General features: G+C 46.3%; 2 protein-coding genes across 2 annotated transcripts; one reads left to right on the forward strand and one right to left on the reverse strand.

Moving 5' to 3' along the window:
- Positions 1-8,780: 8,780 nt before the first annotated feature.
- PMPCB (peptidase, mitochondrial processing subunit beta) lies at positions 8,781-180,004 on the forward strand. The gene is made up of 13 exons (XM_078679446.1): positions 8,781-8,909; positions 50,293-50,436; positions 67,029-67,115; positions 69,004-69,133; positions 69,648-69,846; positions 74,512-74,591; positions 74,964-75,076; positions 84,775-84,918; positions 124,873-125,033; positions 134,114-134,199; positions 134,283-134,371; positions 149,675-149,750; positions 179,488-180,004. The coding sequence occupies exons 1-13, from the start codon at positions 8,826-8,828 to the stop codon at positions 179,550-179,552; spliced, it is 1,458 nt and encodes a 485-aa protein (XP_078535572.1). The 5' UTR covers positions 8,781-8,825; the 3' UTR covers positions 179,553-180,004.
- Positions 179,654-432,143, reverse strand: DNAJC2 (DnaJ heat shock protein family (Hsp40) member C2). Its single transcript, XM_078679433.1, has 17 exons — positions 431,956-432,143; positions 417,057-417,247; positions 389,784-389,859; positions 389,259-389,357; positions 352,966-353,107; positions 338,709-338,789; positions 338,421-338,486; positions 310,493-310,584; positions 310,279-310,400; positions 309,224-309,373; positions 300,702-300,790; positions 288,536-288,605; positions 261,262-261,446; positions 251,830-251,930; positions 232,002-232,112; positions 180,220-180,368; positions 179,654-179,781 (listed from the first exon to the last, which is right to left on the reverse strand). Exons 1-17 carry the CDS (start codon positions 432,011-432,013, stop codon positions 179,707-179,709), a joined length of 1,857 nt encoding a protein of 618 aa, XP_078535559.1. The 5' UTR covers positions 432,014-432,143; the 3' UTR covers positions 179,654-179,706.
- Between the last annotated feature and the right edge of the window lie 51,367 nt (positions 432,144-483,510).

The raw sequence follows: 483,510 nt of genomic DNA on the forward strand, positions 1-483,510 counted from the left end.
CTGCGGCACCGGCTGCTCGAGAGTGAGCATATCCAGCAGGACCCTTGTGGGAGAACCCCGTGTGGCGCTGCATGCAAGGAAAGCCAAGCAAAAGTGCCCCAGTGAGATTTTTCCAACAAGCATTGGCGGCTGCAAAGTGAAACTAAAAGGGGAAAGGAGAGAAGGTGCAGGACCGTGGGTGACAAGAACAGGGTGGCCAGTGAGACTGGTGTCGCCTGCCGGAGCACAGCACTGCGGGGGGCCCAGCCTGCGCACATTTTCAATACCCACACAGAGGTGCGCAGAAGAGCACAGCACACCGCCTGCAGGTCCAAGCACGCACCGCATTGTCAGGGCGTTGAGGACATGTGCTGAGATACTTACCCCTGAACCGCACGTAAGCACGCAAGCCATGCCCTCGCGCCTACACTTCACTGCCCAGCCACAATGAGTAATCCGCTGGCGACTGGGGCTGCCGCCCAGCAAGATGAAGGGCGCAACCCAGCGATTAGTGTCAATCAACCTCCACCACTGGTGCACACTCCCACCACAGTCGCACCACTACCCCCATTTAGTGAAGCCTCAGACCCCACCACAGCCGCGCCAAGGTGGAAGGCCTGGGCCAGACGGCTCAACCACTACAACATAGCCTGGTTCCTTCCTGGTTCATTCCTGGTCACTGGCTAGTGACCCAGACTCTATCCCCTCTGCTTTCAGGTTCTTCACATCTTCGATCCACCCTTGGATCCACCCGGACACTTTTCTCCTGGTCGCCTGCAGCACTTCTTTGCAGCTCTCCATAGGAAACAGCGACAAAACCCGACACAAAAAGGCACCTATGCACCCGGCTTCCCTGGGTGAGGTAACTCGAGTACTCCCGTGCTCCCGTGGGTGTTGACTCTCGAAGTGTCCTAGTTTAAAAGGGTTTTACCGTAGTCCATCCGAAAGTGTCCTTAATCAACTACTTTGTAACTTTTACGTTCCCATTATAACTCAATGGTAACTCGCGACTGTGTTTAGACACTGCACCCGTCTCCCGTGGGTCTCCTACTTCCAATCCTTTGGTTGTCCAGTGTAGCCCCAGCGATTCCCTAGGCTCTAGGCCTATTCACTATTCCTGAAGTGGTCCTTATACCACTTACTTAGTATATGGTTTGTGAAACCCCTAGGGCAGAATTGTATTTGTGCAACTTATAGTATGCTTAATGAGTAACTTGTAACGTATCTCGAACTCTGACCTCATAAACAGTGCAGAGGGGTTGTGTTAGTAATAAATACATATATATTTGATATATACCTTGTTTGGTGTCCTTTCATTTGGTATTCAAGGGAATATATATGGTAAAACAGCTGGCTTCACATGCTCTCTGAAGTTTTAGCCTAAGACTGCTGGTCCATGCTAACACTAGGATAGCTTGTCTATAAGGTTGACTTTACAACCAGCATCAATAAGGGCTGTTTAGACTGGTGCAAGGTGCCCACTAGAATAGTGGACATCTTATGCCAGGCTAACTTCTAACATCCCTGACCTGTGGGAGCGTGTTCAGCCGGCGGAGCTCGCTGGCGTGGTGCCGGGAGAAGGGGGGTAAGTGCTTGCTGCCCTACCTGCCTCCTGCTCCTCACCTGTTGTGGTCTACGCGACGTCCCGGCAGCATCTGCTCCTTGCGAGGCCTACAGGCCCATAACTCTCACACCGGATGCCCCCGAGCAGCGAGGCCCCGGATCTGGGCTGCCCCTTGCACTGCCTGTACCTCCTGCGGCACTGGCTGCTCGAGAGTGAGCTTATCTAGCAGGACCCTTGTGGGAGAACCCCGTGTGGCCCTGCATGCAAGGAAAGCCAAGCAAAAGTGCCCCAGTGAGATTTTTCCAACAAGCATTGGCGGCTGCAAAGTGAAACTAAAAGGGGAAAGGAGAGAAGGTGCAGGACCGTGGGTGACAAGAACAGGGTGGCCAGTGAGACTGGTGTCGCCTGCCGGAGCACAGCACTGTGGGGGGCCCAGCCTGCGCACATTTTCAATACCCACACAGAGGTGCGCAGAAGAGCACAGCACACCGCCTGCAGGTCCAAGCACGCACCGCACTGTCAGGGCGTTGAGGACATGTGCTGAGATACTCACCCCTGAACCGCACGTAAGCGTGCAAGGTACGCCCTCGCGCCTACACTTCACTGCCCAGCCACAATGAGTAATCCGCCCGGCGACTGGGGCTGCCGCCCAGCAAGATGAAGGGCGCAACCCAGCGATTAGTGTCAATCAACCTCCACCACTGGTGCACACTCCCACCACAGTCGCACCACTACCCCCATTTAGTGAAGCCTCAGACCCCACCATAGCCGCGCCAAGGTGGAAGGCCTGGGCCAGACGGCTCAACCACTACTTCAAGGGGACTGGGGAGATGGATGGCACTGTGAAACAGTCACTCCTCATCTACTATGGGGGTGTGGAAATCTATGATCTATTTGAGACGCTCCCCAGCACCGGAAACGAGGATAACTACGAGGCGGCGGTCGCCGCACTTAACTGACATTTCGACCCATAGCTCAACCATGACTTTGAGAAGTTCAAGTTTAAGAGGGCGTGGCAGACTGATGCTGAATCCATCCACATGTTTTATGCACGACTACGCCGGCTGGCGAGCACGTGCCCTTTCACAGACTAGCGAGATGAAATCCGGGACCAGATCATCATGGGCTGCCGCTCAAAACTCCTACGGAAGCTGATCCTCTGACAACCCGGAATCTCACTGGACGAAGAGATGGAGGCTGCTCTGCATACACCGGTCGCCGCATCCCAGGCACCCAGACACCCGCCGATCAAGGAGGAGAAGGTCGACGCAATCCAGAGACGCTCCACAACGCCTCGCCAGGCGCCTAGGCCCCCGCCAGGTGGATCGTGTGGATACTGTGGTGAGGATCACCCCGCGACGACTGTCTGCGGGGGCAAAAGGGAAAACGTGTTCTCGCTGCGGAAGGCTAAACCACTATGCCAGAGTGTGCCATGGGGGGGCGGTTCCGCTCGACAGCGATGAGGTCCAGAGGTGTGTCCCAGCGTCTCCGACAACTCTCCGTTGCCGACACGCAAACAGTCCCGGACGTTCCAGTTCAAGTTTAAGAGGGCGTGGCAGACTGATGCTGAATCCGTCAACATGTTTTATGCGTGACTACGCCGGCTGGCGAGCACGTGCCCTTTCACAGACTAGCGATATGAAATCCGGGACCAGATCATCATGGGCTGCCGCTCAAAACTGCTACGGAAGGTGATCCTCTGACAACCCGGAATCTCGCTGGACGAAGAGATGGAGGCTGCTCTGCATACACCGGTCGCCGAATCCCAGGCACCCAGACACCCCCCGATCAAGGAGGAGAAGGTCGACGCAATCCAGAGACACCCCACGACGCCTCGGCAGGCGCCTAGGCCCCCGCCAGGTGGATCGTTTGGATACTGTGGTGAGGATCACCCCGCGACGGCTGTCTGTGGGGGGGAAAGGAAAAACGTGTTCTCGCTGCGGAAGGCTAAACCACTATGCCAGAGTGTGCCATGGGGGGGGACGTTCCGCTCAACAGCGCCGAAGTCCAGAGGTGTGTCCCAGCGTCTCCGACAACTCTCCGTTGCCGACACGCAAACAGTGCCGGATGACCAGCCACAACAATGACGCCCCGTGTATGAGGACGAAGACGACGAAGAAATATTTGTGGTGTCGTACATCAGCTGGACGGGGATTCGGCGGAGGCCCCCTCCCTTGTGTTGTATCTCCATCGAAGGCACTGCTGTGCAAGCCCTCATAGACACCGGGGCATCTGTCTACGTGATGGACTCCGACCAGTATAACCGCCTATCACCGTGACCTCCTCTTGCACCTTCCACCGCTAGGATCTATCCATACGGGAGGACGGACCCGCTTCCTCTCCTTGGCGTCATCCAAACCACCATTGCAAGCGGAAGCTACTCAACCAAGGCGAGGTTCCACATCACCGAGGGCAAGAAGGTGACTCTGCTCAGCTGCCATACCGCTGAAGACCTAGGGCTTGTCTTTTTCGCTAACCAGGTCCACGAATCCCATGCAGAAGCGATGCTAAAGGAGTTACCGGAGCTCTTGAAAGGACTGGGGAAGCTAAAAGGTTCAGGCTGCACATTGATCCCTCAATACAGCCTGTGGCCCTCAGGCACCGGCGTGTGCCATTCAATCTACGTCCGCAAGTGGAGGAGGAGCTGAGGAAGCTCGAACATCTAGGGGTGATCGAGAAGGTCTCTGGTCTCACCCCGTGGGTGTCCCCGCTGGTCGTGGCACCCAAACCCAAGCAACCAGAATCCATTCGACTCTGTGTCGACATGAGACTGCCAAATACCGCAGTAAAGAGGGAATGGCACATCACCCCCACAATGGATGACATTGTGGCCGATTTAAATAGAGCAAAGTGGTTTTCAAAGCTAGACTTGAACGCCGGGGAACCACCAGCTGGAACTGGAACCTGAGAGCCGTTATATTGCCAAGTTTTCAATGCACATTGGCTTACGTAGAGACAAGAGGCTCCGTTTTGGAGTATCGTCGGCCGCCAAGGTCTTCCAGAATGCCATCCTGGAAGCATGAGTCGGGGCTGCAAGGGGTGATCAACCTCAACGATGATATCCTCATATACTCCAACACAGTTGAGGAACATCACTCACACCTCCGGGCCACTCTAAACGGTTGGCGGGCTAACCCTGCACAGATCCAAATGCTCATTCTAACAGGAGCGATACCAAAGGGGATGATGGACGGAGCGTTTGAGCAAATCAAACACTCACCCCCAGTCAACTGATCTGGGTTTAATCCATCACCATTCTTTAGCTCACTCCACCACCCCAGTTCAGACATGGCCATATGCAAATCAGTCTGAACCCTGTGCCTCATGGAACAGTCCAGCCCGAACTGCCAAGCCATGTCTTCCCTGGACCAGAAAAAAGCATCCTGGGACCGGTTTCGGGTTCATAACCCTCATCAGCCAGGCTATCTTGAATCCAGTGGCAAAGTGAGCAAGGGACCCACGTCTGGGCATACCCTGCCAACTTAGGGCAAATAAAGCGATAGCAAAGGGGATGATGGACGGAGCGTTTGAGCAAATCAAACACTCACCCCGAGTCAACTGATCTGGGTTTAATCCATCACCATTCTTTAGTTCACTCCACCACCAAGTTCAGACATGGCCATATGCAAATCAGTCTGACCCTGTGCCTCATGGGTACAGTCCAGCTCGACCTGCCAAGCCATGTCTTCCCTGGACCAGAAACAAGCATCCCGGGACCGGTATCGGGTTCATAAGCCTCATCAGCCAGGCTATCTGGAATCCAGTGGCAAAGTGAGCAAGGGACCCATGTCTGGGCATACCCTGCCAACTTAGGGCGAATAAAGCGATACCAAAGGGGATGATGGATGGAGCGTTTGAGCAAATCAAACACTCACCCCCAGTCAACTGATCTGGGTTTAATCCATCACCATTCTTTAGCTCACTCCACCACCCAGTTCAGACATGGCCATATCCAAATCAATCTGACCCTGTGCCTCATAGGAACAGTCCATCCCCAACTGCCAAGCCATGTCTTCCCTGGACCGGAAACAAGCATCCTGGGACCGGCTTCGGGTTCATAACCCTCATCAGCCAGGCTATCTTGAGTCCAGTGGCAAAGTGAGCAAGGGACCCACGTCTGGGCATACCCTGCCAACTTAGGGCGAATAAAGCGATACCAAAGGGGATGATGGATGGAGCGTTTGAGCAAATCAAACACTCACCCCCAGTCAACTGATCTGGGTTTAATCCATCACCATTCTTTAGCTCACTCCACCACCCCAGTTCAAACATGGCCATATGCAAATCAGTCTGACCCTGTGCCTCATGGGAACAGTCCAGCCCAAACTGCCAAGCCATGTCTTCCCTGAACCGGAAACAAGCATCCTGGGACCGGTTTTGGGTTCATAACCCTCATCAGCCAGGCTACCTTGAATCCCCAACCTTGCGGCCATGTCAGAGCCACTGCGTGTCCTTACGCATCACAGCCACAAATTGGTTGTCGATGCCAGCCCTGTGGGCCTAGGGGCAGTCCTTCTCCTGGAACATGGACCGGAAGTGTGGAAGCCAGTTGCCTACGCAAGCAAAGCCATCACTGACACTGAGACCAGATATGCCCAGATCGAGAGTGAGGCGCTGGCGATCAAGTGGGCGTGCCAGCACTTCCATCTGTGACTGTGCGGCCAAGAGTTCAGCGTCGTGACCGACCACAAGCTGCTGCTCCTGCTGTTTGCGGGTTCCTCCCGGTTGGCGCCCCCGAGGATTGAACGATGGGCCGTGCAGCTGCAAGGCTACAACTTCAAAGCGATTTTTCACCCAGGAGCGCACAACCCGACTGATTACCTGTCTCACCACCCGGAATACCTGACGCCGTCTAACCCCTTTGTGGATGCCTGCAGTACGGAGGCGTTTGTCCAGATGGTGTCGCAGGAGGCGTGCCCCAAGGCCATGACCCTTGGAGAAATTGGCCGAGCTACTCAAGAGGACCCCACCCTCTCCTGAGTTCGGGGAGCCTTGGAGATCAACGGGTGGGCCCACTTCATGGACGGAGCTCACGTCCTCCGGACGTAGGTCAGGCACGTCCGTCAACAACTGTGGCATGTTCGGAGCAAACTCAGTGTGGGGGACGGTGGAGTCATCCTGAGGGGACGTCTCATAGTGGTCCCAGAAAGTTAAAGAAGAGGATCCTCGCGCTGGCCCATGTTGGTCACCAGAGAATGGCCAAGACCAAAGTCAGATTGAGGGATAAGGTTTGGTTCCCAGCCATGGACTCCATGGTAGAGGAGATGGTACGGCAGTGCCATGCCTGCACGATCACCGGGGGAGACCCAGCACCGGCACCGGTGATCACGGAAGAACCGTGCAAGACTTCATGGACGCATCTCAGTGTGGACTTTGGGAGCTCCCCGGACGGACGTCACATGCTGGTCGTGGTTGACTCATTCTCGAAGTTTCCCATCGTCTAAGTCGTCGCATCAAAGCCTTCCCACACGTGAAGAGAGTCCTTGATCGAGCCTTCGCAATGATGGGGCTACCGGAAGAAGTTAAGTCCGACAATGGACCCCCCTTCTACGGGCGGGAGTTCCAGGAATATCTCGAGAGCCTAGCGGTGTGCCACAGGAAGATCACCCCGCTATGGCCCCAAGCGAACGGAGAAGTAGAAAGACTAATGAGGACAATTAACCGTATATTACGCATTGCAGTAGACAACGGAGAAGATCCTGAGTCGGCCCTCGACCAATTCCTGGGTGCGTACCGCAGGACTCCTCATAGCACCACCAATTGTGCTCCGCCTCATCTCCTGTTCAAGCGAGCCCCACTGGACAGTAACTCGTCAGACCCGGCGAGGGTGCCCGTGGAGCGGGACGATACAGCCGTCCAAGCGAGGAGGGAGACAACAAATCGGAAGGCCAGTGAGGCCCGAAGAGCCCAAGAACCTCAGCTAAGAGTGGGAGACCGGGTGGTGATCAAAGAGCGACAACCCGGGTGGAAGTTCCGGAGGCCCTACGAGCTAGATGCATGGGTCGTTGTCAGTGTCCAAGGGACTATGGTCACTGCTCAAAGAGGACAACAGTCCATTACCAGGAATGTATCCAGCTTCAAGAAGACCACAGAGGCAGAAGCGGACCCAGAGGTGTCCGTATATCAGGATTCCCTGCCGGACTTCTCCCCACCCCCATGTCACCCAACACGGGGCCAGCCAGTCAAGGGGGTGCTGACAGTACCCGATCGACCAGTCCTTCCACGTCCGCCGAGTCAGCCAAGGGAGCCCCGGCTGGGGTGATGACATCTCCCTGTGCCCGGAGCCAGAAGTATGGTCTCCGGCCGAACCCGGTGCAGAGTTAGAGGCTGAAAGACTTTGTGTGGACCTCCCCGTGAACTGAAAGAACTTAATGGTCTCGAAAAGAAATGAGGGAAATAGAGAGCCACCCGGGCTCTCACAAAAGTGTTGCAGTACACCCATGCATCCCCACACCCACTCCCGAGGGTATAAATAAAGGGGCCGGAGACCGCTCGGGGTCTTCCGGCCGAGAGTGTAATTACTGTCTATGGTTATTATTTCAAGCGCAGCTGCGGCCTATATCATCTGGGCCCCGCCGCGCTACATGCCCCTCAAACACAGTCTTTTTTTTTTTACTTTAATAAGCGCTGCGCCGTCTTCAAGGAAACCGCGCTATGCAATGCAAAAGGTGTTGCTTTTGGTATTGTAAATAACAATGCCTTTTAATTTTTGTTAAGACATTGCCATTTACATTGTCAATAGCTCAAAATAATGTCTTTCAGAGACCTATTGCATTGTAAATGCTTGTTCCTTTTCTTACTGTTATTTTTACTGCACATGAAGTGTTGTGGGCGATATAGGGGCACTATGGGTGGTGTGCTTCCTGATAGCTGTTAATTCACCAGCAGCTTAAAAAGGGATTAATTCCTTTTTCGGGCTATTCTCTTTCACGCAGAAACATTCGGCATTCTACGTTCTAATTAAATGGCCTGTCAAAACTTGCTAAGATAAAATAACATTCCTATAAATACAACATTATAATAAAACACTATTACTTGAATACAGTCTGTCATTCACATAAATATTTCAAACCTTTTTATTTTTTTTATTTTTCACTCTGTTCTAGCTACTGGTTAGTAAGAAAAGCATAGTTGCTTTTACTTTGGCTTTACTGCAGTGGGGGTAATGACATTTCAAGATGGCCGCCATGCCAGTGCAATTGCAGAGGGGACTGTCCTGCCTTAGATAATTTAGAAGCATTTATGACCCTGCGGAGTGACGTACCACCAGGTCTGTTTTGCAATGGCGGCGTCCATGCTGAGGATTCCCAGCTGGGCTCGTAAAGTGATCTGCCGAAACGTTATCAATGGACGACTACAGAAGCAGGTACGAACCGTGTCTGTCTCTAGAGCTGCCGAGTTAAATAGTAGTGAGTAGTTCGTGGAGCGAGAGAGCGAGAGGGAATGCGTTTTGAAAGTAGGGATGCTGTTAGCATCACAGTTGCCGTGCCTTTCATCTGTTCTCGTCAGCATCGTGCACAGAAATCTAAAGCGCCCCTACACAAATCTATAAACCATGCATGCCGACATTTAGTATCGCATAAATTACATTATAGGTAGAGTTGGACAAAGGGGATTTTATTTCCTCATTGGTCTCTATTAAAGTGGCGGAAGCTTTAAGTGGTTTAAAGTTAAAATACAGCAATTTTCGCTTTAAAAAAATCAGTAGGATCCTGCCTAATCCTAAATTTTGGCATGCATAAGTACAGGAGTGGTGCAGTAGTGGAGAGGCCAACTTTCCATTAAACACTTTGTAGGATTGGATGGCAGACGCTGTGAACAGAGCCATCAGAAGATGTTTATTTTGTGGGCTAATACGTTGCATACTTCTGCCCCGTACATCCTACGGCTATCGAACAAAATGTATAAGTGTGCTGGAGCGAGAATCAGTTTTTATTTAGGAGTTCTAGGTTAACCATCATCAAGACTAATTCCAACTCGATTTACCTTTCTGTGGCTGTATGGATCTTTGTCGTTGTTTTGGAGAAGAGGAGAGTTGATCGTCACACAAATTATTATAATCACAATCATTCCTCTATTTTGAGTCTATAAAGAGAGTTTGGTATAAGTTAAAGGGTTTTATTATGAAACTCTTTAAGCAGATCATCTTTATTTATTTAACACATTTTATTCACTTTCCTCAGGTTACAATACATTTGAGCAGATCATCTTTATTAGGTCAAAAGATAAACGCATCATTTAGTCATTAGAATCTTATTATTAGAAGTAAAAAAATCAGTCCGTAAGCAGTAAATTGAATAAATACATTAAGCATGTTCCCTAAAGGAAATAATCCCAATTCTAATAATCGGGGAGAAAGGCGTCAGTCAGAACCCATAAAGAGTCAGAGCATAAAGCTTCAGCATTAAAGTCAGTTCAATAGTTAAAAAATAGTTCAAAGCAGAACGTCCCATAAAGAGAGGTTTGAGATACTCAGTAGAGTCGCAAAGCAGCGTGAAATAAGAAAAAATGGAAAAACGTAACAGCAAGTGACTTCTGAGTAACAAGCATTGGCATAGCCAGTAGGTCTCGCCTTTGGGACCTTATAAGTGTTTAGCCATGCAACACTTGATGTTGCACCAAAGATATTGTGCTGGATAATTAAACACTTATACGGTCCCAAAGGCGAGACCTATTGGCTATGCCAATGCTTGTTAGTATTTGTAATTACCCATTGTAATTATTTACAACAAAATTATTATTACTCTTGTATCAAACTGTCAACAGTCACTCTATAAGCCAATAGGTTTCCTTGTTTTAAACAAAGGTTTGATGTTGTGAAATATGTTTGGATGCAATAGCCAAAAACTCAGAACCACCTAAATGGTCGCTAGGCCGCATGCTGCGTAAATCACAGGGTTGTAATACACATGTTTTAAGCCATGCCCATAATGACTTAAGCTACCCCTTTGGAGACCCCCACCTTATTTAATCTCACTTAAAGCGATGTTGTTACAATAGGCTTTTGTCTACCGACAGCTGAAAGCTGTCTCGTAGGTCAGCCCTAAACATTGTAATGCTTTAAAACTGTTGCTCTTTGAGTCAAATGTAAAACTTGTGGTGCAGAAAAAAAGGAACAACTGCTTTTCCCCCTTGTGTCACTCACTCCGCAGCATTTCTGAGAGGGCAGGGGCACAGCTGATGTTTAATGTCAGCGGGGGTGAGTTATGCAAAAAATTCGAAGTGCTTGACCTCCACTACAAACAGCATGCTAGAATTCCCAAATACAGAGAGTTCCAGAAAGACCGGACCCCGCAATAAGTACAACACATCTTTTCTCTTTCCTCCCCCAAAAAATGAAACCAGGGAAAACCCAGTAAAACAAGTTCAATGTACACAGTCTCTAAGGTACAAAGGTGGTTTGCGATTCCTAATGGTTCTTGTAACTCTGGCACCCTCAGCTCCAAGGTTAGAAACATTTGCCTGAAGTTCGCTCAAACCTCCCAAAAGGCTCTGACCGGGACACCAACGAGCCCTCACCACCCGCTGCAGTCATCTCAATCCCAATCAGGCTTCCAGTACAATTAGAATCCTGGGCAAAAACGTACCCACTGCTGTGGGTTGAATCTTCTCTGGCAACTCTACCACCTTTCAGGTATAGGGCTACCCGTTGAAGGTTCCACCTCACCATTTCCCAATATTACAGAATGATCAAAAACATTCTTGACTCTGTTGGCCCCTTAAATTTAGAGAGACTTCTACCCATCCTCCCACTCCTGACCTTCACCAAATCGCCCGCTCTGGCACCACCACGAGTAAAATAACTCTTTTGAGACTAGGGAACAGCACCATCCAAAGAAACCCACTCCTTCATCCATGCGGTCACTAATTTGGAACCAGGAGCCCTTCCCCACATCAATTCAAAAGGTGACTTGCCTCTGTTCCCCTGCATGGTGGTACGATAGGCCCAAATCCTCTCATCCACCATTTTACGTACAATACCCCCATTCGCACTCACCATTTGGAGAATTCCTTTGACTACTGTGTTGACTCACTCACACAGGCCATTCACCTGCTGGTTTTGCAAGGAAGTGCAATGGTGAACAATACCACAGTCTCTTAAAAATGCTTGCATCTCATGTGAGACCAACTGCGTACCATTATTGGTGATAAGGATTAACCAAATGCCTTCCTCCTTAAACAGTTCCCCTAAGTATCTGATGGTACCCTCAGTAGAAATCTCCTTCACAAATTTCACGTTTAGCCATTTGGAGAACACGTCCACCACAGCAATGCCACATCTGTTGTACCCTCCAATTCTTCCATGGAACCAATGAAATCCAAACAAATGCTCTGCCAAGCCTGCCCTGGATTAACATTGTGTCCCATACCTGACCTACCTCCGACTTTTAACCTCTTCTCACCCTCTTTACACATATTAAACCTTTCCACCCAACTAACCACTTGCCGGTCCAGGCCAGGCCAGTCCACCGAAACTGTGCTTTAAGGCGGTGTTGACATAAAGGCCTATTTCTTTGTTGAATATTGACATTAAAGTCCTTAGCAGGATTATGGCGTCTCGACTGCATCCACATATGCAACATTTAATACATCCAGATGATGCGGGATTCATCCCCAAGAGCAGTACGGCTCATAACTTGCGATGGTTGGCACACGTATGGCATTCACCCCTCTTACGACAGGAAGAATGTGCCCTGGCATTATTAGATATCGAGCAAGCGTTCGATTCGGTCAGGTGATGTATCTTTGGGAGGTTCTACGTGCATTGGGTGTGGGGCCATGATTCCTGAAATGGGTGCAGTTACTATATTCGGACCCTCGTGCTATGACCAGAATGGGGAGGCTAGTGTCACAGTCTTTTCGATTGCAATGAGGTACTAGACAAGGTTACCCCTTGTTGCCCCTTCTTTATGCCAAGGCATGGAGCTCATAGTGGTCAGTTTGCAGAAGGAAATGGAGGCCTTTGGGATCACGCTAGGGGAGACTACTCATGCGGTGTCCATGTATGCGGACGATACATCGGTGTACTTCCGAAAACGGGCTCGGGCGATACTGACACTCCTCAATGCTCTTGAAAGATTTGGACACGTGTCAGGACTACAAATTAACTCAGGGAAGTCTAAATTAATCCCACTGGGTAGCCTGGCTCCGCTAGCGGACCAGGGACTGCCGGAGGTGGGACTCCCATGGGTGCGATCCACGCTTAGATATTAAGGAGTTAGACTGGCGGAAAAGGCCGAGCAATACCTGGCGCTTAACATAGCGAAAATCATTGAGGGACTGCGAGGTTCGGTTCGCTTCTGGCATGAGCTGCCTCTATCCCTTATGGGGAGAATAGCCCTGTCTAAAATGGTTGTCTTACTCACATGCCTCTATGCAATGCAGCATTCTTTATTCAGGATTCCCTGTCACTTTTTTGCAACACTGGATAGGCTTCTAACTGAATTACTGTGGGGGCTTAAGGGTAGATTGGTAGGGCTAGCCACTCTTCAGAGAACTTGGCAGAATGGGGGATTGGAAGTTCCATGTCTAGAATTTTATTATGCGGCCTCACAGTTACAACATGCGGTACATTGGCTGGACGATGAAGAGAACTGGGAGAAGGCCCTGCTGGCTGGGACCTTCGGAAGTGTAACACTTCCTGAATTACTAATGTTGGGGGCACGGATTCCACTAACTACACCATATATTGTTAGACATGTGGAGGAGGTGTGGGAGCTTGTCGTCCAAAAGGGCCCCCTACGCCCCTGTGGGCGGTCCAACCCTTTCACCATACCTCCACATCCATGCGCAGATGGCAGTAGGGGGGCACCATGGGGGACCTATATATCAACAAGCAGTGCATTACACATAACCAGGCTGTAGAGGCCTTTACGCTGGGTCCAGGACATTTTCTACAGTATGGGAAAATCGCCCAGATGACTAGGGAGTTGTGGCCCATGTTCCCTGAGGAGCCTGCTGTTTCTAATGTGTTACAGACTATGATATTGATGGCTAAAGAGCGGAGGTTAATGTCACACCTATACCGAGCAATCCGAAACAACAGGGTGGTCCAGGCACTGCCGATCCAAGTGGGAGACACTGACGGGGTGCCCCATAACAGAGAGAGACTGGACAAAAATCCATGAAGGGGTTAAGCAGGTAAGCTCGAATGCAAGGTTTAAGCTTATTCGATTCAATTATGTACACCAGACATATCTTACCCTCAAGATGTTACACAAGATATACCCGGAGCGATCTGGGCAATGTCCCAGATGTGGAGAGGCGGAGGCAATATTTATTCATATGGTTTGGTCCTGCCCAGTGCTTCAATTATACTGGATGCATTGCAGGGAGCGACGGGATGGGACATACCAAGAGAGATCCGGGTGGTGCTGCTGGGTCTGCTATCCCAACTTAAAAACAAGAATCGTAGAAGGAAATTTATCCTTTTGGGTCTAGTGTCGGCAAACACTATTTCCTGGCTAATTCGCAGACCACCCAAAACCTTGCAATGGATACGGGACATGCAGGAGTGGGTGACGGCTGAGTTGATCCGGATGCAACATATTAGACATGATGGAAAACTAGAGGATCACGTGAGGGCGATGTTGGGTGAGATAAAAAGCAAGAGGATGGATGATGACCCACGGGAGGAAGCCACCGGGACTGTACAGTCGGGTAATGGGCCAGAGGACAAATAAATGAAAGGGGAAAGGCCAATCATGGACATACCAGACAGCGCACTGTTATGAATAAATGGCAAAGACACAGGTTTATATTATAGGGACGCACACCAGACATGGAAGGGAGGGGTATGTTTTAGTTATAGCTATGGGTGGGGGAGGAGGGACATTGGGTTTATTTGATATGGAAATATTCCCGAGATCAATGAAAACATAGACAGGAAAATGGGGATTTGAGGGAATAAGGATTGATTGATGGGACAACATTTTTAACTGTTGGCTTAACACATATGTAGGGATTGTATTTGGCGGAGTTAACCTTGTGGACATCAGTATGGGACAATTCTTATTGTCTTATTTATGACAATGCCCAAATTGTTTTGTCCTAACTATTTCAAATGCCAATAAAGATGTATAAAAAAACTGCGTTGGGTCAAGGTTTGACCTAATCGACCCTCATGATCTAGAGGCAATAACGTTCTCCTTAGACAAGCCGGGGGGACATTTTCTAACCCCTCATCAAAACCTCCTTTCCACTCAAAGAAAACTCATCCTGAACCTTTACGAATGGCCTTGCCAAAACTTGACACACAACTATCTCTCCTAGCATTCTCAAAACTTCTTTTAAAACGTCATCTGCATCCATTTCTCGCAGCCACTTAGAAGCCTCGAATGCACCATCACCATCCATAACCATGTCCTCCTCTGAAGCTACCGCAATGTCTTCTTCATCATTCGAACAAACAAACCAATCAAACAGGCGTTTGTTAAGCGTGACTTCTCACCCATAACGGTCTCAAGGCGCAGAGGGGAGGCGGGGGGGGTGTTAGCAGGCTCCAGGCCATCAATGGGGGGGGGTCTGTCAAAGAACCAGGTTTTGAGGTTACTTGCGAAGATGGGGAGCAATGTTAACTGTCTGAGGTGGAGCGGCAGGGCGTACCAGGCTCGGGCCGTGAGGAAGGAGAAGGAGCGGCCTCCCGATCTGCTCTTTCTGGTGCAGGGGACAACACCGTAGAAGAGCTGGGCAGATTGTAGGGTCCTCTGGGGTGCATGGAATTTGAGTCGGCTGTTCAGGTATGCTGGTCGGGTGTCTTGGAGGGCCTTGTAGGCGTGGGTGAGCATCTTGAAGGTGACTCTAGCTTCAATGGGGAGCCAGTGGAGTGTGTGCAGGTGCTGGGAGATGTGGCAGTGTGTTGGCAGGTTGAGAACCAGTCTTGCCTCTGCGTTCTGGATGTTCTGTAGCTTGCAGGTGAGGTTTTTGTTTATTCTGGTGTAGAGTGCGCTGCTTAGTCGAGTCTGCTGGTGACCAGGGCGTGAGTGACGGGCTTTCTGTGTTCGAGGGGGATCCATTTGAAGGTTTTATGTAGGAGGCCTAGGGTGTGGAAGCAGGAGGATGAGACAGAGTTGATCTGGTGGAAAATGTTGAGCTCGGAGTCCAGGATGATTCCCAGGTTGCGTGCGTGGTCCGTGGAGGTGGGCGGGCTTCTGAGGGCGGGAGGCCACCAGGTGTCGTTCCATGCATCGGGGTTTGGGCCCATGATGAGTAGTGAAGGTGTCCATCAGGTCTGTGGGCTCGTCAGAGATTGTGCTCAGGCGGAGGTTGGATTTGTGAACGATAGCGATTCCTCCTCCCAGGTGGGTGGGGCGGTACTTCCTGGAGATCTTGTATCCTTGGGGAATGGCGATGGCGATGTCCTGTCCCGCGGTGGTGTTGGTCCATGTTTTGGTGAAGAATGCTATGTCCGGGATGGTGCTATCGGGGAGGTCCCAGAGTTCGGTGGGATGTTTGTGGAGGGATCGGACGTTGAGGAGGATGCATTGCAGGGTCTTCGTTTGGGTTGTGGTCTTGCAGGCCGATTGGGCCGGGTCTCTTGGCGGTGCTGCAGGTGTGCCAACAGCAGTGACAGCTGAAGGGTCCTTGGGTGTCGGCTGGTGATGCTAGCTTGCAGTTGTGGCTGCGTCCTGGGTTTGAGAGTGTGGAGTGCTGCAGGGTTGTAGCGTTGGCGTTGAAGAGGTCCAGGGTTCCTGGCGCTGGTTAAGTTGGGGTCGCGGACAGGCGCAGACGGGCTTGACTTTAGCGAGCCTTTGGCGTGCCCGCGGCCGCCATTAAGTAGGGGTCGTGGAGGGCTGGATAGCTGGGAGGCAGGAGTGAGGAGGAGAGCTGAATTGGGCCGGTCGCATTGGTCTTGCTGGTGGGGAGGGGCAGAGGGGGCAGCAGCAGCTGGGAAAAACGGGTAGAAAGGCAAAAAGAGAGGAAAGAGTGGAAATGAGGCAGTGAAAGGTGCAAGAAAAGTGGGGGAAAGACACAGAAGGAGAGTGAGAGGGGAAGATTAAATGAGTAAAAAATGAGTGAAAATGGAGGAAAGACACAGGGGGACTGAAAGGGGAGATTGAAATCAGTAAAAAACGAGTGAAAACGGAGGAAAGACAGAGGGGGAGTGAAAGGGGGAAATTGAAATCAGCAGGACCATCAACTATCCTCCAGTCTACTGACAGCCCAGATAAACAATCTGCATGTTTTTCCAACCATGTATGTGTTCAACTTCATATTGGTACTCTTGAAGTTTTGCACCTAATTTTGCTAACCTTGCTGAACCCGTATGGGTACCACCTGGAGAGAAGACATTCACTAAGGGCTTATGGTCTGTACGAAGAACAAATTTGGTACGCCACACATATGTGCAGAAATATTCCACATCCCAAAACGTTGCCAGTGCTTCCCTTTCGATGACTGAATAATTTTACTCCGAGGGAGTTTGCGTTCTGGATGTAAAAGCTACAGTTCTATCCGTACCCAAGGTTTTCTGGGACAAAATGGCTCCCAACCCCATACCTCTGGCATCAACGGTTATTATGGATTTACATTTTACATTGAACTTTGTTAAAACATCAGCCTTGCATATCTCTTTTTTATCTGGGCTGTCTACTGACAGCCCAGATAAACAATCTGCATGTTTTTCCAACCATGTATGTGTTCAACTTCATATTGGTACTCTTGAAGTTTTGCAGCTAATTTTGCTAACCTTGCTGAACCCGTATGGGTACCACCTGGAGAAAAGACATTCACTAAGGGCTTATGGTCTGTACGAAGAACACATTTGGTACGCCACACATATGTGCAGAAATATTCCACATCCCAAAACGTTGCCAGTGCTTCCCTTTCGATGACTGAATAATTTTACTCCGAGGGAGTAAGCGTTCTGGATGTAAAAGCTACAGTTCTATCCGTACCCAAGGTTTTCTGGGACAAAATGGCTCCCAACCCCATAGCTCTGGCATCAACGGTTATTATGGATTTACATTTTACATTGAACTGTGTTAAAACATCAGCCTTGCATATCTCTTTTTTATGTTGGTAAAGCACTTTTGATGTTGTTCACCCCACACAAAACGTACTCCTTTTTTGAGCAAACTCCTCCGCTCTTTCAGGTGGGAAGAGCGGACTTCTCCCAACTGGTCAGGAAACAACTGACCGGTAGAAGAATGTTCTGCTTCAAACCATTTAAAGGAGGGGGTGCCAAATCAATGAAACTACACAAACTCTTCTTAGGTCGTACTGTGGTGGTGAGCCTCAGCAAGGCCTACCAGTGCAAGGGGTTCGCCCTTTCTCTGCACAAGTCTTCAGAACAATAGGATAGAAGTTGGCACAGAAACTGGAATAGAAAATACAAAGTTTATTAACCTCATGAGGTGGAACTGCATTCACACAGCACCCTTCGGCAATGTATGAAGTGAAGTAGCACACTGAATGGAAGGAGCTTGATCCTTTTATACCCACACAGGGGCTCAAAAGAAGGCGGTACAAGTACAAGAAGTAGGTTTTAGGCAGATATAAAGTCATACAGAAAATACACAGTCAACAAGTTGCTAATTCTGGTGAACACATCCTGATATTTACAGACTAACAGCAGCTGCATGGACAGCTGCAAGCTCAACTGAGCATGTGCAAAGTGGAAGAGGCTAAATATAACCTGTCTCTAGGCAGATTTCAAGAGCAGACAACAGCACCGTAGAACAGAACACATGGTAGCACATGGCAAACAAAATGGCTGCCAGAAATACAAAATGGATTCCACAAAATGGACAAGATAGCCTCTAAATACAGGATGGCTTCTGCTAATGCTATCCCAATCGCTGCCAAATTACAACAGTACCCCCGCAGCAGATATGGTGTAACTGATATATTCCTTTTGTTCCACCATAAACAGACACTTCTTTTTCCGGAGAGTTAACCCCACTTCCCCCAATTTCCCCAACACTGATTTCAAGACATTGTTGTGTTCTGCAACAGATTTTCCGAAATCCGAAATGTCATCCTGGAAATAAATAGTATTGTCGATACCCTTAAAAATTTCGGTCACCCTACACTGAAAAAGACTGGCAGCTGAAGCCAATACCGAAAGGCAAACGTGTGACTGGAATGTTCCTTCAGAGGTGATGTATGCCGTCAGATGTTTAGAGTCGTCCTGCAGTCTTATCTAGTGGTAAGCACTCTTATGGTCCAGTTTCGAAAAGAACTTAGCATCTTTCAAAGTTGTCACAAATTTGCTGAGGTTGGGTAGGGGAAACGTGTCAGCGACCACACATTGGTTTTACAACCTCAAGTCCACACAAAATCTCAACTTCCCATGATCTTTTTTTTGTGATGACCACTGGAGACACCCAAGTCAATTCCTCCACTGGCTCAATCACATCTGCCTCTAACATCTCCATCTCCTTTACAAGTTCCTTCACCTACTCCCTCACCACATTGGGTAGCCTTCTCACTTTATGTTGGACAGGTGTGGCATTTTTTTTTACAAGAATACGATGTGCATAACCTTTAAGTTGCCTACTTTTTTTCTTCAAAAACGACCTCCGCCACTCTCAAGATGTCCTCCACCCCTTCATCCTCAATGACCAGGATTTCTGTGTGTCCAGGTATTCACGATTATGCATAGGTCATACTGATGCATCCACTACAGGATGGGGGTCCCTGATCCGCTAAATATACTTTACCAATAATCTCTATCCCTGAAAACTTGATGGTTGCTTCAAAGTATCCCACAATATCGAAGTCTCTCCTTGACATCCACCCGGAGAAATATCCATGGGTGATAACTTTTTAGAAGTCCACTCTCTCTCAAACAAACTCTTAGGAATAATGGTATACTTAGACCCAGTGTCTACCATTAAAAAAAACCTTGTGTTCATCCACCATAAATAAATCTTTAGATCTATTCCTTCTCCTGTCATCCTCATCTTGTTCTTTCTCATCATCGACACTGAGGATCCTATCAGCTTATCCACTGGTGCTATCAACTTCTTGGAAACAGGCCACCCTGGAGCGGGACTTGCTTTTGCACACCCTAGCATGGTGCCCACTCGTCAAGCCCTCTTGTTTAGCTGTGAAACAAAATTTAGAGTCTGTCGAGTGAACATTATTCCCACAAGTATTGCAAGACCCAAGATTTTGCTTGAAGTGAAATGATTTCTTTAGGAACTTTCCTTTACTCTTAACTGCAGTTACTCTACCCACATCTTCTTCCCCACTGTAATTTTGCTCAAATACACCAATCTCTGAAACTTCTGCCACGTCATGGGAATGGTTTCTTTTCTCTAATTCTCTCATACACCCCTCTTGTTCCACTACCTTGGCTAAATTGATGGCCACTTTCAAAGAGGAATTCTTTGCTGCCTAAAGCATTTCTTGTATTTTTTTTATTGTTACATTGGACAATTTAGATTTTTTCACAGCCTGGTGGGCAGAAAATCTGGATTTTATTAAAGAAACGGAGGCTAAGATTATGCAAATCTCCTTTATTGCTCAGCAGCAACAATTGAAGAGAATATAGAACTTCAAACCACACTCTAACATAGTATATAGTCCCATCAACGTGCAGCCATCACCTTCTTTCCAAGTGCTGCGAACAAGTATTTATTTATTTATTTATTTAATTTATTTATTTAATTTATTTAAACTCAATAAAATAAAAGGTAAACTTTGGTGTGGAATGATCCAGTCCTGTCAAACCATTTCGGAGACATCTTATTCTGGAAAAGAAAAGACATAATGGGTCAATAATATATAACCCTTAGAGTGGGGTTAATAAGTGGAGAGATAATCTTAGCCTCTGTGTCTTTAATAAAATCCAGATTTTCTGCCCACCTGGCTGTGAAAAATGTACATTTTATGGCATGACACAAAGGCTAACATTATGCAAGTTTAAAGTGTATTAAGAACATTGTCAATCACGTTTGTGATTGGTCTAAAATAGCAGTTTTTAAACATACTCATTCGACCAGTCTGTGGCTCGAAGAATATCTTGGAGCCCTCCGCCTCAAATAAAAGCCTTGGAAACTGATGCACCTCTAAGAGAGTGTGCACCAAAGATAGAAACATCCATGCCACTCTCACTCATAACCTCTTTAACCCACCTAGCAAGCGTAGGAGAAGAAACTGCTTTATATGGAGATCTTTGTGAAATTAGAAGTTGAGTTACATCTCTTCTCAAACTTTCAGTCCTCTTTTCATACTCCTTTACGCATTTCACAACTCACAGTCTTTCATTCATTGTAAAGAAAGGGTAGAAGATAGAACATGACATAGTTTTGGTCCATTTTTTTAGCTAAAAACAAACTCCCTCAGGTTGGTAAGCCTGCTAGTGACATCTAAAGCTTTAACATCTGAGGTTCGCCTCAATGATACCGGGCATAGTAAGACTGTACTGGTACTGGGTGCTGTACTGTTACCAGTGCATGGAAAGTGGCGCACATCCTTCCATTATTAAAAAAAAACAATTTAGACCCCCTAGAACATTCTAACTACAGACCGATCTCGCTGCTCCCTGCTTTCGCCAAAATTGTGGAAAAACATGTCCACTCCACTCTCTCGAACTTTCTTGGAACCCGAGATATTCTCCATCATACTCAATCCGGTTTTCGCTCAAACTTGAGAACAGAGACTGCATTATTGGAAGTCACAGAGTCAATAAAGGAGGTTCTGGTTGGCGGAGGAAGGGCGTTGTTGGTTATACTCGATCTGTCGGCGGCCTTCGATACCGTCCCTCACGGACGTCTTCTTTTAAGACTCCGGGAGATTGGACTGAGAAGGACGGTATTCAACTGGTTTGAGTCGTTCTTGTCGGGTCGCCGACAATCGATTTGGGCACCCCCTTTCTCGGCTACCGTTCCTCCGTTGGAGGTGGGAGTTCCAGAGGGTTCGGTGTCGAGCCCCACTCTCTTTAATATTTATCTGTCCCCTCTGGCTGACTTGGTGGAGTCTCATGGAGCTCGGATTGTGTCCTACACCGACGATACGCAGCTTCTTTTTACCTGCGATAAGAACACCGATTTCGCCGGTGATACCATCAGGCGCTGCCTCAAGGCTGTTTTTTCTTGGTTTCAATTGAACCAGTTAAGATGCAACTCTGATAATTCAGAGATCCTTTTTTTTGGCTGTTCCCCTAACACCCACTGGAAATCGTGGTGGCCTACCAACATGTACCCTCATCATCAGCCAATTCTTTGGCAAAAAATCTGGGTGTAAAAATCGATGAAAGGCCTAACTTTTAAACCCCAGATTCTTGGCGTAGTCGGCCAGTGTTTTGGCCTTTTACGAACCCTCAGGAAATGTCTTCCTTTTCTTTCCCATGGCCATAGGAGGATTACGGTTCAGGCGTTGATCTTCTCTAGGCTGGATTACACCAATGTACTTTATTTGGGCCTCCAGGAATAACTTCTCACGCGCCTCCAATCTGTACAGAATTCGGCGGCAAGGGCAATTTTTGGCCTCAGCCGTAGGGCTCATACCTCCGGCTCTTCTGAATTCACTTAATTGGCTGCCAGTGCGCAAACGTATTTATTTCAAGACTCTTATTATGGCCTTCAAATCTCTGCACGGCATTGGTGCTGCTTACTTAAGGAAAAGAGTGCGGTTTTATGTTCCCTCTAGATCTCTTCATTCCGCCTCTCAAGCTTTGGCCACGGTCCCTGCAACTAAACGAGCGCGCATTGGAGGTGGTTCATACAGACTGCTGGCTCCACAACTTTGGAACAAACTTCCCCTTTCTCTCAGGAAATTAGACAACCTGCTGTCCTTCAGGAAGGGGCTTAAGACCTGGCTGTGTGGACAATAATTTGCATCTGTTTTCTTGGTCACTCCTCTACAGATCTGTATAGCGCTGGGACACTCTGTCCGAGTAGACGAGCGCTTTATAAGACCCCCATTAACATAACATAACATATAGGAAATGCGTTTGAGAGAGGTTTACATTATCACCCCATTAATAAATAATTTGTAAAATGTTTCTAACATCCCATAAGGCAGTGTATTTTGCAGTTGGAGGGTTTAGGACCCGCATACTTCTAATGATTTTCCTTGTCATGAGGTTTTGTCCCATGAGACACCATCAACTAAGGAATGTCCTGCAGCTATGGCTGATGGAGAACCAGTCCGCCACACCATTATTTAGACCAGGAATGTGTTCCGCTATAACTGAGAGTCCTTACTTCAAGCAATAGCCCCAGAAGCCTTTCGTTATCTCTGTAAGACCCTTGGAATGTGGTCCCCCCATCTTGTTGACGTATCTAACTGCCGACACATTGTCCATGCGCAGCATTATACAGCATTTCATTGAATTCTGGGTGAAGCACCAAACTGCAAATGAACCTCCTAGTAATTCTAAGCAATTGATATGCAGTTCCTTCTCGTGATGTGTCTAGCGACCCCCTGTTGATGAGTCGCCATATCTCGCAATCCATCCTTCTAAACTCGCATCTGATTCTGTCATCAACTCTGGTGCCTCCCCAAAGATGGCTCTGCCATTCAAGGGGAACTCCTTCATTGACAAAAATCTTTCTGAGCTCCTCGCAAAGTCTTCTTAGCTTTTCCCCTGATAATTTAAATTCTGCAGTTACAGTGTTCACCATGGAACGCAGGAATTGAGTTTCCTGGTTTGGTATTATGCATGACTTCTTTGTGTTTATTACAAAGCCTACATGTTCTAGTCGGTGAATGGGGAGTTGTGTGTGTCTGGAGCCTACGGACTTTGACTGAGCCATTAGAAGGATGTCGTCCAGATATATTATTAACCTTTCGCCCCTTTCCCTGCGCCACACTACTACCGGACACAAGATCTTGGTGAAGCACCAAGGGGCCGAAGATAGTCCGAAGGGGGGGGGGGGGGGGGTGCACAATTCCCAGAGTTTTCCTTCCCATGTGAATTGGAGAAATTTCTGGTGTGGGGGCCAAATCGGGGTGGTCGGGTATGATCTTGTAGGTCCAATTGTGTTAGCCAGTCCCCCTTTCTCTGTATGTCCCTTAGGAGGTGGATCCCTTCCATTTTGAAGTGGTGGTATGTTACTTATTCGTTTAGGCTCTTTTAGTTTATAACAGGTCTCTGTCCCTTGTCTTTCTTCTCTACGAGAAAGATATTGCTGACAAAGCCTGCTACCGAGCTCTCTTTTATACCCCCTTTGGCTAACAGATCATTTACCTCTTGGGATACTAACTTCCTGTGTTCTTGTGAGAAGTTTATCTCCCAGGGTCTCTTTACTAGTGTGGGTCTATGTGAGAATTCTATTTTGTATCCCCTGACTGTATCTAGAACCCACGGGTCCTGTGTCACCATGGTCCAATTGCCAGAGAATAGGGCTAATCTCTCTCCCACCTTTGTAAGGGTACCTGAAGGGTCTTTCAAGATTCCTACCTGTGGAGAAACCTCTCTGTCTTCTTTCACTCCGGAAGGGTCTTCCGCTGCTTCTTTGTGTTTGCGGATAGAACTACTGATGGGTGGAGAAGGTTGATTGCGAAAACTTAGGTCCACGTCCCAGGAAGGGTCTTGAAGTTGTTTGCCCACGGACGGGGAACCGACCCTGCATTCGCCCGGCCCTACCAAAAATTCTGTCCAGAAACACCTTTTTAATCTCCCTCTGAGATTTTTGAATTGAGCTACATGCTCCAACATATTTGGCCATATCTCGTATAAATTCTACCCCAAAAAGGAGGCCTTGTGATTTGGGTCCTCCTTCCTTGTTTGCCAACTCTATCAGTTTGGGGTCGATTTTAAGGAGGACGCCTTTCCTACGCTCATTGGAGATGGCGGCATTGGCATTGCCTAGAAGGCAGATGGGCACTCTTGGCATGATTTAAGACTCTTGTCTATTCCCCTCCTGAAATCTTTTGCACCCTTGGCTATGAATGCCACCACCTTAGGGTCTAGCTAAGGTGTCATTGCTATCTTGTCGGGAAGGGATTGGCGTGGGCATTCAGACCTTTGTCTTTATCTGACCTCCTTGGGGATCTCCCTTCTCAGCTAGAACGTAAGGTAGTCCGCCACATGTTGTGAAGGTTACCACTCTAGTGATAAAGGGTGTTTTATTAGGAGAGGGTCAAACATGTCTTCCCCGAAGGGGTCGACTATGCCCATATTAGATCCTGAGGCCTTACTTGCCTCTTCAGAGCTTCCCATTGTCTTAACCTCCAGTTCTTCAAAGTCAGTATCAAACTCAGAGGAGCATGAGAGGTCGATTTCTGTTTCCAGTGATTCATCGCTATTGATGGGGATAGGGAGCTTGGGCCTGTTCGTTGCCCCTCTGTGGTGCCGGAGGCATCATTCTTGTCACCGCCTGAAAAGTGTGAATGAGATGCTTTCCTCTTTTTTGCACCTCTGTTGGGGTGTTCAGGGGCAGCTCTTTTCTTTGGGGCCTTCACTGCCTCTTCTTTGCCCTGGGTATGGACAGAGCTCGTAGAGGGCCATGCCCTAGATAGTGTTTCTCTTTTTAGGTCTCGCGTAGCGAATGCAGCGCAGCACTGCATTCGCTTCGGAGACTTTATTGCTGTGGCTTTGATGCGCAAAGGGAGACAGGAGGTGGGCCGCGCGGACAGGCGATGCGCATGGTTTGTCTCCTCTCTGCCTCCCATCGCGCGCATGTTTTCTGAGGGAATGCCCCTGTCCACCGCCACAGAGGCCCGGGGCGTTGTTGAAGATTTATGACTGCACTTCCTTCACTTTCCATGTGCTTCGGGTCACTTGCAATTCCTGAAGCTTGTTATTATATAGGATAAGAAAGTCTGCGTTCTGCCTATTATGCATGGGGAGATGGGCTGTGGCATGTCCCAAGCACTTGGTGAGATGGCGTGTTTCATATTCTATAGGTGGCACAAACTGTGCTCTGTTGGCTCGAGGGGCTGGGGCAGCCAGCTCTTGGTGCTACTGCTCGTTCCTGTGCAGCGTGTGCTCTTTGTATGGTGGTGACACATGTGCCTGTGCTGCCGTCTAGTGCTATGCTGGGATGTAGTGAAGTGGTATTCCCCACTTGACAAAGAACTGGGGATCATGCACAGCACCGCACTGGGGGATGCCGCAGCGTGCTGTCGCTAGCACTGTGTGCCGCAATATAAAGCGCTATAACGCATTGGTGATTGTACCCTGTCTCACAGCTGTGCACTTGGTTGTGCTAAATTCGCATTCCCAGCTCCACAAAGAGCTGAAGATGGTGCAGAGAACTGCACAGGTGGGATGCTGCAGCTTGCTACCGTCTAGTGCTGTGTTTTGCAACACAAAGCGCTATAGTGCGTTGGTGATTGTGCCCTGTCTAACCGCTGTGCACTGGGTTGTAGTGAATTCTTATTCCCAGCTCGACAGACAGCGCTGAGGTTGATGTACAGCACTGCACTGGGGGATGCTGCAGTGCTCTGCCTTCTAGTGCTGTGTGTTGTAACCCAAAGCGCTATAGTGCATTGGTGATTGTGCCCTGTCTAACCGCTGTGCGCAGGGTTGCAGTGAAGCCGCATCCCCAGCTCTACAATGAAGTGAAGACGGTGCACAGCACTGCACCAAGGGTAGCTGCAGTGCCCTGCCATTGCCTGCACTGCATCTGCCCCAGCTGCAGCGCATGTGGGTGTTTTGTTGGATGGCCGAGCATTGACCTCCATGCTGTGCTGTGAGCGGCTTCGCCCTGGCAAGCAGGAGGCGGTGCACTGGTAAGGATTAACATGTATTGGTCAGTATCGAAAGTTGTCTAAACACAGCTGACACCTGGGAGGGGGGGACGGGTGTACCTGCATCGATATATTTGTTTATTTGACACGCTGTCTTTCAAACAGTAAAAAGTTGAAAACCCAACATAAGGCCTCACACACTTTTATAATATTTCACAGTACAACAGAAAATCCTTTTATACAATACTTTCACTAAAATTCACAGATCGCACAGATCAGTAACAATGGCAGAATATTCAGCATCTTTTCTTTACATGAAGCTCATGTCGTTTTTGGACATTAAAAATCTTGCTAGGGTACACGATACATCCATCAGTTGTGTTCTGAGGAGAGGAAGGGCTGGTAGGGTGGGGGTCCTGGTGTAAGCGAGGTAGCCGCCTTGCCTCAGGGTGGGTGATGTGTGGTTCGGTTGTGTGGATTTAAGTTGTGAAAGTGTCTCGGTGTGAGAAGTAGTTTCATGCTGGCACCCTCTGATCTCCGGGTGAGACCCTGATGCAAGTCTTAGCATCTCTGACCCCAGCGACCATTGCCATGATGAGAGAGTGGGGGTCTCTGCTCGGGGTGCAGCAGTGAGATCTCAGGGTTGTGACAGTCTAAATGCCTTTGTATAACACGTAATGTGTGTGGGAGGTCTGATTATTTTGGTAAAACAATTTTTATTGCAGAATCAGAGTCATGCAAACATTTGAACTATCCCATCAGTTTTCGCTCATCGCTGGTTGTCAGTCACAAACACTATTTTACACAGCCGTTTAGCCCACATCCCGAAGGTAGGGCGGCGATATCCACGAATCCACCCAAAAACCAGGTGACCATATCCCAGCAATATTATACATTTGACATCAGTATAAGTGGACTTGTTAAAAAGATCTGCTTTTACAGCCCTACCTATCCAACCCCCAACCCCAACAAGAAGCTCTGTTCCCCCGAATATTGGCAGGAGCAATGTGCCTGACCTATAGCCGCCACCCCACCCACTGGGATCTAGTCTGCGAGCCCACCATTCTATCACTAGCTCTTGACTCACTCTGCTGCCAATGACATTCTGCCGGCCGCAGTTATCCATCACCCCCCCCCCACCCGCTCCCTGGGTTTTACGCCGATGTGAGCCAAATGCAGGAGTTAAACTTGTCAATCAGGAGCCGATAAACAACAGTCATACAGTCGTGCATCACCTGGATTCCCCCTTTAGTTCTCGTCTTCTCCGTTTGCCTCCCGTGACCGAGACTCCTGCAGAGCTACCACTAGACCTTCCCATGCCCTCGCTGCTTCTAGACCCTTCTCATCATCTTTGCGAGTTGCCTGTCTAAGCCGGACCATACTTTCACTTCTAGCCCATTTTTCCAACTCTGTCGCCCAACGTCTACTGGACGGGCCCTCTGATGACTTCCAGTGCCAGGTGATCTCTCTCTGAGCTAAGATGAGTCCTAGGTCTATGAATTTACTGGTGATCTTAGTTTTCTTCGTGTGCGGGAACCACAACAGCAGGCAAACAGCCTTGTCAAAAGTCAGTCGTCTGTCCGTCACCCCTGTCAGCAGGTCTCCCACTTCTGTCCAATACAGACCCAGCTTTGGGCAATCCCACATCATATGGTCCAATTCAGCCCCCGCTAAGAAGCACCTCTGGCACACCGCCCCCTGTACGTGAAAATGCCTCTGTATCTTGCCTGGTGTTAAATAAGCCCTATGTATTACAAAGTAATGTATTTGCTGGAAGCGGGCATTCCGACAACCCTTCCACGTCCTCCTAAGAATTTGTCCCCACGTAGCGTCCGGTATGGGCTTCCCCACGCTCTCCTCCCATTTCACTTTTAACATTGACAGGGGGGTCAGTCCTTCATGAAGCATTCGAGAATGCAAACACGTCACCGCCTTAAATGTCCCCACCGACATCACTACATATTGACACGCCATCGTGGTCTCTGGTTCAGAGAGCCCCACCCTCCAATGTTTTTTGATCGCCGCGGTCTCTGCCATATGTAATAGGAAACTCCCAGCCGGGATTCCAAACTGGTCCTGTATCACTCGGAATGGAAGCAGCTCGCCATCAGCGTAGAGGTCGCCCTCCATGTGGAGCCCCAGTTCTTCCCATTCCATAAGGAGCGACCAGTCCCCTCCATGCGGCAAAGCTGTCAGCATGCCAAGAGGTATTTCCGGGGCATACGGGTGTCCCACTCCGGCTCACTTTTGACTCCTATTCCAGCACAACCTCAACGTCTTTTCCTCTAGTGTCAGGCCTCCAGCATCAAGGTGTTGTTGCAGGACAATATAGGACAGCACATGTCTCTGTATCCCAGTCCCCCTGCGCAGATCAGGGCCCCTGAACTCCCTAGTGACGTGTTGTGTGAGGATCTGCAACTACGCCGCCAAATAATACAGTTCGAAATCCAGCACTGCCATTCCCCCATCCGCTTTCGGCCGATACAGGGTGTGCAACGCCACCCTTCTCCTCCCGGTCCCCCAGAGGAACCCTATAATAAGGGTACGTAGGTCCTTAAAGAGCCGGGGCGGAACCCACACTGGCAACGTCCTAAAATAATACAAAAGGCGCGGCAAAGCCACCATCTTGAGCAGCGCCACTCTGCCGACCACCGATAATGGGAGCCTGGCCCAAAAAGCCACCGAGCCCCTCAGCGCTCTAATGCTGCGTCCGACGTTGCCCTCCAGCAAATCTTCAGCCCTATGGTAGACCCTCACACCCAAATACGTAAAGCAGGATCCTTCCCAGACCAGAGCCTCGGGCAGTGGTGGCTGGGGCGTGTCCGCCCGCAGCCGGAAAACACAGGTCTTACGCCAGTTCACCCCGAGGCCCGACATGGTGCCGAACGTATCCAGCAGAGCTACTGCATTCTGCAATGCCCCCTCCGTGTCCTCCAGGTACATCAAGAGATCGTCCGCATAAAGCGATATAAAATGACGGTCACCCCGGCAAGCGACCCCTCCATAGATCGCTCCCGTCCGGGCCCGAATCGCTAAGGGCTCGATCGCCAGCGCGAACAACAGTGGCGACAGGGAACAACCTTGGCGCGTGCCTCGCTGAACCGAGTATGCTGTTGATATCACCGAACCCAATCGCACCCTTGCTGTGGCCGAGGCGTACAATACCTTTGTCCAGCGCCGAAACTCGACACCCACGCCGAACCTTTCCAGGACTGCATCCAGATAGATCCACTCCAGGCTATCAAACGACTTCTCTATATCAACAGACAATACCGCTGGCCCGGAACCCGGGTCCAAGTCACTCCCCATGACACGTATCAAACGGCGGATATTAGCCGAAGTGTTCCGGGTAGGGATAAAACCAGCCTGGTCGTCATGAATCAGTGTCGTCATATGGGGTAGCAATCTAGTAGCCAAGATACGGCTCAAGATTTTATAATCTACCGTCAACATAGACAGTGGCCTGTACGCCGTCACGTCTGTTCTATCCTTACCCGGCTTCAGCAGGGGCACTACCAAAGCCTCACGCATAGAGCCGGGCAAACAGCCCCGCTCCAGTGCCTCATTGTATACTACCAGCAAACGAGGCGCCAAGACATCAGCATATACGGCGTAGAATTCAATGGGGAAGCCATCTACCCCGGGAGTTTTCTTCCGCGCCATCCTAGCAATAGCACCCTTAATCTCAGCCAGCGTGATCGCAGCGCCCAGGGCCTTTGCGTCTTCTTCTTCTAACTGCGGGAACCGAGTGTCCGCCAGGTAGTCCTCTATCTCCTCGGCACCTACCCCTAGTCGACTCCTGTACAGGGTCCCATAATACTCCTCAAAGCGTTTAAGGATCTCCATCTGGGAATAGACCGTATCCCCCGATTCCGTCCTCAAGCTCAAAACTGAGCACCCCCTCTGGTCTGGGTTCGCCAGCTTCGCCAGCAATGTGCCTACTTTGTCACCTTCATCATGGACCCTCGCTGTGTATTGCTTATAGTCGTAGCAGCGCAATCTTTCCGTTTCCGCCGCCACGAGCTCTTTAGCCTCAATAAGCTGCGCATGCACCGCGCCCCGCTCAGGTCTCTGCTGCTCTAAGTTCCTCAGCGCTTCCTCCGCCCTCACGACCTCATCCAGGAGCACCTTCCTGACCCCACTATGTTTACCGATACATAGGCCTCTCGCCACCACTTTAAATGCATCCCATTCCAAGCCTCTAGAAGATGCCGATCCCTCATTAACTACAAAGTATGTCTCCACTCCCTCTCGCACCTCAGTCCGGAATACCTGATCTTCCATTGTATCCGGGTTCAATCGCCAGTTGGGAATCGCTGTTCTCGCTTGCTGCCAATGGATGGAAAGCAACTGGGGATTATGATCAGATATGGTTCTAGCTAAGTATTCAGTACTAGAGGCCAGGGTGGCGACAGCAGGGTCACATAGTATTGTGTCAATCCGGACATGCAGTTCATGAAGTGCAGAAAAGTAGGAATAGTCCCTATCATCTGGGTGCTGCGCTCGCCACACATCTATCAACCCCCATTCAGTCTGCCATTCCGTTCTCCGCCGTGCTACCCTACGCACCAAGGACTCAGCAAGCGGCGGATGGGATCTATCCAGGGTGGGGTCCGAGATGGAGTTAAAATCGCCTCCCAGTATAATCGGGCTGCCAAATAATGTGCCAGTGCACCCGACAAGGCATCAAAAAATCGAGGCTGGTCTACATTCGGCGCGTAAATGCAGCAAAGCACCACCTCCCTGCCATACAGTCTCCCTCTCACACCCACATACCTACCCTCAGGATCGATTATTTGGGCCATGACCTGGAATGGAGTTCCCGCCCTCACCCAAATCAGCACTCCTCTCGCATAAGCTGAGTACGTTGTGCCAAAGACCTGTCCCCGTCAGCGTCGCTGCAGCGCTGCACATTCTAACTTGGTAAGATGGGTCTCTTGGAGCATTGCAATCTGAATCCCACGTCTCACTAGATATGCATGCACTTTATAGCGTCTGGACATCGTGTGAAGCCCCCTAACATTCCAAGTGATGCACTTTAGGTCAGATAATACCCCCATTGACATCCTCCCTCAGCTTTATTTCCATCATGTTTCTCCAGCTCACACCAGCTGCAACCGTGCCCCCCCGCCCCAACATCCCACAAAACACCCAACACCCAAACCCCCAGAACAGGAACCAATAGTCTCGCACCAGTCCCCGTCCAAACCTCAATAACCATGTAAACAAATCTACCCTGCAGTAGCCACCACAGGTTGCCTTAAGGGCAAAGAGGTACGCGGCAATTCGCCGATAGGCGGCAGCTCCCGCCTCCGCACCCCGCACCATGATCCCATACAGTGGCATATGACAACAACAGTAATCAAAAAGGGTAACACACAGTTCTGTCTCTGCAGTAAGCGATTCCAGGCCATTTTGCATCCCAGGGATCCCGCTCAACACAGATCATCCGCAGTGCGAGGCGTCATCTCCGGGCCCACAGTACTATCAGCATCAGACAGTTCAGTCCCAGATTGACCTTTGTCGTCGTCCGATGCCAGGCCACCGTTCAGGTCCTCCATCTGCGACCCGGTGATCCCCGCCGTTGCCGCCAGTGCTCCCTGTTTGTCCGCTGCCAATTGCGCCCGCAGCAGGGCTTGCTGTGTTCTGTGCCTCTTGCGGATGCGTTGCGACTGGCGCACCCTCACCTGTTTGGGCCTACCATCTGCCGGCTTGTCCCTTCGGTCTGTTCCCGCCCTGTAGGACTCAAGCCAAGACCAAGCGTCGTCAGGCGACAAAAAGAACTGTGTCGTGCCATCAAGGATGATCCGCAGCTTGGCCGGGAATAGCAGGGAGTATTGAATCCCTTCCGATCTCAGTTCCTTCTTCACCGCTAGGTACGATGCCCTGCGACGCTGAATATCCTGCGTATAGTCCGGGAAAATTGTGACCGAACTATTCTCCACCTCGAAGGGCCCCTTGGAGCGCGCATTTTGGATCAGTAAGTCCCTGTCCTTGTAGTGGAGGACACGCGCCACCACAGGCCTAGGAGGACGTCCCAACAATGGCGGCGCGGCCGGGACCCTGTGCGCCCGCTCAAGAGTAAAGAAGGAGGACAGCCCCTCAGGGGCCACCTGAGTTTTGAACCAGGTCTCCAGGTAGGAAAGCATATCCTTCCCCTCAATTTTCTCCGGCAAGCCAACCACCCTGACGTTGTTGCGCCGGTTCCTGCTTTCCGCGTCCTCCGCTCTCTTCTCCAACGTGTTCAGTCTCTGCAGCGCATCCTCCAGTTTCCGCTCAATAGCCACTACCGCAGGTTTCAGATCTCGCACGACCAGTTCAGTGTCCTTCACCCTATCCACCAGCTTGGAGTGATCAGCTTTCAGGAGGCCCAGTCCTGTCGCGACCTGGGCAATATCATCATGTAGGGAGTCTTTGGTTGCCGCGATGGCCTCCAGAATCTGATCTAGGCGCTTGTTCAGGCGCCTTTCCGACTCCGAGCCCTCCATTGTATCGGCACCTTCTGGAGCAGTGCCCCGTGCCGCGCCGTCCACTTCTGCGGTCTTCGGTTTCATCCCGCCGGGAATACCCTCTACGGAGCCCCCGGTAGACACCTTCCGCCCTGATCAGGTGCAGCCAGGCAGCAACGATCCCTCTGATCCTCCCAGGAAAAGGGTCACCAAGCCAGTGTACACTCCGCAGAGCAGTCAGTGTCTGAGCCGTGAAGAAACGGCCTCGCTGCTGTCCCAACCAGAGCGCCGTCTATGTGAGCTGTAGGCTGTCGCGGCGGGCCGGGGTCTTGACCTCTGCGACCCCCGTTGTCCCCCTTCCAGACAGCCCGTCCCGGACACCCCCGGCGTATCTCCCTGCTCTCGTGGAGTCTTGCCCTCACTTTGCCGCCGAAGGCGGGCCTCAGGTCGTACCCACCGCACAGCCTCCGCCGTCAGGGATCACCACCTCAGGGTTCAGTTCCCCGGGCGCAATGCAGCCAGTTGCTCGCGCGCACCCCAGCTTATCACAGCGGGCTACAAGTCTTCAAGGCCTCCCTCCAAGCTCTCGATGAGGCCGCCAGCTGCCACAGTCACAGTACAGTCCCAGACATTCAGGCTGTGTACCAGCAGGGGGGCTGCACATCCGTCACCCGAACACGTCCTCAGGTCTCGCCCTCGAACAGTGCACCCACCTCAGTCCTTGCACTGCACCAGCTTTGAGGGGCCCTACGTGCACCTATCGCCGCAGCAGCAGGCCACTTCCTCGCCGAGGTCCCGTCGGCACCAGCTGCTTAGGCGCCGCTGAGTCACCGCCGCCAGGAGCTCCAGAGTCTTCCTCGCCAGCGTCCGCTGGGCGCCTCGCCCAGTCTCCGCTCTATGAGCGCCCCGGCTCCTCTCCTCACCAGTCCCCCGGCCGAGTGGCCGATCACGGTTGTCTTCCGGCTCGGCGCCTCAGACCGCCGCCATTTTGCGCCGCGCTATGGGGTCAGCCAACCGCCGGTCTGCAGCTCGTTCGCAAAGACACTCCAGGGGCCGCCCGAGCCCGGGCGTCCGTGCAGCACAGCTTTCCTCCCCGAGGCGGTTGGCCTCCACCGCCCTGGAGCTCAGTAGACCAAGCGGTCCCGTCCGACCGCGAGCGCCGCCATCTTGAGGGCTCTTCCTTCCGCCCACTCGTCCCGGGTCCGCGAGGCAGAACGCCGGCCTCCGGCCCTACCAGGAGTCAGTCGTAGGTGCGGGGCGTCGCGCAGATATTCCGACCAACGTCCGTCGTCGGCCGCCACAAAAAAAACCCCAATTTTCAGGAGTTTTGCGGGATCGCGCGCGGAGCTATCGGCTCACGCCGCCCGCTCCATCGGCGCTCAAGCCACGCCCCTGTGTGGGAGGTCTGATATATTGAGCATAAAACTGGCCACGTGAATGGAAAAGTGTGCACTAAGTCTTGACCTGATTTTCCACATAGAAGTGCTAATGTTCAATAACATTGACATTGTTGTGGTGAAATACACCTGATATAAACCCACAGTGCTTATAACAGTATTTAACATAATGCCATTTATTTAGAATCGCATTGTCTGAACAATTAGGAACAAATTACGTGCCCCGAATGGAAGGTGCTATTTATCTCACCCCATAAAATCCAATGACTAGCCTGGGTTTGGAATGGACCCGGTGTGATCAATCGCATCTATTCTGAGTTTTTGGAAATATATGCGGATTTTGATACTTAATGCACCAAATTCTTCATGTGACTGTATACACCGTCCACACTTTTCACCCCTGTTAAGTTGCAGCAAGTTTGCCATGCCTACAATTTACCGACGGGTGCAGACAAGCGGTAATTTCCAAGTGCAGTAAACTCCACACATCTCCGAAATTCCGACCGCTGAGCTAACACTGCTTTGTGAAGGGATCAGAAAATGCCGCCCAGACTAGCAAATATTCACTTAGTTGTAATGCTTGGCCCATTGCTCAACAAACCAAAGGCTGGATTATCATTTTATGATATTAAACTATTTTTCCTCCTTTTTTTGGACAGGCTTGAGGCCAAACCTTATGCGATCAACCTAACTTGGCTTTGGATCCACTCGCCTGTTGATTTTCGCCCCAACTAAATTTAATGAGACAGAAGTCGTGTCTATGCTAAAAAAGAGAGTAGTTTTATTGTATGGACTGAGATTTTTGCAGGAGACTTGGGGTAGTTATCTTGGCAAGCCAATGATCAAGGCTGCAGTGCCGATTGGTTGATTGGGAAAAGTTATGTCAGATACTATAGGTATGCTTTGTTTATTATGAAAAGATATGCCAAAAACATTAGGTCTGGATTATTTATAGTTCATTTAGTTCATATATCCCTTCTTGGGTCCAACCACAGTAAATGCTTGGTGTCGTCAGAAGGATGGATTATGTTCATATCAATGTATACTTTAGGTTTGCCTAAAATGTTTGATGGATCTTTATGGACAGAGGCCACATGGTCATGTCTGTGTATGTTTAAGCCTGTATGTTTACTTTACTGATTTTTAAATGTAGTGACAATGGCAGTAAGCCTCTTATTTTACTTTGTGAATACTACACGAAGTCTGCAGCCATAACCATGTGGATTGTGTAAAGACTTGTGTTGCAATGGACCCATCAAGGGCCATGGCTGGATTTTAGGGTTAGAACCTGCTGGTTCACAAATTGCCACCTGGTACCTCCCAGATCACAGGAATAGAGTGTAGTGGGTTATTTGCCTTTGTGATCTTTAGTTATGGTACATGATTTGCAGCCTGCAACTCTGTCCCCTTTCAGAGGGGTTTCAGTTTTTATTATTAGCTGAAATCTTCTACATATGTGTCATTTGGTCCATAGTATGTAGTTGTGGGGTCCTTGTATCTCAAAGAAGCATTGGCTGGGCATTGATTTACTGTGCAATGCTTTCGTATGTTGCTCGGTTCTTAGTTTCTATTATCCCAATACACCTCCCTGAGTCAGTCCTGGACTGCTGTGTCTCAATACCCTGAGAGTCAGGTTTTACTTTCTGAACTCTTTGCAAACACACTAGTAAGGGAATTTGCATTGAAAACCCATTGTGAACCCCTTGACGAACACCATAGGGAGGGACTATAAATTGTTTAACACCAAAACACCATCGGACAAAGATCTCTAGTTCAGGTGATGCTCGAGAGATCTTAGTTTTATTGTGTACATTCGTAATTTTATATTTTGTTGCGTGTACATTTATGTTCTTTTTCTTTTTGAAAGAAAAACACTGGACATTGATTTATTATTAATTATTGTGTACGTTGTGGAGGTCCTTAATGCTAATTTAGCCCCTTTAGTTGCTTTAATATTTTGGATTTTTTTAAAGTACGCCATTGCAACTGATCCAATCCTTGGGTTATTCCTGCCCTCTGATTCTCTGCCCACAGTTCCCCTACTTTTGTTCCCCCACTTTGACCAATGAGCTGCAGGCGGTAGTGGATGCCGTTTATTCGTCTTCTCACAGCTGGGTTCCTGGATTTTGGGGAAAAACAGAACAATCATTTGCAATGCAATAGGTTTCGCATTTGCGAGAGTTTGAGCTATTGGCATTGTAAATGACAATGCCTTTTATTTATGCGTTTGAAAACCTGCAAGCTGTGCGTAAACAAGCACTTTGTACTTCTAGCTCTTGCTTATGAGAAGCAAAGCTGGCAGTCTCTTTTAGTGACAGCCTTGCTTCTCATAAGCAAGGACTAAAGTGCGTGTTTATGCACCGCTTGCTGGTTTTCAAAACAAATGAATAAAAGGCATTGTCATTTACAATGCCAATAGCTCCAACTCTAGCAAATGCGAGACCTATTGCATTGCAAATGCTTGTTTTGCTGATGGTCTCATGACTTTACCATGTGCTTTATTGACGATCAATTCTATTTTTCCCTCCAGGTTTGATTCTGGGTTGAGTGACATGGTTAAAAATGGGACTACTTGTCAAAATGATATATTTTTTTTTTTACCTGAGTTTTGACCTTCTCCTTCAAAATGAGTGTAAACAGTTCTAGTAATCTAATTTTGCTTCCTCCCACAGGGTGGGTGAAAGGTTGTTTCTCAATAAGTGATCATGAGATGATACTGATAAAAATCGGGATAATAAGTATGCTTTCCGCTTTAAAATACGGAGTAATAATTATGCTTTGCGCTTTTTAAGCGATGTCCAGGGGCTGAGGAGAAATTTATAGTGACGCGAGTAACTGCAGTGTGAAAAGCAACTGTAGTGTGAAAAGCAACTGTCAAACCGGCTTAGATGTAGGCTTTAGTTTTTATGACGACCACGCCCTTAGTTGACGTGCATAGTTGCCTCATGCAAGGTACTTTTCCTTGAAAATGATTTTGTTTCCGCGGTACGGCTCCATGAGTTGCACCGTGGTATGGGAAAAGGAGGGAACAAGTGTTTCACTCTGTTGTAGACCCAGCGCCCGAGTCGAGGGAAGCAAAGGAGGCCATAAGCAACACCGCATTTATTCAAGCGCGTCGTGTGAAGGCCGCAGGCCGTTTGCCTTGGCTTGCGATGAGCGTGTTGCTAGGAAACGTGTTTGCGGCCTCGTTAAGGTTAAAAGATGCATATGCTGTTAAGCTGAAAAACAGGCATAAAGAATGTCTACGAACCCAGCTGGGGTCCCGGAAGCAGTGATGGGGTTATGGGGGAGCATAGACTTTGCGCTTGAGTCGCGAGAGACTCTAATTAGGATTTTTTACGCTAAATGATAAATTAGACAAAAACATTTGTCCCCTTATGTAAAAGTACAAAAGTTCACTGAATGGTAGGGTCAATAGGACCCAACTATGTGATTTACACATGAATATATCTAAGCATAAACAAATAATGCTTCCAAACACGAAAGTAATGAGAAATAGTTATCTTGTGAGCAGCAGCAACAAAGAAGGAAGATGGCTGCGCGTTGATGGACTACATAGTATGTTAGAATGTTGTTTGAATTTCTATATTCTCTTCAATTGTTGCTGCTGAGCTGTGGCAATAAAGGAGATTTGCATAATGTTAGCCTCCATGTCATGCCATAAAATCAACTGATACCTAATCAGTTCATCTGTCATCAAACCAAATTTACCCTTAATAGACAATTCCCTCAACCTTGTTATGAATTCATCTATTGACTCATGTTGGTTTTGGTATTGGGTATCGAACTTGTAACTAATCATGAGTAGGTTTTCTTCTTTGGCATATCTTGCTTCCATCCTACAGATAGCCTCCTTGTATTCATCAGGCATAGGTTGCCAATTGGCCTGAAATTCTTGGGGTGAATACCTGAAAACGCGTGGCCTTCTTTTCCTAAGGTACTAAGCAAGAGTGCTTATTTCCTTTTAACACTAAAATCTTGGCCATCAAGAGCATCCAAATCATTGTCAAACATAAGGATCCAATCCTCCCATGGAATGCTGGAAGTACCAGGATGTGGTAGAAAACTTGGAGGCAATATTACTGAGATTTGTGTAGAAGCCATACTCTTTGAATGCCAATGTGTACAATAGATAAAAACACAGTGTGCGTATCACTGAAGAGGAACACACACTTGGAATGAAGACAACCAACGAATAGAACTAGTAGCAAACAAGGGTTGTGTATGTCACTATAAAGAAATAAATATATATAGTCAATTCTCACAAAAGTCTGTTTTAACACATGTGCGGATCTAGGTAAATCAACCTTGCCATGGAGTGCACGTCGCTGAAAATGAAAGTACCTGGGGATGAAATACTGTTGGTGTGTATATCACCGAAGAAACTGCACTGAGTATCCGCGTTGAAATTTGCAATGGACACCGTCAGATGTGCTGAAGAAACGTTAGTAGACTCCTCCGTCAGCGATGCATGTGTGCTGTGTCGGCCTTGTACATGCCCTTCCCTAGATAATAAAGGATGCCGATCCAAGATGGCGTCAAACGTAAGATGTACCCTTACAGGCACGATAGCGTGCCTACACAGGCAGAGAGAGTGACTTATGCACTATGCGTCAGTGCAAGTTTCTCCGCTCACAGAAACCCCACTGAAACTCTGCTCAAAGCTGAGAAAGCTCAAATACTTCCAGTAATTCGTCAAATGTAGTCCGCTCTTACCCAAGTGGGCCGAATGGTGCAGAAGGACTCTTTGGACCAAATGCTGCTCAGCACTCTCCCAAACCACATCCTCCTGACCAGGATCGTTGCCAAAATACGGTTGTGAAGAAGTGCTACCTCTGGACACCTCTGATAAGTGAAACTCCTTTATTTAAGTTGGAGGGTAAAGAGCGGACTTCTCCCAACTCGTCAGGAAACAACTGACCAGTAGAAGAACGTTACTCTTGAAACAGCAAGCTAGAATTCCTAGATACAGATAGTTCCAGAAAGTGCGGTCACACTATAAGTACAACACAATACCACTGGTAGCACCCTAGCAGTATCCCAGAAAAGGTAGACACTGAAGATGCTGATCTTCAGAAACTGGCCAGGAGGATAGCATTAGAGGCTAAACTCCTGGCTACAGAAAAATAAATATTTGAGATAGCCTATATCTGGTTTTGACCCTAAAATCCCCAAAGGGATTGTCTCAAAATATTCAAAGGGTGATGATATCACCATATGGTTTACAGCCTTTGAGAAGGCCTGTAAAATGAAATAGCCAAACAAGAAGATTTAGGGCTCTCTTCTTTGGGAACTGTTCTAAGGAAAGGGTGGGGATTTGCTCCTGATACTGAATGAGGCAGATGTTGATTCTTAGGACCTCGTGGAGGACACCCTGATTGAGGGCTTTGGACTCGCCACTGAAGAATACAGAAACTGGTTCAGGAGACTCGAAAAACTCAGTCAGACCTGGGTAGATTTCTTAGACTTTTCAGTAAAAACACTAGGTGGCTGGTTGAAAGATAACTATGTGCATGATTATGATGGACTTTGCTAAAGAGCATCTGTTAAGTAATTCAAGAGAAATTTAAATACAGCATAAGATAAGATAAGAAATTACATCTACACCTGATGGACCCAAGTCCACTTACTCCTCAAGAACTGGGGAAGAAGGCAGAACACTGAGTCAAAACAAGGGTAACTAAAACTACCACTGGTGGGGGTGACCAAAAGAAAGGGGTTGCTAAGGTCCACCCTGCCAAAGGGTAAAGATGGTGAGCAGAACAAAGATAAAAACAAAGAGTCTTCAAAAGGCCCCAAAACAACTGCTCAGGAGGGTGGGCCTAGCAACCCTACAGTCTAAGGGTGGATATCAGGGTAAGAACTGGGATTCCAAAAAGGATTAGTGTCATGTTTGTAAGTCTCTTGGACACCGAACTGGAGGCATTAGCTGTCCCAAGAATTCCTCTAGTGCACCTGCAGTAAATGTAGTGGTAAGTCTCCAGATGGGATCACAGGGGACCCCGGACCATGTCGGAGAGCTCACTGAGGCAACTCTAAACCCAGAGGGTGGGGTGGGGTGGGTGTAGCTACCCTTGCTGTCTTGCTCAGTAACCTGTAGAGATACAGAAAAAAGCCATATATCAATGGGGTTGGAGTTGAAACACGGAGAGACACTGGTGCTAGTGTCGCCATGGTGGTTGAGCAACTGGTGCCCTCAGGACAATACTTGGCTGATGAGACATAAACAGTCCTCAACGCTGATAATCATCCTAAGGTACATCCCATTGCGATGGTATTCTTAGAATGGGAAGGAGGTACTGACCAGAAGAGGATGGAGGTATCCTCGGCTATCCTTCTACAATGTCTGCTAGGCAATGATCTGGAGTCCTCGGGGTGGGCTGAGCTCGAAAGAATGACCCATGCAGCTATGCTGGGTATACATAAATGGAGGTGTCTGAAAACGAGAGCACACTGTAGAGCCCAGGGTGAAAAATAAGAGTTGGAAACCTGGGATAATGGCCCAACCTTTCAAGAGGAAAGGCAAGAAGTCTGGAAAACCTGCTTCTGTACTGATACCAGATCAGATCCCCTCTTCTCAGCGAGAAGACCTGTCAGCCCCAGAGGGAATTGAGCCCCAGGAGCTAGGTCCTTACATGGGAGAGCTCTTGGGTCCAGGGAGACCTTTAGGGAAGATCTTTACCAGGGGCACAGGACCTGTCCTACTCTTAAAAACCTGAGACGGCTTTCACTCCCCGCCTGTTGTAACAATTGCAGAACCACCCGCACCCAATCGCGCCTAAATGCTGCCGGCTGCTGAACTCGCTGCTGGGACAGTTTCTCTGGGGAGGAGGAGAGGTGTGTGTTGCACTGCGCACCTGCTTTCTCTCCACATACTGTGGAGGTCTTGCGACATCGGATATCCTGTCTTATTATCAGGCCTCGCATTTATTGGTCCTCAACAAGTGGTGGTATGGCGACAGGGGGGATCCAGCCTACGTTGTGGAGCGATACTTGATGGGGCAGTCCACTCTTCATACGATACTTTATTCACCAGCACTGCGTAGTGCTCTGCCACCGGTCACGAAAGTCATCTTTCAGATTTGGCGCCAATCTCTGAAGCGTATGGGGTGGTGGAACACACTTACGGAGGAAACCCCCCTGTGGCACAATGGGCGTTTGCCCGACTTGGTGGTTCTTCAGGGATTTCGGGGCTGGGATGCCATTGGCATATCCACCCTGGGTGACGTGGTGCGGAATGGCTCCTTCAAATCATTCCGCGATCAGCATGAGGAGTTTGACATGCCCCAGTTGCAATTTTTCAGGTACCTTCAGCTCCGGCATGCGCTCACCCCTCATCTTGAGGGCCTTGACTCACTGCCGGAGTTTAGTCCGCTGGAAGCAAAGGTTTTTATGGGAGACCTTGAGACCAAAAAGATATTGCGCATATACCAGACCCTGGTCACCCACAGCGCATCCCAGCTGGAGAAATTGAGAGGGGCCTGGGAGGACGATGTGGGGGTATTGGAGGAGGAGGATTGGCGGGAGGCCTTAGCCGCACCTAGCGGGGCAGCCATAGCTATGCGTCTCCGCCTCATCCAATTTAAATGTATCCATCAAGTTTTTCACTCGGGTGCGACTGTGGCGGGCGGGGCTGGTGGCATCCCCGGAATATCTTCGGTGCGGTGGGTCAGAGGGCATGTTCCTGGCAATGTTTGTCGCTGGACCGGTTTTGGAGAGGGATATTCACTTGGGGTGGTCGCTTCCACGTACTCCGCAACTTGCCCTTTTGCATGTGATGGAGGGCATCGGGGGCAACCTCTATAAAAGACATTTTCTATTGTTAGGCCTCACATTGGCAAAACAGGATTTCGCCCGGTTGTGGAAGGATGTGCGGGCACCCTCTGTGGCTGCCAGGAAAAACAGATTGGATTTCTGCATGGGATTGGAGCAACCGATCTTTGTGGCCCGAGGGTGTCCGCGTAAGCATTACAAAATTTGGAAGAAGTGGGCTGACTATAGGGGCCTGTGGCTAGAGCCCCCGGCTGAGACAGACGATATCATGCTGGAATGCGGGTAGGGACAGGGTCGGGGGGCCTGGTGCAGGGTGGGTGGCTGATTGTGGTGTGTGCGTGCTTGGGTGGGTGGGCGTGCTTCGGTGGTGGTGGTGCAACTCTGGGGGGGGAGGAAGGGGATAGTTGAGGCTGGGGGGGGTGTTATTGTCAGTAATTCCTGCTGTTGATTATGCTGATAATCTTGTTTTTCTTTTAAAGTCAATTGCTAATACATGTCTATGTTACGTGATGCTGCAGTGGACTCTGGTTTACAGAGTCATGCGCCCATTGTGCTGATTGACAAATAAAGATTGTTTAAAAAAAAAAGAAAGCCTGAGACAGCAAGCTGCTGTTCAATAAAAGGGATATGTAAGTGGCTCCCACTCCTATTGGGAGGAGTAACTCCTTTACACTGAAGCCAGAGACCCCAAACCTGATGCCACTAGGAGAGTGGTAATGACCCAGCAGTTTAAGGAGTTTCTTCTCACTTTGGCCCATGACATCCCCCTAGCTGGGCATCTTGGCCAGGCCGAAACTTGAAAAAGGTTGGTGAATCACTTCTACTGGCCAGGGATGTCCCAGATGGTGAACGAGTTTTGTAACTCCTTTGCCACTTTTTATGCCAGTGGCAAGACCGGTAGCCATCCCTCTTAATTCCACTTCCAGTGGTTTGGGGGATTGACATTGTTGGTCCCTTTGACCCTCCAACAGCATCAGAAAACAGATTGTTACTGGTAATAATGGGTCATGCTAACCGGTATCCTGAGTCCTTTACCCTAAGGAGTACTTATGCTCCTGCTGTACCTGGGGCCCTCATTGGTATCATTGCCAGAATGGATTTTTCTAAGGAGGTGGTGTCAGACAGAGGTACAAACTTCATGTCTGATTACCTGAAACACGTGGGCAGAATAAGTACTGAGTTTGGACCAAGGCATGTTTTTTTTCTGTGTAGTGTTTAAGGATAGAAACAGGTGCAGATGCTGCAGTACTTGTAAGACCGTATGTGACGGGAGCGCGGACCTAAATGTCATGCTTCCTGACCACCAGCAATACATTCTAAGACTACTTTATTCATAGTCATGTGTACCACTTCTTGGTACTCAAAACTTCTTGTCAGCTGAGTGTACAGAGAGCACTTCCCTTTACTCATGCAGCAGGGACTTTCAGAACTGACAAACATTCCCTTCAAGCGAGGTTAGTTGAAGGCTAGTAAGGCGGGGTCAGTAAATTGTCTTTAACAATTTCAGGCCTGGGCACTGATTGCTCAGAGGCATAAAGTATAGTTATCTTCAGTTTCAGGGTGGTATCTGACCCAAAAACCTAACACAGAAGCTAACAGAGTGGAGAATAAGTTGAGTTGGAACGAGCTGCTAAAATTCTCTACACTAAGTCAGGCTGTGTCATTTTCACAGTAAGTTTACTTCAGTGCAGTTATTTGCTCCACTAGTAATTTCGCAGGGGCAGTTAAAGGGCATTTCTCTATGTAGGAACAACAATAGAGAGAGAAAGGGTATTTGCCCTCGCGGTGACGGTTAGGTGCAAACGGCGCCCTCCCTTCCTGCTACAAATCGTAACGAGGAAAGTGCCAGTCCCGAGTTCGCTCATGGAGCATTGAGTAGTAACGCTCCCAGCTTTTTCTACAAATAAAAGAAGAAAACAGCTCTTTGGAGATTCATTTTTAGTTTCTCCTCTTGTTACATACGAGGATAGGGTGCGCCTTAGCGTGCGTACACCGTCCCTTATGTACTCCATGGTCCTGACGAAAACCTGTTAAATTAACACATAGGTAGAAACATGTAGACCTTTTTTAATCTCACACCCTGTATTATAGTTTTTTTCACCGACAGCTCTCCTAATTGGGCAACAGGTGCCTTACTGTTTTTAATTTTATTCGTTACACCCCAGAATAAATCACGTAAGTGGGCAGTACCGGATATTTTTAATAACACTTAGTTCCCTCCTTTTCACACATAAAAATTAAATCCCGCTCCACTGTAATCAGGTGTCGCAGCACACCTGGATGGCATTCGGCTATCCGGGTGGGACCCCGATGATGAAGCATGTCACCAACTAGGTTGGTGAGTGAGGGGTCTTCTAAAGGACAAAGGAAGTCCTTCTCTTGGATTGTGGTTAACACACAGACCCGTCTCTATTGAGTATTGGGTATATCCTCTAGGTGTAACTCCCTTATTGTTGTTTACTAACAATTTCTCTATGTAGAACATATATATTTTAAACAACATTACACATATAATTATACAAGCTGCCAGATGTCTGCATATGACACCACATAAAAACCCATACAAAGAGCCATTTTCTGTGTCACTGTAACTCTTGTAATACACTTCTGTTCGTATTTTTAGGTCGAGCCTAGCTCAGCGCGCATGCGCTACTCTAGGAAAACGACTTCTTGGAATCGCTCTGGGTTTTCCACACACTTGTGCGTGTCTTTTATTGTGTGCAATATTTGCACTGGTCTTTGCTTGTGTCTTTCTGAAAAAGACATTTTCATATAAACAAGGGAACCCAAAAAGTACCTTTGGACCATGGGTGATCAACTATTAAGACAACAGAGGTCCTCAGGAATTTTTTTAAATGAGCGGAAACAATGAAATTACAGACCACAATCGGTACTATAATCAAATTTCCAAACCCAGCCGGGTGAGGAAATGTTTAATTAAAGATAAAAAGGAATTTGGTTGGCCTGGAGAAGGTCAAATACAAACATTTAGATAGGGCACAATCCTGTACCTATCCTACAAGAAAGAGAAACATAGTAGAAGAATCAGGTAAGAAAGGAGGGTTTTTTCAGGCAAGAGGTTTGGAGCCAACTGTCGCTTGTAAATTAATAATCAATTCAAACAAGTTTCGACATACAGTGTTTACAGAATAGCATACAATTGAATTTCCTGTAATACTGTTCAAGCGTCAACGTTTCGATCCCCTGGCTCCTAATGAACCGGGATCATCATCAGGACTATTTAAATCATTTGCCTGTTATTAAGAATGCCTGTGGGAGTAAAGGGGAAAAAATAGAGAAAAAAGACAAAATAAGGCATCCGCCCAGAATAGTGAGAACATAAAAACAGTTTACATAGCGAGGGTTATGTACATAGTGCAGGCTTGTGTGGCTGGTCTATAACGTGGTAATGCTGGTTAAAAGGCCGCCCGGTGAGATAACAGAGGTTTAAAAATTCGACCTGGTCAGTGCGAGTGGTCCGACGAAATGATTAACTCTATCGTGATCAAGCGGTGAAGGTGGAAAATTGTGAACTAATGGGCGAGACTATTCGGGCGTACAATCAGTCCAGATAGTGGTAGTCGGGTGGCGCCAGGGACGGGTAAGTGCGTTTCATGCAAAACGGGGTCCCCGTCTGGTAGTAAGGAAGAATAAAAACTGTTTAGCATATGGGCTATTTCACAGTTGATATCAGTGAGTATGGATTTGTGGTAAGGGGTGTTCTCCAAAGAGGTTCAGTGAGTAGTGGAGCATTCATGGGCCTCATGCATCCATCCGGATTTCAACGGCAGCACTAACCTGCCGAGCAACGTGCTTGGTCCTGGTCAGGCGCCTTAGTAAGTGGTCAGGTTACCGTGAATGTACGGGTACCTAGAATAGGGAAATTGAGTTGGTAAAGGGCAAGGTTGTACCGGGTGTGGTCCCTCCTTTTCGGTGCCGGGGATAATAATTACCTGGTTAGGGGCGAGGTTAGATTGGCCTCGCAGTCGAGTGATCCTTAGCGGTCTTACTCGAAGGTGGGGATTGCGTCCTTGGATAAGGAACAGTGTAATTTTGACACCCGAAGGGCTGCAACAAAAAATTACGGGGGGGTCAGCAGAGAGGTCCCAGCAGGGGGGCGCTCGACCCGCCCTAGGGCTAGTGCTTACCTTGAGTGGCCTTGTAAATCGCGGTGGGTTGATGGCGGAGACTCGATAGTCTCTCTCCGCATCTCCTGCAGCGACGATCCGCTGTTCGGGTATTGTGGGCCCACCGGAGCTTATAGCGAATGGTGGGGTAGCCATCCGCGTTCTCTGTGGACGCCATTTTGGAATGGGCACGAGCCGCCAAGTGGAGGAAGGACTTGTTCTGTATGGGTGATAGATTCAGGGGCCATTTTGGAGTGGTCAGAGTGCTCGTGATAACGTGGTAGTGGTTGGGTGATGTGGATGGGCCATTTATAAAGACGGGATCGTGGTGGGAATAAGTGAGGGAACGAGTGGGTTTGAGGAATAATTCCTCGTAGTGATTTGGCGTGCTCCCAGAATAGCCAATGACCGCCATAAGAAGCCTTGCCTTGAAACACAGCGAATTATTAATACACATGCCTGCTTGTTAATGCTAGAAATTGTATTCAACATACATTTGAAATGCACTCCAATAGTACATAGTTAGTGCAGTGACGTCGAGAGTTCATGTTAGAGGTGGAGCCTCTGGCAGTTCAACCATTTATCAGTGTGGTTATTACAGAGAACGGGCAATATTCCAGAGAGGCCAGGCAAGAGCCGAATCAAAGGAGAGAGGTCCAGTCCTCTGTCCGATTTAGTCCATTGCGGATAGAGTCCAGCAGTATTATGCACTTCAACTCTTCTTTATTTAGGAGACTTGTCATGCTGCCTCCTCTTGGGGGTAGTTTCAATGCCTTTAGCACTGTCCAGCGGATGTCATCCTCATCATGGTTGGCATCAGTGAAGTGCTCTACCAACGGGGCATTCGGTGTCTTGCATCTAATGTGGCTTCTGTGCTGGCAAATGCGTGTTTTGATTTTTTGTGACGTTTGACCCACATAGACCTTTTGGCACGGGCATTGAATAAGATACACAACATTACTGGTGTTACAATTTGTTAGAGTATTACATCTGAATTGTTAAACTGTAGTGTTTTGCCTTCAATGGTTAAATCACATACAATACATCCCCCACATTTGACATGTCCAACAATGGGGGACAGACCCCATCTAGCTTCAAGAGTGGAGGGTTGGGCAAGGGAGGGCTGCTCTAACCAAATGGTCCTTTAGATTCTTACTTTTTTTGAAAGCAAAGAGAGTACGCTCGATCTCAAGAATGCCTGCATTGATCACAGGTCAGTGTTGTAGGATCATTTTCCTCAGTTTATTAGATAAGGGGGAGAAAGTTGTTACGCAAGCTATCCTGTCCTGATCTTTCTTTGGGTTTGGGACAAGTAATGTTTCTCGGGGACGATACCATGCTCTTTTCAAAGCGTTTTTTAGTTTTCCTAGGATAACCCCTTTCTTTCAGTTTGTTGGCCAAGATGGCACTCTCTTTGAAGTAGTCTTCCTTGTTTGAGCAATTTCTCCTGATTCGGAGAAACTGAGAGAAAGGTAGCGAGTCTCTCAGGGCTCTGGGGTGGTTACTGGTGTAGTCCAACAGCGTATTCCTCTCAGTGGGCTTTCTGAATAGGCGTGTTAGGAGTTCACCTTCATGATGAAAAATCGTTAAGTCCAAGAAGTTAATAGAGAACTTATCAGATGAGAATGTGAAGTTCAGGCCCGAACAATTATTGTTCATCCAGTGCATAAAGTGGCGTAGAACATTGACGTCGAAATTCCATAGCATGAAAATGTCTTTTTATCTTTAATTAAACATTTCCTCACCCGGCTGGGTTTGGAAATTTGATTATAGTACCGATTGTGGTCTGTAATTTCATTGTTTCCGCTCATTTAAAAAATTTCCTGAGGACCTCTGTTGTCTTTAATTTCTGAAAAAGACATCACACAATTGGGCAAAGGCGTCTGCATGTATCCGCCCACGGCCTACCGCTTGTGGTTACAAGCAGGGGCCATCTGTTCTACCATCTGTTTTTAATTAGCGCAGCGCGCACTACTCGAGTGCTTGTTACATCGCGCTTTCACTTTGGGTGGCGCATGCTAATTTTTACATTGCGCTTTCACTTTGGGCAGCGTGCGTTCATTTTTACATCGCGCATTCACTTAAAGTGAAAGCACGATGCAAATATAAACAAGCGGCTGCCCTTGCAAATTGCTGTGAGTAAGAAGTGACAAGCCAAATTACACAAAACGCGGTCTGTGCTGCATCTGTTCTTCGGATAAACGGGAGGGCTTCAGTTTCCTTGCCTGTCAATCCTGTGCCTTTCATCCGCTCTCAATCTGAATTCACAATGCATTGAAAACAAACGCACAAAGCGCTAGAAGAAACAGAAACCATGAAGTGATATCATTGGGGTGCTGGTGCCAGGCGGCTACTTTCCGGGTGTTAGATGAGCAGAGGAATTGCTTGGCTTGTTTTGTGCGTGATGTACACCCGATCTGAAAGGAATGCACTAGGGTTGGTGTTTTTTTTACCCCTTGTACCATTCTACCTACCCCCCCCCCCCATCCGCCCCAATGCATGTGCTAGTGCGCCCGTCTCTAATGGAGGGGGTGGTTTCTCTGCTGCTTCAGTGTGTCTATCACGTCTGGAGTCTGCGAATTCCTTGTGTGTTCTGTGTTTTTTTTAAAATTTTTATTGAGATATTTTTACTCTGCCCATTCTGCTTTGCTTCGGGGACGGTGAATTCCCCATGAGTATTCATCCTGTCCCATCTTTAAGGAGCCCATCTCTCTCTTGGTAGGCAGGGTTGCTCTGTGCCCACTTATGCCACCCTCTTAGTTGGTGGAGGCTCCTTGTGACCCAGATTGCTATTTAGGCCCACTTCAATAAAATATGAGTAAATGATCAAATCTGCCTATTGGTTGATGGTCAACACACTCGTGGTAAGAAGCCTCTCCTTCACAAAAAAATACAAAATAAAAACAAAAAGTGCATCATCTACAAAAAAAAAAATAGTCTACTAACCTTTATCGTTATCATCAGAAATTAGCCAATTGAAACCTCTCTTTATGCGGCACATCGGCCCGAAGACAGCAAATACAGCACTTAATTAAGCCCAGGGGAACAACCTGCATATATGTGAACTTCACTTGGTGTTACGTGAAACACAGGCGCGCACGTCTGGTCTGAAATAACAGGAAAGCTCATTTATGGTCGCAAGCTTTCTTCTGGTTTCTAGATCAACTTGCATTGTATTCTATACGTCCCATTTGAAACCTCAGTATTACACCAGAAGTTACGACGAGTCTTTCAATGGCATTACCCATCATCCTTCTTAGTCCCCTCCCCCTCCCCCACCCCAAAAAGTTAACCCTGTCCGGTTTATTTGAATTTTGGTCGTGCTTTTTAAAGTGGACACAGTAAAATTAAATTCAAGCATTGTTTAATCTATTTTTCTTCTCACGGAGACTGTTTTTCCGTCTAACTCACTAATTCTATATGTCCGTGACGCAGCACTATGAAATTACAAACCATGTTTTTTCTGTAAAAAAACATGTCATTATTGGTGTTATTTAAAACAAAAAATCAGTTTCCATTTCTCTTGAATTGGCTCAAAGGTTCTCACTAGTGTTGCTTTAATGAACTTGGGCTTCCTCGTCGAGAAGGTGTTTAGGACACCTTAGAACATAATGTATGTGTAAAACACATATTTTGTTATCCTTTTAAAGTTTAAACAACAGCAATTTGAGACTGAGCATTTACGATGTAAGAAAACGTCCCTTCCGCCCTACTTTTCAATTCAGCCCACTTTGGTTTCTGTCCACCCAGTCCCCACTGCTGGTCTCCTCTCTCCATCTCATGAATTTTACATTCATCTGCACCCTCCTCCCCGACTGAAGGGCCTTACCAGCAACTTTGATAACAAGCATTGGCATAGCCAATAGGTTTTGCTTTTGGGACCTTATAAGTATTTAGTTATACAGCACAATATCCTTGGTGCAACAACATTAACTGTTGCATGGCTAAACACTTTTAAGGTCCCAAAGGCGAGACCTATTGGCTATGCCAATGCTTGTTTCTTAAATTGCCATGCTTAACTAGACCATCCTTTCCTAGCCTGGATAGAGCATTTCTTAGATCACACCTGCCTTCCTTTGGTTCAGCCCTGCATTACCCAACTGCTGCCTAACTATACTATGCTTTCCCTGTCTAGATGCCACAACATCAGCCCAGCTGTAATCCCATGAACCAACCTGATTCTTTAACTGACATATGATTCTAAGTAGACCTTTCATTTACTTTCCAATGGGTTTCAACTAAACAAGAAATCTCATCTTTGAGCCTTTTGTCCTTTCATGATTTTGGCACATGATAGATATGTTATGTTATTGTTTTTTAACTATGTCGTGACTGGTGGCTCTTGTTAATTGAAAGCTTTTAATGCAGTTGCGCAAACAGAAACTCAACTGTGTCAAAAATTTTTTTCTTTCCAGTCAGTCAAACTTGGATCAAGTAGATTCAGGTCCACCCAAGCAGCAGAAGCTCAAGTATCTGTAAATGTTCCTGAGACAAAGGTGACCACGCTACGGAATGGCCTACGAGTCGCCTCTGAGGACTCTGGCATATCAACATGCACAGTAAGTCCAAAGCTAATTGTTCATATATGTACCTATCTGAATGGCTTAACTGTTATTTGCATTTTCTTGAGCAGTTATTAAAGAACAAGTTGTTCACTCAGTGCGCTTTGATGTAACCGATAGGAGTGTTTTTACATTAGTATACTGTTTACTGTCTTTATTATGTTGTTCAATATGTGCCTGAATCCTTTATCAGACCTCTTCTAGACTTCTGGATAACCGGTTTAAATCTGCATTTTTTTCAGTATATTCATAGAGCAACAGCACAAGATTCCTTCGCTCCCCAGTCCCCCCCCCCTTTGCTTGCCCAGTTCCTCTAATGTGTTCAGGTGAATGTTCTGGTGATGCTTCACTCAGGATATAACTGCAGCCCATTGCAAAACTACAGAATATCTCACAGCTAGGTTCCACCCAGAGGCTAATAGGGTAGCTAACCTTTGGCATTTAGTCAGGTATCTAAATCTTAAAATTTGCTAAATGCTACTTTTTTGTCAGTATATTCTGTACCCTGGAATGGTTTGTTTCACTTTCTGGCAATGCAGTTTAAAGTTTCCCCTGAAGGCATGTGGCCAGAGAAATACTCACTCAACTTAAGAGAATTTGGGTTGCACTACAAGTCCAATGTATGTATGGTTAATTAACAGCTAATGCACAAGAAAGGTGGTTTAATGTTAGTTTGAAGTCATGCTCAATTTTGCTGCTGGATCTTTCACAGGTCCTCAACTTTTGAGTTATTCAGCTACCTGGGTTCAGAAGTCTTTTACAATTATGAATTTATGGCCAAATGTTTACCAGTTTGCTCTAATAAATAATGTTTTTGCTCCAGATGTCACCAGTTGGGAAATGGCAATGTCTGTGTGATGTATGTAATGAGGTCTTTTGATGAATTGTTAAGTGCATTTAGAGCCAATCTTTTGACATCCAATGATTGTGTGGTCTTTGACATTTTGAGAATGGAATGAAGTCGTCCCTAATGGTTTAGGGGTGGCGTTTAGGAGAGAGAAGTGATTGGTATTTTAAGAATAAGCATTACTTTTTGGTAGAGCTGCTTGACTTCAAGTGGATTCTCCTGAGGGTTCATTGTTGGCAGGCCTGCTAAATCTGTCTGATATTTGCATCATGGGCAGTTGTTGCAGCCATTACAGGACCTGAAATTGGTACAGCCCCACCATGGCATCCTCTGCAGCCTAACACATGAAGTGTCAACTCTCATGTGACTGGGGGTGAATGTTTTGCCATTATGCAACATTCCGTCCATTATCTTGTGTGTTTTGCTGTTCACCCTATGTGGGAAGGGTATGCCCAGACGTGGGTCCCATGCTCACTAGGCCACTGGAGTCAAGCTATCCTGGCTGATGATGGCTGATAGCCAGAAACCGGTCCTATGATGCTTGATTCCGGTCCAGGGAAGACATGGTTTGGCAGTTCGGTCTGGACTGTTCCCACAAGGCACAGGGTCAAGACTGATTTGCATATGGCCATGTCTGAACTGGGGTGGCTAGGTGAGCAAAATAACGATGGATTAACCCCAGATCTGTGACTGGGGGGTGAATGTTTTGCCATTATGCAACATTCCGTCCATCATCTTGTGTGTTGTGTGTCCTAGTTAGGCCTAGTACGAAATGTTCCCATTTTTACATTTACATGGATCTTTCCTAAAGTTGCCTTCACTTTTCAAATCGACTTTTGACACACATTGGCATTCATGACATTTTGGGTAAATCTCCTGGAAACACTGACATCGATTACAGGAATCAGCTTTGCAAGAACACTATCATATTGCCTTGACAATGAGAACAATGCCTACACGTATGTTGTGCAAATGTGTTTGTTATTTATGTCCATATAGCAACACATCTGCAGATACAAACCATGGCAGCTTGATCACAATCTCGACCAGAGGCAAGGATTCTTTATTCTATATATAAACATTTGTTTCCGGGTATAGTCAGAGAAGGCACTTCTGCTGACTTCAGTGGGCCCTACATGCTTAAGCTTTCATCCAGCAGCTGACTGGCCTCTCTGTGAGGGGTGTCCAGTTCGTGACCAAGACAGGGTCCTACATTCTTACCCCCAGGTAATGGGGGTTAGATGATGCAGTAAGGGTTTTCTTGTCAGAATATACACATATACCCTAGATAGGTATGTTAGGGTCTTCATAGTAGGAGTACGACAGATTGTTATATTATTTCACATGCTTGCATAGATATACGGTGTCTCAGCACAATCGTGGTGCTTTGCATTCTGTTCACTATCCTGATGCTTATTTTAATTTTCATCTGTTTCTTTCTATTGATCATTGTAGCACATATATTCTATACGAGAATCACTTTGGTTCAAAAGGCATTGCAAATGTCTGTTTGTGTAATCTTTGTATATTTCTCTGAGCAGAAGAGAGCACGAGAGCATGAGCGAAAGGTTCTAGTTCTGTCACCATGGTTCCTGACGGAACAGGGTTGTCATGTTCAGTGGTTACCAGTACTGTTCGCTCTCTGTGTAGGTTAGGAGGGCTTATGATGGCACTGTGAGCTGGCTGTTCTATGGGTCCACATATCCTGCAGAAGTGCATGTAATCAGTCTGGCACCATCCCAAAGTTTATGTCGTCCACAAATGCACAGTTACTACTGATTAGTGGAAACTACACAACATCACAAGTTTTGTAATTTCTTGGTAGTCTACTGTTTTTCACTATGGTGTGTCTGATAAATGATGTTCAGCCTAAACCTGCAGCAAGAGCTCCAGTTTAGTGGCAAGGCCCTGTGGCAGCAAACATGTGAGGGTTTCTTTCAAAGAAGCTTTTTAGCCACAGCCTCTCATTATGACTGTCTTCGTTTTTTGGACCCGAATAATCCTAATGCGAAACTGAAGTTTACATTTTCACTACGGTTATTAGAATTGAATGAGTCTGGGTATTTCTAGGGTTTCTAACTTTTTTCCACATAAGGTAAACTGCCTGCCTGCTCTGCATGATCTGTTGTGAAGCCCCTTTCTCTGCCTTCTTTTGTCTGTGTCCTGCCCCTACCCCTCCCTTCTGCCCTCCATAGTCCTATGTGAATGACCCTGCCCACTCCCTCTTGCCCACCATGGGTGTTGTGCTGCCACTAACACTCTTGCTTGTCATGCACGGTCTTCTGTGCGGCCACAGCCCTTCTCACCCACCCTGTTTGGTCAGTTGCGGCCTCTGATCCCCTCCCACCTTCCCTCCGTTGTCTGTGTGTATGTCATTATAGTCTCACTGTTGCCCTCCATGGTGTGTTGTGCTTCCAGTGCCATTCCCGCCTGCCCTCCTTGATCAGCTTGCTGCTCCTGCCCCATGCCCTCCGTTTTCCGTGTGCAGAACCCTAATCCCTCACTCCTGACTTATCTGGTCTGTTGTCGTGCACCTGTCCCCTCCCTCATGCCGTTCATGGTCCGTTATGGTTTACGTCGCCCTCCTGTGCGTCCATATGGTCAGCTTGCTGCCCTTGCCTCTCTCCCCTCTGCTCTCTGATGTCCATGTGCCACTTCCCTCCCTGTTGTTTTCCATGGTCCATTGTGCAGCACTGCAGTCACGCTTGTCCGGTGTGGTGTTTTGCGCTGCTGCAACCCCTTGACAGCTGCCTTGTAAGGTCAGTTTAGTGCCCCTGCCCATCTCCCTCTTGGCCTCTCATATCCGAGTCCATGTCCCTACCCCATTCCTCTTGCTTTCTGTGATCCAATGCACCTCACTTACCAACATTTTAAACTGGGTAAGAGGGAGATTTTGGAAAAAAGAACCTGGGGAATTGATTTTCCTCATTGACTTACATTGAAAAAGAGGAGATTGTAGGTAGGAGGGAGAAAAAAAAAATCCCTTTGGGCTTAAAAAAATCGGGAGTCTCCGGCCTGAACTGGGTCTGTTGGCAAGTATGGTTGTACTGCCACTACCTCTTCCTTTTACCCTCAATGGTATTTTGTATTGCCACAGCTTCTCTTGCATATACTGCATTGTTGGTTTGTTGACCCTGCCCCACTTTCCCCCGCCCTCCATGCTCCATTGTGCTGCCTCTACCCCTACCGCCCGCCCAGCGTGGCCAATTTGTTGCCTCTGCACCTTTCTCCGCGAGAGGGTCGTAGTCCCATAGAAATTACAGTTAGTGCTCTAAACAACTAAAATGAGGACATATTTTCTGAGTTCATCACAGCGCTTAGAGACCTCTTTGGTGATAATGCGCTATACAAATGCCCTATAACATAACATAACATAACATACACTTCGCAACAAAGCACTTGTAAATAATTTGCTATCTTGTTTTTTTAATTCAGTTTATTGTATGTTACACTTAAGGGAGTAGATGTGGCATTACGGCCAGAGCTGCAGACTTTGCAACTAGGGAACCAGGTTTGAGTTTTCGCATCAGCACGACATTCTTTGATTCTGGGCAAATCACTTAATCACCCCATGCCTAAAACCAAAATGAATGATTCCTTGTGTAATGTAACTGATGCTCATGTAAAGCACCCCAATACCTTGGATCATGCCTGTGCTTTATAAAACTGCAAAAAAATAAAATAAAACAATTAAGTGTTTTGCAGACTTCTTTAATTGGGCTATATCTGGGTGATATTTGTGCTATATTTGGGCTCTTATTTTCTTTTATGGCCATCTTGGGAGACTGGTTATGAAGCTCCCTAATTTCCTCATTTACTGCAGTATCCTCAGTAGAAAATGCTTTCAGTTTTCTATTTCGATTCCATCAAGATGACGTTCAGATGTGCCACACTGTTGGCATACATTCAGAATGTTGGCACTCTTGATGCTGATTTGAACACTTTAGTAAAGCTGCTGATCACTAGGAAGTTAACTGGCAGTCTGCTGGTGTTGAAAGTGAATTCTTTTCAGGCTGCATGTCAGAATGCTTAAAGGAAAGAGAAAAGGAAGATATCTGAGAACTCACTCAAAGTATGCCCTCATTTTTCTTTCTACAGCAATAACCATAATTCCTATGACAAACAGAACCTCCTAATTGTATTCCTTCCTAAATTAAATGTTTTAAGTTTTACCAGTTTGATGCAATCACAATGGCTTCAGGTGCTGTGTTGTAAATAAAGCCAACGCCGATTCCAATAATCACCAGATGGTTCTTTATTCAGCCCACCAAGAGACGTGACCATTCCCTTGCCAGCCTCAGAACCAACTGCCCTCCCCATTTAAAACCCAGCATTCAGAATAGAACCTTGGTGTTAAGGTTCTGTTCTAACATTATGAATACAACATACTCCATAGTTTTGTCATGATTAACACTGCTAGAGCACTAGTTGCTCTTTAGAACACTCTGGGAGCTTGCAGTAGAACTCAAGAGAATCAACTGACAGTCTGCTCCTGTTGGAAGTACATGTTTTACTTAGAATGTTAGTCTTTATTTTCATATCGCAGAGAAAGATAGTTTGAATTTGCTGAAAATATGCCCTCATTTTAGCTTCTGGGGGACCTTCCATAAACTCTCGTGGAAAATCATGATAAAACAGTTTTCTCTCAAACTTGATGCATTAATTCCCAGCAGAACGCTTTTTCACAGGGTCAAATAGCATCAGAACACACCACAATTTCTAAAATGAGTATAGTACCATCAGCAAAAGATTTGTATTGTAACTAAAATCTGTTATCATCCTTTATACATTCTCCTTTTTGTGACCCTCAAAACCTGCCGTTCACTACAATGCATTTCAAAGGGGTGCTATCATGTATATTGTTCATAAGATGGCTGCCAATACTTCCTGATTGAATTGTTAGCAGCCAATCAGACCCCACCTGTGCTTCGCCTTCGCCCAGATATACAAATTTGTTTTTCCTTTAATATCTCTAAAACTTCTGAACGGATTTTCACCAAATAACAAAAAGCATGAACTCCGAAACAAAATCTATCTTTCTGCCAAATTTGGTCTAATTCCTTCCAGTGGTTAGTGCTCAATGGAAAAAACAGGGGAAACGCACTTTTTTAACCTCCCCTTTTTCCCAGCCCCTGCTTGACTGATCACCCCAAAACTTTTCATGCACCGATGCACTGTTTGTGAAGATTCGTCAAGCAGCGCCAAAGATATAGGCAAGTCAAAAAACGCTTTTCCTATGGAAACATGGTCCTAACTATAACTACCTACTGGATACCGCCAGTAGGTACTTTGCTCCCCTATCATTATGTGGTATGGCTTATCCCGGAGTGCTGCTACTGGCAGCCAGCAGGTGGGGAAACCTAGGAAAGGACTAGTCCATCTTAATGTAAGAAAAAGCGGATCGTGAAGGATACAACCGTGCTTCTATATTTTGTTTTATGGGCAGAAAGAGCTGTGATTCCATCCCCTGAAAAACCTGTCCGCATGCAACTGGAGAATAAAATGAGAACTCCCTGTCCTTCATATGAAGCACCCTCCAAATATCCTGGAGCTGAGCTGCCAATGCCATATCCAATATGTGAATTTAGCCACCAGTACTATTGCTTGTGACCCTACTGAGGGAGGATGTAACCTCTTTTTCACATTCAAGAACCATATTGAAGTCTCCCACCCCCAACTCCCCTCCGATGCCTGGAAGCGCAAGCACATTAGAGCCAGCGCATCAAGGAAGTCTGTCTGGTGCACGTTGCATGCATGTATTCTCACCAGCACTCTAGTCCTGCCATCAGCAGTGCACTCCAATATTGTATATCTGCCTTCAACATCAATCATCGACTAAAGTACAAAGTATGGAGCCCCTGTTCTCGCCGTGCCCCTAGAGTAAGCTGCAAACGTAGCACATTGTAACTGCCCATGCCATTTTCTTTTCAACCTAAATAATTACAATGTGATCATGTGTGTCTCCTGTAGCCAAGCTATTTGTATGCTGTGTCACTTCTGGACAGAAAAGACAGTGTCGCTTAATCTGGGAGTCTAAACCACTTACGTTCCAAATTATAGATTGCAGATTATCGAACATCATTATCCCTGGTAAGAGTCATGCATATGAGCGGCCCGTAGGGTTCCTCATCCTCACTGCTAGGCAGATGGTGGCCTCCCACCTGTCATGAAAAATGGTCCGTAATACTAAGTACTTCCAAAAGTGTCCTCACCCCCCTCCCCCATTCCATCCTGTTCACCCATCAAGATGTCACCCTCCATAGGACCCAACTCCGGAAAAGGTTCTAGAACTATCCAGGTCATTCAGTGACAAAACAGAAACCAGGAAACTTAACATGTCCATCTGAACAATCAAAGCACAAAGTGCGAAGGAATATAATTCAGACATCTGCAGCCCGGGCCTGTGCTGCAAACATTAAACTCTGTGGGCTAAAGGCAGCACACCTGTGACACAACCACACAACCTGCTTGAATTTTAATATCATTGACTCACAAATCTGGAAAGGAGTCCCGCCATGCCCCCCCCATGCGGTGGGCATTAGTAATGACAATTTCAATAAGCGTGCTCTTGTGTGTGTGGCTCCCTTTTTGTATTCCCCCTCTCATATACGAGAGCAATATAATATAGCTATCTGGGAGATTAGGTTAGCCATGAATGGATATTATCAGCATACGGGCGTGAGCTCAGTGCCCGCAGTCCAGCTCCATTGTCTGTTTCAATAAGGTATCCTGTCTCACTGGCAGGGACTGAGTCCTCTGTGCTCATCCATGCTTTTGGGAAACTATAGTGGACCAAATGTTCCAATACTTGGGCTCGCTCCACCTCAGTCTGCTCTTTCATAGATGGTCTGGCAGGGCGAAGGCATCCCAGAATTCTGTCTACATCATCCACCCATGCGTGCTCTGTTGGGGAGCCTGCACTCAGTGATCACCCAGATGGTCCTTGGCCAGACCACCCCATGAGAAGTGAAGAAATACGGTGTGTTTTTATAGATTTCCTGAAAACCAAGCTGTGAACAGGAGCACATAGGTTGTTTCCAGTTGGGGCAGGTTCCATTTGACAGACAGGAAGGAGATGTGTTGCCCCAGTTCACAGTTGAGTAATCAGGGGAAATGGGCATCTCCCCCGTTACCTGACAAGGCCCGTGCACTTCAGCGATCAGCCAGTCTTTTCGATACAGTTCCAGGCATGGGCCTTTAACCGCATGCGCGCTAGCGAAATTCCACTCCTGTGCTGAGATTTTTAAAACCGCACTTTACATGACGAGCTGGGCTCGTCATGAGCGTGCGAGGAGGCTACCTCATGACGAGCCCAGCTCGTCATGAGCGTCGAAGGGGTTAAGTCCCTACAGTAGGCCTTCCACTGATCTGTTGTGTGCTGTGACCCGATTTCAGCCTCTTCAGTCCAGGGTTGCAATTTAATAATTTTGTGTCTCTGGTCCTCTACCTCACTTTGCAAGGCTGTGATGGCCTGCATGAGTTCGCCAAGGATGCCTCATCGCAAAGCACCTTGTCCTACTTTTTCTTATGATCCTCATTGAGTAGGTTAATTTTGATGGCCACAGTGTCTGTTTTTGTCTCAAGCACCCATTTTTTTGTCAAGGACAGCCTATTATATCTCATTACATTTATATGAGTGAAAAAATCTATGGTGTCCCTATGTCATATATCTAATGGACAGTTGATATAGTCCAGAAGATTCTATGCGTCCGACGTCGGACTTGTGAACACACCTATTCTTTAGGTCTACCTAACAACCACAAAAACCGTGAGCTTACTCGTATGTAGGGGAACTGAACAATAGAGTACATAGATCAATAATGTTGGCAATTTGTAAACACAATTTGACAGAACACAAGGTATGCAAGTAATCAAAAACGTCTTGGCGAGATTGTAGATAAAAACTTAAAACATATATATGTTTATTCTGCTTCATGCAGTTATATTCATACACAATGACAAATACATACATCCATAAAACAATTCAGTACATTATAATATTCATGAGGAAAATTTAAAAAGAAGTTTACACACCCATGTTTTAAAATTGTTCAAGAGAACAAATGTCGACGCAGCGTTTCGGTGTTGATAATAAGCACCTTCTTCAGGACTGTTTCTCTTAAGTATCAATGCTCTGGGTTCACTCAGAGTCACCTTACAGTGTCGCGTCCTCATGTGGCGTAGCGACACTGCTCAAATACCCGCACCAATACTTCTGCGTAGTACTGTTAATTCAATTTCTGTTTTAGTTTTCACGAAAAATTTACCCTGCCTGGGGGGAGCCACCGATCTTAGTTCAGGTGCTGGATATCGCCTATTTCCTGTCAATTCTGGAATCGCTGTAGCCCGGCCTGTGATACTGTATTCCACGGCACTGTTAAACTCAGGGGTTACCTCAGGTTTAAAAGCGATCTAGTTACAAATAGTCGGTCTCCCTGCTCCTCCACAGGCAGCGTATATGGGGTTCTGCAGCAATCGGAATTTATATGAGTCAGACTTTAGATGAATTTTTAGATGACTACGCATCTAGTTGTGCCTCTAGTGCTTGAAGGGATAAAGTATCAGTGCCCTGACCAGAAGGGGTGGTGACCATGTTTGGTATGTGATCAGCGGCCAGTTATGGATGTTTAGATTTCATCATATCCATCACAATGCATTGCCTGCACAGTTAGAACAACGGTAAAAGCTCATCCGCTACCCTGTATCACATATAGACTTCATTCGTGTTCCGTGCAGTCGTTCCTTAGTCAAACCGGGAACGTAGGTCACTCAAGTTGAAATTGGAGCAGGCGCATCACTTGATGAAATTGTCATGTTTATTATGTGAAGGACAGCGGCCTGAAGGGATCACAACCCTGGATGAATATATCGGATCGCTAGTAGGTCTGCGATCAAGCAATATCCCTATTCCCATGATGCTTGGCACTATATCCCTGTCGTCCCATGTCGAACTGTCATCTTGTTCTGAACTTCCCGGCTCAGTGGGGCAACTGGACCCCCCTCCGTAGACGCAGTGCTGTTTCTTTTGCAGGACCAACTCTGTTACTCTTCAAGGACAAAAGCAAGCGCACCCTGCCAACTTAGGGCGAACAAAACAAAACCAAAGGGTGAGTGATTGCAATGTTCAACACTCCATCCATCATCCCCTTTGGTTTTGCTTTGTTCGACCTAAGTTGGCAGGGTATGCCCAGATGTGGGTCCCTTGCTCACTTTGCCACTGGATTCAAGATAACCTGGGTGATGAGGGCTGTGAGCCTGAAACCGGTCCCAGGATGCTTGTTTTCGGTCCAGGGAAGACATGACTTGGCATTTCGGGCTGGACTGCTCCAATGAGACACAGGGTCAGACTGATTTACATATAGCCATGTCTGAACTGGGGTGGCGGAGTGAACTAAAGATTGATGATGAATTAAACCCAGATCAGTTGACCAGGGGTGAGTGCTTGCAATGTTCAACAGTCTGTCCATCATCTCCTTTGGTTTTTCTTTGTCTGCTCTAAGTTGGCATGGTATGCCCGGACGTGCGTCCCTTGCTCACTTTGCCACTGGACACTGCGTCCATCATCCCCTTTGGTTTTGCTTTGAGTTACCACAGTAGCCTCCAATCCTGGACTTGAGTCCCTAGAAGTTTGTCATGTTTCCAACTATAGACTTGATTACCCCTAACAAAGCCCCCTGGTTGTGTAGGATCCCTGGAGTTCTCTTTAAGGCCGATAAGGAAGCCTGGTGCCCCTACGTCTTTGTTATTTGATACCGAAGTGACAAGCGCCCCGATACCCCCATCGTTGGCCAGGGCAAAGATCATCCATATTTATAAGAAGGGTTCTAGGTATCTACCGTCTAACTGTAGGTCTTTCAGCCTTCTCAATAGCTCCCAAAAACTGTTTAGCTAGATTATTTTGGATAGGTTTTGTGACTGGATAGCTGATATTGGTATGTTGTCTCCACTGCAAGCCAGTTTCAGGGATGGCATGGGTGCCATTGTCCAGGTGTTCCTCCTTCAAATGCTGTACTGGAAGCATGTAACCCTGGGGGCGGCCGATTATATGTGAGTTTTTTGAGCCTTCAGTCCATCATACCTATTGAATGCCATCATTAGGCTACAGACTAATAATTTTGCCCAGATAAGATGTGGGACACTGGGTGAGTTGACAGCCCCTGTTCCAGTCAAACTGGGCGTGAAGCGAGGGTGTGTGCGGACCCAAACCTTATTTCTTCTTTATATTAACATCCTGGTGCTCCAGCTAGAGAAGTAAGAGAACAATGCCCAGAGTTTAGCCGGGGTGAGGGTTCCGGCCCTTCTGTTTGCGGATGATAAACGTCTGATTTCAAAAACGTCAGTGGGGATTCAGAAGCTCCTGGATCAGTTTTGTTTCTTCTGCAAGCAGGGGGCCTGGAGATTAATATTGACAAAACCAAGTATATGGTCTTAAATCCATGCACAGTGACTGCTGGAGACAGTTCATGTATTTGACTACCTAGGGATTTCGTGTACAGAGCAATTTGATTGGTTACCCCTCATCCAGAAGTGCAGGCTTAAAATAAAACAATATTCTGTGGTATTGTGGGGTCGCACAGAAGAGCTTTCTTTTGTCGAATCTCACCGGCTTTCGAAATCTACAATCACGAAGCTCTTGGGGCGACCCTTTATGGTGGGGAACTCTGGAGCCACATTGACGTTGGATTCCCGGAGATTGTAGAAAATTGTTTTATGCACTTATTGTCTACCCCTTCGGAAGCCATTAGGGTACCAAAAGCAATGCTAAAAGGTTCTTATTAATGCTACACAGATGGTTTGACTCGAAGTCCCACCAGGGTTGGTACCCTCACAGCTTCCTTTCTGGAGTACAAAGATGATTATAGTCTAGAAGGTTTCTTGGATGAGATTGAGCCCCCTTTAGCCAAGTCACTTTACTTAAAATTTCGTATGGAGACACTGCCACTCCGCTCATCTACAGCAACATTAAAGTGCACACTTAAGGAGTCAGATGGGTTTTGTCCCTTTTGTCACCAGGTAGCTGAAACAATCAAGCGTGTTGTACTATTCTGTACTATTTATCAAGGGTACAGAAGGAAGTGGATTCTTCCGGTATGTCGTAACCTGGGACTTCGGGACTACAGAGTAGCAATCGGAATCTTAAGAAGTGATGCACAACAATCTATTGTATTTGCTGTTTCACGGTTTCTGGTGTTTATGTGGAGGCTCACTTTTTTTTAACAACAAGGGACCCCAATTAGTCTGCTCGGGACCTCGGGGAACAATTTTGTAAAACAACAGTGGTCCCATGCAAGGATAAAATGCAGTAACAATAAATATAGACGAGAATCCAATCTATATTTTAGAGTGACATGTCCAGCCGGACAGAGGTCACTCAAGTTTACTCAATAAACAAGTATCCAACATATAACAAGAATACCTTCCACAATGCCCCTGTGAGGTACACAAGCCTGTGCCCAACACTTGCGGGGTAAGTACAGGTGAGGAAGTGGTAGAGAAAGTTTAAAGGCAAAACAACGTTTTTCTGCTTACACATTCATTGCACAGAAAATATCAAGTTGCACCATTACATTAATTTCACAATCAAATATGTTTGTATATGGTGCATGAGCAAGTCGACGGCGTTTCGGTTCCCCTAGAGGATAATTGGAACCATCATCAGGACAAAAACAAATTATTTGCCTTATAGCACTAAACCTCAAATTGCCGAGGAAGTACAAACTTGGACCCATACGAGTCGATGCTCAGGGTGGTCCGGTACTGCCAGCCTCGAGTAAAGGGCTGCCAGGGTCCGCGTTACTCAGTCGCAACCGGACGGCCCCAGGGTAAGCCTGAATCGGCGTTCATGGAGGTATTCCAGGGTATTCCAGGGAATACCTCCATGAACGCCGATTCAGGCTTACCCTGGCGCCGTCCGGTTGCGACTGAGTAACGCGGACCCTGGCAGCCCTTTACTCGAGGCTGGCAGTACCGGACCACCCTGAGCATCGACTCGTATGGGTCCAAGTTTGTACTTCCTCGGCAATTTGAGGTTTAGTGCTATAAGGCAAATAATTTGTTTTTGTCCTGATGATGGTTCCAATTATCCTCTAGGGGAACCGAAACGCCGTCGACTTGCTCATGCACCATATACAAACATATTTGATTGTGAAATTAATGTAATGGTGCAACTTGATATTTTCTGTGCAATGAATGTGTAAGCAGAAAAACGTTGTTTTGCCTTTAAACTTTCTCTACCACTTCCTCACCTGTACTTACCCCGCAAGTGTTGGGCACAGGCTTGTGTACCTCACAGGGGCATTGTGGAAGGTATTCTTGTTATATGTTGGATACTTGTTTATTGAGTAAACTTGAGTGACCTCTGTCCGGCTGGACATGTCACTCTAAAATATAGATTGGATTCTCGTCTATATTTATTGTTACTGCATTTTATCCTTGCATGGGACCACTGTTATGTGGAGGCTCAGGCAGAAAAGGGTGGCCTGTTGATGGACTCGTGTTTGCTGCCCGCTTTCCATCTCAGACCAGGACCTCCATTTTGAATTTTTCTATTGGAATGCAATTGAGTGAATTTTATTTAAATAATTACTTGATTTTTACCTAGTAATTAAAATAATTTTAATCTCTGAATTAATTTTAGTGTACAGCATTTTATTGGTCATGTATTTTGCATATTGTGAAATTGTATGTGCTTTTATGGCTGTGTAGCCAAATAAAGATTTATGATTACGATAGTACAGGTATGTAGCTTTCTACTATTATTTACATTGGAATCGCTTTAGGCTGCCAATGTTTCCTCATAAAACCTCACTAAGGTTTACAAACTCAAGAAACCTAAACGGTCTATTTTTTTTACATTGCTTTTATTGACATTTTCAATTATAGCAAATACATCACTGCATTATTAGCAATGTTTTGATCCATTTTTTTAAGTAAGTAAAACTTTATTGTTCAGTTAATTAAAACATACACTATAACATACAATCACCAGATAAAACTTCCTCCAATAAATATCACATAAAATCCATCATCAATCAGTTGGATTACCCAAGGTTTGTTTCATTAAAGCTCAACTAGAGTAGTAAGAAGAGATCACTTAACCAAAGTCGTATGTCACATAAAAATGTTCCACATCTTTAAACCATCAACTATGAAATATAATCCTGCTATATGTGTCCAATAAATGTTTGAAAAAGTTTGCATTAGTATTAAATTATTACAGAGCATTTTACCTTGTTGTTCCAATTGAATATATTTGCATTTAAAATATCCCACAGGCGAAGTTGTATTCATAAATGTATAAATTATGCAAAAATAGTCAAAACAAAATTGCAACGTGCATTTCCTAAGTTTCTTCCTTCTTAGTAAAACTGCTCTTATAATAGCAGAACAACAGTCTAAAGCTTCCTTGTTTAGCATGATCAATCGTGCATAATTATAAACATTTACTCTTAAAGATAAAACCAATAAAGTTCATACTTTTTTAGATCACCAATACATGTAATTTGTAAGTACAGTATGGTATAAAAGGGCACATAGACCTCTCCTGCGTGCTACATGTACCTACCAACAATTACCGTTGTAACTCAAACTTTGTTAGTAATGACTCTGCAATGGACATAAACTTCAGGAATTTCCTGCAAAATATCAAATCCTCCCCTTAGATACACGCTTTAACTGCTTGCCGACATGTATGTATAGTATTTCTAATAAAAAAACTGTCTCGACAGTCCTTTAAGCTCTGCCATTAGGGCTGGGGGGGTACATACAATGTGGGGAATGTCTTTATTAAAATTAGTTACAAAGATGACATCAAGACTCTTCAATCTCCTCCAGATGGGTGAATTAAAATAAATTTGCAAATTGCCAATTCTGTAACACAGCAGCTTTAATTTTGGCTTCAGGTCGTTCCACCACCCTAAGTATGATTGAAATTTAAGGGGGTCATATGATCCAGATGCATGGGCTCCTTTAGACAACAAAGCTTTATCCTTAAGGGATAAAATCTTTTTCCCTGTTCCATGTATGACTCTATTGAATGCAGTTTGAGAAAGGGGTGAGGCACAGATCTCCTCTGCCTTGAAGGTGGTTAGGGCCTAGTTTAAATAAACGTGCTGCGGTGTTTCTTGTATCACTTATTGCTTCCCACACAATTGAGCTTAACTTAGATCTTGAATAGTTTTTTAGCTTGCAGCAGAATTTCAAATCCACTCCCAAACTGCTTATGAACTGTGTCCTAAAGCCAAACTCTAAGCGGATTTGGGCAGGCGAGTCCTGCCTTGGTAAATTAAACAGGTGACCATAGATCCCTAAAATGTCATTGTCTATTATTTTATGCGCTTTTCCTTTTAATATTTTAACTCCACACATCAAAAGGGGCATGTTTAGCAGCCATTACTTGCAGGAGTGGTTGGAGGGACAGGCCTTTTAAAGAGTTCCGTAGTGAAGGAAAAGCAGCAGAAAGGGTATTATATCTTCTTTGAATTGCCAAGCTCTGGGTGTTAATTGAGCCTTTCGAATAAAAAAAATCACCCCAAGTATTTATATTCGGACACAGTTTCTAGAGCGACTCTTCCATATAATATATAGGTGGTGAAGATCTTCCCCCTGATACTAGCATGTTTTTTGTTTTATTAAGATTAACTCTGGTTTGAGCCAGTTGAAACTCCTGCAGTGTTATTGATAGTGTATTTCCTCAAACATTTAAGTTTAGCCTTCAGCCCCGTCCCCCTGGCACCTCCTACCCCAGCCTCAACCTTTTTGACCTTCTTGCTCAGTTCCCTTAGGCATAAGAAACCTTAACAGTTTACATTTGAAAGCCTGTGTTATGGCGTACTTGTTTAAGTGTAGTTACTCCAGCATTGTGACAATGAAGCCTAAGTAACAGGCAAGCTTTTGGAACATTCTCCCTCTGTAACCTTTTATCTCTTCTCTACTTTTAGAAAGGAAAATATAAAATTGAATATTATGTTTGTCAGAGTTTTAAATAAGTGTTTTTCGAGCTCTTCATTCAGGTGCTGTTTCCTTTGTAATTTGTTCATGTAATTGAATTTCTTTGAAAATGGGATAAACATGAACGTCTGTTGTGATTGTGTATAATATATGTCTTAATATTAACTTGCATATGGCCATGTCTGAACTGGGGTGGTGTGGTGAGCAAAATAACAATGGATTAAACCCAGATCTATGACTGGGGGTGAATGTTTTGCCATTGTGCAACATTCCGTGCATCAATTTTTGTTTTTGCATTTGTCATCCCGAGTGGGACGGGTATGCTCAGACGTGAGTCCCGTACTCTCCATTCCACTGGAATCAAGCTATCCTGGCTAATGACGGCTGATAGCCAGAAACCGGTCCTAGGATGCTTGAATCCGGTCCAGGGAAGACATGACTTGCCAGTTCGGGCTGGACTGTTCCCATGAGGCACAGGGTCAAGACTGATTTGCATATGGCCATGTCTGAACTCGGGTGGTGTGGTGAGCAAAATAACGATGGATTAAACCCAGATCCGTGAAAGGGGGTGAATGTTTTGCCATTGTGCAACATTCCATCCATCAATTGTTTTTGCATTTAATATTAACTGGTTCCTTTCAACTTTGAGAGAAATTTGTGGAAGGTCAAACTTAAAGATCTATTGGAGTTATACATGTGGGTATGCTTTAATAATAATAAATGGGGCCATGGTAAGAGGTTCCTAACAGATGTGCATTTTTATTTTTTGATGCCTTCTTTTATTTATTTTTAGGTTGGACTTTGGATAGATGCTGGAAGCAGATATGAAAACCAGATGAACAATGGAACTGCACACTTTCTCGAGCACATGGCTTTCAAGGTGAGCACTCCCAACTGTACACTGCAGAAGACTTCACTTTGACCTGCTGTGCATTTTACTACCTCGTGGATAATCTTCATCTTCATTGGGGGTGGGTTGGGGGGATCCTCTACAGTGCCCATTTTATGTTCACACACTTCCATCGATAATTGCTGTTGTCTTACCAGTAATAAAAACTACGTAATAATGATTGTAATACAGTGTTTATGATGGGCTTTATCAATTGTTGAAAGACAGATTGGATAATATCCAGTGATCTTCAGATAATGCATGTATTTCTGTAGTAGTTTATTTACCAATTGAGCTATTTTAGCATTGTAATCTGCTAAAGTCTTGTATTGACTCGTCAATCACCTTTGCCCTTGAGGCTTCAGTGTGCTCAGGGGGCAGTGTTGCCTCTGCCTTTTTCGACCCCCCTCCCCCGCCACCAGTTCCTCATCTGGTTCCATACATGCATCACAGTATACCAAGAAAACCACCAGCAGTCACTGGTAACAAAGCATCTCCCTCATGTATGTTATTACCATTTTATTAACCTCCATGCTCATAAGGTGTGTGAGTTGAGAGTAAACCTCAAACACCCTAATAAATCTTCCCTCTTCCCTTCATCGTGTGTATTGCTGACATACACTCCATCACCGTCTGTTCCCTCTTCCTGTTTGTATATTGACCGATTTTCCAGTATCACATAGCAAGTTTGTCAGTACTCTCAAACCATGTGTTTTTACTTGTTACTTGTGACTTACCTCTTTTGTATATTAGCAGACTGGTAAACAGTAATGGCTTCTGCTAAGTGGCCACTAAGCCAGAACTCCAGTGAACGTACCTACTACGTGTTGAAAAGCTGCTTGTTCACAAATACCATAAACGTCTGTACCAGTCCTTTCTAATAATTTTAGAAAATAAGTATCAGTGCTTAGCCTCTTTAATGGACTCATTAAGTCTGTACTCTAAAATATTGACGGAGGCTCCCAGAACTCCTCTGAAGTAATTACATTCAATAGGGTCGTCAGACCTTGAAAGCAATTACAACTTTGTCTTTCCAATGATATTGAAAAGTTGCGCTTTCTCTCCGTTCTTCCACCCTAATCCCCAACACATACACAATATTTAAATGTCCTCTTACTCTCCATTGTTCTAAGGAAAATATTCTCTACTATTTGAGTCACCCCTTATGAATGAATTTGTTGGTCTGTCTTTGAGCGATTTCAAATTCACTACTAACCCTTTTCAAACATTGTGCCGAAAACTGAACATGATATTCTAAAGAAGGTTGACTAAGACATTGCATGCATATGAAATAACTGTTCATCCCCTACTTCCCATGCCTTTTTATGCAGCTCACTGCACTTTGCTGTTCTGCATTTGTTATCCTAAATCATTTTGCACCATTCATATGGATGAAACCTTTCTCCTTCTAATCATCTCTCAGTGATTTATAAGAGTGTTTAAAATAGCAAGCCAAATACTCAAATTCACAAGAAAACCCGGTTTAGGAGTGAAAACACTGCTTGTGAAAACCTGTGGCAGGAAAGTTGCGCTGTCAATGTGTGGTGTTTGCTGAAGGACAGAAAATAATAAGTTGCACAAAGAAGTTTAAATCATTAAAACGTTGACTGTATTGGCCTGTACACGTATCCACCACTCTTTGTCTGCAACATTATTTTCACAGACTCCTAAATATGTTTGCATTTTTCCTACATAAATTACTTGTACTCGTTATAAATTCATTAAAGGGTGAAGCAGGAATGGTTTTTCGTGGCTTTTTCTGTGTTTTACTGCATGGTATTCATGCAATTAGCGAAATAATACAAACGGATGTACAAATGTTAAAAATCAATATGTTGCTTTCTCTGTTTTGCAAAATATTCTTTGCTCCAAAACTTAGGGCACCAAAAAGAGGTCCCAGTTAGACTTGGAACTTGAGATTGAGAACATGGGAGCCCACCTCAATGCCTACACGTCACGAGAACAGACTGTGTACTATGCAAAGGCTTTTTCTAAAGACCTACCAAGAGGTAATCAATTCATTTTGACTAATTTATATCAATAGATTTGTTTAATTAAAATATAAATCTCACTTAGTACCTGGATGGTAACTAAAATATATTCATCTGCTTTATTAAAGTTTTGATAAATAGTTGTGCTCTTTCAGTTATTTCTTAGTTTCAGTATTGTCACTTGTTTATGATGTCAACAGGGCCAAAGGGTATGTGACCTCACTTTCTGTGATGTTGCCCAGGAGGGTGCAAAAGGGGTGTATATCACTTCAGCAACTATTGGTATTTTTTTGTTCATCAGTGTATTTGTAGCCCAGGCATTTTGTGTACCACAGTCACTAGCTCTTAGTCTGGGTAAGAGCCGGTCATGGAAAGAAGGAAGGTGAAACACTCACTCGAAAGCGTTACTTCCTCCGGGCATGTCAGAGCACAAATTCCTCTCCGGAGTCAACTGGGCACAGGAAGCATCACCAGAAAAATATTTTTCCAAATACACAATGAAAATGATTAACTTTTTTGCATTCCCCTCTAGCTGTAGAAATTCTCTCAGATATCACTCAGAACAGCACGTTGGGAGAGGCAGAGATCGAGCGCGAGAGAGGTGTTATCCTTAGAGAAATGCAAGAAGTGGAAACAAACCTACAGGAAGTTGTTTTTGATTACCTCCATGCTACAGCCTATCACAGCACAGCACTTGGGCGAACCATCCTAGGTCCTACTGAAAATATCAAGTAAGTTTATCATATATTCTTTAAAAAGGAAAGTAGGTTCAGTTTGTTTCAAAAGGTTTGCTTCGTAGGATTCATACTTTTTTTGTTCTTGAATACTTTTAATTAAGTTGTTATCCCACAGATAAGTTACTTTTAAATTACCATCACTATACCCCTTGTTGAAAGAAATCCATGTTAATGTTCACAACGTGGTGATGTTGGGTCACTAATCTATTCTGTAAGATGTATACTTTATACTTTTAAAACAACAGTTTTGACAAAATATACTTGGATTTTACAAATTGAATTACCTTATAGTTATTAAAAAAAATTGAAATTATTACACATAAGAGTACTTATTTTCTTTACCCGAGAATGATGATAGGTTGAGCCAAATTACATTTGGATTTCACTTTCTCTGCAGAGGGCTCTGCAGACTCAGGTAAATATATCTTGGATTGTGGGTTAGTAGTTATAAATGTAATTAGCATCTCTATGTAAATCTCCCATCTGTATATTTTACTGCTGCAGATGCCAGCTTGATTTTGTTTGCCAGTTTACATCAATGGAAGAAAATACCAGTTAAATCAAACGCTTCTAGGAATGTATCTGCTCCGCATCAACTGCATTACACTGACATACAACTACATTGACAAAACCATTACATCAATGTTATGAATCTATTAACTTGCAATGATGTCGACATGGCTCTCGAACCAAATTGCTAGAACAGGAGTTTCAGTAGTAAATTGATAGGTTGAGCTCATGGATGGTCGAGGTAAAGGCCATATTGATGTAATGGTCATTTTGATGTGGTGGTACTTGTGACATCAGCATAACCATGACGCTGAAATGTCCAGTTCTATACATGATTGTGCCTTTTTAGTTTCATGAGTGCCAGTCCCATTCATCCAAATGCATACCTTTTACAGGAGTCTTAGTCCACTGTGAGGCTTGTGAATGGTCACATGGTGTTTCAGGGGGGGGGGGGGTCAAGACTCTGCACCTTTACCATTTTGCCCCTCGTAGCTATAATTTAAGTGAGTCACAATATTGAACATCATTGGTTCTACTGAGGCGTACTCTGGGATGCTCAAGAGGCAAAACTGTAAAAAAGAATTGTTCATGTTAAGGATTTCAAAAATCCACACCACTTTTACATTACATATTAATGTGGCAGAGGTAGAATACAACATGAGATTGCCACTTTGTTACAGTCCTGTAAATAATCTGTCCTATTTTTAGGTCGAGCCTAGCACAGCGCTGCTCTAGGAGATGATCTTTAGAAATCGGCCTGCACTTTTCAAGCACTCGTGCTTGTGGTGGCATCCACCTTGCGGGAGCGAGCAGCGGCGCGCAGGGGCCATCTGTTTTCAATTAGCGTGACCACAAGCACTTGTTGACGTTGCTCTACTCTCGCTCCCCTGCCCGTCTACCCTCTCCCTCCCTTGTTTTATTTGTGTATGTTTGGTAAAAACACAAATTTTTACCCCTCTCAACACCTGGTCAAGTGATACGCATAAAACGGTTGTGCACCCAGGTCTTTACAGTTGTTAGTAAAGTGGATGCGATATACCTTATGCACACACGCAATTGTTTCCCTTCACTTCTTTCCCGTTGATAGCGCTTTAACTTTTCACAAGCCTGCCCCAGCGCGTTAAATGATTCAGAAAAGGGGGTGGTGATGAACAGAGTGCCTGAATTAAGCAGACCACTCTTACCCAGTCCAAAGATCAGGGCTTGATCCATCACCGTTTTTTAGCTCACTGCACCATCCCAGCTCAGAACTTGGCTATATGCAAATTAGTCTGTTCCTGTCCCAGTGCATGATAGGAACAGGGCAAACCAAACTACCAAGCCAATTCTTGTACTGGGAAGGAAACAAGCTTCCGGGGACCGGTTTCTGCCATTTCAGGCGGCGTCGGCCTGGCTTGCTTGAATCCTGATGGTGCAATGAGCAAGGGACTCACATCTGAGTATACCCTTCCACGCTTATGGTGGACAAAATGATTCAGAAAAGGGGGTGGTGATGAACAGAGTGCCTGAATTAAGCAGACCACTCTTACCCAGTCCAAAGATCAGGGCTTGATCCATCACCGTTTTTTAGCTCACTGCACCATCCCAGCTCAGAACTTGGCTATATGCAAATTAGTCTGTTCCTGTCCCAGTGCATGATGGGAACAGGGCAAACCAAACTACCAAGCCAATTCTTGTACTGGGAAGGAAACAAGCTTCCGGGGACCGGTTTCTGCCATTTCAGGCGTCGTCGGCCCGGCTTGCTTGAATCCTGATGCTGCATATAGCCAGGTTCTGAGCTGGGATGGGGCAGTGAGCTAAATAACGGTGATGGATCAAGCCCTGATCTTTGGACTGGGTAAGAGTGGTCTGCTTAATTCAGACACTCTGTTCATCACCAACCCCTTTTCTGAATCGTTTTTGGCCACTATAGGTGTGGCAGGGTATACTCAGACATGAGTCCCTTGCTCACTGCTCCATCAGGATTCAAGCAAGCCGGGCCGACGAGGCTGAAATGCCAGAAACCGGTCCCCGGTAGCTTGTTTCCTTTCTGGTGAAGAATTGGCTTGGTAGTTTGGTCTGCCCTGTTCCCATGATGCACTGGGCCAGGGACAGACTAATTTGCATATAGCCAGGTTCTGAGCTGGGATGGGGCAGTGAGCTAAATAACGGTAATGGATCAAGCCCTGATCTTTGGACTGGGTAAGAGTGGTCTGCTTAATTCAGACACTCTGTTCATCACCACCCCCTTTTCTGAACCAGCGCGTTAAATGCCCAAATCTGCTTTTGCTTTACATCGGACTCTCAACCATGCGCTTACCACTCTCCGCCCGCTGCTTCCCTTGCAAATGCACTGTACCCAGCCAGGCAATCGCAGCTTTGCATCAATATAGCATGCCTACCTGTACACATCCTTTAACATAAAATCCTACCTAGCGCTTCTGCTCTTAATCCCCTCCCCTCACTCCCCGTGCAAAATCTATCACAAGCCCTTCACATGAACCTGCCCCTCCACCTCGGGGAACAGACCGAAGAGAAAGGAAACGACCTGCATCTTGGAGCCGAAGATCGCTCATCTTGACAACCAGCACTATTACCGCCATGTTTCATTGAGTAAATCTACAATTATAAATAATCTTGTTTTATTAGTTGGCACATCCCTTTGGATTCATTGATTGCTTAGCCTTGGGTGCCTATATTGCGCTTAGTGTAGCTGGCGTGTTTTCCAGTGCTACAATTTTCACTGTTTTCTGAAAGGCGCATAGCTTGCTATTGCTCTGGAGGTATGAAATTATATCATATTTTCTAAAACTCCGAAAGTGGATTTTTGTTGCTATTCTGTGACCTTTTAAAGCGCAGTTCGTAAAAAAGTCACAGTTCTTGTTTTCCTTGTGTGTTCTCGCAGTCCTTTGTTGGATGGCAACGCCTTCCTTGCTTTCCACCAGAGCATTTGTAAATAAACACTGCCCGTTTCTATGTGATCTGTGAAACTATAAACAGTGCATGAAATAAGTGCTGCTGATTAAGCTTCGCAGTGAGCTGGGAATGTTCTCGTACAAGAAACAAGCCTATTCTTTGCATATCTGCAGAAGTATGCAGAGCTGTGTGATCTTGTGCTCTGCTGTGCACTCTGCATAGTCCTCTCAGGACTCAGGTTTTCCCTCGCACTCGGCTGGAATGAAACCACCCCGTCACCGAAGGGACCTGTCATTCTTCACACATTACCAGGGGATTAACTACACTCACGGGTGCCTAGATAGTCCGCGTTCTGGGAGCTATTTATATTACTGTATGTTTCTGGGGCTGCTGCAAATTATTGTGTCAAACAAAGCCTGGCAGGTGGCCTATACACATTTTGAGGGAAGACCACCTGTTCACGAACGCCCCGGCCTTCAACCTCACTTTTTTTGTTACAAAGGACAGGCTTCTCAGAACACTTGTGGTTCACACCTATTGTGAGATTTCTACTTTGCATTTCTTTAGTAATAAATCAAATTAAAAGATATAATATCCTCAGTGAAGCCATGCCCGCCAAACCTAAAATGGGACTGAACTGGCAAACGCATCACTTACAAGAACAACAAGAATGTGGAATGCAATAGGTTTCACATTTATGAGAATTTAATCTATTGGAATTGTAAATTACAATAGCTTTTATTTAGGTGTTTTAAAAACCTGCAAGCGGTGCGTAAACATGCACGTAGTACTTATAGTCCTTGCTTGTGAGAAGGAAGGATGGCAGTAATCGTGCCTCTTTAACTGCCAGCCTTGCTTCCCGTAAGCAACCACTATAAGTACAAAGTGCGTGTTTATGCACCTCTTGCAGGTTTTCAAAACACATAAATAAAAGGCATTGTTATTTACAATGCCAATAGCTTAAACTCTCCAATAGCCAATAGGTCTCGCTTTTGGGACCTTATGAGTATTTAGTTATGCAGCACAATATCCTTGGAGGCTAAAAAAACATTTTGAAGTGTTCTCTATTGTGTGATCTGTGGCTGAGGCAGTGAGCTGCTGCTGTTGCAACATAATGTTCTACTATCCCCTTCTGTACGAGAACAGCCTTGCATCAATTTAACGTAGCATAGCTGCCATGTTTTCTTTGATGTTTTGTTCTGCAAGTGTTTTTGTTATTTTTTAATTTGCCACTTTTCCCTGCACTGTTTACAGATCAATAAACCGCAATGACTTGGTGGAGTACATAACAACTCATTATAAAGGGCCCAGGATTGTTTTGGCTGCTGCTGGAGGTTAGTATTTGTGGATTTTTTTTATGGACCATAGTCCTAACCACTATGACCAAATGTGATTGTAGCCCTGTTCATGTATGTCCCCACATCACTATTCTACTGACAAATTCTGGTTGAACTGTTGGCAGCTTTGTTGTTTTATGGTTTTGTGTGATATATCGTGTCATTTTGTCAAGACCTTTTCTTTTGTGTAGTGTGTCCAAATCAAATTTGATAAATTAAAAAAGGATCCAGTTAAGAGGAGCGATCCATATTATTCTCTTAAAGGTTAAAAATAACAGTACTTCAAACCAAAATAGCTCTTCCTCTCATTTTCCTTAATGCTGTTATGTCCATAGACAGACTAGAATATTTCTGTTTGTGTCTTTTAAGGTGTGTCCCACGGTGAGCTTCTTGATTTAGCAAAGTATCACTTCGGCAACTTGCCCTCTACTTGCGAAGGAGAAACACCAGCCCTGCCTCCCTGCAGGTTCACAGGTAGTGAGGTAAGTTGAAGGTTGTGGGATAACATTTATCTCTTCTTCAATTTTGGTGCAGAAGAGGGCTGGGTGAGGAAAGAAGCTCTCTTGTGTCTGTTGAAAACTCCTCCTTTTTAAGACTTTTGTTTGCTAAATTAAAACAGAACTTGAGTATTTTGAGATTTTTAGGGACACCAGATCTAGGTGTCAGAAGCACTTGTGTACTGTAGGTAGAGCAGGGCAACAGAAAAGCAAGGTTCAGTAGATCAGAAAATTAGGGGATATGTTTCAGAGTAGGACTTTGGTCCTTGAGCTACTGAATAGTAAAATGCAGCAAGGTTTTCATGCTGCCCACAATGAATATGTATGTGGCAGAATGTAAATGGGGATAATGCTCACCTTTTGGGCATTCTGAAAACATGACTGGATTCCGTGACTCAGTTGCTCCGTAAGCTGATTCTTAATTTGGTGATTGTATTTATTAGATCAGGGAGAGGAGCATGTGAGGGCTCCAAGCAGTCTTCAGTTGGACCAGAGCAGCTGTTTTCTGAATCTGTGGTCTCAAGTTACTTTTCAAATTGAGAATTGAAAACCAGTTAGAGCAAGTCTGGTCTGGAGCCTGTTGTCATTTCATAACCTGACATCCTAGAACACGGTGCTTTTTCAGTGTTCTTGCTGGAGAAAGAGTGTTTGATAAGTTGAGGACTTTTGGTGGGTTCTGCATTGTGGATGACGCAGCAGGATTTAAATAAAATCTAAGCTGTTATGGGTTTATGTGATTGAACTTTTTTTTATCCCTTTATAATCTGACCTGCTCCATGACACACTGTCCTGGCCTGCCGAGCACTCAAATATGCCAGAAGGCAGGCATTTCCACCTCTTGGTGAGAGATGGTTTGAAGGCTCTGACAGTGTGCTATTTGTTTCTTTTGGGGTAGTAGGGTTTCAGTTTTCAGTATGGGAGAGTGGAGCCTTGCAGTCTTTTTTATGGTAAAGTTATTTGAATGAGGGGTGCCTATATTTAGAAAAGCTAAGGGATTTAGTGCAGGATATAGAGAGGTGAGATGCCTTTTGAGTTCAAATGACCAGGATTGCATGTGTGATTGATTGATGGACGTTCATGTTGACCACATTCTTTTTCTTTCCTCCACATTAAGCTGTGTGCTTGACATTCATGTTAATGTAAGGAAAAGATAATCCTGAAGAAGTGGGTATTGTTTGCCAATACTTTTAGGTTAAGATGAGTATTGTCAGCCAGTAGATGTACTTGGATGGTTATGTGGCAACTAAAATCGCAGAGGGGAGCATGGACCCCTCAGAAACTCCAGGTTAGAAAGGCAAGTAAATGGGTGAAAGGAAATGGTCTCTGTAGGGATCCATTTGGACAATTGTGATATGACCCAGTCAAGCGCTCCTCCCCGTTCCTTCCGTGCGATATATATAAGAATGCCTAGAAGGGCCTGGTGATTGACTGTGTTGAAAGATACTGAAAGCTGTGGAACGACTCAGGTGATTTTTTTGTTAAATGTATTTTATTCATTGAATTTATAGAGTTAGAACATACCTTCAAAGGGGATAGGTCCTTGGTTACCAGTTTGTTAGACCTTTCGGAATTGAGAATGATGTGATATCTTGCATGTAATCTTGACTTTAAGTGAGGCTGGGATGACTAAAAACTTCAGTTGTTGGAGGATGGAAAAAGGGGCCAACAGAGAAAAGAATACAGAAAACAGAGGCATGTCCATGGGACAGATGTATAAATATATGTTCTTCCGGGCCAATTGGGCTCAGAAATTCTGAAAGACTAAGTACCTGAAAAAGTAGGTCAAATAGCAGGAGGCATCTCATGTCCATGTTACAATTGTTTAGAGAGTATGTATTTTTGTTGTGATGTTTGATCACTTTGGAGTCCACATGTAAGCCGAGGAATGTGCATCTGCTAAGATGGGGCGGAAGGGAAGCTATTGAGGTGCAGGGCTGAGAGAACTTTTCTTTTAGTGTTTATGTATTTCCGGGTGAAGAGGGCAAGAATGTTTTGGGAAAGTTGAGTTTACGGTAGGTAAACGAAATCCAGGATTAGATGCAAGGCAGACAGGCTGTCAGTCATTGCTTATCATTGACTAATGACACTCTTAATTACAGTTGAATGGTATTGCCATAGTAGTTCACTGAGATTCTGAGGCTTGTGAGTTAGGGATTGTTTAAAACCTGAAAGGTGAGTGTTTCTGATCTCTACCGATGGGGCTGTAGTTGTATGGTGACTGTGGGTGAATGATGCCGAACTGATGTTGCTTAAGAAACTAAGAAATTAGTTTATTATTTAAGAAAATAATTATGGTAAGGTCAGGAGAAAGATCATTCTAGGAAGACTATGTTTAAAAAAAAATAGTTTTGCTTTTTCGCACTGGGGCAAGCTCAGATTATCGCCTCATACATTTTTTTGGGGAATATTTTTATTGAACTTTTCTTAGAAACAGCGTATGATGCATAACCTAGAATCCAGAACGGTGAATATCTGGGAGTGGAAGCATGATTGATCAGACAGGCGAAAAACAATATTGTGTGCAGGGTTAACTAATTTCTTAAAGTCCACCATTCGTTCATACATTTCACATCATTGTCAGTGATCGCTTTTCGGCCCCTTCTCCTATATCTAAACCATAGTATCGCAGCCAGGGACCCCAGACCGTATAAAACTTTTTCAGGCACCCTCTTGCCTTGTATGTGACTTTCTTGTCACCCATGTATAGGTCCAGTTCCGTTTTCCATTCCTTTAAGGTGGGGAACTCCCAGCATTTGGCTATGTCCCTCTTAGCCACAATGAGGCATAGGTTGCAAAATAAGAGCTTAGTTCGGGGAATATCAATCTCCGAGGGAATGCCCAGTAAGATGTACTTGCTGTCCATCGGTATCTTTTCCCCTAATATCTTATTGAGTTCCTCTAAAATTGTGGACCAATAGGACGGTATATGAGGGCATATCTATAGCATGTGTGTGTATGTATGTACTCCTCTCTGTTCTACTACGCAGACAGTCTGGTGACTCTGCCCTTCCAAATCTATGTAGACGGGCCCTATCATAGTATAGCCTATAGAGGATCTTGAGTTGAATCAGTTGTAGCCTTAATTTAATGGCTACCTCTCTTGGGTGCATTAGTGCCGCCTACCAGTCAATGTCATCCATTTCCCCCATTGTAGTTTCCCATTGGGCCCTTAAGTTCTTCAATTTATTCAGCATGTTATTAATTAGTGTCTTGAGACACCTTTAGCAATTAATTCCCCCTGGAGTAGTCTCCCTTCTAGGGGTGCATATTCAGGAATATCACCCATGTTTAGCCTCTCCACCACCATGCATGGTGTAGTTGTAGACATTTGAACTGCTGGATGTCACTTAACCGGTATTCGCGTTGGATAGAGCAGTAGGGGATCATGGATCCATCCTCCAGGAGGTCGCCCAGTCTGGATATCTCTATTGTGCCCCAGTTCTTAAGTCCCTGCGGTTTCCCAGGTTCAGGCAGGCGTTTTCCCTCCCACAGTGGAATTTCTCGGTTAAGTCTTTTGTCCCACCTCATTCATCTTTCCTCTCCTATTCAGGCCTATACTGCCCTCTGGGTTGCCGGCAGTAATTGCCCCACCCCCCCCCTACCCCCTTACCAACGTAGATGTTATGGAGAAATGTATGGTCTTGGAACTGTAGCCCAGTTCCCCCATTATACCGACTTCGCTGGAGTGCCTGTAATGCCACCCTCGGATGACCTCTGTTCCATAAGAGCGTACAAAATTCATTGTCTCTTGTGATAAAAATATCCTCTGGGATTTCATGGTATGTATTTTGAAGAATGTAAAGCAATTTGGCAGTGTAACCATCTTGTACTTGGCGACCCTGCCTAACAGTGTTATGGGCAGTAGTCTCCACCTTTCTGCGTCTCCATGGAATTCTGTCAGGAGACCAGCCGTAGTGCTCGTGGTTACGTAAAGGCCTAGGTATTTAAACCCATCTCTGTTGATGCGTAGGTGGCCTAGGAGGTCTTGCATGTCTAGGTGCCCGCCCACCGGGTAAAGGCTCGACTTGTCCCGATGAGCACCATAATTGTCAAATAGTTGAAATGTGATAGGAAGAGTCACGTTTGAGTGTGTAACCTACAGGAGGATTCCGTTGGCATAAAGTGAAATTCCTTCATCTCGAAAGGCCCCAGATTTAGCTCCAAATCTCCAATATCGGGGGGTGTGTGAACCATACATGCTAGTGGTTCAAGAATGAGAGCCAATAGCAAGAGGAACAGTGGGCAACCCTGTCTAGTGCCCCTTCCAATAGGAAATTCCACAGATGAACTCCGTTGACCCACACCTTGGTCATCGGTGCTGCATATAGCAGATCTATCCGCATCAGGAAGTTGGGTCCAAATCCGAATTCCAACAGGGCTTGCCACATAAAGGGCTATCGGACGGCATCAAATGCCTTCTTGATATCTAGGGACAGAAAGATATGGAAATCGTCCCTATTGTTTACCATTTTCAGCCAGTTAGAGAGGCAGCGGGGATTGAATAAACCGTATTGGTCATTATGGATAAGGGAAGTAATTACCGTCAGTAGTCGCATGGCTAAGATAGTGGCTAGGATTTTCATTTCCACGTTTAATAACGAAATCTGACTTTAAGAACCCCAGTCTGTCAGGCTTCCCTGCTTTATGGATAACCACTATGGTGGCATTGCGGAGATCTGTGGCGAGAACTCCATCCGCCTTAGCCTCCACAAACATCTTGAGGAGGTAAGGGCTCAATAGTTCACTGTGGCTCCTTAAGAGTTTGGCCGGTATTCCATTAGGACCTGGGGTTTTCGCTGGTTTCTGCTTTCCTATAGCAGCCACTACTTCTTCTAGGGTAAACTTTTCTTTGAGTGCTAATTGGTCATCCAGGGACAGGGTGGGAATAGTGACAGCAATTAAGTAGTCTCTTATCTGGGATTCATCCGCAAGAGCTATGGTCTTATAAAATTCCGGCATAATATCTCGCAAATACTTTGGCAGTCTCCTGTGCCAGGGGTCCCTGGTGATGCCAGGGACCCCTGGCCAAGCCTCCCCTACCGGCTAGCACTGTTACTCAGGGCCCAGGTTTTTGCTCGTCCAGGGAGAGGCCACTACTGTATAGGCCACACAGGATCCCCCCGTGGGGGCACAAGAGGCCCACGAAGCACCCCTCCTGTTGCAATGTCCAGGGGAGGGAGAGTCCCCCTTGAGATCCCACTTAGTTTTGCTGTGGTATCGCACCTCTCCTGACTCCACAAGGCCACTCAGTGGTGTAGTTCCATCCTCATGTGCCCCCACGGTCATGCAGCCCAGAAGGCAGGGGAAGGGTCACTAAATGCTGAGGGCAGTACCCGGGGGGGTGGGGGTGTTCCTACTAGCCCACACAAAGTCTTCTTGCCCGGGGTTCCGCTTTGCAAACGCAGACAGGGGTGTCTCCCAACCTCCTTCACCACATTGTCCTCCCAGCTCCAAGTCCCACACTCACTATGGCCTTCATTCACTCCCTGCGGCAGGGGTGAACCCTCCTGCTGCCCTGTCAAACCTCAGCCATCAACCGACCAGGGGTGTTCCAGCGATGCGTGCCCAGCTAGGGAAGCTTTGTCCCGCCCACATCTGACAATCTTCAGGACTTGCTGGTGCCGTGCCGAGGCCTACACTTGCCGTGCAGCGCCCTTCAGCGCGGTGCTGGGGTGCCTGATACATCTGCCAATCCTCAAGGTGTGCTTGCCACGTGGCAAAGAAAGGGAAAAGCAGGGGCAGTCTTCTCCACACTGCTCATATTGGCATCAATGGCGTCGCCTCCCGGATCCTTCCTTATCGCATGTATCCCCTCCTTGTGGTGCCGGACCCATCTTGCCGCAGTCTGCACTCCGGGTCTGCCGCAAGCAGTGTGGTACCTGTTGCCTGTGTGGCGTTTTGAGTGTCCCATTGGGCCATCTGCTCTCCAAGTGCAGCTGTGGCACGGAGGAAAGAAAGGAAGGGAAAGAGCAGGGGCAGACTGACCCTCCCAGCCCCGGGCTCCCGCCGGCACCATGGACGTCATCTTAGGAGTCCAGTCAAGGCCACTCACTTCCCACCTACCGATGAGTTCATTGTCCCAGCGCCGCCATCTTGCGTGATTCCTCGCCGCCTCGGGCTGAGTCTCACTCGCCTCATGAGTCCCGGTTCTGCGGAGGGACCCAAACATGGCACCCGCTGCCACCGATTGCTGCCTAGAATGCCATGGATTGAGGATTTCACTGTATTAGGAAAAATGTAGGATTGTCCACGGGCGTTGAAAGCAGCTACTCTGCCATGTTGCTGGCCTCGCCCCATCACCTCCTACATGTAAACATGTATTCATCAGATTAACTTTCCACCTCAACCGTAAGAGAAAATGTTGTTTAGTCTCGGGTGCTGTGGACTCTAAGAAAGGATGCTGGTAATATGGCTACAAATTTGAGTCTTTGGCTTGTGTTTATGTATTTGTACATAATTGAATAGGGAGCCTAAGAAATAGCCTCGGCCAATATTTAAGGAGCTCAGACTACAGGCATGGCATAGTGAAAATACCGATTTAGCAGACCGTTTGGTTTAATTCATGGATTCAGCAGTATGGTTGTGGGAATGTTTCATTGTTGTGACAAGCCTTAGTTTGTATTTGTATGGCCGATTCTGCTTTTCCCAATAAAAATTATGAAACTTTAAAATATGATTATGTCCTTTGGCTTTTGATTAATGATTTTTTAATTCTGATGCAAGTGCCAGATAGTAATCCCCTGTTATTTGTTGGTTTTGCTATATTCTCCTCCCATTACAACTGTAAAGACTCCTGATTTGCTTTTGTTTACATTTCATTCGTTTGTGCATTCATTCACTTGCTCACCATTTGTGTTTTTGTATTTATATTCAATTGTATCGCTTAAGAGTCTTTATTTTGTTTCAAATCTTTTTATTGGTTTTATCTATTCACACATACTCACCTACTTCCAGAGGCTGATGAAGGAAAATTGGGGACTGGGGTAAACTACAAGTAGGGCTCCCGGTTTTATGGTATTTATTTTTGGGAGATTTCCGTCTGTATTCATCCAGATTTATTTTTGCCCAACTTATTGCATTTATCCATATTTATTTTGTATTTTGAGAATAAATGGAGTCTTAAAATGGTATATTTTCATATTTATTTAACTATTAGACATTCACTCGTATGTCGACGCCTGTTGTGTTTTAGCAAATTAAGTAGCCACATATAACAAAACACTACACCTAAAGTTGCATATTAGCTTCCTTCTACAAATATATGTTAACTTATATCTGTATTTAAGGAAATCTCATCCTCTTTTTAACTCCCCAAGCTGTCTATCTGCTTCGCTTCTGCCTTGAATTCATGAATGACCGCATGGAGAGACTGTTACAAAAAGCATCATTTTCAGTATTTTTCCACTTTTAAAAATAAATAGAGACCGGAAACACATAGTTTTCTGTCTGTATATATCAGTAAAAATCAGTAAATACGGGAAACTGGGAGCCCTTACGATAAGGGTATCCGGTAAGGGGAAGGTGGAGAGGGTCTGGGGGGGAGGTGGGGGTGAAGTACACATCAAAGATGCCGCCTTGAGGTGAAAGACCAAGGTGACTTACAGGGTATTGTGCTTGTGGAGACCGGCGAGCGTCCTTATGCAGCTGACGTGACTTTGTCAGGAGTGTGCTGAATACAGGTATAAGGGGCGTGTGAGTGCTCTAAGCCAGGAATCTCACGCAGGGGTCCCTCTTAAGTTAGCAATCTGTATGGTTTGTCATTGTGTCCGTTCCCCATTTTTGCTGTAATCACTTGTTTAGCTGTGCATAGAGGCTAAGCTAGTGTCATAGCTTTTCCTTTATGAATGCCCAGTGGGTAGGTCAGCATATTGAGAAGTCCCAGTCGGAGGTAGCTGGAAAAACGCTGGATTTCGGTGTTACCAATCAAATCAGTGTCTCTCAATTTGTTGTCCCAGTATCTTTTCAGTTTGGGACAGAGCTAAAGTTGGTGGGTCAATGTGCCGGACTCTCCACAGATGTGCCAGCATCTCAGAGGCTGCTGGTTTCCATACTGCTACCCTGGGGAGAGGTAGTGGCAATCATGCATTATTTGTAGCATGTTTCAATTCCAGTAGTGCTACAAGTAGAAGTATTGGTTTTGCTGAGCATACCCGGCCATTGTTTAAAAGTGAAGATGCATTCTAATTCTGTTTCCTAATGTTTTTGCGTCGGGGATTTGCTTGCGGAGCGTGTGTGTTAACAAGTTTGTAGATGTCAGATATCAGTCGTTTATCAGCCATCCAAGTGATCATCCATTTCTCAAAGGGTGTTAGTTGACTGCTGGTGTGAGTCTTAATGTGAGGTAGGCTGACCCAGTCTTTGATGGAATTATATCTCCATTTCTTTTGATCTAGGAGATTGTTGTAGGATTGTACTTGCATAAAGGCCATGAGGCCTTCGTAATCAGAGATCGTCGATTTGTTTGCAGTTAGCTGCCTGCCATGCGTGATATTCTTTGCTAGTCTGGGTGGGTATGAATTTGGGGGGTGCTCAGGATGGGCGTGAGTGGGAAGGGGTATGAAGAGGGCGCTTTATTGGTGATTTCTTTGTTCTAGGCTTCAGCTGTTACTCTTGCCACTAGAAAGATGTAGCGGCCCAGTGGTTTCTGTTTTTTGGGGAGCCAGGGTATTTTCCATATATGGATCCTTGCTAGTCCATGATAGTTGAAATACCAGTGTTTTTTGGTGACCATATATCCCAGCTGGGAGGTAGTAGTTGGTAAGGTGGGTTACGCCTAAGCTCCCTTATTCTACTGGCAAACAGACTCCTGTCCTTGCCATGCCTGGTTTCTTAACCCCCCTCTCTCCCCGTATGAAATTAGGTGGTGTAGTTTAGATATGTAGTGGTTTGAAGGCTGGAGAGACCTGGTCTGTATGACAGGATTTGGGGTAGTAGTGCCATTATCATCACTGTCTGTATACTCATTTTATACTGCTTTCTCTTGTGTCCATTACTTGCATTGATTGGCTTCTTGCTTTCAGTTTTTTTTACTCCGTTCTGGACATACTTTTGCCACTCTTCTTTTTGTTCACCTCCAAAAAGAGGTGAAAACTTCTGCTCACTATTCAGTATTTCCCATTACTTTGAATCTTGATTATTTGCTTCAAGGTATTTTGATTGGTGCAAGCTCTAATAAATGCAGATAAATATAAAATATCTTGCAGTAATGGGGTGGGCATTGATCAGCATGAAGGTAAGTACTGTCATCTGGGGTAATTGCAAGATGGATGGGGTGAATTTATTGTGGATGTTGCAGTCATGGTGGACTTTGTAGAATATTTACTGGAAGAAGATGAAGTGTGTGGTCCAAACAGAAGATGCGCTTATGGAATAGCACCTTTATGCAGCATACTTCAGCATGAGAGACCCTGTGGTATCTTCTAAATGCCTCCAGGAAGAAAAGTAGGTCTAAAGGGGGCTTCATGCATGAGGAACTGGAAAAAGGGGTTGTAGGAGGCGTATGGGGAGACTGTTGTGCAAGCACTGCTTGTACGAGCCATATTAAAACCATCTGGATTCTGTGATTTTATCAAACAGTGTGCATCCACCTGCTCTCTACCAGCCAAGCTGATACATTTGATTTGTAAGTTATAACGACCATTTATGCCATTCTTTTATGGAATTCTGTTTTTTATCTTCATCAGATCCGTGTGAGAGATGACAAAATGCCGCTGGCGCACATTGCAATAGCTGTTGAAGCAGTTGGCTGGTCTCATCCAGACACTTTTCCGCTTATGGTTGCAAATACTCTGATTGGCAACTGGGATCGTTCCTTTGGTGGAGGCGTGGTGAGTTGACAGATATGTTTCCCCTTGCCCTAATTTGACTTTTACAAAGAAGGCAATTTCTTTAGAGTGCAGAATAGGGGAGGTCTTTAATGCTGGTGGAGGCTTATATACACAGTGTTGATGAATAAAACATAGCTGGTTATTATTTTTTAGCCTAAAGAGGCCTCAGACTTCTGAGGAATGAACCTGCCATTTACCTTTTCGGGCTTCAAGTAATGTAAAATGATAACTTTTTTCCAGCACAGGAAACTATGAATAGAGACTCAGCCTGCACACTGCTGTCCTCATGGCTTTTTCACGATGTTCTTCAGTGCTGCAGTTTGTCTGCTGAATTGTGTGAAATTGGCAAAGCCAATAGGTCTTGCCCATGGGTGAGCTATTGGCTTTACCAATCCAATGGGGGCAGGGGGCGGAACGGGATAGCAGGAGGGTAGGTGTTAGTCAACATGTGGTTAATAGTGGTTAGCACCCAAAAAAATAAAAAATAAGAAGCTTTTTGGTGTTTTTGTGCAATTTTGGCTCTAAATTCTCTAAATCAATACAGCCAGCTAATGGATAAAGGGCGAAGTCAGAAACATCCAGATTTAGTGCAATCTGCTGCAGGCACTGAGGCCACTGAGCTATTTTACCCAGCTATAGAATAAAAACAGAGGGGACACATTGGATGGTGGGGGCAGGGCGGTGCTTTTTGAATGAGGTCTTTTGTCTAGTGCAGGACACCCGAAGGCTCTGCAAACTGCTCTGAAAGACTGCTTTGCTGTAATTGCAGTCGCACTAAATATTTACAATGCAATGGTTTCGCCTTTGGAAAAGTTAGAGCAATTGGCATTGTAAATGACAAATTTTGTATTTATGTGTTGGTTTTTAGTAGGGATTATAACTTCCAAAAGCATAAGAACTGGCTTTTGTGGCTCTGCAGTTAAGTTAACCTACTGCGGAACCAGGACCCATTTAGCAGACCTGGTTTTTAGCTGTGAGCTGCCCTCTGTCCCCTTAGTCTACAATCTCGGTCAGACTCTTGCCTCTGCATTCCCTAGTGTTCACTGAACTGTCCAAATCATCAGGAACACTCTGCTGCTTCATATCAGAAATAGGGTCCTGAGGGTTCGGAAAGCTTAAAACAAACATATAACGTTCATATATCACTTGTGATGGTCCAATAAAAAGTTCCTTTAGCCTCTACAGAGTTGATTAATGTTCAGATATACCTATCAAGCATTTTTCTAAATATTTGCTAGATATTTTATGAATGGTAAAATAATATATGGACCAGCAGGACATCCTTTTTATGAGAACCATCCTATTTTATATGTATTAATGGGATTTTCCCAGAGACAAGTTAAATTATCAGCTAAATCACACACAATGGCCTACAGATTACACACGTTTTTCAAAACAAAGTATTTATTATGATCCAACATCACAATTCTCTAATTGCATGTTCATCTGCTTTATGTCTCTATTAATAATAAAAGAATAACCCAAAGAGTGCCTTTGGTTGGTTGCTTAAAATCCCTTTATCTTCCCAGTGATACAGCATCACAAACCGATGAGACACTTGAAAAATCCAAAGAACGGAGTTCTCACAAACATGTACATGCATAACCTTTATTTGCTATAAAACTCTATAATTGAAATAGACTATAGATCTCAGCATCCCAGGTTTTATATCTTATGAGAACAGAGGCACAGCAGTGATAAGCAGAATTGCCCAGGAGCACACAATTTCACTAACTGGGGCAGATAGGTCAACCTGTTTGACAGTGAACAGCATCTCCCCTGAATACACCACCGAATTCATGGACACAGTTAGGGTGGCGAAGAACTGGCTTCGTCATCTGAACAACACACTGACTTTATTAAGAAATTAATTTTCCTTTAATACAAAACACCGATTAATCCAATAGTCCAATTAGTATTTCTACCTGAAATTCAAAACTATATGCATTTTGTGATTTTCTTGTATTTTTTTCAAAGTGGATTCATTAAAAAAGCTATATGTGAAGTGGTGGGCGAACGGTTTGAAGCCCCTTCGACGTGATGCGCTCCAAGCAGTTACTGGATTAAACATCCACCGTACACTACCAGTACAACATCTTGAGACAACACCACGGGTCAAGAGTTCTTTGGCACCAGTCCCAGCCCCGCTAACCGTCTGTCTAGATGCTTAAGTCCTGGGAAACTGACTTCACCTCCCAGGCCGCCACATTTCACATGGACCATCACAAATGAGAATGTGTTCTAAAAATAAGTTTTAAAAAAACATTCTGAGGAAACCGATCTCATTCAAATATCATTACAATGCATTCCTTATTCCCATTGATTTCATAGTAAAACAAACTTCACCACTTAATAAACAGGGAAAATAACCATCGAAGTCCATTTTATGTGTTTTTTCGAGAACTGTAGTCTTAAATACAAATAGAGTAATGCCTGAGATATCACTTATAAAAACATGTACTTGAGCTAATGGCAGCAACAAGAACGAACACGTTTTGCTCGGTCTTTTTTTGTGTTTTACATTCCATTCATCAGCAAACACACTGAAGAAACCCAGATCCGAGCACAACACAGTAGCTACTTCTCTGTATCACTACTACCGCGTTTCCGCACAGAAAAAGTACTACAAACTTCACGTGTGAACGCGAGTGAAAGATGGGTAAGTGCTGGAAGTGGCTCCTGCATACGTTTACAACACTGTGAAGAGGGATCTGAAGGGAGAGAAGGTGAAGAAGCAGTACTAGGAAGAGGGGAGAGAATGGAGCAGGCACGAGACAAAAGAGAAGGAAAGGGAAATGAGAGCGAGGTAACATGATTAAGCATAGAATAGGACACAAGAAAGATTGGGGAGGCAAGAGCGAAAGTGTTAAAGGAGCGGGCAAGCACCAGAATTAGTGAAAGAAACCAGACAAGGCAAAGAAAGGAATTGTGATGCGAAATAAAGTGGACTGAGACAGAGGTATTAAAGAGCGAGATGAAAAACAGGAGGGGAAATGAGGTACGACATTAAGAGGAACGGAAAGCAAAAGACAAATACACGGAACCTGCAACAGTGGAGAAAGAAAAACACAAATACCATACTGATTCGAAGACAGCAGAGAGTACGTGCTGGAGGGAATGAGATTAAAAAAGGATAATTTTGGGAAGGGGGAGAGGTGCAGTAACACAGTGGGATGCGGCACTGGAGTCCACTTACCGGGCCCTGGAGGCCTCCGTCCTCTCGCTCGATGCTGCCTCTCGAGATCCTCCCGTCAGGCGGCCGGCGTGAAACAAAAAAAGGAAACGGCAAACATCAACGCCCCTCAACCCCGAGCTGTCACAGGTGGAGAGGAATCCACCCCGTTTCCCACTCCCACCCTCTTCACAGTGGCACCCCCCCCCGCGCAATCCCGCGCAATCCCGCCTAATAGCGTCATGCGCTGTGCCCAATACATATATTTAAAAAAAAACACAACGGACGATTAAAATAGCCACTCTACCATTTTCATAACACAACATTTGAAGTGCTGCATTTGGGCAACGGGTGCTCGGTTCTGTGACTACTTCACAGCGAAACTACCAAACACAGGGTAAAACAAGAATTAGAAACCAGATGGGCTTCAGAAGCTTCGGCATTGTAAAACGGTGAAGATTTATTTACGGAGAAAAGGAAAGCAAAGGAGAAACGAGGCGTGTCTTGTTCATACTCCCTGTACACGCCAAGACAACAAGTCAGGTCCCGGGCCGGCAGCCAATCACAGCGCAGCCCGGGGAATGACGTCACGGGGGTGTCCCGGCCGGCAGATTCGGGGGCGTGTTTTTCGTGCTCTCCCCTTCCCATTGGCTGGAAGGTAAAATTCCAGCCAATGGGAAGAGGAGATGGCGGGACTTAAAAAACACACGGAAACGCCCCCGAATCGCGTTTTCACAGGGAAAGCGTGATTGACAGCCAATCTCTTCCAATGGCTAGCCTCCATTTATGGAGCTAGCCAATGGAAGACAGAGGCGGGACCAAAGCCCCATATGTAGGACATAAGATTTTGCCCTGGGCGGGGCACTGCTTACGCAGTGCTACGGCCAGGGCGAAACCTAAAAATGCATCATGATTGTGCTTTCCTCCCACCGGCCAGCACATCTCCCGGCATGACACAAAACAGATGGCTGCAACTTCTCACTCACACAGCACTTTGGGATTTATGACCCTGTTAGTATAAACTCTGCTGTTCTGAGAAAAACAAGATGTGGTAAAGCTTTATGGGTGACACACAAACACAGAACATAAATAAATAGTTGCCTACAGAAAGAATATAAGGCAGGCATGCTGCAAACAGAAAATAAAGAAATATTTAAAAAATAGCTTTAAAAACCCAATACATGCTGCCTTGCAGTTGCATACAGAAAACAAAATAACAATAACAAAAGGTTTTGAGGCTTTACAGACGACACACAAACAAAGGCAAGGCTTTCAGAAACACTTGCAGAAAGTAAAGAAATACATAGTGCAGAAAAAGAACCTTCTAGAAAAAAGTGTAAGGCTACAAGTAATTGGGCCTAGCTCTGTGGGAGGGAACAACAAACGAAAAGGAGGGACATTTACAAGAGACTGACCACATACAAACAAGGATTTACAAATGACACTCAGTATAACAAATAAAAGCAATGTGAGGGCTGTAAGCTCAAAGACTGCATACAAAATGCCTTGAAGAGGCAGCGCATGCACTGTCTAGGCTTCAATGGAAATAAAAATAAAAAAAACGGAGATTGTGATATACTGCTATTATGTTTACTTGTTTGCAAAGGATTTCAAACAAACTGTTGATTTGCTTGTATTTGAACGTTGCATTGTATACATATTAACAGGTAAATAACTAGCCACATAATTAAAAATAACCACCATTTAAAACAACTTAGGCGTTCTAGAGCTGATGTCTTCTGTAGTTAATATTTCCATCTGTTTTTCAGTTGTAAAATGTGGCTGCTATGTAATTCTCTTGGCAGGGTGCCACAGTGTAAGTAAATATAGCATTTCGATGTGCTACCTCCATGCCCTTTGGGATAAAAACATGCATTAACTTAATCTAGTTTCTAAAATACCAGGAGCGGTGGGGCGTGGCCAAGATGGCGGCGTGATCAGACGCGTCTGTCCGGAGCTCCTGCCGACAGCACTACATAGCACGGGCCTAGAGGCCGGTAATACAGCGATCGGTCGGCCTGAACGGCAGACTCCCCTACATAACCCCCAGCAGCACCCATAGCTGGCGACTGTGACATCCCGGAGGCCGTCCGCACCCAGGAGCGGCCGGAGACCCAGAGCAGCTGGCGGCAGTGGAAGGCCGCGGGAGTGGTGTGTGGTGCTGTGGGGAGGGTGCTGAACGGAGAGGCGGCCTCGGCTGGCGCGTGCCCCCACGGCATCGGAGGTGGCGTGTGATGGCTCTGACGGCGAAGATAGACAGGTGAGAAGCTGGAAAGTCGCTGAACGTGGACGGAGCCGCCATTTTGTGGAGGGGCGGCGGTGAAGAGCTCCTGAGCCCCGGCTCGGCAGACCTGTGAGTAACCACAGGGCAGAGTGCAGTGGTGAGGAGGCACGGGCGGGTGGGGCACCTGAGAGGACACTGGCAACCTGGGGCACTGCATGGGGCTAATGAGTGTGACTGGCAGGGCAGAGTGGTGAGGAGGCGTGCCGCCATCTTGGGACGGGGCCTCAGGAAGCAAGGAGCAACGGGGGAGCCTTCAGGACGCGGACTGCATCAGCAGGGGAGCCTGCATCGCGGCAGGACCCTGGGAGTGCTACGCCCGTTAAAGTGAACTGTTTGCAGTGGGCATCGGAAGCGGGCGCGGGCTACACCGGCGCACTGGTGGGGAAACCCCGAGGCCTCCGGACTCCTGGAAGCAACAGAGAAGGCGCGGGGGGGGAGGCGCACCACTGAGGGCGACGTGGACCCGACAGCCCGTTGACCAGAACTCGGGGTCAGTGGCCTGAACCCATAACGCAAGTGCCAGTGACAGGACGCACATGCCGCTCCTCTGGACGCTCGAGAGATAGAGCGAGGGAACGCTGACCTGCACGGTGGAGACCGAGACGCTCTCTTGGGAGGCGGACCCTACAGCGTGCCACGGAAAAGTGCGGAGGTGCACGCGCCACTGACCCGGTATGGCCCGAAGGCGTGTGAGAGAGGGGTGCGCCAACCTGGAAATAGAGGCCTTCCGGTGGTGCTGGCCGCGTGGTTCGGGGCCTTGCCGGGCCCAGTTAGCACCCTTGGTAGCCGTGCTGGGCCGTTATGTCCATGACGAGGGGCCGGAAGGACAAGACGGTCAAAGAACTTTTCGAGAAGGCGCAGGAGAATCAACAGGCCAAAGAAATGGCGGCGAATGCATCACAGGCCTCTGGGAGGCAGGCGGAGGGGTCAGAACCTATCACTAAGGCCTTCCTGGAATCTCTCTTTACCACGCTACAGAATGACATCCACACCCTACAAAAGAAGTTTGCGGAGGAAATAAAGGTGGTGAGAAGGGATGTAGACGGCATAGGGGAACGTGTAGCGGACCTTGAGACCTAGAGTGACAGTCGGGAAACCGAGATAGAAGCACTGAGGCAAGAAATAGTGAGGATACATGACCAACAAGTTGACCTACAATCACACATGGGGGACTTGGAAAACCCCTCCCGCCGCCACAACGTCCGTATTAGAGGTGTTACGTCCACGGAGGACACCAGGGACCTGCTCAGCTTTACCTGTGATCTCTTCAACAATATCTTGGGACGCCCCGCGGGCACGGAACTCAGGATCGACAGGGTCCACAGAGTGGGCCCCCCGAGATCGGTGTCGGCGCCCCCCCGGACATCTTGGCCTGTGTGCAGGACTTTCGCACCAAAGAGGATATTTTACAGAAGGCAAGGCAACAACATCCCCTGTCTTTTAAAGGCCAATCTCCTTTGCTCTATCAGGACCTGTCAGCACTCACTCTACAAAAGCGCAGGACCTTTCGACCAGTCACGACCTATTTACAACAATATGGCATCTCTTACAATTGGGGTCACCGTTCTGCCTAATATTCAAGAAGGACAACAAGCTCCACCAACTCCGCTCTCTAAAGGAAGCATGTCGGCTGCTGGGAATAGACCCCCCGGAAGAAAGCCCTGACGAGGATGTGCCCTCTACTGAACCCGAAGATGGCAGACCACGGAGGCGTCAACAGACCAGGCGAAGAAGAGTCCAGTAGCCTCCTGTGGCAGTGATTCGGGATGGGCAATGGGCTCTCTCTGCCTAGCTGAACTCCTGGTGGTCTGAACGGCCGCATGGGCCCTAAGGTCTGTTTCTTGGTTCCTGCTGTCGGCGGGAGGGATGGCTTCTAAGCTGTGAGTAATATACCCCACTTCTGTGCTCTACCAATCTCCTTCGGATGATGGACAATAAGTATGTTTTGAAATGTTGGATATTCTTTGTTTTCCTTGCAGGGGATCCTGTTGGGGTGGGGGGTCGGGGTTGGGAGGGGGGGTTCCAGGTTCAGGGGTTCCTCACAACTCACGCAGAGATTCCCCCCCTTTTGTCGGCACGGATCTTGGTACTGGGTTCTCCCCAAGAAGGGGCCTGCACTCTGGGAGAGGGCTCCGATTAGCGCCATGCAACACCTGGTTGGGGGGGGTCCCCGCCCGCATTGTGAATTATGCCTGCTACTGAATTACGAATCCTCACACTTAATGTGCGAGGACTTAACAATCCGGTGAAACGGAAAGCCGTCCTCTCCCTTCTAGAGGCCTCTAAGGCTGATATCTGCCTCCTGCAGGTAACCCACCTGCTGCAGAAGGATTGCTCTAGGATGCGATCCCGTTGCTTTCCGCACCAATTTTTTTCTTCGGCTTCCACTAAAACTGCAGGGGTGGCGATTCTGGTGGCCCAACGCTTCAGAGGGAAAGTCCTGCAGAAGGGTGTGGAGGTAAAGGGGAGGTTATTATCCTACAGATTCTCCCTTAGGGGGGGGGGGGGGGGGAGTTCGATTTGTACTATATATGCCCCTAACGAAGGCCAGGGGAAGTTCTTTCACTCAGCCCTTACTGAAGTAGCCACTTCCCCCGACCGACATATTCTGGTGGGTGAGGACTTGAATCTAGTGATGGACACTCTCCAGGACAGGTTGGGCCAGCGCTCCTCTCAGGCGGGGACACACTCAGATGAGGGATTGGCTAGAATGGGAGACATGGGTATGGTGGATCTATGGCGCAGCTTTCACCCAGGCATACGGGGGTACACATACTACTCTTAACGCTCACAAGACCTACGCGCGCTTAGACTATTTCCCGGCTTCCTCTTCCTTGCACGCACTCGCCACTGAGGTCAAAATAGGCGCTGCGGCCCTGTCAGATCATTCACCCATGGTAGCGGTATTCTCCTTTCCTCCAATGACACGAGCTACACGATGCTGGAGACTGCGAGACACACTACTCCACCGAGTAGACGTGGTGGAAAGATTCGAGGCGTCATCAAGGACTACCTAACACACAACAACACGGAAGACACATCCTTAGCCACACACTGGGCGGCGCTTAAAGCGGTACTACACGGCGAGTTTATCGCGGGGTCGGCAGCCGAGAATGCGGAACGGGCGCGTAAGAGAGACGAGCTCTCGCAAAGGACGCAGGAATTAGAACATATGCACCAACGTACTGGGTCACCACGGATATGGAGACAACTGAAGCAGGTACGGCAGCAATTAGCGGCTCTTGACATAGACCGGGCGGAGCACGCGGCGTTACGGGTGCAACACATGTACTATACAGGGGGAGATAGATGTGGGCGACTGCTAGGACGTGCGCTCCGGGAGGCGCGACAAAGACATACAGTAACGGAGATCGTTACACCGAACGGGAGGGTGGTTACGGAAGACGCGGCTTTTAGCGCTTTCTACACCTCCCTCTATACAGGGTCATCGTTGGACCTTGCTGAGGGTGAGAGGTTCTTGACGTCGATCCCCCTCCCCTCGCTAACTTCGGAGCAAGCGGAACTATTAGACCGGCCTATCCGACCGGAAGAGGTGATCACGGCTATCTCACGTCTCAAGCCGGTAAAAGCGCCGGGCCCGGATGGCTTCTCGGCTGTCTTTTATAAGACGTTCTGTGCTCAAGTGTCGCTACTACTGACCGCCCTTTTTAAATCCTTCGCTGATCCCGGAGTGATCCAGAGAGATCTACTGGACGCCACCATCTCGGTCATCCCCAAACCGGGGAAAGACCACGCCAGATGCGAAGCATATCGCCCTATATCCCTCCTCAATGTGGACCTCAAGCTTTACACTAGCATTCTTGCAGCCCAGCTTGCAGCCCAGCTTGCAGCCCAGCTTGCGCCACTGATGCCTGGTTTGATAGACCCCGACCAGGCGGGGTTCATCCCCGAACGCCAAACTGTGGACAATACCAAGAGGGCGCTACACCTCATAGAGAAGGCCTCGCGGACGGCCGGCGAATATATGATGCTCGCAATCGATGCCGAAAAGGCGTAAGACCGCGTCCACTGGCCCTACTTGGAGCAGGTGTTGGTGAAGGCGGGGCTGGGCGGCAAATTTCGCACGCGACAAATTTGGCATGTGGGTCCTTAACTGCTATTCCTGCCCTACGGCGGCGGTTAGGGTCAATGGCTGTACTTCACCCTGATTCCCGATCGAACGAGGCACGAGACAGGGGTGCCCTCTGTCGCCCCTTTTCCTCGCCCTGTATATGGAGCCATTAGCATAGTCGATGCGCCTCGACTCAGAGGTACGCGGAATTAAATTCGGGGCCGATATACACACTATTAGCCTCTACGCGGATGATGTCCTTCTATCTCTATCCGCCCCTAGGACCTCTCTACCGGCCTGCATCACGGCTCTGGATGCATTCTCCCGGGTGTCAGGATTCAATATGTCTAAATCAGTGGCATTGGACCTCTCCTTGGAAGGGCACACCCGGTCCCACTTACAAGAGCGTTTTCCATTTCGCTGGGCACAGGAGACGGTCCCATATCTAGGAATTCAGTTGGCCCCCACGCTGCAGGACACGATCCGTATCAACTATGCGCGTTTGCGCCACCTAGTCCGCAGTGAATTGGGAAGATGGAGACCTCTCCCGTTGTCATGGTTAGGTAAGGTAGCAGCCATAAAAATGACGATTTTGCCGCAGATCCTTTACATATTCCGGGCCATTCCATTATGCCCGCCAGAAGGTTGGCTGCGTCAGACACAGGCCGAACTTGCCCAATTCATTTGGAACGGCAGGAAACCGCGAATGAAGCTCAGATTGGCAATGTTGCCCCCTGAGAAGGGGGGGTTGGACCTCCCGGATTTGTTCCTGTACTATCAGGCGGCCCAGCTGCGGAACCTGGACGAATGGAGCAGGTGGGAGTCTGAAAAACATTGGCTCTTCCAAGATCAGGCCGTAGCGGGCCGTCCGCTCCAAGAGGTGCCCTTTCTCTGCAAACAACACAGACCCCCAAACCTCTACGCCTCCCACATCACGAGGGTGCCGATGGAGGTGTGGGACAGCACCAATCTCAAACATGGGCTGACCACCTTTCCATCCCCGCTCACGCCTTTGCTTGAGAACCCGGATTTTAGCCCGGGACTGGACGTGGTGGCATTTGCGAAGTGGCGCTCTGCGGGATGCAGATCTTTGTTTCACCTGTATACTAGGGAAGGGATCATACCATTCGAGACCTTCAAGCGGGACTACGGCCTGCCGGAAGCGGAACGGCATCGGTATTTTCAGGCTCGACATTGGGCGCTTAGTGGTCAGGTTCGAGAGGGGGCAGACCGACTCCTGCAGCCTTTTGAACGCTGGCTGCTCACACGGACCGCAGATAAACACCTCATTTCTGACTTGTATCGCATGCTTGGATCGATCATTTTGGATCGATACTCCCTGGTTTATAATTCTGGTAGGGCTCGCTGGGAGAAAGAACTGGGATGTACTCTCAGCACTAAAGAATGGGAAGGTATCTACTATCGCGCGCGCCATTCCGCTTACCACATGGAATTGACTGACACGCTTACCAAAATAGTATCATATTGGTATTACACACCAGAGAGGCTACATGAGATAGATCGCACAAGGGAGGCAAACTGCTGGCGAGGGTGCGGGGAGAGGGGCTCGCTGGTCCATCTTCTTTGGGATTGCGTCCACCTCCAGGACTACTGGAAATCAGTCTTGGATGAAGTAGACTCACATTTAGGTACTGAAATTCCGCGCTTTCCCTCCTATGTCCTACTGGGGCTACCTAATCCCATTACATTCCCATTGAGGTCCCGCAGGGGCCGACTGATCGCCATGGCCATTGGATCTGCCTTACAAAACATCTTGTCTCACTGGCGCATCACACATATTTCCACATTTATGGAGTGGCTCCATCGCCTGTGGGCGGTTCTTGGTATGGAAAAACTGTCCCTGGTCAAAGCTGGTGAGGGTGCTAAATATGCAGAATTGTGGCAGCCGTTCCTATCCCTCTTAGCCATGGAATTTAGAGAGGTCACGTGTCCTAGATATCTGCGTTTACTGCGTCTGTCTCAAACCGAGGGTTGAAGCGATAGGAGAGTGTATCCCTTTGGACACTGAGGGGGCTGAACCTGGAACCGGGGGGAAGGGGAAGGGTTTACTGGGGGGGGGGGGGGCATTGGGTTCAGGGGGTGGTTGGGATGGGGAGTTCTTGTTTTAGTTTCAGGTATCTTAGCTCTTGGAAGAGGAGGCCTCTGCAACGGCATTGAATGTTCTGAGGGGCCCAGCCAGGAGGCCGGCCTGGACAGCATTATAGCCGCAGACTCCCCGGCGGGGCATCCGGCTCGGCCTTGTGCTTTTGGCCTAATATGTTTTAGCGCGCACTGACTCTCGGAACACGGAGGCCACTGCCCACGGTGCTCAGAAGGGCGGATGATGTTGGAGGGTTGGAGCGTGGTTGGCAGCCATGGCTCCTTTCTTCTGCACGGGGGTGGATACATTACACCTTGGTTGGCCCACCTCCCCCCTTTATTTTTTAAGACGCGGCCGGCCCTATTGGGGTGTAGGCGGCTTGCTGTGTGTAAAATTTACAGAACTGTCATCCTCCTTGACCTATTTACACTAAAACACATTCTTTGGCCGGCCCACTGGGTTGTAGGCGTCTCCTTGGTTTGTAATCATTGTTTCTGCATACTGCCAATAAAACAGATTTAATACTAAAATACCAGGAGCCTCGGTTGTTTACAATTGGGTGTGGTTTCTTCTGGAACAGACATTACCTCTCCACAGTGCACCATCCACAAATGTGTCTGGCAGTTCAGAGGATGTGTATTCAGGTGGGGTGGTGTGTGCGTGGGTGTGTCTGTCGGTATATGGCACTATGTTTGAGAATGTCGGTCTCAAATCTGAGAAGAACATGATACAGAAACATGACATTCTAATTGTGTAATTATGTTAGCTGCTTTTTTTGTTTCTTTTGGCTTACATGTTTGTACTAGGATTTTTTTATGCTAGCAACATATTTATTGCTTTGGTTTTGTGTGTCCCTTCCAGTAGTAGTAGTATTCTCTTATATCAGGGATGCACTTTTCGTTCTGGTATTATTGAACAAGGGCCACATGGAGACATCTTTTTGGAGCACCTCTATAAGCTGAATTCGAATTTCTATGCCATTTACACATTCACATTATTCAAAGGCAGTTCTGTTTGTAATGGTGTGACTTTTGGGCAATTTTGTGACTTAAAAAAACTCCTGGACTTGGCCTGGATGTCGATCAAGATGACTGCTCTTTTCGGAGAAACACATCATGTAAAACCTGACAATTAAAGACTCGAACCTTCTCAGGAAGCACCCACAGCCACCGAGATATGATTTGTGTGCAGAAGCCATCAGTGATCCAAGTACATTTAGAGCAATGGATGAAGCAGACCTGATTCAAGCAGGCATTCCTCCCCTCTTTACATGCAGGCCTCATAGTTTTGTATCTTAGAGTTTGGGTTAGAGATGTACCTTTAAAGACAGTATGAAGTGGTTGCCCATTTGGATTTACCTCCAAGTATTGGTATGAGTGTGGATTCTATGTTGGGCATTTTGGATGGCTGGTTGACCAGAGCTAACCATACTCTGGCTGCTGTATTAATAAACATCTTGGCTTATCCTACATGGGCTCCAGGTTGTTACTACACCATAGTCCATCAGGCCTCTGTGTTATAATGGCCATCTTCCTTGTGGGAAGAGTGGGGCTTGGGCTTGGTGATGACTGACTTGCAAAGGAGCCCAAGGCATGTGGGTCCTCTTTAATAACAGCTGAGCTAGAGGTCTGGTCTGGTACCCTATCTGGCTGCTAGGTTTCCCAGGTGTATCTGTTACGCTTGCTACAAAAAACATCCTAGGTTTGAGACAGTGCAAAGCTACACCTGTAATGGCTGCTCTCATCTAGAGCTCTTGGATGATTTGTGGACCACCTCTGGGTTCCAGCTTCTTAGGGGGTCATTGCTAGATGTGAGATGTGCCAAACATGTGGGAGACATCCAGGAGTACTAAGCGACTGTTGAAATAGCGCACATGAGGGTACTTGGACTGTTACAACAGAAAGGTGGACGTGATGTACATGCAGGTCTACTGCTGTGTTGATTTGAACAGACCACCCCTGTGCACAATCAACATCTGAAGCAAGTGCGTGGGCAGACGCACTTTCCCTCTCTGCCTGTAGGTGCTGCATGAATGCCTATCTAGTGCGCTCATCATGATCTATATGTCTCTCAGGGATGTGATGGGGGGGGCCTCAAAGAATAGGACTGTTTCAGGTGCAGGTCTAAAACAGCGGCCATCTTGAAATACGGTTCCTTGTGTTGCTGCAATGCAACTTACCAATGGACTACTTTTAGAGCAGAACTTTTGGATATTGCATATCATACCCTACAAAGTGACGGTGTGCCCATCTCATTGTTGCAGACTGTTGATGGTAGAAGCCTGTTGATAGTGCCATGAGTCTCTAACTTCCTACTCTGAATTGTTCTTCTGACCTACCCGTATGTGTTTGGATGATGATGGACATGTACCCCTGTCCTGTGTGCCCCAACTGTAATGATGTCTGGATCCCTGATGCCAAATTTTGTTGTCATGGACAAAGACAGATCACCTGTTTGTGCCATAACATAAGCCTGTCTCACGGATTGCAGTCTGTTTGAACTAGGAGATCCACCCAAAGCACTACTCCTTTATACTAATGAAAGGCTCCTGTGTTTGCTAGGCGTTAAAAAGCATGAGCGCTATGGTGGCAAGATACTATGTAGTGATCAGTAGGAGTGAATAGGCATTTTTCTTTCCTGTGTCATTGGAGTTAGTTTTACACTTATTCAAAGGTCTGCTGCTGTGTGTTTTACTCACCCTTGGCCTACATCGGGTTGGAGTGTAGTTCGGCCCCCCGTATGCCAGAGAATGACTACCATGAAGTAAAGCCTTGAAGATTGCTGCCTCGCCAACCTGTCCGTAGGCCATGTATGGAGGAAAATCAGTGACCCCCGAATGCTAGGTAGGGCCTCCATGAAGATTAATGCCTGGCAAATCAGGCTGTAGCCCATGCACAGAAGGAAGACGCACCAGGAGACTTGCCTGCCATATGCCCCTTCAGCTCTGGAGCACTTTTTTACTTTAATAGAGTCAATGTGGGACTCCTGAGACGTGGACTACTAGTGGGGCTTAAGCTGAATGTCACCTATATCAAATGAAGTGTAACCAGAAAAACCTAAATCACTAGCTGCAGGGGAATAGGACTCAGGCACCGCCTATCAAAATCTAGAGCCCTCAGCTCAGGGAACTGTGTGTATTCTTGGTTAATGCCGTATTTTCCTTTCTGTTTATATATAAATACTCCTTATTTCATTTAAGCAAGTATTTGACTAGTCAATCGTAATGTATTTTGAGTTGTGAGCCTGTGTTCATCCCCCTATGTCTACCTCCTCGCCCTGAGCCCGGCACTGCAAATATATTGACTGGTATTAACTGGTTCAAAAGAAATATTTGGGAAAGCAGTAATGTGAGTGCATGTGTTGAAGCTGCTATAAAGAAGCAGCTCTCTCAGTTTTCTTCCATTGCAGTACAGCCAGGTGGGGAATACCATGACTCATGTTACAGACCCCATTGTATACATTGCAAAATAATGGGGATACCAAAGAGTTTGTTTCAAGAATGTTTTTTGCTGTCGGCTTTTATGAGAATGAAGGAAAACCTAGGAGTAATTAAAATATAATATTAAGCTAAATGGCTCCCATCTATGCTACAGGTTTTGGCATGCCTGTCATTAGAAAGTAAATGCTGCTGTTTGTGAGCTCATCCTGATCTTTTCATAGTCTGTCCTTTGGGTATCACAGCACTGAGCCAAGATCTGAAATTGATGAGCCAAGATCAGACAGGTAGAGCCAGGTCAATATCATTTTTGCCAAGATTTTGTTGTCAAAATTGAGCAATGAGAGCGTCCTTTATGTGCTGCAATGGTGTGGGTCTTTTCCAGGTTTAGTGAGCAGTAGTATCACCACTTCATGGAAAGTGGGTGGGAGGATACACCCCTCCAGTGCTTCCGGATAGAGTTCCAGTAAGTGTGGTGCCAATAAATGTTTGTATGTTTTATAAAAGTTGCCCGAAAACCTATCAAGGCCTGGTGCCTTTGAGCTGTCCATGGCTTCTATCGCTTGGATAGTTTCCTCCACTGTAAAAGGGTTCCCTGAGAAACTGTTGGTGTGCGGGGCTGAGCCAGGCAATAGCTATCTCTTCCAGGTAACGTGTTCTGTCAGCAGTGTCATCTGTTACCCGGGAGGTATACAGTTTCGTGTAGTAGGTAAGTATTTTTTTTCTGGATACCCAGTGTGTCTGTGACATGGGTGCCGTCTGAATGCTGAAGGGTGGTTATGTAAAATTAGCCACTGGGGGTTGCAGCATTCGAGCAAGGGTACACCAGATAATGTGTTTCTCTCTCAGCCCTCGCAGAACTCGGCTAGCAAGGAGGTGCGGCGATGTAAATGCAACAGTGAGCCGTGGAGTGCCTGGTTTTAATCAATCTTAGATAGTTCTTTCTTTATTCGGAACAGGGTAGTTCATAAGTCTTTCAAAATCCATGTATGCTTAGATATTCAGACTTCTCTCATATAGGCCTTGAAGGCTTCACATAGGTTGGCCCAAGACTCTACCGTCCTTTTGTTTATTTCAAACTATTCCACTATGGCAGAGCGGTCCGACCTGAAGAGGTATTCTTGGAGCGCCATCCCGGGAAACATACTCTGTCTCTCAACTCCAGCTGCTCTCGGCAGGTGGATCTGCAGGAGTACAGATGAGTGGTCTGACAGGGTACGCGGAAGGTGCTGTACAGCGTGGGCATAACGAGCCAGTAGCCTAGGCGGGTCCAAGTGTTGTGTTGGGCTGAGAAATATGTGTAGGGGTGTTGCTGACACCAGGCATCGATCAAAATGTGTGTGTCGCGAAGTTCCCGCAACGCATTCTGAGATCGTGGTTTGGTACTTGGGGTGTCCACAGTGCTGTCACATTTTGGGTCAAGTAACAGGTTGAAATTTCCTTCCACACAGATGTATTCTAGCGCCACCAAATTTATCTGTGCCTGCAAGTTTTGATAAAATTCCTGGCTGTCTGTATTCGGCACATATATGTTGACAAGTAGTACAGTGTGGCTCAGTAGTCAGCCCAACACGAACAGATAACGACCCTCTGTGTCAGCGCTCACAGCATTCAGGTGGAATGGCACTCGTCTATGTATAAGTAGCGTATGTGCTGTAGCCAGCAAAGAAACAGTGAGCTCCCCAATTGGAGGCAAATGTGGGCTGTGGAGTGGTTTGGTTTCACACACACCTACACTCTCTAGGCCCTTCACTCACACCTCACACCTCACTAAATGGCAAGGAACAAAAGATCTGCGCCAAAGAGCCCCTCATTGGGTGCCCGTTGGGTATTGCAGCGCCATCCCAACGAGGAGCAGGCCCAACGATGATGACACCTAGCTGGCTGGGTGTGTGAGGGCCCTAGTTCAGAAGAAGGGAATTCTCCTCTCGGACCCACATTATTGGATTAAGGTGTCAGGTATAACTGTCCTCCCGGGATGCATTCCTATATATATATATATATATATATATATATATATATATATATATATATATATATATATCTCTCGTTACTTATCATGCTAACCATTGAGGAACAGCATACCTTTCTTTGGATTGAATTTTGTGGGCCTGTATGCTGGACCTCTCAAAAAGCCCTAAGTCCCTCCCTTTGTTGATTGTATTATCAAAATGAACACACAAATATCTATCAAATAATACATTTATCATTAAAAAAATTAACCCTTTGAATACACCCAATAAACCCCACAAACCAAAATTAAAACACATTCCTAATCAAAAAAGTAAACTAGATAACAATCAAACAATGTAAAATAATTACCATGCAAATAAACATATACCTCAATTAACATTAATTTATAATTAAACAAAAACTACCCACCAAATTTCCCAATAAACCCAACAACCCGAAAAAATCTACATCACTGGAACATCTTCAATAGTATAGTAACAGTAAAAAGAAAAAAAAACCTATATACTTACAAAATTTTTGTCCCCAACATTTTTGTAGTCACAATTTTCAGGTCAAACGTTATTTTTGAGTCTATATTTACTTGGAATATCCATAACAGCACACTTGTCCTCATGTGGAGGATGGTGGCGCTTTATTAAATGGTCTACCCAGACCTCCCAATGTTTGGCAAGATACAAGTGATGAAGATGTATGTAAGATTCAACTATATGTTCACGCTGCCTGTAAAAATACCTGAGACTGTTAGTGACATTGGATAATGATACTAGCCCCTACTGAGGCTTTACCTCCAATGCAGAGCCTATTTTGTTATGTTTAGGACACTTCCCGTTTACAACTTCATAACTCTTCACCATATATCACCCCCATCATCCCTTCCCGGTCCCCCACATGTTGGGTATTCTATAGTACCCTAAGGTTTGTGGATTCCCCTGGAGGGACCTAAGAAAATAGCCAAAATATAACAACATTGATTTCGTTGTTCTGAAAAATGGGAAAGCTGTTGTGCAAAATAGTGAATGTATTTTTTTTAATGAAAAGGTCATAAAAAATGTTTGCCTATTCGTGAAAGCAGAGAGTATGATGATCTTGGCTCAGCAGAGTTCTAAACGAAAAATAAAGTTTTTGCATAAAACAACTTTTTTATTTTTTAGGTCTTGCGCTTAACGCTGCAGTGCGCAGCATTGCTTGAGCAGCAAGAGACTTTTTGTAGGGGGGTTTGGAAATGGACCTAGGAATCGCACATGCTTGTGCGTGTGCTTTTCCTTTTGGCCCATGCTATTGGCCTTTGCGTGCGTCCTTTTATCAAAGACAGCAGGCAATTGGCCAAAGGCGGGCGCATTGCTCCGCCCATGACCTATTGGTGTCAATTACCCGCACCGGCCGTCATGTGGTTTCAATTATCGTGACCAGACATGGCTGCGATAATTAAAACCACATGGCTCGCTGTGGCGCGGGCGCACCACACGCGGGCTTCTTCTTTTTTGGATCCATTTCCGAGGGAAGCAACTAAATGAAAGCAGGAAAGAGAGGTGGGCTGCTCTGCTTGCGCGCACCACTCGTTTCCTACGGCTGTTGCTAGTTACATACGTCCCAGAAAAAGCTCCCACAAAAATGATAGGTAACAACTTGAATCGTCCTAAACTAATCACAACCCCAGGGATCCCACAGTATTTTTGAATTTTGCGCTCAAAAATCATCTTTTAAATATAGTTCTATATTAGTGACTTGCAAGTGCAGCAAAACTCGATTTGTCGTGGGTGACTGCACTTATGCAAAACCTCATTAACTCCAGCACAACACAGTTCTGCTCCCGGTGTGTTGTTTTCTTCTGCATAGCAGCAATTGGGATTAACACCTCGTTACAAAAAAAGAATCCAGGCGAAAACGGTGTCAGTGTGAAAATGCCGTCCCCCCCCCCCCCCATGTACGAGCCCCGCTCCTCTACCTGCAGGACGTGGACGCCACCGGAGAGCGGCGCAGTCCATCCCAGGCTCGCGCTCCCATCCCTTGTGGAGAGTCAACACACACGGGCTGACAGCAGTGTGTGTTTTCCAGCTGTTAATGGGTTTGGTCAGGTGTTCGGTGACCTTGGCAGAACAACAAATAGAAGAGTTTTTCTTACAGCAAAGTAGGCAAATGGGAACGTTTAGGAAATCATTTTCTGCAAAACCGATGCTCTGCGTTCAGCACGCACCTCTTAAAAAGGAAGCTGCAATGGTGCAGGAAAAAGTTACTTCTGGGGATGGCTTGTTAGTGGCACTGCACGGAGACACGTGCTCTGATGTGCCTCGCAGTCATCTGGATATAGGACGACGTCCCTGTCCTCGTCCAAGATAGCAGGGTTGGTTTAACTCCATCTGCGGAGAATGCAGAAGGTGTGGCTTTGGGTTTGGTCTGGCGACTGTGCACTAATGAGTGAGTCCAGTGTACCCTGGCCCCAGCAGTTCACCACAGTCACAAGACGTGTGTGTCAAGTGCAGTCAGTGGCCTAATTAGTGACTCTCGTGTGCACGCATGCCTGATTGCGTGCGCCCTGCCCCCAGTGGGTCACTATAGGCACACGACGTGTGTGTCAAGGTGCAGGAAGTGCACTGATTAGTGACTCCAGTGTGCCCAACCCTCAGCGGGTCAATACAGGTACATGCATATGTGTCAAGGTTCAGGCAGTGCACTAATCAGTGACTCCAGTGCGCCCTACCCCTTGCGGGTAACCACAGACACACAATATGTGTCTCAAGGTGCAGGCAGGGGGCTAATCAGTGTTTCCAGTGTGCACACCTGCCTGCCAGATGCAGTGCGCCTCGCCCCCAGCAGGTCACTACAGGCACAGGCGTATTTGTCATGGCGCAGGCAGTGCACTAATCAGTGTTTCCAGTGTGCATGCCTGCCAAATGCAGTGCGCCCCGCTGCCAGTGGCCCGCCGCAGGCAGACTGTGTGTGTCAGGGTGTAGGCATTTTAGCGCTGCACAGAAAACTTGAGTCATGTAGCAAAAGCATCTAACGCATGAGAGCTGCAAACATCCTTTTTTGGGGGAGGGGGCGAGGCAAAACCGCGTGACAAGTTGGCGCAGTGGTCAAATTACATGACTCTTCCAGAATCATCATGGGTCAGTTGTCTGAGCGTTGGGGAGGAGGATGTGGCCTTATGGCAAGAGCTGCCGACTTTGAAGCTGGAGAACCGGGTTCGAGCCTCGGTGTTGGCTCAGCATTCTGTGATTACCTAGTCTCCCTGCGCCTACCAAGAAATAAATGTGTCCTTGCGTAACATAAGTTACTCATGTAAAGCGCTCCGAGTTCACGCTCTATACAATTGCAAAAAAAAGAAAAAGTGGAATTAGAACCCACGCTTTTAAATGCAAAGGTGCATTGTCTTTATTAAAAGACGCAACATCGCTCCTCAATCTGTATGGATACGTTTATTATTTATTTTAATACAGCCTCAATGCAATGACAAAAAAACAACATGCTGAGGCGAGGGGTGTTTACGAGGGCGGTGGATGCAGAAACCTAGAAAGCCGCCCGGCAGAAGAGGTAATTTTGAAACACAAATGTGTGAATGAAAGGCTTTGCCAAGATCTGGTGACATTAGTGGGGGTGTGCGAGGTGCCGAGATAATACATCGTTTACATCCCCCCTCCACCCAGGCCTCCTTTGGCCCTTGAAGTTGTTCCCGAAGGAGTCCTCACACAGGCTGCTGGGGCCAAAGCCCACCGTGCAATGAGTAAGCCCTGCGCCGGTGCCACGGGTTCCTCTATAAAGAGGCGGGTGTGTGTCTGGAACAAAGATTCAATTCACGATTGTTTCAAACCCCGCCCCTGCCCCCTCCACACACACGCAGATTTCAGTCAGCTCTTTGGATTTTTTAGGGCTGTGCTGCCTTCAGGTTTTTTGCTGATTCAGGATCCTGCTGACAGCCTAGTTACCCACTGCCCCTTCCAAAAGAAAAATATATGTGCCTGAAGACAAGGAGCGAGACTAGACAGCACCCTGGGGTTTCTATGTGCTATATAATACAGCACTTTATTTATATTGTACCCCCCACCACCATAATAGCCTCTTGGCGCTTGAAGAAAAGTTTTACTATAAGACCTCGATAGATCTACAAGACTTGACAATCATTATTAATATTAGCATGCTGTACTGTTTCTAAGCGCTACAAATAGCACATGTCAGCTTTGATTGCCATCTGTGGAGTCCACCATGTATATGCCATCCAGGAGTTTGGGGTCACCTGCTCAAGGGCTCTTACAGATCTCCAAACCAGGAAACTGCTGTTAAAGTGGCGATAATGGGCTTGATAATATGCCCTTGTGAATTCCCAGAACCTGGGCTTCTATGGGAATTCACAAGGGCACATTATCAAGCCCCTTATTGTCGCTTTAGCGGCAGTTTTCTCCCGCTAAAGCGGCGACAATGTTATTGCCGTTCCTTGATAATAGGGCTGTTAGTTCGCTGTGTGATCGTTGTATGATACTAACCAGGCGCACAACACCCATAGGGCTCACCGTGTCTGTCAAAAGCCAGGACGCAAAGCAAAATTCTAAGCAAAAACACCTTATAATTTAGCAATTTATAATCACTGTCACTTTAACATAATTTGTCAGTCAAACACACACCCCTCTCAAATAAATGCCACAATCACAAATGCATATAATCCAGTTTTTTTATCAGTATTATATGGATAACATGTCTTATTGCTTTTTGGGATTTTTTATTGTTTTTTTTTCTTACATATTCATCTAAAGTCTGATGGTGCATAATTGCTATTATATACTGTATACTTTTTAGAAAAGAAACACAATATAGAAAAGAATACCATTTACAATACTAATAGCTCTAAACATTGTCACTGCAAGACCTATTGCATTGTAAATGCTTGCTTTAAAGTGGTAGCAGATTTATCTGATTTCTTTGTAGTTTCTGTCTACGAGTGGTTTGTGGTGGAAAAAAGTGCAAAATTCATGTTTAGAGCAAGAAAGGAATACTTCAGCTGGCACAGTACACCTTTGCATTACATTTGCTGGATTATAGATGTAATCTGCTTCAGGACAGTATAACATAACCATATTTCAACCCTTTTATGCCCACCTCCCATAGTAGTGGCACAATTTCCTGGTAGCCCATCCTCCCAATGGGTCCTTCCACCTGAATTCTGGAGGCGGCCGATCCAGGATCTCCATATCTTAGTGTGTTTGTGCAGCCAGCTTTGTGATTTATAATCTGCCTCTTCTGTTCTTCAAACAATAGTCCATGCCTCTAAGCCGCTCTTCGACTGATGGGGGTGCCATGGATTTCCAGCACTTGGCTATATCTCGTTTGGCGAGTACGCCCCCAATTCCTACTAGTGTACACTGCACCGTGAGGCCATTCCACACGATGTGTATCCAGTTCCCAATTGGGGCTCCACATCTGAGGCACTTGGGCCTCTGGGCCCTACCCATATGGCATAACCTGTAGGGTGTAAAGTAGACCCTGGGAAAGAATTTGAATTGGATTAATATGAGGTGTTTTGGAATCATCAACTGCCTGACTGCCATTTTAGCTGCTACCCAGTCTTCCTTGTCCAACTGCCCAATGTCAGTGGCCCATTTGTCTCTTAGGGCAGTCATGGTGTTGGGTGTTATTATTCATGTGGGTCCAGTATGGGCGAGCTGGGCCCAGCCCCGGGGCACCAGTCTTTCGAAGGGTGAAAAGTACTGTCTGCATAAAGTTAGTGCAAACAGCAACGTCCCCTACCTTGGCTCCAGTGATCAAGTTTAAAGTGCTTCTAATTGTTGTTAACATGCTGCAGTTGTTGACTTTTAGCACCCTATTGACCCCCTGCCATTTCCTCCCATATACCTCCCACCCCCTGCCATCACATTTCAACACCTCACTCCTCCCCATCAAATAACTTGCAGCTAAGTTGTGGGTGATTCTCGGGAGGTGCGGAGATTTATGTTCAGTGGCAAGTTGTCAATGCCTGGCTGGCCTTGATGTAGCCAGCCATGGATTGACCTGTGAAAAACGTCATTTTATTCACTAGCAATAGTAAGTGGGGCCATATTTATTCCTGCCCAGGGTGCTTCTGGAGTAAGGGCATTTTATTCGGGAAGTGGATTGGATTTGTTCCCCGCTTAATCCAGCACGTGCCTCAGTTGCAGATACTGAAAGAATTGTGATCGGTGTAGGTCATATGCTGAGGTCAATTGTTCAATGGAAAGCATGTGGCTTTGTGCCTACACATTCCCTAGTTTGGAGATACCCATCTTATCCCATTTGTGAAACCCTTGTAGGCGGGGTGTCTTCCCCAGCCAATTACCCTACCACAATGATGCCTCCCTTGTAAGTTTCCTGTTTCAGGCTCTGTGCCAACACTCACCGTGATCGATGTGACGAAGATCATCCGCGGAGGAATATTTAAGTGGTACAGTCGCACCATGGGGCTGTATCCTGTAAACTCGCCACATCCAGTCTGATGGCCAGGTCTCCCCTGTCGCCGAACACCCAATCATTTATGGTAACCATTTGTGCTGCCCAGTAGTAAAGCTGTATGTCCACTGCCCACAGACCCCCTTTGAATGCCGACTGAATACACTCGGTGTGCTGCACCCTTGGAGGGGAGACGCCCCAGATATAGTCATCTTGGATTGCAATCGACTTAACCACTTAGGTAGTATCCTGTGTTGGTAATTTTGAACGATATAAAACAATTGGGGAAGCATGAGCAATTTGATTAGTGCAATGTGTCCCAAGAAAATGAGGAGTAAGGAACTTCATTGTGACGGTGTTCCTGACTTTGCTCTCGAGGGGTGCTATATTTAAGTCTCAGCAGGTCCTGAGGTAGTTTGATATCTGTATCTCCAAGTAAGTGAATGGGCCCTGTTCCTGACAAATATCAAGGTATTGGCTTTCGGCTCACGCAAGGGGAGTAGTCGAGGGGATCAGTCTTGATTTGCCCCAATTGACCCTGAGTCCAGACACATCCCCATAAATTGACAACATATGTATTAATTGGGGATGGGCATCTGCCTTCTGCAAGAACATCAGGACATTGTCCGCATAGAGGGATATGTAGTCCTCTGCACCATGTGCCCACTTCAGACCCCACAGTTGAGCATCCAGTGACCCATTCTGCCAGTGACTTGGCCACAAAGGCAAAAAAGTACGGAGACTGGGAAACCCTATCTGGTACCTCTCCGGATTCGAAACCTACGGGATAGTGTGCCATTAGTTCGCACCCTCACCCAGGGTTCACTATAAAGTAATCCAATGCACTTTAGGTAGTATGTCACGAAGTTTATACGTTCCTGGACAGAGTAGAGGAATGGCCAATTGACTGAGTTGAAGGCTTTCTCAAAGTCCAGCTGGGCTGTTATTGTCAATCTGGGATCTCATTGGCCTTTGCTAGTATATTGTGGAGTCTGCAGATGCTATGTCTCGGTCCCCTCACTGCCGCAAAGCCATTCTGGTCATAGTTGATTTGGGAGCGTATCACTTCCCCCAAATGCATTGCAAGTGCCTTTGCTAGTATCTTGGCCTCGATGTTGTCGATGAGATTGGTCTGTATGAGGTGCATTCTGTCAACGATTTATTGGGCTAAGGAAGCACTGCTGCCGTGGCATTGTGCAAGTCTGGAGGGAGGGTTCCAGTCTCAAAGGCCTCTTTGAACAACTTCACCATGTGGAGGGAATACATCCGAGGCAAATTCCATTGGGTAGTGGTTAGGACTGGATTCTTTGCCCGCTGGCATGTTCTGTGCCACTAAAAGGAGCTCCTCTGCAGAAATGTACAATGCCATGGCAGGTCCTAAGCTCTGCTACAAAAGGGGGAGGGTTATGCATAGTTCAAGCTATACCACCTTGTAAAAAGAAAAATCCTATCTACAGAAACATCAACCAAAAGTCCAAAATACATCCCGGCCTTCGGGATAGTGGAATCTTCTTTACGGAGAGCTATGATGCCTTGCCAGAGATCCCTGGAAGTCACAAAGCCGTTGCACCTGCTTTTGCCCACAAGCATTACCATCTGGAAATGGAACGTGAGGAGCATGTATGAGATGGGCAAGACAGCCCAAGTGGCAGCAGAGATGAAAGCATAAAACCATGCCTAGCTTGGCATCAACGGGACCAGATGGACACAGTCCGGACAAAAAAGACTCCAGTAAGAATCCTGCTATATTTTGGAACAATGTTCCCTCCAATGTTTTTCATCTGTGTGTGGCAGTGTAAGATCTCTGTGATCTGCAGCCACGGCTATGTGCAGCCACAGGGGTTCTTACACGGGATTCCTGCCTGATTGTGCAGTTAACTGACCTCAGTACCGAAACGCAGGAGGCCTGTTTGATGGGGCAGGCAGGGCCGGACTGGGAACCCAAAGCAGCCCATGCAATTGTCAGACCGGCTCCCACACCCCGAGGTGGGGGGGGGGCGACGAGTGTCAAGCACTACTGCTTAACAAAACCGGTCCCCAGCACAGCTGCTTTTGTTACTGAGGGCTCACATTACAACATTGCTGCAAAACTGTCCTCCAGTAAGAGAACGGGCCCTCACTGCTCCAAAACTGATCCCCACTCTTGCAGCTGCCTTAGCAAACGCCCGAAGCCTTCTACGGCCAGTCCGGCCTGGGGAAGGTATTCGTGTTGGTGACTGGCATACACTGGTTGTGTCATGTTGGAAATGAGCAGGTGCAGTGCAGAGCATCTACAACCACGACAAAGCTACAGTAATATATATTAGGAAACCGGGGCTACCTGTCTCATTTTACAGCGCCAGTGAACCTCTGCTTTCTCAACTAACCACACAGCAGCGGCTCCGGGACATCTGAGGATTCCGAACGCCCTAGGCCAAATGTATTTTGGGGGCCCCTGTGCGGGTCTGCTTTGAATTTATGATCCAGTTTCAGCTCTCTCATGTCCTCTTTGGCCAGATCACAAACCGCGCACAGACACACTGGTTCAAATTCAAAATGTGTTTATAGTTCATATGCAGGGATAATGATTTATTTTTCCAATATTGTAACACTGTAGAAGCTCACTAATACTACTGCTAATAATCACTGTGACATCCTCCATTTTCTCATATCTGAGATCCTGTTTGGATCTAAAAGAAACATTTTTTATGGATGTTGCATGAAACAAAAACACATGTCATAAAATGTCTGTAATACTCTCACACATTACCCAGATTAAAAATAAATGAAAGGAAAATGCTATTTGCAGCATTCTTTTAAAAATTATTCAAGGTCATCAGGGCAAGACTCTACAGAGCTGGCTCTACGATGGGGGGGATCACTCCACTCTTCAGAACTGATAATCATTAGTTCACTTATCAACTCTGAAGACGGTTTCCTGGATACACAGGGGGAGGAATGTAAATAGAAGTCCACCATGTGTGCTTTCAGAATCACTTATATATGTTAGTGATTCTGAAACCACATGTGGTGCTTTTAGGCTTGCTCAGGCCTTTAAGTGGGAGGAAAAAACTGGTGGCGGGGGGAGGTCTCTCAAAGGAGCTTGGCTGATGTAATTAAGGGTGTGCCTTGAAACACGTAACCTAAAAATCTGTGCTTAGCATAGTGTGCCTCCCAATTGTTATTGTGCTGCCTCTGTCATTGGATCCAGATATATAATACAACAAGTAACGTTATACCTACAACAAGTCAGGACTATTGGCTTTGTCACTGGTTGGTAGGTGCATAAGATAAATAAGCAACAATTATGGCTTGAATATATTATTGAAAATGCTTCAGTTCTGAAATGATCAGACTGTGAAAAAACTATAGAAAGTCTCTCTGAAGTTATACCAAAGGCTTTGAGCAGTTGCACTGCTGCAGAGTTTAGATTTTTTTTACCCTGAGGGTTAGGGCAAAAATGACGAGCCCGATAGGTATCAGTCTCAGCACCTGCTTTTAAAAACTCAGCACTGGCAGGGTCCGACCCACTTAAAGCCCTGGGCTTGCTGCATGCCTTTTGTTAATAGAGCGTGGCTGCGGGCAGATTGTGTGCATTTTGTAAAGCTTACATTTTAATTGCAGCGCCGTGTATGGGCATGACCGGCGATGCCATTAACATGAATACTTAAAAAAATGCACACAGTCTTCCACCAGCCAAGGCATGCAGCAAGTCCAGAAGCACGACGTGTGCTTTCAGAATCACTAACATATATTAGTGATTGTGAAAGCACACATGCTTTTAGGCTTACTGCATGCCTTTTGTTAATAGAACGCTGCAGATAGATTGCGTGCCTTTTTGAAAATTGTCATGTTAATTGCAGCGCCCGGCATGCTAATACACTGTGCTTCATTTACCACGAACATTTTCAAAAAGGCAAGCAATCTGCTGCGCTCTACTAACAAAAGGCATGCAGCAAACCTAAAAGCACGACGTGTGCTTTCACAGTCACTAATATAAATTAGTGATTGTGAAAGCACACATCGTGCTTTTAGGCTTGCTGCATGCTCTTTCTTAGTAGAGCGTAGCTGGGGGCAGTTTGCTTTTTAAAAAAAGTATTCATGTTGATTGCAGCGCCCATCATGCTTCTACAGGGCGCTGTGATCAACACGAATACTTGCCTTTCGGGGATGTTCTGTGTGTGTGCGCGCTTTAAAGAAGACAATGCGCGCTCGGAGTGACATAGGTGTGTGCACCTTACAGGGAACAGAGTTCTTGACACGAGTAAGAGAACGGCAGACCTACTGAGGCAGTAGCACTGATGCTAATGCCAGCAGTCAACAGAGCTGTGATTGGACGGGAAGCCCACAGTGCCAGAATCATCACAGCAACCTTCTACAAAAAGAAAGAGGATCAACATGAATGTTATCCATTGCTAGCTACGCGACCCCCAACCCACCACTCTTAAAAGATACTTGGACATTAGACAAATTCCAAGAGGGTTAAGGGTAATTATATTTCCCTGTTTTGAGGACTCCGATACAGATCTGTTGACAGAATGGGAGGAGTTGATCCTCACCTCATACAAAATGATGGATCTTTTGATTCGTCATGCTGAACGCAAATGTAACAAACTCCTAGCAGAGATAGTACAACTAGAATTGGAAATTAAGAACATGAATTTGCCCGACCCAACCGAGAAAAACTATAAACTGTTAAAGGAGATTTTGAGCAGTTCTCAACTGTATATTAAAGACAAAAAAATTAGAAAGTTTCGGAGAGATGAGAATGATTACAAAAATGGACGTGTTTTTACCTTTGCAAAGAAATTTGACGAAGTGATACCACGTCGGGGAGGGAACAATGAGGTCAAAAACCCACCAGTGGTCTTAGCATCCACCAGCGAGTCGGACCTCTGTAGTGTTAGCAGTGTCACAACGGAACCGGAGCATACTATCACCCTAGGCACCACCACAGACCCGGCGACATCCTCTTTTTTAGAGGAGATGAATTGCTTTCGCAAGGGCTCAAGAAACAATTACAATCGGGACACCATAAAAAGACAAGAAGGGGTAGGAGGCGCAACACCAGATCAGTGGCCCGCAATGCAAAAAATTGAGCCAAACCTCGCACAAAGAGTTGAATATTGGAAGTAATGCGGCTGCTGATTCCAATTTTGTAAATGTTGTAAACTTATCGGACTTTGACCTTACCAAATGTGATGAAAGGGTACTTACCAAAGGTTTGATCTACATTCCTTAGAAGACAGCCTGAGAAGGAAACACAAACAATACAAATACGACCTAACCAGACAGGAATATTTAGCTTTTAAAACAATATACACTGACTCACATCTAGTGATGAAGGAAGCAGATAAGGGCGGTAACATAGTCCTAATGAGAGAAGAAGACTACATAGCAGAAATCAACCGACAGGTACAGGACACACAGGCCTACATTAAGTTACAAGGCAATCCTCTCAAAACATATCTGCTGCAATAGGGTCCCAGATCAGGGCTTGGAAAGAGCAGGGCCTTCTAACGGATAGGAAGCAAGATACTTACATACTGCCTCACCCAAGGCACCTTGCATTTACGTACTTCCAAAAATCCACAAAACCGATCCTTTCCCTCCTGGTAGACCAATAGTATCGGTTATTGGATCACCTACTGAGCACCTCTCAAAATATGTTGACATCTTTCTGCAGCTACCTTCTTACCTCAGAGACACCGGTGACCTCCTCACAAAATTGGAGGACATAGAATGGACTTCCGAGCTTTCCTTCGCAACCCTAGATGTGTGCGCATTGTACACAAGCATCCCTTGGCAACAGGGACTGCAAGCTGTATCAGACACCCTATTTGAAAGAGATGCAACATTATTTGCACATACTCAAATGGTTTTAGACATGACAAAGATAGTTTTGGAAAACAATGTTTTCCTGCACCAAGGCCCCTGGTTCCAACAAGCTATGGGCGTAGCAATGGGCTCTAAATTTTCACCATCCATAGCTAACTTATATATGGGGAGATTTGAACAAAGACACTAATGGACAAATGGCCCACTGAATTTGACTGCACACATTGTATACTGGGGACGGTATATGGATTATGTTTTCATCACCTGGGCAGGTAGTAAACTGGAATTCCTGAAACTAACTGAATATCTGAACGACAATTCCTTCAAACTGAAATTTACTTCTAACTTCAATACGTCAGATTGAGTTCCTGGACACTGTCATCTATACAGAGGAAAATAAAATCATGTCTAAACTGTACAGAAAGAAAACCGCGTGCAAAGCAGTGTTGCATGCGGACAGTACGCATCCGAGAAGTCAAATCAGAGCTATACCCATGGGAGAAATGACTCGCATCCGCCGTAATTGCAGCGAAGATGAAGTATTTCTCAACGAAATTGATATCCGACAGGAACGTTTCAAACACAGGGGCTACTCCAGAAATGTTGGAACCTGCAAAAAAATGCATATTGAAAACAGCCAGGCACATATTACTCAAGAAAGTCAACAAGAGTAAGGAGGCTAAATTCAAAGACAACAACAAAATAGGTCTCATTACTGACTATCATGTAGAAAGTCATTCCATATATAAGATTATAGCTAAACATTGGTATCTACTGACCATGGACAAATCACGTAGTAAACATCTTACTAACAAACCGAAAATAATCCACAGAAGGAACAAAACGCTGAGACATCTTATGTTCTAGTTATCTACCTCTGAGAAAAAAAGAAGACACTTGGCTACCAAAAAAACTGAAGGTTTTTATAAATGTGCCCACTGCAATATGTGCTCCCTTGCAATAAACGGTATCAAAGAATTCAGGTATAATACAGCTACCATCCATCACATTAGGGAATTCATGAACTGTGATTCAAAATTCATAGTGTACTGCATTATATGCCCCTGCAAGCAAATCTATGTCGGAAGCACAATAAGAGCAGTAAAGGAGAGAATACAGGAACACATAAGAGCAATCATAAATAACGATAACAGCTACCCTATGGCAGTGCATTTTAACAGGGTCCATCAAGATACATGCATAACTAATATCAGATTTCATGCAATAGCACAGGCCTACAATGACCGAGGGGGGACGGGACCGCACAGCCACTCTCAGAAAATTAGAGGCCGAATGGATAATTCGTCTATGGGCTGTGGAGCTAGGTCTACATTTTGACAAAGAATTACATGTATTCCTGAGAGATTAATATGATTTACCACCATTCTCAATCAGGTACCTAGTATGCTGATAACCTTGAACAGTCTGCCCTTATGTCTTCATGCATCTCAAAAGCATGTGAACAACTGTAAAGAAGAAGTCTGTATTCTCTCTTGTGTCAGAAAATGTAGTATAATGTCTCTTGCGGTTTACCACACACAATCTGGTTAGCATAAAATGTTTTTGGAAGAATGAATTGGGTAACAACAACAAACTCACTTGCTGGTGTCGTCGTTATTTCGGGGCTATTGATCCCTTGACCAGACAGACACGTATTGGACATGAATAAACCAACAACATACTAGTGAGGGAAACTCCTGAAAAGATTTATACTTTTATGACGCTTGGGAGTACAGCAAACTCACTTATAGGATTGGGAGGCAATCCACTTGCTAAATCAAGGTGTAGCAATCTATTCACTCATGAAAATTCCAGATTGGCCTTGATACTTCCCAGCCACAAATCTTAGAAGCCTTGAGGAAGTTACTTTTTAGTAACGAAACACATGTCGGCTGCCTGTCTCATCCTTTTTCTTCTGGGATTTCAGCACAGAAGGACTTTTGGCAACAACAATTTGTGTACTATTACAAAGGACTGTACAGATATATATGTAAAATAAGTTATTAAAACATCAAAGCCATTCCAGGTTTTGGATGTTCTCTCTATGGTGAAAATTGGTGCTGTGCATATGAGCAATTGGCGGTCTGGACTCTCTAAACAGGCCAAGACAGGGAATAAACTCCCTTAAAAGCATTGGCTTCTATGACATAAATATCTGAGTGCCGAGGTACGACAAACTTTGTTTAATAGTCTCCTACAACTGCCCCCGTTCGGGATCTGAGTGGAAGCCGACACCCGAGGTAGTGGGATGTCAAATGTTACCTTGATGGGCACCATTTGTCACATATGAAACAATTTCTATTGACAGTTTCATTTCTATTGACAAAATTAAGCACAGGATTGGAAAGTGACAGTCTAAACCACCACTACCTTTGTTGTTTGATTGTGTTATCCATTGCTATACACCTACAAATGACAGCAAAGAAGAGGAAAAAGAACAGTTTTACAACAGACTCCAGTCCATTTCTCCTAGAGAAATTACTTTATAGAGACATCACCATACTGATGGGAAATCTCCATGACAAGATTCGAAACACTGGTTATGAAGAATCCATGGGCAACCTTGGTTTTGGCGACATGAACGAGAAATGGCCTACAAAGCCCTCCACAACTCCGGACCCCAATACCTCAACAAACTAATCTCTTTCCACGCCCCCAAGAGAAACGTCCGCTCTTTCGAGCTAGCCCTCGCCACAGTCCCAGTGTGTGTGTGGCAGATCCTTCTCTTACCTCACGGCGAAGACCTGTAACAAACTCCCCACCGCATCCGATGAAGCCCAACACTGCACCAATTCAGAAAGGACCTCAAGACCTGGCTCTTCGAATAACCTATGGAGCTGTGCACCCCCCCTCAGCACCTTGAGACCCTCATGGGTCAGTAGTGTGCTTTTAAACCATGATTGATTGACTAGGTTGAGGCCTTCAATCAGGGCAGTGGCATAGACAAGCAGGGCGGCACAGACACCAACGTCAAGGCAAGAATCGTTAGAGAAAGAACTGCCTTAATTCAGCTAAAGAAGATTTGGAGCTCCATGGACCTAACCCTGCAAACAAGATCTGACTTTTTGAAACAAACTTACAATCGTTCCTCCTGTATGGAGCAGAAACTTAGCTTCAAACTGCTGGCCGCTTGGGCACCCGTCAGAGGTCAGCACCAGCCTCCTAAGGGAGTTGTGATCTAACATCATCCCCAGACCCTCCAAAGCGGTCTTGTCCTCTGTTTGTGTCCCTCTTGCTGGGCCTTTAAGGCTCATATTTTGTCTCTGGACAGTGACTCATGTGTGAGGGGCCATTGTTGGGACCTCTCCCCATCATTTGAGGTCAAGGGCTCATCCAATTTTTGGCAAGTCATTTCCTTTCCTTCAGCCAGCTCATGCTCATTGGGGAGTGTCAAAGAAATAGGAGTTGCTGTGGAACAGGACTTTTAACCGAGCAGGGTAGAGTATCATATATTTTAACTGGAGGGTTCTCAGCTTTTGTTTCACCCCAAGGAAGGAATTGCGCAGAAGTTGTGTTCTATTGGTGTAATCCGAAACACTGAGACCTATGCGGTGGCACAGTGGAGGTCAAATTATTGTCAGGCCAGCCAAAGGATTGCATCTGTCAGCTTATTTCAGTATCCAAATAAAAAAAAGGGAGCGTGAGAGGGCCCTGGGTGGAGGTTTAGACGCCAACACTTTCTGTGATGAAACATGAGGACCGGTCAGGTGGCGCCACCCAGGATTTGAACCAAATTGTGAGAAAGGTAAAATTGCAAACCTTCTGAGGCCTCTGGAAGGCCCACAAGCCATAGGTTGTTCCGGCGGAAACAGCCCTCTGCGTCTTTTACCCTTTGTTCCAGTATGCCCATTAAGGTTCACAACTGTTTGAGTTCCTTTAGCACTGGGTTCATTTCGTCATCAAGTGTAGAGATGCAGTGCTGTGCCTCAATCGTGTGTTTAGAAAGATTCTTCAGGTCTTGCCTGAGTAGGGAGTGCTCAGTGCCCACTACCTCAATCTTTTCATTTAAGTGTTTATGGCAATCCATGATCACCTACACAGTTGTGGCCTGGGTGATGAGCCAAATCATCTGATAACATCGTCCCGCCAGCCCCGGTGACAGTTGTTGCATGCTTAGTAAACCTGTCCATTTTCACCTCTCCGCCGCACCAAGGTCCTCACTCGTGTATCTAGGCAAGCCAGTTCCTTTCCCAGTGGCCAGCATACAGCTTTGGAGGAGTCACCCACTGGCAACACCCTCACAGACATTCATGCATATTTTTGCTCGCACAAACACTTGCAGATGGGTATTCTCTGACAAAGCTCGCTGTGGCCATAACTCAGTCTTCTACAGGACGTATCATGGTCCAAGGACTGCTCGCCATTTTGAATTAAGTCCACTTGCTTCAGAAAAGCAACAATTTTAGCCCATCAACATACAGACGTACTTTTTTTCATACCTCCTTTTGGATTACACAAGGAGGAGGTTGGCCAGTTTGTTTGTCTTCATTTGAGGGCTGCCCACATACCGGAAAGGAATGAAAAGTGTGGATCTACTTTGAACGGATCTAGTGTTGAGACTCTCCGATATAGCCTTGAGAAAGTCCAATGTTCGGGGTGAAATAAATGTTTGCTGAAATATCCACGCGACTTTGGCCTTGCCAAATCCCCACTGTACAGATTCGCCAAGCCCAGGATCGAGCAGGCCGCCCGCGGCCCGTTTGGGCAATGTACCCTGCCATGGGCTCAGCAGCTGCCTGTCGAGATCTCCAGCTGTCCTGGAGTAGTCCCATCCCAGAGGAACTTCTTCGGGGCGATGTGCAGTGCAGTGCTGTTGCTCGGCAGCCAGCACAGCGGTGCCCAGGATTCCACAGCAGCCCTTGGGCCACTACTGCCTCTCTCTCACTGTCTGACCCTTGGTTGCCGCTCTTTCTCGTGTGGCGCTTTCAGTTGCAGCACTGCTTAACCCTCTCACTTCCCAGAGATGGCAGTCTCAGGGCGATCAAAGTCCCTGCATCGGCCCATCGGCTGCTTGTTTCAGGCTTCCAGCCTCTCTATGATCTTTGTCTAGTCTAGACTTCCAAGGCACCTCCGGGCCACAGCAACGACACGGAGTGTCCCCACTCCACCCCTCCCTCTGCACCTCCCCCACCCCAAAGGCTACATATGGAAAGCCTGCAAGTTTTGGAGGCAGGTTGTTGAAGGATGGAGCAGGCTAAAAGAACAATTTAGGTTGGTGGGGGGGGGGGGGGTCCGTTAACCCCTGACAGCTATCTTTGGTCATGAAGCCACACCCCAAAAAGGTATACATTTATGAAACGTAGACAGAATTCTGTAAAGGGTCATTTGGGTAGATAAGTCAGGGTTTTCTAAAAAAAAAAAAAAAAAAAAAAGCAGTTGATATAAATAAAATACAAATAAGTAGGGAAAAATGGAAATATGAAAGTGTTTTCATCTGTAATTTTATGTTTAATGGCTGCTTACAAATGTAATATTCTATTAAATCCATCATAAATCTTCTAGTTGCATGTGTGTAGTTTGAGTTAGTTGTCTAAAAACCCAGAGCGAGCAACTGAGCCACAGGTTATAATGATTTAGGAGTTCAGATGATGAATGAAAAATGGGTATGCATGAAACCATCTTCAATGTGCCCAAGATGCTGAGTTTAGGATTATTGGTTATCTATACAACTCAGAATTTGGAGTTACCCATACTGTCATGATTGAGAGGGCATTTTGCAAAATGTTCTTCCCCACACACACACTTCTCCATATAAAAATTTAACCACACTTGTGTGGCTGGTCCTATTGCCCGTGGCAGGCAAGGCTGATATTGCGATGTTGAAAATTGACCCATTTTGGCAATGTGGTTAGCTATAGTATTTGGGACCAGGCTCAGCTGTCACCAAGGGAAACCAACCAACCCCAGATATTTCGGAAAACTAGTCACTCCAGGAAGTTTCGGGTGGTGTGATTTGCATAGATCCAAATATGTTTTCTTACGTAGTATGCCTCGCAATGTCAAATTGTGGGTAAAATCAGTAATTGTTCTTGCAATTCTGTGAGGGCTGTTTCTGCACTTTGCAGGGATCCACAGAATTCCTACCAGACAGCATTCCCTCACTACTTGCAATAAATATGGTACCCCACTTGTGTTGGTGGGCATATGTCCTGCAACAGCGAGTGGTCAAAATTTGAACAGTGTAAAGCTAATCTGCTATCATTGAGGTCTTCACATGGTTGCGTTTTGATCCGTTTCTATGACTTGTGATGGCCCATCATTACATGGGCGGATAGCGTTTGAGTTGGGAGAAATGTGATAATGAAGGGTGGTCCACTTTTGGCCATTGTCTAGAAGTGACCCAAGTTTCCTATTACAACTATGGTAAAAAGTTCCTTTTGTGACCCATACTTTGACGTTTGCAGGGCATTCTCAGTAATAAAACATCCTGGGATACATGGAAGCCACATCATCCTGACTTCCCTGTGGTCGCTAGGTTTCAGAAATACCCTAGGTTGGTAGGGTTCCTAGGTTGACAGCTGACCCACAGCCTGAATAGTGCAGCCGTTCAACATGGCAAGAGAGGAAATTGAGATTGGGTTTGGGGGTTAAGACCAAAACTGTTAATGGGTGGGGCATGGACGGTCCAATTACAGGGTGAACTGCCCCCACTTCATTTCCCTGTCACTAGTAGTCTTTCTGCCCTCGTTTATAGCAGATTGAGGGTAAAACCCCCCTAATCTGCCCCTTTTGGGGCAGTAAGAATGTTGGGACTGTTATTGGGTTGGGGCACAGCTCTATGCCAGGGCAACCCAACGCACTGCCATTTTATTTTTTCAAATTAAAATTATTCTCTAGCACTAGAGGGATTTCTGTTCCCCAGGGAGGAGATGGGGGCCATTTGGTGTAAACTCCCCCAATTTTCCCACCAGGGATACAGAAAGATGACGTGCCCATGCCAAGATTGCCCCTTTTTCAAAAAATGAATTCCTTGTGCCTAGTGGATGGATATCTATCTGCTTGGCAAACCCACGTTGATTGGTGGTATATCTAAACCCCCAAGCATGGATTAAACTGAAAGTATTCTGCGTCCACTGCTATCACTCTCATTGCATGATGCACTGGCATAACACAGTTGGAAAAAAATATTTAGTAAAAAATAAGCTCTTGCCTAGTGCTGCAAGATAATTATGATGTGACCCTATATGGGGAAATTCCACACTTATAATTACCCATAGTTCCCCTAACTGGTTAGACTGCTCATCAGCAGACATCAGGCTGATAAACAATCTGATATCAGAGCTGGGAATATAAACTAAAAATAATTTGTTTATTTGCGGGAAGAATATGGGTTTGACCCCTTTTTAAATAAGGGAGTACCGTTTCCTGAAACCCTACTTGGAGCTTGTCTTGAAATCTTGCTTTCTTAATCTCCCCACGTTGCCCGTCTGGACCTACATAAGGCCTATGACAAGATGAAGAGAGTGATATCAGGCTGCAACAGTCAATGATTCATTGTGCTCAAACCCTACTGGTTGGGCACTCAAATGACAGGACTGATTGTTGATGGAGGACAATGGTTCTCCAGGGATTTAATGACAAGGGACTCTGGGAAGCCTAGCTGGAATACATTTTATATTAAAAATGCATACCTCGCTGAAACGGGAATGTGGCAACAGGCATCCAAAGCAAACATAAGGAGATGATGGACAGAGCACTGATACTTTTCAGACACTCTCCCCCAGTCACAGATCTGGGTTGAATCCATCATTGTGCTTTAGCTCACTTCGCCACACCAGTTCTCAGACCAAGCTATATGCAAATCAGTCTTGACCCTGTGCCTCATGGGAACAGTCAAGCCCGATCTGCCAAGCCAGGTCTTTCCTGGACCCGATAGAAGCATCCTGGGGCCAGTTTCGGGGTAACACCCCTCATCAGCCAGGCTAGCTTGAATCCAGTGGGAAAGTGAGCAAGGGACCCACGCCTGGGCATACCCTGCCAACTTAGGGCGAACACACTAAACACAAGGAGATAATGGACAGAGCACTGAAACCTTTCAGACACTCACCCCCCAGTCACAGATCTGGGTTGAATCCATCATCGTTCTTTAGCTCACTTCGCCACACCATTTCAGACCCAGCTACATGCAAATCAGTCTTGACCCAGTGCCTCATGGGAACAGGTATCCCTCGCATTTAACTTTGGGCTGCTATATCGCGATACAGCCATTTGACCTTAAAAAATGTAATTGTCCCCCAGCCCTTCCCCTCATTTATCCTAAAGAGGTGACCCATTTAGTGCAGTGAAAGGCCTTCTCCGCAGCCAGTGCCTCATCTGGACTGTCCCAGGTAAGCCATAGGAGTTGTCCCAAGGTCCTGGTCATTAACTGCTTCCTGGGGGAGTAGCTGGGGACAAAGCCAACCTGAGCATAGTGGACTAGAGAAGGGGTGAACCCTCTTTAGCCTTCTGGCTGAATTTTTAACCAGAATTGTAGCAACCACATTAATTAAAGAGATAAGATAGAAGTTGCTACAATCTAGAGGTTTGTTAAGCTCCCTTAGGATAGGCAATATAAGAGCCTTGTTAGCGTAGAGATTTGATCCATAGAGCAAAGAGTCTGCCTCCGTAAGAGTCACAAACAACATGGGGGCTAGTATGTCCTTGCTGGTTTGGTAAAAGTACCCTGGAAATCCTACTTTTCCAGGGAATCAACATATGCGGAGGGTTGAGCTCACCTCCGAGGTTTCCTCCAGTGTCTTTTCTCCCTCCAGCTGTTGTCGACCCCCTTGGCTGTGAAGGGAGAAGTGGGGCTAACAACCCCTCTTCAGCAAGATTTGTAGGCAGGAACTGGGAGCTATAAATGTCCTCATAATACAAGGCAAAGGCTTTCGAAATGTCAGTAGTTGGCATGAATGGTCATAGATGGCTACAGTGGTAACTAAGGAGACCATTTGTCCCTACTATTAGGTTAACCATCTCCGGCACTCTCACCTCATATTTTCTTTGCCTCAGTTTGACCAGCACACGTTCTGCTATCATAGTAAAGAAAATATTCAGTGCAGTCTTCTCAGCTGTGCTGAAGACATTGATGCCTTATTATCTTCCCTCTACAAATGAAGATGGGTACAAAGCTGTTTCTTTACATCTAGCTATCTGTATTTTGTGTCCTTCGTGTCTCACGGAGAAGGTGGAGGAAGAGGGCACAGCCCACAGAAAGCCCAATTTATTTTGTAGATTGCTACAAGAGACCGCCATGCATGGCAATGGGTGTCACATGGCAGCAGCTCTTTCAAATGCAGGAAGTAGCTTATATGCGATGATGTGTCATGTGCGTTGTATAGTAACATAAAGCACACATCCAGTAAGCTTTATCTGACCTCCTATGAGCAAAGAAACTTGATTTAAGTGGTACGGCTGTAATCGACAGTCTGGATCTCTATTCTAAGGGAAGATGTCCCAAGGCTCTGTCATTGTTTCAAAAGGAAATAAAGTATCTGGGGATTGGGCAGCCTGCTGCAAAAGGACAATGCTTATGCCAGTGGGTGAGTGTTGAAAGAACAGCTCGTCTCTAACATTCCATGGTAGGTATCCAAGTGGGATAACACAAGTACAGGCTCCTGTGATCTAGGGAAATATAAGCCCCTCCACCACAAACCCAAAGAAACCGAGATCCTATAAAGGATTGGCTGGACATGTGTAGGGTTGCACTGCAGTTGAATTGACGTCCAACAGTATAACAGTTTCACTGTGTGTGAGAAACAATAGCATGAAAAGCAACAAGATAGGTTCCAACTGTTAACATGCAACAAGTCTATGCCAGGTAAGCTATGTATATCAAATATTCCCTGGGGGATCAGAGCCTAGATATAGGTAAGTTACTGCCAAAGGATGAGGGTCAGTGACATACCTCAAAACAAGTTAATGTCAGTGAAGCTGAGCTGAAGAACCATAACTTTTTTCAAGCAATTTATTTTTGAATAACGATCTGGTCTTGTCCCAATCCTTCCGCATTTAATCACCAGTCTTGTGCAGGCTGTTTCTATGTTAGCACCAGCAGCCTGACTTCGATTATGCCATCCTGTACCAGAAGGATGCATGTAGGTTTTCAGCCATGTTGCAGTATTTTTCTGTGAATCCGTGGCAGAGTACGCTGAAATGCCTATGGAGGAATCATTATAGGACATCCAGGAACCTTTCAAGATTAGCCAGTTTACCGTATTTAGTTTTTCTTTGGTCAGTTGGAACGATCATCATGGCTGGTTGAAAGAAGCTTTATTTGATGTCCCTGCATTTGAGATGAGGGTGCAGAGCGGGAAAGTGTCTTTGTGTTGCACTGGTGTCCGCTGGAAAAAACGGTTCAGAGTTTTGTGCAGCCAGCAATCAGAAAGATCACATGCCCAAAAGCCATGTGGCCTTTCCTCCTCCCATTCAGGGATACCATAGAGTCTGACAATATTGCAGCAAGAATGACTTTAGACCTACAAACCATGACATATGCATTTTCTAAATATTATAAAATAATGTTTCTTAGATGTTTGTCAGCATCACTAAATATCATCCCATGTTTCCCTTTATGTACATAAAATGTAATGATTATCTTGTCATTGTTATATGCTACAGAATAGCCATCATCAATGGATTTGGCCTTGCAGGTAAAAATAGTTTGGAACCTTAAGTTTGACTTGCTGTGTTGTTCCTTCCTTCTCAGAATTTATCCAGTAAACTGGCACAGATAACTTGCCAAGGAAATTTGTGCCACAGCTTCCAGTCCTTCAATACCTGTTACACAGACACCGGACTCTGGGGATTATACATGGTGTGTGAGCCAAATACCGTTGAAGACATGATGCACTTTGTTCAAAAAGAGTGGTAAGAAAGTATTTATGGATCTGCTAAAAACAGTCTGGTTTTGTGTGTAATTAATGAAATGTACCCCAATTTAAAATAAAGAGTGTGTATATTGTATTATTTCATAACGCGATGGCCGGATAATGTAGTCAGGGGCCGCAAAGAAGGCCACAGGGAGATCAGCCAGGCATAGAAGCGCCCGAGATACTGGCCAGTGGACTTAGTGAGCGTCTGCCATCAGGGGGAGACCAGAACTCTGAGGGCAACCGGCTCCATTCGTACAATGCAGCAGGGCAGGGCGAAGATGGTGAGTCCCTGCATAAAGGCACAAACGCCATCCCCCAAGTCAGCCTCTTCACAGCGCGGCTGACAGAGTGTCCACAGGGTTGGTGGGGGGCGTGAGCAAACTAGCCCGGCCAGGTCCAGCGCCATCACTGCCTCAGGGGAGTGTGTAGGGGCCTCCGCGCTAGCCCGCCACGCCTCCCGCCGCAACCCACAATCTAGGCCTGGCGCCGAGACACACAGCAGGCCGGTAAGGACCCGGGGGCGTCTCGAAGGAGAGCCTACTAATGTCACTAGGGAGGAGCGCAGGGCAGCGCCGGAGCCCAACCAAAGCCGCACTCACCCTACCCACAGGCCGCCGCATCCACGTCTGGAGAGGGCTTCCAGCTCCGGGTCGAACTGCCGACGATCAGCACGGCGGAGCCGTCTCAACTCGGCATCAGAGCGCTCCATTGACCATCGGGAGCAGATGGATGGTGCTTGCTGGTGCAGGAAGTGCGTTCACATCGAAAAATATGTTGATTGCCCAGCCCGACCGACAGAGCTTCAGGCAAAGGCGGCCATCTTGGTTGCCTCCGTGGCCACGCCCCCTGACTTTGAAGGTTACCTTGATGGTCCCTGTATCCGGCCTGCGCTCCATCATAGATGCCTGAACTTATGGCTTTCACCCGGCCTCACATAACCAGATTACCAAGAGTGGAGCTTTGTGCTTTTAGGTGTTTTACTTACCTGAAACCTTAAAATTACATGTCTCCGGTTCTGCTGATTGGATTTTTGTTGTTTTGGTGTCAAGTTATTTAATATAATCCAAGTTATACCCGACTGCTTTTGTGCCAAGCCACCAGAGGGTTAAGCACAGGTTAATTTGAGGTTTGCTTGTGACTTCACCCTGACAGAAATTATGGTTGCTGCTTAAGTAGGGTTTCACCCCCCTCAACCAGTAACCTAATTTCCAACATTGGTGTTCAGCGGGGAGATGAAGACCTACTTATGCACAGTGCCCTAAAGTGATTTTGATTTGCACTAAAATCCTACATAAATTATTTGATTCTAATTCGAGTTTATTAAAATTCTCCTTAATTGGCCCTTTTTTGCTTTTCCAAATTGACTTTCATTCTACCGGACTGTCTGTGACCATACCCTCAGAAATGGAATTCGAGCTCATCATCCTGAAGGCTGAGCTCAAGCAGTTCTGTAAGGAAATGGGGACTGCCAACCAAGAAAGACACCAACAATTTGGAACTTCAGAAAGCCCTGATGGCTTGGTTGGAGGTCCAGCAACAGAGGATGAAGATGAGGAGGTTGGCATCGCCTTACCCAACGTACGGCTGTACTACTGAGCATCTCAGCTAACTGTAATCAATCAGTGGCTGCATGCCCCACAGGACGAACCGGTGCTACGTATGGACAGGCATACACTGGGCACGAATGGTCTACTGGGTGCTCTATACGACAAAACAAAACAGAACACATTAATAGGACCGCGGCCCACATGGTGCAGGTCTGGTTTGCGGTGCAACGTGCGCTGGGATGGGAGGGATGGGATGGGAGGGGGTAAACTGGGACTCCCCCAGGCTCGGCAAGCTACGCAAGAGCAAGGGATTTACAAAATGGGACCTTATAGGCATTTCCAAGGTGGGCGACATATGGAAAAAGGAAGAGGTGATTCCTTTAAAAAAATTACAGGCAACGTACAAGATGGCAGGGAGGGAACAATACCGATATATTCAAATCAAACACGCCCTGATAAAGGCCATACCTCCGGGAACCGAACTGCCCAAGTTCTCTTCCCTCGAGGACCGTTTATTAACTGACTCACTCACTAACTAAAAAGGCAATCTCACTGACGCATCGAAAGTTGCTCAACAACCAGAAGGATCCCACTCAAACCTTAAAGGAGAGATGGCAGGCAGAGGTGGGGTAGGTGGACGAGCAGGAGTGGCAGGAGGCGCTGGCATCACCACGAGAGGTGGCGACCCCTTCCAGGTTAAAACTTGTGCAGCTCAAGATACTACACAGAACATACTTCATGAGAACTACTCTACACAAAATAGGGAGGGCAGACATGCCACTTTGCTTGCGAGGGTGTGGGCTCACGGATACCTTTTATCATACAATATGAGATTGTCCTCCCACTACACAATATTGGAGGGAGGACATGGCTACGATTACCCAGACATGCGGATTCGAGGTCCCCCAGAACCTCGGAGATGCCTGCTTAATGTGTGGGAACCCACTGATCTCACCCATGCAGCACAGGATTGGGCATCCCTCAGTATCATAATAGCCAAAAGAAATATCACACAACACTGGGGAGCCCCAACGATGCCCTCCCATCGACATTGGTGTTGCGAGCTTGATAGCGCCATGGTTGCGGAAAAGGCATTTTTATAAATAAAGGATGCCCCCGAAAGTGGACACGAGTATGGGGAAAGTGGAACGCTTATCGGGGTAATATATGTGCCCCTCTAGCCGATGACTCGGAGCCGGACTGAAGTGGTTAATAAAGGGAAAGTAAACACATCATGAGCAGTCCACCAAGTGGGGCATGGGAACCTAGAACTGATATGGCATCGAGCTGGGTACAAATGTATTCTCATCTACATTTATTATGTACAGTGATAACTTTCAATATATTATATCTACTACTCAATGTAACGGTCAATACCTGTGAACTGTTTCTACTTGTGATGTATAATAAACACAATAAAATGTTTTTTTTTAAATAAAAAAAGATGAGGAGGATGACTTGCAGTAGCAGGGCCTGGATGTCAGCCCCGAAATACAGCACTGATGAGACGGGATTACTTGCCTCCTGAATTGGAACTCCCTGCCAGAGTGGAGAGTGTCTTTACAAGCACAGCCCACAGAGAACCTGGCAGGTAGAAAGGGAGTTCAGGCTGCAAACGGCCTAGCTTAAATTGTAAGCAGAGGAGAGGATGGCTGAGAGCTGTGGCAAGAGAGAAGACAAAAACTGAAAGGGTCTTGACAAGGGAAAAGTCAGAGGCTGAAAGAGCATCAGAGGAAAAGAGACTAGACATGGAGAAGATGAGAATGGCCCATGAGCTAAGTCTCAGAGAGCTGGACATAAGAGCTAAACAAGTGGAGTCCAGAAATATTGGAGGCAGCATACTCGTAGTGCCCAAGAGGGTCCATATCCCATTTTTTTGGAAGCTATACCCTCACACACTATTGCGACATGCTTCATCATCGGGCTTCTTATACAAACCCTGTACTATCTTGTACAGGGGTGGAGCTTTATTATACATTTTTAGCTATATATCAGCAATAGGAATCTTATACAGAGTAGTTAAAACTGCTTCTGGAAATACCCAATCAATTAATTTTATTTTCAGGTTATCTAGACAGGTTTAAAAAAGATATATGGATGGTGTTGTGGCATAACCACTTTCCCTTCACTAGATTCTTTGTCAATATGTTTCGGCCATTTTCCAGTGCGCCTAAGGGTTGATAGCCTTCGTCAGGATGAAGAGCCCTCTGTCCTTATGTAATGAGTCAGTCATCGTACCAGCTCAAACCATTGTTACACATAAACTATATAAATACCTTGCATTTTTGTATATATTGTAGATGATGAAGCTTTCTGTAGTCATCTGGGTAGTGGTTCTTAAACTGGGTTGACGATAGGGACGTCATCCTGTAGACACACATTTGTCAAGGGTCCGACTCTGCATTAAGCCACTCCTCAGCTTGAACAGTGAGAACTAGGAGGGGGATTAATGATTAGTGACCTCACGCCTCCTTGTGTGGAGCATAGATGATAAAGCTAGTCAGTTGTGTGTAAGGTAAACCAGGGAAGTATTCTGGATGTCCCACTATTACTTTCTGCATCCACTTTGTTGTCAGGTAAATTGTTATGTGGATCGTCTGAAGTAGTCTTCACTTTTCTGGCAGAAGGTTGCGGCTACTGCAAGTGCAGTCTGTTGTTTGTGCTGTCATTGGGAGGGGGTCAGCAACGCTTCAATCAGTTCACACCAACAGGTTCCTCTATGCCTGTGTTTTTGACAGGGCAGGGGCTGGGCTGCTCCTGCCTACTCAATCCTCCACTCATTTGCTGCGTGCTGTTCAGCCCTGTCCAAAACTGCGTCTGTCTCAATTTTTAAAAAAAAGTGTGCGCATTGATTTGCTTGGAAGGGGAGAGCCTATTTCAAGCCCATGCATGTCAGTTTTTTCTTGAGTCCCATAAGGCTTGCTCTACAGTACTTGACTGCAAAGGTGTAATCTGAATATATATCCCTCATACCAATGAGTACGCAATGCCCCACTTGGAATATTGTGTCTGTCACACAAATTCAGGATCTTCATGACAATAGATCTTTGGGAGGATCTAGGTGGTTGGGGTCTCGTAGGAACCCGGTGAGTTCTCTCGACTGTGAAATAAGTAGATAGCTTTTGAGGGGTAACAGTTTTGCCCAGCCATGTTTTGATGAACTGCATGGTATTTTTTTTACATTTACATTTACATTACGACCCCCTATGCCCTCAGGCTTTTCTGTGATCCACAAGTTGACGTGCTCTACCTTCTGCATTCTCTGTCCAAGAACCTAACTTTGTCCATCAGCTCTTGCATCTGTTTCTGCAGGTTAGTAGTGTGATGTTCCAGCTCTTAGATTGCAGTTTCTGTTTTTCAGACCCTATCTGGCATTTCACGCTGGTCTTTGTGTAGGAGTCCGAACTCTATATCCACAGCATGCACTTTCCCATTCCATCATAGCATTTGTCTTGACAGTGGCCTTCAGTATCTATGAGCTTACATATGTACCCTAAGTCTACGGATTTAGACCCCTAGCCCAGTAGCACACGGACTGAGTTCAATATGCTATAAATGAGAAAGGTCAATTGGTACTGGCAGCCTCTCCTTGCATGCGGGGTTGCCGCGAGGTTCGGCAATGGTCTTGGCTCTTTTGGGCAGTGTTCACTTCCACAGCGGCTCCTCCTTTACTACGGGTTGCCCCAAAGGTGCAGTATGGGCTCCACCTTCCCCACACAGCACTTCGCTCACATCTGTCTTCACAGCAGGGCTCTCCTGACATATAGGGGTCGCCGATTCTACACATGGGCAATGACGCGTTCGGTGCAGTAGCTGTCTCCTCACACCTTGCACTGGTAGCCCTCTCAACAGGACTCCCCGTTGGACCTCGCTCCCTCTGGTGGTGGACTCTCCATCCCAGGGCACACTGGTCCTTAATTAACATAATGAATACTGGAGGCCAGTCCTCTTCTGCCAAGAGTATATAATTTGCTCAAGGTAAATGTGACCAGAAGCCTGTTTTTATTGTACGCGAAATGCCCCCATGAGTTTGTATTTCTACTTTATAAACTTTATGCAGAGGGTTCAGATGTCTATCCGGGGTTTCAACCTGTAAATAATCTACAGTTGGAACCACCAGAAGCGCTTGTAGAGTCAGATGCACTATTGTTACTGCTGCTGCAATGTGTAACAGAATCCAGGCCCATTTCCCATTCTGCAAAACGGTCCTTTGTGTAAGTTGCATGTTTTTGTTTTAGAAAGTCCGGTCACTTTCTCCTTTTACACTTCCTTTATTACATTAACCTCAGTACTCCATCCTGATTCTCCCTTTTGTTTTGTATAATTGTCTCGGCGTTTGTAATAACCTTGACTCCCTCTCTGTGAGAACACCCATTAGAATACTGATACCGATCTTTTTCATTTAAATCGCGGTCCCTCAAATTATAACCATGCCTCCTGGACAACTGATCCGCCTGAGATCCTGTGTTTTTTTTTCTGTTGCTCTCTTCGCTTTTGCTTCTTTTTAGTTTCAGGTGCTTTTTTTGTCTTTACCCTTGTCTTATTTCTGCTTTTATTATACAGCTTTACTGCCCGCGTCCCTAAGGTATCACAGCCCACAGAGGTGCAGGTCTCAGCTATGATTTTAGATAGGTCTTGTTACTGAGCGTATGCTGTAAAAGCCGCAAATCTGATGTATAGCCAGTGCTGATGCTTCCCCATGAATATTACTTAAGATTAATATTAAGATGTGGAGAAGTGTGGCTCAGGGGTTAGAGGCAGCAGACCCGGAAGCTGAGATCGGTTCTGTACCAGGGTTCAATTCCCCGCCTCGGCGGGTCTTGGGCTAAAAATTCCACGGACTCGATAATTCTCGCCCTGGTGCCTCCTCGACTCACGGGTTCACACTCTGCGACTCTGGGCAATAGCTTGCTTAATCTCCACAACGGCCCCTCGCGGCGGGATGCCTGACTTTCACCTTGTGGATACCCTGCAATCTCACAGGGGAATACCAGGAAGGGTTCCCTAAGCAAGCGCCGGGAAACCCACTGCGGGTAGCTGTGCGCTATATAAGCTCAACTACATTTACATTTACATTATGCAGTTCTGTAGGAACGTGCCCCTTTTTGACATGGTCACCCCCACTTGTTGCCTGGTATTTGATGCAATTTTGACAGAAGTGCACTGGGTTCTTGCTAACCAGATCCCAAGTGCCAGTGCTCGTCCCCTAAAACAAGGTAACTGTTCAATTGCACCTCTTTTGGCTAAGCCTTTAGCACCTCCGGAAGTCCCTAGTAAATTGTACCCCTGGTGCCAAGGGTATTGGTACTAAAGAGGGTTCCTGAGGGCTAAGGGACCCACCACCAAACCCATGTAGGCTGCGTGAAATGGTGCAAACAAATGTGAAAACACGACACCTCACACATCCTGTGTGTATCATGCCTACAGACACTGCATGAAATATATATGTCAATGCTCTTCATGTAGGAGTCCGAGATCTATAGCCACAGCATCCACTTTCCCCTTCAGCTTAGCCCTGAACTTGACAGTGACCTCCAGTAACTTTGTCTTTTTGTTTTGATAAACTGGTTTGGACCCATTTTACAGGGAAAGGAATTCACTCTGGTCAACAAAACAGTCCCTGCCTCAAGGACTTTGTGGTAGTCAGGAAACGCACCTTTCACAGTTAGAATATCACACTCAAACACCTGTACTATTGAAGCAATATCTTTTGAAGCATTTATTGGAACAATCTATCAATTAGTACACACGCCAGGACCAAAGAACATATGAAACGGTTCTCTAACAGTGTCACCACTGTGCACATAGCCCTGTTCTATCTTGTATATGTAACAGAAGACCGACCCTGTAACATAGATATTAGAGGGCACCTTGGTTAGACTTATGTCTCATATGCTACTGATCACTTAACAAGAAAATGTTGTTGCTTAAACTGAATGTGCTCTTGTGGCACAATAATGTTAACGCATTGAAACCAGACCATGGGGAATAACTAGAATCAGGCTAATGCTAAGTGCTTTCTAAAGATGGAGTCTGGTGCAGGAATCCATATCAAGCCCCTGTGGGTCTACTCCAGCTCTATTATGTCCCACAGACACTAATATAGTGCCAGCTCTTTTCTCTATTAATGCTGTGGTACCCAACGAGGAGAGTTGCTTGCTGATTCTACCCTGGCCCTTTGGGGCAGAATATTCGGGTTGTTATTTTGGAGGGGCAGAGATATGTCTTACTTACTCACCTGCCAATTGAGATCGGCCAACCTTTCTCTTTTCTCAGTTCCCAGAGTGCGGCGGACCTGTATGAGAGGCTGCTCGTTCTCCTACCTTGGACCTAATTTGTGGCATTCTCTTCCTTTGGAACTTAGGATCTGTCAGTCGCTTTTAGCCTTTCATAAAAAGCTAACGACCTTTCTTTATAGTCCGGTTTATTTTCTCTCCTTCTACTAGTTGCAACCTCACTTGTCCTGCTCAGCGCCGGGAAACACTGTTGGGTAGCTGTGCGCTTTATACATCTTTTAAATAAATAAATATGTCCCTCAGTATCACTTCAATTATCAATCAGTTCCAAAGTCCGTCAAGATGCCCTAAAGACTTGTGTCTTCTAGAGCAGAATGTAAAAGGCCCCTAGAAGGCAGAATGAGCTATCCAGACTGCCTCGCCCAGCAACTATGTCGTCGAGCATGGATGTCTTTAGCCATTTAGTATTAGGGGTATGAGCAGCTAGTGTCATCTACATGTCCAAGTAGGGGGCAGTGGTAAGGCCTTGTGGACTGATCGTTCTGGGTGATTTCCTTCAATAGGGGCAAGATCTCAAGCCCTCACTAGTAGTCGGTACTATGGTAGTGGAGGGAAAAAGGAGGTATTTATTCAATGGAGTTTGGAGGCCGCAGAGCGCCCCTAAGAATCCAAACCTTAGGTCAAACTCACCAGAGCTAGTGTACGCCCTGCTGAGCCATCCCATCCTCCATAGACTCCCAGCAGGTCAGGGCTGACACACAAGGGGAAGGCTTGGGGATCTCCAGAGTGCTGTCACTTCTGAGACTGAGGAGGTAGGGAGGCCTGCCCATGTAACCAACCGCCTCGACAGGCGTGCCTTCTGTGGAACTCAACTACAAGCAGATGGTGGCTCTGTGATCCTTTGGCGGCTCGCCTCTAAATGGGGTGGTATCCAGTGTAGCTGAGCTGCGATGTTAGCCCAGGGCATGTCTTTTTTGGCATCAGTGCTTGACTGTAAAACGGGGCCGACCTCTGTTCGAGGCTCAGTTAGCTTACTCGCTATCCATACAGGTGTTACTGCTGCCTCCCAGCCTCCCAAGTGCTTCAGCCGTGGACCTGTGGCTCTAGGGACACTGGCTCAGCCGATGTAGCTGGATAATAATCGAGCCCAGACTGGGAGCTCACTCGCTTGGGTCGACCAAGTAGACAGGCCACACCTTCACTTCCCCTGTTCCCGCCCACACCAAGTTACCAAACTTGATTAATATGTTAAATTCTCACTAATACGTTTCCTTTACATATTTCTTTTTTAGGATCCGACTCTGCACCAACATTTCTGAAAGTGAAGTTGCTCGAGCCAAGAATCTATTAAAGACAAACATGCTTCTCCAGCTTGATGGTAACTTTGACTTTTTGATCTTTTTTCGGGTATAGTAGTAATTAACTTTAAGGTTCAAATCTGGCCTGCTTTCTTTTTTTCAGGGTCTACTCCTATCTGTGAGGACATTGGTAGGCAGATGCTGTGTTATAACCGTAGAATTCCCCTTCCTGAACTTGAAGCAAGGATTGAAGTAAGTCAATATGACTAACATTAAAGTAATTATCGCACCTACTGTTCTAGAATAGGCACATCATTTCTGAACAATGTTGGGCAGAATTGCACAATAACTTTGCTCTTTGCTGAGAATTATTTAAGGTGGAACAGTTAAGCTTTTTATCAAGGCAGTATGGAAGATGACCTCCGCCAGACAGAAATTCCATTTACTGTGAGTAGTAGGTACGGAAAGCACAGCACCGCTCACTATTGTGCAATTAGTGGAATCTATTAATCCTAGTTGATTGGATAATCACCATAATATCATCTACAGTAAGATATTCAATGGGTCACAAATATAGCTGAAAGCTCTTCTTATTTCATTGGTTATGAAATACCAGTTTTTGCCTTGTAGCATTTCTGAACATTTTTATTTTAAAACCATGAGCAGATGTTGGTCATTACATCAAGTGATTTGGAAGACAGGGACACAATGGTAGACTACTTCTGTTGTTTAAGTACAAAGATCCTTTTGGAAATGTGAAGGGCAGACTCTGTCTCTCTGTAATCTTCAATGAGACTGCGAGAGAATTCAGATGTGTTGTATTGTACCTTGTTTTTAAAGTTTTTTTTCTTAACTGGCTTTATATTTTTTGCAGTTCATGGATTTGTCTCTTTCGGCTAGGCCAGTGCGTATAATAGTTCAGTAGTGTGGCTATGTAATTGCTGGTATCCTGATTTGTTCTGCTAGGTAGTTGGATTGACGAAGCGGGAGCACATTTGTGAGCATGTCCATTTGGAAATTTGCACTCTTGAATAAAGTGTAAACATATAAAGGGTACCTCATCATGGAAAACAACAGGGGGTGTGGCTTGGACGCCGATGTAAGCGGCAGCGAATCTCGGAGCTCCTCCGCGGCCGCCCTTCTCCCGCCATTATCCTGATTACCGATTCGGGCCCCGGAGGCTATATCGCTGCCACCCGGGCCCCTATTGAGCGGGGGGACGATTGGAATAGAGCCCTGGCTGCGGAATACCGGACTTTGGAAACACTCCCGCGGCGAGCTGCCCAGAGATTCCCAAAATGGCGGCGAGGGTCGCGTGAGCTGCTGTCTGACTGGGGCTCCCCTCTGCTTGCAACACAGCTCCTGCCAAGCGGACGGTGAGAAAGCCCCAGGGCAGCGCCCAACAAGAACAAAGAAGACCGCAGTACAGCACCGAGGGCTGGTGAGGCTGCAGTGAGATCCCTGCCTGACCTCAAGATGGCGGCGCCCTCATGATACCGGGGCAGTACTGGAGGGATCACTGCCTGAGGACTCTGGTGCCTGGGGTATCAACAGCGACCAGACTGGAGCTTGACTTGGGGGCACTGGGCTAGCGCTGTGCCAAGGAGTGCGCTGCGGCAGTATTAGACCTTCCCGGAGACGCAAATCCGCAAATCGGGCACTGCACATGGCTCCACGCCTCGGAGCGGCGGTCCTGCGCCGTCACACTTGGTGGGTACGGAAGTGTGCAGTGCTGCTCCATTGGTGGGATTTGCGGGCCCTGCTGGCTGCAGGGCGCAAACTTACTCTGCACTACCCACTGGGCTCCTGCAGACGACCGCCTGGCGCAGGCCCGTGATCTGAGAGTGGGGGTCCTTCCTGGAGTTCTCCCCCTATTGTGGACCCTGTCCCGCACCCCCTGGAAAACTGCGGAGTCTTCCTAACCAGATGAGGGAGGAGCGCGAGACCAACGCCGGTGCCTTCCCTGGCGCGGAGGAGATCGAGAGGAAGACCATGAAGCGGTTCTGAGTGGGGTGTCTGCCTTTTATCTACGGGCCTGACGGCCGGGATCCTGGGGGACGTCGAGCGCAGTACCTGATGTGAGCACTGGGACACTCAGGCCCCATCCCTGAGGGTCGCCGATTGCACGTGCCCTGTGCCCGAAGGAAGACCCCGTCCGTCCTGTGCTACTTACTGCCTGTATTTACCTGATACTTGTGATCAGAGCGGGAACTGACAACGGTGCCTCGTACTCAAGATGGTCAGGGGGAGCAGAAAGAAGGGCTTTGAAGCACTGCGACTTGATGACCCAGGTCATTCCATGCAGGAGGAAGAGACGGCGTCTAGCCCTGGGGGCTCCGTCCAGCCACGGGACCCTTAACTGAGTGACATTATGCAAGCCATCGTGGCCTCAAGGGAAGCGCTGGAGAAGCGGATGGACGCCATTGGCTCGGACCTATCTCTCTTGAAAGACGACCATAGGAAGTTGAAGGAACGGGTGGCGACCTCTGAGACGACCATGAAGGACATTCCCGATGAGGTGGCGGCCCTGAAGAGCTCGCTGGCTGAAGTGGCGCAGAAGGTCCGGGTGTTGGAGCTCCGGGCTGAGGACAGCAAAGGGCGTTCCAGACGCAATAACCTCCGTATCGTAGGTGTCCCGGAGCGAGAGGAGGGCCAGGATGCAGTGTCCTTCATGGAACCCTGGTTGAGGGCGGAGGTGGCTCCAGAAGGGCTCTCTCCGTTTTATGCCCTGGAACGAGCCCACAGAGTTCCAACGCGCCCGCCTAGACCTGGGGCCCCACCGCGCCCGATAATAGTACGACTCCTACACTACCAGGATCAGGATCATATTCTCCGGAAGGCCAGGGACCTACAGAAGCTACAAATTGGCAACAGTAGAGTCATGATCTTCCCGGATTTCACCAGGGACGTCCAACGGCAACGGGCCTCCTTCTTGGCGGTTAAACGGAAGTTACGGACACTGCAACTGCCATATGCCTTGCTGTTCCCGGCCAGATGGAGGGTTACTGCTGAGGGGGTCACGCATTTCTCCCTCACGCCGCAATCGGCTTGGGACTGGTTGGAAACCAGGGGAGAGACTGGAGGGGGCGCCTCACCTGCGACCTCGCCTCGACGACGCCCTACTGAAGTGACGCCGACGCGTCGACCTGGCTCCCTGCCGGGTGGCAACAAGAACGGAACAAGGCGGTGTTAGCGGTGGCGGCCATTAGCCAGGGAGATGTCAGCCCCTCCAGTAATAATTCGGACCGCTCAAAAGATGGCGATTTAAGTCCCGGCTCCAGCAGTGCTCATGGTTTATCAGAAGCAGACTTACCGTCAGTCACTCCACAAACAGCGGATGGAATGTTTGGCTGATGGGACTGGGTGGACATTGATGTCCCTCTTGTAAGGTACTGGGGAGCGTGATGAGTTTTGACCATAGGTAATGAAGGTGGGAGGTAGTTGGCTGCGGATGCTTGATGCTGCCGCTGGGAGGCGGGGGGCAGCTTGCTCCTGTTGATCGTAACTATGATGTTGAGGGGTGAGCTGTGAATTGTTTCTAAATGCTTGGGAGAGGGGGAAGCTCCGGATCTGACTAAGAGTGATGTTTCAAACAGCCTAGCCTGCTCTGGTTGATTTACGTTTGATTTGCAGGGTTTGGATGGGGTTACCACGTTGGTTATCTGTCCTGGGGAGCGGGAGTTGGATAGGATTGTTTGGCTGTGTTTGTGGGGGGTGGGATCTGGGCGTGTCAGAGGGTCCTATGGGGGAACATGTGAACTGCGATGTGGACTGCCATGGGACCCGACTTAGGCTACAAATGTCTCACGTGGAATGTGTGGGGGATGCATACCATGCATAGACGCCACAAGATTCACTGATATTTAATTCGGAGGGGCATTCATATAGCCTTCCTCCAGGAAACGTATCTCTTAGCACAGGAGGGGAAAGCACTACAACGGAGATGGAGGGGGCAAGTCTACTACACTGATTACTCGGCCTACGCTAGGTGGGTGGTCATCTGGATAAGGGCGGGGGTTCCCTTTCAATACATGCAGCAGGTTATTGACCCGGAGGGGAGGTATGCAGTGGTGAGGGGAAAACTTGACGGGAGGGACCGAACGTTGGGTTGTCTATATGCCCCGAACGTAGAACAGTCTGCCTTCTTCTCCTCGTTGTCCCACAAACTGGCCCCGTTTTTAGTGGGACCATTGCTCCTTGGAGGGGACTTTAATTGTGTAACTGACACTGCATTGGACCGCTCACATCCCCCCTTACCAAATGCACCGGCAAGTAAACTAGCGCTTGCGCGCTCTGACTGGCAACGTCAATGGGGGCTGATTGACTCATGGAGAGTTAACCACCCATTGGACAGGGACTATTCCTTCTTTTCCTCCCTTCATGAACTTCATGTCCGTATAGACGCCTTCGTGTGTTCCCGGGAAGTGCATGGAGAGGTGTGCCACAGTGCATACCTTAGGCGCACGATCTCCGACCATAACCCGCTGCTGGTGCAGATGCGTTGGTCGCAGCGTCGCCCACGCATTCCCACCTGGAAACTACGCCCGGAGACGCTCGACGATCAGGTCCTCCGGACCACGATAGCCTCGAGTATAGAGACGTATTTTCAGATCAATGCAGGGACCGCGGGATCAGCCTCGATTGAATGGGACGCTTTCAAATCAGTGGTGCGGAGGGCGATGCATTGCGACGGTATCGGGGGTGCGGAAAACCTTACTTAGTGACATTCATCGAGAGGACAAGAAGCTGCGCTCACTGGAGCGAGAACGACCTGAGCGACCGGATACTCATGAGGCCCTACTCGAGGCGAGGGAATCAGCAGCGGCGACGGTGGAACGTCTCCGGTGCTTCGACTACAAATCCTACCTCACGTGTGCACATTCGGAACAGGATAAAACGGGGGCTCTCTTGGCCTGGCTGGCCAATCCGGCTCGCCGCGGCTCGGTCATCCTTGAACTCCGAGATCACGCGGGTAAGGCGCGATTCGACCAACAGGGAATTAATGAGCTATTTTATGATTATTACACGGAACTATACCGTAGTCGGGTCCTTCCGTCGGAAGACGAGTTCCAGAGATTCCTCGAGGGTTTGGGTTTGCCGGAGCTGGACGAAGAGGACGCAAAACCTCTGGGGTATAAAATTGAGGTGAGGGAGGTGAGAGTCGCCATCAAGAGTATGGCATGGAATAAAACGCCAGGCTCCGATGGTCTCCCGACGGAATTCTATCACACCTACATCGACCTCCTAGCGCCCCGGCTGGCGTGGCTCTACAATGAGGCTAAACGGCTAGGTAGCTTACCGAAGACCACTGGCGAGGCGGTAATTGTCCCACTATTGAAACCTGGCAAACAGCCTTGGGACAGATCGGCGTATCGCCCGCTGTCCATGCTTAACCTGGACTACAAAATTCTGAGCAAAATCTTGGTGACGCGTCTACTCCCCCACATGTCCACACTGATCCACGTGGACCAATCTGGCTTTATCCCGACCCGCAACACCGCGCTTAATATACGACGGCTCCTCCACGTTCTGGAGGCTGACACCTACGATGTGGACGAGGAGGCGGTGTTTGCAATCGACATGGAGAAGGCCTTCGATAGTTTGGAGTGGCCCTACCTTTTCCATGTTATGCGCGCAATGGGACTGGGCAAGGACTTTGTGGATTGGACGGCACTATTGTACCGGAACGCTACAGCTAGGGTCAGAACGGGAGGCGAAATATCTGAGACTTGCACCGTAGGAAGGGGAACTCATCAGGGGTGCCCCCCTCCCCCCCTATTATTTGCCATAGTGATCGAACCTTTGGCGGCGCGAGCCCGGTTGGGGCAGGCATATCAGGGGTTCGACGTCTACGGGCAGATGCACCATATCGCTTTATACGCTGATGACCTCCTACTGTTTTTGGCGGACTCTGCTGCCTCCCTGCGGGGGGCTAAATCCCTCCTTAAGTCGCTGAGCATGGTGTCGGGCCTCAGAGTGAACTGGGCGAAATCTTACCTGTTCCCGACTCGTGCACGTAGAACATGCCCGCTCACTACGGACGGAGTGGCCTGGGAGGAGAGGAGCCTTCGCTACCTGGGTACTTCGATCTATCACAATAGCATAGACATTCTAGAGGGCAATATCGGGTCGGCGATTAGACTTACTAAAACGAACTTCCCCTTCTGGAGTACGCTCCCATTGTCTCTGGCGGGGAGGGTGGCGCTCCTCAAGATGGTGACGCTACCGAGATTGCTCTATTTTTTCCGAACTCTTCCGGTCGGGATCCCCGCGAGTTATTTCCGGCGACTACGGGCCATGGTGATTGATTTTCTATGGGGTTCGGGTAGACGCAGGGTGGCGCACACCACGCTTCTGAGGCCTTGGGCTGAGGGGGGGTCTCACGGTGCCGGATTACGAGCAGTACTACCTGGCGGCCCAGTTACAGTGGTTGACACAATGGGTAGCGAGAGCCACGAGAGAAGAGGATGGATCCGGTTCGGGTAGTATCCCAGGTCGTTCTGGGCCTCCCGATGGGGGACCTCCATCTCACCCAGGAATTCTCGACGGTCCGGAAGTGTTGGAATAGGTATCTGCGGAGGGGACATATTGCGGTTCCATACGCACCTGAGATCCCGCTCAACCTATGCAGGGTGCTCCCACATGGGGGCATGTGGCACAGTCTGGCAGACTGGGAGCATCAGGGTCTAGCGACCGTTGGAGATCTGTTTGATGATGGAGTGCTAATGCCGTTCGATCTCTTGAGGGATCGCTTTGGGCTTCCGGGGGGAGACTTCCTCCTTCATGCGGCGCTGTCAGCGTCGATCCGTAAACATTGGAGGACGGGTACGACGGAACCGCCACTGTCCATGGGCTGTCAGTACGTGGTAATGGCCGCGGGGACGGTTAAGGCTATTACGTGCCTCTATAAGCGCATGGCTATGGAAGCTTTAAAGTTATCAAATGCAAAAACTAAATTTTCGCAGAGTTTTTAGGCAAAAAAAGAATTTTCGCAAAAAAAGGACACTTGTAACAAATCTAAACCATTGGATAGAAAATTTGTGGTATTCTCAAAAACGCAATGTGTAAGATATTTTTTGCGGTGTATATTTTCGTCCGCCCCTACATTGCAGTTGTGGCAGTTATCATCGAATACCACAAAGTGTAAGGTGCCTGCCTCATCCAGAGGCTCCTCTGGTCTAGGTTTGCAGTATCCAGAGATCCGTAAGTGAGGTAAAACAAATAAAGCGGAAACCCCAGCAAAAAAATATAAATATAAATTCTATTAAAAATAGATCCACTCCAAAAAAACTTTAATAGTGGTGAGGATCTACAGTATATAAAAAGAAGGTAGGTACTTTTACTAGATCGAGTGACTAGATCTAGAAGTGTAATATTGTAATCTTTAAAAGAGGTGTCGACATGTTTCAGCCCCCTATGGCTCAACGGAGTCTGTAGGGCTTTCGTCAGGACTAAACAAAACAAACAAAACACAGGTAGTTACTTACACCATTAGTGTAGTTACTGCGATGGCTTACTGGTTCAATTTAATCAGTTGCCAAACATTCTCTTATGACCTGCAAAAGAGAAACACAAAATAGAGATATACAGTACATATACTAATGTATGAATTTACAGAGGCACCAGAGCAAACTAATGTCTCTAGAAATTATTATGATTTTGTGTAAAACTTTTACTGTGGTGGATTTAGAAGGCAGGGAGGCGGAGGACTGAGTAGCTGATAGAACGATTAGTCTTATAAAGTGTGGTCGTAGTGACATAGTATAGTACTCTGCTCAGCAGTTGTGTTATATAAATACCGCTCGCAAGTTGTTTTTGTGGCGAGCGAGTATCGAAGGAAATCCTATCTCCAAAGTTACAATGGACAGAGCGCATCTCTTTACATATATAGCGTAGAACCTTAATCACTTTGGCCGAGTATAGTATAGACAGTACAGTGACTACCTAGTATCACTCGGAGGAATTGTTAGTCCAATGCCCCAGGGGCTAAACCTTTAAGGTAGTTCTCGCTGTATAGTCTGTTAAAAACATGTAGATACCGGCGGGTATTAATGACGGGCAGCGTTCTTACCTCATGTAAGATTACGAGAGGCTCCGTCAGGGGATACCGGTATTATGTTACCACAGAGCTATAAAGGGAAAGAAATACAATGGGATCACTCGCCTTACCTCAATTTAGTGGAGGGAGAAAATGAACAAACACACGTATTGCTGCCGCCATTACCCGCGAGGAACGAGACTGCCGCCGCTTGTGCTGACTCTGCCCCTGGACGCTGGGTGGACGTCTCAATGCGTCTTTTAAAGGGGAAATAACAATATCGTGCTTGCAAACCCGTGGAATCAGGGTACACGTCACAGAGTGTTGTGTTAAAGGGAAACTAGTGTTTTTAAAATAGCAATATGCTCTTTACTAGGCGAAGTGACGCTATACTGTAAAAGAAACTCTGTATGTGTATACTTGGCTCATATGTCGATAGAGTATCTCAATGTTATGTACTCAAGGAGAAAAATGAACATATGAACTTATATGTGTCTAACTGGCTAATATGTCTCAGTGAAGTCTCCCCAAGTTATGCAAACTGGTGCCATGGTGGATTGTCATTAAGCCCCCCGATATGGGTTCTCAAACGATTTACCCATCTCTGCTCCTTTTCGTACAGCTTTTTTTCAGAAATGTGGGTTTTTTCGGTGAGCATCTCGATGACAGTCCAGTGTATATCGTCACATGTATGTCCTGACTCAAGGTAATGAGCACAGAGTTTAGTGGTTATTTTCTTGAGTCTGATGTTGCTCCTGTGTTCGCCAATGCGAATTTTCACTTTTCGGCAAGTCATCCCGATATAAATTTTGTTGCACGGGCACCTGACCATATAAATTACATAGGTGGAGTTGCAATTTGTATGCTGTTTCTGGGTCCAAGTAAAATTTTCTGACAGTTGTAATTGTTTAGAGGGAGTTGTGTACCTGCATGAAACACAGTTGCCACATGGGTAATGGCCTGTCACTGGAGCCAATGAGATGTCTCTTGGTATATCGGTTGGCTGTTTTCTCTTAGGTCTTGTGTGTACCAAGGTGTCTCGTAGATTCTTTGTTCTTCTGTTGGCAAACCGTGGTTTTGGCCATTCAAACTTGCCAGTTGTCAAAATGCTCCAATTTTTATTGACCAATTTTTGCATATCATAAGTCACAGGACTGAAAGTGGTAACACATGTGACTAGATCTGCCGGAGGATCTTTTGGGTGGACCTGAAGGAGGCACGATCTTGGTTGATTGTTTGCGCGTTTCATACACTTGCGAATTGTAGTTTTGGTATAATCGCGTGCCCTCAATTTGTTACTTAATACCAGCGCCTGCTCTTTGTTTACAAAGAGCAGGCGCTGGTATTAAGTAACAGTTTACAAAGAGCAGGCGCTGGTATTAAGTAACAAATTGAGGGCACGCGATTATACCAAAACTACAATTCGCAAGTGTATGAAACGCGCAAACAATCAACCAAGATCGTGCCTCCTTCAGGTCCACCCAAAAGATCCTCCGGCAGATCTAGTCACATGTGTTACCACTTTCAGTCCTGTGACTTATGATATGCAAAAATTGGTCAATAAAAATTGGAGCATTTTGACAACTGGCAAGTTTGAATGGCCAAAACCACGGTTTGCCAACAGAAGAACAAAGAATCTACGAGACACCTTGGTACACACAAGACCTAAGAGAAAACAGCCAACCGATATACCAAGAGACATCTCATTGGCTCCAGTGACAGGCCATTACCCATGTGGCAACTGTGTTTCATGCAGGTACACAACTCCCTCTAAACAATTACAACTGTCAGAAAATTTTACTTGGACCCAGAAACAGCATACAAATTGCAACTCCACCTATGTAATTTATATGGTCAGGTGCCCGTGCAACAAAATTTATATCGGGATGGCTTGCCGAAAAGTGAAAATTCGCATTGGCGAACACAGGAGCAACATCAGACTCAAGAAAATAACCACTAAACTCTGTGCTCATTACCTTGAGTCAGGACATACATGTGATGATATACACTGGACTGTCATCGAGATGCTCACCGAAAAAACCCACATTTCGGAAAAAAAGCTGTACGAAAAGGAGCAGAGATGGGTAAATCGTTTGAGAACCCATATCGGGGGGCTTAATGACAATCCACCATGGCACCAGTTTGCATAACTTGGGGAGATTTCACTGAGACATATTAGCCAGTTAGACACATATAAGTTCATATGTTCATTTTTCTCCTTGAGTACATAACATTGAGATACTCTATCGACATATGAGCCAAGTATACACATACAGAGTTTCTTTTACAGTATAGCGTCACTTCGCCTAGTAAAGAGCATATTGCTATTTTAAAAACACTCGTTTCCCTTTAACACAACACTCTGTGACGTGTACCCTGATTCCACGGGTTTGCAAGCACGATATTGTTATTTCCCCTTTAAAAGACGCATTGAGACGTCCACCCAGCGTCCAGGGGCAGAGTCAGCACAAGCGGCGGCAGTCTCGTTCCTCGCGGGTAATGGCGGCAGCAATACGTGTGTTTGTTCATTTTCTCCCTCCACTAAATTGAGGTAAGGCGAGTGATCCCATTGTATTTCTTTCCCTTTATAGCTCTGTGGTAACATAATACCGGTATCCCCTGACGGAGCCTCTCGTAATCTTACATGAGGTAAGAACGCTGCCCGTCATTAATACCCGCCGGTATCTACATGTTTTTAACAGACTATACAGCGAGAACTACCTTAAAGGTTTAGCCCCTGGGGCATTGGACTAACAATTCCTCCGAGTGATACTAGGTAGTCACTGTACTGTCTATACTATACTCGGCCAAAGTGATTAAGGTTCTACGCTATATATGTAAAGAGATGCGCTCTGTCCATTGTAACTTTGGAGATAGGATTTCCTTCGATACTCGCTCGCCACAAAAACAACTTGCGAGCGGTATTTATATAACACAACTGCTGAGCAGAGTACTATACTATGTCACTACGACCACACTTTATAAGACTAATCGTTCTATCAGCTACTCAGTCCTCCGCCTCCCTGCCTTCTAAATCCACCACAGTAAAAGTTTTACACAAAATCATAATAATTTCTAGAGACATTAGTTTGCTCTGGTGCCTCCGTAAATTCATACATTAGTATATGTACTGTATATCTCTATTTTGTGTTTCTCTTTTGCAGGTCATAAGAGAATGTTTGGCAACTGATTAAATTGAACCAGTAAGCCATCGCAGTAACTACACTAATGGTGTAAGTAACTACCTGTGTTTTGTTTGTTTTGTTTAGTCCTGACGAAAGCCCTACAGACTCCGTTGAGCCATAGGGGGCTGAAACATGTCGACACCTCTTTTAAAGATTACAATATTACACTTCTAGATCTAGTCACTCGATCTAGTAAAAGTACCTACCTTCTTTTTATATACTGTAGATCCTCACCACTATTAAAGTTTTTTTGGAGTGGATCTATTTTTAATAGAATTTATATTTATATTTTTTTGCTGGGGTTTCCACTTTATTTGTTTTACCTCACTTACGGATCTCTGGATACTGCAAACCTAGACCAGAGGAGCCTCTGGATGAGGCAGGCACTTTACACTTTGTGGTATTCGATGATAACTGCCACAACTGCAATGTAGGGGCGGACGAAAATATACACCGCAAAAAATATCTTACACATTGCGTTTTTGAGAATACCACAAATTTTCTATCCAATGGTTTAGATTTGTTACAAGTGTCCTTTTTTTGCGAAAATTCTTTTTTTGCCTAAAAACTCTGCGAAAATTTAGTTTTTGCATTTGATAACTTTAATACGTACCCAGGGGAAGCAATTGGACACTCATTCCTCCTCCCTATTTTTTGATTGACTGAATATGGAAGCTTTAACCCCGCTACTAGCTCTGAAGGCGAAATGGGAGGTGGATTTAACGTCGGAGATTCCTGAGGTGGCGTGGTCTGGTATAGTGGAGCGGGCCTGTAAAGGGACGCGCAACGCGAGGTTTCAGCTGGTGCATTTTTACATCCTGCATAGGGCATACCTTACCCCTGACAAGTTACGTAAGTACTTCCCGACGGACTCGGCGGCCTGCCTGCGCTGCCCGGCAGAGGTGGCCGATTTCCAGCACATGTTCTGGTCCTGCCCGGCACTGGGCTCCTTTTGGCAGGGGGTAGTGGAGAGCCTGCGAGAGGTCACTGAGAGGGATTTACAACCCACAATGGCACATTGCATTCTACACTGGTTCCCACATACATCAAAGAACAAAATCACTAGTGAGTTCCTGGACCTGGGTCTGCTTTTAGCGAAACAAGCCATAACATCCCAGTGGAAGGCGAGTAGGGGTCCCACGGTGGAGAGGTGGCAAGCGGAGCTCAGTAAATGGGCCCGCTGTGAGGGGGAGGTTCGTCTGCAGATGATAGTGCTCTGGAACGGGCCCGGACCTGGGAGCGATTGGTTCTGGAACTCACGCTCTCGGACTCTGACAGCGAGGGCTCCCCCGCCCGTAGCCCTGCACCTTAGTTGCCTTAGCCTGGGTTTGGGATCGTCCCGGTTCTTTCCCTTAGATTGCCCCACGCGATGACTGCAATCCCCTGTTGGTTACACCTGATAGTCTGTCTCGGACCTGCACTGCTCGCGCGGGATTCTGGCTTGATCTTATGGAACTCTGACACGCCGGGGGGTAGGGGGTTAAGAGATTATAGGGGTTGGGGAGTTTTTTTGGGGGGGGGGGATGTTTATCTGCATTTGCTTGAGGCTCAATAGACCGGGAGGAAAGAAAGGCAGCCTTGAATACTGCCTGCGGAACAGCTATATCTGAGCCTTAATACACCTGTCAGCTACTAGTGCTCTACTGTTAAATGCCGCTCGACCTCCGGGGGGTGAGCTGAATGGCCGTGTAAGACTTTTATTTAGGAGCATGTGTTATGCGACGATGGGTAACTGGACTGTTCGACGAAATGGTTGTATAAATTATGAAGCTGCAATAAAAATATATTTAAAAAAAAAAAATCATTGAAAACAACACATGTGCTTATCACTTTTGAATCAATCAATTCAAGCTTTATTCGGTTTAAAAAGTACAACCAAAAAAGCATTCTAAAAAAGGCTTATTATTTGATTAGCGTAATATTTGTTTATACTGTACACAAGGTAAAAATACAATACATAATTACATAAAAGTCCTAAAGGAGATGGTTAAAAATTATTCAGATGTTTTGCAGATATTAAACAAGAACCAATTTTAAAATATTTAATAAACAATATGTCGATCAGTACTGAAAGACCTATATTTTTTCATATGTTAGGGCCTCCAGGTGGGAGTTATATTTTCTTCTTTTTATTTGTATAAAGACAATTACTGCATTACCAACTTTTTCATTTTCTAGACTACAGATGTAATTAAAAGCGGGTTTAAAAAAATACAATTTACTATCGATAATTAGAGATCGTAAAACATGCTGCCTAATATCTCTATACAAGTTAAATAAAAGTATAAAGTGCAATGTCGATTGTGGTAACTTTCCATCACAAGGGCAATTTGGGAGGTTTCGGTTCCACATGCCCATTGTAGGGAATGCAATCAGATAATGAAGGGTACCCAACCGTAACCTTGTTAGGTAACTTTTGTATCAGAGTTTAATAATTCTCCTATGCATTTTGGGAAAGGTGTATTTTTTTTTTAAAGCGCTTTCTAGCTTTATCTCTGCTATAGCTCTGGTCAGTCATGGTTTGCTTTCATACAAAAATACCAAACATCCAGATATTCATGTTATTAACTGGGCTGTATGTTCTCTCAAGTCTCACAAATCAGTAAATAAAAAGTTGTGCGAAGTTCTCTTTTTGATATAACACTTATGCATTCAAAAAAGAAAAAAGGGAGTGGGTGGGAAATGAGGCAACATAGGGTGAGGGAAGGCGGAAGAGCAGGACAAGCGAGAGACAACAATAGGAAAGCACACGGATAACAGAGAGCTGGTTGATGGGGAAATAAAGGGACGGAAGAGGTTAGGCGAGCCGGTGTGGGGAAGCACAATTGTTGTGGTTGGATGGGGAATCACATGGACCAAAGGGGCAGGCAGGGACAGGGAAGCACACATACGACAGTGGGTGGGTGGCGGGCGGACGATGGAGACCTAAGAATAGCATCTGAGGGAGGGATGGTGAGGGGAGAAACCACACTTACAGGAATGAGGAACACGAAGTGCACAAGGGAGACATCAGGAAAATACACATGCAATCACTGGTTGCTTAAATAAAACAAGAAAAGGAAAAAGTAGTGCCTTAAAACAGAGCTGTGAAATTACAAAAGTGATCAGTCTTGGCTCCATGAAAGGGAAAAATACCAGAAGAGGAAGTAAAGGTCACTGGAAATGTTAAATAAGAAACAAGGAAATGAGTGACAATAAAGCTAACCAATATTAAGTAATCGGCGAGCTCTAAGCCCACTGTCAGCTAACAATGTTTCGCAAAAGACAACGCATGCATTGTCTTAGGCATGACCTAAACATGACACACCTATGCACTGTAAAAATGATCAGAATACCACCTATGCACTGTAAAAATGATCAGAAAACCAACAATAAAAACGCACTTGCGATGTTCCCAGCTTCTAACAAGGCATGAAATCACCACATTCTAGTAGCTGGGCATGAAATCACCACATTCTAGTATTATATCTATAGAACATATTTCCCCTTCTGAAGGTACGATGGTGTTCAATATATAGACATAAATAAGAAATTAAAGGAAGAATCATCTGTATGCTGTGCACCGTACTAGAAAAGGAATTATTGGCCACTTTATTATAGATATATGCACACTACATTTTATTTATTTTTATTTTGAAAGTTTTATATAGCGCGAACAAGATCTTTGCAGATATCAAAGCGCTTTACAAGTACAGTACAGGAGAGTGCATAACAATAAGTGAGTGGTAGGGTAGGTACATGAGGGAGCATAGTCAGGCAGGTAAGTCAGTAATACAAATAGTACAAATAAGAGGGAGCATAGACAATCAGGTAAGTCGATAATACAAGTAATACAAATGAGCAAAGAGATCAGACAATTAGTACAGATCGACGCAGAGTCTTAAAAGGTCCACAGTAATAGTTCAAGTGTATTTGCAGGAATGTAAGCCACTGAGAAGCCCCTTTAATATTTGTCCTGAAGAAGAGATCTTATTGAGCCAGCTGGCAGTTATGGCTTTTCATCTGAGATCATCTGGTCCTGCACATAGGACAAGGTGGGACATGTACTGGTGGAGATAAGAGTAAACTCACAGATTGATATTCCTCTTGTGCATGGAAATGAACCAACACTGGCGGAGAGTAAAAATAATCAAGGTCACAAAGGACTTTAATGTAAAGCAAACGTTGTGTGAGCTAGTAATACCTGCTGGGATAGTTATGCCAGTGCATACTGTGTCATTGTTTGCTTTAGAGTTATTTTCTCATACTATCCAAATCTCTTATTCTACCTTTGTTTTGGTACAAAACTAAAGAGTAACTGAAGAATGAATGCCTTTAATGTTATTTTTTCAGGGAATTGATGCAAGAACTATACGAGATTTGTGTACAAAATATATATATGATAAGAGCCCGGCCATTGCTGCAGTTGGTAAGATTATCTTCTACTTAATATGAAATTATTCTTTAACTATGCAATAATAATGTTTTTCAAATGTCTTTTTTAACTTAAGGAAACAGAACAACTGATAGACAGTCGCCATGCAATAATATCAATATGCCTACACTGTATTTCTGCCATACATTCACTAATGATTCTCATGCACATTTATTTGACAAAAGAAATTGCATTACACCCCCCTCTTCTCCCATCTCCCCTCAATTTCTTTTTTAAAATCCTATTGCACCTTAAATTAACGTTCACATTAAGTGAAGTACAATATACTTGCAGAATTTGCATAGCTGTGTCTAACACCAGTAGAGCCTTCTCAATCTGCACACAATTTTGTGCTGTTCTGAAATGCCATCACTTTGTGGTGTATCGGTTCGTAGAGTGTTTTTAAATGTTTTGTAATGGCTTGAGTAGGTGAATATGAAAGAAAAATGAGTTTAGTCAAGCTATAGGTCTTTGTAATGTCTTTTGTGTGCATATGGGGCCTGCTGGGGGACATAGCTGTATGTGTTTGAAGCTTGGCAGTCCCATTGTTGAGCAGTGCAGAGTGTTTTATAGACGGGTATTGTTATCCAGGAAGATATTCATGATGCGATGATAAGGATAACTGCATTTTCATGACAAATATTTTATGTTTCTTTATTTGATTTGATAGAAATTAGTTATTACTTTTATTTAATCTATTGGAGTAATCTTACAGAACACTTATTTGTAAAACAGAAAGTGCTTTAAGCACATTTGAATGAGCACCGTGGTAATTTGATCACAAAAGCACTTCGGATTGTTTTTACCCTTTTTGTTCCAAACCTCACATGATCAAAAAAGTCAAGGATTAAGTTGTGATCTTAAACTATGAAGTCTTAATCCACACATACCTTCTGGCCAGATTTTGCAGAGTGGCATGCCCTTCTATGGGCCGTGGACTCCACTTTGATCACTTTAAGACAGAGCTACAAAACATGCCTTAGGGCTATTGCCCCTGCACAAATAATTCCTGCCCCAGTTTTGTAAATTTGAGGCTGCTCCAAATAGCTGTAGTATAGACCAAGGCATCCTTCGCAACCAGTGATGCTTCAGCAACCCAGTCCTTTCGGGATTTATGAACCAGCATGCAATGTGCGGGCAAATAGGGGCACCAGTTTTTAACACCTGCTACACCGACCAACATTAGTTTGCCCTTAGCAGCTCTTTTCTACCCTGTGGGGGGTAAGATCTGGCATTTCCTCCAAAGTTGGCGATACTTAACATCCAACAAATAAGTCTTGCAGATTATTCAAAACTGTTGTGCCCTACCCTTTATTTTCTCCTAACCCAATATCGTTCCATAACAGAAAGGATTTCAGAGGAGAATCTGTCCATCTGACCGGAGGTGCACCTGTTGCTCTCTAAAGGTGCTGTGGAGAAGGACCCAGACCCTGAGAAAGGCAGGAGTTGTTGTATTAAATAGTTTATTTTAGGGTAAGACCCACAAAAACCTCAAATATTCATACGGTTGCCACACACATTTCCTGACATAAAACCAATTGCCAGTCTTAAATAGCAGTAAACCTCTTTATACATCTTCAGTATATTCCTTAAAAAGAAAGTAATTACATCTAAAAAGATATTTAAAAGTTCATACTTAGACAACGTCCCAGACTCTGACAGAGACAAGGGTTGTTACGCTCACTATTTTCTAGTTCTGAAAAAGGATGGGGGCCACAAGCCTATATCTGCCCTCAATGCATTCCTCTGGAAGAACAGATTAAAGATGCTCACGTTGGCCCAGATGCTTTGCTTTGGACACAGGCACTGGATGCTGTCACTGGACTTGCAGTTTCATATACGCATCCTGCAGTCATACAGGCCTCCCATGCTATTCAAGGTGGACCAGGAGCATTTTCAGTTGACACTGCCCCCATTCAGCCTCACCAACACCCCTTAGATGTTCACAAAAGTGATTCCCATACCTTGAAAACTGACTGACGAAGGTAGGCTTGCCTTAATCAGTTCTAGACCACAACTCCTAACATAGTTGGATTTCACCATAAACAAGCAGGTACCTCTCAATTCATCGAGGCAATCCTGGAAAGGGTGCAGTTTGGACGTTCCCTCTGGAGCAACAAGTCCAGGAGATTTGGGATATGATCCAGATGTTTGACTCATCCTTTGATCTAGGTGAGGGTGGCTTTGATGCTTATTGCAGCTGCTTCTTTGACATCTTACTGGAGGCACATGGAAGCCCTGCAGTTGAAAATTAAAACCATGCGGGCCCAGAATGGAGGCTGCCTTTCCAGCACCATCCAGATCTCGTCAGAGACTGCTCGAGATTTGCAGTGGTGGTTGATCTACAACAATCTGTTCAACTACAGGCCTATCTCCCTTTCCCACCCAGTGGTGACAGATGCATTAAAGCTGGGTTGAGGATTCACTGGGGGGCTGTGGAGATTTGTACTATCTGATGGAGAGCCACATTTAAATCAGTCTGATAGAGCTGTGGGTCACATTTCTGGCTCTGAAGGCCTTCCTGCTGGGCATCAAGGGTTCAGGGTCTCATTGACATCACAGCCATTTGGTACTGCAACAAGCAGGGCAATGGTGATCCCAGGTCTTTTGCCACGACCGTGCCTCTCTGGAATTGGTTGGGGTGCCAGAGTGTTTTCCTGGTGACAAATCACCTGGCAGTGCCCCTGAATGGAAGGGCAGATGAACAAAATAAAGGTCTTGTAGTTCAGAATGAGAGCTACAGCCTGATATGGAACACAGTGGCTTCCACCACGGGAGAGAGTCCTGTCTAGTACCTCACACAACTGTTGAAAATGTGAAGTGTCAACAATGTTACATGTTTGGGGTTTGGCAAGAGACACATTCCAGTTGGAATGGAAGAAGGGAAACCTTGTACACCTTCACACCACCTCCTCTCCCGCCATAAGTTCTGAAAATCAGAAATGACTGGGCCCAAGGCACCCTGGTGGGTCTGAATTGGGCTAGGTGTCCTCTGATCAGGTTGCTATTTGGGGAAGGCCTCCTGTCTCAGCAACAGGGCAGAGTCTTCCACCTGAATCTACAATCCATGTGTGGCGATAGAACAATAGCGATTGAATGCATTTAATTTAGTGTCTGAAGGAGTGGATGTCCTCCTTGCCGCCAGATGTTCCTTCAATAAATCCAATTAGGCTGGATGCTGGGCCAAATTTCTGACCTGGTGCATTGCCTGAAATATAGACCCCTTACAGGTGAAGTTGTTGGATGTCCTTTTATTTGTTTTGTCTTATGCCCAGCAAGGCCTTGTAGTAGGTACTAATCCAGTGTGAAGCGTGCCAAACATATGCTTTCTTATAACATGTCAAATATTTCTCTGAGACTTGGCTAATAAACAATACTTTCATCTCATTTTGATATCACTTAGACAAGGTCCTCCGATAAATCTTTGGTTGAACTATTAGGGGCCAGAACCTGAGAGAATGTGGGGCAATCTCATTATGAGGATCTGGAATATGAAATTGCCAAAAACAATATTATCTACTTCAGATATTCCTTATGTAAATGACAATATATATCATGAGATAATAAATGACTAAAGGAACAAGACAAAATCGATAAAGATAGTTCATCATAAACATTTATCTAATCTCTTTAGAATGGACAGAAAAACAGAAATAAATGCACTTGCAGTTAATTTAATACAACAAATAAGGAAATGAAGTCCCACACATATTAGAGTAAATCGTATATATCAGTGACTAGCCTGCAGAAAAGAGGAAGCGAGAGAGAAAAAGAAAATTCAAGATAATACAAGATAATAAAAGTCTTGAATCATACAAACCACGTATAGTAATTTGATTCAGTCCATAAAAAGCCTGTAGCATAAAATGCCACAGATGGAGTCAGTAACCCCTCAGCCGAAAGGTTAATCTCTGCTAATTTTGCAAGCCGACAAAGTGCAGATTTTGAGTTCGCAGTCAGAAAAGTTCCGTTCAGTAATTTGGCGTAAAGGAAAATTAGAGTTCAGTCCTTCAGCATACCATGCAGGGAATAAGAAATTCAGCAAGCCCCCTGCTCCTCCTTTGCAAGGCAATTATACTCCAAATGTTCTCTGTATACACCCATACATTTTTCTTTTAGCCAAATTGTTGAATGCACATTGGTCCTTTCAATGGTGTGATCAATACATTAGCTAAGGAATCTGGAAGGTTAGATAATCAAATTTAAATATAGTCCGATTTGTTAAAGTTGTAATAAACTTTCATCCTTCCCATGGACGTTTTTCAAATAAACCTTCTTTAGATACTTTGTCTTAAAGTCGAGTACTCTTCCTGGGTTTATCTTATTGTTACAAAGTCCCTGTATACAATGTCCGATAGTAAGAAACATCCTTTAACAAAAAGCAACTTCACGAAAAGTTCTCACAGCGTGCAGAATGGCTGCTCATTATAACTTTTTCTATAATATTGCACAGTCCAGCAGTATAAATAATTTTTGAGGCCTACAAGAAATTTAGCTGAATCACTGTCTTGTTAATTACTAGGACACTATAACTAAACTCATTAATAAAAATCATTTGCAAATGCTCTACATCGAAATTGTCACCTATTAAGAAAACGTCTTATAGACATTATTTCAAAAGTACATTATTTACATGTCATTTCTAACGTTCACGTTTGTTCTCTATATGTTAGATTTGAATTATCTTCAAACCGTAAAACACATTAGCATGTGTTATTTCAATAACGTATGATTCTTTTAGCAAATCCTTAAGCATCATTAGGCATATTTTATTTCTTTTTCTTTACATTGTTTTTATCTATATCACGTTTACCTTTATCTTATTCATTATTTTTCTTTACATCAACATTTATCACTTAGGTTATTCTTGTCAATATTTTTCTTATGTTTGCAAAACATAAATCAAGACTTTCGAGCACGCTGCGTACTTTTACGATGCAGTTGATCATTTTCACGTTCATATTTTAACTCCGCATGTCAACTTTAACAATATTAGTCTTAAATATAGTTAGTAAAGAGAACTGTTAGAGGCAAACGGTGTTCAACAATTTACGCTTCATCAATACTGTGAACGGTTTGTTGCTGGCCTTTGTGCCAGACTAACGAATAGTTTTCTTACCTGTCGGTGTAGGTTTGCAGCTTGAAGATCTTTCTGGAGTCACTATGCTGTGCATTATTCCGCGGTCTTGTGGTTGGGTCCGGATTCGTAGTCTTTTCTTTTTTTTTTTTTTTTTTTTGTAGCCCAGGTGGGCGTCGGGGTCACACCTCCTTGGGTGCATTTCCGGTGACGTCGGCATGCTTCCTGCGAAGAGGCTGAAATGCCAGAAACCGGTCCCCGGTAGCTTGTCTCCTTTCTGGTGAAGAATTGGCTTTGTAGTTTGGTCTGCCCTGTTCCCATGATGCACTGGGCCAGGGACAGACTAATTTGCATATAGCCAGGTTCTGAGCTGGGATGGGGCAGTGAGATAAATAACGGTGATGGATCTAGCCCTGATCTTTGGACTGGGTAAGAGTGGTCTGCTTAATTCAGACACTCTGTTCATCACCACCCCCTTTTCTGTATCGTTTTTGGCCACTATAGGTGTGGCAGGGTATACTCAGACATGAGTCCCTTTCTCACTGCTCCATCAGGATTCAAGCAAGCCGGGCCGAAGAGGCTGAAATGCCAGAAACCGGTCCCCGGTAGCTTGTCTCCTTTCTGGTGAAGAATTGGCTTTGTAGTTTGGTCTGCCCTGTTCCCATGATGCACTGGGCCAGGGACAGACTAATTTGCATATAGCCAGGTTCTGAGCTGGGATGGGGCAGTGAGATAAATAACGGTGATGGATCAAGCCCTGATCTTTGGACTGGGTAAGAGTGGTCTGCTTAATTCAGACACTCTGTTCATCACCACCCCCTTTTCTGTATTGTTAATTACTAGGACACTATAACTAAACTCATTAATAAAAATCATTTGCAAATGCTCTACATCGAAATTGTCACCTATTAAGAAAACGTCTTATAGACATTATTTCAAAAGTACATTATTTACATGTCATTTCTAACGTTCACGTTTGTTCTCTATATGTTAGATTTGAATTATCTTCAAACCGTAAAACACATTAGCATGTGTTATTTCAATAACGTATGATTCTTTTAGCAAATCCTTAAGCATCATTAGGCATATTTTATTTCTTTTTCTTTACATTGTTTTTATCTATATCACGTTTACCTTTATCTTATTCATTATTTTTCTTTACATCAACATTTATCACTTAGGTTATTCTTGTCAATATTTTTCTTATGTTTGCAAAACATAAATCAAGACTTTCGAGCACGCTGCGTACTTTTACGATGCAGTTGATCATTTTCACGTTCATATTTTAACTCCGCATGTCAACTTTAACAATATTAGTCTTAAATATAGTTAGTAAAGAGAACTGTTAGAGGCAAACGGTGTTCAACAATTTACGCTTCATCAATACTGTGAACGGTTTGTTGCTGGCCTTTGTGCCAGACTAACGAATAGTTTTCTTACCTGTCGGTGTAGGTTTGCAGCTTGAAGATCTTTCTGGAGTCACTATGCTGTGCATTATTCCGCGGTCTTGTGGTTGGGTCCGGATTCGTAGTCTTTTCTTTTTTTTTTTTTTTTTTCGTAGCCCAGGTGGGCGTCGGGGTCACACCTCCTTGGGTGCATTTCCGGTGACGTCGGCATGCTTCCTGCGGAAGCTCCCACTCTTGGGCGCCATCTTCGGGTTCTTTTTTTCCATGTTGCTTTCGTTTCCGAAGTAATGGCAATGTTCTATTTAGGTGATATTTTACCGCTTTGTACTTTTAAAAGTCCTTTTTTTAAAAAATTTTTATTAACCACCTCTTCTCTCTCCAGCCTCATCTTTCTGGCGGAGGCGGGTGGGTTCGCTAGTGAATCCAGAAAGATCTTCAAGCTGCAAAACTACACCGACGGGTAAGAAAACTATTCGTTTTGCAGCATGAATCTTTCTGGATTCACTATGCTGTGCATAGATTTTGTAGCGGTTTCTCATTTCTGTGGCGGCTGGGTGGAAGATGAGCGTTGGTTATTGAATATGTGCTGGAGCACCTTTTGTCCGACTTGTGCTTCCTTGTTTATCTGTATATCCACACAGTAGTGCTTCGTGAACGTGGGCACCGAAGCCCATGTTGCCGCCAGGCATATGTCTTGTATGGGTGTGTTAGCCAGGAAGGCTATTGTAGCACCCTTTTTCCTAGTGGAGTGGGCACGTGTCCCCTCTGCTAGCTCTTGTCCTGCACGTTTGTGGCAGAGTTGAATTGTTTGTGCGATCTATCGTGCAATAGTCTCTTTGGTTACTGCCTTGCCCATGAAACTGTTGGCGAATGACACAAAGAACTGTTTTGTTTTCCTGTGTCCCTTCGTCCTCTCAATGTAGTGCATGACTGCCCTTCTGGCGTCCAGGGTGTGCAGGGCTCGCTCTGCGCTAGTGGTTGGTTTTTGGAAAAAACTCGGTATCTGTATAGACTGGTTCATGTGGAATTTGGACACCACCTTCGGCATGAAGTGTGGGTCAGTCCTCATCACAACCCTATCATTGTGTATTTGTATGTAGGGTTCTTGTAGCGTCAGCGCCTGAAGCTCGCTTACTCTGCGTAAGGACGTTATTGCAACCAGGAAAGCTGTTTTCATAGTTAGCATCTTTAGGGACGCCTTGTGAAGTGGTTCAAAGGGCTCTTTCATGAGTTCCGTTAGGACTATGTTAAAGTTCCATGCAGGTGGCGACACCGGCTTGGGTGGTGCGATCCTCTTCGCTCCTTCCAGGAATCTCTTCACCACCTGTGATGTGAAGAAACTCCTGCACGTTTCTCCCCTTGTGTAGGCGACTATCGCTGCCAAGTACACTCTTAACGAGGATGAGCTAAGGTTCTTCTCCAGCAAGTGCGTCAGGTACTTTAGCACTGTGGAGTCCTTCTTCATTTTATTGTGAAGTCCCTCTTTTCTGCACCACATTGTGAATCTTTTCCATTTCGCAACATAGCACTTCCGAGTGCTGGGCCTTCGTGCCTCCCGAAGGACCCTCAGGGTGCTTTCTGGCAGTCTCAAATGTGCGAACTCTATGTCCTCAGGAGCCATGCTACTAGGCTCATGCCCTCTGGCTCTGGGTGTAGCACCTCTCCGTTCTGCAAGGAGAGTAGGTCTTTCCTCCTGCCGAATCTGTGGGGTGCACACTGTGTCATCTCCATGATCTGCGAGTACCATGTCTGTCTGGCCCACTGTGGCGCGACCAGTATCAGGGTCATGTTGCTCGCTCTGCACTCTGTGCATCAGTGGTATCGGGGGAAAAGCGTAAGCAAATGTCCTTGACCAGTCTATCCATAGGGCATTCCCCAGGGACCCCTCCTTGGGCTGTCTGAATGCGAAGTTTTGGCATTTTGCATTCCGGCGTGTGGCAAACAGGTCCACTGATGGTGTTCCCCATCTGTCGAACAGCCACCTTGTCTCTTGAGCATTGAGCTCCCACTCGTGGGATGCCGATGTCTGTCTGCTGAGCCAGTCTGCCTGTATGTTGTCCTTCCCTGGTAGGTGTATGGCTAGCAGGTCTATCTTGAGAGGGATGGCCCATCTCCATATCTCCTGCGTCAACGTTGAAAGCGTGGCTGACTGTGTGCCACCCTGCTTGTTGATGTAGAACATCGCGGTGGTGTTGTCTGTTTATAGCAACACCTTGTGCTTGTACAGTCTTGTTCGGAAAGCTTTCAGTGCAAGGAAGATTGTCTTCAATTCTAGGTAATTGATGTGCTTTGTCGCATCTGCTGGCGTCCACAGTCCCCTCACCTTGTGCTCCTCCATGTGAGCGCCCCATCCCTTCAGGGATGCGTCTGTGGTGATGGTCACTGTTGGCGTTGGGGGCGTTAGAGGCTTTCCCCTTGTTATGTTCTCCATGGTCCACCATGTCATCTCCTTCTGCACTGCGTGCGTCACAACCACTAGATCCTCCCAACTGCCTGTAGCTTGTGACCATTGCTCCTGTAGCAATTCTTGAATGGGTCTCATGTGGAGACGTACATTTGGTACCAGGTGGATGCATGATGCCATCATCCCCATGATCTTGCTCGCAGTCCTCACTGTCCGAGCTTGTCCCTTCCGGTAGAGGCGAGTTTCCTTCACCAGCGCCCTCTTCTCGCTGGGGAACACCTTGCCCTGTAAGGTGTTGATCTGTGCCCCCAGGAAGATCTTCACTTGTTCCGGCTCCATTGATGATTTCTTCCAATGGATGGAGAACCCCAGGCTTATGAGCGTGCTCGTCACTGTCTGTGCGTGCTGCTTGCATTTCTGGTATGAGTTTGCTTTCACCAGCCAGTCGTTCAGGTAGGGGTATACGTGTATTCCCTGCCTTCGTAGGTGCGCTGCGACTGCTGCGAGGCACTTTGTGAAGACCCTTGGTGCCGATTTCAGCCCGAAGGCTAGTGTCGTGAACTGGTAGTGGCTTTTCCCAATGGTGAACCTGAGCATATGCTTGTGCTTTCTGTTCATTGGGATGTGCAGGTAGGCGTCCTTGAGGTCTATTGTGACCATGAAGTCCCCGATCTGCAGTTGCGGGAGCACCTCTTGCAGGGAGGTCATTTTGAATTTTTGCGTTCTTATGAATTTGTTCAGGAACATTAGGTCCAGAATGGGTCTCATTGTCTCGTCTACTTTTGGTACCAGGAAGTACGTTGAGTATATTCCTTTGTTTCTTTCCCTGAAGGGTACCCGTTCTATGGCCTGCTTCTGCAGGAGTTCTTTTGCTTCTTCCTGAAGGCGCTCTAGCTGTTTGCTTGCTAGTGGCTTTCTTTTTGGTTTTCTGCTTGTTGGCCTCCCCTCCAACTCTATGCAGTATCCGAATTGGATGATGTTGAGGATCCATTTGTCTGATGTAATTTCTCTCCATTCTTGGAGGTAAAATCTTAGTCTTCCTCCCACTGGTGTTATGTGGTCGTAGATGTTTAGCTTGTCTTGACCCCTCTGTACGTGCTGCCCCCTGGGATCTTTTCTGTGGGCGGGCACACAGAGTTTTTTTAAGTCACTTAGAGGCGGGCTGCTGTCCCCCTCTTCTATTCTGTCCATTTCCTCTCCCTCGAAAGGACTGGCCTCTTTGTTGGTACTGCCAGGACTGCTTCTGCTGACCCTGCTGAGCCTGCGAGTCTGCCTGGTGCATTTGTTGGAAAGCCTGGTGTGATGTACCTGGCTGGTTTCCACCTCTCCCGCCAGGCCTCCGCAACGGGGTGCCCCTTTTGTTGCCTCTGAACTGCAATGCTCCCATGGACCTTGCTGTTTCGTTATCCTTTAGTTGACTCAGCTTCTCATCAACTGTTGTTCCGAAAAGCGTATCGCCGTTGAACAGTGTGTTCAGGATGCTGTGTTCCACCTCGGGTTTGAAACCTGAAATCCTGAGCCAAGCGTGTCTTCTTTCAGTGACACCCATCATCATGAGCCTGCTGGAGGTGTCTGCTCCGTCCAGGGCCGTCTTGAGGCAAGAATTTGCCACGTTCTTCCCTTCTTCAACCAGTTTTTCGGCCTTCTGCCTGGCATCCTGGGGCAGGTCCTTCACCAACTGCCCCAGCTCCTCCATGATCTGGTACATGTGCCTGTTTATCAGGGCGTTGGAATTAGCCATGCGCCAGTGGGTCGCGGCATTACGTTCAATCCTTCTGCCCACCAGATCCATCCTCTTGCTCTCCTTATCCGGTGGTGGTCCAGAAGTAGTGGGCACGTTAGCCCTCTTTCTTGCTGTGGCCGTGATAATGGAGTCTGCGGAGACCGTGCCCTGAATGTAGGGTGGGTCCTTTGAGGAATGTTTGTATTTCTTTTCTGTTCTGGGAGTTACAGCCTTGCATGTTGCGGGTTCCCTGAATGCCTCCTTCCCCTGAGCCAAGACGCTGTCGAGCATTGGTAGGTACTGGCTCCTTGTTTGTGTGGGGAGCAATGTCTCTAGAAGGAAGTCTGCTTTCTGCTTCTCTTCGTCGAGCTTGAGTTTGAAAGCTGCTGCGGCAGACTTTATCACCGAGTTTTAGGTCCCGATGTCGTCCTGCGGCGAGGGCTTCGAGGGATATGTGTCGACCGCCTCCTCTGGGCTGTCGGTGTCGACATCTAGGTAATCCACCTCCTGTAAGTCCGAGGGGGCCGACTCGGCGTCTGTCCTGCTGCCCTCTTCCTCCCCATAGTTGTAACTATAGTAGGGACTGTCGTCCTCTTCCTGGTCGTCGACCACCTCGACGTCCGGATCTTGTTCCTCAGCGACCTTGTCTTCCTCCTCGACCACCTCCACCACTGGTGGCTTGGTCTTGTGTGGAATCGTGAAGGTTTTCATCTTTGCGTCGAATTCTTTCTTCCGCTGCAAGAGGTTTTCCATTTCGGCCTCGAGGCGCCTTCTCTTTTTCTCCATCTCGGCTGCGTGTTCCGCGTCGGATGGTTCGGCCGCTCTTTTCGGTGGTTGGCTCGGCGCCGTGCTTTTCGGTGCCGGAGGCTTCGACGTCGAACCGGGTTTCGGGTCTCTGGTCGGGGTCGGTGCTTTAGGGTCCTTCTCCCTCGGCGTCGATCGATCCTTTTCGGGGACGATTTTCGATGACTTTTGCTGTTCAACAGCTCTCGGCGCCGGGGACTCCTTCTCAGAGGGTCCGCTGGGCCTGTGAGTAGTCGCGGGCGCCAGGTGTTTTGGCGCTGGCGCTTTCGGGGCCTTGCCCTCGTTTTTTCGAGACTCGGAGTCTCTCGGGCTCTTGGGGGCCGGAGAGTCTCCTACCTTATCAGAAGTCTTGGTGTCATCGGTCTCTACGACCGTGTAGCTGTCTTCTTCGGCTGCATCGTTGTCCTCTTCCTCGGAGGACATCCCCAGCTCGTGGAAGGATGGAGTCGGGGCCTTCCCCTGCAGGGTGGCGTGCGCTACCCTCTGTCTCTCTCTCACACGAAGGGTCTTCGGGGTGAAGGCGGAGCAGGCGTTGCAGTCCTCGCTTCCGTGATTTACCGGTAGGCAAAGGTTGCAAACCGGGTGCGGTCCTTCTGCGCGTACTTGTGGTGGCAGTTACGGCAGAACTTGAACGGCGTGTTGTCCATCATCGAGCGCTCAGGGCCTCCCTGGTCGCGTGTTCGTCGAAGATCTCGATGAATTCTCCTTCTCCTTTGCTGGTTCTAGGTCGATGAAGTCTCCTGGAGTCTTCAGTTGATTTTTCTTTCCAATTTCTGTATTTTTCTTCTTTCTCCAAAAATGTCTGGAGCCCAAACGGGAACGATCCAGACCCGACCGCGGAAAAAAAGAATCTGAAGATGGCGCCCAAGAGTGGGAGCTTCCGCAGGAAGCATGCCGACGTCACCGGAAATGCACCCAAGGAGGTGTGACGGCGACGCCCACCTGGGCTACGAAAAAAACAAAGAAAAGACTACGAATCCGGACCCAACCACAAGACCGCGGAATAATGCACAGCATAGTGAATCCAGAAAGATTCACGCTGCAAAACTGTCTTTGTTCAAATCAGCTTTGGCGATGAGGTCTCTCCCAGCCCCCCAAAAAAAACATATGCAGCTTGTGCTTCCAGTGGAACTTACACTTGGTTTTGACATTACTTATGTGTTCTTCTTCCGGGCTGATGCATAGCTGCTCACTGTATCTCATGACCGGTTTGTGATTGCCTCAGCTTGTTGTGGCGCACAAATGGACTGCAGGAACTGAGTGCAACCACCCTACATGTTTTTTTCTGGACATACTGGTGCTGAGGAAGAGGGCAGGCTTCTTACCATAAGCTGTGACTCCTTTTCTCGTTGGGTAATTATCACTCTACCAGTATTTTTTTGCAACCCCTCAAAAGAGAAAAAAACTCCATTGGTTGGACCCTGACAGAGTTTTAGGATTTTACAGAGACTGCACCAAGGACAATCAACTTCTTGGGCGGTTCTAAAGAGCAAATAATTGAAGGCTGTTGAGGTGGATAGTCCTCTATATTAACATCTGCTGTGCAATGGCCAAGAAGCAGCTCCCGAGAGGTCTCAGTGCATGTGGGTGCCTGTCTTGGATATCTGCTAGGCTGCAAAATGGGCGCTGTTGCATTTGTTCCTAATGCACAATACATTGACCGCCAGGTCTGGTGGGAAGGACACGCCACCCATTCACTTTTTTAAGGCATTTTGTTCTGATCCCACTCGAAATACCCATCATCTTGGGGAGGTAAGCATTATTACATTGGCTGCCAGGTCTTGTGGGTAGGACACTCCACCTGCTTAGTTCTGCAAGACATTTTGATCTGATCCTACTCCACAGACTCTTCACCTTGGGGGAAGGTATTGCTTTGCTGTAGGAAGCTGGCTCTATATGTGATATCAAAAATCTGATATACTGTGTAGAGTCCAGGGGTTTACTTATAAGTGGATAGTGGCTTGCTAGGCAATCCCCAAGTGCTCTATTAGGGGGAAGTGTGGCCGAGAAGCCTTAGGCTAAACAAAGGAGTGCAAGACATCTGCAAATACACACAATGATTAATAAATGACACACACGACTCAAGGAGATCCACACCAATTTATAGAACTACCAAGTACCTTTATATATGTTTAGTCAGAGAAAAATTGTTCAATAAGTACGTTTTTAAATGTAAATTCTTTCCACTTTAAAAAGTGGGCACAGTTCAATTTCTGGGTTCTGCAATGTTATCCTATGGAAGGAAGAACAAGTTCTGCAAACAGTTATAGTATAGCAACTTACAAGACAAATCTCCAGGAATTAAGGTGAGTGGTGGGCCAGGTCCAAGGCAGCACCAAGAGAACACCACCAACGGCAGGGTGCAAAACATCATCGGAAGCCCAATGTATTTCAATGGAGATCAGTCACTGTGGAAAGAGGCTGCAGGCTCTGGCCAGGCGGCTAGTATGGCTGAATGAGCAAGTGTGCTCAGGCCTTACGATGCTTGGGGACACCTTTGGTCCTCTTCTCCAAGGCCCAGGGGCAACGGGTGCAGAGGTGTCCTTAGGCATCTTTTTTTTCCTTACTGTAGTAGTCGTGGTAGAGGGGGCCTGTGGGCTGCAGGCGACGTCGGGGAGTCTAGGAGGGGTGAATCCACATTGAACTTGAGCTCTGGAGGACCATTTTGGCACGGTTGGCCCACTTCAACTCGGCCCGGATGCAATGGGTGCATTGGTTGCTTCAGGTCTCGGGTTTTGGCAGTTCCGGAAGCCCCAGTCTTCTCTTTTGGTTGTTTTTTTCAGAACAGGTACGCTGTTCATAGGAGGTCATCAGCCTTTTTTTAAAGGCAGGCAATTCTCCAACGTTTCTGGAGTTGAAAACTACAGGATGAATTAAGTTTGGCGCTGTTTTCGATGACGGATGAGACAGGCCAACAGGTTGGTACATGGTGAGCTGCTTCTTCTCAGCTTTTGTGGCTCTTTGTGTTTGCTCTCTTCTTAGGTAGTCAGGATCTACTTTGCTGGTCCCAGGGGCTCTCCTAAATACTGAATTTAGGGGAGTGTGTGGAAGTAGCCAAAAGGCTACTGACCCTTGGGGTCACTACGCCCCCTACATTTATTTATTTTGAAAGTTTTATATAGCGCGAACAAGATCTTTGCAGATATCAGAGCGCTTCACAGCCGAAAGGAACAACGTGTGAATAAATGACAATTGGGGTGGGGGAGGTACATGTGGGAGCATAGTCAGCCAGATACATCAATAATGATACAAGTACAAATAATTGATAGCGTAAACCCACAGGCAGGTCAATAACACGAGTAAATACAGAATGCAAAAAAAAATAAAAAATCAGTGGAACGGAGTGGTACAGCGTCTGTAAATAACATCCCCAGTAATGATTCAAGTGTATTTAGCCATGAGGATAGCTTTTACTTCTCTCTTAAAAAGTATGGTAGAGGAGATGAGCCTTATTTCAGGGGGGAGTGAGTTCCAGATCCTGGGTGCCATTCCTGAGAAAGAGCGTTTGTACGTTTTTTCCTTGCGGAATCTTTGGGGCTTTAGCAAGAGATTGTTTGTGCCTCTGGTGTTTCTGGAGCCTCCAGAAATCGTCAGCTTCTGGGCGAGGTATCCGGGTGAGCTCAGGTGGACAGCCTTGTGCGTCATGCAGGCGATTTTCAGATGTATTCTGGCTTCAAAAGGCAGCCAGTTCAGGGCTTTCAGGTCAGGGGAAATGTGTGTGTTTTTTTGATCCGGTGATGAGTCTCGCTGCGGCATTTAGAGAAGCTCTCAAGGGCGCCGTAGTAGTTAGGGGGAGACCGCATAGGGTGATACTGCCGTAATCTATTCGAGGGATGACTAGCGCTTGTACAGCAGTTTGAAAATCTTTGGCTGAAAGGAAGGGTTTGAGTTTCCTTAATGTATTGATCTGGTAGTTTGCCCCCTTAGTTGCTTTGTTGATGTGTTCCTGCATGTTAAGGTTGGTATCAAGTGTTATGCCTAGCGATTTTGCTGAGTCCACGATGGTGAGATGAACATTGAGTGCGGTTAGGTGTTTAAGCCAGATTTGAGTGGTAGTGATCTTCGCAGGAGGTGAGATCAAGAGGAACTCTGTTTTAAGAGCATTGAGTTTAAGATGATTAGCGGCCAGCCATGATTGGGTGCTTCTAATCGTTGAATTCGAGAGCATAATGTCTTTGGGTGATTGTAGTTTGCGATAAAGTTGGGTGTCATCGGCGTACATGTGGTACTGAACATTGGATGCTTGTAGCAAGGTGGTGAGAGGTTCCATAACTAGGTTAAACAGAGTTGGGGATAGGGCGGATCCTTGTGGGACGCCTAGCGATACCGGTATTGGAGCAGACATCAAGTTGTTACTCTTGAATTTCTGCGATCTGTTGTGTAGGAAGGACGTGAACCACTTGAGTACAGTTCCAGATATACCCATTCTTGTCTTTAATAGATCGAGTAAGTTCTCGTGTTTGACGGTGTCAAATGCAGAAGAGAGATCAAAAAGGATAAGGAGGCAGGTATCATTTTGATCTAGGATTTGGAGGGCGTCGTCAATAATGTGAGTCATAGCAGTTTCTGTACTATGGTCCGCTCTGAATCCTGATTGGTGAGGGTTGAGTAGATCAAACTGATTAATGTGTTTAGTCAATTGAGTTTGTGCGCATTTTTCCAACAATTTGGCAAGAGTCGGAATATTGGTAATGGGACGGTAATTATTTAGATCAGAGGGGTCGGCTGTAGGTTTCTTTAGTAGAGGTGTGACTTGTCCAACTTTGAGGGAGTCGGGGATGGTCCCTTGTTGAAGTGAGCTGTTAATAATTTTAGTCCAGAGTGGGAGGAGTGACGGGGTAAGGTCTTTGACAGCGTTGGCAGGAAGGGGGTCCGTGAGGTGATTGGCTGGTTTCACGGTGCTGAGCAGTCTACCAATTTCATCTTCCGAGTAGGTGACAAAGGATGACCATGTAGCATTGTTTTTTGGTTCAGTGGGTGCTGGGCAGAGGGGTTTGGGGTAGAGACTTACGTCAATGAGGAGATCGTTTCTTATGTTGTCTGTTTTTTGGATAAAGAGGCGAAGTCTTCATAGGAGGGAGCTTCGCCCACATTGCTGAGTTGTTGGGGTTGTTCCTTGGATTGTGATCTGATTAGCTCAAACAGCTTTCGCGGACGATTTTTGGCTTGGTCGAGCTGCCGGCTGAAAAAATCTGATTTTGAGCGTTTTATTTTCCTGAAGTAGGCATTTCTCTTTTTCTTCAGAGTTTTTAAGTGCAGTGCGGAGGGAGCTGATCTCCAGGTGCGCTCTGCCATTCGCATGGCCCGTCTGTCGTCATTGAGACTCCCGTCGTACCAAGGATTGGACATTTTTGTGGATGCTCTTTTTAGCTGCATCGGTGCAGCTTCATTGACTATAGAGGTCATAGCGTTGAGATAGTGATCCGTCAAGGATTGGACATCAGTAACGCCAGTAGGAGGAAGTAAGATTGCAGCTGTTGGGGGTTAGAGAGTTTGGGTTGAGTTTTTTCAGGTCTCTTTTCCAGACTTTGGGCTTAACGGATTGAACCGTGTTAAATTTGACTTTTTCGTTGATGAAGAATGTGACAATATGATGATCAGACCAGTCACAGGGTTGGATAGAATCAAGTTGGATAGAGTCCTCTTTGGAGATGATAAGGTCGATGATAGAGCCCTTCTCATGGGTCGGGCTGTTGCATATTTGGGTGAGGTCAAGGGCGTCGAGGAAGTTTTTAAGACTATTTACCACTGCGTCATTATGATAGTTCCAGTGGAGGTTGAAGTCACCAAGGTATATTTGGGTGAGTACATGACCACTTCTTGAGAGAAGGGGGCATAACCCTGTCTCAGAACTCCTAAGTATGCCATCACAAAGATGGCTACTTCTGAAATAACTTGTCTGCCTCACAGTAGCCCATCTTAAGGGTGGCTCTAGCCTAGAGGTGGCACGTATACCTTATTAGCCAATTTTCCCGCATGTCCAGGTGCCAAGGGGCCCCGGTTAAATGGGTCAGCTTTGTCTCCTGTGAGCGGGAGCCAGATTTACATTTCAAAGGCAACAGCCCTTTAAGGCTTGCTTCCGAAGTATGGCTAGTCAGCAGATCATCCTGTTGGAGGGGGTGTTACCCTCTCTTTTCGGACAGGCATTCCTTCTTGGTCTCCTGAGAGCAAAAGGCTCTCGCCCTAGGAGGTCAGACCAGCATCTCTGGTGTCAGGCTGGTAGAAACAGTCAGCAATGACACCAAAGGCTGGTAGGTTTCCAGGGATACCTCTAAGGTGCCCTTAGGGTGCATGTATTGGTACATCCATCGCCGGATCAGCGTGGGTTTATCAATTTGAGATGTTTGATACCAACCATCCCCATTTTCAGTGACCATCATGTATCTGGGGAACTTGCTGTCACCAGTGTCCAGCACGTTTCAAAATGGCTTCCCTGTTCACTTGTAATGGCAGAAATAGAGCTGACCTGCACCGGGCATATCTGCTTATTCAGACATGTCCTCATGTGTTGTGCACCTGCCTTAGGGCTGTAATGCCTACTTGCGTGTGGGGAGCGGGGGGGGGGGGACTTACCTATACTGTATGCAGTATCCATGCTCTGTCTGCATCATGCAATGGCAGTCTTGCATGTGTTTGGTGAAGGGTCTCTTAGGATGGCACAATTCTTGCTGCAGTCTTTAGGAACCCTCTTTAGTACCTCAGACACCAGGGTACCATTTGGCAGGTAATTAGTGGGTGCCAAAGGTTTTGCCAATTGAAGGAACAATTGTAAGTTTTTAGGGAAAGAACACTAGTACTATGGACCTGGTTAGTGGAACTCCGTACACTTCAGTCAAAGTTGCATCAAATACCAAGCACAAAAGGGGTGGGGGGAGATGTACTGTAACAAAAAAGTTTCCTGTATTCAGTATCCACTCAAAGGTGAAGAATCTGTACTTAGCATTATCCAGCAGAACTAGTTAGGTTTGGTAATGCTCTTTCTGGTGGATACCATAGCTAACAGCATATTAGTCTCTCTCATGTTCTGTGGAGTGACCTCTTTTTACCCTCTGAAAATGTCTGAAGTTAGTATTCAGCACGCTGTAATGAACGAAAGTTTGCGCTCTGCCTCGGAGGGCATGGTAAGGTATAATACTGATGTCAGCACTCTGGAGTAGTGCTTACATATGGGTGACCTAGTGGCACATGGGACCACTATGAGAAATCTCCAGATCTAGTCTAACACTTGGGGAATATTTTAAGGTGAGGATTTTGTGGATATATATCTACCAAAGAATATCATCAAAGGAAACGTATTCATAATGCGAGAGCAGGTGATATACCAAACTACGGGCTGGGAGAGAAGTTGTGGTGTCTGTGGTACTGCTTTGATGGCACTCGTTGATTATTATTGTATTGCGGGACATCTTCTGTTGAGATCAAAAATTTTCTTGCCACTAAAAGAGTAGTTAATGGCTTTCTGTTGGGCCCCTGACTGGAAGGTGAAGCCTTAGGCTAAACCTGCAAAAGCATACTGTGTCTGGAGTCCATATTCCTGGTGACAGCAGCAATAACGCCCGAGACCCATAATAATTATAAACCTACCCTTCATTTTGGAATAATCTAAGAGCAAGAAGTACTAGTCAAATGTACCACAATTAGATCCTGCAACTAGGCGTATTGGCCTGCCTAAGACTATTAGAGAGGAACATTATCATCAAAATTTTGCCTCCACGACGATGGACACACCTTTGTCTTTTAAGGAAGCTGCCATTGATACAAATAGTAAGCTGGACCGATTCGGCAGACAGACTAAGCTGAGTTTTCGAATGTTGGCTTATACTGGCCTCCTCCAGATCCTGCAGCAGGATGTGGTTTGATGGCTAGAACATTAGTGTCCTTCTTGGACAGAACCCTAATTGGAAAGACGCTCAAATGGCAAGCCCATGACCTGGTCCTCTTCTCTGGCAAATGCATCTGGATCCAAGACTGGATGCCCAAACTGAAGCTTCTTGAAAGGAGGTCTGGGAGATGGATCCACTGGTACACTGCCTAACCCTAATGGCCATAGAAGAATGCGTGCAGGGCTTCACTTGGGTACCAGAAACTAGCAGCAAATCTAGTTCCAGTTGCTACTTTACTAATGTCAGACGAGTCTGACTGTCCACCTAGGAGTCCCTTTCCCCGAAAAGGATGGTCAGGTACACTGACATACACTGCACGTTGAGGAGGCGGACTCTTGGTATCAGCTGGGACACGTGGCAGCTAAAATTCTTTTCTTCTATCAGAGGGACTTGTGTAAAATCCTACTCATGGAATAGCCAAAAGACAGGGTGGTGTCACAAGGAATGCCGTTTGAGGCTGAGTGGGAATGGGGGTCTCTTATTACTTCTGATGGTTTCTGTGCTGTTAAGGGTTGGGCAGATGCACCATATGGTGTGTCCAAACACTTCCTGTTCGTGCAATAAGGTTCTCTGCTCACTGGATGGGTAGCTTTGTCCCTCTCAAAAGCCACCTGCACCACAGCTCTGGGGTGTAGCCTTAGGTAGCTATCTTGGTGTCTCCTCTAGCTACATGCAGATTTCCTCACCTGTTGGATTAACCAGGTATCCTCTTGATCCTGGAACCTCAAACTGCTTGAAGCAGGTATGGTGTGCTGGCTCTGTCAGCGACATCACCGAAGTCATGTAGTGCCCACCCCAGTGATGTCAGTTTCTCACTGTTCTTTTTGTGCCTTTGAGGTGAACAGGAGTGACATCCATCAGGTGTGGTGAAAAACACAAATTTGGAAGCTTAAGAAAACTCTTCATATCCATCCGGTGGGTGGTGTTGCTGATTAATCTGCAGATGAATACAAATAGTTACCAAACATAAGTAACAGTTTTTTCCTGAGGGATACATTTCTTCTGTAGTAGGGGATCTCTGTGTATAGTCATAATCTAGTGAATAGTCCCGCCCATGTGCGTGGACCCCGGAGCAATCAAAAATAATCTCTTATAGTGTCAAAAAATGCAGAAAAGCATAGACACTTAAGAGAGAATTTAAAGACAGATAATGCAGCCTAAAAAGGCTACACTGTCCAGTACTTCAGCTAGAAATTCCACCACAAAATCCACAAAACAGCAAAAGCCTGTACAGATTTCCCTTGCTTTAACAGCAAACTCCCTCAGGAATGATAGAGAGAAGAACCTGGACAGACAAGCCCCATAGGCTGCTATTATGTGGCTCAAAACAGGATACTGTGCCTTTAAGAGAATCTTCCAGAACCTTCTCCCAGTATCCCAGAATGCATAGCAGGTCCAACTTAGTTTCAGTTCTTTTTTCCGGCTCCTGCAAGCAGGACCCTGGAGCATTGAGCTCTCCCTTTTCAAGGGTTTTGTTGGTGTTTTTTCACTAAATTCGATTTTGTGTACTTTTAAAGTACTTTGGTGACTTTCTTCTTGGTTTTCTGCACTCTTTTGTTGTCCATAATGCCTGCATTATTTGACAAATGCCCGGAGTGCTCCAGGAAGAAGGCCAAGTCAGACCCCCATGAGGTGTGTATCCTCTGCCTTCCCACATCCCAGAGGAGTGTGTGATCTGTAGAGGCTTCTCTGGCAGGACCCTGAAGGACAGGAGGAAGATCAGACTTCAGGGACTTAAAGAAAGAAGACTGAAGGCTCAAGGTGGGTCTGGAGGGGCTTCTACTGCCCATGCTGAGGCCTCTGGGGGGCTCCCCAGGGGCAGGAAGTCCAGCAAACGTCCAAGGTCTCCGTCTGGGTCGGTTGCTATGACCACGACGTCGAGAGGAAGGTCCACGGCCAGTTCCCGGTCTCCCCAGGGCTCTGGGTTGAGAAAACGTCGCCCGTCGACGTCGAGGGACTTACACAGGCCGCCGTCGAACCCGGTGTCGATTTCCTCGTCGTCGCCGTCGAGTGGACGGCTTCGGAGGGCCCGGCGTCGGCGCTCGCCGTCGAGGCGACACCGCCGTTCGCCGACGAGGACTTTGTCATCGTCGAGGGGATCCTAGTCGTCGAGGCCGCCGTCGAGGACGGCGAGGTCGCCGTCGAGGCGAAAGAGGTCTCCGGCTCTCAAACAGTCGACGTCGAGGCAATCGAAGAGGTCGACGTCGAGGCGATCGAAGAGGTCGACGTCGAGGCGCTCGAAGAGGTCGACGTCGAGGCGCTCGAAGAGGTCGACGTCGAAGCGGTCGACGTCGCCGTCGAGGCGCCAGCGCCCGTCGTCGAGGTTTAGAGGTTCGTCCATCTGGTCGGGGTCGACGTCGAGGCATAGAAGCCGGTCGACGCCGAGGAGTGCGAAACAGTCGACGCCGAAGGAACCACGGTCGACGTCTGAACACCGGTCGTCGACGTCAGGGGGTCGTAAGGACAGGCCGAGGACTGTGGGGGGCTCCCCTCAGTCGGAACAGGATGGTGACTCGCCGGGAACGGCGTATTCAGAGGTGTATACACCGAAGAAGACTGTTATACAGCCTCCTCCTCCTCCTTTGCCTAGAGGGCCTCCTCCGAGGGCTCCGACTCCTCCTCCATTGCCTCCTCTACCTGCTCTTCCGTCAGTACCGCAGGCCCCGGTGCCGAGTGCTCCTCCTCCGGTTCCACTGAGATCGGTGTCGATGCCCAGACTTCCGACACCTCCGAAGAAGACTCCTAAGTCGAAGGTTCCTCCTAAGCCCAAGACGTCCGACCCGGGGAAGCCGGCGGAACGTCCCAGACCCAGGAGATCGAGGTCACGCTCAGGGAGGAGCGACAGATCTAGGAGTGGACACGGATCCTCCTCGAGATCCAGACATCGCCATAGGAGGCATAGGTCCAGGTCCCGTTCGGCCTCTGGGACCCGTTCGTATTCACCTACATTGTCGGATTCCCCGGAGACGAGGGTGTCTCCGATAGATGACATTGTCACGTTCCAGGAGGTTCTCCTGAGAGGGGCTGCGAAGTTGGGGATCAAGGTGACGGCCCCTACGCCCTCGACTTCTGTGATCTTCGAGACTTTGCACACGAAGCACCTGTCTTGCCCCCTACTGCCTTTGGTGCCAGGACTGGTCGAGCCTGCTGAACAGCTCTTCCTTACGCCGGCGGTGGTGAAAGCCGCTCCATCCAGGCTTGTCAAGAAGTACAGGGCTCTAGAGTCGGACCCGGCCTTCTTACGGAAGGACCCAGTACCTGATTCGGTGATTGTGACGGCGGCTCGGAAACTACATGCTACCTCCCCGTCCTCCACTGTACCTCCGGATAAGGAGAGCCGCTGGATTGACTCAGCTGGATGGAAGGCGAGTGGGGCGTCTTCCACGACGATGAAGGCCTCCAGCGACTCTGTGTTGTTGGGGCGGTACGACCGTGCACTGTGGGATTCCATGGAACAGTTGGCAGATCTTGTCCCGCGTGACAGGAAAGAGGACTTCATGGAGATCGTCCAGGAAGGTATGCTGGTTTCGAACCAGGCCATCAGCGCCGCGGCGGATATCTCCCTGTTGGCCGCGCATGGTTACTGCCATGGTATCAATCAGGGACGCCATGCTTGGCTCCGGCTGACGTCGCTCAAGCCTGAAGCGCAGCAACGAGTGGCAAATCTGCCGTTTTCCGGCGATACCCTCTTCGGGAAACACGCAGATGACGAAATGGCCAGGATGACGGCCGAGGCTGAAACCCTGACGGCTGTGGGCTTGGAGAAGCCCAAAGAAAAGAAACCCTACCGACAGTTCCAACGACGGTTCGGGTCGCAGGGTAGAGGAAGGGGACAGTCTTCTGGGCATCAGCAGCAGCAGCAACAGCAGCAGCAGCAATACAGAAGGCCCTTCCAGAAACGTCAGAGGGGTAGAGGTGGACAGCAGTCCTCTACCGCTAACAAGGGCCCGGCTGGGTCTCTACCCTGAGCGGTTAATTCCCCTTCGTCCGTTACCCGCTCCGGTGGGGGGAAGCGTTCAATTTTTTCTGGCAGAGTGGAGAAAAATTACTCAGGACAAGTGGGTGCTGAATATTGTTTGCAATGGATACAGTCTTCGGTTCACCAGCCCTCCTCCATCGATTCCCCCGGTCAGCTCGCAGTATCAGCTGCGCGAGCTCCAGGCGGAGGCCGATATCCTGTTACGGAAAAGGGCGATAGAAGACGTACCTCTGTCTCAAAGAGGAAGAGGTCTGTACTCTCGTTTTTTTCTGGTCCGCAAGAAGGACAAGAACGAGTTCAGGCCCATTCTGGACTTGCGACAGGCAAACAAATGGATTCGCAGAGAAAAGTTTTGCATGCTGTCGTTGCATCAGATTTATCCTCAGCTGCAACGGGGAGACTGGCTTTGCGCCATAGACCTGCAGGATGCGTACTTCCATGTGCCCATTGCACACAAACACCGGAAGTTCCTGCGATTTCAAGTCGGCACCAATCACTATCAGTACACGGTACTTCCGTTCGGGCTGAAGTCTGCGCCCCGGACGTTCTCGAAGTGCATGGCAGTGGTAGCGGCACACCTGCGGAAGAACAAGGTGTTTGTCTACCCATACCTGGACGATTGGTTGATCAAGGCCTCCTCCTTCTCGGAAGCTCAAGCACACTTCCAGAAGACGTGCGTTCTCTTGAACAGGCTGGGGTTGCACATCAACATGTCCAAGTCTGTCCCGACTCCGGTCCAGTGCATCCAGTACTTGGGAGCCTCCATCGATACGCTGTCGGCAAGCGTGTCTCCTTCGGAAGAGCGACGTTTATCACTCCTTCGGAAGGCTCAGGCTCTCCTGTCCGCTCCATCCACGACAGTGAGGACGGTGTCTTCTCTGCTGGGATCGATGGCTTCTTGTATCTTCCTGACGCCACATGCACGGCTGCATATGAGACCGCTGCAGGAGTGCTTGGAAGATCAGTGGGACCAGAGGAGAGGCTCTTGGGACGACAAGATACGACTGTCTCTGCATGCTCTTCAGTCTCTGAAGTGGTGGTGTTCAGCGGAGAATCTCCTCAGAGGGGTTCCCTTCCACAAGGACATTCCCACTCAGACTATCGTGACGGATGCTTCTCTGCTGGGAGGGGGAGCGCACTCCGGAGATCTGCAGATTCAAGGGACGTGGTCCCCGTCGGAGTCCACGTACCACATCAATTTCCTGGAACTCAGGGCTGTTCACTTGGCACTGAAGGCCTTTCAACCGTCCTTCCGGACCAACTCTCTGCTTGTACAGACGGACAATACGACCACGATGTATTACCTCAACAAGCAGGGGGGCTCGAGATCACGCACTCTGTCGCAGGAGGCGCAGGCGATCTGGCACTGGCTTCTGGCCCGAGGACTCTCGATAACGGCCACTCATCTGCCAGGTGTGCAGAATGTTCAGGCAGACTAGCTGAGCAGACTCATTCAGGAAAACCACGAATGGGTCATAAACGACGAAGTACTAGGAGAAGTCTTCGCAAGGTGGGGAACTCCAGACGTAGATCTGTTCGCCACCGCTGAAAACAGCAAATGCCGAGACTTCGCCTCCAGGTACTACCAGCCAGGGACGCTGGGGAACGCGTTATGGATCAACTGGTCGAACAGCTTTCTGTACGCTTTTCCACCCAGTCCCCTGATTCCAGCGGTTCTCATCAAGCTCTCCCAATCCAGGGTGAAGATGATTCTGATTGCCCCGGAATGGCCCAGACAGTGGTGGTTCACGGACCTGCTTCACCGGTCTCTCCTTTCTCACATGAAGCTGCCGTGCAGGCCGGACCTTCTCACGAAGTTCGGGGTGCGGATGGTGCACCCCAACCTCTCGTCTTGTTTGGCGGCATAGCTCCTGAAATAGTGCAATATGGCCATTTGAATCTCCCAGAGGATTTTATGGACATACTGAAGGAGGCTAAGCGACCTTCCACTAGGACTTCTTATGCTTACAAGTGGAAGAGGTTTTGCATCTGGTGCAAGTCTAAGAACTATGACCCTACGACATGCAAGGAGGATGTCATCCTTCCATATCTGCTACATCTGGCGCAGTCTGGCCTTAATGTCCATTCCATTAAGGTTCATCTGGCTGCTTTGACTGCCTACAGGAAATGCCCTTCACAGACTTCCTTCTTCCAGATCCCTGTGATCAAAGATTTTCTAGAAGGCTTGAAGAAAGCATTCCCTCCTGTCAGGCTTCCTTCGCCTTCATGGGACTTGAATGTGGTGCTGTCCAGGTTGATGAAGGAGCCTTTTGAACCGATTCATAAGGCTTCGTTGCAGCACCTGTCCTGGAAGGTGGCGTTCCTTGTGGCCATTACATCGGCCCGCAGGGTGAGTGAAATTCAGGCGTTGTGTTGCCAAGAACCTTATACTGTATTTCATGCTGCTAAGGTTGTTATGCGTACTCACCCTAAGTTTCTTCCCAAGGTTGTTTCTGATTTTCATATCAACCAGGCTATAACTTTGCCTACGTTCTTTCAGAATCCTTCATCTCCAGCGGAAAGGTCTTTGCATTCCCTGGATGTTAGGAGGGTGCTGAAATTTTATCTGGATAAAACCAGTGATATTCGTAGGTCAGACCAATTGTTCATCAATTATGGTTCAGTCAGGACGGGTCTTGCGACCTCTAAGCAGTCTATCTCTAGGTGGATTGTGTCCTGCATACAGCTGTGTTACCAAAAAGCTAATAAGACCTTAGGAGGTAAGCCTAAGGCTCATTCCACCAGGGGCAAGGCTGCCACGACAGCGTTGCTCCGTAATGTTCCGATTGCAGAAATCTGCAAGGCGGCCACTTGGAAGTCGGTTCATACCTTTGCTAAGCATTACTGCCTGGACACTGATGCCAGGGCAGACGCTCAGGTTGGGCAGGCTTCTCTGCGAAATCTGTTCGCACAGTAGTGGCGTTTATTCTCTTTTCTCCACCGCCGCTTTGGTGTGGGGATGGGCTTGCCATTCTATTCACTAGATTATGACTATACACAGAGATCCCCTACTACAGAAGGAGTAGTTTCTGTCCTGTAACTCCAGTTCTGTAGTAGGGGTATCTCTGTTATAGTCATAAGCGCCCTCCTTCCTCCCCGGTGGAGAGAGACATATTCCTTTATGGAATGCTACAAGTCTGGCGTGTTACGCCTTCAAAAAGAACTGAAACTAAGTTGGACCTGCTATGCATTCTGGGATACTGGGAGAAGGTTCTGGAAGATTCTCTTAAAGGCACAGTATCCTGTTTTGAGCCACATAATAGCAGCCTATGGGGCTTGTCTGTCCAGGTTCTTCTCTCTATCATTCCTGAGGGAGTTTGCTGTTAAAGCAAGGGAAATCTGTACAGGCTTTTGCTGTTTTGTGGATTTTGTGGTGGAATTTCTAGATGAAGTACTGGACAGTGTAGCCTTTTTAGGCTGCATTATCTGTCTTTAAATTATCTCTTAAGTGTCTATGCTTTTCTGCATTTTTTGACACTATAAGAGATTATTTTTGATTGCTCCGGGGTCCACGCACATGGGCGGGACTATTCACTAGATTAGGACTATAACAGAGATACCCCTACTACAGAACTGGAGTTACAGGACAGAAACTACTCCTACCTGCAGATGCCTCAATTGTTGAATAGATTCCCAAGCCATACCTTCCTAGGCTGATGTAGTGTCAGATGAGATCTTGTAGCACGGGTGAGGCAATATGCCTGTCCCTGCAGAACTTCCAGTCCAAACAGTAGTGTTTGGCAAATGTGTGTAATGATACCCACATCACCTGCAACCACGTCTCCAATGGAAACATCTCTGAAAAGAGCAAGAGACTATGACTAGGCCCTGCTCGAATGGGCCCAGATAACCTCAGAAATCCCATTTTGGCAAGAGCATACCACATTTTGATGCAAATTATGATCCAATGGCATAACATCTGCTTTGCCCTTTCCTACAGTAACGAACAAAGAGCTGGTCCTCAATACTCTTCCATGTGGTCAATATAAACTTTGACCGCTTAACATGCAACTGCTTCTCCGACTTGTGGGGAGAGGCGGGGTAGAAAGATGGACTGACTCCATCATCGAAAGGAAAGCAGCACTGGTTTGTAATAACTTGTCAGGAGAAATAAGCATACACTCAGTGCTTGAAGCTCACTGCCCTATCTTGCCTAATGAATGTCAACTAAAAGACTGTTAATAGCCAACAGCTGTAACTGTCAACTATGAAGAAGCTCAAATGAAGCTCCAGCAAAAGAAAAAAGTAAGATCATTTATGTCCCACTTGGGTATAACAAAAGGAGTCGGGGAGTAATGTGTAATGAAGAAAAAAAGCTCCACCTCAACCGAAATGCATCCCTTCCAGACTCCCTTCAACAATTGCTGGATGGCACAGAGCATTTTCTGAGTAGTGCCCAACAGGGTGAAGATTTACATTACAACTTAGGCTGTGTGCTCTGATATTCAGAAACCCTACCAGGTATTCGCTCTTACTGCTGTGACCACCTCGAGGGGGAATGTTACAGGAGGACATCCCTTGGAGAAAGGTCTCTTATTCTCCCCACCAGAAGACATCTGCTGCTGCGTGGCAGTAGACCACAATAGTATCTGACAGACTTCAACCATTAGATCACCACTGCCTGTCGAGGCATTACTGCACAGCCTTCGTGTGACCAGGAGATAGAAGAAGCTAGCACACAAGACAGCCTCCTCCCCTCAAGGGAACAGGAGACGTTGGGAGGGCTCCAGCTGAGATCTGGTCGTGTCAATCAAAAGCCCTGGTCAAAACAGCAGAGATGCCGTTGACTGGAAATGGTTCACCACCACCTCTGGCCACTGCTTTTATCAACTAGTCATCCAGGTACAGGACATCTGGGATCCCTGACTGAAATGTGTTGCAAAAATTGTTTGGTGAACAGCCAAACAGAAGTGCAGCAAATTGGTAATGGGTGAAGCCTAACACAAAATGCAGGTACTTCTTGTGCAACCACAGGATCAGAGCATGAAAGTACGTGCCCTGCCAATCGAGTGTCCTCAACCAGTCTCCTGCTTCCAATACCCACAGGACCTGAGCTAGGGTCAGCATCTTGAACGCTTTTTGAGGTCAAGTATCATGAGTAACATAATTGCTCAGTTTTCTGCTTGTCACCTTTTCTCAAAGAATGCTTCTTTCTTAAGCTTGAGGAGCGAGAAGTCGGTGGCCTTAAACAGGACTGTGAACAACACACAGCCTTGTTTGTCAATGCAGTCCCTGCCATAAAACCGTTTTCTTCCCTCACCCTAATTGCGTTGGGATGCATACTGAGGGAAGACTCATGACTTGGAATTATGGTCTAAGTGAACGAGAGTGGTGATGGATGACTGTTCCTTGCAATCTCTGCAGGTCGTAGTGCACTGCTAGGGTGTCTCCTAAAGTGCTCAGGCTCTAAGAGTTGAATTTTGAGGTGCAAAAAACTGACGCGAGTGAGATCAGGATCTACATCAGAGATGCAGAAAAAGGGAACAGAGTTAATTGCGCTGGGGTGGGTGCTATTTGATTATGTTACTTCTGTTTCCGAATCCAATCTGACACCTGGGATAATTCAGTATGTGGGGAATCAAATATGGCCTACTGATGCTTTCTTCCTCAGGCGCTCTAAGGTTGCCTGGCCCCATACACAAAACTTAGCAAAGGTGTGTGCAGGCTGTCTAGCATAGGTTTACTGTGCCACTTAAAATCCTATGCCTACACATTTCACTCATTAAGGTGTGCTGTACAATGCAGCATGCAACATTTCAATGCAAGAAGAAATAAAAACATTTCTACTTTGCACCTGCCTCAGGAAGAAAGGCTTGTGATGAAGTCAGGTCTGACAATTTTAGTAGCAAGGGCTTTGCATCAATGAACATGGGTGGTTGCCACGGGACACCCTCTTGATACAAAGTAGCACAAAGCATTATTTGTGCAACAAAAGAGTACTTTCATAGCACCAATAGTTTTGCACTGGAAATTAAATACCATATCAAGACTGGTGCAAAGTTTTCATACATTCTCCCCTAGATCAAAAATTGTTTTGGCTTACTCAAATTCCCAGTTTGCTCCTTATTTAGCTGTTGACATGTATGGGTGCTGAACGTTCAGTAGTTAGTGTAAAAAAACTGAAGGGTGGGTAAATAAACTTAACATTTAGTGAATATTAACAATGAGGACTGCTGCGCACTGTGCGCAGAGCAATCCAAGTACCAATAATACAAAGTAAAGTGATTTGCCTTGCATTGCCTTTTAAAGCTTCAAACCTATGTTAATCAATAAAGTAAATTGCTAGGTAGCATATTAAGCGATGAACTGCCTTTATGAAATGTCTTACAATGTGAAGATTTTATTTAGATCCACTGACCTCGTCCTACATTAACTTTCTTGCATGATATCAAATAGGATTTTGTGTGTGCGTCAAAAACTATAGCTTCATTAACACTTTTTTTTGTTTTCCCTAGGTCCCATTGAACAACTCCCAGATTATAGGAGAATACGTAGCGGGATGTATTGGCTGCGTAGTTGATGTGATGAAAATGATACGAGCATAACTCTTACTGCAAAAGGGGCAAGCTACTTGAGGAGAGTAGCAAGATTTTCATGTGTGGGAGAAAAAAAATACACAAAAAGTATTCACAAATTTTATTATAAAATAAACAGAACAAATATTTAATTTAGTTTTATTTCTTTGCTTTAGCAGCATTCACCACTTGTTCTTGGGCAGCTTTTTTTGCCTTCACCATTTCAACAAGTTCCTAGAAAATGAAACAACCATTAGTTACAATGTTTATTGGTGGAAATACAGTTTGTCAGCCAGTACTGTACAGTTCATGCAGGCCTGAATTATAGAACAGGGATGCAATCAAAAAAAAGTTGTACACTGAAATAACATTTTGTAAATAAGGAGGGTGTCCTATTAAGTTTATTTTTGTGATGTAAAAATATAATAAAATATGCTACCACAACGGTTTTATTTTAGCAGGGTGGTTAATCATTCAGTGTTTAACGGTTTGCAGTTTGTTCTTGCCTTTCAGCACTAGGCTAGTCCATTTAATTTAAGCTAGGCATTTCCGATGTCCTGCCATGGTGCGGACCTTAACATTTTTATAAACTTTAATAAAAATGTATTTCGAACAAATGGATGTACTATAAATAACTTCAGTTTAAGGTGCAGGTCAATATTCTCTCCTTACCTTGTACCTCTTCATACATTCCTTTTTAGACCTGCCAGGAACTGCCAAAGCGATTTTCTCCCACCTTTCTGGAGTATTTACAGGGTATGTCTTCAACGCTTGTTCTAAAAGTTTCTGCTCTTCTGTCGTCCAGGCAAGAGCATCGGGCCCTGAAAAACAAAACTCACTTTGTGAATTCTTAGCAAGGGTGTCAACGGTATACCCATGTTTTTTATGAGACTAACCATTCCTGCCCATACACGCTTTACATGCCTAGTGGACTATGCTACTCCTAACACAAGGTGAAGGCCACGTACTGTAGGCTGACAGTCCTTCCAGTCTCTGTTTTAGTTAATCCATGTCACCATGCATCATACTACATACCAATTCATTCCATGATCCTTCATCAACCGCCGGACAGACAAATTGTATGAAAGGACCTGTTGAACCTTGCTGGCAACTGGATGGTAGAGATACAGGCTATAACAACCTCCTTAAATAACCAGTCAATACTAACCAGATCAACCTGGTAAGACTGGAGAGAATTGCTGGCCATTAGAGAATTGTAGTATAGTCCACTGGTCCAGTCACAAATAGTTACATATGCTTGACATCCTGTAATTACTTAAGAATGATTACACCATTGTCCAGTTTGTTAAATCTCTTCAAATGACATCTCTTAATAACAATCATATAAAGGAGGACGGTAACAGAGTCTATCTAGGCCTATCTCGGATTCCCCGCTCACTCCTTTTAACACTTGTTGCCTCTCACGGATCTAGAAGATACCACAGTGGACGGTCTCCTACACACAGCCAGCATAAGAAATAGGATTGAGAAAATAGAAACTATCACCACAATAAAGGGAATGCAGAGCTAATCAGTGCTACATCATAACACATTTTAAAAATATGCATCCAACGTTCACACTTCCTCATTGATATCACCACTGAGACCCATAACAGTAAATGCACATTGGGGGTCATCATGTATGACATGGAAACACTTCCCATGTAGGCTCATAGCAGAGACAATACTTTTCTAACCACACCTACATGGTGTAGCATTCTCTCTATGTGGACAAGTGCTACATGTGGCGGTAGTACGCACAATACAATAACCTGGTGCATTGGGTGCTTCATAGGAGGTATCACCAGGCACCTCAAAACATTAACTACGATGAAAAACAAGTTGTAGAATGCATGGGATTTACAGGAGCACAGGCTGCAAATACTATATTACAAACGATACAATACTGGTCTCCACCCTAGCTCAGTAACAAAATATCATATCTAAATTATTTTCACCAATAAGAATACCTACTTGCAGACTACGAATCAGATTTTTGCTCCGAGTTCAGCATGAGGACAGCGCTCTTAATTGTGCGTGATTGGGCACGAGTGGCTCAATCGCTAAAGCTGCTCAACCTCACACGAGCATGCAATATGTCGAAATCCACAGGCTGGTGACCACGCTACAACACGGAATGGGCTTTCCTAGTCAAATGCTTAATTATCATTCCTCTTGCATAACGACTAGATGGTCAGGTTATGAAAATGAATCCTGAACAGCTCACCAAATGCTCAATTCTCAACAATGTTTAATTTATTTTGCGTACCCCACAGCTCCCTAAGACTAGCATTCACCATAATGCAACACACAAATCTACTTGAAAACATCTACTATTGGACACCATTACCCCCCCCCCCCCCCCCCCCCATTCAAATAAAAGCCTTGACTTCACCATAAGCATTATCAGGGTTGCCAGATCTACCAACTTTCCCTTGGTTCACTTCAATAAATAAATCAAGCACTCCCTAACCTCATGCCCACTCTAACGTGCGGCCCACATTTCACACATTCTCTGACTAAATATTGGTAATGCAGTCTTGGCTAGTCATTGTCTGAAGCCCACAGTGTGTTATCAGGTGATTTCAGAAAAATTTGCAACAATAGAGATCCCTAACTCTTGGGTTAATGGGTAAAGCTGCAATTTTACATTGATTACTCTTCCGAAATTACTACATGCCATGTAAAATATACCTTGCCCGATTCCTGAAGATCAATAGAGAATTGAAAACCCTGTGGGATAACAGCACACCTAGTATCGCCTTAAAAACCCTAACGAGAAATACATAGGTAGATAGTACCCTTGACATTAGGGCAAATTAATGAGCATCACAAATAATATGTGGCTGGATCTATACCTGTATTCAAAGTAGAGAGATAGAAGTTATTTAGTACCTTATATCTCAATAATATATATGGTGGAAAGGGTACAATGTCACTATCATCAGCAATATGGGCAGCGTTTACAGCCTTGGACAAAGCCGCCAGGTCCCTACGCTGGTATAACAAAGTTACATGGGAAACCTTCCTGTGGGAAGGGAAAGCCTCAAGGAAGTTGCCAAGTTATGTGGCTTTAAAACATGTGACACCAAAGGCACATCAAAGGTAGGGAATCTTTGAAGGGGGATTCCTTAGTCCCTTCCTGTGTCTTCAACAGGAATATGAATTAACCAACAACCAGGTTTTTAAACACACCCAAATAAAATTCGAATTTTTGACACAGGAGCGGTATCCTACACCATTAAAACACTCGAACAACATGCTGGTTTGGCTAGTGAAACTAAGGGCAAAATGGGAGGAATACCCGAGTGCATTTGAGGAAATGAGCCTGTGAGGCTGCATTGATGCACCGCTGGAGGTGGCAATAAAAACCAAGTTACCCTACATCCAGTTAAAAATCCTCCACAGGCTGTACTATAGTAGGAGGCGGAATTAAATGGGACCGGTCTAGACTTCCGCATACCTGTGTAGAAGAGAAAATGGCTCTATCTATCTCGTTGTAATGTAGTGCAAACTTATTGGAGACAAATTATACGATTGAGTCTCATCCTGGACTTCGAGATCTGTATGTCCCCAGTTTCCTTATCATGGAAATTCCAAATTACAGACTTACTGAGGCCCAAGCTTATATTCTGTGTGTTGGGTTTACCAGTTGCCAAGAGACCTTCCAATAATCTGGGGATCCCCATTAACCCCTACAAAAAGTAACTGGCAATGCAGAATGGATAGGTACATGAAATCAGGGGGGATTTGACATGAAGCCACAGTATGTTCTCTCAAATTTCTATAAGATAGGGGCAGATCGTTAAATTATTAAGGAATGAGTAGGATACGAGAAAAGGGATTACACTCAGAAGAGGAGATGCAAAACGACACAGAAGAGACTGAGCCTAATCATTCCCAGAGATAATGTACCCCTGACACTGTGGGTACTGACCAAATTGCATATGCTGCAGACAGATTGAAGTATACAAATGATATGGGTCTCATTTCGGTTTACGCAAAGCATTCCACTGCAGGGATAGAGTTATGACCTACTGTTGTATGTTGTATAAAATGCAAGAAAATGTAAATATATTTTTTTAAATCTTAGCTGCGAAAACTTCCACATCTAACCAAACTGCTAATCATCTCTATTGCACTATTAATTTCAGAATTACTTTTGCTGCATCTTGGGTAATGCATTATTATGCAGTATTCTTTAAGCAGGGAGTCTTAAACTCTTTCCTAAATTGGAGCAGCATTGGGACAGTTCTGATGGATACGGGGGGAGTATCCAGATCCTGGGTGCATGCATGGAAAACGGCTGCTGCCTTTTTCTTCCCTTTCTTACAGACTCAGTCTGCAGAAATGGTGTCCTGCCTGCGGGTGTGCCGAGAGCCACCAGAGATGGTGAGCTTCTCTGTAAGATAAGGGGGAACTGGTCAGAATGGCTTTGTAAATAATGCTGCTGGTTTTGAAAATGGTGCGGGCTGGCAAGGGGATAAAAGAGAGCTCCATCAGTGTGGGGCAGTGTGATCTTATTTCCATAGGCCTTGGATAAGACATGCCCGTAGGATGCCCGTAAGGGGTCTAGGAGGCCAAGGAGTAGGACATAAACAACATCCAGATATGAAGGTACAAGTTTGAACAGCAGTTCTGAATGCACTTTCTCAAATAAATGGTTTCACTTCTTTAGAAGATAGAGACGATACCAGGCTGACCCTGTTATTTTGGCAATCTGTCCCTGAGCGTCAGATTGCTGTACAGTGTGAATCAAAGTTACTTGGCTTCAGTGAAAGGTGGGGGTGTATCAAGCCCACAAGATTCCTGTGATTAAGCCAGATACATACTGTTATTGACAAATAACAGGAATTTTGTCTCAGTTGGGTTTATTTTCAGCTAGGCACTAGACAGCCAGGTCTGGACAATGTGCAGCCAGTGTCTGAGGTATTAGATGTCTTAAGCAGAGGAGAATTTCAAGTAGAGTTGGGTATCATTGTCATATTGGTCAATACTGATGCGTGCTGTTATCTGTGAATAAAGCACAAAGTGCCTTTGTGTAGTGGATGAAGATGACGGGACAGCATGGAAGCCTGTGGGATACCACAGGCAATCTTTTGTGGCCAGGCTGTGTCAATCCAAACAAAATGGTGTTCATTGAATAGGCAGGAGGAAAGACAGTGAAGGACATTGTCAGTGAATCCCATTCAAAACTTCAGTGCGCAAATGAGGGTAGGCCTGTCTATTGCGATGAGGGTAGGCGAGGACAAGCATTATAAGGAGGTAGGGGGTCATCCTCTTCGGTGATTACGAGGGAATAGTCCAATGTGGAAGGCAGTTGTCTCTGTGCTGCAGCATGATCTGAAGCCAGACTGATAGCCGTGCAGGAGATTATTAGTATTACATGTAAAGGGTGCACAGCATTACAGTAAAATGTTAAAGAAATGACTACAGTACCTACACATTCTAGGGGGGGGGGAGGAAACCGGATTAAAAGACTACCTAAATGTTTTTAAACTGTGTTTTACAAATCAGAAGTAATGTGTTGGTGCCTTGTATTATTAGAAGAAAACCCAGGATTCTTCTATTTCAGCAGTTTACAGCGCTTTTCTTCACTCTTCTCAAAGCGCAATATTGCTTTTTGGCAGTTGTCCGAGAGATGACTATTGGTGTTGTGTGTGAGGCCTGAGTAGAGGGCTGCAGACTTGGTGTAGTGACAAACGTGCAACTTAAGCATGTGGTTAAACACAAAAAAATAAGGATAAGATCACATGCAGAATATGTAAAAGACAACAGTTGCAGCATGGATTTGGAAGGGTAAGGGGACTATATTCTGCATGATTGTACTGAGCTCCCAACTGGCCATATCGTTTGATAAGGGGCATGGTTGATATAAGGGTTCTCATTTAGTTGCATGACCGATTGCAAGAAAGCAGGTCCTGTCCAATGGATCACCCTGTGTGCAACATGCGGGGTTTGAAGAATATTCTTTGTACTGCTGGAAGCCAGTGAAGGGCTTTGAGTGTTGCGATGTGGCAACATTAGTTTAAGTTAAGGACTTGTCTTGCTGCTGTGTTTCTGATTCTTTGCAATTTGTTGACTGTGGCAGAGGTGTTTGTATCTTACGTGAAAGATGTGAGTAAGGTATCAACATACTCTTAACATATAGAATGGTACTATAGATTTACAATTCAAATTATATTTTAAGAGACCTTCAATACACCAAGGTTTCTGACCTCACTTGACATTGTTGGCTGTCTCCTTTCAAGGGGCCAGAAGGATATACGGTTTTAATTTTACTGGGATCCACAGGTGAGCATTTCTGTTTCCAAGATTTAAGTTAAAGAGGATTATCTAGCATTTATTGCCATTAGATATTTACTGGGGACAGAAATGTTAAAGGTTTTTCCCCGATTTAAGATGATCAGAATTTCGTCACCATACTTTGAACGTGTGGGATTGAATGATTTCACTAAAGGTGCTAGACAAACATTTTAAAAAGTTAGGGTTTGATATCTAAACCCTGTGAGAGGTCTTCTTTCAGAGAGTAAGGTGGGGACTTAAGTGATGCTTGAGATGGAGGAGCTGATGCACTCTTTCGCTGGAATGGCAGCAAAATGTTTAAATGGGGATTGACTGATTATTTTTTGCACCCTTTCTTCAGACACTTGTTCATGATTTTGTTTTTTGTTTGTATATATATTTCCAACTATAACATGTTGATCAATTGTTAAACAGCTTGGGATGTTCGTCTGTACTGCCACCAACAGACCCATCTGCTTGAAGCAAACATAGGCAAAGAATTGTTATTTTCTTTGGTACAATTAAATGCGGTTAACAAGAGCACATACTAGTAACATCAAAACATTGAAATGAACTGTACCGAGTTACAAACTAGTACATTAATTGAATTGACCTTCAAAGTCTTTACCAAGTTTACTTTTTGAATGCCGATCTTTATTTAATTCCAAAGTGTTAAACTTTTATTGTTTAACACATTTTGAGTTCTCAAAGGGAACACTGATAATTTTGTGCATTTTGGAGCCTGACGTTGCCCTTTCCTCATGAAAACGTCCTGTGTTCATCATTAATTCCTACAAGGAGGAAAGTCTAGAAAATGAATGCCTATTGTCTCAGTTAGTCCAACAGATTAGTCCAACAAAAACAAACATTGGAAAAACTGATCGATCTCATCTACAACACCTATTGGTTTTGCACTGTCTGGTAGCAGATTGAATATGCTACTTACCAGTATGCATCTGTTCTTGGCATGTAGGGCTGCTGACATTCATATCTATAGCATAGATCGCCGCCTAGTGTTGGGTCCGGATGATTGCACATTGTTGGCCTGGAAGAGTCTTCGAAGTATCACGAGATAGGTGGCTCCTCCCCTGGACTACAGTGCGCATGGGCATCGACTCCATCCCCAGATTGTTTTTAGCCATTGTGGCGAAGATGGAGTGTAACAGCATGAGCGATGACCATGCTAAGAGTAAGTGTAAGTTCTGCAGCCGCTACAGGCGCCGGGGAGGAGGGTGGGCGATATGAATGTCAGCAGCCCTACATGCCAAGAACAAATGCATACTGGTAAGTAGCATATTCAGTTCGAGGCATGTGGGCTGCTGAATTCATATCTATAGCATAGAATATACAGCAGTCCCTCCATTAGCGGCGGCCGCCTGTGCCAGCTGCAGACGTTTGAAAAAGTGTTTTTAGAACAGCCTGCCCTACAGCTGCTTGCTGCTGGGAGTGCACATCTACACGGTAGTGTTTTGTAAATGTGTGTGGGGTAGAACATATGTGGCTGCTCTACAAATGTCTTCTAAAGGGATATTTCCAAGGAAAGCCATGGAGGCCCCCAACTTGCGGGTGGAGTGGGCTCTTGGGGGGATTGTTAAAGTGCGCTTAGCTTTTTGATAGCAAATTTGAATACACTTAACGATCCACCTGGCTATACCTGCTTTGGAAATGGGGTTGCCCTTGTGTTGTGCGGAAAAGGCAACAAAGAGTTGTTTCGTCTTCCTAAAATCTTTGGTCCTATCAATGTAGTACATCAAAGCCCTTCTGACGTCAAGAGTGTGGAGCATTCTTTCTGCCACTGTCTCAGGATTTTGGAAGAACACAGGCAGTTCAATAGTTTGATTGACATGGAACTGTGAAACCACCTTTGGAAGAAATTTAGGGTTAGTGCGCAGCACTACCCGGTTGGAGTGAATTTGTATGAATGGCTCTTGTACAGTGAGCGCTTGGAGCTCACTAACACGTCGCAGTGACGTAATGGCTATCAGGAAAGCCACTTTCCATGTTAAGAACTGAAGCTCGCATGAATGTAGAGGCTCAAAAGGTGGACCCATCAGCCGGGTGAGGACCACATTAAGATTCCATTCAGGAGCAGGTGGGGTCCTGGGAGGAATGACTCGTTTGAGCCCCTCTAGAAAGGCTTTAATGGCAGGCACTCTGAAAAGGGAGAGATGCTGCCTGTTTTGGAGATAAGCCGCTATGGCGGATAAATGTATCCGAATGGAAGCATATGCCAGATTGCATTTGTAAAGATGTAACAGGTAACAAATGATGTTGTGCGTGGACGCGTCAAGCGGGTCTATGTTGTGGTCTACGCAATAAATGACAAACCGCTTCCATTTTGCTGCATAGCATGCTCTTGTGGTGGGCTTTCTTGCCTCCCGTATGATATCCATGCAGTCTGGAGGCAAGTTGAGGTAGCCAAACTCTAAGACCTCAGGAGCCATATCGCCAGGTTGAGCTGTTGCGGATCTGGGTGCTGAATGTCGCCATGGCTCTGCGTCAAAAGCCTGGGTGTGAGGTGCAGCCTTTGGTACCATGGTTGGCGTGCCCATGTTGGAGCAACCAGGATGAGCATCTTCGAGTGTTGCTTTAGCTTTCGTGCCACCATCGGTATTAGAGGGGCTGGGGGAAAAGCGTATGCAAATTTGCCTGACCAGTTCATCCATATCGCATTGCCCTGCGACTGTGGGTGCGGGAACCTGGCGGCAAAGCTTTGGCATTTGGCGTTTTCCTTTGTGGCCAAGAGGTCTATCTCTGGATGACCCCACTGCTGGAAGTACGGGTGGAGTACTGATGGATGTATCTCCCACTCGTGCATTTGGTGGCTGTACCTGCTGAGCAGATCCGCCATCTTATTGTCCTTGCCTGGGAGGTGTTCCGCCATGAGGAAGATGTTCCTCTGAATGGCCCACTTCTACATGCTCTGAGCTAGATGAGACAACTGTGGAGAGTGTGTACCTCCCTGCTCCTGAATGTAGTACATGGCCTTCATGTTGTCCGTCCGGATCAACACGACCTTGTTGCACAGATGTACCTTGAATGCCTTTAGTGCCATGAAGATTGCCATCAGCTCTAGGTGGTTGATGTGCATCTTCTTTTGCTGCGTTGTCCATAGTCCCTGCACTGTGTAGTGGAGTACATGAGCTCCCCAACCATGGAGAGAAGCGCCAGTCGTTAGGATGATCTGTGGAACAGGCTCCTGGAACGGTCTGCCTTTGCAAAGGTTGTGTGGATTCCACCAATGCAGAGAGTTGTATGCACGACCGGTCACCAACACTAGGTCTTTTAACTGCCCGTGAGCCTGATTCCACTGACGTGCTAAGCACTCTTGAAGCGGACGCATATGTAGTCTCGCGTGCGGGACTATGAAGATGCAGGAGGCCATCATGCCTATCAACTGCATGAACACTCGTGCTGGAAGCGAGTGTTGCGGTCTGAATTTCTGTATCAGCAATTGAATGCTGTTGATCCTCACAGAATTTGGCTGCGCTGTGGCCGCCAGAGTGTTTATCGTCGCGCCCAGATACTGCCGCACATGGGCGGGCTGAAGGTGTGACTTTGGATAATTCAGTGAGAATCCCAGATCGTGAAGAAGTTGAATGGTGTGGGACATGTTGGCAGCGCACTGCTGGGCCGACTTTGCTTGCACAAGCCAGTCGTCCAGATAAGGGTAGACGTGAACGTTTTGTCTCCTGAGGTGCGCAGCCACTGTTGCCAGGCATTTCGTGAACACCCTGGGTGCTGTGATCACTCCGAAAGGGAGGACTTTGAATTGGTCATGCTGATTCTGAATGGTGAATCTGAGGTATTTTATGTGTGAAGGATGTAGTGGAATGTGAAAATATGCATCTTTGAGATCTAATGTTGCGAGGAAATCTCCCTGATTGAGCAACGGAAGAACTTGCTGCAGCGTGAGCATATGAAAGTGTTCTGAGAGAATGTACTGGTTTAGGGGCCTGAGGTCCAGTATGGGTCGGAGGGACCAGTCTTTCTTCGTGATCAAGAAGTACAGAGAGTACACTCCCGAGCCTCTTTGTTCCACTGGTACGAGCTCGATTGCCCTTTTTTGCAGCATGACGAGCACCTCCTGCTGCAATAAGTGCAAATGCTCTGTGGACATAGGATGGTGTTTTGGGGGAATGTTGGGTGGAGTGGATGTTAACTCCAGACAATAACCGTACTGGATAAGCTTTCTGACCCACCTGTCTGTGGTGATGGATTTCCAGACTGGCAGGAACTGTTGGAGTCTCCCCCCGACTGGCGTTGTATGGCCGGGGGGCAGTGACAAGGCGTCACTGTTTGTTGGCGGCGGAGGATCGTGAGCTGTTGTTTCCACGACCTCTGCCCTTGGCGCTGTTTCCGCGATAGCCACCTCTACTCTGTTTGTTGTATGAGGTTTGTGCACCACTTTTAGTGTACTGTGTTTGCTGGGACAGCTGGCCTCTGGAAACACCTCTATTACTTGAGCGACTAAAAGAACCACCCCTGAACTGCTGGGACTGGAGAGCCCCCATAGACTTTGCAGTCTCTGTGTCCTTTTTGATTTTCTCTAGGGTGGTGTCCACCTCGGGGCCAAACAAGTGATCAGGGTTTACAGGCTGATTTAGGATGGTGGTTTGTATCTCCGGTTTAAACCCGGAGATTCTGAGCCAGGCCTGACGCCGCAACATTACACTTGTATTAATGGCCCTGGCCGCGGTGTCCGCTGCGTCCAGTGCACACTTAATAGAAGCATTTGAGATTAGTTTCCCTTCTTGAATGAGCATCTCTGCTGCCTCTTTATATTCATCTGGCAAGTGTTGTAACAGGGTTTCAAGTGTATCATAATGTGCCCTGTCATATCTGGCCAAGAGTGCCTGCGTGTTAGAAATGCGCCAGATATTGTCCGCTTGAGCCGCCACCCTCTTCCCTGAGGCTTCTAGCACCTTAGATTCCTTGTCAGGGGGAGGAGCATCACCAGTAGTTTGTGAATCTGCCCTCTTCCGGGCATTAGAAACAACTAGAGAGTCCAATGGCAACTGGCACTTGATGTAGGTAGGGTCGCCAGGTGCTGGCTTGTACTTTTTTTCAATTCTGGGGTTTATAACCCTGGCACGTGTGAATTCTTTAAAAATGTCTGCAGCATGTTTTAAGACACCCTTCAGCATTGGCAGAGTCTTTACGGTCTTTTCAGAGGTGGAAGAAGTGTCAAACAGAAAGTCCACTTCAATAGGGTCAGCATGGAGCTGGACGTCATGATTCTTGGCTGCTCTCTCAATAAGCGCATTAAATGCCGCAGAATCCTCAGTAGGTGATGTTTTGACAGTATACACTTGAGTGTCCGGGGCGGTTTGTGGATCCCCCGGGTCCGCAGCATCTGCCCATGTGTCATGTTGATCTTCAGGATCAGTGTCGGCAGGGTAGTTGTATTCATCATAGTCCCCTTCCCCAGCCTCCACATCCGAGTAATTGGGCGAGACTGGAGCAGTGTCCTGACCACGTGGATTAATCAGTTCAACAAGAACTGGGGAATCTGTGGAATCTTTTTTCCTCTTTAAAGGAATTGTGTAGGACTCCATAGGCTGTGCAGGTGTGATTTTCCGCTTGTAAATGGAAAGTTTACCGGTGTCGGCGTCTATAAATTGTTCCGACTGCTCCTCCAGCAGGGGCTGTCGATGCTTTGTGGCTACAACTGCAGGGGTAGGCTTCGGCCCCGTGGACACTGTCATGGACGCCTCAACGACCTTCTTCGGCGCGAACGCCTTTGGCGCCACTTTCGGGGGCAGCGTGAACTGAATCGGCGCCGCCGACTTGTGCGGTGTTGCGCCAGGCTTCGGCGTGGAAGTATTCTTCGGATCGACCGCGGAAGCCTTATCCTTAATGCGTTTCAATGAGTCCGACACCTGCTTCGTGTAGGATGCGGACGGTTGCGTCGACTCGACAGGTGTTTTCGAGCCACCACCATGTGCGGACTCGAGGGACGTAGTACTTTTGGCCTTCTCCGGCCGACGCGCAGGATCAACAGCTTTTGTAGCTCCGAGTCCCTTGTTTGTGTCGATGGCCTTTGGCGCTGACGGCTTAGGGTCGGCGACCTTGACAAGCGCTTTCGGTGCCCCAGTCTATGGCTCGACGCCCTTGAGCGACTTCACCGGTTCGACAACCTTCTTTGGCTTCGTCTGCACCGACAGGTCTGAAGACGTGGAGCCGACCAAGGCAACAGGCGCTTTCTGTTTCGACGGCGCCTCTATCACTTTTGCTTTTGTCGAGACCGAAGCTTTCTCTTTCGGTTTCGATTTGACTAATGGCGGCTCCGTAGAAGTGTCCGTCGAGACCGAAGCTTTCTCTTTTGGTTTCGATTTGACTAATGGCGGCTCCGTAGAAGTGTCCGTAGCCGGGCCCGGAGGCGAGACTGTGGATCTAGGTGCAAGATCTTGGGTAAGGCCATGTGGCGATCCCTCGACCTGAGCCTTAGCTAGTGTCCGAACGGGGCATAGCTCCTCGCTTGAGCTATCTTCCGTGGCCCCATCGTCGTCTCCTACCTCGTCGACGACGTCTTCTGTATCGAGCATTTCTATGTCTGCGTCGTAGTTGGAGTCGATCTCTGCCGCTGGATTTGAAATCGGCTCTTGATCTTCCTGCTCGTTCGCCTCTTCTCCCTCGGTATCGGAAATGTTCACCGGGTCAGGTGCCGTCTGCTGGGCCTCCTGGCGCGCCACGCGCCGAAGTCGAATCGTCTTCTTGGAGCGAAAACGAGAACAAGCCATACAGTTGGCTTCATCGTGATCCGGCTACAGGCACTTGTTGCACACCGGGTGGACGTCGATGTGGGGATACTTCGAGTTACACACGGGGCACCTTTTGAACGGGCTCAGTTCCATGATGTGTCATCAAATAAGGCTTTTTGCGTCGACCGGGCCTCGAGCACCGAAGAGCCACGCGACTCCTCTGGATGTCCGACTCGGGAACTGAGCCGGAACAGAGCTGGGCACCGAACGCAAGACAATACCGACGATGTAGGAAAGGCCTTTGGGCCGAAAAGAAAGTTTCTATCGAATCCGAACTTGAGTGATCAAATATGCATCCGAACCCAATGGCGGAAAAAAACAATCTGGGGATGGAGTCGATGCCCATGCGCACTGTAGTCCAGGGGAGGAGCCACCTATCTCGTGATACTTCGAAGACTCTTCCAGGACAACAATGTTCAATCATCCGGACCCAACACGAGGCGGCGATCTATGCTATAGATATGAATTCAGCAGCCCACATACATCGAACATGAATTTCTGGACATCTGAAGCCACTATCTTTGAACAGGATTCCTAAAAAATATTAGTTCCAGTAGATTGGTGCTCAATTATCACAGGCAGATTTGAATACCTCTTGTTTTATTTCTATTGATTGTTGGCAACTCTAAAATGATTTTGTGCAGGAGCACAGAACACATTAGTCGGTATAGAATGACTGGTTAGAATTTTTATTTATTTTGATAACAATATACTCATACCACGTGTTCCTCTACATCAGGGGCCTTCAAACTGTTGGGCGTGCTGCCCTGGAGGACCATGGCTGTATTCCCAGGGGGTGCAAATGCCTCCGTAGGAACTTATAACAGAAAAGGCCCTGGTAACGTGAATTTGTTTATTTAGAGTTTCTAGGCCGTCTTTTACAAGCAGCAGCTGAAGGCCATGATAAGGTCAAAGAAGAAAACAAGTTACTTACATGTAACTGTAGTTCTCCAGCCTCTGTATTTTTCATAGATTCATATGCTTGAATCATCTCCTGTTGAAGTCCCACTGTACCATAGTAAGCAGTACACAACATTACTATAGGCTATAATGGAAATTAATTACCCACATTAATAAAGTATCAATATCATTTAAAAGGACTTGACTCCAGCTAATCAGGAGACCGCACCCCCCTGGAATTTTCACCACAGAGGTGGATTCCCTCGGATTTTCGAACACTAGTAGGAAAGAATTCCCCTAACAATAAGGGGAGCAGCGTGGGTCGCATGTGAATCTATGAAAGATACCAATACTGGAGAACTACAATTACAAATAAGTAGCTTATTTTATTCTCCAGAATTGGATCTTTCATGAATTCACATGCTTGAATGAGAATAGCAAGCATTTACAGTATTTGCACAATTCTTACACTAATAGCACAAATAGCGGATGGCTGTTATCACGCATACTGAGAAACTTTATACACACAATTATATATAAACATCTGTACATATACATTAAAAAATGTGTAATCGAAAAAAGGGCTCACCGTATTGAAATAAATGGCGTAGCATCACCTGTCCAACAGCTGCATCACTGTGCTGTGCCGATTCCAGACAATCGTGCTGGGTGAAAGTATGCACATTCTTCCAAGTCTGAGCATCATATTTTCTCAAGAGGCACTCCAGCAAATAAAGCAGTTGAGGTAGAGGCCGCTCTAATGGAATGCACCTTAACTTTAGCAGTCAAGGGCCTCCTAGCTTTTGAATGACCGAACTGGAGCGGCTGAGAGCCATCGGGTGATGGTTGCCTTTCTGACTGGGGCACCTTCATGAGTACTTCCATATGTTCTTAACAGTTGGTCAGTTCTCCTGATCGGTTTGGTGCGATGCAAGTAGAACTTCAGACATCTTCTGATGTCTAATGTATGCATGGATCTTTTCGCTGCTGCTAGCGGACTTAGAAGGAAAGTTCTCCGCTTTACAGCCTCATTATGATGAAAGTCCAAAGGGACTTTGGGGATAAATTTTGGATTGGTTCTGAGAATAACAGAGTGGTCTGTAAAAAGTAGGAAAGGCTCTTTAATTGTAAATGCCTGTATTTTGCTCACTCTTCTGGCTGATGTTAACACCAGAAGTAATGCTACTTTTCATGACAGGAACTTAAAGTGTACGTTGTGTATTAGTTCAAATGGACTTTTCATTAACTGTGTTAGCACTACATTCAGCTGCCACGCAGGAGGAGGAGGAGTCCTTTTTGGAGGGAAAACCCTGAATAGTCCTTTGACGTATTGCTTAATAGTCCTATTAGACCACAAAGATGAAGAGGACGAGGAGCGTCCATCTTGAAATTGCAGCTAGGTGTACTTTAATTGATGCCTGGGCCAATCCTGATTTTGCTAGTGATAAGAGATAATGTAGTGTTTGTCCTGGTGATACTTGAAGAAGATGCACACTCAACGCCTGGCACCACGAAAAAAAAAAGTTTCCATTTCAATCTGTTTTTGTAGTGGTTTCTGCTCTGGCCTTTGCAAGAACGTCTCTGCAATCTTGAGGTATATTCAGATCTGCAAATTCATGGCATTCAGGAGCCATGCAGACCATCTGATTGAAAACGCTTTCCCCCATGACCCTGGATATCAAATTGCATTAAACCAGCGTGTCCGATTATCTGCTGTTGCAAAGCGCTCTAGAGTTGGTATGCCCCAGAGAGAGGGGAGCTCGTTGAAAGCAGTCTGTTAGAGCTCCCTTTCGTGGCAGCTGTTCCTTGGTCTGCTGAGCATATCCGCTAAGATGTTGCTTGTCCTGGGAACATGTTCCGTTTCAAGTGTTATCCCATGTGTCATGATCCAGTCCCAGATCTCTTGAGCTTCCTTGGGAAAGGCTAGCAATCTATGCCCCCTTGCTTGTTCACATAGTATGTATGTATGTATGTATTTTAATGCTTGTTAAGCGCAACTGTCACCCCAAGGGTATCCTGGCGCTGAGATCAGTTCAGCCATCTGGTCTACGCTTATTCTGCTCTAGGGAAAAGATATGTTTTAAGGTCCCTTTTAAATGAAGTCAGATTTTGTCTGCTCCTCAGTGTCAAAGGTAGAGTGTTCCACATTGTGGCGGCCGTAAAACTAAAAGCACGGCCGCCCAATCTCACTCTATTTATCCTCGGGATTCTCACTAGGAACGCCGAGGCGGATCTCAGAGGTCTGGCAGCCTGGTACCACGAGAAAAGATTTTGCAGTGGTATTGGTCCTTGACCATGCAGAGCTCCAAAGATCAGGCATAAGGCCTTATAGGAGATCCTCTGCTGGACCGGTAGCCAATGTATGACTGCCAAAGCTCCGGAGGAGGAGGCCGAGCGTGGAAGGGACAGAGCTAATTTAGCCGCCATATTTTGGATCCTTTGTAATTTAAGGATCAAGGTCTTTGGGGCTCCCAGAAGTAGTGCGTTACAGTAGTCTAGCCTACTGAGGATGGTACTACGCACTACTTCTGCTCTTTGTTTCCCGAGGGAGAAGCGGCAATATCTTCCGTAGAGCACGGAGCAGACCCATACACGTCCCTACAGTCCTGTTCACCGAGACGTCCAGTTGTAAGTTTGATTCAAATATGACTCCCAAGTTGCGGGCCGAGTCTGCCGCCTCCACCGAGCCTGGTATAGAAATAGGCCAAAAGTCTTCCGGCAATGGGCGAGGGAGTCGGTCTAAAGAGCAGTGCAATATCTCCGTCTTTGCACCATTGAATTGGAGCGAATTGGCTTGCAACCACTCTGCTGTGGCCGACATACACTGATGGAAAGGGTCCCTCGACACTGCCTCTGAATAGTGTATGCTGGTGGTATTGTCTGTGTGAACTAAGACAGACAAACTTGTTATCCTTGGCAGGAAAGCTTGCAGGCTTATATAGATTGCTTTGTGTTCCAGCCGACTGATGTGCATGGTCTTTTGATCTAGAGAACATCTTCTATGGAATTGCAGATCCTGCAGATTGCCATCAAGGAAGGCATTCGCAGTTATCATGTAATCTGGTATTTGAGGCAGGAATGTTAAGCCTGCAGATAGATTTTTTTTGTCCACCGGGTTAGAACTTCTGTTATTAGATCGTCAAATGACCCTTCTGTTTGAAGCCCTTGCTTGCCCAGCTCCTCCTGTAGAGGGACTAAAGATATCGCAGAGGATGAACTGGCACTGACTTTTTTCTCAACAAACTGAGGGCAGAGTATTTGCTGCCTATCCTGGCATAAAAACGCTTGGTCTTGGATGGTATCCAATGCTGATTTGAGGCCTGAACTTTGAACTAATAGTGGGTGCCAGCTACAGTGAATCTTTGAAATTTGTGCTGATTGGGATATGTAATCTTGTAGCGGAGGAGATGCAGGGTGTCTGGAAGGGTTACCATGCAAAAGGATTGCGTATATATATATATATATATATATATATATATATATATATATATATATATATATATCACCTACTGGCGGTCGCCAGTAGGTATATATAGTTAGGATTTTTTCTCTATGGGATTTTTGAAAATTCTATGTCTAATAACTTTGGTGTTTGTGGACGGAATTGGCTGAAATTTTCAGGAAAATTGAACATTTTGTTTCTGAGCAGCCCCTGAAAATTTGGGGGGGTTTCGTCAAGGGGGGGGGCCGAGAAAAAAGGGGGGTCCCAAAACGTGTTTTTAACATTGAGTTTTCCATAGGGCGGTTGGCCTCACTTTTAGCCCGAACGGCTGAATGGATTTGCACGAAACTTGGCAAAATTGTAGGGACTGGTAGCCCGATGTGCCTTTGCTAGGTCTCAATATATGTGCTCCAGTAGATTGAGAAATTAACGTTCAAAAAAAGATATATATCTGTAACAGCGGACCGGGCAGCGCTCCAGTTCGCGTACTTTTCGCGTTACGGAGCTTTGTGAAGCGAAGCTGATTGGTTCTCCGGCGTCTGTAAACATTCCAAACAGTCCGTAGCGGCCGCCATCTTGTCTCTCGGTAGGATCGAGAGACAAGAGGAGGCCAAAGCGAAGGGGCAAATGACCATAAGGGGGCATAGTAGATCCTCCCTGACCCCATAGGTTTGATGTGGAGGCTTTAAAAGGGCTCCGCGAAAAAAAAAAAAAAAAAAAAAATCGTTTTTTGGGTGGGGTGCGCCCGGTTAGCGTAACGGGAAGCGGACTGGGGAGCGTACTACAAGGAAAGAAGAATGATTGACTTTTAACTTATTGTATGTTTATAGACTTTTTTTAAACTTTTTTTTCTGCTGAGTGACGTCTCGGCCTATCTCCACGGGATGCAGTCCCTACCATCTCGGCGTTTAAGCCCAGGGGGACCGGTAGTGTGGGAGAGATAACGGGGCATATTATCAAGGGGGTTTATCTCCGCCTTTGTGAAGCGAAGCTGATTGGTTCTCCGGCGTCTGTAAACATTCCAAACAGTCCGTAGCGGCCGCCATCTTGTCTCTCGGTAGGATCGAGAGACAAGAGGAGGCCAAAGCGAAGGGGCAAATGACCATAAGGGGGCATAGTAGATCCTCCCTGACCACCTAGGTTTGATGTACCATTTTGCCAAGTTTGGTGTAATTCCGTTCAGCCATTCAGGCTGTAGACGTATCTAAATGTCCTATGGAAAATTGCATGGGGAAAACACATTTGAAAGTGTTGAAATTTAGAACCAATTAAAATGTTACTTTGGTTTTGTATTTGTGTGTGATGAAAGTTAATTGGTTATGTATATATCTAAAATGAGAGGAAACCACAGCCATTTTGTGATACTACTGTCTGAGGTACATTTGTGAGGAATTTTTGGTGCTCAATTTCTGGTGTTTGATTTACACAGTACTAACGCTTCTCCTACTTTCAAAAAGGTGAGTTGTTAATTTGTAAGGGGAACTATGTTGTACACTTTAAGATAATTTGAAAAATGTTTTCTGTTATTTATTTACAGTCCTTCTGTTATACTAAATACTTGATAAAGTTAGTTTTATATTATGTATTAATAAAAACGATAAATGAAAGTGATTATTTTTTTCTGCAATTTACAGCAAGAAATTTCAAAATAAAATGGATCACAATGAAGAGACCGTGGCAATTTCTTTTGAATTATCCACTACATTTATTGAAATTGACAGCACCAATAATGAAATATTCTCACAAGGAGGAGATGACTTGAATGATTTTTTTGATCAATCTCTTGACGGCGAATTTATCGAATGTTTGGAGACTATAGAGTTACAAGAATCATCATTGCAGACTTTTCATGAGGAGATTCCTGATGAGATGATTGAAGAGGAAATTCCTGATGAGGACATGTTACTAGTTCTTTCAAATTATGAAAATTCAGAAGAATAAATTTATATTTAGAAATCAAAAATTGTTTGAGACATTATTCATTTTTATTTTTAATTTATGAGGTTGTAGCGAAGTGATTGTAGTATAAAATGAGACTTATAGTATAGAGTGCAACATTTTTATGTTACATAGTAAGTTTACTCATATTTACTTCCCTTCTCCCACTATATTATCTCCAATGTGTATTTGACATCTCTTCTTCATCTCCGGCCTCGACCGGTAGTGTGGGAGAGATAACGGGGCATATTATCAAGGGGGTTTATCTCCGCTTTTTTGGCTTTAAAAGCCAAGAAAGCGGAGATAAAATTATCTCCGTATTACCTAGCTGTCGCTAACACCAGTTAGCGACCGCTAGTAGGAGATAGCGACCATCTTGGGCCCCACTTTGCATGTCAGTGATATTTATCACTAATGACATGCAAAGTGGGCATGCCAAGATGTTAGCGACTGGAAACAGTCGCTAACATCGCTATCTCCTATTACCAACTTTTGGAGATATTCGCGCTAAGCGCGAATATCTCCAAAAAGTAACACCTGCCCTGAGCAGTTCTTAGCCATGTTATCCAATGGGAGGTGGATAACATGGCTAAGAGCATTAGCTCGGTAATGCATGAATATCGCTGACTTTTCAGCGATATTCATGCATTGCGGCCGTTTTTTATCGCATTTGCGATAAACCTTGATAATAGCAAGGTTTATCTGCGATAATTTCTGACGATGCTTAGCGGTAAAAAATTCGTTGCTAAGCATCGTTAGCGATAAATATCGCTTAACTTTAGTAATATGCCCCAACGTCTGTTAACGTTCGATTCGAAGGAAATCAGGAAGTGTTGAAAAACATTGTCTGCGCCATCTTGCCTTTTTTCAAATGCCACACTTTTGTCGTGCACGGCAGCCATTTTAGATGCCTTGACCAGACCCACTCTCTGCACGCTGTCGATCCGTAGCATGGCTCCCCACCCTCGCAAGCATCTCCCCCAGGCACTGGTCACCCCCGCTCTCTGTCTTATGCATGGGCAATAAACCTCCCCCCATCTGCGCTGCTCTTCCCTGAGAATCACACTCTGTGCCCGCCCGACACCTCCCTTTCGCCCTATTCACTACCGCACCCTCTGACACTCCTCTTCCTCTGTGTCCGATTGTCCAGGCCGGTCCCAGGCTATCAGCTAGCCCTGCAGATGTAGTTTATGGCCCCAGCTGTAAAGAATCACCCCTCTTCAAAGGAGTTATAGTAGATCAAGGCCCACACCCGATGAGATCCGTCACACCACACGCGTTCCTACTATCTGAAAACCATCCTGTATTGTGATTGGGGAGGGGACCGAGCCTGAAGCGGAAGATTCCAGGGATGACTCTTTGTACATCAAAGTTTTTACAATTATGTGTCACATTAAAAATATATAGCACTCCAACAAAGTAGTAGGAATATAAAACTTTAATAACTTATAAATATATACAACAAAACAAAAACAGTAAAAACATTTAAACATTTTTAGGGAAAAAGAAGGAACAATGGTCAGTAGGGGTCGGTTGTGCGAATAGTCCCAAGGCAGCACAACGTCCAGATTTCTGGACGGCACCCAGGTGATGTTGCCTGGGTGCCGCACTGATTTGGGTATCCGGCGTGGGGCGTCCCGGGGGGTGGGTCGCCAGTAGCGGTCTGTTGTGCGAATAGTTCCAAGGCAGCAGAACGCGCTGAAATGTGGATGGCACCAAGGTGATGTCCAGTAAGTTGCCGCCCTCCGAATAACGGCGTGGCTCATCCGGTGGGGCAGGCCTTGGTGTGTGGTGCCTCTCCTGGGCCTTTCGTGCAGTGGCCTCTCCACTCCCAGGCCCTCCATGGATGCTGGCCCAGACTGGGAGAGAGAGGGTCTAACCTGCAATTCTCCAGGGTTACCGCCACCGCGGCCGGATCCCGTCGGCCTCGGCCTCTGGTTGATGGTGGCCGGACTGGGAGAGGGGAGGGTCGAGGACACAGACATTCCCCCCCTTGCAACTCTCCAGGGTTGTCGTAGCAATCCCCCTGGCCGGGTCCCATTGGCCTCGGCCTTTCCCCCGGCTACACCCTACGTGATGATCTTCTGCCGACGGTTGGCAGCAGGACCCGCCTTATATGTGTTGCTTCCGGCTGGGCGTAGCCGCAAACCTGTTGCACTTTGGAAGTTTCCAGAATGGGGCGGATGTCTGCTGACTTGTATCTTTCCCAGTTTGCCGTTATTTGGGCGTGGCAGGTGATGGGACAGACACGTTTTGGGGCAGTGAGGGGCGATGAAGCCTCGTTGCCTTGTGGCCGTTGCAATGTCACACTTGGTTTCTCTTACTGTTTTCAGGTTTCTTATTACGGGCTTACTTCTAACGTTTCTTGTTTCTAGGACAATAATAGGTTTTATCATTACGTATTGTTACTTTGTTTGTTATTTAATAAAAAGTTCATCAGTGGTCTACTGATTTTCGTTTTCCTATTCCTTTCTTTCCAGGTTGTTTCATGCTAAAGTTTCTGTTAACAGGATACAGTGATCACTTCGTTATTATTGCATATGTCCTTTTCACTAGGGGTGCTCTCTGGTCGGGCCAGATGACCTATCTCTAGTAAATGGTCCGGGTGAAACAGGTGCATCAATCAGTGGGGAGTAGATAGGCATGACAGATTACAACGGGGGACAAAGGTCCGCATTACCTACCCTTTCACTACTTGCAAAGATTTTCCTACGTTTATTTGCAAACAGGGAATACCTCCAAAAAGAACCAATTCCCAAACAGTCAATGTTCGGGCAAACAATCAATCAATGAGGAACGAAATAGGCACGATGTGTTAAAGGTTTGCGTTACCTACCCTTCACTATCTGCAAAGGGAGAGAGAATATTCCTATTCTTCCCCGTTTGCAGGCAGAGAAGATCCTTAAGAGAACCAACTTCGAACAATTCAATGCTCGATTCAATCAATCAATCAATGGGGAGAAAAATAGGTATGACGGATTACAATGGGGACAAAAGTCTGCATTTACCTATCCTTCACTATCTGCAAAGACTAAACAGAGTATGGCGATTCTGTGCTTGTTTGCAAATGCTTGGATAACAATCAATCAAATGGAGAGAGAAGCAGGCACGACGGATTACAACGGGGGCAAAGGCCTGCGTTAACTACCCTTCACTATCTGGAAAGAGAGAGTACTCCTAATAGAAATGAGGGGGGGGGGGCAGCATTGAAAGCAGATCAGTGTGCATAAACACGAAAATGTTTTTTCTTACCACGTACTTGACAATCGACAGCTTATGAAATTTGCTATTAAAAAACCATTGAAATTCACTGAAAAAACCATAGGTTATAGACCATATATAGTTAGGAATTAGCATTTAAAAAACCTTATTTTACTCACACAAAACCATTGAAATTCCATATATAGTTAGTAGTACTAACTATATATCGTGCACCCGCAATCCACTGCTGATCATGTCACATATTACATCATTCATGACATGGTCAGTGACATCACTGATGACATCTCAAATGACATCACTGATGACATCTCAAATGACATCACTGACGACATCACTGACGACATCTCAAATGACATCACTGATGACATCACTGATGACATCTCATTTGACATTACTGATCACATCACTGATGACATCATTCATGTGATAATACGATGAACCTCTTCAGACTCTAATATAACATTAGATACACTCAGTGTAAACAGACACTCAGACTGTCACTCATCCATGGAGTTACTTACACACCTAGTCAGTCATGCAAAGAATCAATCACACCTCAATTTCCTCAACTATACAGTTATACACACCTTACTTATTCAAACATATACTAACACATATTTACTCTCTTTTACAATCCCTGATACAAGTTCACAATGATCCATACAGCCACTCACACATTCACTGACTCTTATGCACAGTTATTTATATATGCCAATTCTCACATGTACTGTGTTTTACATATGTACTTACTTTGACATGTAGCACTGAGATATCCATTCACTCACCAATGCACTCATGCACACAGTCAACCACCCATACAGCTGTTTACACATGCACTTTTGAACCCATACATCTAGTGAATCAACTGCTCACACATCTATGCACAGAGTCATACACCTCCCAGCCACCCACACACACACACACTCAGTCTCCCATACAAATACTTGAGCAACCAATCAATAACCCATATACTTACTCATATAGCTACTGATCAACACATGCAGCAGTTTACAGAACAACAAACATAATGATGCACAAATTAAGACAGTTCGTCACTAACCCATGCACTCAGTGAGACACATTTAACCACTCACTCATACAGTCAGTCATGCACCTACTAAATCCTTCATCCAGACACTTCTACATCCACTCATTCTTCAATATGTAAGACATATTTTAACTTTACAGAAATACACAGTCACTGGATGTTGTCATCAGTGATGTCATCAGTGATGTCATCAGTGATGTCATCAGTGATGTCATCAGTGATGTCATCAGTGATGTCACTGACCATGTCATGAATGATGTAATATGTGACATGATCAGCAGTGGATTGCGGGTGCGCGATATATAGTTAGTACTACTAACTATATATGGAATTTCAATGGTTTTGTGTGAGTAAAATAAGGTTTTTTAAATGCTAATTCCTAACTATATATGGTCTATAACCTATGGTTTTTTCAGTGAATATATATATATAAAAGGGAGGAGTTTGTTGGTGATATTTTTGTGCGTCAGCCAGAGACGCATTACAGAAGCCCCGTTCTGCAAAGTTTGGCCTGAGGTATTACTGGTTCCTGCTCTCGTAGCCTTTCCATATTCCAAGGTATTGGATTCACTTCAGGCCCGCCTCACGTTTCCAGCTAAGCAAGGGCGGCTGCTGTGCGGTTGTGACTTCACGACGAGTTGGAATACATGGCTATTCCTAACTCCTGCCCAGCGGATGCGAAAAAATTGGAGGCTAGAACGTAAAGGGGACCAAAGGAGGTGCTGGCGACTGCATTACAACCTGGACTCATTACATCTGGCCACATCGCGTATTGCCCTGCACTCTGCAAGCCACTTTGGGACTAAACATCAGAGACCTCCCGCTGCACACTTACCCGGTGTAATGGATTCTGGGACTTGCTGTTCCCAAGAGCGGCAAGTAGTGGCACGAACACAAGATCGGGGAGGGAGCAGATTCCCACCAATGGGAAAGAGGCAGGACATTTGAAAACGCGAGTGGGGGAGTATCCGGGACACAGAGGCATCCGAGGAAGGCCGGGAGGCCGAAATGCATCATGCCTGTCCAAGTCGAATAAAGCGTTTCCTTCTAGTTCCCCTGTGTGGCTTCTGCTTCTTTTCAAAAGGGAGGAGTTTGTTGGTGATATTTTTGTGCGTCAGCCAGAGACGCATTACAGAAGCCCCGTTCTGCAAAGTTTGGCCTGAGGTATTACTGGTTCCTGCTCTCGTAGCCTTTCCATATTCCAAGGTATTGGATTCACTTCAGGCCCGCCTCACGTTTCCAGCTAAGCAAGGGCGGCTGCTGTGCGGTTGTGACTTCACGACGAGTTGGAATACATGGCTATTCCTAACTCCTGCCCAGCGGATGCGAAAAAATTGGAGGCTAGAACGTAAAGGGGACCAAAGGAGGTGCTGGCGACTGCATTACAACCTGGACTCATTACATCTGGCCACATCGCGTATTGCCCTGCACTCTGCAAGCCACTTTGGGACTAAACATCAGAGACCTCCCGCTGCACACTTACCCGGTGTAATGGATTCTGGGACTTGCTGTTCCCAAGAGCGGCAAGTAGTGGCACGAACACAAGATCGGGGAGGGAGCAGATTCCCACCAATGGGAAAGAGGCAGGACATTTGAAAACGCGAGTGGGGGAGTATCCGGGACACAGAGGCATCCGAGGAAGGCCGGGAGGCCGAAATGCATCATGCCTGTCCAAGTCGAATAAAGCGTTTCCTTCTAGTTCCCCTGTGTGGCTTCTGCTTCTTTTCAAAAGGGAGGAGTTTGTTGGTGATATATATATATATATATATATATATATATATTTATTTATTTATTTATTTTCGAGGCATGTGTGCATAGACTGCCGCCTAGTGTTGGGTCCGGATGATTGCACTTTGTTGTCTTGGAAGTGTCTTCGAAGTATCACGAGATAGGTGACTATCTCGTGACTACACTGGACTACAGTGCGCATGGGCATCTTCTCCATCCTCAGATTGTGTTTTTCCGCCATTGGGTTCGGATATTACTCCAAAACTCCAAGTTCGGAATCGAAACAAAACTTCTCTAAAGGCCAAAAGGCCTTCGACTTCGCAAGCTTTCCATCTCGACTCGGTCGTCGACGCGGGCCGTTGGGCCTTTTCGACGCCACGTGAGACTGCCGTCGATGGAAAGAAGCCCGTTTAAAAGGTGCCCACAATGCCACTCAAGTTCCCACATACTGACAAACACTCAGTATGCAACAGGTGCCTTTCCCCAGACCACAGGGAAGAAACCTGCCCAGCCTGCGCCCAGTTTCGGTCGAAGAAAACCATACGGATCTGACGGGCCGCTAGGCAAGAGATGCAGCGACAGGCACCGGAACCGGACAACATCTTCGATGATGACCAGGAACTACCGGAAGCTCCAGATTCAGACCTAGAGATAGTCACCGTCGAGCACTACTCGGACTCCGATGACGAGATCCCGTCGGGGCAAACCGTGAGTAAACAGTCCCCGACACCAATTACCCCGCTACCAAAGGCTCCGGTCGAGGCATCGCCAAAAGGCCTTAGCCAAGATCCGAAAAAAGTTTCGCCAGCCCCGCCATCCAGCTCGGCTCCGAAATCGAAACCTTCAGAGACCCCAGGGCCAAGTACCATCATCCCTAAGAAGCTTCCAGAGCCAAACAAGGTTGTCGACCCGAAGGGCGTCAAACCGAAAAAGGCCGTACAGCCCCAAAGCGTCAACCCCAAAAGGGGAGTCGAACCGAACAAGGACACACAGCCAAAGGCCGCCTAACCAAAAAAGGTCACCAAGCCGAAAAAGGCCGCTGTACCGAAAACCGTCGACCCGGCAAAGGTCGCCAACAAGAAGGGTGCCGTACCGAAGCCCGTACCACGGACGGACAAGGCTATCGACCCGAAAATAAGTGCTCCAAAGACACCAGTCGATCCAAAAAAGACCATCGACTCGGCCACGGACAAACAACCAAAAAAGCCTGTCAAGCACAAAAAACATATCGAGCCGAAAGATCCGGTCGACCCGAAAAAAGGGCACGAGTTGAAGAAAAGCAATAAAACACCAAAAGTCGTAGAAAAAGAAGGTGTTACCGACCCAAAAAAGTCTAACACTCAACCAAGGACTCTAGAGGAAGAACTCTTCAATCCAGATCCATCAGACGACCAAGCTAAAATATACATTAACCCAGAGACTGGTAAAGTCACAATCCTGCACAGGAAGAAGAGGCCACTGGACACCGGCTCTCATTCCCCTATTCCATTAAAGAAGAAGGACTTTGGGACTTCTCCCTCTAGGCCCTTCATCCCTTTCTATCCTATCATGCCTACTACACCTTTTGCTCCTTACTCTCCTTCTCACCACGGGGACAATGAGGGGAACACAGGGGAAAATCCACAGCCAGATTATGATTTTCCACAAGATCCTCAACCACAAGAGGAACCATGGGAGGAGCCAACAGACCCATACAACACCCATCCCATCCCTGATGTACCCTCTTATCCAATTAGGCCGTCACCTACTGATGACACTGTTGTCTTCAACCAACTCAGCGCAGTACCACAACGTAGACATGCATAATGACCCTGTTGAAGAAGACTTCTTATTTGACACCTTCCCCACTTCAGAAAAGAGTGTCAGAACACTTCCTATGTTAACTGGAGTGTTAAAACACGCACCTGACATATTTAAGGATACAACCAGGGCACGAGTAATCGTTCCCAGGATAGAGAAGAAGTATAGAGCAGCCCCTACAGACCCTACCTACATCAAATGGCAGTTACCATTAGACTCTCTAGTAGTGGCTAATGCACGTAAAAGGGCCAACTCCCAAACAACGGGGGGAAGCACCTCCCCCCGATAAGGAATCAAAGATACTAGAGGCGTCAGGTAAAAGGGTAGCAGCACAAGCCTCCAACTCATGGAGGATTGCTAATACACAAGCCCTACTGGCTCGTTACGACAGGGCACATTACGACCAGCTCGAAAGCCTAATGCAACACCTACCTGAGCCTTTTAAAGCACAAGCTGATGACCTCATACAAGAGGGAAAATTCATTACAAACGCCTCCATTAAATGTGCGCTTGACGCAGCAGACACCGCAGCCAGGTCAATTAACACTAGCGTCTTGCTACGCAGACATGCATGGCTGTGCATTTCAGGCTTCAAGAACGAGGTGCAGTCCACCATTCCTAACCAGCCAGTCAATCAAGACTTTCTATTTGGGCCTGCTGTCAACACCATTTTAGACAAAATGAAAAAAGACACAGAAACCGCAAAATCAATGGGGGCATTATAGTTTCAGCAACATAGAGGCTCCTTTTGACGCTCCTCATATAGAGCAACTACACGAGGAAACACCTTGCAGACGTCATCCTCATACAAAAGCAACACACAAGGTTCCTTCACCAAAAACACAAACAGAGGAGGTTATAGAGGCAACAATAATAAGGGAAGAGGACGTGGAGGTAATAACACCAGAGCCTCCACTGCCACAAAACAGTGACTTGATCACGCTACCTCCAGACCACCCAACACCGGTCGGAGGCAGACTCCAACAGTTCCTACCTGTCTGGCACGTAATTACCACGGACAGGTGGGTGAGAGAAATTATCCAGTATGGTTATTGCCTAGAACTGACTTCTACACCACCAAACATACCACCCAGACACCGTCCAATGTCCACAGAACACATCACCCTGCTCCAACAAGAGGTGAAATGCATGCTGGAAAAGGGGGCCATAGAGCCAGTCCCTTTTCACCAGCAAGGGACAGGAGTATACTCCCTATACTTCCATATTCCCAAGAAAGACAATTCCCTCAGGCCAATATTGGACCTCAGACCCCTAAATCAATACATACTGTCAGAGCACTTCCATATGGTCACACTACAGCAAGTGCTCCTGTTGCTACAACAAGGAGACTTCCTAGCAACACTGGACCTCAAGGATGCGTATTTTCACATACCTAAACATCTAGCCCACAGAAAATATCTCAGGTTCACAATAGAGGGGCAACACTACCAATTCAAGGTTTTGCCCTTCGGGGTTACCACGGCTCCAAGAGTGTTTACAAAATGCTTAGCGACAGTGGCAGCACATATCAGAAGGCAACACATCCATGTGTTCCCTTATCTAGACGATTGGCTGATACAAGCAAAATCGTACCAACAGTGTGCAACACACACGTCTAAAACACTTCAGTTGCTACACAGCCTAGAGTTTTCGATAAACTACCCAAAATCGCATCTGCAACCATCCCACACACAACAATATCTGGGAGCCACTATAGACACCTCCGTGGCAAAGGCATACCCAAACTCAGCGAGGATATCCAGCATGCAGATACTTATTCGCAAATTTCTGCCACAACACTCTCTGCCAGCTCGAGTCTTTATGCAGCTCATAGGCATGATGGCCTCCTGCCTATTCATTGTCCCCCATGCCAGACTTCAAATGCGTCCCTTACAAGAATGCCTAGCACAGCAATGGAACAAGGCTCGAGGACAACTAAAAGACCTAGTGTTGGTAGACAGTCGCGCTCACAACTCTCTTCAGTGGTGGAACCCACAAAACCTTTCCAAGGGGCGACTGTTCCAAGAGCCGGTTCCACAACTAGTACTAACAGCGGACGCATCACTGACAGGCTGGGGAGCCCATCTCCTTCAATACACAGTACAAGGGCTCTGGACAACCAAACAAAAGAAACTGCATATCAACCAACTAGAGTTGCTAGCGATATTCCTAGCCCTGAAAGCATTCCAGAAATACTTGTACAGCAAAACTGTGTTGATCCGGACAGACAACATGACCGCAATGTACTACATCCAGAAACAGGGAGGAACACACTCTCCACAGCTGTCCCACCTGGCACAAAGCATATGGAAGTGGGCAATTCCCAAAAACATTTTTCTCCAAGCAGAACATCTTCCAGGGAAGGACAATCAGATGGAAGACCAGCTCAGCAGTCACAGGCAACAACTACACGAATGGGAGATTCACCCCCAAGTTCTCCAGCCATTTTTCGAAGAGTGGGGTCACCCAGAGATAGACCGGTTTGCCACAAAAGAAAACTCGAAATGCAAGTACTTTGCCGCCATGTTCCCACATCCGTTGTCACAGGGCAATGCGATATGGATGAACTGGTCAGGCAGATTTGCGTACGCTTTTCCCCCAGCACCGCTGATTCCGCTGGTGGCACGCAAACTGCGGCAACACTCACTCACACTAATCCTAGTTGCTCCCACATGGGCGAGACAACCATGGTACACAACGTTCCTGGAACTTTCAGTAGTTCCTCATCAAAGACTGTGCCTCACACCTCATCTTCTAACTCAGAACCATGGAGAAATCAGACACCCAGATCCCAATCAAATGAACCTAGCGATCTGGCTCCTGAAGTCTCAGAGTTTGGATACCTTAACAAGCCTCCAGACTGCATGAACATCATTAGGGAGGCAAGACGACCAACTGCACGAGCGTGCTATGCAGCTAAATGGAAGAGATTTGTTATTTACTGCAACAATAACCAAATCAACCCATTAGACGCTTCCATACTAAACATTATATGTTACCTGCTGCATCTACAAAGATGCAACTTAGCATACTCTTCAATACGACTACACCTAGCTGCTATAGCAGCATACCTTCAAAACAGGCAACACCTTTCACTGTTTAGAGTGCCAGCAATCAAAGCCTTCATGGAGGGTCTTAAAAGGGTGATCCCTCCACGACATCCCCCTTCCTCAGTCTGGAATCTAAATATAGTACTTACCAGCCTTATGGGGCCTCCCTTTGAACCTCTCTACTCATGCGAACTGCAATTCTTAACTTGGAAGGTAGCATTCTTGGTTGCCATTACCTCACTCAGACGAGTAAGCGAATTACAAGCACTAACAATTCAAGAACCTTTCATGCAAGTACATGCCAACAGGGTAGTTCTTAGAACAAACCCTAGGTTCATGCCAAAGGTCGTATCCAATTTCCATATTAATCAGTCAATAGAACTGCCAGTATTCTTTCAAAACCCACAGTCAGTAGCTGAGAGAGCCCTACACACTAGATGTAAAAAGAGCTCTCCTTTATTATGTAGACAGAACTAAATCATTTAGAAAGACAAAGCGAGTATTTGTTGCTTTTGCAAGGGAATATTCCTCTTGAAGACATTTGTAAGGCAGCCACATGGACCACCATACACACTTTCACAAAACACTACTGTGTAGATGTGCAAACAAAACAGCAAGCTGCTGTAGGCCAGGCTGTCCTCAAAACTCTTTTTCAAACTGCTGCAGCTGGCACAGGTAACCACCGCTAGAGGAGAAACTGCTATACAGTCTATGCTGCTGGTTATAGGCTCCACAGATGGTGTCGATAGGATTGCTGCTGGTAGCCGGCCTATACTGTTGCTGGTATAGTTGAGATTGTTGAAAATGTTGGACACCTCCTCTGTAGGACGTAGGATGTAAGACCCCTTCCTCGTGCTATTTGAAAGGGCAATTTATGAAACTGCAGAGTGCCCAGTGATTTTGCAGTGCCAGAATCTGTTTTAATGGCCTGCAAGTCGTCATCCATGTGTTTACCAAAGAGGGCTTCACCATCATAAGACATGTACAGAATGTTACTTTGCACTTTTGGACGGAATGACCTTGCCGTCAAGCACCCTTGCGGTCTTAAAACTGCAGCTCCTGCCAGCTGGCGAAAATCACTAGAGGCAATATTCATATAAAAATCAATGATCTCTGAAGATGTTCCTTAGCCATCTTGTACAATTGTCTTTACCTATGCTCTTTTGTCCTCGGTCATGAGATCTATGAGAGCATTAATGCCAGACCACATTTTCCAGTTGTACCTGCCCAATATCGCCAAGGAATTGGCAGCACACACCATGATTGCTGACAGAGTAGAATCTCTTACTGATGTTGTCCAGGCACTTGCCCTCCCTATTCGGTGAAGCAGAGATAGGAAGATCGGTGTGGATGGATTTTTGGACTGGCGCTGAGCTGTCTGGGAGATGACTAAGTCGGGCTTTTGGAGCCCTACTAGACAAGACAAGCAGGTCAATCTTCTGGTGCCTTGTACATTTTGTCAATCTGCAGTAATATAGCCAAAACCGCCGAGGGATTATTCATGATTTTTGTGCCTTCGTCCCAAACTATTAGGATAGCACGCACAGATCTTTTGGCAGGCTCTTTAAAATCGTGAAAAAGACAGACTGTTTAACTGTGATTGGCAGTTGAAACCTTTTTGCTGCTCTCTCCATCAGGTTATGGAAACCCCCAGTGTCATCCAAAGAGGAACCCACTGATTGTGGAGCATGTGGCGATGGAGTAGGGATTAAATAGTTACTCAATTAATTTGGTATGGACTGAGTATTTGCTATTTTTCCCTACTCTCTGCCATTGTCCGATGACTAGGGATCATTGCAAGAATGTGCAGCAATGTTTGATGTAGGAGTCATCCTGGTTCTCAAGGGTGACAGAATAGGCCTTTATGTCCTCAGAGGCGGAGCACTAGGCTGTTTTGGTGATGGTAGTTTAGTGGGTTCTGGAAATCTTTTATAGTAGTCTTGCAACATCCCTTGAAGGTCTTGAAACAGGGCCAAAGGAACCAGCACATACCTTCTTGTGAAGGAGATTGGCTGTAATGGTGGAAATGTTCTCCGTACTTGGGCCTTTCAGTGTATCTCGCCTGCTGAGGATCATAATGTTCATCATAGGACTGGTCATCATCCTCATCCTGATCATTGACATTGAGATCAGAAGGCCCGAGAGCTGCATCAAACAGGTCATCAACATCTGATTTTTCAACATTAAGAAGGTGACTTTGAGGGAGAGGAGATACTTTGGGGAAGTATGTGCAGATAAAAGGAATATTTGTGAACAGTTTACTTTCGGTGTCGTAGAGTCTGTAGATGTCATTTGCAAGGGCTTTTTTGCAAACTTCAACGTTGACAAAGTTATCTTCATTGATGGGACTCTTATCGACAACTGTTGTTCAGGTGGCATCGACCGAGCTTTAGTCGGCGATAAACTTTGCAGACAAGATCGACGCAGATGAGGAAATGGATGGCGTCTTTGAAGTAGCCACTGTCAACTTCACTGTAGTTATTGTTGACGCTGATGTTCTCAACAGCGAGGTTGTCGAGATTTTCAAAACTAACTTAGGCTTCATCATCGACGGCGCTGAGAAGGACTTTCTGGACGCACTCCAGATTTAGCAGATGGAGTGATGGACTCAGACCTTACAGTTTCTGAGGAGATTTTCTCTCATTTCTACTTTTGGGAACGGTCTATGACAGACTCATTGTGAGTCTTTAAAGCCTTTCTAGACTCTATCTGATGTCCCCTGGTCATGAGATCTTGCCCTCTTGTGTGACAGTTTGAGAGGCTGAAGAGGTGTCACAGTCTTCTTCCTCAGTAAGAGAAGTCTTTTTAGATTGAAGATTTTGAAGCCTAAGAAGAAGCCTCCCTTCCCTATCCTTTAGGGTTTTAGTAGAAAAGGTACAACAGATCTTGCAGTCTTTCACCTTGCATGTAGGGTCGAGGCAGCAAATACCGTCCTTGTGGGGATCTTTAGAATGTAGTCCTTTTCTCCCACAGGTGCCACAGGACCTAAAAAGGCCTTTCTTAGAGACTTGGACATGGTAGTAGTAAATGATAAATCTTTTCCAAACTGGTTGAGGAAAAACTGTGCAGAGCTCAGGGAGACTCCCTTCACTTGATGTGCGGTAGAAAATCTGAGGAAATCATCCTCTGTGGGGAGTATTCCAGAGTATGCCGTTGCCTGATTGGCTGCAGTTCGGTTCCTTTTAAATGATATGGATAATTTATTAAAGTGAGCATTCCATTTTCATTATAGTCTATGGTAATGCTGTGTACTGCTTACTATGGTACCATGAAACTCACACTTCGATAAAGGGGAATGATTCAAGCTTCTGAATCAATGAAAGATCCGATACTAGAAAACTAAATATTCTGTAAAAAGTTGTTTTGTTTTTTTCACCACGTAAATGCAGGTAAAACAAGCATTGGCATTGCCAATAGGTCTCGCTTGTGGGACCTTATAAGTATTTAGTTTTGCAGCACAATATCCTTGTTGCATAATCGGATATTGTGCTGCAAAACTAAATACTTATAAGGTCCCCAAGCGAGACCTATTGGCAATGGCAATGCTTGTTTTTTTTGTCAACCATCAGCGGATCACGCCACGCTTTCATACATTAAATTAGATGTTTGTTTTCAGTCTGAGAGCCAGCGACTGACTATAAATAACTTGGTTGCCATTAATGTTTGACACTGCATTTTCTGCAAGGATTTAAGACCTTAGTTCGAATTTGTCATTTGGTTTTGTGCTAGATGTTACTATTACGTGTAGTCTAAAGGGAATGTGCGTGAAGAGATTATTACCGTGTGTAGTGTACTAAAGTGTTCTGTTTTGAGCGGCGCCACTTTTCTGTCTATTTGAGGCTTCTTAATCCGATTTTGTTTTTAATCCTTTAGCACGTGTTACACGTTATGTTAATTTATGCGTCCAAATGGTTGCTTGGTGGTGTGGAGTGCTTGTAAAAGCACACATGCCCATCTTGAGCCGGCCGTAGACATGTGGAAAGTGTGCTTGTGAACACAGCCATGTCGCATCGTCTGCAAAAATGTAATATAATTGCTGCATGGACATATTCCGAAGCCCCTTTGTCTTGCATTGTAAGGCCGTGAAACACATGAACAGCATGAGAGAATCGAAAGCACATGCCTTCTGTGCTTAAGCTGAAGATAGACAGGAGTGAGGTGGTGAAAGGGACAAGCAAGCAGCAAACCGACCACGTACGCTGGGAAAATCACAAGCTCACTACCACAATCGGTGAATTCTTTGGAGAGAGTCCTAATGATCATGTGTAATGAAATTGGAAGGTGTTGTCATACATAATCTTAGAAATCAGAAAAGGAACGAGAAGTACAATTAAATGCGTGCGCCGGGAAAGGAAGGCAGAAGGCAGAGAAGGGGAGGGGGGGGAGGAGAAATGCGACACGGCGGGCAAGGGAGCGGCGAAAATGACTAATTAGGGGAGGAGAAGCCGAGAAGCCGCAGAGCGCACGCTGGGCGAAGCCCTTTGATGTGCTGTGCGGCAAATGGAGGGAGGCTGATGCGCGTTCATGTTTGAACACGTGGTTCACATGAACTGCATGAAAACGCCAGCAAAATGCTGGTGGTTTCATGATGTTTTCGCCACTTGAATTCTCGCTCCGCTCGATGCGCATGCGCGCATCGATAGGTCGCGAGACCTAAAAAGCACACATCAAATAAAAATTAACCAAGTAAAAATTTATGAAACCTCAGTTGGTTAATGCAATCACTGCAGATGTCTGTGTGTGAAGCCAGTCACAGAATCAAATCCTTGTGGGCGCAGTGGGGAAACATTCTTGTGTACATATAGTGAGAAGAGGTCCCAGCCTGTAACAGAGAACACTGTGAATGTGACTATGTAGATCATCATTTTAAAACTGTATTGAGTCACTTGAATAATGCAGCAGCAGAGCACCAAATTATGGAGCAGTGTTGACGAAATAATGCAAGAAAAGGCAAATTATAAGCCATAATGTGGCAAATGTTTTGATGATATTACTTCATTATGTGGTACTTTTTACACATGGCAATACTGTTAGGGTAAAGATTTCACAGCAGTACCAGCTTAGCAACCAAATTCAGAAACAAGCAAATGAAAGGTGACCAGTTGACCTTTGTGAAGGGCATTCCACTGTGAAGGAACATGTGCTACATTTTACTAACTTTTGATCCGTTTGAGCTAGAAACAATTTTTCTTTTTTAATTCTGCCGTTTATACACCAGATGATGGATTATGTGGCAAATGAGGCAGATCTATAATTAAGCGAAAAATGACACAGAATGGCATCATTTCAGTGGTTCTGGGTTCAGTGTTTAAGATAAAATAAGCACTTTCAAAGCATATATTTAGCAACAGGTAATTAGATTATACCTAGTGCAAGCATTTTTATAAGTATCTATTAAAAGGACTTTCCAGAACGCAATACCCTTTTTAGGTCTCGCGTGCATTGCAGGGCAGAGCCCTGCTCCGCCTCCGCGAGAGATTTTATAGGAGAGGATTTTCAGAAGAGGGCTTTAAGCCCCACCCCTCATTCCCATTGGCCGGCGTCACCGTTTATGTTAAACGGTTGCCTGCCATTGAAAATTAGGTGTTTGGGTTGCCTCCCTTTGGCTTTCTGTGCCGGCCCACCCGGGCTGGCTTGCCTGCTTTGCGTCAGTCGCAAAGCACTTTCTTATCTTTATGGGGCCATGTGTTTCTAACATGGCCCACTCTTGCAAAGCAATTGAGGCTTGCAAGAGTGGGCACTGCTGGAACAAGCCATTTGATGCATGTTCATCTTAAAGACAAGGGCAGCCTCTCAGATGCTGCGGAGTGTTGTGATAATCTACGACCTCGCAGAACAGGACGTGGGGCATTATATGACGGCTCAGCCTGACTTCTCCATTTGTGCTCGCAGGCAATTATAGAAAGCATCGCCAGTCTACGGAGAGACGCGATGGCAGCCAGCCAAAGGCTGGTGGTAACAAATAACCGCCAGTGCCAGTGTGCGCCGTGGGCTCATAAGATGGAGTCCGTCACTCCAGCAAAGCCACGGCTGGCCCAGGAACTGTAAAGAGGGCCCCAAAGGTGATTGAACGACATATGCCTGCAAACAGCTGTACTTAATGTGCCTGCAGCTGAACGCGAGACTCCCTCGGCTGCCACGTGCATGCGGCAGTAGATGCAGCGCAGATGAAGGGGCTATTATTCCTTGAAAGGGCACCACTGATGTGTTCTCAGGGGTACATGACATACATGTCGCACTCAAACTAAAAGATGTCAAGGTTATCTTGTCGAGGGAGGTGTAACTTAAGCCGTCGGAAGGCCGAATGACAGACAGGGATTCTTAGGCGCTTGGTAAGCTTTAATTCTGTGGTTTGAAGTCTGCAGGATGTGTCCGCTGTCTGCAGCGGCAAACCATCCTTCCGACGGGGAGGGGCCAACCCAAAAAGCACAGTATGAAAGTGCTGCCTTTAGCTCCAGATGTACAGTGTCGGGTTGCACAATTTATGTTTGGACCTCTCCTCTCCCAAGTATGTACGAAGCAGACACCATAATAACTAACTGCCAGATTTCAAATAATTCCATACTTCTTATCGGTTGTTCCATGCAAGGGTTTGTGTATTTCCAGTGACAGAGCTTGCTGTGGGCAGCAGTTGTTACCCTGGCACTGCATGCTATGGGTAGGCCGCATTTGTCACTGGACAGCCCGTCGTAGTCCATAATTGTGACCTAGGAGAACCCTAAAATGAGCAGTGCTTTTCCCTTGTTTCTCAGCATTCTATCTTTCTGATTCTCGCCTCTTCCTTGCCTGCACCTCCCTAATCCCTCGGCCTCGTTTCTTTACCCTGCTTTCTGTCCTTTGTTGCACCCTTCCACACGCACCTCTGCCCTCTTCTTCCCTCCTGCGCATACAGCTCTATAAGCCTATTGGTGACTGAAAGGCCTGTCCACCGGGGCCATGTGGGGTGTTGCTTGCCTGTCACCTGGCAGCGACCCAGTTTTACAGTGAAGATAAACAAACAGGCCCTTCTGAGGGAGGGAAGACAACTTTGCAGTAATACTTTCTCCAACCGCACCTCCACGAGCACATCTGTTCCTGTTTACACCAATTGGGGTCCTTAAATGTAACATGCAAACAAGTCCAGGGGATTCCTTGGTGTCTGCAGCTGGTGGAAGTTGGACCTACAGGAAGTCAGTGGGGAGTCTGTAGGCGAAGGCTTTGATTCATTGCACAGTACGTCCGTCTTTCGGGTGCTCTCCCTGGGAGATCTCCTAAAATGAGATGGATGATTAGAAGCATGCCTTCCATTTGGGGTCTGCATGAACTGACTCTGTGCTGCGCACCCTGTTACAGTGCAACCGAGAAGGCCCCCTTAAAAGAGGTTCCGTGCTTAACAGTTTCAATGTAGCCAAGGTCTATGGTGCGCAGTGCCTTATGGGTAGGAGTGTGACCTGTGCCATATAAGCGCGGGCGAGTTTACACCACCCCAGCCAGTTATTGGCGCTGCAGTGTATTCAACAGTTACTCCCTTTCACTCAGTGGGGTGCTCTGTAATCAGCAGCAAGGGACCCACGACCTCCAGTCAGCCCATGTTGTGCTCTGTAATCAGCAGCGGTGGGTAGGCGACCATAGACATTTCGTCAGACCGTGGGCTGTGCTGTAATTACATCAGCAGGGAATGAAGTCTGCTGTTCGCCCTATGTGGGAAGGGTATGCCCAGACATGGGTCCCGTGCTCACTAAGCCACTGGAGTCAAGCTATCCTGGCGGATGACGGCTGATAGCCAGAAACCGGTCCTAGGATGGTTGATTCCGGTTCAGGGATGACATGGCTTGGCAGTTTGGGCTGGACTGTTCCCATGAGGCACAGGGTCAAGACTGATTTGCATATGGCTATGTCTGAACTGGGGTGGTGTGGTGAGCAAAATAACGATGTATTAAACCCAGATCTGTGACTGGGGGTGAATGTTTTGCCAATGTGCAACATTTCGTCCATCATCTTGTGTGTTTTGCTGTTCGCCCTATGTGGGAAGGGTATGCCCAGACGTGGGTCCCGTGCTCACTACGCCACTGGAGTCAAGCTATCCTGACTGATGACAGCTGACAGCCAGAAACCGGTCCTAGAATGCTTGATTATGGTCCAGGGAAGACATGGCTTGGTAGTTCGGGCTGGACTGTTCCCATAAGGCACAGGGTCAAGACTGATTTGCATATGGCCATGTCTGAACTGGGGTGGCGTGGTGAGAAAAAGAACGATGGATTAAACCCAGATCTGTTACTGGGGGTGAATGTTTTGCCAATGTGCAACATTCCGTCTATCATCTTGTGTGTTTTGCAATAATCAATAGGAGCAGATAAAAGTGATTAGCAATATAAGGACATTAAAAAGAATGAACAATTCCACCATCATACTAAAACAGTGTGTGTATATATATATATATATATATATATATATATATATATATATATATATATATATATATATATATATATATATATATATATATATATATATATATATATATATATATATATACCTACTGGCGGTCGCCAGTAGGTATATATAGTTAGGATTTTTTCTCTATGGGTTGTTTGAAAATTCTATGTCTAATAACTTTGGCGTTTGTGGACGGAATTGGCTGAAATTTTCAGGAAAATGGCACATTTTGTTTCTGAGCAGCCCTTGAAAATTTGGGGGGGGTTCGTCCAGTGGGGGCCGAGAAAAAAGGGGGGTCCCAAAACGTGTTTTTAACATTGAGTTTTCCATAGGGCGGTTGGCCTCACTTTTAGCCCGAACGGCTGAATGGATTTGCACGAAACTTGGCAAAATTGTAGGGACTGGTAGCCCGATGTGCCTTTTGTAGGTCTCAATATATGTGCTCCAGTGGATTTTGAGAAATTAACGTTTAAAAAAAGATATATATCTGTAACAGCGGACCGGGCAGCGCACTGGTTCGCGGACTTTTCGCGCAACGGAGCTTTGTGAAGCGAAGCTGATTGGTTCTCCGGCGTCTGTCAACATTCCAAACAGTCCGTAGCGGCCGCCATCTTGTCTCTCGGTAGGATCGAGAGACAAGAGGAGGCCGAAGCGAAGGGGCAAATGACCATAAGGGGGCATAGTACATTGTCGCTCACCCCCTAGGTTTGATGTGGAGGTTTTAAAAGGGCCCCGCGGGGCAAAAAAAAATAAAAATAATAATAATCGAACAGCTGAATGGATTTGCACGAAACTTGGCAAAATTGTAGGGACTGGTAGCCCGATGTGCCTTTGCTAGATCTCAATATATGTGCTCCAGTGGATTTTGAGAAATTAACGTTCAAAAAAAGGTATATATCTGTAACAGCGCACCGCTTCGCGTACTTTTCGCGTTACGGAGCTTTGCGAAGCGAAGCTGATTGGCTCTCCGGTGTCTGTAAACATTCCAAACAGTCCGTAGCGGCCGCCATCTTGTCTCTCGGTAGGATCGAACAGCTGAATGGATTTGCACGAAACTTGGCAAAATTGTAGGGACTGGTAGCCCGATGTGCCTTTGCTAGGTCTCAATATATGTGCTTCAGTGCATTTTGAGAAATTAACGTTCAGAAACAAGATATATATCTGTAACAGCGCTCCGCTTCGCGGAGATAAAATTATATGTGTATTACCTAGCTGTTGCTAACACCAGTTAGCGACGGCTAGTAGAAGATAGCGACCATCTTGGGCCCCACTTTGCATGTGAGTGATATTTATCACTAATGACATGCAAAGTGGGCATGCCAAGATGTTAGCGACTGGAAACAGTCGCTAACATCGCTATCTCCTATTATCAACTTTTGGAAATATTCGAGATAAGGGCGAATATCTCTAAAAGCTACCACCTGCCCTGAGCAGTTCTTAGCCATGTTATCCAATGGGAGGTGGATAACATGGCTAAGAGCATTAGCTCGGTAATGCATGAATATCGCTGAGTTTTCAGCGATATTAATGCATTGCGGTCGTTTTTTATCGTATTTCCGATAAACCTTGATAATAGCAAGGTTTATCTGCGATAATTTCTGACGGTAAAAAAATCGTTGCTAAGCATCGTTAGGGATAAATATCGCTTAACTTTGGTAATATGCCCCAACGTCTGTTAACGTTCGATTCGAAGGAAATCAGGAAGTGTTGAAAAACATTGTCTGCGCCATCTTGTCTTTTTTCAAATGCCACACTTTTGTCGTGCACGGCAGCCATTTTAGATGCCTTGACCAGACCCACTCTGTGCACGCTGTCGATCCTTAGCATGGCTCCCCACCCTCGCAAACATCTCCCCCAGGCAGTGGTCACCCCCGCTCTCTGTCTTATGCATGGGTAATAAACCTCCCCCATCTGCGCTGCTGTTCCCTGAGAATCACACCCTGTGCCCGCCCGACACCTCCCTTTCGCCCTATTCACTACCGCACCCTCTGACACTCCTTTTCCTCTGTGTCCGATTGTCCAGGCTGGTCCTAGGGTATCAGCTAGCCCTGCAGATGTAGTTTATGGCCACAGCTGTAAAGAATCACCCCTCTTCAAAGGAGTTATAGTAGATCAAGGCCCACACTCGATGAGATTCGTCACAGCAGAAGCGTTGCTATTATCTGAAAACCATCCTGTATTGTGATTGGGAAGGGGACCGAGCCTGAAGCGGAAGATTCCAGGGATGACTGTTTGTACATCAAAGTTTTTACAATTATGTGTCACATTAAAAATATATAGCACTCCGACAAAGTAGTAAGATTATAAAACTTTAATAATTTATAAATATATACAAGAAAACAAAAATAGTAATAACATATAAACATTTTTAGGGAAAAACAACGAAGTAGCGGTCGGCTGTGCGAATAGTCCCAACGCAGCACAACGTCCAGATTTCCGGCGTGGGGCGTCGCGGGGGGTGGGTCATCAGTAGCAAACTGTTGTGCGAATAGTTCCAAGGCAGCAGAACGCGTTGAAATCTAGATGACACGAAAGTGATGTCTAGTAAGTTGCCACCCAGCAAATAACGGCATGGGGCGTCGCGGGGGGTGGGTCATCAGTAGCAAACTGTTGCGCGAATAGTTCCAAGGCAGCAGAACAATGGCACCAAGGTGATGTCCAGTAAGTTGCCGCACTGGTTTTGGTATCGTACAATGCTGCTCCGAATAACGGCGTGGAGCGCCCCGGGGGAGGCGGCGTGAACGGGCCTCTCCAGGTGGAGTGTCATCTGTTGTAGTGGGGCGCCCCTTTACCGTTTCAGTTGCCATTCCGTCCGCTTTTGGTCCACTGTGTCAAAAGCCGCAATTCAGCTGAGTTGCGTCCACTCTTGCGGTGCAGCGATAGGCGGCTGTCACAGGACTCTCAAAATGGCGGCAGGCTGTTTCCTTTTTGGGCCTGGTCCACTGAAATGGCCCTGGGACACCTTGGAAATCGGACGCTTGTCTGCTAGGTCTTGGACCTCATTCTCGAAAGCGTCCCCTCCGCCTTGAGAATTCATCAAACGTTTTGGGGGCCCCCGACTCCTGCAGGCTTCTGGTGGGGAGCGGCTGCCATGATTGCTCGCGGAATGACCACGACTGAGCTACGAGATGGTGGTGCTTTCATGCTGACGCCAGCTTCAGTCTGAAACATCCAGAAACAAGGTGGGGCTTTCATCGTTTGGGGAAAAAAAAAAGTTTTCATCCTATGAAAAGTGTTGTTTTTAGGTCACATGATCAAGCCTTCCATCATTAGGAAACCAAAAGTAAAATGAACCAATGAAAAGTTTTATAAACAAGTCACATGACCTGTTATGCGGCATAGGGTGTAAAATTAGGAGAAAATACGTTGGCACGTGAGGCGGCGTCAGTAGCGGACCGATGTGCGAATAGGCCGAAGGCAACACAACGCGCCAAGATCTGGATGGCACCGAGGTGGTGTCCAGCAAGTTGCAGCACTGGTGTGGCCATCCTACAATGCTGAAAGTCGGCGTGGGGCGCCCCGTTGGCCTGTGAGTTTGCGTCAGTAGCGGACCGATGTGCGAATAGGCCGAAGGCAGCACAACGCGCCAAGATCCGGATGGCACCGAGGTGGTGTCTAGTAAGTTGTCGCACTGGTGTGGCCATCCAACAATGCTGAAAGTCGGCGTGGGGCGCCCCGTTGGCCTGTGAGTTTGCGTCAGTAGCGGACCGATGTGCGAATAGGCCGAAGGCAGCACAACGCGCCAAGATCCGGATGGCACCGAGGTGGTGTCTAGTAAGTTGCCGCACTGGTGTGGCCATCCTACAATGCTGAAAGTCGGCGTGGGGCGCCCCGTTGGCCTGTGAGTTTGCGTCAGTAGCGGACCGATGTGCGAATAGGTCGAAGGCAGCACAACGCGCCAAGATCCGGATGGCACCGAGGTGGTGTCTAGTAAGTTGTCGCACTTCTGTGGCCATCCTACAATGTTGAAAGTCGGCGTGGGGCGCCCCGTTGGCCTGTGAGATGGCGTCAGTAGCGGACCGATGTGCGAATGGGGCCAAAGGCAGCGCAACAATATTTTCTGATTTGAAGACACCACAAGGCGCTGAGATGCCAAGATCCGGATGGCACCGAGGTGGTGTCTAGCAAGTTGTGGCACTGGTGTGGCCATCGTACAATGGTAAAAGTCGGCGTGGGGCGCCCTGTTGGCCTGTGAGATGGTGTCAGTAGCGGACTGATGTGTGAATGGGGCCAAAGGCAGCGCAACAATATTTTCTACTATATTTTCGGAGTAGAAGACACCACAAGGCGCTGAGATGCCAAGATCCGGATGGCACCGAGGTGATGTGTAAGTTGCGGACGGATGTGCGAATGGGGCCAAAGGCAGCTCAACAATATTTTCTGAAGAGAATACACCACAAGGCGCTGAGATGCCAAGATCCGGATGGCACCGAGGTGATGTCTAAGTTGCGGACCGATGTGCGAATGGGGCCAAAGGTAGCGTAACAAGATTTTCTGTATGGAAGATACCACTAGGCGTTGAGATGCCAAGATTCGGATGGCACCGAGGTGATGTCTAGGAAGTTGTGCCACTGGTGTGGCCATCGTACAATGGTAAAAGTCGGCGTGGGGCGCCCTATTGGCCTGTGAGATGGTGTCAGTAGCGGACTGATGTGCGAATGGGGCCAAAGGCAGCGCAACAATATTTTCTGACTGACACCACAAGGCGCTGAGATGCCAAGATCCGGATGGCATCGAGGTGATGTCTAAGTTGCGGACTGATGTGCGAATGGGGCCAAAGGCAGCGTAACAATATTTTCTGTATGGAAGATACCACTAGGCGTTGAGATGCCAAGATTCGGATGGCACCGAGGTGATGTCTAGCAAGTTGGTGTGGTCATCCTACAATGCTGAAACTCGGCGTGGGTCACCCCATTAGCCTGTGAGATGGCGTCAGTAGCGGACCGATGTGCGAATAGGCCGAAGGCAGCACAACGCGCCAAGATCCGGATGTCACCGTGGTGGTTTCATAGTTGAGAGGCACTTCATCTGCAGTGGGGCGCCGAGATCCGGATGGCACCGAGGTGATGTCTAGCAAGTTGCTGTACTTGTGTGGTCATCCTACAATGCTGAAACTCGGCGTGGGTCGCCCCATTAGCCTGTGAGATAGCTGTTCTTTGGATTTGGGCCTGGTCCACTAAAATGGCCCTGGGACACCTAAGAACTCGAACGCTCGATTTTTTTTTCCTTTCCTGTACATGCAAAAAAAGGTAAATGCCCGGTATGTTACACGCTTCATCTGCCACGATGAACTCTCCAGAGGAACCGAAAAAATATATAGTTGTGGTAACTATACCATGCATCGTCATATGGAGAGGTGGCACCAATTAATTATAGTGCTGCATAAAAGAGAGATTTGGAGGAGAACCCCTGACCTGCTAGTACATTCATCAAAGAAGTGGCACTGAGAGCTTCAGAGGCAAGGGAAACGGTCCCAAATATTTAGAAGAACTTTGGAAAGATTAAAATGACATGTTTAGATTGTGGTAAATTAATTTCATGTGGGCAGATGAGTGTTACTCTAATAAATACAGCATATGAACATCATCATAGTCGATGGTTGGTAGAGACATTTTGACTATATCCTGGACCTGCCCGTCCTCGCCCAAAATGGCGCCGGAATAAATGGGACTCGTAACTCCTTGTTGTGTACTGGTTGCAGAACCTTGAAATCACGAGATACGTATGCAGTTTTGAAGCACATGGCGGGCGGGGACGAGAATTGATTGAATATTTCGACATCCCTATTGATATTAAGTTCTGATGTGTTATTGATTACTGTACTGTTGAAAATTCGAATTAACGTCACCCATGGTACTTGCCCGCAAATGTATATCTAGATAATTTTATTGTAACTGGCCCTGTCGTATTTTAATTATAAAATGTACGTCCACTGATTCCGTAACTGTTAGACACCTTAGTTTTTGCAACCTAATGGCCCGCCCGTTACGTTCCTCTACAGTGTAAATGTCTATTCATCATATACGATTACAGTTTGCTCCGTGGCAGGCCCACGTGGTTATAGGCTCGTATTTGTATAATGAAATTTTCACAATAAAGGTTTTTAAAAGAAAACATGGTAGTAGTGTATACATTGGTAAAGTTTTTAATAATAGTCACTGTTTTAGAATCATTAAAAGGCAAGTGAAATAAAGCAGACCAATTACATGAAGGGTAAAAGGTATAATACGAAGGAACGCAGTAAAGATAAATGGTCAAGGGCTGTTGTGTTTTCTATTCCTGCAACATAAAGTGATCGATAAGAATCTCATATTCAGGCGTATCGGCGACTAAGACAGCAGGTCGACCCTCTTTTGCTCAACGGCTCCGTCATGGGACGAAGAAACGCCCTTTTTCTCGAAAAAAGAATATATTTTACTTGCAGGACAGTTGTAAAATTTCCGGGAAAGTACATTAGCCTGGAACATTATAACATATATTTAAGAGAAAATAATGTTCGGAAGTAATTAAAAGCGTAATTTTTAGGTGATATGACCAAGGCTTTCATCATTAGAATAAGAAAAGTAAAATGAACCAATGAAAAGTTTTATTAACAAGTCACATGACTTGTTATGCTTACGTTACGCGCTGCGCGCCCCGGATGACTTCCGGATGCGCTAACGCGGCGCGTCATATGACGCATTACGCGACAACGCAGGTCCAGAATATAGTCAAAATGTCTCCACCAACCAGCGGTCGAAAGACAACCCCTTTCAGCAGGCTAAATAGTTCTGTTAAATGACAACAGAAAGGACAGGCAACAAGAACCATCAGTCAAAGAGGGGAGGGCTAGTTCTTCTCTACCGGGTTACATTGGGGCGCTACCGGAACTGATCGAATTGGTAGTCTACAGTGTTTCTGGATGTTTCAGACCGAAGCTGGGGTTAGCATGAGAGCAGCACCATTTCGTAGCTCCGTTGTGGCCATTCCGCAACCAATCATGGCAGCCGCTCTTTATCGTTATTTTGGGCGGGGTGGGTGGCGGAGCCGAGCTGTTTTGCAGCCATCATTGTGTGGAGTTCAGTTCATCTCACTAGTTTTGTATTTGTCATGAGGGGTTGTTCCTAATGTTTCTATTTTAGCGAGGTCAAAAAAAGATCCCATTACTGGCCTACTGATTTTGCTCGATTCCTTTTCTTTCTTTTTTTACACGATTTTTCGTTATCTGCAAAGACTAAACAGAGTATTGCGACTCTGTGTTTGTTTGTAAATAGAGAATGAACCAAAGAGAACCAATTCTAAAACAGTAAATACTTGGATAACAATCAATCAAATGGAGAGAGAAGCAGGCACGACGGATTACAACGGGGGCAAAGGCCTGCGTTAACTACCTTTCACTATCTGCAAAGAGAGAGTACTCCTAATAGAAATGAGGGGGGGGGGGGGGGGCACCATTCAAAGCAGATCAGTGTGCATAAACACGAAAATGTTTTCACTTACCACGTACTTGACATTCGACAGCTTATGATATTTGCTATTAAAAAACCATTGAAATTCACTGAAAAAACCATAGGTTATAGACCATATATAGTTAGGAATTAGCATTTACAAAACCTTGAAAATTCACTGAAAAAACCATAGGTTATACACCATATATAGTTAGGAATTAGCATTTAAAAAACCTTATTTTACTCACACAAAACCATTGAAATTCCATATATAGTTAGTTGCACTAACTATATATCGCGCACCCGCAATCCACTGCTGATCATGTCACATATTACATCATTCATGACATGGTCAGTGACATCACTGATGACATCACTGATGACATCTCAAATGACATCACTGATGAGATCACTGATGACATCTCATTTGACATCAATGACCACATCACTGATGATATCATTCACGTGACAATACAATGCATCTCCTCACGTTTTAATATAACCTCTGTTTCACCCAGTGTTAAATACAGAGTATAATTTTTGAAACCATTGACACACCAATACTAGTTACTACATACGTACTCACTGATTCCTACGTCTACACACACATTCACTCATTCACCCATACAATCATTCATACATACAATCACTCATCTTTACAACACTATCATATGCACTCATACACCTATACAGACACTTACACTCTGCCACTCATCCATGGAGTTACTCACACACCTAGTCAGTCCTGTAAAGAATCAATCACACTTCCATTTTCTTGTCTATACAGTTAAACATAGAGCACCTTACATTTTCAAACATATACTAACACATACTTACTTTCTTATACAATCATTGATACAAGTACACATTGATCTGCACAGAGTCACACACCTCCCAGCCAGCCACACACACACTCAGTCTCCTATACAAATACTTGGACAATCAATCAATAACCCATATAGTTAATCATATAGCTACTGATCAACACATGCAGCAGTTTACAGAACAACAGACATAATGATGCACAAATTAAGACAGTTTACTCACTAACCCATGCACTCAGTGAGACACATTTAATCACTCACTCATACATTCAGTCATGCACCTACTAAATCCTTCGTCCAGACACTTATACATCTACTCATTCTTCAATATGTAAAACATATTTAAACTTTACAGAAACACACAGTCACTGGATGATGTCATCAGTGATCTCATCAGTGATGTCATTTGAGATGTCATCAGTGATGTCATCAGTGATGTCATTTGAGATGTCATCAGTGATGTCATCAGTGATGTCATCAGTGATGTCATCAGTGATGTCATTTGAGATGTCATCAGTGATGTCATTTGAGATGTCATCAGTGATGTCATCAGTGATGTCATCAGTGATGTCACTGACCATGTCATGAATGATGTAATATGTGACATGATCAGCAGTGGATTGCGGGTGCGCGATATATAGTTAGTGCAACTAACTATATATGGAATTTCAATGGTTTTGTGTGAGTAAAATAAGGTTTTTTAAATGCTAATTCCTAACTATATATGGTGTATAACATATGGTTTTTTCAGTGAATTTTCAAGGTTTTGTAAATGCTAATTCCTAACTATATATGGTCTATAACCTATGGTTTTTTCAGTGAATATATATATATATATTCTGTATAGTGTACTCCTACTATGTGCTCTCTAACCTAGTTGCCTAGGGCGGGTGTTCTGCCAAGAATCCTGTAATGGATGTTATAAGTCCCCATTACAGGAAGACAAAGCATGTAGGTCCCTGTCTTGGTCACAAGTTGGACATCTCTCCTCACAGAGGGTAAACCAGAATCACCTAGGCTGTCTTCGACACAGCGACCACTTTGCAATGACAGCAGAGTGCTCCTCTAATCTGAGCACGGAAATGCGTGTGTATTTATATATTTTTTATTCTTTTTTTTTTGTCCTCATCTCACCTTAGATCTGAGCAGGTTTAGCAAGCCGTCTATAATAAATCTGGGAGCCCTTCGACTCACTGCATAGATCCACGCCCCCAGTGCTTCCTCACGTGGTTGAGGTCAGGTGTAATCATTGGACCGGGATACCACCACCTTTAGACTAGAAGTTTATCAGATGTAGGTGCCGACCCCAGCCCAAAAGGGGAGACACGATGTTGGCCTGTGTTCCTGGCCTATCTCCCTGATCCATACGGGCGATGTTTAGTATAGCTTTTACCCAATTTTCTCTATTGGGAGGGATCGGATTTCCACCTTAAACAGATTTCTCTCCTGGCTAGGATTATCAGATACAATAATAGGCCGTTGTCTATCTGGGAGAGCACCTCAGCTATAGAGTCGCATCCAAGGAAAAAATTAATATATTATTGGTATGCAAGGCTGCTTGAGGCGGAAGATTAAGAGAGATCCAATCTCAATCTGCTGTGTGGAACTCCCTCCCCCAGTCTTGCCCTGTAAAAGAAAGATTTGAATCTTCCCTTAAACTATTATACAAATATATAAAGCCAGCAAGATTAAGAAGGAAGCATTTTTTGTGTTAAATAGGCTTTATTTTACCCCGGCCAGAATTGCGAAGTTTGCCCCAATTCCGATTTCAAAATGCCTCAGATGTAAAACCGATAAGGCTGATGATCTCCACATGTTTTTTGAGTGTTCGGAACTAACTGTATTTTGGAAGAATGTGAGGGAAATATTGATTGCTATTTTTGGCATAGATCTGGAAATGGATATTAACGTGGGTATTTTTGGTGCGTGTGTATTTATAACATCATCCATGCTCCTGCGACGAGGCTTCAGCCGTGCTGACACTGTTTATTGTCTTTGTGATAGCCGTGTTGCACCATGGACGAATAAACAACAACATTTGCGCAATGTGTGTCTATGTCTTGTGCTATTGTACTTACGAAGTGAAATTGTAAGCAATGTTGTTTCAGAGAAGCTAATCCTGCACCGTCACGCTAGCAAATGTGTGTCAAAACTCACTGTGTTGAAAAGAAGGCCACTTAAGAAACAGGTGTATGTAAAATGGTAGTGTTTCTCCCCGGGCCTAACCTAGCCATGTGACAGCTGGAAAGTGCTGTCCGACAGTTGTGGTCATGGCTACTGACTGAAAAGCACAAGACTCTCCTGAGGACTGCTTCAGGGAATATCCATTTGCTCTACACATAGACCTATTCGTCACCCCCCCGAAAAGATAAAATGCCCAACGGCATCTCCAGGTACCCAAACCAATAGTTAATGGGCAATAAACTATGGATGAACTTTTCAGGGATATTTGATTATGCTTTTCCACCTCTTCCCACTCCTTCCATTTGTCATCTTGAAGATGCAGCTAACATCCAAAACCCTCATCCTCATAGTTCCCACATGGGCCACACAAGTCTTCTAGGCCGCAATGTGTGAAAGATTTGTTTATTGGGGCATTCTAACAACACCGGATCCCATAAATCCCACTTTGTCTCCCTTACACTGCCATATGGCTACATTTAGGAGCCAGAGCTGCCTACTTGAGACACAAGGAGCACTGCTCCCTTTTCCACATACCTGCAGTTAAAGCCTTCAGAAATGGCCTCGAAAGGCATTCCCTCCTAGAGTTTTTCCTCTGCACTGGTCTGGAACCTCAATATAGTTCTCACGAGACTCATTGGACACCCCTTTTTAAGACTTTGCATTCTTGCCCTCCCAGTACCTATGTTGGAAGGCAGCTTTTCTTGAGGCCATAACATCTCTTCGACACATCAGTGATCTACAAACCCTCACAATACAAGAACCCTTTATTTAGGTTCATTAATTTAGAGTTTGCACTCTTTTTCCTTTAGCCAGGTACTGTAGCAGAAAGTCCTTAACACGCTAAACATCAACCCGGCTTTCAAGAACTACATTGACAGGACCAAGCCTTTAAGTAAAACGGACCCGTTCTTCCAAATTTGATAATCCCCACAAAGGCCAGGTGGAAAGTCAAATGCATCCAAGCTTGTTATTATAAAGCTGAAAGAGCTCTCTCTGTTCTCCCCAGAGCACATGCTACATGCAAGAAGGCAGCAACCATGGATTTTCTGGGCAATGTTCTATTAGCTGACATCAGCAAAAGCAACTGCTTGGTCAACTCCACACTTCTTCACTAAACATTATGTGGCTATCTTAACCAGACAACAAGCAATGGTTGTCCAAATGGCCCTCAGGACACTATTTCTGACAGCAGCATCATCCAAACACTAGCCTCCGCTTGTAGAAGGATACTGCTTTACAGTCTATGCAGAGCATGTGTATCAATGGCAACACATGCTACGAACAGAAAATGTTACTTACCCTGAAAGCATCTGTTATAGCATGTAATGCTGCAGATTCATGTGAGCCCACCCTCCTCCCCAAAAGCATGTAGCTCTGATCACAGACCTCATCATTTAATAAATAAAAGCCTTTCCCAATACACGTTGCTGAATCCAATTTGTTTTTCACATAATATTGCACGTCAGCACTTTACGGACTATGATGGTTCATTATGGTGGCACTTTTATGCACCAACACTTTTCTCATAGAGAATACAAAAGATAAGGCATTGGCTAGGCCCACTTATGCTGCACGTCTAAACTTTGCACATAGGTAAAAATCAAATTTCATGAGTATTATGTACAATGGGTCATTAAAAGGTAGAGAGTCATGGCAATTATATTATGACATGTTGTTAATGTGTGTAACACTTTAAAACTATAGGTCAGTATCTATTGCGAATTTTCACACTCTTTGTAACATTTTACATATTGCCTTTTAGAATATCTATATTTATTTATTCTAAATGTTTTTTGCCAGTGCCGTGATGAGAAACAACGAAATGCATTAACAATTGCACTGTATACACGGCAAGGTGCAAGATGTCTTCTCTTTCCATGAAAACTTTATCACTTGTGTATGCACTAGCACTTTAAATTTGCGAAGGTACTCTGCGGGCACGTCATGTGATCAAGGCCTTCCCAGGCCGAAACGTGTCACGGCGGTGGTGCAAGGGCTCCAATAAATCAGTCATTTGTACCACAAAACAGGTTAGCATTCGTTTGTTCCCAAGGAGAGAGTGGATGTGTCACAAGCAAAGTATGGAGATATATATATACATATATATATATTTAGTTTTTTACTTAAATGACAATCGCATAGGTTTTCACCATTTAGTTTTACATTCGACTTTGGTTTTATGATGTAATTTATATTGCCTTTGTAAATGATTTTAAGTAATTATACAATAAAGATTTTATTTATAGTTGATGGAAGTCTCTTAAGAATAAGATGATTAGCTTTTAAAGGTAGGGATTCACTCTCACTGACAGCTTATTAATAAGTATTCTAGGACAATGGAGGCAATTATTTTGTATCTAATTCTCTCCTTCCTCGTAGGAATTAATCACTGTGGAATTTTCCTGAAAAAGGTGCAAAATTGGGCTCTGAAATAATATTGTCCCAGTTGGAAGAATCGATTAATATATGCCACATACAAAGAAAGGAAAAATTTAAAAACTTTGGAATTAATTGAAGATTATCATGGTTCCGTGCAAGATTTCTCCTACTTGGTCCTAGTCTGGATTCTGGAAAGTTTTTAATGGGTCCTTGATGTTGGAGTACTGTGGTGGAGCACTTCTGGGAGGGTTTATCTTCTGTACTGTAGGGAGAGTAGTGGTGTTGCCTGGCGCTTTACAACTTAAGGGTGATTGCAAGTTAATGTCCCCAGAGAGTGAGCTACGTTTGAGTTGGTGGTTGATGGTCTTATCAGTCCACCCTCCCTTCAATACCAATTTATTTTGACTGTAGGCTGCTCCTCTGCCGCTGATCCTTTTTCATCATTAACTGAAGACTGTCCTCTGGGACTTTGCTTGAAGCCAGGCCACAATAGGTAGGTCCTCAATAGGAAGTTGTCAACTAAGAGGCAAATATTTTAGGTCAGTAATGATTATCTATTAACAGCATCTTTGCATTACCAGAAGCCTCTTATAAACAGCATGGGTGGTGGAGGGAGGCTAATTGTTATTTTTAAAATACCAATAGAAAAAGATAAATCTATGGTGAGGTAAAAAAAAGTAGGCAAGTACCCAGAAAAGCTGATATTGTTTGTTCTACCAGTAGGAGCAGAGAAAAGGAAGTTGGTGGTGGTGTGGAGCATAGATGTATGGTGGGTATGCCTACGCACCATGAGAACAATGAATGTAAAACATTTCTTTTGGCGGAACCAGTTTTCACATCCTGCATGCTGTTCCAAACCATCATGACAGGAGGGAGAGCAAGAAAAGAATAAGCAATCCCCACATGTGGGAAAACAAATTCTATGAAAGTTTTGAGTACCAGGAATTGAGTTCTAAATATAGGCTATGCATAGTCCAAAACATTTTCAATGGCTTCAGAACCATATCAAGATACAACAAAATAATCAACTCATAAAAAAAAGGTTTACCATCAAACCGCTCTGAAGGGGCTGCGTTATCTACGACCTGTGGAACTATACCGTGTTCCTTTTTAAATTTGTCAAACGCTTTCTTGTTGATGTCATCCTTTTGATGAGGATCTAAATGATAAAAAAAAAAGTTTATTTCATATATTTGTTATAAAGCTTGACTCAACCAGACATGCTGTACATCTAAACAAGATGATTTTAAAGAGAACTAGAGTGTAAACGTGGGTAAAAGATTAACAGGTTGGAAACAGTTTGGAGAACAAACCATGTGAAAAGCCCACATGGGGGAAGTCATTGGATTACAAGGCTAGTGAAGGCTCAGAGCTACAAAAGTGTGTTGAAGAAGAGTATAAAGAGGAAGTGAGGCATGTATTTGAGGGAAACACAAGAAACTAAAGAAAGGGAGATGAAAGAAGAAAAGGTAAGTTAGAAGAGTGAGGTAACATGAAAAAGAATGAAGAAAGGGAAGGAAGGTAAGACTAATGAAGGTGAAGGCTAAAGGGAGGAGGGGCAAGTCCTCAAGGACCAGTAGACAGAGGTATACTGATTGAGGAAGATGAAGAGGGGCAAAGGGATATCAGATAGGTAAGAGTCAAAAGGAGGTTGGATAGTTGTAGGAGAGGAAGGTGTGGCTAGATGAATAGGAAGGAAGTCTTAAGCAAGGGAGAAATGAAAGTTAAGCAAGTTAGTTATAAGGCAGAAATATCCACCATCAATACTGAATTATTTTCTCAGAAACAGCAATACAAATTATTGAAAATTAAATTCAGATTGTGAAGAGGTCACAGAGAAGAAATATGGAGTGTAAAGGGGGAGAGGGAACAAAGGAGAAAAGGTAAGGTTGGAACACAGTGAAAGACAGCACAGTTATGAGTAGGAACACTAAGGAAGAGCAATCAGACAGCAGGATTTTTTCCCAAAATCAAATTACACCTGGGAGCTCATTTGACCTCAGCACAAAGTATTTATTAAAAAAAGTGGTACAATCACTGTGAGTGAAGCGCAAGTGAACAAGTTACAAACCTTTGGTAACACTCTTTCTGGTGAATACTCTAACTGTAGATTCCTCACCTTCAGAATATACCCAGATACCAGACTGGATCTGGATAGTTTTCTTAGCTGTGCTAACCCCACACCAGTATGCAACACTCCTGTGCACCGACATTAGTTTCATGTCATCATCAGGGTTGTGGAATATATTAAAAAGTGTACTTGTCCTTGTCTTTCAGTCCTGTTAAAAAAAAAATCCACTTGTCCCATGTACTCTATAAAAGTTAAAATGGCTAGCAAGGTCACATTACTAGTCATCTGCAATTGCCACAGTAAATCTGCTCTCCTCAGATTTTTTGTTCTTGCATATTCTCTTATTTTATTACTTTAAACACGGTTTGCTTGCTATAAACCGTAAATCATTTCCCTTCCCACTTACTTGCCATAGAGTCCATACCACTTCTCTTTATTCATCATCGGGTGAACTTTCTGTCCTATTCACTCACACGGTATTCATATACAGCACTGCCTTGATACACTTACAGATGTATACAAATTAAATTGAAATTACTAAATGTATGAATACACACACTTCCTCACCCCTCTCACTACAAGTTCCATAACATCTCCACTCCATCATCACAGGTTGTGCCCCTTGCCCACTTGGACTACAGGTTCTCCTCTACTCCTCCCCACTCAGCAGAGGTTTTATGCCACCTTGCCCTCCATTCTTTAATCACAGGCTATTCAACGTTTGCCTTCTGGCTTCGAGAAGTCCTGCCCACTGCTCACACAGTAACCCCAGTAGTGAAGGTGTGTTGTAAACAGCTGCACAGATTGAGGCATGTACTACTATTGATGGACATCCAATGATGACACAGATAGGCAAAGTTAAAGTATCAGTTACAAACCTTGCATTGAAGAACAAACCTTGCAAATGCAATTTTAAGAGTGTTAACGGGCAAAATCCAGTATAAGTCTAGCCCAGGCATAGGATTAGTGATCAGCAGGAACAGCAAAGCATCAGAACTGGAGAGATACAAAGGTGACGGAAAACACCTGATAAAAGGAAGGTAGCCATAGCACAAGGGAGTTTATCAAGTGCAAGCAGGCAGTAGAAGGATTGGCTAGTAACACAAAGGACTACACTGGATGGGCGAGGAGAATTTTTTTCACAAGCAGCCAGCTTGGACAGTGCAGGTCTTAGAGCGGATATTTCAATAGCATAATGCCTGCATCATTGAAGGGAATGCCATGAGACTCACAGATGACACTGATGGAGAGAATAGACACCCAATATGTATATTATTGAAAGGATCAACTGGAAAGATGCAAGAGAGGAGGGCTGGCCTGGTACTAGGAAAGGGACAGCTGGAGAGGCTTGCAGCAAGATAAAAGGACTAAATCGAGGAAGAATTGAGGAAGCAGTGATGGACACCTTAGTGAAATGGTGGTGTTGATCCAGTGACATCAGACTATGTGGGAGGGAAACAAGGCTGGCAAGAGAAACAGAAAGACTCCAAATCACAGAGTGCCGGAAATAGGTCGGAATCTTGGGAGAGAAGGTGACTCGACGAGAGCACAAAGAAAGCAAGCATAAGTGTTGCTTATATCCAATGGAGGCAGAAATCAACTAATTGGCTGGATGGGTCAGTGGGTTAAGACTTACTACTGTGATCTGCAGACTACGAGTTCAGATTATGGCAATTAATGCTCCACTTGCCCCCATTCTGAGTTTGGCAAATGGAGTACTATTAATTAAGCAATAGCAAGCATTATCATTTAGAGCGCAAAAATAGAAGATGATTACTAAGCGCTATACATAAAATCAAATTATAGTGAGGGATGGATTGAAGAAGGTGAGGCATAGGGAAAGACAAAGAGCACAGTCGTAAGAAATACATTGGAAAATTTGGGGATATAGGAAGAGTCATGTGAAGATCAGAGGGAGATGTACCAAAGGGCACAAGTCAGATAAGGACCGAGATATCACCACTGGGGTGTAATCAATGCTCCTCAAACAAACCTTAAGTATAATAATCTTAGCTAGAGGAAGAGCAGATGACAAGACCATAGGTCAATAGGAACAAATTGTTTGTGATCGAGTGAAGCAGGGTAGGAAAGGTAAGAGGCAAAGTCAGAAAAGAAAGTGCAAGATGGCTTACTGAGCTGAGGCTCGCCAGTCAAAATGTGTAAGGCCATGAATTGAAATCTGGGCAAGCAGATTGCTGGGCAATGCGTCACCCAGCCTTCTGAAGTCAGTACATTGAGTATCCTTAATTTGAGAAATCAGTAGGGATTATGTTACTTACACTGTAAGCATTTGTTCTGAGCATTTAGTGCTGTAGATTCACATGTTTTGCATAGGTCTGCCATCTAGTGTTGGGCTTGGATGATTGCAAGTTGTTTCTCTTAAAAAAAATGTTTTTGAGTCACAAGCATGTGTGTCTCCTCCTCTCGGCGATGCAGCGCATGAGCATCGACTCCATTGTTAGATTGTTTTTCCGAGGGCAGGTGAGAATGGAGTTAGAGTAAGTATCAGTAATGTGATGCCCATGCAAGTAATGTAAATTAAATTGGTGTAAAGCAGTCAACTCTGACCTACACAGGCGTTTGAGGAAGCGGGAGGGTAAGTAACGTAATCAGTTTGAGGCAAGTGTGGATGAAGATACACATGCTGTGCATGGACTGTAAAGCAGTCCCTCTCCCCAAATGGTCACAAGTCTGTGGGGGTTCCAGTTGGTCGAAATAGGATAAGAAGTACTGCTTGTCGAACATTCGTTTGTTGACGTGCTATATCATCCACACAATAATGTTTTGTGAAAGTGTGTGGTGTGAACCATGTTGCTGCTTTGCAAATGTCCGCAATAGGATGTTCCCTAGAAAAGTCATAGAGGCTCCTATTTTACGTGTTGAGTGAGCCCTACAGGGTCTTTTAGCTTTAGCATAACATGTTTGAATACATTTAACTATCCACTTAAAAATTCATTTTTAGAAATTGGATTTCCAATGGGAGGAGGCCAGAAAGCAATAAACAACTGCTTTGTTTCCCGACATGTTTTGGTTCTGTCTATATAATACATTAAAGCTCTTTTGACGTCCAGTGTATGTAGAGCTATTTTTACGATAGAATGCGGTTGTGGAAAGAAGACAGGTAATTCTATTGTCTGATTAATATGGAAGGGAGAGACTACTTTGGGGAGAAACTTTGGGTTTGTTCTGAGCACAACTTTGTATCTATGGAGTTGGAATAATGATTCTTTCAATATTAGTGCATGGATCTCACTGACTAATATGCCTCTTTTTTCCGCTTTTACTCACACCGCATGTTATAACGCAGTTGTTATAACAACCGCGTTGTAACAGCGCATACATTACACGCTGGATTTTGGAATAGTATAGGTTACTATTCCAACTCCAGTCTGTGCGGACAGTAGGGAAGGTGTTGGATTTTAAATCTAACACCTTCTCCCCCCTCCGCAAGTCGTTGTAATAATTTGCGGGGTAATGATATGCATTGTTACAACGCAGTCGTAACGACCGCGTTGTAACAACATGCGGGGTGATGGATGTGTAGTAAGGGGTGTTTCCCCCTCACTGACATGTCTGAGTCAAGTGATCACTGTTAAGAATGCTATTTTTCAAGATAAGTATTGGAATTGGAAAGAATGTAGTGTCTCACCTGGAGGTCCCATGAGCTTTTAAGCACAATGTTTAAATTCCATGCTGGGGCTGGTGGGATTTAGGGGGAATTACTCTTAAGTCCCTCGATGAATGATTTAATGATAAGCTGCAATGGAAGCAAGATGTAAACGTATTGAAGCCTATGCTAAGGCTGATGATTGAAGAAGCAAGAGATAAAATTGTTTGCACCTGTGATTGTAAAGGGTTAACTTTTTGCCTCGGGCAATAGAACGCAATTTATTTCCATTTAGCTGAGAAGCCTTTTCTAGTTGTAGGTTTACAAGCTTCTTTAATACTATTCATATACTATTGTGAAAGGTTTAAATATCCAAATGCTATGACTTCTGATTTTGCCATGGTTCTGCGTGAGAAGGTCCGGGTTGTGGGGCACTTGAGACAGTTCTAGTAGTGTGGTGAACCGTGGTTTCCAAGCCCAGGTTGGGGCTATGAGAACAAGGGTGAGTGATGTCTGACTGAGCTTTCTGACTACAAATGGAAGTAGTGGGAGAGGAATAAAAGTGTAGGCAAATATCCCTGACCAGTTCATCTATAGGGCACTGTCTTTGGATAGTGGGTGTGGGAACCTGGAGGGGAAGGTTTGGCATTTTGCATTTTCTGCGGTTGCAAAAAAGTCTATTTGTGGAAACCCCCATTTGTGAAAGTATGGTTGGCTATTTGGGGGTGAAGTTCCCACTCAAAGACTTGTTGCTGTGTCCAGCTCAGGAGGTCTGCAACTTGATTGCTTGTCCCTGGTACATGTTCTGCCTGGAGATAAATGTTGTGATGTATTGACAAGCGCCAGATTGTTTATGCTAGGTGTGATAACTGCAGAGAGTGCATCCCCCAGTTTTTGAAGATCGTACATGGTTGTCATGTTTTCCGGTAGGACCAGTACAACCTTGTTAAGTTAGTTAGGAACGCTTTCAATGCTAGGTGAAGAGCTTTGAAGCTCTTGTTAATTGATGCGGAGACCCTGGTATTTGGGATCCCATACACCCTGGATTGTTAAGAGTTTGCAGATGGGCCCCCACCCTGTCAGAGAAGAATCCACTGTAAAAGTGGCTTTGGGAATTGGGACTAGATACATCCGCCCCTTAGAAAGGTTTTGAGAGTTCCTCCACTGTAGAGAAAGATGTGTGCTGTTGTCTACCAACACCAGATTGTACATTTGACCCTGTGAATGATTCCATTGTCATGAAAGGCTTTCTTGCAGCAGTCTCATATGGAGCTGTGCATGTGGGACTATTGCAATGGAAGATGCCATCATGTCTAAAAGGTACATTACTGTCCTAACTGCAAGTTGATGCCCTGTTTGAATGTTTTGAATTCTGACTATTTGGGTATGCCAAACCCAAATTGTGTGTTTAGAATTGCCCCTAAGTACAGTTATATCTGTAATGGTTGGAGATGCGATTTTTGCACATTGATGGTAAACCCTAGACTATGTAGTAGGCTAATAATCTTTTGGGTATGTTGATTGTAAATTTAGGAGTTGTTGGAATTTATGAGCCAATTGCCCAAGTAAGGGAAAACAATTTTTTTCTCTGCACAAATGTGTTGCAGTTACCGCCAGGCATTTGTCAATAACCCTGCAGCTGTGTTGACTTCGAATGGAAGGACTTTGAACTGATAGTGTTGGCCTCGGAAGACAAACCGTAAGTATTTGCAATGGGCAGGATGACTTGGTATATGAAAGTAGGCTTCCTTAAAGTCCAACGTTGACATGAAGTCGCCTTTTTGTAATAGGGGTATTACTTACTGAAGGGTGACCATATGGAAGAATTCTGAAAGAATGGAGTGATTTTGGGGTCTGAGATTTAAAATGGTTCAGAATGAGCCATCCTTTTTGGGAAGGAGAAAATATAGTGAACATACGCCTGTTCCTTGGTGTTGAAGTTGTACTAGCTCTATGGCTCCTTTCAGTAGGAGAGCGGTTATTTCCTGCTTAAGCAGAATTTGGTGGTGTTTGGGAGTTTTGTTTTTAGGGTGGAATGTTTGGAGGAGTTGTGACAAGCTCTAGACAGTAACCATATTGGATAATGTCCAACACTCATTGATCTGTTGTAATGGTTTGCCATTGTGGGAAGAATTGCTGTAGACGTCCCCTGACTAGTGTTAGATGGTTTGGGGGAATGGCAAGGGAGTCATTGTTTTGAACCCTGAGGCACGGAGCCAAGCATGCCTGCAGCATCATCTGGTGGGGATGGACATGCTGGGCAGAGGTCAGGTTCCTTACCCCCCTGTAAATCTATGTCATAGGCATCCTACGGGTCTGTAGGTTGTGTATCTTCTCAAATGTCACCCTAATGGGTGAATGTGTACGTGGTGTAGTGCTGCCCTCCTCCAACTGTTGTGGTGAATGAGGTAGAGGAGTGGAAGTTACAGAGTGCAGGTCGGTGTGGGGGTATTTAGAATGGCAGTTCAGACAAAAAAGAACAGCATGCGTTCCATCATCTGCAAATTTTGGGGTAGAGCTTAATGTTGTGGAAAAAGGCCCAGTCAGGCGTGACATGAAGGCCGCTAAGGCGAGTCGAGATTTGGCATGATGTATTGTTTCCGTGCTCGAGATAGAAGATCTACATGATTGAGACAATACCAGTGAGTTGAAGGAACCAACGGTGAACCAAAGGGAACCTGGGAAGATCTTGTACCAGAGTACATCTGAAACAGGCGGTGGATAAAACAATCTGACAATGGAGTTGATGCCCATGCGCAGTATCACTGAGCGGAGGCGTCACACATCCTCATGAATCGAAAACTTTCGAAGAAAAACTCCTTGTAATCATCCAAGCACAACACTAGATGGCAGACTTATTCACAAGCATGTGTATCTACAGCCACACATGCCTCGAACCATATGTTACTTGTAGTGCTTAGAAATTGAAGGTCTACATAAAGACAAGTTTTTAAGCGGTAGAGCTGAGAACTGTGGAATCTCAGCAAAAAGGGAAGGTCAGTGTGAGGGGTAGAAACTCTAAATGTGGGCATACACAAAGCTATCAAGGGGGATAAAAGGGCACACACATTATTGAAGGAGTACAGGAAATCAAATAGTCACAGGACAGTGGCTGAGCGTGCAAGCACATTAGGGGACAAAGGGGTATTCCAGAGCTAATGGACATCCCGAGCTATAGAATGGCTTACGAGTAAAAGTAGGAAAGTGAAGCGGTAAAATCTGAAATTAGGCAAGATGGTTTACTGCATAAAACTGTCTGTTGACAACCAGTGTGGTCAGGCGTTTAAATCCTGGCAAGGCAGACCCCAACTTCCATCCTTCTACGGTCGCTAAACAGCATTGAATAGAGCAGTGGTAAAGTCTGTTGTTATGGTGCTTAAAAGAGCACAAGTGATGTGTGAACACTATAATATCAGAAACAAGTAGTGGTTAATATGAAAGAACTCAGGAAGGATGCAGCACTGCAGAATGCGGTTGAGCTGCTAAAATTCAGTGAGTCGTGGAAGGAAGAGACGGGACTGGGAACAAGCAACTGAATATGGAGGGCATTCAAGAAGAGCATGAGGCATCTGTGGCATAAAGTGGCTGAGGTACTTGGGGGAAAGTATCTAGATACCTGAGAACAGGTCAGGGTAGTGTTTGGCTGTGGGAGTCTGACAATCGCCATGAGAGTCTAGGCTCGGGCTCAAGGTAAGCATGTCATGCATGGCAAGGCCCAAAGGGTGATAGCCGATTGATTAGTGGACGGGGAATAGAAATTTATGAGGCCAGGAAACTGGGGAAGAGTAGAAGGAAGAGGAATGGGTGGCTTGGGGGAAACACCGGGGGCAAAGAACACCATCAGCAAGCTCCCAGTGAAGAAAAGAAGGACTTCATATGCCTCGCACAGAAGGACTTTAAGGAAAACCTCCATTCAAACAAATGCCTTTGAGACAAAGCAGTAAAAGGAACCTTGAACATTTGGAAAAGGCTCACACGTTGGCACTCACTGCCTACCGGTCAGTTGACACTGGGAGTTAGGGACCTGCTGTCCACTTGTCTAATATGTTGTCGCTTTGCCTCTCCAAGCGTCTCCTTTTTGGCGCTCCCCCCGTGCAGTGGGCCTGTTGCATTTAGGAACCCAGACTGTTAGGCTCCAGCAATGATAAAGAGGCCCCTTTCACTGTTGCTTCGTATCAATCTGGCTGCCTGTGAAAATTGTTGGAGCCATCTTGATGATTTTACAGATTAACAGTCACTTGCCCTGATTTTTTTCATTGCTTATTGTCAGCTCCTCTTTGTGCCAGCACGGGCAGGCAAAGTGAGCAGGGGCTGCTTTACTATTTTCTGGTGCTTTTTTGGTGTAGACCACGTGCAACAGTAGTTCTCCTGGATTTCTCCAACTGTTGCAGGCAAATGAGGGTCACTCTCACCTGAAAAACCACACATTAAAAATAAGCCCATTCTTTTCTATCTTCAAACCCAACACTAATGGAACAATGAACAGATATTCCTCCGACCAATCCCTTGGCAAGCAAAGACTTAAATAAGCCAATCACTAGCCGCAACACTGGGAATCTGTTTCCGCCTCCCTGATTGACTGAGAACACAAACCTGCTCATTGCTGCAGCCAGGCTTAACTTGATTACCATATTGACCCGTAAAAAGACATATTTACTACGTTTTCCGACAAGAATCTGAAATAAATTACTTGTGACTATATTAGGTGCACAAGAGCAAAAAATAATGTCTACATGTCCGCAAAAAACCTCGTCTGCATCAGGAATCCAGATGTCCAGGGCGTCGGGCAACACAAATTCCACACACCTGACACCTTTCTCATTCTGTGCAGTCAGGTAAACAAATTGCTGGTGACAGTATGCTGCTCTGCAATATGGGACATTTTATTAACGGAAAAGAGGCCACTCCACAGAAAGGGGAAGGCGCAACTGCATGCGGAATCTGTTTTTAGAGTATCCACCAGAAAGAATGCTAGTGAAGGATGAAAGCTTCTAACAGCAGGTTCCTACTCTTTAGAATATATAAAAAATTATAACAGTACGTCCCTTAGACAGAGGATCTGAGGAGTGGACTCAGACCAAGAAGTACGGCACAACAAGTTGGCAAAATGACTTTCCTAGCATATTTGTCTCCCAAGGCAGTAATGTTTCCTGAATGTATGCACGGACACGTCACAGCCTGGCAGGTATCCAGAACAGGTAGGTACCCCTTACACCAGCGCAGTCCTAGTGGCCCTGATGGGATGTACTCTCAGACCGTCGGGGCTGTTTCTAGACCAGTGAGAAGCAGATTTTGAGAGTGGAGTTTTGAACTGCCTTACCTTTTTGCGCACCTAAAAACTCAACGAAGAGATGAACTTCTAATCAATGGTCTTTAATAATAATAATAATAATAATATAAAAGCTTGTAGAGCGCTCAGTAACGCCATCACGGCGTGTCCCCGCGCTAAAGCCATCAGTGAGCAGCATGACATGAGGTCCTTAGCTCTAAGCCGTGTATAGATGAGTTTTAAGTAGGGATCTGAACCGTGATTCACTGTTCTCCAGTCTCAGTACAAGGGGAAGTTTATTCCATTGTTGAGCTGCATGTAACGCAAAGGAACGCCCGCCTAATCTGGCCTTCCTTATCCTGGGGACTATCAGCAGTCCGGCACCCTCCGAACGGAGAGTCCTGGTCGGTTCATAGCGACTGACTAAATCCTTCAGGTAATCGGGCGACCTGTCCCAGACAATTCGGTGACAGAAGAGGAGGCACTTAAACAGCACACGTTTCTTCACAGGCAACCAATGAAGCGCATCCAGTGCCTTTTGCGAGTTGGCTCTCCTAGGTCTTCTTAGCACCAGCCTGGCGGCGGAGTTTTGTATAACCTGAAGGCGGCCTAGGCTCCCCTCGGTTGCCCCTAGGAACAGTATGTTTCCATAGTCCAACCGCGAGGTCACCAGTGCCTGAGTTAGTGTCTTTCTGGCCGCTATGGGTAGGAGGTCTAGGGTTTTATTTAGGGTCTTTAGGACTCCGAAACATTTGCCTACCAACCGCCTTATGTGGCCCTCGTATGAGAGAGAGGGATTCATCCAGATTCCTAAATTCTTGGCCTCCTCACAGGGTGTGGGAACAGGACCCAGGCACGCCGGCCACCACTCAGCTGACCTGTTTTCACTTTTCCCCCCCACCACCAACACCTCTGTTTTAGAGCCATTGAGTTTTAGACAATGGGAGTCCATCCACTCAGCCAATGCCTGCATGCAGGATTTAAAGTTGGCTGGAGTGTTAGAGGTGTTCTGCGATAGGGAGATCAGCAGCTGGGTGTCGTCGGCGTACGATACCAATTCCACCCCAAATGATTGTACCACCTTCGCCAGGGAGGCCATATAAAGATTAAAAAGAGTGGGGCTCAATGCTGAGCCCTGAGGCACTCCCTGATCTAATGGCATCTCCACTGACCGACATGTCCCTTGCTGTACCTGGAAACATCTTTCCGTGAGGAGCGACTGCAACCAGCGCAGCGCAGGACCAACGACCCCGGCTTCGTTCAGACACCGCAGCAGAATGGAATGTGCTACGGTGTCAAAAGCCGCACTTAGGTCGAGCATGATCAGGGCCATAGTTTGGCCTACATCTGCCCCAGCTCTTAAAGTCTCAGTGGCTCTCAGGAGCGCCGTCTCCGTGGAATAGCCTACCCTGAAACCTGACTGTGAGGGATGAAGTAAATTCCACCTCTCAAGATGTTCCGTCAGCTGGGTATTGACCACCTTCTCCGCCACCTTCGCCACGTATGGCAACAAGGAAATGGGTCTGAGATTTTCCAGCACCTCCATGCTTACATTCTGTTTTTTCCTTATTGGCAATACTATGGCTTTCTTCCACTCCACAGGAACTTGTTGAGTGAGAAAGGAGGTTTGTAGGACGTGTCTTATGTGAGGTTCCAGGGCTGTCAGGCCCTCGGAAATGACCCAGGCAGGAGCCGGGTCGTTGGGCGAGCCCGACTTCACACTTCGACACAGCTTTATAAGCTTGTCGGCTGCGGGGACCACGAATGTTTGTAATGAGGATTCGGGGGCTGCAAGGAAACTACCTGCTTTAAAATCTGTGCCTTTATCTGGTAGTTGGGAGAAGGAATCATAGATCGCTTTAACTTTGTTGGAAAAAAAGTCAGCGACTCTATTGCAACCCTCCTTCGAGGCCTTAGTAGAAGTGTTAGAGCTAGAGACTAAGGATATTTCTTTATAAATTTTGAACAGCTCACGCGAGGAGCTCTGGGCCGCCTCAATGCGTGTATGAAAATATTTAGCTTTAGCTCTGCGCACCGCATACTGATAGCTTCGGTGAGCTGAGCTATAACTGTTCTTTGCTAGTTCATTCGGGTTCCTTCTCCAGCTTCTTTCAAGTTTTTTGCACTTGGACTTGACTTGCTGGAGTTCAGGGGTGAACCAGGGGGCAGTACGTTGTCTGCCTTCTCTAGCTTTGGCCTTACTCATTGGGGCTATCTCATCCAGAGTGGCGGTCACAAGTAGATTGAGTTCCTTGTTCGCCTGATCACTGTCAGTGGCACACAGAGGTTGTGCTTTCTGGATGGCACTTATGAAATGCTCTTGAGAGTACTGTCTCCATTGGCGCCTCATGATAATTCCCTTACCTATCTCAATGACCCTAACAGGCTGAAAAGAACATTGGAAAGGGACCAAAAAGTGGTCGGTCCACGGGAGCTGACAGGGAATAGAAGCTTGTATCCTATCCCAGCTCGCAAAAATAGGGTCCAGACAGTGACCCTTCTGATGTGTGGGCGCCACACTTAGCAGGTTGAGCTGAAGTTCTTGTAGGACAAGACGGACTTCCTCTGCCTCCTTTTGTGAGGGATCTTCTAGGTGTAGGTTCAGATCACCCAACACCAGTACTTTCTTGTGTTTAATCGCAGTCTGGGCAGCCCCTTCTAGTAAACTACTACGGAAGTTGCCCAGCGAGCCAGGAGGTCTATATATTAGGAAGCCCGAGATTGTCTCGTGTGGAGCCAATTTGATACAGAAATCTCCAGCTTCACAATCTTCAATTTTTGCTGGTTTCAGAACACACTCAATAGGGTGTTTTACAATGATGGCAATGCCACCTCCCCTTCCTTTTCCTCTATCTAGTCTGTGGAGAGTGTAGCCTGGCGGAATAGTGTCCACTATGTCTGGATCCGAGTGTTCTCCTAACCAAGTTTCCGTTAGAAACAGTATATGTATGTCCTCATCCAGTAAGAGATCCCACAGCTGGAGGGCATGTTTGCTAAGAGATCTGCAATTAAGAAGGCCCCCTTTAATACTAAGCGCTTCAGAGTCGGGGACAGCGGCCGCTAACCGACTTCCTCTAAATGAACAATGAGAGCATGGACCTAGGTTCAGTGGCTCCATCGTGTGACGACAGGGGGGATACGGGGCGGGGCAGAGGTCTCTCAGCCTCTTACTTGTGTAGGACTGAGTGCGGCAGGCGCGCGATGTAGGGGGTTGCGCCCCTAGCCCCGACCGGGCGCGGACGGGCGCAGACGGGCTTGGCTTAGGCGCGGCTTCGGCGCGCGTCCGGCGCGCCCGCTGCGCCAGCCCGCTGCGCCGTCTGAACCCTAGGCACATCTTATAGGAGGTGAGGAGGGCGTGAGGCCGGCGCGACTAGAGCGCCGCCCCTGCCCACACCCAAGATGGCGCCCGCCGCAGCCTCAGCCGGGAATCAGGAAACGGCTGGGCGAGGCTGTCAGCGACGAGAGTAGCGTGTGTTAGGGTGTCAGAGTGCCTCAAGACTAATTCCCACGTTAATCTAGGAATAAAAAGCCCCCCTCAGATAAAAATAGTAGTAATCACCAAACACGATTTAAAAGCACACAATAACACAGGTTCAGCAGAGGCTCTGTGCTGCTCGACTGACAGCTCGCAGCCCTAGTCCTCCCTCTAGGGAGAGCTCTAATAGGCCTTAGGCCTTTCTAGAGGTTCATCTGACAAACCAATGGAGTCTCTCCTCCTCTTTTGAGGGGTGAGGCGGAATAAATAACGATAGAGTGATCAACTCGTCAACATGGAAGAACGTCACAACTTTGGGCAGGAAGGCAGTCCATGTCCAACCCCAATTTATTTTAGAACTAAAGTGGTGTAGTATGGTTGTATCGACAACACATGTAGTGCACTACTGTGGCGCATGGATCCGATGGCAAGACGGAAAACAGTTTGCAACTTTAAATGCATGAAGTAGCAGCATGCACATAAAATAAAATGTCAAGACCAGGTCTAAATCTCACTGAGGTATCGCAAATGGTTTTGGTAAAATGATCGGGGGGGGGGGGGGGGGAATATGCCTCACAGACCCTAAATAAAATGCCCCACCACAACTGGTCATTAAAATAAGGACAGTTGGTCCGGTAAACACAAAGGTAGAAAGGGCTGATAGCCCATCATTCGACCTAAAAGACCTAACTGGGGTAACAAAGGACTAAGAGAAGAGCATCAGAAAGTGTGGCCTGCAAAAAGAGCATGGGTTTGGTATATCAGACAGCACTCAAGGCATTTCTCACCATGCACTGATGCACTTTTTGGAAGAGTGTCTGGTCGCAAGAATAGCATCAGACACCTCAGTTTGTAAGTTGAATGCCATCAGGGGCCGAGACTAGATGCAGGACTCTGCCCTGTTGCTGCACTCGACAGTCGTCCCAAAGTGGTAGCCTGATCAGAGGACAAGTGCTTAGGAGACCTGAGTACCACACCCTCCATGGCAAGATCAGGGAGATTAGAATGACTTGGGCCCACTCTGTCCTAATCTTTTTAAGAACCCGAGGTAGGAGTGGGAACATTGGAAATGTGGACAGAGGCCCCTTGTTCAGTTCCAGCCAGAAAGCATCTCCTATTAAATGCCTTACTGGAAACTTAAGTGTGCTAAACTGCTGACACTGCACTTTATCAACGGTGGCAAACATCTAACCAGAGGAATCCCACTGACTGACGAAGCCCTGCACCACATCGGAATGGAGAAGACACTTGTGATCTGCCAGATGACACCTGCTTAGCTTAGCCTGTCCACTCTGGCATTACGGGACCCTGCCAGTCTCCCTTTGATAGAAATCAGGAAGGCTCGGAGGGCTGGACTGAACACTCAAGGCTCAAGCATGTTGATATGGAGCTGGCTCTTAGCAGGAAACCATAGACCTCTGATCCCCACCTCTCCCAGATGGCAACCCCAGCACCTTTAACTCTGTGTGGGAAGGGAGAGTGACCTACGGCAAATCAGGCTGGCGTCCACCACTGCAGATCCTCCGCTGTCTCCTTTGGAATATGAATGGAGTTGGAGAGGCAGCACTGGTCCTGGGCTCATAGGAATACGAGGGTCCACTGCAGAGCATGCATGTGCCACCTAGGGTTCGTGAAGAGAAGGATACACAAGACCAGGAGACCGAGAAGCCTCAAGAGCCATCCTCACCAACAACCAGGACTGATCCCAAAACATCAGGATCATATCCTGAACTTCCTAGACTCGCTGCATTGGAAGAAAGGTCTTGAAAGTCAGTGTGGTCAGAACTGACCCAATGAATGGAAGCCTTTGTGTTGGGCATAGCTTGGACTTCCGTTCATTGATGGTGAAAGCAAAAGATGCCAGGAGTTTATCTGTTGTTCAGAGATGCCCTACCAGTGATTGGCCTTTAGCAGCCAGTCATTGAGGTACAGGAATACATGTATGCCTGACCTCTGAAGATGAACAGCGGCTACCGGCATCACTTCGTGAACACTCAAAGTGAGGTTGAAGAGGAGTGCAACAAACTTAAAATGGTGTTGGTTCACCCTCAACTGCAAGTAATGCCTGCTGTACTTCACAACAGGTGTAAGGAAATGCAAATCCTGTAAGTCTAAGGAAACCATGCAGTCTACTGGGTCCAGATAAGTGACGATCGGAGCCAGTGTGAGCATTCTGAATTTGCAGTTCTGCAGAAAGACATTTACCGAGCAGAAGACTGGAAACTTCCTGGACGCCCCGGTCCTCCTTTGGAATGAAGAAGTAGCCCAAACAGCATCCTTGTACTTTTGCAGTGTCTAGTGCCTGTTCGATGTAACCCTTGGAGAGTAAAAGATTGACTTTCTCCATTAGGATTGTAGACAGCTCCTCCAAAATTCACTCTGGTATGGGAGGAAGGTGAGTTGGGGAAGAAATGAAAGGGAGGGTGTAACCCTTTTGAACAATCTATAAGACCCATCTGTTGTGATGGCTCTTCAAGCGGGGAGGATCAGTTAGATCGCGTCTCAAACTGGCCTGGCATAAATAATCTGGGGCAACTTTGGCGGCTTAGTAGCCACTGCAGCATGGGAGGAAGAACTGAAGAATAGTCCCTGCTGAGCAGTTCTTTTCTACCTATGCCACATTTATGGCCCGAAAGGACTCGGCAGTGTGAGGTACAACCGGCTGAGTGGGTTAGTGTTACCTGCAAGCTACCCCCCTGGAGTAATCCCTAAATTTACAAAAATGGTGAAAATGGCTCTGCAGGCATCAATTCCAAGAATCGTGCTGTGGTGCAACTGTTATTATTCTAGCACCAAATCAGCCCTTCATCCAAGGGGCCTTTAGTCGCCACAGGGCATATCCATGGAGATATGTTAAGGTTACAGAAATCCCAGTTGACCTCATCCAGGTATGCCTTTGAGCATGACACTAGTGCAAATAGCTCTGTCAATGCAGTCAGGAGAATCTAGGCCAACCCAAGCACGTATTCTGCCACATCCTGGCCGTTCTGTATCGTCTTGGACAGCTAAGCCCGGAGGCCCTCTGGGACAGTCAACAAGATGTTGCTGGCCATGTGCCATAATAGACTTGTGTACCTGCTAATAATCAAACCACACTGATAGGTCTAAGGACATGGCTCACTGATGAAAACATTTCCCAGAAAGCATCAATTCTCTTGGATTTCCGATCCAGGGTTTGGTTGGAAATTAACTTTGATTGACCTTACTTGTTGGGGGCTGCACAATCCGGCTTCCGATGTAGGATGCTTAGTAAGAAAGCACTGACCACCAAGAACAGGTCTATGTCGTAGAGCCACAGGTTGACTGACTAGTGGAAAGGAAAATGGTTTGGACCGTGTGGCCATAAGGGCATCAGTACAGGCTTTCTTATATGGCATTAATGGCTCAGATGAATAAGGCTCTGGCTGGAGAACCTTAGAAAGCTTGTTTTCATCTTAGTGGTGGGAAACTTGAATTATAGTATCTCAGGTGCTCTCGAATTACTAATGCAAAGAAGGCATTTTACTCCGTTTGTGATCCCTGTGGTGAGTCAAGATCTGTTTCTGATGTATCTAGCCCACTCTTAGTTTGAGGGTCTAGACATAATGCATTATTATTGTATTGATGTGGAAAAATCAGTCCCTATAATTATCAGTGTACTGAGTGGTCATATGTGCCTCCTGTACTGGGTCGGAATAAGAGCCAAAAAGAGATAAGTCTTTGCTGGTAATGACACTGATGCACAAATCTCGGATTAGAGCAAAATATCTCAGTTTTGTAATTTCATAGCGCAACATAAGTCTAGATTGGGGCAAATGTTGGCACAAGGTCTTTTACTGGCACTTAGTCAGTGTTAGTGAATGGGGAACCACCAATGGCATCTATACCAAGTTGGCACAGACCTGGTAGCGGGTCCAGACCCACAAATACCATCACTACTGGAGACACCTGCAGCTCCATGGGGCCTGAGAGTATGCCTAAAGGAGCTGGAATCACACCAAATATCTGGTGCATTGGCTCCTGGAAGCACACTGTCTACTGTGAAGCTGACTATGCCTGGGAAATTTGGAGTTCGTCAGGACCAACAGTGGAATTGGTTCCGATTTTGGAGGCTTCAAAGGGGTGCGATTTTTATCTCGACATCCTTTTATTTTGGTCTTCTTATGCCTGGACTTCGACTTATCAGAGTCCTATGAAAGAGAAACAGACCTCTTGCTCGAACAGCCATGCCATGTAAATGGGACTGACCCTGGTCCCGCAACTTCGGAATACAACCTATGATCTGACCACAAGCACATGTGTTCAGTGACAGAGTTTTGCCTGCCTGTTGGAATGCCTTTGGGTGCACGAGTACTCACTTGACATGTCTTGGAGTCATGCCCTGAGCCTAAGCACCAGAGACATACCTCATATGGGTTTTCACCAACATCTGCTTCTTGCAGTCACTCATGACTTGAAGCTTTTTGTGGGGACATCATTCCCTAGCACACTGTTGGAGAATATGGAAACCACCAGAAGACCGACAAAGTGGAAGCGCAGCTCTAGAGCCACATCAGCAGGAGCAACAATATAGAATTTACAACAGCGGCCATGGGTGGTGTTTATACGCTGCTCTACTCCATCCCGTTCAGGGTGCCACAGAGCTACAGGATGCCTACCACCAACCAGCGTTTGGGAGCACTGCTAAGAAAAATATCTGGGTTCAGTCTGGTGCCTGGGGATATTCTAAAAGTTAAGATTCAGCAGGTAGAATTATCCATCAGAATACACTTAATTAAATTGTGTTCTCCAATTTACAATCCTCCAAGTTTGGCATAAAACACAACACACAAAAGAACAGACAGAAAAATTGTGTGTACACGAACTCCCTAGTAGTAGCTTTGGGGCACAGTTTCCTACTTGTAACAAACAATTGTAAACTGGAGGTAAACCTGGTGCAAACTTGTCACAACTGGTAATTTTGAAATAGGGTTTTACTGCCAAAGTTTTGGTGATATGCTAAAAGATGTCCTTATTTGATATCTTCAAATACATTAACGTTGTTTCTACATTTCTCTTTTTCTTTACAAAGTAGCCTACAGAAAGTTGATAGTGACTAGCAGAAAACAGATTCTTGAAAGGACACTTCGTAGTTTATTATATTAGTCACAATTTGTTAACTTTTAACCAATGTTATTCACATTTCATCACAAATGTCTACGAGTTAAATACCTTCATTTTACAGAAGAGCTGCAGGCCTTTTCTTTTACCTGTAATTGCCAAGCTTTTGACAAAGTCTGGCACATGCCTTTTTAAATGGTTACTATTCTGGTACCTGCAGAGTTGACTTTTAATAGTAATAGCATTAGAAGTGTTTTCAGCATTACCTAATGCCAGCACATTGCCAATTTATTTCTGTAGTACTTTGAGTAGGCAAACAGTAGAAACCATATCTACATATTGGAAACAAATCAAAACTGGAAGTGTCTGCTTACCAAATGCTCTTTTTCACCCTAGTACAACCTTTAAATTGTGTTTTCATGTCACTTTGATCTGGTTCCTTACTCTAAACTGCTGCAAAACCCCCTTTTATTTACAAATGATTACACATTTCAAAGCGCTGGCATTTATTCCGAGCAATTTGTTATTTTAATAATGCGGTCGTAAATTCATCACCAGAAAACAAAACCTCCCTCCCCCATATAAATTTGTATCCAAAACCCCTTTTAATCAGAACAATGCATAATGAGCAATATGCAAAATGTGAACAATTCAAATACCTAAATTCCCTTTGAAAATAACAGATATGACAAATACTTTCCTGTCAGGGCTAAGTTTTTTATGGCCCATAAAAATTAAAAACGTATAAATACAGGATCAAATTAATTCTCATGCTAAGAGAAGCTAGCTTAAATGCAGCCAAATGTCACCTCTATCTAATAGGACTATACCACTACTAGACAACAAGCACGCTGAACACCTACGGCATGCCTCGACCACATTTTTTATCTAGTTTACATTCAATTTTATCTTCATTTACAGTATAGTCATAATCTTACCTTTTTGTGGGCATTATTTGATCAAGTTCAGCATGTATAGCAGCAAATTCTGCCTCACTTATCTACACAACTATTTAACAGCTACATCATCTCCTTAGCCTCAGCATTACCACGCATAGTGCAGCAGTCACAAGGCTAAGTACCACTTATGTTTGGTAAGATTATCCCGCGCAGACCTATAACCTTTCACACTGGCAGTGGTTTGTAGCGAAGCATGCGCAGGTCCGCCTTCATAGCCGATGCCTTCAATAGTAATCGTCTTTTAATATGTCATCTCTCCCAATTGATTTCAATATCTGATGTCAACCCCCCTGCTCTTCAACCAAAGTCGCAACAATTCACACCTAAACCTATTATTTCGAGTACTTTGATTTTATTTTACAAAACCTGTTTTGAGCACAATGTTAGAATCAACAGGTTAGAGGTAACAAAATTACCAAGTCTCTGAAGGCTCTTCGCTTTACTAATGACATCTTTAGCATTCCTTTTTATTCCGGAGGTTGAATGTAAGTTCATGTAATTGGCAATGACCTCCCATCTACGATGAGAAAAGAGATAACAAATAGACCAGAGTATTAGGAAACAATATATTGTTCGCTTGTGGTAAATGCACAATAGAAATATATGAAAATAGAATAAGGAAACTGGCTCATTAAAACATTAGTAAAGTCAATTACCTACATGTATTATTATGATTTATGGACATAGTACACCTATATCAAAAAATGGAAAATAACATGCTTTGAGTGTACTCTTATGGCACAAGACTATCATCCCTAAAGGTGCACAACTAAAATGAAGTAGTTCACACTTTCATTGGAATTAGAATATAAAGAAGTGGAATACAGACTCTCTCCATCACTCTTCCCACAACTCCTCCAGCTCCTGAGAATTTTTTTTTCAAAGTATAGTTTGTCATATAGGATACAATCCTTCGACAGGTGCAGTGATAAAGACAAATACAATTAATACTGGCGGGCGAGAAAGATCCTCACAACAGAGTGACCAAAGTCAGATGGACCTAATGAATGTACTTAAACAGTGCTTCAATCCAGTCAGCTGCAGGGACCATCTACTGCACTTTGCCTCACCATGCCTTGCAGAGGCTGCCAAGGAGGAATCAGCAGATTACCTTAAGGCACCGGATACCCCTCAACTAAATCCCTTATCTATCCAACTCAACCCTCCCATTGGGTCTGCTTTCAAGTAAATTCTAAGTAACTTAATCTTGAGTGAGAGAGGCTGAGCAGTCCAAGTCTTCTCGAGAGATATTGTGGGCGGCAGATACATAGACCTCAAACTGTCCAACTGTGTCCTATGCCAATGTTAGAGTGATCCCAGTTACTACGGTAGTAATCAGAGATGTGGTCATAGGCAAAGATTTGGCATAGGTATGAGTACTGTAAGCTATTACCAAGTCGGATAAGGCGTAGTTCTATCTGTTCGTGAGCCAAAGAGTTCATGCTGGCCAAAGGCAACTTCCTAATAGCAGGTTTATCCTTGCTTGTTCAAGACAATCTCTCATGCTTGGGATATCAGACCCTGTGCTTTCTGCTCAGTGAACATGAGCGCAATACCGAAGACAGCACCCTCCCTTGAACAGCCTGAATTGGTGGGTGCTTGTCTTTGGTATGCGCAGCCTCCCAGCTGTGTGCAGATTCTCACAGCATACACCAGAGGTTGGGAAGCAGTAGAACAAGTCTACGAAAACATAAGATGGCACAAATTGTTCTGGCTTATAGTGTTGTCACGCAGCTGTCACATGAATAGCCCAGGAAGACTAGTTAACCTCACAAAGCTTGGGTCGGTACTGGCTTGGTTCCTGTGTTAGTCAGCTTTTTCTGGGTCTTACACATGCCAGAAATATATGGCTGAGCTTCGCCTTGTGGCTAGTCTCTCCTGCAGAGTCAACCACTCTTCTTTCCTCTCTGAGTAGGCAGGCAGGCTTCTATTTAGACCTATAGCTTCTCCAGTAAACTGCGCAGTCTTCAGGTATTGTCCCCGCATCTCTGGGAGGCCACATGCATTGCAGATAACAGCCCTGGTCTCACAGGAACCCTTGTAGTACTCTTCAGAGCATTCCCTACCTTGATCAAGAAGAACTTGGAACAAGGTGTGATGATTCTTGGATTCTAGCGCTTACCATCAGTTCTGTTGAAAGCACAATCGGGCCACCTCTCTGCATCTACACCGCAATCATCTTAGCCAGAAGTCTCCACAGGGTACAAATTGTATGCCTTGCATTTCGTCACCTGCTTTCACTTACATAGAGGTGTTCTAAACAATCTTCTGGCACAGATTTGACATTGTGCATAGTTAAAAATGCTAAATATGAAATGCCCGAAATTTAAATTTCTGAATGAACAGAGGAAGCCCCAATTCTAAAGATAAGGCCTCCACACCAATGGCAGAAGGCATGTTTAATACTTACTTTAAGGGGTTCCCTTCAAAATATCTGCGATTAGAATTAAGGGTGTGCTCTCCAAATAATCCTGAGCAAACATGCTTAATAACAGAACAAAATGTTCCCATAAGTCTTTCAACAGAGGTCTCATTGAATGATGGTCATGCTCTTTAAAAGGCACGTTATCAGTACAATGACCCCTGGATATTTATAAGAAAATACTTTGCAATTTAATATATCTAAAAACCAGGGGGGCGTGGCCGAGCCGAGCAGCAAGATGGCCCCTTAACCGAGTGGCTCTGCCGGTTGAGCACAACATCCAACAGAAATCCTTCTTCTGGCCGCTGATCCAAGGGCGCACACCCAGTCATCTTCAGGTGTGTCCCCTGCTGCACAAATTGCTGTGCTCAGATTCGCCGTGGCACACTGTTGCGTGGCGAGATTGCGGCCTGCTCTGAGCAGGCGGGCTGTGGAGAACGCCGTGATCTGGGCAACACTACTGGGAGCCGCAGCGAGTTTCCTGATGTTGGCGGACCTTCCCCCCTGGGCGGCGGAACCCTGGACGGGTGTAGCGGACACTGCCTCGGCCTGACGGTGGGTGCCCAGAGCTTAGCGCACAGACAACCTGGCCAGACTGGAGACCATGAGCCGAGGGACGCTCTACAACCTGCGGTGATCTCTGTGAGTAGCCGGGCACGGGACAACTGGCGCGAGAGAGACCAAGCTGGCGAGCCCCTCACTGTGTCGGGAGTCAGACTGCTCCCCTACTGCACAAGCACAGCTGCACTGATGATCCTGCTGGCTGCGCGTACGGGGTAAGCTGGGAACAACATAGTGGGGAGCTGTTGCCTACCTGATGCAGCTTTCGTGACCCACCAGCCTCGTTAAGCGGGATATCGGCTGATCTGGTCTTCGAGCCAAGACGCAGCCTTCCCCCTTTCTCCACCTGCTGGGCATCGGTGTCCTCTGCGGCCACAAGAGCGATGCATGCGGGGGGGGATCAACATGGCGCTGCCCTAGGGGGGGAAGCCTGAGGCAGACGCGGCGAGACTGGTGATGTCTTTCCCGCACTGTATGGCTTCCCGGGGTGGCAGCTTAACACTCTCACTGCCAGGCAGTGGAAGCCATAGACTCTGTCGTCGACGTGTGGGTGCACAAGGCAGATCTGCTCGTGGCTGCTGGCCTGCCTTGTGCGGAGCTACCACTGGACCCTGAGCACCTGTGCCCCAAAAGACTTACCTGAGCTGGAGCTGCAAAGTGCTGGTCCCACTCTGAATAGAGCCAGCGTTCGCCAGACTGGAGGCGGAGGTGCTAGTGGTGTTGGCAGCATTGGCTCCTGTGTCGCACACCGCTGTGGCGTCCCCCCCGTGTCCCCTGGGTGTGATCTAGGGAGCTAAATCTCGCTGTCACAGCGCAAGGGGGTGGTTGAGGCACCGTTGGAGATCCAACAAAGGAAAAGCAGACCAAGATCTCCTTTGAGAAACGCACCTCGCGTCTCCAGGACCCCGAATCCACACAAATAACGCTGGTGCCCGAAACGCAGCTGGATACGGAACAAGACGACGACATCAGAGCCATGATGCAAGAGGTGAGAGGTAGCCTACAAACAATCAATACCAAACTGGATTCATTGGTGCAAAGAATGGACCAGAAAGTAGAAAAGCACGAAGCCCGGCTTGACTCACTTCAAACTAGGGTATCGCACTCGGAGGATAGACAAGAGGAGACACAAGGACGCCTGCTACAAATGGACAAGGTGCTGAAGGTCATCAAGGCGCGCAATGAAGACCTAGAAGCGAGGTCTCGACGTAATAAAGTTCACGTAACTGGTATTCGAGTCCACAAACATAACCAACATGGAGCGCTTCGTGGAGAAAATGCTGAAAGAAATATGCACGGAGGAACTATACTCAATGTTTCTCGTGGAACGAGCTCACTGCACTCTGGGACTCCGCCCCCCTCCCCCTCCACCCCACCCCCCGCGGGCTGCGCGAAGACCAATCCTGGCGTGCCTGCTAAACTACAGAAACATCATGTAGTAGGGATGGGATGCACACCTTAGTTCAATAGTTTTTTAAACTTGTCCTCTGTATTTTCCTTCGATAGCGTGCAAACTGGTGTGGTGCCAGCCCATGTTGGCACCTGTTTTAAACAATATCATAGGGAGGGTGCACAACTCAGTGGGCACCTTGTTGGCATTCATCATTGCTTAACATTGATCAATCTCTTTCATCTATTCCATCTCATTTGCTCCTTTCCACATCCTTTTGGTCTTTAATTGCCCTCACGTGGATTAATATGCATTTTTCCAAGTTTCTAGTGTTCAAAGTGTGTCCACCCGGACCTCTATACATGAACACGACTGAGGCGCCCACTGAGTTGTGCAATTGGTTTGGGGTGAGATGACGCGCCTCCCTATGATATTGCTAAACTACAGAGACATTTTGCGGGTGGCCAGTGAGAAAGGAGAAATCCAATACCAGGGGAACAGAATTGCGCTCTACCCAGATTTCACCCAGGTTGTTCAAACTGCACACAGAGAATTCATTCCAGCCAAAAAACTGCTCCAAGAGACGGGAACGAAGTATGCAATGATGTATCATGGAAAGCTCAGAGTGCACACGGGGGTAAACCCCTGATATTGAACGAAGCAAGGGCCGCTTTGAAATATGCCAAGCAAAATGCCAGGAGACAACGCAGACTGGGCGTCCTCACCCTCCTCCAGCACCCAGCGAAGTGATAATGACTGATTTGGGGGTGGGAGGGGTCATACACCCCGGCTGCGGGACTGTTGTGATATTAGCAACCACCTATATAGGTTAAGCTCTGCCCCAAATTAGTTTAGTTCCCTTGGAACCTAATGTCTGTCCATAATGTGAATCCTTAAGCCAGTGTAAAGTAAGTATGCTCAGCCACCCTGTTCTTATCGGGCAGGGCAGTACGCAGGCAACCCCACCCCCCTACGGGATGATTCCCTGTTGCCCCGTGTTTCGAAGGCATTGCTGTGTAGTGAGTTGTTCTACAAGGGAAGCACAACCTGATTGGGGGGTTGGTATGGGGTGGGTTGGGAGGGAAGTCATGGAATGTTGTTTGTTTCAGTACGACTCGAACCTCCAACTGATGTATCACCTGACGATAGGCACACCACATTATCCGCAATTGAGGCCTGCACACAACGGCGCAATAATGTCAGACACAGACGCTTGCAGGGAGACCTGGAAGGCCTCAGGACGGGATTTTCTCTCACACACACACACGTCCTACCGATCCGCATGACCTTTAACTGTCTAAACTCACCTGCATGACCTGGAATGTACGGGGTCTAAACGACAACCTAAAGGTGCGGTTGGCACAATCCTATTTGGTCAGACATGCAGTCGATATTGGTCCCCTACAGGAGACCCCACCTCCGGGAGGCAGCTCGCTCGCGGTGAACCTCACACAGATGGAGCGAGATAAACACTGATAGTTATTTTAACTATTCCAGAGGGGTGGCAATTCTAATACGCAGAGGCGTGCCTTGGCAAACACAACATGCGCTGTGCGACCCGGAAGGTCGGTATCTCATCCTAAAGGGGACATTATTTCACCAGCCACTGATAGTGGTTAACACTTATGGCCCGAACGTGGATGACCCCACATTCTTCCTACAGATATGGCACAAGGTGCAGTCATTAGGAGACGCTGCAATAATTTGGGGTGGGGGTTTTAATATAGTTCTGTCACTGACCATGGATAGGGAGGGGGGCTCGCGCTCATCACCCTCAGTCGGCGGCAGCCCTAAACAGTATCATACTGGACGACCAATTTCTGGTCGATTCATGGCGAGCGCAACACCTCATGGCCCGCGAGGGGACGTGCATTACACCACATAATCAGGCTTGGTCCAGAATTTACTTTTGGCTACTGACTAAAGACTTACACATCTGGGTTCAAAATGTCACTCACTACGCGCAGACTTTGTCTGACCATGCCCTGGTGGCTCTGGCGCTTTTGGTCCCGAAGCCCTATCAGCAGCCATTTGCGTGGGGCCTGCCCCCGAACGCACTACTAAATGCTGCCTTCTGCGAAAGTATCAGAACACACATTAAAGAGTACTTCGAACACAACACTAGATCGGTGTCCACAGAGGGTGCACTGTGGGAGGCATTCAAGGTGGTGATAAGGAGGCACTGCATCGCTGGCCAAATGTTTACACAAACATGCAACAGCACGTAGGTACGGGGAGGGGGATAGGCCGGGTAAGACGCTCGCCAACCTATTATTACTGAACTGGCCACCACGGATGGTGCAACAGCGCTCATCACCGGATATTCTGGCAACTATGAGGGGTTTCTACGTGCGGCTGTATACAATCAGCTCTAGGTCCCCGGACGATATTTTGCTGGACTATTTTGACTCCATCGAGTTAATCTGGTTCAGCAGAGCTCACGTGAGTATTTAGAGATCTCCTTCACGGTGGAAGACATGAAGCAGGTCATAGATGGCCTTCTCGCGGACAAAGCTCCCGGAGCAGACGGCTTGAAGGCCAAAGTCTATAAAGAATACTCAGGAGCTTTTAGCGCCACGGCTCTTGGCCGTATATCAGGAGGCCATGGAGTCTGGCTGCCTGCCCTGCTCAATGCATGAGGCCATTATTATAGCTATCCTAAAACCGGACAAAGACCTATCGCTTTGTGACTCATACCACCCACTATCCCTGATAAACCTAGATGCAAATTTTTTTTGCTAAACTCCTGGCCATCCGACTTCAGCCACTGCTTCCCATGATTATACGCCCAGACCCCAGTACTTCAGCCACTGCTTCCCATGATTATACGCCCGTACCAGTCCGGCTTCATTCCAGGGAGGGCCACATCTCACAACCTCCAGACGCTGTTTGCTTTAATGCATTACCTTGCACCACATGTCCCGGCGATAGTGGCGCTCCTGGATGCCACTAAGACGTTCGATTAATTGGAATGGGGGTTCCTTTCTCCACTGCTACAGCGAATAGGCCTCAGCCCTGGTTTTATAAAACAGATAAAACTGCTTTATACTTTGCCCACGGCACGCCTCAAGGTGAATGACCCGATTTCAGGTCCCATCGCCATCACGAGAGGCACTAGACAGGGTTGCCCCCTATCGGCGCTACTCTAAGCTATAGCTAATGAACCGCTTGCAGCCCGTATTAGACAGCATCACACACATCGTAGCATAGGGTTTACCACCAGAGGTCTCACTGTATCACTCTAAGCAGACGACATTACTTTGTATATGGTAGACCCCAAAGAGAATTGAGCACCTATGACGAGGGAACTGGTGCACTATGGGGAACTTCCTGGGGTAAGGATAATTTGGGATAAATCAGTCATAATCCGCCTGACTACCGGGACCCAGCACTTGAAACAGACTACCCTATCAATTGTGCGACAGGACCAACGCGCTATTTGGGAATATGGATAAGCAACGATATTAATTATCTATGGATGGAGAATTACGGTAGGGCGGTGGACTGATCACAGAGAGGGTGCGCCTCTGGAAGACGCTCCAATTGTCCCCGATTGGACGAACAGCGGTGGCCAAAATGGTACTTTTGCCCAAACTATTGTACCTATTTGTGAATGTCCCTATCCCACTCACCTCACACTTTAAAAAAAACTTCGGTCCCTAATAATTGAACTGGTGTGGGCGGGGCGACAGCAGAGGATATCCTGGGAGGTACTCACTTTACCACAGGCCCGGGGGGGGCTTGCGGCTCTGACTTTGCTCTTTACGCTTACAGCGCGCAGGCGCAGTTCCTACATCACTGGACACACCCCACGCCCTTTCAGCCGCATGTGGCCATTGAACTGGATAGAGCACCGCCGCTTCCACTTGCCACTGCTGTATATCAGCCATATAAGCGTCCATGCAATGAGGTACACTGTAGAAATGATGAGATGGGCATGGGCGGGCCTGCGCAAACAAGCAAAATTGGAGGTGCTTTATGCTCCTTCCATGCCACTGGACAACAAGCCGCAGATTCCCCCACTCCGAGACTGCGGGACACAGGAATGGGCATTGACACATCGGCTGCGGGAGGGCAGGTACCTTTTCCACGGCAACACCTTCCTAACACTGCAGCAAATGTGCAACTCTGCAGACCCATCAGCAGCGGTTTGTCATGTTTCCGGGCCCTCCCCCACACTACCAGCACTCGAAAATATTCTTGCGGTGGAACACGGCCGCAAACTAATCACTCGCTTATACAATATTACACAGCGCAACCACCCACTTGCTGTCCCGGGGGCCCACGTGGCGTGGGAGGAAGACATAGGGAGGGAAGCCACAGATGACCAGTGGAAGCTTATCTGCGGTCAATTGGAAAGGCTATCCCCTAACTATCGTCTTAGACTGATTCACTTCAGGTACATCCACCGCTTATATCGGACCCTGATACAGTTGCACTGCATGGGCTGCAGCCCGACGACTGCTGCTGGGGTGTGGGGCTGCACATTCCTGCAAGTAGCGTGGCAATGCCGCCCCATAGCCAACTTTGGGCTGCAGACCCTACACCACATTATCGGTCAGGAACTGCCCTGCACTCTGGTGGTGGCGTTGTTGGGCGCTATCACAGATGTGCCGCCGAAACTGAGGAAGTTAACGGCTATGCTCTTACTCATGGCAAAGCGCCCCTCCCGCCGAGAACAAAAAGGTTGGATAGTGAGCGTCACTCAGTGCAAGATCCAGCTGGAGTGCTTCTGGGAGTTAATGCAGACACGAGCACGGCCCAGGGACATTTGGGACCCGTTTGTCAACTGGTTAAACACACTAGATACCAATGGTCCCTAATATGGACATTAAGAAATTATATCTTCTATGTTGTACCGCAATGTGGGGTAAATGTCTGGCCTACTATACCGAGGTGCCTCTTGTTGCAATGGAAGCTAAACAGTGCGTGTAAAACTCTACGTACTGTATGTGGGTCTGCACAGATATAAAACGGGTCTATGATGGTGATACCTACATTCAACTGATGATGTGATTACCAAGCAATGTACTGCTATTTGTGTTCGTGAAAGTTTGTAACTTTACAAATGCCAATGAAAATAACATTTAAAAAAAGATACATCTAAAAACCACATAAAATGTAACTTTTCTCACCCCAAGGTATAACATGTCTTCTCAATATCAATAATAAAGAAATTCTTCCTATAGTACACCCTTAGCACATTCAGTTGTGACTGTAAGGGTATTCAAATAATTGCTGAGAACCTAAGCAACTTTTGCCAGTGCAAATGAAAATGAGTTATCCCTAAAGTCTCAACCACTGAACATGGTAGAGGAAACAAAAGTGACAAAACTAGTTCATGAAATAGTCTAGTTAGGCTCTTTAAATTGTAAACTACAGAATACATATGTTTACAGATACAAAATATGTGGTTGTTCGACTACACCCCATATGTTGCTTAAACATGACATATAATTTCAATGAAGATAATACCTTGCATTTGTTCCAGCTGGGAAGAGGTTCACAGCTTTGATTAATAACTGTAAGTCGTCTTCTGGGTAATGTTTAGAACCTCCTCCCCCTCCTCCAGATGACTGCTCAGAGCTCTTTGATGCCTGGCGCATTCGAGCCTCTGACTCCTCCTTCTCTTTCTTTATCTGTGCGTTTACTTCTTGGATCTGAAAAAGATCAATCAAGATATTCAGTATGAAAAAGTTTCCAACAGTTCTGAAATATGAATACTTGTTTCCGTTCCAGAAGGAAGGGCAAACACACAATGTCTGTCAGATGGGCATGCTCTGTTATTTAGAGGGCATAATTTCTAATGTAATGGGCATACATTACTAACTAATAAGAATTGATTACTTCCAATGTTTGTATATTTGGTCCAAAGCTTATACCAAAGTGGCTCTTTAACTAAAGGGTCAAATATAGTAGTTTTGTTACATTTCAATAAAGAATCCCATCTGACCCTAAAGCACCCTCTCCTCAATTTAGGATAACACACTGACTTTAATCTGGATTAATGATAAAGCAAGGTGTAGGAAGCGGGCTCTCTCTATATAGTGTACCAAATTGGGGTGCACTGTGTATCCCTCACTAGTGTACAGGGGGCTTGCTGTAACAACTTCAAGGTGCTCTATTTGTGGTAGAGTGATCAGCAGCCTTAGCCTTATCAGAGGTGAACAATAGGCATTTGTTCAACACAGTCAAAAAATGAGACACTTAATAACGAAATCCGACACAATTTAGAAAAATAACACTTTTATATTCATTTAGACACCAAGATCTCGGAGATTAGGTACTTTTCACGTTAGCAATTTCCAAAAACACAGAAAATACACCTGTCCGATTTAAGGCATGGGAAAAACATACACTGCATAGGGGTACATGCAATCGAATTACAGGGTTGTTCTTCTGGACTTAAGGTAAGTAGGGAGTCAAGGTCCTTAGAACCAGCAGCAACTTTGGTTTACTTGCCCTGGTATGTCCAGGTGCAGAGGTGCTGGTCACAAGGGAAGCATCGAGCACTACCAATGAAGTCAATGGGTAAAACCTGTGACAAGAAAGCAGCTGCAAGTGGTGCCTGGGCAACAAGATGTAGACTTACCGGTCTCCACACCCTTCAAAGAGGGAGTGGACCCTGCTATGACTGAATTTACAAGTATAAAGCTATTATCAGAAGCATTCTGCCTGTTTATGGAGATTGACGCACCTAGGATCATCTCCCTATAGAAAGTAATAGGGATTTTAAAAATGATGAATAAAAGTTTTGTTTTAAATGAAAATGAAAAAATAATTAAAACCCATTTTCCGGACTCCTACTCAACAGGGATTAAAACAGTAACAAGGGACAAACACCCTGCATGAAAACTTCATAATTTAGGAATTCATTTTGTATGTATTTTAAGTAATGAAATGTTAATTCCCTCTCACCCTGACAGTATCATTGGTGCTGAATATGTCAAACATGGATGCAACCGTATTATTTTATAAGTGATTTACATGAAAAAAATATCTTTAATATACTGCATTCCCATTTTGTATATCTACATAAAAATAACATTTAGACATTTTAATATGACTAATTCTAAAAATAAAATGAAATAAGGATTTATTTTAAATGTTATGGAATTTATTTTATATATTTCCCTTTGCGGCAGTGTTAATCACTGGCCCCACTTATTTTTATGGGAGAGTTGCAGTATAAGTATTTGGCCATGGGCGGTGCTTCACTCATTCCAAGGCTAGACTGAAGTATAATTCTATGGCAGGACCCGGAGACGAGGATTATGCCTTATTTCTTTGCTTATTTTTAAATAGCACCCGTTAAAACAAGGATAACATTCAACAAACTTCCTTTCCCATCATGCCAGGGAAAGAAGTCAACATCCAATCAGGAGCTGTCTGTCCCTTCAAGGGTGTTGTCCTTCCTCTCTCGCCCTCTTTCTTCGCTGCTTGCAGCCGAGTACAGATGAGTGTCGGGACTCCAGTCTGCCTGCTCTGATAAGAGCTGTGAGGGGTCCTCTGTGGGCCTGATACAGTGTGTGGTTGCCCCCTCCTTTGCAGGGCCTTTTGCTCAAATGTTTCTATTTCTGCCTCAATAACAGGTTTGACTAGGGCCCACAACCCCCCTCTCCCAATTTGGGTTTACCTATCCCTCTTACTTGGTGGGTGTCCACCTAATATTTGCTGCCGGTCCCCAGCAATTTTCTTACTTACCTCATGGAGGATTATGGTGATTACTATGAGGAGGGCGTCCAGTATTTTCCGGTCACTGCCGAATTTTGTGACGCAGTGGACGCCTCCATTTTTAGGGCAGGCTCAGACACAGTGGCCCCTCTAGAGAAGAAACTCATGGAGATGGCACAACGGTGCCTTCAACCCCTCTCACAGAGGGAAGATCTGCCTGGGACCTCCACCCCACTACCGCTGGAGCCGGCCACCCCCCCCCCCCTTCTGAGAATCCACGCAGACGCCCTCATGATTCTGTGGTGGATATGGTGTAGATATGGATGCCTTTGACAGGCTCAAGCAAGCCTTCCTAGGAACTCAACCCCAAACTCCTCAACAAGTTCATCCTCGTCCTATTTCCCGTCCACCGGAGGATGCGCCCTCTTAGCCACCCTCCCCCCTGATGGTTCGCCGACAGGTTCCAAGGGGGATTCCGATCAGGATAGGCCTTGGAGGCCATCGGCCCTCCCACTCGTGGGTCCCAGTGCCCCCACGAGGGATCCCACTGATTCGCAATCGGATCTTCAGGAACCTGAGGACCTTATGCACCCACGTTCTTTTGAGTGGTGTCCCTGCTCCTAGGTGGCTAAGTATGTCGCCAGCAGGCTCTGCAAGCCCACAGATCAGGAAGTGAGGAATCAGGAGTGTCCCCGCCCGTATTTGGAAGGGAAAGTTGCAGTCACTCCAGAGATCGACGCAGGGATGGCCACTTTCCTGGCCAAATAAATTGAAGACCCCAAGAAGCCCATTGACCGTTCTAGGCGGTTATGCCAGGACAAGCTTCTGGACATAATAGGCCCCCTTGCTAAAAAGTTTGACATGGAGGAGGACGGGGCTTGATTTCCCCAGAGATCCACTCTAGCTGGGCCCAGCGTGCGGTCATAGTTTTAGGCAATGCGAACTGTGCCACCTGTACCGAGAGGCACAGATCTTTGCTGATCAAAATTGATCCCAAGCTGGGGGGCATCTGGCCACGTCAGAAGCGGGGCAGGCGGCTCAAGGGGGACTTTTAGGCGATCGCTTGTCAAGGCCGAGTCCACAGTAAAGTGCCTTTTCAATGTGCATGTTTTGAGTGGGGCTGGCCGTGGTTGGCGGGGGGGGGGGGGGTTAGTTGGGGACAGGGGGGGACGACGCGTCGCGGCTGGCCATTTGTTTTCTTCAGCCGCCTCCAGCAGGGGCCAGCAATCCCAACGCTGCCAATGGCAGGACTCCTCACGGAGGACGAGCGCACCACAGAGGTCAACGTAACGGACCCAGGGCAGGAGGAGGAAACTCCAATTCGCACAGTGAGTTTTTCTTTTATTTCTTGCACACACTTAAGGGGGGCGCTTGGCACAGTCTATCCACAACTGGCACGCCCTCACTTCAGATGCCTGGGTTCTCCAGACTGTGCAGGGTTTTCAAATATAATTCTAAGGGTCCCCAGTTCACACTACTCCTCCCTGACCCATCATTTTCTCTGGACAAAAAGCCAAGCTTATACAGCAGGAAGGCGAGGAGCTCCTGCGCAAGGGGGCGATTTGCCAGACCACTCCTCACTCATCGGGATTGCTCAGCAATTTATTTCTAGTTCAAAAGCAGGATGGGGTTCAACGCCCAGTGATCAACCTCCAGGAGTTCAACGGGTGGCTGGTGTACCGCCACTTCAAAATGGAAGGTATTCACCCTGGCAACCCGATGGTGCAGCTAGACCTCAAGGATGCGTACCTGGCAGTCCTCATCTCCCCCCCCCCCACCACCTCTCCCCCCCCCCCCCCCCCATTGGCCCGGCAGCCTCAAGAAGGCAAAGAGGGACAGATGGAACCCTTTGAGAGTGCCCAGAGCAGAGCCTTGCTGGGTAAGGGTCAAAATAAAAAGTAGAAGCAGAAAGAGGATCAATAGATCTTTCTGTACAATATTTTTAAATGTGTTCCACCGGCAGGAATGCAGTCTTAGTGGTGTGTCGCCTGGCCTCCTAAATTAAATTGCAAACTTTGGGAGGAAGGTCTACTGCTATCAACTGCTGCTGTTCAATCTACACACAAGAAGGCGTAGAGTTGACAGGTTCAGGTGGAGAACCTTCCCATGTTGCTGTGAAAAAACCTACCCAAGGGGCAGCCTGACTGGAGGATCGATGCTCAATTGGAGAAGCTTGGGATACCAGACTCTCTGTGCCCAGTCTGGGGCCACAAGAATGACTTGAGACCAGTAGCTCCTGATCCTCTTGGGCACTCTGGGCAGGAGTAGTATGAGCGAAAAGGCATGTAGAAGGCCTTAGCTTCTCTCAAGACGAAAAGTGTCTCTTAGTGAGAGCTGCCTTGGAAACTCCAGTGTGCAAAACTCTTGACATTGCAAGTTCTCGGCAGAGTCAAACAGATTTAACCAAGGCTCTCCCCACTGTTGAAAGAGACCTTGCTTCACCTCCGGAAGGAACCTCCATTCGTAATCCGCTAGGCATCAACGGCTGAGTTCATCCGCCCTGGCGTTCAGAGAACCTGCCAGGTGTCGAACCATCAGGGCCATGCCCCGCTATTCCTGCCATGTTCAGAAACGCAGGCCTGCCATGTTCAGAAACGCAGGGCCTCTTGACAAAGACAAAGAGTCCATGACCCCAGCCCCCGTTTTTGGAAGTACCACATGGCAGTGGTGTTGTCCATGAACACTTGAACCAGCTTTCCCTTGATTCGAGTGCGAATTTCACCAGAGACCAGAGTTCTCTATCTCCACCTCTCCAAGATAGCAGCCCCATCCCAGGAGTGACGCATCTGTCCCTACTGTGTGGTCGGTTGGCGAAGAGAGAAGGGTCTGCCTCTGATCCAATTGTGGCTGGTTAGCTACCCCTGCAGGTCCTGTGCAGTTCCCTCCGAGATCTGGACCATTTGGCATGCCTCACTAGCAGGATGATGGAGACCATGAGACCTAGCATCCTTTGAGTCATTTTAATGGAAATCCAAGATAGTGGCTGAAACATCAGTGTCCTGGACTAGCCGTTCTAAAGGATAGGCCCGAAACTGCACTATGTCCAGAACCGCTCTGATGAATGGGAGCGTCTGAGAGGGAGTCAGTTGTAACTTTGGCACGTTGATAGTGAACCCCAGCGAATGCAGGAGGTTCACCATAGTCTGGAGGTGGGTGACGACAGCCTGGGGCGAGACCACCTTCAACAGTCGAGATACGGCAAGACTGGCACCCCTGACCTGCGCACATGAGCTGCAACTACCGCCATTACTTTGGTGAAGGGGTGCTGGTAAGGCCAAGGGAAGCATGGTTATCTGAAAGTGCTCGTGGCCTACCGTAAACGAATAGTTTCTTACCTGTCGGTGTAGTTTTGCAGCTTGAAGATCTTTCTGGATTCACTATGCTGTGCATATTCCGCAATCTGGTGGTTGGGTCCGGAATCGTAGTCTTTTTTTTTTTTTTTGTCGTAGCCCAGGTGGGCGTCGACGTCCCACCATTTGGTGTACCTTCGGTGACGTCGGCGTGCTTCCAGCGGTAGCTACCACCCTTGGGCGCCATCTTCGGATTCTTTTTTCTGTCTCTTTTTCTTATTTGTCTTTGTAGTGAATCCATGGCTATGTTTGTTAATCGTTTTTCAACGTTAGTATTTCCACGTATCACATAAATGTTCCAACCTGCTTTCTTTTCCATCTGTTTCCACCCTCTTTTCCAGCCTCATCTTTCTGGCGGAGGCGGGTGGGTTCGCTAGTGAATCCAGAAAGATCTTCAAGCTGCAAAACTACACCGACAGGTAAGAAACTATTCGTTTTGCAGCGTGAATCTTTCTGGATTCACTATGCTGAGCATAGATTTTGTAGCGGTTTTCGTTACTTTTGTGGCGGTTGGGTGGAAGATGAGCGTTGGTTGTTGAAAATATGTTGAAGCACTTTTTGCCCTACTTGTGCTTCTTTGTTCATCTGTACATCCACGCAATAGTGCTTAGTGAAAGTGTGCACTGAAGCCCATGTTGCCGCCAGGCATATGTCCTGAATTGGTGTGTTGGCCAGAAAGGCAATTGTTGCTCCTTTCTTCCTGGTGGAGTGGGCCTGTGCCCCTCCTGTTAGCTCTTGGCCAGCTTGTTTGTGGCAGAATTGAATGGTCTGTGCGATCCAACGAGCTATGGTGTTTTTAGTTACTGGTTTGCCCATGTAACTGTTTGCGAAGGACACGAAGAACTGTTTTGTCTTCCTGTGCTCCTTCGTTCTTTCAATGTAGTGCATCACAGCCCTTCTTGCGTCTAGGGTGTGGAGCGACCTCTCAGCGCTTGTGGTGGGGTTTTGGAAGAAGCTAGGGATCTGAATACTCTGATTCATGTGGAACCTTGACACCACCTTTGGCATGAAGTGAGGGTCAGTTCTCATCACGACCCTGTCACTGTGTATCTGGATGTAGGGTTCCTGCAGTGTGAGAGCCTGCAGCTCACTCACCCTTCGTAGCGAGGTGATTGCTACCAGAAAAGCCGTCTTCATTGTCAACATTTGCAGTGATACTTTATGGATGGGTTCGAAAGGTGCTTTCATGAGCTCCGTCAGTACCACATTTAAGTTCCAGGCCGGCGGCGGCATTCTTTTCGGTGGCGCTATTCTTTTAGCTCCTTCCAGGAATCTTTTTACGACTTGGGATGTGAAGAAGCTTCTCCCTGTTTCTCCTCCTGTGTATGCCACAATCGCTGCCAGGTGCACCCTCAGCGAGGATGAGCTTATTTTAGCTTTAATTAGGTGCGTGAGGTACCTTAGCACCGTGGATTCCTTGGTCAGTTTCCTTTGGAGCTGTTTCTTGCAACACCATTGAGTGAATCTTTTCCATTTTTCCCCATAGCACTTGCGTGTGCTGGGCCTTCTTGCCTCTCGCAGCATCCGCAGGGTGCTCTCTGGTAGTTTTAGGTGTGCGAATTCTAAGTCCTCAGGAGCCAGGCTTAGAGGTTGAGGCTCTCTGGCTCTGGGTGTAGAACTTCTCCGTTTTCCATGGAGAGTAGGTCTCTTCTTTTTGAGAACTTGTGGGGTGGCCCCTGCGCCATCTCCATTATCTGAGAGAACCAGGTCTGTCTGGCCCATTGTGGTGCCACAAGGATGAGCGTCATGTTCCTCTTCATGCATTTGTTGAGAACCCTGGGGATCAGTGGTATCGGGGGAAAAGCGTAGGCAAATGTTTTTGACCAGCTTATCCATAGGGCATTCCCCTGGGACAGTGCCTCTGGTTGCCTGGATGCACAGTATTGGCATTTTGCATTCCGGTGTGTTGCAAATAGGTCTATTGTTGGGGTGCCCCATTTCCTGAATAGACTCTCTGTTTCCTGACTGTTGAGTTCCCACTCGTGGGACGCTGAAGTCTGCCTGCTGAGCCAATCCGCTTCTACATTGTCCTTCCCTGGCAGGTGTATGGCTAGCAAGTCTATTTTTAGTGGTATAGCCCATTTCCAGGATCTCCTGTGCCAAGTTTGACAGAGGGAACGATTGAGTTCCCCCCCTGTTTGTTTTTTATAAAACATCGTTGTGGTGTTGTCTGTTTGTATTAGCACCTTCTGGTTGTACAGGTGTTTCTGAAAGGCCTTGAGGGCTAGCAACACAGTTTTCAGTTCCAGGTAGTTGATGTGCCTGACTGCATCTGTAGGGCTCCACAGACCCCTCACTCTGAGCCTGTTCATGTGTGCGCCCCACCCCTTCTGGGATGCGTCTGTGGTGATGGTCACTGTTGGGTCCGGTGGTGTTAGAGGTTTCCCTTCTGTTATTCTCTCCTTGGTCCACCACCTTATCTCTTCCTGCACCCTGTGCGTTACAACCACTAGATCCTCCCCAACTTCCTGTAGCTTGTGACCATTGTTGTTGCAGCCACTCTTGGAGTGGTCTCATTTGCAGGCGTACATTGGGGACCAGGTGTATGCATGATGCCATCATCCCCAAGATCTTGCTCACAGTCCTCACTGTCAGAGCTCGCCACTTCTGGTAGTGACGTTTCTCCCTCAACAGACTGAGCGTTCTCTTCTCGCTCAGTAGGACTCTGCATTGGACGGTGTCGATCTGGGCTCCCAGGAAGATCTTCACCTGCTCTGGTTCCATCGAGCATTTTCCCCAGTGTATGGAGAACCCCAGGTTTGTTAGCGTTCTTGTCACCTGTTCTGCATGCTCTTTGCATGTCCTGTAACAGTTTGCCTTTACCAGCCAGTCGTCGAGGTAGGGGTACACGTGTATCCCCATTCTTCTTAGATGTGCGGCCACTGCTGCGAGGCATTTGGTGAACACCCTTGGTGCGGACTTTAGGCCGAACGCCAGGGTCGTGAATTGGTAGTGATACTGGTTTACTGTGAACCTTAGCATGTGCTTGTGCTGCCTGTTCATGGGGATGTGCAGGTACGCATCTTTGAGGTCTATTGTAGACAGGAAGTCCCCTGCTTTTATTTGTGGGATGACCTCTTGTAGGGACGTCATTTTGAATTTTTGAGTTTTGACGTATTTGTTCAGGAACCGTAGGTCCAGGATGGGTCTTAGACTTTCGTCCACTTTTGGCACTAGGAAGTAGTTTGAGTACACTCCCTTGTTCCGTTCTTTGAAAGGAACTCGTTCGATGGCCGCTTTGAGGAGCAGTTCTTGGGCTTCCTCTTGCAGTAGTTGCAGCTCTTTTCCCGAGTGCTGTCTTTTCTTTGGTTTTCTGTTTGGTGGCCCCTTTTCTAATTGTATGATATTGAGTATCCACTTGTCTGTTGTTATTTGGCTCCACTCCTGGAGAAAAAATCTTAATCTTCCTCCTACCGGTGTTACATGTTCCTTTGTGTCTTGTCCGTGTAGCCCTCTCCTCTTTGTTTTCCTGTGCTCCTCCCCCGGAGGGTTTGGGTGGTGGGACACCTTCTCTCGTCTGAAGTCACTTAGAGGGGGGTTGTTCACTGCCTCTTCTTCGCGGGCCTCGTCCATTTCCTCTTGACCGAAAGGACTGGCCCCTGCTTTGGTAGTTCCAGCCTTGCCTCTGCTGGCCCTGGTGGCCCTGGTTGTCACTCTGTTGCCCCTGGTGGAAACTTTGGTGAGAATCTCCTCGCTGATTTCCACCTCTGCCGTTCGGCCTCCGTGTAGGAGTGCCCCTTCTCATCCCTCTGAACTGCAGGGCCCCCATGAACCTTGCCGTCTCGTTGTCTTTCTTCAGTTGGGTGAGCTTATCATCAACTGGGGCTCCGAACAGTGTTTCACCGTTGAAGGGTGTGTTCAGGATGTTGTTCTGAACCTCAGCCTTGAATCCTGAGCCCCTGAGCCAGGCTTGCCTTCTTTCTGTGATGCCTATAGCTATCAGTCTGCTGGATGTTTCTGCCCCATCCAAGGCTGTCTTCAGGCACGAATTGGAGATGCTCTTCCCCTCTTCCACAAGGTGTGATGCCCTCTCACGGTATTGTTCCGGAAGGTGCTTGAGCAACTGTCCCATCTCCTCCCAGTGCTGGTATTGATGCCTATTCAGGAGGGCGTTGGAATTCGCCATCCGCCAGTGCGTTGCGGCGTTCCTCTCAATCTTCCTGCCAGTTAGATCCATCCTCCTGCTTTCCTCGTCAGGTGGGGGTCCAGACGTTGTTGGGACGTTTGCCCTTTTCCTGGCTGTTGCAGCGATTATAGAATCTGCTGTGACGGATCCCTTGATGTAAGCTGGGTCTTGGGAGGAGAATTTGTATTTCTTCTCCGTCCTCGGCGTTAATCTCCGTCCTCGGCGTTACTGATCTGCACGTAGCCGGGTCCTTGAAGGCTTCCTTCCCCTGGTCTGTGATACTCTTGAGCATGGGCAGGAACTGGCTTCTTGTCTGTATGGGGAGCAATGTCTCGAGCAGGAAGTCTGCTTCTGGCTTCTCCTCTTCCATCTTAACCCCATAGGCTGCTGCCGCCTTTCTTACCACCTCATTGTATGCCCCAATGTCATCCGGTGGTGAAGGCCTCGAGGGGTATGTTTCCACCGCCTCCTCTGGGTTTTCGGCCTCGATGTCCTGCCATTCCTGGTCTTGGGCCGTCGAGGAACCTGAGCCGTAGCTTGACTGCTGTTCCCCGTAATCCCCTTCTGTATAGTAGAGGTCTTCCTCCTCTTCGTGCTCCGAAGGTTCTGGGGTTTTCGGCGGCTCTTCGGCGTCGAACTCCTCGGGCTCCTGTACCTCAGCGACGGTCGTTGCCGGCTTCGAGGGGATCTTGTAGTTTCTAATTTTTTCATCGAAATCCTTCCTTCTCTGAAGGATGTTCTCCATTTCGGCCTCGAACCTTTCTCTGCATCTCTGCGGCCTGTTCGTCGTCGAGCGTTTCGGCCGCCCTTTTCGGCGGCGCCGTCGACGTCGAAGCTTTCTTTGGCTCCTTTTCTTTCGACGTCGAAGTTGAAGTCGAGGTCAAAGGCCCTCTTTCGAGTGCTTGCTTCGATGACCTTTGCTTTTCGCTGGTCTTCTGCCGCCGGGAGTCCTTCTCGGAGGATCCGCTGGGCTCTTTCGGAGGATGCAGCTTCGGTCGTCGATTTGTTCGACGCCGGTGCTCCTTTCGAGGCTTTGGGCTCAGACTTTCGAGAGTCTGCCTCTGGTTTTCGAGGCCCTGTGGGAGTTTTCGGTGTCGTAGACTCTCCTACCTTTTCAGGCGTTTTCTTATCGGTCTCAGCGACCGTGAAGTCATCTGGGCCTTCGGCGATGTTGTCCTCGTCGTCTGTGGAGAGGCCAAGTTCATAAAGCGTCGGGGCTTGGCCCTTGCCCTGCATCGTGTGATGAGCCGTCCTCTGTCTTTCTCGAACTCGGAGTGTCTTCGGCTTGAAGACGGAGCAGGCGTTGCAGTCTCTGCTCTCGTGGTCGATAGGTAGGCAGAGGTTGCAGACTGGGTGCTGGTCCTTCTGTGCGAACTTGTGGTGGCAGTTCTTGCAGAATTTAAAGTGCGTCTTGTACATCCCTGCGCTCAGGGGGCCCCCTGTGTGTGCATTCCTCGAAGTAAGTCGAAGATTTCGAGATTTTCTCCTTTCTTCGTCGTCTCCTCTCTTAAGGTCCTCTTCTCCCGATCTTCTCAGGTCTTCTCGGTTAAAGATTTGCAGTATTTTCTCCTTTCCTTCTCCAAAACTTCTGGAGCTTCACGCGGCGATCCAGACCCAACGGCGGAAAAAAGAATCCGAAGATGGCGCCCAAGGATGGTAGCTTCTGCCGGAAGCACGCCGACGTCACCGAAGGTACACCAAATGGTGGGACGTCGACGCCCACCTGGGCTACGACAAAAAAAAAAAAAAAAAAAATAGAGAGAAAAAAAGACTACGATTCCGGACCCAACCACCAGATTGCCGAATATGCACAGCATAGTGAATCCAGAAAGATTCACGCTGCAAAACTGCAGTTCGCAGCGCTGAGCAGGCAGGTTAAGAATAGGAAAATAGGCGTTCTGCAAGTCCAATGCAAGCATTCAGGCTCCTGGATCCAGGGCAGACAAGACCGGAGATAGAGTGCGCATCTTGAACTTTTACTTTTTGAGGAGGTAGTTGAGGGCTCGCAGATCTAGTATAGGCTGAAGACCTCGGTCTTTTTTTGGGACCTGAAACTAGTGGAAATAACAACCACAACCTACGGCTGGCACCGGAACCCTCTCTATGGTTTCCTTGGCCAAGAGAGTCAGGACTTCCTCCTGAAGCAAAGTCTGGTGATCCTGCGTTATCCTGTCGTAAGGTGAAGACATGGAGGGAGGGATAGTCTTGAAGGGGAGGGAGGGATAGTCTTGAAGAGGAGGGATAGTCTTGAAGAGGAGGGATTAGTCCCTTCGGACTATCTGCAGAACCCACCTATCTTAGGTGATGTTTTGCCAGTGGTGGAGGTGATGGATGATCCTGTCACCAACTGGCAGCCCCTGATCTGGAAGGGCCGGACTAAGAAGGTTTGAAGGTGAATGTGAGAAGTTGGCCTGATGTGCAGTGCTCACTATTCTAGTGATCACTATATATCAGTCCAAACAACCCTTATTGATGATTGGTTGTAAGTCAACCTTATAGACCAGCTATCCTAGTAGCATGGATACGAGCAGTCTAAGGCTAAGACTCTAGAGGGCGTGTTAAGCCAGCTGTTTTACCATCACATTACCCCTTGAACACCCAGTGAAAGGACACCACACAAGTTGTTATGAAAATAAACAGTGTATTTATTTATAACAAGACTACCCTGGCTCTTTATGAGACAGGGAGCTAAGCACACAACAAAACTCTTACGAAAATACTTTTAAGTTAGCACGTTACACAAATGCCCGAGGGGCACGAAAAACCATATACGCTAAAAGTGGAATGCGAATTACTAGCAGGTAAGTAACAGTTCTAATAGGCTTTGGAATCGCTAGGACTGGACTAGGGAATCGTTAGATTACTACTAGGAGGCCTAGGGGACTCGGGTGCAGAGTGTGCACTCTCACGCGGGATGCGGGACAAAGTCTATGGAAGCTAGAATTCACAAAGTTAGTGTTCACGGGCGAACCCGACCTGGTAGGGAGAAAACGACAGTGGATCCTGACCCTTGGATAGTGAGGCTATGCTGGGACACCGGAGTGCCGAAGTTACCTAGCCCAGGGGCTGCAGCTGCATAGGTCTGAAAAGACGTCGGGGATCTCGTTGCCGGACCAGGAGCCTGGAAGGAAGAAGTTGCTGGCAGGCGACCAGTGAAGGAAAGTTCGATGGATCCAAGCCTGGATCAAGGAAGAAGAAAACCTGAAAGCAGAGGGGACCAAGTTCTTGAATCACTAGCCAGTGATTAAGTGGGCACCAGGATGGCACCGGGCGAAGTCACCGCAGTCAGGTGAGTGGGCACTGCTGGGCTCTGCAGTCTCTCGGACCAGGAGGCGTTGTCGGCGACCAGGATGGAGGTGCGAGCTGTCCCACGAAGGTTGAAGTCGTCGGCGTCGAAGTTACCCAGGAGTGGGCAACAAGCCTTGGCTAATTCAAGCCCACGCGGTGGACTCAAAATGGCGTCTTGAGTGGACCAGGAGGGTCCAGGGTGCTCCTCTTCGGGAAGGGAGCAAGGGCCAGTCTGGAGCAACCAGACCAGCAGCAGAAATGTCGTCGGGCGTCGTCAGGAAGGCCACAAGCCAACGGGCTAGTAGCCAAACAACGCGGTGAGCAGCGGAAAGCAGAAGGGCCCCACGCAGATCGTGGAGATGCTGGGGGGCTGCACTTCGGAGCTGGAGCTGCTCAGAGTCGGGGCTTCTCGGACCCCAAAGCACTCACCAGTAGATTACTCGGCGGGCTTGCTGGAAAGAAGTCGTGCAGTCTTGCAGATGGCCGGTCCCTTGAGGTCTCGTCGCACCCACGGTTCTCAGCTGGGCTGTAGAGGTGGGTAGAGGTCAGAGGTGCCAGGGAAGCCGGTTCTCGTCGAGCTGGGCAGTCGGATTCCGGAGGAAGGACTTACAGCAGACCGCAGTGTTCTTGGATGGTGCCTGCGGATGCAGGGTGACTACTCCTTAGTCACAAGGGAGAAATCTTAGGAAGAAGTCTTGAGTTCCTTTCGCAGAAAGTAGTTTCAGGATTCAAAGATGATCTGATTTGGAAGGGGGCCAGTCTCTACCTTTATCCTGTAAAAAGGGGCTGGCACGCGACTAAGTCCTGCCCTATGGGTGGGACTAGGAGGGGGGTGGTTACACCCACTTCCTTGGCGGGCTTTTCCCCAGCACAGGGTCTGGAGTGACCCTGGAACTGGTTCCAGCCAGCCTATGCACAGTGAGCACCGGGGTGCCACGTGCAGTCACCTTCCTCTAAAGCCCTGCCTACCTACAATACACAAAACCCTGTCTGGGACGGTGCTGGCACCGCCCCTGGCAGGAAACCCTTTGTCCTTATCTCCTGCTCTGGGAGGACTCCCAGCAGCAGGAGGGCAGACTTGTGTCTCGGTGGCAGCATCCATTTTGTGGATGCTAAGGCTCTGTCTGACTTTAACCGGGGTTAGGGGTTACATACATGTCGTGTCCCTCTAGAAGGGTGGAATGCTAACCCCGTCGCCAGAATTGGCGAGGGGTTAGTATTCCAATTCGTATGACACCTTACTCGACATGTTTTGATAAAGCGATACCAGAGTTGGCATATAACCGCGAGGATTATAATGCACTTAAGAGTATATGGTATGCGATATCATGGAAACGGCTAAGGGATGGATCCCGAAAGCCGCAGACAGGCTCAGCTCATGCCAGAGCACCATCTCACACGATCCCAAGCACTCTGCCTTCAGGATTGTTAAGGCCTGCCATAGGAGTGACTGATAGGAGATCTGTGTGTCCATTTTTAGGGTTAGATATAGGTATACTATATCTAAAGCAAAGGGTGATTACACCACCTTGCCCCAGCTGTCAAGCAGCTAGTTGTGTCAGATTTGGATGGCCAGCCAGGGGTGGCATAATACATGCTGCAGCCCCTGGTAGGCCCTGGGTACACCTATGCCCTGGGTACCTAAGGTACACTGTACAGGGACTGGTAAGGTGACTCAGTATCCAATTTAGATATGTACCTAAGGTACATGGAATCCATTTTACAGAGAGAGCAGTAGGCCTGGGGCCCTGAATAGCAGGGTCCCTGGTCAACTAAGTCAGAAAACCAGCAAAACACCAGGCAAAAAGTTGGGGGCAACCATAGTCAGGGATCAACCTTCCTACATAACCCCCCCCCAAACGAAAGGAGATAAGGCTATCCTTGTCCAGGTAAGCCTATATTGCCTAAGTGGCCATTTAAGGAAGTACCAGCACTGGCATGGTTACCCCCTATGTCATGGTCCACTAAGCAACCCCTCACCCTAAGGGTGTCTGAGGGTCTCCACCATAGGGAATCTCTACCTGTGGTGTGTTTTGTCAAAGAAAAAGGCTGGTGCTGAAATGGAGTACTGAAGTGAGGCTCCACTAACTTTGGGCTCAGCTTCCTCCAATCATCATCCACCATAGATGCCTTTCTTTCCAAGACTGAGTTGTTTTGGGCTCTCAGGGTCAACCTCTGGCTACCTACAGCTGGAGGTTGGGTCCCTCTGTTTGGCTTACTGGAGGGACAGGTCAGGTTTGGGGCCCTCAGGTCCCAGGTTTGGCTGTGCCCAGCAGTGTCCATCTGGGGGAGGTCCCTAATTAATTTTAAGGGGGATCCCTCAGGAGTATGTTTTATTTTCACTTGGCTAGGACTACTAGCTTCAGTGCCCTTAATCTGCTGATGGGGAAATTCTTTTGGACAGGGGGCCCCTTGGGGTCCAACACTGGCCTCCCTGACCTCTACAGCCCTGGGCTGACTGAGGCAGGGTAGAGAGGGGCAGGTTACCTGCTCCAGACTGGGTCCCACCTTGGAAGGGTCCACTGACATCAGGGGTTCTGCCAGGCTAGGCCTGACTACCTCTGTGGCAGTTTCTTCACAAGGGGTCAGATCAGTTCCCTGAGGAGGCTGATCTTTTCCTAAAGTCTGGTGGGAGGGAGATTTCTCTTCCTCCTCAATGCTCTCTGTCTGAGTGGAGTGATCCATAGTTTCAGGCTTCACAACACTATCATCTGTCTGAGTTTGAGCTGTGGCCATCACAACTCTCCCAACCTTTTCAGGAGGGGGCTCAGTTTGGGTGTGGGCTGTTACCATGACAGCCTTGACAACCTGTTCTGGGAAGGAAGTTGTCTGAGATGGGGTTGTGACTGGCACAACCCTCCTGACCTGTTCAGGGAGGACATCTTGGACTGGGGCTGTGGCTACCACTGCCCCACTAACCTTACCATGGATGTTTACCATTCTAGAATGGGTCTCTTGCTCTACTTCAGCCCAGGCTGAGAGCTCTAAGTCATTCCCCAGTAGGCAATCTACAGGCAAGTTTGGTGACACTGCCACTCTCTTGTGGCCAGTGACACCTCCCCAGCTGAGATTGACCACTGCCATGGGATGATCTCTCTGTACTCCATCAATATTGGTCACCTGGTATGTGGCACCAGGTAAAAGTTGCCTTGAGGGGACTAGACTCTCAGTCACCATAGTGATGCTAGCCCCTGTATCTCTATAGGCCTCAACTTTTATACCATTGATGAGGGGCTCCTGTCTGTACTTACCCAAAGTGTTGGGACAAGTGGTGAAGTTGGCAAACCCCATGCCAGTCTCACAGACAAGAGTATCTAAGTTTGGGGACCTGGTTAGGCCAGAGTCCCCAGGAACTCCCAAAGTAAATGCACCCAAATTCTTGGGGGCACTCCCACCACCTGGGGGATTACTACTAGTAGTAACAGGAGGTTTGGGAATGTTACTTGGGGGTATGTTTTCCTTATTGTTATTCTTGGGGCAACTGCTGTCAGTTTTTAAATGACCCACCTGTTTACAGGGATAACAATAAGGTTTCTTCTGATTGTTGGAAGGATTCTGGGACCCACCCCCCTCAGAGGATTTTTGGGGCCCTGGTGTGGTTTGATCTGAAGATTTATTCCCACCCTTCTCTTGAGGCTTGGTTGATTCCTTTTTCTGGTCACCACCTTGGTTCTTGGGCCTAATCCTGGTTCTGACCCATTTGTCTGCCCTCTTACCCAATTCTTGTGGAGAGGTCAGCTCAGAGTCTACCAGGTGCTGGTGTAATAACTGGTTCTGACAATTATTTAAGACTTGCTCTCTCATAATTAGATTATACAATCCCTTGAAATCAGTAACCTTACTACCCAGTAGCCAGCCTTCCAAAGCCTTAGTGGCACAATCAACAAAGTCTGACCAGTCCTGAGACTGAGTTTTCTGGGTGTCTCTGAACAGCAACCTGTACTGCTCAGTGGTTAAACCAAACCCATCAACCAGTGCATTTTTCAGGACCTGGTAATTGTTAGCATCCTCCACTCTTGTAGTGAGGAGCTTATCTCTACCTTTACCATCAAAGGAGAGCCACAGTATAGCTGCCCACTGACTCTGGGGAATGCACTGCACAGTGCAGGCCCTCTCCAGAGCAGCCATCCATTTCTGGATGTCATCCCCTTGCTTAAAGGGGGGCACTATTTTAGTCAGGTGTTTAGTATCTAAACCCTTCTCTCTATCTCTTGGGAGATTGCTGCCACCAGTGGGAGCTAGCCCACTCATCTGCTGCTCTCTTGCCAGGGCAAGCTTCTCTTTGGCCAGGGCAATTTCTTCCCTTTCAATCCTCAGTTCAGCTTGTCTCATCCTAGCCTCATGCTCCTTTCTCTGAGGGGAAGTAAATCTCCTCTGTGGAGGATTCCTTCTCCCCTGAGAAGAGGCATTAGAGTGCAGAGATCTATTGGAGTCCCTAGAAAGAGATCTATCTCTCCTAACTCCAAGGTTAGGCCCACTTCGGGTTAGTACTGGGGGGCCCCCAGATCCTAGCCCAAGTAAGTCTAAGTTGGTCCTAGTTAGCCTTCTGACTACCTCAAGACCCTTGTCTACCTCATCCCCAGAGAGTACCTCCTGATCCTCCTCCTCAACTGCTGAATCAGTGTTGTGGAGATCTGGATCCCCAGAGGTTCCCTCTAAGGCTGGCATGTTCTCATGTAACTGAGAAAGCTTTCTGGCATCATATGTCTCTAAGAGACCTATCAGAAAGGAAGTGGTGGGGTTAGACCCCTGCTTCAGTTTCCTGGAGACACAGATCTGTCTCATCTCATGGAAACTGAGAGCTGCATATCTTGAAGTGACCTGTGGAGGGTCAACACTGACCAGGGGAGTCTCAGTAGAGTCCTCCTGAGTCGACATGCTTTTCTAGTGAGGTGTAAGTGGTGCACTTACCTACACTATATGTTTGCCTACTGATCCCTTGCTAGAGTTGTAGTTTAGGGTGTGCTAGGCCCTAGGAGCTACAACAGCTGGTTCAGTAGAACTCAGAGTATTCTAAGCTAAGTTATATGTACCTTTAGTACTTATGTGATCTTTCACAAGATATTCTTAGGATATGTGTGGTAAAACAACAGCAAGCTCAAATCCCAACCGCTGCTCACCAATGTGAGAAGTTGGCCTGATGTGCAGTGCTCACTATTCTAGTGATCACTATATATCAGTCCAAACAACCCTTATTGATGATTGGTTGTAAGTCAACCTTATAGACCAGCTATCCTAGTAGCATGGATACGAGCAGTCTAAGGCTAAGACTCTAGAGGGCGTGTTAAGCCAGCTGTTTTACCATCACATTACCCCTTGAACACCCAGTGAAAGGACACCACACAAGTTGTTATGAAAATAAACAGTGTATTTATTTATAACAAGACTACCCTGGCTCTTTATGAGACAGGGAGCTAAGCACACAACAAAACTCTTACGAAAATACTTTTAAGTTAGCACGTTACACAAATGCCCGAGGGGCACGAAAAACCATATACGCTAAAAGTGGAATGCGAATTACTAGCAGGTAAGTAACAGTTCTAATAGGCTTTGGAATCGCTAGGACTGGACTAGGGAATCGTTAGATTACTACTAGGAGGCCTAGGGGACTCGGGTGCAGAGTGTGCACTCTCACGCGGGATGCGGGACAAAGTCTATGGAAGCTAGAATTCACAAAGTTAGTGTTCACGGGCGAACCCGACCTGGTAGGGAGAAAACGACAGTGGATCCTGACCCTTGGATAGTGAGGCTATGCTGGGACACCGGAGTGCCGAAGTTACCTAGCCCAGGGGCTGCAGCTGCATAGGTCTGAAAAGACGTCGGGGATCTCGTTGCCGGACCAGGAGCCTGGAAGGAAGAAGTTGCTGGCAGGCGACCAGTGAAGGAAAGTTCGATGGATCCAAGCCTGGATCAAGGAAGAAGAAAACCTGAAAGCAGAGGGGACCAAGTTCTTGAATCACTAGCCAGTGATTAAGTGGGCACCAGGATGGCACCGGGCGAAGTCACCGCAGTCAGGTGAGTGGGCACTGCTGGGCTCTGCAGTCTCTCGGACCAGGAGGCGTTGTCGGCGACCAGGATGGAGGTGCGAGCTGTCCCACGAAGGTTGAAGTCGTCGGCGTCGAAGTTACCCAGGAGTGGGCAACAAGCCTTGGCTAATTCAAGCCCACGCGGTGGACTCAAAATGGCGTCTTGAGTGGACCAGGAGGGTCCAGGGTGCTCCTCTTCGGGAAGGGAGCAAGGGCCAGTCTGGAGCAACCAGACCAGCAGCAGAAATGTCGTCGGGCGTCGTCAGGAAGGCCACAAGCCAACGGGCTAGTAGCCAAACAACGCGGTGAGCAGCGGAAAGCAGAAGGGCCCCACGCAGATCGTGGAGATGCTGGGGGGCTGCACTTCGGAGCTGGAGCTGCTCAGAGTCGGGGCTTCTCGGACCCCAAAGCACTCACCAGTAGATTACTCGGCGGGCTTGCTGGAAAGAAGTCGTGCAGTCTTGCAGATGGCCGGTCCCTTGAGGTCTCGTCGCACCCACGGTTCTCAGCTGGGCTGTAGAGGTGGGTAGAGGTCAGAGGTGCCAGGGAAGCCGGTTCTCGTCGAGCTGGGCAGTCGGATTCCGGAGGAAGGACTTACAGCAGACCGCAGTGTTCTTGGATGGTGCCTGCGGATGCAGGGTGACTACTCCTTAGTCACAAGGGAGAAATCTTAGGAAGAAGTCTTGAGTTCCTTTCGCAGAAAGTAGTTTCAGGATTCAAAGATGATCTGATTTGGAAGGGGGCCAGTCTCTACCTTTATCCTGTAAAAAGGGGCTGGCACGCGACTAAGTCCTGCCCTATGGGTGGGACTAGGAGGGGGGTGGTTACACCCACTTCCTTGGCGGGCTTTTCCCCAGCACAGGGTCTGGAGTGACCCTGGAACTGGTTCCAGCCAGCCTATGCACAGTGAGCACCGGGGTGCCACGTGCAGTCACCTTCCTCTAAAGCCCTGCCTACCTACAATACACAAAACCCTGTCTGGGACGGTGCTGGCACCGCCCCTGGCAGGAAACCCTTTGTCCTTATCTCCTGCTCTGGGAGGACTCCCAGCAGCAGGAGGGCAGACTTGTGTCTCGGTGGCAGCATCCATTTTGTGGATGCTAAGGCTCTGTCTGACTTTAACCGGGGTTAGGGGTTACATACATGTCGTGTCCCTCTAGAAGGGTGGAATGCTAACCCCGTCGCCAGAATTGGCGAGGGGTTAGTATTCCAATTCGTATGACACCTTACTCGACATGTTTTGATAAAGCGATACCAGAGTTGGCATATAACCGCGAGGATTATAATGCACTTAAGAGTATATGGTATGCGATATCATGGAAACGGCTAAGGGATGGATCCCGAAAGCCGCAGACAGGCTCAGCTCATGCCAGAGCACCATCTCACACGATCCCAAGCACTCTGCCTTCAGGATTGTTAAGGCCTGCCATAGGAGTGACTGATAGGAGATCTGTGTGTCCATTTTTAGGGTTAGATATAGGTATACTATATCTAAAGCAAAGGGTGATTACACCACCTTGCCCCAGCTGTCAAGCAGCTAGTTGTGTCAGATTTGGATGGCCAGCCAGGGGTGGCATAATACATGCTGCAGCCCCTGGTAGGCCCTGGGTACACCTATGCCCTGGGTACCTAAGGTACACTGTACAGGGACTGGTAAGGTGACTCAGTATCCAATTTAGATATGTACCTAAGGTACATGGAATCCATTTTACAGAGAGAGCAGTAGGCCTGGGGCCCTGAATAGCAGGGTCCCTGGTCAACTAAGTCAGAAAACCAGCAAAACACCAGGCAAAAAGTTGGGGGCAACCATAGTCAGGGATCAACCTTCCTACAGTGAAGGTTGCCGGGATTGGGGGGTGTCTAAACTAACCCAACCATTGCCCACCCAAAACCATGGGTTTGGAACGAGCTGTGCAGAGGTTGCTGAACTTGTACGGTCTTGTGGCTGGGATATGGTTGGTGCGGAGCCACGACAGGGAAGAACGGCAGACTGGGGACGTGTGGCCACTGAAAGGCCCAAGGACTTGGCCATAGCCCATGCATCCTTAAAGCGCTCCAGCACCATGTCCGCCTGTCTCCACAGAGATGGGTGCCATCAAAAGGCATGCCCACGAGAGAGGCTTAAACATCCCCTGAAAAGCCAGAAGCCCTCAACCAGGTGTGCACAGAACATCCACCGTCAATGAAATGGCTCTTCCCAGTGAATCGGTCAAGACCACAACAAATGGCGAACTTTTCCGCATCGCTACCGTCTGATACTGCTTGGTAGAGGATGGCCTGGGCCTCCTTTGGGACCGGTGGCAGCACTTGCACAGCAGTTTCCTACAGGAAGTGGGAGTAACAGCCCAATAGGCTTGTGGTGTTCACTGACTACAATGCAAGTCTGGCAGAAAACAAATATTTTCTTACTCCAACTGTTGAGCTTCTTGGATTCCCTGTCCACCAAGTTCTCTGGGGTAGGGTGGTTGGTGAGGAAATTTGGGCTTCCGTGCAGGGTGATGGCGGTGAGCGACTGTGCAAGTCACAGGAGCCCTTGTGCTGGGCTTGGACCAGGTTCTCAGAAGGACATCTGTTAAGGCCTAGTTGAACCGCAACAAGAGTTCCAAGGAGGGAATACCTGGCTACAGGACTGCTGTCAAAATATTTGTCTTGACTGCCACGAAAGAGAGCTGAAGGTCCAAGACTTCAGCTGCCCTTCACACCACCATAGCGTATGACGCTCCCTCCTCCGTAGCCATGGTAGGGGGAGAAAACAGGCCTGAATCTGGAGAAATATTCAGTCCACTGGCCTCATCAAATTCCTCGTACCAGTCCCTGTCCTGATAAGTCTGGTCTTGTATAGGGACCAGCGACCCTGCCAACTCCAGTCCAGTCCAGTCCAGTCCTCGCCCTTCAGAATAAGGCTGAGGAACCCACCTGGGACCTAAGGGTCAGATCTGGCTTCGGGTTGTCGGGGAGGAGAATGAGGCTAGCACTGCTGAGGGGCGCCAGGAGTCTTGTTGTCGGGCTGGTAAGGTTGCAATGGTATGGGGAGAAGGGGGGAGGGGGGAGGGGGGGAGGGGGAGGGGGGGGGAGGGGTAGTCAAAACAATGCAGTGCCGAGCCATAAGCAGCTTTAGGAGCCATGGCCTGGCAGTTAGAGCTTGACTTCGAGTCGTGGTCGTGCTCCAGAGACAAACTATGAGTGGGTAAGTCATCGACATGATGCATTGACAGCTTGTACCCAGAAGACGTCTTGGACAGGTCAGAAAAAACCTATACACCAAAAAAGGTATCAACATAATGTCGAAAAAAGCCTTTCAAAAAGTGGCAGAGGATAGCTCTCTTCACAGATCTCTGCTGGCTGGCGCAGAAATAAAAACGGACATCAGCATGCAGAGGTGGAGCCTGTATAGGTGATGCGGATGTCACAACAGCCCAGACGATGAAATGACATCACGCAGAACCGACCAACGCCACCTACAGGCACGCCGGGTTATTACTCGAGGAAAAATCTTCCTGATCTAGTCTAACACCTAGGAAATTCAAAGGTGAGGAATCTGTAGCTAGCTTTTTATCAGATATGCTTGTGTTTCTCCCCTAAACATGGTAACATTGGTGTAAACACAATTAGAATATTGAATTTACTTGTAAGTCCTTTGTAAAGTGGTATACGATATACCCAAGGCCAACATATTAAATGCTACTAGTAGCTCTGCAGCACCTTATTGTGCCACCCACACCGGTAGCCCTGTAAACATGTCTCAGGCCTGCCACTGCAGAGCCTGTGTATGCAGGTCTACTGCCACTTCAACTTGGCATTGAAAATCCTTTGCCAAGCCTTAAACTCCCATTTAGTACACTTGTGTCACCCCTAAGGTAGGCCCTAGGTAGCCCAGAGGGCAGGGTGCTGTTTAAATAAAAGGTAGGACATGTACTGTTCAGTTTTGTATGGCCTGGTAGTAACTACCCCCAAAATTAGTTTTTCATTACCCTGAGGCCTACTCTCTCAAAGAGTCACATTGGTAATTCCTGAATAACATTTTAAACTGTAATTCTGGTTGAAAAAGGAGTAGCTGTGTCACGTTTTATATCTTTGGAATGGTCATTTTAAATCTTCTTAACTGATAAAGTTGGATTTAACATGATGGTTTTAGAAATGCCACTTTTAGAAAGTGGACATTTCTCTGCTCTTACAGCTGTGTCCACAGCCAGTCATCTTCACTACACGTCTGCAGTACGCGATAGCTACACTTTTTTAATTTCCTCTAGACAGCCAAAAACACAGGAAGATCAAATGTGTCTGAGTAAATATCTGCATTCTGATAGCTCTTCCTGGGCAGGAAGGGGCTGACACTTCCACCTGAATAGGCAGTGCCCTGTCCCTACACTAAGGGCTGATTTCCCCGCAACCTCCTCCCCCCTCTGATCGCCCGGAGCCAGAGATGGGAAGAAATGGCTTCTGTGACGTCAAAAACCCTTCTTTGAAGTCATCCACACTTCAAAAGGCACAACTGGGTATAAAGTACTGCGGCTCTGACCCTACCAAATCAGACACATCTGGCCCTGTAACTAAAGTTTGTCAAAAGAACTGCTGTGCTGCATCAAGGACTGACAGATTTGGAAGACCTGCTTTCCTGCTGTGCTGCCCTGCAGCTCTCTGACTCTGCTGAGGGAGAGCTGGACTGTTGTGCAACCAAAGTGATCTCCAAGGGATTGCTGGCTTGCCTCCTATTGCTTGAGACTCAGGGTTATCAAAATCTCTATACCTGCTCCTGTGCATAGTTCACTGGAAGTGGACCCAGATACCTGCACCAGAGAAATCAACGCATCTCTAGTCTGTGTGTAGCAGAACCGGCACATAGACTGTTGTGGAAGTAGGTTTGGGGAATTACTATCTGAACCAACGCATCGCCTCGAGAACCCTACTCATCAGAACTGCACATTGCTGTTGCTGCAGTGTGGAGGGATCGATTTATCCCCTCGACTGCTTGGAGAAACCCACTGCATCACACTTCGGATCCAAAGCATCTCGGCTCTGTGCTTATTCATCGACGCATCGCCATCAATGTGTGGAGAAAATGTAAGCATTACTCATCGGCACCTGACATCTCGCTGTTGTGACCATGATCAAGGTACTTTGTTCACAGGGCCTGCGTGGCTCCTGTCCCCGGGCCTGCACCCCATCGCAGTCAGCCTGAACTGATGACCTTTCCCCTGTCCAGCACGACCAGATAAACCCTAAAGGACCGTACTGTTTCTAAGAGCTATACTCTTTATTCTTTAAGAATTCATAATTCAACTCCTACTTATTGGATTTTTGTCCTTTTGGTCTCGATTTATTTATAAAATTGTCTTTTTTAAACCAGGGTGGAGTATTTTTGTGGTGTTTTCATGAGGTTACTGTGAGTGTGTGTGTACTTTCCACCTTTAGATAGCCTGCCTGCTCTATTCCACACTCTCAGAGGTTGAGCACAGGTTATATTTAGTGGGTGTATGACTGACACTGACTAGAGCGGTGGTCCCTACTTGGACATGGTGCATACAGCTGCCAACTAGAGACCCCATTTCTATAAATGTGCTTCAGCAGTAATGCATCAAAAATGTGCATGCATAAGGTTCTCTCTTAGGAGATCCCTTTTGACCCCAAGCCGATCCTTAGCACTGAGGCAACTGTCGGAAATCACTATAGGCGACATCTTCTATTTTTGGAGCTTATGCTGGCCAAAAGGGGCATTGCCCACAAGTGGAAAGCAGATACGCCACTATTGGTAGGAGTATGTATGAAAGCACTGGATCACTGCATGGGATTGGAGACTGACGTCTTTCAGGCAGGGGCTGCCCCAAAAACAGATATGGCAGAGATCGGCAGATTATTGGGTTATAATTCTGGCACCAGCACAACCTGCTACAGCCCAAATTAACATTGAAATATAATTATACGGGACTGGGCCTTGAGGACATGCACTACTATTTAGTAATATACTTGATTTAGGAGCTTGTTGACGACATGTGGGCTCTGGGGGGGCCATTATTGAGTGACTGTGCCGGTTTACTTTCTTTTTCCGAGTTACTATCTTCAAGACTTGTGTTGAATATTATTATGCATTTATAAGCGGGCTGGTCAGGCCTCAATGTGAACTCAAATGCAATAAAAGTTGTAGCAAAAAAATAATAATAATAATGTGCATGCATAACTGCAAGGTGATGACTTGGTATGAGCCAGACTATTGTTGCTTTCCAAACACATCCGGAATATGTTTTACTTATGATTTGAAATAGGTTCCCAATATTCCTGTAAGATGCTGTGATGCATACGAGTCTGGCTTTGCTGATTGCTGTTCACTTGGTGTTATTTTCCTCTGATACAAATCATTTCCTGCTTGCATACAACTACTCTGGGAATTCTGCAGTAGCCTGCGCATCTACAACAAAGATTAGTAACTCAATGGTTTGATTCACATGAAACTGTGAATCAGTCTTAATTATTAATCTAGGTTACATGTGTTTAGCACCATCTTCGATCTATGCATCAAAATGAATGCAGCATTGATTGCCAAAGGGTGACAATCACTTGTTTTTCCAAGCAAAGTGAATGAAATTACAAAAACCACCACCTAGAAGAGGCAAGAAAACAATATATACTTGTTGAAAAGGTGGTTCTGTTACTACAGTATTTAAATGATATGCTGCTGAACTTCTTAATGATGTCCTCATTCTTTTTGTTTTACCAAGTTCTTAATAAGTAGAATACAGGATTGTGATCCATTTTACTGCATCTATTATACTGTTCATGCTGCCAAACAGTGCTTAATACAGACAAATCAGATTCTTATCTATTAAATAATATGTTCTTCACTGTGCCATACATCAGTAGTAGATCCCTTTTTATTATAGTCGACAATCAGGGATGTGCTTGAAATTTCTTGTGCAGTGCAACAAGTATCTCATTTATCTGTGTGAACTACAACTCCTATGCCCTACAATTAGATAAACTGCAATAGCAGATGTCTTGATCTTCTGAATAATTTCTAGTATGAATGAAAAGATAATGACTTTAACCTTAGCACATTTCCCAGCTGTGGGAACCTGAATACGAAATGTTGGCATTTTGTATGTTCTTTGTCACAAATAAATCCATGCCGGTCTTCCACGAGTAAAATATTTCTATTCTATAAGATTGCAACTTAAGTTGGTTTACATGGTTTTCTCAGCCTGAAGTTGTTGGCATGGTGAAAAAATGATTCCCATCTATAACACACAATGTAATTATTACTGTAGTTTTAGGCTTTTTTTTTTTTACCTCCGCTCCTCGCATTTATACCACTGTTTTCAAGTGTATAATACGATTTCAGTCATACGCTCACTGCGTTTAATATGAACACACTAAGGCACACTGTTTCTGCCACAGTCCATATTTTGTCAATCCCTGCAGGTGTGCAATGTCCGGAACACATCAGTTGTGATTATTACTTGGGCCTGTGGACTGAGTGATGTCTACTGCAAAACATTCTGCTTGTTCCAGCATTTGAAGGAAGTCACCACCCTGTGTGAAACATCACTAGATACTTGCAATTCCTATCTTCCTGTGGCCATCCTTTGAGGAGTCCTTGTCTCACACGTGCAATCAGAAATCATGTGAATGCAGGATGACATCTATAATAAGCTCATCACCTAACTCACTGTCAGAAATTAGGGCTCCTGATCGGGGTACTGTTTTTAAGGAAGAATACCAACATCAAATGTGTAGACACTGCTGAAAATAGCTCATGTAAAGGTCTTCTTCTGTGTAGAAGTCAGATAAAATAGTATGACAAACTGTAGAACCAAGAACTGACAACATAATTCATCTATTATAATGTGTAGAATGTCTTGTGCTTTTAGCGGAAGATGTCTCTGCGAGTCCAAGTATTTTGCGGTCACATTCTGTGACCTGCAGGACATGTGTCTGAAGCCAAAGCACTGGCTGGATACTGAATGTACAGAGTTGTATTAATTATGTCATGTGGTATCCGGGTTTCAACCCCCATCACCTACTAGAATAAACAGTATCTGGACCCTGGAGAGGGGTGTGCCATAAGGGAATAACTTGGTTCCAAATGGAGGGTCTTAGTAGTGGTGGCCTTGGGACACCAGTGGTAAACAAAATTGCACACAACCGACACTGTCCAGTAACCACTGACCACCCTCACGAAAAGGCTGCATGAATATTCTTTTGTGCCAATTACTTTGATTAGGTGAAGGGGTGGAACAGGAAGACAAAGATGCATCTACTACATTGAAAAGGATTGCCTACTTCTCTTTTACCTGTCTTTCCACAACAGACTTTCCATCATCTTTTAAACAAGATGAGAGTTCTTCGTTTAACGACTGTAAACTAAAAATAAAAAAAGTGACAATCATTAAATTACATAAAGAAAACACATTATATGAGAATATTATCTTTCTGCAGAAACAACATTTAAATTAAGTGAGACACTGCAAGGGTATGAATGTATGGAACATTGAACACTTCACTGAAACTGCAAAGTGAGAACTGATTGAAACACTTTCTATAGGGAAATACATTTCGCACATTTCGAGCAGATGACTTGACTCACAAAAGAACAAATAACTTACCTTTGGTAATGATATATCTGTAAGAAACATAGGTTAGTTCTAGATTCCGGACCTTAGAATTACCCCCAGGCGTCAGACTGGATCCGCAAAGCCTTTCATCAGCAGTACAACTGTGCTTCGGAAGGTGGCGTCGGTCGACGGGATGACGTCATGGTAACTACTTAGATTCCATCCTCGCGCGACGTCCGTTCTGTACACTACTTTCCACACCAGAAGCACAGAGCCATGCAAGACACTGACCACAAGTGCACAAAACTAGGGCCCTGATTGGTCCTTAACCCTAGAAATCAGTCAGCAGAACAGGGAGGATAGGTGGGGCGGTAAGGAATCTATATCTAACCTATATTTCTTACAGATATATCGTTACCGAAGGTAAGTAACTTCTTCATCTGAAAGAAACAGTTAGTTATAGATTCCTTACCTTAGAATAGATACCCCAGCAAAACCAAGCCCGGAGGTGGGTCTGCGAACTAAGTTCACACCAGAAAGTCTTGGAGAACAGAACAGCCAAAGAAGACGTCTCTTCGGACTTGGCTGACCAGACAGTAATGTTTGGTGAACGTGTGCAGCGATGCCCACATAGCTGCCTGACAGATGTCATGAAGGGGGACTCCCCGTCCGAAAGCAGTGGTAGCTGCCGTCGCCCTGATGGAATGGGCGCCCAGTCCCACTGGAGGCTCCTTCTTTGCCAAATAGCAGGCTTTGAAGGAGGAACAAAAGAACCTCAAAGAGGGTCGGAAAGGGGATCCCCAGCCTTTGCTGTGCACCATGTTCCATCTGCAGGGTATACCGTTTTAGTGGAGGGCCGCCTGGCTGCCAAGATAACATATCAGACTTCGAGAGGCAGGTCAAACGACATCAACTGCTGTCGCTCATTCTCCACGCAAAGAGGTGGAGACTGAACAGGTTCGGGTGGAGGACCGTCCCCTGCTGCTGCGACAGAAGATCATCTCGAAGAGGCAGTCTGATCGGAGGATCAATGGCCATGTTAAGCAGCTCTGGATACCAGACTCTTTGCGCCAAATTCGGAGCCACAAAAATGACTTTGGCCTGGTCGCGCTTGATCTTCCTCAGCACTCTGGGCAGAAGTGGTATAGGCGGAAAGGCGTATAGAAGACCGCAACTCCACTTACGGCGAAAAGAGTCGCCTACCGAGTGCCGCCTTGGAAATTCCAACACGCAGAATTACTGACATTGCGCGTTGTCTTTGGTGGCAATAGATCTAACCAAGGCTCTCCCCACTGCTGAAAGAGACCTTGCACCACCTCAGAGTGAAGACACCATTCATGATTCATCATGCACCTGCGGCGGAGTTCGCCCACCCTGGCGGCGTTCAGTGAACCTGACAGGTGTTGACCCACCAGGGATATGCACTGATGTTCCAGCCATGTCCAGAGGCGGGGGGCCTCCTGACGTAGGGTCCACGACCCCACCCTCGCCTTGTTTGTTGCAGTACCACATGGCGGTGGTGTTGTCCGTGAACACCTGCACTACTCTTCCCCGGACAAAGGGAAGGAATGCTTTGAGTGCAAGACGAATTGCTGAAGCTCCATAAGTTTAATGTGGAGCCTGGACTCCGCCGGACACCAGAGGCCACTTATCTCCGCCTCCCCCACGTGGCTGCCCCATCCCAGAAGTGATGCATTGGTCACCACTGTGAACTCTGGTTGGGGAAGTGCGAGGAATCTGCCGTCGACTTAATCCTGGTTCCTTAACCACCAATGCAATTGTTGTGCAGTGCCCTCCGAGATTTGGATGCAATCTGACAGGTTCCCCTGATGTTGTGCCCACTGGAACTTCAGCTCTCACTGCAGAGCCCGCAAATGCCATCTGGCATGGTCCACCAGCAGGATGCCGGAGGTCATCAGGCACAGTAGCCTGAGAGTCATCCTGACCGAAACCCGGGATAGGGGCTGAAAGATCGGAATCATAGCCCGAATATCCTGAACTCGCTGTTCGGGAGGATAGACACGAAACTGCATTGATTCCAGAACCGCTCTCATGAAGAGGAGCTTCTGAGAGGGAGTCAGGTGTGTCTTCGGAATGTTGCTGGAGAACCCAAGCTAATTCAGGAGGTCGGCCGTAGTTTCGAGGTGGGAGAGGACAGCCTGGGGCGAGCCCGCCTTCAACAGCCAGTCGTCGAGGTAGGGGAAAACTGGAATCCCTGATCAGCGCTGATGAGCTGCGACCACCGCCATCACTTTCGTGAACACCTGAGGGGCGCAGGTAAAGCCAAAGGAGAGCACAGTGAACTGAAAGTGCTCGTGGGCTACCGTGAACCTCAGGTTAAGCCGGTGGGCCAGCAGGACGGGGATGTGAAAGTAAGCGTCCTGCAAGTCCAATGCTACCATCCAGTGTCCAGGGTTGAGGGCAGACAGGACCTGAGCGAGCGTTAACATTTTGAACTGGTTGACGTTCCCGAGATCAAAGATAGGACGCAGGCCTTTGTCCTTCTTGGGCACCAGAAAGTAGTGGGAATAGCAACCATGGCCTACTTCTGGGACAGGGACGCGCTTGATGGCTTTCTTGGCCAGGAGTGCCGAAACTTCCTGATGGAGAAGGGCCAGATGATCCTCCGACATGCGATGGTACTGAGGTAGCATAAATGGAGCGGTAGTCTCGAAGGGGAGGGAGTAGCCCCTTCGGACTATTTGCAAAACCCACCTGTCCGACATGATGGTGCGGCAGTGGGGAAGGTGATGGCAAATCCTGTCACCCACTGTTGTTTGGTGGCCCTGAAAGGTTGGACTTGGAGGGTTTGGATGTTGTTGCAGAGGGGGCTGTGGTGGACGGGCCGGCAAGCTGGCCCCCAGACCCAGGGCGCTGGTTCCCACATCCCTGGCCGCGTAGAGACTCAACAGCTTGTGCTGGCCTGTGGCTCTGGGCGGGACGTGGCGGGGCACCCTTTCCGCAGCCACGAAAGGGGCCAAAGGCAGACTTCGCAGTACCGGTGGTGGAGAGGAACAAGGATCTGGCCGTAGCCCAAGAGTCCTTAAAGCGCTCCAGCACGTTGTCTGCCTTGTCACCAAATAGGTGACGGTTATCAAAAGGCATGTCTATAAGAGTGGATTGGACATCCCCTGAAAAACCAGTCTACCTCAACCACAGGGTCAGACTGATTTGCATATGGCCATGTCTGAACTGGGGTGGCAGAGTGGGCTAAAGAACGGTGATGGATTAAACCCAGATCTGTTGACTGGGTGTGAGTGTTTGATTGGTTCAGATGCTCCGTCCATCACCACCCCCTTTTGTACCACTTTGTTCGCCATAAGTTGGCAGGGTAAGCTCAGACGTGAGTCCTTTGCTCACTTTGCCACTGGATTCAAGCAAGCCGGGCTGATGACGGCTTAAATGCCAGAAACCGGTCCTCGGAAGCTGGTTTCCGGTCCAGGGAAGGCATGACTTGGCAGTTCGGGCTGGACTGGTCCCATGAGGCACAGGGTCAGACTGATTTGCATATGGCCATGTCTGAACTGGGGTGGCAGAGTGGGCTAAAGAACGGTGATGGATTAAACCCAGATCTGTTGACTGGGTGTGAGTGTTTGATTGGTTCAGATGCTCCGTCCATCACCACCACGCCCTATTGTACCACTTTATTCTGTAAATAGGCTGCAACTGCTGCCAGATGCAGGTGTATGGAAGAATAAGCTAAATTGGACCTTTGTAGATGTAAAAGGTAACAAATGATATTTTGGATGGAAGCATCCAGTGGATCAATGTGATTATTGTTACAATATATTGCAAATATTTTCCACTTGGCGGCATAACACGCTCTGGTAGTGGGTTTTCTCTAGCTTCTTTAATGATGTTCATACAGTCTGGTGGCAGGTTTAAGTAACCAAACTCTAAGACTTCAGGAGCCAGATCGCCAAATTCAGTTGGCTTGGTTCTGGGTGTCTTATTTCTCCATGTTTCTGTGTTAACAGGGAGGGTGTGAGCTGTAACTTTTGATGTGGAACCAGTGAGAGATCTAGTAGTGTGGTGAACCACGGCTGACGTGCCCTTGTGGGAGCTATTAGTATTAGTTTGAGAGACTGTTAGCTGAGTTTGCGCACTACTAGTGGAATGAGTGGGAGAGGCGGAAAAGTGTACGCAAATCTGCCTGACCAGTTCATCCATATCGCATTCCCTTCCGACCGTTGGTGTGGAAACCTGGCGGCGAAGGTTGGGCATTTTGCCTTTTCGTGGGTGGCAAACAGATCTATCTGTGGATGCCCCCACATTTGGAAGAATGGCTGAAGAACTTGTGGATGTATCTCCCATTCGTGAATCTGTTGTGACTGTCGACTCAACAGATCTGCTATCTGATTGTGAATTCCTGGAAGGTGCTCTACTGTCAGGTGTATGTTTTGAGGAATGGCCCATCTCCAAATGTTCTGCGCGAGCTGGGACAGTTGCAGAGAGTGTGTGTCCCCCTGTTTTTGTATATAGTACATGGCTGTCATATTGTCCGTCCGGATTAAGACAGCTTTGTTTTGTACTTGCAATTGAAACGTTTTGAGTGCTAGGAAAATTGCTAGCAGCTCTAGATGGTTGATATGGAACAGTTTTTGTTGGTTGTTCCATTGGCCTTGTGTGGTATAGTGTAAGAGATGGGCTCCCCATCCTGTGAGGGATGCATCTGTCGTGAGCACTATCTGTGAACAGGCTCTAGGAACAGCCGTCCTCTTGTCAAGTTTTTGGTGTTCCACCATTGCAGAGAGCGATATGTGCAGCTGTCTACCAACACCAGGTCTGTGAGCTGAGCCTGATTCCACTGTTGTGCTAGACATTCTTGTAATGGGCGCATTTGCAGTCTTGCATGTGGAACTATGAAGATGCAGGACGTCATCATGCCTATTTGTCTCATGAACACTCTGGCTTGGAGAGACTGCTGGTGTTGAAAAATGGAGACTAAGGTCTGAATGCTCTGTATCCTGGCTGGACTGGGATACGCTAGAGCTGTAGATGTGTCTATGGTAGCTCCTAGATACTGATGCACATGCGAAGGCTGCAGGTGCGACTTGGTGTAGTTTATTGTGAACCCCAAGTTGTGCAATGTTTGAATTGTTTGATTTGTGTGTTGGACACATTGACTGAATGATTTTGCCTTTATGAGCCAATCGTCGAGGTAAGGGAAGACATGTATCTGTTGTCTTCTGAGATGTGCCGCTACTACTGCTAAGCACTTTGTGAACACTCGTGGTGCTGTTGTGACCCCGAATGGAAGGAACTTGAACTGATAGGGCTGTCCTTGTATGACAAACCTTAAATACTTCCTGTGAGCAGGATGTATAGGAATGTGAAAGTAGGCGTCTTTTAGGTCTAGTGTTGAAAGAAAATCGCCTTTTTGCAGCAGTGGGAGTACTTGTTGCAGAGTGATCATGTGAAAATGATCTGATTGTATGTAATGGTTGAGGGGCCTGAGGTCGAGAATTGACCGTAGTGTCCCGTCTTTCTTGGGGATTAGAAAGTACAGGGAATAAACTCCTGTTCCCTGTTCTTTTAAGGGAACTAATTGAATAGCATCCTTCTGTAGAAGTGCTAGAACTTCCTGTTGAAGCAGAGTCATATGGTCTATAGACATTGGACGCTGCCTGGGTGGTATGTTTGGGGGGTTGCTGCGAGTTCTAGGCAGCAGCCATGTTGGCTAATATGTCTCACCAACCTGTCTGTTGTGATGGAATTCCAGACAGGCAGGAACTGTGATAATCTGCCCCCCAAAGGGGTGGAATGCTGTAGGGGAAGCAGAGGGAAGTCACTGTTTGGGAGTGGAAGAGGAGCGGTTGTTGTTGTTACCTCTACCTCTTCCCTTATTATTATTGCCTCTATATCCTCCTCTAAAGTAGCCTTTGCTAGAGGAGGTCTGTGTGTGCGTTTTGAAAGATGATGTTGCATCTGCACCGGTTTGCTTAGAGCCTTCTCTATAAAAGGAGCGTCGAAAAGAACTTCTAGTCTGTGTGAATTGTAATGCACCCATAGACTTAGCAGTGTCTGTTTTCATTTTTTCTAGTGTAGTGTCTACTTCCGGCCGAAACAATTGGTTTTGATTGAAGGGCTCGTTCAAGATGGTAGTCTGCACCTCTGTCTTAAACCCTGAAATGCGTAACCACGCATAACGTCTGAGTATAACACTAGTATTGACTGCTATGGATGCTGTGTCAGCTACATCTAGTGCACATTTAATTGAGGCATTGGATATTAATTTTCCTTCTTGTATGAGCTCTGTTGCCTGATCTTTGTATTGATCTGGGAGGTGCTCCAGCAATTTTTCTATTTGATCGTAGTGGGCCCTGTCATAGCGTGAGAGCAGGGCTTGTGTATTTGCTATGCGCCATATATTTGTAGCCTGCGCAGCAATCAGTTTCCCTGACGCATCAATAACCTTGGATTCTTTGTCAGGTGGGGCGTGTCACCAGAAGTCTGGGAATTAGTTATTTTCCGTGCATTAGACACTACTAAAGAGTCTAGTGGCAGATGTCCCTTAATATAGACTGGATCAGATGGTGCTGGTCTATATTTCTTTTCTATTCTTGGATTTAACACTCTACAACGTACCGGGTCTTTAAATATTTCTGGAGCATGTTTAATGACTCCTTTGATCATGGGTAGTATTTGCGTAGACCTTTGTGACTGCTCAAATATATCAAGTAAAAAATCCTCCTCAATGGCATCAGAGTGCATTGAAACCCCGTGGTAAAGGGCAGCTCTATTTAAGAGATGATTAAACCCAATACTATCTTCTGGAGGGGAAGGTTTTGTTGGGTAGGACTGAGGATCAGGAATGTCTGCCACATTGTGTGGTGGGAAGTCATAAATCGTCATCTCTAGGATATGCATCTAGATTGATATCTTCATCTACAGGGTATGCATGTGGCTCTGGTATGTCATTCCCCCCACCTAGATCATACTCCTCATCAGTGTGGTGTGATGATCAGACCCCCCAGGATATAGCGGCATGGATTACCAAATTTAGCGGCAAAAATATGGAAATTTAGCGGATATTTTGCGGCATTTTATTTGGCCATATTTCCTACAACAAACACAGATATCTTAGTTTTTTTAGTTATTTAACAACATGAAGCTATGTATATTTGGTTTATTTACAATGTAGACACTTTGTTTCCCTCGAAAAGCAAAAGACTGCCCGTCAGCAGCCCAGGGCAGCAAAACAGCATTACAGGCGTCCCGCGTTGCGTGCGGCAAGGCGGTGCTTTATATCTCGGTGTCAGCGCCTCCCCAATGCAGCAGCTGTGCCCAATTCAGTGGTGGTGCACCCTGGGACCACAAGTCCCATCAGGGCTCAAAAGGTTTCCAGGTCCGTGCTTGAATTATCAACTAGTCCAGATTTTCACTTTGCATGTTGGGATTGTTAGCTCTGTAGTTATAATAGGGTAAACGAACCACAAGTTCCAAAACCCAAAGAAAAATCTTGGTATGTATGACTCACTCACCTATGGGCTTGTAAACTAGAGAGCTCTGCTCACACCATTGGAAGATAACGTTTTGGTTAAACATCAACGTTCCGCACCTTTTGCCACCCTGCAGAGCCTGAGCCATTGAGGAACAGTCACAGAAGAGGATAGTAGGTACCAATGAAAAATTATATTCCTTTATCAAGAAGGTGCACACTCTCAAGCAGTGTATCATTTCCATAAAATGTTTGCTTTGTTTGTAAAAAAAAAAAAAAAGGAAAATCGCACTTGTGGTGACGGTAGGAGCAATTAATCTAGGGGCCCAACAAGGTGAATATCATGGTAAATACTAATATGTCTATTCATTTTACAGACTTGAACGAGATATGTTTGACAAGAGAGATAGAGAAGAACCAAGAGGTCACTGCCAGAGGTCCTAAGTGAAGAGTCAGAGCAGATGTAGGCTAAGACAGAATGGTCACGTGTGTTTAGCCTCTTGAATGCAGTGGATGACCTCAATCAAGACAGTGTGATGTTCTCGAATGAAACGAGACCCACACAATAATGGTTTGAATGCTGCAGTTAAGACACTTTGGAAGACGAGTAGCCCGGCAAAACAATGAGTTTTAAAAATGTTTCAAGCCACAGAAAAGAACAGTCTTCATGCACACAAGCTCACACACACACACCTATAAAAGAATATATATATTTTTTATAATCTTTGGGATGTAAGTAGCCGTGAGTCGGGGGATTTTGTGAGCTGCAAGATGCTGAGAGCTGTGGGTTGGTAGGAACTGCATGCTGTGTGAGATCAATGATGTTGATGCTGTTGTGATGTAGTGCTCGGAGCTGTTGGAAGCTGCAAACTACAGGATGCCTGGATTGCTGTGAGGTGCTGTGGGCGTTTGCATTCGGTGAGCTGTAGCGTGCTGTAGACTGCATGTTCTGTCAGTTGTGGGATTCCGAGATCTGTGTCTGCCGGCGCTCAGAGGGCTTTGAGCAGGCAGATGCTGCGAGCTACAGGATGTTAACGTTCTGAGCAGCAGGATCAGATGTCAGTATCCCTGTCCTTCCGTATGATCTCCCCTCTCCCCGGGCTGACATGAAATCACTTCAGACAACTCTCAAGAAACCAAAGAGCAGGAGATCAGAGACACCCCTCTTCCCCTCCCGGGCTGCGACACCCTGCCTCTCCCTCCGCTCAGGCATGTGTCTGATGCACACAGGGTCAAGGGCAAGGTGCACCACCGCCCCCTTCAACAGCGAATTGTTAATTGTCTCCAGCCGAGCAAAATTAATCTGAGGGAATGATCGCCCACAGCGTCGCCCCTCACTGCTCTGTCTTTCTGACAGATGACCCCCTATCACCGTCTGTATCCTCAAACTCTGTCATAGATAACTCTGTCCACCACACATCCCTGCACTGCATCGCACCTCCACGCCCACTCTACATGGTACAGCTCTCGTTTCCACATGAGCATCTGTCACAGCTCCCTGCTGCCTTCACGGGTCTCGGTTCCAGCGCACATCCCCGCACTGCATTGCATTGCACCTCCACGCCCACTCTAAACTGCACAGCTCTCGTTTCCAGAATAGGGTGGCCAACATGGCATGGGTGCAAATTCAAGACGGTAATGCTAAAAATTCAGGACAGAGGGTCAAAATTCAGGACAAAATGTGAATAAATGTACTTTTTCCAGACACATCATAGGAAGTTGTGCGATAGTATAAAAGTCAGACCCCCCAGGATATACCGGCATGCATTATCTTTTGTAAAAATGCGGCGATTTCTACAAAAGTGCCGATTTCGTGGCAAACCGCGAAATCCTGGAGGGTCTGGATGATGCAGGAGATTGAACAGGAGAAACTGTAGGTGAAATGTAAGGAGGGATAGGAGAGGAAGAAGGTGAAGGAGAGGAAGGGTGCATTGGAGAAGTTGCACAATCATTCTTTTTGGCAGGAACCACAGATAGAAGTGGTGTGTCTGCTGGTCTCTTCTTGTGAGGAATAGCTTCCACATGTCCAGTTTTTGGGTTGATATGGACTTTCTTTTGTTTAGGATCTGGTCTAAACATCTGCTGGTCTCTTCTTCTGAGGAATAGCTTCCACATGTCCAGTTTTTGGGTTGATATGGACTTTCTTTTGTTTAGGATCTGGTCTAAACGGTTCTTCTTCCTCTACAACCTTCTTCGGCGTCGATTTTTTTTTCGGTGCCGATAGGGGTTGTTTTGTGTTTTTTGCTGTAGGAGGCGTTACAGAGTCCCGTGGCAAATTTTTCGGTGCCGAAGGTGGTTTTGGCGTTGTAGGCTTGTTAGAGGGTTTAGGTGTCTCTGAATCAGGCCTTGGAGTCTTTGGTACCGAGGTTGGAGTTTTTGGAGTGGAGACAGGTCTCGTTGGCCTTGAGGCGTTGGACGCTGGCTTTCCATCTTTATTTTTGGAACCGGAAGGTTTTGGAGCCGGAGCTTTTTGCGGATCCGGTACAGTTTTTGGCTTCGGCACCGGTGCATCTTTTGGTTTGGGTGCCGAAGGATCTTTGTCTTTGGGCACCGAAGGGCGTTTTGGCTTCGGTGTCGAAGAATCCTTCGGTGTCTAAGGATGTGTGTGCTTCGGTGCCGATGGAAGAGGTAGAATTGGCACGTGTGGTTTTGTCAGTGCCGAGGCACCGGAAGGCGTAGTCGTTTCCCTCGGAGCCGAGCCCGAAGGCGGGACGTCTAAGGGGACCGTTGCCTTTGGCTTGGGCAGTGTCTGTTGTGCAGGGGCAAGAGTACTCCCGGATTGACGAGATGGAATCGAGTCATCTGAGTCCTCTGCCTCTGATATGATCTGGAGATCAGGCGAGTCTTCCTCGGCGGCGAGTGGAGCCTCGTCCTCGGAGATGTCTTCGAGTGGATCCTCGCCCTCGGAGACGTTTTCTTCAACGATCTCCTCCTCGAAGATGGCCTCCGGTGCTGGGGCCGTTCTCCTCATCTCATGTCGACGTGCCATCCGATCCCGAATGGTCTTCTTCGATCGGAAGGATGCACAGCTGTGCAGGTCGACTCGTCGTGTTCCGGTGATAGACAGAGGTTGCAGACCTCGTGATGGTCGCTATGAGGGAATTTTGCTCGACATACCGGGCATCTCTTGAATGGAGTTCTGTCCATGAGGCGTAGGCCGTACGGCGCCGATAGGCCCAACGGCCCGCGTCGACGCACCGGAATGTAGCTGATGATGTCGAAAGTAGTCTATTTGATGTCGATAATGTTTGTATAAAGTTTTTACGCTTCGAAGTTGCTGGAAAAGTCTTTTCTAGCCGGAGCGGAAAACTTTCATCCGAACCCAGTGGCGGAAAAAAACAATCTGAAGATGGAGCCGATGACCATGCGCAGTATTGTCCAAGGGAGGAGTCAACTATCTTGTGACTACAAAGACTTGTTCCAAGAAGACAACAACCTGCAATCATCCGAGCAGCTCATAAGCCTCGAACAGAAAGAATTGACGTCAGCGCGCGAGGGCGGCGTCTAAGCTACAGCGACGTCATCCTTGTGACCACAACGCCAACAAAGAACGTGGAGTCGACCGACGCCACCAGGGGTACTGCTGACGAAAAACTTTCTGGATCCAGTCTGAAGCCTGGGGGTAATTCTAAGGTAAGGAATCTATAACTAACTGTTTCTTTCAGATGCAGTTATAACCTGAAATACAAGAGAATATATGCACATACAAAATATGGCTATCCATTAAAAGTTGGGGTAACATTTTTTATAAATGTCAATATCATCTAAATAGATGAAATAAAATATGTATGAATTAAAAATAGTCTACAATATAATAATTGCCCAAAGGGAAATGAGAGGAGGTCCCGAAAAAAATTGTACCGCAACAAGTAAACAGAAGTTGATCAAAAAAGAGGTGTAATTGTATGGCTTGCCTAAAATACAAGAGCATGCCATACATACCATATCAATAAAGTCATGTCTCCTTGTCAGGAAATTAAATCCACCAGAGATTATGAATGCAATATCTACTCGCCCTGATGGAGGAGATAGATTAGGAATGAGAAGTGGTACAATTTGTAATGATGTGTGGCCTTGTCATAAATCTATCTAAGTAAACATTCTCCTTAGCAGTGTCCAGTGTTGATTGTAAATTTTTGTAATCAAAACTAGTGTGAAGCCTCTAGTCATCAAGAGTGGTCTTTAACACCAGTAAGTCCTTAGTTTCAGAAATAACATCTTAGATTGGTTGACGGACAAAGTTATGTGCTGTGCGTAGATTCCATCAGCTTGTAGATGTGCCAAATAGCAGTATAAATTGATGCACAAACATACATAGGTATAACCCCTTCATCATACCATCCCTGTATAAACCACACATATTTGGTCCAAGCTAATGAAAAAAAAACTCAATATTAACAACCTTTATCCACAAGTAACAGAAAACTCACGCTATTCAAACTATAGAGAGCTTTAGGAACATACCTAGTAAGCTCAAGGCGATCACACAGCTTTTCCACCTCTTCCATCATTTTAACGCTTTCAGCTTCATTATCCGAAAAATAATTCCAGTTCTGCAGGCAAAACACAAGCAAACGCAGAATAAAATTTGACGTTGAAATACAACCTGTATACTGCGAACTCAGTTAAGGCATCAGAGTATTCTATAAACTTTGCATGACTTAAATGTGTTAATGAAAGAAAGCACACAAATTCCGGGCTATGTTTATGGAATGCTGAACTTGCCCCTACCTGGAAATATTACTGGGACAAAATCTGCATTCTACAATTACATATAGTAGATTAGTCATAAGGGGATCTACGATATTTCTATAAGAAAAAGTTACTGGATGGGAATATGACCTAGTCACTGAGGAATTGTGTTGGTGAGTGTATGTAGCTGGCTCCCTATGTAGTGCACCAAAACGAGGTACACTGTGTAGAGAGTCCAAGCGACCCTTACTGGTTTACAGAGGCAAAAATGATATCACTAAATGTTCCCTTTTGTGATCGTGTGGTCGAGCAGTTTAGGCTCATCAGAGGATAGTGTTAAGTATTTGTTGTACTCACAGAGGCAATAAAAGAGACACACTCAAAGAATAATCAGAGACCAATTTATAAAAATAACACTTATTTTCATATAAATTTTGATACCAAGTACTTCGTAAGCAAGTAAGTACTTTTTTAAATATCGAAATTCACAGGTAAGTAAAATGTTCACTTAAATGAGTCTTTACACGTAATGCAAATTTCCTCAGGGAGAAAAAAAACATACTGTATATAGGTACTTGTATTAGGTTTCGTGGGGTCCCCTTCAGGACTTAAGGTGGTAGAGGGGTAATGTCTAAAGTACTACCACCAGTTAGAATGTACCTGTCCAGGGGCCTTGAGGTGCTGGTGGGGTTGGTGGCCTTATGCACTACAGCGAAGGGGGTGAAAGGGGGGGGCAGAAGGAAAGTGACCCTTTTTGACATGGTCACCCTCACATTTTGCCTGGTATATGAAGCAATTTTGACAAAGTGCACTGGGTTCCTGTTACCCAGTGCCAGATCTCTTACCCTTTTATACGGCATAATGGCAACATTTGGAAGCAAGAAAGAGGGACGTAAAATTTAAATAATAATAACCCTCCCCCCCCCCAAAAAAAAATCAGAGGAATTTATTTTACTTGCTTTGTTTTTGAGGCAATTTTAGGGAGGACCCAGCTAAAAAAAAGAAACAGTGGGTGAGCCTCGGGCAATAGCCAATGGGTCAAGGGAGTATTGGGTCGAAAAGGTTTGGGAACCACTGGCTTAACCTAAAACCTAAAGCTTGCCCCTGCAACCGATTAACTTACCTGCAAGCGGTGTGGCTTCGAACAGCCCCCAATCTCTACTGAAACGCATTGTGCCTAACTCCAATTTTGACCTCTGCACCGGGCCCGCCCCTGTGATGCTGGTGGTGCAGTTTTGTTACTCACCTGCTCCTTGCTGACCTTTGGTCCTGAAGAACAAGTTACGTACCTTCGATAATGATGCATCTATAGGAGACATATATTAGTTATAGATTCCTTAGCCTAGAATTACCCCCAGGCGTCAGACTGGATCTGGAGAATTTTTCTTCAGCAATATCCTTGCGTGTTGGTCGACTCCGCGTCTGTCATCCGCGTTGCCGCCGCCGGGATGACGTTGCGGTCCCTACTTAGATGCTGCCACTGTACGCTGACCTCAGTTCTGACACTACTTTCCACGCCAGAAGCGCAGAGCCATGAAAGACACTGACCCCTGGTGCCACACTAGGGCACTGTAAGGGTGTCCTAACCGTCAGTTCGCAGAGTGGGGAGGATGGGCGGGGCAGTAAGAAATCCATAACTAATCTAGGTCTCTTACAGATAAATCGTTACCAAAGGTAAGTAACTTGTTCATCTAAAAGAGACTATTAGTTATGCATTCATTACCTTAGAATAGATACCCCCGCAATACCAACCCCAGAGAGGGTCTGCAAACCAAGTTCCCATCAGAAAATTTTGGAGGACAGAACGGGCAAAGTAGCCGTCCCTCATGACTGGACTATTCAGGCAGTAATGTCTGGTGAACGTGTGCAAAGAAGCATAGAGTGGAACTCCCCACGACAAAGCAGTGGTTGCTGCTGTAACTCTAGTGGAATGAGCCCGCAGCCACACTGGAGGTTCCTTTTTAGCCAAAGTGTAACAAACCTTGATATAAAGAACTACCCATCGAGAGATGGTATGCTTCTGCACAACCTGACCTTTTTGACATCCACATAGCCACAAAGAGTTGATCGTCCACCTGGGACTCCTTTTTGCGTCAAGGTAGAAAGACAATGCAAGTTTTGGGTCCAGACGATGGAGTCTCTCCTCCTCCTTGGAAGGGTGAGGAGGCGGGAAAAGGTGGGCAGAGTAATAGTCTGCCCGATGTGAAAGGGAGCGACTACTTTAGGCAAGAACAAGGGTCTCGTTCGAAGCACCACCTTGTCCGGATGGACGGAAAGGAAAGGAGGCTTTGAAGAAAGAGCCTGAATCTCACTCACTCAGCGAGCAAAGGTGATGGCAACAAGAAAGGCTGTCTTCAGAGTGAGAAGCCTGAGAGGACCGTTTTGAAGAGGCTCGAAGTAAGAGCACATAAAGTAAGTCAAGACAAGATTCAAGTCCCACTGAGGCATTATGAAAGGAGATGGAGGAAAGATGAATAATGCCTTTAAAGAAGCAAATTACAATAGGGGGACTTGAACAAAGAGGGATGATCTGGCAGCCGAAGAAAAGCAGAAATGGCTGCCATGTAGTCTTAAAGAGTTCCTAGAGCAGAGCCCTGCGGGACTTCAGCCAAGCGTAGTGCTTAAGGGCTACGGACGTGGCAATCGTTCTGCCCAGAGACTCGGCGGTGTCCAGTCCACAGCGGATTGTGAATTTTGCTGCATCTCTCCCATCTGACACTGCCTGGGATAGAATGGCCTGGGCCTCTTCCTGACACTGAGGCAGCAGCTGTGCAACAGTATCCCAGATTGTATGGGTATAGCGGCCCAAGAGGCATAAGGTATTCACGGACAGCAGCGCTAAGCTGGAGGAAGAGAACATACACTTCCCAAGGTGATACAGCTTCTTTGATTCCCTATCCGGGGGTGTGGAAGGGAATGTGCTATTGGAAGAAGAGGCTTAGACCACCAAGCTTTCGGGGGGAAGGGAAAGGAAAACAAGATTGTCCGGAGCCAGTTGGTGGTGGCGGGCAATCGTCCGTTGCACAGGAGCCCCTGTGCTGGGCTTGGACCAAGTACCCAGAAGGACGTCCGTGAGGGCTTCATGAAGGGGCAAGAGGGGTTCAGATGAAGTTGCTGCCGGTTGAAGCACCTCTGTCAGCAGGTTAGTGCGGACTGCCACTGTAGGGAGCTCCAGGCCCAAAGCCTGGGCTGCTCTATGCACCACCACTACACAAGAGGCTCCCTCCTCTGTAGCCATGGTAGGGAGAGAAAGCATGCCACGGTCTGGGAAGGTATACAGACCACTGGCATCACCCAACTCCTCTCTCCAGTCCAGCTCTTCCAGCTGGCCTGGTAAAGGGTCCAGCGACCCCTCCCAGTCCTCATGACAATCCTCAGGGCGATGGGGAACACCTAGGATGAACAAGGGCACAAAAGTACCCTCTGGCGTCTGATTTGACGTCAGGTGATGTCGATCCGGCTCTGGGTTCATCTCAAAGGAAGAGGATGAGGACGGCATTGGCTGGGAGCCCGGCCGGCACAATCATCACTGGGATCGGTTTCAGGGAAGGTCGAGTGAGGTTGACTGGCGTCGACCCGGATCCAGGCCTGGACCTATGGGGATCCTGGGGTGCCTGAGCCACTGGCGTCAAAGGTCCAGGGCCCCTAATCCATTCTGTGGGGCCCAAAGGAACGCCTGCGGAGTTGTGCTGCCCAAAGATGGAATGGAGGGCTTCGTAAAATGCACGAAGCTGGGCAGGGGATGCCCTAGCTCCCAGAAATGGGGGAGGCGCGGAGTCGTCCCTGAATCAGGCACCGGGAATGGAGCCTTAGAGCGACAATGCTCTAGTTCCCGCGTCGCATCGGCTGACCGGCGGGGAGAAGGCAAAGAGAGACGGTGCTTCTTCGCATTCTTGTGCTTAGACTTACCCGAGGAGTGAGAAGACTTGGACGAGGTGTGGTGCCTCCGTGTCTGGTCTAGAGACCTTCCCCTCAAGCGAAACCAGGAGCGATGCTGAACAGACTGCTGTGGCTCCAAAAGCTTTAGGGACCGCTCCCGCAAAGACTTTGGATTTGTGGCCTAACAGGAGCACGACTTCAGGTCGTGGTTGCGCTCCAGGCACCTGAGGCACACAAGGTGCAGAACCGTCTCGGACATCAGTTTGTGACAAGAGTCACAAGGCTTGGAGCCGGTCCGACGATGGGACATCTCTCGCGCAACAAAAGTAAAAAGAAGTTTCGTCAAAAAATGACTCAGTGGCAAGCGCTCTCCGTATCTGTGCAAGGCTGGCACGGAAAATGGACGGACAACAGCACGCAGGGGCGGCGTCTAATTAGGCACCGCAACGCTATCCCGGCGACCACGACGCGGAGTAGACCGCCGCCACCTACCGACGCGCAGGGGTATTGTTGCAGAAAAATTCTCCAGATCAAGTCTGATGCCTGAGGGTAATTCTAAGGTAAGGAATCTATTACTAATAGTCTCTTTCAGATGACTGGAATTGTAAGTGTTGTACTTGCCTATTTAACTGAATTATTGTTTTCCTCCACAAGATAACATTGAACTGTACAGAAATTGAACTGCTGACTTTTTAAAGTGAGAAGTATTTTTAGTTCAAAATGTACTTACCTTATTGTGAAGATATCCGTCTTAATATCAAATACAAACAAAGCTTATTTTTATAAAATTGGTGTGGCTCTCTGAGTCGTGTGTCCATTGTTGGTCAATATTGTGCAATAAATGTCTTACTCCTCTGTGTTAGGCCTAAGGCTCCTCTCACACACTATTACTAATAGAGGACTTAGGGTTTTATATGAGCCCTGTACAGTTTTGGGGAACCCCTGGACTGTGCACTGTATACCCACCCAGAGGAACAGGAACAAAGAATTGCTAATGTGAGTGTAGGAAACAGGGGTTTTGTTGTAGCAGCCCCCAGGGTATAGGTATTAAAGAGTGTCCCTAAGAGCTGCAGCATATCTTATGCCACACTAAGGGGCCAGCACCAGCCTCATACAAACTGTCACTGCAGGCCTAATGACAAGGTTCACCAATAAGTGAAAACATGATATGGCACACACTTGTGTGCCATGTCCCCCAACACGGTACAAAAGGGGGTGGTGATGGACTGGGCTAAACCATCTTGAATGCAGTGGAATTAGTAACTCTAAGACAGGGTGATGCCCACTTTTCACAGGAAGTGGTCCTCTAGGGGGTATGGTGACCCCAGAGAGAAGTAGCTCGTTGGCTACTACCCTTCACTCCCCTTATTGCTGCTAAATTGATCAAAGAAGAGCCCACGAAGCGGGAACTGAGGACTTTACCACTGCTCTGCGTAAAACTCTGCCTTGCTGCTGGACCTCGACAATTGCATTGACACAACTTGTTCAGAAAGCAGTGGCGGCTCCCAAGGCTGTGGAGAAGCGACCTACAACTTCATCTTGACAGCAATATCTTTCTTGGAGCAGAGGAGCTGCTTCCCTGCATCCGGAGGCCCCGAAAAGCATCTGCCCGGTCCACCGTGTTGCTTGACATCAGGCCCACCAAAGGAGTAGCACAACAGGAGGTCTTCCTCCTCCAGGTGGTCAGATGAGTCTCCTTGACAAGACTGTCGATGCCAGGACCCCCAGGAGCTGCCCAGCCCCAATACCCTGGGTACCGGAGCAGTTGCACCAACCAAGGCACGTTGTTGGTCCAATTCAGACACCAAAAGCACATAGACAGACCTACCGCCTTGGGATGTCAGGATCCACAAGGCCAGCAACGAGAGTGGCCCTGCTGTCCTGTTTCCCCTCTTCACCACATCACCAAGACGCAGAGTGAGTCTATGACTGCTGCAACCTGACACCTCAAAGCACCCTTACATCGAGCCCCAGATTCTGAGTCCGAGGGAGGCAACAGTGTCAACATGGTCCTGAGACCCTTAAAAGCAGAGCCCATCCTTGGTTTTGGCCGGAATGGTTCCGCCAGTCACTGCCTGCAGCTTCTTTCTGCAGGGACCGATAGCTGCGAGTCTTCAGCAGCTGCATACAAGCCCCCAGCCCGAGTTCAAGTGGACTGACAGTGTCGCTGCATGCCCAAGACCCCAGTCCCCCCTATGGGTTCAGCCAGACTGGTCCCCCAGTCCCAGCTCCTGCTTGTAGACCCTTTTCCACAGGACCGGTTCCTATTGAAGTGAACTGGGCAACCGATGCTGAAACGTACCTCCGCACCCAGAAACCCAGAGTGCCACCTGAGGTGACCTGTTGGTGCTGCCTTGCCCCATAATCACCTTAAGTCCAGGAGAACAGTCATGTAAGCCGTTGCTAAGTGACCCTATGCATTATTGGTCTATTCCCCATAGGATAACATTGCAGATTGAAGTCCACAGTATGTGATCTTATTGTGACTTAAAAACTGATAACTCGAAAAGAACTTACCCAATTATGATGATCTTGGTGACTAAAGTCATATAAAAATCGGTGTTATTTTTTTAGAAATTGGTGTCAGATTTCTTTACTGCGTGTGTGTCTCGTTTACAGACTCTGTCTACAAGAAATGTTTAACACTATCTTCTGCTAAGCCTTAACTTCTCACCTACATTACCTCAAAAGAGACCATTTGGGATTATTATTTAACCCCTGTAAATCAATAGGGTCGCCTGGACTCTCTGGATAGTGTACCTCATTTTGGTGCACTATAATAGAGAGCCAGCTTCCTACAGAAACACTCACCTACATGCAACCGTTTAAGACTGCTGGAACCAGGAGACTCGCTGACCACTGGCGACTGGACCTGCACTGAACTCCCGCCCTGCACCGACAGAGACCGGAAGTCAGATACAACCCCATATGCTAATAGATAGCAGGGTGGCCTCAGGAATACTCACCACATCTCTGCAGAATCCTGCATCAGGATCACTTCTGAGGTAAAATGCATTAAAGAAGAAAAAGACAGAGAGGACATCACGATGGCTGAAAAGAAACAGGTAACTGTCTCCCTTGACCTAAGTTGTCCTTGTAACTGGCTCCCACTTTGCTGGCTCCCACTCTGCTTTAGCCCATCCAATCTAAAAGGAGTAGAACTACTAGCCAGCTGGCCAGGAACTGCTAGACCGATTACAATGACTTATAAAATAATTTACTTTTCTTTAAAAAAATTATCTTTCCGGTTTCCCTTAATAGATTTGTCATTTTGGAGTCTAATTTAAGATAGAAATACACTATTTTTTATAGGTATTGAATTTTTCTTGTGTTGTGTGTCTAACTTTTCTGTTGTTTTGGTACCTCAAAATGCTTTACACGTGTACCTTTGATTAAGCCGGACTGCTCTGAGACACAGCTACTCAGGACAGAGCTAAGGGTTTTATTAAAGAAACCTAACTGGACCAGATTAAGATTGTGACATTATTACATGGCAAAGTCTCACAACCACACGACATAATAATCCCCTTTCCTACACAGTCTAGATTTCATGATGGGGAACAGTGCCCCATTCCTATGTTTCCATTCTTCGTTAGGCCCTTCATTCTTACAAGATTTAGCTATGCCAGCTACCTATACTTTGGGCTATGACCCAGAATCAAAACATCAAACACTATAAAGCATCAAGGGTCATTTTCCCCCTTCAAAAGGTTCCTTGCATATATATATATTTAGTTGAATTCTTGTAGCTCCACATGCTGTCTATTAGCCTGTCACGCAATGTTGGGTTCTGAACACTGCAGGTTGTTCTTCAAAGTCTTTGTTTCAGACTACTGCAAGCACAGAATGATTTCGGGTCAAGCTGTCTAAAAAACACAATGGAACAATATACAGGCTATCTAGCCAAATATCATATTTCAATCCCTTTACATCACACATAAAGCCCTTCATAAAGCCACTTCTTATATCAAGCTCTAAATCACCAAATATACCCCAGTGATAAATGATAAGTCGCAGAGCACTATCCTCATGAAGCACCACAATTTCACTGGTGCGGTAGGTCAGGCTAAGCTACTTCTTCTTGGCCCCATCGCACTCTCATTCATCGCTTTCAGATGAATAAGAATCTTCTCTGTTTTAATGGAAAATCTCAAAATTACCTTTCCAATTTTGTTTCCATCTCTGCCTGCATTGGACTACATTGCCATCACACACACTACATTGCCCATTTACTCTGCTGACATTGCCACCACACCCTTCCTTGCCCCTCCTCTGCCTCCCATGCATTTTAAATGTCTGTTTATAACTGCATAACATTACAAAGGAACAATAACAAATAAAAAAGATGCCATGGTGGAGATATCCTTGGCTGTCAGTCTCCAACATGATAATTCATATACCTAATAATAGCTTACCTTGCAGGATGTTCGCAAACGTTGCCTTTCTTTCTTTATCGCTTTCTTCTGGATATCTTTTTCCTTCTTTGCAAGTTGTGCCTGTTGTCTAGCTTCCTCTTCCTCTTTCTCCTTTGCTAACCGTACTGCTTCCAATTCTGCTTGCTTTTGCTGCAAGGAAAATTTCTGTAACATTTAATTCTAATTCCAACAGATCACCTCGTGTAGCATACACAAAGCCTACCAGAGAAGATGGCTTCTTGAAAGCAGCATTAGAAGCATATTTAATCACAAAATGTTACTACATTTAGGAAAATTCAGTCAAAAGCCAACCCATTCCTTAACCTTGTGACACACTATCTCTTTATAAATACTGTGGTATTTGTATGTTTGAAACTGTGTGTGGTCTCACATCAATAATGAATAACATTTAGAATGTGTATGCAATGTACTTAAAATATGGGACCACACAAACTGCTCTACTATAATTTGTACTATGAATGAGAACTAATCAACACAGAAGAAGCTGTGCAAATGTCATAATATCCATTACATTGTGTGAAGACCTCACTGCACGAGTTAAGTCAAAGTTACCAATTTAGATTGAAAAAAGCTCTATTTAGGTATAAGCTCCCAGTATCTCAACTCCTCTTTTGTGCTGTATGAGGCAAATAACTGCAAGTTAAACCTGCAGTGCTGAAGTTCAGAAACACCGTCTTTTTGGCACTTCAAACACACTCGTTTTATCCAGGCTCTGTAAAAGATGATTACCTTTGTTGGAGTATCCTTGCATGTTTTATGTTGGTAGTTTTACTTCTGCGCATTTCTACCGGTCATTCACTAAATTTCTGCAAACAGTTTGATGTTCATTTCAGCAGAGAGACAACTTTATTATTCCACAAAAATAATGATTAAAATATCCCAGTCACTACTGGCCTGCCTCCTTGACATTGGGGCATAACAAACCCCAAATATACAAACTATTGTAAAACTCATTTCCTGGATCCCATCCATTACATTGCTTCGTTGCTTTCTGGGCACAAATCAAGGTATACTTAGAGGTTCTAAAAACATACTTTTTCTCTGGCTTCTTGTTCTTTCCGTTTAGCATCTGCCTTTGCTTTCTTTTCTCCTTCTTTCCTGGCTTTTTCTTCTTCTTTGAATTTCTTTATTCTAGGGTCACTGGCATATGCACTGTCTAATGAAAGACACAACAGTGAAATGAGGCCGTGGAAGGATAAGAACAGAAACCTTATAAATGCAAGATGTGCACCCCTTTTCTGCACTTACCAACTAATGTCCTTATTCTATTCATTTCTTCTTTTTTCCTCTGTGCTCTAGCTGCTCTGTTTTGCTTATCAATCCACCTTCTTTCATCTCGACTGCAAAAAGAAAAGCGAGATGTTACAGTGGTAGATTCTAGACTACCAACATTGTACATCTGTTAAAAAAACAGGGATTTCAAAAACATTATTAATGCTTATTGTGGTAAAAAAAAAAAAAAGGTCATCATAGTGGGAACGCTGGTAGCAGACTTTATTAGTGTTTCCAGGTGACTAATTAACGAGGCCTTGATCCATGCAATACAATCGTGTTCAACCATTGCTCCTTTGCTGTTGGGGTACATACTCTAATTTACAACAAATTATAAATATCAGGATCATAAGAACACAGGCCTGTTGACCCATGATACGGGCAGCTGGATCTGGTAATTTAACAGCCCAGGTATTATTAGTTCTGACAACAAACGTTTCCTTGCTCCAGTGGTTAACTACTTCAAATTCAGACTCAATGGAGACGAATATCTAGCTGAAAATAACTTGTGAGTAATGTCCACACAGTCTTAAGCTTTAGCAAGCATTTACAATGCAACGGTTTCGCCTTTGAAAAAGAAAGCTATTGGCATTGTAAATGACAACATTTTTATTTATGTGTTGGTTTTCAAAACAGATAAATAAATGGCACTGTCATTTACAATGCCAATAGCTTAATCTCTCGCAAATACCACACACAAACACACAGACCCACAGAGTCCCACACACATACATACCTGCAGAGCCACACGCAGAGACACACACACACACACACACACACACACACACACACACACACACACACACACACACACACACACACACACACACACACACACAACTGCGCTATCCCAAACAAGAAGAGATTGGTGAAAAAAACGGGATCAGGAACATTGGGACATTAAAAAAATGCAGACACTGTAACCGAATCAGAGCTATCAAAATGTACACAGTAATATGCCTGTTGAAAAGGAAGTCTTAAAAGGAACAATAAACGCCAACCCCCAGAGAGGAAAATCAAGTGAAAACCTAATAAATAAAACAAAGACAATTGACCCGAGGATGAGCAAATTGTTTTCAGTGATACTATTGACAAAATTCCAAACCACAGTGAAAAGCCCTGGATAAGAATAAGCTTTCTACATGATGGAATAAAGTGGTCTCCTAACAGACTGAATAATATTATCCGATCAGACCAAAAGGCCTTAATAGCGTGAGCAATCAGCAGTTCCTCAGTAGGTACAAAATCGGAAATTGCGTGGTCTTGTTAAACAGGTGGGGAAAATTGGGCCACCTTTACCTTTCTTGCAGAGGTGACGGACAACTAAAGTACGAGCCCGAAACGGAACACTTTCAGCTACAGGTGTGAGAAGTCAGCAGCCGAAGGCCATAGCCCTGCGGCTCCAAATAAGTCATGAACACCAACAATCAGTTCCAGGCTTTGTCTAAAAGAATAAACACGCATTGGCAAAGCCAATAGGTCGCACCTTTGGGGCCTATCGACTTTGCGCCAATGTGTGTGCGCCATGCAGCATAGCATCACAGATGCTGCGCCTTGTGGCTATATAATTTTGTTTTAAGTTTTTGGTCAGTCGCTTATTTTTTATTATTTTTAGTTACCGTTCCGAGCTGGATCAGTAACTGAAAAGGAAAATACTTTAAAATTTTTAAAACGGGTGGAGGGGAAAAAACTGAAGGGGAGCCACACGGGGGCACAAGATGAGGGGCGGAAGCAACAGGGGGGAGCTGGAAGGGACCGAAGCAACTTAGGGCACTCAAGTAACAGGGAGAAAGAGGGCCGGAAGCAAAACAGGGGACCATGGCGGGGATTTTAAAGCGGTTGGGGAAAAGAACATGGGGCGCAAACAACACTGGGGCACGGATGGGAGACACAAGCTAAACGGGGCACATCGGAGGACAGGAGGGTGGAGAAACATGAGGACGGGAGGCAGAAGATACGGAATTACGGTGATGGGAGATCAAAAGTGCGACAGAGAGAAACGCGATTTACAAAGGTTGTTGCACTGAAAACGTGGTTACTACAGGCCAAACAGATAGCGGTGCTACCATCCCAGACCTATGAAATAAAAAAATGTTCAGCGTTTTGTAAAGAAATAATACTAATTAAAAAAAACAGGGATCAGATAGGAGACGTGCAGGCCTGAATTGGGATTACATCCGGAACCAAGGCATTCCTCACGGCAGCCGAATGCTGCCATGTGAACACATCTGCTGCGTGCCACCCGCTCCCCCCCCTCAGCGAGGCAGCTGCGGCCACATGCCCAGGCACAAGATCCCCGTCTGAAAGCAGGGTTTGTATTCACACAACTGAAGGCATGTTTGTGCGCTGAAATCTTTTCACTGTTGCGAGGTTTTGCCATTTAATGAGCATTCACAGCAAAACAAGTGTTATCAACGTCCCGTGATTTTTTAAAACACGGACAGCGGGAGGGGGGCGGGAGGGGGGGCTCATGGACAGCGGGAGGGGGGCGGGCACACGGACAGCGGGAGGTGGGGGCGGGTGAACGGGCTCACGGACAGCGGGAGGGGGGGCGGGAATGGGATAAATAAAAGTATTAAAATATGCCCCTTACCGGCTGGCAACTCGAAATCGCACAGCCCACCCCTGCAAGGCACACGTTGGAAATGAAACCAACATGCCGATACAAAAAAAACAAAAAAAACAACCGCCCACCGCCAAAATGACGTCACAAAGGGGCGGTATGAGAAAAATTAGACGGAAACGCCCACGAATCGCCTCGCAGAATGACGGACACCTCTCTCTTCCAATGGCTAGCCTCCATTTATAGAGCTAGCCAATGGAAGTGAGAGGCGTGAAAAAGGCACCATACTGTTCTCAAAAGTTTTCGCCTGCGCGAACGCTGCTGCACAGCGGACGCCAGGCGAAACCTAAAAATGAAGAAAACTTGTCTTCGCCAGAATGACAAAAATATCCAAACAAATTTTCTCTTAAAATATTGAGTCAAGCTAACATTTCTCAATTTAAGATCAGATCAAAGCCTGCGATTGCATGGTTTATTAAAAAAAAGTAATGGCTTGTTAAAGATACTGCATGTGCAACGCTGAATATTAAATTGAAGGCAGTTTCACAGATACCAACCTTACAGGGTAGGAGTTATATTTCAAGATAATATGGTGCATGACACAGAATGTTCGCGTACATTGGGTTGCAGAGGGATATACTCCGTAATGGCTGTATATATCCTGTCAAGATGACTCCTTTATGTGAAGGTGGATCTCTGTGCACATCCGTGTCAAGACACCTTTATAAGACAATGGGACTTCCAAGGACCCCATATCTTTCTTTTCATGTGTCTGAAAACAACCACTTGCCCAGTATATGGATTCATCCACTATCCTCCACCACACCCTTTCTACAAATCCAGCTTTGCGCTGTGTGATTTCTGTGTGACCACTAACGGCTATAAACTCTCCCAGTTATATTAAAGCTTTAATGTATCTGGTTGTGTATGCATCTTCAAGAATACACAGAATCACCAACTTTGGGGTTAGTAAGGCTATGGTTAGTAAGGCTACCAATCCAAGCATCCCTCTGCCAGAATGTCTTAATAGTACATCCCCAGACTGCATTCGAAGTCACCACTCTCAATATGGCAGCACAGTAATTGGCCGAGCTATCGCATTTCATGTCTCACAATCTGATGAAATACCTTTCAGATATTTGAACTAGATTAGGTGACAGCACATTGAGAGCGCCTTTCCCATTGGTGCAATAAACCCCTCCCTCCAATCCCCCAGGTTTATTGTCCCACATTGTTTTCTTATGCCTTGCGGGGGTAGTAAACTTATTAAGTGAATTAATAACCTGAAAGGTGAGCTTTTCCTTCGATGTAACCTATCAGAAATCAGTTTGTTCTACATGGGTTGATGCTGGGGACAGTTGGATTTATTTCAGATAGGACCTGAATGCATGCCATAATTGTGTTCAAAGAACGGATATCTGCACAGACGAAATTCAGTTTACAGGTTACAAAGTAATGTTCCTTATGTTACAGAGTATATCTGAGTTTAGAGCAGCCTTACTTAGAGATAGCAGTAATCGTCACTTCATATATGACTGGTTCTTTCTTCAGACAATTACTAACTCCCTAACAATTTTACACGATCATCTCTTTAGAAAGCTAGCTGAGGAGCTCTACGGGGAGACAATAAGGCCTGGCGCATTGCTGCAGCTGTTCTAACATATTACAGACCTCTTCTGTGGACCTCTAATCACCCAGTGAATAACACTGTAAATTATTTTTTATGAATTCATCTATCAACTCCTCTCAGTCCAGCCTGTGCCCAGCTGAATACGATTTAGTAAAATTGTCAGAATCAAAAATCACATGCCATGATGCTTAGTTAATCACATGCCATGATGCTTAGTTACATTTGCTCAGCCAATACAAAAAAAACAATGACACTCTGAGAAGTCTTTGTGAGACACCATTCCCAAAACAGAAGCCTCATGTAAGGCTGTGTTTTCCACACCAAACATCACCCAAGCTTAAAAAATGCTTCACCAGCCGAAGTAGTTAGACCCCGAGATCTGCGGTCCGTTTTTCCGTCTCTCTTTTTAGGTCACAACGTATATCATGGCCCTCTCACCAAAGTATACCAACAGTTACGTGTCAATTGAATACACAAACTATGCCTTAAAATTGTAGGTATATGGGCAAAATATACTACTAATACTGCTTTTAACTGTGGCACCTATAATCCTGTTAAAGGCACTACCAAACATGGTCTGGCATTTGGGGTTCAGGTCTAGAAGCCTGTATATGGTTTAGAACCTCTATATTCCAATAAACTCATACAGACCCAGAGAGTTGCAATAGAATGTTTTCCTGCAGTGACAGTAAATCTGGGGAATATCTTGTTGGAACACAGCTTCCCACCATCCCCCAGTTAACTACATATTAATAAGTCACCTCTAAGGTGAAGTCTTAATACCTATTGGGGCAGGGTGCATGATGTTTGAAAGTAGGACTGTAAAGGTAATATTAAACATGTCCTTACAGTGACTTGCACTTCAAAGTTATTTTCCTTGTAGCAGGAGTGGCTCCTCCATAAGGAAGCACTTGGATACACTATTAGTTATATTTTCAAGGACATTTTTTAACAGTTAAACAAAATCCAATGTAATTGTAAAGTCAAATTGTGCCTGTTACAGAAAAAGTGCTGAAGAAAAGTTACCCTTTGTGACCTGACCTGACCTGGTCAGACCCGGTCGCTCCTCCCGCCGCCGCTGCCAAGCCGAGTCTCTGACCCTGTGTGGAGTGGCCCCCGGTCCCTGCCCGTTCTCTCGTGCCTGCTAAGGTTTGCCTATATCTATTCGTGTTTCTGCTCGTGTTTCGTGTTTTATCGTCGCTCCCCTGCCGCCTGTGCTCCCCAGAGTGTTCCCCTGCCCCTCCGCCTGTTGTTGCCCTTCTGCTGTGCCTATTGTGAATTCTGCTCCGTGTCTCTCGTCTTAGCTTTTGTGCCGTATTTTGCCAGCTTGTTCCCCTGCCCCACCCCGCTCCCTGCCGCTGCTCCCCTGCGGTCCCACCCATGCTCCCTCCGCATCACCTCAACGCTCCCCCCACTCGCCACCCCGCCTCCCAGCTGCCCCTCCCTCGCCCCCCCCCCAACCTCCATATATGGCAGAGCGCATGCGTACGCGCAGCGGGTGCGCCGAAGGCGCGCCAAAGGCAAGCCCGTCTGCGCCCGTCCGCGCCTGGACCGCGCCCAGCGCCAGAACCCCTGGCCCCCGAAGATGCCAGCCCACCCGCCGGATTTACGACGCCGCCACCCTCAACGCACTCAACACCGACCGGACCCCCGGCTGCCACCGAGCCACCCCAGGACACACCCACGGACCCTTCACCTGCCAATCCTGCAAGTTCTCCTGCATCCGGACCTGCATCAAACCCGCCAAGACGAGCACCAGCAGCAACCACCTGAAGTGCATCCTGCTCAACACCCGCTCCGTCCACAGACACGCCGTCGAACTCTGGAACCTCCTCGACTCCACATCTCCAGACGTCGCCTTCCTCACGGAAACATGGATGAACGGCTTCTCAGCGCCCGACATCGCCATCCCGGAAGGATACAAGATCACCCGGAGGGACCGCGTCAACCAGACAGGAGGAGGCATCGCCATCGTCCACAAGAACACCATCCGCATCACAACCAACTCCGACGACACCCTCACAGCTGCCGAATACCTGCACTTCCAGATACACACCGACCCCAAGACCACCCTCAGAGGCACCCTCATCTACAGACCCCCGGGACCACGCACACAATTCAGCGAAGACATCGCCGACTTCATCAGCCCGCACGCCCTCCCCTCCGCTGACTACATCCTCCTAGGGGACCTCAACTTCCACCTGGAGAACAACAACGACGCAACACCACCACCCTGCTGGACAACCTCGCCAACCTCCGACTCAAGCAACTGGTGACCACCCCCACCCACTACGCCGGCCACTCGCTTGACCCAGTCTTCTCCTCCAGCAAAGACATCTCCTTCAGCCACGCCACCGGACTCCACTGGACAGACCACCGCTGCGTCCACTTCAGCTTCAGAAGGACCACGACCACCACAACCCGCAACAGGTTCCCCGCAGAAGCTGGAACAAGATCACAGCCGAACAGCTCGCCACATCCCTGAGCCAGCACCCTCCCGCCAGCTCAGCGAACCCCAACCAAGCCGCCAACAACCTCACAAGGTGGATCAGCAACTGCGCAGACGACCTCGCGCCACTGAAGACCCCCCCCCCCCGTCAGACCCGGCAACAAGAGAGCACCCTGGTTCACCGACGAACTCAAGAGCTCTAAGAAGAACTGCCGAGCCCTCGAGAAACCTGGCGCAGATACCCGACACCAGACAACATGACCTCCCTCAAGCTCGCCACTCGAAAACACCACCAGCTGATCCACACCACCAAGAAAACCGCATTCAAGGAACGACTAGACAACAACGCCTACAACAGCAAGGAACTCTTCTACATCGTCAAAGAGCTCTCGAACCCTAGCGCCGGAAACAACGACATCACCCCATCGCAAGAACTCTGCAACTCGCTCGCCTCGTTCTTCCACAGCAAGATCGCAGACATACACAACAGCTTCAGCACACAGCCGACGCACCCTACGACCACACCAACGCCCCCCACCACCACCATCCACGCCTGGACCCCGGTCAGCACCGAAGACACCATCCGCACGATGAACACCATCCACTCCGGATCACCAACCGACCCCTTCCCTCACCACGTCTTCAACAAGGCCGACGTCGTCATCGCACCTCATCTCCGGGACACCATCAATACCTCCTTCGACACCGCAACCTTCCCAGAGAGCTGGAAGCATGCCAAACTCAGTGCCCTACTGAAGAAACCATCAGAGGACCCCACCGACCTCAAAAACTCCCGTCCCATCTCGCTCCTTCCATTTCCTGCCAAAGTCATTGAGAAGACAGTCAACAGACAGCTGGCTGCCTTCCTCGAGACAAATGGATCCCTCGACCACTCACAGTCCGGTTTTAGAGCCAACCACAGCACCGAGACCGCCCTCATCGCAGCCACTGACAACATTCGAGCCCTGCTCGACAACGGGGAAACAGCGGCACTCATCCTCCTGGACCTCTCTGTAGCGTTCAACACAGTCTGCCACCGCACCCTAGTGCAGCGCCTCACCGACATCGGAATCCAGGAGAAGGCACTGGGTTGATCATCTCCTTCCTCGCCGGAAGAACACAGAGAGTCCGCCTCCCCCCGTTCAGATCCGAGGCCACCGAAGTCATCTGCGGCGTACCACAAGGATCATCGCTCAGCCCCACCCTCTTCAACGTCTACATGAGCCCCCTCGCGGCCATCGCACGCCAACACAACCTCAACATCATCTCCTACGCCGACGACACTCAGCTGATCCTCTCCCTCACCAACGACCCCACCACCGCCAGAACCAACCTACACAAAGGGATGAAAGACGTAGCCGAGTGGATGACGAACAGCCGCCTGAAACTGAACTCAGATAAGACAGAAGTCCTCATCCTGGGATCATCACCCTCCGCCTGGGATGACTCCTGGTGGCCCCCTACCCTGGGCAGCGCACCCAAACCAACGGACCACGCACGCAACCTGGGCTTCATCCTAGACTCCTCCCTCTCGATGACCAGACAAGTCAACGCCGTCTCCTCGTCATGCTTCAACATCCTACGCAAGATCTTCCGGTGGCTCCCCACAGAAACCAGGAAGACGGTCACCCAGGCACTAGTCACCAGCCGTCTGGACTACGGAAACACCCTTTACGCCGGAACCACAATCAAACTTCAGAAAAGGCTCCAGCGCATTCAGAACGCCTCAGCATGACTCATCCTGGACATCCCCCGACACAGCCACATCTCCGGACACCTGAGAGACCTGCACTGGCTCCCCGTCAACAAGAGAATCACGTTCCGACTCCTCACCCACGCACACAAAGCTCTCCACAACTAAGGCCCCAGATACCTCAACGACCGCCTGACCTTCTACACTCCCACCCGCCAGCTACGCTCTACCAGCCACGCCCTCGCCGCCATTCCCCGCATCCGAAGAGCCACCATGGGAGGAAGATCCTTCTCCTACGTGGCTGCCACGACATGGAACTCCCTCCCCGTCCACCTACGCCTGACCCAAGACCACCTCTCCTTCAGGAAGCAACTCAAGACCTCGCTGTTCGAGCAGTAGCGGACCCCCCTCCCCCAAGCGCCTTGAGACCCTCCGGGTGAGTAGTGCGCTATACAAATGCTATGATTGATTGATTGATTGCTTTGTCTGCCTAAACCCACTGGAAGCCTTTCAGCTTGATGGCTTCCCTGTTCTGAGGTGTGAACTGCTCTCAGGACAGGGACAATGGGGAGGGGGAGGGCTTTCCCACCCACTAGCTCATACCAGGAATAAACTTCAAGGGTCCCACTTCAGAACACTCCTGGACTGGAGGAAGATTCGAAGAGGATCAAACCTGCTGTCTACTGCCTAAGAGGAGCCCTGGAGGACTAAATGTGCACTCTCTCTAGTACCCAGGGCCATGTGGCTGACCTCCTGTTCAAGCTACAACTAAAGGGATACAAAAAGATGCAAGATACCTTTCCTGCAACAACCCAGATGACCAGTGGCAACTGGACCTGGTCTGAACCCTCTTGCTGGCCTCTGCCTGTCATCCTGTGGGTCTCTTAGAGCCTCTGCTGAGGTCCTGTGAGGCTTTAGGCATGTAATCATTTGGCAGATTTGGACTTGAAGCTTGAAGGACTAAAGTCAGGAGCTACAATCCTTAACCAGGATGAACCCGACTAGTGTATCTGACCCATGCTCAATTACAAGCAGCATTAAATTGTTCCCTGATCTGGTTCAACCGCGACCATTGACTATCAATGGCACTTTCTGCTTCTTGGTGCTATTACTAAAAATGTTTTAAAGAAAAATTATATCTCGCAGTTACCCATACAGGATTTTAATCTTCTTGGTATCATTTTATTAATTAAATTGTACTTATCTTCTTCATTTATTTTGGGTTATTGTTTTGCATTTAGACGTTATTATTGTTTTAGTACTGCATAAATACTTTACACATTGCCTCCAAGTTAAGCTTTGTACTCTGTTACATAGCTACCAGGGGCTTGAGCTCCGGTTAATTTAGTGACCTTGAGGGTTCACCCTGACAAGGATTGTGATTATTAACTGACGTGGGTATCTACGCCACTCCTTTAACACCCCAAGTTCTCAAAATGAGGAATATGAAAAATAGATAAGGGGGTACAGCAGTGATCTCACCGCCAGGGAAATCCGTGATAGAAGACATGTACATAGTAGACACTTGCGGCTAAAGACAACCAATGGAAACTTATTTTTCGTAATACTCAGCAGCACACATTGACCACATCTTAGACAAGAGAGAACTACTGGAGGTTAGGGAAGTATCCCAGAGACCCATGCCATTGTCGGATCAATATCCTTTTTCCTGTTGAACTGCAGGCGAGGGTGCAGCGCAAATACACATACCACCACTTGGTGTTTTAGCAATGCATTCTTTAAAGATCTGATTAGTGGAAATATGGCAGTATACCTTTCACTAAACAGCAACAGTGAAGTTATTGTGGCTGCTCTGTGGGATGCCTTCACAGTAATCCTGAGAGGACACATGACAGCCACAAATGGGCTACTGAAGATGGCGAAGATGGAAACCCTGCTATTGTAACTGATGGAAGACCACTGGGTAGCTGGGAAGGCACACAAAGACAAAGTCACAGCACCACTGGCAAAGGTTATTGGTATTATTAGCAAAAAAGAACACTAGAAGTAAATAAAGCCAATTTCCTAGACAAGATAGATTTATGCTTCTTCAAAGGAGGCAATACACCAGAGAAGCACTTAGAGAATGTACTATGATTGAAACAGGCATGCAATTAGATCACAGAAATTAAAGACAGGGAATGGGCTACCCATGGTGGGGAGAAGGAGAAAGCTAAGTGATTCTATGGTGGGCGCTACATACGAGCCCACAGTCGCCGCACATCAGTCTGAGTACCTGGCCAAGGCACCCCCCCCCTAAATTATCAGAACCTGACTGGGCCACACGAGAAGGACTGGTCACTAAGGAAGAGATATTCCAAGCAGCCTCAAAACGGATAAAGTGCCAAAGCTACATGCCAGCTTTTATACAACATTTGGAACCCTGTTACTGTCTGTACTAGAGGGTGTCAGAAGATAATCAAGAATGGGAGAGCTACCCCCATGATGCCAGAAGCCACAAGCCACAAGCTTCTTCATCATACAACCTAATAAACAAATCACAGACAGAACTTTGCATAAGTAGATTTATCTTCTGAAACAGGACATCAACAAGCTATTGAAAATTCTTGTCTTTGGTCTGCAGGAAATAATGCTATCGTTTATACACCCCGACCAAGCCAGGCAAGTTACACCTTATTGATACAAGACCCAAAGGCAACTAGAAATTGCTACTGCTGGCACTAGAAGCTGATAAAGGCATTCAACAATATTGGCAGGGACCTTTTTAAAAAAATTATTTTTATTGTGTTTTTCAAAATAATCAGCGCTGCTGCCATGCAAGGCAGTACAGTAAACCAATAACAAAGAGAAAATAAACAAATGTGACTGAGCAGCTCGCATTATGTATGCATGTACACCTTGTCTCCATATATCAAACTTGCGCTATGGAGAAAACAGCTCTTGCCTGACAGTGTTTCTCAACAGTCTTGTGTGGAGTCTCTTTGGGCCTGCAATAGAAGATATTGCAGCAGTGGTTCCCAAATATCTTTAGGTTTTGAAGACAATAGCAGTTCCTCTGCATAACACTCAAGATTTCCCCTGCAATCAATCAGGTATTTGAACCAGCGTTCAGCACGGGGTGCCAGTGTACCCACCCAAGTGAGCGCCACCCATCTTTTCGCTAGTAGGAGAGCGATTCTTACAAACTTCCCTAATGTACCCTTTATCTGAAGCACATTGCAAAGCAAACATCATGGGTGTACATTGCAGAGAGATGTCTGACATAGCATGTATACATTTCAACACTTCCTCCCAATATTGCAATACAGGCCTACAGCGCTACGCTAAGTGCAAGGAATCAGTGTCCGGCTTGCCATACCGTTTACAATTGCTAGAGTCTCGGAGACCAAATTAGTAAAGTTTGAGAGGTGTGTGATATATTTGATGGATAGATTTGAAATGAATAATTCATAGATTACCATTGTGCAAATGTGCTCCCATTCAGACAATGTCAGTGGGGTCGACAGTTTAGCATTGCAACGATCCAGACTTTTATCCACAGCCCTCACTACTTCGCTTCTCACCGCTTTGTATAATTTGGTGATCAGCTGGCATCGAATAGGGACTACTAATAATAGCTGAAGGGAGTGTAGTGCAGGTGGTTCAGCGGGAAAGGTCTTGTAATGTTTCTTCACTGAGAGTTCATGCGGTGAAGTGTGAACTGAAAGAGTGGGGTCTGATTAGTGATGTATGTTAGCTCTTCCGGTGAAATAAAGTTCCCGTCTGGATACAGATCCTGCAAACTGTCAAAACTAGCCTCTCTGAGTGAGCGCATTGGGCCAGCTTCCTGTGTCACTGATAGTGCCGCATGGAAGGCCAACGGCATGGCCGGAGCTTATAAGGGGAGTTTATCTGCGAGTTTACCAGTAGTCTGCCAGGCAGCGATTGTGGTGTCTAAGGTGTTTATTTCCGATTTTGGGTTGCCCCTTCGTGTGCGCGTAATCATGCCAGCTATGGGGATAGGGTGTGCATCATCATTCTCCACTGCAACATGAGGTGTAAAAGCAGGACGACGATACCGGTAATAGGCATATTGCGCCTGTGCGCAGAGGTAGTATATGTAAAAATATGGTGCACAGTAGCCCCCCATCGCGCAGTCAAGTGTTAAGATGTTCAAACCTACACTTGCCTGTTTGCCCCCCCCCCATATGAGTCTAAGTAGATGAGTTCTCACTGTTGCAAACAAATGTTTAGAAAGTTTTATAGGGATATTGCAAAAGAGACAGAAATAACTGGGCAAGATGACCATTTTTATAACAGCAATGGGGTCTGCTAAGGACAACGGGAGAGGTAGCCATCTATCCACTTGATTCTCCAAGACTGCGCAGGCCTGCCCATAGTTCCTACCTATAACAATCTCTGGGTCGCGGTGTTGGAGGGTGAATTTTTACCTGCATAGCTATCCAAGGACACACCTATCACCTGCACGACATGACCCCTGTGTAGGCCCTGCTGTTTAGAAGTTACAGGCCTCAGTTACGTTGCCCTGAGCACTGCCATTTTCTCTTAGCTTAAGCAGAAGCAGAAAGCAGGTCTGACCCAGGCTTCACCCTGCTGCTCTTGTCTGCAAGGACCCGCACCCCTACCAAGCCCCACCTCACTGTATATTTCCCACAAGCTGTAGAAGTCAAGTTCCTCAATAAATCTTGCAACATACCCCACGTCCCCCACCTAAGCCATGAATAGAATAAGGGAAGCTCGCACAACAACTACGTCAAGCAAGATATCCGATAAACTGAGGATAATTGTGGCGAAATATTATCGCAAACTGCCTGATTGACACATGAATAGAACCCTTTCGAAGCAACAATAACACATTTCTGATTTTGGTGACGGTGACCTCGACGTGATAATGAGGAGTTAAACTGACAGGATGCAGCTGGGTCCTAAGGAGGAAGTACTAAACTGCTAGACGATCCTGCGCAGCCGTCCTGCCGAACCATTGTGAGGAGACCTCAGCGCTGACGGGTAAGCATACATATTATTGTGTCTGCCCGCCGCTGCGCTGTCTCTCTCTCTTGGGTGCGGCCGAATGGTATTCAGTGTTGTGGTGCAGCAGTGCTTCTGCCAATGGTCCAGGCTTGTCTGTTAACCTTGTTATATGATTCCACGCAGAGGAAGGGATTGTGTGCCATGTGGAGACTGAACTTGACGGTTAGGTGATTAATGAAATTCATGAATTTCCTCTTTGCTTTGTGAATAGTCGCATGTTATTGCTAAGCCTCGTGTAAATACAAAGTAGGATTGTGTTTGTCATCCTTATTTTTAGCTTTTTTATTCAGCATCTATTTAGCGGTTAAAGGGAGCCCCTGTTGCATATAGAATACAGGGAAGGAGAGCCGCACGTGGCAGGTCTCTCAGCTTATGGTGGAGCCTCCTCTCTGGGGGAGGGCCTTTGATACACCTACAATAGGGTGTCAAGGAAGAGTGAAGGTGAATTATACATCTTACTGCTTAAAGGGAACCTCTGAAGTTACAGGGAAGGAAGAGTTGCATCTGGCATCTTTTCGATATATTCGTGCAAGTGATCCTCTGTTAGGAGCGACAGAGACGAGGAAATCTCTCATGTCAGTAGTCCATGAGAAAGAAGGAATTTCAGCAGGTCCGATTAGCTACCGTGACCTTTGATCTTTCCTTAGCTTAGCGGTGATATCCCCTGCTGTATGTCCAGGGAAGAGTTCTGTGCGGGACTAGCAAGCTTATTTACTCATATTGTAGGCATTATATTTTTGCCAAGCTAAAAGTGGTTTGTTAATTATTGTTGGTGCACCCCATATGTATAAAGAATACTCTAGCACACTCTAGTGGCCATAGAGCGTGATTTTTGTAAATTAATTGTAGAAATGTTTGCATTTTACTTATGCTCTTATTAAATATACAGAGGCTGACCATAGCAAAAGTATACTATTGATATATATATATGCTGCTAATATATTTTGTGGCCATCATTTGAAAACTGGGTTATGTTTTTAGCGAGATCCAATAACTAGGGAGATTGTAAATGTATTTTTGTGTATCCCATGTATGTTGATCTGCCACTGACTAACTGAAGAAAGTTTATAAGCTACAGCATTTCAAGCGCCACGGCTGTCACACTGACATATTGTTTCCTTTTCTTTTTGCTGTTGCTCCCCTGTGTGCACACCTGGCAATACAGGATTTCCCCTTCCCTCCACAAAGCACTGCAGGCTTTGCGAGGGAAGTCTCAGGGAAGTGCTCTGCGTTATTTTTACTACAGATCGTTTAGACTAAATAAGAATGTTTCTTTTTTTAACTGCATTCCACGCTAATGAATAGGTTACATGAGTGTAGGAGGTAATCAGTCATCACAGAAGCATCGTGCTTGTGGTAAACTGCCCCACTCCCGAAAACAACTGACAGGAAGTCAGCCAGATGTCCGGTACATACATGAGCTATAGTGGACAACAAATAGTTGAGGTAGTTCTACACATATTAGACAATAAAATTGTATCAGTGCAGAACGTGAGCGAACAAACTCATAGAAAATATAACAGAAGCGAAATTTCCCTAATATCTAGAGCGTGGGACTTATTGGGAATCCCACTCACACAGGGTACTGAGATAAGGGCATCTACATTGCATCTAGTGAAAGTGTGCCTCCCAGTGCCAACGTGTACATCCCCCACTGATAACACACAACTTACACTTCAGTCAGTAGGTAGTGTAGTAAGTAGCGAAAAGCCCTGATACTGCTCACCAGTGTTCACTCACACCGCCTTCTCCAAGCACCAGCTGCCCGGAGGGGCAGAGAGATTCACAGGATACCCTCACTCTACTAGGCTGTGAGCATCACGCCCACGAGTTACATGACCAGCTGCAGAGCAGCCATCACTAAGACTCACAGGACTGTTACAAAGACACCCTTCCACGACGCATTATCCAGAAATGTGGGCATATTCACAAAACAGCATTTTAAAAGGAGATTAGTTTCGCCACATTCACTGCTACAGATAGCCCACCTCAAAGAAAACTCGACTCTAGGATATGAGCAGACAGCCCAGGCAAAACCCAAGACTACAGATCACAGTACACATAGTGAACGGCTGTATTGTTGCCCTTTCTGAAGGTACAGCAACATCCCCTGAGTCTGTCTCACCCCTGACATGTACAGTCATTTTGACACTAATCTCAGCCCTAGGAATTGACGTAACATCCTTGCAGCAGGTAAGGCTGACAATAACACCCGGTGGCGTTACACTCTTACCCCTGCTTACACTCAATACAGGAGAATAATGTCAACACCCACAGCACATCCACCAGCCTATGACGCAGATGACATTAATTTAGGACGAGGTATAAAGACTGACATAGAACTCTTATCAGATGTCCAGGCAGCCGTAGCCCATGACGATGCCTTAGCCCCAGACATCCCAGACAATTCACGAGATAGTACACCAGAGAGTACATCGGGTCAGCTATCCCTAAGCTCCCAAAGCCCAGTACTGCAGGATACAGCATCAGGAATGCCAGGTCAAATTGACACACTATTGATAGTAAAAATGAGACGTATCCAACTCTGCAGCCCCCAGCAGGAAGAAAACAAAGAGAGCCATGAGGCTCCCACATGTCACTCCCCAGACCTGACCGCCCAGCACCTACATCCCTCACTGAGAATGACGATACTCCAAGAACAAGAACTAGACATTATGGCCCATTCCGATTCCCGAGCCACCAGCATTGCAATACACAGAATCAGTATAATGAGTGGCAGCCCCTTAACACAGGTCCTAATAGAGAGGAAAAGAACCTGCTACAGTTCAATGATGTAAAGAGAGACAGCGAACAGTATCCCTCTGAGGTAGTAACTGAGGGAGACATTAGCAGGACTAGGGCAGAAAGTGACATACGCCAAAGAACAGGTAAAGAAGAAGAGGACATGTCACACAAACAGTACTCGAGAAGCCCCATAGAAAATACAGCAGCACTCCAGCAACTTGCATTATACCTAGCCAGTATAGGGGATAGAATGACTGAGCATATGGGTGCAAAGAAACGACCAGCACCAAATCAAGTAGCTAGCAGTGTGAAGGAGGTAGAGCCACACAGTGGTGGAGTCCCAACTATCATGCCACAGCAAGGTCCATGGATAGACTTGCATCAGGAAGCACAAAGTGCAGCCCCACCACAGATCAACATAGCAGTCTCTCTCGCAGCCAACTTAAGTGTACCCCAAGCTCCGTCTGCAGTCATTAATTATAACACTCAGGTGACACGACCACATACGCCTATACCTCAGGCACTAGTAGTTACACCACATAGACCAATGACACCACAGCTAGAGCGAGACTATTTGGATCTGCCAAAATTGTTTGAACAGGCAGAAAAGAGGAGAAAGTAGAGAAGAAGAGAGATAGAATGTGTTACTATGTTAGGTAACGAAGGGCGACCTGAGAACATCCCACAGGAATATGATGTATCAGGTACAACACGCCTGCGTTCAGCAAGATCTAGAGAACTGAACAACATTGCCCTTTACAGGCCAAGACAGCCATTGACCAGTGGTCTGACGCCAAATGAGATAGTAATACTTGGAGAAGGGAGTGACCTTTATGTCATTCCATTCTCAGATAACTTGGCAGACTGGACAAAGGCTAATGCATTTCAAGAGAATGTCTGGCCCCGAGAAGGATCTTTTGAGCCAGAGCAAATGGCCACTGCTGAAGAATGCATCTTGCAGGAAGCAGGAGATGATGATTGGAACTACACCTACATGCGCCAAGGCCTAAGGGTCTGGAAGAAATACGCACGCAGGCATGAGAACACAAGACCGACAGGGGTAACACACCAGCTGCCCCTGCTGTCCAAAGAGGTCAATGACCCCCCTTCCTCAGTAACTTGGTCCCTAACGGACAAAGAAAAACTGAAGAGAGAACTCCCACCCCTCACAGAGGGTGCGGAAAAGTGGATACAAGCCTTTGAAAATGACACTACAGGTGTGTCATTGGCTATTTGGGACATGAGAAGCCTACTCACATCCCTGATTGGAAAGGATGCAGAGGATATGTTTTCACGCATCGGCGCAAAGCTATCCACCACTAATTCAGAATTGAATGGTGATCCTTTCAATAAGATAAGATCAGCGCTATGGAACGAACTGCGCCAGAAGTTTCCAGATGTCTCAGACATCGGATCTCTAATGTCACAAACAAGGCAATCAGCTATTGAGAACACAGCTGCGGAATTAGAACAGCAGAAAGTAAAGAAAAGAAAGACTCTTGATGATGCAGTTAGGCTAGCTTCACCAGTGAGTCAAGTGACTACTGTCACTAATGTTTCACAAAGTGCCTTAAATGTGCCAGGAGGTAACGCACAGGTGACACATGATCACATACAACAACAGGTACCTCAGCAACACATGCCTGTGTACAAAATGGTGTCCCAGACACCAGCCCCGGTATCACAGGGAGCTACAGTACTGCCCCCCTTCAATTCGGTTTCACAGGGCACCACCCAGCAGGACCAGGCAAGTTAGGAAAGACCACAGATAACTCTAGTATTTCCCTTATTGACATTAGAGAGGACCCCATTGTGAATGTCAGGATTAATAACATGTATAGTTTTTTGATTGACACAGGTGCCACATTCTCCTGTATCAAGGAGGGGGCACTGCCCATCTCCAACCAGAGCACAAACACACTAGATTTCTCTGGGGCGATATTAAGGGTCCCTTTCACAGAGTCAGTACAAATAGAAATAGGAAGTAAAAGTATTCAACAGCGTCTACTTTATGCACCACAGTCCACATGGTCTGATGGCCAAATTAAATATGAGAATATGTTTCAATGAAAATGGCACAATGCCCTTTACGGTTCCCAAATGCACGCAGACTGTCAATTTTATGTTTGCATTTTCTATATAGAAATAGATAGTTATGTTATGTGAATGGTCACATATAATTCACACACACACTGTAAATTTCACCTAATAATGCAAGACTGAGCAACTAAATAGAATGATTCACTCACACGTCCCAAAATTCAGCAGCAGCTGACACAGGCACAAGCCAGAGATAAAACGATGGAATGGAATGCAAACTAGTTGCACCACACTTCTTTTCAGATTAATAAATATCATGAGTCACGAGATCATGTGCTGCTAGAGCATTTCATCCTTCTAAGGTGGATTCAGAGAATACCTTGAGTTGGAATACAATAAAGATCTGCTGTTTATTACCAAAACACCATTGTGAGTGAACATGTGCATTACAAATAAGCCATCTTTATTTTATAATACAACACGTATATTTTGCATTTTGCAAATAGAGACAACACATGTTTTCAGATATTATAAAATGCAGACAAATTAATAGAGTTTCTTTTTATTTTTGGGCCATGTTCACAAGTAGCGTTCCTGGCCAGACTGCATATTCTGGGCGTAGAGCCAAAACAGGAAACAGGCTTCCTGTAGTTTGGAAGTGAACAAAGAGATTGATGAGAAAGGGAAATATATATGTATAAAGATACGTTGGTCTATGAAAATAAGACCACACAGTTTGGTAAAATAAATAGTAAGGAATATGTATGTTAGAAATGTACGTTAGGATGGATAAGAGGAGATAAGGAATACGTTTCCAGATATGCACCGCCGTGTACAGCTATTACTTAACACATGCCCAGTGCTAGGGAAAAGCAAATTAATGCAGAAACACAGTAGATTTCAATGTTAAAAGTACGAATGCAGGGAATAAGCAATGCTCAGCACTATGATTTCATTGCACAGCTGCACCTTGGGGAGATACAGGGAAGTGCCCCACCTGAAGGAAAAGAGCTGTGGAAGAAGAGGGGAGTACACAGGAATAAGATTTTATTTGTTTAAATTTTCAGGCACACAAGGATAGGAAGGCTTTTTACAAATAGCACTCACTCAGTTACACCTTCCTACACATGTCCCTCGTGATATCATGTCCACTACTTTGCAGACAGAGTGGTCCATCCCCAATGCACATGAGCATATACAAATCTTGGTTCATTAATGCCTCATGGTAGCGACAGTATTTCCCTAATTCAGCTATAGAAACAGTAGCATCAACAATACCAGAGCCCAAGGTCCCATTGACTATGTTGACATGCTTGACAAATGCCAGAAATACAGACACAACATGGTAGTGGTAGCCGGACCGTGTGTCCATTGTGACACAAAGGCCGCAACTACATTCCTGCTTTGTGAGGTCATGTGTCACTGAGGATTACTGGATGCCATTCGCAAGTGACTCGCAGTGACAGTGGCGGTCATAGTACCCAATTGGAAGGTAATGGCTACATTGCCTTTCCGTTGCTCTGTTTACACTAAGGAACACTCCCAGCTCTGATCATCACATCAAGTCTCACCGGCTTGTCATTGACAGATCAATAGATGTGGTTATTCTCTCCGCAAGACTTAAAAAGAAGTCACTGGGCCCTCTTCTGATATTGTAAGCGATGAATTGTTCATTTATGTGCACTAATGCGTGCTCCAAAGTTCTTTTTCATTCAGATATCAAAGACAAAGACAAGCGTCCCATCTCTGATGAACTTCCGCCTATCTGCTTTGGGACACACATCTTTTTATGAAGCAGTTCGGAAGTGGAGAAACTTCAATTCAATGAACACTTGCAAATGGACTTTTTGAGGTTCCACTCGTCACCGTCCAAGATCTGAGCATTGACAGCAAAGAAGACATCATGTGCCACTTAACGATCCAAGATCAAGGAAGTGGAGATCGTATGATGGCCTACGGACTGAGAAGCAGCAACAGAACAACCCTCCATGTCAAGCTTTCAATTAAAAAGATATGTACAGCTATTATTTTCTTTTATGTTTGTAGCTGCAGTAACAGCATTTCACTGGTTAGCAGTGCGATCAGAGAGAGAGAGAGGAGCTACTAGTAATATTAAATTTGTCACGACCACAGAGCTACCCATGCCTAAGACACTTCCTGATAACAAGCAAACTGGGAAAAGCACCAGTAGTAGCTATGACACCTCTGTGCCTGTCTTGACACCTTCTGTACCCCATGCTGACCCTACAGGAAGGGACTTGGCACTCGATATCATCTTGACCCCCACTGTGCCAGGTACACCAAGACGATCCCGTCAAAATAAAAGAAGTCTTAGACATAGACTGAGTGGCGAGAAAGTGCCAGTTAGATATACATCACGTACCCGACTTAAGGCAGACTGGATTAGTAATTTCCAAGAGACAGTGGTTTACACCTTCGACCAGCACTCTATGCCTGATTCCCACTCCCAGCGCCCCAGTATGTCAGGGGAGGATTATGGTATATACAATGCATTGTTAGATAACAACATGTGGTATAGACACATGAGGGAGGTTGGAAGAAAGGTCACAAATGAGTCCTGCCTTGTATGTTCTCACATTCCACACGCTGTAGGCGCAGATGAATTGTACTTTACGTAAAGTAGTCTCACCACCCGCAGCCAAATGTCTTTTACACCTGTACCTTTGCCGCATACATGGTCAGATAGAGCTCCACTCAGCCAAAGTGGATGATGCATTTGTAAATACCACAGAGTGGGATGACTAGTATGTAACATTTAGGGTGATCACTAATCCATTGGAAATTGAAAGGAGGATGGAGGTTTACCGTGATATGAAAGTACCTGCCGACATAATGCAGATTTGTGAACATCACTATAAGAAACTAGGGTACTTCACCTTCCCAACACCCACATCCGAATGCCACTCACCTGAACATCACCAATGTAACCACACCCATGACACATGCCCTTGTCAGTGGAGACCTATTCTACACCTGAAGGCCAGCATTTATTTCAATATCAAATGGAATGGTCCACATGACTTGATATGTAAGGCAGCCTCCTTAGGTAGCACAACTGTAGGACAAGAGCACAAATATAATTTAAATGAGGAGATAGAGAGGGAGTGTGCTGAGATATGGGGTAGGGAAACTAGAGGATACACATCCAGTAAAGGTACACCATACACACAGAAAAGAGCATACAAGCTAAAAGTCTCCTCTCCTTTGCTTCCTAGGTAATGGGACGGTACCTGTGGGCAGGAATGCCAATTGCAAGAGCACTAGATTTAATTCGGACATGAAGTACGGCACATCCATCCTCATTGGTATCTACGGATCTGCGGAGAAAAAATGGATCTGCAGTTGCCTCCCCAATGGCAAGGACTTTTGTTCTATCGTAACGATGCATGAATGGCATCTCGTCGTCCAAGCAACGAACATTTCCCACATCCATACACACCCAATGGCAGGTGATGTCACCCTGCCCCACCACCGAAAAAGGAGAAATCAAAAAGTACTCCTCAGATGACACATTCCATGAGATTCCGGAAGATTTCAACGATGCTGAACTTTACTTTGGGGGAGTTATCCCCATGTTCCAGACCAAAAACAATGCCCGATGGCACCAAGTAACGAGATATGAACTGATGCAGCTTGTTAACAACACCCGTGATGGGTTCAACGCCGTGAAAGAAGAACTACGACCTTTGAGACTCGTGGTTCTGGAACAACGCTATGTTTTAGACCAGTTAATTGCGATGACTAGTGGTGGATGCGCCAGGATGGGGAAAGTCGTTCTGCTGTGCCTTGATATTAGCCGATGATGCGGATAACAGAACACTTACAAAGGCCATTGGGGATTTGGACAATTTGGGACAACAGATGCCTGAGGATGGAAGTGCAAAAGCAGATGTTTTAAGTAATTGGTCCAGTTTGGACTGGACGCCTTTATGGCTATCTGCAGTACTAAAATTTATAATGCCTATATTATGTGTGCTTGTAGTTGTGTATTTCGGAACACAGATTATGTTGCATTATGTTAGAAAAATAAGGTCTAAAAGAGTTGAGATGAACTACACAGATGTGAACACAGGTATGCACAGAGGACAAGGGGAAGATGTAGAGATAGCAGTGTTGAACATAGAGCGTACTGTCCCCGACCCTCACTTAGAGCAGGGTCCTTCTGAAAGTCAGTACCAGTCCCCAGTACATGGTGGCCCACCACTTCTCTCAGGGAGAGACTTGGTACGTCCCTATGAGACAATGTGTAAGAGACTAGGAGGACCAGGTGAGGATTTAGGAGCTACTTCTTTATAACTCGCCCTGGCCACTTCCCCCATCTCCAGCTAAGTATGCAGTTTGTATGATGTTCAATGATGTTGGTTGGTTCAATAATTTGAACCAGAGGGGGGAATGTTGGAGGGTGAATTTTTACCTGCATAGCTATCCAAGGACACACCTATCACCTGCACGACATGACCCCTGTGTAGGCCCTGCTGTTTAGAAGTTACAGGCCTCAGTTACGTTGCCCTGAGCACTGCCATTTTCTCTTAGCTTAAGCAGAAGCAGAAAGCAGGTCTGACCCAGGCTTCACCCTGCTGCTCTTGTCTGCAAGGACCCGCACCCCTACCAAGCCCCACCTCACTGTATATTTCCCACAAGCTGTAGAAGTCAAGTTCCTCAATAAATCTTGCAACATACCCCACGTCCCCCACCTAAGCCATGAATAGAATAAGGGAAGCTCGCACAACAACTACGTCAAGCAAGATATCCGATAAACTGAGGATAATTGTGGCGAAATATTATCGCAAACTGCCTGATTGACACATGAATAGAACCCTTTCGAAGCAACAATAACACATTTCTGATTAATGACAAACTTCCAGTCAGAATGGCAGGAACTCAGTCTAGGCTAACGTACGTGCCACACAATTACGAGAAGGTAGTCACATTTACACCAATGATGGGAAAGTCACCAGGCAGGGGCGTGAGAGGCGACAGAAGGATATGTGGTTCGAGGTGACGTGATATAGCGTGACCATAGGCCCCTCACCCCTGAACAATATAAAAGGCTGGTCCGCCAGAGTATCGTTGAACTACTCCGCGTCTGCACTTGAGTGTCTGACAGGAGTTTTTCCCAGGGGTTACTCGAGATAGCCCTTGTTTTATGTACTTAGGTTTCATGTACTTAGATTCTGCTCCTCCATTGTATATTCTGCTGTTATGAAATGCTTTTTCCTCTTTACATTTAAAGTTATATTACGCTATTTGAAATGTTATGTTTTCTCTGACATTGTTTTATCTCCACTGCATTTAAGGTGTTTAAACTTGTACTTTCAGGATATCATACACGCAGTGGTGAGTGAGTGTGCCCAATAATATGTGCTTACCCTTTTCTAAACCTTTTCTATGCAATCTGCCTCAGCTCAAAAGTGTACTTAAAGCAAAGCCTCTCTCATAGCAGCTCTATACTGTACTTTGTAAAACTCAAACTGGCCCATGTAACTTTCGAGAGAATGCTGGGTACAGGGCCAAGTACTACGTGGTTTTTATGTTATCATTGATTATTTCTAGAAGCTGTGTCTTCAAATAAATTGTACAACTCTCAAGCTTCAGTCTCCAAGAGCTCATATATATGTTTTTTCCTGTTTTTAGAGCAAGCGTTCCAGGAGCACCGGTTACAAATTAAGGTGTGCCATTTCCCTTAGTTCTCTCTCACGGTCTCCCCAGCGCGGCTTCTGAGCGGCTGCTCTGAGTCCCCTGGCCCCCCCCCTGCCCCTAATTAATCATCCCCTCCGACAGCGGTGTACCCACACTCCAAGGTACTTCACTGGGTCAGGGTACCAGACCAGTTGATATTCCACCTGAGATGGGGCCGTGCCCGCGGTCAGAGGGATTATGACAGATTTGTTCCAGTTGATTGTAAGGCCGGAGAACAGACTGGAACGGATATATTCCCGCAGGACTGGGGACAGATATCTTTGTGGTTCACGGATGAAGAGCACCATATCGCCTGCGTACATAGATATGGCAACTGGGCGCTGCATAAAATTTAATGCTGATTCCATATGAAGCTGTTGGATCACACATGCCAAAGGCTCTAGCATGAGAGCAAATAGAAGTGGCGATAAAGGGCAGCCCTGACGGGTGCCGCTTTCTATTCGAAATGGCATAGAGGTGAGTCCCCCCCACACAAACGCATGCCGATGGGGCCGTCTGTATATAAAAGTCGTACCCAGCCCAAAAAGATGCTCGGCAGTCCTATGCGGTTCAAGATGTTAAACATATATCTCCATTCAATGGAATTGAACGCCTTGGCCACATCCAGCATAACAGCAGCAGCAGGTAATACAGGATCTAAAATATGGAACATGGCAAATATGGTTCTCAAATTGTGGGAGGTGGAGCGTTACGGTATAAACCCGGATTGATCCGGTAGCACCAGACAGGGCATCAGGGGTTGAAGCTTGACAGCCAGTATTTTAGCCAGGATTTTCGCATCCAGATTGATTAATGATAATGGACGATATGACTCACATTGGGCTGGTGGCTTATCTTTTTTAAGGAAAGGCAGTATGTCCAACTGGTGGGCCTTCGCATAAATCTCTAATAAATAGGGCGTCAAATGGTCAGCGTACGCTTCTCGGCTGTGAGGCCATACGGCCCGGGGCTTTGTTATTTGGGAGGGAGAGTATCGCTGCTTTGATGTCAGTGTTGTCAATGAGTTGGCTAAGATACTCGCGATGCCCGTTCGATAACCAGGCACAGGCGATATCAGGCAGATTCTCATTCAAAGCATCATCATCCATCCACCCGCGTGATGTATACATATCTGCATAGCAATCTTTGAATTGGTCTACTATGTTTTGAGGTGTAAAATGTTCCACTCCATTACCGTCCACTATCTTGGTAATGTGGTGATGTTCGGCCCGAAATTTCAATCTGGTAGGTAACTGTCTGTCCGGGCAACCACCCTCTCCATACACTGTAGCGACTTGTCTGCGCAATATATAATGTGTTTCAGTGTCTGCTAGTTTGTTGTATTCCAGTAGCAGCTCATGTATGCGGGCGAGAATAGATGTGGATGGCTTGATCGCGTATTATTGATCCAGCTCCCTCAACGCTGCCTCCGACTTGGAGAGCTGTCCCCTTATGTCGCGTTGTATGCCTGCTGTGGTACTGATGCAGATCCATCTCACAGTAACCTTGAAGGCTTCCCATAAGGTGGCCGCACTATCAACTGTGCCCTTATTTAGCTCAAAGTACTGCGTTATCTATCGCCTTCCTAACAGTGTCCTCATATATCAGGACTAGCAAAGCTTCAGCACGAAAGCGCCAGGTGAAGGGGCGGTGCATGTTTGTAGGGATATGGAGGTCCAGAAGCACTGGGTTGTGATCAGAAGAAGTGCGTGGTAGGGGTGCAATGTCCTTGACCCACTCATTTGCACCGTCACTCAGCACCCAGTAATACAGGCAGGACCAGCTTATATGCGCTGGAGTGGCATACGTAGCCCCCCTCGCTCCAGCATTCGGCAAGCGCCATGCATCCACCAAACCTAATTCCACCATGGCATCCCGTATACACTGAGCAACTCTAACAGTTCGCGCTCCTAGTGGATTCGATTTGTCTAGACTAGGGTCCAGATGTGTGTTTAAATGTCTGCCCACAAGATGGCTGCATCCAGCAAAGTGCGCAGCATGCTGAGCAGTTGTAGAAACACTTGTGGCTCATCCACGACCGGACCATATGCATTAATAATCGTGACCATCGATATATGGGGCACTCAACTCCTCGCAAACTGTTTTATTAAAGTATCATATAGCTGGGAATCGATTTAGCAGCATCCTCTTTCATACTAACAAGATCTGGTGATGACTGCAAAGATCTGTGATGTCGGAGCTAATGAAAGGAAAGAATAAGATGCTCTCTTGTGGGGGAATTATCACTGCTCCTAAAAATGACAGTATTACCAAAGATACCATATGACTTCCTGGCACTCCCTGTACAAATTAATATATTAAGGGAATATCTCCTAATAGTGGTCTGAATTCTATGGCAGAGGAAAGAACTGAGATCAGGCAGATCTCAGTGCTTGTTGCAATCCAGAGGTGGGGGTTTAGGCGTATGGGAGTCTTGGGCCTATTTTAATATTAGCAGACTACACCCCTCAGTTATTACCTTACTGACGCATGAAGGCCAGAGCATTATAGATCACACATTGGGTGGAAAGCAGCTCTGGGAGGTTCCCTGGGGCCCCACGAGCACACAGATACCCCTTAATAAGAGCAATTCTATGGGTATGAGACAGCATATACACAATTCTCAACTAACCATGTACCATTCTCTCCACGGGAGACAACAAAGGCGTCACACCGGGCATGATAGGCAGACCTTCAGCGCTTGATGAGAAGGAGGCTAACGGACAGTAAGAGACATATTTAATGTAATCAGCTTTGGTTAATAACCACAGGTAGAGAAGGACAGCTACAGAGATAGTCACCCCCATGAAAATCTCCTATGATACTACTATGATCATGCTGAATGCTGCATTTACAGACTTCCGAACAATCCCATCACAAAAGATGAACTCCCATTCCAGAGGATGCAATAGAGGTAAATTAGAACAAAAATTAGAACAAATTTGCAAGCAATGCAGTGGGAAGAGAAGCCCTCCTAAAATTCTATCAGTGGGAAGAGAAGCCCTCTTAAAATTCTATATCATTGGCACTACACACCAGCAAGACTTGGCGGCAAAGGTCATCCACTCTGTGCAAGAGGGCATAAGGAGGCAGGTACATGGAGACCTTCCAAAGGTCCTGCCCCTGATTAACTTCATTCTGTGGAGAAGTGTTGAAGGGAAGTGAGGAGGCCCCAGAGTTAATAACAGCGGAATACCCAGAAGTTGTACCACTGCGAAGTCTTCCTAAACAATCTGCCCTGACACTTCTGGCAGTAAAACAGTCCTTGCTTGCATTGTGGGGTTCCCCGATTCTCCCTTCAGGAGACATAAAGCTTCATAAACTGCATAAACTGCTATGGGACTTGGGAATAGAAAACTTTTTTAATACCGCATGTCGAAGCGAGAACAATTTTATTAAACATTGGATCCCCCACATGGGCTCTCTCAGCAAATAATTCAAAGATCTACAATGTCCCAAATGTCGGTCTGTCCTGAATATTCAAGACAAATCTATTCACTACAAAGCAAAGTGGGTACAATGTCCCCTATCAATAGTGAGGAAAGCACTTCTAGATTCAGTGATAAGTAATGGTTACAAAAAAGAGGAGATTATCCAATAGGCCAAAGCGGTGTTCCGGAGGTTGGGAGAAGAACTGGATTTGTGGGAACGAGGTAAGTTGACAGCAGCAGTAGGGAAGGTGGAGGTTTCTTTTCTAATGGTTTCTTGTTTTGGATTGATAAAATGCAGAATAAAAATGTATTAAACTATAATAAAAATGTGGTGCTAACGGTTTAAGCTAGGTCACATGCTAACAAGTTCTCCATTCCCTCAACAACTGCAGTTGTGTCTGGTTTCTCAGATAATGTAGTAAAGTTGTGCTTCCATTGGCTCAACTTTCAACTTAAGTCAAACTTTTAAGGACAGCTGACATTTATTAGGCTGGAGGAGCTAAAGGTCAAAATTTACAGCACTGTACAGCATGGGCAGCATTTATTGACATCCTCCTTAACAGGGGTTAAACAAGATTAGCAGATTCATATCCTTAATAGAATTGATATGCAGTGGCCTAAACACAGGTGTTATGGTTAGCAAAATAATCAACTTACGCACCACTCTGCCTTTTCTTTCTCCTCTTCATCCAGGTAAGAGAACTCTCTCCAGGAATCAAAGTTATACCTACAATTCAGGGATGATAGATTTAAAATTATAAGTTTTTGGTCTGTTTAAACATTACACTTGGCAAAATATTCAGCTACTTTTTAGCCAATGCAGTTTGTCCAGAAGCAGAACATTTAAATGATCGAGAAAATTGTTAATATGTGCACTGCTTTCCTAGCTTTTAATGCTTAATACATTTACTTTCTAAGTTTGATAGCAAACAAGGAAAAATAGACTTACCAAAATGAATAAAACGCATCTACATCCTCAAAGGAGGCGCTCATATCTCCCAGTTTGGGAACGTGTTTTTGTTTCGACCATCTATAAAGGGAAGGAGTTTACAATTCAAATATTGCAGGCTTTCAAACAACAAAGAATAAATGTAGATCTCTGGAAAATAAAAGTGCGCACCCCATAGATTTAAAAAAACAAAATCTGTTTTGGCTGCTTAGACTTAATATGAACTTCTGAAGTAAGTTTTGTGTCTGTCTAGAGAATGCATTTTTAGAAATTCCAAAATCATGCACAATAACAGCACAGAAGCATTTCATAGTTTTAAATCATAGAATAGTGTCGCATTCTCTTCCTTTGCCTTCCCAGCTAAGCAAATCCAAAGTTTTCAATTTCTGAGACTCTTTAGGACAGGTAGGGTAGGGTCGCTAAACTTGAGGCTATGACAGTTTACTTGTTAAGCACACCTCTATTGTAACTCCTGCATGGCTTACGATTAAGTAAGACTTCATGAACTAGAAACACTCCCATTCATCTACCTCACAGCCAGCTAGAACACCTACTTAAACAGAACAAGCGTTTCAAACACTATCGACCTTCTGGTCTACATACCAGACACCCTCGCCTCTCAAGCCCTTTCAACAATAAGCATTTATAATGCAAGGGTCTCGGCATTGTTAAAGTTAGAGCTATTGGCATTGCTTATGACATTTTTGTTTAGGTTTAAATAAACATATAAATAAATGGCAGTGTCATTTACAATGCCAATAGCTTAATCTCTCGCAAATGCGAGATCTATTGCATTTGCAGCCACACACACACAAAGCCCCCCCCCCCCCCACACACACACAGAGCCACCCACACACACAGCCACCCACACACAGAGCCACACACCAATGTATGACGTTACAACGCATACTTTTACAACGCATGCCTTTACAACGCAACATCCATTACAACGCATTCCATTACAACGCATGCCATTACAACGAATTTTTAAAAACTACCTTTACAACGCATTCCATCACAACGCATACTACCTTTACAACGCATACCATTACAACGCATAACATTACATTGCATGTATGGTAAGTGTTGGATAGTGTAGGGGTAAAAATTACTATTCTAACTCCAGGGTGTGCAACAGTAGGGTAAGTGTTGGAAAGTATAAGGGTACTATGCGTTGTAGTGTCATGCGTTGTAGTGTCATGCGTTGTAGTGTCATGCGTTGTAGTGTCATGCGTTGTAGTGTCATGCGATGTAATGGATGTTGCGTTGTAAAAGTATCGTTGTAATGGTAATGCGTTGTAAAAGTTGCATTGTAAAGGTTGTTTCCCGCCACACACACACACAGAGCCTCCCATACACACACAGAGCCACATACACACAGAGCCACACACACACATACATACACAGAGCCACACACACAAGCCACACACACATGTGCATCTCACACAAGGCAATCTTAAGGTCCCATCATTGGACCAACAGTTGGCGTTTTATTTTATTTTTTACAGTTGTCTTTTTAACCAAGCGCACTTTGCATTAGTGGGCATCTATATGCTAATTACAAGGTAACAAACACACACAAAAATATTCAAGTCTTAGAATACAAGTCTTATGACTAAAACCCACCACCGGCTGACGTCTCGCGTGACGGACTATGAGCAGTGTGTGAGTTCGGTTTTGCAATACGGCGATGGCTTCAATTGTAAAGTCAAATAAACAGAGGGAAAACGTGCGTAGCACAAAGTATTCCTCCCTGTGCACGACACTACACAAAAACCTCTATTTACCAGAGAGCGACTCAGCAGCCTCAAAACACGCAAGTGTAAACAAAGCAAACGAAAACTATTGTAGCACCTATCTTCCGGTCCACAAGCCCATGCGCGGGTGGAAGTTGCGTCAGAATTAGGGTCGAAGTAAACATGAAAAGGGGGGGCTGTTATTAGGCTTACAAATAGCGCCATACGCTGCCAATAACGACTACGATAGGAACGAACTCAAATTTTGCGCAGACCGTCACACATACATACAGTTTGTTTTAATAATCGAGCACATTGAAAGTTGTAACAAGGCTGGTGGACGAGAAGGGCTGCCTCGCATAAACACGAAGGAACTAAGCCCCGTCCTTTTCAGACTGGGAGCGTGTTTTTGAGAAGGAGAAAGAATGTCAAAAACAAGACCCCCAATCCGAAAAGGACGGGGCTTAGCTGCAAAAAAAAGAAAACACCACCGGCTGACATCTCACGTGACAGACTATGAGCAGCATGTGACTTCGGTTTTGCAATACGGCGATGGCTTCAATTGTAAAGTCAAATAAACAGAGGGAAAGCTTGCGTAGCACAAAGTATGTCTCCCTGTGCACGACACTACACAAAAACCTCTATTTACCAGAGAGCGACTCAGCAGCCTCAAAACATGCAAGTGTAAACAAAGCAAACAAAATGTATTTTAATAGTTTCAGCTACTACACAACTTGAGAAGGCCCCCGCGAATAGATTACACGAAGCAGGAGATAGGCGGCCTAACTGAATCGAGATGAAGGTATCATGGAACAATATCGGGAATGCGTGGAATATAACGTCCGGTGTCACAAGATAACAATTTATTCACGGGATTCTGAGAAGCCCGACAGCGACTACACGTTACCTTGCCAGGTGTGGCGCCTACACGTTACCTTGCCAGGTGTGGCGCCGCGCCGCGGCCAGGGCGACTGACGCTGGAATCTGGGGACCACGGTTCGATCCCCGGCTCCGGCGGCAGGTTAGCCCAGCACCATGTGACTCTGGGCAATAGCTCGCTTAATCTTCCCGACGGCCCCCAGCGCCTAGAGACCCTTACGGGTGATTGTGCGCTTTACAAATGTGGACTTTACTTTACTTTACTTGCTACTCGTTGGTCAGAGAAAAGGGAAAGTAAGTATGCGGAGCGGAAGAGGCCTATCATATCATTTAGACGTATTTCTCTCTACTTATAATCCTCAATTGAAGAGAGTCGTGCTGCTCCCAGCATTTGAAGCACCGCCCTCTGAAGTGGCTCTTACATCCTGAACAAGGCGCGAAACAGCCGCCAGGAAATGACCGCCTCGGGCAGATTTTTTGCTCCCAGCTCGGGTTCTAAACGGGACCAGCGCAGATTTGTAAAAAAACAAACAAGAAAAGCGAGCACCCACCGGTTGGGGCGGAGGACTCGGACTTTCTCCCTTGCTTCTCCTACGGTGGTCAAGCAGAAATGAGAGTACGAAAAGCCCTGTCATTTTCCGACTGGGGGGCGTGTTTGTCTTTCTCTCCTCTTCCCATTGGCTGTAATGTAAAATTCCAGCTAATGGGAAGAGGAGAGAAAGAACATGAAAAAACACGCCCCCGAATCCCTAAAAGACGGAGCATAAACGGACAGACGCCCCTCTTCTCTAATGGCTGGCCTCCGTTTAGGAAGCCAGCCAATGGAGAAGAGGGGCGGGCTCAAGCCCCACACTCAAAAACATAAGATCTCGCCGGCGAGACTGCGCAAGCGCAGCCCACGCACGCCGAGACCTAAAAAGGGCTGTAGTTCTATATTTTTGTAGACAGTTTGGTGATTAGGAGCAGATTGTGCGTACTCTTGGGAAACCCTCTGTAAGATTTGAGTTTTTAGCACATATAGGCGAGAGAAATGCCTTTAAAGCGACCAGCTCAGAGGGAGAGTATTCTGCAATGCCCCAAATAGCAGAATCAATTACCTCGGAAACCAGAGCATAACTTACATTAAAGAGGAGTTTTATTCTATTGCTATGTTTGAGGTAGGAAATTCCACTTTGTATAACAATTGTTGACATAGCCTGACTGTGCTGGGGAAATTAGAGAGAATCTGTTTCGTATGTTCCCTTAAGGGGAAGAAAAACAGACGTTATCATGGTTTGTCACACTGTAATCTGCTACGGCAACTTTGGGCATAAGTTAGTGGATCCCTCATTGGTTGAAATCTTAAAATGTCAAGGTTTTTGACAAATAGATCAATGTTGATGCAAGCAAGGAAAGTTATGGTGCCGTATTATGTATTCCAGCATCTATTCCTGTTGTCACCAAGTTGAACAGGCAGAGTTTTCTGCACTGAATAGGATGCAACAAATTCTAAGTAAAAATACAAATTTCAAATAAGGTGTCACAGTTCCAATACTTAGATCGCTGGAGTTCATAAACCATAAATATAAGATGCATGAAAGGGAAAAACGAGTGCCTTCCCTTCATAGTCGTTGGGTACCATGAGGATTCTTGATGTAATTTAAACATAATTTTGTATCTTTTTAGTCTATGGGGATTTTCCTCTAACATCAGAATTTGGTCCACATCGCTCCGGATATTCCCATTATGCAACAACTGCATACTCATTGTTCCACCTCCAGGGATGAGATGGCTTCTATTTGCCACAGTCAAACACCAGCATTCGTTCTACCTTGTCCATAACGCAACCTGTGACTCACACCATCACCGAACTATCTTCCAAAGCAAACTGCTGCCTGGTGTTCACACCAAAACTCATTGTTCAGCAGAGACATCATAATTACACAATTCTGCTGCTGGCACAGGATGGCAGAGGGACTAGAGCAATAATACATAAATAAATAAATAAATAAACAGACAGGGAAAACATTGGAATGGGAGTACATGAGCCAAGGATTAACAAAGAGGTAGAGGGGAAAGAGTTACAGAAATGATATTCCCACACAGGAGACATACAGAAAGAGACAGTTTAGACAAAATAACTACCAAAACAATACAAAAGATAATTATGCACAATTTCAAAAGATAAAAACAAACATGTCTGGGCCTTTGGGGGTTCAGGAAACTAAATACTTCTGGTGAGGAGTATAGCTGTTGTCATTGAATTAACAACTCCAAGGTGGCTTGGGACAAACCCACTTCTTCCCCAGCCATGAATCGACTGATTGCCCACGACTACATGCCTACATCAGGGGACCCTGGCTTTCTGTCTGCCCATCCTTTTACCAGAAAGTTTGGTGGCGCAGGCCTTATATTGCACCAAACTTTATAGATATGCTCCCTCGGACCACGAGTTAAAATTGTTTTAAGGAAGTAGGGAACACAGTTTTGTTTGCTGGCAGCTTAGCCCTAGCAACACTACTTGTCTCCCTGTTAGATACAACCATTATTTGTGAGAGATGGCAGAAATGCTGCTACTGGTCTTGCCAGGCCACTTATAAGATCACTTTACTGAGGTGGGGAGCGACATCAAGGATGCTTTCAGGCAGATCGTCAGAGCAGGCTTGGACATAGTAGACCTCGGAGATCTACCGGCTTCTACAGTGAATTACAGGAAAGTGTAATGGACATGCCTTTTGATGGCTCTCACCTGTTTGGAGACAAAGCAGACCCAGCCGTGGAGAGATTGAAGGTAGGAAGGCAACAGTCCAATCATTGGGCTTACCGTCCACAACATTTCAGGGCTTCTCAAAAGGATTTGCTTTTTGCTAGTAGCAGCTCATCCAGTATATATAGCCTCTTCTTCTGCTTAATGGAGGAGTTTTCTTGTGCCCCGGCGGACACTTGAATTGGGGGCTAGAATGTAAAGGGGACCCGAGGAAGCACTAGGACACAACAAAACCAGGACTTGTCAATATTGGGAACTCTGCGCCTTGCCCTGCACAGCACGAACCCATTTGGGCGTTCAATTGTTAAGTCTCCCCACGCAGCACTTACCCAGGAATGGTGAACTTTGGGAGCTGTAGTTTCCATCAGGCTGCAACTGGTGTGCAAGCACATGATCTGGGGTGGAGAGTGCCCCCACCAATGGGAGGGATGCAGGACACTTCTAAAGGCGTGGTTAGGACAACAGCCTGGAAGCAGTGGAGATATATAATATTATATATATCTTGCACCACATGGAAAGCGGCTTTCGCTTCCCATTGAAGGACTACATGCGGCCTGTTGTAGGATGACTGCCTGGCATTCCAGCACACAATTAGCCCAGATGCATTGTGGTAAATGTAGTGCATGATAACACTCACTTCAGTTGAGTCTTTAGTATTCAACAACTAATTGTGTGCTGGAATGCGAGGCAGTGTGTTTCCTCCTCCATTTCAGGTTCTCTACATGACAGGCAGTTTACCTGCTCGTCTGTTCAGTGGCAGCAGCAACATAATCCTTTCCTCAGCCAAGACTATGTTCCCTACTCTTTCAGCGATCATAGTCAACTTCGGATACTTCTAATAGAGATTTCTAACTGCAGATTCCTCACCGTTGGAATACTACCCCAAGCATCAGACTGGATCGGGAAAATCTTCAGCAGTACCCCTGTGTGCCGGCAGGTGGCACTAGTTGCTCCACGCCAACGCCGTTCTGTGCGATTTATGACATGCATGGGCCTACATAGGTGCCACCGATCTGCACTTACATTGGTTTCTTTCCACACCAACAGATTCAGATCCAGAGCTGCCACTCGTCTCTTTGAGGCATTTCTACAACATAAGTCTGAGAAAAACAGTGTGTTTGTAGGACATATGTCATCTCCCAAATCTAAGGGGTTTAAACCTGGTGAGGAATGTTGCAAACAAATGTCTGTGACTGATCCACATGTGGTTTGCCTGGGGGCGGACTATGACTCCATCGCCTGCAGTGTCTGTGCCTCAATGCACCCCAGTGCCTTTTGAGACCGGGAAGGAAAATTCTTTGTGGTGAACCACCGCAAGACCCTGTGCCGGAATCAGTTGAGGTCTAAAGAGAAGTCCAGGTCATGAGGTTGCTCTTGCTCCATGTCAGGCTTTCAAAGTCATTCTACTTCAGAGTGGATCCCGACCCTTGTTCAAAGGCTACCGGAATTTCTCGGGCCGGCTTCCAAAAAGTCTGCTGTGGCATTTTGTGATGTTAGCAGCTACCTCTGACGTGCCTGTAGGACCCAAGAGGTATCTCAACTGGGACTTCTCTGGTGGATCTTGACCAACTCCGGTACCGGATCCCTCTTCAGCGCCACAACCCGCAACAGCACCTCCTTTGCTATGGTATGAAAAGGGTGGGTGAGGTTCTTGACCTTCAACTTCCTGCTCCAAAAGTTGAAACTAATGTTCTGACAGAACCGGACCAGTTAAGCTCTAATTTCCCAGACTGGCAGACGCCATTACCCGCTCCGAGCGATCCAGCTTTCCTCACAAGCACCCCACTCCTGAGAGCCTTGTCATGATGGTTTCAGCCATTTATCCCAAACTCATTTCCCACTACTAATCCTTGTGACATGACAAGACAGTCTGCTTATAAGCAGGGTTTTATTCCCTCTACAATTTTGGCTCTTCGTTCAGTCAGTGCCTCCAAGGTCACTACTCTCATGCCTTGTGGGGCTTAGTGGTCAAAGTATTGCTCATGAGCCCAGGCCATACTTTCCCAGGCTATGCAAGACGGCTGTGATATGACTAAGTTCACCGTCCACTGTGGACTGGATACCACTGACTCCCTCGGCAGTGATGCTGGCACAAGTATGTCTATTCACAGGCACGCCTGTAGCCCAGTCTTCTGCTCCCCTCCCCGCAGTATCTTTACTTTCTGCCAGGGTGGCAACTGATAACAAAAGACAAGTGGGTCCTCTGCAAATTGTTCAGTGGGGTTACACATCATCATTTCTCAAGACCTCGCCACACCTGGCACCATCCCCAGACTAGCTGACGGAGGACCACCTGTAGCTCTTGCAGCAGAAAGTACAGGCTGTTTTTGCCAAAGGAGCCACTGAGAAGGTATTGGTGCCAAATTGGTTGTGGTTGTTGTTACTGTACTTCCTGGCGCCAGAAAATGACAGAGGCCGTCGTCTCATTTTACACCTTCATCCTGTCAATGCTCTTCTGCAGAAAGAGCACTTCAAGAAGCTCACCCTGACCCAGGTCTTGTCTCCTCTCGGCCCTGGACACCCGATATAGCACTGGACCTGCAGGACGCTTATGTCCACATCACCTTCTGAAAGCCACAGGAGCTATCTGTGGTCCACAGGAGTTATCTGCAGTTCACAGTAGGTCATAAACATTTTCAGTGCTCCCTTTTAGTCAAACCAATGTCCCTTGGGTGTTCAGAAAAGTGATGGTAGTGGTAGCACCACACTAAAGGTCGGGGGTTCCAGTCTTCAATAGGGGTCGGCAAAATATTATGTTTCTGCCGGTGGAATTGGTCGAATTTTGGCGATTCCATGTTACTCTTGTAACACGGAGTTCCTGCCAAATTCCGCCAATCTCCGTGTGTAAGAATTTTGCCTTGCAAGAGCCATAACAATAAGTTGGCAAGTGCAAGCAGGATTTGGCGTTCCCCTACCTCAATTTTTGGTTGCTAGGAGGACATCCATTGAGATTTTTCCAACATCCCCGGTCGCGTCGGTTCGCGGTCAGAAGACTAGAAAATCTACTCGAGCGGTAGCAGAATCAACTCAAATCGCTGCATGGTGCTGTTCGTGCAGATTTTTCAGCTTAGAACGTGCTCCCTGAGCTAAATCACATCACAAGCAGCATGACGTGCCTATTTCTGCTAATTGGTGGAACTCCGCGATATCTCGCGGAGTTTGTGGGTCACTCCGCAGAAGCAAATTCAGTTAGGTCCACCCAGCCCTAGTCCCTCCCACCCCGCCTTTTTAAAGGCGGCCTTGCTCCAGGCAGCAGTCAACCACCTCCAGACATCCTTGGGGTTCGCGATCAATAAGTCGAAGTTACACTTGAATCCTTCACCGGTGCTCCCCTTCATCAGAGCCATTCTGGACACCTTGCAGTTTCACACGTATCTCCCGGACAGGAAAGCCAGCCCAAGGCATTCAGTCTATGACCCCTGTTTCAACCTGTGTCCAGATCTCAATGAGGATGACTTCGAGGCTTCTGGGATTGAAGGCCTCCTGCATCTAGCTGGTCAAGCACATCAGATGGAATATGCAGGCTCTGTAATAGGATCTGGAGTCCCAGTGGGAACTTTCCGATCTGGTGCAGATTCTGAAGGAGACTGCAAAAGAACGCGCACTGATGGCTGGGGGACAGCAATTGGGTCCACAGCAGACCCTTCTTCTTACCCCACCCGTAACAGTGGTGACTGATGCATCCCTTCTGGGTTGGGGAGGCCATCTGGGAGAGGTGTTAATCAGAGGGGTCTGATGTTCGGCAGAGGCCCAGCTCCACATTGAAAGCCTTCCTGTCCTCAATTAAAGTGAAGCTGGCGCAGGAGCTCACAGAAAACACCATCACCATGTGGCACTGCAACAAGTAAGGCGGTGTGAGAACATGAAACCTTTGCATCCTTGTACATGTATGGACATCCATATAATTTTTCTGGTGACATCACCTGGAGGTTTCCCACACAAAAGAGCTGACAAAGTAATTTGTTGATGTCTTGCGGATCACGAATGGCAACTACAATATGGAGGTGGTGTGTGTTTTCTTCTGCGAATGGAGAGAGCCCCAGCTTGATCTTTTTGCCACTGCTTAGAACATGCAATGCCAGCACTTTTGTGTGTTGGAGTTTCTAAAGCATCCAACGCGAAGACTCATTCTGTGTCGGTACTCCTCTGTGCCTCCCCACTGATTCCACTCCTGCCAAGAGTTCTGAAGATCAGGAGCGACTGGTCCAAAGTCATTCTAGTAGCCCCAGATTGGGCATGGAGAGTATGGTATCCAAAACTTCTGGCCACAAGCATTTGTTCTTCGATCAGACAACCTCTTCAGCTATTTCAGCTACAGGGTAAGGTTCTGTATCGAAACACGTGCAACTTACACCACCATGTTTGGATATTAAGTGCCAACATTTAAGTGCCTTCGACCTTCCTCCGTAAGTTGTGAATGTCATCTTGGCAGCCTGGTGCCTCTAAACAAAATCAACATACACCAGCTCCTGGGATAAGCTTGTGGCCTTGATCACTGCTAAACAGATCGATCCACTCCATGCCAAACTGTCCAACGCAATGCTTGTGTTGTCCCTATCAGGAAAGGCCTAGGTATGGGACTGTTTGAGAGTACCGGTCGGCTCTTAAGGACTTATTATGGTTACTGGACCAGCCGTCATTAATTTAATCACCCATAGGGATGCGTTTGCTAAAAGGGTTACAACATATGTTCCCCCTTCTCTGTTTGTTATGCCCCAAATGGGCTTAAATATTAGCACATTTCTCATTTATGTGCCTTTTGAGTCCTCGACAGTTGTTCTCTCAGGCTTTTTAACCTCAAAACAGTCTTTCTTATTGCTATAACATTGGAACAGTGGGTCAGCGAGTTGCAGGCCCTTTCTGTCAACCCACGTTCTACCAGGAACAAGCTGGTTCTATGTACTAGATCCTCTTCCTTTCCTAAAGAAGTGACTCCCTTTCAAGTGGATTAAACATTCCCCTTCCAGTGTTCTGTGCTCTACCTCAACCCTCTAAGCAGGAGGAGGGACTTCACCAGGTGCTTGCGAAAAGGGCTCCAAGAATATATATCGATCATTCCAAACAACAACAGGTGATCAGCTCTATCGGTTTCACTGGAGCAAAGAAAGCCATGGTTGTGCAGAAAAGGACCATATTGTTCTACATTAAGGTCAGCTAGCACTGCACAAAAAACAGCCCTGAGGGCTTGCAAGGTAATTCTACCAGTACCAGGGCAGCAACCAAAGCATTGGCACATTGGGTGCCGGTTCACAACGTTTGTCAGGCTGCTATGTGGGTGTGCTTCCATAAGTTCATGAGGCACTATTGCCTAGACCAGTGATACTTAAGTACGGCGCTCGGGGGCCACATGCGGCCCTCCTGACCTTTACATGCGGCCCCTTAGGCAGCAGCACTGGGCTGCTGTTTAATTGACTCAGCACTAACATGAAGAAAAAGTTAAATATTACAGCAAACACTTATTTAAAGTTTAATTGCAGTTAGGGAAATGACGTAACTAGGCCCTCAACTTTAGGAAAACCTTAATTTGTAAAGTCATACACTAGATAGACATGCTTTGTTTTCCCTACACCCTATACCCACTTTAAAAGCCCCGCTGGCATCAGTGCAGCCCTCGGTCACACCATAGAGAAAATTTTGCAGCCCCGGAAAATTGTTTGCCAGTACCCATGGCCTAGACAATCAGGTACACTGAGAAGGACACTTTGCTCGCTCAGTCCTGCAGGAGCTTTTGGTTTAATTCCGTTCACAGACAAGGAGGTACTGCTTGGGTATCTATACAAAATGTGAGGAATCGGCAGTTAGAAAACTATCAGAAGAAAACGTTACTTATCTTTATTAATGTTCTTTCTGGTAGACACTATCTATTCGCAGATCTCTCATTGCCCCACCAACCTCTGTGTTCTGTGTATTGGTCTATTCACATAAAAAGATCTCAATTTAGAAATCTGCACACTGGTCAAGACCAATCCGATTGCCTCTATCTCTCCAAAGTATCAAGAAAACAACAGTTGTCATTGCACATGGGTGTTGCCTTTGTAGACCCGCACATGTAATTTCTGGCACAGAATATAGTCGACAGGATGGAGCCACCTGCCGGCACCCAGGGGTATTGCTGACGATTTTCTAGATCCAGTCTGATGCCTGGGGGAGTATTCAAAAAGTGAGGAATCTGCAGCTAGACCGACTGTCTATTAGAAAGAGATTTACAGAAGCCAAGTAACTTGCTCTTCTGATCTCAACCTTTCTGTTTACAGGTATAGAGAGGTTTCCCAAGTAGATAGTAGTTAGCTGAATAACTTTGGAGCTCACCTTATATCCAGAAACACTGCTGGTCGGCAGCCAACTAAACACCCAAATGAAAACTTCAGTAGCAAGCCAACTATTCTAAAAGTGCATTCTCCTCAACTCTGTGGAAACCAGCTTTCAAGGTGAACTGTTATTATGGATTTTTAGAATGGAACCAGGTGACCTGTGGCTAATCATAGATCGGTTCTTGAACTTAGCCTTTGGGCAGAACATAACAAAGGATACTGGATTGGGCAGCAATCCCACGGTTTTGAGTAGGTGTACATCTCTGCCCTACTCTTGGCCATAGCTCTTATTCAGTTGTTGCCCTTCTTGTTGGACAGGCCGCATGGTCGGGCTGCCCCCCCTCCCCGCAACGGGACCCGGACCCTGGCTCTCCCGGAATCCCCAACCAGAGTCCCCGGCGACCACCCGAAGTAACCTGCAATCCCTCCACCACAAGACACCAGCTCCGGACCCAGCTGACCCGGGTCACCATCCGCACCCCGGCCTCGGCCCAGCCGCCATTTTGGGGTACTACAGCACGAGGCCGCGTGGCCTCAACTCGACCCTAACCCTGGGCCCGGCCGGCCCCGACATCGAGGCACCAACCTCCTCCCAGGAGGCTCCACCCCCCTGCTGGGTGTCTGGACTCCCTCATCCCGGACCTCCCGGCCCCCAGGCGCGAGGGTCCGGACATCAAAGGGGACCAGACCTATAACTGGGGCAGGGCCAGACCAGGAAGGCAGTTGTATCCTGGAGTCGAGAGACCCGAGAAGAACTCATCCGTGACTGGCCTGCTGGCGCTGCCGCGGCCCTCTGCCTCGTGAAACCATCGTCTTGGCCTGCTGGCGCTGCCGCGGCCCTCTGCCTCGTGAAACCATCGTCTTGGCCTGCTGGCGCTGCCGCGGCCCTCTGCCTCGTGAAACCATCGTCTTGGCCTGCTGGCGCTGCCGCGGCCCTCTGCCTCGTGAAACCACCGTCTTGGCCTGCTGGCGCTGCCGCGGCCCTCTGCCTCGTGAAACCATCGTCTTGGCCTGCTGGCGCCGCCGCGGCCCGACTCACAGACTCTCCAGCTCGAGGATTGCGAGCTCGCCTCTTGCCACCCCCTGTACCGACCCGGTACCAAGACTGTCCCGCTACCCCCTTTTCCCTACAGAGACTAGAAGTGAGAGGACCCTCGGGTCCGAGTTATCCTGTATCGCTAATATCCTTGCCTTACGAACCTTATATAAAGTATTGAACTCGACCTGGTGTGGTGCCTATTTGTGGGGAGGGAGGTGACTTGTCTGTACGATCGCCGGAGACGGTCCTCCTCGGGGACCTCTCCCTCAGTATTCGGCCGACCCTCAGAGTCCCCGTCTAACACTTCTCAAGTCACGTGCGGACCGGCTGACACTGGCTTGATCATAGGAAAAGGGATAGCCCATGATAAAAGGAGTATTACTTTAGGAGTGCCCTCATGACAAGGTTTAGCACTCTGTTGGCGAACAACAAGAAAAACATGTAGACCACATGTCCGCTAAATCAAGGCACATGCCTCCGGATTGGAAAACATACCAGGCCAGTAAGAAGCAGGATGGTATGTGCCCACAGCGCAAAAGACTTTCAACCCTACAAAAATTAACAAATAACAGACATGGAACACTTACTTTACTGGTGAACCAGTTTATACTCATCAAACTCCCAAGACAGGTGCATAGTCTCCCAATTGTAATTCTTTCAAATGCTCTTGATTACTTAAAACCATGTATTGCAATAATACTACACACTATATTTTGCAAATAACTGAATTCTCTCAAGACTTACTTCATTTTCACATCTCAATACTGCAAATTCTTTTTCAAGAAAAACGTAAAACATACCATTAACTTCTTTGCACATTTTTTATTATAAAAATATTATGAGTTCACAATTTCTTTCCTAATAGTGTTAAGCTCCATTTCTATTCTGCAATGTCTTTGTAAAGTCCACAACACTCCAGCGTTATTCTATATCGCCAACTCACTACATATTTGAATGCCCGATCTGTTATGATCATCACCATGTTCCTGAATATTGGTCTAGTATATTATTACTTCTCTAAGTCACATATCAGGTTTTCAATTTCAAAATGAACTATTGGTGAGCAACTTCTCCCAAAACTGATGACTTAACAACCACCCTTGGTCAGGATCCAAGGCTTGATCCCCTCATCGTTCTCACTCGAATTCTCTGGACTATTTCAATCTAAGTGTATATTTCATAAAATGTCAAAATTGTTCACATTTTAGACATGTTCTCCTTGAATATTTGCTGCCAAATCAGCTTTAAACGTTATCTCCTTAGTATTATAAAAATGATTTTACAAATGCGCATTTTTGGGCACTCCACAGATGCTAGATCCTAACTCATTTGTGTTACTCAAGAATTAGTGAATAATACATTTCTCATTAAATAGGAAAAAGACTGGTAAATGTTGCTAAATGTATGTAGAAGGCTAACTGATGCAAAACACCAGTCTGCCTCATAAAACTCTGAATGGAAGTATTCTAACCATAACTCTAGTATACCAAAAACGACAAACTGTTCCTTGCTATCGACAAATATCTGAAATCTACATTTATCTTACCTGGCATTTCTTTCAAACACAGGCGAAAACACTTCAAAGAAATTTTCCTTTGCTTCACTTTTTGATGGTACAGAGTTATCAAAAGTAGGATCTATGCTGTTATACGCTCTGCGTTTGACTGGATCAGACAAAATCTCATAAGCTGTGTAAGGAACAAAAATACATATTTGCATCTTGTTTTTTAATCTGCTTGGTTAAGACAAGGACAAAAAAAGAAGTCTAAATAAAATGTAGTGAAAATCCAAAGAGAAGAAATATTCACCTCAACTTAATTTGAGACCATACACTTAAAACACATTCAGAAGTATAGCATTTTGCTTTAAACATCTGTGTTAACGTCACAAGACTGTCACATATCTCAATCGATCAAATACTGGCCCCTCAACTCGGTTACAGTTATATAATATATAGAAATGAGGCTGTAAATTACTTGGAAAACACATTTGACCAAATCCTTTTGTAGCAAAATCTATTTTGATATAGCTTCAGCCACATTTGGCAACATGGATCAAAACACACCCAACCCACCGCTATTTTCCTGTATTCATTTTCTCTCACTACCCAAAATCAATCAAGATCATGATTAAGAAAAAAAACACTTAAAAATTCTGAATAGTCTATTATACATTTGCTGCCTTCAACAATAGAAAGGTTAACAAATAAACTTAGTCAGAGAAAAACTAAAGCCAATAACAGAATTAATCTCTTTAAACGTGAACATACAAAGGGAAGTATAGCAACTGATAAAATACTTTGTGGGCCTATATCACAAGTTACATGCACTTAATATCCGTTATATGCCCCTATATCAAGTCCCCAGAAAGAAGGTTATCATTCAAGCCAAGCTTCTCTTCTTTTTGGGAAACACCAGAAGCTGCATGGGAATGTGTCATGAAGAAACACACAGAAAGAGGAAAGGAGACTGGATCACGGTCCTCAAGTCATCAATTATCCAACGCAACAGCAGTACTTAGGAGACAAAATGCAGTCGCTAAAGTGATTACTCTACTGCAGCACACTTATGAGATTTGCAAAACAACACAGAACCGACCAATTGACTACGTTGCCTGATTCAGACGACTGTGAACCCATCACACATAAAAGATGATGACAGATAATGATGTTACCAGCATAAAATATAATGTGCAACACAAATGAGGTGCAGCTTTCAATACAAGAAGTGCTCTTTTTCTAGGGTAATATTTTTTTCTTATGAATGGCAAAGTGTTGGAGTCCACATAGCCAAGAGGCAACCTCACTTATTAGGTGACTACTGAATAATCTGTTAAACGTTAATCTAAAACACTAAGGCACAGGAAATATCATGCATGTGTGGTGGATAGTTTTAAGGACATTGCTTGATGATTTAGGGAGGGTAGGTGCTGGGGTAAACTGGAGTTGCACCAAAGGTGATGGAAGCAGCACAAACCCTAATTCCAACTACCCAACAGGGTAAATTTAAGAAAACTGACATAACAGAATATCATAACATGGACACGAACATGTTTGACGGGCAACACCAACGGAGTGGGACACAAAATCCTGAGGAGCTTAGTATACAAGAACCTAACCAAACAAAGCTTGCTAAAATCATGCATTTTCCTCACATTTCTGTAGGGGAAACTTCTGGAATCTGGGAGATACACAAAATTCCTACCACTCGCGTTCCCACACTTCTCCTGATAAAAAAACAGTACCCCACATGTGTGGGGTACTGGCTCAATTATGAAGATGGAAACTTGATGCCTCCATGCTGCATTTTGGAGTCTTTCCTGACACAGGCGATAGACCGAGCCACAGAAGTGGGATTCCATACATTTTTTGATCACAACTGTGGGAATGCTGGGTGGTAGGAATTGCTTGGATCCTGTATTTCAGAACTTTCCCTGCAGACATTTAAGTACAATTAGTGATGTTACCCCAAATTTGAGTTTTGCAGAGCATTCTGTAAAATAAAGCACAGAGGGGATCAATGCAAGCCACACCACCCTAGTGCCTAGTTTTAGGAAATGTCTGGGCTTATCAGGATTCGCTGGGTGGTGGCTGAGCCCAGGCCTAAATATCGCAGCTACCCAGATTGCAAAATAAATGGTCAATGTTGACAAAATGTGGCAAATTTCTTGCACCCCTCTGCGTTAAGCCTAAGGCTGCTCGACCATATTACTACCCCCATGCCCCAATAGAGCACTTTGGTATTGCTTAGCCAGCCCCTTTCCACTCATAAGGGAACCCCTGGACTCTTTACAGGGTTAATCCGATTTTTGATATATCACATAATGAGCCAACTTTCTACACTGGTGGTGCAGCGGTGGGATGGAAGACTCTACATTTGCTGCACCACTTGGTTGCAAAGTGATTCCACTAAATATTCCAAAATTCTCTTTAGGTAAAAAAAATGTTTCACATTTTTGGATTTTTCTAAATAGTTTAAAATAGCTGTTAAGGCCTTGGTTAAGTTCCCCAGAAAAACGGTTTAGAATTCATTTTAAAAAGTATTTTGAGTAAGTTAGGCCTTTTAGAGAGTACTTAGCATTTTATGTCACTTTTTTAAAAAGGTCCCAACTAAATTAAAACCATGGATGATGATGATCGAGGAGCCAAGATGGCGACCGGAGCAGACCTGTAGGCTCCCGGCTCCGCCAGTCCTTTTCAGCCGTACCGATATCCTGATTCTGATCCTGGCGGAATTGACGGCAGAGTGGGTGCGATGCGGCGCTGATCCCGGCGGTGCTTTCCCGGACCCTCGACCTGCCCGGCAACCGGAGATAGCCACTTGCCAGTCCTTAGCCCTGGACCCCGCTTGTACGGGCTCGTCCTGCCGTCCCTCGGAGACCTGCTGTCGGCCGGAGTGCTCCGTCGGCGCTGGCTGCTGGACCACCGGCGTGACCCTTGAGAGGCGCTGCCTGAGCCCACCCACCTGAAGGGATTCATAGCGGGCGGAGGGACGGCGACGCTCACGAAGCTGATTACCCCATCGGAACGGCGCCTTTGTTTGAGGCTGAAGGTACGGGGTGAATATTGCCCGGCCATGTTGGATTGCCCGGGACTGCCTGACCCCATGCCTCTCTATCCGGGATTGTCAGGGGGCGCCTAACCTGCATTGCGTGTCTCCCTGGCACGGCACATACCCCCCCGCCAGCATTGAAAGGGCGTATACTAGTGCTTTACTTATCCTGGTGACCGTCCCGGGGGTTTTGCCATAATGGCTTTGTGTGCTGACATGTTTTGTGGGGAGATGCGCCCGTCCTCGCCAGTGACCTGTGCTGCCCCGCCTGTAGGTGAGCCCGAGGTTCGAGAGATTCCCCCGGGACCTGTGGGACAGCCTATATTCTCTCTTGGCACCGTTCTGTCCGCTCTGTGCGACCTCCGGGCGAAGATGCACTGCTGCTACGGAAGATTGGGAGGCAAGCTAGATGACATGGCGTCTGCGCTGCGGTGGGACAATATCGATCTGGTTCCGCAAAGCTGCCGCCTGCCCCCGCCTACACTGCACGAGGACACGGCGCTTTCTCCGGCCGGTTGGACACCTGAGCCCGCTTCCTATTTTGTTGGCACCCAAGATCGCCCGCCTGACGGCTCCACCCGGGATACTTTGTTTTCCCTTACAGTGAAGAGTGATACATTGTGGCTGGACTTATTATCGTGTGCGCCTCGGGATCTATCTGTGGCATTGCTGGTTCTACCGTCTGCTCCTGTATTGTGCCCCCTGACTTTGCTGCCTACAAACTCGTGTACTCCTGGTGTCTCTGTGGAACTTTCTGCTACATTCGACGGATTTCCTGGTGACTCTTTGCGGCCATTTTGCGCTCCCATATTGCTTTCGTTCTGTCTCTCGCCATTTTGTTTCTTTGTTCTGCGGTGGGTGGGCCTCTCTGGGGAAGCGCATCTGGGGGTGTATCCACGTTCGGGCCAGGGCTAGGCTGCCTTTCCTGTTATCGGCTTCTTGGCTGGTTGACCGGGGTCTGGGATTGGTTTTTTCTTTGCATCAAGATTATTTGACCGCTGTGAATTGCTGTTTCACCTTTTCTCCCCGGCCATATTGACTCTTTGTATCCGAAGGGATGGGTTTCCCTGGGGGGTTGTCTGCAGGGTTGCATTCACGATTGGGATAGGGCTAGGCTGCTTTTCTTTGCCATCGACTACCCGGCTGGCGAGAACGGGAATGGGACTGTTTTGTACATGCCTCGAGCGCGCACTGCGTGATGACTTTCTCCGCCTGTATTAGTGTTGCTATTTGCTACTGTACTGGGTGTTCAGGGAGGAAGGTTTTGTGGACTGCGATCTTCCTACCCCAGCCCTACTACTATGTCTCTTGCCCTAGGCGGCCAACAACCTCGCCCTCAGCATTCATGGAGCCGTTGCTACAATGACTGGTTATCCTGGCCGACTGCGCCTATTCTGTGATGTTATCGATTAATTGTACTTTGCAACGCACTGATGCTTTGAATGCGCAGCTCCTTTGCTTGATGGCGCTGTTTGGGAACGGTGGCGTCCATTTTGTCTAGGACCATCTCCTTTATGTTGAGTACGGCCATTTGGTCTCTTTGTTTTCAGTGGGGGCGGGCCCTCTGAGGGAGTCATGTTCTGGGATACGGTTGCGGACGGGCCAGGGCTAGGGGGCATTTTTTCTATGGCCATGTGCTTGATTGGCGGGTGGGATTCGGGCTGGGGCGCTTTTTCATTGTGTGTCGCTGTCCTCTGTGCTGACTTTCCCCACTCTCTCGTGTGCATAAGGCTGTCCTGTTGTGTTCGGGGTGGACGATTTACTTGTGGCCGGGGTGACCGAGAGCATATAGACTTGGCCCTGGGGGACCCAGTTTGCTCGACATTTTATTATGTTTCTTGCGTTGAATGTGCTGATTTTCCCCACTTCAGTTTGTAATTGCTATGTCATGTTCTTTATTCTTGCTGATGGGGGGGCGTACTTTGTGCTGGCCGGGGATCTGAGTGTGACTGATTCTGCCATTCTTTTGTACCTATCTCTTCCGCATCTACTGCTCTGCACGGCATGACGGTTTTGTATGGCTGGGAGTCCGGGAGATCTGGTATTGGGTGGGCTCCTCCCCACCTTCTCTTTTTCTGGGAGTTGTGGATTGGTTTATTCTTTTCTCACTCCCTATATTTCAAGTGTGAGGGGTTCTCTTTCCTTTTTCTTCACTTTTCTTTTTCTTCCCTTTTTTCTTGCTCTATATTTCGGGTTCTTTAATGGGCGACAGACACTTTGCCGGGGGGGGGGGTAGGCCGTAGCCTCCGCATTGGTGTAGGGTGGGGGGAGGGTTTTATTTTTCATTTAGTTTCTATGGGCCTTATTTTTCTATGTTTCTGCGCTTTCCTGCTCTGTTTCTGTACTGGGTCCGCGGTAGGGGTTGACGGGGAGGGGGTGGCGCTGTAGGTGGGGCGTAAATGCTGGCTAATTATCTTGTTGTTTTACTTTGCACCGCCATACTGTCTGTGGTCTTATTTTCCGTTGTTGTTCTCAATGATGATGCCACCTGCCTATGTTGTGATTCTAATGTGTGGACTCAGTTCCCCTTATCTCTTATTCTTTACTGATTTTTGTTTAGATTGGGAACGAACTTAAAATTAACCTTTAATGCTCCTGTTCCTCGGTGACATGATTCTATTCAGTGTAACGTTTATTAATTGTTGCTATGTCATCTGCTGCCGCTGAGGAAATGTATTGCTTGCGATTGTGCTTCAAAGTGTCGTGGCCGGCCTGACGGTTGTGGGCCCGTATTTGTTCTTTTTCGTGCACAATAAAGGTTTTCAAAAAAAAAAAAAAAAAAAAAAAAACCATGGATGATGTAGCAGGTTCATCCAAGAAGCTCAACCTAGGGCCCTACAAGACCCATGGGTTGGACAGACCTAAGACACTCTTCAAAGCCTGGAACCTTACCATGGGGCCTAGAACCACAAAAGCACATCTGCAAAAAATGCTTGCAGAAAGTGCGAGGACCATGGCTGAGGGAGAAGACCCCCTTGGAGAAGGGTAGGTAGATGCTTAAGTTGATGAAGTAGATGAGGATTCCAGCAGCAACCCAACAGAAGCAATACCACTGAGAGCACCACTAGTAGTGTCTGAGAAGAGATGGATACTGACGATGTAGATCTTCAGAAACTAGCCAGGAGGATAGCATTAGAAGCTAAACTCCTGGAAAAGGCTGAGATAGGCCTACCACCCTCTCTGGTGGCAGCACAATTATAATTAAAGAAGAAGGTTTTGACCCTAAAATCTCCAAATGGGCAGTCCCAATATACTCAGAGGGTATGATATCACCAAATGGTTTAGAGCCTTTGAGAGGGTATTAAACAAATAGCTGAACCAGAAGTACTGGGGCTGTCTTCTTTGAAAGCTGTTTGCAGGAAAGTGTAGGGATAGGCTCCTGACACTGAATGAGGCAGATGTTGAGTATTATGACCTCATAACGGACACCTTGATTAAGGGCTTTGGACTCACCACTGAAGAAAACAGGATCCGGTTCTGGGAACTCGAAAAGTCCAGAGTTAGTCCTGGATAGATTTTGTACACTTTTCAGTAACAACACTAGTTATCTGGTTGAAAGGTAATGTGCATGATTGTGATGGGCATTACAATTTATTGATGAAAGAGCATCTGTTAAGCAATTGATATCAAGAGAAATTACATCAGTATCAAGAGCTGAGGTAGAAGGCAAACCACTTGTTCAAAAAAGGGTGACCAAAACTACCACTGGTGGGCGTGACCAAAAGAATGGAATTGCTAAGCCCCCCAAGGGAAAGATGGTATTCAAAGCAAAGATAAAAGCAGAGTCTTCCAAAGTCCCTTTTTATGAGGGTAGGACCAGAAACTCTACATAGTCTAAGGATGGGTTCCAGGGTAAGAACTGGGACCCAAAAAAGGCTTAGTGTCATGATAGTAATGACCTTAGCTTTCCCAACAAAGAATGCCTTTAGTGCACCAGCAGAAAATGCAGTGCTAAGTCTCCAGGTGGGATCACCGGTGAGCCCTGACCATGCCCTGACCATAGAGGCAACTCTAGTCTGAGAGGCTGGGGTAAATGTAGCCATCCTGGCTTTCTGGACCAGTAATCTTGAGAGACAAGACAACAGCCACAAATCAATGGCGTTAAGAGTTGAAGCATTGAGAGACACTGGTACTAGTGCCACCATGGTGGCTGAGCAACTGGTGTCCTCCGAACAATACATGACAGGTGAGACATATACAGTCCTCAATGCTGAAAATCAGGCTAAGGTACTTCTTACTGAGATGGTATCCTTAAAATTGGGAGGTGTTGCTGGCCACAAGATAGTGGTGGTATCTTCTGCAATTCCTGTACAGTGTCAGCTAGGCAATGATATGGAGTCATCAGCATGGGCTGAGGACGAAAGAAAAACCCATGCAGCAATGCTGGGTATACCTGAATAGGTGTGTGTGAAAACCTGAGCACAGTGTAGAACCCAGGGTGAAAAAGAAGAGTGGGAGTCTGCCATAATGACCCAACCTTCCAAGAGAAAGGGCAAGAGTTCTGGGAAACAGCTACCATATCAGGTCCCTTCTTCTAAAGGAGAAGACAGGTCAGCCACAGAGGGAACTGAGCCTCAAAATCAAGGGCCTTACATGGCAGAGCTCTTGGGCCCAAGGGGAGCCTCTAGGGAAGATCTGTGACAGGGGCAGAGGACCTGTCCCACTCATCAAAGCCCGAGATAGCAAGCTGCAGATCAGGAAAAGGGAGATGTCAGTGGCTCCCATAGGACCTATTGGGAGGAGGCACTCCCTTACACTGAGGCCAGAGACCCAAAACCTGGTGCCACCGGGAGAGTGGTAGTGCCTCAACAGTTTAGACAATTTCTCCTCACATTGGCCCACAACATCCCTCTAGCTGGGCATCACCTTGGCCAGACCAAAAGTTGAAGTAGGTTGTTGAACCACTTCTACTGGTCAGGTATGCCCCAGAAGGGGAAGGAGTTGTGTACCTCCTGTGCAAATTGACAAGCCAGGGGCAAGTCAGCCACCTAAAGGCCCCCTTAATCCACTTCTAGTGGTTAGGTTTCCCTTTGAAAGGGTAGGGAATGATATTGTTAGTCCCCTTGACCCTCAAACAGCCTCAGGAAACAGATTTATACTGTAGTAGTAGTAGTAGTAGTAGTGGATATGCTACCAGGTATCCTGAAGCAATTCCCCTAAGGACTACTAATGTTCCTGCCATAGCTAGGGCCCTCATTGGTATCTTTACTAAAGAGGGTTTTCCAAAAAAAGGTGGTGTCAGACAGGCAGAATTTGGAGTGACTTTCAAGTTCACTACTCCATACCACCCACAAAGGGCCTTGTTGAGAGATTCAGCAAGACCATGAAATGTCTTACTGTCATGAATGCTTTTAGCCTACAAGCAAATGCCAAAGACGAGAGTAAGGTTTTCCCCCTTTGAACTTCTATTTGGTCATCCTGTCAGGGGACCTTTGTGTCTTGTGAAGGAAGGCTGGGAGAGGCCTCTCAAAGAGTCTAAACAGGACATTATGGATTATATGTAGGGCTCCCGGTTTTATGGTATTTATTTATTTTTTAACATTTCCGTCTGTATTTATCCACATTTATTTTTTGGCCATGTTATCTTTATTTATCCATATTTATTTTGTGTTTAGCGTATAAATGAAGTTGAAAGACTGTACATTTCCATATTTATTTAACTAAGCACACTCGTACTTTGATGTGTGTCGTGCTTTAGCTATTTAAGCTGTCAAATATTACCTAACAATACATCCACTGGTAAATAGTAGCATTATACCATAAATATATGTTGACATATGCTGTTATTTGAAGACATTTCATCCTGTTTTTTTTTTATTTCCCATGCTGTCCATCTGCTGGCCTACAATTCATTAAAGACAGCATGGAGAGTTACTTAAAAGAAGCAACATTTTCTGTATTTATCTACTTTTAAAAATAAATGAAGACTGAAAACACATTTTCTGTCTGTATTTATCTGTAAAAAAAAAACGCAAAAACGGAAAACAGGGAGCCTTAATTATATGCTTGGCCTTTGTTCCAGAATGGCTGGATACATGAAAAAAGCAACTAAAAACCTTGAGACCAGCCAAGAGATTCGGAAGCTCTGGTATGACCAAAGGGCAATGGTGGAGTTCCAGACAGGGCAGAAGGTGTGTGTTTCAGAGCATTTGGCTCCATGAGCCCTCAAAGACAAATTGAGTGGACCCTAACCTATCCTTGAGAAAAAAGGGGAGGTCACCTATTTGATGTACCTTGGCAGTTGCAGGAACCCCAAGTGGGTTATCCATGTCAACTGCCTTAAAGCCCATCATGAAAGGGTTGAACTGAGCATGCTCATTGTCCAGATGAGGATCAGGAAGTAGAGAGTGAAACTCTTCCTGACCTCCTTGCAAACAGCCCTAAAGATCTAAAGATGGGTCAGTTGACCCTAACTGACTGTGAGAAAGTGCCATGTTTCTTGCATTGGTATGCCCCCACTTTTTCTGAACTGCTGATGTGCTTTGACTGAGTGTGCCCTGGGTTCCTCCCAACCAGGTGCCCAGGACCGGTGTTCCTTCCCTAAAACTGTATTGAAACTAAAACCCAATTGGCATCTCTGGCCACCTCTCAGCCCCTAGTAAATGATACACTAGGTACCCAGGGCATGGTGACCAGAGAAGACCCCTAAGGGCTGCACCCTTAGGGGCCCTGTACCCTGGAACCCACATACTGCCTTTGCAGGCTGAGTGTCTAAGTGCAGAACTAAACAGAGTCGATATGGCCCACATCCCTGTGAGCCATGCCCACAAACCCACTGCCCTGGCATACCTCAGTCACCCCTCTAGCTGGGTGCTCTCGGCACATTAAACCTGCACTGATGCCAGTGTGAGATTTAATGTAAAATGCACCAGAGGGCATGTTAGAGATGCACCCTGAAACCTAAACCTGCAATCCACGTCTGGACTGAGAGGCTGCCTAGGCTGCCACACAGAAGACATGTTGCTGGACCCCTGTGGCCTGCAACAATGCACATCCTGGGCGAAGTGCTAGGTCTCCTCTCCCTGGATGGGCAGGAGGAAGCTTCAAAAGCCTGCCACCTCTGTGAGCTTCCCCAGATCATTTGCTGTACCCAGCAACTGGCCCCCACCAGTTCTGACCCCCTCTCTGGCGTGAAGACTGGCGGGAAAACCTACGTCAGGAACGGGGGTGTGCCAGCCTGTGCCAACCCCACCCCTCAGGTGGGAGAGGCAAGGTGAAGCACGACCCCGGGCTCCAGCCATCTTGAAGATGGGGCGCCCTTCCCAATCACAGCTAGGCTCATGCCCCCCTCCCACAGGAGAGGAGCAGGCCAGGGGGTGTACCCAGCCCAGGACAGGGACCTATTGGTCCCTGCCCTTGCCCTACCATTCAGAATTTAGGGGCTCCCTGCACCTTCCTTCCTCAGATCCCGATAAGAAAAGAAGAAAGAAGATCAAGAAGAAGACCCGCCGTGCAGCTGCTGACAACAGGATGACACCAACTGACTTGGCCTCAACCCTACCAGCCTGTCGATCCTGGAACCTGCCCCTGCCTAATCCCGGCGACTCCAGCGGACAGAAACCTTGGGACACCCGGAGGACCTGCCTGCTTTGACCCTCTTAAAGACTGGGACTCCCTTAAGCAGAGGCTCTGCTCAACAATTATACCCCTGGTGCCAGCCAGGAAGCTCCCGACCAACCCACTCCGCACCCGCCGAGCCAGGCCCGTGCCAGAGTGATCCAAGGCCACGAGGACGTCCCCCCGGGGACTGGGACCCGAAGTCCAGTGCCCAAAGACCCTCCTCGACGACCCCGACGACGCCTGCAGCCTCAGGACAAAGGACCCCTCCGACCGCGACCAGCAGGGGTAAGCTATCCCGACCTCAAAAGACACCCCTGCACCCAGCTCCCCACGGCCCCCTGTGCCCAACTCCTGGGTGCCTACCTATCCTCCAAGATCCCAACTTACCCCTCGAAGTGTTGGTCGCTCGAGAAGGTCCTCCGTCCTCGAGCCTGCAGCCTTTGTTCCCTTTTCAAGATCGTCATTGAATAACATTGAGCGCCCAACGGCTCAAAAGCACCCTGCACCCAGCCGCCCGAGTGCCCCTGGCAGTGCAACCTGTACCCTATCCTACTTCCCCGTTTGCCCTGAGCAAGTGACCCGGACCCCAGCTCCCACAGCTGCGTGGCCTGCTAGCCAGCAGCCACCAACCGAAGGCCCCCTGCCTCTCATGGGATAACATTGGGCCCAACTACTTCTGCACCCGGCCGCCCCTGTGCCGCTGCGGGTGTACCAACTGTACCTACCTGACCCTGGGGGACCCCTGAGTCTATGCCCAGAACCTTAACTTCACCAGTCGAGTACTCACCTGAAAACCGATAACTCACTTTCCTGCTATAGGATAACATTGACTGGTTTGACTCGAAAAATCTTTTAGTGTGAATTTTTGAAACTCTAAAATATTCCTATAAAACCTATAAAATCAACTTTTAAAATACCTTTTTATTCCTTAAAAATCATTGCAATAACCAGAACGTTTTTACTAAACTGTTTTCGGCTTAGACCCCAAGACTGAATCTAGGACCTAGTCCTGGGATTACAAAAGTAATCTATACAGTAATCAACTGCATTTATGTAGAAAAACCCATTGAGCTCAATGTTAAATTGTGTTTAGAATTGTGTTGCCTACTGCAACCCATATAACTATTGTGTTTACAAAGTCTATTGCCTTTCTGCAAAGTATTCATCTGAGATCACTCATATTGAGAAATGTATATTTTGATACCTGTTGGTTCTAAAAATAAAACAACTATATCTTTTGATATAAAAACAATTGGCCTGGAGTTCAGTCCTTGAGTGTGTGAAACCTTTTGCTGACTGCACAACAAATGCTTTACACTGTCCTCTGGTACTGCCTTACTGCTCGACCAAGCTACCACTTTAGAGAGTACGGTCACACCTGGCTTTAACCTCGGTTATACCTCTGGGGATTGTAGAATCTGTACACACTGTACCTTACTTTGGTCCAGTATATAAAGAGCCACTTTCTCACATTGGTGGATCAGCGGTGGGATACCAACTTTCATTTGTTGGACTACTTGGTTACCATCTGATCACACGACAGAACCCATAAATTGCCTTTAGAATTCTGAAATTGTTTTTTCTAAAATACTAAAAGTCTGGTAGGGTCACTATAGTTAGGGTAGAGAGTTAGAACTGTCAGGTTAGAATGTCTCAACAGAACCCAGCTATTAGTGGAGATAACATGGACCTGGTTGAGGAGCTCGACCTCACACCTTACTTGTACTTGAATTTCAAGGAATTGAGGTCCCTATGCAAACTTAAAAATATGGTTATTGGCCTGCATCCAACTAAACAAGGGCTCCAGGAGCTCCTGGCTGAGTATGCAAAAGGCCACCCCTCTGAACAGGGTGACACCAGGTCAGAGGAAGAAGAGGGGGAGGATAATGACACCCCCCCCCCCATCTCTAGGGAGGTAAGGATCCCCGCACCCTTAACTCCAAGAGTCAACTTCTGGGAGCCTGGGGACCACACAGGTGGACTAGGCCCCAGAGAACACATTGGGGAGAGCCCCAAATGAAGAGGACAACTTTTTAGCAAAGTTGGCCAAGAGAGTAGATCTAGAGTCCAGACTCCTGGCTCTAGAAAAAGAAAGGAAAGAGATGGGGTTAGCCCCCATCTCTGGTGGCAGCAATACCAATAATAAGGATAAAAAGCAATCTTATGATCCTAAAATCCCCAAAGGGGTTGTCCCTAAATTTGAGGAAGGTGATAACATCACCAAGTGGTTCACAGCCTTTGAGAGGGCTTGTGATATCAGAAGATTAAAGAAACCTCTCTGGAGGGCACTCCTGTGGGAACTCAACTCTGGTAACTGCAGAGACAGGCTTCTGACCCTCTCTGGGCCAGATGCAGGGTCCTATGACCTCATGAAGAAAACTCTGATTGAGGGATTTGGGCTCACTACTGAGGAGTATATAATCAGGTTCAGGGGGCTCACAAAACCCAGACCCAATCCTGGATAGATTTTGTAGACTACTCAGTAAAGACACTGGATGGTTGGTTAACTGGACACAATGTGCATGACTTTACTGGACTTTATAATTTGTTTATGAAGGAACACATTTTGAGTAATTGCACAAATGAAAAGTTGCATCAGCATTTGGTAGACCTAGGTCTAATTTCTCCCCAAGAATTGGGAAAGAAGGCAGACCATTGGGTCAAGACTAGGGTGACAAGGATAACCACTGGGGGTGACCAAAAGAAGGTGGTTACAAAACCTCCCCGGGGGAAGGGTGGTGAGAATCCAAGATAAAAAGTTTGAGTCTTCCAAAGGGCCCCAAAAACCTGTACAGGTGGGTGGGTCCCAAACTACTCCCTATGTGCCTCAGCCCTATAGGGAGAAGAACTTTGATCCTAACAAGGCCTATTGTAACAACTGTAAGAAGTTGGAACACTTAACTGTAGACAAAAACTGCCCCTACAACAAAGCCCCTAAGGCAACCAGTACAGCTACTCCAGGGACAGCGAGTCTACAGATGGGATCAGAGGAGTCCCCAGAGCAAATCTGGGAATACACTCAAGCTAGTCTAGGCTCTTTGGGGGGAAATGGAGGTTGCCAATGTAGCTGGTTGGCCACCCAACTGCAAAAAATACTTTAATTGAACTAGAGTGGAAGCCCTGAGGGATAGAGGTGCCAGCATCACTATGGTGAAGGATATGCTGGTTTCCACAGAGCAATACTTGATTGGGAAAACGTACCCAGTCACCAATGCTGACAGCATGACCACCCAACGCCCTATGGCTATAGTGACATTAGGTTGGGGGGGGGAGGTTACTGGCCTAAAACTAGTGGTGGTCTCTACAAAATTGCCAGCTGACTGTCTGGAAATGACCTGGAAACCTCAGCCTGGGCTGGTGTTGAGCAAATTACCCATGCAGTCATGCTGGGTATCCCTAGACTAGTGTGTGTGCAAACCAGAGCACAGAGCAAAAAGAAGGGTGAACAAATAGGTGTAGAGCCTGAAAGTATGGCCCAACCAGACAAGAGAAAAGCCCAGAAGACTGGGGGACCAGCTTCTACACAGCAAGCCTCTCAAGGCCCCTCTCCTCAGGGAGAGGACTTTGAAACCCTAGAGGGAAATGAGCCCATGGAGCATGAGCCTTACCAGGCTGGACTCCTGGGCCCAGGGGGAACCACTAGGGAAGAGCTGTGCCAGGGTCAGCGAGACTGGCCCACTCTTGAAAGCCTGAGGCAGCAAGCTGTTTCAGAAGCACAGGAAGATGTCAGTGGTACCCACAGAGCATATCGGGAAGAGGGATTACTGTATGCCGAGGCTAGAAACCCCACTCCTGGAGCTACCAGGAGAGTGGTAGTGCCACAGAAGTACAGGGAGTTCCTCATCACATCCCCCTAGCTGGACATCTGGGGCAGAACAAAACTTGGGAAAGGCTAGTTAGTCACTTCTACTGGCTCCAGATGCAACAAAAGGTGAAGGAGTTTGTGAGCTCCTGTGTCACCTGGCAGGCCAGTGGCAAGACAGGTGGCCACCCAAAAGCCCCCCTGATACCACTGCCAGTGGTGGGGGTACCCATTGAAAGGGTAGGTGTGGACATTGTGGGTCCACCTGAGCCTCCCACAGCCTCAGGGAACAAATTCATTTTAGTAGTAGTGGATCATGCTACTAGGTACCCTGAAGCAATCCCCCTTAGGGTTACTACAGCTCCTGCAGTAGCCAAGGCCCTCCTGGGTGTCTTCACTGGGGTAGGGTTTCCTAAGGAGGTGGTTTCAGACAGAGGTTACAACTTCATGTCTGCTTACCTACAACACCTGTGGAAGGAGTGTGGTGTGCAGTACAAATTTACTACCCCTTACCACCCACAAACAATGGCCTTGTTGAGAGACTCAACAAGACATTGAAAGGTATGATCATGGGACTCCCTGAAAAACTCACAAGGAGATGGGATGTCCTGTTACCATGCCTGCTTTTCGCTTATAGGGAAGTGCCACAGAAGGGAGTAGGATTTTCACCCTTTGCACTTCTGTTTTGTCATCCTGTAAGGTGACCTCTTTGTCTTGTGAAAGAGGGTTGGGAGAGGCCCCTCCAAGAACCCAAGCAAGACATTGTGGACTATATGCTTGGCCTAAGGTCCAGAATGGCTAAGTATATGGAAAAGGCATCTAAGAATCTTGAGGCCAGCCAGGAGCTTCAGAAGCACTGGTATGACTAAAAAGCTGCCATGGTTGAATTTCAACCTGGACAACAGGTGTGGGTGTTGAAACCAGTGGCACCAAGAGCTCTCCAAGACAGATGGAGTGGCCCTTACCCTATCCTGGAGAAAAAGAGTGAGGTCACTTAGTGGACCTGGGCACAAGCAGGACACCCAAAAGGGTTATCCATGTGAATCGCCTTAAACTCTACAATGACAGGGCTAACCTCACCATGCTGATGGTGACTGATCAGGAACAGGAAGCAGAGAGTGAACCTCTCCCTGATCTCCTCTCTTCCAGCCCAAAAGATGGATCAGTAGATGGAGTGGTCTTTTCAGACACCCTCTCTACCCAACAGCAGACTGACTGCAAGCAAGTCTTGCAGCAGTTTGCTAACCTCTTTTCCTTGATCCCTGGTCTGACCAGCTGGTGTACCCATGATGTGGACACTGGTGACAGTAACCCTGTCAAAAACAAACTATCGACAATCGGACCAAGTCAAGGAAAGCTTCAAAGTTAAAGTCAGCAAGATGCTGGAGCTAGGGGTGATTGAACCCTCTAAGAGCCCCTGGGCTAGCCCAGTGGTCCTGGTCCCCAAGCCTCATGAACAGGGTGGAAAGAGAGAGAGGAGGTTCTGCGTGGAATATAGAGGGCTCAACTCTGTCACCAAGACAGCTACTCAACCCATTCCAAGAGCAGATGGGTTGATAGACAAGTTAGGGGCAGCCAAATTCCTCAGTACCTTTGACTTAACTGCAGGCTACTGGCAGATTGGCTTGGCCCCAGGAGCCAAAGAGAAAACAGCATTCTCTACCCCTGATGGCCACTATCAGTTTACTGTAATGCCTTTTGGGTTAACGAATGCCCCTGCCACATTCCAGAGGTTGGTGAAGCAAGTCCTGCCTGGATTGGAGTCCTTTAGTGCAGCTTATCTTGATGATATTGCTGTCTTTAGCTCCACCTGGCAGGATCACCTGATCCACCTTGGGAAGGTTCTACAAGCCCTGCAATCTGCATGACTGACTATCAAGGCATCCAAGTGCCAGATAGGGCAGGGCACTGTGGTGTACTTGGGCCACCTTGTTGGTGTACTTGGGCCACCTTGTTGGTGGAGGCCAGGTGTAACCCTTATAGCCCAAGATCCAGAGTATCATGGACTGGGCAGATCCAGCAACCCAGACCCAAGTCAGGGAATTCCTTGGCTTGACTGGGTAATACAGGAAGTTTGTGATGGGATCACAGAACTCGCCTCCAAGAAAATGCCCAAGAAAGTAAACTGGACTGTTAGCTGCCAAAAGGTTTTTGACACCGTGAAAGAAGCAATGTGCTCAGCACCAATTCTAAAAGCACCAGACTACTCTAAGCAGTTCATAGTGCAGACTGATGCCTCAGAGCTGGGGATAGGAGTGGTCCTATCCCAGATCACGAGGAAGGCCAAGACCAACCTGTTGCTTTTTTTAAGCAGGAGGCTACTCCCCAGGGAGCAGCGTTGGAGTGCCATTGAGAGGGGGCCCTGTACTCGGACACCCACACACTGCCTTTGCAGGCTGAGTGTCTAATTGCAGAACTAAACAGAGAGTCGACATGGCCCACATCCCTGTATGCCATGTCCACAAACCCACTGCCCTGGCATACCTCAGTCACCCCTCTAGCTGGGTGCCCTACGCCAGTGGTGTGGGCACAGGCGCATTAGCCCTGTGCCCCTACAGTAACCAGGGCCATTCCTGGGCACTGTAAGTGCAGTGCTGCCATTAAGAGTATATGGTGCTGGGGGGCGTGGCCAACAGCATGGCCGACTAAGTCGAGTCTCCCTGCAGCTCCGGCAAGCTGATCACGATCCGGCGTAAAACGGAGTCCGAAGGTCTCGTTTCGGACACTGAGGGACCGCCTGTGGTCCCGTTGTACCTGGTGCGAAGAAATAGCGCGAGCTGCTGTGCTGAAACGGCCTGAAACAGTGAGAGCCACCGAGTCGACCCCGGAGCAACGCGGCGCCGGACCCAAGATGGCGGCGGCCTGCTGACGGAGCTGGGCGATCGGAGCAGAGAGCACGGACGCCGGGGCAGGCCAGCGGAGGTGTGGGCGGAGGAGACCAGGGCCCCGTAGTAGGCCAAAATCCTTCCGGGTTGGAGCGGAGGGCAGCCAGGGCCGCAATGACGATCTGCGGGGCAGTTGGGCACCAGAGGGAGCTGGAGACGGCGGGACCCCGAACCAGAGGCCCGGAGAGGTAGGCGAGAGTGGCGGGGTGAGAGTGGCGGGGCGAGAGTGGCGGAGCAGAGAGGCGCCCATACCTGCCCTACACGCCTGGATCGTAAGAGCGCCCCGGGGGACCACGGACACCGGGGGCCGCCGAAACTGGAGAGGGGCAATCCGGGAACGGGGCCAGGCGAGCGGACATTATCGGTGGAGCTGCTTGGAAGCGGGGGCCCATAACTGCAGGGAGCGGCCTGGTGAGCTGAGCAAACATCCGAATCCCCGACCGGGGAGCAGCCCAAAACCGTCTCTCTTGGCTGGACGGCGACGCGGAGGAGAGCAACGGGGGGGTCAGAGGTGCTGTAGGTGAGGAGTACGGAAGGAACTGGGTCGGGGCACTGCCGTATTGAGTGAGCCCCGTGGGCGAATAACGGCCACTACATCGGGACCTTCCCCCCCCCCCCCCCCCATCCACACCATCGCATCTTGGGCATCCACGTGTCACGCTAGAGTACTTAGAGAATCTGGCATGGCGGGAGTCTGGGGAGTCGATTCCCCACGGCAAATGGTGGCAAAGAGCGGGGGACCCCCACTTAGCAATGGCCTGCCTGCGGGATATGAGAGAATAACAACAGGAGCGGGAGAGATATTCTGGGCCTAAGAATACAACGTTTGCACGGAAAGCCGGAGGCAGTTGCTCGGAAGAGCTGTGGAGCAGACCAGCCGGGGAGGCGTCATCAACGTACGGCCAGCCAGTGAGTGCGGTATGGGGAAAAAGGAGGAGACAGGGGAGCCTAGACCGATATACAACGGCCCTTCCCCCGCCACAGAGACTGAGCCCCAGGGGCCACGCTCGGACACGGCGCTACTGATGGGGGCCATCCAAGCACCGCAGGAGGATATACAGGCATCTCAGGCTGCCCTGGAGGCTAAGATTGGAGAGGTGGGCTCGGAGGTCACTCTGCTGCGACAGGACTTCCGCAATTTGACAGAGCGGGTGACCACTGCGGAGACCAGACTGGGTGAGGCTGAAGATACCATCCACACCCTTAAAAAAGACATGGCGAAGCTCCAGGCCTCCCACAAGCACCTCCAGTGGAAGGTGGATGATGCGGAAAATAGGGCCCGCCGCAATAATCTCCGCTTTGTGGGATTTTGTGAAGGAATTGAGGAGAACAACATGGCGGCGTTCCTACACGCATGGCTGCGAAAGACCTTCCCGGCAGCGAACTTCTCCAACTGCTTTGTCATAGAAAGAGCACACCGGGCATTGCTGGCGAAGCCACCGGTGGGGGCGAGACAGAGACCGGTCATTGTCCGCTTCCTGAACTTTGCGGACCGAGATGTGATATTGAGGGAAGCCAGAAAGCTCGGGGAGATTCGGATGGAGAACGCCCAAATTATGATCTTCCCGGACTATAGTCAAGAGGTGCAGAAGCAGAGGCGCTCCTTTGACCTGGTAAAAGCAAAGCTGAGAGACTTACATATTCAGTATATGCTGCTTATCCCGGCAAAACTGAAAGTGATGTACAAGGAGAAACGTACTTTTTCACCCACCCAGAGGATGCGTGGCAGTGGTTGGAGGAACGTCCCACACGGCGGAGAACGGGAGACGCAAGATGGCGACAGAAGCGCCTGCCGCGGAGGCCCAGTGGGGGCAACCAAAGACTCAGAGATCGAGAGGATCACGTTTAGCAGGAGACTGAAGACGACCCCATATCCCACGCAAAATTCGATCCACCGGCGGCGGCGGAGCTCGGCTTCCCCTGGGCCAGGAGATCCAGCAGGCTCCAGATTTCGCTGCCTGGCGGGGAACGCTCGCTCAGAAGGGGAAGAAGACACTGGTGGCAACTCAACCAGAGACGAGGAAACTGACACTCGGTCTATGCACCCGCTGGTGGCGGCGATCAATGAGAGAGCAGGAATCGGCCAACGAGGCCGGGGTCTCACAGGACGATATCCAGGACTCACACTTTTGAACTTGGGGCTGAATGGACGGTGAAGATATTGGCTCAGCCGGACTGCACGCAAGTTGACACACCCCCTACACCTATTGTTTTACTGTTTCTTGGGGTGATTTGCCTCCCTGTATGCAGCTACAGCTGAAGGGAGTACTTTTAGCTCTCAGGATTCCTGTCCGGGGGCTGGGTTGATAGGGGGTCACTAGGGGTGGGCGACAGACCTTCTCTACCCGAAAGTCTTATACGTAGCCAACTGCGGAGATGGGGGGTGGGGGGGGAGGGTCCTGTTTCATGTTTGGGGTTTCAAGGGGGGAATGGAATATGTCTTTCAGTTGCTTTGTAGGAGGGGGGAGTTGAGGGGAGGGGGGATTGTTATAGCATGTCACGATGATCATACATACTCACGACCTGACGACCCTGCGCGCAGGACCTTTGAGAAACTCGTGCCTCGATGCAGGACAAGCGGACGTGTAGCCCTGTAGGGGAGAGTCTGGCCCAAGACGGGATTAAGATGCTAACGTGGAATGTTAACGGCCTTGGCAGCAAGATTAAGCGGGGGTTAGTCCACAACTACGTGAAGAGGTTAGGATCTGACATCATACTGCTACAAGAAACACACCTGCAGGGCACCAAATGCGCCTTTCTGGCTAGAGGACAGTACAGAGTTCTTGCACATGCAGGGTTCACCTCGGGCTCAAGGGGGGTAGCAATACTGATTAAAAAACACCCACCTTTTCAAATAGCACAGACCTGGATTGATCCTCAGGGGACGTACGTGGGAGTGAGGGGACACTGGAGGAGGCGGGAATACACATTTATCTCGGTCTATGCGCCGCCCTAATTGCAGACAGGTACACTCCGAGGCATCACTGATATCCTCCTTAACACGTCAGACACGGTGCAAGTATTAGGGGCGATTTTAACAATGTCATAGACCCAGCAAAAGATAGGACGGGAGACAGGGATAGGGTCCCGACCCCCACTCTGCTAGCTAGGACGATGGCTGCAATGGGCTTGGTGGCTGTGTGGAGGTGGGTCCATCCGGAGGCTAGGGCATACTCGTTCTTTTCCGGAGCACAAAGTATATTCCCGGTTAGATTATATCTTCATGGCCAGATAGGCGCTGCATATCAATGACACGGCGGAGTACCAGGCGAGGGGCATATCAGACCACTCACCCCTGTTGGCTGTGGTGGGGGGAGGGACGGGAGGCGCGCGACATGGCGACTATCGGCATGGGACCTTCAAAACGCGGACATTCTAAGAGGCCTGCGTGCAGATGTGAAGGTGTACATCGCGGAAAATGAGGGCTCGGTCTCATCCCGGGTGGTGTTTTGGGAGGCCCTCAAGACGGTCCTGTGAGACAGGGCGCAGAATAAGCTGGCAGGGGAAAAGAGGAAAGTGCGGGAGGAGGTTCGATCTCTGGAAGTCCCTGTTCCAAGGCCAGAATCTGAACACCAGATTACTAGAGACCTGGGGACACTCAGAAGACTCTCGGATGTACAGCGCCAATATAGACACTTGGTGACAGGGGAGGCTAAGGCACAGGCCCTGGCGACCCTACATCGCCTGTACGACGTAAGAGATAAGTCTGGGAGGTTGCTGGCATGGCTCAGTAGGAAAGAGAGAGATGCGAGATGGGTGGAGAAGGTGAGAGATGGTCTGGAGGGCTGGGTACAAGCAGACAAGCAGATAGCGGGGACCTTTGCAGGGTACTACAGGGACTTTTCAGACCCCCCAGGATATAGCGGCATGGATTAGCAAATTTAGTGGCACAAAAATGGAAATTTAGTGGCACAAATATGGAAATTTAGCGGCAATTTAGCGGCATTTTATTTGGCCATTTTTCCTACAACAAACACAGATATCTTAGTTTTTTTAGTTATTTAACAACATGAAGCTATGTATATTTGGTTTATTTACAATGTAGACCCTTTGGTAACTTTGTGGATGTCAATTGAGGGTGGTTGAGGGTAGCACGCCTTTAGCACCCGAGGCAGCATCTGCAATAAAGGGGTTGATGCCTACCCACACACACCACTGAGCACGTGTTACAGCAACATGCATAGATAGATTCGGCAGTACTCAAACTGGTACCCCTCAGTCTCCAAGCGTGCAGCCGCACAGTCTGGGAATCCGTATAAAGGACACTCTTATCTTGGTGCAGAGCGGACCGCTCTGTATGGACGCGGAAGAAGACGCAGCATCCTGAGTAGTAATAGATTGGTAAAACAGCCATTCCATGTCCAATCTGGGGCAATGTCTATTAGCTGTGCAGGATTCTCTTGAACGTTCCGCACTACATTTGACAGGAGTGGAGTCTCCAGAAATACAGGCTGAACCTACCGGCATCCCCCAGGGAGTTACATGGCACAACACGGAGAACATTTCAGTTCTGGGACAGGGTGAAGAGGTGGTGTCCTGTCAACTTATCAAAATTGTATTTCACAGCTAGCATGTATTTTCTAACACAGACATTTCTGAAAGTGGCGCGACGCTCCGATTTCTTCTCTAAAGCACCGTTTACTGTGTAATTTAGGAAATGAGATTGCATTTAAGAACCATCTGATCGTGTAGTGAAGGAGCCACCCTCAGCCAGACGTCTTGTCAGAGCCCGGTTTCCTCGTGTACAACCCTTTGCGCTCCCTCAAGAGAGACGGGGACGGACTGAAGATCACTGTACTGAGAGTCTGAGACCACACACTACACTTTTTTTTTTTTTTAGATATTAGATGCAAATACTTTTACTTTCAAACAAATGCCTTTTACAGAATATGTGCAGTTCCTACAAGAGTTAATAACGTCCACATCAAAGCTTCCGTCGCTTTTTCCAGAACTGCTCATTGTCAATATCTTCGATCATATCCGGGGGCTCGGGCTTCACAAACCCCTCCTGCCTTCCTGGGCTGCCACCTGCTTGCTATGCATTTGGGCTTGCTTATGAGCTTTACTCTTCTGTTTATCTTGCCGAATTGTGTTTTCTGTTTCCTCCTCTACGTTGCTTCCCCCTTTTCTCTCCTGAACGCTGCTCCCCTGCGTTACTTTCTGCATGCTGCCACCTTGATTTGTCTCCTGCATAACTTCCTGCCCCTTGTCTTCATGAGCTACCTGATGCAGGCTGCTAGCCTCTATCGCGTCGTGCACGATGCACTCTTGAGCTGTTAACTCCCTCTGATGCTTCCAGCGTGCCGTCTCCCGGGGGTGCCTCCTCCATGCTGCCTTTATGAGGTCCCCATGGCATTTCCCCGGGCTTCCTCATTCATGTTGTCGGCTTCATCTGCTTCCTGCCTAGTTCTATTCTGGGATGCCGCCAGCAACACACTACACTTTACTGAAAAAAATAAGCAGCACGGTCTCAGAATGTTAGTGTGCACTGCCATCTGCTGGTCCAGATATCTCATCCATTGTGATGTTTGCTCTGAATCAGTTTCGAAAAAAATCCTATCAATCTTTTAGTGTACTTTATTAGCGGCTTTTGTAAAAATGCCGCGATTTCTTCTAAAGTGCCGATTTCGCGGGCACTTGTGTAAAAATCGCGGCATTTTTACAAAAGTGCCGTTTTCGCGGCAAATCGCGAAATCGCGATATCCTGGAGGGTCTGCCTTTTATGACGCCAGGGACCTTGGGTCACAGAGGACGCGCTGCAATACATGGACCATATTGAGCTCCCGGTCCTGGCGGAGGAAGACCAACGAGACCTGGAGGCTGACATCACTGTGGACGAAATTAAGGGAGCCCTGGCTAGGCTCCGGGCAGGGAAGTCCCCCGGCCCTAATGGCTTCCCGGCGGAATTCTTTAAAAAGACGGCGGACCTACTGCCCCGTCATTTACTGGGGCTCTTTGTGGACGCCGAGTTAGAGGGAGAGTTGCCGCTGGACCTCCGCCAAGCCACAATCATTCCGATATATAAGGAGGGTAATGCGCGTCATATCGACCCATTTCACTTTTAAATGTGGAGGTGAAGCTCCTCGCGACGATATTGGCTCTCCATCTGAGGAGGGTGATATCGGGCTTGTGCACTTTGACCAAACGGGTTTCCTCCCTGATCGGGCGACCAGATACAACCTTAGGAGGACCCATAACTGGTTAATGAAGGTGAGCGCTAGAAGAGACCCACATTTGTTCCTATCCCTCGACGCCGAAAAGGCTTTGGACGCAGTCCACTGGCCCTTTTTAGAAGGGGTACTGGACCGATTTGGCTTCGGGTCCAAATACAGGAAGCTGATAAGACTGCTCTATACCGATCTCAGGGCGAGAGTTAGAGTCAATGGGGTGCTGTCAGAGGATATCCCGATACGGCGGGGTACCAGGCAGGGGTGCCCCCTATCCCCCTTATTGTTCGCACTCTCCATAGAGGTGATGGCACGCGCAGTCCGGCAGAATGAGGATATCAGGGGGTTCCAAATAGGACAGGCAGATACGGCAGAGGAAAAAATAGCCCTATATGCGGATGATGTTCTTCTGTACGTCACGCAACCAGACACTACGATACCAGCACTGTTCTCGGAATTGGACCGCTATGGGGCCAGAGCAGGCTACCAGATAAATTGGCATAAATCGATTCTCTACGATCTCCAGGGAGGGGAGGCGTGGCCCAATTTGCCAGGGAGGTTGCAGACGACAGGGGAGGGTTTTGTGTACCTAGGGATATTTGTGACGAATGACAGTACCCTTTCCTACGACAAAAATATCAGGCAAATATTGACTAACTTTACAGAGGATGCGATGCGGTGGAAACTGCTCCCCCTTACAATGCTGGGCTGGGCAGCGATTTATGTACGCCTTCCAAAATGAATACTTCCCCCTCCGGCGCCGGGTCTTCCTGGACATTCACACGGAACTGAGGGCCTTCTTATGGCTGGGAAAACAGCCCCGGGTGGCGCTGACGACATTACAAAGACACCAATATAACTGAGGAATTTCGCTGCCCAACATAGAAGCGTACTACTGGGCGGAACATCTGGTGTCCATAAATGAGTGGATACATGCCCCGGCCACACATCCCACCTATGCGCTAGAGAGAAACAGCATGGAGAAACACACATGCATACATTACCTGTATGGGGGCAAGGGGAGGGACAGACTGCTTCCTGCCACAAGAGTCATATTGGGGGTTTAGACAAGGGCAACAAAGGCTATGGGGTGGGAGCGAAAACCGACGAAGCAAACACCAATATGGAAATGTACCTGGTTGAGAAAGCTTAGTAAGTTGAAGGGTTTCCAGAGCTGGGATGCCATTGGAATATCGACACTGGGAGATGTGATGAAGAAGGGGAAATTGCAGTCATTACCGGCACTAAGAAAGGAATATGGGCTGCACCGCACACAATATTTTAGATACACGCAGCTAAGACATGCCTGGAGGGTGGAGAGGGCTTTGACAGAGGCGCTCCCGGAGTATGCGTCATTGAAGGGCCGCCTTTTACAAGAACAGATCCCTGGTAGGGCGGTGTCCCTAACATACAGAACCTTGATGAATAACATGCCGGATGGACTTGGAAACCTCAGGGCCACCTGGGAGCGAGATGTGGGGGAAATGGATGAGGTGGATTGGGGTACGGTCCTGATGCACCCGAGGGAGGTAGCAATTAAGTCCTGTTTAAGGCTTATCCAATATAATGTCCTTCATAGGACCTACTTCGATAGAGTGCGACTGCATAGAATAGGGAGGGCTGCTGACCCGTGCTGCCTGTGTTGTGGCCAAGACAGGGGGGGGGGGGCTTCTATCACACCATCTGGTCCTGCCCGGAGATTCAGATTTTTTGGAGGGAGGTCCTGAAAGAGCTGGGAGAGGTGCTGGAGATTACCCTGCAGTTATACCCCAAACTGGTCCTCCTAGGCATGACAAATGACGTGGGCTTGACTCGCCCACTGCTGATCTTCCTGGTGCTGGCCTTAGTGGTGGCCAAGAGGGACATGGCCAAAAAATGGGGGCCATCTGAGCTACCGCAGCTAGATGACAGGCGGAGGGGTATGGACTTATATATGGCAGCCGAATGAGTCACGTATAAGGCAAGGGGATGCCCCAAAAAGTTTGGTAAGGTGTGGGGCAAATGGCGCCGCTATCATGGCCTGGATGGAGGAGTCTGATCTGGGCGGAGTGTACAGGTCCCCGGTCTCAAATGGACGGGAGTGGGTTAGGGAACACAGAACTGTATTAGAATGGACCTGGGAGGGAGATATGATTGTATTAGCGGAAGAAGAGGACTGCGTCCTGGTTTTAGAGGTGAGGGGGGAGGGCGGGGGGAAGAGGGGAAGGGTATGTTGATCGATAATGACATGCTTGTTATGTGGTTACACAATGGAAAAGTCAATCAAAATATATATATATATATTTTTTTTAAAGTATATGGTGCTGGGTGGTCGTCATTACGAACTCCACAACACCATAATGGCTGCACTGAAGACTGAGAAGTTTGGTATCAGACTTCTCAGCACATTAAACCCGCACTGATGCCAGTGTGAGATTTAATGTAATATGCACCAGAGGGCATCTTAGAGATGCCCCCTGAAACCTAAACCTGCAATCCACGTCTGGACTGAGAGGCTGCCTAGGCTGCCACATAACAGACATGTTGCTGGATGCCTGGGTGGAGAGCCCCCCACTCTCCTGGGCCTGCAACAATTCACATCCTGGGCGAGGTGCTAGGTCCCCTCCCCTAGGATGGGCAGGGGGAAGCTTCAAAGGCCTGCCGCCTCCGTGAGCTTCCCCAGATCATTTGCTGTACCCAGCAACGGGCCCCCACCAGTTCTGACCCCCTCCCTGGCAGGAGGGCTGGCAGGAAAACCTACGTTAGGAAGGGGGTGTGCCAGCCTGTGCCAACCCCATTCCTCAGGTGGGAGAGGGGAGGTGAAGCACAACCCCGGGCTCCGGCCATCTTGATGATGGGGACCCCTGCCCAATCACAGCTAGGCTCCTGCCCGCCTCCCACAGGAGAGGAGCAGGCAGGGGGTGTACCCACCCCTTGACAGGGACCTATTGGTCCCTGACCTAGCCCTACCTGTAACACCCCTAAATTCAGTATTTAGGGGCTCCCTGAACCTTCCTTCCTCAGATCCCGATAAGAAAAGAAGAAAGAAGATCAAGAAGAAGAAGACCCGCCGTGCAGCTGCTAACTAGAGGACGACACCAACTGGACGCCTGTCGATCATGGAACCTGCCCCTGCCTAATCCCGGCGACTCCTGCGGACAGCAACCTTGGGACACCCAGAGGACCTGCCTGCCTTGACCCTCTTTAAAGACTGGGACTCCCTTAAGCAGAGGCTCTGCTCAACAATCATACCCCTGGTGCCAGCCAGGAAGCTCCGGACCAACCCACTCCGCACACGCCGAGCCCGGCCCGTGCCCGAGTGATCCAAGACCACGAGGACGTCTCCCAGCGACTGGGACCCGAAGTCCAGTGCCCAAAGACCCTCCTCGACTACCCCAACGATGCCTGAAGCCTCAGGACAAAGGACCCCTCCGACCGCGACCAGCAGGGAGTAAGATTTCCCGACCTCAAAAGACACCCCTGCACCCGGCTCCCTACGGCCCCCTGTGCCCAACTCCTGGGTGCCTACCTATCCTCCAAGATCCCAACTTACCCCTCGAAGTGTTGGTCGCTCCAGAAGGTCCTCCATCCCCGAGCCTGCAGCCTTTATTCCCTTTTCAAGATCGTTATTGAACAACATTGAGCGCCCGACGGCCCAAAAACACCCTGCACCCAGCTGCCCGAGTGCCCCTGGCAGTGCAACCTGTACCCTATACTACTTACTCATTTGCCCTGAGCAAGTGACCAGAAGCCCAGCTCCCACAGCTGGGTGGCCTGCTAGGCAGCAGCCACCAACCGAAGGCCCCCTGCCTCTCATTGGATAACATTGGGCCTAACTAACTCTGCACCCGGCCGCCCCTGTGCCGCTGCGATTGTACCAACTATACCTACCTGACCCTGGGGGACCCCCGAGTCTATGCTCAGAACCTTAACTTCACCAGTCGAGTACTCACCTGAAAACCGATAACTCACTTTCCTGCCATAGGATAACATTGACTGGTTTGACTCGAAAAATCTTTTAAGTGTGAATTTTTGAAACTCTAAAATATTCCTATAAAATCAGCTGAGTAACGAATTCTGAAATACTCACCTGGAATCAGGAGGGGAGCCAGTACTGTACCTTTCAGCCCAGTACTGACCTGCAAAAAAGTAATTTTAACCGACTTACCCATAACTGAATTTTCTTCCATAGGAAACCATTGACTGTTTTGCTCTGAAAATTTTTCTGTCTACTTAAGTTACAAATATTCCTTAAAAATCGTACCAACTACTGAAACGTAATTGCTTACCCATCTTAGATAGAGTTCCCAGTGCTGGACCTAGGAGCCCAGTACTGGATTACAAAAGTAACGAGAACGTACTTTACCTGTGGCTTAAATTTCTTGCCATAGGATAACAATGGCAGTTTTTCATTGAAAAGTTTCAGTGTCAACTTTTAAAATACCTTTTTATTCCTTAAAAATCATTGCAATAACCAGAACGTTTTTACTTAACTGTTTTCAGCTTAGACCCCAAGACTGAATCTAGGACCCAGTCCTGGGATTACAAAAGTAATCTATACAGTAATCAACTGCATTTATGTAGAAAAACCCATTAAGCTCAATGGTAAATCGTGTTTAGAATTGTGTTGCCAACTGCAATCCCTATACCTATTGTGTTTACAAAGTCTATTGCCTTTCTGTAAAGTATTCATCTGAGATCACTCATATTGAGAAAAGTATATTTTGATACCTGTTGGTTCTAAAAATAAAACAACTATATCTTTTGATATAAAAACAATTGGCCTGGAGTGCAGTCCTCGAGTGTGTGAAACCTTTTGCTGACTGAGTGTGCACAACAAATGCTTTACATTGTCCTCTGGTACCGCCTTACTGCTCGACCAAGCTACCACTTTAGAGAGTAAGGTCACACCTGGCTTTAACCTCTGTTATACCTCTGGGGATTGTGGACTTTATACACACACTGTACCTTACTTTGGTCCAGTATATATAGAGCCACTTTCTCACACTGCCCAACAGCAGACTGACTGCAGACACGTTCTGCATCAGTAGGCTTAGCTCTTCTCTTTGACCACTTGTCAGACCAACTGATGCACACATGATGTGGACACTGGAGACAGTCTACCTGTCAAAAACAAAATTTACAGACAGTTTGATCATGTCAAAGGGAGTATCAAAGCGGACGTAGCCAAGATAGTGGAATTGTGAGTCACTGAACCCTCAGAGAGCCCCTGGGACAGCCCAGTTGTCTTAGTCCCCAAACCTCACACCCAGGGTGGAAAGAAAGGGTTGAGGTGTTGTATGGACTGTATATAGGGTCCCTTAATGCTGTAACCAAGACTGATGTACACCCAATTCCTAGGGCTGATGAACGAATTGGCAGAATTGGGACAGCCAAACATCTCAGTACTCTCGAACTAACATCACACAGATAGGCCTGACACCTAGAGCAAAAGACAAATCAGCTTTCCCAACCCCAGATGGAGATTAATAGTTTGCGGATATGCCTTTTTGACTAAAGAATGCACTGTCAAATTCCAAAGGTTGGTGAATAAACTCCTTGCTGGTCTGGAATCCTTTAGTGTAGCTTGTCTTGACAATATTGCTGCCTTTAGCTCCACCTGGCAGGATCACCTGATCCACCTTGGCAAAGTCACTGAGGCTCTGAGAAGAGCAGGCCTCACTATCAAGGTAAGCAATTGCCAGATAGGGCAGGGCTCCGATGTATACTTGGGCCACCTTGTAACTAGAGGCCAAGTTCAACCCTTAAAACCCAAGTTCCAGACACTTGTGTCCCGTCCCCCCCCCCGGCCCCCTCACAGAATGGACATCCAAGAAGATGCCAAAGAAAGTGAACTAAACCGTGAGCTGTCAAAAGGATTGTAACACTCTGAAGGAAGCAATGTGCTCAACACCCAGATTACACCATGTAGTTCATAGTGCAGACAGATGCCTCTGAACATGGGATAGGAGCGGTCCTATCCCAAGCAAATGATGGCCATGACCAACCTGTTGCTTTCATTAGCAGGAGGTTATGCCTCAGAGCAGCGTGGGAGTGCCATTGAGTGAGAAGCCTTTACTATGGGTTAGTCCCTGAAGAAGGTGAGCCCATATTTGTTTGACTCTCACTTCCTTTTTAAGCCTGACCACAGGCCTCTTAGACGGTGAATGCAAATGAAAGGCGAAACCCCCAAACTGTTGAGGTGATCCACATCTCTACTGGGAATGGATTTTACAGTGGAACACAGGCCTGGGACTGACAATGCCAATGCAAGAGGTTTTCCAGTTTCTTACACTTAGAAGATGCAGACTCTCTTGGGAAAGGTTTATTTTATTCTCCTTCAATGTGGGGGGTGGGGTGGGAGGAGGGTTTATGTGGGAAAGTGCCTCTGTATGTCCCTAGTTAATGGTACCCTGAGACCTTAGGTCTCAGGTACTAAAGAGGGTCCCTAAGGGCTGCAGCACGAATTGTGCCAACCTAAGAGACCCCTCACCAATCACATGCATGACTGCCATTGCAAACTTGTTAGTGAGGCCGAACTACATTACTGGAGCAAGAGGACCACTTCCTGGGCTGCTGCAGTCAGTGCATGCGGGCAAGTGGCTCCTTCACTTTAAGGGAGATGCTGGCTAGTTTGCGAAGTGCTGGCAGCCTTCTGAGGCTTTTGGAAGATGCACAGCTGCAGGACGAGTCAGAGCTTTGCAAGGGTAGGACTGTTTGGTTTGGTGCCAAGGCCAGATCTAGTCTTCACTTCTAACAGCCTTTGGCTATTCTTAGTCCTTCTTCTTTAGTCAGGCAAATCTGAGTTGTTGGTGTCAGGGGGCCACCTAAATACTGAATTATGGGGCGTCAAGTGGAGTGAAGGGTAGTAGCCAATGGGCTACTTACCTCTGGGGTAGCTACACCTCCCATATGACTACTTCCTGTGGGTAGTGGACATAACCCTGTCTCAGAGTACCTAATGCCAGCAAAAACTAGATGGTGGACTATGTGCTTGGTCTTCGTTCCACGATGGCTGAGTACAAGGAAAAAAAAAGCCAAATCTTCAAGTCAGCCGAGAGTTTTCAAAAGCAGTGGTATGACCAAAAGGCTGCTCTGGTATAACTGAAACCAGGGCAGAAGGTATGGGTATGGAACCTGTGGACCCTAGGGCCCTTATAGACAAGTAGAGTTGGCCCTACTGTGTCCTTGAGAGAAAAGGGGAGGTCACATAGCTGTTGGACCTTGGAAGTTGCAAGCACCCCAAAAAGGTAATTTATGTCAACCGCCTGGTACCTAGAGCATGGGAGCTGAAGAGGGTCCCTTGGGACCTCCCTCATTGGGACCATGTGTGGGAAAATGGGAGTAGGAAGCTGGCTCTGTATATACTATACCAAAGTATGGTATATTGTGCAATGAGTCTAGTGGATCACCAAAGGTAGGCAGAGGCTAAAGTAGATAATACCTTACTCTCTATTTGTGGTAGTGTGGGCGAGCAGTAAGGCTTTATCAGAGGGCAGTGTTAAGCATTTATTGTAGACACGCAGGCAAGAAATGATGTCACACACTCAAATACTGAACTCGGACCAATTTGTTTGTATAAAAATATTTAGTTGTATTTGATTTTCTAGTACCAAGCCAGACCTGGTACAGGTAAGTATAATAATTCTTTGCAAGAATAATGCAGTCAAATACAGTTTGAATGCAGTTGGATTGGTTACAGTTAAGTCATTTGTTTATAAAACAATTATAATTACTTTTCAGATTACTGAGTATGTTACTTTTCAGATTACTTTCAAGTTACTTTTTCTACTCATTGTGATATGCCTAGATATCACACACTCACATTTCCTAGACGAAAGATAAGTAAATCCGTTTTTTTACATACGCAGTATCATAAGGTTTCATACAAACCAACTCCACACTTAAAACAATTTTCACAAGAAAGCAGTCAATGCAGTCTTATGGGCGAAAACAATGTCAACGGTTTATCGGTAAGTATTTAGGTTTGGGAGTTGGATTTCTGGGGTTACAACAAGGGTTCCCCCAAGGTCAAGGATGCACCCTCAGCGGCACTAGGAGGGCCGGGTGCTGAGACCCAATGTTATCCAATGGGCGGTAGGGGGCCTCCGATTGGTGGCTGCACACGAGCAGGCCACAAGGTTGTGGGAGCTCAGGGCAAAGGAGGGGGGTTCAAGTTAGCACACAAAGTACACCCACAGTGGAACAGGGGCGGCCGGGTGCAGGCTGCTGTTTTGGCGTCAGATGCAGTGGTGGTTCCAGGCGTCTGTTTTTTTTGTCCTCAGTGGCAGGAGTCTGAGTGGCTCCCTTGTGCAGTGAAGTCTCCATAGTGATCCTGATCTAGTGTCCGGCATTGGCTGACTGCTCCTGACCTCGACAACAACGCCTGCAGTGTGAAGCCAGAGGCTGCCCCTGACTGTAATGGTCTCTTGTAAGAAGACTCCAACGTCCAAAGGCACCCCTGCACCTGAAGACCCTGGGGCTTGGTGGGCTAAACAGATGATGTCCCTACAACCCCCTATATCTCTACTTACCTCTGCTGTCTATGGTCTTCCTCTTGCAACCTCCGGTGCCACGGCTGCAGCTTCTTTGCCGAAAGAAGAATCCCCATTGAAAAGCATTGGGTGCTGGACGTCGAAATTGCACCCTGCACCCGGCCGCCCTTGTGCCGCTGGTGGTGCAGTTTCGGTACTCACCTGACCCTTGCTGACTTTTGGCTCTGTAGACTAGGATTTTAAGTGCAATACTTACCTGTTTAACCACAATATATTTTGCCCAAAGGATAACATTGGACCGTATTGAAAAGTTTCCAAGTGTCGATTTTTCAAAGTGAAAAGTATTTTTAATTAAAAATGTACTCACCTTATTACGAAGATCTTGGTCTTAAAATAAAAAATATAAACCAAGTATAATTTTCTGAAATTGGTCTGAATCTCCTTCTTGAGTAGTGAGTACATTATTGATCACTGTTGTGCAATAAATGTCTTACACTCCTATGTGTTAGTTGTAGTGTGGGCGAGCAGCCTCATGCCTAACAGAGCACTTTGGGTTTTAAATTGAGCCGGGTACACTTTTGGGGAACCCCGGGACTCTCTGTATGGTAGTACCACCTAGTGGCAATATAATGTAAAGAGCCAGGATCCTACGCCATATAAATACCCTTTCCACCCAAAAACGTACAAAAATACCCTTGCCACCCAAAAATCCACACCAATCCCAAATGCCAAAAACGCCCTTGCCACCCAAAAACCTTAACCCACCCTAAACATGCCCTTGCCCTAACATGTATATATTCACTGAAGAAAAAAGAAAAAGAAAAAAAGGCTACAGGGACGTTAATAGTTACGGTCAGATTTCACATGTACAAAACCAGTGAGATTCAGTAGTTCTAGTTACCTGAGCTAACTATAACCTACTCCCCCTGAAATGCACTGGTTATGACCTCACATATCACATCTCTCATGAAATGATCAGTGACATTACTGATGACATCTCAAATGACATCACTCAAGACATCATCCAGCAAGTGTTTTGTAAACGTTTCTAAGACTTAAAGATATATACTAAGCTACAGCAGAAGTTAAATTACTATTCTTTCTGTACTACTAATAAATGCTACTGTTTCTAACATGTCATCTCAGTGGCTTTGTGACTGTATCAGTGTGAGAGTGGGTGTCTGAGTGGCTGTATGGTTGTGTGACTGTGTGTGAGTGGCTGTATGGATCGGTCACAGGGTACGAGAGTGGCTGTATAGGTCTGTCAGAGGGTATGCGAGTGGCTTTATGGGTGTGTGAATGGGTGTGAGTGCTTGATTGGGTGAGTAAGTGGTGGTAGGGGTCTGAATTGTGGTACAGGTCTGTGAATGGTGGTATGGGTGTGAGAGTGGTTGTATGGGTCTGTGAGTGGTTGTATGGGTCTCTGAGCTGGTGTGTAAGTGGTTTTATGGGTGGGTCGGAGTGGTTCTGTGGATGATGTAAATAGTGATGTCACGGACTGTCATGTGTGATGTAATATGTGAGGTGCATTGAGGGGGAGTAAGTTATAGTTAGATCAGGTAAATAGAACTGTGGAATTTCCCTGGTTTTGTATGATAAATTCTGTGCCTAATTAAACGTCCCTGTAACCTTTAATTTTTTCAGTGAATTTCTACATTTTTTTAAATTCTATTTCCTAACTATAACATCCCTTTTGTTTTTTTCAGTGAATTTCTACAATAGTTTTAAGTGTTATTTCCTAACTCCAACGTCCCTGTAACCTTTATTTTTTGTGTGTGAATTTCTAAGGTTTTAAAAATTGTATTTCCTAACTATAACCTGTAACATTTGAGAGTGGCTGTGTGACTGGCTGCATGGGTCTGTAAGTGGGTGTGCGAATGGCTGTATGGATCAGTGAGTGGGTGTATGAGTGGCTGTATGGGTCAGTGAGCGGGTGTATGAGTGGCTGTATGGGTCTGTGGGTGAGAGTGGCTGTATGGGTCTATGAGTGGGTGTGCGAGTATCTGTATGGGTATATGAGTGGGTGCATGAATAGCGGTGTGACCGGTTTTGTGAGTGGCTATATGGGTCTGAGAGTGGGTATGTGATTGGCAGTATGGGTCTGTGAATGGGCGTGTGAGTGGCTTTATGGGTGTGTGAGTGGGTGTGTAGGTCTGTGAGTATAAGTGAGTGGCTGAATGGGTGTGAGTGGGTGTCTGAGTATCTGTGTGGGTGTGTCAGTAGCTGTGTGAGTGACTGGGCCAGAACCGAACCTCACCTGCCCCTTTATCCAAAAATAGTCCACAGTTTTGCAGAAAACATCTACCCAACTGGAGGACTTTCTACTGGTTAATTAGTAAGTGCTACCTTGTTGGGTAAACGTTTAATGCATATTCTACACTACAAATGCATAATTGACCACAAGGAAATGTCTCCAGTGACCTTGTGGGCATGTCATTTTGGCAATGTGATTGTTCTTTGAGCATCTTGCTCCACAAATCTGTGATAACATGATTGCTCGTTTATAGAAGAAAATGATACTACAGAGAGGAGAATCCCCACCAAACAAGGGTGCTTCCTTCTAGGTATAAGAAGTAAGTGATTCTTTGTTTGGTGTAGATGTCCTCAAAATTCCTCTGCATCAAGAACGTGCCACCCAAATTTGCGGGGAAATGCGCTCGGAGCTGTCCATCAAGGTGAGAAGCCCTTTGCATACTACTAAGGAATATGGGCAGGGCTAAATAGGCAGACCTCGCAGATGATTTTGGACATTTGTATACTCAGGGTAATTAAAAGGGAGAACCATGGACTCTGCTCTCAAGACAAGAAAGAAACCACTTTTCACAGTCACTACAGATCAGATTCTGCTCCAATGAAACAATGAAGCATTCACCTCCATTAAGGATTTGAGATTGATTTTCATCTTAGAATATGAGAAGAAAACACTTGCTTTGCCTTCGCCAAGCCCAAGAAGTTAAGATCATTTGTGCTTTACAGAAGTGGAGCTTTAACTAGGGCACCTGCTGTATTTATTTTTGTAAGTGCTTCCCGTTGAGATTCAATTTCTGTGAAATGAGCATCCGGGCCATAACAGACCTTAATTTTTTCCAAGAAGAGTCCTCAGTTTTGCGAAAATGTCTTCCCAAACTGGGGTACTTTCTACTGGTTAATTAATAAGTGCTACCTCATTGGGTAAATGTCTAGTGCATATTCTACACTACAGCTGCATAAAGGACCACGAGGTAATGTCTCTAGTGACCTTGTTGCATGGCATTTCGTCAAGGTGATTGTTCCCAGAGAGTCTTCATCCACAAATCTGTGATAACATGAATCCTCAAGAGAAGATGACGAGACTACAATGAGGTCAATCCCTACTTCCTCTTCAGCTAATGAAGTGAAGGTGATGGGGGCATTGCAGTTCCCCTCCCCAGGCCGATTTCAGCACCGGGGACCCCATCCCTGGCACCTGGACTCTTGAAGCGGGGTGCCATGGAGCACACCCAGGGCACCCAGTCTGCATCGTTGGGGACCATAGGGGGAGGCCTCAAAGTCCCCGTGGTCCATGCCAGCTCCCTGCCTCCAGCAGGATGCGGCATTGCTCCCTAACATAAGGGGCAGCCAATATGCTGCTTACTGCGTGTGGGAGCAATTGTTTAATCTGATTTCCTGCCCATTGACATTGGGCAGGAAAACAGATGAAAAGTCCACTTCCTGCGGGCTGGAGCCATTTTCCTTCTCTGGTCTACTGGGAGTGAGTGGACTTACAGTTTTCTCTTGCTTGGCAGGCGTTGTCAAAGCTCATGCCAAGCGGACACAAACTGCTATATCCTGAGGGTTTGCAGCTCAGGAGACAGGGAGATGGTGTGGAGGTCCTCAGGGTCATTACTAGCTCCAGGAGGGAAGCCACAGGGGCCACACGGCCCCCTCCTTTGGTTTGCACATGGTCAGCCCAGGGAAAGTGGTGGTCTTTGGGGCCAAATATGGGCCAGGAGAGGGGTCTGTGCGGCCCACATCCCCCTTCTTTCTAGTTTTGTGCCCCAGGGAGGTCTTGATCCCCGGAGCAATTCTTAACATTGGAGCAAGGTCTGCCCCCTTCCTCTTTTTATGCTTCTAAGCCACGAGGTGGTCACTGGGCCTTTAAAGGCAAAAGGAGGGGGGGGGGGCGTGCTGCCACCCTCCCATTAATTTTAAAAATAAACCTCAGGGAGGTGGGGGCCCTCGGGGTTTAAAATTACCTTGGGGAGAAGGTGGCGCATATGCACCCCCTCCCCTTTTCTTTAATTAAAATTTGCAAAATACTCTCAAAAATAAAAATAAACTGCTGCAAAAGAAAATTGTGCCACCATTAATTAATATGAATACAAGCTCAATACAAACAAAAAGAAATAACAGATGACTATCTTACTTTCTGTTCTGTCTTACCTTTAGTTATGCAGGTGAAGTAGTCATTGTCACCTTCAACTACCTGCTCCCCAGTTGCTTTCCGCTTATCAGGATGATGTTTCAAAACTATAGCTTTATCTAGTACAAAGTAATTTGAGTTTATTATATAGTGTGCATCACACATTCTATGACACATAAGAAAGCAAACAAATCAGTGAATTCTAAAGTAATAATTTTGCACAGATTACATTTATAAATCTAGTAATCTGACACTATACCAATGTATCACCTATGTCACAGAGGCAAAGTTCAAGAGCAAAACGTAAGGAGCCAGGAAAGTACCAAAAATGTTCGCCTTTGCACCGTACAGAAACAGGGATTACAATATATAGGATGCATCATGGCTCAAATGGGATTTGCATGACAATAAGTCAAACTTTGTTCACTTTTAGGCATGCCCATAAAAGTAATGGACGGCATGCCACAATGATTAAGCTAGAGAAGGGCACTTACACAAAAATACATGGTTAAATCAGGCATGCAGTAGATTTGAGAGGTACTTACGAGCAGCTTTGATCTGCTTTGGGGTGGCCTTGTACCTTAAGAGCCTGAGTCCAAGGACCGCATAGTGATCTTGATTCTAGAAAATAGAATATATTTTCTCAATCTGAGTAGCTAGGACACAGAAGCATTAATGCAACACACTGCAAATGCTATACTTCTGGCAGACTCTTTGCTATATAAATGCTAGTATCATTTACACGGACAAAAAAAATCCTTTATTTCAAATGTACATTAGGCGTGAAGGGCATGTTTAGTGTACATCATGGGAGTTGCTTTTCAAGACACTCCTCTCCACTGTTCATTAAAAATCCAGTTATTCTCCATATCCTGTAAAAAGCCCATGGAACTGGAACAGCCGTCACACGCAAGCTGAGTGTTTTTGGGTAAATCAGCCATGGATATACTCTTGATTAAAAAACGTTATATTGGATGAAATTGCTTTCTGAACTATTCACTAAAGAAACAGTTGAAAATCTAAGAAAGTGTTCTAAAAATGTTTCTGATGGTACACTGCCGCATTGAATATGACAGCATAAGTGAGAGGAGTAGAGGCCTGCTGCGCTGACACTGTTTAAATAGGCATACTGTTATGAAGATCAGGTCTTACCGATTTAATACTCCGGTATTAATGCTCCTACCCACTATTATCAGAGATTACACTGTGAGTAATGCTGCTCTTTGAAACAAGTATATAAAATAAAGTTTTTTTGATAGCTAAAGATCAAACTGTTCGAGTGTCAGTAAAGGTTTCTGTACAAATGTAATTTGTTAGGTGGTAGTTTCTACTGAACTTGCTGAAGTGTACTTAAAACTTCATGGGCTCTAGCAGAAATAATAATGATGTAGAAACAACAGTAATAGGTTATTACCTAGTGTAAAACAAGGATTTGCAATGCAATATGTCTCGCATTTGCGAGAGTTTAGGCTATTGGCGTTGCAAATGACAATGCGTTTTATCTGTTTTGATAATGAACACATAAATAAAAGACATTGTCATTTACAATGCCATAGCTCAAACTCTTGTAAATACGGATGTTTATTGTACTTAATTTCTTCTTTATAGCGCCTCAAACACTTCTGGCCACTTTGATGCTAGTGACAGGTATTCACACCAGCATTTGTGTTTATGGTTTTATTACGGAGCACATACCTTTGGAGGAACTGGCGGCCAAAGTGGCCAAGGAGCAGGAAACGTAAGCTGAGCCCCAGACACTTTAAACGCAGAATAAACTCGTCCCTACTGAAATACGCCTTGCCCTATGCGAATAACTGCATGATGTGTTTACAATGTGTTCTGGAGTTCAATTAACATATCACAAACACAAGGAACACGTTATATATTCAATGGGTGACTGAGGCCAGAGCTGCCGACTTTGGAGCTGGGAACTAGGTTCAAGTCTTGGCGTTGGCTCAACATCCTGTGATTCTGGTCAAATCACTACATCTCCCTATGTCTACCACGAATTAATGTGTACTCGTATAACGTAACTGGTGCTCATGTAAAGCGCTTCCGGTAGAGTTTGCGCTATAAAAAACTGTAAAAAGAATAAACAAAAAGCACATCATTGGCACACCTGATTTCATTTTTTTTAAATTTTTTTTTTTACAAAGGGCAAAGTGCGTCATGGCCATTCACAAGGTCACCAAACCGACACAGATCAGACGAACGACAATACGGCGATACCATCCCCTAGTGAGAACAGACTGTTATACTTGTCCCTGCTGCCCTGCTTAGAATGTGTGATGCAAGAGCCTGCTAGAATGTTCTGTGTGGATGCCTGGCAGTTGAATGTGGGCTGAGTGGCAGGAGGCCACTCCTGGTGGGGTTTCCCCTTTATATATCTTAAATAACATCATACCTGAATAAAGGAGGATCAATGTTCTTAGGATGGTCTCATTCTTTAAGTTTAAGGGAGTTGTGTGTTTGAAATGTCACTGGGCATTATGTGCTCTGTTGCTTTTGGGTTGTGGAGTGATAAGTTTAATACTTACTTGGAGTCTAATGGAGCTTGGAGTTCCAATTTTTAAATATTTGCTTAGAGTTCCACTTTTAAATATTTTTATGGAGTTTGAGGGAACTTGGAGTTCTGCTTTCAAATATTTTTGTGGTGTTTGTAGGAACTTGGAGTTCCACTTTTAGATATTTTCATGGAGTCTGATGGAGCTTGGAGTTCCACTTTTTAATACTCTCATGAAGTTTGGGAGAACTTGGGAGTTCCACTCTACTGTTACGCCGTAAGTTGGGACCTTTTTGCCTCTTACTGACCTGGCCAGTCGGTTTGTTTGGTTTCTGGGTTGAGTATGTGATGCGTGGGCGTGACAGTGTGTTGGTTATTTCGTTGTGTGAGTAATGTTTGTTTAAGGAAGAGAGAAGGTGGTGTGAATGTTATTTATTAGTTTGCGTGATTGGTTTGTGAAGATGTTAAATTGCTAATCTTATCTTGTTTTACATTTATGTGGAAATTGCGTGATGTGACTTGCTATCTAATTTACTCTCCGCAATTTCTATTCATCTCTCGTTCATCAAATCAAAGAAGGGAGATGTGTTATACTTGTCCCTGCTGCCCTGCTTAGAATGTGTGATGCAAGAGCCTGCTAGAATGTTCTGTGTGGATGTCTGGCAGTTGAATGTGGGCTGAGTGGCAGGAGGCCACTCCTGGTGGGGTTTCCCCTTTATATATCTTACCTAACATCATACCTGAATAAAGGAGGATCAAGAAAGTATATGGACTACGCAGCCTTTATTTACAACACAGACATTAACACTCTCAAAACGTTCCATGTGAAAAAGTTTCATACAGAACTGTAGCCAGACGCCGTTTGGAGTGAAACAGCTGCATGTTTTTTTTTGCTTTAATTAAGGGAAAACCTGAGCATGGATAAGAAGCAACAGGGAACTCTCGAGCAGATGCAGCCTCTGGCCGTTTTCACCTGCCTGGTTGTGCCAGGAACTACTCACTCCATGCCAGGGAGTGCCCGGAATTGCATACTTCTTGCCAGTGATGCCCTGGTGCTGTATACGCGGTGCCTGGGGGAAGAAAACCTCCCTAAACTCTGCCACCGAGGAAATGAATACCACGGTCTTCACTCTGCACTCCGAGAGCTGAGCAACTGTCACTCCACACTCCTTGTCAGACATTGCACACTGCAGGGAATAACAAGTGCTGCAGACTGCTTGCAGAGAGCAACAGAAACTGAACTTATCCCGGAGAGCGAGCGCCATGAGGTGCACACTCCCTTTCAGAGACCTCCAGGCCCTGTACACATACTCCCTGCCAGGGCACGTCACACTGTCCCCAGAGAGCAGTGGTCACTGTAGCCTCCCCTCCAGAGAGCACCAGACCTGCACACCGCTTCCAGACAGCACCAGTCACTATACACTCCCTTCCAGGGATTACCAGACACTACACGTGCATGCAGAGAGCATACAACACTGCAAACTCAATTTCAGGGATTATCTGGCGTTATATAAAATTAGAGAAATAAATTAACAAAAAATAACGGGTCAGATTCCAATGAGACTAAGCAGATGGAAAGAGACTATCTGCAAATGTGGGCCACCTTTTTTGGGACTACCGGGCATAATTATGATAGCAGTCTAACCCTGCCAACAAGGGTTGCATGACAGAAGAATCAATGACGGGAGAGTCCTCTCCAAGGACAGTAAGTATGTGCTCGGCTGCGCAGCTCGATTGCCATTACCGTTAGCAGAAGATAACTGTAGTCTCTTGATCTTCTCTCTTTTATTATGTTGCGATAATAATTAAGCCTATCTTTGGAGGATATTGGTCTCGGCAAGAACGGGATTCTAAACTGAAGCAACTGCTCACGAAGACTCGACCACATCGAAAGGGAGACTTCGATAACAGGCAGTTTAGTGGCGGTAGTGGGTTTCATAGACAGCTACGTCCAAATGTTTCCCGATCTTGTGAGAGGTGAAAGTCTTGCGAGAGTGTGAATCCAGGCAACAATAGACCCAATCAGGAAGTGTGGAGTGTTAAGGGCAGCGCAGGGCTCAGATATTTGTAGAACAATATCCTCTCCTGACCTCTCCTTGTCATCCTACACTTCCTGGTGTCATCCTCCACTCCCCGTGATTCCCCTACCTCTGTTGTGTCTGCGGGCTGTAGAAAAGGAGGAACTGGGCAGCCATTACACATGCCCCAGTACTGCAAAACAGGACAAGCTTTTCCGATGCATGCATCACCTCCTGCCGATTTGCAGATATGGATTCAAAACCACTATTTTTCAATATTGTAACTTTTAAGCGGCGCAGCACGCCGCTTGTGCTGCACTGCTTACGAAAAGGGTATACAATTACAAAAATGTTATTTGGCCAGCTGGGTCACAGAAAAGAAAAGTGTGACGGCAATGAGAATCAACCTGCTCCAGTGCCAAAAAAATAAAAAGAAATAAACAGCGTTGGAAAACAAAAGCGCAACGTCAATGAGGAGCAAGCTGCCCCGGTGCTCAAAAAATAAATAAACCGCATCGGAAAAAAAAAGCGCGACGGCAATGAGGAGCAAGCTGCCCCGGTGCCACATAAATGGTGCGCGCTTGGGAGAGCAGCCTTCACTTTTAAAACACTGCACTCGTGGCGCGCTTGAAAAGTGAAGACCGATGGCTAAAGGTCCTCCTAGAACAGCGCATGCGCGCTGCCTAGGCGAGACCTAAAGAGAATTTGGGGATATTAGTGTAAAAAGCACAAGCGTTGGAGTTACTCGAGCTGCTATGCCTGTGCACAATGACATCCTGAAGTAAATATTGAGTCTACTGTAATCGATACTCCAGTTACTTTCTTATTGGTTGCAGAGGAAGGGTAAGGCGTATTGTGCATTTCACCCTCAGCCATATACGCATAAAGCTCTCTGACACTTATTCAAGGGGAAAGCCTAATTGGGATGGCCCCCTCGCCGATAAACTTTTGTTTGCAAAAACTAGTAAGCATAATCCATTTTACTTCTCACTTATCAGAGATAAATAAAACATTGAAGATACTAGAGCTACAATCAAGTGTACATCGTTAGTTTGGAAACAGGGATGTTTTTGAAGAAAAAACTATTTGAATACAGAACATTCTCCTTGAGGATAGAATCGCACTACTTTCTGTTTAGAAAGGCATTCAAATGCACTAAGTGTCTTCCATTTACGACCACCGAAGTAGTGGTGGCGATCAGACATCTAACCCCTAAGAAGGCAGCCGGTCCGGATGGGATCCCTGGGGATCTGCTGATTGCGGAACCATTGGCTTGGGCCAATTTAATCGCCACAATTATGAACTTGATTACAAGGGGACACCAGGTGCCAGATTCTTGGAAGGGGGCGGAGGTGGTAACAGTATTTAAGAAGGGGGCAAGAGATGATCCTGCGAACTACAGACCTATCAGTTTGATAGATATAATCCAGAAAGTGGTCGGCAGGGTCATCATTTCAAGGGTAGGCGACTGGATGGAGGAGGCTAGCATTCTCTCCCACCTCCAAGCGGGCTTCAGAAGAAAGGTAGGCACGATGGACCAGGTCTTTCGCTTTTTTGTTATCTATTGGAAGGCAGTCACCATCAAGAAAGGTAGTCTATATATGGCCTTCATAGATCTCAAGACAGCGTTTGACCTGGTCCCCCGGGCTAAATTATGGGAGATCCTAGGAGAGATGGGTTTTCCAAGTAGAATTCTGAGTTTAATTGTAAAGCTCCACGAGGGGAATTATGCGAGGGTCAGATGGGGATCCCAGGGACAGTTAACGGACAGGATCCCTGTGAGGAGAGGAGTACGCCAGGGCTGTGTCATGGCCCGACCCTTTTCTCCCTATTCGTGAATGGAGTGGTGGACCATCTGAAAGGGGAAGAGTCGGATGCCCCATCCCTGGCGGGGGAAAGAATCCCCACTTTACTCTTCGCCGATGACACCTTACTGATATCCAAATCCCCAGGGGGCCTGCAAAAACTCTTGAACCGATTCAGTTCCTTCTGTGCTAATAGAGGTTTAACCATCAACACCTCGAAAACTAAACTGATGGCATTTTCCCCCTCCAAAAGGTTTAAAAACAACTTCTTGCTTAATGGAGCCCCCCTGGAGTTGGTCAATTCATTAGACTATCTTGGTGTCCGGATAAATAGTCGAATGACCTGGAAGGACCACCTGGCCAAAATGTTACTCAGCCACCAAAGAGTATCTGGGGTGACTCTGAGGGAGCTCCGCGAGTCAAGTAGTAAACCTGTCTCCCCGGCCATGGCGATTTACGATGGTCAAATTCTTCCGGCGGCTTTATATGGCTCCGAGCTCTGGGGGTTCGAAAATGTTACAGATCTCGCCACAGCGGAAAATAATTTTTTGAGGAAGGTGGTGGCTCTTCCTGTTTCCACCCCACTCATCCCCCTGAGATTAGATCTGGGCAGAAGAGCCCTAAAGGATTTGGTGAGGCTACGCCCATTGCTCTTCTGGACCCGTTTAAGAAGAACTGAGGAGCTTGCAAATTATGCTGCACGGCTGGACGATCTTCTTCTGTTGGACTCGGGGAAAAAAATAGGATGGCTGAATAATGTGAGAGACCTGGTGCATAAATTAGGTCTAAGGGATGCTTGGGAGTCCCAAATGCCGCCGCCCAAGGATGTGATCAAAAAGCTATATTGGGACTGGGTACAGAGCGAAGCACTGAGTGGTTTGGATGGGGGCTCACTCACGGATCAATTTCTGCTAATTAAATGTGTGAAAAAACTGGAACCCTTCCTCGACCTGATCACTAAACCTCTAGACAGAGCGCTATATCTAAAACTGAGATATGGGACGCTCCAGGTGTACGACTTCACGTCGAGGTGGTCCAACTCTGCTGCCTCCTTGCGTTCGTGCCCTGGTTGTGCAGCACCAAAGGAGACTGTGGCCCACCTATTCTTTGCCTGCCCCGCTTATAAAGTGGCCCGGAAATGCTGGCTGAAACCTGTATGTAGGGAGCTGGGGCTGAGGTGTCATAGTCAGGCACTACGTGTACTTTCTACTGATTCTTCATCTTCCTTCATGACATGTGGGGTGGCAAAATTTTTGGGCAGTGCGGGGGTGACGCGCTCCCGGTTATTGAAACTGCATTCTAGGGTACCAACGGTCTGATGTATGTAACCGCTCGTAGCAAACCAGTGACTGTGGTGCATTCCTTCCTTTATATGTCGTATTATTTATAGTTTTAACCGGAGAAATGGAATTGTATAATGTTTATGTATTCTTTTATGGTGATCAAATTACCGAATAAAGATTTTACAACAACTAAGTGTAAAATAAATCGATCAGAACAATTTAGATGTATGATGAAGGTGCCAGATATTTGCAGACAGAATTAAAAAAAACTGCCCTCTTTATGTGTCTTTGTTTGTCTCTTTAAAGAAACCTAACATGTCAGAATCGAATACTTGTAATTAAAACTATTAGGGGCATTTCCACCCATGATCGTTAAAAGCGCGGTATTAGAAAATCCAAATCTCACTTAGCACCCTCGGCACAGGTTACTCTAAAATAACATCCCTTTTCTGGCTACCAGTCTCGGGAGCAAGTGAGTAACACCTCATACTTTATATTCCGTGGGAGAACTACATTTAAAAATCCAGAATATTGTTAGCAGTGCTCAATTTAGAAAATGCATTTGAGTAAAAGCAGATTGTGCAGAGTAGTTTTGCAGTGAATGTAGGTGAAATCAGAATTCATAATTTCGGGGTGGAAACAAAAATTTGAGAGATGAAAGGAACATAGTAGTTGGTGTGATGGGAGCCTTAAGGAATTAAACTGAAATATAGTTTATATTGTATTGACAAGGAGTCCAACTAACTACAAATGAGGAAAGAAAGATATACTAACTTCTAAAATAGCAATAAAATAAAGAGGGACTCACAAGCTGGACCATACTTGTTGGAAATAACGAGCTAATATAGTGCAAGATTGTATGTCAAAGGCAAGCAATGACAAAGAAGATCCTCTCGGCAAGAGGTGAGGATGAAAGACATTTGGATAGAGAACAAGAGAGCAAAAGGTGATACAGACGAGAAGGGAGAGGGGGTTGAAATCTGTGTTTCTAAAAGCAAGTTTATAATTGCAGTGAAAGGTTTAAGTAAAGAGGCAAGTGTTAACTAGTAGTAAAGAGGTGGCAAATAGGCTTTGCAAAGAACTGGTGCGATTAGGTGGAAGCAGAATAGGAAGAATTAGAAAGGACAGTATGCTATCCTGAAGATCAGTGAAGGAAGCTGGCTCTGTATATATCACCACTAAGTGGTTCTAGCGTGCGCAGAGTCCAGGGGTTCCTCAAAGGTGTACAGGGCACAATGTAAAACCCAAAGTGCTCTATCAATGGTAGTGTGGGCGAGCAACCTTAGGCCTAACAGAGAGGAGTGCAAGATATATATATTTATCATCTTACTTTAAAAAAAAAAATTGGGATCTCCAAACTTATAAAGAAAGAAGCTGGATAAGTCTGGCGGGCCAAACGTCAGAGCACGGAACAGTGGCGAAAGGTTGGGAGAGTCTTAACAGATGCCTAAAAACTTTCAGGTGGGAGGCTCTATGATATTGGAGAATATCTGGACTCGCTATACCCCCATTTTCCTTCTTTTCCCTGCATTTCTTCCATGCAATTCTGGGCCTTTCGTTTCCCCAGATAAAACTGGAGAATAAAATGTGTACTTTTTTAATCCATTCCTTCTTGAATTCCAGAGGGATTGAGTTGGATATGAATGTATATTTGGGTACGATAGACATTTTCAACAGATTTGATTTGCCTAAAAAGGATAAAGGCATAGAGTCCCACTGCTGTAGTTGTTTCTTAATTTGTGAGGGGACCAAATGGAAATTCACTTTCGCTAGTAAGTCTAGGTTTTGGACCGCCTCAAACTCCAAATATCTAATACTCTTTTTGATAAGGTCACTCTGGAAACTTATATTCCACTGCATAATCTTGGTTTTGGATGGGTTGACGGCGTAGCCTGATATTTTACCGAAACTCTCTAGATTTTTCCTGATAGCAGAAATTACTGGCTGTAGATGGCCTGTGAATATCATTAGATCGTCGGCGTAAAGCCCGATTTTCTTTTCCCACTCCTTACAAGAAAATGGGATGATGTTTTAACATGCTCTTAGCTAGATGGCCAGTGGCTCAATATATAGGTTAAATAAGAGTGGGGAGAGTGGACACCCTTGTCTGGAGCCCCTTTTAATTTTAACTTGCTCAGATAAAGTCCCATTTACTAATATCCGGGCTGTAGGGTTTTTGTACAGGGCCTTGATTGGGGACTCAAAAAGGTCCCCCATGTTAAAAAGCCGGATCACTTCATAGAGAAAGGGCCAGCTGACACTGTCGAAGCCTTTTGCAGCATCACAAGTTATTACAGTTAGGGGTCTATCATATTCTATGGCTAGATCTATTGTACCTATTAACTCATGGGTCAGGTGCTGTAAGTGCCTCCCCTTCATAAAACCCTTCTGATCATTGTGGATTATGGTGCCCGACATCCGCTCCAATCTTTTGGTTATAATCTGTGTATATATTTTGTAGTCACTGTTAAGCAATGATTTCGGCCTATATGATTTGCATGCTCTAGGGTTCTTGTTAGGTTAACCCCTTCGGGGCTGATGACGAGCTAAGCTCGTCATGAGCGTAACCTGCCGAGGTGCTTTATGCGGAGCCTCAGACTCACCAAGAGTATGGTACACTATGCCCCGAACCTGCCTCTACTGGGGACACCCCTGGGCGCTGGCGCGCTGTCTTCAACCGAGCTACGCAGCTGGTCTGCGGTAGACTTAGACAAACTGGGCGGCCTGTATAGCGACGGAGAGCTGTTGCCCTTAGAGAGCTTGGCCGCAGACACCGGTCTGCCAGTGGGCCAATTTCTGGCGCACGCCAGGCTTCTCCGTGAGCTAGCGAAGGCTTGGGGGTGACCTGGCCCACGAGCCGTCCACTCATATGCTTATCCAGTACCTACATGTGATGGGCGATGGTTCCCATATAGTGCATTGGTTAGCACAAGCGCTGAACAGTCATACTCAATTCTCCTCCCAAAGGCTGAGGGAGAAATGGACGACTGACCGGGGTAGTGCCTGGACAGACAAACAGTGGGACGCGGTGTTGGCAGGCGCCAGACATATTCCTCGCAACGCGCGATTCAAGATCATTCATTATTACATAATACACCGCGCGTATCTGTCCCCAGACAAACTGAACCGTTACTTCGGACTCACAACGTCGGCGTGCCCCAGGTGCGGCCTCCTGAACTCGGACTTCCTACACGCACTATGGAGTTGCGCGCACCTCACTTTATACTGGTCGGCAGTCGCAGACACATTGACGATGGCCACGGGCGATACCCTCCCCAAGACGTGGGAAGCATGACTATTGGGGCTCTACAAGAGAACCAAACAGACCAAACTAAGGGCGCGTTTCTGGGACCTAAGCGACTCATCACGAAACGATGGAAGAGTGTCACCCCCCCGCGCCCTGCTGACTGGCGTCGCTCTTTTGACAACTGGGCTTGCGCGGAGAGTGTGTCTCTACACAGGGAAGAGACCGCGGGCCTCCGGAAGTACCCGATTGCCCAGGACTGGGACGCTACCCTGACTGCGTACCACCGGGCGTGCACCCGGGCCGGTATAGCATGATCGCCCCGACATGGAATAGTGAGGGTCCTGTCGTCTGCTGTCCGATTGTGGCACGAACCCCCCCCTCCCCCCCCCGGCCACCGAGGACAGGCCCGACAGGAGATGTCCCCTGTCGTCGCCCCCCCCCTTTCCCCCCCCCCGCCCTGCGGTCGCGGCAACCCTACATCCTCAGACATCCCCACCCCCACACGGCCCACATAGGGTGCAGCATACACAGCTAGGATCACTGATACATTACTGTACACGTCACTACTAGTCCAACTACTGTTGTTGAAATGTTTCTCCCTCCCCCCCCCCCCCCTTCTTTTCATTCCCTGTTGTGTCTTCTGGTTGGCAGTGAGATTGTTTCTGCTGCATTCATGATGATGTTTGATTTCCCCTCCCCGTTTACTCTACACACAATGCCTGTTGGACAATGCCAAGATCGGGAGACTGAGGTGGCGCCGGACCAAGATAGAGGTGGCGCCGGACCAAGATGGCCGCACTGCTGTGAGGCTCCCGCTCGACCGAGCGATCTCGCCTATCCTTCAGAGATCCTGACCGGGCGCTCAGCCCTGAATGCTGCCTGCCTGCCTTCGCGCTGCCGACCTCTACACGGCGGTGTCTTCCTTTCTCGCAACACCCCACCCGGCGAGCAGCTAGCGGCCGCGGAAGTCTGAGCGGACCCACTGCCGTTTCCGCGACTCCTACCCGCCGGCCTGCCCTGCCAGGAAAGGCCGGTGCTGGGAGGCCTTCCCCATCGCTGCCGGAGTGGCGCAGATCGCCGGGACATCCCGCCGCCGGCTGGCCAGCGACTGCCTTGACGGGGACTCCTCGCTACTGCCCTGAGGTGAGCGCTGCCTGCGAGGTGTTGCCGCGTCCCCGTCCAGGCCCTACCAGCGCGGAGCCGCAGCATAGCCAGGCCGCCGAGTCCCGGCCTCCTCCCGCCAACCGCCATCTTGCATGTCTCACTCGGCGGCTGCACAGGATCCAAAGCAACGGGACGGCGGGTGCCTGTGGTGAGGCCGCCGCCGCAGTTCCCACACACGTTGCAGGGCGACGGGCCCCTCTCCTCGGCAGCGCTCCCACCACCTCCTTGAGCGGCAGGACGGCGACCCAGCGGGAGACTGCCCCCTTCCACTTTTCAGACGCTCACTGACAGCTGCCTCCTGCCTGGCCGTCACTTGTGCCTCTGCCTATAAAGCAAGACTTTGCTTCGGCGCCATACACCTGGTCAGAGCAACGAGGGTGGCAGTCACCCCCATCCCCCTCCCCTCTCTCGCAGTGGTGGCCTTCTCAGCACCCCAGTGGCACAGCCTGTGAATGCCTGGCGCTGTAATTTGAGGGGAGGGCTGTCTTTTCATCATTTGTGGCCTTTGGACTCCATACCTCCGCAGGTGTAGTTTCTGGGGGCGCTCCCTCCTCCTTACAACTGCGCTGTCACTGCAGCGATCTGGCGCTCTTTTCCCCCCCTCCATCGCTGCCGCCCAGACGCACCATGGGGCGCAACGATGCCCGTCAATCCAAGATCCCATTTGAATCCAAACGGCCCACTGGGGCTGCGCAGGAGGTGGGGAGCAGTCCTGCGGCGTCGACCCCTCCGGAGGATGACTGGAAGACTTTATTGCTTAGTATGAAACAAAGCCTCTCCACGATTGACGCCAAAATAGACACCATGAATTTACGCATGGACAGCGTGGTGGCCAAGCTGGACCAGCACGACAGTCGCATCAGGGAAGCTGAGGGCAGGATTTCTACTTTGGAGGACGGAGCCGCTTCATCCCATAAGCAGGTCACGCAGATGGACAGATTGCTCAAACTCATCGCTGATAAGAATGAGGATTTAGAAGCGCGGTCCCGCCGCAACAATGTCCGCATTTTGGGCCTTGCAGAGACTACCAACACTGGCAAAATGGAGACATTTGTGGAGAATCTTCTCATAGAACTCTTTGGTAAGGAGTCCTTCTCTCCGCACTTCATCGTCGAACGGGCCCACAGATCCCTGGCGGCGCGTCCTCCCACTGGGGCCCCGCCGCACCCTGTTATTGCGCGCTTTCGGAATTATAGGGACCGGGATGCAGTGCTGAAACGCTCGAAGGAGATGGGTACTGTCAACTACTGCAATACGTCTCTTTCCTTCTTCCCTGACTTCACTGCCTCCGTCCAGGACGCCAGACGCAAATTCTCGGTGGTGAAAAAGAAACTGTAGGCACTGGAGCTCCCATACGCCATGTTATACCCTGCCAGGTTGAAGGTTACATGCCAAGGCAGACAGCATTTCTTCCAAAACCCGCAGCAAGTGGAAGACTTTCTCAAACATGGACGGGGAGGCCGTGGTGGCGATGACGCTGCTGATCCTCACGCCCGCCGCTCCAGACCCTCCTCACCACTGTCACAGCAGGACTGAATAGGAGCGGAGAGACATTGACCCTTGTCGTCTTCACTTTCCTGCTACTGGCTGCGATTACTCTGACAGTTTTACGATTACCGGTCAATTGAAGTACTGATCGCTCGGTCACCCACCTCCGTCCCACGATAGACGCCCGGAACCCCTGGTGTCTGTGGGTGAGAGTAAGGAGGTGGTTGGCAGGTCTGGTGCCCCCTGGCTCTATATCCCCCTAATGGGCGAGCCCCTGTACACCCCCTCCCCCCTATGGGGAGGGGCAGCTGTCATACTATTTCTAGTTTTCAGGTTACGTTGGGGTTAGGTGGGTGGGTGGCTGTTGTATTCCCGGCTAGTTGGGGTTGCCGGTGTGGGTGGGAAGAAACTGAATGTCCATATTACTGTCTTTGCTGCGCTTGTTGTGTGGTCACTGGGGGGGTTGGGTGGGGGAGCTCTGGGTGGGGGGGTTCATCGCTGAATCGCCAACGGATTTACGGTGCTTCTTTACAGTATAACGTGTCATGGAATCTGTTATGTCTTTGAATGGGTGACGTAGAAAATCTGCAACCAACACAACAGTTGAGACTGGTGTCATGGAATATTCGTGGGTTAAATGACCCCAGGAAGAAGAGGCAAATATTGGGTTATCTGGACAGACAGAATGTGTCAATTGCTATGCTTCAAGAAACCCACCTACTGCCAGATAGCTCCCCCCCGTTTGCGACTAGGTGGGCCTCCTGCAAAGTTTTCTCTTCCTACTCTAACTATGCCAGGGGGGTGGTGATCCTTGTTAGGCGAGGGCTGCGGTTTACACCCGCTGGGACGGAAGCGGATGCCAGTGGCAGATACTGCATGGTCTGGGGGCAATTATATTCACATACTGTCCTGCTTGCATGTTATTATGGCCCCAATACTGATGACGTCTCCCCTCTACTCACGATGTGGGGAAGGATTCAGACACTGGGAATAGGCCACGTCATACTGGGGGGCGATTTTAATACAGCCATTGCTCCATCCCTAGATAGGTCTCACCCCCAGGGGGCGCACTTCTCCCATACACAGCGCGCACTGGCCTCTATCACAGCCGAACATCACTATGTAGATGCTTGGCGACACCTGCACCCTTCCCTCAAGCAAGGTACCCATTTTTCTGCTGTACACTCCACTTGGGCCCGGTTGGACTACATGTTCCTCTCGGCCAGCCTAGCGTCGTGGCTGACCAGTGCCCTGCACCTTGTTAGGACTTTCTCTGATCACTCCCCAGTCCTAATATCGCTGCATATACCCATTGAAACCTCCCCTTACCTGAGCTGGCGATTCAATCCCGCCCACCTTACAGACTCCGCTTTCCGTGCTGAACTAGAACAAGACATCCAGGACTTTTTTGAGCGTAATATTGGTTCAGTCCCGGATCTCACCACGGTCTGGGAGGCCTTTAAGGTTACGGCTCGAGGTTGGTGCATCGCCAAGGGAGGAGGTGTCCTTAAATCACTACGGGGCGAATTGCATAAACTTGAGTCTGAACTTCGAGACCTAGAGCGGATTAGGACTCGCAACCCCCGCGATGCTGCTACTGCCGCCCTCCTTAGGGAAAAATTATCCGCATACACAGAGGCTGCTGACAAGGAGGGAAAGTTCATAGGCAAACAACACACCGCGTGCATTTTTTGGCGAGGGAGATCGACCTGGCAGGGCGCTCGCGACGGCTGTCAAACCCCCTAGGTTCAACAACTTTGTTACCTCCCTGCTAGATGAACACCGCATCCCGCAGAGAGACCTTCCAGAACTACTCAGAATCCTCACACTTCACTATTCCACTCTATACACGTCTCACAGATCGACACCAATAGACCTACGCCAATACCTAGATGACACGGCCATTGCGTGGCTGGGCCCCACTCAGCAAAAATTTCTACATCACGCTCTTGAACTAGACGAAATAAAGGACGCTATCATGTCCATGAAATCTGGTAAAGCACCCGGCTCTGACGGGTTACCAATTGACTTTTACAAGGCCTACCTTCATTTACTCGCCCCGATCTTGCAAAAGGTGTATTACGCTGCCCTTGAAGACGGTACCCTGCCGCCTTCTATGCGCGAAGCCCTTATAGCGTCTCTTTTGAAGCCTGGCAAGCCGCCTGATGACTGCGACTCTTATAGGCCGCTGTCGTTGCTCAATACTGATGTTAAAATATTAGCGAAAGTGCTTGCAACGCGCCTTAACCTTCTGATGGAGCGCCTAGTCTTACCGGACCAAGCGGGGTTCGTCCCTAACAGGGCGACCTCCCACAACTTACGCACCCTTCAAGCCGTACTTCAGGACATTAATCCCCGTTGCGAGGCAGCTGCCGTGTTCCTGGACGCTACCAAAGCGTTTGATTCCCTCGAATGGGACTATCTCCTGTCTCTTCTTGAGCGGATGGGAATCCCGTATAGCTTCTTGGATTGGATCAAACTACTCTACACTAACCCATGCGCCTCGGTGTTACTGAATGGTGCTAGATCGGCCCCCTTCATCATTCATAGAGGCACTAGACAGGGATGTCCCCTCTCCCCTGTCCTCTTCGCACTCGCGATTGAGCCACTAGCAGCTAAACTTCGGCAACACCATAACCACCGCTCTCATCTACCCAGAACGTCAACTACTGGTGGCACTGTATGCAGATGATATCACTCTTTACATCCACAAACCGCGCGAGAACCTAAACCCTGTTCTGCGCGAAATTACTAAATTCGGTGCCATATCAGGCGTACAGATCAACTGGTCGAAGTCCGCCCTTTTTCCCTTGACGGACAAAACTGAGAAGTGTCCCCTTGACTACCCCTTGGTGTGGGAATCAGAGGAGCTTAAGTACCTGGGCGTCGTAGTCTCCCGAAATCGAGAAGAACTTATCAGGGCCAATTTTGGCACTGTCCTGGATAAATTGTCTGATACCATCACTAGGTGGATTCATCTCCCTCTCTCCATGGCGGGACGTATATCCCTCATCAAGATGGTTATCCTTCCAAAATTCCTGTATCTTTTCACCAACATCCCGTACAATCCGGGATCGCATTTTTTTCGCTCCCTTAACTCCCAACTGTCACGCCTCATTTGGGGCGGTAAGCAGCCCAGGATTAGTTTACAAACTCTCATGCTACCATACCACCAAGGCGGCTTCGAGGTACCGAACTTTCAGCGATACTATGATTGTGCCCAGGGCCACTTTGCCGCCTACTGGCTTCACCCTCCTCCCTTCATGGCCCACTTGGCTGTAGAGGACGGTTATATGAGGCCTGTGCAGCCGTCGGGCTACTTACACACCACGCCCCGGATTACTGACCGAGACCCGACCACGGTGGACTGCACGGTTTTGGCCTGGCAGCGAATAGCGCGACACATGGGATTCGCGTTCCTTTATTCCCCGCTTATGCCTATAGCACATGACCCGCGGTTGCGCATGGCATGTGAGGAGATCGGCCGAAAATTGCTAGTAAAACTGGCGGTCCACACATGGGGCGAACTGTACCTCCAGGGACAATTCCGCACGGCGGCTCAGTTTTTTGGTGAACATACCCCCTCTGTAATGGACACCTTCCTTTATGTCAGGCTTCGTCAAAATGTCAAGGCGGTCACGCCCTCTTTCCCGGACGAACCAGACACACTGGCCCCCCTCCATACGCTCCTACAGGTTGACTCCCCGAAACACGTGGTGTCTATGCTATATCGGCATGCACAGCCGGCACCATCCCCCCCCTCCCTTAGATCCCGCAGAGACTGGGATGTAGATCTTGGCACCCCACTTTCGGACGAACAGTGGGAAGAAAGCTGCTCCCACACTAACGCGGTTACCAGTAATGCCCGTCTCCGGCTACTGCATTTCAAATTCTTGCACCGCACCTACTTCACTCCCTCTAAACTGTTCCGACTCGGACTGAGCGCAAACTATCGCTGCCTCCGTTGCAGGGGCGAAGGGGCTGATTTTTTTCACCTTGCGTGGACCTGTCCCGCTGTGGCGATGTACTGGCGCGAAGTTTTCGAGGCGTTGTCTGATATGGTAGGGGTGGATGTTACACCCTGTCCCAAGATAGCTCTGCTGGGTCACTCAGCGTCGGCATTGAAAACACATAGGAAATTTTTCGCAATAGGCCTCTTGCTCGCCAAACGCCTTGTGGCATGCAAATGGGGTAGGGGCCGTGCGCCCAAGTTCAAAATATGGCTTAATACAATGATCACATGGCAAGAACAATTATGCAATTATGCCGATCTCATGCCTCATATGTCCCGCCCCAAAGATCTCTGGGGACCCCTGGTAGCCTACCTTCTTAGAGAGCAAGGGGACGACTCTTCAGAACCATGCGACACGCCCTCCTTGCATGACTCCGCGCCCATTTCATAGCCATGTTACACGTATCACTACTGTTTCCTGGTTCCCCCCCCCCCCCCTCCCCACCTCCTTGCCTCCCTCCTCCCATGTCAGCCTAATGTATAGCACTGGTTTGCAGCATCACTTACCCTGGAGATGGTTGCACTGCATCCCCCCACAGACAGTTGCATGCCCCCCCCCCGTCTTGCGATTCCCCCCTGTCCACACACAAGTTATGGCGGTATATCACGTGGGAGTTTAGTTTTGTTCAAGGTTTATGTTAGGTATTGTAACAACAAATTATAAAAGTAGCCTCAAAGCACTAGGCTTGACTGTGCAGCACTTCCAGAGTCGTATTTCTACTTTGTATGTTTTCCAACGATGCCAGTTTATATCGCGGCCGGCCCGTTTCGGGTTGTAGGCGTCATGCTGTGTTCTAACATCGGTAATGCTATACTTCTAATGCTGGACATGTTATGAACTGATTCTATCGATGCTGCCGGCCTGATGTCACAGGTTGTAGGCGCGAAGCTGTGTGTTGCATTCTCCTTATTGCCGATAAAGGCTTCACAAAAATAAAATAAATTTTAAAAAAAAGATCGGGAGACTGTCACCCAACGACTCATGTGACAATATGGGATGTGATCCTGCCTTTGACTGCTTCTGTGCCAACCGGGGAACGCGGTCTCAGACAATGGTTGTTGGCCTTTATGACCACCTTGGTCTCTTTGCAGTGCTGCGGACTACGTGCACTGCATCCCGAGACTTTTCCTGGGACTGCTGATTGCGGACTAATGCATCTCCCCTGGCTACTGTTTATTTTCACTTATGTATGACCGACATGTCAAACCATGCTACTAGCTGGGTATCGTTTGTAGTAGTTATCCTTTTTAATGACATTGTGTGATCGATTGCATTGTTACTTGTGAAACTAAATAAAGTTTGGGACCATTGGTCTTAAAAATAAAAATAAAAAAATGAGCGTAACCTGCCGTGCGCTCATGACAAGCTCAGCTCGTCATGTAACGCGGTAATTTCAAAATTGCCGCGTACAGCGGGAAAAGCCGCCGCATTGATGCGGTTAAAGGAGGATGATTATAGTGGCTAAGTCCCAGGACGAAGGGAGCTCCTGCTTTAAGATATAGGCTGAATTAAAAAGATGGAGCAGAATCTGGGCCAATTTTTCCCTCAGCAGGACATATAGTTAATTTAGGATAGCATCTGGCCCTGCAGCCTTGCCCTTTTTCAGATTATTAATTGTGCTGTGAACTTCTGCCATTGTGAAAGGGCCCGATAATTCCTCTCTGTTTTCATCACTTAACAGTGGGAGATCTATGTCCGGGGAAAAGAAGTTATGTGATCCTGATTTGTGTCTATATCGTCTGTATATAATTCTCGAAAAAAATGAACGAATACCTGTTCAATTGCCCCGTCCTCAGTGATATCCCCCGTGGATTGACATTTCAGATCCCTGATATTATTTCTAGTCCGTTCAGCTTTGGCCTTCCAGGCCAAAAGCTTGCCGCTACCCTCCACATATTCATAATTAGCAAGCTTACTTGCTTCCCATCTTTGTTTTACTCTGAGTTCCAAGTGATCTGCTAAATTTGTCTTTGGCTTGGCGAGATCCGCTTCTAGTGAAAGTGCGGTGTTAGTATCTAGAGTATGGCTCAAATTATCTTGAATTACTTTGATGTGTTCTGCTAAGGAGGTAAATTCCTTCTTTACTTTCTTATTTTGCACAGCATTTTGGTGGATTACGAAGCCTTTAAGATATGCTTTATACGTATCCCACACTTTATTTAGGGGGGCCGTATCAAGATAAAGAGGAAGAATTATTTTGTTAATGTTTTCAAGTTATCAACTATGGGGGTTTCAAGAACAAGGGAACGACTTAGTGTCCAATGTCACTCTACAGACTTGCCTCGGAACTGGAGCTGCAGAGAGACAGCCGAGTGGTCTTATAGATGCTCAGGTATATGGGTAACCATCTTAACAAGATCACTAATGGAGCCGGATACCAGGAAGAAGTCGATCCTAGATCGTGTTTTTTATTATGAAAGGTGAATTTGCCCGATTCTCCTCGCCCCCTTCTTGAGCCTTTAAGCTTCCAGATATCAACTAAACTGAGATCCTGAATTATGGATTTCAGGGAGATTCTAATTTTTTAGGTTACTGCGGCAGTCTTCTTAGAGGTAGTATCTTGGACTGGGTCAAGGATTACATTAAATAATAACTGGAACATTGAATTCAAGAAGATGCAGCAATAAAGGACGTAGGGGCAAGGGGTCATCCATATTTGGGCCATAGTACGATACAAAAACTAACCTTGTGCCCTGAATCCTTGCCTTAGCAATCACCCATCTGCCTAGAGGGTCAACCTTAGTTTCAGCAATAATACATTGGGCTGATTTTTTTAATATTATAGCCACCCCCTTAACTGTAACTGTTTGGGATGTACATATACAGTGGTCTATCCATACTTGAGGCTTTACGATTTCCAGCCATTCTTCTTTTAGTAAATGGGACTCTTGGATAAAGATAACGTCTACCTCCCTCATCTTCAAACATTCCACTATCTTCTGTCTCCTTAGATCCACTCTCAAGCCATTAACATTCCATGATAGCAATTTCAATAATTTATTATTATATAGACCTGCCATGGAATATATAAAAGAAACCGGAATGCTATACCTTGAAATGGCTTGAGAACATAACCTCTCCTGAACTGGTAGTGTTCAGAAAAAGCAAAAAACAAAAGGAAGGTAAAAAGAAAACAAAAACAACTGGACCGGACATAGGAGGACTTTTTTTTATATATTCTCCCACTTGCTCCCCCACCCTTTGTGCCTTGTGTCATTCTCTAAACTTTAAATTCTTAGCAATTACCCCCCCCCCCTCCTCCCCGGGGAACTCTCCCTACTAACACAAGGTATCTTAACACCTCCTATGAGCTCTCCTACCTCCTGGTGGTCCCTGAAGGTATGCATTTCATTATTCCTCATAACCTTCAGCAAGGCTGGGAAACTGATATTTGCCGTAGCTCCTAGGTCTCTTTAAGTCTTGTATATATTTCCCGTGCTCCCATTGCCTGTCTAAGGTTTCTCAAGAGACATCTGAACGAATACGAAAAGACCAATCATCTTTCTTATATGTTCCAACTTTTAGTGCCGCAGCAAGGATGCTTTCTTTCAATGAATACGTTTTGAAATTAACTAAAATCCTTCTTACTGTTTTCCTTCCAGTACGGGCCACAAAAGGATATCGATGGACTATTTGCACATCTTGTTCTAATACGTCTAAATCCAGATTCGAATTTTAATCTTTTAGGAGGGTGGTTACGAAAGACTTGAGGTCTCCTCCTTCGAGACCCTCGGGAACATTTAAAATTCTGATGTTATTTCTTCTCACATTATTTTCAAGAGATTCTAGTTTATCTCAGAGCTCACTTTCATTTTTCTTAACACCTTGCGCGCTAGCGGTTTTCCCGCTGTGAGCGGCGGTTTTAAAAAAAATGCGTTACATGACGAGCTCAGCTCGTCATGAGCGTACGACAGGCGTAACTCATGACGAGCTGAGCTCGTCATGAGCGTGGAAGGGGTTAAGTTTCTGTATCTCTTCCTGATTAAAGTCCACTTTTTTATAAATCTCATTATGCGCCGATTCCATCGCCCCTACTCTATCTACCAAGCTGTTGATTTTTTTCTTCCATGGTCTCACAGTACCCTTGGATTCTCTGCTGATTACGCTCAGATGTTGCAAATCTCTCGCTCACCTCTGTTAACATTACCGTCATTGCAATTTCAAGTCTGGCTGAGTTAGTCTCGGTAGTGTCCTGTGAGAGAACAGATGGCACTATCTGTTGGTGTTTTCATCGATGCTAAGTAAGGGATCCTATCTATTTTTTAACACAATCTGTTTTGGGATTACTTCCTTAGTGCAGGATGCCAGCCCTCCTTGAGTATTTTGCTTGTCCTGCTGAGATTGGGAGAGTACTGTGCAAGAATCTGCCGTGGGCGTTGGGTCTTGGGATTTCACTTTAAAATATGAGTGATGGGGTGACTTATTTTTTCCGGTATCCTCTTTGTTTGTCTCTTTTTGTTTGTCCTAACACTTGTGGATTCTGTTGCCGTTTTATTTAGTTTCAAAATCGTCGGGCGGTTTGCACACGGTTCTGACTGCAAGAGGGGTGACTTATCTATATCTTAGGCTGTGGTAGTTGGCATGGCACACAGGTAGTGTGCCAGGTCGTCTTTGTCATTTTGTCTGCACCAGGCAATGGATGATGCAGTGGCAGTTCCAAATGACCTAGGTGAGGGGTCCCTAGGAGGACCCTCTTCAGTCCCAATGCCTTAGGTACCCAGGTACCATTTACCAGGGACTTACAGGAGTCCTGAAGGGCCAATTGTGAAATCATTTTAGGGAACGAACACTGGTACTGGGCACCTGGACAGCAAAGATCCAGTACTCCACAGCCAAAGTTATATCAAAAGCCAGGCAAAAGGTGTGTGCGTTGGGGGGGGGGGGGGGGGTGGGGGGGGGGGGGGGGGACTGCAAAAGAACCCCATTATCTCACAATCAGTAAGGCAGCTTTAATTGTAGCTGACAGGAGGCGGAGAAATAACTCCAGACAAATCTATAAGAAACCAAACTAAATGGGTGGTGACAGTTACAAGTGGAGAAGAAGAGTCAATGTTATAACAAATAACATTCCAGTGGGTTAGCTAACAGTTGATCTCGGTTATAAACGCGAGAACACCAAGCAAGGGTGGTATATTTATGCAACGGACTTTAAAGTAGAGTAAAACAAAACAAAAGAATGCTAGGTTTTAAACACGACTGGGTATACTTTCAGTTTATTTCAAATAAAGTTGAGCATTATCAGAGAAATTAAATCCATGTTTAAGCTTGTATGCCTTACTAAAGGGAAAAAAACAGCACAATATAACTGTTGGTGCTCTGTTTTATGAGTGAGATGATGGGTGCTTTTTTGGGTCTGACACTATGAAAAAAACAGATTACGAGAGAATCTCGGCATCAATGGTAACTTGGTAAATGTCAAAGAGGTTGCAGGGGAAAGGGTAAATGTGTTAGGCCAGTGGGAAGGCAAGAAAAATACTAGTTGGATTTAATTTCAAATTAGAAAAAGGTTTTAAAAAAGCAGCGAGGTCTGAAATGGTGTGTACAGTTGGATTCTTAAAACTGTAATGAAATGCTAACCTAGCAGGACATCATGCTCCACAAGTACGTAGGCAACTCAAGTTTTACAAAGACAGACCAGCTTGAAAAACTGTACTTTTACAGCCCAGTCCTTAGCAGTAGTTCCTAAATTGGCCCCTATCGCATACATCCACGACAGGGCCAAACCATCCAAATCCCAATACCAGGTCCACCCTATATGAAACGTCAAACAACGGCAGCCATGCAAGGTCCTCACTCCAGTTTTTTTTTTTACTTAATTGATTTTCGTTAATAACATCAAGACATTGCACAATTATACTGTAGTTGGGTGCATACTGTTGGTCACAAGGAAAATGAACTATCCAGAATGTCTGACAAAATCCACTAAAGCCATAACAGCTAAAAGGTCTGTGGTTAACTGTCAAAATATTGCTATCATAGTGCTTGCAGCATGGTTCACGGTAACAGTATGCATATCAAAACAACGTTCCCAGCCAACCCCCCCAGTCCCTTTCACCCCTACCACCCCCCTCCCCACCCACCCTACTTGACTCACTCCTTCACGCTTGTGTGCACTGCGGGACATAGGACTAGTATATTTGTATATGCAGTCCTAGCTGCACAGCGTACAGGTGTTTATATTTGGTCAGCAGAGTAAAAGGTGGAGCTCTGGCACAGTACCTACGCTTAGTGTGGTCTGTGATGCTATCTCCTACAGTATATCATGTTAGTGGGGCTTCAAATGACTAATTTTGAATCCCAGTCCAGTGAGATCAGAGTCTTCCGCAAGCCCCTATTTTCTTTATGCCTGATTGCTGCACTCTCTGCTCTCCCCCATGCCAGCCAAGCACCGCCGGGGGCACAGTAGACTTCCACCTCATGAAGGTTGGCAAATCAGGCTTGTACTGTCTGCTTCTTGTGATTGCGCCCTAGACCCAATATACAGTATGCTGCTGTGTCTCCTCCTGCAATTTCCGTTACAGTCCTTAGGATCCCTATGATGTTGGCCCAGAAGGCCGACAGGCGCGGGCAAGCCCACAGCATGTGTATGAGGTCGGCATCGTGTGCAAGACATCGTGGGCAATGGTCTTTCGCTTCCGGATATATTCTGTGTAAGCGCATGGCGTAATATAGGTCCTGTGTAGCACCATATACTGGATGAATTTAAACTTAGCATTTCTGGACACTTTCTTAGGATACTCTAGAAGGAAGTCCCATTCCTTGTTCGATCAATCCCACCCAATGTCCACACTCCACTTTGCTCTAAGTGCCTCCTGCGAGACTCCTGCATGGGAGCGACTGCCTCTATACAACCACCAAGTCAAGTGACGCCCAATACCCATAAGGTGTAGTGAATGTACCAGCTTGTGCGTGGGGGGCTCTTTATTTTCTGGAGCCCAATACTGTTTGACGTATTTAGTGATGCGTGTATGCAGTATATAAAGGGATCATGGCACCCCCTGTTCCCTGGCAAAGTTGTCATGGTCTAATGGCATACTCTCATCGAATAGCATACCAACAGTGTTCACATCTTCCTGTGCCCATATGGAGATGCTCCGGGCAGTGATTACTTATGTGGGTGTGGCAATCACAATCAGCGGAATGTTAGGAGCATAAGGGTGTCGGTGATTCGTTTAGTGTAATGCTCGTCTCCAATAGGTAAGGGCTACCTTCAATAGTAAGGGGGCCGCAGGCAGGGCCCGTCCCTTGGGCAACAATAGAGTAAGGAGGGCACTTTGAGCCAACGCTTGCTGTGTGACCCCTATCTAATTCAGGTTATGCCCAGCAAGCCAGTATGCTAACCACTGCAGCTGGCTCGCCTAGCAATATGCCCTAAAATCTGGGACCCCATACCCACTTTTTCCGATCCCAGCTTAAGTTTCGAGAGCCCCACCCTCCTGCGGCCCTTCCCCCATATTAGCTCCAGCAGGAGAGTATTCAGGGTTTTAAAGATAAAAGTCGAAATCACAATGGGTAGATGGGTTAAATAGTATAGCAGTCTCAAGAGCATGGCCATTTTGGCAATGGCTGCTCTCCCAGCCACAGAAAGTGGTAGTGATGTCCAAAAAGCTACTTGAGTTCTGAATACCTTAACTGCCCGCAAGAGGTTGCCGGCAAGTAACTCCTGTGGGCCTCTATATATTCGTATACCTAAATATTTAAAAGTGGTGGGTGCAATCGGGAGCGTTAGAGGGTCAAAGCGGATAAGCTCTTGTTGTTCCGCAGCATGAAAATAAAATGTGTATGATTTGGTCTCATTAAGGGTAAGGCCAGAGACACTTTGGAACTGGGTGAAGATGCGTGGAATAGGCCCAAGGTTACCCTGAAGATTGTGTAGATACAAGGATAATGTCATCCACATATAATGACAGGGTGTGTGTAGTGTCACTGATGCAAATACCATACCCTACCGCCTCTGTCGGAAGCTTAATAGCTAGGGGCTCAAGTACTAATACAAATAATAGTGGTGAAAGCGGACAGCCTTGCAGTGTACCACAGCTGATTTGCAAAGACTGTGAGATGAGTACTCCTGTCTGGGCTCTTGCTGTGGGTGCCGTGTACAATAGCTTAACCCAGTGTATATAGGCCGGAGGGATGCCAAATTTCGCAAGTGTTGCCAGCATGTCCTTCCAGCTGAGAGTATCAAATGCTTGCCTTCGGTCTAATGAGATACACCCTACCCTAGGATAGGCTGAGGCGGTCAGCACAAGGTACAGGCGCCTGATATTAAGAGAAGTGCTAAGCCCTGGCACAAAACCACATTGGTCTATATGTATAAGTTGTGGCAGGAAGGGGAGTAGGCGCAGAGACAGTATTTTACTTAAGATTTTGCATTCGGTGTTCAATAGTGAGAGTGGCCGGTAACCAGAGATATCAGTAGAGTCCCTGCCTGGCTTGTGAAGGGAAGTGACCAGTGCTTGGGGGGTGGGAGGCACCTAGTATCTAAAGCGGACTGGTAAAGGCGCTCTAGGAGGGAAACCAGCGCGGTTGAAAAAGTGTCGTAGTACTCCACAGGGAGGGCATCTATCCCCAGAGTTTTATTTGGAGGTAGGTCCTTAATTGCATCCTTGATCTCCGTTTAGGATATAGGTGCTGCTTGCTCTTTTTGGTGTGTCTGTGTTAGCTGGGGAAATTTAAGGTCATCCATGAATGCTGCGATAGTCTCCTCCCCACCTCCCCCCTCCGAGTCCACTGGGGCCTCACATAGTGTTTTGTAGTATTCCCTGAACAGAATGATATCTGCTTGCGTGTTCATTATTGTGCCCTCTGGCGTTCTAACCTCATGGATGGGGGTGGGGGATGACGCATCTCGTAATATTTTGGCCAGGAAAGTGCATGATCTATCGGCCTCAGCATGTTTCTCTTGCGTGTATGATTGGAGATCTATAACCCGTAGTCGCTCAAGTAATTCTGCATGCGATATATGTGCTTCTTGTAGGGTTGCCTCCTTAGTAGGGTCAGAGACCGCTGCCTGCTCTAACCTGCCCAGTTTATCTTCCACTTCCCGTAGTTCAGTACTGATCATGTGTTGGGCTCCCACTATGGTACTAATAGCCACCCCTCTCACAACGGTCTTGAATGCTTCCCATTCCGTTAAGCGTGAGGACGCGGTGTATGGGTTTTCCCTGAAGTAATTAGTAATGGTTGTGGACATAGTAGTGCGGAACACGGAGTCCTCTAGAAATTGCAGGCGCAGTCTCCATGTTGGGATTGAAGAGGGGATCTTCCTCCAGGAAAAGGTTATCTCTAGGGGGTTGTGGTCAGATATCGATATCCCCAGGTATGTGGTGTGTGTAATTTGAGCAACAAGGGTTGGGGAGCAGAACACCCTATCTATTCACGTATGAAGCATGTGGGGGGGGGGCTCACTCTCCAATTAAAGTTAAAAGATGGCATTGCTCATGCATTTGTTTGGTTGAGAACATTTGAAACCTTCAAACGTTGTGCATTAATTGTCATGATATCAGGTAGGAAGGAACCGAAAACATCAAAAATGTGAATGCAGGAATCTGAATACAGCTAGGAGAACATCAAACATCGCTGGGTGATATGCCATGAATCTCAAGGGGGCTTTGGCTTTCTTTTTTATTGTTAGACCGCCTAAAGCCATAGAGGAGCGGTTCTTACCCTGTGGCCTTGGACCCCTGGGGGTCCACGAAACTCACTCAGGGGGTCCACGACTGCTTAGACTAAAAAATTATATTAACAGATTGGTAAAGTGTATGTCAGCAAAGAAGCAAAATTGAAAAATTTAAAATGTTCTGTAAATGTGAAGAAATATTAAATTAGGGGGCTACATTTTAGGTTGGTATAGTCAGATCGCTTTGTGGGCGGAGTGCAGGTACACCAAACAGAATACAGTATGGACAATGAGTGGCCTCAACTTAATTTAAAGCTCCAAATTTCCTATTAAAATTTAGATTGTATATTTGTTTGCAAAATAAATGAAATATTTCATCATTTGTTTGATGAATGTTTGTTTCAGTAATTTATGTATTGTTCTGCAGTTCAAACCATCGAAATTGCTTCGGCTAGGCCCCCCAGATTCCAATAATCACTCAGTTTTTATGGGGGGGGGGGGGTGTCCCTGGATTTAGTGGAGGTTCCGGATTTCAGGAAAGATTTAGTGGGGATCAACAGTAGTCAGAAGTGTAAGAACCACTGCAATAAAGAATAGTAACGGTTCAAGACACTGACTTAAATGAAAAATACACGTACTGCCATCATAAAAAAACAATGCAGAAACTATGCCCCGTACCTTCCAGTCCTTTGGATCAAGGGTCTTAAGCATTGGAAACTCTTCCAGCTGTAATTCTTCATTATCCGACTCCTCTGACAACTCCTCCTCATCTTCCAACTCTTGGAATGAAGCAGACACATTTCTGTCTCGCCTCTTAAGAAATGCTTCAAACCATCGCCCCACAGGTTCAACTTGACAAAGTACAGAGGCTGAAAAGGCAAAAATGTAAAACTCAGCTCATTTGCAGTTTAGTGCAGTATAATCACAAACGCTGAAAGAAATAGCCCCTTGTTGCTTACTTGCAAAAGCCAACTTTAAAACTAAATCAGAAAACACTACATTTAAAAAATGTTAAAATATTGTTTAACATTACTATCTTATTGTATACTACACTTTTTAGGTCGAGCCTAGGCAGCGCGCATGAGCTGTCTGCAAGACCGGTTATCGCCATCGGCTTTTGGCATGCCCATGAATTGCCATATGTTAGTTGTTGTGCCATTTAGAAATACTAGGTTTTTGTTGGTGCATTGGGTCTGAGTCTCCCGCCTTTGCATGCTTGGGTCACGCACAGGGGATTTGACTCACTGTTTGCTAGCGTTGGCCATCCCAATACGTCCGTGGTTGCTCCTGGTCATGCGGATCTGCCTTTTTATTTTGTAGGCTATCAACATAGTTTTAGGCTTTCAGGCCGTTTCTCGGAGCAATGCTCTGTTTTGCACCTGTAAAGGGCAATTTCTGTCCGGTATCTGTTGATCTATGGCAATAGCTCCAACTCCCAAAAATGTGAGACCTATTGTTTTTTTTATAGACGTGGACTTTAATTTCAAAGAATTCTAATCGATGCACCACATTGCAAAGTGGAATCTAGTACAACATATAGTCATAAAATGTGAGACCTGGGTGCTTTTGTGACAGAAGAAATACACACATTGTATTGAGATCCTGAGGTCACAGAAACGTAACTTAATCTAATATCTGGATGGATACATTGCCTTAAATTGAAAGATTAATTTCCCTGGTGTACAAATTAAATGGAACTGAATCATCAAAAGTGCGAAGACCACAGCAACCGGGCACTAGGTAGTGTAATCTACCTGTATTGCCTTCCTTTGTGCACAGGTATATACTATGTGTAATCACCACTCTCTCCCTCTCAAGTGGACTTAGAGCAATTAAGTTGTACATGGCAGAGAGGAAGAAGTCACTGTTCACCATTAACTTTACATTCAAGCTAATTTTAAACCAAGGAGATGCTGCCTACTGCATTATCTGCAGTTGCCATGGCTGTTACCATGGCCGAACTGCATGGATAGCATCAAAATAAAACCTGAAATTGGTGGGGGGGAGGAGGGGGCCAGCAACACATTGCAGCACTAAAGCGTGCTGAGCTAGGAGTTTGAATATAGGAGAAGAGTTTTAAGGAAGGTTTTGATAATGGAGCCCAGCCGAAGAGACATGCATTAGTAAAAAACCAGCCAAACTTCACCTGATTTGTCAGAAATATGTAGCAACAAGCCAACTAAGAACTATGGCTGGGAAATAAAACATAAGCTGTACATTCTGCCCTCGCCACCTAGGGACCGACCGCCCCCTCTACAACCCAGTACTACTACATGCCTTTTGTGCTTCCGAAAAAGTTATTTCCGCCCCTCAATCTCCTCGGATTCCACTTTTCTCCTGAATAAAATTGAATGTCTGGCTTAAGATGCGTCATGATCAAATGCTGACAAATTAAGTATTTATTTTTCATTGCAAGTTCTGAAAAATATGATGCTCCTAACACATGCTAGTCTGCTATATAGTGCAGAAAGAAATGTTGTTAGTTTATAACTCTGTAAACTGCAAATTACTTATGTGCTACTAAATGCACGAGTACATACAGACATTTTTCTTTTAAATAAAACAGTGACACTCGTAATATTTAAGAGACCTCTGTCCACTTTAGTAAAAGTAAGAACACAAGGCCAGCATGCCTAACAAAACACATTTTTCAATCCAAAACTTTCATAAGATAAGCATGACTGCTTCTGAAATAGCAGTACCATCTGTTACAGAATGCCATCAGATGGAATAATCATGTGCTCGATCATCCAAGTGCACCCATTTTGAAATGTATACATCAGTTTTCTAAGACTTGTGATCAAACAGGAATTTTTCCATAATTTTCTATGATTTCTAGTAGCTAAAATAAAAAATCTGACATGTACTCTTTAAGAAAACAAGGGTTTGTCGAAACTGACATTCACGCTGACTCCTGTTACATTGTTATTCTCTCAAGTGGTCTTCCTTCAAACTCCTACCACATGATGTACCAACCAACATCATGGCCTCAAACTAAGTCACTTCCAACAAAGACAGCATTCTACCATTGTCTATTCTTTAAGAAGACATTTTGTCGTAACTAACTTCACTTAGACGCTTTCTTTCCAAGTTAACTTCTTTGATCATGTACAGCTCTTCAATGCGTGGTGCTCTTCCCATCAGCCAGCGCAACTGCCAAAGCTGCTGGGTTCTGAGGGGAGCACCATTACAACAGAACAATTATGGCTCAAAGTTCTAAATGCTATACTAGCAGTGTAAAACATAATACAATATCATAACATATATCCCTTACTTCAAACGTAAAAGAAAAGCAAATTGAATATATCTTAAAACTTTGGCATAAGATTAAACTAAACGTGTAACTATATAAAGGTTGAAAGCATAAATTAAACGTAAGATGTTAATTGAAGATCATATACACTATAAATGAAACACTGAATCTATAAAAATACATTTGAAGTGATTTGAAATCTCTTGAGCACTTTTGATAATAGAACTCAAAAGGCATTAAGAACCTGCAAATTACAGAAGGTATGAAGTAAAAGGATTACTCAACCACAAAAAAAGTAACTAGGAGGCCTCCTATCTCAGGGGGATCTCTTAGAACATGGTGTATCCATTACATTTTCACCAAAAACCTGGTTACTTCCTAAATTAGCACTTCCTGGCCCTACAACTCTCATTTCACCATTAACCTATGTCCTGCCCTACCTCTAGAGATCCTGCACTGACACGTAACCACTACACGCATCTCCATCCTCTCTCATCTTTGCTGACATGTCAGCAGAACAATATTTTGCCACCCTTCTGAGATTCCATCTCTCTCTCCATTAGTCAACACCACATGCCAGTGATCTACTTCCTTGACTTGAAAAGGGCCACAGATCTTGCTCAAGCCACTCCTGATACACCCCAAACTCACTTTGACACAATCATCTTGGTTGACTCATAGTGTATCCTTAATCTCACCAGACTAACAGGGAACATCTTTCTCACTCCTAACTTTCTCAAAATTTCCATTAACCAGGTCTCTTGTCCAAATTGTTATTTATTTGGGTGTAGCTTTCCTCCCTTTCATGGCACAAAAGTGCACCCAACTGGTAGTAGCACTCTCCGTGGTGCAATATGCCCACATCAAATTCAAAATGACCACCTCTACTTCCAAGTTATTGGACAAAATCAGTTCTATTGCACCTTTAACCATGCGGTTGGCTCTCTCCACAATCCCATTAGCTTGGGGATTGTAAAGTGCTGTATAATTATACAGAAACTCAAAAATTCTCTCATCTCATAAGAAGTTAACTGAGTTCCATTGTCAGTTATAAGAACGGCAGGGTAGCCTTCTTCTCTGAAAATCTCACACTAAATCCGTATTGTGACTTTCGTAGTGATCTCAGGAAGCAATCGCACGATCAACCACCAGGAGTGAACATCCATTAAAACAATACCAAACCTCGTTATGATCACACCTACCATAGGGCCAATAAAGTCAAGGCATACACTATGCCACGCCCCACCAGGATCGTGAATACTACTCGTTACAACTTGAGCACCAATTTTTAATCCCTTCTCGCACTCACTGCATTCAACACATCTTTCAACCCATTCTACCATATCACTATCCAAACCTGGCCACCAAAACTCACATCTCAACCTCTTTTCTGTTACCGTCTGCCCCAGATGCCCTTCATGTGCTAAATCAGAAAAATTTACTGCAAATGCCATGGGGAGGAACAATCTTGTGACAATGCATAATAACTTTGACTGTTACTGTCTACAATTCATCTAAGATTTTAGTGAAGGGCCTCAATCCATTGGGTAAGGTCTCTCTCTTCAATCACCATTATGTATCAGATTTAGAACCGTCTTCGACACCAAATCACTCTCCACATAACTATTCCTGTTTGCCAACTGTTCCCCGGCTCCACTGTACAACATCTTCCACATTGGCCACTGCCCCACCCATGCATATTTAGTCACCCATACCTCCCCCACACACTTCCAATCCAAGGGTAACCATGACAAGCAATCTGCTGGTACATTCCGTCAACCAGGTATATACTCAGCAATAAAGTTGTATTCTTGCAACCTAGAAGTCAAACGTGCAAGTCTTGCAGACCCTTTTCCTACCTCACTTGGAGACAAAATCTTTAACAGTGGCTTGTGGTAAGCGCAAAGAAAAAATGTGTGTCCCAATATATACGTATGGACATATTCTACACCTCAAGCTGCTGCCAAAGTCTCTTTCTCTATAACAGTGTAAGGACACTCAACAACAGTCAAAGAGCGTGAGGCAAAAGCTACAGTTTCTTCCGAAGATCTCACCTTATGCAACAATACTGCACAAATGCGAGTGTCACTAGCATCCACCGTTACAATGGTGTTTTCATTGACGTCAAAAGGTATGAGAATAACCGCACCACAAATTTCTTCCTTTATATTTTCAAAACACTTTTACAGATCTGTTCATCAAACAAAACGTGCACCTTTCCTCATGAGAACTTTCAAATACTCTATTTTGCTGGCAACGTTCTTTACACATTTTAGTAATACTCAATTAGACCAAGAAAAGATCATAATTGGTCATTATTGTGGGTGTGGGGGACTGGTGCTAATCTTATTGATGCAAGTAAACCTTCTTTTGGTTTCACTCCTTCAAGTGATAACATGTGTCCTAAATATTCGACCTCGGTGACTTGGAAAGCCCATTTTTCTCTGCATAGCATTAACTCAGACTCAGTCTGGCTAATGTCTCTTTCAAAGCTTTGCTGTAACTGCTTACACTATCTCCAAAAAACTAAATATCATATTGGAAATAAATTATGTTCTTTTAGCACTTGAATACTTCAATCACCATCCTCTGGAAGATCCTTGCCGCGGATGACAGCCCAAATTGCATCCTTGTGAACTGGAAAGTGCCCTTCATTGTAATAAAAGCCTTCAAGGGTTTAGAAGAATCATGCAATCGAATTTGGCGGTATGCATGCTGCAGGTCCAAAAAGTACTTTCCTCCTTGCAACAACAAGACTAGCTAGTTGATATTCGGTAAAGTAAATGTAACTGAAACAAAGCTCTGGTTAAGGCTCCTTAAGTCTAAGCAAAAACGCAATTTGCTGCCAGCGTTCTTAGTGATAACCACGGGAGAGATCCAAGCAGACGTTTCAACAGGTTCTATTATTCCATTGCCCAACATTTCATTCAACATTTTCTTCATTTCATCTCTTACCATTATCAGAACCCTCCTAACCTTCTGCTGGATTGGCATGGCTCCTTGTTCAACACATTTTTTATCTCCATACCCTTTAAGTGCTCTACCCCCTCTCTCAACACTTCTTTAGCACCTTCCAGTACTATATCTTCCACTCTTAACTCATCTACCACCACTACCTGTACTGCTGCATGAGGATCATTTTTATATGGACGTCATACCGGTGGTACCAACCCAATGTGGGTGGTCCAGACACAGCCACATAGACTTTGCCTTTAACAAGCCTGTTCTATAAACTAATGTCTGTATTAAAATATCTATTTGTTCACTTTCATATTATCCAGGATTGATATCTTTTGGTAACAATATTACATTTAGCAACTCCTACTGGTACAAAGCTTTGAGTAAAATAGTATATAATGAACCCGAAGCCACCATCAACTCCTCTTTCTTGTCCCTAATGGTGAATTCTGCCTTGGACCTATTCCTCACACTGTCCTCACTGTCTAACTCCCCAGCATGCAAAACTCCTTCTGTGCATATGTCAACCTCACCTAATGTACCAACAAATAGCACTCTATCTGGCCTTGGGGTTGTCTTCTGCTGAGTTATGGTGGTTAATCCCACACTTGCTCCACATCCAGGTCCTGGCAGTTTTAATTTCCAGGAAACTTCTTTCCTCCCTTCGTGTTACATTTGGACATCACTGCTACCTCCTCGTCCACTTTGTCCACTGTTGAAGTGTCACTCTTACCCTTAACTTTACATTCTCTACAATCCATTACCTTCATATAGTACTCGGACGCCTCTACTATTTTTGCAATCTCAAGTGCATCCTTCAGCGTCGGATCTTTGGCCGCCCCAAACGCTCCTGTGTTTTCCTACATCTGCACTGAACAATCAATGATCTCTTATTATTTCTTCAGCCACTGCATCAAACAGTTCACGTAGTCTAGTGATGAATTTATCTATGGATTCTCCAACCCTCTGTGATGGAGTATAAACCTATACCTTTTCATCACTACATTGGTCTCTTTTGCAAATCGTTTCTAATCTCATCCAAGCTCCTATGTACACATCCTCTGTAGGTTGACCCTGATTATCCATTGCAACAGGAAGGTACTTAAATATATGTTGACCCTCTTTTCCAAGGCTGGTAGGTAGAATCACTATTTTCCTGCTTGAAATCGATACTTGTGCATCTAAATAATTATCAAACACATGCACCCATTCATAGGATGGGATCCCTGGTTCAGATAAAAAAAACTTGGGAGGTGGAGAAATTACAGTGACGTCCTTTCTTTATGTCACCTTTTAAACACCCAAGACACACAAGAAATTACTGGTGAATGTTCTGTATGTGTGTACCAATTACAATGCTTTGAGATTGTGTTTACTTGCTATTACTGCTTTGAGACCATACAAACATCACCCTGTGATTTTTTTTTTCCCTAACAGAAATGCAGTACTGTTCCAATACTGTAGACACTTCCTCTTTAATTCCAACACTTGTGAATGAGCATTACAGGCTGTGGCTTTGCCTTAAGGCACACCTCTGCTCCTCTTTCAGCACAAACCCTTTCATTTTCTCAGCTCCTCCTGCAATAGATGTCAGCAGGTGTAGCTGCCCCTTTTCCCCTTTGAACACGCCTGTGCTCATCGATCGGTTTTACGCACTTCCCGCAGCTGTTTTTTTCTTCACCCTTTCGAGGCCGATTGCGTAATGAACGCCCGTTGCACTGAGTTGAGTGGCACAACATTACGGTTTCTAGTGCTGCTGTCAAGAGGTGACTTTGCTTTATGATCCAAAACTACTGCTCGACAAGCCCTGGCGCTCAATGGCCGCTCTCCCCTTTTCAACTTCTGACAGCCATATCACGTGAACCCCACTTACAGTTATACGTAGAGTCCCTATTAAATCGCTCAAAGAAAGCTCCCCTCTCACTGCCTCAGCGGTTCATTCTCTCAAAAGCTGCTCTTCAGTCACATTTTCAACGGCCTTCGTTACTTGACTGCAAAGCGGGTGTGACAATGGTGGCTGCACTCCCATTACATTCCCTCAAATACTTAGAATTCAATGATGAGGCACACACAGATTACATCTTTACACAAACAGCCACCAAAAGCACTGTGCAATGCTCAACTTAACTGAGTGCTTTTGACATGCAGGTTCACATCCAAGTACGAAGAGACCAGAATCTGCTTGACTAACCAATAGTCACCAAATTATGTTGTAATTAACTACGTTTAGACGCTTTCTTTCCAAGTTATCTTCTTTATTCATGTAAAGCTCTTCAATATATAGTGCTCTGCAACAGCCAAACCTGCTGGGTTATGAGGGAAGCACCATAACAACAGAACAAACATGGCTCAAAGTTTAACACTATACCATCAGCGTAAAACATAATACAAGATCATAACGTCACATACTTCCTAAACTTCTCCCTCAGCCAAGGACCCTTCCACAATGACCTCAAGACAGGAGAAATCCTCCTTCTGCTTGAAGCGAGATAATTTCACCAACTTCTACTGTATCACCCATCTACCCTTTTCATGAAAAAAACACTGTAAAATCAAACTCTAACCAGCTACTGAAACAGATAATCATGAACCATTTTCCGCAGGACTAGCAAACCTGCATCAGAGTATGCTACCGCACACAGATATCCACTCATGTGTGACAATGCCTTTGAAATCAAAAGAAGTGATGACCATACTCACTCTTCAGCCTTTCGACTTGAAAGATCACCAAGCACTAATCCACGGACTTTTCCCCACCTGAATCTACTGGAAACAGACTAGTATTACACTACTACTCCCTCCACAAGATAGTAAGTGTGAACCCCTAGTAAGTACAAGGAAAAGGCCTAATATCTACACTGGAGTCAAAATTACAACCCTCCAGCAGGACACATGATGGGGGAAAAAAACACAGCAACCTTATTCTCAGAGACTACTCCAACCATAGCAGAACCAACTGAAATAACTCCAATCAAGCAACAAAATGTGCAAGTACTTAACAAGGGGTATCCTTGCAGAGAGAGGGGGAAAGAGGAAGAAATTTTGCAGCAATCTCAAAATTCATGAAGTCAAGTATTGCATTTTAACACCCTATATTCAATTTGTGAATGAGTATCTGCTAAAGTATTTTTGAACTACAAAATAACCTTAAAACGTTTCTCTCTAGATCATGGTTTTGCTATGCAAACATCTATGCTGTAGCCTTAAATGTGTAAACCTGCCAAGCTAAATGGTACATTTTGTTATTCTACTTAAAAAATATTCAAATCAAAATAAGGTGAATTACATGTCACTATATTAGCCATATGTATGACCACATCTTGCACTAAGCTTCATGAGAAGAAGACTTCAGATTGCCTGTCACTGAATGGAAACTGCATGACTCACTACAATCCTTATATACATGGCTAACTGCTAACACTGGGCTCCAGCGGAATAGATTGCTTTTTGTACCCAACGTAGAGTGTCACCAGGGATAATATGTTTCACATAAATACCCATACTACAACACCACCAATCTTGCCAACTGCCATCAACTCTTACTGATGACAGTTACATATTCCAAAGAAACTCCCCTTCGCTTGTGGAGTACCCCAGGGCTCCATCCTCTTCCAGCTCGACACCTCGGATACATTCTCGCCAGCAACAAACCCATCAACATGGGAACGAGGCTTTCAAAATAGGTGTTACCACACAGCTCTGTGTAGCTTCGATCTCCCTTTAAACATACTGCACTAATCATGAGCACATAACTGTGATTTGGCACGAATATGTGTGCCCCTTCGAAAGCGCAAGCAATACTGCAGCCAAAGATACCAATATTTTCCCCCTCAAATTATCCCCTTAAGATGTCTGGCTGCAGTAATACTTGCTTCCAAGAAGGATGGAGAGTGAACCATGACTTTGTGCCACTCAGGCTTGCGTGGTGCCACAAGGGTACTGGGGACTGATCTATGTGCCCTGGACTGGAGATATCATTTGGCCCTTGCCCAAAACCCTGTGTCTTGCACAGAGGAAGTCAAGATAAGGAGCAGAGACGTGCAGTCATACCAGGCTGATGGGGGTGATTCATGCTACCTCAGCGGGGACAGAAGGTGGGTGGTGGTACTGGGTGGGTTTCCTGGAGCCGATAGTTGTAGAGTGCAGTCCAAGTTACCATTTGGATAAACGCAACATACACTAGGGCCTAAATCTCTGAATGAATTTCGAATCAGTTGTGCCTTATGTTTTGGACACATTTTACACAGTTGGCGACAGCAGAGCAGGCACTATAAAAGAAAGTGTGTCTATGCAGCTTCAGTCATTAGCTGTTTGGTTATGAGTGGAATCTCTGTTGGTCTCTGAAACTCCTGGGAGGTGCACCTTATAATCAGGCCTTCTCCCTCTCGATCCACTCACTGACAAAGCTCAGGTCTTTCAGAGTTAGCACTGGGCATGAGCAAGTGGTCAAGTGATGCCATATGTGGAAAGAGATGCTATCTGGGCCTTCTATTCGAGGGTAAGTTGCCAAAAATATACTGTGTTCTGTTCTTGCAATGGCTGCTCAGAATGCATGGACTACCTTGGTATAGCTTGGATTGAGTAAACAGTTTAACACCTCCACCTGACTGGTGAACACTTGGAAGAATTGAATACCTTTCCCCTATATATAATCCATGCATTCAACAACAGAAATGAGAAATTATTATATACCAGGCCGTCAATTAAGTGTACAGCATTGTTAAAGATAAAACAAACAGAGCTAAAAAGCACAAAAAAATAGTTCAGAGCAGCTGTGGGTACGGAGAGTCAGAGAACACCTGGAGCTGAAGCTGATGGCAGACCCAAGTCAACGAACTTGGACCTGATCGGTGATATCAAGGACCTGCTAATAGCAAAAAACACAAACATCAAAATTAACATTCTCAGTTCTGACCTTTAAAAAACTGCAAATCACACACAGCTACTCAGACAATCATGGCATTAATGACAGGCCAGGTCTAACTCGAATGTAAACTACTGTACTTAAGTGTAAGGAGACTTGAGGCAAAGGTGGAGGATGCAAAAGGTAGAGCCCACAGAAATAGTGTAAAACTCTGGGGTCTCCAGAGCAAGAAAAGTGTCCTTTGGAAGAATTTTTTTGGGAAAATTGCTAGTTTAGGCACTGCAACCATTGTGCCTGTCTAAGCTGTCTTTATATGAGACAGCCTAGAGTGGATGCTACTCATTGGGTGATCATCGCAAATATTCTAAATTTCTGGGGTCTGTACTATGGATTGGCTACATCTTACACTGGGGTTGGTGCTGGGATCAGGCTGCGATATGAAGTATCCTGCATTTTCTACTCACTACTGTTTTTAGATGTACAGTTTATTTTTTTTTACTTTTTAGTGAGTTTGTGGAGAGGAGGCTTTCTTCTGGCAGGACATACCTTGTTGTATTCTTGGGCAATGCTTGTTTATAATTATTTACATCCCGGAAGAGAGAGCATGGTTCGGTGGTGTTCAAAATGTTTTGAGGTTATCGTAATGAAGTTGAAGAGATATGATCGCAGAGTTTCCCCCACCCAGATAGAGTTAAGTCTAGGTTATCTTCGGTGAAGTTGTGTCGGAATATAAGATCAGTGAAGACTAAAATTACTTGTCGAAAAGATAATAGGCATCAGTCTACTGTAGAAAAAGAAGATATTACCCAAAAATGGTGGAGTCAATGTTTCTGTTACCAGTTTTTCACACAAGCTAGAGCCCCAATTTGGATTGCGCAGATGTTCCCTTTAAGATCTCAAAGACACTTGCTGACCAGGAGGGTAGGTATAAATATTTGTAACTGGAGGGTGAACAAATTGGACTTTTAAATGTGTATGCCCCAAATGTGTCTAAAGTTCAAAGAGGTGTGGCGCCGCAGCCAGGGCGACTGACTCCGGAATCTGGGGATCACGGTTCGATCCCCGGCTCCGGCAGCAGATTAGCCCAGCACCATGTGACTCTGGGCAATAGCTTGCTTAATCTTCCCGACGGCCCCCAGCGCCTAGAGACCCTTACGGGTGATTGTGCGCTTTACAAATGTGGATTATTATTATTATTATTACTAGAGATGGGGTAGCACTAGGTGATGATCCCTCAAAAAAAGGCTGGAGTCTTTATGGTATCCAGGAGATCTAGTTTGACCACGATATGAATGGAATCCTTATTGAAGATCGGTGGTGTCCAAATCACTGACAATAAGGGACCAGGGGGCTGTGAAGATGTTTGGAGGTGCTTACACCCTACAATATGAGTGTCTTCATTTTACTATGCCCTACATGAGACTTTTAATGAGGGATTACTTCATGGTCAGTGCAAGTCTGAGTGAAGGATGTGTGAAAGCTGGACCTTTGAAGTCCTAAAAGTCATGCTTCAAAATCTGCATGAGAACTGAAATCAAATAAATTACCTTGCACATATTAGGAAACAATCTTCAAATTAAATGGAAAAAACAAATCCCAGATGCACACCCTGCTCATAATCACACTAGCATTCGCCTAGCTTGAGTCAAGCAGTGAGAAGCATTGGTACCTGTTCTGTCTCTTTTGCAACTTCCACCATAAAAATGTGACTGTGCTACTATTGTTATCCTTGAAACCTCACTGGCACTTTAGAACTGTTCATGAAAATGCACTGTTACAGGACGAGTGGAGGGTTTAAAATTAAAGAAAATAAGTTGCTAGAAAAAGCAAATATAAAAGGGATTTTTTTATTATATACTTTTAAAGTGCGCAAATACCCGGAGGAGTCTTGGCGCGGTCTCCACAGTGTGACTGAGAGAAGCCCTAACTAATTATCAAATAGCAAGATGTGTTTGCACTTTTCTGAAGAATAGTAGATTAGTTATGGATTTAATATGTAGAGGTAGAGTATTCCACACTTTAGTTTTGCAGATGACAAGGCATTTTCCTCCCCAAGAGGAGAGTTTGAACTTGGGGACTATGACATTTTTGGTCCCAGGGTAGCACAGCGTCCTGCTTGGATAGTACCATTTAAAGTTGCCTTTCAGATAGTCCAGGACTATACTGGGATGCGCTTTATGGGAAAAACATAGGGCCTTGAAAATAATATGTTGCTTGATTGATGGCCAATTTAATTTGCGTATAGCTTGAGATGCAGATTGAAATTTGGAGAACCCTAAAAGCATGGGTGCTGCGGCATTTTGCAGTGTTTGGAGCTTATTCATGAATTGCTGTTGCATATTGAGGTAGAGTCTCTTGCAATAGTCTATTTTAGATCAAACTAAAGCAGTTGCTACTTTGTTTTGTTAATCCAGTGGAATGTAATCGGAAAAAAGTTTTATTATCTGTAGTGTGTTAAAGGAAGGGGAGATCACAGCGTTCCCTTGATCCCTTTAGGCAAGTTTGTAGTCAACTATAACTCCCAAGTTCCTTACCTTCCTAATTGAAGTCGGTAGAATTCCGAACTCATAAGGTCACCAAGACGGGAATCAAAACGAGACCTCATTACAAAACAAGAGGACCTCTGTCTTTCCAGAGTTTAACTTTAAGCAATTGTTGTTCATCCAGTCACTCACTGCCCGTTGTGAAATTGAGTTCCAGTGGTTTTATTGCTAGAGAGCGAGATGACAATCTGGGTGTCGTCAGCATAGCTCGTCAAGAAGAACCCAAATGATATGATCAGAGAGGACAGAGTGGTGACAGACGTTAAACAGTGTTGGACTAAGCGAGGACCCGGCAAGGCAGAGAAGATGGTTCTGAAATGAACTCCTTTAATGCCAGATTGTTCTCGCAGAGAGAAAAAAGATCTTAAAAGTGCCTAAGCAGCTCCTCTGATACCAATGTTGTGGAGACAGTCAATCAGAAAATCGTTATTGACCATATTGAATGATGTTGATGGATCCAGTAAGACAAGAGATGCTCTCTCTCCATTATCAAGAGTCGCCCTTATCTCCTATGTCGCCACAATCAAGGCAATTTCCATGCCATGGACACTTCTGAATCCGAAATCAGTAGAGTCCAGAGATGGTTATCCTGTATGAAGGAGGCAAGTTGCTGATTCATGGCCTTCTTCACAATCTTAACCGGAAACAGGATTCTGGAGATTGGGCGATAGCAGTTAGGGTTCACATCATTGAGATTTTAATTTTTAATCAGTTGAGGAACAGAGGGTATTTTTCACAGTTTAAGGAAATAGCTTAAACATTTTGTTAAAAAATGCTGGTAAGATGAAAGGCAATGAAGGACCTCATGCGTTAATTTTACCACTGAAAGAAGGCCTGGGTCTAATGGTGAGCCAGACTTTATAGATTTGAATTGCAACTCTACCTGCTTAGCCGTAAAAAAGGTGAATTCACTAAAAATGTCCTTGTAAGAGCAACAGGGAGAAAACTTATTTTCCTCAAGATTAGTTGCCTTATTTTATGAGTACCTGATGTAGCCCTGTTCGACTTTATTTTATAAACGTTTGCAAGAAAATTGCAAAAGGATTGACTATTCCCTTCCATGGTGTTGCTGGTGGCATTAGTCTGAAACAGTTCTTTTACAGAATTTTTTGAAGATTCAATTTTTTTTAGTTAAGTACAGGATTTTTCTTTTCTTTTTCTTTTTTTTTTAAGATTTACTAACTAACAAGTTGTAAAGAACCTGTTCACCACCCAGGCTCACAATCCAAATTGGAAGTAGATGACTGCGACATTACCAACTCATTCAACAAGCCGTTTCATTTCAAACAGTAAAGGCGAAATCGGGTAGTGAACTAAAATAGTTCAAATAAGAACTTGCCAAACTAATAATAAAAAACTAATAATTTGTAAAAAAAAAAAAAAACTTAACGTGGCTTAAACATTAACTACTGTGGATGAAATAAGTTGCAAGAGACACAGGTTGGGACCCAATAAAAGAGGTGCAAAAGGTAGTTTATCAAGAATTGCACAAATCCATCAATCAAACCAACACCTACTTGTTTTGACCACGAACGCACAAGGAAGCATTTAGTAATTCTCAATGTACTCCAGGCCACACTAAAATAGCATGTCATTTCTTTAATTAAAAATGTCAACAACAAAAAAAAGACTCTGGACCAACAACTAGCCAGTCCCTTTTTTTCCTCCGATACACTCAAGTAGTACGAATAATTGCCTTGGAAGAGAAAGTGCTACTCAAACTAGCTCTGAAGACCAAGACCTTCAAACATGCCTTTAGAATCATACACAGTGGACATCATGAAACAATGCTACCCCCTGATCTTGAACAAGCGAGGAGTAAGTTAGAGGGGGTGAGTTAATGTTTGGGGATATTGGGCATCGCGGGACCGGCAATGAACGCCTCCAGAGCTTTAAAAGGCAGGTCACGGTGAACGCCGGCCGGTAGAATGGGTGGCGGGAGAACTACGCAGCACGTACCGGCGGAGAGGGCCCTGCTGACGGCGCTGAGCTGGCCCTCCGGGGCTTCGGGCAGCATGCTGGCGGTATGTATGTGCGGGCTGCGATGGGTCCTGCAGCTGCCTCCTCTCCGACCGGCGTGTGCAGCCGCAGGTCACTTCCTGGCGCTGCTGCGGCTGCCGGGCCCGGTGTCACAGCGTCAGAGGTCCGGGCGGGGCTAGCGGCTGCTGCACTCAGGGCCCGCCTGTCTTCCGCACGCACAGCCCATAGAGCTGTATGCAGGCACGGCAGGCGCCATCTCCCAGTGACAAGCACGCAGCAACGGCCCGTGAGTTACCAACCATAAAACGCCCGTTTGAGGTTCGCAGGCCTTCTGGGCCGCTGAGACTGGAGGAGGAACGTTTTGCCGATTCTACATGGGCCAAAGTCAACCTGCATAGAAGAAATAGGAGTGGTGCTTCAAATTAACTAATATGTCTTTCTCAACTCTTTGCAGGAACTTGGTGTCGAGATCCGCCACGTCAGTATTCTGTATATTTAAGCCCAGGCTGAAATATTTTAGAGTTGTCTAAATGTTTTCAGAATTATTATTAGAGCAAACAGGGGCATATTTGCAGTGTTTCAAAGGAATCCTGTCCGTTTTACACACATTATTTTTATACCTCCTAGCTGCTACAGAATACCAAAATGTAAACAGGTGGAAGTTTTTTTATACAAAAAAAAGTGGCATATGTGGTGGGTGAGATTTCAGAATGAGTCATTATTTTATTTTGTAACCAGCAAAATAACATGAATTTGCTTTTCTGAGCACATTTAACCCCTTCGCTGCTAGGCCTTTTCCCCTCCTGTGCTAAGCCTTTTTTTGGCATTTTGGAGTAGTGCGCACTTAGGCCCTTGTAACTTTTTGACCACATAAGGTATCCGCGCCAAATTTGCGTCCTTTTCTTCCAACATCATGGGGATTCTAAAGGCGCCCAGGGTTTGTGGATTCCCTTGGAGGGGTCCCAGAAATTAACCAAAATATAGTGATTTTTTTGTTTTTTTCAGAAAAATGGGAAAAACGGGCTGCAAATTAAAGCCTCTGGGTTTTTCCCTGAAAATGCTATCACAAAAGGGTTTGTGGGGCTGAAATCTCAATTTTCTCAGCTTTCAGGGAATGACAGTCTTTTGTCAGAGAACCGAAAATTTTTACTCCGTTTTGGCATTTTTCTGGTACATAGCCTATTTTTGCTATTTTTAGAGCTTTCCACCTCCTTCCAGTTAATGGTAGAAATGAGTTTGAAAGCAATAATGGATCCTGGAAAGCTTTACATTTTCGAAAAGTAGACAAAATTCTGAATTCAGAAAGGGGTCATTTGTCTAAATCCATGAAGGTTTCGTTACAGAAACTAACAGTTAGATATTGGAATATTTGAAATTTTGTTGAAAAAAACAGCCTTTTGTCTCAACGTTTTCACCTATAACTTTTTCTAATTTTGACAACTCTTGGAAAGCAATATACCAATCCATTGTTTCATGGGGAACAAGCACAGTGATTATTTTAACAGAATGATGCACGGTGATTATTTTAACAGAATGATGCAGCGTAATGATAACATTGCAACCTTTTATTATGGGTTGAGCAGCTTAGTTTATTTTTATAATTTTGATGTAAATAGGTTTAATGAACCTCGGGATACAATTCTTAGACGATGTCATTGTCTCTTTAGGATTCCCCTGACGAAGGACTGAGGTCCGAAATGCATCGGGAGGGAAATTGTGAAAATGCTTAAATGCAACAATGGATTGAATATATAATTCATTTGAATGAGATTGGACAATGGATGTATTAAGACATGTGAATTAAACATGGACAGCGCTTCTATGCAACTCTGGTTCAAAGAGTACATTTTTCATTTAATGCAAGGTTGTGCTCAAGGAGTTGGCACTTACTCTAGGTGCCACTGACTGAATCAAAGTTGGGAATACTCATACTAGCATGAGAATTATTGGTCATTTTTGATAAAGATTTTTTTTTTACACAATGTCTTTCATTGAAAGGGAGAAATGCATGAAAGGTCAATTGGTAATAACAGTTGATTTACAAATCTGAATTACCCCAAGTGTCCCGATAAAAACGGTACCTCACTTGTGTGGGTCGGCCTTGTGCCTGCGACAGGAAACGGCGCAAAATGCAACGTGGTCACACCTAAATTTTGCAGTTACAAATTGACCCTTATTTGGCAAAGTGCCTACCTGTAGTTTTTGCACCCTAGCTCTGCCGGCACCTAGGGAAACCTAGCAAACCTATACATTTTTGAAAAGTAGACACCCAGGGGAATTTAGGATGGGGTGACTCGACGGCCTACCACCAGGTTTTGTTACCCAGAATCCCTTGCAAAGCTAAGATTTTGACAAAATAAACACATTTTCCTCACATTTCTGTGGTGGAAAGTTCTGGAATCTGCGTGGATCAACAAATTTCCACCCACCCAGCGTTCCCCAAGGTCTCCCGATAAAAACGGTACCTCACTTGTGTGGGTCGGCCTTGTGCCTACGACAGGAAACGGCACAAAATGCAACGTGGTCGCACCTCAATTTCCCAGTGAAATTTTACGGTCTTTGGACAAAGAGACTACCTTTTGTTTTTGAGCCGTAGCTCAGCCAGCACCTAGGGAAAACTAGCAAACCTATACATTTCTGAAAACTAGACACCCAGGGGAATTCAGGATGGGGTGACTCGTCTGCCTAACCCCAGGTTTTGTTACCCAGAATCCCTTGCAAACATAAAAATTTGACCAAAAAAACACATTTTCCGCACATTTCTGTGGTGGAAAGTTCTGGAATCTGCATGGATCAACAAATTTCCACCCACCCAGCGTGCCCCCAGGTCTCCCGAAAAAAATGGTACCTCACTTGCGTGGGTAGGCATAGTGGCTGCGACATGAAACAGAGCAAAACGCAGCATGGTCGCACCTCAATTTCCCAGTGAAATTTAGCACGATTCGGACAAAAAGACTACCTTTTGTTTTTGCGCCGTAGCTCTGCCAGCACCTAGGGAAATCTAGCAACCCTATACATTTTTGAAAACTAGACACCCAGGGCAATTCAGGATGGGGTGACTCGTCTGCCTACCCCCAGGTTTTGTTACCCAGAATCCCTTGCAAACATAAAAATTTGACCAAAAGAACACATTTTCCTCACATTTCTGTGGTGGAAAGTTCTGGAATCTGCGTGGATCAACAAATTTCCACCCACCCAGCGTGCCCCCAGGTCTCCCGAAAAAAATGGTACCTCACTTGCGTGGGTAGGCATAGTGGCTGCGACATGAAACAGCGCAAAACGCAGCATGGTCGCACCTCAAATTCCCAGTGAAATTTAGCACGATTCGGACAAAAAGACTACCTTTTGTTTTTGCGCCGTAGCTCTGCCAGCACCTAGGGAAATCTAGCAACCCTATACATTTTTGAAAACTAGACACCCAGGGCAATTCAGGATGGGGTGACTCGTCTGCCTACCCCCAGGTTTTGTTACCCAGAATCCCTTGCAAACATAAAAATTTGACCAAAAAAACACATTTTCCTCACATTTCTGTGGTGGAAAGTTCTGGAATCTGCGTGGATCAACAAATTTCCACCCACCCAGCGTGCCCCCAGGTCTCCCGAAGAAAATGGTACCTCACTTGCGTGGGTAGGCATAGTGGCTGCGACATGAAACAGCGCAAAACGCAGCATGGTCGCACCTCAAATTCCCAGTGAAATTTAGCACGATTCGGACAAAAAGACTACCTTTTGTTTTTGCGCCGTAGCTCTGCCAGCACATAGGGAAATCTAGCAACCCTATAAATTTTTGAAAACTAGACACCCAGGGCAATTCAGGATGGGGTGACTCGTCTGCCTACCCCCAGGTTTTGTTACCCAGAATCCCTTGCAAACATAAAAATGTGACCAAAAAAACACATTTCCTCACATTTCTGTGGTGGAAAGTTCTGGAATCTGCGTGGATCAACAAACTTCCACCCACCCAGCGTGCCCCCAGGTCTCCCGAAGAAAATGGTACCTCACTTGCGTGGGTAGGCATAGTGGCTGCGACATGAAACAGCGCAAAACGCAGCATGGTCGCACCTCAAATTCCCAGTGAAATTTAGCACGATTCGGACAAAAAGACTACCTTTTGTTTTTGCGCCGTAGCTCTGCCAGCACCTAGGGAAATCTAGCAACCCTATACATTTTTGAAAACTAGACACCCAGGGCAATTCAGGATGGGGTGACTCGTCTGCCTACCCCCAGGTTTTGTTACCCAGAATCCCTTGCAAACATAAAAATTTGACCAAAAAAACACATTTTCCTCACATTTCTGTGGTGGAAAGTTCTGGAATCTGCGTGGATCAACAAATTTCCACCCACCCAGCGTGCCCCCAGGTCTCCCGAAAAAAATGGTACCTCACTTGCGTGGGTAGACATAGTGGCTGCAACAGCAAACGGTTCAAATCGTACGGTGGTGAATTTACATTACCTCATTGCAAAACTACCTTGATTTTGGGGGGGGGGCATCTGAGTTTGTGGCCCGGGGCTCGGTGGTATTCTTTGCAAAGTAGCAAACCCAAACAGTTCTGAAAACTAGACACCCGGGGGAGTCCAGGGAGGTATGGCATGCATGGGTCCCCCAATGTTTTCCTACCCAGAACTCCTTGCAAACCTTAAAATTAGGTAAAAATAGCACTTTTCCAAACTTTTTGGCGTGGGATCGCCGTGCCGGCAAAAATGTCCTACCACCCTGCGTTCCCCTTGTTCTCCCGAGTAAAAGGATACCTCACTTGTGTGGGTGCCCCAAAGCAGAACACGCCAAAAATGAATTTTGAAAAAAGTAGTTTTTAGTCATATTTAAGTTTTACAAATTAAGCACCCCAGCCTGAGTCGCATGCCTTTGGCCCACCCACACAAGTGAGGTATCATTTTACTCGGGAGAACAAGGGAAACGCTGGGTGGTAGGACATTTGTTCCGGCAGCGAGATCCCACCCAAAAAAGTATGGAAAAGTGGGTTTTTTGACCAAAATTTCAGGTTTGCAGGGGTTTCTGGGTAGGAAAACATTGGGGGACCCACGCATGCCATACCTCCCTGGACTCCCCCGGGTGTCTAGTTCTCAGAACTGTTTGGGTTTGGTAGTTTACAAAGATGCCTGCCAAGCCCCGGGCCAAAAGCTTAGGTGACCCCCTCACAAAATAGGATTATTTGGCTAAAGGTAATGTTTTGGTCTCCACAGTATGATTTGGGCCTTTTCCTAAAGCAGCCGCTATGCCTACCCACGCAAGTGAGGTACCATTTTTATCGGGAGACCTTGGGGAACGCTGGGTGGGAGGTAATTTGTGTGAGCCCAGTGATGCCACGCTTTCCCACACTAAAACGTGTGAAAAAACTGATTTTTCCAAGCAAAAAATGAGGTTTGCAAGGGATTCTGGGTAAAGGAACGTTGGAGGATCCACGCAAGCCATACCTCCTTGGAAGCCCCCGGGTGTCTACTTTTCAGAAATGTGTGGGATTGGTAGGTTTCCCTAGATGGCTGTCTCGCACGGGGCCAAAAACCCAGGTAACCCCTCTTGCAAAAGCTGGTGGACTTAACATTTTCACCATTGTTAAATTCACCAGCTTTTGCAAGAGGGGTTACCTGGGTTTCTGGCCCCGTGCGAGACAGCCATCTATGGAAACCTACCAAACCTACACATTTCTGAAAAGTAGACACCCGGGGGCTTCCAAGGAGGTATGGCTTGCGTGGATCCTCCAACGTTCCTTTACCCAGAATCCCTTGCAAACCTCAATTTTGGCAGAAAAAAATAAATTTTTTCACACGTTGTAGTCTGGGAAAGCGTGGCATCACTGGTCTCACACAAATTACCTCCCACCCAGCGTTCCCCCAGGTCTCCCGATAAAAACGGTACCCCACTTGCGTGGGTAGCCATAGTGGCTGCAACAGGAAAAGGTCCAAATCGTACGGTGGTGAATATAAAATAACCTGTAACAATATAACTTTGATTTTGGGGGGGGGGGCACCTGAGTTTTTGGCCCGGGGCTGGGTGGTATTCTTTGGAAAGTAGCAAACCCAAACAGTTCTGAAAACTAGACACCCGGGAGAGTCCAGGGAGGTATGGCATGTGTGGGTCCCCCAATGTTTTCCTACACAAGCGCCACTCCACACACACCGCCAGCCAAGCACCACTCCGTGCACAGACAGCCAAGTACCACTCCATGCACACCACCAGCCAAGCGCCACTCCACACACACCGCCAGCCAAGCACCACTCCGTGCACAGACAGCCGTACCACTCCATGCACACCACCAGCCAAGCGCCCCTCCACACACACCACCAGCCAAGCGCCACTCCACAAACACAACACCAGCCAAGCACCACTCCGTGCACAGACAGCCAAGTATCACTCCACGCACACCGTCCAGCCAAGCGCCACTCCACACACACAGCCAGCCAAGCACCACTCCACACACACCGCCAGCCAAGCACCACTCCGTGCACAGACAGCCAAGTACCACTCCATGCGCACCACCAGCCAAGCGCCCCTCCACACACACCACCAGTCAAGCACCACTCCACGAACACCACCAGCCAAAGACAAATCCAAACACAACACCAGGCAAGCGCAAGAGCACGCACACCGCCAGCCAAACACCAGACCACGCACACCGCCAGTCAAGCACCAGTCCGCAGACACCGCCAGACAAGCACTAGTCCACAGACACCGGCAGTCAAGCGCCAAACCATGCACACAGTCAGACAATGGACACTACACGCAAACCAACATCATACTTTAGTTTTTTTTAAAAATAAAAGGGAAAGAAAAACAAATTGCAAATTGATACAAATCTACTAACTCGACAACTAAATCTAAAAAGACTACACAAATACAAACTTTGAAACTGAACAATAACTATTACAGAATAAAGACCAACCAGTTCACTTTACCACTCATTGATACTCCCAAAAATTCTTTTGCGTGTGGTACAATCTAAAACAAGCAGGTACACACAGCCCGGGGTTTGAAGGGCAGTCGGGGCAGTACATGCGAACCTCCTTCCGCAAACCTCTTCGCCAACAGACTCTACATCTCCGACTGGGAAAGTCTTTTGAGGTTGTAGGAGGAATTGTATCAGGAAAGTGGCGATCTTTCAATCTGGCAACATCCTCCACCACTCCAACTCTAGGAACACTTGCCTGTTCCACTAAAACAAGGCTGCCTATTACAGACTCCTGAAACTTTACAAAAGTCAACTTTGACTGGGGACAAGATTTCTGGAACACAATAAAAGCATTAAAGGTTGCCAAGTGGAAAAGATGGATAGCCAACTTCTTGTACCAAATGTAAGCCTTACGAAGAGCAGCATATGGTTCCAACCTCTGATCAACTCTGTCAACACCACCCATGTACTTATTGTAGTCCAGTATGCACACAGGTTTGCGCACTTCTGCAACCTGACCCCAAACATTCCGCGGTTCAGTGCTTTCATCATGTATTGTAGTCAACATGTAGACATCTCTCCTGTCTGTAAACTTCACAGCTAGAAGCTCCTCACAACGCAAAGCACTGCACTGTCCCCGAGCAAGCTTTCGACAAACAAGTTCTTTTGGGAAACCTTTACGGTTTGAGCGGATTGTGCCACAAGCAACAGTGTCCACTTTGGCCAATTCCCTGAACAACCGCACACCAGTGTAGAAGTTATCGACATACAAATGATGGCCTTTGTTAAAAAATCCACGACCAAGTTCCCACACAATTTTCTCAGTCACTCCAAAAGTCGACGGACAACCAGGGGGGTTAATCCTGGATTCCTTACCAGTGTACACCCTGAAATTAGAGACATATCCAGTCTCACTGTCACACAGCATATACAGTTTGATTCCATAGCGTGCCCTCTTACTAGGAATGTATTGCCGAAATACCAAGCGGCCCTTGAACAACAGCAAAGACTCATCCACTGCAATTTCTTTCCCAGGATAAAAGATCTCAGAAAATCGATCAACCAAATGATCAATGACAGGCCGAATCTTGAAAAGACGGTCACAATCAGGGTGATCTCGTGGCAAAGCAAGACTATTGTCAACAAAATGCATCATCCGCAGCAGAAGCAAATACCTATCACGAGTCATGACTGCCGGAAATATAGCTGTTGCCATCAAGGGACTAGTAGACCAATATGAAGCCATTGATGGTTTCCTAAGCAAGCCCATCAAAAGAGTTAAACCCAAAAACTTTTTCATCTCCTCCAAATTGGTGGGAGTCCACCGGGTAGCTCTAGCGTGGGGCTTAAGGCTGGCACTGTTCACCCTCAAAAAATTTTCAGCATACAAATTAGTCTGCTCTACAATCTCTGCCAAAAACACATCATCCATAAACAACTTGAAAAAATCAATAGGCAAAAAGTTTTCAGTGTTCACCCTACACCCTGGAACACCAGTAAATTCAGGCAATGCCGGCTGCACCATGCCTGGTGCAACCCAGAGGTCATAACTTTCATCGTCAAGTCTTGCAGCCGCAGGCCGCCGCCCAGCTAACTCTTGTCTCACAACACCAACTGGAAGTCTAGCAGCCCCAGGCTGCAGCCCAGATGTCTCTTGCCGCACAATTGGCACATCACTGTCCTCCGCAACCACAGGCACAACCATGTCCTCCAAAACCGTAAACACAGCAATGTCCTCCCCAACCACAGGCACATCATCCACACCAAAAGTAGCTTCATCAGCACTCAAAGTGTCTTCATCATCAGATGAAGCCATGTGTAGAGAAAACTCACTACCTGAATCTTCACCTCCCACCTCTAGCTCAGAATCAGAGTCAGATTCTGGACCATGGTCAGAGGAAGAATCAAAAAGCATTCCAACAACTTGCTGAGCAGTAATCCGGCGGCTAGCCATTATCCTTACAAATAAAGGAGTCTGCACAAACAACTCAACAACCCCAACACTGCGCAAAGTAAGATAAAAATGTAAGACTTTTTCACCAAAAAATATATTTAGAAAAAATATACAATTCACTTACAAGACACAACTACACTCACCAGCACCTACTCTGCAAAGACACAGCAAATAGGCAATGATATCCCACTAGAAAGAAGAAAAAAAAAACCTTACATCTACAGAAGGACACATCAAAAACAAATGCAAAACATGTTTTACAATCACAACAAACAGCAACAACACATACTCGTATTACTACACACTTTGCAAAATAAACAATTACATTACAATTGAACAAAAAAAAGGTCTCTTACCAAACACATGCAACTACAGAAACAGCAGAACAACAGAACCACCAGTAACAGAACCGCACACTGCAACAATCTAAAGAGAAAAAAAAACAATACACATTAGAAGAAACAAAATCAACACACATTACAACATGCTATGTCACAGGGTATGTCACAAATGGGGTGTCTGTCCCCAAGGGGGGAAGATTATAAATCATTATAAACGTGGGCCCCCTGGAGCAGAAAAGTCTAAAAAAATATTAGGGCCACTAGGAAGCGACCCTTCCCCAAGGGGTCGCTTCCTTTTCAAATAAAAAACAATCCCTGGTGTCTAGTGGGCTTTTCTGCTCCCCCTGGGTGCAGATCGGCCAAAAAAACGGCCGATCTGCCCCAGGGGGGGCAGAAAAGTCTGAAAAATATTTTTTCCCCCTAGGAAGCGACCCTTGCCCAAGGGGTCGCTTCCTTTATAAATAAAAAACAATCCCTGGTGTCTAGTGGGCTTTTCTGCCCCCCCTGGGTGCAGATCGGCCAAACAAAACGGCCGATCTGCCCCAGGGGGGGCAGAAAAGTCTAAAACAGTATTTGGCCCCCTAAGGAAGCGACCCTTGCCCAAGGGGTCGCTTCCTGCACACACAAAAAAAACACAAGCAATCCCTGGTGTCTAGTGGGCTTTTCTGCCCCCCCTGGGTGCAGATCGGCCAAAAAAAACGGCCGATCTGCCCCAGGGGGGGCAGAAAAGTCTGAAACATTATTTGGCCCCAAGAGGAAGCGACCCTTGCCCAAGGGGTCGCTTCCTCGACAAATAAATATGCCCCAAAACAATCCCTGGTGTCTAGTGGGCTTTTCTGCCCCCCCTGGGTGCAGATCGGCCAAAAAAAACGGCCGATCTGCCCCAGGGGGGGCAGAAAAGTCTGAAAATATATATGCCAGCCAAAGGAAGCGACCCTTGCCCAAGGGGTCGCTTCCTACACACAATTTGCCCAAACAAAACAATCCCTGGTGTCTAGTGGGGCATTCCTGGTGCACGATCGCGACGCTGTGCGCGATCGTGCACCAGGAATGCCGTGCATTGGGACATCAGGGGAGAGGAAACACAGTTTCCTCCCCCCCGATGCCTCAAGGCACCGAAAAACGGCCCCCCCGCCCCACCGGAGCAGGAAACACCATCCTTGTTGCTGGACGCGCTGGAAACAAATGGCGTCCAGCGCTTCCTGATGACGTCGGCGCGCGCTGTGCGCGCTGACGTCACCAGGAAGCGTGGGGGGCCTGGGGGTGGCAGCGGAAAGTCTTCCGCTGCCACCCATGCAAAAAAAAAAAAGATCGCCGCACAGGGGGGGGGGAGCGCCAGCGCTCTCCCCCAGGGCTGTACTGATGACGGAGCGGTTCCGTCATCAGCACAGCCCAACCGATGCTGATGACGGAACCGCTCCGTCATCAGCATCGAAGGGGTTAAACCCCGTGTTCTACACACGCTGTGTTGCAGAACATTATTTACAGGCATTGCTCTTTTTCTTATCTTTTTTTCCATCAATGATTTCTGTGGGCTGTAAGGGCATTCTGGCGAGAGCGTTTTAAGAACCTAAAAAACTGCAATCCGAGACTACAGTACAAAATAGCAGGTCAGCCCAGCTGTGTAAAATGGAATGCTGGTCTGTGTAACAACTCTCATGGCTTGTGTTATCTGGCAAAGTTGACTAAGTTCAGCGGTATGTAAATATGAATTGTAAGTTCACCTTACAACTTTGCTATCATCCAATGTTGTGGACACCAGCATACTGTTCGTCCTATGTAGGCACGACAACCCAACACTATGGTCTGTTTCAGAAACACTCATCCACATATCTGTCAACGTCTGAAGAACTAAAACTCGGTCCTATTTGTGCAGGCACACAAATAGACGGTTGATATTTGATATGGCTTGACGCTGATGGATAACAAGTTGTTAGATATTTTTAGGTATGTTTCGTAATGTATGTACTTTGCAAGGTTTATGGTTTTAAGTGACTGATAAATTATTTCATTCATTAAAAGTTTGCAGTTTATAGTGCCATGGCCAACCTACTTGGACAGGTACAGTCTGGCACTAAGTACCTGTTCTTCTTTAATTTGAAAGGGATAGTACTGGCTCTTCCCTGCAGTGGTACAATACTTTTAATGGGAGAGTACCAGCCCTCTACAGAGTGAGTACAAGGCTTGAAAAATCATATATATGTTACTAGGCCTGCAGGTCTAGTAACTTTAATAATCTACCTGACCTAACTAATGTACTTGACCCGTGTACTGGTTTCAAATTATGTGATCCTAGGCAAATATTTTGTCCTATAGAGCTGTCTTTGTCTTTATATCACATAGGAGAGCACCTTCAAATATGCAAGTTCATAATTTATGCTGTACAAAAACTCTTTTTATTTACTAGACTAAATGTTTGCTCCATGTATAACAAGAATCAAGCCCTTATATAGGGTACACGTGACCCCTGGCTTGACTCTTAGTTCACTAATAGCATTATCATCTGGGAAGGAGCAGTAATAACTCCCAGTTCATGTTTAAAAACTCACTTTTCATAAATATATTACCAAAGCATGATGTGGTATTGGACTGTAATTTACAGTTAGCAGTTTTTTCATTGAAATGGCCAGAAAAATTTCCCACTAAAGTAGTTTTACTGATAATAGCTCAAAAACAATGTTTGGAAATTGGGTTTCAGCAAAAATATTTAAAATTTGCACATCACCACTAAAGGGTTCTAATTTGTTTTGATCCTATAAAAGTATTTTTTTCACCACATTTCAAAAATGGGTCTTCATAACTAGTAAAATATATTTGAAATGTTTGAACAGTTCACTTAGCTATTTTAGTGTTGTGTTAAAAAAAGCCTGACCTCTTACAACCTTTCATTTAACAAGCTTAGCTCAGTTCAGTTATCACACAGTTCACTTTTCAAAATACTTTAACTTTAGTCACTGAAAGAAAACTAACTGTAGGAAGACAAACTGGCTTTTGACCTCTGTCTCTGAAAGCCAACAAATGTGACAAGATAACAAGTTTAAAGGCTCTTTCACTTTATGAGCAATAAAGATGCCTTTAAATCTTATTATTTTATCACATTTGCTCTGCTTTCAGAGACAGAGGTCAAAAGTCAGGTGTCTTCCTACATTTACTTTTTATTCTGTGACTAAATTTAAGAGGATTTTCAATAGCTCGTCCTTAACTCCTTTACCGTGGCGCAAATTCCGCCACGGTGCGGGAGTTCTAGTAGGTGGGCGGGGCCGCGCCAGCCAACGGACGTGCGCAGCACTACCGAGGTAGTGCTCGCGACGGCCGTTGGCCGACGCACGCAAGGGGTTAATAAATCTTGCTCGACAATGAGAGTGAGCCCTGGAGTATCTTCACATCTGTATTTCCATTTAAAGCACTGATGAGGACATACATTTTATGTTGAGATGGGTGATTTTGACTGCAACCCTAAACTGAAACGTGCTGGCTGTTTCTAGCTCCTGTACTCTCCAAAATATGCATTTGTTACTCTCATATGTTATATATGATAAAATTCAAGTCAACAAGCAACTCATTTGGACTGGGAAACGCTGAAATTAGCACTCCAGGAACGTTGTAATAGGAGGGCATAAATAGGATTGTACCACATAGTAAAGGCTAAGAAGGAGATTTAGAGGAAAATAACAGGATACATTGAGTTCCCTGTTCAAACTATCCTAGGTCCTGAAGGGATGAAGAAACACGATGTACACTTGTTGTTGGTAATACACAACTTACACATAAACTAATACATTTTAAGCTGAACAAAACTTGGAATTGTGCGGTATTGCGAGCATGGAGAAAGGAATGTAACATTATTATAACAAATTCATTGAGGAAGTCCAAATGGTGACAAAACTCGTTGGCTGCCAATTAATTACATTGGAGGAGTATTGACTTGTGATGGAAGTTTAGAAAATAAAGATGAATAGAAAGATTTATGGAAACTGAAAAGGCATACCGACTCAACTGATATTTTGAACAAGTGTTATATAGCGTATAATATGACTATACAATGATAGCTGGGTGCATACTAATATTGACTTAATTTCCATGTTTTGTTGGAGTGGAGCCAGTTTAAACCAGGCGATACCTAAAATAAGACAATTATTTTTCTTTCAGAAATCGTGAGTCTCCAGCAAAGTTTAGGAGTTTTGGCATGTATACACCTTCAACTTGTCCTGACACTTCAGTGTTCAGTACTTTCTAAATCTTACCCATTCAAGTAGATTACACCAACAATTCATTGAAAGCAGTTAGCTGTTGGCTAAAACCCAAGATATCACATATGAGATGCCACCGTATTGTAGAGCGTGGTCTAATGATTTCTTCTCTAGTAATCATTAAGAAACGTTACTCTAGATAGTGCACTTTTAAAGCACATTGGGCATGTAACTTTTGCCAGAGTTCGTTGGATGTCATTTAAAGATCACTTGGTGACAGGCCTCTGTAAATCCCTTGAAGGAATCTTTGGAAAGTGTAATGACAAAAGGAGCATTTTAAAGAACACTGGTCAGTGACATTGGCTGCAACTGGCCTGTGAGTGGGGGATCTATAATTAAGGCTTTTTAGAAAATGCATAGTAAATGGTGTAGTTAGAGGGTGTGAGCACTCCAAACACACAACAACATATGTTTGTTTTTAATCCTTACCATCTCTGTTATTTCCACAGTGAGAACCCAAAGCATAGTTCAGCAGGTCATGCTTTCACATTGTTAAAGAGAGAGAGAGAGAGAGAGTGTGTGTGTAAGTAAACGAAGTACCGTTACGATGCAGGTTTAACAACAAAAGTAATTACAACGACTTTCGCTGGAGGGCGCTCTAGGATAGGTAATAGTTTAATTTACTATCCAACACCTTCCCTACTATCCACGGGGACTGGAGTTGGAATAGTAAATTAAACTATTCACTATCCAGCGCCCCCCAACGCAAGTCGTTGTAACGACTTGCGTTGTAAAACCTGCGTTGTAAAAGCACGCGTTGTACCGTCATACATCCGTGTGTGTGTGTGTTGAGACACAATACAAGAGACCATGTATATCAACTGGTGATTTGTATTTTTGAACTACAAAAGTACAATACGTTCCATGTATTTGTAATTGCACTTCTCAGTTATACATTTTTGCGCTAAGCCAGTAGACCACATCTCCCTGAGAACGTCACCCTATTTCCTTCGCACACCCAGCATGAAATTATGGGAGTAGTCAATGTGTGTGAGTGCAGACTAAATCAACATGTTATCAACAAGCCTAATGCCATGATAGAGACTTTCAATGATCCCTCGTTTTTTTTTAGCAAACTCTTGGCATCCTGGGATCTGTAGACCCTAACATATCATGTGACAATGAAACTACAGTGTTCAGTATGTTTGGTGCTGTAGGATGAGCATTGAAGACTGACTGAAAGTTACAATCGTGACATGGGCCATGAAGAGCAAATTGTTTTCCTAGGTGTTCCCAGGAGCCAAATAAGCACTTGGAAAGGCATATGCCTAAAATGACCTTCAGCTAGAGGGTCCAATACCCATAACTCTAATTTTTGATTAAAGAATTACAGTGCTTGTGATGAAGATGACACCCCTATTAGCTTCCTGTAACCTCTGGCTCTTACCCTGTATATGATCTGGCTATATGCATTGTGAGTGATGCTTGTCTGTGACGCTGTTAAAACCAAATAAACAGATTTTGAATAAAGAATTACAGTGTCCCTACTTTGGTCAACTGGGTTGAATGTAAACATGATCCAAAAAATGAAGGGTAAAATAAGTTATATTGTCTGATTTTAATTGAGATAAAGCTGTAAGGGCACATAGTCAAAAACCTTTTTTATGCATGGTAGATCTCTTGAGAGATTGGGAAAAATGCATTTGCCTGGAATGAGATGCCACCGTATTGTAGAGCGTGGTCTAATGATTTCTTCTCTAGTAATCATTAAGAAACGTTACTCTAGATAGTGCACTTTTAAAGCACATTGGGCATGTAACTTTTGCCAGAGTTCGTTGGATGTCATTTAAAGATCACTTGGTGACAGGCCTCTGGAAATCCCTTGAAGGAATCTTTGGAAAGTGTAATGACAAAAGGAGCATTTTAAAGAACACTGGTCAGTGACATTGGCTGCAACTGGCCTGTGAGTGGGGGATCTATAATTAAGGCTTTTTAGAAAATGCATAGTAAATGGTGTAGTTAGAGGGTGTGAGCACTCCAAACACACAACAACATATGTTTGTTTTTAATCCTTACCATCTCTGTTATTTCCACAGTGAGAACCCAAAGCATAGTTCAGCAGGTCATGCTTTCACATTGTTAAAGAGAGAGAGAGAGAGAGAGAGTGTGTGTGTAAGTAAACGAAGTACCGTTACGATGCAGGTTTAACAACAAAAGTAATTACAACGACTTTCGCTGGAGGGCGCTCTAGGATAGGTAATAGTTTAATTTACTATCCAACACCTTCCCTACTATCCACGGGGACTGGAGTTGGAATAGTAAATTAAACTATTCACTATCCAGCGCCCCCCAACGCAAGTCGTTGTAACGACTTGCGTTGTAAAACCTGCGTTGTAAAAGCACGCGTTGTACCGTCATACATCCGTGTGTGTGTGTGTTGAGACACAATACAAGAGACCATGTATATCAACTGGTGATTTGTATTTTTGAACTACAAAAGTACAATACGTTCCATGTATTTGTAATTGCACTTCTCAGTTATACATTTTTGCGCTAAGCCAGTAGACCACATCTCCCTGAGAACGTCACCCTATTTCCTTCGCACACCCAGCATGAAATTATGGGAGTAGTCAATGTGTGTGAGTGCAGACTAAATCAACATGTTATCAACAAGCCTAATGCCATGATAGAGACTTTCAATGATCCCTCGTTTTTTTTTAGCAAACTCTTGGCATCCTGGGATCTGTAGACCCTAACATATCATGTGACAATGAAACTACAGTGTTCAGTATGTTTGGTGCTGTAGGATGAGCATTGAAGACTGACTGAAAGTTACAATCGTGACATGGGCCATGAAGAGCAAATTGTTTTCCTAGGTGTTCCCAGGAGCCACATAAGCACTTGGAAAGGCATATGCCTAAAATGACCTTCAGCTAGAGGGTCCAATACTCATAACTCTAATTTTTGATTAAAGAATTACAGTGCTTGTGATGAAGATGACACCCCTATTAGCTTCCTGTAACCTCTGGCTCTTACCCTGTATATGATCTGGCTATATGCATTGTGAGTGATGCTTGTCTGTGACGCTGTTAAAACCAAATAAACAGATTTTGAATAAAGAATTACAGTGTCCCTACTTTGGTCAACTGGGTTGAATGTAAACATGATCCAAAAAATGAAGGGTAAAATAAGTTCTATTGTCTGATTTTAATTGAGATAAAGCTGTAAGGGCACATAGTCAAAAACCTTTTTTATGCATGGTAGATCTCTTGAGAGATTGGGAAAAATGCATTTGCCTGGAAACTTCAGTCAACAGCAACATGAGGGTAAGACAGGTCTGTTTCTTTCACATAAAACGACGAAGAGAGAGTTATACTGTGACCTTTTTTAAAGAAACAGATTAAAATGGAATTGCGCCCAAAAAGTGTGAATGTCGTACACACGTCCACTACTGTGTCGTGCACGAGGCTAGTCCACTCACACTTTTCCCAAGAACTAGCAGTGCCTCTCAGCTGATGGCAGCAATTTGAATATTGCCAGTCACCCTCAATGTTAAATAAACCATGTGTCCACAGACATCATTGCTGTGCCTCCACCAGGTCCCAAAAGCTGCTTCAGGGAATTGGAATAACAAAGTTTCCAAAAGGCTTATAAGGAAGGGGAGAGGCAGTTCTGCAAGTCACAAATCCAGGCTCTTCTTATAAACAATTGACTCTGCTCCAGCCTCACTTTCAGATCACTGTTGTGCCACAGGTTGCCTTATTTCTCTATCAGGTCAATCCACCTGTGGTAGCACTGTGTCACTGGATTCAGCTAGCCTGGCTGATGAGGGGTGATATTCCAAAACCGGTCACAGGAAGCATGTTTCTGGTCCAGGGAGGACCTGGCTTGGCAGTACCGTTGGACTGTTTCCATGAGGAGCAGCATCAAGACTGATTTGCATATGGCTGGGTCTAAACTAGGGTGCCATGGTGAGCAAAACAACGATGTATTTAACCCAGGTCTCTTGACTAGGAAGGAATGTTTGATTTGTTCCGCATTCCGTTCATCAGTTGTGTGTCTTTTGCTTTCTAGCAGGTCAGAGAAAGCATTAACATTAGAGTGGCCCCAGCACATAAGATATGCTGCTACCTGAAATTACGATCCCACATGTTTTATTTCTGAGGCACGTATAGCAGCATCTTAGCTGGATTTATGAGTTGGTGGCCTGAAAGTGAATAGGTGAGTGCACCAATCGTAAGTTAAAGTGCTAAAATCAGCAGCCATTCACTACATGCAAGATTAATTGGTCTAGCAAAGCAGTAACTAACGGGGACCAATATGGTAAGAGACATTAGGGTTGTCTCGTTAAATGTTGAAGGGCTAAACAAACTGGCTGAATGCCTTATTACCCTACAAACACTTAAGAAAGTAGGAGGTTCCATTTGTCTGTTACAAAAGACACATATCTCACCTAATGTAACATGCAGATTGCACTTCAAGGCATGACATTTCGTTTATTACGAGAGACACATTACTTATCTAATGTTACATGCAGATTGCGCTTCAAGGCATTTCCTCTCTAATACTTCCATACACTAAATCCAAGACGGCAGGTGTGGTGGTCTTGCTAGCCTCGCATATGTGATTTTCAGTCTTGACTACATACTCTGATAAAAAGGGGGTAGATGGCTGCAGCTGAATGGCAATCTTGGGGACAGAGACACCTCAGTTGCATTACTACACACTCCTACTAGCAGGGAAGGCATTTTTCATCATTCAGAGGCTCCTCACACTCGCTATGGGTCCTTTCTTGGTGGTGTGGACGGAAGGAGGGCTGGGTGAAGGGGTCTCCTAGTGGCTGAAAACCTCTTTAACATATCTCATTTACAAACAATGTCATAAGATCATAGCTTTAAGGAGCCAGTTACAACTATTTGACTGAGTTAAGGTAGTATACAAATTAGGGAAAGTGGGGCAAAAATTCCAGGAAGGAGGCAATAGGGCAGGGCAATTCTTGCTAACCGGCCTAAAAGCTAAGCAGACCCACAGGCAAATAGGGACCACAAAGGATGAGAAAGGCATCTGTCTGACTGAAGCCAACTTAAAAAAATTGAGCAGTTTTACAGCTTCGACCTGATCCTATAGTCAGCTGAACAAGTAGACCCTGATTGTGTGGCGCTGTACGTAGAGCAGGGTAAAATGAAAGAACTAACATAAGAGTAAAAAGAAACATTGGAACAAACAATTACCAAAGGAAAAACAAATAAACACCATGAGGCATCAACAGTCATCCAGAAAGCTTCACATTAATATTTTATAAAAATGTTGAGCCTTTACTGTTGGACCTCATGACCAGGCTGGTAACTAATTTGCTAACACAAGTAGAGTGACATACTTCATGTCAGAGACATCGATTTTGATTAACCCTAAACCATAGAAAGACCCTCAGGATTGTGGGTCATAGAGACTGATTTTTCTTCTGAATGTGGGTTTAAAAAGTTTCATTAAAATTTGGATACATGCCTAAATGAGGTACTGCTTCACTTATACCATTCTGGTATGAGGCGGTGGGCTGCAGATTGGCGACAACACAAAAAGGTTGTCCTCACTGTAGATTCTGCAACATGCCTCAAGAGAGAGAGAATGCTTCTCTCCCTTAATGTAAAAAAAGCCTCCGATAGTGTAAATGGGGAATTTCAGAGGGCGACAATGATGTCCTGTATGTCATGATGGTGGATAAGGTAAAAGGGGAATACAGTGATGGGCAAACCGGGCCAAATAAAAGAAAATGGAATCTTACTACAAAATTCTTTTACACACTTCAGTTGCAGGAATTTGTTTTCAGTGACGCCTCATCCAAGATGGTGGTCACTAGGAACAAGGATTCCACAACATCACACTAAAAAACAAAATATCGCGAAACTTGGAAATCTCATCTTGTGAGATTTATTGGTAGGAGCCATCTTGAATCTTCAGTATAAAACAAGCATTTGCAATGCAATAGGTCTTGCAACTGCGAGTTTTGGAGCTATTGGTATTGTAAATGGCAATGCCTTTTATTTACGTGTTAGTTTTTACAACTTCAATAAAAGGCATTGTCATTTACATTGCCAATTGGTTAAACTCTTGCAAATGCGAGACTTATTGCATTGCAAATGCTTGTTTGTTATGGCTAGGGATGTGGGGATAGACCTAAGGAGTGTGGAGGTAGGGGGTGGGGAATAGTACCTGAATTACAACGGGAGCAGCAGAAGGACTCTATTTAGAATTAATCACTCTGTGCTTGGTCTGTGCACCACACTTATGAATGGAAGTGACACCTGACCAATCAGGAAGTAGCAAAAAAGAGTAGCAATCAAGCCAACCGAATGGTAAGCAATGGGTAGACTCTAAGACCTTTACTGTAAATAATACCCATCGCAGCAATAGCGTATGCGCATGACCTAAAAGTGAGCATCCGGTGGTAAGTTTTAATCGGGCACTCTGCTCCAAAAATTAAACAAAAATGGAAAACTGTACAGTAATACAGAACAAAGGCAAACAAATATTAGCCTAATTTCAGGAAACAGTTGTAACATAGGCCTTCTATCAAAAATGGAAAGACACTTGCAGTAGAAAGGGGATGGCAGCCACGAGCTGGTGGTTGTCCGGGAAAGAAATTTGTCAGGCACCGTAAGAACGCACACGGGGAATCTTGACCCCCTGCAGTAGTCGGCGGGATGGCAGGGTAGCATTCCACGAGTCAGTGGAAATTCACGGATGGTCTCCTCTTCACGGATGGTTCAGACTGCTGAAAGTTCAGGGGATTTAGGTCACATTGATAGTGCTGTTGGTCTGCGATTTGAATGCCATCTTGCTGAGCAGTAAGTAAAATAAAGATACATGGAGTCCTATTGATTGCCGGAGTAGGAGAAAGTAATACCCGCAGCAGGCTCCCAGAAGTTAGCCGTCATTTGGACAAATAATAGATAGAGCACCAAAACAAACTTGAATAACGATTCCCGGACGGAATGGCACAGTGGCCCATAACAGGCAGCCAGAAGCACCAATGATTAATAAAGGACACGCATGGTGCAGCTTCGAATACCTCTAAGAGAGAGAAAAATATAAAACAAAACCTCGATGATAGCAAGTGGGATAAGACGGTCCAATTGACGGCAATTGATATGACCAGTTGAACTCACAGTAGGAAGCCCTGATGAAAGCCCGTAACTGCAAGCACGAGGCTAGAAACGGCAGACATAATCCATTTATGCCCTCATTATTAAACAAAAGGCAGACAGAATTAGTTTATGCCTTTTGATCTAAACCAATACATTTGTTTTCTTCCGAAATCAGGATTGAGTCCATGGTAGTGTTTATGCACTTGATAAATTGTTGTGCAGTTTGTGATATGTGTATATATATATGTGATGTATATAGTGTCAAAAATATTTTTTCAATTTGTCATAAATTTTTTATAAATGTTGTGAATTATTAATTTATGTGGAATTATTCATGTTGTACATTGTCTAAGTGTAAACATTGAAGGTTTAATTGTACAGTGTATTTCTCTGAAAAAAGAGATTTTCCATAGAAGAACTGCGTTGAAAAAGAAATTAATTAATTGATGGGTAAAATAAATAACCTAAACCGCTAAAGGTATATATTGTGGTTTCTTAAAAATTGAATCAATAGGACTCCAGGTATCTTTATTTTACTTACTGTATAAAGGCCCTTCCTGGGTCCTGTCACCCGGGCCTAACCCCCTTTTGGTATCCATCTTCCTGAGCAGTGCACATATACGTGTGGATCAATGTTTTAAGTCCTGCACATGCAGAAACCTAGGCAACACTATGCATGCCCACAAATTGAAAACAATATAAAATTAGCTCCCTTCCTAGCTCCTTTCTTTTATCCTGTGTTTCCTTTGAGGCCCGCTTAGTTTGCTCGTATTTTAGTTTGCCTGCACATTTAGGGTGCTTTGCCTCACACACACGTTATTCTTGGCACGTTTATTTTTGTCAAACTGTGGATATTACCTGCACACCTAAGTGTTCAGTATAATGAAGATAATCTGTGATTCAACTGTTAATCTGTTGTGTGCTACCTTGAAACCTTTACCCGCTCCTGTCAGGAAAAAATTATCCACAAATTGAGGTGTACAAACTGTCACATGCGTCAAGGTGCACCACTGCTCATGCCCATAAGGTGCAATCATTGAATAACTTATTTTAAGTGATATTTTTTTTATAGAGCTTTTTTCAATTGAACTGATTTCCAAGTACATCAATAAATTGTCCACAATAATAACAATAACACAAAAGGATAATTTGACACATTTCTCGTGTACCATGAAATGTAAATGTTATAATTTTCTCATGACTTTCTAATATTCGTGAATTCAACATGAATTCCCAATGCATTTTGGGAATCCCTTCGTCAAGGGAAACTCTACAAATAACAAATAATCCATGTATTTAACCATACTATAACAACAAAAAGTTCAAGAACTTCCCAAGCTATTTCATCATCGTCAAGTTGACTCCATCAGTTCATGCTGTTGCTCAAGAGTACTTGCGTACACCATAAAAATGTGTTGTGTTGGTGTTGCCTCCATCATAAACATATTCCCAAGTGAGTGCTCCACGTATCCCACAAAACATGGAGGTCTTTATTTCCATGCAACATCATTCCATGTGCCACCGCTTCACATCTAAACACCCATGTGCTGAAAACATGCCGCTTTAAGCAGAACACCTTAAACAAATTAAAACCTACCCAGTAATCACATGAACCAACAATATTGGTATTATAAGTTTCCCTGCAAAGCAAAATAAGGCATCATTCAGTACCAGCCCTATAACTAGCGGGCTTTCTGTGCACGAAAGTTGAAAATCACTTACTCAAACAGCAGTCGATACAAGAGCGTTGCCAGGCAATCAAAAGCACTGTGTGCCGCCGTATTCTAAATAAAGTGACATGATTCACGAGTTAATAATGAAAAACGAACAAACATGACTCCATTTCTATCCTTTCGGTGACTCTCCAACTTACTTTTACGACAAACTGCTACTGCGTGTCATGCTTTCACATCCTAATTGTTCAAATGATCTGCCCCACTGTGATCTTGTTTAAATGAAAAGTGTACACGCTTCTGAACAACATGACTTAGTGCTCAATAGACAAGGAAAACACTCTTGCATTAAAAAACCAGCACCGCCTCTCCCCTACCTCCTCCACCGCCGAGGAACGCGCAGGAATGACTGCAAAAATGCAAAAAAAAAAAAATGGCCGGAAACGCGATAATGAATCCCGCCCCTCCTGGACTGGTGACCGGACTCATGGTTGCCATGGCGATATTTGAGAAAATACGCTTGCGACACCGTAAGCCACGTCACCCAGTCCTCGAGAGGCGGGATCACAGCCGGACAAATCACCCGAACACGGGCTTTGTCCAGTGGCAGGCCTCCGTTTGGCGAGGCCGGCCAATGGAAGAAGGGGCATGGTTTCATGCCCCTTCTTGCTAACAAGAACTCTCGCCTGCGACAGCGCATGCGCTACAACGCAGGCTTCGACCTAAAAAGAAAGCAGTATGATTTAAACTGAGTCCAAACTTGGTGCTGGAGCCTTGCAACCCTTAGAGTTTTTGGAGGGATATATGACATTACAACGCATGCCATTATATCGCATGCCGTTGCAACGCCAAACTTTACCCCGACTTTCTGTCGGGGGAGCGCTAGAAGTTGGAATAGATTCATTTTCTATTCCAACTACAGTGTGTGCAACAGTAGGGAAGGTGTTGGAGTTAAATCCAACACCTTCTACCCACTGCTGCACACCTTTTTCGTTGCAACGGCATGCGATGTAACTGCATGCGTTGTAACGTTGTGCTGTAAAGGCCGCTTCCCTATTTGGAGTCACGCTTTGTTCTTTATGTTGCCTTGGATGTCTGCTTCTCTTGCTACTAATACTGGTGTAAGAGTCTGATAGAAGAGTGCACTTTTATCAATTACTGTCTTTTCCTTAAATGTTATAATGCTTGCATGGATTTGTTTGTGACGCTATTCACCCGTTGGTATGACCATTGATGACCTGGGATTCATTTTACAAGTCATAGATTGAACTTTCTAAATATTTGTAAACTTTACTGGGATGTGAGTGCTGTTATCTCACCTCCTATGATACTCTGACATTTCACTTATGTCTTTTTAATAGTGTTAGAAGTAGGGAGAGTTCTTTATACACATTTTTATTATTCTGTCTGTAGAGAATGTCAGCATAAAAACTAAATGGTTTATTTTTTATGTATAGATACACTTACATGTTTTAAGAAGATTAAGGAGAGTAGCTGAGAAAGACGTGTTTGTAAACCAGGTACTAATTTTCTTTAAAACATGTGATATTAGAATCTAGCTTATAATAGTAGTAAAAAAAAACCCTGATAAGTTACATTTTCACTGTAGAGCAGAATAAGGAAGTTGCACTTCCAAAATATGTGTGTTGTGAGGAAAGCCTTGCACCAACTATTTTCTTTCTCTTATCTCATTTTGCATTGAGTATTTGTGAATTTGTGTGGGTCTGGAGTGTCCTTTGGGAGAGTTGAAGCAAGGCTCGGTGTATTCAGGATATTTCTGCAGAGAAAAGACTTCTGGTAAGTCCTCAGAGTTCATGGCACTAGCTTGGGAGAAGCATGTTTAATTATGACTTGAAGCCAGATACATGGCCCTAGTCGCAAATCCGATACTTAATGACATACTCTTTGGAGACATAAAAATTAGGAGAGCGACCACGCTGGGTTACCATCTGTCCCCCTAGCTTTTCGTCCTCCATATGGGGTCATGGCCATAAAGTACACATGAGAACAACAAGACGATCTAGGGTGTACGACTTGTATCTTATATGTTTGCTCTGAAAATGTTTACATGTGCTTTCTTGGTATTGTTGACCAATCCGACCTCCTCCTATTAGAAAAATTGGACAATTATCAAAGGGTCTCTGGTTTTAAGATGAATATGTATAAATTGGGGGCCTTAAGCTTAACTGTCTCGCAAACATCGCTCTGTTGCCTTAAGAAAACGACAGCTTCTCGATTGAACAAGTAAGCTTTTGAATACCAGTGCATCTGTACCACACCCAAAAGTAAAACCCTGCGGAAGGCAAATTATCGGCTTCTCATTTGTTCCAGCAGACAAACCCTGCTCTGATGGTATGCCCTACCCTTCCCTCAGCTGGGATGGTTAGCATCAGTGAAAATGATGATCCTACAAAAGGCCCTATTTCTTTTCCAGGCTTTGTTGATTGCAGTACCTGGAGACACATTAATCCAGATCCAGAGATGTGTGAGAATTAAATACGGGGCGACATGAAGCCAACACTGAGCCTGAGACAAAGCTTCTTTCCTGCGAAAAAAAAGTATTAGACATTCCAGATATTATCTCATTACAAGGCTGTCCAAGCCTGCAATAGGTGTGGGACTGGTCAAGGGTGGAATGAGAGAAGCTGTGGTGCTTCCTGGGCCATCTACTAGTTGGATGATCACTCTGGGAACTCCCATTAGTCGATAAGAAAGACAGGGTGATCACCATTAGGAATGCAGCTGTGTTGAGCTGGACATTAAAGGTGTCCGAGTTAACTCGCTATCGGGCCAGCATTGACAACACTGTTGGGCAACTCTGATCTTTACCCTGGTCTAGGATGAGGAATTAAAAGAACGGGAATGGGTCATGTGCACCAGACTTCTGAAAAGACAATATTAAGTTATTTGAGCAAATAAAAACCTATGGATCAAATCAGAAAAAAGAGGTTCCAATGTACACAACTCCGACACTGGGCTGTACACAGTACAGTCAAAAAAGGGGATTCTGACAACCATTAGTTCTCAAATATCTTTAGCTGTCAAGCAACAGAGTTAGAAATGAAATAGGGCTCCTAAAAAACTTGGAAAAATAGTGCTAGCTATATCACCCCTAATAGAACACTGGGCAGTACTGACAAGAAGTATGCACGAGGGAGTGGTCAATACTAATGCCAGAAGGTCTATATTAAGAAGAGTACTTAACAGCTGTTATTAGTCGCAGATCCGTTTATACTTCTTTAACTCTAATTGAACAGATAGATTTAATAGGACTTGCAGAAGTAGTGCACCTTGTCACACACTGTTATGACCATGCCCCAAAATACTGGGAAGGTGCTCAGATTACAGACACCAACGTCCAATCCAAACCACAAGCCACGTTTTTAGGTTTCGCCTATTTCATCCCGAAGGGATGATAGGCGAGATTTATAGTAAGCAGACCTAAAAAGTCTACCCACTGCGGATCGCGTACAGTTCATATGAGCCAGGCGCGTGCACATCACATCACACACCATTTGTTATCAGCTTATGAGCCTCGGCATCAAACTTCAAAGGATCCGCTCCCCCCCATCAGACTTCAAAGGAATCCGCTCCGCTCCCCTGCCCCCCCTCCCCACACAATGCCGAGAGCTTGTTTTTCACCGCCCTGAGAGGCTTCTTTGTATCAGCCTGACTGCATGGTTGTTTAATGTGGTGGATACTCACTGCCATCTAGTGGCCATGTTTTATTGTGAAAAGCTTCAGCCTCCTGCCCGTCCCCGAGCCTCGTCCTCCCCGCGTGGCCTCAAGCGCCATCGCTCCAGGGCTTCCATCCAAAGTACGTCAACAAAAAAGGGGCATATGTTTGTTTAAGCCGCTCAAAATAGTAGTTTTCAGCGACAAAAAGACTAAGTCAGTATGAAGAAAAAAATGCACACACACCAAACGTTAAAACATGTATGGGTCGGAAATGCTTTGCTCATGCGCAAAAGTGAACGGTTAATCACAGTGGGAAGGAGCCGCTCTCTTCCGATGCCCTCAGAGCTCAGCAGAAAGGCACCCACGGTCTCCAACTGGGCGATCACCATCAAAACAGGTTTTAACAAGAAACGAATCTCCGCATCAACCACAATTGGACCCCAAGTATTAAAAACGCCTGTCTGCATCCGCCTTCGAGGAGTGTACATAACACTAAACAATGCCGGGGGAAAAAAGACGCCCGCCCATCTTTTTTACAGCACACATTGATCACAACACCAAACGACTGCAAAACGCTCCAGCAACATCGAGGATGACTTACGCTCTTAACGCCCCCAAAACACAGCCATGCACAAAGGCACCCTCTTCTCCGACGCCCGCTTAACTAGAAACGAGGGCTTGAAAGGCTACCACCCACTGACTTTGTATGGTCCTCAGGGAGTACTTATGTCGATGGCAAAAAGAACGGCCACCCAAACACGTGCACCCAGGGAACAAGTCTACAACGCCGCAAAACATGGGCATATATTTAGACAGTACAGAAAAAACACCCTCACACCCCCTCACCCTCACATCCCCTCACCCTCCCTCACCCTCACACCCCCTCACCCTCACCCTCACACACCCTCACCCTCACACACCCCTCACCCACCCTCAAACACCCTCTCACCCTCACCCTCACACACCCTCTCACCCACCCTCACCCTCCCTCACACACACCCTCACCCTCACACACCCTCACACACCCCCTCACCCTCACACACCCTCTCACCCTAACCCTCGCACACCCTCTCACCCACCCTCACACCCCCCACCCTCACACCCCCTCACCCTCACACCCCCTCACTCTCACACACCCCCTCACCCTCACTCACCCTCACACACACCCTCAACCTCACACCCCATCACCCTCACACCCCATCACCCTCACACCATCACCCTCACACACACCTTCACACACCCTCTCACACTCGCTCACCCCCTCACCCTCATACCCACTCACCCCCTCACCCTCACACACCCTCACCCTCACACCCCTCACCCTCACACCCTCACCTTCACCCCCATTACACTTACCCTTGTCACCTTCACACTCACACCCCCTCACCATCATACCCTCACCATCACACCCCCTCACCCTCACACCCCCTCACCCTCACAACCCCTCAGCCTCACACCCCCTCACCCCCCTCACACCCCCTCGCCCTCACACCCCTCACCCTCACCCCCCACACCCTCACACACACCCTCACCCTCACACACCCTCACACACCCTCACACCCCCTCATCCTCACTCCCCCTCCCCCTCACACCCCCTCACCCTCACACACCCCCTCACCCTCACACACCCTCACACCCCCTCACCCTCACACCCCCTCACACCCCCTCACACCCTTACCCTCACACACCCTCACCCTCACACCCCCTCACCCTCACACCCCCTCACACATCCTTACCCTCACACCCCCTCACACACCATCACCCTCACACACCCCCTCACACCCCCTCACCCTCACACACCCTCACTCACCCTCACACCCCCTCACCCACCCTCACACACCTTCACCCTCACACACCCTCACACTCTCTCACCCTCACAAACCCTCACTCACCCTCACACCCTACACCCCTCACTCACCCTCACATCCCCTCACACACCCTCATCCCCGCACCCTCACACACCCTCACACCCCTCACCCTCACACCCCCTCACACCCCCTCACCCTCACACACCCTCACCCTCACACACACCCTCACCCTCACTCATCCTCACACACACCCTCACACCCCATCACCCTCACCCTCACACACACCCTCTCACACTCGCTCACCCGCTCACCCCCACTCACACCCTCACACACCCTCACACCCCTCACCCTCACACCCTCACCTTCACCCCATCACCATCACCCCTGTCACCTTCACCCTCCCACCCCCTCACCCCCTCACCATCATACCCTCACCCTCACCATCACACCCCCTCACCCTCACAACCTCTCACCCTCACACACCATCACCCTCACACCCCCTCACCCTTACACCCCTACACCCTCACACCCCCACACCCCCACACCCTCACACACACCCTCACCCACCCTCACCCCCCCTCATCCTCACCCCCCTCACCCTCACACCCCTCACCCTCACACCCCCTCACCCTCACACACCCCCTCACCCTCACACACCCCCTCACCCTCATCCCCCTCACCCTCACACCCCCTCAGGCCCCCTCACACCCTTACCCTCACACACCCTCACCCTCACACACCCTTACCCTCACACCCCCTCACCCTCACACCCTCTCACCCTCACAACCCTCACACACCCTCACACCCCCTCACAAACCCTTACCCTCACACCCCCTCACCCTCACACACCATCACCCTCACACCCCCTCACCCTCACACACCCTCACACCCTCACCCACCCCCACACCCCTCACCCTCACACCCCCTCACCCTCACACACCCTCACCCTCACTCCCCCTCACTCACCCCCACTCACCCTCACCAGCATAGCATAACAAAACATAGCACAGCATAACAAAACACAGCATAGCATAGCATAGCATAACAAAAAAAGCATAGGATAGCAAAACATAGCATGGCATAACAAAACAAAGCATAGGATAGCAAAACAAGACATACCAATAACAAAACACAACAAAACATAGCATACATAACAAAACATAGCAAAGCATAGCAAAACATAATATAGCATAGCATAGCAAAACATAGCATAGCATAACAAAACACCACAACATAGCATAGCATAACAAAACACAACATAGCGTAGCATAACAAAACAAAGCATAGCATAGCATAACAAAACATAGCATAACAAAGCATAGCATAACAAAACATAGCATAACACAACATAGCATAGCAAAACAAAACATAGCATAGCTAAACAAAGCATAGCATAATAAAACACAACAAAACAGCATAGCATAACAAAGCATAGCATAGCATAACAAAGCATAGCATAGCAAAACACAACAAAACATAGCATAACAAAACACAACAAAACATAGCATAACAAAACATAGCATAGGATAGCAAAACTAAACATAGCATAACATAACAAAACAAAGGATAGGATAGCAAAACAAAACAGCATAGCATTACAAAACATAGCATAGCATAACAAAACATAGCATAGCATAGCAAAACATAGCATAACATAACAAAACACATAGCATAACAAAACATAGCAAAACACAACAAAACATAGCATAGCTTAACAAAACACAACAAAACAAAACATATAATAGCATAGCAAAACATAGCATAGCATACCAAACACAACAAAACATAGCATAGCATAACAAAACAAAACATAGCATAGCAAAACAAAGCATAGCATAATAAAACACAGCACAAAATAGCACATCATAACAAAACATAGCATAGCAAAATATAGCATAGCATAACAAAACATAGCTTAGCATAACAAATCACAGCATAGGATAGCAAAACATAGCATAGCCTAACAAAACATAGGATAGCAAAACAAATCATAGCATAGCATACAGCATCACTCAGCACCACCACAGCATCACTCAGGGGCACCACAACATCACTATGCGCTACCACAGCATTACTGAACGCCACAGCATCACTCGTTCGCCATCACAATATCACTCAGCGCCATCACAGCATCAATCTGTGCAACCATTCAACAACAACTGGTTCAAATATGTTCTCTCAATATTTCAAGCTTTATTACAAATGTAACAAAAAGATGTTAATATTTCACTTCTGTTCTTGGATTTTCGTCACAATAAAATACACTGAACATAATGTTCACAAAAGGTATTTACAAAAGTTTAAGCTATTGCCATTATAAATTACAATAACTTTTATTTAAGTATTAATTATTTAAAAAATGAAAAGCCATTGTTATTTGTAATATCAATTCATGTAAGTCATGTAAATACAACACATATTGCATTACAAATGCTAGGGGTGTCACATTTGCGAAAGTTATAACTATTGGCATTGTAAATGACAAAGCTATTAATTTCGCTATTTTCAAAAACAAAACATAAATAAAAAATGTGTCATTTACAATACCAATAGCTCAAACTTTCCTAATGCGAGACCTATTGCATTGCAAATGCTTGTTATTATTGAATGTCAGAGGTCAAATGGAATTCCAAGAAGGGCAGTAAGACATTTTTCTCACACCTACTTCTTTTAGAAAAGTAAGCAATACTCATGGACTGGCAAATCTTCCCTTGGACACTGACTGGTACCACAGTATTTGTCACATCATATGGATGGAAAAGATCACCTATAATATTGTAGGTAATAGATAAGCTTGGTAACCATTGAGAGAAGCAGATACTCACAGCAGGGGGAGGAGCCAAGATGGCGGGTTGATGCCGCCAGCGAAGGTAGCAGGCATGAGAGGCTCGCGTCTCCTCTGAGGTTGCTGTGTTGAGAGGAAACCTTTGGTGCTTTTGAAAGAACTTCGAGCTTTTGGAGTTTAATCGGATCTACAAACCGTAAGAGCGGCGGCGGATTGCAATACTGCAGACTGCGACAGATTACGGACTGAAGGCAGAGATGGAGGATCAATGGTGACTGGCGTTATACTCAGGTATACCGGCCTGGGTGGTGAATTGCGACGAATTGCGGTCGCGGTTGCAGCTGCTGAGACCTCGTAGGAAAACAGCAGACATTGGGGAAAAAAAACAACTCTGAAAACTGAAAAAAACTGAAAAGTTGAACTTACGTCAATAAAGGTGGTGGTGGTGGCGGTGGTGGATTGCTTACCGCGGATCACAACCACAACGGACTACGACGGGCTGAAGGCTGAAGGCAGAAAGTAGAAGATTAGTCGAGTACTGAGCCCCCGAGAGTTACCGGCACTCAGGGCTGTCGGTGTGATCTCCGGAGCTGAAGGCGGGCTGATCAGTAACGTTGCGTTGAGCTCCCGGCGGCTCTTTTTTTTTGTTTTTTTTTTTGCACCTGGGGTCTGACAGAGTGCTAAGGCCTACGGATTTCAATACGCCACGGATTTCGACACGCCTTTCTGACAAGTGAACAACGGGCTCAGGTTACATCAACCTGGGCGGATGCAGCTGATGCAGTAGATGCAGTTGCCGAGATTACTCTGGAAGGGGCAGACGTTGCCTGTGTGGAGGTTTGCTTGGAGCCGGCTGGCTCTGGGACGCTGGACCAGGTGGGCAACTATAACGCTTCTCACAAGCAATGTGGAATGGAAGCTAGATAGAGCTGAAGAAGTCGGGCAGGACGGAGGGGCAGAAATGGCAACAAAACAGAACACGCGCTCCACGAGGAAGGCTGCCAAGACAGATTCTCCAGCTGGGAACATGCCGGCAGCTGAGAAGGTAATTGTGGGGGATCCTTCTGGCTTAAGCTCTGGGTTGAAAACAAATTCAAAACAACTAATAAGACCTCCAATGTTTGTTTCGGGCTTAAAGGGCAGTGCAACTAATGCTACTAACTCCACTAAGGATACTAAAACTGCGAGTGCAGTTAATGAATGTACGCCAATAAAAACCACCACAAACGTAGCAGATGAGGCAAGGACCTTGGGTGACACAAGCTATGAGAATGCCGGGACTTCGCAAATAGATCAGTCTACCATGCAAAAGCAAAGGCCAGATACATCTGTGGCACCAGAGGACAACTCTAGCAATCTTAGCAAAGAAAGAAACCAGTCTCCGCTATCTATCATAGCTACCTCTAGTGTAGTGGTGGAAAATGCTGTAGAGAACCCAAGCAAAGATACACCGGTCGAACGAGCGGAGGAGGAAGTAGAGGTAGAAAGAGATACAGAATATGTAGTGGATAAAGACAGGGGCAGTAAAGACTTGGAGCCCTTGGGAGACTTAATGGGAGACTGCTCTATCAAAATGGCAGATCAGCCAGCAAGCTTAGTTGAAATCAGCAATGTTACGGCAAATGAGTGTCTATCAGCAGATTCTACAGGGGACTTTAATATTGAGGACAATGTGGCTATAGGTGATGAAACAATCGAGACACTGGCTAATGAGGGGCCGACTAATATAGACCTACATATGGTGGAAGATGAACCAAACTTAGATTACGATTATGAAGATATTTCAGACGAAGTGGATCAAGTCACTGCGGACAACAAGGCAAGAAATCCCAAAATACCAGGTCTAAAAAAGGGCAAAATGAAAGCTAAGACGAAATTAAAGAAAACCATTAGCAGCCCTTTAGCCAAAGATTTATCTCTAAATTATGTAGGAGGAAGAACATTAAACAGGGATGAGAGCCCCATAAGGAAGTGGATGCAGGCAAAGGGGGGGGGGGGTGTCAAAAATATGGCTCTGAAACTTTCTGGGACAACCCCTGAGGAGGACTCAAATGCTAGATCTCGTCCAAGTATATCTTTATGCTCTAGCATTCCAATTTCTCCAATGCAGGGGCCAAATATAAGAACTCTGGGTGTGCCTACAACTGTGTCTAGTGAACCGAATACAGAGCAGCAAAATATGTCCAAGGATTTGGTGAATAATTGCTCTGGGGATGGTCCACAATTGCAGACGGGTGATTCAACAATGCAAGTATTGGTGATACAAGGACCTATTGATGTAACCACAATTATAGAGCCAACTAAAAGCCCTGGCGGAACGAATACTAATAACAACGCCGGTATCAATAGGGCGGCTGGGGGCTCACCCACGTCCACATCAACTTTGGCTAAGGAATTGAATGCACTCACTGAACTAGCAGAGGAGAATAACGCATGTTCGTACCACGAAGAAAAAGAGGGTGAGGGCAATCTGAACATGTCCTCCATGGATTTGATTATGAGGACACTAATGGCTCAGCGACAGGAGAATCAGCTGCACTTTTTACAGCTACGAGAGGATAACTCTAAATTGCAGACTTTTATGTCAGAGGTTTCTAATAAGTTGGAGGGAGTTACACACGTATTGGAAGAACTGAAACAGAGAGTCGTGGGGGCTGAAGAAGGTGCCGCCAGATCTGAAACTCTCTCTCATCTGCATGATGGTAGAATTGCTAAATTAGAAGCTAAAGTTGAGGACTTAGAGAACCGAGCCAGAAGGCAAAATCTTCGATTATTTGGTATACCTGAGGGGGCTGAGGGGGCGGATCCCAGGAATTTTGTTGTAAAATTGTTTCAGAAAGCTTTCGTCGATCTGTCAGACTGGGACTGGGACTCTCAATTACAAAGAGTTCACAGATTGCCATTATTTCAAAGAAATAAGGACAGTAAATACCCAAGGCCATTATTGATTAATTTTGGGAATTTCTTGCTACGTCAAGCTGTATCTTTAAAGGCAAAGCCTAATAACCCAGTTACAGTCGATAACATTACTTTCTTCGTTCGATCAGATCTCAGTAAAGAAACGATGGACAGGCGATGGCAATTACGAAAGATGATAGATCCATTTAAAGCACTTGGATGCACCGTATATTTGCAAGAGCCAGCTAGACTCAAGGTTATTAAAAATGGGCAGGCTCATTTTCTTAATGAAGAGAGGGAGGCTGAACAGCTACTAACTAAATTAAGTAGCGGAAGGTAATAAGTAAATCAGAGACTTAGATATAGAATATGGGATACACATGGATGGTCGAATAGGTTATAAGGCTATCTCATTGCCTCCTAGAAATAGATCTTGGCAATGCACTTTGTCCCTCTTATATCCCTCTCTTCTTCCATTTTTTCTGTTTGTCTTAAGGATTGTTCATAACTTCTGGGTTATTCAATTTTGATATGATGATTATAGATCATATAGCAGGGGAAGGTTGAGTGAGGAGGGGAAGAGGTTATAATGTAACTAGTTTTTGATAAATTTTTCTTTCTAGAGTATATTTAGGTTCCTCTCATCCTTAAAGAAAGGTTTTGAAAAAATGTATCTCAGAGGTAGCCGTTTGTAGCCTCTCTATATGCTTATACTACTTCGTGATGCTGCTACTACATCTGCAGCAGGGTATAGAGGGGTGCTCTCCCTCTGGTCTTTTTTTGGAGGGGTGAGTGGGGTGGGCGGGTTGATTCTGGGGGTTGGGGTGGGATGGGGCTAAAAGGGGAAATAATGTTTGTTGCAAGAAAAGAATATGGCTAAAAGTAGATACTAAGGACCTTTTTTTTTTTTTCAACGAACAATATATTATGAAGAGGAGTTCGAAAAAAATAATCATAGGATATGTCTTTTCTTAGATGTTTGGTGTGGAATGAATATGTATAAACCACATATGGCATTTATTTCTGAAACTCATATTGGATTTCAAGATCGCCAGCTTCTATCACAAATGGGCTACGATCTTGTTGTTTGCTCAACGTTAGGGGCATCAATTCGAGGGGTAGCTATTCTGAAAGAGAAATATTTAAAAATGAATGTTATTAAAACTACAGCCGATGCAAAGGGGAGGTGGGCAATAGCACAGGTGCAATTTGATCAAAAAAGTTATGTATTCTGTGTTGTCTATGGCCCCAATATAGATGAACCTAAATTGTATGAACAATTGAATATGGAGTTACTCGAGTGGGAAGGCGAATTGCTGATAATGGGGGACTTTAATTGTGTTATGAACTATAAGATGGACTCTACAAGTAAAGGTAATAGAACCAGGATGGGCAAAGTTAGGGCAGCCATAATAGAATTGGGTAGGATTCATAATTTGAAAGACGTTTGGCGTACCAAACATCCTACTATAGCTGGTTTTACATACTACTCGGCGCCACATAAGGCTTGTTCTAGAATCGATATGGTATGGGCAACTGATAACATCTTGGAGAACTGTAATATAGAACTTTGCCCCAAAGTTACATCTGATCACAATCTGATATTGTTTGAATTTAAAATCTTGGATAGAAAACAAACCCCCCGACAGTTCACATTTCCTAGATATTTATTTATGGATTCGGAATTTATTATTGGTATTAAAGCTCATATAAAGGAATTCATAACACTGAATATCAACTCAACAGCTATTAATTTTGTATGGGACGCTTGTAAATGCAGTATTAGAGGCTATGTACAACAATATGTCTTAAGGGATAACGCTAAAAAATGTGGTGCAGAAAAGCTGACTACATCTAATATTTTATTAGCTGAACAACAATTGTCTGATGCTATAATACAGGGTAAAACTAATATTGAAGAGCTAGGATTAGCATTAGTATCATTGCGGGCGGCACAAAAAAAAACCCTCAGCGAAAAGTACAGTGCAAAAATACATAAATACAAGTTGGCACAATATGAAGGGGGCGATAGAATTGGCAAAGTTTTGGCCTATAAGGTAGCCGATAAAAAAGCTAAAATCCTTATAAAAGTAATAAAAGGGTCAAATTCTAAAGAATATAGAAAATCGGAGCAGATTTTAGATCAATTTGCTAAATACTATTGCAACCTATACACTCCAGAAAACTCATCTACTCCCGATGAAATTAAACAATATTTAGAGAAACATTTATCCTGAAGATTAGAAGTGGAAGCAATTAAACAAATTGGCTCTAAGATTACAACTAATGAAATTGAGACAGCTGTACAAGCACTGCCTTCTGGTAAGGCCGCGGGAGAGGATTGTTTGCCTATAGAGATCTATAAGATCTGTGAAAAGGAACTTCTCCCGCTTTTTTCAGTTGGTAATAGACTATATTGGGCAAACCGGAAGTGCTCCAATATCATGGTGTACTGCAAAAATAGTGTTCTTTTTGAAAAAGAATAAACCGCCAGAGGAACGGGGGTCATATAGGCCCATCTCACTAATTAATACAGATGCGAAAGTATTTGCCAAAGTTTTGGCAAATCGCCTTGCTCCTATTATGCCAGATTTGGTCAACTGCCAGCAACATGGGTTTGTGGTGGGGAGAGACACCACTACCCATATTAATACCGCTGTGACTGCCTTCGATGTTGCCGCAACTACTCTCATCCCACTCGGTATGGTTATGTTAGATGCGGAGAAAGCATTCGACCGAGTGGGATGGGAGTATCTGTGGGCAACATTGAGTGCATTTGGTATACAGGGGCAATATCTCGGATGGGTCCGATCTTTGTATGAATCACCAACGGCAATAGTTAGCTATGCAGGAGCCGACTCGGCTAACTTTTCTATTAAAAGGGGGACAAGGCAGGGGTGTCCTCTATCACCCCTGCTTTTTGCTTTAGCATTGGAGCCATTTTTGAATGCATTAATGGCTCAAGATAACATAATCCCAGTAGAGCATGGAGGCAAGAGTTTGAAAATCACAGCTTTTGCTGACGATATAGCTATCTTCACCACCGATTTAGTACTGGCTATCCCTGAGATAATTGAGGAAGCAAGCAAATTTGGAGATATATCGGGGTATAAGTTAAACGTGAGTAAAACTCAAGTAATTACTAACTATAAACCTATGCAACCGATACTGGGACTATGTCCAAATGCTATCTATTTAGGAGTTAAGCTTACTGCAGATATAAAGAAAATTATAGCATTGAACTACGACCCTCTATTTAATGAGATAGCAGCCACTTTAAAAATTTGGCATAAAATACCACTTAGTCTGGTAGGATGAATAAATTTAATAAAAATGAAGATTGTACCAAAGCTATTGTATCTTTTCAGGTCTATTCCTTTGCAACTGAACAATCTATACATTAAGAAAATAGAGGCCATATGTGGTAGCTATATTTGGGGCTATAAAAAATCCTGTAGATCACTTGCGACACTGAAACTCTCAATAGAAAAGGGAGGATTAAATTTCCCGGATTTTAAAATATATTTTTTTGCAACTTTTGTCCAACGCATACGTAGTCTTCTGTCAAAAGAGAATTCCCTATTCTTTCACCAATTCATGCTAGATCGGATAGTAACCAGTTTCTGTTTCGTGTACATGACCCCAATTACTACAAGAGGGTCGAGTTTAAGACCGTGAGAGATATTAAAAGAATTTGGGAACAAATCATGGTCATTGATAAGATTGCATTTTTTAATGCTGAGCTACAAATTTGGGGGAACCCAGGGATGCCAAACATATTTTCTGATGGCGCTGGCACACAATAGATAGGGCATGGCATAAATACTTTAGGCGATCTATATGGGTCGGATGGCTTCTTGAGCTTTAATACGTTAAAAATACTGTATAAAATTAGCGATGCTATGTACTTTACATTTATACAGATCCAAGACTTTTTGGTTAATAAAATGAAAATTGAGAGAATAGAACATTTGGATACTTTGAAATGTATTTATGCTAGATATACTAAATCACTTATTAGTAAAAGCTATGCTTGTTTAAATAGTGGCCGTGCAGGCGACTGCGCGAAAATGGCGGACAAATGGACCAATAGATTAGGAACTAATATCAACTCCAACCAGATTGCAGGGTCGCTCAGACAAATAAATAGAGTGGTCCAATCTTCAAATTTAAGGCTACAATTTTACAGGACGGTCACTCAAATCTACTATACGCCTCAAAGAATTGCTAGTTGGACCTCTGGAAATGTTTCTAGTGAGCGTACTAAATGTCCAAAATGCAACATGGAAGCTGCTGTTATAGAACATATGCTCTATCAGTGTCCTGAACTTACATCATTCTGGAAAGGAATAATAGCGGTTCTTTTTTTTTTTTTTTTATAAATCTTTTTATTATTATAACACAAGAGGAGAAATATACATATCAGATGTCATCATCGAATACAACACAGCTGTGGACGGGCAAGTGAGTGAAGAAATACCGTACAGTCAGAATCAGCAAAGAAATCAACGCCAGCGTAAAGCAGAAGCAAAACAATGAGATAGCAATGACCGCAGGCACCCCCCCACAGTACCCGCCCACCAGGAGTACAGGATATACGAGGCAGACATATGACACCCAGATACGTTTAGGCAAAAATCAGGAGAATACGCCACATCTCTTGTGAAGAAGGGAAAAGGGAAATAGAATGGTCATAGAAAATAACAAAGGAAAAAAAAACAAAAAAAAACCAAAAAAACACAACCCCCCACCCTACACCCCTGCAGATGGCTATGACCTAACCCCACTAGCAGCGTGCCTGTCGCCCCCTAAACTACGCCCCAAGGAAGGGAAAAGTTGGAGGAGGAGAATTTTGCAAAACTTTACGAGCTCCCGGACTCCCATCCCCCCGTCAAAAGCAGACACCCCCCACCGTAGTATTAAGCAAAGTTCAGCAAATCAAAAGACAGTCCGTAGGGGACCCGCAAACAGAAAAAGGACCATCCCTCCCGACCCCCGGCACCGCAGAGGCAGCAAATCCCTGCCCGAGCATATCAGACTAATAATCAGACAATCAGATTCACATCTGGCCCTCGCTCCCACAGATACCACCCAGCAAAGACAAAAGAAACAGTGCATCAAAGTCCAATCAAGTTCAGCCCAAACCCTCGCGATCCATCACGATGACCCCGTCCAGTACAAATAGGTCGCTGCGTTTCCCCACGCAGGCTCTGTCCAGCCGAACCGCCATCACAACAAGATTAACAGAAAATAGTAGAGTGTCAAGATCAATTTGATAGGAGGGAAAGCAGGATAGACGGGCACAGAGTCCAAAAGTCAAAGCAAATCCACTGCCCTCCAGCGAAAAATCAGCAAAGCGGTTTTGAGCACTCACAAATAGAGGCAAAGGTGTAGGCCGACAGATGTTGGAGAAGTCACAATGGCTTACAAAGATAGTCACTTCCATCTCGGGCGGGGTCGACATAGGGCTAAAGAAACGTCCAGTTCTTTCGGGCTCGATAGCCGCCATCTTAGGGTCGCAGTAGATGTCCGTGTCGGTATCCTGCACAGGGTCCTCGGTAACAATCAAGGCGTTCTCCGCGGAAGAAGTGTCTCGGCTCTCCAGGAACAAAGGGCCGGAGTCCGGTCCCAAGCCTATATGATCGGCAATCATGATCATCTCCTGGAAGGTGGCGGTGAATCGTGTGTGGAGCTCCAAAATGGCGGCCATTACAGTGCATAGCGACGGCGTAGTTTCAGCCCGCTCCATCGCCCCTCAATGAGCCACCGGGTGGGTGTCCGAACCTCGAAGGTCGACTTCTCTGGGGCACAGGGCAGAGGCAATGTAGAAACCACCATTAACACGTCCAAAGCACGATAGCAGTACCGTTGCCGCCCACGAGGAACCGAGCCCAGAAAACCCCGGGAGCTCAACAGGGCCTCCGGGCAGCGGAACCCCGAACAAATATTCGGTACAATAGGCCACCGTAGGTGCCGGGTAGAGCTGTCACCAAACCACCATCCATAACGGGAGAGGAAAAACGCCACTTCTGGAGACCGGAGCCGCCCACGGTCCGCGGCCGATGTTGTTCAACTCCAACTCGGCCGGATTAAAACTCGAGGCCCCGGATTCAAATCTGGGGCAGGCCAAGAATGGCACACGACCTATCTTTGTCATCCGAGCAGCTAGAAATTCCGGGAGTGCACCTTTCGAGTCAGGTGCAGTTCACCTGCACAGGGGTCCGACGGGAAATCAGGATAGGAGTCAGGATTCATGAGCTTCTGGCGGAGGTTGGCGGAGCCGGGAGCTTATGCGGCCATCTTGGTTACGAGCGTAGCTCCTCCTAATATAGCGGTTCTTAATAGTAGGCAAATAACACCACCAACTCTTTCTGCACATTTGATATTGCTAGATATACAAGATACTAACAGTAACTATAAAGACCTGATATCCATTGTTTTTGCCTGTGCCAGGTTGGTTATAGCGCGGACTTGGATCTCGAAGGAACCTCCTAGTCTTATGGAACCGCGTGGTAAAAGTGCGCTATAGAAATGTTTTTAAATTCAAATTCAAATTATGGAATGGTGGAATCTTATTCACGAAATACATACAATGGAGCTCTCATTGGCTAAGTGTAGGGGTCCTAAGGCATTGAAAGGGAGGGAAAAAATATGGGGAACGTTCATTTGATATACATGTAATTGCTTAGTGAGTCCTGCACATTTGCCACTACTGTTATGATTTAGATATTGGTGAATTTTTTGTATTGTAATCCTCTGCTTGTTTTCTTTTTTTTCTTTTTAATGGTCAATTTATGTCCAGATACTCATGAAATGATATATGTATAACAAGACATGCTTTTTCTTTGTTTTTTTGTTTTATTTCTTTGTTTTTTTTGTGTTTTCTCTTTTTCTTGCAATAAATAAAAAATAAAAAAAAGAGAGAAGCAGATACACTTTCTTGCATAAGATTCTCGGTCTGTTTGCTGATCAAGGTCCCTGAAAACCCCACAGACACACTCTCACAAGAATAAACCTGACACACACTTAACCGATGTCTGATCTCACTAGAACAGTGACCCTGGCTTTTTCTTTTTTGAAATGTTTGATGTGACTGGAGAATCATTCGTGCATTGTGCATCCAGGGAATCGGTGGATTAATTTAATATTTGTTATCTATTCACTTGCAAAGAATGTATCCTCTGAAAAGAAATAAACATTTATTGAACCATAAAATCATCAGCCAGCAAAATGACTGATGAAACTGATAATTGCTAACATCCTTATTAGCACTAGATCTGTTTTCCTGTCCCAGGAACACGAGAGAGCAGGAAGGGGAAGATTATATATTTAACGGTCCCCTACTTCTTGCCTAGTGTCTATGGCTCACACCAGTGCTTCAAAATGAATCACCCATCTTGGAAGGGCACACATCAGCGCTATCAACAATTTGAGGATTGCGCAAAAAGTTCCACAGCTGCCCATCTCAGAAGAGCACACAGCAATTCCCATTTCAGTGAGCACAACATTCCTCATTTCAGTGGGGCAAACAACACTACAAATGCTAATTTAAACTGTGTTTGCCCATCACGACCTAGATGCACTTTTTATCAGAGAAATATGGCTCACCACCATCAAACACACATCCTTAACATTCTCATGCCTGACTGCAGGGTACGCAATAGAAACTATTGATGGACAGAATGCTGGACAATGCAAACATTCACCCCCATTCACAAGGATATGGGTTAAATCCATAATTTGTTTGCTCAACACACCACCCCAGTTTGGACCTAGCCATATGCAAATCAGTCTTGACACTGTTCCTTGTGGAAACGGTCCAACCGGAACTGCCAAGCCAGGTCCTCCCTGGACCGGAAACAAGCATCCAGGGAACGGTTTCAGGGCATCACCCTTCCTCATCAGCCAGGCTAGCTTGAATCCAGTGGTGTAGTGAGCACGGGACCCCTGTCTGAGCATACCCTTCCCACTTAGGGCGATATATGCAAAAGAAACAATTGATGGGCGGAATGCTGGACAATGCAAGCATTCACCCCCAATCACAAGGATCTTGCTTAAATCATCACTCTTTTGCTCACCACACACCCCCAGTTTGGACCCAGCCATATGCAAATCAGTTTTGAGCCTGTTCCTTGTGTAAAGAATGATGGATTTAACCCAGATCCAGGGAGGCCACTAAGCATTACTGAGTGGCCTCCCTGGTGCTATATTTAACAACCCTCAAAGGCATCCTACATGCCATGGTTAATGTTTTCAAAGATCTAAGAAATGTCACCACATAAACTTGATACTGAAGTAAGATCACTGGCTCCATCTCCAGGCCCACATCATTTCAAAACCCAGCTGTATTGTCTAAAATTCTATAGAACCAACACCACAGCATACTTGGCTGAGCAACTATTTCAGGGAGTTCAGTCAATCATAACACATCAGAGCATAGCCTGGCACACCATTTATGATTCTAAAGTAACCTATAAGCTGAAATCAGCTCTTCTATGACTGCTGCAATACCTTTGGAAGCAAACAGGTTGCAAAGTACCTTTGTGAGAATTTAGGACAAGTGAGCCCTCTCATACGTCTCATAAACTTGCAAGCAATATACTAATTAAACTTATGGGTCTGCACACATATGTAGGCATCTGTTAACAGTGCCACACTAGATTGGTGATTGCTGTCAGGGCTTCTGCTGTGCCTCTTGCGCTGTTCTGTGCCAGCTCAGTCTTATTACGTGTGCTCCAGGACCAAATCAAAACCACTTGGGAAATGGAGAAAAATATCCCACTGATGCCAAGCACCATTACTGTAAATATAGCCTAATGGTACACATGAAGCGTGGAAAGCGATGTGTAAGGTATCTACTTGTATTTCTGGTCTACAGATTGGTTTCCAGATATGGTTGTGAGGATTACCTACACAATATGCAAAAATGCATTTATGCCCGAGGTGCCCTCCAACTCCTGACAAAAGCTTTGTTTTAGTAGCTTCCTTCTGCAATATGGTGACCTTTAATTGCCTTTTGGCTTTCTTACATTGTCTTGTACATATGCCATCCTTGATAGTTACTCACATTGGGGTGATGTCCCTAGCTTTCAAGTATGGGGGGAGGGTTAAGGCGCTCGACCTCGGACCTGGGGATCTGGGTTCGAGTCTCGGTAACGACGCCAAAACCCCCTGTGAATCACTTAATCTCCCCGTGCCTAAAATGGAAGTGTGTCCTCATGTAACGTAACTGGTGCTATGTAAGGCGCTCTGATAACTGATTCGGTTCGGTTCTAGTTCGCGCTATATAAAACTCTGCAAAAAAAAAAGTAGTTCAGTTTCAAAATCCTAGAATGCTTATTTGCAAATCATCATTGTTGCCAATCCCCCCACCTCAAAAAAATAATAGGCTGCAATCACTTAGCAGGGAACTGGTAAAATGTTGCAGAAGCAGCTTTTTGGGTTGGATCTCTACCAGAAGCATGTATGTAGGCTATCCTGTTGTAGGTCTGTACTGACTGATAAAACCCCATCAAAAGATAAATAGCCCTCATCAGTGTAAACATATAAACACTGATAAATATCTGCATAGCCACAAACTAAAGTACTAATCAAAGAAAGGAAAGTTATCAGAAAGAGTCAATGTTATTTCTTCTTGAAGGGGCCAAGAAAATATAACTTTGATACAAGGTAGCATCAAGAAAGACGACTAAAAAATTTCCGCATGACTTTTGTTGTTTAGGGATGCCACTACAATATTGTTTGTTTTTTGCTTTTGTTTCTTTCAGTTTTGTGTGCTTGAGTTGAATGTGTAGGGTTTAGAAGCATGTTTTATGTCTGATCTAATTATTGTATACACTGTTATGGAGCTGGGAATATTAAAATCATATTTGATCTTTTGGCAATGTTTAATTATTTCATTGATTGATGAAATGGCTAGCTCATACAAATCTCAGCCAATATGTTCTATTTGCATTTACCCTCAGACACCAACTGGGTAAAATCTTTTGATACATCAGCTACGTTTTCTAACAAGTCAGTAGAGATAGAAGGTCACCCTCCAAACACCCCGGCTTTAAACATTGAAGGCCAGGTTTAGTGACAGTTATCTGTGAAAAGAATGCTATCGCCATCCATATAGGATAATGGTGAAAACATGACAGAACACTTTCCACATACCTACAGAATTCATAGCTGCAAGGTGCACCATTGTACGTGATGCTAATACTGGCTTTTTTCAATCCAACTGTACTCAACTGTTGGGGGATTAAGTCCATAATTACATTAGCAGCAACATTTCAAGTCCCAGAACACAATGTGATGTCTGTTAAAAGTTAAGAACTGACTTGAAGTGAGACATATGCCATGGGAACACTTGGCAGCTATGAATGCTCACACAGCAGAAGCACCACCTTAATGTAGTCAGGCAAAGAGTGTGGAAAATCAGTGATGAGCATGAAATGGACTACTGACCATATGTTCCTGCTGGTGTGTACTTTGTGAGATATTTCTGAAACTTTCCAAATTAGGACTTGGTGAGATCCACTTTGGAAATCTTGTATCCCTGTTTCTGAGGAACATGTCAAAGCTACTATATTGAGGTCTAAGTATAGCTCTTCCAACAACCACTGCCGTTTAGCTGTGCTTTATTGCCCCCAAAGAGTGCCTGCAGGATCTTGCTTTTAGTCAGTTCCAGTCTGGCACCTGGACAGGTTCCAGCACAGTCGAAACTCAGTGCGGTGTCTTATACCAGCTCCCAGAGAAGACCAATTTCAGTGTAAGCAATACAAACAACAAACAATGCATTAGGTATTCTCCTGTTCTGATTAAGCTGCTGGGGAAGATGGGTGTCGGCTGTTTTTCTGGAGAATTCTAATGCATCTGGCTGCCGTGTTTTTGCCTGGGCCGTTGCACTGAAACCTTAAATATCATCACCCAGTATTAAACAAGGTCCTAAATGATTTATCCACCACTTTTGATACCATGAAACTCATGGCAATGATTCAATGACAAACTGAATGTATCCTGTTAGCACAAGTAGGTGCAGAGGATTTTGATGGCTCGACTCACCAGAGGCCAGTGGAGTATTGTTAAGCTAGGTTTCACAAGGGTATATTTCTTGAAGTTCAATCACAATATTTTTGATTCTGCAGTTTTTGAATTTTGTTGGTGAGTTTTTGGGATTGTCCTGTAACAATGATATGCCATTCAGGCGCCCCATTATTTGATCTGATCTCAACTTCATCTGATGGTCCAGTTTGAATTTTGGGGAGCTCCTCAATGGCATGTACCACTGCAGGTAGATTATATCATTAGCATACGGTATGATGGACAGCTCCTCTTCAATAAACTTCCATGGTCTTTTACCGTCCGTGACAGGAGGCATCCTAAATTTAATGATCAGGCAAAGAGAGTGCCTCAGAAACTGCCTCCCCAATACAATGATCTCACCCATGACACCCTAAGGCCCTTATAACAAGTTTGCTGGAATTTGGTGAATGGATACTTGGGAACCTGGAATCCTGGCACCGAAGTTTGTCAATCATGAGTTTCTACCAGAATGAAGAATACATGCATGAATACAGAAATACCATGTCCTTTTCCATGCAATTTCGCCCTTTTCTGAGTCGGCATAAAGTGTCTGTAGGAGAGACTGTGGAAGTGCAAGGTGGCAGCGTGTGTTTCAAGGGAGGCATCCACAGAGGTCTGGCAGGGCCTGGGTCTCCTACAGATCCTACCCTTGCAGCACTGTAGAGAGGTCCGGTACCTCCAAGCCCAGAATTACAAGGCCCAGAGTTTGCGAACACAATAATTCAGGGCCCAGAGATACTAGGCATTGCAGGTGGTGGAATTTGTTTATGGTTCTGGGTGCAATTCCACTAACCATGATTGCCACAGTCAGAAGAATTTTTCTTTCATGAAATTGTATACATGGCCTAGACTTCGGATTATTGTAATGCCTGGCCTCCCTCCTCTTCTAAGGAGTGTGAAATTGAGTATCATCTGCCTACATTTGGAGGCACTTTTCATGCTGTGCCAGTATCTATGCCAGGAGTGACATACAGATATTAAACAGCATAAGTGAAATGTAGGAGCCTTTTGGCACACCATATTCGAATAACACTAACAGCACAAATGTGCACATGAAAAGTGTTTAAAACATATGTCCTTAAATTTGAATTACATAAATAATCCCGATCTTTTTATGTGACTAACAGCTAACACTGGGTACTCCTGGATAGCATGCTACTTGTTTGGAAAAGACATGACAATGTTCCTAACTTTGGGATTAACCTGTTTGTACACATAACCAACCTCTCTACATGAATGACACTAATTACATTAAAACGAGAATTGATTATATTCGGGATGATGCAGAACGTGAAAGAAGTATGGAATTCATAATGAGGGGATGGTAGCAGGAAAGGGTACTGGAAATCAATGTATGGACCTACTTTAAACAGAATCTAACAAAAGAGAATTAAATCATAATGATATATGACATTTAGTGCTTAACTCATTTGAGATGACGGGCACCAAGAATAGACAAAGAATGGGTTATTGGTGTTCAACCATGGACTGGGATTTAGAGATGCATGAGCACGAGTGCCAGAAACGTAAATCTTGTAAAACACTAAAGATCTCAGCCAGCCCCCTTAGCTCAGTTACAGGGTCGGCATTAGGCATGGGCGAGTGGGACCCAGGCTGCCTAGATTTAGAAGGATGAGATGACCTAGGTAATTGTTTCGATTTTTTTAAATTACCGGCTGCCAGCGGCTGTTCATTATTGTATAAACCATCTTTCTCTTTTTTTGTATCCCTACATTTTCCTTTCCCTCCCTCCCGTCTCCTTCTCACCCACGCCCTCTCACTGGAAATTTAGCATTTGAATAGATGATTCAGGTGAAGGGAGAGAGAAAATGTGTTTTCACTGGCCAGGCACTTGACCTGTAAACTCAAAAGGCCCCCCACTAAGATCATCAACAGCTCCAAGGGAGAAGATTAGGGGCGAGAGAAGGCCAGCAGCAGTGAAGGTAACAGGGGGTAGGCCTCCATAACTCTCATCACCTTACAGCAACATTGTCCTTTTTGCTCACGTAGGCTCCCTTCACAGCGTAAGCTTCTGGGGATCACTTGGTAAGCTAATAGCTAGAATTGCAGCAATTGTATTTTTAATCATGAAGGAAAGGCATTTTTAAATCAAAATAACCCCCAGTAGGGTGTCCTGGTGCTATGCAAATATAATGGGTACAGCACACAACAGTGACAGACAGCAATCTAGCAGCTTGTTTTATTCCATCAGAGAGCATGGCACCAAAACAGCAATATTAAGTTGTGTATTAGTGATGGCTATTACATACCGCACTTAGAAAAGACAGAAGTGTACAGGTGATGGTGAGGATATTGGGAAGGGGTGAGTTGGGGGATGTGCCAAATATGGTTTCGTCTGGGGCGCTATTTGTGCAAAACGGCCCTTCTCAGCTGATTTGTCACAAGCTCCATGGTAGAAACCTGGCATAGATTTAAATAGACCAATGAACGCTTTGCCACTTGCTATCCTGTGGAAAATATAAATGACAGCAAATGGATTGAGATGAAGTTCTACTTAGAACACCCTATTTGAAGGGAGGTAGTTCCATTTTTGGAAAAAAAAGTATTTTCCAGAGGATTTCTTAGCTGGATAGTCAGTGACAATGGAGTCCTGTTCCTATCATCTGTGGATACACATTCTTGACGGAGAATGGCATTATCCATGTTATGGCCAGTCTGCACCACCCAGGGCAAATGGCAAATGGCAAGTGGAGTGAGCACACTGATTGGTAAACACAATACAGTTGTTTATCAAGGGAAAGAAGCTTTAAGAGCCCAGTTTTCGGTGCACCCTACAACAACCCCTATTATAATTGAGAGAACTCTATTTAAGTTGTTACGTAGAAGGTTGGTTGGACCAACCTTCATTAATAAAACTTAGTGCAAGCAAATATAGCAAGCATCTCACTAAAGTGAGGATGAATGGCTCTGCACTGTTGTTAAAGACAATGGCCACCTCAGTATATTATACAGTCCTTGTGAAGTAAAGTGTAGTGGGTGTGGACCTGTGTGTGATGTAAACTGCGAGGCTACGGAGGTGCATGATGCTAATGCTTTGACCATGAAGGAGGTTGTAAATGGACCTATGTGTGATGTTCAAATGGAGCTAGACCTAGGGAATCTATTGAAGAGTGTGTTATTGACAGAGAAATGATAGCACAGAATCTTTCATAATGTAGGTTTGTCAACATTGTCAAAGATTGCATCGTCTTAAATGATGGTCCTAGCTTGTAGCCAAGAATAGGTGTTGTTGCTGCGTTCCATGTAAGTATTCAGTGTTTGCCAAACTTGTAAATGTAAATGTAAATGTAAATGTAAATGTAAAGGAATTTATATATCGCAAATCACCAAGCGGTTTCTAAGCGCTTACTTAGGGAACCCGTCCTGGTATTCCCCTGTGAGATCACCCCGGCAGGGTAGCCACAAGGTGAAAGCCAGGCATCCCGCCACGAGGGGCCATTGTGGAGATTAAGCAAGCTATTGCCCAGAGTCGCAGAGTGTGAACCCGTGAATCGAGTAGGCACCGGAGCGAGAATTGTCGAGTCCATGGACATTTTAGGACTCAAGACCCCGCCGAGCCGGGAATTGAACCCTGGTCCCGGGCTGACCTCTGCTTCCAGGTCTGCCTCCTCTAACCAGTGAGCCACACTTCTCCACTTCCCTTGAGATCTTGGGGTTGGGCACTCCTGGGAACTGTGGTCTCCTCTAACATAAGAAATCCATGCCCACCATGTGTGATATGTTGGTCAATTACTTCCATTCTGGTAGGATAACTTTAACGACAATTGTCAATAGCAGGTCTAACAGAGGTATGTCTTTGGGCTTGAGGTTTAGAGCAGCCGGACATGCCCTAGGGCCATCACTGGAAAGTTTTGACATATCAAATAGAATTGTTAGTTGTTTTTGGTTCGAGGATCAATAAGAACTCAGGAGGGGGCAACTAAAGAACATAGGATCTTGTGAGCCCGCAGTCAAGTTACAGTTTCAACAAAAGTCATTGTCTCATAGTTTTAGTTTGTGTCACCTGGCCAGAGTCTAATGAAGAAATGTAATCGTGAAAAATCTTGTCTCTTTAGGCGCACTTGTCTTCTGCTACAGCAGTTGTTTCAGGTGCGACCAACAAGGGGTTCTTATCCTAGAGCCCAAGCGAGCCCTCTCGTTCTGCAGTTCGTATTATTAGCTTGTCCTTTTGTTCCAGGTATGTGTACGTGTTTGGCCAAGTAGCATTCAAATGCATTATACAGCTGCTACTGCGCGTAACCCCACAACTTTGTTTCTTTCATCATAGTTCCAATACTTTTTTGCACTTAGACCACTGGACTATTAAGATGCCGTATGTAATAACTGGTTTTCATTCGCTGGTATTTTAAGACTTTCGCAGCGAATTAGCACGAAAGATATCACTGCTGACACAGCACATTCCTCTTTAATCAGGCAACTGACGGGTCCTCTTTAAGTTTCAGGTCCCTTGTAAGGAGAACACGCAGCTCTCCACCTATAATGACTTTCTACACGTATGCCCTGCTTCTCGTGGGCTTCAGGGCTTTTCCTTTTGTCCCCCTTGAAGCAACTCCATCCTTGCCGGTGTCACCTGGTCTGATCCTTTTCCTCCCCTTTTTCCTCCCCCTTACCTAACATACCCCTTTGGACATGTCCTTTGTATATATATGTATACAGAGATAACTCTAACCACTAGCATATGTAGTAGACCTTTGTACTCTGCCATTCCTATGTGATTCTTAGAGTTTATCCATGTGTATCTCTTCCTTGAGTGACTTTACAACTTGTACAGTTGCAATTTTTTCTGTTTGTATCTCTTCCTTGTGTGACTTTACAACTTGTACATCTGCAATTTTTAGGTCTCGCTAGACGAAAGCAAAAGCGAAGCTTTTGCTGTCTATGCGAGACAACTAATGTAATCACTTTTAGGGGAATGTGGACAGCAGACTGTCACGAGCTTCTCCTGCCGGAGATTTGACCTCGTGAGCGCGCACGCCCAGCCCGGCGCCGTGCACGTCCCCTGCCACAGACACACACATGCACACGCAGGCAGGAAGGCCCACACACACACACACACACACAGACACGCGCGCGCACCGCGCCCTCCCGCCGCTGCATACATAGAAGCGCCCCCGGCCGCCGCATACATGAGGCCTCACGCCCCTCCTCTCTATTCGGGACTCACCAGGTCGGCTGGCGCTCGGCGGCGGGCCGGTCTCTCCTTCTCCAGCGGGGGCTCCCTCTTGTGCACGGTCCCCCCCCGCCATGGCTGGCACGGCATCTCCGGTCTCCCTCACGACTCGGGAGACCGGAGGACAACAGGCAAAGCTTCCGCAAGGCAGTCGGAGCGGACCCACCTCTTCCCGGCCTCGCCCTCAACCAGGCGGCGGGCCGGACATCTGCTTCCGGTGTTTTCCTCCGAGCTGCGGCGGTGATTGTTTTTTTTTTTTAAATGAGACTGGTGAGCCTGTTAAAGCGGTCTCATGACCGAATCTAATTCTGTATGTTTGTGTGTGATTACTACATTTTCAAATAAATCAGATTAATGAAATCCGGAAGTGATAAAGAAAATGCAATTCGTTGGAACGGTACTCTGTAGGTTATGTTCTAATATTAGATATTTTTGCATTGCAGAGTTTTATAATTCAAGGTGCCTTGACGAGAACCCTAGTCTCTCTTTGGCAAAGTTTGCAATTCAATCTCTAGTTTCTTGCGCGATGCCCATGACGGCTTCCAATCTCATCCTGAAAGGGTGAAGACCGCGCAGACGCACTAGAGACGTGTGCGCCGCGCACCAATAAATTTATAAAAGGGGCCTCGCGCAGAGAGGTTTCTACGAACTATGGCAAGTGTAACGTTACGTAAGCCAGCACAATGTAAAGTGCTTACTGGCAGTGCGGCCGCGAAGGGGGCCCCTAGAACGCGGGGCCCCCGCAGGGCCAGGCCCCCGCACTGTGGGGGCTGCGTGGGCCTGTGTTACGCCCCTGACTGAGTAATGGAAACACATTTGTTTGCTTGGATAATGTGTACGTTGCTTTGGCTGATAATGGAGTGAAGTTGTTGGATTTCATGAATTCCTCCTCTCTGTCACCTCCAGGGCTTGGTTTGCAAGCACTCGGTATCCAGCGTTTTCCCCTCCCTGGAGCCCGAGTGAGGAGTGACCCGCATGGCAGCTCCAGCCCGCGTGCAGCTGACAGCCCCGCTGGTGGATGCAACAGCTGCACTCAGCTGCCGGAGCTCCAAAAAAGGTTGAGGCTCATGCCGGTGGCTGTAGTTTCAGGCTTGGCACGTGGACCACAGAGCCTTTTGCCAACTTGTGCTACCGTCACACATCGGCTTACTAGTTACACTGGGTTTTCCCTGCCTTCTCTAGTTATGGTCCGTGACAGGGGTGCAGAACGGACCCTGCACACCAAGAGCTCATTACAAACAGTGTTACTTTTCTATTTTTAACTCCAGAAGCACGTAAGATGTATTTAGAAGGAACCGCCAGGGGCAGGCCTGCCCTTTGATGCCCATCGCGCTTTCCCAGCTTGGGGACGTTCCAGTTTTTGGAATTTGTGGCCTACTGTAAGTATTGGATTACTGGATTCATTGACAGCCCAGCCTTGTGCTAGAAAGGAGACATTATTTCATCTTTGTTGACTCGCTCCAGTTGGGGTACTACTAACGAAATGTAAGCCTGACATGGTACGCATCGTGCAGCAAACTGGACAGAAAAAAGTATTCTCTGCTCATGCAAATGCACCCCGGGTGGATTACATGTTTATTACTGGCCAGGTAAACTCCACACACGCCAACTGAGAGGATACCAAGTGTAAACAAGCATTTGCAATGCAATAGGTCTCGCATTTGTGAGATTTTGTGCTATTAGCTTTGTAAATGACAATGCATTTTATTTATATGTTAAAAAACAATAATAAAAGGCATTGTCATTTACAATGCCAATAGCACAAAATCTCGCAAATGCGAGACCTAATGCATTGCAAATGCTTGTTTCTGGTTGTATTTTTCATGTAATCCTAAATCCTTATGTATTGCAACTGGTTCTTTTGTAAAGCGCTCTGACAACTTCGGGTAATGTTCGC

Source organism: Lissotriton helveticus, chromosome 1_1 (assembly GCF_964261635.1).
Source record: "Lissotriton helveticus chromosome 1_1, aLisHel1.1, whole genome shotgun sequence".
Classification (NCBI taxonomy): Eukaryota; Metazoa; Chordata; class Amphibia; order Caudata; family Salamandridae; genus Lissotriton; species Lissotriton helveticus.

What these genes read in the sequence shown, in the direction of transcription:
- PMPCB (XM_078679446.1), top strand. Translation starts at nt 8,826, where the DNA reads ATGGCGGCGTCCATGCTGAGGATTCCCAGCTGGGCTCGTAAAGTGATC. An exon ending in ATGGACGACTACAGAAGCAG is followed by an intron (nt 8,910 to 50,292) that starts GTACGAACCGTG and finishes TTTTCTTTCCAG; the next exon opens with TCAGTCAAACTTGGATCAAG. An exon ending in CTGGCATATCAACATGCACA is followed by an intron (nt 50,437 to 67,028) that starts GTAAGTCCAAAG and finishes ATTTATTTTTAG; the next exon opens with GTTGGACTTTGGATAGATGC.
- DNAJC2 (XM_078679433.1), bottom strand. Translation starts at nt 432,013, where the DNA reads ATGCTGCCCGAAGCCCCGGAGGGCCAGCTCAGCGCCGTCAGCAGGGCC. An exon ending in GTGTTTGAAAGAAATGCCAG is followed by an intron (nt 338,790 to 352,965) that starts GTAAGATAAATG and finishes TTCCCTTTATAG; the next exon opens with ATGGTCGAAACAAAAACACG. An exon ending in GAAGAGCCTTCAGAGACTTG is followed by an intron (nt 232,113 to 251,829) that starts GTAATTTTGTTA and finishes TTTATCATTTAG; the next exon opens with ATCCTCATCAAAAGGATGAC.